Source organism: Lissotriton helveticus, chromosome 2_2 (genome assembly GCF_964261635.1).
Source record: "Lissotriton helveticus chromosome 2_2, aLisHel1.1, whole genome shotgun sequence".
In the NCBI taxonomy this organism is placed as follows: domain Eukaryota; kingdom Metazoa; phylum Chordata; class Amphibia; order Caudata; family Salamandridae; genus Lissotriton; species Lissotriton helveticus.
The window spans coordinates 333,827,240-334,403,955 of record NC_136060.1 but is presented as its reverse complement, the minus strand read 5'-3'; the positions used below and the strand labels follow the sequence as shown (position 1 = coordinate 334,403,955).

At 43.7% G+C, this 576,716-nt stretch overlaps 1 long non-coding RNA gene across 1 annotated transcript; it reads left to right on the top strand.

Annotated features, from left to right (window-relative positions):
* The first annotated feature begins 107,351 nt into the window (after nt 1-107,351).
* LOC144821825 (uncharacterized) lies at nt 107,352-491,029 on the top strand. The gene is made up of 4 exons (XR_013608459.1): nt 107,352-107,584; nt 145,396-145,456; nt 481,317-481,429; nt 490,088-491,029. It is a non-coding gene; the product is annotated as an uncharacterized LOC144821825 (long non-coding RNA).
* The last annotated feature ends 85,687 nt before the right edge of the window (nt 491,030-576,716 follow it).

Genomic DNA, 576,716 nt, shown 5'->3' with positions numbered 1-576,716 from the left:
GACTGGGTCACAATTGTGTAGCAGCTGGTTAGGGATGACAGACAACAGCCCATTATGGTACTACATTCGACTTGTCATGTGGACCTGGGTAAAGATGTAGTATGTGCCACAAGGGAATCTGGTCCAAAATTGTCTCACTGTGCCACAGGTGAATCTCAGAGGATGTCATACAAGGAACTGTCAAAGGATAGGGACACAAGTCTGGGAAGGTCACAGGCTGAGGTGAATGGCTCAGTCGTCTTCTAAAACTAGGTAGGTACCCGTCACCATTCCCAGCACTACTACCATGTGAGGGGCTGCCTGACCCATATCACTCTATAACAGCCTGACATGTCAGTCCATTGGATATGGTCATGGTAGGTGTCATAGGCACATGAGAGTCAATGTATGATCTGTTGATTAAATTTGGCACCCAGGTGTGATGCGCAAGAAAATGTAGGCACTTTGGGTCGATGTGGCGGTGATCCAGGTGCCTGGTCGATTTTCGTAGCCGCACAGGGGAAATGCGTTGATTATAATTAGGCACTGAGCAGGGCCTGCACTGGATTCGGTACAGGGATCTTGGACTTCAGAGATCTGTGTGTTGAATTTAGCATGAGGAGATTTCTTGGGCTGCGGGCAGGTGCTGTGTCAAATTCTTCAGCAACAGGGGGTTGTGCCTTACAATTTTTTACCGCATGGCGGTGCTGCGTTGGAAAAATCAGCCGCAAGAAGAGCAAAGCATTGATTTTGGAGATTTCTTAAGATCTGTGTAGATCTTTGCATCAAGAATAACCTCCTAGGGTTGTTGTCCTGGGCTCTGAGCACTGCTGGCTTTTTCATTGCGACTTTCCGCTCAGTGTACCATTTTTTTCACGTACCGGTGTTTTTTCATTTCTTTTCCCCACTAAGCGCACAAAAGTGAACCACGCATGGCTAGCATCTGTTTTCTACATGCTAATTGGCCAAACTTCCCATTTGCAGCATTATCGCAAAATTTCCTGACGACACGGCACATACAACAGCATTCGTTTTTATGATGCTGGCTTCTTCCTAACGCCATGGTGCGCCGTATTGTATATACAATGCAAACATGGCATTGGAATTTGTCGCAACACAGGGGCAGCAGCAGTTTCTGAGCAAGGGAATCCACTTTCCCACCAGGGTCAGAATTGCTAAAGTTAAAAGAATCTCTTTAAATCTGTTATAAAAAATCTAATTGTACACACACGTTTGTTAGGGACAGGGCTGTTGTTGATGTGATGACACAATGCCAGCAAGTCAGCAATGCCGATGCATTCCCTAAACCTGCTGCTTCTGGGAAGGCCCTGAATCTACAGTATTTGCAAGGCTGACAAGCTCACAGCCCTGAGGCATGTGAGGTCATCAGCTTGGCATAGACGTAGACTTGAGTTCCAATCTCCATGCCTCTGATGATGTGTGGGTAAAGTATGCCATAGGCGCTTCAGGAGGAAGCCCTGTAGCACTTGGGCTTCATGTCAGTTAGGGAGTAGAGATGATGGTCACCCCACCCCTTCCCAACTAGTCAAATAGGGGCAGGTACTGCCCTGTGATGAGTTGGAAAGGAGTAGGGTAGAGACTGCAGGCAAGTGGGAAGCTCAGAAGTCAATTCAGCGCAGTTTACCATCAGGGCTCCAAAAGACACACTTTGCAGACTTGAGGTGTCTGCTTTCCACGCTGTTGTTAACTCCAGGGCCATGTGGAGGCCACCACTTGATCTCCAGCTCCGGTGCTTCAACTTTGGAGATAGCATTGTGTGGTATCTTAGCAGGTACAGTGACCATTGTTATGGTAACTGTTGCTAGATACCTACGTGATGATGGTGGTAAGGAAGAAGTTGCTGATGATAATGATGTTTCTAGTGATGATGGCATACTTTGCATTGATGATTTTGTGGAAACAAATAATGTGGTTCTTAATGTTGGTTCTTCAAGGAAAAAGAAACCTGTGTATGAAATAAATATTGGAGGGGTGGATTTACAAATTGTACCTGATTCTGGTTCACCCTATACTATCATTCAACGTACAGTATGGGAAAGTAAATTCGCAAAGGTTATTGAACAGAGTTTAAAACCCCCTGACATTCAACCTGTAACTTACACAGGCGAAAAAATTCCGATGGTAGGATTTGTAGAAGTTGTCTTTAAATTTAAAGACAGAAGCACTATGGGCAAGTTATATATTGCTGAAAAAGGACCTTCAGTTCCAGGATGTGTTGATCAAGGATAACTAGGGATCATACTTAACCCCAATACTGATGATCAAGTCTTATTGTTGGATGAACCAGATACAATTTTGGTGGATGACATAGTCAAACAATTTCCCAAGGTATGTTCTGGAGAAGTAGGAAAGTTGGATGGTTTTGTACACAAAATAGTTCTCAAGGACAATGCTGCACTGGTAACTCATGAAGCTTGGAACATTCCTATAAGCATAAGGAAAGGTGTTATGAAAGAATTAGATACCTTAGAAAAGAAAGGGATAATTGAACCAGTGGATTGTGCAGAATGGCTTGCTTCCTTAGTTGTTGCGCGCAAACATGATGGCCGTTTGCGCCAATGTATTGATCTGAGAGATCTTAATAAAAACATCATAGTAGACAAATTTCTTCTACCCAAAATTGATGACTTATTGGCTCATTCTAAAGATATAAAATGGTTCTCTCCAATTGACCTAACATCGGCCTATCATCAGATCCAGTTACATGACAGCAGCAGGAGCCTAACTGCTTTTATAATTCCTTTTGGATGTTATCGTTTTGTGCGTATGCTTTTTGGTCTGGCTTCTGCTGCTGTCGTGTTTCAGAGGTTAATGCACAAACTATTTAAAGGTTTGAAAGGCATCACTTATTTTCAAGATGACACATTGATAATGAGTCGAGACAGAAATGAACACGATGATAGGCTTTAAACTGTTCTCTCTAAATTAGCAGAAATAGCGTGGACTGCAGAAATCAAAAAATGGAATTTCAGGATGAGGTCTATCACATATTTAGGACATGAAGATGGTGAAGATGGCATTTCCCCAAAGAAGAGTTTAATTAAAGCCATCAAAGAAGCTCCATCCGCAAAGTCAAAAGATGATTTAAAGATCGTTCTTTGGAATGGCAGAATTTTACTCAAAATGTATCTGCCACCAAAACCTATAACATGAGACAATTATTAAAAGTGAAAGAAGAGTTTGTTTGGAATGATGATTTGGAAAGTGACTTCCAAAAAATAAAAAGTGATCTATTTTCAGCCTTACCCCTTCAAGCTTTTGACAGTTTAGCACCAAGTATAATTACAACTGATGCTAGCGGTAAAGGACTAGGGGGGAAAGATATCAACCGATTTTTTTGTTGCAAACGCTGTGAATTGCGAAAAACAGCGTTTGCGATTAAAAATTCGCTATTTCAGATGTATGAGGCACAATCGCATCACAAAATAAGAAATTGCAGAAATAGCGACTTCTTACATTGCGATGAAAAAACAAACAAGGGCTTTGACTCACCTCAGTAAGGCAGAGTCTATAAACTTTAACAACCAAACGTTCAAGTAGCTTTTGTGCATGTTCGAAGTATTCGTCTTTAATGAACAATTTCTCCTAATCCTTAAGAATTGACCAAAAGGTAGGTTTTGACGGAGGTTGCGAGGGTGATTGCTTGTGTAATGCAAAGCTTTGTTGCGATCTGTATTTTTTAAGAAGAGTGTGGTTGCCAGTAGCCCTTTCTGATGCATACACCTTGACATCCTTTGTCACTGTGGTATCCTATGTCCCTTTGTCACTGTGGTATCCTATGTCCCTTTGTCACTGTGGTATCCTATGTCAAAATGAAAATGTATCATTAACGGTTTGAACAAAAGTGTACCCTTAGTTTTGGGAATGCGGGATAACATCTTAAGTCAGCTCCATCCCTGCATAACCTGTTTGATTCATAAGTGAAATCACTCCAATTCCTCGACATAGGTCCCAATTTCTTTCTTTTCGTCTTGTGTCTGTTCCTTTGGAAATTTGTAAGTGTGTATGTCAATGTGAATGTCAGCTGAGTCAGGTCACGTCTCAGATGTCAAGTATGAAAGAGAATGTCTGAAATGTTGTGTATTTTACGTAATTTTTGTTTACGTCTGTCTTTCTAAGGAGTTTTAGGGTTCACACATTTATTGAAATAAAATTGTATTTTGTCTTTTTGAACTTTTGAAAAGAAATAAAATTTGATGGATTAAATCCAACTTTTGGACTAAGAAATCGCAATGAAATGTAACAAAAAATCACAAATTGCGAATTTGTAAAGAATCGTAAATTAAGAAATTGCAATTACCACCAAGTGCATGCAGGTGGTAACCAGGTGCAAGGTATAAAAAGCAGCCCACACTGCAACTGAAACTTCCACAATGGCAGCACTATATGTGATAGCCAGGAGGCTGCATATCCGTGCCCTTGCACAGAGGAGACTGATACAGGAACGTATTTTCAGGCTGCACATCACGCTGTTCCAGCAAACTGAGGAGGACATCCATGAGAAGTACAGGCTGCACCCACAGACCATCTTGGACCTGTTTGAGGAGCTGAACCCCTTTTTGCAACACCCAACGCGCAGGACACAAACAATTCCCACCCATGTGCCGGTCCTGTGCTCACTGCACCTCCTGGCCTCAGGGATTTTTCAAGGAGTCATAGCAGAGGTTGGCGGGGTTTCACGGAGTGCACTATGTCGCTTTTTCCATGCCTTTCTGGATGCAATGAGGCAGAGGCTAGCACATCATATATACTTCCCCAGCACCCAACAGGCATTACAGCAAACCAAACTTGACTTTTACCAAATTGCACGTTTCCCCCATTTCATTGGCTGCATTGATGGGACCCATGTGGCCCTCACACCCCCAGCAGCAACAGAATATTTGTTCAGGAACCGCACATGCTACCATTCCCTGAATGTACAGATTGTGTGCAATGCCACGTACATCATCAACAACATTGTATGAAAATACTCTGGCAGCACACACAACTCTTTCCTCTTCAGACATAGTGGGATACACAGATGTCTGAGTGCTGGAGAGTTTGGAGAGGAATACATGCTAGGTAAATCAATGGCACACATACATACATCCACTACATCTTTTGGGGGGGAAAATTGACTTACCTATTATTTGTATCCCTGCAGGTGATAGTGCCTATGCAGTGTGAGACTTCATCCTAACTCCGTACCTGGATCCAGCAAATGCAAGGTAGAGGAGGTATTACAGGGCACACAGATCAATGTGCAGCGTCAGAGAATGTACCTTTGGAATACTAAAGAGCCAGTTCAGATGCCTACATAAAAGTGGAGGGGCACTGCAATACAGCCCTGAGAAATGCTGTAAAATCATGACAAGCTGTGCAATGCTCCACAACATGGCTATGAGGAAAGGCAACGCAATTGATGTGAGCGACACAGACACATCGGATGATGATTGCCCACCTCCCCCTGGCAGGGCAGCAGCAGGAGTTGGGGCCAGCTGCTGGACGACAGAGACGGACTGAGATCACACAAAACTACTTTTAGGAAAGAAATGAAGGTGATGAGTCAAAATGCTTTTTGTTAAATGTGATGTGTTTATTCACACTTCAAAAACAATATTTTTTGCAGTACCCAGGACATGTTTTGTACACAGTGAAGGTACTCATCAATAATGTGCAAAATCTGTTTTGGTGGGTTGCTTCACCCCTTGCTACAAAAGTGTAAATGTTTAGTTCACCTCCTCCGGTGACGGATTGGTTCAGGTCGGTGTTCAGCCTGAGTGCCCTCCATTGTCTGCCAAGGTGCTGCACCTTGTCTGCTACTGCATCCCCATGCATCAGGCAATGTGAGAGTGTTGCTACTTCTACAAGAGGTCTCTTTGCTCTCCCCAGAGACCATGAGTGTGCTGCCACCAGAGTTTGCACTTTGCATTTGCTCCACTGCGTTTGTGACCTGTTCCAGCCCTCTCGCAATGTCCTGGCAGCAGTGTGTCATTTGCAGCTGCATTATAATGCTGTGACGGGTGAAGTTGCTGGTGGTGGTGCAGAGGCGATTCACTGCCTTTGTATAATTATACAGTCGTGCGTTGGCACGTTGGGCAGCCCTGTCCCTGGCAATTTTATTACGTTGTGGAGTGGCCAAGATGCCCTCCCCATGTACCGCTGATTTTTGTTGAGGGTGCTCAGCTGCCTGTTAATTGAACGTAATGATTTTTGTTGTAGGCGCTGAACTTCAAGCATGTTGTGCTCAAGTCCTGCAAAAACAGTCTACTCCTCTTCGGTGCCAGTGCTGCTCCTGGGCCTTGACCTCCGTGCCTCAATTGCTGCCACACTGTTTTGTGGTCTTTCATGTCCACGAATGTCAGACACTCCCTCCCTTGCCACTCTATCCTCACTTGCCTCCCCTGTGGTGTCTAAGTCGTCCTCCAATGGAGCCAGTGGGGGCACGTATGTGCACTTCCTGCGCATAATGGTTGTCTGATGTGAGTCATCACTTGAGTACCCATCATCGCAGTGCTCTAAATTAATTGGTATGTCTTCTACCTCTGCACTGTCCTCAAGTGCCCTGGATTGTGCTGTGGAGGTAAAGGGGGACGCATGAGTTTGTGTTTTGTCTGCATTTTGGACTCAATAAAGTTTAAAACATTTAAGTTGACTGACTCCTGACACTGTCTTTTTGCCTTAAATGCAATCCACATTTTAAACATAATTTTCTATGTCTCATTGACACATTATCCTACATCCAACTACAACTCCCATGATGCATTGCTGTGTGTGTTGTAAGGAGTGGACCAGAGTTCCAAGTGTTGTGTTTATTTGACACATTCTAGACAGTGTGCATGCTATGGGGAGGTGTGCAAAAATAATTTGCCATGCATCTTACCTTGACTGCTGGATGTAGGGTCGGAGCTGTCAATGTCAGCCACACCACTTACACTCTCAGGCAGGAGAGTGGATTCCACCAGCTCTTCATTTGGTGTTGGCTGTACTGCTGTGGATGTTCCGCCCCGGTCCTCTGTGACTCCTTTAATCTGGCTGCCACCCTCTCCTTGGATCTTTGGCGCATATCGTACCACCTCTTGCGCAGTTCTTCGATGGTACGATGGGTACCACCCACAGCATTCACTTTCTCCTGTATTTTCAGCCAAATCTTTCTTTTTCTTGCTTCTGGATCTTTCAGGGCTTTCTTCCCAAAAAGGAGCTCATGGCTGCAGACCATCTCCTCTACGAGGACCTCCTGCTTTTTCTCTGAGAATGTATGTTTCCTTTTCCTCTTCTCACCCTCCTTGCCCTCTTGTGGCCTCTGAGACTCCATTTGGGGTTCTTGATGGACTGTGCAGCCTCCAAACACACTCCAAACTGCCTCTGGGCAAACAGTTGCAGCTAGTCACTCCCACTTCCTGGTTGTGATATCATCAAGCTGCACCTGTATTGCAGATTCCCAATTTTGCGATTTCTTATTTTGCGAATTTCGCAATTAAGGAATCGCAAAACAATATTCTGAGATTTTTTTGCGAAGTTTATGAAATCGCAAAACATTAGCGATTTTTTTATATACATCCCGTTTTGCGAATCTCAAATTCTCGCAATTTGACATTCTCAAAATGGGATATTGATACATATGCCCCTAGGAGCTGTACTTTCCCAAATAAATGACAATAGTGAAGAAGTGATCATATCCTTTGTTTCTTGTTCTCTCTCACCAGCTGAGGAAAATATTCAGTTATAGAGAAAGAGATGTTATCTACCATATGGGCAATGGAAAAATGTAGGCAGTTTGTGTGGGGAACCAGTTTTGTTCTTCGCACAGATCATAAACCTCTACTTAAAGTATTAACATCAGAAGGTATACTCAAAGCCACACCAAGAATTGCTAAAATGTGTTTGAAACTTCTTGATTTCACTTATGATGTGGAATACTTACCCGGGAAGAGAAATCAGGTAGCAGATTACCTGAGTAGATCTCCACTTCCATACGAATGTTTTGGACGAGCAGATTGGGATGATTTCAATCTGGCAGTTGTGTATAATAAAACTATTGCTATTTTCAAGGAAGAGTGGGACACTGAATACTCTCAAGATGAAACGTTGAAGAAAACTGCACACTTTATAACCAAAGATTGGCCTAGTAAAAATGGAAATTAAGGTGATTTAGGAGCCTTTCCGGAAATTCAGAATGAACTTTCTATGGACAATTCTGGTTACATTTGCAGAGGAGAAAGGATCATTGTACCTACAACAATAAGATCTAGAGTTTTAGGTCATCTCGGAATTACTAAATTGAAAGCTAGATTACAATTATCATATTGGTGGCCAGGGATTGACAGAGACGCAGAGAGATTTGTCAAATAATGTTCTATTTGTCAAGATTCTGATAAAACTTTACATGTATTAAGACCTACACTTGGCAGTAAACTCCTTCCTGATAGACCATGGGTGAACCTCAGCATTGATTGGTCAGGTCCCATTGATGATGAAGAGGGAAATCATAAGCACATTTTAGTTGTTATAGATGATTATTCGAAATGGCCAGAACTTGATATCACTGAAAATTTTGATACCAGACAGGTAATTACATTTTTAGAAAACATATTTTTACATGAAGGGATTCCCAAGATCATTCGAAGTGACAATGGGCCACAATTGTCATCAGATAAATATAAACAATTTTTAGAAAGGAATGGAATTAGTGAGAAGATAACTCCAGTACATAATCCAGCAGGAACTGGTATTGTAGAAAGATTTAATAGAATCCTTATGGGCAGCATACAGGCATCCTTTAATGCTGGTAAATGTTGGGAAAAAGAACTTTTTTGCACACTCTGGGTTTATAGAATCACTCCCACAGGTACAGATTACAGTTCATTCAGAATATTACGTGGTAGAGAACCTTTTACTAAAGACAATGTTGCGTGGTGTAATCTGAAAACATATGGGAAGTGGTCACCTGCTCTAGTAAGAGCCAATCTTTGAAAAATGCCTGATACTTGCAAAGTCAATTTTGACAAAACTCGCAGCTCTTCTGATTGTAAATTAGAGGCGGGTGATTAGGTCAAAGTTAAACTAGCTACTAAAGTAAGGAAAGGTCAAAGCAAATACTCTGCACCTTTACAAGTAATTACCACTTACTCTAAATCAACTAAACTGAGTGATGTTAAGATCTGGCGCTACAATAGACTTTCAAAAGTCTGCCTTCCTTATCACCCACCTCTCCCAGGCCTATCTCGAGAGTTAGAGCCATCTTAGGGCCCGATTCACAGAACTAACTTAAGACAAAATCATAAACTTACTACCATTTTGGTATTCACAGAAGGCACTTACTCATTTTGGTATTCGCTGTAGGCACTTACTCATTTCTGTATTCACAGACGTTAGGAGTCCTAACTTTAGGACTGCTAAATGCCTTCTGTGAATAACGAAAGTCTTAAAGTTAGGATTTTTCTCAGTTTAGGAGTAGTAAAGTTAGGACTCCTAACTTTAGGACTCCTAAATGCCTTCTGTGAATACCAAAAGTCTTAAAGTTAGGATTTTTCTCAGTTTATGTGTCCTAAAGTTAGGACTCCTAACTTAACTACTACTAAACTGAAAAAAATCCTAACTTTAGGACTTTCGGTATTCACAGAAGGCATTTAGGAGTCCTAAAGTTAGGAGTCCTAACTTAACTACTCCTAAACTGAGAAAAACCCTAACTTTAAGACTTTCGGTATTCACAGAAGGCTAAGCATGGGCGGATTTTGCGGATCCACGATTCACGAATTTGCGGATTCACGGATCGTGGATCCGCAAAATCCGCGGATTATGCGGATCGGCGGATTTGGGGGCGGGGCTTCCTCGAGTGTGTGGGCGGGGCCAAACGGACGGGGCTTCCATGCGAGCGCACATGCCTCTTGTGTGTATAAACGGTCAGAGACCGATCAGAGCAGCAGATTAAGAGACAGAAGCTCCTGGTCACAGGAACAGCACGGGGATTGCGCTCGTCAAAGATGCAAATGCCTCTGGCCAGCATCACATTTTCGATGGTATATTTGGGAAGAAGGCACACCTGCCCAGCCCCCACAACGCTCACGATTGTTTTTGAGCTGATGAATGAGTCACTGAATTTAAGCTTCAACTAGGGCACATGCTTTATTGATATCTGCAAGTGTTTCCTGTTGAGGTTTATTTTTTGTGCCAGGACCGTCGTGCCCGAATGAACCCTGCCCTTCATATTTATTCAAGAAGACACCACCGTTTTTCACCACCATAAATAATTTACGATGGCGCCGGCAAGCTGCCAGCGCCATCCTGCAAAAGTTACTTAATTAGCTTCAACAGGAAGCTCCAACTGATAAAATAAAGCAGGCGCTCGAGCCCCTGCTGTATCTTATCTATTAGAGCTTCCTGTTGAAGCTAATTAAGTAACTATTTGAGGATGGCGCTGGCAGCTTGCCGGCGCCATCGTAAATTAGGCTCGCTTGAACTTTTGACCGCAAAATCCACTCCGATCGCGGATTGCGGATTTTCAGTAAATTCGCGAGAGTTCGCGGACCGTGGATTTACCGAAAATCCACAAAATCCGCGATCGGAGCGGATTTTGCGCTCATGCTTACAGAAGGCATTTAGGAGTCCTAACGTTAGGACTCCTAACTTCTGTGAATGCTGAAATGAGTAAGTGCCTTCTGTGATTACCAAAATGAGTAAGTGCCTTCTGTGAATACCAAAATGGTAGTAAGTTTAGGATTTTGTCTTAAGTTAGTTCTGTCTGATGTGAACCTATACTGCTTTCGATATATGGTCCCAGAAGGAGAGTGCACTAGTATTGTGAACTCCAGGCCTATGGCCTTTACCACTTCTCACAGGCCACACACCAGACCATCTTGCCACACTTAGGTTCCTCTCTGTTTCTGCACTTTAGGAAAGATGTAAAACCGTCCCTCTTCATGCAACACATCATATAGTGCTAAACTTTGAGCTAGCAACATCCACCTAGAAGCACCCATTCAACCTGCTTCCTAGTACTCGGATTCTTGAAGCATTATTAACTCGTGCACAGCACTGCATCGCGTCTAAGCTAGGTACGTGCTGCATAAGTGAAAATGCACACAGACATGAGTAGATAGACCCATTCAAGACCTCATAGCGCAGCTTCCACTTTTCAGGTGGCACAAACCAGAGTGCTGCAGAGCAGCACAGTTTAGCAAGTGTGCTGCTGTGAAAACAGGGGTTTGGATGTGTCTCTGAAGAGACCCTTCATGCTTAGCTGCTCTCTAGTCTGGAGGAGCTACTGCTGGCTTTATTTTCACCTGTAAATATTTATAATTCTGCACACCAAGTCAGGCTCGAGCAGCATAGAGTAGCCTCAAACCAAGAGCAGCTGCTTCTCCTTTAGGAAAGGATAGCCAGAAAATTCACAGGCTGAAAAACAACTCGCCGGCCAACTGTGGTTAGAGGCCTTAGCAGGAGTCCTTGGCACTCCCTGAAGCTGCAAAGCAAGAGGCACCTTTCTCAAAAACTAGCTTCTTGAAAACTTTTCAAGCTCTGCCAGCCATCAGCAAAGTGGTGCGAGGCTGGTGCTGAGAACACTGCTCTGGACAGTGGCAAAAAAACTATTCACATTCTGAAGGCAGGCCTCCGAGTGCAGCCTAGTCGGCCAGGGATCTAACAGATCTGTAGGCCAGACTTCCATGGGCTATGGGAGAGGCTGGTACAAGAATCCCTAGCATCCTATCCAACGTTAGAATGTCTAGCTTTCTTAACTTTGATCATTGATTCACAATATAGAAGCAGTAAATATTACAAAGTGGGCAATACATATCTTTTGTCAACAATTTGCAATAAATATGTGGTGTGAAATCCGCCATTTCAATCCATTTGTTTTTTCAAACTTTTCAGACCCCTCCACCCCCGCTCCCTCCGTTTCTATTTCTGGCTCGCTCGCTTCACTTGCTCATTATACTCGGTTATAAAACTTCCACCTACCACTTTTAAGATCCACCAGTCGCCACTGGACAGTGGTAATTATTTTGGCGCACTGCTGCAAAACAACAGCCGTGCACCAGTTCTTGTAAACATACCCCTTCGTGTCAGGCTTAACAAAGGCACCTGGCCTATAGTAAATAGAGACCAAAGTCTCCATACTAAGGGCCCCATTAGGATGGCGGGCGGATTTTGTCCGTCCGCCATCTCGACGTAAAACGGGACCGCCCGCCATAAGGGTGGCGGTCCCGTGGGAGCCATTAGGATGCACCCGCCACACCGGCAGGCGCATCCTGCATTTTTAACATTGCGCACTTCAATGCACAACGTGACAGGCACTGTGTGGTGCCTGCCACATTGTACAGTGAAATGCAGACTCCCCAATGTGTACCCCCACCCCCTCCCCCAGAGTCCCTGGGGGACCACAAAGGGCCTCCACAAGACATTCCCGCATGCCCCGCCATGGAAAAGCATGTTCCCGCCCACATCCTAATATGGATGGCGGTTTCTAACAGACACCGCCACCATATGAAACTCTTTTCCGCCCGGTCAACTCGTAATATGGCAGGGGGGGAAATGGGTGGCAGGGGGGGAAATGGGTGGCGGGCGGGGAAATGGGTGGATTGCCACCGCCTGCATGGCAGTGGCAATCTGCCCGAAATCCTTACGGGGCCCTAAGTTTGGATAAGACTGGCCCCCCAGCTTTCTCTGCAGTTTCGATGACAAGACCGGCTTCTACAAAGGAACAGCTTTTTGTTTTGAACTTCTCCAAAATCACTAATTTCGAAACTTGATTGATGTTTTAAATAAAATGCGAAATTGTGATTCTTTACAACTTTGAACACACCAGCTGTTGTCCATTGTTGATCCAAAAGTGTTTATCAAAATCAGAATACTTTAAACCTTCAATAAAATAGTAGCCTGTGTTACAAGCACAACCACACACAATTCACTTCACCATTCATACGCCCAGCCACAGAATAACACATATGTTTACTTCACTGTTCATATGCCCACCAAAACCCAATTCCAAATGGACAGAATAAACTGCAGTAACCCATAACACACTCTCACATAACCAAATTAGCATTAAAACCATTAGAGATTGCAATGTGCTGTTTTTTAGCAGCATCAGCCACCACTACATCATTAAAATATAACATACACACTTAGAACACGATTTACCATTAATGCAATCATAAAAGATCACAGAAATCACAACGTTCCACTCCCAAGCAACCAGCAGAGATTTTGTTACAAATACACCAGCAAAAAACACCCTCCTGCACAAAAACATTTCTGGGTATTGCAGCACACTTAGAAAGAGGGAAAAAACAAGGAGAAATAAAGTTATTTCTCCTTATTGCACCACATCTGGGGAGGTGTAGGTGCATATGTATGGGGATTAGGCACAGGGCAGCACAGCAAGTCACTTTGCTGCACTACCCTGCGTCAAAGTGAAAGTGCAAGAATGCGCTGTATATATGGGATATTGCGCATTCCTATAATGTCCCTGTGCTGGTGCTGTTTTGGCAGCCTTGTGCCAGTGCAGGCACCCTTGCACCATGGGTGCCTGTGTTGCATGTAGGATTGTTTTTGCGCAGGAAGGGGGACCTTCCTGCATACAGACTGTTAGACCTGTCAGCCCTTTGGGTGGTCCCTCCTGTCAGTTATTTATTTTGTCCCCTTTTTGCCCCTCATAACTTTTCATTTTTTTTATGTCCACTGGATTTTGCAGGTGTTGACCTAGGAGTTAGGTGCTCTGTGCCCCCATAGTCTTTTTCTTGAGGCCTAGGTGCCTCCCTGACTAGATTTACCAGATCCACAAAATGGTGGTCAGTAACTGCCATAACGGTCACCTCAGGATAGAACCCATAGGTTAGAATAGGGACCTTCCAGAACCTTCTGGTCCCTTCTGGACCTTCTGAGGCCAGCCTATAAAAGGTCAGCTGCGGAGCAGCCATTTTGTCTTACAGAGAGAGTCAGCTGGAGTACAGGCTGTAGCATAAGGCGGGGGTAGGATATCCAGAGGGTTGACCTCCCACTGTAGGGTTGCTTCCTTACTGCTTCACCACCCTTCTCCCCTTGTATGTACTGACTTGACCCTGCCATGTTGTGTTCCTGATGACCCTGGGCGCCTGACCCAACCAAAACTTAGAGAAAGGAATAGGAGTGGTCGAGGGAGACTGAACTGGTAGATAGTTCTGTCCATTGCCCAGTGGGAAAGCCTTAATAAAGACTCTGAGAGTGCTTGTCCAGAAAGAAGAAAGGACTGAAGCTGAGGAGCCAAGTTCTTTTGCCCTCCTCTTTGGTTCACTGCTTTGAACTGAGGCCCTGTTTGCTCCACCCGGCATACTAATAACCCCCCCCCCATACCGGAGGTAAAGACTGCCAAGTTGAGAGTAGCGGTTCACCCGGGAGTGAAGACTTGGTCCAAGTGACTGGGGCGGTACCAGCGGGAGGTGTGGCCGTAAGGTGGAAGCAGCCTAAATACTGCCTGGGCCGGCGAAAGGAGTGTTGCGACATTGTGAGGGAAAAGTGCCCTTCCAGGACTGCGCAGGCTCGGCGGAGCGGACACTAGTCCTGGAGAGGGGCGGAGCGACGACAGGAGATCTGACGGAGTTGAGTGGGCTCAATCGTGAAGCCACTGATCTCCTGCGCTTGCCCAGTAGGGCTGCTTTAACCCAAGAAAGGCGGAGGCAGCGCACGGAGAGGAAACGGGCGTGAGGCTATCGCCCAATCTCCTCAGTCTGCGTAGCCTTCCCCCGGCGCCAGCTCTGTGACCGGGTGGCTGGTCCTGGGGGCGAGGTTGAGCTGAGGGCAGACAAGATCCTGCAGGTACTGCTGGTTCCCCCCCCCCGGCGATCCGAAACTTTGGCCACAGTGGCCCAACACTGGAAGTAAGGAGCGAGTTGGGGATATTCAAAGAGCGGGAATCTACTGAATGGGGGTCCCGAAGAGTGGTTCCTTCCCATTTTCTTTTCTAATTAGAGGAGTGAATAGTTAACCCAGGAAGCCCTTGAGACTTCTTCAAGTGCCCCAAAACCCCTAAGCTTATATGAAGGCTTTTATCGACTGTGTTGGTGTTTAACCCTTCTGTTACAGGGGTAAAGGAGAAAGCCTGCGATAAAGTCAGTTTGGTTAATAATTGTTAACCCTTTGTGCAGCAGTGGAAATATTCGTTAATATCTTCTCTAGGAAGTACAGAGGTTGCTTGAACATTCATAGTGGACAGACTCTGTTCTTGAGAGCACTTTTATTTGTCCCAATTTTATACAGATTGAGAAGTAACTGAACATCTCCAAAGTTGAGAAGAATGTAGCAGCAGTGTTTAATGTGTAATGTAACCGTATTGACAAATGATATAAAGGAGAAGGAGAACAAAATATTTTTATAAACCAGAACGTATTTTCCTACAAATTTTGGTGTGGTGTCGTTTTTGTATGGGAGAATGCTGAGTTACTGAAGGGTGGAACGCAAACTTAACACTTTTGCCTCTAGGATTTGACTGTCTACTGCTGGGCCAGGCTACCCTATGTGATCTGGTACCCCCCAGGTCCAACACAAACGAACATAGAAAGAGGGAAAAATGAGGAGAAATAAAGGTATTTTTCCTCATTGCACCTTCCCTTGGGAGGCATAATGTTTTGGTGCATCCCCAGATTTACAAGGTCTTGTAAATATGGGGAAGTATCAATATTCATGGGTGTAGCTTGGAAACACCCACCACAATGCCCATGAAATGCCTCCCTAGCGCAAAGTCGGACAACACAGAGATTTGAGCATCTTGCCTTACTCTGGGGCATATTCATAACGAATTGGCATAGGGCAGGACCGCAAGTCAGTTTGCTGCACTGCCCTATGGCAATTAGAAAGGTAAGAATGCACCATACGTACAAGGTACGATATATTCATGTCCTGCCTGCGCCAGTGCACAATTTGCAACCGAGCGCCAATGCAGGCACCCTTGGACCATGGTGCAAGGGTGTCTGTGCTACTGGCAATATTATTTTTGTATCGGGAGGGATACGTTCCTGCACAAAAACAATCATGATTCACATTTCCTTGTTACATGCATGCTGTAGAATGCAGCACATGTGGAAAGAGGAAAAAACAAGGAGAAATGTAAACATTTCTCCTCGTTATGCCTGCTCTAGGGAGGAGCAAGGTTTTGGGACTGCCCCAGGTTTACAAAATATTGTAAACCTGGGGTAGTGTCAAAGTCCATGAGTTTTCACCTTTTTGATGCAGACAGACAGCAACTTGCGCTGCTTTGTCTTAGTACATATCTACAAGACCATGAAAAGCCACGCAGGGTGGCTTTACGTGGACTTGCAGATATGGCTAAGCCCTTTGCGCCACCGGAACATTACAAAAGGTGAAGTTCTGGTGGCACATAGGGCTTGTAAATAAGCACCTCCATATCTATTATGCCATTCAAAGCCACGCAAAGTGGCTTCGCGTTAAATATAGGGCTTCATTTACAAGGCCATTGCGCAGCTGGTCCATCATTTTTTTAGACACACCAGTAGCGCAGTATGCCTGCCCATATTTATAAGGCCACGTAAAGTCACCCTGCATGACTTTTCATCGCCTTGTAAATATGAACCCTTTTCATGCATTACTCTGCATGAAAGGGTCATTCCATGGGTGTTGCTGTGGGTGTTCCCGCGCAATATCCATAGAACCTGACACAGTCGCAGATTTGCAAAGTGTCATAACCCAGTGAATGCATCAGAATCCTTTGCCACGAGGTGTAGGAATGGCACAACGAGGAGAAATACTAATATTTGTCCTCAGTTTTTTTTGGGGGGGAAGGTTGCCTTCCTGCGCTAAAACAATCATCCCTGCAATGCAGGCACCCTTACAACATGATGTACGGGTGCCTGCGCTGGCGCATGGCAACCAATTGTGCGCCAGCGCAGGGTAAATTACACGGATGCGTGCTTTAAAATGCCGCCGCTCGGTGCACTAAAATGGCTTGTGCATTTTGTAGTAAATGAGGCCCGCAAGTGACGCTACTGCGGCGCAAGGGGTTTGTAATAGGCGCGAAGGTATCTGGAGTACATCCGAACTTGCCTGACAGTGGTCTGGAAACGAACAGATCTTCGGGTCATGTCTTCCTTGCTCAGATACAGACACAAAAGCTTGGAAATAATACACTTGAGTCCAGCTGTCCAGCTGAACAGCAGACTCCAGCCCTCCAACCGACTGAACATGCACAGCCTAGAATTGACGCACAATAAGCACCCTCTGGTTTCACCACGCACACCACAATCACTCTGATTTTATAAGCAATACCATGCATCTAAAAAGACATCTGTGAGACTATCCCGGTGCTTTTAGACTAAAGTTAACTTGTAAACGTCATCATCACGCGTACATTTTAGCTACGGGGCATCTGAGACTGAAAGATTCATTGAGAACCGAGCTGAAAAGTGAATCAATTATCTAATCAAACGGAAAAAGATTTTTGTTACTAATTTCAGTTTCTCTACGAATAAATAGTGACTTTGTTAAATGGTTTGCATAAGCTGGTGTATTCTGCCATCTAGTGGCAGAAGATTGACTTGCCCACAAATCTGTCCTTTCCTTAAAAAAGGGGCGCTGTTCTATTATTGTTCATAAATAGGGCTCCCGGTTTTATGGTATTTATTTTTTCAACATTTTCGTTTGTATTTATCCATATCTTTTTTTTTTGCCATTTTGTATGTATTTATCAATTTTTGTGTTGTGTGTATAAAGGAAGTTGAAAAACTGTACATTTCCATATTTATTTAACTGATAGAGGTCCACTCATAATTTGATGTTAGCTGTGTTTTAGGATTATAAAATATACATTATACCAGTTTCGTCAATGGGTGCAGAAATATTTACTGATGGGTGCACTCTGCAGAAAGTAGCTTCACGGTTCATTGGCCCTGTTCAACTTAATTATTTGTATTGCTTTGTTGAAGCTGGGCGAATACGAACGGGTCACGGATAATTTCATTTGTGTTAACTTGAAAAATCTGCATATATGTGGAACAATCAGTGGTCGAAGTTGGGGTGGGCGGAAGTAGGGGAACTGTGGACGGAGAATCAGAGGGTGGGAATTGGGTCCGTTGGCAGAGTTAGAGGTGTGGCCAGAAAGAGCACAACATACTAATTTGTAGTATTTGTTTGGCATTTCACTGACCAGTTATGTTATGTTCTTTAATTCAACCAATGGATGCACATGTTTATTTAAAGTTTAATATGAGTTATTGACACTAAAATACATTCACAAAGTGGGATATGTTTCCAATCACAGAATGTCCCAAATACGCTTAAAAGTGGAATCACAGGCCATTTGTCTCATAGCCATGCAGTTTCTATCATCAAAACAGCAGTTAAAACGTGAACGGCAAAATAGCCTAGTTTGCTAATGTTTTCAATATAATTATGGCTCTGCCATATTTGCCACATGATACATCTCCTGCTGCATAATCTGATGTTTTTAACTAAAAATTGTTTGCAGCTCAAACGTATCAAAAGTTCCTAAAAATGTGACTTGTTTTGCTGCAAAGTGGATGGAGAGTCCTTGGCAAAGGTTGACTGCTCACCTTTTTCACTGCTGCATTTGAATGTTAGACTGATAATAATGGTCAACATTTTTGCAGAGACTGTTAGTATGTGTACAAATGTCAAAATAATAAAGTAATCAGAAACAGGCACATGCATCAAAGCCTTTTGCGATCGCAAGCGGTGCGAATTGCAAAAATCGTCTGTTTGCGATCACAAAATTAGCTTTTGCGATGCATCAAGGGTCAAGGCCCTCGCATTTTTAGAATTCGCAATTAATTGCGAGTTCTCAAATTGCGATTGCATTTAAGGGATCACATTTTGCGATTCCTTAAATGCAATGCATTAAAGTAAAAAAATCTGTGATTTCGCAAATAGGGGGAGCAAATTACCATGAAGTTGAACTTCATGGTAATTTGCAAAATCTTTTAATGTTGCGCACACACATGCCCTTAGGGCATGTGTGTGCACAACTTATGTGCACAGATCAATTTCAGGGGAGCAACAGGGTGTCCTTTTGACACCCTGGCACCCTTGAAATTGCATTCCCAATTTGGGCCTCTTGGCGCATAGGAATGAATGGGGAGGTATTCCTGAATTGCGATTCGCAATTTGCGAGTCGCAATTAAGGAATGTTTAGAAATCTCTAGTTTTGTAAGCAATTTCCACATGCATAGGCTTTTGCGATTCCTTAATTGCGATTCCTTAAAAATCACAATTAAGGAATCGCAAAAGCCAACATTGATGCATGTGCCTGAATATATACTGCATTTTGCTGCAGCCTTTTCTTTTTGCTGCATAATTTAGTCAGCACTGTAACAGAATTTTCTCCTCCATTGCGGCATAATTCCAGTGGGCCCAAAGCAGGTAGCATATGTTAAAAAGTGTTTGTGCATGAAGCAGAGAAACCGTGAAGTTTGTTAACTTAGGGGCATATTATCAAGACAGGCGATAACATTATCGCCGTTTTCATGGCAGAAAACTGCCACTAAAACGGTGATAATGGGCTTGATAATATGCTCTATGGAATTCCAATTAAATCCCATGCTAGATGTCCTTCACATATAACACGGGCTTCAATTGGATTTTAATAGAGCATATTATCAAGCCCATTATCTCAGTTTTAGCGGCAGTTTTCTGCCGCTAAAACGGCAATAATTTTATCGCCTGTCTTGATAATATGCCCCTTAGTACCTTATCTTCAAGAAAAGTATGCAGCGTTGTGCCACAAGCCATTGAGCTGTGTTGTGCTGCATCATTTTCAAAGCACGAGGATGCATTGTATTAACAATAATACAACTTCTCCCTGTGCTTTCACCTGAGCTGGTGCACAATTGGCTGCCATGCATTAGCGCAGGTACCTTTGTGTAATTTTGCAAGGGTGCCTGTGCTGCAAGGATGATTGTTTTTGTGCAGGAATGAGTACCTTCCTGCAAAAAAACAATAATTAATGGCATTTTTCTTTTTCAATGTGTAATGCAAAATGCACCACACATACAAAGAAGAAAAAACTCGGAGAAATAAAAGTGCTACTAATTGTTGTGCCATCCCTACAATGGTGAGGAGTAGGATTCTGACAAATTTCCAGTTTTGCAAAATGTTGTAAATCTGGGAATGCATCAAAGTCCTTGAATGTTGCTTGGGAGCATCCACAGCAACACCCATGAAACACCCATTTCACACAGAGTAATGCATGGAAAGGGCCCATATTTACAAGGCCATTAAGAGTCACACATGGTGACTTTACGTGGCCTTGTAAATATGGGCAAGCCCACTGCGCTGCCGGTGCGTCAAAAACAGTGATGCACCGACGGCGCAATGGGCTTGTAAATAAGCCCCTTAGCTTTGTGTGCATGCAAATCCTGCATTGCCGATCCCTGGTGAATTGCACTACTACTGCTGAAACAAGGCTAATGGAGGTACCAATGGGTGAGGAGGACTGGCATTTATTTATTTTATTTATTTAATTATGTATTTAAGAAGCTTAGCTACCCCCGGCGTGGGTGTCCCGGCCCTACAGAAAGAAAGCTAGAAAGAAATGAGCTGCTTATGAGATGGTGAACAACCAAGTTTTCAGTTTGCTTCGGAACAGAGGCTCCGAATCAATGAACCTGAGATCCAGTGGGAGGCTGTTCCAAAGTTTAGCTGTTACTACGCCGAACGCTCTGTCCCCACTCCTGGCACGACGAAATCTGGAAACCACCAGGAGGCGTAGGCTGTTCGATCTCAGAGATCTGACAGATTGGGACAATTTAAGTCTCTTTCTCAAATAACCAGGGCCTAACCCGTTGAGGACACGGAAGGCCAGAATCAAAGCTTTGAACTGGATGCGGCGGGCAATGGGGAACCAGTGCAGTTTTTTTGGGTATAGAGCAACCGAGTGGCGGAAAGGAATATTGCCAATCAGTCTCGCAGCGGCATTTTGTACTATTTGCAGACGTGGTAAAGGGGAGCGCCCGCGTAGAGACTGTTGGCATAATCTAAATGCGAAGTGATCAGGGCATGAACAATGGTCTTGCGGGAATCCAAAGGGAGGTAAGGGAAGATCTTCCTGATCATGCGTAGTTTGCCAAAGCAAGCTGATGTGACCCTGTTGATTTGAGATTTGCAGGACAGTGTATTATCAAATTGAAAGCCCAAGTTTCGAGCTGTCTGGACTGGGACCGGAGGGGGATTCAGTACAGTTGGCCACCACTGAATAGCAGGCAGCGCGGTTTTCTGATTAAAAAATAAAACCTCAGTTTTGTCGGTATTCAGTACAAGGTGGTTAGAGGTCATCCAGGAGCAGATATTGCTGAGGCAGTGGCGAAAATTGGTGTCAGAGTGATCTCTAAATGAGAACACAAGCGGAGTATCAACAGCGTAGGAGATCACTCTGACCCACCCAGATTCCACCACTTTAGCCAACGGGCCTAGATAGACATTAAAAAATAGAGGGCTCAGAGCAGAGCCCTGAGGCACTCCGCAAAAAAGCGGTTTACCCTCTGATTCAAAAGGTCGGAGAAAGACCTTCTGAGTCCGACCTGTGAGGAAAGATCTAATCCAAGTCAGCACAGTACCTCCGATTCCCGACTGCCCTAGACGGTCCAGTAGTATCTCATGAGATACTGTATCGAAAGCGGCGGATAGGTCGAGGAGGACCAGCATGGCCTCCTCGCCCCTATCCACACACTCACGAATAGTCTCCGATACCTCTAAAAGAGCGGTTTCGGTACTATAGCCTGTTCTAAATCCAGACTGCGAGTCATGTAGCAATTGGTTGGATTCTAAATAGTCTGCCAATTGTTTCTGGGCAGCCTTTTCCAGGATTTTTGCTGGCTTTGGGAGGAGAGAAATCGGACGGTAGTTGCAGAATTGTAAGGGATCCGCATCTGTTTTTTTCAAAATTGGGATTAACATTGCCTGTTTCCATGCCATGGGGAATTGACCCGAGCGTAACGAGGAATTCCAAATGGAAAGGAGGGGGCTGATCAGTACAGGGGCAAGATTGCCCATCACCTTAGCAGGAGCCGGATCAAGCGGCGACCCTGATTTGCATTGGATAAGTAAATTTGTGGCAGTCTCAGAAGTAAGCTCTTTAAAAGAATTCAGCAAAACTTTCTGAGGGTCAGTATTACCGGTCGGAGGGGAGGCCAGAACCGGATTGAATGAGAAAGTTAACTTAATAATTTTATCCTGAGAAAAGTCCAATAGTCCTTCACTATCTTTAAAAGAATTTTAGTAGAATTCTCTGCATTCTTAATTTGCTGGGTATAAAAATCTCTCATAGTGGACCGTTTTAATTTTTGAAATTTGTTCAGGGCAGTCTTATAAATTACTTTAGACTCAGAATCATATGTCTGCCGCCATTTACGTTCCAACTGTTTACAGCGGCTCTTTTCCTCTCGCAAGGCGGGGGAGAACCAGGGGGCAGAGGGCCTAGATCTAGAGGAGGTGATTGGATTTAATGGGGAAATGTCATCAATAGCAGCTAAGAGAGCGGAGTTGTATTTCGCCACTTCTTCGTTAAGGTCCTTAGAAAGAGGGTCAAACTGGTAAGAGAAGCGAGGATCAACGGCATCACATGTGATTTTATGCCATTTTCTCCCTATTTCCCCATTCAGAGTTGAGGGGATGGGTAGTGAAGGGATAGTAAGATCAAAAGGAAGAAGGAAATGGTCCGACCAGGTGAGGGGAAGTGAGGGAAGAGTGGTGATACCCGGATGATTTGTAAATATCAAGTCAAGAGTATGACCTGCTGTGTGGGTCGGGCCCTGAACTAATTGGGACAAAGTTAGTCCTTGCAGGGTCTCAATTAAATGCGACGCTTGTGAACAAGAGGGATTGTCAGCATGCAGGTTAAAATCTCCTAGTACAGTAAAGTGAGAGTGTCTGAGGGAGAAATCGGCTATCATGTGCAACAAAGTGGCTAGTGATGACGTTAAAGCATTGGGGGGGTTATATACTAAAATGCCCTCCAGTATAGTGGTAGCCGAATCCAAGATCGTAAAATACATGGCTTCAATAAGCCCTATATTGGTAAGTTTCTTAACAGTCAAATTAAGATGTGACTTTAGAATGACGGCAAGACCACCCCCGATTTTAGCGTTATCGCGATTGATACCCACCAATCGGTATCCTGAGGGAATGGCTAAGTGGATATCAGGTTTTGACGTATCTTTAATCCAAGTCTCTGTGAGAAATAAGATGTCCCAGGCATGGGTGTCGAGTGACAACCATATCTCACTAGCGTGACGAGGAAGGGAGCGACAGTTGATTAGAGCAGCCTTTAACATCCGAGGGTAGCTCTGGCATTTAGCCAACTTCAAGGGCTGAGGGAGACGGTTAAACCAAGGGGTGAGAGTGAACTCACAGCGTGCACATTTGAAAGGAAGGCCCTCTAGGCTGAATGGGCAGCAGCAGGCAGCTGGTGTGCAAATACCTTGTCTAATCACAAGGAGCTGAGTTCTAGTCCAGCAGATCTTTGTGGCCAAGTTGACAGGGGGACCGGGACTGGGTGCGGGCCAGGCGCGGACGGGCGCGCCTTTGGCGCGCCATCGGCGCACCCGCTGCGCCCGCCCGCTGCGCGGACGGGAAGTCCCACTGTTTATATGCATTCAAGAGGAGGGTGGGAGGCGTCCAAGAGCTGGATCGCTACCCTGCCTCCCCCTAAGATGGCGGATTATCCCTCTGACACCCGGCGTCAGCGCTTCAATCGGCTGCGCCGGGAGGGAGATCTGAATACCAAGAGCCTTGGAGCGATGCTAATCTCGTCAACAAGGATCGGCAAAGTAGGTAGGCAGAATAACTAAAATTGCACAATTAAAATATATACAACCTTAAAATCTCACGATATGATCAGACAATATAATAATTATGAGGGATAGTGGAGAAACTCCCCCGGCTTCCGCCTCAGGGGAAAGTAGCAAGTAATCTGCAAGTAAAACTGATTTTGGCGCCTTAAGTAACCAGGGAGGGCGGGAGGCGTCCAAGAGCTGGACCGCTACCCTGCCTCCCCCTAAGATGGCGGATTAGCCCTCTGACACCCGGCGTCAGCGCTTCAATCGGCAGCGCCGGGAGGGAGATCTGAATACCAAGAGCCTTGGAGCGATGCTAATCTCGTCAACAAGGATCGGCAAAGTAGGTAGGCAGAATAACTAAAATTGCACAATTAAAATATATACAACCTTAAAATCTCACGATATGATCAGACAATATAATAATTATGAGGGATAGTGGAGAAACGCCCCCGGCTTCCGCCTCAGGGGAAAGTAGCAAGTTATCTGCCTTAAGGGTATTGTGACCTCAGTGACAAAGTCTATGTTGCTCTAGGTTGTGCTGCTTCGTAGGCCTACTCACAAGACTGGAGGTGAACTTCAGTATGGATTGTGGTGGACAGGCCTTCAAGGTTAACCCACATTTGCCACCGCTAGGGTTCACCTGCTGGTGCTAAGACACCAGGGCTTCTAAGGTCTAGCGGGGCCTTCTAAGGTCTAGCATGGGAATGTGCTCCCTCGCGAGAGTGGTCTGTTGTACTGGTCATGAAGGCTGAACCAGGTTCCCCAGGTCCAAATTCGGCAGCTCTGGCCATAGTGTCACATCCTCTCCCCCACTGAACACCATACTACCGCACTGAGAGAAAATAGCACTGCCTTCAGCTACAAACCAATTGCGCCTCACTATAAACACCTGGATGCGACTCAATTCAAATTATGCACTAGACAAGAGTAATATGATGCCTGAAAAAAAAGTAATAACATCCTGGAAAAAGCAAACACTCATAGGGAATGCAAGATTAAGTAAAACATCTATAATGGAAGCAGGAAGAAACATGGTCACCGTAACGCTTTTACCCTCATTATTCAGAAATCAATGAGTATTTTTGCCTGAAAAGTTAAGGACATAACTGATTACAAGGTCCGGAAAGGACCCGTTTCAATGTCCATTGCTCATATCCTTACAAACCCTATGCAGTATGGTTTAAAAAGACCCCATCCCTGAACCCAGAGCCGCAGTACAAATTTTATAAACTAAAATGAGGAAAACAGCGGATCACATTAAACGATTTCCACTCCACGCATCAACCTGGTATTGCCAGGTATTGCAGTACCTCTAGGAATGGTGCACTTCCCCACCCGGGAAAAGAATGTTGTTCAAAGAAAGATAAGAAAACGAAAGCAGAGCTTCACTGGAAAACTGTGCAAAGTGGCACTAATGTGTTTGGCTGTGAATAAAACCAATCTGTTCACTTTGCGATCACTCTGTCCTGCTTTATTTCCAGCAAAAGTATTTCTTTCTATTTTGTATCCATTTCACAGAGGAACAGATGAAAAAAAGGAGATGAAAGAGAGGGTAAGATCTGTTTTGTGAAGTCACGTTTTCATTCAGCAAGTGAGAGGAGCGAGACCGAGACCAAAAGAGAGGGAATAAGAGGAAGAGAGGTGGAACAGCTGACATAGGCAGAGCAGGAGAAGTGGACATTGTCCTTCTCTTCTCTGGGTAAGAGGGAAAAGACAGAGTCCTTTTCCGCCCTCCCAGACACATTTTTTAAATAAAATAAATTGGGGATCATATTCTATTACATTTTAAAAGTAGGGGCACGCCGTGCCCTCCTAATCCTGACCACTGGGACTTATAATGTCCTGAAGAATCACTGATGATGCACAAAGACGTACAACAGCAGTGTAGAAACAACTTTCTATTGTAAAAAAAGAATAATACGGGTTCAAGAGAAACAAGATATTCGTCGGGTGCAATCTGTTTTCCTCACATGCTTACATTGTTTAGTAAACCAATAGTTGGTATAGAAAAAGAACATTACTGCACTACACTCATGTTTATAATTTGTAGCATGGAACATGAGAAGCAATGCATGCTTGTTAGACCTGGCATCCTTGGCGTGGTTTTCCCTCTAAGTTTTTGCCTTCAGACCTCCTGTTGTTTGCTGACTCCCTTTTCACTGGCCTTAGGACTCAGCACTCTCTGCTTGAAACGTGGTAACGGATTATACCCAATATGCATATGTGCTTTACTTATAAGTCCCTGGTAAAGTGTGCTACATGTGGCCATGGCCAGTAAATTAAATGCTAGACTGTAGAGAAGTACTGTTTAGCTTGGCAACCTAGGTGATAGTCCCCTACATTCACGCCTCCTGTTTTGTTGAACTCGTTTTTGTTGGCTGTAGGAGTATGTGCACTTTATCATTGCCAAACAGTGTTAAATGTTTGTGCTCTCCCCTTCAAACATGGAAAAATCGTCTTCCACCCAATTAGCACATTTAATGTACTTTTAAGTCCCTAGTAAAGTGATACTACATGTACCCAGGGCCTGTAAAATTGCTACTAGTGGACCTGCAGCACTGATTGTGCCACCCACCCACGTAGCCCTATAAACATATCTGAGGCCTGCCATTGCAGAATGTGTTGGCAAGCCAAACTGCCATTTTCACCTGGCAAAGTAACCCTTTAGCCAGACCTAATGAGGTTCCGTGAATCCTGAACCCGTTTCATAAGGGTCATGGTTTTGTTATGAATTTGGTATTGGTATTAGCGAACCGTAACCAGTTAGTACGGCAAGCATGAGTGTTTTCGTCACGTTACACTGAGGGATTCACTACGTATTTAGGGATTCGTTCTGAACCCTTGGGTTCCATTTTGTGTATGGCAGCCATTTTGTGGTTGCCCTCACATAGGCCGATGACTACGGCCGAACGAGTCTTTAGCACACGTACACTTTAGCTGACTTCTGAATGACCTGAGCGAGCGACCCTCTTGCCTGAAGCCAAACTTGTTAGGCCAGTTCTTTTCCCAGTAGCTGATCAAGATTGAGGATCAAGGCACGGGACATCATAAACCTTTATTGCACAGAACTATGTCTTATCTTACTCACACCTGTCTCTGCTCCTTTCTTTATGGCCTGTTTACGATGGGGATGTGCCCGTTTTTATTATGGGTTCGATCAACCTGTCTGATGAAGAATGTTGGGTTTGACCAATGATCGATCATGGGCTGGGCAACTGAAAAGTGGGTTTTACCGTCATACGATACCTCTGATCTGGATGCATGTGATTGGACAGTTTGTAAATGTAAGGTATTTGTCTGGAATGTGATTTTTGGCATAAAAGGGATGGCTTGCTTTGTAAAATTGAGCAGTCTCCTGAGAACTCAAACTGTTTTGACTTCTAGGATTTCTGTTACTGGCTGCAGCCAATAAATTCGATCTTTGACGTCACCAAGAAGATTCCGTGTCTCTGTGTTTGAAGACAGGTGATAGTAAAACACAAACAATTGAAGAAGGGTCTGAGGGAAATTTAAAGACCTGCCCAGTTCGTATCCCCCTAACTGTAATCCTAACAACAAAAGAACCGGGGGTCTATAACTGAGCTTCAAGTACTCCGAGCTGCTGCAAAACTCCTACATAAGTGAGTTAGGCGCTAATAGAGCTACATAAGTCTCTATATCAGAATGTGTGCCAGGACAAACCTGTCGAAGGACCTACTGAGATTGTTGGTAAGACCCGTACAGAGATCTGTTGGATTCCCATCAAATAGGTATGTAGATCAAGTGTTCTCATTTGGTCATCCAAAAATGGGGTGGTATGTCTCTTGATCAATGAGACCCATCCATCGCCCTTACTCAATTGGGTCGCACCATCAATCGCTAAGGTACCCATGAACAAATGATAAAGATGGGATTGAGTGCAGTGCAAAAATCAAAAGATGTGTGAGTTAAAAACAAGGGTAAAAGGATCAATAGGCGAAAAACTCTAATGTAATTTGTCCTTTCCCTCAAACAAACAAGAACAATGCAGAGGAAGCAGTCTAAACATATAACTGCATTTACAAGGCCAACATGTTTCAGCCGGTAGGGACAAGATCCCATGGCTTTCTTCAGGGCCAGAGTTCTAAGCATTAGCTACTGCATACATAAAGTGAACGTAACAAAAATCTGTAAAGGATATACATAAATAGTCCAAAATCGTGTTCCTCTGTACCAAACGGTGTCTCTTACATCTGTTAACAAGAAACAAGAAATAAATTGTAGTAAGTCCAATCAAAACAGGAAAGACCTGGCACTGGCTTCTGCTAATTAAGCCAATTTATTTTACTAATGTTACTCACCTGAATAGTGCAGGGAGTGTACCTCACCTCTCCTGGAACCCAGCTCAGGAAAAAGGAGGCCCCGCTCTGTGAAGGCAAGGAAGGGGTAATGAACGGAAGGGTGGAAAGTACTACTCTATCTCTCCCTCCAATACATAATATAGCCCCTATAACAGTCAAGCTTCACAGAGCCACAAAAAATCCTAAGGGTGGAATAAGTCACAGAGCCCATAAAAGTCCCAGGTTCCCAAGATCCATCACTTAATGTAAAAAGCTTTCCTCTAAATATGAGTGTCCTAAATAGGATGGAGCTAAACTGTAGCAGGTTTAGATCTAGGCTAGCAAAAGTTTGACAGACCAAGCCTGGTCTCATATCCCAGAAACATAGGTGAACCAGTCTATGCCACCCCAAAAGAAAAAAAGGCCAAGAATAAATCCTAATGAGCCACTAACCTGTCCGGCGTTGTCTCATCGCAAGACCCGAGCTTGGTGGAAGGCAAACCTTTATTGCACACAACTATGTCTTATCTTACTCACACCTGTCTCTGCTCCTTTCTTTATGGCCTGTTTACGATGGGGATGTGCCCGTTTTTATTATGGGTTCGATCAACCTGTCTGATGAAGAATGTTGGGTTTGACCAATGATCGATCATGGGCTGGTCAACTGAAAAGTGGGTTTTACCGTCATACGATACCTCTGATCTGGATGCATGTGATTGGACAGTTTGTAAATGTAAGGTATTTGTCTGGAATGTGATTTTTGGCATAAAAGGGATGGCTTGCTTTGTAAAATTGAGCAGTCTCCTGAGAACTCAAACTGTTTTGACTTCTAGGATTTCTGTTACTGGCTGCAGCCAATAAATTCGATCTTTGACGTCACCAAGAAGATTCTGTGTCTCTGTGTTTGAAGACAGGTGATACCCGAAGACTTTGGGCGTGCCCCTGGCGCCGCCGGGTCTTAAATGATCCGGTTCTTCAGTTGGCGCCCAACGTGGGGCGACTTCAGCGGTACCAGTCCAAGCCTGAAGATCGTGAGGAGCTTCGTGTGGAAATTCTGGAGGAAGGCCTGCCACTTAATTGACCCCTGTATGTCATTGTGGTCCGAAAGTCTTTGCTGCAAGGTTTCCCGCTTTCCGACGGCTACAAAGGACTGCTGCCCTGACTGTCGCCCTGTCTTGGAGCCTTTGATGATTTGTAGAGCGAGACGATAGACGGGTCTTCTGGCGACGTCATCGATACTTCAGTTAAGTATGAGTGGAGCGTCTCCCAGTCCTTAGTTTTTGGGTATCCCTTGGAATCTTTGATTTGGAACTTGCAAGCTCCAAAGCTGAGGGACTTGTGTATTCACGAGACTATCGTATTCGATACTCCCTTGAAGTTTGAAGCTAGACTAGTGAGCGAAGATGCCTGGTCTTAGCAGACTTGGAAGAATATTTTGTTGTGGTCGTAATAGGGATTCCCGGTTGGAGGACTCGTGTCCGATTCCTCCGATCGGAACTCCAACCTATGAGCTCTATGTGAAACATGGTGTGGGCCCCATCACGTATAATGAAGTGTGGATTCGTTACACAAGAAAGGATGGTGTCCAAATGGCCCCAATATGGTAGTTTTGACACGGAAATTTTAGATAATTTAGAGGTTAGACTTTTTAAGAAGAAAGCCCGGCCGGCGATGTTTGACTCTTTCCGCCTATGGCGAAAGGAAGCCAAACAGAAAGAAATTAAATTAGCAAAGAGGAATAAAAGAGAAAAAGGTATATCGATAATGCAAGCTGCTATACAGTTTAAAGATAACGAAGAAGAACAAGTGAGTGAGCAGTTGCACAGGCAACGTAAAATGGCGATTGATAAATGCTATCCAGTTTTGCCGCCTCTTCAGCCAGATGCGATGAAGGACCTTGTGAAAGATCCTTTGATGTCACATTTGTTGATTTCGCCACCCCCTTATGCGCAGAGTGCTACAGCCCCTCCGCAACCTTTAGTTGCGCAACCTCCGGTTGCTTTGCCTCTTGCTATTGCACAGCCGCCAGCTCCTCTTCAGTTGGCTCCTACTCCTCTGGTGCAGCCTTCTCAAGGGCCGCCGACTTTGCTACCTGCTCCGTCTTTAATTCCTACGACTCTTCCGCCTGTTCTTGCTGCCTCTTCTGCTACTGCTCCTACATTAGCTCTTTCTCAGTCCGCTTTATCTTCTGTCCTGTCAACTTCTCCTTCTGTTCGACAGAGAATGACGGATACTGTTTCTAGTCTTTTTGTCTCCTTTCTTTGGGTCATTGAGTACGACCCCCGTTTCAGAGCGTAAGCAGTTGCGTAGCCAAATACCTGGTCCCACGGAGAGGACGGTATTAGATCATTTAGCGCGTAAATGGGTTACTGATTCTGCAAGATATGAGTTAGAGTCTGTTATGGATGTCTTCCGCCAATGGGAAGCACCGAAGCAGAGATATGTTTTTGACAAAATGTGTGTTTTCCTTTGTGAAGAATGGGAAGATGGTGATCTGGGACAAACTCCGCCTGAGTTGTTCTGTGTACGATCCGAGTTTGCGAAAGGCACGATTGTGGGTCTCAACGTCGAAAGAGCGGTAGCGACACTGCTTTCGTTCAGGAGCGAGTCTCCTTCTCGGTCGTTGTTTGAGCCTGACCCTTCTGTTAGGAGGAAAGTGAGACAGTATCCCATGAGAGAAGTTCCTCGTGTATGGAAGGACGCTGTTCAAGCTGATGTCGCTAATAACATTGATGCCGTACCGGCTCATTTTCAACGTGTTTGGGTGCATGTTCCGTGGAAACGAGCTGAAGTCTTGGCTCTTAAGCAGACTTTGCCTGACCCCCGTAAAAATCCTGCAGGATATTATAAGGAATTATCACAGACCGCAGACTCATGTGTTATGAATCTAGCTGATATAGACATGTTGTTTGGAAATGTGGTCCCACAACCTTTATGGGGTTTGATTCGTCATACTGATCATGCGCCGGAGTTAGGTGATACATGGGTTAATATTGGTGCTGCGGATGCGCGACAAGTTGGTGGTGCTAAACCTGAGCCTTTAGTTGCTCACCTTCCTGGTAGGATCATTACTTACATGAAAACTTTAATGCCTGCTATGCGAGTAAATTGGGACAAATTGTCTGCGTGTAAGCAGAAGAAGGATGAAAATGTTTCTGATTTCTTCACTAGGTTTGAAGAAACGCTCATTGACCATAGTGGTCAAGACATGAGTACCGATGGTGGTCAATGGTTGTTTGTTGATAAGTTTGTGCATAATTTACTTCCCGAGTTATGTACTAAGTTAAAGGATAAAGAGAGTTCTTGGGCTGTTTCCTCGTCAGCACAGATATTGGCTACTGACCAATACTACGAAAATAGGGATAAGGATGAGAAGGATAGAGCAGACAAGAAGACTAAAGATTTGAAGATGAAGGTTCTTTTACAGCAAGCCTACCCGCCTCGTAATAACCACCGTGATTATCAGCAACCTCAGCAGTTTCAGCGAAACTCGCAACGGTTCGAGTCTTCTCAACCGCGTTTTCCTGTAGGCCCTAATCAATGTGCATATTGCAAAGAAGAGGGTCATTTTAAACATAGTTGCCCTGTTTTGTTACAGCGTATGAATGGTGTCTCTGGCGCAAGAGGTCGGGGTGTTCCGCAAGCTTCTAGAGGTAGGGGACGTGGAGGGTTCCCCCAGAACGCGCGTTACTTTCCTCCGCAAAATTCAATGTATTGTTTTGATCAGCAGAATAACGCGTCTGGTAGGACGACTCAGTACTATGCTGACGACTACTATGTCGAAGGTGAGAATATGGATGGTAATGATTGCTAGGACAGCCATGGACAAAGAGAGGGAGTTGTTTCAGTTCCAGTAGATCAGAGTGGACCTTATGTTGAAGTGATTACATCAGGTGTGTCAGAGCCTCTTCTGTTGGATACTGGTGCGGCGAAGAGTTCTATTATGCACTCTAGACTCCCTGGCGCATCTTTGTCTGGCTTAACGAATGTTTCAGTAGGTTTTTCTGGCGCCCCAGTTAGAAACCCGATTTCTAGTCCTTTGTCTCTTTCTGTTGGACCTCGTGAATTCGAAGCACCCCTTATTCTGACGACAGGTTCTGGTGAGAACTTGTTGGGATTGGATCTGTTGAAAAGATTGTATGCGACGTTGTATTGTTCTCCTTCGGGAGTACAACTTACATTGGGTAAGAAAGTGGTCTCTCCGATGTATTTGTCGAAGGATCAACTTCCGACAGAATTGTCTTCTCTTCCTGATACTATTTGGACTACTGGTCCTAATGATGTGGGTGTTTTGGAGATACCGCCATATGTTGTGACGCTGAAAGCGAACATTAAAATGCCACGTATTCCCCAATATAGGATCTCTAGTGATGGTAAAAGGGCGTTGATAGCGATTATCCATGATCTAATTGAGAAAGATGTGATTGAGGAAACGAGAGGTAATGTGTGCAATAGTCCTGTTTTGCCTGTCTTGAAACGCACTGACTCTTTTCAGCCACCCGTTTACAGGTTTGTGATCGATCTCCACGAGGTGAATAAGATAGTAGTTCCACAATTTCCTGTTGTTCCAGATATCACTGCCTTATTGGCCATGATTCCAGCTTCGGCCACTTGGTTCTCGGTGATTGATTTGAAGAATGCTTTCTTCAGCATCCCGATTGCCGAGGAGAGTAGGGATATCTTTGGCTTCTCTTTAGGAGGTCGAAGTTTCCGGTTCAAGTGCGCTCCTCAAGGCTATTGTGAGAGTCTGTCAATATATAGTCAGGCTTTTAAAACACAGCTTGATACGATTGTTTTACCTGCTGGTGCTGCTCTTGTCCAGTACGTCGATGATTTGTTAGTCGCTGCCGATACTGAGGAGATCTGTAAGGAAGCTACTTTGTCGTTGTTGCGTCATTTGTCTGACTTCCATCACAAGGTGTCTCTTTCTAAAATACAGTATTGTCGACAAGAAGTGACCTACTTAGGTCATCTCTTATCGAAGGAGGGAAGAAGATAGACCCCAGAACGAATTCAAGCGATTGCGAAAATGAGTGTCCCAATTACACAGAGAGAAGTGCGTGCTTTCTTGGGTATCACGTCATATTGCAGACAATGGATACCGAATTTTTTTTTGCTGGCCAAACCTTTGTTGGCATTGACTTATAAAGATACACCGAATCCTCTCCCGTGGTCTGACGATTGTCAGAAAAGTTTTTCTGAATTGCGCGATGCATTGTGTTCGGCTCCTGTGTTGGGTACTCCAGACTATAGCAAGCCTTTTACACTTTATGTGCACGAGAGAGAGGGATGTGCGTTATCAGTGTTGACACAATCTTTTGGGGACAAGCAACGTCCATGCGCGTATTTTTCGTCGACTTTGGATCCGGTAGCTAGAGCGTTGCCGAGTTGTTTGAGAGCCACAGCGGCAGCAGCTGTTTCCATTCGACAGTCTGCTAGCTTGGTGATGAATAATACGCTGATTGTGATGGTTCCACATGCAGTGGATACTTTGTTAAACAGGACTAAGACACAGCACTTAACTAGTGCTCGATTGTCAGGTTATGAGTTGACACTTTTAGCGAGTCATGTGCACATAAAGAGATGCAATACGTTGAATCCAGCTACGTTGTTGCCGATTTCAGTAGAGACAGATGTTTCTGAACAGCATGATTGTTTTCTTAGGACAGAAGAGGAAACAAAAGCTAGAGTGGATCTTAAAGACACTCCTCTTGTGAAGTGTGATGGTACCTTATGGGTGGATGGTTCATGCTTCAAGCTTCCAAATGGTGATACGACTGCGGCATATGCTGTTACGACTTTGCATACGATTGTTGAAGCTGCACGTATCCCACATAATTCAGCTCAAGCAGCAGAGTTGATTGCACTTACGAGAGCGTGTGTGTTATCAAAAGGAAAGAGAGTGACCATATATACCGACAGCCAGTATGCGTTTGGTGTGGCTCCTAGTTTTGGACGTTTGTGGAAGGAACGTGGGTTCCTTACGTCTCATGGAACGAAGATCCAGAATGGTCAGTTGGTGAATGAGCTTCTTGAGTCACTTACCTTGCCGTTGCAAGTTGCGATTGTGAAATGCAGTGCACACAAGAAAGTTACAGATGACGTTGGTCGCGGTAATGCGTTTGCCAATGAAGTTGCGAAAGATGTGGTGAGGGATGTGATGAGTTGAATGTATGTTTCAGGCCCTGCAAGATGGATTGGTGATGTTGGAATGTGTGAGGATACGATAAAAAGTGTGAAGTCTATTCAAGCTGAAGCTACAGAGAGAGAGTTGAGCGTATGGAGAGAGAGTACGGGTAAATTGGATGCTAATGGTTGTTGGGTTGAGTTGTCAGAGCATCAGCGATGGTTGTTACCCGATGCGTACGTGCTTGCAGTGGTTACGATGGCGCATGGAATGGCTCATATCAGTGTGAGAGGGATTTGTAAGTTGTTGGCTCCAGTATGGCAAAATGCTGGAATTCCTAAGTGTGCAGAGAATGTGGTCAAGAATTGTATGGTTTGTCTGAAGTACAATCCTGGTAAGGGAACTCCAACTCCAGCTGGTCATTTTGCGCCTCCGATGTATACGTATGGGGAGTGCCGAGGCCGACGAAATTCAGCGAGATTGAACACCCTGTATTGCTTGACTATCTGTATGATTTGACGGCTAAATTGCGTGTCTTACACCAACAGGTTCATGATACATTGCCTCAGGCTTCTGAAGATCCAGGACATGCCATCGATCCCGGCACATGGGTACTGATCAAGAATTTTCAGCAGACAAAGAACGATCAGCCCCGTTGGACTGGTCCCTACTTGGTGCTATTAGCTACGCGATCTGCAGTGCGAGTGCAAGGAAAGAAGAACGTACATTGTAAGAGGGTTCCTTTGCCTCTGCCGTACGACCGGTGGGTCCAGGAGGGTATTCCTGATTCAGAAACTGACACTGTGCCTCGTTTTCTGCCTTTTAGCAATGCACGTTTAATTGGGACAAGTTCTGAGCGTGAAAGTGACGATCTTCTGCAAGAAGCTGTGCCACCGTCAGTTCGATTGGACACCACTGAGCCTGAACTTTTATTCCGCGACCAGACATTGCCTGATAAAGGCCGTTATAATTTGCGACCAAGAGTCATGGGACAAATAAAATAAGAGATTTTCCTTTTTGCTATTTTTGAAATTCAGCTCTCCTATCTGAGAAACTGTTTTGACCGATTTTTGTTTTTCGAACCGCCATCCGGGTTCAGCTGTAGGGTCGCGGTGCAAAGACTTGGGAGTGCAAGCCGAAGACACAAGGTCGAGGTTCTGGTTGGTCCTAGGGCATTCCCTGGACTGACGGACGCATTTCTTAGCACAGGAAGAACCAACAGCCGCGAACAGCACGGTTAGAGGATGGAGTTTTTCAAGATGGAGAGACCTGTTAAAGAAATAAGTTTTAAGAGCAAAATGTGTTGAATTATGAGTAGGAAATGTTTTTTAATATTATGTCTTTTTATGTTACTTAGCTTAATGATGTTTTTGATGGGATATATTATATTCTCTTTTCGAGTGACATTTGCACCCACTACACAACCCATACCTTCTCCTACTGCTTCTTCGCATTCTTTTCATCCTCTGCCTGAACATGAATCCATTAGAAGATTGGAATTTGTTAATAACTCCTTTGTTCAGCTTCTGCACCAATACCAATTAGTGGTGAACACGACTAACTGTTTGGTGTGTGGTCTTATGCCTCATACTACTGATAAAGGTATCCCTTACCTGATCCTGCCATTCAGCTACAATGGTTCTGTATGGGCATACAGAACGATGTTCATCTATGCTCGTGAAGTCTACCCCCTACGTTCTGTGAAGGACAATCCAAAGAATAGTGCTCTAGTTAAGGGTATAGTCAATATGATTAGAGGAGTTAGCTCCTAAGAGACAATCCCGAGAGATGAGACACTAGCATATATTGGATGGAACGTGACTGGATATGGAGTTAGTCTGAGTGAGAACCAGCGAGCGAAAAGATCCTCTCCGATTTGGATCGTAACCCATCAGGGTCATCTTTGTCTGCAAGGTAATGGCAAGAATCCGAGAGCTCAGTTAGGGAAGAGTATCTGCACTGAGACGTATGCCTTTGCGTCCCAGACTTCCCCACCGTTTCTAGCGGCTAAGGGTACCTATTTTGTCTGTTACGATAGAGCGTACACATGGTTGCCCCCTGATTTCTCGGGCACATGTTTTGTCTCGTTCCTGTTGCCTCCCACCTACACAGCTGCAGCAGATTACCACAAGACGAGAGTTGTTAGAGGTGTCTTCAGTAAGGAAGATACTGCAGGACAATAATTAGGAGATTTCTTGAAGGGTTTTCTGCCATTTTGGGGACCGATGGTTAACAGCAGGAACATACGGCAATGGACGAGAGTGGTTGAGTCCACAGTAGTTGAAACTGCCGGTGCCCTTAGTAACTTGACTGCTGAGCTCCAGTCAGATCGCCTTATGACTCTCCAGAACAGAGTTGCGTTAGATGTCATACTTGCAGCTAGAGGAGGGGTATGTAAACTGATTCAATCGAGCTGCTGCGTTTTCATTCCAGACAATGCTCCGACAGTATACCCTGCCATTTCCAAGTTACATAAGATCTCCGAATCTATACACGTGGATAAAGGAGATTGGTCGTTGATGGGATGGTTCTGGGCAATGTTATCCACCTGGGGATGGAAGATTCTGATGATCATTGGGATGGCTTTAGCGATTCTTTTTCTGTTCTGTCTTTGTGTATAGTGCGCTCCTGCTATATGTGGCCTCTGTGCTACTACGTGTGCATGGAGCCCTGTCCCAAGAGAGGTACTAAGTAATAGGATCATGCTTCAGCAACATCTTGATCATCTGATGAATATAGACCTGGACTCAGATTGACGTGAGTGTAGGTTATTGCCTATGTAAGGGCAAAAGGAGGGGCTGAGGTTCCGTGAATCCTGAACCCGTTTCATAAAGGCCATGGTTTTGTTACTAGCGAACCGGGCAACTGAAAAGTGGGTTTTACCGTCATACGATACCTCTGATCTGGATGCATGTGATTGGACAGTTTGTAAATGTAAGTTATTTGTCTGGAATGTGATTTTTGGCATAAAAGGGATGGCTTGCTTTGTAAAATTGAGCAGTCTCCTGAGAACTTAAACTGTGTTGACTACTAGGATTTCTGTTACTGGCTGCAGCCAATAAATTCGATCTTTGGCGTCACCAAGAAGATTCCGTGTCTCTGTGTTTGAAGACAGGTGATACCCGAAAACTTTGGGCGTGCCCCTGGCGCCGCAGGGTCTTAAATGACCCGGTTCTTCACTTAACCTTCCTTTTTAATACACATATGTCACTCGTAGGGTAGGCCCTCGGCCGTCCAGAGGGCATTGTACAATATATTTAAAAAGCAAGACATGTACTTTTAAGTTTTACATGTCCTAGTAGTGAAACACTTCTAAATTCATTTTTCACCACTGCAAGACCTAACTCTTCCACAGGATAACATAAGGATTACCTTATTACATTTTATAAGTGAACGGCTCATGTTTGGTGTCTCTGCAATCCTCTTTTAAAATGTGATGTTATAGTGAAGTGGGATTTTATACTACAATTTTGATAAAGTTGGCATTTTCTTGCCTTAGTCATTTGTTGCCTGCAGCCTGTCACATGACTGGGTGTTGGTGACAGGCTTTGTGCAGTCCTTCTAGACAGCCACACAGAATGGGAGCTTAGGTGTGCCTGGATGGAACATCACTGGCAGGATGGGGGGGGGCTGGGCCCAGTCAGAAATACATTTGAATTGGCTGTGTCCTGCCTCCACACAACAGGCTGCATGCCCCCTGTGGTTAGTCTGGATCCAGGGCCAGAAAGGCATGGCATCTATGCACTTCAAAGGCATGTCTCTAGAAACTTTTCCCCACTGCATAGATACAACTGAGTATAAATACTTAAATTCAGACACCAACTATTCAGCACACTTCTGGACCTGTGGATACTCTGTCAGGACTGCTGTGCTGCTATGAGGACAGCCACTCTGTCACTCTGCTCAGCTCTAAAGGAGCTGCTGCCCTGCTGTGCTGAACTGCTGCCTCTTGCCCTCTTGCCTGGAGAAGAAAGAACTGGACATACAACTTAATCTTGAACCCATCACTCCATAGTGACGCCAAGGGCAAGTCTTCTGGCCTCCTGTTCTGAGACTTAGGGACAACCCAGGCCCCCCAACTAGATTCTGGACCCAACTGCATTGAATTCCTGGCCCCCACGTTGTGCTTCTCAGGTCCTGGACCATTGGTGTGATTCACGGGCTCTTAAATAAAGCTTATGGGCCCTCCGCGACCGCAACCGGGCCCATTCGCACCAAGACTGCGCCGCTCACACCGAATAGCAGTGCAAGTCGCTGCTAGCCCGTCTTTTCACAATGCAGTATCAACCACTCGTTGTGGCCTGCCAATTTAAAGCACCAGCCCACCAGTCTGTGACATTCTCCTTGCTCCCTGCGACTCTCTCCAATACAAATGGAACTCTTAGCACAAAACATGAGAAGGTAAAACTTCAGTGGGGCTAATCTGGGACTATACAAATACTTTACACATTCCCTCTAACTTATGCCTGACTGCCTGTGCCAAGGTACCAGGGGGTTGACCAGAGGTTAATTTGGGGATTGCTGGTGCCTCACACTGACAAGGATTGTGGTTGCTGCTTGATCAGGGCTCACACCCCAGTTAACCCAATTTCTCACAATATTGCATTGAATAAACAGTAAAAAATGATCAACATTTTGAACATCTTACAGGAAATATATTGTTGTAATTTATTAAAAACTTCATTGAGCAGTCATAATTTGGTTGAGGGAGGTGAAGGGAATTTTCATACATACACAGCGAAAATCACAAAACTCAGCAGGTCATGTAGAGTGTTTCAGATTCCGGAGGCATTTCCTAAAAATATTGTTTTTCATTTTTGTTACGAAGGGAAATTTGGAGTAGCAACAATTGTTCATTAGGGTGATCTCTGAGCTTCCCAGAAAAAACACTTGAATTCCATAAATCTGTAAGAGGAACAGGTCTGAGCATTACCCGCGGTAGCCCCCCACAATTCAATATTTTAGTTGACAGCAAGTACCTGTGATTTTGGACCAGAATGCTGCGCTCTTTGATTAAAAAGTGCTGTACCATGAAGACTGACTCTCACTAACCCCATATCAACTGTTAGAGTACATTGTTACAGACAACTTGTTCAAACATGAGGCTTGTACAGTCATAAGGTTACAAGAGTTTTACCCTTTAGAGACTCTCCAGTGAAATTATCCTTTAATACATTTTCAAGTAATTGTATTATTAGTTGAGAGGGTGAAGCCTCACTCACATAGTAAACTCAGGGGCTTATTTATGAGCTTTTTGTGACGCACCGGCGGTGTAAAATATGCGCCACATTGTGCCCTATTTACAAAGTGACGCATCTATGCAGATGCGTCACTTTGTAAACCACTGCACCACATTATACCTGCACCAGGTATAAAGTATGCAGGGTGGGCGTTACCCTGTAAAAAGCCTCATAGAAGTTGCGCATTGAAATCTATGTGATTTCCGTGCACCACTTCTAGGACTCCATTGCATGAATATCTCATGCCTGCCTCACAGCAGGCATAAGACTGACGCAGACCCCCATGTGAAAGGACACATTGCTGGAGTTGCGTCTGTTTTCAGACACACCCCAGCAATGCGTCACTTTTGCGCCTACAGATACATCAGAAATACTAATGTATCTGTAACTCCTTGCAACATGATGTTTCATACAGTAAATATGACACATCCATCATGTCGCAAGGAGAGTGCAAAGAGAAGTGACACATAGCTGTTTTCACCCAACGATGCGTCACTTCTCATAAATAAGACCCTCAATCCTTGTCAGGGTGAGCCACAAAAGTTACTAAATGAATCTGTGCTTAACCCTCTGTTTACCTTGGCACAAGAGCAGTCAGGTTTAATTTAGAGGTAATGTGTTAAGTAGTTATGCAACACTCAAACAGTATTAAAGTGAAATCGCAACACAACACTTTTTAAAAGTGGCATTTTTAGACTAGTAACTTAAAATCCATCTTTACCATTAAAAAAGATTTTGAATTATAACTAATTTGAGTGGAAACAGGATTATTTGATCCGGTCTCAAACTGAAATTATCACGTATTAAGGATAATAAGGTAAGCCCCAAGGGGTGACATACAAGTATTAAAAAGGAAGATTTAGGTCTGCCAATAGGTTTTTTCTGCCAGGTTGAAATGACAGTTTAAAACCTTTCTACAAGCAGCATAGGCAGGCCTGAGACAAGGTGTTGAGTGGTACTTTAGTGGCTGGCACAATGGGTGCTGCTGCCCACTAGTAGCATTTAATTTACAAGCCCTGGGTGCCTTTAGTATCATTTACTAGGGACTTATAAATAGATTAAATTTGCCAATTAGGTATAAGACAATTTAACCACAATTAGGGTGAGAGCACATACACTTCACCACTGTTTAGCAGTGGTAAAGTGCATAGAGTCATAATCCCAACAGAACGAGTTCAGCAAAAGCAAGAGTGAAGTGAAAACACCTGGGGATTTCCACACTGATGTGGCAGGTCAAATGCAATTAATTTACACACAAACATTTTATTCAGAATTCACAAAAAATTTAACTCACCAGAAACAAAAAAGTTTTATTCTTGGTTTTGCAGGGTTGTAAGCAATCAAGTTATTATTTGTCCTCCACAAGTATTAGGCCCACAACTTACATGGAACCAACTACCCCATTATAGCACTTGACTCTCTCAAGGTAGCAAAGCAGAGCAATCCAAGGCATACACACGGAAGATGGTGTGGGCTAGTACAAGCAGCTCACTGGTACACAAAATTAACACTCAATGATTCTTTGACCAGTTAGAGCTTTTTCTGATAAGAAGGAAAAGATAATTTTTATAAATACAACCCACAAATTCCAAATATATACAATCATGTTACATCCCAAGAGGGAGCCTTATGCCTACAATATCTCCACCTTTTCTTGAAGCAACTGGAACGTAAGTGGAGAAGAGAATATGACTCAGCAGACTTAATCTCCTTTAAACTGAGCAGGAAAAGATACCATCTGCACATTAAATTAGCAAAAAAGAGTACTTTTCGAACAAAATACTACAAGCCCACCATGGCCAGAAAACAATCTTCTCAATTCTGTCCTTTATCGACCCAAAAACATTAGGTAGGGAAACTCCCCCATCCCAGACTCTGTGTGACCAGATTTTGGTCTTCTTTGAGGAAAAATCCACGATATACTAAAGGATTTCAACACAAGCCCTACACAGCATCTAGACTTAGAGCCTGACTCCACTCACACTGGACCCTCACTTAAGGCCTTTGGAATATCCTCACACGAGCAGACACGTGAAGCAATAACTGCCAGCAAATCTGGCTTCCGCCTTGATGCCTGCCCAAACGTGGTCCTTCAAAAAAATCATAGATATCGTTAATTCTGTAATAAATAAAATAATCAACTCTTAGCTAGCTACAGGTATAGTTTGAGATGAATGGAAACTAGCTATAGTTAACCTCTTAAAAAAAAAATGAATTTGGACCCATCAATCCTTCCAAACCTTAGACCAATATCGTTACTACCCACACTGGGCAAAATCACAGAAAGATTGGTAAATAGACAACTATTCACCGTCAATCGGGTTGTGGCTCTAAACATTCAATGGAATCATCACTATTGGAAATAGTAGACACATTAAAATCACCCTAGATAAAAGCAGGAAGGCGGTGCTGATTCTACTAGACCTGTCTGCCGCATTTGACATCCTTCTTACACAGACAAAAAACAGCGGCATATCCAGAACTGCATTAGTCTGGATAAAATCCTTTCTTACCAACTGCAGGCAATTAGAGGGCTCTAGGAGCGTTCCTCTCATCCAAACAGCCCATCACATCAGGTATCCCACAGGGCTCATCCCTTAGCCCACTGGAGTTTAACATTGACATGGCCCCTCTCGTCTCACTGATAGCCTCTTTTGGAATTGAAACAACATCATATGCAGATGATACGGAACTGATTTTGTCCCTGGATAATAACTCCAACAAGGCAGAACTGAATTTTAAATTATGCCAGACAGAGGTCCTCCACTGTATGAAGCTTAACCATCTCAAATGCAACACAGATAAAACTGAGATCCTGTTGATAGGAAAGGACAACCCCTTTGAGCTGAGTCAATGGTGGCCAGCAGACGCACCAGCACCACCAACCGCAGTAGAAGTAGCACTAAACCTGGGAGTGACATTTGATGCCTCACTCTCTTTTCGACCTTGTGCCCTGACAGTGGCAGGGACGTGCTTCAACATAATCACAACCCTCAAAAAATGATTTGATTTTATTCCACTCTCTTAGAGGAAGACAGTTGCAGTGGCCCCTTATCATGTCGAGACTAGACTACTGCAATGGCCTACAAGTAGTTCAGCATGCTGCAGCTCCCCTTGTGCTAAAAGTACCCTGCAGATCCTCTGCTTTGTCTGCCCTCAAAACCCTTCACTGCATTCCCATGCATGAGAGAATCTCATTTATAGTGCTTCTAATCACCTTCAGATCATCCAGGAACCTAGGGCCTACATATATTTCAGCCAGGTACACCCCCTACACTACTTCCAGGACACTCAGATCCTCATCTGCAAATCTTCTCAAGCCCCCATCCTTTAGGTGCAAAACCAAAGGAAGCAAATCCTTAGCAGCATTGGGAACCAGAGCCTGGAACCTCATGCCCACACATTTAAGGCTGATGAAAACAGAAACCCAATTCAGGAAGGTTTGAAGACTTGGATCTTTGGATCCTCATACGAACTGTGCTCATCAGTCAAATGATGGCTTTATGTGTCTACCTTACCCTTTTTCCGCAAAGCATCAGGATGCTCCTTTCAGAGTAATAGTTGCGCTTTATAAATACCTAAATCAAATCAATATTACAAAATAAGGGGTGTCATTATCAGTAAGGCAAGTCTACTGGCTTTGTCTGGAAGTCTTCACCTCAGTAAAAGCTGAAAACATGTTCTAATCCACCTCTGTCCCCATTGAAATTAATGCGAACAGAACAGCCACAAAATACTATTCATGGTAATAGAAAACTTTTCATTGTCAATCATGAACATTGTTCATAAAACATTACATTGAAAAACATTACTACCAGTGTCTTATTTCTACTTTTACTATGCTACTACTGCTGCTTTAGGTCAGACCAACCAAAGAGAGTCCCCACACTCTAGAGCCTAGGTGCAAAAGCACAGGCAATAGGAGTGCTTTGAAAATGATGTAAACCTCTGGCAGAGTTAGGGATTCAATCCCCTGGAATGCTCAGTGTGGCTTTTGAGACAGCTTCTGAGGAGGCCACAGCACTCTCATGGCATGCATTCCTCACACCCACTACATGCACTCACTAAGCACACACTGCACATCACTGCCCTTTCCCTGTACTGCACCCTTCCCAGGTTCACATGCATCCACTTATACACTGTGCTGCACTTTATATCTAACTGATGTAGGCCAAGGGTGGGTTAGGCACATAGCATTGGAACTTTAAATATGTGAGTGCACTGGTAGGACTCAATCCAGTGACACAGGTTAAAAAGGAACTGTTTGATCGCTCTGATCACTATATGGTATGCTGTCACTATAGCACTCGTGCTGCTTAATTCCTAGTGAAGGCAATAGCCTTCCAATAGAATGATGGTAGCATTTTAGGTCATGGCTCACAAGCATGATCTGTGTTTGCCTTTGAAAACATAAATCAGCATTTTGAATCCAGACAATAGAACACTTGTGACTTCAAGACAGGGGTACATGGCAATTACCATGCAGAGACCTTTTCTATCCCAACAGACATCCCTTCAAGACCAGAGTACCCAAATAAACTGCTAACCTGGAGAGGTTGGGAGGTTAGATTGGTAAAACCAGCGGGAAAGCCATCAGCATTCCTGTGGCTCAATCCGCCACTGGTAAGTTATAGTTAGAATTGTGTTTCTGTAGGAAACATGATCGTAACGATTGCTAATAACTTTGGTGCCGTTGGACAAATATCCGCCAAACTTTCCAACAAAGTGTGACTTTTTGACTAGTCTGCATGTGGAGAGTTTTAGGGTGATCCGTAAAGTGGGGATGAGAAAAAGTGAGAGTCCCATAAGCACATTTACAAGATTACTTTTTCCATAGGAACTTTAGACATATCTGCAGCCTAAACCTACGAACGGATTTACACCAAATTTGGCAAAAAGATAGATCTCGGTCCAGATTACGTACTTTTTGTATTTTGGTGTAAATCCGTTAGACAGTTTTGGAAAACTGAAGCCTAAAAATATTGTATATATCACGCTGCAGAAGATCCGCATAGCTGACAGATCTCATGCTGAGACCCACATCAACCAAGAAGTGGTGGCAGCCTTCTTAAGACTCAGAACTTGGTCCGAATCCTAACAAAAATACAAGAAAAGACACAGGGGGCAGGGTACAGATACCCTGAAACCCTAGGCCTGGTGTGGGGTCTGGTGCCAAATATGTTCTTTATTAAAATACTGCTGTGAATTCACTGCAACGTTCTTTAAAAAAAAGGTGCGGGCTCCAGAGCCTCTATTATTACACTCCCCTGGGATGGCCAGGGTCTAGGGGGATGATGCATTTTTTTTTTGGAGGGAGGTGGGCGCATGCCTCCCCGAGCCTAATAAAGCTCTGGGGAACCCATCTACCAGAGCCATCATTTTAGTAAAGGGGAGGGGGCACACAGTATAGTATATATATATATATATATATATATATATATATATATATATATATATTATGTAGTGACCAAGGCGGCTGGGTCCATCGAAACGCGTCTACGGTATGGAATAAAGAAATAATCCTTGATACTTACCTCACGGTGTCGGTGCCTACTTTGTATGCTGTGGAGAAGGAGTGAAAGAATATATATATATATATATATATATATATATATATATATATATATATATTCACTGAAAAAACCATAGGTTATAGACCATATATAGTTAGGAATTAGCATTTTAAAAAAACTTATTTTACTCACACAAAACCATTGAAATTCCATATATAGTTAGTTGCACTAACTATATATCGCGCACCCGCAATCCACTGCTGATCATGTCACATATTACATCATTCATGACATGGTCAGTGACATCACTGATGACATCACTGATGACATCTCAAATGACATCACTGATGACATCACTGATGACATCTCAAATGACATCACTGATGACTACATCCAGTGACTGTATAATTCTGTAAAGTTAAAGTATGTCTTACATATTGAAGAATGAGTGGATGTATAAGTGTCTTGATGAAGGATTTAGTAGGGGCATGGCTGACTGTATGAGTGACTGATTAAATGTGTCTCACTGAGTGCATGGGTTAGTGACTAAACTGTCTTAATTTGTGCATCATTATGTCTGTTGTTCTGTAAACTGCTGCATGTGTTGATCATTAGCTATATGATTAACTGTATGGGTTATTGATTGGTTGCCCAAGCATTTGTATGGGAGACTGAGTGTGTGTCTGGGTGGCTGGGAGGTGTATGACTCTCTGCATAGATGTGTGAGCAGTTGATTGACTAGATGTATGGGTTCAAAAGTGCATGTGGAAACAGCTGTATGGGCGGTTGACTGTGTGCATAAGTGTATTGGTGAGTGAATGGATATCTCAGTGCTACATGTCAAAGTAAGTACATATGTAAAACACAGTACATGTCAGAGTTGACATATATAAATAACTGTGCATAAGAGCCAGTGAATGTGTGAGTGGCTGTATGGATCATTGTGAACTTGTATCCAGGATTGTATAAGTGAGTAAATATGTTTTAGTATATGTTTGAATAAGTAAGGTGTGTATAACTGTATAGTTGAGGAAATGGAGGTGTGATTGATTCTTTGCATGACTGACTAAGTGTCTGAGTAACTCCATGGATGAGTGAGTCTATGAGTGTCTGTTTACACTGTATGTATGTAAGGTTATATTAGAGTCTGAAGAGGTTCATCGTATTATCACATGAATGATGTCATCAGTGATGTGATCAGTAATGTCAAATGAGATGTCATCAGTGATGTCATTTGAGATGTCATCAGTGATGTCATCAGTGATGTCATTTGAGATGTCATCAGTGATGTCATCAGTGATGTCATTTGAGATGTCATCAGTGATGTCATCAGTGATGTCACTGACCATGTCATGAATGATGTAATATGTGACATGATCAGCAGTGGATTGCGGGTGCGCGATATATAGTTAGTGCAACTAACTATATATGGAATTTCAATGGTTTTGTGTGAGTAAAATAAGGTTTTTTAAATGCTAATTCCTAACTATATATGGTCTATAACCTATGGTTTTTTCAGTGAATTTTCAAGGTTTTGTAAATGCTAATTCCTAACTATATATGGTCTATAACCTATGGTTTTTTCAGTGAATTTCAATGGTTTTTTAATAGCAAATATCATAAGCTGTCGAATGTCAAGTACGTGGTAAGTGAAAACATTTTCGTGTTTATGCACACTGATCTGCTTTGAATGGTGCCCCCCCCCCTCATTTCTATTAGGAGTACTCTCTCTTTGCAGATAGTGAAAGGTAGTTAACGCAGGCCTTTGCCCCCGTTGTAATCCGTCGTGCCTGCTTCTCTCTCCATTTGATTGATTGTTATCCAAGTATTTACTGTTTTAGAATTAGTTCTCTTTGGTTCATTCTCTATTTACAAACAAACACAGAGTCGCAATACTCTGTTTAGTCTTTGCAGATAACGAAAAATCGTGTAAAAAAAAAGAAAAGGAATCGAGCAAAATCAGTAGGCCACTAATGGGATCTCTTTTTGACCTCGCTAAAATAGAAACATTAGGAACAACCCCTCATGACAAATACAAAACTAGTGAGATGAACTGAACTCCACACAATGATGGCTGCAAAACAGCTCGGCTCCGCCACCCACCCCGCCCAAAATAACGATAAAGAGTGGCTGCCATGATTGGTTGCGGAATGGCCACGACGGAGCTACGAAATGGTGCTGCTCTCATGCTAACCCCAGCTTCAGTCTGAAACATCCAGAAACACTGTAGACTACCAATTCGATCAGTTCCGGTAGCGCCCCAATGTAACCCGGTAGAGAAGAACTAGCCCTCCCCTCTTTGACTGATGGTTCTTGTTGCCTGTCCCTTCTGTTGTCATTTAACAGAACTATTTAGCCTGCTGAAAGGGGTTGTGTTCCGACCACTGGTTGGTGGAGACATTTTGACTATATTCTGTACCTGCGTTGTCGCGTAATGCGTCATATGACGCGCCGCGTTAGCGCATCCGGAAGTCATCCGGGGCGCGCAGCGCGTAACGTAAGCATAACAAGTCATGTGACTTGTTAATAAAACTTTTCATTGGTTCATTTTACTTTTCTTATTGTAATGATGAAAGGCTTGGTCATATGACCTAAAAATTACGCTTTTCATTACTTCCGAACATTATTTTTTCTTAAATATATGTTATAATGTTCCAGGCTAATGTACTTTCCCGGAAATTTTACAACTGTCCTGCAAGTAAAATATATTCTTTTTTCGAGAAAAAGAGCGTTTCTTCGTCCCATGACGGAGCCATTGAGCAAAAGAGGGTCGACCTGCTGTCTTAGTCGCCGATACGCCTGAATATGAGATTCTTATCGATCACTTTATGTTGCAGGAATAGAAAACACAACAGCCCTTGACCATTTATCTTTACTGCGTTCCTTCGTATTATACCTTTTACCCTTCATGTGATTGGTCTGCTTTATTTCACTTGCCTTTTAATGATTCTAAAACAGTCACTATTATTAAAAACTTTACCAATGTATATACTACTACCATGTTTTCTTTTAAAAACCTTTATTGTGAAAATTTCATTATACAAATACGAGCCTATAACCACGTGGGCCTGCCACGGAGCAAACTGTAATCGTATATGATGAATAGACATTTACACTGTAGAGGAACGTAATGGGCGGGCCATTAGGTTGCAAGAACTAAGGTGTCTAACAGTTACGGAATCGGTGGACGTACATTTTATAATTAAAATACGACAGGGCCAGTTACAATAAAATTATCTAGATATACATTTGCGGGCAAGTACCATGGGTGACGTTAATTCGAACTTTCAACAGTACAGTAATCAATAACACATCAGAACTTAATATCAATAGGGATGTCGAAATATTCAATCAATTCTCGTCCCCGCCCGCCATGTGCTTCAAAACTGCATACGTATCTCGTGATTTCAAGGTTCTGCAACCAGTACACAACAAGGAGTTACGAGTCCCATTTATTCCGGCGCCATTTTGGGCGAGGACGGGCAGGTCCAGGATATAGTCAAAATGTCTCTACCAACCATCGACTATGATGATGTTCATATGCTGTATTTATTAGAGTAACACTCATCTGTCCACATGAAATTAATTTGCCACAATCTAAACATGTCATTTTAATCTTTCCAAAGTTCTTCTAAATATTTGGGACCGTTTCCCTTGCCTCTGAAGCTCTCAGTGCCACTTCTTTGATGAATGTACTAGCAGGTCAGGGGTTCTCCTCCAAATCTCTCTTTTATGCAGCACTATAATTAATTGGTGCCACCTCTCCATATGACGATGCATGGTATAGTTACCACAACTATATTTTTTTTCGGTTCCTCTGGAGAGTTCATCGTGGCAGATGAAGCGTGTAACGTACCGGGCATTTACCTTTTTTTGCATGTACAGGAAAGGAAAAAAAAACCGAGCGTCCGAGTTCTAAGGTGTCCCAGGGCCATTTTAGTGGACCAGGCCCAAATCCAAAGAACAGGCCGCCATTTTGAGAGTCCTCTTGCAGCCGCCTGTCGCTGTAGCATCAAGAGCAGCCGAAACTCAGCTGAATGGCAACTGAAACGGTAAAGGGGCGCCCCACTACAGCAGACGAGCCTCCACCTAGGAAGGCCCATTCACGCCGGCTCCCCCCCCCTTCGGGCACCCCACGCCGTTATTCGGAGCAGTATTGTAGGATAGCCACACCAGTGCGGCAACTTGCTAGACATCACCTCGGTGGTAACCGAATCTCAACGCCTTGTGGTGTCTTCTATTCAGAAAACATTGTTATGCTGCCTTCGACCTATTCGCCGCAAGTACGCACACAACTCAACTGCATAGCTTGCTAGACACCACCTCGGTGCCATCCGGATCTTGGAATGTCAGCACCTTTTGGTGTCTTCTCTTCAGAAAATATTGTTGCGCTGCCTTTGGCCCCATTCGCACATCAGTCCGCTACTGACGCAAACTCACAGGCTAATGGGGCGCCCCACGCCGACTTTCAGCATTGTAGAATGACCACACCAGTACAGCAACTTGCTAGACATCACCTCGGTGCCATCCGGATCTCGGCGCCCCACTGCAGATGGAGTGCCTCTCAACTATGAAACCACCACGGTGACATCCGGATCTTGGCGCGTTGTGCTGCCTTCGGCCTATTCGCACATCGATCCGCTACTGACGCCATCTCACAGGCTAATGGGGCGACCCACGCCGAGTTTCAGCATTGTAGGATGACCACACCAGTACAGCAACTTGCTAGACATCACCTCGGTGCCATCCGAATCTTGGCATCTCAACGCCTAGTGGTATCTTCCATACAAAAAATATTGTTACGCTGCCTTTGGCCCCATTCGCACATCAGTCCGCAACTTAGACATCACCTCGGTGCCATCCGGATCTTGGCATCTCAGCGCCTTGTGGTGTCAGTCAGAAAATATTGTTGCGCTGCCTTTGGCCCCATTCGCACATCAGTCCGCTACTGACACCATCTCACAGGCCAACAGGGCGCCCCACGCCGACTTTTACCATTGTACGATGGCCACACCAGTGCCACAACTTGCTAGACACCACCTCGGTGCCATCCGGATCTTGGCATCTCAGCGCCTTGTGGTGTCTTCAAATCAGAAAATATTGTTGCGCTGCCTTTGGCCCCATTCGCACATCGGTCCGCTACTGACGCCATCTCACAGGCCAACGGGGCGCCCCACGCCGACTTTCAACATTGTAGGATGGCCACAGAAGTGCGACAACTTACTAGACACCACCTCGGTGCCATCCGGATCTTGGCGCGTTGTGCTGCCTTCGGCCTATTCGCACATCGGTCTGCTACTGACGCAAACTCACAGGCCAACGGGGCGCCCCACGCCGACTTTCAGCATTGTAGGATGGCCACACCAGTGCTGCAACTTGCTGGACACCACCTCGGTGCCATCCGGATCTTGACGCGTTGTATTGCCTTCGGCCTATTCGCACATCGGTCCGCTACTGACGCCGCCTCACGTGCCAACGTATTTTCTCCGCATTTTATACCCTATGCCGCATAACAGGTCATGTGACTTGTTTATAAAACTTTTCATTGGTTCATTTTACTTTTGGTTTCCTAATGATGGAAGGCTTGATCATATGACCTAAAAACAACACTTTTCATTGGATGAAAACTTTTTTTTTTTCCCAAACGATGAAAGCCCCACCTTGTTTCTGGATGTTTCAGACTAAACTGGCGTCAGCATGAGAGCACCACCATCTCGTAGCTCCGTCGTGGTCATTCCGCGAGCAATCATGGCAGCCGCTCCCCACCAGAAGCCTGCAGGAGTCGGGGCCCCCAAAACTTTTGATGAATTCTCAAGGCGGAGGGGACGCTTTCGAGAATGGGGTCCAAGACCTAGCAGACAAGCGTCCGATTTCCAAGGTGTCCCAGGGCCATTTCAGTGGACCAGGCCCAAAAAGGAAAGAGCCTGCCGCCATTTTGAGAGTCCTGTGACAGCCGCCTATCGCTGCACCGCAAGAGTGGGCGCAACTCAGCTGAATTGCGGCTTTTGACACAGTGGACCAAAAACGGACGGAATGGCAACTGAAACGGTAAAGGGGCGCCCCACTACAACAGATGACACTCCACCTGGAGAGGCCCGTTCACGCCGCCTCCCCCGGGGCGCCCCACGCCGTTATTCGGAGCAGCATTGTAGGATACCAAAACCAGTGCGGCAACTTACTGGACATCACCTTGGTGCCATCGTTCTGCTGCCTTGGAACTATTCGCACAACAGTTTGCTACTGATGACCCACCCCCGCGACGCCCCACGCCGTTATTTGCTGGGTGGCAACTTACTAGACATCACTTTCGCGTCATCTAGATTTCGGCGCGTTCTGCTGCCTTGGAACTATTCGCACAACAGTTTGCTACTGATGACCCACCCCCCGCGACGCCCCACGCCGGAAATCTGGACGTTGTGCTGCGTTGGGACTATTCGCACAGCCGACCGCTACTTCGTTGTTTTTCCCTAAAAATGTTTATATGTTATTACTATTTTTGTTTTCTTGTATATATTTATAAATTATTAAAGTTTTATAATCTTACTACTTTGTCGGAGTGCTATATATTTTTAATGTGACACATAATTGTAAAAACTTTGATGTACAAAGAGTCATCCCTGGAATCTTCCTCTTCACGCTCGGTCCCCTCCCCAATCACAATACAGGATGGTTTTCAGATAATAGCAACGCTTCTGCTGTGACAGATCTCATCGAGTGTGGGCCTTGATCTACTATAACTCCTTTGAAGAGGGGTGATTCTTTACAGCTGTGGCCATAAACTACATCTGCAGGGCTAGCTGATAGCCTAGGACCGGCCTGGACAATCGGACACAGAGGAAAAGGAGTGTCAGAGGGTGCGGTAGTGAATAGGGCGAAAGGGAGGTGTCGGGCGGGCACAGGGTGTGATTCTCAGGGAAGAGCAGCGCAGATGGGGGGAGGTTTATTACCCATGCATAAGACAGAGAGCGGGGGTGACCACTGCCTGGGTGAGATGCTTGCGAGGGTGGGGAGCCATGCTAAGGATCGACAGCGTGCACAGAGTGGGTCTGGTCAAGGCATCTAAAATGGCTGCCGTGCACGACAAAAGTGTGGCATTTGAAAAAAGACAAGATGGCGCAGACAATGTTTTTCAACACTTCCTGATTTCCTTCGAATCGAACGTTAACAGACGTTGGGGCATATTACCAAAGTTAAGCGATATTTATCCCTAACGATGCATTGCAAAGATTGTTTTACCGTCAGAAATTATCGCAGATAAACCTTGCTATTATCAAGGTTTATCGCAAATACGATAAAAAACGACCGCAATGCATTAATATCGCTGAAAACTCAGCGATATTCATGCATTACCGAGCTAATGCTCTTAGCCATGTTATCCACCTCCCATTGGATAACATGGCTAAGAACTGCTCAGGGCAGCTGTTACTTTTTGGAGATATTCGCGCTTATCTCGAATATTTCCAAAAGTTGATAATAGGAGATAGCGATGTTAGCGACTGTTTCCAGTCGCTAACATCTTGGCATGCCCACTTTGCATGTCATTAGTGATAAATATCACTCACATGCAAAGTGGGGCCCAAGATGGTCGCTATCTCCTACTAGCCGTCGCTAACTGGTGTTAGCAACAGCTAGGTAATACAGATATAATTTTATCTCCGCGAAGCGGAGCGCTGTTACAGATATATATCTTGTTTTTGAACGTTAATTTCTCAAAATGCACTGAAGCACATATATTGAGACCTAGCAAAGGCACATCGGGCTACCAGTCCCTAATATTTTACCAAGTTTCGTGCAAATCCATTCAGCCGTTCGATTATTATTATTATTATTTTTTTTTTTTGCCCCGCGGGGCCCTTTTAAAACCTCCACATCAAACCTAGGGGGTCAGCGAGGATCTACTATGCCCCCTTATGGTCATTTGCCCCTTCGCTTTGGCCTCCTCTTGTCTCTCGATCCTACCGAGAGACAAGATGGCGGCCGCTACGGACTGTTTGGAATGTTTACAGACACCGGAGAGCCAATCAGCTTCGCTTCGCAAAGCTCCGTAACGCGAAAAGTACGCGAAGCGGTGCGCTGTTACAGATATATATCTTTTTTTGAACGTTAATTTCTCAAAATCCACTGAAGCACATATATTGAGACCTAGCAAAGGCACATCGGGCTACCAGTCCCTACAATTTTGCCAAGTTTCGTGCAAATCCATTCAGCCGTTCGATTATTATTATTTATTTTTTTTTTTTGCCCCGCGGGGCCCTTTAAAACCTCCACATCAAACCTAGGGGGTCAGCGAGGATCTACTATTCCCCCTTATGGTCATTTGCCCCTTCGCTTTGGCCTCCTCTTGTCTCTCGATCCTACCGAGAGACAAGATGGCGGCCGCTACGGACTGTTTGGAATGTTGACAGACGCCGGAGAACCAATCAGCTTCGCTTCACAAAGCTCCGTTGCGCGAAAAGTACGCGTCCTGGAGCGCTGCCCGGTCCGCTGTTACAGATATATATCTTTTTTTAAACGTTAATTTCTCAAAATCCACTGTAGCACATATATTGAGACCTACAAAAGGCACATCGGGCTACCAGTCCCTACAATTTTGCCAAGTTTCGTGCAAATCCATTCAGCCGTTCGGGCTAAAAGTGAGGCCAACCGCCCTATGGAAAACTCAATGTTAAAAACACGTTTTGGGACCCCCCTTTTTTCTCGACCCCCCCTGGACGAACCCCCCCCCCCAATTTCCAGGGGCTGCTCAGAAACAAAATGTTCCATTTTCCAGAAAATTTCAGCCAATTCCGTCCACAAACGCCAAAGTTATTAGACATAGAATTTTCAAAAATCCCATAGGGAAAAAATCCTAACTATATATACCTACTGGCGACCGCCAGTAGGTAATATATATATATATATATATATATACATATATTTATTATGCTCCAAATCTTCTAATTCACAAAGAATTATCTGCACATATATATATATATATATATATATTTATTTATTATGCTCCAAATCTTCTGATTCACAAAGAATTATCCGCACTCACGGGGTATATATATATATATATATATATATATATATACATACATACATATATATATATATATATATATATATATATATATATATTTACAGCCAACTGTCCAAGTTTAAGGAAGAAACAGCACTCTAAGATAGAAGAGTAACACCATTATTTAATTCACTGGAGCACTCCGGAGAGGTAAGCGCCATTTTGAACACAGTATATATATCTTATTTAATTGACATAACAAAATACTATGCAGTTCACTGTAAGCAGCTTCATGCTGATAACACAAATCATTCGCTACAGGGTTAAATTTACGGCTAAAATAGTCAAATATTGCCATATTTCATTCCTGTTTGGTATTATTTGCAGCAATTCAAATGCGTACACTTAAAAAATTACTTTCATGAATTTACTTCATTTGATAATAACACAGATTGGCCTGACCATGTTTACACACTGAGAAAGCAGTTCATTTAAAGTTCAATACCATAAGTGTAAAAATGCTTTAAAGTTCTTTCGGTCCTGGCTGGGATTTTGCATGGTCATAAAATATTGAATTGCAATAAGTCACAGTACATGTGCCAGCCCCCACATATTTTCATAGCCTGTGGCTGCTGCAGGAGCCTAAATAGTGACCAATATTCAAATTAAAACCAAAGTAAAACGGCTACTATAAACCATTTCTGCAGCCTCAAATATCTGTCAATGAAAACTAAGGGGCCGATTCACAGAACTAATCTGAGACAAAATCCTAAACTTACTATTTCTGGTATTCACAGAAGGCACTTATGATGTTTGCTATTCACAGAAATCACTAAAGACTCCTAAGTTTACTGTCGCAGATGGGCCGGAATCTCCGCACCTGGACCGTACTCTCCACACCCGGGCCGTACTCTCTGACTCGAGCCGTAATCTCCTGCTCGGGCCGGACAAATTGTATTCAATGGGCTGGAATGCAATTTTTACAAAAATGAACATTAGGAATGTGTGAGAAATGCAGGGATGGCTTCAGCACTGGTGGTGCCCTGTGCAACAATGTTTGTTGGCGCCCCCCCAAGGACCACCTCCGCCATGGATTCCCTCACAACCACTATTTGACAGTGCCCTTCAAGTCTCCATAACCACTGTCTCTTAGATTCATTTATTTTTATAGTGAAACTCCAACAGTTTAAGATGTCAGAACACATTAGATCACACATGCATTGCCAGAGACAATCAATCATGGTGTATAAGTCAGTATATAGGAACTGTTACTTAAGACTGAGGCCTACAAGGAGTAGAAGTCACACTTCATTCATAGTGGTAGGCAGTATAGTTTGGGGCCTAGGACTGGAAAAGCACACATTCAGAATTTAAAATATAACACCATCCTTAGAGGTTTTCTTTAACAATAAAAATTGATTTCTACCCAAATGAACCCTTTTTGCAATATTAGAAAAACAAAGAAAGACTGGGCAAAAAATAAAGAGCTCTAATATTTTCCTTGCAGTTTGCAAGCAGCTCTTTGGGGCCAGTTAATAGCTCACTGCTCTATATTAGGGTTGTAATTTATAAACTGCAAGTAACTTGGGGCTAGATGTAGATAATTGAAATTTACCGATTCGAAAATACCGAATTTTACCGATTCGGTATTTTCGAATCGGTAAATGCTATGTGGGTAAAAAACGGTAAAAAATACCGAATCGTTAAGATTCGTATCTACCGAATCGGTATTTACCGATTCGGTAATTCCCATTCATTCCTATGGGCCTGGAGGCCCATAGGAATAAATGTCAAATACCGAATCGGTAAATACCGATTCGGTAAAAAGGGGAAAGAGTCAAGGCTGGCAGGGTGTCACTTTGACACCCTGTTGCACCCCTGAATAGTACTAGTTTGCACATGTGGCATACATACATGCCCTAAGGGCATGTGTGTCTGCCACATGGCACTGGTGTAAATGCACACATTTGCATTTACAGAGGTATTCCTTATTTACCACCAACTAATAGTTGGTGGTAAATAACGAATCCTTAAGGCACAGAAGCACTCTTCAAAGTGCTTCCTACATGTCATTTACAGATTCGGTAAATACCGAATCGGTAAATGACGATTCAGTAAATACAGAATCGGTAAATACCGATTCGGTATTTACCGACTCGGTAAATTTGCCACCTACATCAGAAAAGCCTATTACCGGTACCGGTAATTGCCTTCCTACATCTGGCCCAAAATGATCTCTGAAAAAGCAGTAAACCATTGACCTACTTGTATTGTATGCACTTTGTGATTTGAATGGGACACATTTTTTGCAGAAGGCATATTAACCCTCTGAGCTACGATGAGTCATAAATTTCACTAGACAAAGCTCCAGTCTCTCTCCAGGAAGAATATTAATCACCAGAATTGTCATTTTTATTGATGCCTGAAAATTGCTGGGATAATGTACGCGGCATCAGGTGTTTATAAAACAATGAACATGGTGCCCCCACCCCAAGTCAGCACCCGGTGCGCAGGCACCGATCGCACCGCCCTCAAGCCTACCCTTGATAAATGGTAGAGGAGGTCATGAAAAATAATTTGGGCAGGGAAAAGGGTATGGCCAGATACTACATCCTAACCCAGAAAAGTTTTCTCCTTTGCATCATGGTACATGCAGTGCACAATTTTCGCTCCTCTCAGGCTTGAGTACCGTACCAACACTACAGCCAACACTAAGGGGATTGCCCTTAATGTTGACTGTGGTGTTGACACTACAGTCGACCCTGAGGAGAGAGCAAATTGTACCATGATCCAAAGGAGCAAATCTTTCTGGGTTATGGTGTAGTGTCTGGCCATACCCTTTTCCCTGCCCAAACAATGTTTCATGACCTCCTCTACCAAGATTTGAAAAAAACATTATTGTCCACGGGTGCTTGTGGAAGACAATTTCTATGGACTGGAATCTAGAGAATGTTAAAGTGATTCTGGTATTTTACTAACCACTGCTGGTCGTTTTCTATCAAGAAAGTTAAATATAGGCAGTTGCCAGAAAAATTAAAAAAAGAAAGTCATTTACGACTCCTAACTTTTTGTCCGCAGTCGGGCCGTACTCTCCGCACCCGGACCGTACACTCCGCACCCGGACCGTACTCTATGGCTCAGGCCGGTTAAAGTGTAATCAATGAGCTGGAATGCAATTTTTACAAAAAGGAACATTAGGAATGTGTGATATAAATTTGGCTCCTATTACTGTCCTTTCTAAATGATTGCTTTTCAATGGTTAATATGGTCACCATTCCGTCCTTTTTTAGGTCGAGCATTCAAGACCTCTTGTATATACTTTATTATATACTTATATGTGTATGTACTTTGTGGGCTCTGGAGATCAGCCCTAGGACTTGTCTGCTTCCGCTTAGGGACTTTGTCTGTTCAACTGCCTCTGTTTAACTGTCTTGATAGAAAATGCCCGGCAGAGGTCAGTAAAATACCAGAATTGGTTTCTTGAGGGACTTTCTTTTTTAATTTTTCTGGCAACTGCCTATATTTTACTTTCTTGACAGAAAACGACCAGCAGAGGTTAGTAAAAGACCAGAATCCCTTTAGCAGTCTCTAGATTCCAGTCCATAGAAATTGTCTTCCACAAGCACCCGTACACAATAATATTTTTTTCAAATCTTGGATTTTCAGTTATTTGACCACCGAAGGTCCTGCTTTTATAATAAAAACAGAGCTTTGGACTATACCATTTCCCACTGAATGGCAATATTTCTCTCCATGTGTTTCCATACCTGGAGTGCCACGCAGTTTGGTGCTTACTTTCCCTCCATTTTAAAGAACAGTATATGTTTCCGCACCCAGGCTAATGTGCTGCATAGCTAAATACATATAAGGGCCCAAAATCGAGACCAAATACATTGCAAATGCTTGTTTCTTTTGAAACCTCCCATGTGGGCTGCCCCGCTTACATGTGAGTTTACTCATCATGTTATTTATTACTGTATGAACACTCTTTTTTTCGTTTCGGCCTTTTCAGGCCCAGGAACTCATTGGCACCCACACATGCTCCCTCCCATCATTCTCCTCACGATTATGAACAGCTGCTATATATATTTACTTAAGCTTGAATGTCTCGCTATCCCTTTAAATATAGCGGCAGTAATTATATTTACAATTTTATAACCATAAAGTGTTTATTTTTGAAAGACCAACATGTGGGGCTTTCATTTAAAAAATGGCAGCGGCACACCTTTTTTTATGCAGGCTTGCCATATTCACTTTTCAAAACCTCAGGGTGCAGATTTACATCTTCTGGCGCTTCTCTGCAAATCAGCAGGGATGTGCCAGAACAGATGCGTCACGCAATCCCCCCCTTGCGCCACCACAGATGCGTTGCATTTACAATGCAGCGCACCATGGTACAAGGAGGGGCAGATGCATGATGTATCTTGTGGCGTACGGGCGGCGCATTGCTGGAGTCACATCGCAAGCGCAACGCAACTCCTGCAATGCACAAGGGCCGCCTATACTTAACGTGGTTCGTCACTCCTTACACCTGCTTCAAGCAGGCGTAAGGAATTGACACAGCAGCGTCGTAAAACTGATTCAGTGAAATCTTGTAGATTTCACTGCGTCAGTTTTAAAGGGCTTTCCTGCGAGGGAACGCTCACCCTGCGACAGAACACCCACATGAAACCTGACGCAAGTTTCATGTGGCACAGGGCTTTACAACGTGACGCATCTGCCTAGATGCGTCACGTTGTAAGTAAGTCTAAACGTGGCGCATAGTTTACGCCGCCGCTTCATCACAAAAGTGACACAACGGCGGCGTAAAAGTGTCGCAAGGGGCTTGTAAATCTGCCCCCTGGTCTTTATTATTCACACTGTGCTTTAGCTTTAAACATCAATGGGCAGATTTATGTTCGGAATGCGCCACGTTTGCGTCACGCAACTGCGGCGTAAACGTGGCGCATCCCTACGACCCATTTACAACGCGACGCATCTAGGCAGATGCGTCACGTTGTAAAGCCCTGCGCCACTTGTGGGCGTTCCGGCGCAGGGTGGGCGTTCCGGGGCAGGTGCGCCTCGCAAAAGTGGCTGAGTGAAATCTATAAGATTTCACTCAGTCACTTTCAGGCCAATGCTGCGTCAAAACCCTGCGCCTGCTTGAAGCAGGCGTAGGTCTTGACGCAGCATTGTAAAGATGGGGCACCCCCGAGCCTTGCTGGAGCTGCGTCGCGCTTGCGACGCAACTCCAGCAAAGCACCACCTTTACGGCACAGATGCGTCACGCATCTGTGCCGTTTTTGCCCCATGGTGCGCCGCATTGTAAATGCGGTGCACCATGGGTGGCGGAGCTGCGGCGCAAAATAACTGGCGCATCCCTGGGGATGCGCCAGTTATCATACATCTGCCCCCAAAAGCTTAAGCGAGGCATGTCGCCATTGCCATGAAAGTCAATAAATTGAAAAACAAAGGCATGCGGACGCCTCATTTTTCCCATGTATTTACTTCTATAGCAATGGCTGCATGCTGTGCTTTGGTTTTAAACATATTAAGCTGAAGCATGGCGTGCCATCATAGTGCCCACACTCCCAGCGCTCACTCCCTTCTGCGCCCCTTCAACTCACATACCAAGGAAACCATGAGACAAATTTAGTGGGAAAACCGTGGTGCAGGTTTTATTTTGCACAACAAGTGGAAATAAGGTGGGTCATCTTACGGGCGATCCAATACGGCAGCCCCTCGCTGTCCCGCATGCCTAATGAGCCATTCTTGCACGGCGAGTCGATGCTCTGACGGTGCAGTCCCTTCTTACTTTCTTTAGTTCACTCCCGCCCCCCCTGTCAGGGCGGAGCGATGAGGCCCCGGTCGGTTCAGGCCCCCCGACCGCCCGAAGGACTAACGGGGCGCCGACGCTGTTCGCTGGAACCCCCTCGGCTCCAGGTTCTTGGCTCGGGCACCCCTACTGTGCCAGGCAGAGGTATTGATTGTGTCCTTCTGCCGCAGAGGTACCCCTACTGTCCATCTGCCTCCAGATCGCCCTGTGACTCCGCCTGCAACACAAAATCAGACCGTTAACAGTTCCAAACACGCCTGCCTGCCGCTCTGCCGCTGGGTCTGGGTCAGGGCGGGAGAAGCGCAGAGCAGCCCGGAGCGACGGCAGGAAAGGCCGAGCCTCGCTGCCGCCGCTGGTTTTGAACTCTTTCGGGGCCGCCCCTCACACCTGGGTCCTGCGCCCATAGGCCAAGCATGGAAAGGGGGCGGATCAGTGCTGGCGTGCGCGCGGAATGTGGGACTAAGATGCTGTCTTCGCTTAGCTCCCCTTCGCGTCGCGCGGCCAGCGGCATAGTGCCCACACTCCCAGCGCTCACTCCCTTCTGCGCCCCTTCAACTCACATACCAAGGAAACCATGAGACAAATTTAGTGGGAAAACCGTGGTGCAGGTTTTATTTTGCACAACAAGTGGAAATAAGGTGGGTCATCTTACGGGCGATCCAATACGGCAGCCCCTCGCTGTCCCGCATGCCTAATGAGCCATTCTTGCACGGCGAGTCGATGCTCTGACGGTGCAGTCCCTTCTTACTTTCTTTCGTTCACTCCCGCCCCCCCTGTCAGGGCGGAGCGATGAGGCACACCCCCGGTCGGTTCAGGCCCCCCGACCGCCCGAAGGACTAACTGGGCGCCGACGCTGTTCGCTGGAACCCCCTCGGCTCCAGGTTCTTGGCTCGGGCACCCCTACTGTGCCAGGCAGAGGTATTGATTGTGTCCTTCTGCCGCAGAGGTACCCCTACTGTCCATCTGCCTCCAGATCGCCCTGTACTCCGCCACAGCTCTGGAGGAGGCCCCCGTCGATGACAGAGCCCCCCACCACCTTTCTTTCCTACTGTTTTCCACTTGTATCTGTGTATGTTACCAGTCAGCCAGGTCACTGGCACCCTGCTGCTGTTAGGCATTCCTCCAGGTCCAAGAGGAAGACGTCCATGCCCAAACCTGACAAGTGCACCCCGTCCTTTTCGTAGTAACCCACAGTCTTTTCCTGAATCAACGCATGCCTGATGAACCCCAGGCCCCTCCTCTCCATGAATTTCTGCATGGCCCTGTTCACCCTCTTCCTGCCCTGCTCAATGGCAACTGCAGACCGCGCTCCCTTCCAAACCCTGCGGGGAATGATCTCCGACCATATTATTTCTGTGGCCCCCAGTTTGTTCGTTATCGCGATAGTGTCCCTCTGCATTGCCTCTAGCAGCGCTCTCCTCCCCATAGTCGCCAGGTCATTACCGCCCAAGTGGATGATGAGGATGTTGGGAGGCCCCCCCTGCGCTGTCAAACATTGATCGATCCTGCGCCTCAGCTGTACCCATCTCATGCCCGGGCAACCCAACCATAGAATTCGTGTTCCTGCTAAGGTCGCATCCCATTTCCGGTATGACGCCCACTGTTCGAGCCTGTTGACGTATGAATGGCCCATCACCCACACGCAACAGTTGGCTGCAAGAAAGACACCGTCGGCATTAACCTTTTATAATCACATAACACGGCACACAAGCAACTCAACTTGTATTACAACCTTTTATTTATCACATACCACAGCAAGCAAACAACTTAATTTGCTTTATCTCCTCCTTTTATTTGTAACATATCATAACACTGCACACAAAGAACTTAACATGACTGACCCGTCGTCGGCCTAAATCTGTCCTGGTAACAGACCCGTATTAACATTACCTTTTATTTACAACATACCACAGCAACAAGGAAATTAATTTGCTTTAATCTTTTCTTACTTCCTAAAATCACACAACACTGCACACAAACAACCAACTTGACTGTCTGTCGTTGGCCTAAAACTGTTCGACCATTGCTCCCCAGCCATTTTACTGACCTGTACTGGCACCTTTAGACCAGTCTTCGTATGGCATGTTAACCCACGCCCCAGTTCTCTAGCGACCCGCACATCAAGGGCGCACATAACGCAGGTAGCAAGAGGAGGACCACCTCCCCACCCTCATGACCCCTTCTTCGCCCAACCCAGCCCTAAAAGCGGCCGTGGCTGCCCCTATTCTGAATGAATGGCTAGAAATTTTTTTGTCACCCTCGGTCTGCACCAAACCCGCTTTGACCAACACCTTTGCCATAACTCGCTGGAATTGGAACTGTGTTAATGGCGTACCATCGGCGTGGATTAAGAAGGCGCCCGCTAGCAAGGGCCTTATCTTCAAGTACTCCCTAACCAAGGTGACTGGGCAGTATCTGGGGTCCTCAAATGCATGCAGTGTTATAGCCACACCTTTGCCAGCTTGATCCGTTTTGGACTTGCGCAACCACAGACCTAGCGAATCCCTGGCACAAACATCTATCATATCCAGTGCCCTCCCCGACCTATCCTCTTTAGATTTCGCCACCAGCTCGCTGGCCCGGAAGGCACCAAAAAACGCCAAACAGAAGGCTGTTGAAAAAAGTTGTGTCTCGAACGCTGAGTGCGTTACAGATGGCAGTGCATCAACCATGCGTTGTAATGCAGGGAACTCGGTCCCTGCTCTCTTGTCAGGGGACCTGCCCTCGTCCCTGGCCCACCCCTTGAGTGCGGCCCTTATCCTGAACTCCCCAGTAGTGTCCTGCTCGCCGTTTAGACGTGTATCGTGCTTGAGCGCTGCCAGGTGGCTGGATACCCAGGAGTGGGACTTGCCCGTCTCCCTAGCCCAAACAACAAAACCCTCAACTTGGTCCTTTGTACTCAACGCTGATGCTCCCAATGCCTGTATTACTGTTCGGACTGTCGTTAGTTGGGCCTCGTATCTTCTCCTGGTTGACTGAGCCAGTGAGCGTTGGCCCATTTTCTTCAGCCGCTCCCCCACCGAAGTAGTCGCCATAACGCCGCCGGGAACGGTGTCATTTCCTCCACAGCCTGCGGCCAAGCTTCCCGGAATCGTGACAGCTGAAAGCGAGAGAGAGCGTCAGCTGCCACATTCTTGACACCCTCTACATGTCTAGCCCTGAACTCAATGTTGTTACGCAGCCCAGCCCTGACCAGTTCTCTCAGCAGGCTTAAAACTAGCGGGCAGTTAGCAGTCGACCCATTGATAGCCTGGACCACAGCTAGGTTGTCGGACCAGAACACCACCTTCTTGTTGCACAAGCCCACTGGCCAGATGTGTAGTGCCACCACAATGGGGAACAGCTCCAGTACCGTGATATTTGCCGTCACACCCTTCTTGCGCCAAGCGTTTGGCCACTTCATAGCACACCACTTCTCCCTGAAGATGACCCCGAAGCCTACCCTACCAGAAGCATCTGAAAAAAGGCATAAGCCCTGGCTGCTTTCCCAGGGGGCCCTCCATATTACTGTACCGTTGAAGTTCCTTAGAAATTCGTCCCACATGCACAAGTCTGATCTCAGTCCTGGTCCTAGGCGTACTAGATGATGCTTCTTCTTCACCCCCGCCGTGGCCTTTGCCAACCTGCGAGAAAAAACCTTGCCCGCTGGAATGACCCTTGCAGCAAAGTTCAATTTCCCCAACAGGCTCTGTACAACTTCCAGCGTGGCACTGCCCTTACCAATGATTGCACTGATGTCCCCTCGCAATTCGCGTACCTTTTCTGTTGGAAGCCTGGACTCACCTTTCACCGTATCGAGTTCTATGCCCAAGAATGTGAGGACTTGCGAGGGCCCTTCCGTCTTCCCTGGTGCCAAGGGGACCCCCAGATGCTCTGACAAGGCCTCAAAGGCCCGCAATGGATCGGAGCATTCATTGGAACCATCGCTGCCGAAGAACAGGAAATCGTCTAAGTAGTGGGTTACCTGTGAAATGCCATGTCTGTTCGTGAGGGCCCACTGCAAGAAGGAGCTGAATGCCTCGAAGTAGGCACATGAGACCGCGCAACCCATAGGCATGCAGCGATCGAAAAAGAATGCCCCCTCCCACTTGAAACCCAACAAGTGCTGACTGTCAGGGTGAACGGGCAGGAGGCGGAACGCTGATTCGATGTCTGCCTTGGCCAGCCAAGCTCCTTTGCCTGTCCTCCTAATTAGGTCAATGGCCATGTCCAGCGAGCAATATGAGACCGAACATGCCCCTTCCTCCAACCAGTGGTTAACTGAATTGCCTTCTGGATACGATAGGTGGTGAATAAGTCTGAAAGCCCCTTGGATCTTTTTCGGGACCACGCCTAGTGGGGAAACTAAGAAATTCTGGAGGGGGGGGGGGGAAGGGAACGGTCCCGCCACCCTCCCCAGGTCAACTTCCTTCCTGATCTTAACACTGACTACCTGGTGCAGATCCCTCGCTGACCTCAAGTTCCGGGCGTCCCTGGGACCCAGGGGGCCCTTGTATGGGATCCTAAAGCCGTCAACGAATCCGTCGACCAGTGTCTCCCGCTCTTTAACGAGTGGGTAGATCCTGAGCAAAGGTAGAATGTTCTGCAGCACTATGGGAGATGGACCTTTGGAGTGAATGGTTTGCTTGTGGCAGTCCGGAAGACCCTTGCCCTGGTCTAAGGTAGGCGCGTGGCCCCTGGTGTCTGCTTCGTGTTCCATATGCTGCCGGGGGGGGATGCCAAAATTCTCGTTGTCCTGTTCTACCCGTCCGCTCTGCCCTCCCAGTGGCCTATTGCCGGGCGCCCTCTGACCCTTGTGCTGTAGTGGTAGTTGGGAGTTGGCTGTTGGTGCAGGATATTGCCGCATGTTGGGAACCACACTTGCTACACTCGTGGGCGAATTTGCAGGCCCTCCCCCATGAACATGCCCCGTTATTAAACAGCCTGCATGTCCCTGAATTGAATCGTCTTGCACCTGTTCCGTGACCCCTTCCCCGCCCCCCCCGAAAGGGCTGTTGGAAGGACCGCCTGGGATACTGTTCCCACCTTTGATCTGGTTCCCACCTTTTGGCATCTGTACCCTCACTCTGTGTTCTCTGGGGTGTATCCCTCCTGTTGCTCCCATTTCTGCACATGTGCTTAAACCAGAGCTGAATGTTGGTGTGATCCCACCCTATTTCGGGACAACTGGCCATGGACTTTCTAAATTCTTGGTCGTATGTGAACCAACCCATCCCCCCGGACTCCCTTGCACCTTGTTGAATGGAGTTCGCATATTCCATGAGGGCCTCGCTCTGAGCAGGGTCCTTCTGCACCACTATAGCCGCCAGTATATTGAATGCCTTCGTCCAGTTTTCTATTGTCTTTTCCGGCCAGCGCTGGAAGCGCACTTTGTCCTCCTCCTTTTTTCCCATCCTCCTAGTGTCCGCCCCCGCACTGTCATGCATTAATAATGTCAGGATGTCTATGTATTCCCTTCTCCATATACCTTCCTTTGCAGCTTGTGGAACTTGCCTGGACAAAGAGCATCCCCCTCCTGTTTTGCTGCCCTGTTTTGCCGAGGCCCCTGTCTGTGCTTCCACTGTTGGGACTGGAGTGGCCCCGGCCACTGCCACACCTGTAACGTTCCTTGTCCCTTCCCCAGCCGGTGCGAGCCCTACTGCCTGTGTGTTGGAAGCTGCAGTCTGGGTTGGGACTTGTGGGGTACCTAGGAGATTGATGGGCGGCGCGCTCACGGGAACTACGGGAGCTACACTTACGGGAGCTATGCTTTGGTGGCCGTCTGCTGACACGCCTTGTGCATTCTGAGAGTTGACAATTTGCGGGGCAACCGCTGAGTGGCCGGGGGCCATTCCCTGATGCACTGCCGGGGTACCAGCCAGCTGGGCGACTGCTGATACATTCTGCGAATTAAAAGTGTTAACAATCTGTGGGGTGACCGTGAGCATTGGGGCGACATTTGTGGAAACATTATTTGCCGTGCTCTGCTGACCAGCTGGCGGAGCACACAGTGTGGTGGAAACATAGACACTGTTTGGGGTTGCCACTGCTGACGGTCCGACCGGTGGTGGCGGCCCCACTAACGATGACGGCCCCGACTGGGCCCATACCTGACTCACCGGATCCCTTGTTGCCGGCCTAAGCAGTGGGACCGACCCTTCCTGTGCAGCCGCCATGGTGTCTAAACGCTTCTGAAACAAATTCATCAACCCCAACATATCGTCCATAGTCTTACCCATTTGGGCTAAGTCCGTCATTCCTGCAACTGTTTCATGTACCACGGTAGGTACGGCGACAATCTCCACTGGCGGCCCGGCCGGCCCGGCTGGAGCGGATTTGCTCGTCTTACTACCGCGTGTCGGGGTGGCTGGGAACTCCTTTCGTGTGCCCTTCCGTTTGCGGGTGGACCGGCGAGTTGTCTCCCCTGACGTGCCAGGGGCGTCCTCGGGTGTCACAGGCCTACCAGCCTCTTCGAGCCGGCACCCTTCGATGAAGCCTTGCGCCCAAGCTGGCCCCTTAGCCTGCGCGATCGCCAAGAATTCTGCCCATAGCCCCTCCTGTGGCAACGCAGCGCCGTGGGAACTCATCGCGAATGCTCCCGCCTTACGATATACCTATGGATGAGAAAGTACACGAGTCTTAAAACCCACTTCGTCGGGACTTATTCCGAGCCAGCACCTGCAAGGAACCCGTGTTACCCGCCGCATCTTTCCCCGACGGCCCCGGCCACCATGTTTTACCTGTTGCTCCCTCCCGGATAGCGGTGCTAATCCTTGCTCGTGCTCCTGGCAATGCAATGCTCCCTCGAGGCAGCGCTGCCTGTCACCACCCGCGGTCCTGGCCTGGATCTGAAATACAACACTGCGTTATTCAAGCACCAACCCTCTTTGCCAGTCCATCACCACGCGATGACTGCACTCCCGACGCACGCCCGTGCGAGTATTACCTGCTACAGCTTCACTTCCGCCGCTGTTAGTCCTTTCCCCCTTAATGGCTGTTGCATCGGTATCTGAAAGGACAAAACTGTTATTCACTGGTAATACATCTGTTGTGTCAACCAAATACAATTTGACCTCCGATACAGCAGTCCATGCATGTGGTATTGAGTGCTTAGCCGAGGTCCCCATGCAGATGGGCTCCATTGGAGGCAGGAGCCTGGTCACCCTCCCCACACTGCGTCTCCGACCATCAAGCCATACCCTGTTAGAATTATGCCATGATGACACTGCATGCAACTCGACCGTTATGCCGTACCCTGTTATAAAACATGCAATAAGGACGATGCCCTGCACGTAATTCTCTGGACATATGGTAGGACAATGGTGACATGTCACGGGCAAGTCTTCAATGGTTGTAGCTTAGTGGCTCTGGACCAGTTTGGGAGTGGGGTCCTAGGCAGCGAAAGTACGCGATGCGGTAACTCCAGCCGTTCCTGCCTCCCAACAACAGATCACCCTCAAGAGCTCGCCCTTCACTACACTCGTAAGGCCTCACTCTGATCCCAGGCTTAACAATGAACCCAAAATATGACCCAAAGAGGGTCTGACCACGCCACCTCACCACGGGTGCTAGAAACGCCGCATTAGCCGTGATCCCCGTGAAGGTCCGGCCACACCACCCCGCCACGTATTAAAAGAGGGGGGGGGCGCCGTGTTATTTAACTTAGCCTAATGCGTCCCTTATACTAACGTCGGGTGGTAGCAACACCGCATACCATGAACAACATATGACCCAAAGAGGGTCTAACCACACCACCTCACCACTCATTGAATAGCAACACCGCATTCCATGAACAACATATGACCCAAAGAGGGTCTAACCACACCCCCTCACCACTCATTGAATAGGGGGGGGGGGCGCCATGTTATTTTAACTCGGCTCAGGCGTCCCCTTTGCTGCAGCCGGGTGTTAGTAACACCGCATTATCCCTGATCACCGTGAGGTCAGGCCACACACCACCCCGCAATTTATTGAAAAAAGGGGGGGGGGGCGCCATGTTATTGAAAACATGCTATTTCAACTTCGGCTAGTGCGTCCCATGTATTACAGTCGGGCGCTGGGGACACCGTCTTATATGTCGCTATTTAATTCATCCCCCCCAGGTATCTGCCGCGCTACACAACCTTCGCCTCCTCTGATGAGCTTTGGAGATATCGGCGACATCAGCAATGGTGTGTGATTTTAAGTCTGTGCGCCGTGAGCGAGGCCCGCGCTCCCTATGCCCTTTACCCTTTACTTTCTGGGAGATCCGTGTTAAAATTCACCGTTTCCTCCCTTTCCAGCTACACGGCCGGTAACATGGGCTTTACTTAAACATACGCACATTGTGGCAGTAGCGTCGGGGAACCCGGAGCATAACGCAAATTCCTATCCAAGCAATATGGCAGGTGATGTGGGCTTGAATTTTACAAACACCGCATTAATATGTAAAATCCGATGGACGCGTGGAGGAACCCGGGGCATCTCATCGTTAATCAACGTGACTTGATGTACACAGCTCGGCACCCTCGACCCATCCTGTTCAAGACTCACATGTCGAACAGATAAACTTCGTGTAGGCCCAAGATGGCGTCCTATCTCCCCAGCAAGGGTTTGTGGCTTTAACTGTGTGTGAGCCGTGAGCGAGGCCCGCGCTTCCCTTCGCTACATCACAACGCTGCTGTGCATCTCAGTACAGTCCAGAGCTGTCGCTGCATTTCAGTACAACACCGCTCTGTGTCTCGGTGGAACCCGACCCGCACATTGTGCACCTCGACATACACAGTTGTCTCTCTACTACACGACGCTGTGTATTTCAATCCATCATCTCTATCCTGCACGACGCCGTGCATTCCAGAACATCACCTCTATCCCACCGACGATGTGCACTTCAGGAGAAAATGCAGAAAAAGCCGTAATCTCTGTCACGGGCCCCAGTCTGTACAAGTTCCCCAGGTGAAACTATAATAGCAGCAGGAACACCAAGACCATAGTGTAGGCCGCAGCACAACTATCCCACGCTACAAACACTGGAGCGTACTTTAAAACAACGACATGCATCACGTAATACCCACAACCGCCGGCTGTTCTCATAGAATTGATCCGGTCCCTCTATGACATTGTGTGGCATAACGTCTCGCCCAATCTCCTGCGCCACATGCCAGGCCAAGCCACACGCAACGTGCGCCCGGAAATGTAATAATAATAATAATAATACAACAGCAAGCCATGTGAGAACGCCCATGTCTTGCAACCACCGGTTGCCACGTGGCAACAGGGTCGGGCCCTATGGTAATCCACCTCAATTATCTTTTGTTCAACTATCGACGGAATTGGGCAAAACCGTGGTCTGGAAAGGGATATAATCCGCACAATCCCAGATGAGCCGCCCGACTGCATCCGCCAGGGTTTAGGCTACGGCAGCCCTAGCATCGCGCTACCCGCTACTCCTGCTTCCGCCGGAGTTCAGCTTCAGTGGCCCAGGCATCGCGCTACACACTACTCTGGGTCAGGGCCGCAAACTGATAGCCGAGAGGGCGGAGGGGGCGCCAAACGCGGCGGGAGCAAACCCCCCCCAGATCCCTCGCACCCGCTCCTGTTGCCCCACCTGCCCGCGACTAGGACCCCGAAGAATATGCCACGGTGATAAGGGCTTGAAATGTAAATAATATGTACATCGTGGGCATTACAACCTCGCAATTGGAACAATAATCGCTGGCAACAATCGACCCATTCTGCTCGAAGACTCTGTGTGTCCCTCCCCGTAGGCCCAAGATGGCGTCCTATCACAATGCGCTTCCTAGGGCGGCCATTAACAACACGCGGCCATCGCCATCGGAACCTTCGTGGCGCCCAAAAACTGGCAACCCCCAACCTCTAAGTCAGAACATTTTTGGCACCGCGCTCTATCATTGGGCTGCATCCCCCCAGCAAATCTCCTTCCCAGGCCTGTAATTAAAACTTTGCAATCGGAACATTTGTGGCGCCGCGCTCAACTTTACAATCGGAACATTTGTGGCGCCGCGCTCTATCACTGAGCTACATCCCACAGTAAATCGCTTTCCCAGGCCTGTAATTCAAACTTAAAACGTATAAACGTATCAACGTATCATCCGACAATCTTTCCCTGCCCCGCTGCTCGAACGTGACCCGCAAACATCTGAGCTACAGCCTGAACTAAGACACCCTCATTATAATGCTCGGTTGAGCCTATGCCCGCCACACAAAACCCCCCCCGTGGACGAACCACTGGGCCCCATCGACCTGGTCATGCCCAGGGACAGGGCCGGGGGGAGGCTTAGTTGTGACCCATACCTCTTGTAACGCGAAGAATACCAGAAGCGCAGAGCAGCCCGGAGCGACGGCAGGAAAGGCCGAGCCTCGCTGCCGCCGCTGGTTTTGAACTCTTTCGGGGCCGCCCCTCACACCTGGGGCCTGCGCCCATAGGCCAAGCATGGAAAGGGGGCGGATCAGTGCTGGCGTGCGCGCGGAATGTGGGACTAAGATGCTGTCTTCGCTTAGCTCCCCTTCGCGTCGCGCGGCCAGCGGCATTGTTTCTGTTGCTGTCAGTACGGAGCGGACGCTTGATGCTCCCTTTTATGTCGCTCTTCACCTAAATTTCCTGTTTCACTTTATTAGCAAAGCTCCACTTCACAGACGCCGCGCTCCAGCTTCAGGGAAGCTTTGGGAGTCCATTTCAACATGCCCTTCATGAAATTATCCTATGCAGGCTTTGTTTATTCCCTGCCCTGCCCAAAACAGTGCTACCCCTTTTGACCCCTCCAAACTAATAAGGGTCACTCAGCAATCTCACTGCAATCTACTGCAATCTACTGCTGCCCTTAAATGGCAATAGGCACCGAGTGACTGGAACATAAGTATTGCCGGCGCTGGATGAACATGCAAAAACAGCATGCCACCCCATCAAGTACGGGAGGCAAACCAGCCAAGACACATACATAACAATTGAGGCACTTCCAGATATGTACGTTCAAACTATTACTTGTAAAAAACAATTAAACTTCGAATAACTGCTTTTCAATGCAGTTCAAATATATCACCATGACCTGTGTGTAAGGGCTCGGAGTTACGCTTCAATGAATAAGTTGTGTTCTGTAAAACTTAGAAACCAGAGTATGGTAACATTGTTTCCCTCTTTACTGCTCCGTTAACGTCTTTTCACAAAGTTTTTATCTCTTCGTTGTTTTTGGAATGGCCCCTGTTCCTCTGTATCCTCTGTTGATTGTATCCATCGTTGCCATCAAATTTCCTGTGCTTGGCATTTTACATAGATAAAAAATAATTAAAATTTACAACACCAATAGCTCTAACTTACATTTAATAAATATTCACTCCACTGCAAACAAAAAAACCGAAGTAATTTTTTTTTAAATTTACAATGCCAATAGCTCTCGCTTTCACAAATGCAAGACCTATTACATTGCAAATGCTTGTTATTTGGTGTAAATTCATTCAGCAGTTTTGGAGATATTAAAGGAAAACCACATCTGGAACTGTAGGGACGCAGATCCTCCGAGGATCTGACAGTTCCCAAGCTGAAATCTGATTGGCTGCCAACACTTCAACCAGGAAGTTTTGACAGCCGTCTTGGGACTCAGCCGAGTCCCAGAAAAAAAGTTTAAAAAAAGAAAAGGGGGAGGGTAGGGATACCCTGACCCCTTAGTTCCAGAGGGACCCTGCCAGGGCAAAAAACCATTTATCTTTACATGTTTACTGAAAATCATGGCGGATCCGCGGCTCTAGCAAAAATTGAAAAAGAAAAGAAGAGCCGGGTGCTGCGCTTGTTTTGAAAAGAAGCCGGGCAGGGCCAGGTACCAGGAGCATTTTTTTTTTTTTTAAAAGAGGGGGGCGTATTAGGCCCCCACTTTAGACTCTTGGAGCCCAGGAGACCTGCACCTTCCTAGGGCTTTATCTTTATAAATGGAGTGGTGCTGTGAGGACCCTCCTAATGGGCTTCGTTAAAGCCCATCGGACCACCACCTCCCTATGGCTTTAGTTTTATAATAGAGGGCAGCTGTGCGGACCACCCTCCTGGGCTTTATAGAAGCCCCAGGAACCACCACCTCCGTGGGGCAATTAAATAACATATTTAAGAGTGGGGCTTCAGGCCCCGGCCCCATGGACGACCACCTTCCCAAGGCATATCAAATGTATATAACTGGAAGGGGTGATCCGACCTATCTCGTGCAGATCTGATTGGCTTCCAACACTTCAACCGGTTGGCAGACATTTTGGAACTTGGTCTCAGCCAAGTCCCAAAGAAAAAGCTAATCAAAATAAAAGAAGAGGGCAGGGAAGGAATATCCAGGGACCCCGCCAGGGCAAATTTTTCACAATTTCACAATAGATTCAGGAATTTGCTGCAAAATTGTAAAAAAAAAAAGTGCAAAGTCCTATGCTTGTTTCTAGTTGAGCCCCTGGGGTGGCCAAGTCCTGGAGGCTTACTATCATAAATATTTTGTGCAGGGAATATAGCAGGCCCCGTCACCATGGCCAATCTTGGCCCCAGGGACCGCCACCTTCCAGGAGCAGGTCATATCTGATTTCAATTGAAGGGGGGGGCGAGTGCTCTCCCTCCTGAGGTCTTTAAGGGTCCCAGGGACCACCACCTCCCCGGGAGTTTATAAATATAAGTGTGGTGGACCATGCAGACCCCCCTCCTATGACAGAAGTTAGTCTCAGGGACCACCACCGCACCAGTTTTATTATTTAATTGGAGGGGGACACACAGAACCCCCTCTTTGATGCTGTGGGTCCCCGGGGAAAAAGTGGTATTGAGGCCGCACGAACCCCTCCCGGGCCAAATTCAGCTCCAAGCACCACTACCTCCATGGAGCCGGCCTATGGAGACTGAAGGAGTCCGACCACCGGGACATAAGCTGTTTGCTCTTGCTTGGTGGGAGCTTTGACAGCTCCCACTAAGAGAGAGCAAACAGTAACTTTGCTCCCAGAGGTTGGGAGCAGGAAAACTGTTCCCGCTTGCCGACCCATATAGCCACTCACACACCTACACACAAACCCACAAAGAAATAACACACCCACTCACATAATCATTCAACCACTCACACACCCACTCATACACCCATACAGCTTTTCGCATATCCATTCACACACCCACAACACCACTAATGCACCAACTCACAACCCTATACAGCTACTCCTACAACCACTGACACACCCACATAACCACTTGTCATACCAACTCAGCCCATACTGTCACTCGCACAACCACTCACACATCCAGAAAAATACACACACGCCCACTCACATACCCATACAGCCACTCACTCTCCCACTGACAGATCCAAACAGCCACACCTACTTACAGATCTATACAGCTACTTACAAACCCATTCACAGACCCATACAGCCAATCACACACCCACTCACAGCCCCATACAGTCACTCACACTTCAACTGACAGATCCATACAGCCACTCACACACCTAGTTATGGATACATACAACCACTTACACACCTACTTACGGATACATACAGCCACTTACAAACTCATTCACAGACCCATACAGACAATAACACACCCACCCACAGACCCATACAGCCACTCATAAAACCAGTCACACACTCACACAGATGATCATGCACCCACTCACATACCCATACAGCCACTCACACACCCAGTCACCAACCTATACAGCTACACACATACCCACTCAAAGACCCATGTATCCACACACACACACCCACACACAGACTCACACAGCCACACACACCCACTTACTGACTCACACAGCCACTCACACACCGAATCACACACCTAGAAAACACTCACACACCTACTCACAGATCCATACAGCCACTCACACACCCACTCACGGACCTATACAGCCAATCACATTCGCTCTCAAAGGTTACAGTTAGGAAATGATATTAAAAAATCCTTTGAAATTCAGTTAAGAAATCCAAAAGTTACAGGGTTCATGATAGTTAGGAAATAACATTTTAAAAATTCAGAAATTCACTTAAAAGCCAAAGATTAGAGGGATGTTATGACTAAGAAATAGAATAAAAAACAACTTAGAAATTCACTGAAAAAAACAAAGGTTACAGGGATGTTATAGATTGGCTCAGATTTCACTTGGACAAAATCAGTGAAATTCAGCAAATATACTTACCTGAGCTAACAATAATTTACACACCAACAACCTGATATATTACTTCACTTATGACATGGTCAGTGACATTACTGATGACTTCTCAAAGGACAGTTTCTTTAAACTATAACATATCTTTAACCTTTGTTTTTTCCAGAGATTATTTCCAAAGTTTTTTTTTAATACAGAGTAAGATATAATTACCATACCTTACTAGAATGACACTTTAACCTATTTTTAGTGAATTGCTAGTGATAAAGTAAAGTAAGATTTTCTTACTATTTGTAACGCCAACCCTGGACCTGCATCACACCCCTCTTTTGCAAGCAACCTCACGAATGGGGTTTAACATACATCCATCAGAGATGGAAAGATACGATTGCATGGCTAGAGACGAAATGAGCAAATAATGGGCCCTAACTGTGGGTTTACTTAACTCTTCTGATTCCCGCTCTAGCTCTCTGAGCTTAATGTAATTTGTTTTAACCCATTTAAGATCAGCTTTACATAGACCTTCAGGATTGGTGAAAATCTCTGGGCGCCCCAGTTTCCTTGTTGACATTTTAATAAAGGACAGCCACTGGATTTCCTTCATTTTATCTAATTTCATGCAATCCTTCAGAATCTTATGATTCAGAGTAAGATTCGGATTCAACCAGGTTCTAATCCACTTTGAATCTTTACAGGCCACAGGTACCTCATCCAACAGATCCATATTCTTTTTTTAGAGCTAAAGGCATATATTCTACTCCCTGATAATCTACTGCCAATGATACTCCATCCAGTGGTGCCCCAGTCCCCATTTGAGACACCCACAACACACAATGTTAGGGTCCGTGGGGGTCAGCTTTGCTCCTTCCCGGCTGGAGCAGCCGCTCCTACTGGATGTGAGAAATCTGAGTTTCCCTGCCTGCAACAGTGTGGGCATGAAAAACAATGTGCACTTCCAACAAGCATGCACATTTTTAGCTCCCAACAGATGAGAGCATACACATATTTTTTGCCCTTGCTCTTGCGGGCAGGGAAACTGTGTCCTGTGGTGGGCTCAATAGGATGTGGGTGTAGCTGGCCCCAGGGAATTTTGGCTCTATGGGAGGGGGACCCACATGCACCCTCACCGTGTAAACAATTTCTGTACCAGTGGTCGGTTCCTGTGGCCTTAGAGGCTCAGGGAGGGGGGGGGGGGGGGAGTTGAGCACCCCCTCCCCTTTAATATATATTTCACCTGGGGGATGGGGATCCCGTCGCTACAAAGAGGCTTGTGGAGGTGAGACACACACACCCTCCCCTTTAATTTAATGATTGCCCTAGGGAATGGGTCCCTGGGGCCTTCATGGATAGGGTCTCTGGGGCATCCCAAAGACTCAGTGATAGGAGACACGTGCCTCTCTCCCTTAAACAATTAAATGTGCTTCCCTCTGGCCCACCCTTTAAGAATCTTTTTTATGTACTTATAAATACTTCGCTCCGAGTCACAGATTTACTGTGAATTTTCCAGTAAACTTTGAAAAAGTTGCAGACGCATATATTATACTTCCTATAAAAAACAGCGTTAAGCTAGTCCTTTTCATCCATTGACCAGTTGCTGAACCAGTCATATTTTTGAGTGAGTTTTGTATGTGGGGGTGTCCTGACTGAATGCTGCTAGGCCCTAATTGCATAACATATTATCACATTACTTAGTTATAAACAGGCTTAATTACTGTATAACGTAATTAGTAGTACTAGTAAGTGATGATTTTGGCCACATGTTTGGGAGGCAGGCACACATTAAAAGACCATCCTTATGCCCGTTTTGCTAGTCAGCTGTGGCTGTGCCAATCGCTTTTCACCTGGTGAAACCTATGGATAATTTAAGCCAGCAGGTGACACAATATGCACAACTATTTGTAGCATGGGTGACTCATTCTCTTTGGGGAGGACACTGACACAAAATCCACCCACCTCCTCTAGCTCTGCTAGAGGAGGGCAGCATTTCTTTTCTTAAACCTCACTGGTGGTTGCAGGCAGTCACCTGGCATCATCAACTCCTAGTCGAGGGCAGATATACCAATAGCACCCTGATAGAGATGTCTCAGGTGGGCACAGGGGACGAGTGACATTTAACACCGAATTTAAGCAGTCAATGCAACTATTGGCGGTGCAGTGTAATAATCACTTGAGATACCATCATCACACCTTGCACCACTCTTCCGTCATGAGCGACAGGGGTTTATAATTTAACCTCCCCCCTTATCCCTTCCAATTACAGTAATATCTGGCACAGCAAGAGCAGTGGCCGTGCTAATCCATCTATTTTTATGATTATTCCCAGTGGTGCTAGAACAATTTCAGAGGCCAGTGCTACCATTAAAGTTATATCTATGAAGTCGTAGGAATAGTGAAAACTCCAAGCGTCACCCAAAGAATAAGTGTAGCAAATAAGACACACCCATTCAGCAGGAATGTTGCAGGGGTGTAGTATGTAGATGGTGGTGCACTTTGGACCACTAGTGTAGTAGTGCAGTCATTTACATACAGCACATTTTCCATTGAAATGTCCACTAAATTTGCAAAGACATGCAGTTTACTGGTAAAACTATAAATTTCAGCATTACAAAAATAAAAAATGTGTTTCTTATTTTGCTGGTATTTTTTTAAATATGTGTATAGTTCATTTACAGCAATTTAAATGCTGTTATATCTTAGAAATAAAACTGATACTAGTACCTTTCCTATGCCTCTGGTACCTCAGCAAATTGTCACCTAGGTCACATTTTTTGTGTTGCAATTCTTTATTGTAGAACCAAAGAAGTGATATAGGGGAACAATACCGGATGGGGAGGGACGGTGCGGACGGGACAGAACAAAGCAGAGCATGCATTACATACATTGATCTCACAATCGTTATACATCTGCAATGGGTTATTGTGTATCCAACTGGCATAAACTGGGGTAGTGATACACAGGGTGTGTCAAACAGGAAGGCCACATATTCAGGAAGAGGTGTGGCACCGCGGCCAGGGTGACTGACTCTGGAATCTGGAAAATCACGGTTCGATCCTTGGTGCCGGTGGCAGATTAGCCCAGCACCATGTGACTCTGGGCAATAGCTTGCTTAATCTTCCCGACCGCCCCCAGCACCTAGAGACCCTTACGGGTGATTGTCCGTGCTTTACAATTGTGGATTATTGTATTATTATTATTATTATTATACTTAGGTGGGGAGAGGTGTCCCATGTCATTGAAAGAGGTCGTGGGAAGGGTAGCTTGACTAGTAGCACAGTGGGGCAGAGCATGGCCTTTCAGAGGGTGGAAGAAGGGGAGGGATAGAAGAGAGGAGGAAAAGTAGAACAGAAGGGAAGGGGGAGTGTCCAGAAAGTTGTAGGGGATGCCTGAAGCTGGGGGACATGCCATCCAGTGCTGTGGGCTAGTTGTGGTGCTGCAATTCATTAGGGCATCAAATTCTACAAGGGGGGTGTGTGTTGGGCCCTATCTCAATGCGCAGAGTCCCAGAAGGAGGGTGCCCATGTTTGTAGGAATATCCCCACTCTGACCAGGAGGTTGTATATGTTTTCGTGGGAATCCACCTGAAACATTTCTGCCAGCCACTCCTCTTGTGAAGAAGGTTAGGGGGGAGAACTATTGGCAGAGTATGCATATCTTAGCTGTTGCTGGGCCATGTGCAAGAGTGGGCACAGAGGGTGGGAAAGGTGCTGGGATGTCTCCGGGTCATGCAGAAGAATCAGAATATGAGGGAGAGGGCTCCTGAGAATCAGGGTCTCACCCAACGTCATCCCAACTGCGCCGCAAAAGGGCTTGATTGAGGGAGAGTCATATAGAACATGCCCACGATTGCAACGGGTGGCTCGATACTGTCAGCAGTTTGCTTGTGAGAGCAGTCTCGCCATATGCAGCTTCACCGGAGTCCAGAACCAGTCGTGTAGTGCTTTGAAGAGGCATAATTTCAAGCGGGCCTCCTGTGTCCCTGGGTCAAGTGTCTCCAGGAGTTATGCCCATTACTCAGCCTTGTACACTGTCTGCAGCCGAGTTTGCCATTTAGTTTGGAGGTTGTGGAGTAGAGGACGTGAGAATAAGTGTCAGTTCTTGAGGTCGTGGACCCCCCACATGACCCCCGGGAGCAATCCCATGTCCGGAGTAAGGATACTACTGGAGAGGCTTGTAGGGCCCATGGCTGCACTCCTAGGCTGCCTTGGAGGCAATGCTGCCTTTGGAGATGCTGCCACGACAATTAGGAAGGTATGCCGAACTCTTAGCGTAACTTCTTGAAGGGTTTGAGGGCCACATTGGAAATTAACTGGTCTTGGCTGTGGATGCCTGCTGTTCTCCACTGTTCCCAGCTGAGAACTTCCTCTCCAATGCGTAGGCAAGCCCTGCCCCATAGGGGCAAGTGCACAAGAAGAAGTGGATCCACTCCAAAGTGGCGATGTGCCTGGATCCAGGATTTACGCATGGACTGCAGCATTGTGCTGCCAAGGCACGCCAGAGGCATGCCTCTCTTGTAAAGAGGGTGAAGTCCATGCCAGGTGACGGGCCCAAGACATAGTGCTCGACTGGCGGTAGGCCCAAACCTCTGCACGAGCAGCATGCCAGTAGTTTGGTGTAAGTCACGCATGGACGAGAGGACCCCCAGACAAAGTTGCAGATCCCTCCATCCACAGAGCACAGCATAGTCAGGGGAACCAATAGATGTAGCATGTCAAGGGCGTAGGTAAACCGCAGGAGCGTACTGTCTGTGCTTTCCCCCACAAAGATATGCCTAGATGGGGCCACTTTTCAAAGTCCTGTTTCATACGGACTAGGAGGGGATCCAGATTATCTGCTATCATACACTCCAGGACGGTTGACTAAGATCCCTTGGTACTGGGGAAACAATGGTGTCCATCCAAATGGATAGAAGCCCTTCTGGTCATTTGCAATTGGGGTAGCCCCTTGCCCTGGTCCCAGTTCAACCTGTAACCTGACAGAGCCGCAAAGTCAAAGATGATGTCCAGCAGGGCCGCTAAAAGCAATGGAGGTCCATGAGGGTCAGCGGTATGTCATCCACATACCGATAGATCCTGGATGTCTCTTCCAGCAGAGGTTCACCTGTTAGGAATACCAATTGGCGGACGGTGGCTGCAAGGGGCTTCCTGACCAACAGGACAGCAGGAGCGATAATGGGTAGCCCTATCATGCTCCTCTCTGAATCAGGAAAGAGTCTGACAGGAATCTTTCACAATTTGCCTGTGCTGTGGGGCAGTTGTAGAGCCAGCGGACCTTGGTGATAAAATCATGATCACTGAGGCCAAATTGTTTCAAGGCAGTGAATATATACCCCCACTCAATCAAATCGAACACCTTCTTGGCGTTAAGGGAGAGGACCTTCTCCAGTATGTCCATGGCCTCCAATAGGGTATGAGCGAGGGAGCGGAGGTGTTTCCTCGAGAAGCGACCAGGGTCATGTGGTGTATCAGGGACGGGATCACCTTTACACCAGTGAGGATTTCTATGTCCCCATTAAATAAGGAGATGGGCCTGCAGTTGCCACATAGAAGGGTGTCCTTCCTCTGCTTGGGGAGGACCGCTATCACCGCCCTGTTAGATATGGACCCCAGAGAACTTTTCTGGTAAGCCTCTTGAAATGCTGCGTAAAGAGAGTCAATGAAAACCCCACCCACTCATTCGTAGATCTCTGCAGGGAAACGTCTGTCCAGGGAGCTTTATCATGGGGGATTTTGTAGTTGGCTGTTGCTATCAAGGTCTTACTGATTTTCCCCTTAAGTAGGGCCCATCCCTCCATGGTAGACTAGGAAGGTGCATGCCCTGGAAGATGGCCTCTAGTTGTTCGGCACAGCCATCATCCCCGGTGTGTATAGTGTCTGGTAAAAGTTAGCAAATTCATTGACTATATCTTGTGAGCAGGTGAGGACCTCGCCACCTGTAAAGTGGATGAGAGGGATGGCCAAGTAGCCTCCTTTTGGTGCAGTTGAGCACCCAAGAGGTGGCCCGCCTTTTCGCCTAGTTCGTAGTGGCGGCCTTTTAAGCCTCTGTAGTAAATTTTCTGCCTTGGATGTGTATGACGGGTTGAGGTCCATAGAAGCCTTTTCTAGTCAATGGCACGCAGGAGGTGAAGGTTTTGCGGTGAAGTGGTGCATGAGAAATCATGATCTCAAACCTCCAATTCCTTCTGATGAGTCATTCTGCGCATTTGCCAGAGCTGAGTCTTTCATGAGCTGGCAGCATATGGTCACCTTTGCAGCTGCCACAGGATCCTGTGGGAGGATATTGAGCCCTTATTGTCTTCTTGGTATGTAGAAACATGCATGTGCAGTTGGGCTTTACCCTAGGGGGTGAGGTAGTGCAATATGTTCATCTGCTGCATAGTCAGAGAGTGCAGCTTACATGATCCAGGATTCCCGAGTGATGAAAAGATGCCAGTGATCCACTACACCCTGATCAGAGAGCACGTCCTCCAGGAGAGCCATGTCCGCATTTTTGCCCGTGGCTAGTGGAGCGGTTCAACCCAGCATCGCGTCCAACGCTAGGTTCCAGTTGCACCCAATTAAGTAATGGGAAGCCACATTCTCAATAAGGAGGTGGTTGAACTGGAGGAGAAAGGGACGCTTAGTGCCTGTAGGGGCATACAACGAGCCAACGCAGAAAATTACGTTCCCCCAGCTTCAACTTGGCAGGATACATACCGACATTCTGGGTCGGACAAAAACTTGAAGACAGTGATGGGTAGCAACCTGCAGAGGAGAACCACAACTCCGCATTTCCAGGGGGGAGGGCATCTCTCGTCTCTGCCATCACTGGGCAGCTGCTGTGGACCATTCTGCCCACCTAGTCCCAGTGCAGCTTTTCGGATTCTAGGCCAGAGAGGTGCATCTCCTGTAACAGGGTCACATCCTCCAGCTTTGACTCAAGTAGACAACACCTTCTTGCGCTTTATGTAGTGCATTATCCCATTGACATTCCATGAAATGGCGCACGGGGGAGGCTGCAGGTGCTGTTGTGGATATTAGGACAGGTTGTGGGTCTGGTGGTGATGAGAGGGGAGGAATGAGAGGAGGGGAAGAGAGGGAGAAGGAGACAAGGGAAAGGAGAAGATATGGGGTATTTGTGAGGGGTGAGGCAGCATGAATGCCTCAGAAATGTCCTGGGGTGGGGTGTTAAATACGAAAAAAGGGAGGGGTGGAATGTACAGAGGATGGTGGCAGGGATAACTAACCTGCTCTAAGCTGAGGTCAGGCCTCAAGAGGATGGAGACTGTAGATCGAGGTTCTAGGCTTATGACACCACTGCACCAAGGGTCCCCACAGGAAGAGGCACAGCAGAAAGTGCATAGAAGGTCATCACTATGGGGGCAGGGCCGCAATGAGATGCCAGGTAGCGGTGGCCGGGGCATATCCCCAATGTCTCACCCACAGCCAAGTGAACATTCTGGAGTACGTAAAACATGAAGTTCTGGTGGTGTCATCAGTAGGGAGGGGCTCATGGTCTCCCTTCCACCAAGCGTGCAGTGGTCAGCAGCAGGCTAACTGTCCAAACAATGCAGAACATCATAATGCATCAAAATGCATTAAAGTATACAATGGTTTTGAATGGTAAAGGAGTAGCTTGCAGCACACAACAAGTAATACTATGCAATGGAGAACAAAACATAGCACAGTTGCATAAGAACAATCGTCCGATGGATGTGCAATTCACACGACATTGAGAAGATGTACAGGCATGCAACAGGGCACTCATCCGTCTGCTGGCGGGAGGTCATGGTCCCAGAAACTTCAGCCACCTAGGTAGGGAGGCGATGAACCATGAAGCCCCCCAAACGTGTCAGCCTTCGGTATGGACCGGCTTAAGTGGTGACTGGGATTTTTCTTGACCCTGGTCCTGCATGATGGTTGCCACCACTTTGAGGGCCAGATCCCTGTCATCCTGGGAATAGGACCCCCTTTCTGGAACTCTTCCCTTGTCTTGTTTTCTGGTGCTTCGCTATCAGCCGCTGAAGGTAGTGGAAGGAAAAGGCATGGTGGGGTAGTGGGGAACAGATTGTGAGCCCAGGGAGGCAGTGTCCTTATCGTGAACGGTGAGTCCTTCCAATAATAGGTGCAGAGCTTCCGGATTAAAAAAGACTTTGGATCTGCTATCTTTCATGATCCACATTTTGGGCTGGGTGACTTACTGCCATGGCCTCTTGGAGGTTGCGCTCCATGGTGCACTCCTGCTCTGAGCAGGTAAGGTTCATATATGGTCCGGCGGCAGTCGCTCCTCGCAGTGCTGCCATGTTGCGGTGTTGGTTAACAGCCTCCAAGAAGAGCAGCTGTTGAGTGGGTTTGCCGGTGGACTTGCCAGGCTCAAGGGGCAAGAGCCAAGGTGTAGGGGGGGTTGCAGGTGCCTCCTCTCGCTGGCCACCTGGCAGTACAGTCCCAAGGAGGTGTAGGTCTCACCCTCATCCTTGGCCAATGCTGCACCTGTCGTTACATGGTGCGGTAGCCAGTCCTTGACTCCGGAATGCGGCATCACATCCTGGTCATTAGTCATTTCATCAATGTCCCCCCATGGCCGAGGGGGGCGGCGTATGTGCTGGAGTGGTCGTGGATCCGAAGCAGGACACCTCCCGTCTGAAGGGGAACCAGTGCTTAAGCATGGTGTATGCCAGTAATCTTCAAACTTTTTGATGCCGAGACCCCCTATCAAAATTTATTAGGCATAAGGACCCTCTCCTGACAAAAAATTCTGGAACCTAGTACTCCATATCATTTACAACTATAAGTGTTCGCCAGAGAAATGGCGAATCTGCTGTTGCACCTCATTAGTACTAGTTTTACACCTAAATATTGCAATAAGCAACAAAAAGGTGAGCTGTGCAGCTTTACAAAGGGTCTTCTACTGAGCGGCAAAACCTGTTGTTGCATTTTAGTAACTTTTTAACCCTTTGAGTAAATATTTGTTTGTTCAAATCTGCAGATTATGTGGCAGATAATGGAGTATGTGGCAAATGTGGCAAACCTATAATTCTGCTAAAATCGTTGCGGCCGCACAATTACATAATTCCAGTGGCCCTTGGTATAACAGCTGTAATGCATGGGCTGCAACTTTATTAAACGGCATTAGAGGAAAACCAAGCTATATTTCATGGGAGGCTGGCGGCTTGGTAATTACATCTGCATGTAACTAGAGATAGCTGAGCATCACTCATCATAATTAAAACATGTGTACGTTTTTTAAGTCTTTCACCGTCAGTTAGCTACCTATAAAATAACGGGCAGCTTCAATGAATAATAAATACACTTTAAAAAGTTGTTACTCGATGGGAAATGTACTTTGGTACATTATGAAACCTCTATTAGTTAATGCACTGCAAAGGTGTGTGTGCAACCAGAGAGTCACAGAATTTAATCATGGTTGGTTCAGTGGAGAATAGTGACTAGTGTATTTTTAGTGCTACAAGTTCACAGCCTATTACAGAAAGCCCTGTGAATATGTAAATCTTTATTTTATAAATTCATTACACACAGTATAAGATAGACCGCTACAAAATGTGCAAAATGTTTTGCGAGAAAATGGAGCTTCCAAAATATATGGGCTGCTTCTAAAATATAAGGGCTTATTTACAAGCCCCTTGTGCTGGCGGTGTGTCACTTTTTATGACGCTCTGGTTGCACAGAGTCCAGATCTATATCTACAAAGCCATGCAAAGTCACTTTGCATGGCTTTTCATGGCCTCCTAGATAGGGTGTAAGGCAACGCACGGCAAGTCAGTGTGTTGCCTGTCACTGCATCAGGCTTGTGTTCCATGGGCATTGCTGTGGGGTTTCCCATGGGCTTTGACACATTCCCATACTTACAAGGCTCTGTAAAACCTAGGATGCACCAAAACTGTACTCTAGCAGTAAATACGTTTCAATAGGGAGAGGGAGCAGGAATTTAAATTCCAAGCGCAAAATTTGGCAAACTTTCCTAACTTTACATTTTGTGAAAGTTGAAAAGTGTTTTAAACGTTTCAAAACTTAAGTCGTGGAAAATATTCTAAAAAAAAAATGCTGCCAAAGAATCTCACTAAACGATGTTGCTTTTGTTGAGAATTTCTTCCAAAAAACACTTTTGCTGGCATTTGTTCTTGCTTTTTTAATAACTCAACCTTCGCTAAGCTTGCCATGTATGAACAATCTCGAAAAAAACGTAATGAAGTTTTCAAAGCAAAACATTCCAACTTCATAGACACCTTTTTAACATTATTCCATCCTCCTATTGATATAAATTGTGGAGCATTCATTTGTTTTGTGAATACACTTTTGACATACAACACGGTTGTACTTTTGTACAGAACAAATATAGATATTTGTTTGTATTACAAGGGGTGCATCGTTCATGCATACCTTATGCACAATGGAGTTCATTTCAGGAACTTTGGGGCATATTATCAAGGACCGGTGTTAAAATTATCGCTGTTTTATCGGCAAGAAACTGCCGATAAAACAGCGATAATGGGCTTGATAATACGCCCTTGTTAATTCCCATAGAAGCCCATGTTCTAGTGTAAACATGGGCTTCTATGGGAATTAACAAGGGCGTATTATCAAGCCCATTATCGCCATTTTATAAAATGGCGATAATTTTAACACCGGTCCTTGATAATATGCCCCTTTATAATGTATCCCTGCGCTCTCAAAGTTCCATGAGGGAACTGAAGCCCACGGTAGACCTTGGCCACAGACAATCTCCTTTGTTGGACTGGCACGAATTAATTAGTCTAATGAATTCGCGTCTGTCCCTCCAAAGAGAGTCTTTTAGTATTCAAGCCCTAATTAATTAAGACAAAATAACCTCCGACACTCTGGCACTGTAGTTCAGCGTTAACTTTCTATAACATTTTGCTCAAAGTGAGGTCCAACATTATGTTTGCCACTGCCAGAAACATAGACAATTCATCCAGCATCAGAATTTGCCAAATTTGTTTCAATTAAATACAGGACAACTTTCCATAACAAAAGCACGCATTAATTACGAAGACATGCCTGCTTGAAAGAATTAATGCTAAACGTCAACATATGCTATTTAAGCGTTTCGTTTCAAACTAATTCGTTTCTTGATTAATGAACAGACGGTAAACAGGAGAATTGCGTTAGTAACGATTTCCGTTTTCCACTGGCTAGGAGATGGCTTAAATAATCTTTCAGGAACAGAGCAAATAAATCCGCAATGCTAATTTTGCTGCAAAACCGTGAACATAAGCTCTTCATTGTAAGCCTCACATTGTAAAACGCCGCCGGGTCAGTGAGTTAGGATGAATTCCTGCCATTTGCCATGTGAATTAGCTCGTAAAATGAAGATTACTGCATTGTTTGTTGCTATTAAATGAGCATTTTATTATATAAAAGCATAAAGCATTTTGAGTTGATGGGCCTTCCAGGCAATTTTCCATCATATGCTATGTATTATGAATGCTAAAGCATTCGTAACTGATTAGTTTGGGTGATAAAAAAACATTTACTGTAAAAATGTTCAGTCATTGCCTAAACCCATGAGTCCAACAGAGATCACTGCAAGATAATAATGCAGAACACTACAATCTTTTTTTGTGGGAACAAAAATAAATGAAATATGTAACACACGCTTTATATTTTTGTGAAAGAGTTTCGACAGAACCACTGGACTATTTGACACAAAATCTAAAGATAGAACAGTTCCAATAAAATGCAAAATTAATAGAACATGTAAAAGCGCAATGTTAGTAATTTGGGAACTACCCCTGTAGGGTTATGAATTTATAAGCAGTATTAAAACTGCTCCTGAAGGTGGGAATGGAAAACTCACTACCCACAAGGAGAATAACTAACCACAAACAGCACCTAATAATGTAATATTGCCCTGCCTATGAAAATGGAAAATCACCCTGAGAACTTGATGGTGTATCACTGCCGAGTATGTTAACAAGCACTGGAGCCACAACGGTGCAAACCATCTTATGAGACCTGGAATTAATTTTCAATGTATTTAGGGATGATGCATTAAGTTAAATTGAATTAGAAACATCTACTTCTTTCATTACGAGGCCATTTTATTAAATGACGCATTTTCATTGGCATGCTAACAAAATGCAATTTAGCAAGGGAGATTCTAAAAAGGGACTAGTTTTCAATTCTTATCTGAAAAAAAATATTTCCAAGCCAAATTTGCCTCTGCTTTGTGCAGCCCTGAATTGCCCCATCATTCAGCACTTCAGCACTCCCCACAAAGATCAAAATACCCATTGCCTTTTAATGGCCAGTCTCAATTTCACAACTTTTATTAGGCACAATGCTAGGTGATCACAACAACCCTGATTTAGAAAAACATACTGGGCTAGTTTCAGTCGCCCATTGTCCTCAAGCTAACAGACCTGCTACTCTGCGAATCTTGGAGCATATCAACAAGGGCTATAAAAGCCAAAAAAGCGAAGATAAATCTATCACCCTATCAACAACAGGTTGCTAACATGCAAAATTGCATGTTAGCACCCTTTTTCACTACGCCTTTCTTTGCATCTCTAATGAGATGGAAAGTGGGCATTCCTTCCGAAAATAACTGGAGAAATGTCGCTAACCGACATTTCTCCAATTATCAATTGGCACGCTAACCGCGGTATCGCTACTTTTCTTATCCTGCTTTTAGTTTGGCTTAGCCATGATAACCAAAGGAAGGTGGATATCATGGTTAAGTATGCCATGCCCTATCAACAACGTAGCGCCAAACGCTGTGCGATTAGTGCTGGAATCCCAGCGATAATGGCACATTTGGCAGCTAACGTGGGTATTTTTATCGCTTTGGAGATAAGCATCGCTGATAGTGTGCTATCTCCGCGATAAAAACAAGAGATACCCAGCGATAATTATCCTAGCGCTAAGTACGCTTAGCGATAATTACCGCCGGTTGTTGATGATATGCCCCAAAGAGACTTCTGCTTCCAAATGCAGTTCACCCGTCTCACAGTTGTAACTAGAGGGCTAGGTTTAAGTAAAACTCAACCTTAGGTCATACAAGCTAAATGAGTGAAAGCCCATTATCCAAGCAATAAGTAGGAGAAAAGCTGCCCTCAGAATTATAGTGGGTGTGACCAGGGGATGGAGACAGTTTGAAACCCGGCGGAAAAAAATACAGCCAAATTCAATGTCCCTCGGCAGTGTCAATTTATGTGCATTCTGTCTTTGAAGGCACAGTTTAACTGATCATCTTATCAAATTATAGGGTTTAACAAAGAAGTGATTGTGCTGGTTTGAAAGAAGATTTACTGTGGAGCTGTTTTGGATTTGAGCCATTAGGATATTTATAGCGGGCCACACCTCTCTTTTAGGATCACTTAGTGACTTGAAAATATACAAATGGCTGTACATTTTGGGGAACGGGCAGGTTGGAGAAGGATGGGCTCTGGTCCGATATTCTTCAGTCGCAACCCCTGCTCACATTTGAGTTTCATTTGGAGGCAGAACAGTCCAGATGTGTTTTCTTATCCTGACGCACATAACCTGACAGCAGTCCTTGGGCATATTCTGGGGAGCAAGTGTCTTCAGATTTCTGACTTCTACCCAGCAAGCCTTGTGCATGGTGCAAATAACTCTATATGTGAGCTTTGGCACCTTCCGGTGGGATGATTTTTCAGAGCATAGAAAATTGCAGGTTCACTACTGCATTGATGTGTGTTATGAAGGAAACCTCATAATTCAATCGACTGACATTCAAAGCAGTGTAAACTAGGGAGCATACTGAAGGATGGTGAGTAAGATAGAGTTTGTTGCGTGTAGCAGCAAAGCATAATCTTTGGTTCCAATCATGAAAATAAAAAAGATTTTCTGCTGGTCATGGATATGGCTGCTGTTAGCATATATTATCCTATTCACCTTGTACAGTCAATAGTAGTGTATGATCTGTAGTAATTTCATGTTGTGCCCTTTATAGTTAAGATTATCCAATTTTAACTTTGGATTGGTAGATGTTACAAGGACTGGAGTTGCATCCATTTACATATTTCCAAAATCCTGAACCACGCCTATTTGTTTTATAACAGATATATATACTAAGGACGTGTGTAGTTGCATATTTCTAGGAGCCATCCACTGATGAAATCTGGCTTTTGAGCTGCTTGGATAAGTAGAGTGAAATTACTGTGTGCACAATCCTGCACATCAAAGGCCCCATTGAATAGTAAGCCCATTCCAGATAGATTCATATTTTTCTGCTTCAGGTATAGAGCTGGGTTGTGGATTTTCAGAACTGTTAACAACGCCCTTTTTTTAAAAGTAGTAATATTTCCCAGATTGAGCAACGGGAGAGATAGCCATATGCCTCTGTTGCCCACAATAGGTCTCTTTGAAATCTTGAACGGAGGAGAGAAGGCATGAATTGGCGGAGACAGGCTCCTTAAGATAATGTGCTCCAAATTTGAAGGGAATATCCATTTTAGAGTTGGATCAAAGAAAGGAAGGGTGAATGATCAGTGCTACTGTGTACCCTGGTCAGGAGTCTTGGGCGTACACCAATTCCTGGCTTGCTCTTCTGGACTCTCTCTTACTCTCTCAATAGAGCTAATACCAGCAGAGCCCTGAGTCTCCCCAGGCCTGCTATGAAGTGCCACCGGTTTAGTGTTCAGAAAGTGGGGGCACTGTGGAACGCTGTTTCTGACTGAACATGCTGTAGTGTTCAGAGAAAGGGCATTGTGAACAGCAGCTGTTGCACACAGTCACACTTGCAAGAAGTTGAAGGACTGGATAGCTAGGAAGTGCAGGACATAATCTGCCATTAAGGACCTTCAGCTTTTCCAATGCATTCTAGGTCAAGTGACCACCAGGGCTGGACAGAAGAGCAAGCCTAGAGGGAAAACATTGTTTATAACGCATGCGATACATTGCATGCAATTACAATGCGGTCGTTACAAAGACCGCGTTGTTACATCGCAAACCATTACAACACAGACCATTACAAAGACTTGCTGTAGGGGATAGAAGGTGTTGGATTTTAAATCTACTGTTGCACAGACTGAAGTTGGAATAGTAAATTATACTTTTTCAAAATCCAGTGCGCTCCCTACAGCAAGGTGTTGTAATGACTTGCGTTGTAATGGTATGCAATGTGACAACGCGGTCATTGTAATGACCGTTTTGTAAAGTCATGCAATGTAGGTATTTTATGGATGAAAAGCTGAATTTTAGACCACAAGTCAACTCTCTGATCTCCTCATAATTAGAATGTTTATGAAACTATTCCCTTTTATTCTAGCGCAGTCAGGAAAGACAGTAATCACAGTGTCGTTCTTTTCAAAATTTGATTACTGCAATGGTCTTTATGTTAACATATAGGAAGGAAACTTCGAGAAGCTTCAGATGGTGCACAATGCTGCAGACAGGCTCCTTTCTGGGACTTCTAAATTTAAATCAGTGGCAAAGGAAATTCTGCAACTACATAGGCTTCCAGTAAGAAACTGTATTACATTGAAAGTTCTGTGCATAGCCTACAAAGCATTAGATAAAACGGCCCTGTGGTCCTGCAGCACTCCTTTCAGAGTTACATCCCTGGCAGACGGGTGTACTTGCTAGGAGTGAATCTTATGATGACTTCCAGAATCCACAAAGCTAGCTTTGTTTTTGGAATTACAGAGATCTGCCTCTTCACATCAGAGCTATGCACACGCTGATCTCCTTTAGAAAGTTGCTTAAAGCATGACACTTTAATCATTAGGCTCCTCTCCTGCTCAGGAGTTAGTCAGCACCAAGACACCTCAGGGTAGAAGTGCGCTGAACAAATTGCTGCATGATAAAATAACATAACATAACATATAACATAACATAACATACGTAGCAGTTGCTAATGGTGGCTGGGGGGGGTCCTCTGGAGCAAAACACTGTACATACAGTGGTCTAGGAAAATCCCACATATAATTGTCAGGTTAAAAGAGTCAGTGCTTTGAAAAGCGCTTCATCAAAAACTATCAGTAGCATGATTGCACATTTCTTCGGTAATTCCTCTTTCGCTCAAAAGTTGAAGGCTGTACTGCTTTGGGATAGATAGAAGAAGCTGGGGTGTATGTTCTCCCACTGAGCAAGCTGCCCTATCATGATGACACCAAAGCTTACCCTGTCAGTCACCCAGACTGACTCTTTTGAGATATGTACCCCATGAAAGGAGAGCAGATGATTCTTTAGAAAAAATAACAGACACATCTGAAATATCTGTAGATGTCCACATGATCCATAGTCACGAGTGCCAGTGGGGTGAGAGATGGCTCAGTTGGCAGGGATTTCCACGGAATAAAAGCCACACCCTGACAACTGTGATTTGGGCACCAGTATTTGTGTTAGTCTGAAGCAAATATCCAGAAACTTGTTCATATCCTAGAAAGAGATTTGGTTGCTAAAAAATAAGGAATACCAGTGAGATCCCACGTTATAAAATATATTAAGTCTGGCTACTGTTTGAGGAGACCTTGTAAGGATGCATGTTGATATTGCACATTTCCTTTGAGGTTAGGATGTTGTCTTAAAAAAAAGACTTCACATGATATTAAACGTATGCTTGAATTTTTGAATAGCTCTCTAATGAGAGCTTCAAGATTATGTTAAACCAAGTAGTGGGCAAAAGTCCCGTAATTCTGAGTAGCGTAATCATGCAGAATTAGCCAGAAATTCAGCAAGATTATGTACAATTATGCAAGTTGCATCTCACGCATGTTGTGTCAGAAAAATGATGCTGTGATGCCGTTTGTGCGCCCAGAGGGAGCAGATATTTATGCTGCTTCCTCTGGGCAGGAGCAATCTGTTGATCTGCTTATCTGCCTGCATCAGTGTGGGTAGGTAAACAAATCAAAAGTCTGTTCCCAGCCTGGCAGAGCATTTTTATCGCACCCGCCTACTGGAGCAGACTTTGGGGCATATTACCAAGCAGGGCGATAGGCAATTATCGCCGCTTTAGCTGCCGTTTTCGGCCGCTAAGCGGTGATAATTCTATCACTCTATTAGCAAGCTGTCGCTAACAGCAGTTAGCGACAGCTTTAGGGGATAGCGAGCGGTTTGGGTCATGTGCGCTTTGCATGTCAGCGATATTTATCGCTAATGACATGCAAAGTGGGCGTACCCAACCTGTTAGCGACTGAAAGCAGTTGCTAACGTCGCTATCGCCTATTAGCAAGGCAGGCGTAGCGATGGAAATATTCCCGCTATCGCCAAAAACTAACGCCTGCGCTGACCAGTTCTTAGCCATGTTATCCAATGGGAGGTGGATAACATGGCAAAGAGCATTTTGTCGCTAATGCGTCTTTGTCTTAGCGATATTCATGCTCTCGCTGGAAAATTTATCGCTTTGGAGATAAACGTTGCTAATAGCACGTTATCTCAGCGATAATTCCCGGCGATGCTTAACGATAAAAAATGTGTTGCTAAGCCTAGTTAGCGATAAATATCGCTAATCGTTGGTAATATGCCCCTTTGTGTTTGTTCCCATTTGGCAGGAGTTTTTAAAATGCTCCCACCAGGCGAGAGCAAACACAAGTTTCTCTGCCCACACTGGTATGGGCAGGGCACTTCTGTATCCGGGTAATGGGCTCCCCAAGAAACAGCAACTGAGCCGGCCCCAGGGGTGGACACCCCACAACCTAAAATGGCTCGGGGCCCCGTGGCCCAACTCCCCTTTAATTGAAGATATCAAGTCTGTGGAATTTACATACAGTGGTAAGAGCCTCTGTTCAGCAATGACTTTTGGTCCCTCTTCAACATTATTATTGAGCTTGGTTACAATTCCGCGAAGGGTTATCAATGTTCAGACTTGGATGGCGCACAACATGTAGTGGTAAAGTAGTAACGATGGGGTAAAGTTGTTTGGTGCTGCTTGTTCAGAGAAAACCCTATAACTCTGAAACCAAAAGGTGAGAAGGCTAACCCTTATGCAAAACAAAATGTCAAATCAAGCGCACACAATAATTTCAGTGATATGGGTAATCAAGATAAAAAGTTCTCCAAGGATAAGATCACACACTAGTGTTCATTTTCATTCTTGTTTTAATTAGTGTATGGATGTTTCTCCTGTTCAGAGGAGATCCATATAGAAAGAAACCAGCCGACACGTGTTTCGCCAGTAAGGGTGTTAACCAACTTGCTCCACTGTCCCCGAGCTACAATTTAATCCGGAAGTAAATTCATTGCATACCAGCACGTCGCATGCAACAGTTTCGGATTTAAACTGATCTGGGTTTAATCCATCACCATTCTTTAGCCCACTCAGCCACCCCATTTCAGACATGGCCATATGCAAATCAGTCTGACCCTGTGCCTCATGGGAACAGTCCCGCCCGAACTGCCACCCCCTTTTGTACTGCTTTGGCCGCCATAAGTGTGGCAGGGTATGCTCAGACGTGATTCCCTTGCTCACTTTGCCACTGGATTCAAGCAAGCCCGGCTGAAGACGGCTGTAATGCCAGAAACCGGTCTCGGAAGCTTGTTTCCGGTCCAGGGAAGGCATGGCCTGGCAGTTCGGGCTGGACTGTTCCCATGAGGCACAGGGTCAGAATGATTTGCATATAGCCATGTCTGAACTGGGGTGGCAGAGTGGGCTAAAGAACCGTGATGGATAAAACCCAGATCTTTTGACTGGGTGTGAGTGTTTGAATGGTTCAGATGCTCCGTCCATCACCACCCCCTTTTGTAAAATACTATTGGTATACTGGTATTATAATATTTTTGATAACAAATAATTGTGAGGTCATTAATACCATCAAAGAGGAAATTGATAAGGTTGCAGGGAAATGTTATCCCTTATGTAGAATTTGGGCAGGCAACTTCAATTGTACATTATGCGGCTATAGCTCAACTGAAGTTTGCAGGGTCATTGATACTGAGAACCAACCCTTATCACATTTTAAACATACTGCGCATGGTGAAACATTACATTCTATCATTGTGGTAAATGATTTATGTTTGGTTGATACCTTGGTTAGTACCCCACCCATACAATATCAAGCCTATCAGGGTGGAGGTAAAACTAGTACAATCGATTTTTTGCTAATATCTATAAAATTTGCCTGCCTTGTAGAGAGGTTTGCGGATGAACCAAACCCAGTTACTGACCACAATCCCCTCACTATTTCCCTGTATGTAACAGCACAGGAGGGCAGGGGCGATAATCGCCTACTCAAGTATAATCGTAACCAAGGAGTGAGACTATAATGGAGTAAAATAAATCCCTCCCAATTTGAGGAGAATATTGTTAAAGCTAATTAAAGTCAAATCATGTCATGTTTATCTCATGATTCCCACCCAGACGTTGTCATACAGGATTTCAAGTTAATTTGTAAAAATGTTGCTAAAGACTTAACTAAGTTGGTAAAAAGGAGGGATCCTCAAGAAATAAGATGGTTTAATGCTGAGTGTTCTGGGGTGCATAAAGATCTCAAGAATGCCTTGCATGCAACTCCCTGTGACCGAACTTTAATCAAGAGAGTGAGGCAAACATACACATGTGTAACTGAGCAGAGAAAGGATGAACTGAGAAGACTAGCCTGGGAAGATCTTGAGAGAGCTAGTAATCTCATGGATTCTAAAGTTTTTGGGAGGTTATCAATCGCCCCCTTGTCACCAATGAGGCAAAGAGCATGGAATCAACAATACTGGGGGAAGCCTGGGAACTTCATTTTACAAAAATATTTAACCCAAATTGCGTTCACCGCATGAACAAAGGGATGATTAGTAATTAATTCAGATACAGCATACCATCTTAGTAACTACCTGACTGTAAGTGAGGTTGAAGATGTTCTAATGAAGGGTATTTCCTCGAAAGCACCAGGCTCAGACGGGGTGCCCCTGGATTTATTTAAAAGCAATCACGAATTATGGGCACCTTTGCTGGTTAACGCTTTCAAAGCTGTAATAGTGGGTCGTATTCCTTCATCATGGAAAGAGGCTGTAGTGGTGCCGATTTATAAAAAAGGTAATAGAAACAATCCTGCATGCTACAGGCTCATCTCCTTCATTGATGCCACATTTAAAGTCCTGGGAGGGTAATTCTTGCACACCTGGAATCTTGCGCTAATGCCTCTGGATTTATATCCAATACACAATATGGCTTCCGAAGGGGTATGGGAACAAATGAACAGTGTATCAACTTGTCCCTGATTATGGGTAAGTACATGAAGGCAATGAGGTGGTCAATCCACCTTGCCTTCATGGACTTAGTCAGCGCATTTTATACAGTAAAGAGGGGAAAGTTGTGGAAACTAATGGAAAAATGGGTTGCGAGGAGCCCCTTATAACTCTGTTGCGCAGGTTGCATGCCTCTACTACTGTTTCCATCCGTTATGGTCCTGGGGGAGAGAAGACTAGGTCAATTGCTTCTACAGAGGGGGTTTGCCAAGGTTGTATCCTGGCCCCTTTTTTATTCCTTTTATACACAAATTCCCCGGATTTGATATGTTAAAGAAAAGTTTTATAAGATCGGGTTAGGGCATTACTATGATAATCCCAATTGTATTCAACCTAATATGAAATTGATGACAAAAAATGCTTATTATGCCAAATTAAGTATGTCTAATCGGGATTGTGAAACGCGTAATTGTGTAGATGGGCGCCCAAACCATCCGCAATTTTATTTGTCTTTTACTATTCAAGTACATTCACGTTTCCTCATGACTAGATTTCGACTCTGCACATTGCACTTTCTTGTGGCTTTCCCTAAGCAGGTGAAATGGTGTGCGAGACTAACTCTATGTCCGTGCAATAATTTAGCCCAACAAAGGACGATGCACTTTGTGTTGTTCTGCAAACTCCACAAAGATCCAAGGGCGCGTTTTATTAAACCCGTCTTGCACGATATTCGACCCTTTTCCCATCAGGAGGGATTTAATTTTTTATGCTCTTTATCCACTGCTGCTACTTCTATTGCTGTGCTTAACTTTACTCAAACTGATTTATCAATTAGGAAACGTTATGAGCTATAATAGGAAATTATGGGGCATATTACCAAGCATTAGCAAAAATATCGCTAAGCTTGGTTAGCGGCTATATTTATATTGCCGTGCTTAGTCTATTTTTACGCTTAGGAGCCTTGATATTATCAAGGTTCATCTCCTATGCGATAAAAATCGGCCGAAATGTATGAATTTCGCTGAAAAGTTAGCGATATTCATGCATTATCGAGCAAATGCTCTTAGCCATGTTATCCACCTACCATTGGGTAACATGGCTAAGAACTGCTCTGGGCAGGCGTTAGCTTTTGGAGATAATCGCGCTTAGCCCAAACGATACACCCAACGTTGCTCCTTTTCGAAAAGTTTACTGGTTATGTTGGTTGAGCCATTCACCACTTCGATTACCGTCCACCTCATGTCATTCGGAGTGTGATTACTGTCCAAAAAGTGGCGGCTCAATTTCGTGGTCAGTTTTTTGCATCTGACGTTGCTACGATGCTCGCAGATACGTTGTTTTATCTTCCGCGTTGTCATGCCAGAGCGTTGAGGGCGTGAGTAATCACTGAAAAGGAGATCGCCGCTTCTTCTGCAAATAGAGCTAAGTAACCGCTCGTGCACAGGCTGTTGAAACTGTACTATTCCTCTCTCTTAGGATGTGCCAGGTCGCTCCGACCCCCTCCCGAGACCCATGGTGCTAGTAGCGCCCCTTTTGAAAGTGAGAGCTCTACCTTCTGATACCAACTTGAGGGGCACAGACCTTTGGGGTCCATTGATCCCTTCATAAGGAGTACACGCATTTGTGTTTTTAATCCCCCCATTCCATATCGTTTTCTTGTAAATAGCACACCTCTAGCACATCACTTCCCAGAGTTATTTGCTATCATCCTCTAGGGGCTATCTGGATGGTGTATAAAATCTATGATTACTTTGGGAACACCATGTGAGCCACATATCATGGAGCACTATGACAACTCAGAAAGGCTCATATTAATAATGTTCATGTTTGTCTTTTGTTTGTCTTTGTTTTCCACTTTACAGGTGCTGTGAAACTCCAAATTTACGGAGTATTTTTGGAATGAGTATTCTACTCTTCCCACTCTTTTACGCACTTTTTTCACCTTTATAATTTTCACTTTCACGTCCCCAGGTTAGGGTGGGTGATTAGAGAGCCCATACCGCCGGGGTTTAGTCCTGACGAATGCCTTGGTAATTACCACCCTTATGGCAGAAACATGTTGACTAGATTAATTTGAGTATATCCTGTATTTAACCAACCCTGAACCTTGGCAATTAAATACAGACACTTAATACTCTTTGTTACGTGCCCCAGGGATCACCCATTAAACTTTGTTTTTTGATACCCTTTTTCAGGCACTTTTAATTCTTCACTGTAAACTAGAGCACGCCCTCCACACACAACCAGCTCCGCAGTCTTTCTGGCGTCGTAGCACACCAAAGAGGCACTCGGCCTCTTTGGTGGGGCCCGATGATGAAGCATGACACTGACTAGGTCAGTGTGTGAGGGCTTTCTTTACCACCCAAATCGGGTGTGTTAACCTTGTTCTGACTCCTTGAATTGTGGTCTGTTGAGATTTCTCCTAGATTGGCCAGGAGATAGTTATTGCAACTGTAACCAAACTACCCTCTAATGTAACCCCCAAACTGTTTACCCTTTCCCCGCTCCCGTTCCCCAAGTCCCCAAACTTAACGACAAAATACGGAACTCCCGCCAAAACTTGGCCAACATCCCAAACAAACTCCGCATGCACCTGCTTCCAGCGACAACATACAAAATATCCCCAACCTGTGCACCTGTCCCAAATCCGCATCCTTCCAAAAAATTCTTACCCCCCAAAGGAATACCCAAGGGAAGAAACCCCTAAAAAGAACCGAACCCCAGGGAGGGTAGGTGGGACAATTTGACTACAATCCGCTACCTGCCACCAGGTTTCAATACCTAAAATGGTGGCTGGGAAACGCGGGAAGCCCCTTTTATCCTTGGGCTACAAAACACGGGATTTGGGCTGCTTTTGGGCTATACCAAAAGCAGCCCAAAACGGCAAAATGGTCGTGCCCATGTCTTGCTCCCTCCCCCTCCCAAAACTGCCCGGGGGGCAGACCGCGCAGACCGCGCAGCTCGGCTGCCCCCCAACCCCCCCTTGGGAGGGAGAGAGGGAGGCAAGCACACCGACTACCATTTTGTGTGTGTAAAAGGCCGCTTTATTGAAACAGGTGCACATCACATTATTACCAACTGGCAAACTGCCTTACAAATTGAACACCTCTCTAAACATCGAGTTACCTGACCCCCTTTTTGTTTTTCTCCCTCCTCCCCTACGATCCCACATGATAATATCCCTCCACCCCACAACATACCAATATATAACAGCATTATATCCTCTGAATATCCAAATTTCTCCCCTACCTCTTAAATCCCAAACCTCACAATACCTCCATTCCTATCGGTCCTATTGCAACTGTAACCAAACTACCCTCTAATGTAACCCCCAAACTGTTTACCCTTTCCCCGCTCCCGTTCCCCAAGTCCCCAAACTTAACGACAAAATACCGAACTCCCGCCAAAACTTGGCCAACATTCCAAACAAACTCCGCCACCCAGGGAAAGTTGGATGCAGGTGAATGCACCGCCTCCCCCTTTCCCTGCCCCCCCACTCCGTTCTGCGCAGCGAAACCTGAAACAACACTGACAAACCAGGGTCCTACTCCCGGCGCACGCCCAACAAATGGGCCAACACCTCCCGAAGCTCCAACAAGTACAAATCCATCCCGATCCTCGAGAGGTGTACCCCATCACCCCTGAACAGTTCTGGGGCATCATAGTGAATATCCTTGTGCCAAATCCTCTCAAACCCCAAATGCCGACAGAAACGCACCATTTCCATGTTTATCTTCTTCCACGCCTTATCCACCGCCTGCGGCCGACTCGCCCCACGCCACACCCTTCTCGGCACCAGTTCCGTCCATACCACCGAACAACCGGCCCAACGTCTCTTCAAATCCGCCAAATCCCGCCGCATCGCCCTCATTAATACCAGGCCAGTCTCCCTCACCATATCGTTCTCCCCCAGGTGGAGAACCAACACATCTGGGCACCGCCCCCCATGCACCATACCATTCAATGTAGCTAGGAGTTGCTTCCAGCGCATGCCCCCCCTCCCCATCCACACCACCTGAAAAAGAGCAGGATTAAAGCACAGGTTTTCCCCGAAATAGCTATCTTGGGCCTGCAACTTCGCTCTCTTCACAAATGAATGGCCCACAATCCAAATCAACATTCCCTGTGCCGCAGTGCCCGCCACCGAACCTGAAACGAAAAACAAATGTAAGTAAATGTGCCCCCAATATCCTGCGCGTGTCTTATGCCAGCTCTGCGCTACGCACATACCGCCGGTAGCAAGCCGAGGACCACCGTCCCAAACGCATGATGGCCCCTCGCCCGCAGCCTTGCCGATGCGCTTCTGCTGCCGCCCCAATTCGGAAAGAGTGGGTGCCGTACTGTCTGCCATCGACCCCCAACCCGCCCAGCGCCTTCCTCAGCAACCCCAGCAGCTGCTGCCCCGTTGCCCGAGTTCCATCTGCATACTGAAACACCAACTCGTCCCCCCGCCGTACACCATTCCAGGCCCAACCCCAGCGCACCGGGCACGCCAGACCCCCCCCCTCCCACAATGTCACCCATGCCCCTGCACAACTCTGGTCCGTCTTTGACTGCCGCAGCCAAATGCTCACTTCAGGCTCCCCCAACCGCACCTCCGCCAACTCCAGAATCCGGCCCGTTCGCCCGCCCACCATTTCAGACACCCGAAAGGCCCCCGCAAACATCCACACCATCAGTGTCGCAAACAAGTACGTTTCCCGCTCACACCAAATGCAACACCTCCACCACTCTCCTCAACTGCTCCTCTGACAGCGGCCTCCGCAGCACCCCTGCCAGCCCGCACTCCCGTGCCCATCCCTCCAACATCCTTGACCCGAGCTCTCCCGCGGAAGGCGCATAGCCCCAACACAGTTTACCCATGAAAGATATCCCTGCCAACTTGCCTGCTATGGTCACCCTCCTGAGACCCTTATCTATCAGGGAGAGCATAAATCGGACTATGTCTTCCCGTCTTTCCGCTCCCGGGAGCCTCCACCTCGCCCTGGATGCCAAAAACTCCCCCCAGGCCGCCACATACATTGTCCTGGTCGAGTCCGCCAACGATCCTAGAACCAGCTGTAACATCCGGTGTTGCCCACTCGCTACAGCTGTGTCGGCATGGGCGTCGGGTCCCGCTCTGCGTCCTCGGCCAACCCACAGAATCTCCCCCACTGCGAACGAGACAAGGCATCTGCAATGTCATTGGCGATTCCCCGGACGTGCACCGCTCGGAAAGCAATGTCATGCCGCAAGCAGCAAAGCACAAACACCCCCAACAGCTTCCACACCTGCTCGTCCCTGGCTGACTGCCGATTCACCACTTGTACCACAGCCATATTGTCCAAACGGAAAGTCACTCGTCGGTGTGCGAGCACCTCCCCCCACAACCAAATCGCCACCACCAAAGGGAAAAGCTCTAGAAAAGCAATGCTCCTGCCCCCCCCCCGCGCCACTCCCGGGGCCAGCTCTCTGCACACCATTTCCCGTTCTAGTACAAACCGAAACCGTCGCTGCCCGCCGCATCTGAGAAAATCTGCACATCCCAAACCATGTCCACGTCCCGCTGTAAGGGCACACCATTGAACTGGTTCAAGAAAAACCACCACATCCGCAGATCCTCCCGCACTCCCGCCTACAAGCGCACGTGGTGGTGTGGAGGCTTGTTGCCCGCCAACGCCCTACCTAAACGCCTACAGAATGTCCTCCCCACTCGCACCACTCTGCATGCAAAATGTAGGTGTCCCAACAGCACCTGAATGTCCAGGACTGCCACCTTGTGCTTTGCCACCATCGCTTCCAGCAATCCCAACATCTGCCGCTTTTTGTCCGCTGGCAACCTTGCCTCCATCTGCACTGAATCAAGCTCAATGCCCAAAAACGACAGCACCGTGCCTGGCCCCACTGTCTTTTGCCAACGGCACCCCTAGGTCCTCGATGAGCTCCTGAAACCTGTCCAGCGCCACCTGGCAGTCCGTGGAGTCTGGGGCCCCGACCAAGAAAAAGTCATCCAGGTAGTGCGTAACTCCCTGGTGACCCGTGCGTTCCGTAAAAAACCATTGGAGGAACGTGCTAAAACATTCAAAAAAACAAGACATCGAGCAGCCCATCGGCAGAGCCTTGTCCACATTCCAGCGGCCGCGAAAGTGGATCCCCAGTAGGCACCAGTCGTCTGGGTGGACCGGCAACATCCGGAAAGCCGATTTGATATCGCACTTGGCCATTTGTGCACCGGGGCCTGCTGCCACCACCAAACCCATAGCCGCCTCCAACGAGAAGTACGACACCGTGGCCTCCTTTTCATCAATGAAGTCGCTGACCGACCTCCCCTCCGGCCACGACAAATGTTTTATGAGGCACCACTCCAATGGGGGACACTATCAAGTGCTCCAATGGCCAATCCAAGAACGGATCCGCCATGCGGCCCTCCCGGACCTCCCTGTCCAACTTGCTCTGCACCACCTCCGGGTGCTCCTTTGCTGACTGCAGATTGTCCACCCAGCGCCTCTGCCGCGGCCCCTCATACCCCAAACGAAAACCCACCGAAAACCGTCTCGCAAGCACTCGACGGCCCCTGTGTCCAGGTATGTACGCAGGGCCGCTGTCAATCGTTCCAACCTAACCGGAGTACGAGCCCTGGTACCCAGAGCCCGGACTCCCTCGCCCGCTGCCCGCCTGTGTGGTGGCACCCGGATGCGTGCCTCCCCCCAGCACCTGGTATCCCCTGTACTGTCGTGCGGGGCCCCAGCATCGTACCACTGGGTGTCCGTACCGGCCGCAACCCGAGCAGTCGTGCTTAAAACGACAGTGCTCCCTGGCACATGCCCCCTTGTTAAAATTCCAACAGGCGCCCGCCCCTCCGGGCTGGCTCTTGGCCCCTGAAAGGGCTGATACACTATAGGCAAACCGCTGGTGGTAAAGATAGCCTTTCCCGACCCCGCCAGCCCCATCGTGTGCTGCCAGAGGTCACAATCCAATTCCCCCCACTTTGCCTCCGTATCCCACGCCATCCGCGCACGAAACTCCTCATTGTACTGCGCCCATGCGTACCCCCCACCCGTGATCTGCGCCTTCCGTATAACGTCCATGTATTTAAACATGGACACCGAACGCTCAGGTAATTTCTCGCAATAGACGCTAGCGAAAATTAAAGACGTTGCCGTCCAGTTCTCAATTGTCAAGGGCACCCTCAGTCATTTCTGCAGCTCATATTCCTCCTCCTTTGACCCTTCCTTCGACCTGACCTTGCAGTGTTGCAACTTCAATAGCTCCACATATTCCCCTTTCCATATCTTCTCCTTGGTGGACGCCATTAAATGCGCCCCCAGCGGCTTCGTGACCCCCATATAGGGGAGCTGCTTTATCTTCAACTCCTTGCTCTCTACCTTCTCCGCACAGACGTCGGACACCGCCACCCCCGCTGTACCACCCGAGGTCCCGGGCGTCCCCCCGGCCCCCTGCCCCCCCCGCTGTACCTTTTTTCGCAGGCGCCAACGGAGCTTCTACTGAACCCACACCTTTATCAGCCGTACCGTTTTCCGCAGGCACTAATGACACTTCCACTGAACCCACACCTTTATCAGTCACATACTTGCCTTTGCACAATCGATCCTCCCCCCCACGCTCCCGTCCCCCACCCCCACTGACACCATGCGCACTGCATTGCCTTTACCTGGCACCAACGCCTCCCCGTGCCGTTCCACACCTCTCCGCTCTGTCGCTGGCCAGTCCCTGGCTTGTGTACGGGCCGCAGCAGCACCCAGGCCCTGTGACACCTGTAAAAAAGAGCTCACACCATTAACGGACCCCCGTCCGCCCTCGCCATCCCGTAACTCCCCTTCCTCCAAACTCTCCTCATGACCTTCGAGTAAATCCACCCCGCCCCATCTATACACCTGACGGAGGCACCGACTGTACCCTACCAGCGGCCCGCTCCCCCGCTCTACCACCCGATCACACAAAACAGTCCTCCTCCATGTTACTCTCCGACTGTCGCTGGACCCCAAGCCGTGGGGGCCCTGTGGGGTGATGGGCCAGCGAGCCCGCCAGGGGCTTTTGTGTGCCAGCCATGTCATGATCCCTCGCTGTCTCCGGGTCTGCTGCAAGAAGCACGGCCCTCCATTCACCTTGGCGCCGTTCCGCCGCACCAAGCCTGGCCAAGTCTGCAGCCCCGCGCCGATCATCCCCCTGCAATAAAAACGGTACTGCTGATGTGCTGGGTCCCTGCCACTGCGAGGCTCCCCTACCCTCCGGCCCCCTGAACTGCAACCCCCTTAGTCCCCCCATCCTCCCCTTCGCTCCATGCCAATTCCCCAACCCCCTTATCTCCAGAGAAAACGCCACCACCTCCTTTGACCCCCGACCCCCCACCTGCCCAACCCGAGTCGCCGCCACCTCCCCCCTCTCTACCCTGCCCCCTGTTGCCTCTCTCAACCCCTCCACCCAGGGCTCAAACACATCCAGGCCCTCCCAATCCTGATCCCCGTCCTCCGCCTCTAATAGCAATGGGGAAACTCAACCGCTCCCCCCAGCTCCTCTCTCCACCCCCCCAACTCCCCCAAATCCCCCACTCGCTGACCCCCTGCCCCCCCAATCCCCTGCCTCGATCCCCCTTGGGACCCCCTCCTGTCCTATGGCCTTGCCTCCTTCCTGCCCCTCCCCCCACCATGCTGTCCCTCTGTCTGGCCGGGGAGGGGCTCCCCCTCCTCACCCTCAGCTGTGTCCCCCCTGTTTGCCCTCTTTCAGGGGGCCCTGCCCTCTTCTGCACCACTTTGCCTCCCCGCTCAGGGCCTGTTCCGATGCTCATCCCGCCCTCCCCCACCGCACCCCGCCCCCCCCCACCACAGCCTTTCCTCCGGCCGCTGCCTAACTGCCGAGTCCCCTGGAGGATCTCCCCGCCGTCAGCCGACGTGCTAGGGAGATCCTGCGCGTCACTGCGCCGCCCCCGTTCATTACCCGGGGCCTTCTGGACACACGGCAGGCCTTTCTGCTTTGCTCCCTTCTTCGCCTCGTGGCCTTTTACAGCAGGCTTCGCCCCTGGCGGCTGCCCCCCCCCCCCAAACCGCGGGCCGCGCTCCTGGCATCTGCGCGGCCCCCGGCACCCACCTGCAATCGAGGGGCCTTTTGCGGCGGCGAGCAGGCAAGGATCGCCGCCGACACTCCTGCCTCGGCGGGCGCGACGTCGCTACCGATCCCACTAGGAGGTCCATCCGCCCCGCCTCTCCCAGCAGGCGGATGGCCTCCAACACTCTAAAGTCCCCTTGTGCAGCCATCCTACCGTCCGCTGACCCGACTAACTCAGACCACAAACCGAAATGCTAATGAACCCAAATAACGCTAGACAATAACAATTTTACTACAATACGCTCCCAGCCACCAGGTTTCAATACCTAAAATGGTGGCTGGGGAACGCGGGAAGCCCCTTTTATCCTTGGGCTACAAAACACGGGATTTGGGCTGCTTTGGGCTATACCAAAAGCAGCCCAAAACGGCAAAATGGCCGCGCCCATGTCTTGCTCCCTCCCCCTCCCAAAACTGCCCTGGGGGCAGACCTCGCGGCTCGGCTGCCCCCCAAACTCCCCTTATGCACACAAACATGTGTGAAGCTTGAAAGAGAAAGAGGAGAGCAACCTACGACACACAGATCACGCTGTGCACGAATACACAATTTAAATAAAGTGCTGATCCACAAAATACAACTGAGATTCCTCAAATCCCTAAAAGTTAACTCACTCCAGCACAAAAAAAAGGCACAATTACTGGTTACTACATGTATAGAAATCGCTAACAAGTTGAGGGATGGATATTGATGGTAACAAATCAAAGAGAAGGATTGAGAACATTAGGGGTATTTAGGCAATGGCAAAACCCATATTGCACAACTCAATGGCTGTTTAAAGCAGGACTCTCATTAAAAATCAAATATTGGGGAAGGCTCGCTCTCTAAGAATGTTGTAGACTGTTCTAAGGGAGCAGGAAAATAATCTTGGCCCAGATTTACTAACATCTTGCACTGAGATTGTGCTATTTTTAACACAATACCAGTGCCATGTGTTGTGGTGATATTTAATTTCAAATGCAAATCCTGATTTGCATTGGACAGCTGGACAAAGTAACGCAATGTAGCGCTCCTACGCAACCACCCCCGGGGTTTTGACACAAACACTCATCTACTAACACTGGTTGACAGGGGTTTGAGAAAAACGTATGCCTCCTCAAGGCAGGTATAACGGCGGAGCATGTTGAAAACTCTCCACATTTTCTAACTTTGAGTGTGTGCTACACGGGACAGCAGACATAAAAAAAGTGGGAAGAAGATTCCTCTATGCCACTTCCTTAATTTTAATTTGAAAATGAGATGACAGAAAACAACATTTTAATTTATCAAAATTAGTTGGGTGGCTTAATGCGAGTAAAATAAAGCCACATTTTTCAACTTTTGTTGTTTTCATTTGGAGCTACAGTGTGTTTTATGATATTAACTTGTTTTGTAGCTCTACATGACTCGCACTTGCCAAGTCCATGCACTGCAATAAGGGGTTCACAATGTATCTGCCTTAACAGGATGGACGGCTGAGTAGGTCTGCTTCAGGTTAAAACTCAAAACCTCTGATTTCTCTTTGTGGTTGAAGAAAAACCAAAGGACTGTTCCCATGGGGCACAGGGTCAGACTGATTTGCATATTGCCATGTCTGAACTGGGGTGGCGGAGTGAGCTAAAGAACGGTGATGGATTAAACCCAGATCAGTTGACTGGGGGTGAGTGTTTGTATTGTCAACGCTCCGTCCATCACCACCTTTGGTTTTTCTTCGTTTATATCACGGAGCCATCCTGATGGGCCACTGCATGCTAAAATGTGCGCACAATTCACAAATGGCAACCTCTGGAGATTGGTGTGCACATTTAGGGCACATATGTTTTTTTTGTATTTAAAATATAGTAAAACTCTCACTAAGAAGTGAGGCAATTAATCAGATATTGGTTTTGGCTTTTCAAAAGGTACGCGAATAGGAAAGGGCGCAGTAGTTTTTGGTATTCTATAGCCTTCAGAAAGATCTTTGCAAGCAGTTAATTTAATCAACAGAGAGCACTAAGACCTACAATAAATGTCTGACCTTTAAACTCACGAAATATAAAGTTTACCACATATATTCCACATTTTTACTATCGAATTTTTTAAGAACTTAATCCATCATGGATCCAGGACATCTGGTTTCTATATTCAATTTCAAGAACAAAAGTAAATCCAATGCCTCGCAAAAATGTGGTAGACCAAAGCTCATAAAGCAGGGCACAATGTGTGCTGTATACAGGGACCACAGCCGGTCATGAATGGAGGATTTGTTTTGCGGGCGGGCCAACAATGTAGATACAATGCTTTCGATGTACACTGGTATAGCCGTGGTGGACAGAAGGTAAAGTTCCAGCACAATTTGTTGGAAATGACCCAAAGCAGAGAAAGCATAGTCTGTATACGGTTAGAGAATAGAAGTCTCCCAATCAGAGATCTGAGGCCTGTCAATGAAGAGTTGTGCCGTGCTTTATGAGCCTTGGTCTACCAGTAATAAGCGACACCATTATCCAACCATACAACCATCCACCAGATTATCCTTCAGTCCTGAAGAGACCCTAGCAACCACAATTAGGACCAAAAGGTCATCAACATCTAAAGGAGACAGACATTTGCTGTATGCAATTAACACATTGTGTAATTACCTTTGGTGTCTAATGATTTAGAGAAGGACTGGCTGTCTCCTAAGACATACCAAGTTATAGTTCATACACGCTCGTGTTGTCACTTTTTCGTTATTTGGTTCTGGTTTTTCACTTGGCGGTGCTTTTCCTAAATATTTCCCTCACTCACTCGTTTGTTCATGCATTTCTAAATAAACTTGGGTTATTGGTTAAAGTAATTATGGAATACTGGTTGTCAAAATTTTATTTGAGCTTGTAATGAAATTAAGCCTTTACAGAATACATGCCTGCTCTATTATAGCTTGTGATGTACAGATTAAGTATGCGCCGAAGGTAATCTATGTAATCACATTTTTTGTGAAAATGAGTTCCATGTGAACACCTATACTTAGTTGCAACGTCTATAGTCAAGTTCACAGACATATTGGGTTGCTCTTGTTTCTTCTGCACTAAACTTTCTATAAGTGGCAATTTCAGAATTGTAACTTGAAATCCATTTTTGCCTTTAAAGAGGTTTTTAATTACAATTAATTTCAGTGTAAACAGCATTTTTATATCTTCTCTGAATCAAATGTTATCACTTATTAAATGTAATAAGGTTACTCTGTTATTCAATGCGAGAGAAAGGCCTTACAGTAGAGGCAAGCATTTGCAATGCAATAGGTCTCTCATTTGCGAGAGTTAGAGCTATGTGTTTTTGTTTGGAGTAGAATAGACAGAGTGAGGAGGAAATACTGAGGAGAGGTTGATAGTGCATCGTGAGATGCAGTTGCAGAAGGCAGGGTTTGAGGGTAAAAGGAGGGATATAGGAACAGCAAGGAAATATATATGAGGGAGGAGGAAAGTGGTGTATACGGATAGGGATCACTGAGGTATTCTTTGAGAGGAGAGACAGAGATATAAGATATGGATTGTGTCTGGTTGTGAGAGAGATAGACCCAAAGAGAGAGGGGCCTGGAAAGAATCCTATCAGCCTCACTGAATTAGCAGTATTTAGAGAATTCGCCATTAGTGTCAATATCTATACAGAATTAAGCTGAGCAGGACCCTTAACACTTTTTGCATTTTGAACCTTTTTTTCTCTCTCTGCTGAGGCTGCACCAGGTATTGCAGTACTTCCAGGAATGGTGTACTTCCCCAATGTTGTTTAAAGAAAGAGGAGAAAATTAAAATAGCGCTTCACTGGCAAACTCTGTAAAGTGACACTAATGTGTGTGGTTATGAGGAAAACCAATCTGCCCACTTTGTCACCACTGAGGAGGAGTGAGACAGAGACAGAAGGAGAGGCAATTGGTGGAAGAAAGAGAGAGAGGAGGGGCAGCTGCTAGCAGCAAAGCAGAAGTGTACCTACGTGTTTAAAAAAACACAAGAATATTAAAGTAGCACTAGTGGCGCTGAAGAATGTGGTTGTGAATACAATCAGTCTGACAGCTTTTTGTAATTTGACCCTTTTTTGTGTCCATCCCGAGGCTGCCCCACACATTACAGTATCTCCAGGAATGGTGCATTTTCTCACTAGATCTCAAGCCAATCTGGGCACTTTAGGACCACTGAGGAGAAACAGGACAGAGACAGAAGAGAGGGAATACGAGGAAGAAAGAGAGAGGGAGGAGGCACAGCTGCTAGGGACAGAGCTAGAGAAGCCAAAGTGTTTCTTTACAGTAAGTGAGGAGGAGACAGAAAGAGAGGAAATTAGAGGAAGAAACAGAAAGGGGGAAGGTTATCTGCGGCCGCCGCGCCATATCTATCGTGTCCAGGACATGGGCACTAGGACCCTGGGACAGCGCAAGGGCGAGGGGACACCGGACACCACATCCGGTCAGGGGGTGGAGAGGAACGGCATTCTGATGCTGGACCTCGAGACAGGAGGTCATGATCCGAGCATGATGTGAACCAACAAATAAAGGCATACCTGCAAGATGCACATCGTGTCATGCGTGTCATGCGTGAGTTCCTGGGTGGGAAGACACGACAATATCTACAGGTAAAGATATAATACAGCGTGCCACACTGCAACCATTTAATAACTAGAATCAATACAATTAATACACTGAGTCATACTCACCGCATGCACGGCAGAGCACCCGGCTGACCTCCTCCTTCAGATTGTGGCCACTTTCCAGTGGTGGGAAGGAAGCCCGAAAAAGTCTTGGGACTGCTGCAGTATGAGGACAGACCAGCTGGAGTACTTCCGGCAGGACCGGGGATGCTTTTAACAATGGGTGATAGATGGTGGGGGTAGATGACACCCCCCAGGGAGAAGCACAATAGGAATAATAGCAATGGCGGACTGCGCCATTTGTAAAATGAATATTTATTGTCTTCGATGAGAAATGATGCATCAAATTCATCCCGCAGGTCTAATCTTTATAAACTATCAATGCCTGAGAGCAGAGTGCTGTGAAAAAAAGAGTTAGTTTTTCTGCCTTAAGACGGTGTATATTACCGAATACTGCTGACAAATCCCCACTAACTGTATTTCCTTGAGTGAGGCTATGGTTTGTCATACAGCTCACATTTAAAGTTTTCTGTAAAAAGCGGCCATTCGGGGGAAAAAATATGTCAGTAAGAGATAAGATTAGAAATCTGCCTATGACATGGCGCTTCAAACGCAAGTGAGTTACCCTTCTCATAATGATCTGGGCCTAGCAGCATGGCAGCATAGAGGGGCAGGATGCTGCTGGACTCCCATTCAAGGGCACCCCACACTCTAGCAATGGCAGGGCACGCAAAGTGCGTGCCCTGCTCTGTCGAGTGTGTGGTGCAGGGTGCAGCCACCTTATGTATAGAATACAGTGCATGAAGCACCGGTGCAACAACTAGAAAAAAAGAGTTCATACCAACAATAGATCAAGAATGGAAGTGGAAAGACACCGTAGCTAGGCGGTGCTGCTCTGCAAAAAAAGGAAGTGAGGTATCTCTGCGTTATAAACTGTTTGATTTGGATCGTGCACCGCTCGTTTATTATTTCGAAGTTAAACTGTGGGCCGTGCTCTGGGGAATCACTCCCCACTCAGGAGTGTATCAGTAAAGCAATAAGGTTGCAGTCCCAAGAGTCCTTGGTCTGTCTCCCTGGGCACAGGTTAAAAATGCTGTGTATCCAGCTAAATTAAAAATAAACACTCTTTCTCTTTCTTATCCGTCTTGTTTAATCTTTCCAATGTGTTGAATTCACACAATATTGCTTCAAATGCATATCAACGTCAAAACTTCATTTCCCATAATGATTTGACATCCATTGATCAAGCATAGATGTTCTTCCCTCCCAATGCATTTCGGCAACATGTGCCTTCGTCAGGGGATTCTCTATGGAATAAGTTAAATATGATGTGGTAAGTATTATTAGGAAATAATCGATTTTTGAACCAGAACCACGTTCTTCTAGTAAATTAAAGTTCATGTGACATAAGTGTTCTAACATAAATCACCACAAATACCAAATAATGCGGCGTTCTGAAGAAAAAAAAACGTATTCAGTGCAGTTACGTATCGGTGTTACTATCTCTGTGCCTCCCGCGTGTTCATTGCTTTCATGTGCTTTATCGTTCACAAGTATACGATTTTAAATGCAAAAGTGTATCCGCACAGTTAATGATCGGGCGTGCAGCAGCGCTAGTGATGTTAAACTACGCACTGCAGCAAGACAAACGGATTAGTTTATGACTTACCGAAATTATGTTCGACGTGATGTACTCTCCTTGCAACGATTAACCCGATGTGTGTGCGACAACAATACAATGCAAGGAATTTGAACACAACCAGCGCAAAGTTGCGTTGAAATCCTATACCAATTGTAATACTACAAATGTCATCTATGTGATCCCATGTCCATGCAATTTGTTATACATAGGCCAGACTCAACAAAAAATAAAAGCAAGAATCTTCCAACATGGCAGCCGGATTCGATGTGAAGTAATTGGCGCCCCTTTGGTGGAACACTGTAAAAAAACAGGCCACACCCCAGACAGCCTACAATGCACTCTGCTTGAGAAAGTGTCTTTGGGACCCAGAGGCGGAGATCTAAGCAGGATCTTGAACATGCGAGAAGCAAAATGGATGTCCTTTTTAATTCCATAAAAAATGGCCTCAATGAAATGGACAGCAGCCATGCTCAACTCGCTGCACTATTCAGATAAGGATATTGCTCCTGTCCCTAGAAATGTTACTACTTTATTTTGGGTCCCTTTCGAAGGGTTACATCAAACCCCGGTGACATACCATCACAAACTACTATCAGTCCCAAACCAGGGGGCACATTACGATCGCGGAGGGACTTGCGTCCGTCCGCGAGCCCAGAGTAGGAGGGAACGTCCGCATGTGCGGCGGCGTTCCCTCCTGTGCAATTAGGATGTGACCGCCACCCTGGTGGTCACATCCTCTATTTTTAACATTGCGGCGGGTGCGGCTTCAAGCTGCACCCGCTACAATGTTAAAAACGCATGCATTGCATTTACATGCACAAAGCGGCAGGCACCGCGCGGTGCCTGCCGCTTTCTGCATGTAAATGCAGGGGGGTACCCCCATGTGCACCCTCCACCTCCCTTCACCCAGGGGGCCCGCAACGGGCCCCCGAAGTGAAGATCCGTATGCTTTTGCACAGCGGAGAACCCGCCGCGGAAAAGCATGTCTGGGAAGCCATCCTAATATGTCTGGCGGTGTCTGAGAGACACCACCACCATATTAGAGTTTTTCCGCCGCAGTTGTAAGCCGACCGCGGTGGAAAAGCGGCGGACTGAAACCAAGACCCACCAGCCATCCTAATTTGGCGGTGGGTCTTTGGTGGGTCCGCAGCGGATTTTCCGCATCCTCCGGGCCGGCGGTGGCTTCCGCCGGCCCGGAGGATGGGGAAAATCCGCGATCCTAATCGACCCCCAGGTTAGGTTTTGTGTCCTCAAACCCACTTAAGACACTAATGGTTCTCTAAGATCCTTAACATTAGATATGGTCACTATGATGTCACACAATTTAAGAGTGGACGTCTCACCCTCATGTTGGAGAGGTGCACCTCCTTTCGCAATCTAATTATGAATGTTTTTCCATAAGTATGAACCGTTTTAGGAATGACGTGTGAATTTTATTTTATTTTATGAGAATGTCTACTGATAAAATTTGATGTGATACTACCTAAGAGCGCATGCTTTACCCTCATGTTTGAGAGGTGCACACCCCTATTATCTATTTCACGAATCTTCATATGAATGATTGTCTATTCTTGAAATAATGTACCCGAGGGTGTTTTTCATCGAACTGTGTGTAACATATGCACATCGGGACTAAACTTATTGGCATGGCCCGTTTTATTATGATGGACTCACTACCGTCATCATGCCTATGCCTGAGTCCCTCATTGCGGACACCTCACCAGTTCATGTAATGCAACAGGAATATTTACACGAACCGTGTCTTGTAACAATCCTGCTCTTTGAAAGAGATGGGCGGCACGAGTTAACTGATGGCCTTCTTTCCAGTCTTTTAGCCCTTCAATGATGGTCGCACAACTGTTACTATGTTTGTGCTCGGCATTTACTAGAGTCTTTCTACTATGGACATACCCACGCATCTTGCGGGAGTATACGTGCACGCGCTGTCAGTGCGTCTTTATTATTCTCACGTCACCGCCCCACTGCGTTTTGCCGTCTCATGCAGCCGAACACTGAAACCTTCTATTCATCGGAGGTCCCTTCGTTTACAGGTAAGAGACTGCTATGGCAATAGAGATTTATAACAGGATAATGCTTCCACCCACCCTGATGGTGGATTATCTCACGGCCATTATTTATATTTGTAGGCATCACGGATCGCGGACGCAGCTGTATTACGATGCCCGTGATTTAACGGAAATCCTTTTATGTGAGTAGAGATGGGTTTTCTCTTTTTTGTGTTCGTTCAGCAGCAGTCCGTAAATGGATAATAACGCTGCTACCTCCTGTGTATTTTTAAACTTTTTAGGGAAATGTAATTGACCTACGGGCAGCCCGGATCAAGCGGAGAGATGCAATTGACCCTTTTGATCCAGAATATGCACCAGTAGTCGTAAGTTAATAGATGCCCCGGTTGGGCTGATTCACTCACTATTAAGCACTGAGAATTGTTAAAATACAGATGTCTGAGCCTCCTTTATGATGTTTTACAGATTACTTTGCCCCCCGCCCCCTGTTTTTTGGAGCCACCTGGCCCAACACACTTCAAACTCACCAAGGTAATTCCACTTAGTCTTTTTCCTTGATAATTCAATTTGCCACCAATCCGGTATTGATCATGGTTCTCCAATTGTCCTAGGTTGCCTGGCCCCTTCCATTCACACCTTCACCATCCTGATGAAGACCCCGCCCATAGGTTACATCGATACCTACTACATATTGGGGTCGAAACGTCGACTTTTTCTCGTGTTATAACCAGCCTGTGCTATTTAAACTTTGAACATTGATTGCAGCACAGTGGGCATGGATCGCCTAAAATGGTCATAGAACATTGGTTGTTCCTCTAACTTTTGGCTCTTTTGAGGCCAGAAAAATTTGTGTTTTGATGTTAAGGAATGTTTTTTTCTGTTCTAGTCACGAGAATTCTGCACAAACCTTACCCCTCACTTGCACGTTATCCCTTTTCATCCCAAGGGGCACTTTTGTCATTTTGATGAGAATTTGAATGAGTACTTAATAAGCTATGCATAATACAGTGTGATTAAATAACATTGTGTTGATGATACATTCGCTTATGTGTATTTGTGTTTATATTCAACTTGAAATTTGTCCTGTCTTGAAACAAATGTTTGCTGGGACCCCTCTCTCTTTGTACCTTCATTGATAACCAGCTCAGTGTTTCTGATCTTATGCTGCAATGACATTAATGGAATACCGTGTATGAGTTGATGTAAAACTAATCCAAACTAAAATAGCAATGGTTATAAAATAGTGGGTACAATACTATACTAAATGTTTTGTAGTAAAAAATGTATTGTTTCTGATTAATTAAAACCATTACAAAAATACAGTTGAATGCGTATTTCATCAATAAAAAGTCTTAAACAAATTATCTTAATTATTTGGGAGATATGACAGCTATAAAATAAGGGTTTATGTTTTGCCTGTTTTGATTTGTTAGTTTAAGCACCACTAATTTCAGGAATTTCACCAACTTCCCGTTTAATGACGGAAGTCTTGAGTCAAAGCATGCAAGGACTGCTTGTCTCCTTGTGCGTATTCTATGTTCGTTAAAAGTTGTTTTTAGGAGAGCAGGAGCATATCAAATGTTCGATGTCTTCTTTCCCTGCACCGCATAGCCTGCATGTTTTCCCACAGTTCCTTCTCAGCCATGGTTGTAGATGTGGTATGGCTGGTAGGATTCCTAGCCTATGTTTTAAAAAGGCTTCTTTTGATTTCCTGCAATACCCCAGTCCAAAGTAAGCCTGTAACCCGGGTGATTTGTATGTGCTCAGAGTCATCCAGGCCTGTGGGCAAAGGTGGCTGTTATCCTCTATTAAAGAGAGTCTCTTTATACTCTTGTTTACTACATCCTTAAATTGTGCATGCGGTAGTAAGATTACCCATAATTCATTTAGTCCTGTAACAGCCAGGGACTCCTCTAGGTACTTTTTTCCCGGCAGTTTGGCATTAACCTTTAAATTAATTGTATGCCCTTTCATTGGGTGTGTGATGACGCCTCCCCTTATGATGTTGTGAAAGTTATTACAATTCCAACATGGCTTGGTGCCATAATATTGCTTGGGTTCAGTGTCTCTCGTTGGTTGTTTCAATATTTCCCCAATGTTTTTTGAACTCGTATAAACAAATAGTGGTTCTTGTTCGAAAATGTTTTTAAAGTCTGTTTCCAATCTAAGTAAACTCCAGTGTCTTTTGATAATTTTCTTGAATTGTCGGCTCATGTTTGAATATTTGCTCACACAGGTTATTCTATTGTCTTGAATTTTAGATTGCGTTTTGAGAAGCTCTTCTCTTGTGGTTTTAGTTGTTCTGTTGACTGCTTGTTGTAGCAGCACTTCTGGGTATCCAAGTTGTTTGAAGAGGGATATCATTTGTTCAGTTTGTTCTGATAATTGAGCGGGTTCCGAGATGACCCGTTTTACCCTTAGAAGTTGAGAGTAGGGTAAATGCTGTGTAAGCAAATATTACGGCACCAAGCCATGTTGGAACTGTAATAACTGTCACAACATCATGAGGGGATGCGTCATCACACACCCGATGAAAGGGCATAAAATTAATTTAAGGGTTAATGCCACATATCTTGGCCAAACAGAACGTAAACTCAAAACGAGACTGAATGAACACAAAAGCAACATCAGAACTAAGGTCATGAAGTCAACGATAACATCACATTTTTTAGAGGCTCAACATCATATAAGTCAATTAAAAGCATTGTTTTGGAAACAGTAGAAACATTTGAAGGAAAGGACAACAAGAACACTTTGTTGAGAAGAGAAAACTATTGGATTTACCATCTGATAATTTTAATACCACATGGGTTGAATGAACGGGTTGAATTTCTATGTTATTTATGATTCATATACTAGACCACTCATTAGAACTCTGGCATGGAGCGAAAAGGTTTTTTTTCATAACATTTAGCATAGTATTGTACCCACTATTTTATAACCATTGCTATTTTAGTTTGGATTAGTTTTACATCAACTCATATACGGTATTCCATTAATGTCAGTGCAGCATAAGATCAGAAACACTGAGCCGGTTATCAATGAAGCTTTATAGCAGGATTACTTGCAATCACACATTGTGCACAACTGTTTTATCTGTAGGCATCGAATCACATATCCACATCACCGTCTACTTTAGTTCACCCTTGTAACCTTTTTTAACCTCTTTTATCTCGCGTTTGTCTTTATTGACAAGAGTTGACACTATCACTTTAACTGCACGTCAGCGCGGGGCACGCGTACGTAAGACGCCACTTAAACGCGTTCAAACTAACATCCGAGGACACTGCTAACACATGGGGTTAATCGTTGCAAGGAGAGTACATCACGTCGTACATAATTTCGGTAAGTTATAAACGAATCTGTTTGTCTTGCTGCAGCGCGTAGTTTAACATCACTAGCGCTGCTGCACGCCCGATCGTTAATTGCGCGGATACACTTTTGCATTTAAAATCGTATACTTGTGAACGATAAAGCACATGAAAGCAATTAACACACAGGAGGTACAGAGATAGTAAGACCGATACGTAACTGCACTGAATAAGTTTTTTTTCCAGAACGCCGCATTTTTTGCCATTTGTGGTGATTTATGTTAGAACACTTATGTTACTTGCACTTTAATCTACTAGAAGAACGTGGTGGTGGTTCAAAGATCGATGATTTCCTAATAATACTTACCTCATCATATTTAACTTACTCCATAGAGAATCCCCTGATGAAGGCACATGTTACCGAAATGCATTGGGAGGGAAGAACATCTTTGCTTGATCAGTGGATGTTAATGCATTATGGGAAATGAAGTGTTGACGTTGATATGCATTTGAAGCAACATTGTGTGAATTCAACACATTGGAAAGATTAAACAAGACGGATAAGAAAGAGAAAGAGTGTTTATTTTGAATTTAGCTGGATACACAGCATTTTTCGAACCTTTGCCCAGGGAGACAGACCAAGGACTCTTGGGACTGCAGCCTTATTGTATCTCTGTGTTAACCACTTAGGAGGCAGCAAAGAAGACTGACACTGCTTTCAACCAATGGGAAGCCAGCATGCAGGAGCAAATTCTAGTATCGAATACAGCAGGTCTTCCATACAGCGCATGCGCGCTCCCTAGGGTCGACCTAAATAATTACTTTAGGAGTTTTTCACTACCAGGACATGTAAAACTTTAACCACATTTACCACTTTTTAAATACAAGGCACCGGCCCTATGATCCTTTTGGGCCTACCTTAGGGATAACTTACATGTGTTAAAAATGAAGGGTTAGGCCTGCTAAAAGATTTGTTTTTTCTAAGTCAAGATGGCTGATTAAAGCTGAACTACAGGCTGCAGTGGCAGGCCTGAGGCATGTTCTATAAAGCTACTTCAGTGGGTGGTACAATGAGTGCTACATGCCTTCTATTAGCATTTAATTTACAGGCCCTAGTGTTGTATGGTGTTTTAGGATCCGAGCGAAATTTCCGGTTCATGCCCTTATATAGTTACAATTCACATTGCCCTAATATAGGCATAGAAATCATACCCATATTTGGACATAGCCCATGCAGTCCAAATACAGGCATGGCTACTTCCACCCGTACCAAAACGTCACAACGATTTCTTGGAAAATCGGCTTAAGCAGTCAGGGACCTCCCCTTGCTTGAATATTGATTTGTCCAAGAACTCATGGACTTTACAAAGAACTACCATTCCCTTGGGGTTCTTTACTGACGTTAATATGCCCAACTTTATGTCAAACTGGGCACCTTCAAGGTGGTTCGGAGCAGATCGACTATCTACTTGCCCGAAGCAGCTCGCTACAGCAAGTGCCGAAGGAAGCCGACCCTCCAGCTGACCCACTGATCGAGAAGCTATCCTTTCTCTCGTTGAGAATCCAGCTCCAGTGTTTCCAAGCTCCCCTTGTGAGGTGTTGGGAAATCGAATCCCGAGAGACAGAGATACCAGACCTCCTTCATTCTAAACTAAGGTATGGAGCTCATTAGACCCTAAGAGACCCTAAGAGAAATCTTGGAAAGATTCTTGGCAAATAAAACTAAACCTATGCCACACCACACTTACTTCTTCCCTCGTACTAGGCTTAGTTTAGGTACATTGGGGTAGGCGTGTTTTAGAAACACCAATTGAGTACTTTTAGCCTTTGTTTTTTATGTATGTATTTATATATTGCTTAGAAATCATACAATGCTTTTACAGTATTATTTTATAATTTAATTCTCGCTGTACGCATTATACTTTGCTCCCTGCATTACGATTGTAGCAGTTCACTTTACTTACATGAGAAAGAAGACTGTTCAATAAATCCTCTTTATTGAAAACGCCTGTCTTTCTTTCTCTCTGCACCTCTGATGAAACGAAGCATGCACGATTGACTGAGTAAAATATTTATCTATTGTTTCCACGACTCTGAAGATACATTTATTCTTGAGGAAACAAAGTTGTCATGTTTATGCGGTTGTCAGAAACTAATCCCTTCTTGTGTATTCGAGAAAGTTTCTAGTGACCTCTGAGCTAGCTGGCACTCACAATTAAGTTTAATATATTCGATAGAGACCTAGTAGACATAAGTCCTACGTCAAATCTCTAGGATATATTATTCCAATGAGCCGAACCTATTGGGAGTATAGGAACTACACTACACTAGGTACATATAGTACCATATACTAGAGACTTCCAAATAAGTTAAATGTGCCAATTAGGTGTAAGACAATTTCATCATGGTTGAAGGACAGAACACAAGCACTTCAGCACTGGTAAGTAGTCGTAAAGTGTGCAGAGTTCTAAAACCAACAAAACAGCAACAGCAGGCAAAAAGTCTACGGGAGACCTTTCAAAAAGGGCGAGGTCCAAAACTATGGTTACCCCTGCCCAGCTGTGACTGGTGCTGTAGTACCTGCTGATGTTGCTGCTGTTGTGGCAGTTATAATAACTGATTTTCTACCAACCGTTGTTGATATTCTGGTATGTGCTTTTGTGGCAACAAGGTTACGGCTGGGGTCTGTACCATGGCTGTTACTGGTGGCAGCTATTGTCACTTTTATTATCAGTACTGTGGAGTCATCCAAAATCCCTGCTATTGTCCCAATGATGGTAGTAGCTTCAAAAAATCTTTGATGGTGTAGGAACTCCAGACAATACTGTAGTTGTAGATGTGGTTCTCACTTTGGTCTATGATGTGATGGCAGCTTTGCTCATTGCTGTTATTACCGATGTGGTCCCTCGTGTGTGCCAGCTGTGGTTTTTGATATTATCTCTATTATGGTTACTGTTGTGCTTGCTGCCATGGCTCATGCTGTTGTGTAAAATGTTGCTTATGCTGTAAACACTGTTGTGGTTCCCATTGTTGCTGTTACTGCTGTTGCCTCTGATGTTGTCACTACTGCTGTCTCTGCTGTCATAACAGCTGTGGGCACTGCTGTGGTTCCTGTTTTTGTTGCTGCTGTTGTAGCACTTATTGTTGATGCTAGGATGGCATCCATTGTGGTCGCTATGATGGTGCCCATTGTTGTTGCAGGATTTCCTGATATTGTAGCAGCTGTCTGTCCTACTGTGGCTGCTATTGTTGTGCCAGCTCTGCATGCTGTTGCTCCCGCTGCAGTGACCAAAGTGGCAATTGCTGTTGTTCCTATCTGGCTGATAGATGTGATTGCTATTGTTGTTCCACCTTAGTGGTAGCTGTGATAGCTGCCGAGGTCTCTGCGGTGGCCAGTGCTATGGTGGCAGCTCTATTCACTTCAGTTGGGATGTTAGTGCTTCTGTGTCTTCTTTTTTGGTGGTAGATATGGTTACTGCTTTGGTACCTGCTGTGGTTAAATCTGAGTCTACTGTTGTGATTCATGAATACTGACAGATGCTTGTGCTACTGTGTTTCCTGGTGTCATGAAAGGCATTTTCTTTGTTGTGATGACATCTGGGGTAACTGTTGTTGTTACTTTCATAGCGGCAGTTGTTGTCTCATCCCTGCAGTGCTTAGCTATATTGTAATTTGTGATTGCTCTTTGTTCCTTCTTAATTTACAACTATTGATGTAGATTTTGTTATTACTGTGGTGCTGGCATCTGAAGATAAGACTGCTTTTGTTGCTGAAGCTGCAGCTGGGTTTGCTGTTGTGGCCCATGCTGTGATGGCTGCTACGGTCATTGCTTAAAGCAGTAACTTCTGCCGTTATACCTGCTGCTGCAGCAGCTGATGGCTCTTTGTTGTTCCTGCCGTGACTCAAGTTAAGGTCTCTGCTTTTGTTGCAGCTGTATTCACTGTATTAGTCATTCTCATGCTGTTAGCTGTTATTGATGCTGCTATTTTTTTCTGTAGGTATTATTGTGTTCTTTGCTGTGCTTGCAGCTGCTGTTGAAGCAGCTGTTGTTGCTGCTAATGGTAGATGTTGTCGCTGTGGTAGTAGCAGTAGTTACTGTGAAGATCCCTGCTGTTGCAGATGTGCATGACTGTTATTCTTACTTTTGTATAAGCTCTTGTCCCTGGTGATGTGGTTAAAGTACCAGATTGCATTATTTGTGTTTTTTTTTATTTCTCTCACTATTCCCATCAGTGATCACTAGTATATGAGGACCAGTTGTAGAAGTCAGAAAAGGGGAATGGGATAAGAGAAAGCACAGGAATCCACCACTTTGCGTTGCCACTTCTGTTGGTCAAGGAGATTTTCTAGCTGTAGTGGATCTCTGCAAGACAAAGAGATATCTTAAGAAACTGATCATTAAGAATGCTAACTATAACAGTAGTTGCCAATAGATACAGCTCTTTATACAGTCAACTCTCAGTACATAGATATTAAACCAGAAATTCCTTAAAACTGAACATATGAAAAATAAGTATCTCAAAAAAGACATGTACCTTTTTCTGTTTTGAATAGGGACTTCAAGTTTTGTCACTCCACGCTATTACATTGAAGCTGAGTATAGTTCCTACTTGACTTAAGTAGAACTGAAAAATAATAAATAGCACTAACATCCTGCTGTTTCTTTCTCTCAGAAATAGTATACACAGGCGGTTAATATTTTATACATGACATTCAGATACATTCAGATGTAATGCTGTTGCTTTAAGAATACTTCATGTTATTTCACAGGGAACATTGAACTGAAAGAGTAGTTTTCAGAGAGGAAACAAAAAACCTAGCCTCAGAATTCAAATAATGACCAAGGAAATAGTTCTAAATATAATATTCCTCAGCACACAACGTGCAAGATAAAACAAATTCTTTAGAAGGCAATAGGTGTATGAAAATCCCAGATCAATGTAGCGCGGTAATGTAGCGCGGTTCTTGCTGCACCAACATTGTACCACTTTTGCCTAGCCCCATACAGAGCACTGAGCATAAAACTGCTATCGATGTGTCATGCTCTCAGCCCCTGGCCCAGCCACTCCTTCTAATATCATTGAGAAGGGCTGACACCCCAGAGCTGCAAAAGACTAGCAGCATTTCGGGGACCAATAATGTCCTTCAGGCTGGCAAGATGAATAGTGAGCATCCGGGTTCCTGGACTGATTATTTACAACACTAGCCCCATAGGGTCGTTCTGTGACCTGCAATCACCCTGAGTCTCTGCATGGAGCTGCAGCAAAGGGGACAGTTGTTGGCAATGTGTCACTAGTGCAACTAATAAATAGAGCATCGTACAGGCCCAAACACCTTTCTGAGCACCCCACAGACAAGCTGTTCCTCTGCACTGTATCACAGGCAATGGAGTGTGTGAAAACACTGGCTTTGTGACATCAAGACATCACAGACAGCTAAATCCAGTAGGTTGGTTGATGATTTTCTAGTGGTGTTTGAACAGGCAGACATTGCCAGATGAAATGGGGCAGACCATTGTGCTACCAGTGATGAATAGAGTTGAGAAGAATACAGCGTTCATGCATAAGTAATAAATTCAGGCCAAGTTTTATGTGTACATTCTGGTAGTTGTAGGCCTGTTGATTCGTATTATCAAAATAGCATTACAACTTTGTTAAACTGTACGCTGTGAAAAACTCCCTAATAGGCTACTATAGGTTTTGGCATTTGTGAGATATTCAGAGTGTAACCTGTAACTCTTGGGGGCAGGTAGCCGTAGGTACATCTGGATGAATAGAATCCATGAGAGAAGCCTGTGTATCAGGCACTGACTAAGCCCCACAGTCAGTGCCTTCTCCATGCAGTTCTAGTCAGTTCAGTCAACAGAACTTCTCTCTTTAGTACTCAATGCATGTCTCAATATCCAGGCCCCACACACTGTCACTCTGAGTTTTATGTAAGGATCTACAGTGAAGAACCCAGAAAAAGGAAAGGAGCTCACTCAGAGGATTTAGTGCAGTACCCAGTTCTCATTTAACCAGATTATGTTAATGGTCAGCCCCCTTCTGACCAACAAACAGTTGTTCCCATAAAGCTATGTTCTGTGCTCTTAGTAGTAGTACTAGTGTTCTTCAGGTACGTCTGCAGTTACCACCCTACCATCACCAGTCAAACAGATATGTCAATGACAAGTAACACTGATGTCTAGACCAGGATAAGCACTTTGCTAGGTCATGTCAAGTCAAAATGCTCTGTTTATTTAGACCATAGTCTTTCAACACAATAAATCCCAAGATAATTATTACAACAGTAAAAATTCATTATCAATTCCAATACAGATAACCTATGAGAAAGGATTATGGCACGCATATCCTAGCCATGATGGCACAATCATATAAATAATTAATATATACGGGTCAGTTCGATCCATTAAAAATGTATTAAACTTATATATTAACCAGTTTTACAATAGTTAAAACAGAGGCAAAAGAACATTTAATAAACCAACTTAAAAAGCGCTAAGACTCCTACAATTTCTGCCTCACAAAACTTTTTATGGCTTTCATATAATTTCCCAGAGCAATAGCAATTTATAGATATGACATCTCTGTAAGTAAGGCTACTGCCTGTTCTCATGACCTTTGTTGGAACTGGCCCTTCTTGCAGGGTCATCCTCAAACTTTTTGCTTGTTCCTCCCTTATTTTTCCTGACCCGTGGCTGTTGGCAATAGGACTCTGCGCACTTTACCACTGCTGATCAGTGCTAAAGTGCATATGCTCTCTGTGTAAATTGTTATTCTGATTGGATATACATGTTTGGCATATTTGTATCACCATGAAGTCCCTAGTAAAGTGCACTGGGTGTGCCAGGGCTGGTGATGACAAATGCTACTAGTGGGCCTACAGCACTGATTGTGCCACCCACATGAGTAGCCCTAAAATGGTGTCTCAGGCCTGCCACTGCAGTGCCTGTGTGCAGTTTAGAACTGCCATGTCCTCCTGGTCAGTGTCCCCACTGACCAGGCCTAACCCTTCCCTTTTTGTGCACATCAGTCACCCCTAAGGAAGGCCCAAGGTACCCCCCTGGGCAGGGTGCAGTGTATGTAAAAGGTAGAGCATGTACTAGTACAGGTGACATGCTCTGGTAGTGAATGGCAGCCATTTTCGTTTTCACTACTGTAAGGCTATCTTGCTCCATAGGTTAACATGGGGGATGCTGGCTACAGTGGTTAACAGCATTTCTTCCCATAGGAACAAGATAGGACATAAGTATCTAGTATCCCTGAACTCAGAATTTAATAACACATCTTTTGGGAAAGGTTGTTTTTAAATCCTGTATTTGAGAACAGCACTTTTAGACTAGAGACCCCCAGTTCTAATAACCTTATTTCATATTTTAAAAAGATTGGACGTAAAATCAATTTCCGCAAAGCTAAAACTGAAATACAGTCTACTAATATGTGCAAAATATCACTTTTTGTTCCCAACACACATTTACAGTTTCAATCAGGCTGAATCATTTCTGCTTTTGTTTTTTCCTCCAGCAGCCAAGGATTGATGCCAATTCTCACTCTTAAAATTTCACATCTAAGCCAGTAATTCTGCAGTGTGTCCAGGTAAGGATACCAGGCATCATTCAACCATGAGGTTCTCATGCATTGCACTAATTTTTTCGTTCTCAGATACTCCAGATCCGCTTTTCTGAACAATTCCTGCCTTGGGCTCTGAGAGTGCTTATCGAAAATTCTACTTGCAGTGATTGCTTGGATATTCTCACCTTAAAGATCTCTCCTGCAGTGAGGAGTTTCTTTCTAGTTTCCTTAGCCCATTTTAAACTACTAGCCCGGATCTCCTCTCTGCACCATTGTGAGACCTTCTGCACTATGCCTGAATCCTGGCGTTTCCAAAATCTTACCAGGGACATTTGGATCTGTATGCTCCATGCTATTGTTCCTATCTCCCTTCCAATGGCCCGGATCATTGTTGAGCTCGGTAATGATAATAAAGTTTTTAGACTCTTCCCTTCTTCTAAGTCCCACCCACATTTACCACTTAGGTAAAGGACTTCAGTTCCGTACAATACGTGTGGGGGTAACATTGCATCATATGCCTTTAGCAAGGGTCTGTGGGACATATCTGCACATTCTCTATTACATTTTTTCAACCCACAGATTGATATAAAGGCTTTTGCTTTCTGGGCTTCTCAGTGCATATTCCACTTTAGTGCCCTATCAAACCAAACTCCCAAATATCTGTACTCATTTACAATCTAAAATTTCCTTGGGCCTAAAAACCAACTAAATCTCGTGTCTCTTTTCACGAAACATAAAATCTTTGTTTTTTCCATATTTACAACTAAAAACTTTGCATCGCAGTACTCTCTAAAAACATTTAATTTCCTTTGGAGCCCTAGCTCCGTCTGATAAAAAATCATCAGATCGGCTGCATACAAAAGGCATGCCACTTTATGCCTGCTCATTCTGGGGCTGGCGCTTCTTTCAACTTCCTGGGCTGCAGGTAAAGCTGCTAGCAGAATGGCAAAGAGCAATGGGGCCAGGACATAACCCTGTCTAAGACCATTCGCAATAGCTATTTTCTGAGTTAAGGACCCCCTCGTGTCCCTAATGACCTGCCCAATTTCCTCTGTTTAGGTCTTTTACTATGTCAGTATGCCTTCCGGTATACTATAATTTATCAGTGACTTCCAGAGACATTTACGATCCACTGAGTCAAAAGCAGCGCGCAAGTCAACAAAGCAACAATATAGCTTCCCTTTGTGCTCTATCCACTTCCGCGCCACTGCCCAAAGAGCGAAGCAGTGGTCGATGGTGGGGTGGGCTTCCTTGAATCCCCTCTGTTCTACCGGTACAATTGAACATTGCTCCACCCAGTCCTTAAGCCTTTCTAATATTATTTTTCCAAATCTTTTCCCCGATATACATTAAATTAATTAATCTATAATTTTTAGGGGAGTTCATATCGCCTTTCTTGTGCACCGGTCTAATTACTGCTCCCTTCCAATTTTTAGGGATTATTCCAGTGTCCAGGACGACTAGAATCATATGCGAGAAAAATTCTGCCCACCAGTTCAGCTGGGTCTTTATTATTGATGCTGGGAGATTATCCGGTCCTGCTGCATGGGTTAGCTACAATTTTATTGTTGTCTTTTTCACATTCAATACTGAGAAGTCTGGTGTTAGATCTTCGACTAACCCACTCCAATTCTGTATCTGGCCATCTTCTGTTCCCCTACCCACACCATATAATTTCTGCAGATATTCTTCCCATGCTGACTCATCTAATACGCAATTCATAGCTTCCCCCGGGTATTCTGCCACAGATTGTATCAGCTTTCTAAACTGACGTATATTCTTTGTTTCGATTGTTTCTAGCAGATTTCCCCATCATCTTTCTTTATAGACATTTTTCGCACTACAAATTAACATTTTATATTCTCTTCTCAGTTTGTTAAGATTAACTGCCCTATCCTGTTCACGTTTAACCTTGAGCCTACGTGCTTCTCTCCTTATCTCCCTCTTCTTTTTTAAACAGTCTGTAGAGAACCATTTTACTTGAGTGACAGGGGCTTTCTGTTAACTTATTGAGTACTTTTCATTGTTTTTAAGTTCGACGCGAAGGCATTGTACCACCTGTTCTATTTTTTTCCACATACCATTCCAGACACTGCCCTCTGTCGCTTCCCAAGACTAGCTTCTGTTGTAGTATTGCCAGTCTCAATATGTATTTGTCTGTTAGTCTAGTTGTCATCTGCCTAGGGTACTCCACTTGGTGTGGAATTACTTTATCACATGGATCCAAGTTCACATCTGAGATCTCCAACTGCAGGGGGTTATGATCACTCCCTTCTCTATGACAGATCTGGAAACCCTTAATTAAGGCAAAATTCCAAACTGGTGTAAACACATAATCTATTGCACAGTTTTGTGTGCCTATTTTAAATGTTATCTTGGCTGGGCAGTCTGAATCTGACCTACCATTCAAACAAAATAGGGTTTTTGTCCACAAGTCATTTTCCAGGTTTATATCTTGGGTTGTAAAAACACAATCTGGGAAGGTTGCTAAATTTATATCGTAAGCCTCCAGAATTTCTGTATACCAACAGTCTATCTTCTTTGGGTTAAATTTATGGTTAAAATCACCCATCATTAAGATTATTTCTGTGCCATATTTTTCACATAAAGATCTATGTTGTCTTTAAAATATCCCATCTCTACACCATATTCCTCAGGAACCCTACATAAATAAATCTACATATTTAAAAGTGTTACATTTTCATACTTTTTATCACCCACCAGCAAGGATATCCAACATTCGGGCAACCATTTACATTTTATTGGAAAGTCGAGTCACATTCTTCACTATTTTTGTTGATAATAGTGTCATAATACCACCCGCTGGGCACCCAAACCTTTTTGTCTTTGCTGGGCGGTGAAGTTGGATGAAACCATCGAATATAGGGGTCTTGTCGATATAGCCAAGGTTCTTGCATACATATAATCTCGGTACTTTTTGCTAGCTCTTTTATATTTTCCTGTTTTGTTAGTTCTCCAAGACCATATATATTCCATGATACAACTTTAATGCTATGCAACACCCCATTTTCCTATTTAACTTCATCTAGATATCCCTCTTCTCCAAACTCCTTGTTGTACCTCTGGGAGGGGCCTGCAATTGACTCCAATTCCCCCCAGATTTCCCAATATCAGAGTTGTTGGCTACTATATTGAGTTTTCCTATACCAGCTCCCCCTTCTTCCTCTATTAACCTCACCTATCTCTTCCCTAAACCTGCATGACACATTAAGAAGACACCACCTTGTGGGTCATTCCCTACTACTTCTCCTTTGGGGACTATCCGTATACCTTCCTTAAGTAATTCTCTCTCCGCCTTTCCAATTGCATTCTTTACCAGATCTGAGTGGACTAGTACCCTGGTAATCTCCTTCCCTTTGTAATTAAATTTAAAGCCCAGTTGCCGCAAGTCTTTAGTTCCAATACCTTTCAAGCTTGGGTACTGTGAGAATGAGTGTAGGGGTGAGCTCTTCCTTGTGTTTTCCCCCCCTTCCCTTTTTTACAGGTTCAAAATATAATCAATTATTCCCAACTCCCTCCTTACTCACCATAGTAGTTGCCATAGGTGGCTGCTAGTTATTCTTTCTAGATACTGCCGTGAATTTACTGCTTTCTTCTTTTGTAACTCTTTGAAGGGAGTCATTACCAAAGTTTTTTCCCTCAGTAGGTACTATATAGCTTGCATTATTCAACTGTAAGTTTGGGTTTCATTGCACCTTAGTTGCTTTCTGATACCCTTATGTAGAACCCTCCTCGTTCCTATTTCTCTTAGGGGCTTAGTAGTCAACAGCTCTTGATCAGCTGTTTCTAAGTTAATCTCGTCAGGCATCCCCCTTTTCGCTGCCTTACCTTTCCCCCTTTTTTGTACCTTCCTTTCTACTAGGCTCCTAAAATTAGATGACCTATATCTCGAGAATTCACCCATTCTTTTCATCATCATTGACCCATCTCGAAATATAAACTTTCTGCGCATCCTTTGGTGAATCTATGACCTCAACAGGAGCTGGGGGTCTGGGATTTATCTTGTCATAGATGGCATTTGACCCCTAATTCCTTGCAGCTCCCCCTCAATCTTATGTAAATGCATGTTTTGTGTTTTTAAAATGTTAATATTTAACATTGTGACTTCCAGTAGCCCTTGGAGGGTTCTTTGCAGCATCAGCATTAAGTTCAACATTGAAGAAGATGACGTAGCAGAGATATCTAGATTTAAGTCACATATTAGATTTCGTCCCTCATCTTCTTTTAGTTCAGATCTCACGGTACCTCTGGGCTGCTCTTGGCTCCCTTTTACTTTGGACCTTGTTGCTGTGACCAAGACATTCCCCCAGGCAGTCCTTGAAACCTTGCTGTTAATTTCCAATGGGTCTAGGATTATCGATTCTGGATCCTGTAAAGAAAAGACCAGGGGGATGAGGAGAACCATGGGGCCATAATTGAGGCATTTTGACATAAAAGGGATTGATTTGCCATGATCGATGTCTCCAGTATTTGCTCATAGAGGTCTTCTGAATCATTCCAGTTCCGCTGTTCAGCCTCTTCATCCAGGAACTTCGCCAGCGAGAACACTTTTTAAAAATGTTTCCCCACAAAGTCTTTTTGATGGATTTTGAGGCTGGCACACCCCCTTTTTTACCAAGCGCTACATCCTTATTACCTTTTGTTTTGTTCTTTGGTGCTATTTTAGCTCTTAGCCATGAGCTCTCCATGCTTTCTCCAGAGAACCTCTTTTCCAAGAGGAATCTCTTGACGTCTGGTTTTGCTCCAAGGTAATGTTATTCTTTCTGGGAGCCATGACAAGCACATGCACACGCATCAGGCATCTTCTCAAGTTCGATTTCCCCCGTGTCAAAACCAAATCAAATCAGACTGAGTCAAATCCAGGTCAAATCCAGTATGAATACTGAATCAGTAAAAACTGACCTATCCCTCCAGTTTCCCAGTTTACTCTTTCACTGGCATTCCTCCTGCTGTTCTCCACCTTATTTTACCCCTTAAGCCACTCTATTTCACTGCCCGTTATAGGGAGAAGGGGAGGGGGGTAAACTTGTTGCCAATTCTAAAGCTGAGGAAGCGTCCACACTTACCTCTTTTGTGCTCCAAGCTGACTGACCGTGCCATGCCCTTTTGCCTGCTGCCCGTTTCCTCCACTGATACTGCTTGAAGGTTTCTCCTGCTACACTGAGACTGTCTTTACGGTTTTATCTTTCTCTATGGTGTCCTTTAATCCTTATCTTATCAGTAATGTCGGGATTATACCAATATCAGCTCCATGGTTCAGAGACTATGCGTCTGCGTCTGCATCCGTCTCATCAGAATATGCGTTGGTGTATGGGGGTGTCGGTAACAGTTACGGCAGTGCGCACAAGTCCAGCATTCACTATTCCAGTCTGCTAGGTCCTTTATTGTTGTGTTTCCAGTACAGTTTAAGCTATGTTACATTAAGATGCAGGGTGTGGTATTGAGTTACTCATGCTATCCTAGCGCGAGGATCTCCTTTGCCACGAGACAACTGCATGATTTGATTCTTGTTCAGCGATCGATGCTGGAACAATGTCTTTGTGAGTTCTGGAAAACTTAATTCAGTTTCTGGAGGTCACGCAGGTATCGGGAGCCGTGATCGTGGGTGTCTGCTCATCTTTGGAATAAACTACTTTAAAATGTACCTGCCTCCTGTGGATCCTTTCAACTTATTACAACGTGGTGACGATTTGGTTTCCACGCCAAACACCCACCGACGCTTATTTTTCATTTTTCCCGATTGCTTCATTTCTATGTCGTGATTCATTGGAACTGACTACCCCACAGGATCACCTTTATGTCTGATTGCTCCTCCTGCATCTCATTATCAACGCATTTGGGGTTTTCGACGATTGACCTTGCTGTTTGCTGAGTGGAGGAGCTGCCCTGACGTTGTCACGCTCCAGGTGCCGCCATATTACTTTTGGCACTCAAGTTAGTGACGTCAGCACGTTTTACGTGCGGCCATCTTTAATTTGCTTGTATCGGAGCACTGCAGCATTTCAGGAACGATCTTTCTGCCTGCACCCACGGTGACAGGCACACCTTCTATTTTATCAATATTACATCTACCATTCTCTTATCAGGTACTATTGTTTTGCCTGCACCCACAGTGACAGGCACACCTCTTCTTTTTGTGATATAATATTTTACTAGCTTCATGCCTGCAGTCACGGTGACAGGCACACCTTATTTTTAAATTCAAGTTAGAAAATGTTTTTAAAAAGAAAAGAGTGGGAAGAAAGCTCACATTCAAATTCAAGATACTCTGTGAGTCTTCATGCTTGGTGATAGGCTCACCTTACATTTAAAAAAAACTCTTGTTCATTTACTATACTTTGTACTGTTATTCTGTTATACTACCATCCTTTTAACTATTTTACTTGTGCATTTAGCATGGCATCTTCACAACAATTTACACAACCCCCTCCATCTTTACAACACCCTTGTAAACCAAACATTAAATGGCGTCAATGCGTTGACATTTTCAAAAGCCATTTAGTTGCTATTGATGCCACTAAATGTTCTCCTGCTCGCAAAGTTGAAGTTTTATATGGGTGTCTTGGTGTTGCGGCACAACAGACTTTTGAAAACGTACTTTCTTTTCCTTCTCCTCAAGGAAGCTCTGGATATAGTGAGCATTTGGATGCCTACAAGGAGGCCGTGGCTTGTTTATCTAAACATTATGATGAGGAACTGAGCATAATGTTGGAGAGACATAATTCTTTTAGAAGGAAACAAAGTTCTGATGAAAGTGTGGATGATTACATTTCTGCATTTCGTGTACTGGCATCCACTTGCGAATTTGAAGCTCATATTGACATTTACATTCGAGATCAATTTATTTTTGCTTGTTTTTCAAAGAAAATTCAAGAACGTTTCCTTAGTTGTAGGAAACCCTGTCTGCTTGAAACTATTGACATTGCAAAGAGTATTGAACGTTCTATGGTCACCTCAAAGGCACTTCACAATGAAGAATTTGTAAATGCTGTAAAAATGCCTGTTAATGAAATAACAGACTCCTAGACATTCCAAGAAACTTCCCAGAAGGATTACCAGTTGTTACAGGTGTGGGTCAAGGTCACACTAAAGCAGTAATCCCACTTACACTGGGTAAAAAGTGTATGCTTGTAAAAAAAATAGGAAATTTTCAAGGAGTCTGTAGGTCAATGGGGTCTACCACAAAAGTCAACAGTGTGGAAGTTGTTGAAGCAGTTGATAGGTGCATTGAACAATTGCAGGATCTGCTATTAACAGTAGAATGTACTATGGTTTTTGATGGCAAAAAGGTCAAAGGACCTTGGTGTAATGCATTATTTGGTAAAAGTAAGGTTCCTATTATGGCAGATTAAGGATCTCCCATCACTATTTTATCAGAAATGTATTTTTTTGAGAAATGGAAAGGCTCTGTCACTTTAATGAATACTGACGTAAATTCCAAAGCCTTCATGAATTTGACATAGACATGTTAGGTTACTTCATGTCCAGGGTGGAATGCTTGGATAGATCAACTTGCACAAAGGTGTATGTTGCAATCAAAGGACGTAACATAATTGCCTGGCAAGATCTAGCTAAAATGGGGTAACATTTTATTCCAGGTTCAGATCACCCCATTGTTTTAGGAGAACCACCTAAAGGTTATGTTGACATTGAATTGAATGATAATGCATACCAAGTAAACTGTTTGGGACTCGAAGAGTGCAATGTAGATGTTAAGAAGGTTTTGGACTGTTTTTCAAGCTTGTGCTCTGACAAGATTGGGACAGTCAACGTTTTCAACACTAGACTAAACTCAAAGCTGATGCTCACCTATAGTTCATAAGGTACGTCCGCTTCCCCTAGGTGCCAGAAGTGAACTTAAGACAGTTCTTAAATCTTTATGAGACTAAGGTGTCATTGAACCATGTGACTCTTCTGAATTGGTTTCTCTCATTGTAGTCATTAGGAAGAAGTTAGGAGAGGTCAGGTTATGTGCTGACTTACGCTCACATCTTTATTGACTGTCAAACCCTTCCCAAAATACAGGAACTTCTTGCTGGTCTTTGGAGTGCGAAAAACAAATTCTGTAATTGACTTACGATCAGCGTATCATCAAATATCTTTATCTGCTGACTCTCAGTCTCTTACCACATTTGTCACTCCTTTTGGAGTGTACACATATCTCAGATTACCTTTTGGCCTAGCCTCCACAGTCAGTGTCTTACAGAAATTAATGGACACACTTTTTGGAGACATGCCAGGAGTCCAGGCCTACCAGGACGACATCTTGATATTTGCAAGTGACATTTAGCCAATCTTAGAAAGGTTTTGAGTGAGCTATCTAAAACAGGTATGACCATCAGGATCGACAAGAGTTGGATTATTTGGGCCACACAGTTTCCAAACAGGGCATTGATCCAAAATTGGCTTTGGTCAAGGTAATCAGTGATGTCAGCTGTCCCAAAGATAAGGATGCTCTGCGATCCTTTTTAGGATTGGCAGAGTGCTATGCTAGATTTGTTAAGGGTTATGTTCAGATAGTTGAGCCTTTGTGTGCTCTTTTATGAAAAGGTTCAAAATTTGCATGGACAGATGAAACTTCAGCAACCTTTGACCAAGTTAAAAAATTGATTATTGATGCATGCCTTCCAAGACAGCTGTAAGTGTTTTCTCATGGTAGACGCAAGTCTCACTGGATTGGCCGGAAAGTAGGAATTGACTGGAGAATTGAGAGCTTTTGCCATGGTTGCCTCAGAGTTATCACTTGTCAATGATATGGTCATGCAGCATGATTTATTTTGTCCCTCCAGAAAGTCTTAGGAGAGACATTATTCAGTCAGAGCATCATGGACATGTGGGTGTTTCTAAAACGTCACAGCTTATTAAATCTTACTACTGGTGGCCCTCATTAGAGGCACAGGTCAAATTTTGTATAGACTCTTGTTCAGAATGTTTTCTGTCAGACAAAAAATAGACAAAAAATAGAAATTGATGAATGTACCCATGCATCATGTTCCTTTTCCAGTCAAACCTTGGTACAAGGTTGTTCTGGATGTTTCAGGACCCCATGATGTTTTGCCCTGTATTATAAGGTTTTTAATATTGATGATTGATTATATCTCAAAATGGAAATATCACATGTTTTGTAACTCACCAAGTACAGATAATGTAATCAAGTTCATGAAAAGAGTTTTTGCAATTGAAGGTTCACCCTCCATTATAATAGCACACATTTTGTTCCTCACAAGATGTGTACATTCCTGGCAACCAGTGATGTAAAACATTTTAAAGCTGTTTGTATTCACCATGTTCTAATGGGTTGGTTGAGAGGGCAACAGATTGGTAAAGGAAGGTATTCAACCAGCTCTCTCACCAGGCCAGGATGTTCAGAATTTTGTAGACACCAAGGTGTGGTCCTATAACATATCACCTCATTCTACTAAAGGCGTGTCAACTTTTTCTCTTTTGAGAGGGAGAAAAGTTCATACAGATTAATTTCCAGATTGGCTTTTCAACAAACAGCATATTGAAAAAGCAGGCAAAGAAAGCAATGGTCTTTTGTCTCATGTTGCACAAAAACACAAAACTATGAAGCTTAGGCAAGACGATGAGAATAGTTTTAAAAATACAGATTTGTGCATAAATGACTGGGTCCTTATTAAAATTCGCAGAACGATCAGCAAGGATTTGTGAAAGTTCTCCTCACCAGTTCAGGTTAAAGGTTGAAGAGGTTGGTGGAATAAGAGGTCGCTGGTTCGAATCTCAAATACACAAGCTTGTTTCTTAATGAAACTCAACAAAAGAGAGTTAGATACCTGAGACCGGTCTAGTTGGTTGCAGGATTCTACCTCAGTTGTTTCTCATGATACCTCTCATGAGCAACCTGATCCTTTGTCTGTTGTTGAGGGAACTTCAAAAGTGGTTTCCACAGACTCCGGAAGAGTTGTCTCAGATAATGCAGTGCTGAGCAGTCATTTGAGGAAAAAATCTTCAAAGTTCAATGAATATGTTTTAAGCTAAAATATGTAACTTTTGAGTTATTCATGTTTTTCCTTGTTTTTTCTCATGTTTTTATTTTTGCTTTCACTTTGTTAAGGAGGGACAATTTGTGGTATTGGGTTACTCCTGCTATCCTAGCGCAAGGATCTCCTTTGCCACGAGCCAACTGCATGTTTTGATTTTAGTTCCACGATCGATGCTGGAACGATGTCTGTGTGAGTTCTGGAAACATTAATTCAGATTATGGAGGTCTACGCAAGCATTGGGAGCCTCGATCGTGGGTGTGTGCTCATCCTTGGAATAAGCGTCTTTAAAACTTACCTGCATCGTGTGGATCCTTTCAACTTATTACCCAGGGTTAGAAGGCATCAGTGTACAATGAATTGCTCCCCAGTTGATTTGACGTGCTCTGCTCTCAGAGTCTTTCAGATTGTATAAATCTCTGTGTTTATTTTAAGTATGTTCATTAGTTTGATGTACATAGCATCTGTTTCTATATGATAGTTGGGCCTCTGTAATTAATGCAGTTTTGTGGCCCGAGTTAGTGAAGTCAATAGGGCATCAGACCTCTGTCCAATAGCTTGGCGCAAAACAATAGCCCGGCTCTTATAACAAGCAGGCTGGAATATAGTGACGCCCTTTTTGCAGGCATGGCGGACTACCTGTTCTCTAGATTACAGGTAATCCAAAGAGCTGCTGTCAAACTAATCTGCAACATGGACAGATTTAGCTCTGCTTCGGCATGTTTCGTAGCCTTACACAGAGTAGAATTCTATATTCCTACTTGTTACCTAAGACCGCAGACCTGAGCCCTTGCAAAAACTAAATGTATAAGGAGAACTAAAATAGGTGGCTGTTCTCTTAGTTATTTGGCTGCTGCCCAGTGGAATTTACTTCCCCTGGACATCTGACAATTTATTGATAATCACTGCAGATTTAGGAAAAAATATAAAACCTGAATTTTCCCCAGTCAAGGTTTTCTCTAGAAGTGAAGTGCTCTCATTAGATAGGTGCAGTAACTACTTAGTGCCATGACATTCCTAAGGGGATAAGTGTTGCTCTCTAGAAATACAAACAATAAATATCCATAGCACATGTGGGTTTCCAATCAAGCGTTGTCAATTTTCGTAGGTATGATACCTTTACCTCACTCAAACACCTTTTATTGTGATGAATGTTGCTGTTGTAAAATAAGTGGTCTGTTATAATCCATGCCATAAGTCTCAAGCAGTAGTATATTTTTGATTCTGGCTGCTTTTGCATTGTCTATGAAAGTAGAGGTATGACAATAGTACAATTGAGTGGTCAGGAATGTAGCTGGGCGAACACCTGGAAAAAGTGGCAGTGGCCTCCTAAGAAAAGGTTTGGGCACCAGAACTTAATCTTGAAAAATTAAGTGCTGTTAGTGATTGGATTGTTTAACTGTTCTGATGAGAAAAATAAGCTACTGAGTCAACGGCCGATCTTAATTTGAGCCGGTGGTTGCCGGTGCTCACCACTTGCACTTAATTGCAACACCGGTACATATGACAGTCTGCCACATGGTGGCGCTGTTTGTCTAAGTTAAAGATGAGCACAAAACAGCTGTTTATTAGTTAAATGAACATTTAAAAGGACTAATGCCATTCTCATAGCTGTGGGGCCTGTATTAGTCTGAATTGTCACTCTTGCAGGAATGTGATGGTTAGTAGTTGTGTTGGTACTGTCATCGATGAGGCTGGTTCGGGCAATGGGCAGTGTAACCTGCAGTTGTCTCCCAAGGAGGCACTTCTTTTTTTAAACAAATTCAGCACTGGGTGAACCATGCCAATGTTTACATTTCTCTGAGATAAAAGTCCTCCCATTACATGATAGGAAGTGTTGTCTCAATAAGGGAAGGACATTAATATGTTTCAAAGTTCAGACCTAAAAACATAATTTTCCAAAAACCACAATGCCTGATCATTGTGCCATTGACAGTTGTGCTCACTATTGTGGTACCTGTTGTGGTTAGAGCTGTGGTCACTGTTGTTGTACCTGTTGTGGTTGCAACTGTAGTCACAGCACATCCTCTGCCCTGAGAATAACAGTTGGTTCCCATTTCATTGAAAGGACACTTCACAATCCAGGCAAAATTATACACATAATTCACCTAAAATCCTTATGTCATCTGATCCAAAATATGGGTGACACTTTCTGTAAGCAAATAACAACAACTCTGACACAAAGCAATCTAAGGCTGAAAGGGGTTGCCCAAAGCCTTGCTGAATATATTTTTTTGTTCATCATATGAGCTCTGACAACAGCTAAAGCTGCCTCTAGCGATGTCTACAAAAGATTACCCTGTGAAAAATAAACAATTTAAAGAAACATTGTTGAACTGAACATTTACTCTATGCAGACAAGCAATTGAAGTATGCATGGTGGACAGCGATTTGACTAGCAAATTAATGATTTTCATACATCTCCATGAGTGAATGGTCATGCCTAAAAACATATACGTGTGTTGTACTTTAGATTAAAACATTAAACACTAAAGGTTTATAAACAAAACCCTCATTATGAGATGACCATCATTCCAATACGGTTGGTAACACGAGTAACAGGCTGCAGAAAAATGGTCCTGGAGTAAAAGCATGCCTTGCAAATGAGTAATTACATGCAGGAATTGGTGCAGAAACATAGATTTTTGCATGCTATTTTCAATTTCTTAATGCATACTTGAAATATTCCAGCATTACTACTATTGGAATGGGCAGTTGTAGAAAATACATATAGTGATGAATCAACAGTCAATAACAATGTAAGAAACTCCAAATGAAAAGGTAGAAAGTTTCATATCTTCTTTATTTTGCTCATACAGTAATCATACAAAATTCAAACATTGCAGCCAAAAACAAAGCCAACATGTTTCGTTCACCTCAGTAAGCTTCTTCAGGGCATTCATACTATATACCTAATATACCATTATGTCAGTCTTGTGAGTTGGTAGTCATTCATTTGGAAATCATCATATATGCGCTGGGTCCCTGTTATATTGTGAACTCTAGATCCTTTTTATATCAGGTCAGGCTGTCCCCGCATTTTACACCTTAGTCCATGTCTATGATGATACAGAAACTGCAACTTGCACCGCTTAAATCAGAAAAAGGAAGAATTTCTTAGTTGTGGTAAAATTGATGAGGTGTTATCACACACCTTGTAAGGGAGGCCATGTTCTTCAGTCTTTAAAGACAGACAATACAGAAGCCCACTACCTCTGCTAGTCATTTGAAATATGCATCATTATCATTGAAATTATGGGTAGTGGTAATCTGACATCCTTGACAAATATTTATTGTCCTTACTAACTGACTGGATAAGTTGAAGTCAGGCGGAAAGGAATGTAATACTCTCACCAAGTTCTAGAACATTCTGCACTGAGATCTCGACACAGAGGATTTATTTTGCTCAGGTTCATCAGTACATTAGGGAGACCCCCCTTAAAGTAATATAATGAATGTCCAAGAAGGTTACTCTCATCACATGGCTACCGATGCAGTGCTACAATCCATCTAAATTCACCTGATTCCAGATCAGTTGACATTTGGATTGTTAACTCAACTGATAGCCAGCATAAATAAAATGTTCTGAACCTGCCTGCTGACCAACTGCTACTCTAGCCAGGTTGAATCTTAAGGCAGTATTGTTTGTTTGCTTCTAGTATCATCCCTTGCTGTCAAATATCCATCAACAAGGCATTTGCCGATGGAGGTCTGTAAGAAAGTTGGTGATTAATTGGGTGGAATTAAATCATCAGAAGGAATAAGACCACAAAAAGATAAAATACAATTTGAATAACTTATACCTGGATCAACCCCCTGGTGCTATGACACAGAGTAGACAGATTTAACTTAGTAAAATTTATAATTTTGCAGTAACAAAACAGTTACAGGAGGAGGAGTCAAGAGGACTTCATCCCCCAACCAAGGGGCGCATGGCCTCAGACGACCTCTAAGCAATTGCGCTGTGTGAGACTTAATGGAGGTACAATAAGGAGGTGTTAGCCCCTAAGGGCATCCTTGGGGGCTAACTACCCCTCCTGTTACCTCCAGTAAGTCCTACATAGTGAGACTGCTAGAGGTCTTTGGAGACCACACCCCCTTACTCCAACACTCTGCAAACATGCCTCCTGGTGCACTACTGGTTGGGGGATAAAGTCCACTTTATTCCTGAGGGACCTTGGGGGCCAACAATTCCTCCTGGGACTTCCTATAAAGTCCAACGCAGTGGAATTCCTGAGCGCTGGTTGGAGGCTCAGACCCCTTTATCCACCACTCTGCGAAAGTGACTACTAAATAAATAAACCGCTGCAATGCAATAGGTGTCAAATTTGAGAGACTTAGAGCTATTGGCACTGAAAATGGAAACGTTTTTCATTAATGTTTTTTGGAGTGGAGTGGATGTGTATTGTGTGTAGTGGAATTATGTGGTATGTTGTGCAGTGAAATTATGTGGATAGAAAGTATGTGGTATTTAGTGTATAGGACCTATATGGAATGGGATTATGTGTTATGGAGAGTAATTATGTGGTATGGGAGTCTGTGTTGTGGAGTGGTAACCTCAGGCTTAGTCTTCCTCGTTTCCATAGATGCTAAACTATAAACTCAATGAGACTCAAAAAAAGAAGCAATCATTGAGGAGCACTTCTGAACCAAGTCAGAGGTATGAGCAAAGCCATTGGAATTATGCAACTGTTCGGCCACGCCGATGTTCGCATAATTATCAATTTTCCGCGTTTGCGACATATTACCTCAACTGCCACAAAAGCTGCAGATTTGAACATACAAAACCCTTGTTTCTTGCTCAAACAGCTCAAACGTTATCAAAAATACAGCAACACCTGTTACAGCATGGTGGAAGGCCCTTTGCAAAGCTGGAATGGTCACCTGTTATTTCTTGCTAAATGTGGGTGTTAAATTGGTACTATGATGCACAACCATTTGCAAAGCAATAGGTCTCGCACTAGTTCAATGTTGAGCTATTGCTTTGCAAATGTTAAAGAAATGTGGCATCTGCCTGCCTTTGTTTTTCTATTTATTGACTTTTGTAGCAATGGCGGCATGCCACGCTTTAGATGTTTAAAGCAGAAGCGCGGCGTGCCGCCATAGCCACAAAAGTCAATGCAGTGTCTTGCAGGAGGGGTAGAGCATGCTGCAGGAAGGATGTCAGCAACGAGCGGAGGGAGGGGGTGTAAGCATAAGAGGCAACAGATGGCCAACCAAAAAATACAATTGCTGATGTCTGCTGAGAGAGAACCAGTTACACAAAGACGGGACAGATAGGCAGTATTGACCAACCAGAGTAAAGGAATATAGAAAGGCAGGCCAACAAACGAACTAGAAGCCCTGGTCATGTTAAATGCCCATACTGTAACTGCAACAACGATGGACAGAATGCTGAATTATTCAAATATTCTCCCTGATTCCAGAGATCTGGGTTAAATCCATTATTCTTTTTTCCACTTCGCCACCCCAGTTTGGACGCAGCCAAATGCAAATCAGTCTTGACCCTGTGTCTCATGGGAACAGTCCAGACCAAACTGCCAAGCCAGGTCCTCCCTGGAATGGAAACAAGCATCCTGGCACCGGTTCTTGCACAGTGAGCAAGAGACCCACGTCTGGGCATACCCATCCTACTTAGAGCGAAAAGTGTAACTGCAACATCCATGGAATGAATGGTGAATGATTCAAACGTTCTCCCCCAGTCAAGAGATCTCGCTTAAATCCATTGTTCTTTTGACCACTATGGCACCCCAGTTTCAACCCAGCCATATGCAAATTAGTCTTGACCCTGTGCCTCATGGGAACAGTCCATTCGAACTGCCAAGCCAGGCCCTCCCTGGAATGGAAACAAGCATCCTGGGACCGGTTTCAGTGTATGTCACCCTTCATCAGCCAGGCTAGCCTGAATCCAGTGACTTAGTGAGCAAGAAAACCACGTCTAGGCATACCCATCCCACTTAGGGCAAAAAGTGTAACAGCAGCAACGATGGACGGAATGCTGAATGATTCAAACATTCTCCCCAGTTAATAGATCTGGGTTAAATCCATTGTTCTTTTGCCCACTACGCCACCCCAGTTTGGACCCAGCCATATGCAAATCAGTCTTGACCCTGTGTCTCATGGGAACAGTCTAGACCATACTGCCAAGCCACTTACTCCCTGCAATGGAACCAAGCATCCTGGGACCGGTTTCAGGGTATGTCAACCTTCATCAGCCAGGCTAGCTTGAATCCAGTGGCACATTGAGCAAGGGACCCACGTCTAGGCATACCCATCCCACGTTGGGCGAAAAGTGTAACAGCAACAACGATGGACTGAATGCTGAATGATTCAAACATTCTCCCCAGTCAGGATATCTGGGTTAAATTCATCATTCTTTTGCCCACTGCACCACCCCAGTTTGGACCCAGCCATATGCAAGTCAGTCTTGACCCTGTGCCTCATGGGAACAGTCTAGACAGAACTGCCAAGCTAGGTCCTCCCTGGAATGGAAACAAGCCTCCTGGGACCGGTTTCAGGTTATGTCACCCTTCATCAGCCAGGCTAGCTTGAATCCAGTGGCACAGTGAGCAAGGGACCCACATCTGGGCATACCCATCCCACTTAGGGCGAAAAGTGTAATTGCGTCAATGATGGACGGAATGCTGAATGATTCAAACATTCTCCAGAGTCAAGAGATCTGGGTTACATCCATCATTATTTTGCCCACTATGCCACACCCGTTTAGACCCATCCATTAGCTATTCAGTCTTGACTCTGTGCCTCACGGGAACAGTCCAGACCAAAATGCCAAGCCAGGTCCTACCTGGAATGGAAACAAGTATCCTGGGACCGTTTTCAGGTATGTCACCCTTCATCAGCCATTCTAGCTTGAATGCAGTGGCACAGTGAGCAAGGGACCCACGTCTGGACATACCAATCCCACTTAGGGCGAAAAGTGTAATTGCGTCAATGATGGACAGAATGCTGAATGATTCAAACATTCTCCAGAGTCAAGAGATCTGGGTTAAATCCATCATTCTTTTGCCCACTATGCCACCCCAGTTTAGACCCAGCCATTAGCTATTCAGTCTTGACTCTGTGCCTCATGGGAACAGTCCAGACCAAACTGCCAAGCCAGGTCCTACCTGGAATGGAAACAAGTATCCTGGGACCGTTTTCAGGGTATGTCAACCTTCATCAGCCAGGCTAGCTTGAATCCAGTGGCACAGTGAGCAAGGGACCCACTTATGGGCATACCCATCCCACTTAGGGTAAAAAGTGTAACTGAAACAACGATGGACGGAATGCTGAATGATTCAAGCATTCTCCCCCAGTCAAGAGATCTGGGGTAAATCCATTGTTCTTTTGCCAGTTTGGTCTGGACTGTTCCCATGAGGCACAGGGTCAAGACTGATTTGAATATGGCTGGGTCCAAACTGGGGTGGTGTAATGGGCAAAAGAACAATGGATTTAACCCAGATCTCTTGACTGGGGGAGAATGTTTGAATCATTCAGCATTCTGTCCATCATTTGTCGCAGTTACACATATCCTGAATACAGCATGTCTCAAAGAGACAGCGCAATCTCTGCTTAGGCAAGACCCAAAAAGGTCCAGGTGTCACCTGTATTCAGGTACGAAGCACACAATAAACCTGTTGGGTGCCTGAGGACTGCTTTCATATAAGGCTAGGTGTACTTAGGGTGTGGGATCATACACATTAGAAACAAGTTCTGCTTCTGGGATGTACACAGTAATCCAAGCTTTGGCAAGGATTACATATTTAGAAATGTCAATAAAGCATCACCTCACATGAACAGACATCGCCAACAGTAAGGATGTCATGTAAATATGAGGAGGAGTCCAAGTTACATAGAAGGCAGGTTCACAATGAACTGAAATGGAAAGCAAGAACAAATGAGGAATCCCTGAGCTGGTTCAAATAACCTGCTAGCACTGTATGGAGCTAAAAGCAAGACAGAATTTAATTGGTTACAGTGCTGGGGCACAGACTCCCCGAAAACCTACAGTGAGACTCTACAACCATTAACAAATAATGACAAAGTGCAGTGCGTGAGACAGAAATGAGCACACCAGGAGCTCCCGAGTACAGATAATGAAAATTGTAAGCACAGGGTGACCGAAGTAAGATGGGATGGCAGTAGCGTAGAAAGAAGCAAGTGAGGCACCGAAAGAGGCAAGAGAAGTACAGAAAGAAGCAAGAGAGGTACAGAAAGAGAAAGAAAGGTGCAGAAAGAAGCAAGAGAAGTGCAGAAAGAGGCAATAGATGTGAATAAAGAAGCAAGAGAGGTGCAGAAAAGAGCAAGTGAGGTTCCAAAAGAAGCAAGAAGTACGGAAAGAGGCAAGAGAGGTGCAGAAAGAAGCAAGAGAAGTACAGAAAGAAGCAAGAGAGTTACAGAAAGAAGCAAGAGAGGTGCAGAAAAAGGAAGAACGGTGCAGAAAGGAGCAAGAGAAAAGCAGAAAAGAGCAAGAGAGGTGCTGAAAGTGACAAGAGAGGTACTGAAATAGGCTAGAGAGGTACGGAAACAAGCAAGAGAAGTGCAGTAAGAAGCAAGTGAGGTGCAAAAAGTAGCAAGTGAGGTTCCAAAAGAAGCAAGAAGTACAGAAAGAGGCAAGAGAGGTGCAGAAAGAAGCAAGAGAAGTATTGAAAGAAGCAAAAGACTACAGAAAGAAGCAAGTGAGGTGCAGAAAGAAGCAAAAGAGGTACAGAAAGAAGCCAGAGAGGTGCAGAAAGAAGCAAGAGATGTGCACAAATAGGTGAGAGGAGCAGAAAGAAGCAAGAGAGGTATAGAAAAAAGCAAGAGAGGTGCAGAAACATGGTAAGACTTACAACAGTGACATGGGAAGGGTTGCTGTTTTAAATTTGGCTAGGCCGAACATTCTGAGTAATCGGTGAATAGTGCAGTTACCAGAGAAAAGTGAGGTTTAATAAATGTTGACAGTTGGATTAGTGATTAGGCTGCTTTGTATGAGTTTCTGAAAAGGTACACGTGAAGTAGGTCGTATACATTTAGGTGTCAGCTTGCAATGGGAAGTGCACTCTATCAAGTTTAAAGGTCTGCATGCTCTTGTGACTCAGGTATGTGTCTACTTGTACATGTATTCTGACACATGCTGTGTGTCTGAAGATGCTAGCTTAATATATACTCATCAGGTACACAAATCTTCTCAGTTGTGCTCTAGCATTCAGTCCCGGAGGAAGACATGTCTTACCTATGTAGGTGTCACAGAACCCCTCCAATATAGTGTTGAATATGCATGTGCCCTGTATCATGAGGAGAAAGGAATACATATAACTTCTTCTATGGAAACTCATACAGCATGCTGTCTGAAACACAGGCATTCTACTATTTCTAGGTTTCTTTTTATGTATCATGTCACTAGGAAAGGCCCAGGCACAAGCATTAAAGTATTCAGAAACATTATGAGACTTACAACAGTGACATGGGGCGGGTTGCTGTTTTATATTTGGCTAGACCAAACATTCTGAGCAGTCTGTGAATAGTGAAGCTGCCAGAGAAAATGCTGTACTATTACACTCATCCAATCACTTAGGCACTACTCTTGCATTCAATTATCCACCTAGGTACTACCCATGCACTCACCCAATCACTCATGCACTACCTTGCATATACCCATTCACACAGGCACTATGCATACACTCCTGCATTCTCTTAGGTACTACCCATGCACTTATCTAGTCACACGGGAACTTCCCATACACTCATCCTATTACTCAGGCACTACCCATGCACTCATCCAATCATTCAGGCACTATCCATGCACTCATCCAATCAACCAGCACTATCCTTGCACTCGTCCTTTCACTCAGGCACTATGCATACACCCCTGCATTCTCTCATGTACTTATCTAATAACACAGACACTACTCTTGCACTCATCCAGTCCCACAGGCACCACACATGCGTTCATTCAATCATTCAAGCACTATCCTTGCACTAAACCTTTCACTCAGGTACTATGCATAGTCTCTTTCTATCACCAAGGCACTACCCATGCACTCATCCATTCTCTCAGGCAATACCCATGCACTATGCATAGTCTCATTCTATCACCCAAGCACTACCTATGCACTCATCCAATCACTGCACCACTACCCATGCACTCATCTAATTTCTCAGGCACTACCCATGAACTCATGCATTATCTCAGGCACTATGTATGCACTCATCCATTCACCCAAGCACTATGCATGCATTGTTTTTAATTTTTTTTTGTTTTTGTACTTGTATAGCGCACAGCTACCCGCAGTGGGTTTCCCGGCACCTGTACGAATACCGCAAGGGAACCCCTCCTGGCTTTCCCTGTGAAGTGTCCACTCCTTGGCACCCCCATGGTGCAGACCAGGCATCCCTCGCATTGTGGGGGGCGTTGTGGAGACTAAGCAAGCTATTGCCCAGAGTTGCAGCGCGGGACCCATGATCAGAATAGGCGCTGAGGCGAGAATATCCGGTCAGGGGAATTAATGAGCCCGAGACCCGCCGAGGCGGGAATCGAACCCTGGTCCCTGGCCAGAGCTCTGCATCGAGGTCTGCCTGTTCTAACCATTGAGCCACACTTCTCCACTGAGCATTCACCCAATCACTCAGACACTACCCTTACACTTATCCAATCACTGAAGCACTATTTTTCAACTCAAGCATTCACTCAGGAACTAAACATAAACGTATGCATTCTCTCAGCACTACGCTTGTACACATCCAATCACCCAGGCACTACACATGCACTCATCCAATCCTGCAGACACTACCCATGAACTCATCCAATCATTCAGGCACTATCTATGCACACATCCTTTCACTTAGTTACAACCCATGCATTCATCCAATCACTCACGCACTACCCTTGCACTCAACCACTCACTGAGGTACTACCCATGCACTAATCCATTCTTTCTGTGACTACCCATGTACTTATACTATGACCCAGGCACTACCCTTGCACTCATCCATTCACTCAAGCACTATCCATGTACTCATTCAATCACCCAGGTACTACCTTTGTACTCATGTATTCATTGAGGCACAACCCATGTACTCATCTAATCATTTAAACACTGCCCTTGCACTCATCCATTCTTTCAGACACTACCCATACACTCTTCCATTCCCTCAGGCACTCCCCATGCATTTATCCAATCAAGCAGACACTATGAATGCACTCATGCAATCACACATGTACAAGTCATGCACTCATCCAGTCACCCAGGATCTAATATTACACACATCCATTCACTCAAGCACTACCCACGCATGCATCCAATCAACCAGACACTACCCATGCACTCATTCAATGAGCCAGGCACTACCCTTGCACTAATCCATTCACTCAGGCACTGCCCATTCACTCAGGCATTTAAAATGCATTAGAAATTCACTGAAAACCCCCACAGGTTTCAGGGACGTTATAGTTAGAAATTAGCATTTAAAAAACCTTGGATATTCACTGAAAAAACCACAGGTTATGGGAACGTTATAGTTAGGCTGATATTTTACTCGTACAAAACCAGAGTAATTCAGCCATTATAGTTAGCTGAGCTAACTATAACCCGCGCCCCCGCAATGCACTGCTGATAACGTCACATATTACATCACTCATGACATGGTCAGTGACATGACTGATGACATCTCAAATGACAGTACTGATGACATCACTGATGACATCATCCACATATTCTCTGATGCGCCTATTCACACCCCAATATAACCTTTCATACACCCACTCCAAATTTCAGACTACCATTCTTGAAACCACTGGCACACCAATACCAATAGGTACATATCCACTCACTGAGTCATAGGTCTACATTCACATCCACTCACTCACCCATACAGGCACTTATACATCCAATCACTCACCAATACAGCCGTTAATATATCCACTCATACACTGATACAGCCATTCATACAACACCAGTCACCCATACAGCTACTCACGTACCTACTCACTCATCCAAACACCCACTCACACAGCCACTTACTCAGCAATACAGAAACACACACACACTCACTATTCATACAGATACTAACAAATACTTACTCTGCTTTACAGTTGCTGACAGAAGCACATGCTCACCCATATAGCCTCTCTCACAATCACTTACTTACACATACAGTCTATTATATACTTCAACACTCACTTATACTGCATTTCATATATGCAGTTACTCACCCATATACTACTGAGACATCCCTTCACTCACCGACACAGCCATACACACACTCACTCGCCCATACAGTCCCTCACAGACACATTCATGAACACATTCCCCCAAGGATTAACCCACTCATACATCAATTCAGGTAGTCATACACCCCCTCACCCACCTACACAAACAATCAGGCATGTTAGAGGTACTCAGACAACTAATCAGTAACCCATATAGACACTCATGTACCTACTCACCAACCCATGCAGCCACTTGCACATCACTGACAAACTGATATATACATTTACACAGATTAGTCACACACCCATACATTCACTAAGACATGTTTAATCACTCATTATATATGGTGCAAAAATATAAGTGTCCGCTGGTCGACTCACATGTTGAGTTCATTCCTCATCAGAGGACATGTCGACATAGTAAGGTGCACACACAGCATACGTGTAATCTTTGCAGAATCCATACAGAGCATATTCGTAGTTGATAGTCTGCATATTCGATGAACCAGCAATTGATTACTCGTCTGAGACACTCGATGGTAATTGCGGCTCCTCTCCAGGGGGCTCGAAGGATAGCAGCAAGTCAAACAAATCGTCAAGAGAGGCATTGAAAAGTATCACTGTTAATAATGCTTTGTCATAAGTAGCATCCTGTAAAAGGGACAGATGCATTGCTTGGCATTGTTTCTGCTGCTCATGTAGAAGTTGAATAATCATTTCCATGTCAAGATTAGCCCTGGGTGGGTAACTCCGCTCCGCCAATGGAGTTTGTGGATTTTTGCCTTCTCTGTGCTCTGTTCCAAACGTAGAGTTTAGGCAAAAACTCTCCTCCATGGCAGAGCAGAGTTAGCCAGTCCCGCCTCTACCCACCCAAATTAATACAAATTTTCAAAAAACACCTGCGTGGCTACCTCCTCCTATGCTTGGCCGCTCTCCTTCCAGCTCCTCGCATCTTTCTTCATTGAAAATAAACTATGTTGTGCATTCTCCGCATGTGCACAAGCAAAACTCATAACGTTGTTTTTTTTCATAGGAGAAGAACGGCAAGGAGCAGGACGGAGAGCAGCCAGGCCGAGGAGGAGGCAGCCACGCAGGTGTCTTCTTTTTTTTTTTTTTTTTTATTTGGGAGTGGGGAGGGAGTGTAGTGTATTTCCTTAGAGTTTTTTTCAAACTGCGTGGAAATATGCATAGAGGCAATATGCCTGCTATGCCCACCCTTAGTCAAGATAAGCCACTGAGGGCTATTCCAGACGTAAGTTCAAGATGATCTCAGTTAGACAGTTTATGTACCAGAACACAGGTTTTACTTATGCAGCATTCATTTTATGAATTGTGAGCATCCAGACTTTGCTAAGTTCAGATAGCCAAGCATGTGCCATGTAGCTTGCGGAGTCTCTCTGCAGTTTTGCTCAGATGGATACATGTTTGTTGCTGATTTCCTTGTCGGAACAGGAGAAAGATGATGATACAGTCACCAATTTATATGATGACTGGAAATCCTCCCAAAAAGCGGCAGCACATAGAATGGAAACATTATGGGATCAGTACAAAAACTGTTTTAAATCCAGTCACCAGATCCAATGTTTTTAAAAAGATGCACATCGCCAGTTGTTTACAGACAAATTAAATATTTTGTATCATATCTGCACAACTTATCGGTTACTGTGGGTGTAAAAACCTCTGAATTTCTGAAGCAGTTTTGTCTGTGTGCAGGTTATAAACCTCAACCACTGTAGTGAAAGGGACTTCTTTTTGTAAGAGAATACACAATAGTTTGTTGAACTCACCAATGCAGATAATACAATGTTCTTCCACAACAGTGTATTATTTCAGAAACAATTATCAGGTATGACTGGCCAGGTTCTTACCCACAGCAAGTAACATGTTAGAAATACATGAGAACCATTTTTCAGAATGTCATGATGATTGGGAATGGATGCAATGCGGTGAATAGATAAGGCACAACTTAACTCTGGCATCAAAGCACTACAGATTCTGTGCAATGATTTGGTGTCACTTAAAAGGGAGTGGCCAAGGGATTTTTACAATTTGCTGTACTGATAGACACAGGGTCATCTTAATTCTCATTTAAACAGATGCAGGAAAAGGGAAATTTCCATTAATGGAACAATTGTGAATTGTGCAAAGTTTAATACCAGCCGATAGAATTATACTTTTAAAAATCATGAAAATTAAATCAAATGAGCAATACAATAATTTCATGTATTAACCAGGTAATACGCTGAGTGTCACTTACTGAAAATGGTGCATCTCCAACTTGCTCTATATTTAATAGGGAGTATGCAGATTCTTTCTTGGCCTTTGTTTTTTGAGTGAGTGCCAAATTGCTTGGTTCAAATAGGGCTATTTAATTGAGAAGTTGGCAAAGCACAAAACCTGATCGAAGAATTTGTAGTACCCAATTTAACTGTATAATTCATCTCAACTGAACCTGCCTTTGTTGTAACAAATTCAGATCTCCTTTCAGGAGGTCTGAGGACAAAATATGATTTAATGAGTACACTCTTTTAGAAACTGTGTGCATTTCACTCTAGTCAGGGCAAGGGAGTTACATACTGAAGATAACCCCTGTTCACCACCTTGGTAGCTTGGCAGAGCAGTCAGGCTTCTCCCAGAGGCAATGTGTAAAGCGTTTGTGCAACACACACACACAGCAGCGATACACAAGGCACACCACAAAAGAAACTTCACACAAGGTTATATAAAAATAGCCTTTGTATTACTCATAAAACACATTAGAACGTAATCACATATATACACTGTACCACCTGGTGCTAGGTATCACTTTACAGGGGAATATATACATTACAGGGCCAGTCAGGTCACTGTCATAACCATTAGAACACACAAGTAGTGAAAACAAAGAAATAACCAGTGACTACTGGCAAGAGGCACTTAGCATAAACACATTATGAATAAATCATGAGGCCTGAGGCTAGTGCACCACAGTAACACCCTGCACACTCAGTGGGTATACACATCACCTAATGGCATTAGGCCCCACTGACCCTATGGCGTACCTTGGCCAGTCTCATCCTTGGGAGACTGTCCTGGACTTCCCTGCAATGCCCTTATTACAAGTAAGGGGCTTCCTAAATGGTGTGTCCCTTTCTGTGGACATGGGGCTTCCACTAGCCCCCTAACTGCAGACTCAGCCAAACCAATGACCCTAAAAAGATCCACAAAGCAATCAGGGGAGGGGTGGGGTGCAAGTCACCCTAGATTCACAGCTGGAGTGCCCTATGTTGCAGCTGCCTGCGATCTGGTGGCGCAGCTATGAATACCGGCACCAATAGTGTGCCTAGCAAACCCCACTCACCGGGGCTTCCCTCCATCCGTTGCATCTACTAGCAATCTGGCGGCATAGCTGGATGTGAAGACAGGCACCAACAGTGCCTTTCAAGCTCCACTCACCGGGGCTTCTCTCTTTTTGCAGGGCCAATCGGCAAACAGAAAGGGTGCAGCCACGCGACCTCTCCCGCAGGGTCCGGCGAGCCTGCGAGGTTCCGTCTTGCCCTTGGCTGCACGCAGGGCTCTCCTCAGCACTATGGGAGCCGCACAATGGACCAGGCACAGGATTGCCTGACTTCTGCTCCAGCAGCACTTCCTCCGGCCGGCCCCCAACCAGCCCGCAACCATCTGACTTCCTCTCTGGGACTCGGGACACCCACGAACGCGGGGTAGGTTCCTGCTCAACTTCGCTGATTGGCTGGACTCTGCTTGACTTCGGGCGGGTCGTCCCGGAGCCAGGCAGCACAGTGGAATCCCCACACCTGTATTCCTCCTGAGGGGGATCCTGAAATGCTGTGGGCTTCACTGCACAGTGCCTTAGTGTGCAAAAGCCCCTGAGGCACTCCTCACGCCTTGGGGCAGTGTGGGCCTCCACCTGGCGCTCCGTCCACCTCGGGGAAGGGTCGCGCTGCCCAAGCTGTAAGGCACAAAGCGCTCCTCTCATCCTCTGGCACTACTGCAATAAACAGGCAGCGTATATGAGGCACTAAGTCCCCAGATTTTGATGGAGAGCTGGATTCAGGCAGGCCAGTACATAAGGACCCTCAGCAGCCAGCAGCTGGGTCCCACGGCGGTTCCTCCGCGCCCAGCAGTCCTTTGGACAATCTTTGTTCTTCCCCCTGGCACAGGCCTAAGCCCAGTCCAAACCAGTTCTGGGGGACACTTACACATTTCTTTTTTTTTTTTTTAAGATTTTTATTTGCATCTCATAGGACAAGTACATAATAAAAAAAAAAAAAAAAAGAAGAGAAACCTAATAAGTTCACTTATTCCATCAAAGGAGACAGCAAAACAACCATAATCAATTTTTCCACAGAGTATAACGTATCTTCAAGAAGAGGGCATAGCTATAACAAAAGAGATAAAGAGAAATAAAGAAAAAGAGAAATATCATGACATTATCAATCCCCAAATCCTTTCCACTTTCAGCTTAGCCTGAATACCCTGTGTTGTAGCCAAAGCAAATTCCATATGATAAATTTCCTTGACTAGGCTCCACCATTCCATAACTGTCGGGGGGTTGTGTTGTATCCAGGCCCTTGCTATTATTAATCTCGCACATGCGAGTACGATATTAAGTAAGTCAGTGTTCATTTTATCCCACCCGAAGTAACCGACAAGCACGTCTACAGGTGTCAAATCAATAGAGCAAGTTAATTTCATAGACAAAACTTCAGTCACATCATTCCAATATTCACCTAATTGTGGGCAAGAGAAGAACATGTGAGTTATGTCCGCTGCGCTCACATTACACTTTGGGCATTTTGTGCGCTCATTATAGTTATTATTATTTGCCCATTTAAGAATCCGATCTGGTGTATAATATAGTTGACATATAGTTTTGAATAATTGTAGTTTTAAATTAGAGGAGTGTATAGATCGGTGGAGGCTGTTTAGTGAAGAAGTAACTAGATTAGGAGCCACAGTAATTCCCAGTTTCCTAGTACATTTTTCTGCAAGTTTGACAGAATCATCGTTTCTATGACTAATAAAGATTTTATAGCCTAAACTAATCAATGCTTTATCATTTTCTTTATAAATACAGTCCCACAGATCTGAATCCTGAATTTTCAATAATCCTAGTTTCCGTACCAAATAGTCTCTTATTTGAAAGTATTTAAAGCGGGCTCCCTCCGATATGTTATAACCAGCTTTCAACTGTTCAAAAGAGCAGAATCCATTGTGATCAAACAGATCTCCCAAGCTTTTAATACCCACTTCTGACCACCTAAGGGCCCGTAAATCATGGAATATTTCAGGTAAACCCGGGTTAAACCACAGTGGGGTTTTATGATGAAAAGTAGAAGTCTTGAATTTAACCAAAATAGAACGCCAGATGTTAACAAGATCGCGTATAGTCTTAAATTTAACGCGTTTAATGTAGTTGGGGTCGTTTATTTTATAGAAGAAAATTTTAACATCCTCGCCTAACACTAATTTGTGGAAATACATACTTTTATCTGGAATTATTAGGCTTTGGAAACGGGTCAGGAAAGCAGCTAAATAGTAAGCTTTTATATCCGTTAGACCTAGTCCTCCTTGGATAAATGGAAGTTTAAGGAGTGAAACAGCACGACGGGCTTTCTTATACCCCCAAATGAAACTGCTAATAATTCCGTCCAATCTATTAAAATAAGAATTATTTATCCGTAGAGGAATTGAGCGAAAAAGATATAGATACTTAGGTATTATTTTCATTTTTATTAAATTAATTCGACCTATAATACTTAATGGTAGTTTATGCCATTTCTTGAATAATATACCTGTTTCCTTTAATAGAAATTCATAGTTTAACGCCACTATTAAATTAACATCTAAAGAAATCTTTACCCCCAAATATGTAGCCAGATCACATACCCCTTGTACTGGAGTTAATGGTCTGTAGTTCATAACAATTTGAGTCTTAGTATTATTTATTCTATATCCAGATACTAAGCCGTAATCCCTAGCTTCTATTAAAATACTCTTTAACGCTTCCTCAACATCATTGGAGTATATCGCTATATCGTCCGTATATACCGTTATTTTGAGTGAGTCTGCTCCATTCACAAAAGGGGAGATCTGATCCCTGCCTTGTAATGCAATCAAAAATGGTTCCATTATAAGGGCAAATAATAAAGGGGATAAAGGACACCCTTGTCTGGTCCCCCGTTCAATCGGAAAGGTAGAGGAGCATTTGCCCATATAACAGACTTTACCAGTGGGTTTATCATATAGTGCCTGAATCCAATTCAAGAATTGACCCTTTATACCAAACGCAAGTAATGTGGCCCATAGAAAGTCCCACCCCACTCGGTCAAATGCCTTTTCAGGATCTAATAATATCATACCGAGTGGGGTTGACTTAATCTGTGCCACATCAAAAGCCATGATAGCCATATTGATATGAGCCGTTGTGTCCCTTTTAGGGATGAAGCCGTGTTGGTAAGGTGATACCATTTGTGCCATTAATGGTGCCAGCCTAGTAGATAATATTTTTGCGAATATTTTAGCGTCGCTATTAATGAGGGATATAGGTCTATAGGACTCTCTTTCAACAGCTGGTTTACCTTTTTTTACGAAAAAAATGATTTGTGTTAATTCCATGACCTGGGTGCTTGCTCCCCTTTCCCAATAGCCGGAATCACTATAGACAGGAGTGGTATTAATTCCTCTGCGCATGTTTTAAATAGCTCTATAGGGATCGAGTCTTCCCCTGTGGCTTTCCCTGTTGCCAGAGAATTGATGGCTATTCTAATTTCTATCGGTGTAATATCCTCGACTAATTGATCAGATTGCTCCGGGTCAATAGGCAAGACTTTATTTAAGTTTAGGTAATGCTTAATCTTGTCATTATCCACCTCGTTCTCCGGGGTATATAGCTCCTGGTAGTATTGTGCAAACTGATTTAAAATAGCCTTTGTGTCTTGAAAAATTTGATTATTAGCCCCCTTAATTTCTTTAACGGCCGTTTGTGCTCGATTCTCGGCCACTCTATATGCTAATATTTTCCCTATCTGTTCCCCACCCTCAAATTGACTTAGTTGGTATTTCTTGATTTTAATTATGCTTTTTTCTCTAAGAACCTTGATTTTAGATCAACTAGTTTGAGACGTAGTGCCTTCTCATCATCTCCTTTTATAAGTGCTTCAGATAGTAAGTGTTCCATATTACGTATATCCGTTGTCATTTTCTCATCTTGATTCCTACGTTCCTTATTTTGTTGCCATATATATTGCTGGGAAAACCCACGGATGCTGGCTTTACATGTATCCCATACTATCCTTGGTGCTGCAGAGTGAATATTGAATTCTACAAACTCCTTTATATGTTCTTTTAGTTGGCCTAAAAAGATGGTATCTGAAAACAAATATCTAGGGAAAGAAAACACACGAGGAGCTTGTCTCTCCGTTAATATCTCAAACATAAGCATAATAGGGTTATGATCGGACGTAACTCTAGGGCAAATTACCATAGTGCCATTTTCGAGGATAAAATCGGAGACCCAGACCATATCTATGCGTGAGCATAGCTTGTGTGCGGCAGAGTAATACGTATAGCCTGCTACATTGGGGTATAGATATCTCCAAGCATCCTTGATTAAATGAGTTGCTGCTAAATCTAAAATTGCAGCCCTAGTCTTCCGCATCCTTTGAAAAGATCCCCTTTTAGTTGTATCTAGGTTATAGTCCATAATGCAGTTAAAATCTCCGAGCATAATGAGTTCCCCTTCCCACCCAAACAGTTCCAAATTAATTTGATCAATAATCCGGGGTTCGTCCACATTAGAAGCATAGACGCCACAAATAGTGTACCTAAAGCCTTCAATTATTACTTGTGCCATCGCCCATCTCCCAGCTTTATCAGTCAATGACTTATTTACCTCTACTCTGAGTTGTTTATGTCTAAGAATCGCAACACCCCGGATAGAAGCATTAAAATTAGTAGATACTAGGACCACATATCCAAGTTGTTCGAGTAGTTTCCTATCTTTGTACGCTATGTGAGTCTCAGTTAGTACTATAATTTGAGGGTTATACATTTTGAGCTCTTCAAACACCAGGTTCAGTTTAGTTTTACTATTTAAACCAGATACATTCCACGCTAAACACTTTAATTGAAACATTTAAAATAATACATTTTACTATCCTTGATTATGATGCATTCTAATGCTTTCCTTTTACTACCCCTTTCACTTATCTCACCCAAATTTGTAATATACCAAATGTACCAAAAGTTATCAGCCTTGCTTATCTTCCACACCAATATTTTTATCAGTTTACTTGCCCTCGAGATGCTTTTTTTTCCCCCTTGAGTCACAACCCCCCACCGCCCTTTACTAACCCCACCCCCTCCCCTTCTGTTTCTTCCTGGAGGCCCCCCCTTTCTCCTTGCTGCCGTTGTAATGGCAGCATGCGCAGAGTCGTAGCGCAGAGGATCCGGTGCTATGAGCAAGCTAAGTAAGCTATATTATACCGCAGTCTTTTAGAAGAGAAAAAAAACCATAAACAATATTGAACCAGCCTAAGCTGCAAGTCGAGTAAGAAGGCAAATAGGTAAATTCAAAAATTCAGTAATTAAATAATTCATCACGATATAGCCCAATAGCCAAGAAGTTTCAGTAATAGTGGACTATGTAGTTTCAGCTACAGTAACAATATCAATGTTCAGGTCCATGTCCACTCTTCTCCACTTTCCATTTGCCTACAATGTGCTCCACCTCCTTTGCTTCAGAGAAATAATATGTTCGACCATTCTTTAGAACCTTTAGTTTTGCCGGTTCTTTCAGAAATGCCTGACCTCCCAATTCTTTTATCGGGTCGATAAATTGTCGTAACTGCCAGCGCCGGTCCATAGTTAACTTGCTTAGATCAGATCTAACAAAAAAAGTAATTGAGTCCGTAGTCACTGGAGTATTTGGTCTTGCCTTCAATGAGATCGCTTGTCGTAGTAAAAAGTTACCAATGTAAGTCAGAATAGGTCGTGGGTACTGATTATTTTTGTTCCTTTGAACCAATGGGAGTCGGTGAGCCCGTTGCACTTGCGAGTCCCAATCCCAGTCTGAGAGCTCAGGAAACGCCTTCTGGAATAAATGCACAATGTAGGCTCGAGCGTCCGCCCCTTCCGCTCCCTCTCCAATGCCAAAAACGCGGAGGTTCTGCCTCCGTTGTCTATTTTCTAAATCTTCCAGTTTGATCTGCATATGAGAGAGTTGAGTCTCGTGTCTATTCAGGACTGTTTCAGAATGAGCACCTTTTTCCTCGGTTGATACAACCCTCTGCTGAAGTTCTTCCATATCCTGAGATATAGTCCCAAGTTTGCAAGACATCTCGAGAAGCGAAGATTGAGTTTTATTGCTATCTTCTCGCATCTGTTGATAGTGATATTGAGCTTCTTGTTTTTGCTCATTAAGCAACTGCAAGATCATCTGAAAAGATGAGGAGACTTCCCCCGGCAAAGTCCAGTCAGAAGGTGTATCCCTTTGAATAAGAGTGTTATCGGTATGATCAGGCCTTATGTAGTTTATCATACTGTCCTTGGCTGGTTCAACCATTAGAGATGAGCATGAAGATGAGGGTAAAGATGTAGGTAATGCGACTTGCACAGGGGTGGTCCGAGATGGTGTTAGTGCTGATGTTAATAGGGTAGTTACCCCTGTTACCCCTGTTACCCCTGACCCTACTATATCAGTGTCAGAGGCCAGAGGAGGGCTTCCTGCCATTCGTGTTGTATCCTTAGAGGCATCGGCTCCAATAACAGCATCCTCCAGTATATCCACTGCCATTGTCCCTGCCAAGGTTGCCACCTTTGGTATAGCGCCTGTTTCGACCGGGCTGTTCCCAGACAGTCTCAAGGCCATTGTTTTAACACCACCTTTTGCCTGTACCCACTTCCTTATAGGACTGTTTTCGGCAATCATTTTCACCGTTGTTATATTTGGTTTGCTCGTCGTTTTTTTAAATTTATTTTTCACTTTTCCTTTACCTTTCCTTATACCGTTGGCGTTACCTTTGGCCGAGTGCAATGGCGTGGAACTACCCTGGTCTGGACAATCACTATAATTGTCATCCGTATCCGACCCGTCTAATTGCTCCGCCGGTTTAATCTGATCGTCTTGCTTTGCTGCCCCGATTTCCTCCGATCCATTCCCCAATAGTTGGTCAACCTCTAATATCGATTTTTCACCTTCAGTCAGGGCACACTCAGAGAGTTCTTCTATGACCTCAGCTGGTACAGAGGTAGAGGGGCTCGATGACGGCGGTGAAGAATTTATATCCTTTAAAGTTTTAGTGTTGAGCAGTGACCTGGCGTCGTCAATTACAGGCAGAATGATTAAGTGAGTCTGTATGTCATTACCGCCAGTAGAATCAGCAGGAGCATTTAGAACGTCGGCAGCAGTGTCAGTATCTATAACATTATGCACCCCCCCTATTAAGTTAGTTTTACCTTTCGGTTGGATTAAAGAAGCAGCAGTAGCAAGGATTGGTGTGCATTTGTTAGGTGCCACATCAGGTGCCACATTAGGGATCAGGTTAGAGTTCAGATTCGGATTTTGCGTACCGGGGAGCGTCTTACCAGCATTCAAGCCAGATTTCTCCTGTTTATTCCCTTTCTTAGCGCCATCTGGGATCAAATCCGCTGCCACTGCCACTGCCGCTGTCACTGGCACTGCTGCTGCTATCGCCGTTGTTGACGCCGTTGTTGGTGCTGTTGTTGTTGTTGTTGTAGGGGGCAGCACTTCGGGTTCCACCGTGTTACCTCCCGCCTGCTTTGTAGTTCTTGTGCTCCTTACAGGATTCTTAGGTGCCATCATAGGTAGAGTTGTTGCGACAATTGTTGTAGGGCCAGACCAGTCAAAACCTATATTCCAATCAGCCAGGAAGCTTAGCCGAGTAAGTACGGTCCACCCCTGTGAGGTCTTCGGGGTCAGCCGTGGGAGATTAATTGTCTTGAAAATCTCTCTGACCCGGCTCCCGAGGGATCGCAGTCGTAGTCGTAGCATCCGCCAGAGTTGCTGCTCCCACTCCTCTTATTCCACAAAGCAATTTTCCTTCCCAGGCTCTTTTTTTTTTTTTTAAAAAGCCACTGCAGGTAGATTATAGAAAGCCTGGCTCTGAAAAACGGCTCACCCGATACTCACAAGAGGAGAAGCCAACACGCACCCGCCAGCCGTCCTGCGTCTTACAGGCAGACCATCTCTTCGATTGCGCTGTGCCTCTGCTCCGTTCCGTATGCTTGGCCACTGCTCAATCCGCTATGCTGTGATTCGAGTCCGCTCCGATGCTCGGAAGTCAGGAGGCTTCACCTCACTCCGCCTCTGCCTTGCTCCGCCTCTCCGTACTGCAACGCGGCACCCTGCTCCAGCTCCTGCGCGGCTCTACAGACAGCCGCTGTGTGTCAATGCGCTAGTACGCTAGCAGATAAGCGGGTAAGTCGGTTCGTCTTAGAACCCCCCCTGTGTCTTCTCCGCTCAGCCGCGACATTTGACTGCAGAGTGAGCAGTCAGAAAAAATCCGCTAACGGCCATAGCATTGCCGGACCCCCACAGCCACTCTCTGCTCTGGCGGCATCAGTCCGCCATCTTGGCCCGACCTCGAGAATGAACCTACACATTTCTTTACATGTGCACGGACACCTCCTTTGTCAGTGTAGACTCTGGCCCCAGACACACCACAGGGGGGTAGAGCCAGCACTGTGGAAGGCAGGCACAGTCCTATTCAGGCCCAGGTGCTACTTCTCCCACTACTCCAAATGCAGATTGGCCTATTCAGCCTAGCTCTGACTCAACCAGCTCCTCTGGAGCCACTGCACATCTCCGGTCTATGTCACTCCAGAGCCAGGCATGCAATACCCAACAGGCAGGCACAAGGACACATAGCACACAGAAATACCCATTTCCAAAAGTGGCATTTCTAAAATAGTGATCATAAATCTGCAAACACCATTACGCAGCATTTATTTCCACTATTCCAAACATACCAGACTTGTCCACGCTACTCATCTCATGTCAGGAATTGTCACTGAAACACATATCCCCAATGTATTCCTATGAGAGGGCAGCCTCACAGTAGTGAGAAACCAAAATGGCTGTTTGTCACTAACTGGACATGCCACGCAGTTAGGGCACATGTTCTACCTTTTACCTACAGCGCACCCTGTCCATAGGGCTAGCTAGAGCCTACCTTAGGGGTGACTGATATGTAGCAAAAGGGGAGTCACAGACGTGGCAACCACTTTATGTGCCACGTCACAGCTGCAGTAAACTGTGCATGCAGGCCGAGCAATGGCAGAGGCCTGAGACAGGTTTGAAAGGCTTCTTTGGCGGGTGGCGCAAGCAGCGCTGCAAGCCCACCGGTAGCATTAAATTGGCCCCGGGTATATGAGATACCACTTTACAAGGGACTGATAGGTAAATTAAATACGCCAAACAGGTGTAGACTAATCTTCCCACGTTTACCAAAGAGAGCACATGCACTTCACACTGGGCAGCAGTGATAAACTGCAGAGAGTCCTAAATCCACCAACACAAGGTCAGAAAAAATATTAGGAGGAAGGCAGAAAGTTCAGGGATGACCCTGCCAAAAGAGCCAAGTCCAATACATTTTAAGAAATGTGAGAGTTCAGTAGCTTTGCCTAGGTGGTGGCCGAGTCCAGTTAACAAAACTACCCCCATCGCAAAATCAGGTTAGTTTTTGACAGGAAATGTTGATGTCTCCACATTATGGTTTTGGGCTTTTGCTGTGGTGGACGATAGGCCCATTCATAGACGAATGGAAGCATTTTCATCACAATAATTGAGAAAATGCTGGCCAATGGGAATTTAGTGGATCCCTGTGTATTCCCGAAGTTTATATCACAATGCAAGGAAAATGTGGGATTTTACGCAGAGCTTGAGGTATTCAGAGCATTTTGGGTATGAAAACATAATGAGATCCATGTAAGGCATGCCATAGTGAACTGCCCTAGAAGTCAAGTTTTCAGAAATGTCTGGAAATGGGTGGTTTTCCCATGTGGCGGCCTCCCAAAGTCCACAAAGTGTTGCTATTTACTATGGCAAGTTGGCCCATACTTGAAATTAGTCCCACTCTCCCAGCCCTTATGTAAAAACAACACCAGAAAGAATCAAATGCCCTCTTGCTCACCATTGGGATGGGTTGTGTTCGTCCATAGGGGAGCAGAAAAATATTGAGACATTAGGATTGACATTATGGCATGATGTCAGGAGGGGCCAGACCAATATTTTACAGAAAAAAGTAGTCCTGCCATCCAGTGAGATTTTTGCCCCCTGGGGGCAAACTGGGGGCAAACCACTCTCTGCCCCGTGGCATACCAAAATAGTGTTCCCTGTAGGGGTGGGAGCATGGCCGAATGTCAAAGCGGCACAAAGCTGTGCATTTGACTTAGGGGCTAGTCAGTCCCTCATCACTTATGCGAATGTCAAAGTGTGACATATGTGCCTTTTTCTTATTCCTCAAATGTGAAATCTGAGGTGCATAAAGTGGGCTTTTTAACCTCGAGGGGCAGATTTGGGATATACCTCCTATCTGCCCCCAAGGGGGCAGAAAAGAACTATTGCCCTTTCTGGGTGGGGTGTATGACTCAATGCCAGGGTGGACCATCCCAACCTACTGTTCGTTTTGGTGCCATTTTGAAATCCGTGGTGTCTAGTGGGCTTTCTACTCCCAGGACAAATTTGTTTGTCCCTGGAATGTTGGGGACAGAATGACAGGTTGCCCTTTATGGGATGGAGGAATGGCCAAATGCCAGAGTGCAACACCCTCCCCCTTTCCTTTGATCCAAATGCAAAATCCCTGGTGTCAAGCGGGCTTTCTACTTCCATGGGGGCAGATTTGGGTTAACCTCCCTAATTAAGACAATCCTCCCATCTGCCCACACGGGAGCAAAAAGACACGTTTCCCATTCTAGGATGGGGTATTGCTAGATACCAGGGTAGGCCACCCCATCCTTTTGTATGTTTTGGCACCTTTTTGAAATCCCTGGGGTCTTTTGGGCTTTATGCTCTCTTGTCTCTTGGGGGGTGGTGGGTAGCGACACATTAGGGTAAACCTCCAAACTACACCCCCATGGGGGCAGACAGACTGTTGCACTCTTATTGAAGTGGGACCATGGCCATCCACACCAATATATTTTATAAGTATTCCCTTGTGTCTAATGGTCTTTCTCCACCTTCCCTCAGTAAAGCAGGTTGGAGCAAATTACCCCTTTAATTGATTGCTCTTGGTCGGTTAACGTTAGTAGGACATTGTCCACAAACCAGTGAATTTTATGTTGTTCCTCCCTGGAGTGTATACCACTAATTCCAAAGTGCTGCCTTATTGTCGCTACCAGCTGTTCAACCACTAAGGTGAACACCAAAGGAGAAAGGAGGCAGGCCTTCAATTATTGTCTTGCAGGGAATGTTATCTGGTCTGTCCCTGTTGACGAGGACTTTCATTGTTTTCATAACTAGTTTCAATCCACATTTGTTTTTAATACCCCAGACCTATCACATCCAACACCCAGTTGACCCTGTCAAATGGTTCATCAGAATTCAGTGACAGTATTATTAGTGGAATCATTCTCCTATTTGTCTTTTGGATTACTTCGATTATGCTTCATATATGAATTGCCTCTTGTCGCTATTTTATTGATCCCGATTGGTCAGGATCTATTAAAAATAGTAGGCGTGGCATCATCCTTTTTGCCAGCACTTTTTTGAAAATATTCACTTATGAATTCAGAAGCGAAATAGGCCTATAAGTCTGCATTTAGTGTTAGGTTTGCCTGATTTATAAATGAGTTAAATATTTGCAGCTGCCATTGATGGCAAGGCAACCTGTGACATGAGAATTGAGTCAAAAAGAGTCACAGGGTGAGGTGTCAAGTCGGGTTGAAATTATCTGTTAAATCTATTTTTCAGGCCATATGGAGTGCTGCCTTAGTGGGGTACATATCATGGATAACTTTAGTGGTCTTTTCCGTGATTATAGGGAGTTCTAAATTGTCACCATTGGCCTTGTTAAATGTGAGCAAGCTCGCTGAATTTATGAAGTGATCAACCTTGTCCATGGCAGCCGGTTCCTCTGGTAACGTTATAAATAGAAATCATGAAAAGCTTTGAATTTGTCCTAAGTTCTACTGAGAGTGTTACCATCATGTCCAGGGTGGGAGAGGATGCTACCTAAGGCCCTTTTATGATCACAGCTATCAAGCCAGGAGTGAACAAGGTTTATTAGCATGTTCATAAAATTTCAGTTTAAGACAGAGAAGTGCTTTTTTTTATTTCACCATGGCTAAAAGCCCTCTTTGACTAGTAAGAGCAGTAATCCTCCTTAGTACTCTCACGAAGTCCAATGATATGTGCTCTGTTTCTAGTTGTTGCAGTTCGGTTCTAGGGACTCCCTGTAAGCCTGACTTTCCAGGAGTTGGGTTGCTCTTTCCGCAATGCAGCTCCCATGGAATACTGCCTTGACAAAAAAAATTCCGGGACACCTATCCCATATAATTTTCATGGCAATTTTTCTGTATTGTGTCCTTCAGTTCCTGCCTGATCAGACTATTCTTCAAGAGGCATTTGTCAAATTTCCAACTCCTTCTCTTAGGTTTATTGCAAATTAGTTCTCTCCTACATCAGCGTAGCTTGGTCGGAGATCACTAAAGAGTCATGTTCAAAATTAGAGGTAACATCCACCACCTCATGAAAGTCTCAGAATAGCCTGAGAATAGGACTTGTGGACGTGGGTGTGGAATGCATTTTCACTTTCCATGGAGTGTTTGGCCAACTACAGATCCACAAGGCTTTCTATCCTGTTTTCAATTCCCTAGACATATCTATCAGAAAGGGTCTTTATCTATGAAGGCTTTAGGGACAAGACTGAATTCCTCAAATAGGGCCCTCTGTTCTCCACTCCCTGATCCTGTTAATAATTTTGAGCACAAAGTGTTGACCCTGGTTGGGTTTGTAAGTGTTTAAGATAGAAAGCGTATATCCCTGGTGTCCTCCCCGTGTTATCCTGTACTACTTTAAGTTCCTTTCTCCAGGGTAGAGTTTACTAGCCATCAGTATTGCCTGACTTCTGATGGGTCTCTGATGGATCTGTTGCAGGCATACTAACTCAGGGAAAGCTTCGAGAAACTCTCTCCATATTTATTCACACTTGCCTTGCAAATGTAAGCCTCTGATGTTCCATGATAATAATTTAATCATGGGCCTCTATAGGATTAGTGTGCTGTGAAGTGATCGGGGAACTGGTAAGTATGCTTTGTCATCTAGCAACCCAACTTCCTCCTTCAAGTGTCCCCTCCATGGGGAAGGACCAAGATATGTCCCAAACCCTATGATGTGTCGTGTTATGGCCTGTGAAATCTTCCTCCCGGCCCCACAAGAAAGATTTGTACCTCAACTAACTGAATTACTCCTAGACTGCCACCCTCACAAGAGTAGTTGATTTAGAGGCTGGTGGTCTTCGAAAAGTTGAGTACTCAGTACAATATCTGGGCTAACTGTCCCATAAAGATCTATGTTTAGTAGGCAATGGGTAAATATCCAGGTATCTATGTGAAACCCAAGAGGTTGAGTCTAAGTTGTCCATTGTTTAGGTAGAAAGTAACAAGTGGGAAGGGCATAGGTTAAGGTGTTTTTTGTCCTAATTATCAACCTCTTCTGCATGGCTGCCAAGATGGTATTAATTGTGGGATTCAGCCAAAAGAAAATTAAGGTTTTCCTTACCTTTATGTCATGCCCAAACATGGCTGATAGGATTTCACATACCTTTTCCCAAAATTACCCAAAGTAGGAACACTTGTGAACACATGCATATCAGTTGATTTTTCTAAACTACATTGTGTAAATCTGGGTACTTCAAAACAATTGGCTTGCCTTTCAGGAGTCCAGTATATCCTGTGAAGGATGTAAAAGTAGTTTCTCTTTAAGGTAGCATGTTTTACAGTTTTACAGTTTTATAAAGCAAACTTTGAGATACCTGCCATAAATCTGCTAAATCCAGCATTGGTAGGGACCTTTACGATCGCTAGTATAACTGCATTTGATTCTTGTCTTCTGCCTTAACAACTTCCTAGTACCAGATAAAGATTTTGTGGTTTAATTTTATATCATCTTGAATCATATCCTTATAGTCTCAGTTGTCCTGATTGGTCCACTATTGACGAGACCACTCTGATTACCGCTAGTAATATCTAAATTATGACAGCATACCTTTAATGAGCTAGATATAGCCTCCCAACTTACGATATGCACTCAATTTCTAAGGTCCTTTCCAGTTTCTAATGCCTGCATATTTTAGTGGGAGGCAGAATTTGTGATCCAAACATCATGGTGTTCTGGGCAAATCCCATATTGGAGCAAATTGAGTGTAGTAATGAATGCCAAGTAGGTTCCTTAAGTGATACCATACACTGTAACATAGCTTTTAAAATTTTCAAAGAAACTTTAAAAAAAAATTTGAAGCACATATTTATTTTAAGACATACCTTGGCAAACATCCCTTAGCATAGAACCACACAAAAAAAACATGGTGATTTCTCTGGCTGTGTCAACAGAATTCTACTATTTTTAAATTGGAAAGCATATGCATATATTTGGAAGTCATGTAAAGCCAGACCACCATGAGAGTTTCACACCCTTTGAGGACCAGATGATACAGCTAACCACAGACTGTACTTTGGCAATGCTATTTTTGAAAACAAGAGCCAAATGGTGTTAAATAAAAGGTGCGTTTGGCTAAAATAATCATTTTTAATAGATTTACTCAGTGATGGCTCCTCGAGGGAGTGTTGCAAGGCAGTGGGGTGGGGAGGGAGAGGTGCAGGATGGGGGGCAGTTAACTATGGCATAAGGCTGAACAGAGTTAAGTAACTACATAAATAAATAAAACAAATTACATTGCGCTCGCTGCATCGCCATTTGCGATGCAGCGCGTGCAATGTAATTAGCTTTATTTATTTATGTAGTTACTTAACTCTGTTCGACCATATGCCGTAGTGTACTAACCCCACCCTGCCCCTTTGTCACCCCGCCTTTCCCACACCGCAGCACTCCCTCGAGGAGCTGCCACTGGATTTACTCAACCATAGATTTTTAATGACAGGTCTTTCCATCTCCTTAAAAGGCCCTTATGAACCCTCCCTAAGAAACATTCTGATAGCATCTCTAAAATTTGTGTCATTTGCACTCTGAAATACTTTACCTGAATTTTAGGATCTTGTATAGCCCCTTTAAAATTCCACACATTATTTAGTTTGTTTTCCTTATTGATCTGGTGACCCAATAGGTCCCCAAATTAATTTGCCAAATTCTTTATTTTCATTATTAATTTGACTGCATCAGATGGGTAGATTAATATATTGTCTATTTATGAGGTCACCTTTCTAGCTAGTCCCAAGGGCTTGAGTAGGAAAATATTTTTGTCCAAAAGAATTAATTAGGTGAATGGTTCTATGCACAGATGAAACAATAATGGAGAGAGAGTGCATCCTTGCCTAGTCCCTCTTGTGATGTAGAATCACCTTGAGAATACCCCATTTATAATGATTCTAGCAGAAGGGGCCCTCTATATAGAGCTTTTATAATGTTAATCATTGTTTTACTGAATCCAAACACCACCCAAGATTTCCCAGTGATATATCCAATTGACCCTATCAAACGCCTCAGTCGCACCCAAGGTAGCCATTGCTAATGGTGTTCCGCATGTTTTGACTACATCAATGGAACCTATAAGATTTGTCAGCTCATTTATATATGCCTACCAGTTATCATTGTCTTTTGATCTAGATGAACAATTGTAGGGGTAGTGCCCATGTTGCATATTGCAATGACGCCCACAAACACTTTACAGTCAATATTTAATAATGATATAGGTCTGTTGGAATCTAGCTTTTTAGGGTCCTTATTTGTTTTTAAGATTAGTTTTATGGTGGCTTCATTTCATGAAGGGAAACACCTTCTTCAGTATGCCAAATTTAATTAAACAATATTTCCCGTTTTGGAACTACCTCTTCTTGCACTGTTTTACAAAGCTTTTCTGGGATTCCATCAGGCTCTGCTGTGTTCCCATTCTTTATTTGTTTGATTGTATGTTATTATCACTTCTTCAGTTTTATCAGTCATTAAGACTATAGATTGGGTGTCTGATATGCCTAGCAATGTTTTATCTGCTAACCACCTTCTAATTTAGTTTGAATCAGAGTTTATTTCTTCCAAATATAAAATGATAATGTTTTTCAACAGCTCAGCTTCTATTTCTTCTGGAAAGTTTAGCTCTTGTCCTGATTCCATATCAATTAATGTTTTTTAATGTTTTTATAAGACTTCTGGCCTCTTCTGTTTTCTGTTTGGAATCCAGCAGACCCCCACAGTTTTCCCTGTATGCAAAATCCTTCATCTTGCTGACTATATTGTGCTCTAACAATTTATTTTCCACATATATTTAGAGATCATTTTGAGTGATTTCTAGGTCTTATCTTACCTTGAAAGATATTCTGGGATCATTTGTGCTTAGGTGCCGGACCGCACCTTGATTTTATGAAATGTGGTCTTCCAATTTTCCTACGGTCCTCACAGCTCATCATAATATAATTAAATGATGCCTTTCTAATACACCACCTAATGTATGCCTTGTAGGAATCCCAGCCCATATTACAAGAGGCTGGATCCCTGTTTTATTAAAAGGATTTCTGAGTTTGTTCCTTTAATTATTGCGGTGTTTGCTTATCAGTTAGTAGAATTCTGTTTAGAGTCCATCTGGGATGTCGTTATGTTTCTGGACATTCTACACTTAAAGAACTTTAGAATGATCAGAAATGTGTGCTTAAAGAAGGGGTGGTTTCTCCATTAGGCCTGTGGGGGTGCCCCCTCTGAAAATTCCTACACACACATTAACAAATATAAAATAAATTGATTTATTTAGAGATATAATCATATCAATAAATACATTGCTGTATTTAAGTCTGGATTGTCTGTTTCAGGCTGCCTGTCCCGCCTTGCTCTGAAGCAGGAGACCTAAGGCGGACAGTAAATCAACTTTCTTAACGTGACCCGTGCAGCATGGCTTTCTGTTTTAAAGCCCTTCATTGCCATTGGGTCTCTGGTTATATGCACACTGTAGGCCACTGATGCAATAAGCGTCACAGTTTCGGGCATAGGAGACTTCATCCTGGCGTGATTTCAGACGTACGTCATTCAAAGTCGTAGAACCCACCCTTTCCTCATTAGTGAGAGTGGATGCAAGCATGTCTGATCCTGTGCCTTGTATGTGCTCAGTGCTTTCAAATGAATGCTGTGGTCTGTATATTGTGCCCATCATCACTTTAACCCCTCCCTCCCCCACTGTGACACCCCAGGCCATCACTGCACATTGCTCGCTCCTCTAGAAGTGGAGCTGTGGGATTTGATCCCTTGTGAAATGGATCCAAAGAAGGAGCAGGTTTGCTCTTGTTCTCTTGCAAAATGGATCCAAATATTCGAGTGAGAGATATGTGCTTACTGTGTAACATGTGCTTACAGTTGCCAGTTCTCTGATGTATGGCATTACAACTGGCCCCATGTACATGCCCCTAAGTTAACACTGATGCTAAAACCATGGATTGACTTGCAAACAATGAATGTTAAAAAACGTTGAGGGAATGCATTTCAGTGATTTTGTTCCTGTCTTATTTTACATGCTTTACTTAATCTTGCATTCCCCTTGAGTTAGCTACTTTATAATGTTGTTTATCTGTATTTTGTTCTGTGCATACTTTGAAGCTTGAGCCATGCCAGGTGTTTATGAGGGGCTTTGATGGAGCACTTAGGCACTAAGGCTAAAGCCAAACAAAGTGCCTGTCAGTGGTTTGTCCTCTCTGCAGAGCAAACAGAACAATATTTGTGTATTCCATTTGTAACTGAAATTCTGTGGATATGTGTGTGAAGGGGTCAAAATATGTCAAAATATTTGCAAGGCAAAAGTAAGAGAAATTAAAGTGAGGGAGGGCAGTGCATGTTGGGGCAGAGATGGGAGGAAGGGCACTCTGGGAAGAGTGAAAAGAGGATGCTGAAGAGGAAAGAGAGGGGGTTGAAGATGTGCTCATGGACAAGATATGCAGAGTAAAAAAGGATACATATCTAACATAAAGCACATATAATTGATGGCCAAAACTCCTTCCACAGGCCTCAATGCTATTTATTTCGCAGTCTCACTATTTCAGAATTGAAACATTTCTAATGTTAAATACTTATAAGAAATCATTGTTGTTATTCATTTATCTTAAACAGCTAACGCCCAGTGACAAAGTCAATAGTACTGACAGACTTTGGGCATATTTCAGTTGCTGTGCCATTTACCTGGATAAAATTACATCTCAGAGCAGCCATGGCCCATGTAGGGCTTGCACCAGGCGGTGACGTGTGGGGGGGAGGGGCAAGGTCGGGGTTGTAATATGCGGGAAATAGCCGATTTCGGGTAACAAAAAAAAAATGGTTGTCTGCGTGCTGCCTCGGATTTGGAGATGCAGCGCGTGCAACTAAATTCATTTTTTTTTGTTACTTACCTGAAATCATCAGTTTCCCACATATTACAAACCCCCCCACCCTGCCCCTCCGCCGCCCCATGTCACCGCACGGTGGCACACCCTACACGGGCCGTGGCTGTCTCAGAGAGAAACCAAAATACCAGTCTGATGGCACATTATGGGAATCCCAGAAATGTATTTGGCATGTTCCGTTATAGAGAGCACCCCCTTTTTTCATCTCACGTAAAGACCTGTCTGCACATATTTCTATATGACTGGATACAGCTAGCATTGGTGAGTTCTTCTCGAAGTCTGGTTAGAGAATATTTTTCCAAAGTTAATGCCGCATGCAGTGCAAGACACTGGGCAAGCATACATTTTAAATGGCTAAAGTTATCATGCAGAACAATTTACACATTACAGTTACTGTTGAACAAATTAATGCAAGAAGATTTGGGGCAGTTTTTAATGTGTTTAATATTTAAAGACTATACGTTCCCACTGCTTAATAAGCCTTGCTTTATCGCTAGATTCATTTGCTTTAAAATGCACCATTTGCCCATCTTTTTTTCATTTCTTTCTCAGGAGAGGGACTCCCCCTGGACTCGAGGTTTGTCCATTGAACTTGTTCACATCGCTTGCTATATACAAATCATGCCCTACGTTTATGATCCCCACTTTCAAATATCACTAGCAGCCACTGGCTTAAAGGGAAGTTACCGCCCTAGCCATTTGGATCTAGAGTGGCGCACATATTTTTTACTAATAAAGGATATGACCCCTCTGGTTCCCCCATTTCAAATGCCAAATGACGCATGAACCTAAGTTGAGCATCATATCTTTTAGTCTAAGAGGTACTTTCGGGGTGGGAATATATTTACACTTAGATGTCCTGTCTAGTGTGGTATCTACAATGGCATTACAATCTTCCCCTGCTAAACAGTGAGAATGTTTTGTTTTTCTATAGTATGTAACCCACTGATGTTGCAAGTAGGAAACTTGATCAGCTTGCCCATATCTGTTTCTTGCCCCTTCTCCCTTCTTTACTCTTAAGCTCTATCTGACTTAAGTTCATATTTCAGTGACTGTGTGCTGTTAAGTTGTTTCCACTTTTTTACTCTATTTGTGATGAGGACTTGTTTAATGATTTTTTTACTTCCTTCATGCTTCCTACCCTGTGCTCTCCTAATGAGAGCCCACCCTTACTTTGAGGCATTATTACCATGCCAATTCGGGACATACCAGATGAGGTGACTTTATTAATCTGAACCACTGGCTAACATTAGGGACCAGGGGACTATTATAGCTGCAATAGAAATGCAAGAAACGGCCTGAGGCCCCACTGTTTTTATTCAGCAGTTTAAGAAAAAAATAAAACGATAATAACCTAGTTATTATCATTTTATTTTTTCCTTTTCCGAGAACAGCAGGAAAGCTTTGTGAGGCAATGTGGGTGGGGCTTACAGAGCAGCCGAGGAATGGTGTGCCCCCACTCCTAAGTGCACATGACTGTTTGGCTGGCCCTCTCGGCTGCCCAAAATAGTCATGCGCACTTTCCCTCTTCTCCCCTCTGTGCTGCATTACAGCCTGGGTGGAGAAATGCCCTGACCCCCATGCCCCGTCGTAGCACTGAGCCATGGCACTCAGACCAATCACAATGCTGCATTGCAGTGTTGTGATTGGCACTCAGGGGAGCCTAGGTGCTTCCAGGCTGCTTCCTTTTCCTGCCGGTGGGAGAAGGAGAGACGCGACTAGGAGGAGCAGCAAGAAGGACGCGGCAAGCAGGTAAGTTTAATTATTTTTTAGGTCTCGACCTACGCAACGCACATTCGCTGCATAGGAAAGAGACCTCTTAAAATCGAGTGAGCTTTGCAGGCAAACATGTGCACGAGTTGCATTGCTTTCAATGCAACGCATGCACATTTTGCGATTTCCTTGCGGGAGCGAGTGGCGCCATATGTTATCAATTATCGCGCTGGCTCCCGCAAGGGAAACACTGCCTGTTCTCGGCCGCACTCCTCACCCCCCACCCCTAGTTGCGCGAGGTGAGCGCGCACTTGTTTACAGTTCTACGGTAGGCAGCTGTGGCCGTTACGGCTCGCCCTCTCCCCCTTGAAAGCTGCAACTCTTCACAGTTTATAGAAATACTATATAATTATTAAATACGTTTTTATTTTCATTATCACTATTATGTGTTTAGCTTTTGTTGTCGCCTAAACTCATATTAGAAGGGATCGATGCCGTGTCCGTGAATATTATTAGTGCTCACAGGAGAGAGCATAAGAGAACACACGTGAGAGCAAATAAAATGGGCAATGCAAGAAAATGCAAAGCAGACGGAAAACCGCAGCACCCGTGGCGTGTATGAATCCTGGCACCAGGGAAGTACAAGGAATAATTACTTAAAGCCCACCAAGGATGTCCGGAAATAAAGGTGGTTTCGTTTTGCCAGAATCCTGGCACCAGGGGAGCGCATGGAATAATTACTTAAAGTCCGTCAAGGATGTCCTAAAAATAAAGGTGTTTTCGTTTTGCCAGATATTATATGTGACTCCAGGCAGGTGTGATGAATAATATTGCTACTCATATCACGTTTACTATTACCCCATTATATTTCATTATTGATATATTAAGTAAGTCAATGTATGTATTGTTCCACTAGAAGATCGAGACCGCAGGAGATGAAAGAATAATTAAATGAGATCCCTGCAAGGGTCTCGTGAAAAAGGAGGCTTTTTTTTTACATCGATCATCGTAATAATAGTTGTTCTTATTTCATGGTTATTAATTATAACAGTTTATTGTTGATCGTACCTGTTACACTGTAAACATTATTAGCTGTTTTTATCTGCAATACATTTGCTGGCATGTTATGTTTTCTAGCATCGGCATTATTGCCAGTGCTATTTTTGGAAATATTAGTGGTGTTATTATAGTATGCTTGGTGCATGACGTTACCGTTAGCTGGCTGTAGATCTTTGCGAGGGAGAAGGGGGGCAAGCCAGACTGACAACCGTATTGTGTGTGTAGAAGGCCGCTTTCTTGAACAGGTGCACATCACAAACTATATTTACTGGCTCCTCGCCTTCCAAAACTAAAACCTCTCTAAACATCGAGTTACCTGACCCCTTGCCTTTCCTCCCTCCGCCCCTACGATCCCCACACGATAAAAACATCCCCCACCCTGCAAAACACACTACATATTATGCAAATAGATTATATAAATACACCATAATACACAATCTTATCCCATAACCTTTGACCTTCTTAACCCTCCAAAACCTAACCTTCTATCCTTCTTCCTACAACTGTAACTAATGAGCACCAATGTAAACCTCCAACCTGTTTAACCTTTCCCCGTTCCTGAACACCAACTCCCCAACTTAACACTAACTAGCAAAAACTCCAGCCAAATTTGGTCAACTTCCAAAATAAACACCGCCAGCATCTGTTCCAAGCGACAACACACAATCAGAAAAACCCCAGCGCACCTGTTCCAAAAACTGGCCCTGCCGAAACCTGACAAAAAGCTAACAAAAAACTCCCAAAAACCCCGAAACCCAGGGAAGGTGGGCGGGGACAAAAACCTAGACTGCAGCACTCCCAGCCACCAGGTTACCAAAACCTAAAATGGTGACTGGGCAGGCACTGTAATCCCCTATAACCTGTTGGGCTTTACTTTAAACTTGGGCTGCTTTTGGGCTATCCCAAAGCAGCCCAAACACGGCACAACATGGCTGCTGCCATCTCGCCCCCCTCACCCTCCCAATCTGCCCTGGGGGCAGACCTCAAGGCTCGGCTGCCCCCAAAACGGGAGAAGGGGGGCAAACCAGACTGACAACCGTATTGTGTGTGTAAAAGGCCGCTTTATTGAAACAGGTGCACATCACAAACTTTATTAACTTGCTCCTCGCCTTACAAAACTAAAACCTCTCTACACATCCAGTTACCTGACCCTTTGCCTTCCCTCCCCCGCCCCTACGATCCCCACACGATGAAAACACCCCCCACCCTGCAAAACACAATACATAACATGCAAATACATTACATAAATACACCATAATACACAATCTTACCCCATGACCTTTGACCTTCTTAACCCCCAAAACCTAACCTCCTATCCGTCTTCCTGCAACTGTAACTAATGAGCACCAATGTAAACCTCCAACCTGTTTAACCTTTCCCCGTTCCTGAACACCAACTCCCCAACTTAACGCTAACTAGCAAAAACTCCAGCCAAACTTGGCCAACTTCCAAAACAAACACCGCCACCCAGGAAAGTCGGGAGAATAGGTGGATACACCGCCTCCCTACTATCCTGCCCCCCCGACCACCCCAGCTCCCCAAAACAGGCAGAACCATCAAATCCCTAGCGGACCTCTAACAACCGCGACAACACCTCGCGCAGTTCCAGTAGGTAAAGATCCATCCCCAGATGCGACAAATGGACCCCATCAGCCCGAAACAGCTCCGGGGCATCATACCTTATATCTTTGTGCCAGATTCTAGAGAAACCCAGGTGCCCACAGAACCTCACATTCACCTTCCTCCTTGCCTTGTTAATTGCCCAAGGCTGCACCGCGCCCCTCCACTCCTGATGCGGCACAAACTCAGTCCAAACCAACACGCACCCTGACCACCTCCTTTTAATCTCACCCAGGTCCCTCTTCATGGCCCTCATAAGCACCAAACCAGACTCCCTTACCATATCATTTTCACCCAAATGCAGCACCAGGACGTCAGGACACCTACCCGCTACCACCATGGTATTGAGAGTGGAAACCACTTCCCGCCAAAAGATGCCCCCTTTACCCTTCCAAATTATGCTAAACACATTAGAGTTGAAACCCAAATTCTCGCCAAAATAACTGGATCGCACCTGCACCTGGGCCCTCCTAACAAAAGAATGCCCCACGATCCAGACCACCATGTCACTGGCGAGGGGACCCGTCACCGAACCTAAAAAAGAAACAAACAGTAAGTACATAGTCACCATCGCCTCCGCGCGCTTCAAATGCTGGGCGCGCCCCGGATGTAACGCCGATAACAGTCCGACGACCATCTACCCAGCCGTATGATGTCCCCTCGCCCCCGCCCTTGCCGGTGCGCCTCTGACGCCGCGCCAATCCTGAACGAGTGGGTACTAAAGTGCTTCCCATCCAGCCCCAGCCCTGCAATGCTTTACGCAGAACTGCCAGAAGCTGCGTCCCCGACACCCGACGGCCGTCCGCATGTCGAAAAACTGCCCCTTCCTGACGCCCCGCCACTTGCAATCTCAATCTCCACCTCACCGGACACCTGCCCCCCGAAGCGACCGCCGACAATGAAACCCAACGGCCTACCCCTCTCTGATCCGTCTTCACTCTTCTCAACCACAAACATACCTCCCCCTCCCCGAACGACACCTCTGACCACTGAAGCCCCACATCCTTCCGCACTCCCAGCAACTCGGATACCCTAAAGGCTCCCGCAAACATCCATGCCATCAAAGTGGCAAACAAACAGGCCTCCCCAGCGTTAAAACAACTCCTCGATGACCTGTTCCAGCAACCCCGGCGACAACGGCTGGCGGACCCTGCACCCCTTCCCGCATTCTCGGGCCCACCCTTCCAACATGCGACACCCAAGCTCCCCAGCCGATGGTGCATAACCCCACAAAAGTTTAGCCATAAACGCCACCCCCGCCAGTTTGCACGCAATCGTGACCTGCGTGAGTCCCTTGTCAATTAAATCCAGTATGCACTGCACCACGTCCTCCTGTCTCTCCCTTGCCGTGGACCGCCTCCGTGCCCCGGACGCCAAGAAATCCTTCCACGCAGTCAAGTACGTCACCTTCATGGACACCGCCAAAGACCTTATAACCAGCTGCAACATCCGGTGTTGCCTACGTACCACATCTGAGAGGGAATGCTGGTCAGATCCCGGTCTGCGTCCTTGGCTAAGCCACGGAATCTCCCCCACTGCGAATGAGACAAAGCATCCACTATTTCATTGTCGACCTCGGGCACATGCACTGCGCGAAAGGCAATATCGAAACGCTAGCAGCCAAGCACAAACACACGCAGCAGCTTCAACACCTGTACATCCCTGGCTGACTGTCGATTGACCACCTTCACCACTGTCATATTGTCCACGTGTAAAGTTACCCTCCTGTGTGCCAGCAGTTCCCCCCACAACGCCACTGCCACCACCAAAGGAAAAAGCTTGAGGAAAGCGATACTCCTGCCCCCCGCCCACTCCGGGGGCCAATTCACCGCACACCACCGACCTTACCAGTACAATCTAAAACCGTTGCTCCCCGCCACATCCGAGAAGATCTGCACGTCCCAGACCAGTGCCTCCCCCAGCTGCATGGGGATTCCAATGAAATGCTGTAAGAAAAAGCGCCACATCCATAAATCCTCTTTGACTCCCGTGGGGAGCCGGACGTGATGATGCGGCGGATGTCGCCCTGCCAAAACCCTGGCCAGCCTCCCCACGCACACTACTCTGCATGCGAAATTGAGGTGGCCTGGCAACAACTGTATCTCTAAAACCGTAACCTTGGGTCGTGCCAACATTCCTTCCAGGAGCTCCAGCATGTACTGCTTTTTATCCACCGGTAAACGGGCCTCCATAGCCAGCGAGTCCAGTTAAATTCCCAAAAAGGACAGCGCGGTGCCTGGCCCCACTGTCTTCTCCGGCACCAGTGGCACCCCCAACTCCCCCATGAGCTCTTGGAACCTGTCAGCGACTCCTAGCAGTCCGCAGAAACGGGGGAGCTGACAAAAAAGAAGTCATCCAGGTAGTGTGTAACACCTTGGTGACCCATCCTTTCCGTGAACAGCCATTGAAAGAACGTACTGAAGCACTCAAAAAGTGCGCAGGACATCGAGCAGCCCATCGGCAATGCTTTGTCCACGTACCAGCGGCCGTCAAACTGAATTCCCAGTAGGCCCTAATCGTCTGGATGGACTGGGCGATGCCGGAAAGCCGACTTGATGTTGCACTTTGCCATCCCTGCCGTTGCGTCCACCGACACTACCAAGGCCATGGCCGCATCAACGGAGGAATACGACACCTCTGTCTCCCGCTTGTCAATGAAATCGTTCACCGAGCCCCCTTCCGGCCAGGACAGGTGCTATATCAGCCGAAACTGTCCTCTCTCCTTCTTTGGCACGACCCCGACCGGGGAGACAATTAACTCCTCCAACGGCCAATCCTCAAAAGGACCCGCCATGCGGCCCTCGTACACCTCCTTCTCCAGCTTGTTCCGCAAAACCTTGGGGTGCTCCCTTGTGGACCTCAAATTGTTGGCCCACCTCCGCTGCCTGGGCCCCTTATGCCCCAAGTGAAACCCGTCCTGGAACCCCACTCGCAAACGTTCTGCGGCCCTCGCGTCGGGGTAATCGCGTTGCCCCGCCACCAGCCAATCTATGAGCCCTTGGGCCCAGGACCCTTATCACCTCTGCCTGCCCCGGCTGCCTGATGGGAGCCCACCCATTGACCACCTGTCGCATCCCGCTGCCCTCCTTTGGATGTGCCCGCCGCACCTCAGCACCTGACCAGGGGATGGCCATATCTCCCGCAGTCGGAACATTCGCGTACACATCCCTTTGTTGTAATCCCAACAAGGATCTGCCACGCCGGATTGAGTTTTGGCCCCTGCCCCCACCCCTCCCCGGGTGGGTCGACCTTGAAAGGGCTGATATATTATAGGCAACCCACTAGCTGTAAAAATGGTCTTCCCTGACCCTGCCAACCACATCGTATGTTGCCACAGGTCGGTGTCTAGCTCACCCCACTTCGCCTCCTGATCCCAGGTCATCCGCGCCCTGAACTCCTCGTCATACTGAGACCAGGCAAAACCGTCCCCGTGATTTGGGCCTTCCTGATTACGTCCATGTATTTAAACAAGGACACCGACCGCTCCGGAACTTTCTCGCAATACACACTCGCGAAAATTAAAAAAGCCGCCGTCCAGTTCTCTATCGTGAGAGGCACTTTCGGCCTCTTCTGGAGTTCATACTCCTCCTTTGAGCCCTTTTTCGCCCGCACGTCCCGATGAAGTAACTTAAGGATCTCCACGTACTCCCCCTTCCAAATCCGTTCCTTCGTAGCCAGCATCAAGTGTGCCCCCAGCGGTTTCGTGACCCCCATGTACGGAAGCTTCTTAATCTTGAGCTCCTTACTCTCCGGCTTTGCTACATCCTCTCCCGTTGCGCCCGTGCCTGCCGATTCCTCCCCGCCAGCGGACCCGGTCGCCGACGCCCCTTTGCCCACCGCGCCCGAGTCCTTGACCTCCGGCTCCAGGAGCACCACGTCCGGCCCCACCCCCTTGTCTGTCACATACTTCCCTTTTCGCAACCACACCCCCACCCCCCCTCCCCACCAAACGCGATGCTGCTGCCGCTGCTCCCATACCTGCACCAATGAATCCCCCGGCCGTCCTCCACTATGCCGGTCCAACGATGCTGCTCTTGACTTTCAATGTGACGCTCGAGCCGTCCGCTCTCGCTGGCCCCGTGACCTCTGTAAGACACTAGCAACACCATTATTATGCCCCTCTCTGCCCTTGCCATCCCTCAACTATCCCTCTTCCAAACTATCCTCATCCTCCACCACCTGCACAGAACCTGCCCCATACCCCCTTCCTGTCGGCGGTGCCGATTGCCCCCTGCCAGCAACATTAAACACCACGCGCATGTCGCTCCTCCAGTGACGATACTCCCAAGGTCGCTGGTGCCCCGTGGGTGCTGGGGTCGGCGAGCCCGCCTCGGGCCTTCTTGTGCCGGCCGCGACGGGATCCCCGCTGGTACAAGGCCGTCCCCAGCCCTGCCAAGTCAGGAGCCCCTCGCCGCTCTTCCTCCTGTAAGAAAAATGACCGGACTGGTGGGCTGGGTCCCTCACTCAACCGAAACCCTGACCCACCCTGCCTCCAACCCAACCCCCGTCCCCCCGTCCCCCACGACCTCTCATCCTCCTCTCCCCGCTTCTCCACCTCCTCCTCATCCTCGTTCCACACCAAAGCCCCAAAACCCGCACCCCCGTCATCAGACCACTCCTCCCCTTCCCCCGAGTCTCCCGCGTAAGTATGGGCTGAAAATTCGTTCCGCTCGCGGAATTTTGGGATTTTCCGCAATTTCGCGATCCGCGAATATCACGAAACCGCGGTAAAATCCGCGAATCAGCGGGGACGAATTTTCAGCCAAGCACTTAAAGGGTTACAGCAGCAGGTGCAAAAGTTGAAGCTAATTTTTTGTAACCTTTTACAAAAGGGTTACAAAGAAATTAACTTCAACTTGGGCACCTGCTGCTGTAAGCCTGTAAGTGCTTCCTGGCGCCTCGTTGCCTACTTGCAACTATTCTCTGACCCTGCTCTGACCCTTGAAGCAGGGTCAGAGAATAGTTACAAGTAGGCAATGAGGCGCCTGTCACGAAAATTAAACCTCAACAGGAAGCACTGACAGATATAAAAACAAGCATTTGCAATGCAATAGGTCTCGCAATAGGAAAGTTTGAGCTATTGGTCTTGTAAATGACAATTTTTTTTTATTTATGTGTTGTTTTGAAAATAGCAAAATTAATAGCTTTGTCATTTACAATGCCAATAGTTATAACTTTCGCAAATGTGACACCTATAGCATTTGTAATGCAACATGTTTGTATTCACGTGACTTAGTTGTATTGATATTACAAATTACAATGACTTTTAATTTTTTTAAATAATTAATACTTAAATAAAAGTGATTTTAATTTATAATGGCAATAGCTTAAACTTTTGTAAATACCTTTTGTGAAGATTATGTTCAGTGTATTTTATTGTGACGAAAATCCAAGAACAGAAGTGAAATATTAACATCTTTTTGTGACATTTGCAATAAAGTTTGAAACATTGAGAGAACATATTTGAACCAGTTGTTGTTGAATGGTTGCACCGATTGATGCTTGGGTGGTGCTGAGTAGTGCTGTGGTGGTGCTGAGAGGTGCTGTGGTGATGCTGAGTGGTGCTGTGTGGTGCTGAGTGATACTGGGATAGTGCTGAATGATGCTGGAGTGGTGCTGAGTGGTGCTGTGGTGGTGCTGAGTGATGCTCTGGTGGTGCTGAGTGGTGCTGTGGTGGTGCTGAGTGATAATGTGGTGGTGCTGAGTGATGCTGTGGTGGTGCTGAGTGATGCCGTGGTGGCGCTGAGTGGTGCTGTGGTGGTGCTGATTGGTACTGTGGTGGTGCTGAGTGATGCTGTGGTGGTGCTGAGTGATGCTGTGGTGGTGCTGAGTGGTGCTGTGGTGGTGCTGAGTGATAATGTGGTGGTGCTGAGGGATGCTGTGGTGGCGCTGAGTGATGCTGTGGTGGCGCTGAGTGGTGCTGTGGTGGTGCTGAGTGGTGCTGTGGTGGTGCTGAGTGGTGCTGTGGTGGTGCTGAGTGATGCTGTGGTGGTGCTGAGTGATGCTGTGGTGGTGCTTAGTGGTGCTGTGGCGGTGCTGAGTAATAATGTGGTGGTGCTGAGTGATGCTGTGGTGGTGCTGAGTGATGCTGTGGTGGCACTGAGTGGTGCTGTGGTGGTGCTGAGTGGTGCTGTGGTGGTGCTGAGTGATGCTGTGGTGGTGCTGAGTGGTGCTGTGGTGGTGCTGAGTGATAATGTGGTAGCGCTGAGTGATGATGTGGTGATGCAGAGGGCAGAAAGGCACAAAAAGCAGTCTAACAAAGGGCAGAAGGGCAGAAAAACAAGGGAAAAACGAGTCTAATAGAGGGCAGAAGGGCACAAAAAAATAGTCTAACAGAGGACAGAAGGGCAGAAAAACAAGGGAAAAAAGGAGTCTAACAGAGGGCAGAAGGGCACAAAAAACGAGTCTAACGGGGCAGAAAGGTACAAAAAACGAGTCTAACAGAGGGTAGAAGGGCACAAAAAACGAGTCTAACAGAGGGCAGAAGGGCACAAAAACAAGGGAATAACAGAGGGCAGAAGGGCACAATAAACGAGTCTAACAGAGGGCAGAAGGGCAGAAAAACAAGGGGAAAATGAGTCTAACAGAAGGCACAAGGGCATAAAAAACGAGTCTAACAGGGGGCAAAAGGGCAGAAAAACAAGGGAAAAACGAGTCTAACAGAGGGTAGAAGGGCAGAAAAACAAGGGAAAAACGAGTCTAACAGAGGGCAGAAGGGCACAAAAACAAGTCTAATAGGGGGCAGAATGAATTCCGCCCTGCGTGTTTGTCCACGAAGATCCCACCTTTTTGTGCAATACCTCTACTCAACTGGAGTACTTTCTACTGTCTAATCAGTAAGTGCTCCCTTGTTGGCTAAATGTATAGGGGCAGATTTACAATAACTGGCGCATCCCCAGGGATGCGCCAGTTATTGTGCGCCGCAGCTCCGCCACCCATGGTGCAGCGCACCATGTGGCAAAAACGGCACAGATGCGTCACGCATCTGTGCCGTAAAAGTAGCGCATTGCTGGAGCTGCATCGCGCTTGCGACGCAGCTCCAGCAATGCTCTGGGGGGCCCTATCTCCCCAATGCTGCATCAAGCCTTGTGCCTGCTTCAAGCAGGCGCAGGGTTTTGACGCAGCATTGGCCTAAAAGTGACTGAGTTAAATCTTGTAGATTTCACTCAGCCACTTTTAGGAGGCGTTCCTGCGCAGGAACGCCCTCCCCTGCGCCAGAACGCCTCCTGATGGCGCAGGGTTTTACAACGTGATGCATCTCTCAGATGCGTCACGTTGTTAATACCCAGCACCATGGCGCATCTTTTGTGCTGCCGCTGCGTCACAAAAGGTCTCGGTAGAGGGTGGCAGTGGTGAATCAGAGGGTGGCAGTGGTGAACCAGAGGGTGCTGTCCCCATACCCCCCACCCCAGCTCCCTTTGACACCTGACCCCCTTGACGCCCCCACTCCACCCCTGCTACCTTCTCTTCCATATCCCCTAGCAGGACAGTGCTCACTAAACCCCCTTTTCGGCTCCCTTCTCCCCCTTCTCCAACCCCGTGTCCCCCATCGCCAGTCCCTCCCCCTCCTCCTGTCCCGCGTCCCCATGCATGACCCTCCCAGCCCCCCTGAACCCACAAGCTCTTCCTGTGGCCACGGGGGGGGGGACTGGCACCCGCCGTGTCCTTGTATTTCAAGCCCGTCGGCGCCGGGGAAGCGCTCCATCCGCTCCCCCGCCGCTTGCTCACAGCCTTCAGCCCCGCCCCTCATGCACCCGCAGACGCCTCTTCTCTCGCTGTGGGGGAGCGCTCTTCGCGGCGCTCGCTCACTTCCCCTGACCTCTCCGCCCTCACCACAATGGGGGAAGCGCCTTCGCGCCTCCCCGCCGTTTGCCGCCCGCCGCCTGCCCCGGCCCGCCTACCCCCGCACCAGAGGTCCCGGGCGGAGGCGTGACCTCTGCCCCAGGCCTCCTCACCTTCAACGACGAGACCGCCCCCGAAGCAGCGGGCAGTCCAAACCACCAACAGCCCCCCGACAGTAGGCCCCTGGATCGCCCCCTGCCGCAAAGGCCTCCCAAGCTCCCCGCACCCTCCACCCCGTCCCCCAGGGCCTCACTCAAAACCTCCTCACCGTCAAGGGGCCTCACCTGAGTCTTCGCCAGTTTCCGTGGCGGAGAGCAGGCCAACACTGCCGCCGCAACCCCAGCAGATGCGCTCCTCGTCGAGCGCAATCCCCCTTGGGGTCCCACACGAAGGTCCATCCGCCCTGCCTCACTGAGCAGGAGGATGACCTCTAGAACTCGGGTATCCTTCTCCGCCATGAATGCACGCAGAAAACACCACCAAGCCCGAAACGCCAGACAAAACCTGGGACAAAAACCTAGCCTGCAGGGCTCCCAGCCACCAGGTTACCAAAACCTAAAATAGTGGCTGGGCAGGCGCCGTAATTCCCTATAACGTGTCGGGCTTTACTTTAAACTTGGGCTGCTTTTGGGCTATCCCAAAGCAGCCCAAAAACAGCACAACATGGCTGCCACCATCTTGCCCCCCTCCCCCTCCCAATCTGCCCGGGGGGCAGACCTCGAGGCTCGGCTGCCCCCCAAAACCTCCTTGTCGGCACAGAATAAAACATGTCATACAACGGCCGCTTGAAGCAGGAAGTTGTCCACCTGTTTGCTTCCTGTGTCAGGGCCCACCTCTGCTTTGGTTCACGTAGTCATCTGGTTATAACTAAGATGCCACCACCTTGGCAAAGAATATGTAATAGCACCCCCGCACAAAATGACGGCACCCTGTGGATATGCGTGGATTGATAATGAAACTCACGCCCAGAAATGACAAAATGTGACCCAGCGCTTGAAAAATTCCAAAAATGACCAGCAACATGGAAACCTCTTTTTGAGGAAAAAGAGTATGATTTGCATATATTTGGCGCATATAACAGTAGCTCATCGATATTCTTGCCTCTGAGGGGTCCGTTCGCAAGCCATCGCAGCGTGAGACCCCCGAGAGAAGGTTTCTGTTTTCAGCCTGTACTTAATACTTAAGTGTCCCCATTTCTGAATGCGCCTCAACAGCCCTCTCTACAGAGAAGCTGTCACCTGTTTTGATTGGCCATCAGCAGATATGTACATATCACACATGTATTTAAGATATTTGTTTAGCGGTGTATTCCTATGAGTAAAGCTTCGCAGTGCTGTTCTAGCCTTCATCTCTACCATGCTGTCTTTATAGAGTGCAATTTCAGCAAGTCACCTTAAACGTTTTGGCTCCGATTCACAGAAAAATGCATAAAAGTAAATTTGTAAATGTCCTCACTCTCTCGAACGTGCCTTTAGGCTTTATTTGGAATCCATAACACTTTCCAAAAGTATGTCTGGAGGGCTGAGTCAGTTTCAGGTTTCCGGCCATACTCCCTGGAGAGTCATGTGACGTTTGAGTGGTATTGAACAATGTAATGAGTTTTATTAATCATGATACTGTCAATTAATCTTTTACATGATAAAACAAGCATTGGCATAGCCAATAGGTCTCGCTTTTGGGACCTTATAAGTATTTAGTTATGCAGCACAATATCCATGGTGCAACAACATTGACTGTTGCATGGTTAAACACTTATAAGGTCCCAAAGCCCAAAGGCGAGACCTACTGGCTATGCCAATGCTTGTTTTATTTCTCAACTCTCCCCTCTCCCCTCCCTGCCTCCCTCTCAATCCCCCCCCTCCCGGTTCTGCCTCTCCACCTCCGATCAGTGGCGGCCGCCTCTGAGTTTTGGTAGAGGATGGCCCGCTAGCAAAAAGAGAGGCTCAAACATCACTTTCCTGTGATCCATTCTCTTAGATTTGAAGACTGAAATAAGTGAAAAATGTGGGAGTTCAGAAACCAAACAGAGGGAAATTCAAGGGTCATGTCAAGTTTTACAAGACAAATTAGATGAGTTGTCAGAAAAAAGACATTGATTTTGAGGACAATGTGAAGAAAACTAACATAAAGATATAAAAAATGTCTCAGAAACAGAGAACCTCAAGCTACAGAATTTAGGGCCACATTTATCATTATTTCAAGAGGCGATTACCTAATTGCGATTTTCTCCAAATCACAATTTGGTAATCGCTATTCCTAATGTATGAAACACTTTTGAGTTTCATTAGCAATTCCTAATGGGTCGCAAGTAGACCTACCTCATGCATTTTATTGAGGTAGGTTGCAATTTGCAACCCATTAGGAATCTACGCCATCACAGGGATGGTGACATGCTATGGTCGGCAGATCAGCATGTCTGTGATTGCTTTAAAATAAAGCAGTCTTTTTTTTAATGCAGTTCATTTTCTTTAAAGAAAAATGGGATGCATTTAAAAAGGAAAAATTAAACTTTGCAGTTTCATTATTTAAGAGCGGCCTTCTCTAAAAATATATTTTTTCCATTCTCAAATGAGAAGGGGCCGCCGGGGTACTCCTTCCCAATTGCGAATCAGTTACCACCTCCTTCAAGGAGTTTGTAAAATATGAATGCTTTGCAACCGTAGTTTGGTCAAAACATTCATCCAGCGAATTCAGATTCAGTATTGGAAAGGGACGCTCTCAGCACGCCCCTTCCAAATACCATATCGCAAATACAAATTGCGATTCGGCATCGTGCTACTGAATCCTAATTTGTGTTTTATACATATGTCATAGCCATTTTGCAGTCGGAAATGGATTGATAGGCCATTTCCAACCACAAAAATGCTTAATACAGGTGGCTCAAAATTCTGTCAAAGGAACTGTTGGAAGGACTAGAAGGCCTAGAAATTCACTAACATTGAAATAATTTGCGACTCTTAAACATAGGCCTAGCAAGAGGGTGTTCTAAAGGGCACCAACGACTACAATTTGGAAACAAAAATGTAAAAAATACATTACAACCCTTTCAAACGTAACCCAAATGATAAACATCCCAGGAAAATACTAGTTAACCTTCATACTTACAGCTTTAAAGAATGACACATGATACTTTTTCCTAAGTAATAGGATCTTATATTGGTAGGACGACCGAGAAATGTCAATGGGAACTAGGAAGAATGGATTTCTTTTTGTAAATCTGTATCTTTCATTTAAGAAAGTTAACACAACAAACATAAATATATCCAGTAGTGATGGTATGTCACTGGTCAGGCATAAACAATGGAAAATTTGAAATAAATAGAAAATATGAGCTAGTAGTCATCTAATCACGCAGGTACAAAAGAAGAGAGACGGCACAGCTGAGTGGTCGGAATGTGAATCTATAGCTGTTTGCAATATGGGTCCAAGAACAACCAGCTTGCAAAACCAGGATATTCAACACATACAGAAATCCGGGTCTTACATTATCTTAATCAGAAACCTCTGAGTCCAATGTCAATAAGTAATTGCGTAGCACTTGGCATACATCTTTGGGTTGTGATGAGGGGGGCTCCAGTATGTCATAGACTTCGCTGGTAGTGTTAATATAAATCATATCTTTCAAACAGTTAGTGTCAGTGGGACACTGTACACTACCCCAGCACATCGACAGCCATCCTTTTGCGAGTAAGATCACAATGGCGGAAAATCTGCGTCTACTTGGTGTAATATCCTCGACATAGCCTAGTAAGGCTATTAGGGGTTCAGAAGTACGTGTATAAACAGTCATGGTGGATACAAGGGTGAGGGTTTTCGTCCTGTACGTTTGGATAATTGGACACGTCCAAGCGAGGTGCATGAAATTGGCCTTCTTAGCCCAGCACTTAGGGCAGTGGTGTGATTGCTTAAGCTCACTTCTAGCTAGACCATGAGGAGTAGTGCGTGAGTTTTGGAGAAATTTGTAATGCAAAAGCTTATGCCGATGGTTGGGGTAAATAAACATTATCCGCGTTCAACAATAGAGCCCTGGTTCCCTGGTGCAGTTTGGCTTCAATGCCACGCAGGCATAGTAGAGCCCGGAGACCAGTCTCATCCCTCAGTGGAGGTGATTACTGAGATCAATGAAGGGAGGCCATCCAGCTTTAGCAAAAAATATGGTAGTCTATGACAGAGAGTATTATGAAGTTGTTGGAGTATGAAGTGGTCCATATACGTGGGGCTCCTGAAGTGGGTAGTGTCCAAGTGGATGATGACATGGCACTCCAGAAATAGGTCCCCCTTTGTGTTTACTTGGCAAGCAACTAGTGTACGAGGTGGCAGTTTTTCTGTCATGAGAGCAATCCAGGGGTTGTGTGCCAGTGGGATGGCAGGGGAATAAGGTAAGCCCCCTTCCAAGCAATGGCAGAGTTTTCCCTGTGCCCAACTAGTAATAGATAATGTCTGTATGAGGGGTCAATTGGTATGCCCAATGGGAGAATAGAGGCGAGCCGGTGTTTCTGGCCTGGTACCTTTCAAGTTTCATATAAGGTAAGCAATCGTCCGCATGATACCAGTAGAATGAAAATTGCCACTGTGCCGCCAAGAAGTATACATTTACATCTGGCATGCCAAAACCTCCTATTTCATAAGGGAGAGTTAAAGTGTCCCACTTGATCTTTGGTCTATGACCCACCCAAATCAAACGAAGCAAGAGTATCATCAGAGTGCTAACAATTTTTTTACTCAGCGGGATGAGGATGTTTGTGAACAGGTATAAAAATAGGGGAAGTATGACCCTGGAACGTGGTAGTTGAATCCAGTGTTTAATTTGTGGTCAGTTTATCAACAGCCAATCCATAATTTAGGGAAACTACCACCTCCTGTTGCTTATGTAGTGTAATACCCAGAATTTGGTGGAATCCTTGTACAAGGCAATGGGGTATTCCAGTACTACTGTAAGCGGAAAAAGTTCAGATTTGTCCCAGTTAAAGGAGAGGCCAGAAAGGCTGCTAAATCGAATTATTTCTCTCATAAGATGCGATAGGTTGTCCACAGGTTTTCATACAAATAGTAAGATATCATCCGCATACATTGATACCAACAATGGACAGGGCCAAATCTTAAGCCAATGTGACAATGTCGCTCCTGCAGTTGTCTAACCAGGGGATCCATCGCAATGATAAAAAGTAACGGCTAGAGAGGACATCCCTGACGGGTTTCCCCGAGTCACTGAGAATGAGTCCATGAGGGAACCATTGACCCTCATTGAGGCACTGGGTTCGAGTATAACAACAGAATAGAATCAATATATCCACTTGGGAGCCCCAGCTTTCCCAATGCTGCCTTCAAAAAAGGCCACTCAGGCGCATCAGAGGCCTTTTCAGCATCTAGAAGGGCAACCACTGCTGGCACTTCTGGGGATATCAGATTTAACACTGCAAAAATTGTGTGCAGGTTAAGGGCAGTGGATCTATGTGGGATGAAGCCAGTTTAGAGTGGTGATATTATTTGTTACATTAAAAGGGTGAGGCAAGTAGCGATGACCTTCACCAGGATTTTGTTGTCATGACTGAGGATTGAGAGGGGTCGATATGACATAAACAATTTATGAACGTTATCAGGTTTTAAAAGCAGCACTATCACAGCCTCTCGTAGGGTTGGCGGGAGAGTCCCAGACTCCATTACTTAAGAATAGACCTCCAGGAGGTGAGGGACAAGCAGTTGATTATAGGCCTTGCAGAAGGCCTTCTAGACGAGGAACTTTGGACCCATCCAAGGCATCTATAACCTTAATAATTTCTACTCAAGAGATGGGTTCACCTAGAAACTGCCTCTGCCCATCCGTCAACCAGACCATTGCTATCTCATCAAGGTGCTCTGAAACTGCAGCAGTACTGCCCTATTATATCCAGGTGGTATACAATTGCTCAATAGTGCATTAGATCATTTGCCATGCTCTCAATGTACACTATCAACTCTGCCCCTTCATCAAAAAGTTCTGTTATGTATCCACTCTGCCTATTAGGGTGCAATAAGCGGACCAGCGGACCAGCATGCAAGCGGGTGCTCCCCATGCCCATATTGTTGTGCTTGTGTATATTTTCCCAAATAGGGCATTTCCCTGTCTGCCAGGTCCCTAAATTCATCTATCAATACTGAACCGTGATGCAGCCAATCCCCATGCTGCTGTTGCTCTATGCAAAGCAATTCGACCTCAATGCAGCCAAGATGGGTGCAAATGTCTGGAGGATGCTAGCGTGCTTGGCAATACTAATCTCATGGATTGATGCCTTAAAAGTCTTCCAAAGAGTGGCCTGTGTCATGACCCCCTTCATACACCCTCTCCAAATGTTGGCCTAATGTGCAGGGCTCATGTTGCATTGCCCCTGTTGTGCCTTATGGAACACTATCATAACTTGCCTGAGTTTCCCCTAGACCACTGATTCTATTAACCTTGATTCAGTGTAGAGTTATTCCCCAAACCACAAGTGTCCTTAATTCCTGACTCCATGTAGTATCATCCCTGTGGCTCCTTATGGCACACTATGATACCATGCCTGAAATTCCCCCCCCCCCCCCTTCACCCCCCAGATTCCATTACAGTAAGCAGGCTGGAGTATCAGCATCCTCAAGACTATACACTTCGAGTTTCCTCTCAGTGACTCCCCTCCAGTTCACCTTGATTGTTCTTGCTCCGGACCGTTCCTGCAACCTTGGCCTTTGAACTATTTTTGTACAAGGACTAGAGACTTGGCTCTGTGTTTCTCTGATGAACTGATATGTCTAGAGTATTCTCCCTTGAGCTATTGATTCATGTGTAATCCTTTAAATAAAAATTAATGTGCCTTGCATACCTTGGGAATGTCATACTTCAATACGTGTGCCTTGTGTATCTTGGGAGTGTCATACTCCAATCCGTGTTTCATGTATATCCTGAAAGTGCCATACTCTAATCCGTGTGCCTTGTAAACCTTGGGACTGTCATGCTCCAAACTGTGTGCCTAGTTTTACCTTAGGAGTGCCAGCAACTCCTACCCATGTTTTCCAGTGTAACCTTGGGAGTGCCAGTAACTCAATCTATGTTTTCTAGTGTAACCTTGGAAGTGTCAGAAAATGCAACCCATGCTGCAAGATTTACTTCAGGATTGTCAGAGATGCTAACCAGTATTTGAAGCTCTTCCTTGAGGGTCCCAGAGTTTCCAATCTGACAACCTGGTATCCTACTTTTATTCCATATTGTAGAAGAAGCATGTAAGTGAATTTTACTAAATTGACCTGCTAATGTACTGATGGCCATTGCTTTTTCTGGTTGTTTCCATTGTATTGGTTCTTCATGAAACCAGATATTCCTACCTTCACAAACTCAGAAAGTCTCAGAAGCAGCACGTACTGCTAGGCAGTGTGCATTGCCGCAGAGCAGATCCAGTTTTGCAAGTCTCTCTTTTCTTATTTTATCCCAACCCTCATCCTTCTCATAATAGTGGTGATTCCTGGACATTGTGCTTATCTGTGCAGTATAGGAGGTTTAGTATCGACTCGTGCCCATGGTTGAGACCAGGTGATTGCATGACAGCCTGTGTGTCAACGATGCCGGAATTGAGCATAAAATATTCTACGAATTGAGCATAAAATATTCTACGATAGAGTGGCGCAGTTTTGCATGAACTATCGCATCATGTAGAACGGTACCAGGAAAGCGCCACTGCTGTGTCACGCCCCTTCTGTAAGGCACCGACAGTACCATTTTAACTGGAGCAATGTGCTTGGGAGCTGCACCACTTCGGACAGCCACAAGGCTGCACTGGTGGAGAGGGACCAGTAGTTTATGAGGGTCTATATTAGGCCTGGGTGGTGAATTCCGCTCTATTCGTGGAGTTAGCAGAGTTTTCTCCACTACATGCTCTGTGGAGCTCGCGGAGTGCAGAAAACTCCACTTCACTTTAGTGCAGGGGAATTTTTTCCCTGCTTGCGAATGTGAACGGTAAGTTCGCAAGCGCAAACTGCCAATCGGATAGAATTTCTACACGAGCAGCAGGAAGACCAACATGAACTTTGTCGAGTTCCGGGTAGCAAAACTCTGCTAACTATGCCCAGGCTTCCCCTATATGCCATGGGCTAGGGTAGATCATTTACTGGGGTTGTGGCATTGCATAACCACCACACATCTGCTACTTTTAATGTATCAATAACATCCTGGTAGACACGCATTGCATGTGGTTTACTACCCAGATTAGAGCCTGTGGAGTCCACTGATTTGATTGTGCACCATATTTAAATCCCCTCCTCCTCCCCCCCACAGCACCAGGTTTTCCTCAACTCAGCCCATTAGCACAGCTATCTCTTGTTAAAAGTCATGAGAGTCCACATTAGGGGCATATACATTGACTGAGAGTATGTGTTTATCCCCAAAATACCGGAGATTATCACATATCTTCTGGCATCATCACAAAACTAGCCCTATGGGTAAAGGGGACACTCTTATGTATTAAAGTGCATACCCCACGTGAGTAGAAGTTGTTGTAAGAATAGTATCATTTGTCCCCCCCATGTCAAGGCAAATGTGCAAGTTTCTCAGGATGAAGAGATGAGTCTCCTGTAGAAATGCCACCTTAATGCCATGTCGTGTTAAGTAGGCGAGCCCCTGCTTGCCTTTAGAGGGGTCATTAAGGCCTCTAATGTTCCATGTCACACATGCCTACTCCACAGTCTGCGCCCGTCTGGGAGGGATCCCCATTACCTAAGATCAGATATGGACCTATCTCAAAATGTTGCTCTTGATGGGCTGCATAGAAGCCTGACAGCCAATACTAAAATAGACAATAAGCAAACATTAACACTTGTCCCCCACCCACACCGGATTGTGAAACATCCAGCAAACCTCAAAGGAACATAAAAAAATACCCCAACTATAAGCAATGTGGTATACACCTGAGAGGATGACAATACCCTGGTAGGTGGCGCCCAGTAGAATAGTGACACTGAAACATGAGACAGTGTCTGGTTATTTGCATGATACCAACTTATAGCCCTTCCATTGGGCTAGCAAAGTGCTATGAAGAATTAAGGTTAGGTCAGCCTAAGGCCTTGCACAAAAGTATAGGAGCAGCCATCTTGGTCCATAGAATGGATAAGTTAAACAAACTAGGAGCAAAAGTCCACATGAAATTTCCAGCTTCTTTAAGATTCATGTGGAAAAATGAGACGTTTAACCTTCTATGGGAAGAGGAAGTAGATGACCTAATAGAGAAGATGAAGGCTTCAACATAAGAACACAAGAGCGTAAGGGGGGGAAGAGGGAGAGAACATAAAACCTATACAAAGGCATAAGTCAAGGTTCCCACTAAGTGGGCCCCAAGTTGTTAAGACTGATTTGCATATAGCTGAGTCTGAACTGAGGTAGCGAAGCGAGCTAAAGAACGATGATGGATTCAATCCATATCTGTGACCGGGGGTGAGTGTCCATCAGCTCCTTGTGTTTGCTTTGTTGCCCTAGGTTGGCAGGATATGCCCAGACGTGGGTCCCTTGCTCATTTTGCCACTGGAATCAAACTAGCCTGGCTGAAGAGGGGTGTAACCCCGAAACCAGTCCCAGGATGCTTGTTTCTGGTTCAGGGAAGACCTGGCTTGGCAGTCCAGCTGGACTGTTCCCATGAGGCAGAGGGTCAAGACTGACTTGCATATAGCAAAGTGAGCTAAGGAATGATGATGTATTAAACCCGGATCTGTGACTGGGGGTAAGTGTCTGAACATTTTCAGCGCTCCTTCCATCATCTCCTTGTGTTTGTCATGTATTCCTTCGAGTCAGGGGACAAAAGGGCCTTGGGTATAGGAAAGGGTATTCGTATTTTGAGCAGGATGGCCTGGGGGTTGTACTCAGCCCTTCCCACACTTCAAACAGTAGCCTGAGGGCTGTGCCCTCCCCATCCTGACATCAGATGATTGGATAGGAATAACTGGCAAATGCTTGATCCTACCTGTTTGTTATCCTTGACTGTTTAGAGTTAGACCCATGGGAAAGGGCAGAACTGAGCAAAACCTGTTTAGAGGGAAACAAAGACAGGAATCCACTCCACACACACAAGCTGCCACTGGGTATAATAGTGGTACCCCCGAATCTCTATCAGAACACTCCTGGAACTGTGAAAGATTCAGAAGAAGGACTGCCTGCTGTTGAAGAAAGTAGACTGAATCTGCTTGCCTTGAACCCAGGACACTCAGATATTATTCTATGTGTCAGTTGTCTGATCTCCTGGTTGAGATAGAGAGGCAAAAGAAGCATTCAGAGGCCTTCCCTGCAACCGCTCACCTGACTAGCACCAACTAGACCTACTTGAGCCATGCTGCTGGCCTCTGCTGAAGTGAATTCTGATCCTCAAGATGTATCTGCCCAGGTCCTGGATGCTTGGCTGGTTTCTGAGTGTCCTCTTACTTCAGATCTGCTAGAATTGGACTTCATGATAAAATTCAAAAGTTTGGGGCTTTTTGCAACTGTGAATGACAGCTTGCGCCTGTCGCCAACCGGAAGCTCACACAGCAACCTGCCTCTTCGCTCCGACAATGATCTCTTTGCTGCTTCTGCCACCGTGAAGCTCTGTCTGGGGCTGCATGTGTTGAACTAGCCTGTGTGAGGAGGTAAACTCTTCACTGGGACAAACCTGGTCCCTGTATATACCTACTCTCCACCATAGTCTGCCGGAACTTGTGACTTTTACCAAGTTTAGTGTGACCATAAAATCACAAGTGACACTTTGTGCTTTTTGTCACTATTTTCAACTGAATAAGTATTGGATTTTTGTTGTTTTGTTGTTATTTTATTTATTAACATTTACTCTATTTTTCTAAATGTGTTTGGTATTTTTCTTGTGTTTTATTTTTGCTTTATTGCTGTGCGTTTGCTGCATAAATACCTTACACAACGCCTCTAAGTTAAGATTGACTACCTTTGTGCCAAGCTACCAGAGCGTTAAGCACGGGAAACAGCAATCACAACACAGTTTTTACCACACGTAGTCATTACATCGCATGTGTTACAAGGCATGCGATGTAACTACGCGTAGCCGCTACTACGCATACCCTTTTACAATTCATGCAATGTAATGGCTATCCACGTCGTTGTGAGGAAACTGAGGCTGTTTCTTCACAACAACGTGCACCGCCCCTCAGATGAACTGGAAGCAGGAATCGGGAGAAGAGATGGCGACGCTGGAGAGGAACCACGAGGAAAGAGAGGTAAGGGGGTTAGCGCTTGGGATAGGGGTTACTTTTGTTGTAGTGTTGTAATGTTTGTGCTTTAGGGTTTAGGGCAGTGTTGTAGTGTTTGAGTAGTGTTTTAGGGTTTAGGGTAGTGTTGTAGTGTTAGTGTTGTGTTTTAGGATTTAGGGTGGTGTTGTAGTGTTTGTGTAGTGTAGTGTTTTAGGGTTTAGGGTAGTGTTGTAGTGTTAGTGATGTGTTTGAGGGTTTAGGGTAGTGTTGTAGTGTTTGTGTAGTGTAGTGTTTTAGGGTTTAGGGTAGTGTTGTAGTGTTTGTGTAGTGTAGTGTTTTAGGGTTCAGGGTAGTGTTGTAGTGTTTGTGTAGTGTAATGTTTCAGGGTTCACGGTAGTGTTGTAGTGTTTGAGTAGTGTAGTGTTTTAGGGTTTAAGGTAGTGTTTTAGTGTAGTGTTTTAGGGTTTAGGGAAGTATTGTGGTGTTTGAGTAGTGTTTTATGGTTTAGGGTTGTGTTGTAGTGTTTGTGTAGAGTTTTAGGGTTTAGGGTAGTGTTGTAGCATTTGTGTAGTGAAGTGTTTTAGGGTTTAGGGTAGTGGTGTAGTGTTTTAGGGTAGTATTGTGGTGTTTGCGTAGTGTAGTGTTTTAGGGTTTAGGATAGTGTTGTAGTGTTTGTGCAGTGTTTTAGGGTTCAGGGTTGTGTTGTAGTGTTTGTGTAGTGTAGTGTTGTAGGGTAGTGTAGGGGGTGTCATGCAGGGTAGTGTAGTGTTATTGTAGGGATTGGACTGGGGGTCAGGGGAGGGTTGTGCAGGGGTACTATATTAGTGTTTAGGGTAGAGTAGGGTAAAGTCACTTACCTTGCAAACTTTTACCACGAGTATAGCTTTGCTACGCGTGCCTTTGTGTTGTAATGGCATGCGCGGTAAAGGCATAGTCGTGGTAAAAGTTTGCGATGTAATGGCATGTCGTTGTCATTGACATTGCGTAGTAATACCCGCGTTTGTGTGGGATACTTGTAAAGCGCACTGTTACTCTACCCGAGTGTCCTGGCGCTGTAGACCGCTGGGGAACCCGTCCTGGTTTTCCCTGTGAGATGGTCCCTTTCTGGGTATCTCCAGGGTGAAACCAAGCATCCCCGGCGTCTGTGGGGGGCCGTTGTAGAGATGAGGCAAGCTTAATGCCCAGAGTTACCCAGTGTGTTCCCTGGTTAGAGTAGGCACTGAGGCGAGAATTATCGAGTCCGTTGACCCTGGTCCAAGGCCCTGCCGCGTCGGGAATTGAACCCTGGTCCCGGGCCGTTCTCTGCTTACAGGTCTGCCGCCTCTAACCGGTGAGCCACACCTCTCCACTGTAATTGTCCTTGTAATGGCACGTGTGGTATTGGTATGCGATGTAATGATATACATTTGTTAAGCACAGATTTATTTAGTGACTTTAGTAGTTCACCCTGACATGGATTGTATTTGTTATTTGAGTGAGGCTTTCACCCCTCTGAACTAGTAACTCAATGAGTTACAGCCACCTCTAGTAGATCTGTCTTCTTCACAGCTGTGCTGTCAGTGATGAAAACATTTGCCTTTTATTTAGTGTAGTTTATAAAAATCTTGGAAGAGTCAAAGCGATTGTTCATGAAAGGTGATATCGCTGAATTTCCTGCCTTCCCACATGATCTGGGATTGCCTCAAGTGGGCAATAATGTCTCTTGAGTGAGCACTCATTTAACATCTTGGGGCGCCCACTCTCTATTCCTGAATTATGGTGACATCGAAGTTGGGGTCTTCTTTAAGGTATGGCATGAAAATACTTTAAAAAAATAGTCAATATTATCACCTACTTTGTTCTCCCATGCAATACGAATCCTTACATTGTTGCTCCGTGATCTAAGGCCACACCACCATTTGCAACATCTTGAAGATTAAAAAATTTAAAACCTACCTTTATCTTTCATCATCAAATGGTTGGTTTGTGGAGCTATTTGACAAGACCATTAAGCAAATGCTGAAAAGAGTCGGGATAGACTAATTTAAAACCTACCAATCAACTTGTTAAAAATCCAGAGTACCTTTCAATCTCCAATCTTCAAATAAGTTTAGTCTTTTGAAACAATATTTGGACAACAATCCCAATACTTGCATGATATATCTTTAGAAGATTTTGAAAAGCAAGAAGATCACTCTGCTTCATTAGTAGAATGAGGCAATAGAGGAAAGGTCATTAACTCTTCAAGTGTGATTACAAGGTATCCAGGAAACAGCTACTGAGGGTCTACAGGAAGTTCTAAAAGGGAGATACTGCACACTCAACAAGTAGAAGATAAGGCGTTAGTTTTACTACCCAATTCTGAAAACAAATCATTGGCTCAATGGTATACATCTTATTAGGTTATTGGGGTAGTTGGGAACATTAAATACTAAATTACCTAGACAAACTGAAGTCCCGAAATGCAATTCTAACAAATAATTATGCTTAAAATGTGACAAAGCTAACACCTCCTATTTGTTTGCTATTGGCTACCAGTTCTCGGAAATAGAAAGTAAATGTATCCTAGCGAACCTGACTATGATTGGGAAAGCCTGGTAGCTGAAAGACTGTCGAATAATTCTCAACAGAGAAATCTTAAACAACTCTTGGAGACTATAGGATCAGTATTTTCTTCTAAACCCAGAAGGGCCAATGTAATAGAACAAATTAACACCCAAGAAGGGTTAATTTTAAGAGTTTGACCCTATCCGATGGCAGATGAACACCAGAGAGCTGCACAAAAATAGTTTATGATACAATGGATATAATTGAACCATCTTGCAGTAATTGGAACTTTCCTACTGTGTTAGTACCCAAATTACTATTGTCATGGCATTCCTAGGATACTACAGAAGGTTTATTCTCATAGACTATCCAATAGGGACCTCCGGTACTACTTTCCTTCAGAAAACTGACCCTAACCAGGATCCTTTGGAGGCTAATCTTAAGAGCAATCATTCCTGACCTTATGAGAAGTCTTACAAAAGGAGCCTGTCCTTCAGGCCTCTAATGTTTCGCTACCATTTTTCCTCCAAACGGATGGCTCTGGATCAGGTCATGAACACAATGTTGCCTCATGGTTTTCCTAATATTTTACAGCTAATCCTATATAAATCTGATAAACCATTTGTACATGAGCTGTTGAGAAAGCATGCAGTGTGGTGCTAATGGTACAATAGCCAATTACCAAGCAGGCGAAATTAAGGAAGGGAGAGGCTCTACCTCAAATGGACTATAAAAGGGAAGAGACACTGAATGCAGGATTCTGATGAAAGTGCTTTTTTCTAAGCATGGGCGGAAAATCTGTTCCGCTTGCGGATTTTGCGGATTTTTGGCAAATTCGCGGTCCGCGAGATTCGGGAATTTCCCGCAAAATCCGCGAGCGGAACGGATTGGGTCAAAAGTTGAAGCTGACTTTTGTAACTATTTTAGAATGGCGCTGGCAAGCTGCCAGCAAGCTGCCAGAGCCATTCTAAAATAGTTACAAAAGTCAGCTTCAACAGGAAGCACTAATAGATAAAGTAAAGCAGGTGCTCGAGTTGAAGCTCAAACTCAGTTACACAATCATTAATCACCCCAAACTTGGGGTGATTAATGATTGTGTAACTTAATTTGACCTTCAACTCGAGCACCTGCTTTACTTTATCTATTAGTGCTTCCTGTTGAAGCTGACTTTGTAGCTATTTTAGAATGGCGCTGGCAGCTTGCCGGCACCATTCTAAGTGGGGCTGAGGGCAGAAGGGCACAAAGTGGGACAGAGGGCAGAAGGGGACAAAAAACGAGTTAGGCAGAGGGCAGAAGGGCACAGAAACGAGTGGGGCAGAGGGCACAAGGGGACAAAAACGAGTGGGGCTGAGGGCAGAAGGGTACAAAAACGAGTGGGACAGAGGGCAGAAACGAGTGGGGCAGAGGGCAGAAGACCACAAAAACGAGTTGGACGGAGGGCAGAAGAGCACAAAAACGAGTGGGGCAGAGGGCAAAAGGGCACAAACACGAGTGGGGCAGAGGGCAGAAAGGCACAAAAACGAGTGGTACAGAGGGCAGAAGGGCATAAAAAACGAGAGGGTGGCAGTGATGAACCACAGGGCGCATCGCGGTCTCGCACAAAAAAAAACAGCGAACACGCAAAGCGCTCCGCGAACATGCCAAAACGCCCCGCGAACACGCAAAAATAAAAAAATCCACAAATTTGCGAATTTTGCGGATCGCGAATTCGCAAATCCGCAAATTAGCGGATCGCGAATTCGCAAAATTCGCCCTACTTACTTTTTTCTCTTTCTTTCAAATGCTCTCTTTATGTCTTTCTCTTCTGTTTCAAGGATTCTCAGCTGAGCCTGCACTCCAGGTGAGGTCGCCCCCCCACGCACCACTGCTCTCTGCCTCGCTCCTTTGCCTGCTTCTTGCTCCTGACGCCGGACGACCCAGCCGCCGCTGAGCCACCCGACTCACCTTTTTTCCCGCCGCTGCCTCCCTGCGGCCCCGCCCCCCTCCTGCCCATTCGCCGCCCCGCTCCCGCCACCCAGCTGACCCTCCCTCCCGGCTCCTTACTTATGACGCCCCCTTGCACGCGCAGCGGTCATGTGCAGCAGACGCGCCGATTGTGCGCCGAAGGCGCGCCAAAGGCAAGCCTGTCTGCACCGGTCCGCGCCTGGACCGCGCCCAGTGCCAGGACCCCTGGTCCCCACCGATGCAAGACGACCCGACAGACCTACGATGCCGCCGCCCTCAATGCACTCAATGCCGGCCGGAACACCGCCTGCTGCCGAGCCACCCCGAGACGCTTCCACAGACCCTTCACCTGCAAGGCCTGCAAGTTCACCTCCCTCCGAACCTGCACCGCACCCGCCAAGCCAAGCACCAGCAGCAACCACCTCAAGTGCATCCTGCTCAACACCCGCTCCATCCACAGACACTCGTGGAACTCTGGAACCTCCTCGACGCAACATCACCGGACGTCGCCTTCCTCACGGAACCCTGGATGAACGTCTCCTCAGCCCCCGACATCGCCATCGCCATCCCGGACGGGTACAAGATCATCAGGAGGGACCGCGTCAACCAGACCGGAGGAGGCATCGCCATCGTCCACAGGAACACCATCCGCATCACGACCGACTCCAACGACACCTTCACCGCCCGCCGAGCACCTACACTTCCAGATTCACACCGACCCAAAGACGACCCTCATAGGCACCCTCGTCTACAGACCCCCGAGACCACCCGCAAAATTCAGCAAAGACATCACAGACTTCATCAGCCCGCACGCCCTCCCCTCCGCTGACTACATCCTCCTTGGAGACCTCAACTTCCACCTGGAGAACAACAAGGACCGCAACACCGCCGCCCTGCTGGACAACCTCGCCAACCTCGGACTCAAGCAACTGGTCAACACCCCCACCCACTACGCCGGCCACACGCTTGATCCCGTCTTCTCATCCAGCAAGCACATCACCTTCAGCCACTCCACCGGACTCCACTGGACCGATCACAGCTGCGTCCACTTCAGCTTCAGAAGAACCACGACCCACCACCACCCGCTACAGGTTCCCCACAGAAGCTGGAGCAAGATCACCGCCGACCAGCTCGCCACCTCCCTCAGCCAGAACCCACCCGCCAGCACAACGGACCCCAACGAAGCAGCCCGCAACTTCACGCAGTGGCTGACCGCCTGTGCCGACGACCTCGCACCACTGAAGAATCCTCCCAGCAGACCCAGAAGCAAGAAGGCATCCTGGTTCAACGACGAACTCAAGGACTCCAAGAAGACCTGCCGCACCCTCGAGAAAGCCTGGCTCCTCGACCAGACCACTGACAACATGACCACCCTCAAAGACGCCACCCGCAAGCACCACCAGCTCATCCGCACCACCAAGAAGAAATCACTGAAGGAACAACTGGACAACAACACCCATGACAGCAAGGAACTCTTCAGCATCATCAAGGAGTTCTCCAACCCCAGCACCGGCCACAACGACATCACTCCGTCACAAGATCTCTGCGACTCCCTCGCCTCGTTCTTCCACCGCAAGATCGCCGACATCCACAACAGCTTCAGCGCACCATTCACACACCCAACCGTCGAACCAACGCCCCCCACCACCACCCTCCGCACCAGGACCACGGTGACCACCGAAGACACAGCCCGCACGATGAACACCATCCACTCCGGATCTCCAACCGACCCCTGCCCCCACCACATCTTCAACAAGGCCGACTCCACCATCCCACTCCAACTCCGGAACATCATCAACACCTCCTTCAACACCGCCACCTTCCCGGAGAGCTGGAAGCATGCCGAGCTCAGCGCCCTACTGAAGAAACCAACAGCGGACCCCACCGACCTCAAAAACTTCCGTCCCATCTCGCTCCTCCCTTTTCCTGCTAAAGTCATCGAGAAGATCGTCAACAGACAGCTTGCAGCCTTCCTCGAGACGCACGGATCGCTGGACCCTTCGCAGTCCGGTTTCAGAGCCAACCACAGCACCGAGACCGCCCTCATCGCAGCCACCGACGACATCCGAGCCCTGCTCGACAACGGGGAAACAGCGGCACTCATCCTCCTGGACCTCTCTGCAGCGTTCGACACTGTCTGCCATCGCACCCTAGTTCAACGCCTCAGCGACATCGGCATCCAAGAGACGGCACTGGAGTGGATCATCTCGTTCCTCGCCGGAAGAACACAGAGAGTCCGCCTCCCCCCGTTTTGATCCGAGGATACCGAAGTCATCTGCGGCGTACCGCAAGGATCATCACTCAGCCCCACCCTCTTCAACGTCTACATGAGACCTCTTGCAACCATCGCACGCCAACACAACCTCAACATCATCACCTACGCCGACGACACCCAGCTGATCCTTTCCCTCACCAGAGACCCCGACACCGCCAGAACCAGCCTACACGAAGGGATGAAAGATGTCGCCGAGTGGATGAGGAACAGCCGCCTGAAGCTGAACTCAGACAAGATGGAAGTCCTCATCCTGGGACCATCGCCCTCCGCCTGGGACGACTCCTGGTGGCCCCCCGCCCTGGGCACCGCACCCAAGCCAACAGACCACGCACGCAACCTGGGCTTCATCCTGGACTCCTCTCTTTCGATGACCAGACAAGTCAACGCCGTCTCCTCATTTGCATATGGCCATGTCTGAACTGGGGTGGCTTGGTGAGCAAAATAATGATGGATTACACCCAGATCTGTGACTGGGGGTGAATGTTTTGCCATTGTGCAACATTCCGTCCATCATCTTGTGTGTTTTGCTGTTCACCATATGTGGGAAGGGTATGCCCAAACGTGGGTCCCGTGCTCACTACGCCACTGGAGTCAAGCTATCCTGGCTGAAGATGGCTGATAGCCAGAAACCGGTCCTAGGATGCTTGATTCCGGTCCAGGGAAGACATGGCTTGGCAGTTTGGGCTGGACTGTTCCCATGAGGCACAGGGTCAAGACTGATTTGCATATGGCCATGTCTGAACTGGGGTGGGTTGGTGAGCAAAATAAAGATAGATTAAACCCAGATCTGTGACTGGGGGTGAATGTTTTGCCATTGTGCAACATTCCGTCCATCATCTTGTGTGATTTGCTATTCTCCCTATGTGGAAAGGGTATGCCCAGACATGGGTCCCGTGCTCACTACGCCACTGGGGTCAAGCTATCCTGGCTGAAGAAGGCTGATAGCCAGAAACCGGTCCTAGTATGCTTGATTTCGGTCCAGGGAAGACATGGCTTGGCAGTTCGGGCTGGACTGTTCCCATGAGGCACAGGGTCAAGACTGATTTACATATGGCCATGTCTGAACTGGGGTGGCTTGGTGAGCAAAATAACGATGGGTGAAACCCAGATCTGTGACTGGGGGTGAATGTTTTGCCATTGTGCAACATTCCGTCCGTCATCTTGTGTGTTTTGCTATTCACCCTATGTGGGAAGAGTATGCCCAGACGTGGGTCCCGTGCTCACTTCGCCACTGGAGTCAAGCTATCCAGGCTGAAGACGGCTGATAGCCAGAAACCGGTCCTAGGATGCTTGATTCAGGTCCAGGGAAGACATGGCTTGGCAGTTCGGGCTGGACTGTTCCCATGAGGCTCAGTGTCAAGACTGATTTGCATATGGCCATGTCTGAACTGGGGTGGCTTGGTGAGCACAATAACGATGGATTAAACCCAGATCTGTGACTGGGGGTGAATGTTTTGCCATTGTGCAACATTCCGTCCATCATCTTGTGTGTTTTGTTATTCACCCTATGTGGAAAGGGTATGCCCAGACATGGGTCCCGTGCTCACAACGCCACTGGAGTCAAGCTATCCTGGCTGAAGACGGCTGATAGCCAGAAACCGGTCCTAGGATGCTTGATTCCGTTCCAGGGAAGACATGGCTTGGCAGTTTGGGCTGGACTGTTCCCATGAGGCACAGGGTCAAGACTGATTTGCATATTGCCATGTCTGAACTTGGGGTGGCTTGGTGAGCAAAATAATGATGGATTAAATCCAGATCTGTGACTGGAGGTGAATGTTTTGCCATTGTGCAACATTCCGTCCATCATCTTGTGTGTTTTGATGTTCACCCTATGTGGGAATGGTATGCCCAGTCATGGATCCTGTGCTCACTACACCGCAGGAGTCAAGCTATCCTGGCTGAAGACGGCTGATAGCCAGAAACCTGTCCTAGGATGCTTGATTCCAGTCCAGGGAAGACATGGCTTGGCAGTTCGGGCTGGACTGTTCCCATGAGGCACAGGGTCAAAACTGATTTGCATATGGCCATGTCTGAACTGGGGTGGCTTGGTGAGCAAAATAATGATGGATTAAACCCAGCTCTGTGACTGGGGCTGAATGTTTTGACATTGTGCAACATTCCGTCCATCATCTTGTGTGTTTTGCTGTAATTTGTAGGGCATGAGGAGGAATTACCCTACCACTGTGAAATTAAATTATGGAAAATAAAATAAAAACTTGTTAAACCCAGATGCAGCTAACATTGTTATTCAATCCAGCCTATTCCATACGGCACTTTCACCATTTGCATCTCTAAGCCTATCATAAGCACTTCACTAACAAGGTCTTGACCCTTAGCTGACACGGCCTCATGTAAAAATTCAAGAACAAGTTAAATGAAAATACCCTAGGTTTACCAAATATAACAACGTACACAATTAAAACAGAGGGGTGCTGATGTACTGTGCAGAAGCTACAAAGATGTGAAAGTCTATTAAGACTAAAATCTACTAGAATTATTTGTCATATTTGTACTGGTATATCTGTTTTTTCTCTTTAAGTGTATGGATGACAAAAATGAGAGTAAGTGCTGGAATGAAAACCAAACGGTGTCCTTACAAATTTTATCATTACAGTCCCCACAGTACACCGAGGGTCGGAATCACAAATGTGAACTTTGACTTTTATGTAAGTTTACGATTTGTTTACTTTTCACAAAGGTATTTAAGGAGTAGTATCTGTACGACTGTGGAGGGTCTGCGCTCAATGCGGAGACTCCAGACAAATAAAATACAGGATAGTACCTGATTCACACCCATTTATGACCATTTTTTCATGGGCTAGTGGGTGGGGATGTACTATGGTCAGAAGATCTAGAACAACACACTACTCATATTGTTTTGTGCTTGAGATATGTTATTAACAACTTATTTGTGGTGTAGGATGGCACTGAAAGGGAAGCTACCACTGTCATTAGCAAACTAAATCAGAATAGGTTCAGTTCAGTTTACAGTTCTTCAGTACTAACAATTCCAGCAAGGGTGATTATTGTGACCCATGGGTGTGAAGAGCATATTACAGGGAACAATGTCCTATTCAACGCCCCACAAATGGAGTATCCCTTACACTGCGCTCCTTAGTGCCAAAATAAATGTTAATATAAAATAGGCATGTGATGTGTAAATAAAAAATTATGATAGCAAGATTCACTTAAAGAAACTATCTTGGATATGTTTCTCAAAAAGAAGTGTAATGTGCTGAATCCAAGAATATAGAGGAATATAGATACGTGGAGACATTGGGCAATTCTGAACATTCTCCACAGTTAAATATTACATTGGGCACTCGAGTGGACCTCATGAGCAGGATCTTAAAGACATACTGGGGAGCATTATATACAAAAAGACTGTCAAGTAGAGGCAATAGTTGGGAGTCTTTGTAGAATGGGACCCTTGAAGAATGACAGACTACAGGGCAATGTCCCCTAAATACTCCTATGCAGCCTAATATTTATATGCTATGGGCAATATCATTAGTGCTCACCATACCGGCCAGCATTTTAAATGCTTACCTTCACCCTCTTTCACACTTATAACGCTAGGGAAAAGACAAGTACTTCTGTGTGTTAGCGTTTAATGTGAGTCCTGATAAAAGCCATGGACCCATAGAGGCTGATAATCATATGGATGAAACGTGTAGCCAAGCAGGATTCCCAGGTAAATAAAACCTGCGGATACTTACTATTTCCTATTTTCAACAATACCAGGGCATTCAAAATAACTAAATAGTGGTGAAGCCTTGAGGTATCTTTTTTTTTCTTTCACAACAGGTTTTATTGATTGAAGTGAGGCAGAGCAATAAACGTGGCACCCCACAGTCAGGAGAAACCACCAGACATTTTGATACAATTTACATCACAGGGCCAGAGTCCAATCAAGAGTTCTAGTCAAATACGAACAAAAGGAACGTCCCCCCCACCCCTACCCCCCGAAACTCCCACCACCCAACTCCCTGCTACCTCCCCGTCATCCCTCCCTAACCCTGTGCACGTGTGTAAAAGGAGCATCAGTGCTTGGTCGTGGCGTGGCAGAGATGATGCATTTCACAGGCCCATTTGAAGGTATGTGTCTAGGGGTCTTCCTCAGGGTCTGCTGGGGGATCTAGTGGCAATTCCCTATAGTCAGCCCATCTCTTCCATATCTTAAAGTGCTTGCGGGGGCATCCTCGTGCTTCGAATATTGGTCTTTCTAGACCCATACAAAAGTCTAACCCAGCTCTCCATGCACACAGGGGGGGGGGCTCTCGTCCTTCCAGGCGCGGGCTAGATCCCTTTTGGCCAACACTAGTCCCAATAGCAACAAGTGGCGTTTATATATGTTCCCACCAAACCCTTCATGGATGTGAAGTAGTCCTAGGCGATGAGTGTGTGGAAGGTCCCAGCCCAGTACTTCAGACAGGCAGCTCCATACACCCCTCCAGAAACCAGCTATTCTAGGACACGACCATACCGTATGGAGCAGTGTACCCACTGCCGCCCCACAGCGCAGACAGTCCGGCGATCCAATCAGTCCCGCCTTCCACAGCCGCTCACGGGTATAGTAGGCCCTATGGAGAATTTTGTATTGAATTAACCTGAGCCATATTGCAATGGCAGTTCCCCGCGGGGACTCCAGGCCCTCCCTCCAGTCATCCTCGTCCATGGAGCCAATGTCCGCCTCCCAGGCCGTCCGCAGGGGAAGAAGTGTGGAGGAGCAGTGGGTGACCAGCGTCTGGTATATACGGGAGACCTTTTTATCCCCGAGGTCGCCCATGAAGACCTTTGCCTCAATTGGGCTAAATTCAGGAAGTGAGTCTAGATTGGCAATGCTGGGCGTCAGTGCATGTCTAAATTGCAGGTAGCGAAAAAACTGGCTCTTGGGCATGTGGAATTCCGCACTGAGCTCCTGGAACGATTTGAGCGTAGTCCCGGATATCACATGTCCCAGCGACGAGATCCCGATTGCGTCCCAGCCGTCGAATCCCGACAGCGAGGCCAGTTCGGGGAGACGTCCATTACGCCACTGCGGTGTTTCTGCAGTTAGTCTGCCCCACCAGCCCATGCGACGTAGCGCCTGCCGCCACACAGCAAAGACTGTTTTCGTAACACTAGGCAATGTCCGCCGCAGCCGGGCTGAGTAGAGGATTGTGTGAAGCGTATTATCGCCCATTAATGCGCGCTCTAGGGCATAAGCCGGATCACTGCTATCACAGTACCACCAGTCATTTAAGATGAGCAGATGGGAGGCTTGATAATAGGACAGAAGGTCCGAGGTGGCAAGTCCTCCACAATATGTAGATAAGAAGCACGTACGCAGCGCCACCCTGGCAGCCCCTCCAGCCCAGAGAAAGCATCCCAAGACAGAGTTGACTTGCCGAAACCACTGAGGTGTGATGGGGTGGGGATAATTCTGCAGCTGATATAGGAGGCGCAGAAGCGCCACCATTTTGAAGATCGCGGACCTACCAAAGATATTAAGGAGCATCTGAGACCACATTTTCACATCCGCCTGAACCCGCTCCCAAACAGGTATCATGTTACGTTCCCAGGTAAGGGTTACTGATTCCGACAAGAACACCCCTAGATATTTCAAACCGCCGGTAGCTACCTGCAGTCCCGATGTCCAGGGGTCCGTCACCGTACCGCCCCCAAGGACTCATAGGGTGGATTTGCGTAGGTTCAGGTAAAGGCCCGAGACCTCTCCAAAGACCCGCATTATCTCCAACACCCGCGGCCCCGAGCGTCGTAGGTCAGTAAGAAAAAATAGGACATCGTCCGCGTACAACGCGATTCTATCAGAAAGGTTCCCATTCCACACAAAGCCACGAATTTGTGCATCCATGCGCACCCAAGCGGCCAGAGGCTCCATGACGAGGGCGAACAAGTAGGGGGACAAAGGGCACCCCATGTCGGGTCCCCCGTCCAATGCGAAACGTCCCGGAAACCGCCCCCGCGACTCGTACCGCAGCCGAGATGTCGGTATAGAGTAGTTGGACATATGACAGGAATATTGGGCCTAGATTGAGGCGGGCTAGGAGCGCAAAAAGGTATGTCCAGCTCACCGAGTCAAAGGCTTTGTTTATGTCGGCGAGCAGCAACGCCGCCTGTTCCCCCGTGGCCCCCATGGCGTCTACCGCAGCCTGTGCGCGCCGGATATTATGGCGGGTCGCCCTGCGAGGCATGAAGCCAGCCTGGTCCGGGTGGACCAGGTCCGTGATGTAGGGGAGCAACCGATTCGCCAGGGCCTTTGCCAGTATTTTGGCCTCCACATTAAGTAAAGAGATGGGGCGATAGGAGTCATGTCTATCAGGGGGTCTACCTGGTTTCTGAAAGACTACTACCTCGGCGTGGCGCCAGTCTGGAGGCAGCCTGCCCCGCGTACGCGCCGTCTCAAGTGCACGACGATAGTGGGCTCCCAGTTGTGTATGAAATTTTTTGTAAAACTCACATGGGTAGCCGCTCGGCCCGGGGGCCTTACCAACATTGAGCTGTCCCAGGGCGTCTCCCAGTTCCTCCGCCGTGAGGGGAGCATCAAGGGCCTTCCTGGTCTCATCCGAGACCGCTTTAGGCGGCAAATCATCTATGAATTTAGCCACTTCATCAGCAGATAAGCGGTCACACGGGGCATATTGTGTCGTGAAGTAGCTAGCAAAGCTCGCCGCCAAATCGTTCGGGTCCGTAATGACCACCCCGTCGTCGGCAGTAAGACCCGGCAGCGTAATGGGTTGAAGACTGCGTTGACAAAGTCTATGGAGCAGTGTGCACGATTTATCCCCCCATTGATATATTCTACTCCACGTGGCCAGCCACGCCTGCTTAGCCTCATCTATTAAAACCGACGCATACGATTGCTGCGCCTGGAGAAGCAGCCGTATCACTACTTCATCAACTCCTCCCCGACTCTGCTGCTCCAATGTTTCTACCAGTGCGGCCGCCGCCGTGATGGTCTCCCGACGCCCACGGCGAGCAGCAGTACACCACGCGATGTCCACCCCCGTATAGTGGGCTTCAAGGCCTCCCACACCACTTCCGCGTCGACGTCACCTATCAGGTTTTCTCGCCAATAGTGGTCTATCGCCTCCCGGAGATGTCGGACATAGCCGGGCTGCTGGAGATGCCACAAGGACATCCTCCACCGGAAGGGTTGACGTTTTCTAAGGAGTTCCACCCTGACCGACACCGGGGAGTGATCGGACAGACCCCTCAGTAAGATCTCTGCCGCTCTCACTCTGCATAAACATACTTTGGGCACAAACACATAATCTAATCGTGAGAAGGAACCATGTACAGCAGATACAAACGTGTACCCGCGCTCTGTTGGGTGCATGTGTCGCCACGTATCCACCCAGCCCAACCCTTCACTCACAGCATGCAGTCTAGTGGGGGGGTCCAAGCGTCTCCTGGCACCTCTGACGGTCCATACAGACATCCATCACCTCATTCCAATCCCCCCCAATCACCGCTAAGGATTCCGGGATGTCTTCCCACACCGTAAACAGCCTCTCAGCTAGGGCCCACTGCAAAAGGGGGGGGGGGGGCATAAACACTTCCAAAGACCACAGGCTCTGTGCCCACCATTCCCTTGACAAAGAGATAGCGGCCTTGTGGGTCCACCCACTGCTTTTCATGGACGTATGCCACCCTGCGATGAATTAAAATAGCAACTCCTCTGGACCCCCTGGAAAATCCGGCATGGAACACCTGGTGATAACCAAACCTCTGCAGACTAAGCACCTTTGATCCCATCATATGAGTTTCTTGGAGCAAGAGCACATCAGCGACCTCCCTCTTCCCCCAGCACAAGACTGCCCCACGTTTGACTTTGTCCAGCATCCCCCTGACATTCCATGTAATGACTCGCAAGGACTCCTCAGGGAGTCGATGTATTGCATTAGCCATAATCAAATGGGACCCACCCAGGAGGTCCTCTGCGCCAATACCACTCATTGCGCACTGACGGTAGTACCCTTGTAAAGAACACGTGCATTCCCCCCCATCTACCCCAGAGCCCAAACACAACAAGAAAGGCAACACCCGCTTCCTCCCAAACTCCCCAATCCCCCCCCTCCTCAACCCTCTCCTTCTCGACAATTCGCACCCCACACACCCCCCCATACCTCACTGAACTATGAGGTACCTGTCGCGGCATGGGGAAGCCCCGAGCCCAAAACGGAGGGCCCAAGACCAACCATTCCAATGGATCCTCACTCCCCGAAACCCGAAAGTCTCATTCCCCCTCCCCTAATATCTCCCACCGTAGTAGGAGAATGGCAGCCCCTAATGGGCCATCCCCGAGCCACACTCCACCACCCAACTCATGTTCAATAACTCAGTCTCGAATCGACGTTGAGGCAGTGATGATGCATTCAGTTCACTGGGCCTCAATTGCACTGTCCCCATCCATCGGGAACTACACCACCGCATAGGGAACACAGAGTACCTGAGGCCTTCAGTGATCTTTTCCAGATTGGTCTGAGTCTTCCGTTCTGCCGCTATCTTGTGTATCAGTGACAGAAGCCGACCGCTTCCGTGATTTGGACCTCCGGTTTCTCCTGCTCTTGGCCGTTCGGTCTTCTCGTTCCTGCGATGACCCCCGCGAATAGCCCGGGTTCAGTCCCGGCTGGGCATGCGGCCCGAGTGCCACCGTTTCATCAGTCCATTTGAAGAGGTCCTCTGGAGAATCGAAGAACAGCATTTTGGACTGGAAAATCACCCGCAGGGGAGCCGGGTACAGCAGAGAGTATTGGAGATTCAGGCCTCGCAGCTTTGCCTTTGCGTTCATGAAGGATTGGCGTTGTTGCTGTACAAGCTTGGTATAATCCGGAAAAATCGTGACCTTTCGGTTCTCGTATAAAATAGCGTCTCTGGTTCTTGCTTCCTTCAAAATGGCATCACGGTCGTGATAATTCAATAGTTTTGCTATTACTGCCCTGGGCCGTTCACCCTCCGGCGGCCTCTGCTTCAGGGCACGATGTGCGCGTTCAACCACGAAGCAGTTGGATAGAGCCCCCGGGGGCATCCAGCTCATCAGCCATTGAGTGAGGAACTGTTCCATGTTCCCTTTCTCACATCGTTCTGGAAAGCCGATGAAACGGAGGTTGTTTCGACGCGCGTGTCCCTCCGCATCCTCCGCCCGGAGTGCTAGGCCCTTCTGTGCAGAGTCCATTGCCGCCATCCTCTTTTTCAAGGAACCCTCGTCGTCTTCAACCACCGAGATTCTGGATTCTGCCTCTGTAATCCGCGCCACTGCATTCCGCAAGTCCTGACGCAGCAAGGTGACATCTGCGCCCACCGCGCCTATTTTGGCGTTTAGCATATCCCTGGATTGGGTGATGGCAGCCATAAGCGCAGCATTGTCCGGCCCCCCTCCTTGTCCCCCTCCCGATGGTCCGGGCCCCCCCCGGGTCCCGTAAATTTATCGATGGTCGGCTGTTTGGTGAGGCCGCCACCTCCTCCTCTGGTCATGGTCGCCAGCCACCCGAGGGCCACCGATAGCAATCGCAGTGGTGGCAGCACAGGGTCCTCTATTCCGTCTTTAGAATCTGAAAGGGGCCCCCACAGTAGGTCTCACCTTGCCGCGGGATGCGGATGCCCGTGTCCCCTATCCAGCACTGTTCCTCTGGCAAGCTAAGGTAGGTCCCGGGAACTACACCCCAGGCGTCGGCAGTCGTCGCGTTTCTCACTCCACGGAGTAGCTTCCAACACTAGTCACCACTCCCGCAAACAACCGGGACCCAGGCGGGGGCACTCACAGTACGCCAATAGTCACCGGCAGCGCCAGAGCCGGGTCGGCCCACAGGTCACCGTCCAGCGAAATTCCGGTTCACCACTCACAGAGGGTCAGCAAGGATGGCCCAATCCACGATGCCTGGATCCCCTCCAATCGATCACAGTCTTGGGGCTACTGTCGGGGGCCCAGCCGCGGCAGTGGCCCGCGGTGATCTCTGGGCGGAGACCACGAAACTCAAGGCCCCGGCTGCACCGGGTCTACAAGGCCGCCTCCTCTGGCCGGACGGGCTCACAGCAGCCAGAATCACCAGACCTCAGTCGGGGCTCCCGGAGGGTAGCGTCGCCCCCCCCCTGTCACTCAGGGCAGACGAGATGTTTGGCAAGCGGCGGGCCGGCCGCGCCACGCAAACACCCCCGGTCTGGGGGCGCCAAAATCGAGGCCCCGGCTCCTCCGCTGCGCGCTAGGCCGCACGCTCTTTACCGCTGCCCAGTCGCGCCTGACAGTGCGGGAGCTCCGTGGACTGCACCGGGGGATCCCCGGAACCCTCAGCAACGATTGCCTCACTTGGGCTGTGGTGTGTGAGCTCGGGTGTCAGGATAATCAGCCGGATGGTGACCGGGCCGGCGGGAGCTCTAAGAAGCTCCAACCGCCATCGCCGCTCGCCTTGAGGTATCTTTTAAGTATTTTTTTTATCCACCTACAATCAAACTGCATCCTCCATTAAGGCCAATCCAAGCCTTTTATTTAGCATACTAGGATCAATCAATCAATCAATCATAACATTTGTAAAGCGCACTACTCACCCGTGAGGGTCTCAAGGCGCTGGGGGGGACTGGGTGCTGCTACTGCTCGAATAGCCAGTTCTTGAGTAGCCTCCTGAAGGTTAGTAGGTCCTGGGTCTGCCGTAGGATGGGGAGGGTGTTCCAGGTCTTGGCGGCGAGGTGGGAGAACGATCTGCCACCGGTGGTTGCTGTTCGGATGCGGGGGGCGGTGGCGAGGTCAGTTGAGCAGAGCTGGCGGTTCAGGGTGTAGAAAATGAGTCGTCTGTTGAGGTATTCTGGTCCTGTGTTGTGAAGTGCCTTGTGTGCATGGGTGAGGAGCTTGAAGGTGATCCTCCTTTTGACGGGAAGCCAGTGCAGGTCTCTCAGGTGAGGTGTGATGTGGCTGTGGTGAAGGATATCGAGGATCAGGCGTGCAGAGTTGTTCTGTATGCGTTGTAGTCGTTTCAGGAGTTTGGCCGGGGCTCCTGTGTAGAGGGCATTTTCCGTAGTCCAGCCTGCTGCTGACAAGGGCAGGAGGCGTTGACTTGTTTGGCCATGGATAGTGTTGAGTCGAGGATAAACCCTAAGTTGCGTGCGTGGTTGGTGGGTGTAGGTGCTGCTCCCAGCATGGTCGGCCACCAGGAGTCGTCCCAGGCTGAGGGGGTGGAGCCAAGGAAGATGACCTCCATTTTGTCTGAGTTCAGCTTCAGACGGCTGTTCTTCATCCACTCAGCGACGGCTTTCATTCCTTCGTGGAGGTTTGTTTTGGCAGTGAGGGGGTCCTTGGTGGGGAGAGGATCAGCTGGGTGTCATCTGCGCAAGAGATGATGTTGAGGTTGTGAAGTCGGGCACAGGGCCGGACTGGGAACCAAATCCGGCCCTGGCAAGGTGCTCGGCTGCCCCCCCCCCCCCGGGGGGTTGTGGGTGCCGCCGAGCTCTTTGCCAGGGCCGGTTTTCAGCCGATTTTGTTACTGGGCTGATTTTGCAGCAAAAATGGCCTGTAACAAAAACGGGTCCCAGGGGCCCCAAACCGGCCCCCCACCTGTGCGACGCACTGGGAGATTGCCCGGTGCTCGCTACGGCCAGTCCGGCCCTGGTCGGGCAACGTGGGCGAGCGGTGCCATGTAGACATTGAACAGTGTTGGGCTGAGGTATGATCCTTGGGGTACGCTGCCAATGATCTCAGAGGCTTTGGAACAGAAAGGGGGGAGGCGGACGCTCTGGGTTCTGCCGGAGAGGAAGGATGTGCTCCATTCCAGAGCCTTGCCTCGGATCCGTGCGTTGTGGAGGAGTGTGAGTAGGGTGCTGTGGCAGACAGTGTCGAAGGTGGCTGATAGGTCCAGGAGGATGAGAGCTGCTGTTTTGCTGTTGTCCAGAAGGGCCCTGATGTCGTCGGTGGTGGCAATGAGGGCAGTTTTGGTGCTGTGGTTGCTGTGGAACCCAGACTGGGAAGGGCCCAGGTTGTTGTTCTCCTCGAGGTAGCGGGTCAGTTGTCTGTTATCGGTCTTCACGATGACCTTCACCGGGAACGGGAGCAGGGAGATGGGCCAGAAGTTCTTCAGGTCCCTTGGATCCGCCGTGGATTTCTTGAGCAAGGCCTTGATCTCGGCGTGCTTCCAGCTCTCCGGAAAGGTCGCAGTCTCGAAGGAGATGTTGATGGCCTTGTGGAAATGGGGTGCGATGGTGGTGCTAGCTTTGTTGTAGATGTGTTGTAGGCAAGGGTCTGACAGAGAGCCGGAGTGAATGGTATTCATGACTTTGATGGTGTCGTCGTCGTTTATGTTGGCCCGGGTGAGCAGGGGATTGATGTTGGTGGTGGCCGTGGGGTCTGAGGTGTGGAAGGCTGTCGGGTCAGTCAGATTGCTGAAACTGTCATGGATATCTGCAATCTTGCGATGGAACAAGGTGGTAAGGGAGTCCGACAGGTCTTGTGAAGGTGGGATGTCGTTGGTGTTGGAGCTAGGGTTGGAGAGTTCTTTCACGATGTTGAAGAGCTCTTTGCTGTTGTGTGCTTTGTTGTCGAGGTGGTCCTTGAAGGCGGCCCTTTTGGTGGCTCTGATGAGGTGATGGTGTCTGCGGATGGCATTCTTGTGGGCTGCGTAGCTGTCCGGTGTCTGTTCGCGCTGCCGGTTCTTCTCTAGTTTACGTCAGATTTGGAGGCCTGGAGGTCTGCGGTGAACCAGCTGGTTGTCTTGTTAGTGCGTCTGTTGGAGGGTTTCTTGATCGGGGCGAGAGTGTTGGCGCAGCTGTTGATCCAATGCCTGAGGTTGCGGGCGGCGGTGTCGGTGGGATCGGCGGGAGGGTTTCAGGCAGAGTGGTGTTTAGCTGGTCTTCGGTGATGTTGCTCCAGCTGCACCGGGCGATCTGTTAAGTGCGGTGGTGCCTGGTGGGTTTCCGGAAGGTGAAGTGGATGCAGCAATGGTCGGTCCAATGGCGTTCGGTGGTGTGGCTGATGGTGACATGGGACCTTGCAGAGAAGATGGGGTCAAGCATGTGGCTGGTAGAGTGGGTGGGCATCGTGACGAGCTGTCTGAGTCCGAGGTTGGCAAGGTTGTCAATCAGGGTGGTGGAGTTGGTGTCGTTGTTGTTTTCGAGGTGGAAGTTCAGGTCTCCGAGGAGGATGTAGTCTGTGGAGGTGAGGGTGTGTATGCTGAAAAAGTCGGCGATGGAGTCGCTGAACTGGGGCAAGGGTCCAGGGGGTCTGTAGACAAGCGTTCCTCTGAAGCTGGTTTTGGGGTTAGTGTGGATCTGGAAGTGCAGGTGTTCGACGGTGCTGGGAGTGTCGTTGGTGCTGGACGAGACCCTGAGGGTTTTCTTGTGAACTATGGCGATTCCACTTCCTACTCCATTGGGACAGTCCCTGTGGGTGATCTTGTAGCCGTCCTGGATGGCTATGGCGATGTGAGGTGCCAAGAAGGCGTTCATCCAGGTTTCTGTCAGGAAGGCGACGTCCGGTGAGGATGTGTCGAGCAGGTCCCAGAGTTTGATGGCATGTTTGCGTACGGAGCGGGTGTTCAGTAGTATGCATCTGAGGTGGTTGCCTCCTGTCACAGTGGGCGGTTCAGCGGCTCGGAGGCTGGTGAAGTTGCAGCTCCGGCAGGAGAAGGGTCCTTTGGTGTGCTTTGGGGCAGCCAGGAAGCATGTGTTTGGTGATCCAGTGTTGAGTACGTGGAGGGTGTCTGCGGTGTATTGGCGGCGGTCGGTGTGGCTTTCGCAGGGGCCAGGCGGTCTGGCGCTGGGCGCGGTCCAGGTCCAGACAGATGAGACCCGATAGTGAAGCATACCACTTATAGAATGGTTGAGGATCATTTTACACAATAGGTGGGTACCTGACAGCTGTAGTCTTGAACAGCTCGCACCGTTCCTATGCACTCCTAGTATTGCAAGCAGTGCCACGTTTAAACAACACCAGTTCACAGTAGTTACTGTAAAGGTTAATAAAGTAATAATTAATTCTCAATCAAATTGTAATATAGAATTAATTATGTAATTGATTACTAAATATGTAAATTGTGTAATACTGAAAAATTTCAGTGCAATATTAGGTGTAGGTTGCTCTGTTTGTAGGAGTTTAGGGTGGGGAGTTAGTTAAGCAATAATTAATTAGCAATAGATTATTGTTAAATAATATTTTAACTAATTATTAAGTAAGTAAATTGTGTACTACTCAAATACTTTTGTTATATTTTAGGTGTGGGCTGCTGGATTTGTAGGGGTATAGGGTGGAAAGTTAATTGAGCAATACATAATTAACAATGGATTATTAATTAATTAGTTAATTGATTATCAATAATGTAAATTGTGCTATCCCTATTTATTTCAGATTTATTATAGTGTGGGCTGCTACATTTTTAGGGGTATGAAATGAGTTATATATTAAGCAGTATTTAAATAATTATTTTATTATTATACTTTAAAAAGTATATACTTATTAAAATTATTTTTAATAGTAAATAATGATTATTATAATAGTAAGCATTGGTTTTAATTGATAATTAATTGTTTAATTGATTATTAATTATGTAAGTTGTTTAGTCATTTTTTACATTGTTTAATAAATGAATAAATATATGTTTAATATGATATTTTTTCAAAATGTACAGGGTTATTCGAATATGTAATGTGTTTGAAGGTAAATCATTTCCCTACTGTTGCTTAGTCAGAAGTGGTAATAGTACATTTAACCCCTCCGAAGTCCAACACTTTCCCTACAGTTGCAGAGACTGGTGTGGGAGAAATAAATCTTACCCCTCCAATGTCCAACGCATTCCCTACTGTTGTAGACTGTAGTGGAAATAGTAAATTGTACCCCAACGAAGTGCAACACTTTCCTTACTATTGTGCTGTTTCGATTGAGAATAGTAAATGTAACCCCGCCGAATTCCAATACTTTCCTTATGGTGGTGCTGTTTAGAGAGGAAATACTAAATTTAACACCTCTGAAATACAACAATTTACCTACTCTTGCACTGTTTGGATTGAGAATAATAAATGTAACCCCTCTGAAGTTCAACAGTTTTCCTACTGATGCACTGACTGTAGTAGCAAATGTAAATGTAACCCCCTCCAAAGTCTAACACTTTTCCTGCTGTTGCATATAACATACTTAAGTATTGTATATCTAATCTATATTTATTCAATCACAATATTTTGCACTTTATTTAAATTTAACATCTTGCCCTTTATTTATTGATAACAATGACTTTTGTGGACTTCTTCAATTGAGTATGAGATAGAAGATTGATTATAGGGGTTCTTCATTTGGAGATTGCATGAATTTGATAGATAGTTGCAGAAATTGATTTTAAAATATACTGGTGAACTAAGCTCATTGCACTTTAACATGTGATGTATTCCTATAGGTCCTGAATCGATCCCCCTATTCCTGACCCTATTCTGGTTAGTAAACTAACAAGTTAACTAGTAATCAGCCCATGAGGCAGAAAATCCCCATGATGCAGATACCGTTATCTGACGCAGTCACACTACGGCACAGGAACGTGTTATCTGATTAGGTCATAACGCTTGCGATCTAATTAGACAAGCGATATTCCTCCAGCCCCATATAAGGCATACGGAGTTCTCATAACAAATCAAACCTATGACAACCTGGGCAAAACCCTGCGGCCATTGTTTTGATTTCACCGAGAACTTCAGTAAAAGAATGTGCTAACGAGCAAGTCGTATGACATCCTTATTGACGTATCTATGTCCATCCTTACGTCAATCTCGGCACCTTAAAGGTATAAATATTACCGATATTGCCCTATGCAAACACACGCGTGGTGACGAGACGGAGCAGCCATACTTGCCGAAGCGAAGAGCAGAGCAGACCCCGCTGGCGCAGCCCCGCCTTCCTGACGCGCTGAGACGCGCTGCTTTCTCCTGCCGAGAATTCCAGCCCCGGCGTTTCTGGGCAGCCCTCGCAGGCAGCCTGGAATATCGAGACCAGAGAGAGAGATACCATCCCTCATTCATCCTAACTTCCAGGTACAGAACTGAATAACCCCTCACAGAGAATTATTTAGTCATTCACTTGGCAAAAACAAACTTAACTTAAACTGTAACTTTCTATTCCCGCCCACGTATTAGGCTTAGGTCAGGTACACGGGGTAGGTGTATTTAGAAACACCAGTTGAGTACGTTTAGTCAAATGTATATGTGTATGTAATATATGTTATTCATTTTAAAACATCATATGGCTTAGAAACCATATCAATGTTTTTACAGTATTATTTTATACTATTGCTTTTAATGTATGCACTTTACTTAACTATAAGTATTGCAATAATATCGATCCATTTCTCTTGTATGAGAAAAGAGACTGATCAATAAATAACACCTTTTTATTGAACACGCCCGTCTCTTCCTTTTCTCTACATTCTGATGAGACTAAGAATGCACGTACTGACTGAGTAAAATAAATTGCCTTTTGTTCACACGACTCTCGAGATATACTCTTGATTAGGGGAGAGCAAAGTTGTCATGTTCTATGGTTGTCAGAAACTAAATCCCTTCTTGTCTAATCAGGGGAGTTAATTCTTTCCTGAACATTCGAGAAAGTTTCTAGTGAACTCTGAGCTAAGCTGGCAAACCCAAAACTTTAAGTCTAGTATCGACAGTAGTAGACCTAGTTAACGTCTGGTCTAGGCCTTTACTATTGTAGGTATTATTCCAATGCGCAGAGCCTATTGGGATGATAGGAACTACACTACATGGCGCCCAACGTGTTTGGAAAGGGCGATAAAACTAACGTAAGACATTTAGAGTAACTCAGTCGTGCTTTCTCACTCAGACCCCTTTTCCCATAATACTCCAAAGACGTCTGGAGTGGGTGAAAGGTAATATCCGCCAGACCTCGCAGGAGGGAACTCCTATGTATGGTTCTTGGTATAGTCAACGTTGAAGGATACACAGTTCCAAAATATTGTGCATCTAATCTTTGTTTCCACAAGAAACCTGATCTGCAAACAAACAAAATAACCTTTTGGACAGTAAAATGTCAGACAATGAGGATGAAAGAGAGGCAGTTAGATTAGCAACTGAACTCGCAGCAGCTGACGCCACCATGCAGGCAGCAGACGAGGATATAATACTCATCCCGGTCATCAAAAGGAGATCTATAACTTTAAAACTTATAGAAAATGGACTGACACCTAGAGGTGGCACAGTCATATTCGTAATTGAGGCACACGAATATCGGCAGACAGAGGTATACTATTCATGGATACATTTTCCAGCAGCAAATGCTGTAACAAAGTACTTCCACTATTACAAAATAGAGGAACCTCCTGAAACGTACACTCCTTTCGAGGAGGTGGAAGTACCACTCAAATTTCAAGAGCACCTGCTCTTATTTGATGGCGCCCTAAAACATAACAATCACATCACCAGGCTCGGTCCTTTAGGTAGACCAGGAGCAACGTGGCCGGTCCTAGCCGGATACACACCACATCCAGACATCGAAGGGATGTCTGCAGCAGAGCTGTTAACACAGCTAAAACAATTAATAAAAATACATAGACAATTAGTCCAATATGTGATGCGGACTTCAACAATTCAGCCAGCGATTAAACTTCCACAGCTGACCCCTCACCAGGGGAACACAAATAAAATTACACCACAGAACATCCAGTCCTGTCTAGGGAAAGTACCGGCTAAACGGGAACAAATACCATTCTGGTTGGCACAGAAAATCACCCAAATAGAGGCGGTGTTTCCTGACACCACCCCATTAGAAAAACACAGGATTCTGACTATCTGTCTCCCAATGGGAATCACACCACACATAGAGGACTGTGACACTTGGGGTACAGTCTTTGCTTCCATCTACACAAAAACGCACGGTGTTCCATCCATTTCGGTAATACCAGATGTGCTAAAACAAATTCAAGATGAATATGGTCCAGAACCCGCTTTAACTCTTGGTATGAAATTACTGAAAGACTTCAAGCAGGTCTCGGCTATACTATTAGCCAACATAAAAGGAGAAGCAGCAAACGTGGCGATCCGCCAGAGGTTAAAAGAGACAGATATAGCAGACCAACCAGCTGAAATAGCCAGAATCATAGAAAAATCCTATGAGGAACTAGGCAGAGATAGTTTAGGTGGGATACCAGTAAAACCACAACTGATTGAAAGTCCTGAAAAAATATTTTATAACAATAAATCTACATCACCAAAAAAGAACTGGGATGGAAACAAACAATCCAATCCTAAAGAAAAGAAATTCCAGTCCAGAGGAAGGTCTCCTAGGCGAAGAGAAAAATCTCCGAACCAGAGACACAGGTCACCACAAAGTGACCCCTCTGGGAATAGATATAACCTTAGAAATAGGGATAATATAAAAAAGCCTGATAGATATCAAGACATTGATACACGTCCCTCTCAATCTTTTCAGACTTCCTCGCAGAAATCGGAAAGAAGAGGACAATCAGAACAAAGAGAAGAGCACGCCAAGTCCAAAGACAAGGAACCTGCTCAGCTAAAAAAGAAATTACAATTTCCAAAAAAGAAGGTAGCCAGTATCAAGGTAGTTAACAATGCCGAGAATACTGAGGACACAACTGAAAAACGGGGAATGGGCTCAGACAATGCTAGACAGCGCAGCAGAAGTGAGCATAGCTAGCAAAGTCCTTATGAATCACCTGGAGACAGTGGACACGAATGAATATCTTCAAGTGGAAACTGCGGACACCAGAGTTAGCAAACCTCACAAAATATACGAAATAACATTGCATATAGAGGGAGATAAGACTAGGAAAATAAGGGGACTATTTTGGGATAATCTCTCCAAGGGCTATGATATCCTTCTAGCTGAAAAGACTGGCCACCAGAGTTTGTAAGGGAGTGCCCTCATGGCGAAGAAGTAATTATGCCTGCCTTCTCAAATCATATTCCAATTCATAAAAAGTACACACTTGCCAGGAAATCGGCAGTGGCTCTAGCTCCTACTTTATATAAAAATCACGTGGGATGGGATGAGGACTCTCCTCCTCACAAAATCCAGTTAAAATCACAACCTACTGCACAAAGACAGTACCCAATTAAGCAAGAAGCTAAAAAACAGGTAAATGAAATACTAGATCAGCTAGAATACCAGGGGGTGATTGAAACTTGCACCTCACAAATGAACAACCCTTTGTTTCCGGTCTCCAAACCAGACAATTCATATCGTCTAGTTTTGGATTACCGACACCTTAACACATGTTGCAAAACTCACACAGTGCTGCACTAATGAATAACATAGTGCGCAAAAAATACAAAACAACCTTGGACATCTCTAATGGATTCTTTTGTCAAAACATAGCACCAGAGAGCAGATATTTAACTGCATTCTCAATAAATGGCACTCAAAAACAATTCTGTCGGTTAGCCCAGGGGTACAAGAACAGCCCGGGAGTATTCTCAGCGAGAGTAACAGAATTACTACAACTATATGACGATGAAGCATTATCTTATGTCGATGACATTTACTTAACAGATGATGACTTGGAGACTCACTTGAAGAGAGTGAACACCATAATACTTGGGTTCGCTGCAGAGGGTTACAAATTCAACTTTAAAAAATCCAGAATTGCCCATCTGACAGTCCTGTTCTTAGGATATGAGTTATCAAGTATAGCTTGGCTGACAATTTTCTAGAACTAGAAGAGTTGGAAAATCTAGAATATGAAAGAATATTCCCTCTGCCAATCGATATTCTGCCTTTACGACATTACGCCTGTGTAATTTATACAGACGGACATGCTCAACCTCCCGTTTGGGGAGAACAAGCATACAACCCCACATGTGGGATTACAAAAGAAGTGTGGCGCGGAGGTAAACTAAAACCTCTATTAACAAAAACACACTCAGTAGAAACTAATTCAGAACAACAAACTGAGATAGTAGCTTTGAAAATGGCGCTAGATAATGCGGATCGCGAATTCCCGACACTTATAGTGTCAGATTCATATTACTGCGTCAAATCATATAACAAGGATTTGCAGACATGGATTCAAAACGGTTACAAAGATGACACAGATGCAACAATAAAGCAGAAACTGCTCTGGGAACAAATAGCTCTTTTGAAAAAAGAACTACCAAAGACTCACGTGACACACTCACTGAGTCATCAGCGTGATGGCGTTCACGTTGCAGGGAATTCATTGGCTGAAACAGCCACAGCGGCAGCAACTAAATCGGCTCCCGTAGTTCAAAAAAAGCGTACATTAAAATACATTGACGGTGAAACAGTGCTGGCAGTGAAAACGTCATCTAAAGGCGACTGCTCAGCGTTACCGATCAATTATCCACTCAATTATACATACTTAATCGATGCAAACTCCGTCCCTTTTGCTCGAATCCCTGGAGTGGGGGATAGGGTGATTCCAAACATGGACAGGAGAAACTTGTTAATCGCAGACGCACATATGGGCGAGGGTCTCAGACACCTCAAACTAAAAGATTCTCTGAAAGAATTACAATCACGGTACTGGTGGCCAGGCATGAGTCTGCGTCACACCATGTTTGTAAAAAACTGCCCAAACTGCAACAGAGATCGCAGTGGGGAAAGAAACAGTTTAATACCTCATCGTTTTACTCCGGAAAAAATCAAGAGTAAAAAGGAAGGGTTGCGGTTAACATATACAGGCTAGTTTCCACTTATAATGTAGATCACCAGCACTCGGCTGACGTCCGGACTGTTATACAAAGATTTGCGAGTCTAAATGGCATATACGCTAAGAGCATGCTACGTTTGACCATTGTCTTCACTCTAGCACTCCAGCCTGAGGGGAAACATGACCAAATGAGCATAGTCCAGCGGGAATCTTCTCAATTCCTTCCTGAGGGTACGGGATGGTGTAAAGAAAAAACCAAGGCATAAAGCAATCTATAGCGGAAAGGGTATTAGGTTCGGGAGCTGGGTGGGTCAAACATCTAATAAGTGTCCAACGTAGTCTAAATAACTTGCCAAGAAATTCTCTGAAGGGATTCAGTGCGTACGAATTATTATTTGGAACTAGGATGATGATCTCTGACATTGATAGTCAGACTTCAGTGGTGAAAGAAAAAAGCTTTGATATCAAAGACCGTTTGGCTATTTTGCAGGACTTAAACAAAACAAGAAAAGACCTGAGCAACATAAAGTTGAAACAACAGCCAATAACCACTGAAGAACCACCACCTGTCCCAGCAAGACCTGTCTGGATTCCAAAAGTCGGGGATCTAGTCAGGGAGAAGATCGCGGTAAAGAAGGAATTTGGGCCTTCTTACAGAAAAGCAGTTCCTGTCCTGTCTGTCAACGGGACAAGATCAGTTGTACTACCGCCACTTGCTGGAAAAAAGGAGAACCGAGTTGTATCAATCGACCTGGTAAAACCACAACATGTGGCCGATAACAAACAGTAGGCCAAGTGGACTCCCAATAAGTAGCAGAACACCTAGGTTTGCTACCAGTACAGAGGTCCTAACGAAAAGGCTCATCACATTCGAAACGCCTACAGAAGAACAACAAGGACTATGCAACAATGCAATAGAACTCAGACCTCTGAAAACCCAAATAAAAACATTTAGCAGTGACACACCAATCTATAATGAAGTACCAAGTGAAAATGCAAGAAAAAGAAATCCTGAACCAATTGGAACAATTGACAGAACTGCATCCGGCTACTTCATAAACTTCGATGATTCCTCTGAAGGCTTCAGTGAATCAAAAACACAGCCATCATCAAAAACCTTTAAAGATAAAGCTAAAGAACTTTTGAAACACCTGAAAGAAACATATCTGATTTCTCCATGGATTGAATTTTGGGTGGGTTTTGGTGCATTTATCCTCATACTTTGGCTCATCATGGTACTAACTTTGGGACGCTTCATTGAGGGAAAATATGCTAAAATGGACACAGCAAGTCAGAAAATCAACTTGATCCTCAAACCACACACATCTTCACACGTCGAGAAAAGAGAACTTTCTTCAGCCAACTTCACAGCCAATCCGATACCTGGTGGGGTAGCCTGGGACAACACTGACTATGAAATTTATGGTCCGGTCGAAATCCTGAAATATCCACACCAAATTAAGATCTCATTGAGTGACTTTGCAAAACCAAGCTCATTTGCTGATGATTGGGACTTCGAAAGCATTAATAATATGATGTCTGACTTAGTAATGTCTGCTAAATTTACCAAACATGATTATTTGCAGGGTTCTACAAATTATGATAGTATGTACTGTTATAACCATTATGGTAACCATTTTCTACATAAATCTGCACAGCCTAGAAATGTTTTAAATTATAATCAATGGGAACATTGTGCAACCCCTCCCAAAGGAAGCTCAAGAACCTTCTATGACAAATATTCATACTTTTCAGGTTTTAACACAAGTAATGCTGAAGCATTCTATTTTAAATTGTCTAACAAGACAGGAACCAAGACCATGATAACCAACACAATATTGATTTATTCAGACTCATTTTTTGAAAAATTGAATACCTTTGGTTTTGATTATTGGGACAAAAATGTTGAATTGAAAAGTGTTTGGGGTACAAAAGATTGGCAAGTACAGGGTATAGAAGCTTTGTTTAGAGCCTGCATGATCCCAGAACAAATGATATTTTTAAATGACACTGTTCAACAAACCACCTGTCTTGGCCTAGCCAAAATCAAAGATTTAATTAAACCGTCTATTCCAAAACCAACAATGTTTAGCAACACTTCTACAAATGAAGAGATAGACGTAAACCATATATTAAACCAAAACAGAACACATCCTGATTGGAAACAGTGGTTGATCTGGCCCACAGATACTAATAACTGTCAAGACAGATTCCTGAATAAAACACAGGGGTTCAAAATGACCAGGCCAGACCCTAGATATCCCCAAAGACATCACCCAGGGATAATAACCACCTACAGTGTGGGCAAATTATGCCTTCAATGGCTGCAAACTTCCACACTGGCAGAAATTAAGCAACACCTAACTTTACTTACTGATGGTGCTGACTTGCGTGATTTCATAATGGGACCACGCAAACAGCGTCAAAAACGTTTCATAGCAGCCTCTGTATATGCAGCATACAATGAGGCCTGGAAGGTTACTCAAATTGAAACAGCAGAGAGAATACTGGAAATTGACCGTATTAATTTGGAAAAATCACTTTCTGTAGTGGACAATGGGTTAATGACTCTGTCCTCCAGAATTTTTTCTTTGGACAGCATTGTGTCTTCAGCAATCGACATATTATCGCAGGACTTACTGTTATTACAACACGGTCAGTCACAATTGCGTTCTATTGTACAGCTTGGCTGGACGTTACAAAATCTGCGTTCAGGCTATGTGCCTTGGCGTTTAATCAACACAACGTCACTATTCCAAATCTTTAACCTTACTGATAGACAAATCAGGATGGCGCAAAGGGGTGCTGATTATACAATCCTGAGCATTGAGAAACTTGAGAGATTACCAATGACAATGTCAGAACGACCTGTCAGTGAATGGATAATACATGGGATAATTAATATTCCAATTTCAACCTTCAGGTTTCAATACTGCCAAAAATATATACAGGCTGGCATGTACGAGAAATTGGGAAAGGGGTACCTTAAAACAATATGGAACCTGCCCTATTCACATGCATGTGTCAGTAATAAAGGACAGAAAGTGTTTCTTAGTGGCAATAATTGTGCGATGTCACTAAGTGGCACACTTCTGTGTAACGGTATTAGTTTGCATGGAGCCTGTGAAGGGAATTCATACAACCTTTCATGTCACCAGCAAGGCGCACCTGCAACAGAAATAGAACCATTCTTTCAAAGACTCTATAATGGGAGTTACATTCTAATTGTAGACCGCAGATGCTGTAGTCTTATGCCCGGGACTCCTTATCTAGTAACTACGACTGCGAAGGTCAAGTGCTGTGGACGCTCGTTGTTCCCCAGCTCCTTTCCAGACAGGGAGGCAAGGGCATGGCCCAATTTGAAAATTACTTCTATTCGAATAGATACTTTAAGCAGAATGAAAACAGTGCTTCTTCAGACGCCTACCAGACTCTCGTCATCAAAAGAAACATATGATCTACAAGTCGCAAGGACGACTGCAGAGATACATTCATTGTTATCAACTAATTCCCCCATACATTTCACGGAAATTCTAAATGAAATCTTAAATATTTCTGATACCAATGGGATCTCAAAGGTATTTAAGACAGTATTTTCGATGGCATTAACACCATTCAAAGCCATACTGGGTATTTTTCCAGATTTCGTCCATTCGATTTTTGGCGGACTTCCCCTGATCCTGGGACTAATTGCAGGAATCCTATTCTTAGTCCTTATTTTTCGTTATGGCAACCCATGTCACAGACAAAACTCTTGCGACAAGGGAAGAAACAATCCTAGCCATTGGATACCGGGACCGGATATCAAAAATCCTGGGACTCTCCCGGCTTAGAGACCTAAATATGACTTGGTTTCTATCATTTCGACCAATGTGGCAAAGATGTGTTTTACCTGTATTAAGGTGTCTGCTATGCGGAGAAGAATGCGTGTTAGACACCTGTCTGACGCTACAATCGGATGCGCCAATGGATGCAGAAACATTGTTGAGCCCGATCAAGGTTCATGCTTTGTGCTGCCCTCAAAGGCTACCAATCCTGATGATGGCATTCGTGGAAGCTTCACCACTACGATTGATGGGTAGTGAAGTTCAAGATGAAAGCAGCATCGAACAGGTACGACCTTCTGTCAGCAATGCAAATCAGAATGTCAATGGAGACAATCATGCGCACGAATGCATGATTACACCTATTTCCGAGTTAGTGGAACTTTCCCAGGAAGCTGTTGACAGTTTTTTCGAAAGCCTAAATGATATGATGTTCTCACCAGAGCAGAAATAGAGACTTTTGAACAAGCTCGCACACGGCGTTCCCTGAATTCGGCCTTCAACTTTAAAAATAAAGTCACATGAACAATCTTTCCTCCAGTTCACGGACAGCAATTTTTCAGCAGCCCCAAAATATTTTTTCATATTTTTCGGGACACTATCTTCTGCTTAAAGTAAGAACTATTCTTAAAGAACTAAGGTTTCTAAATTTTAGATAGCTTATAGACATAGCTTATAGACATTAGCTGCCCGCAGGTATGTTCACAAATACTTTATTATGTGATGGAATGGTCTCGAACTTTTTTTCTGTATTAAGAGCCATTTCATGTGTAATTCTCATATACCAAATAGCAATAATGTATACAGATGCGATTACTTTGGCATAATTATACAGCTTGAGTGCATACAATACATATGACTGCAATTTTTTCCGTATATTTGAAAAATTTCAAAATGCATTTATGTATTTTGGGGTGGTAAGGTATACACTATACTCTGTAGTATGTTGTACTATGTTATACTATGCCTAGATTAGTAAATATGACCATAGTTAGCGTGGAGTGGGTGTGATGTATTCCTATAGGTCCTGAATCGATCCCCCTATTCCTGACCCTATTCTGGTTAGTAAACTAACAAGTTAACTAGTAATCAGCCCATGAGGCAGAAAATCCCCATGATGCAGATACCGTTATCTGACGCAGTCACACTACGGCACAGGAACGTGTTATCTGATTAGGTCATAACGCTTGCGATCTAATTAGACAAGCGATATTCCTCCAGCCCCTGATAAGGCATACGGAGTTCTCATAACAAATCAAACCTATGACAACCTGGGCAAAACCCTGCGGCCATTGTTTTGATTTCACCGAGAACTTCAGTAAAAGAATGTGCTAACGAGCAAGTCGTATGACATCCTTATTGACGTATCTATGTCCATCCTTACGTCAATCTCGGCACCTTAAAGGTATAAATATTACCGATATTGCCCTATGCAAACACACGCGTGGTGACGAGACGGAGCAGCCATACTTGCCGAAGCGAAGAGCAGAGCAGACCCCGCTGGCGCAGCCCCGCCTTCCTGACGCGCTGAGACGCGCTGCTTTCTCCTGCCGAGAATTCCAGCCCCGGCGTTTCTGGGCAGCCCTCGCAGGCAGCCTGGAATATCGAGACCAGAGAGAGAGATACCATCCCTCATTCATCCTAACTTCCAGGTACAGAACTGAATAACCCCTCACAGAGAATTCTTTAGTTATTCACTTGGCAAAAACAAACTTAACTTAAACTGTAACTTTCTATTCCCGCCCACGTATTAGGCTTAGGTCAGGTACACGGGGTAGGTGTATTTAGAAACACCAGTTGAGTACGTTTAGTCAAATGTATATGTGTATGTAATATATTTTATTCATTTTAAAACATCATATGGCTTAGAAACCATATCAATGTTTTTACAGTATTATTTTATACTATTGCTTTTAATGTATGCACTTTACTTAACTATAAGTATTGCAATAATATCGATCCATTTCTCTTGTATGAGAAAAGAGACTGATCAATAAATAACACCTTTTTATTGAACACGCCCGTCTCTTCCTTTTCTCTACATTGTGATGAGACTAAGAATGCACGTACTGACTGAGTAAAATAAATTGCCTTTTGTTCACACGACTCTCGAGATATACTCTTGATTAGGGGAGAGCAAAGTTGTCATGTTCTATGGTTGTCAGAAACTAAATCCCTTCTTGTCTAATCAGGGGAGTTAATTCTTTCCTGAACATTCGAGAAAGTTTCTAGTGAACTCTGAGCTAAGCTGGCAAACCCAAAACTTTAAGTCTAGTATCAACAGTAGTAGACCTAGTTAACGTCTGGTCTAGGCCTTTACTATTGTAGGTATTATTCCAATGCGCAGAGCCTATTGGGATGATAGGAACTACACTACAAACACAAGTGCTTGTTATATATATTTCAGATTCCATGAAATTGGACATAGAGATATACTAGTCTTGTGTAGTGAGAAGACATCATGAACATCAAGATCTTTGGCACTTTAGAAACGCATATGGGAATGGGAGGATGTTAAGTCACAGTGTTTTGGAATTAGCTTTGAAATTGTGTATCTTTGGAATACTTTATTTACTATTTTAGAAGCCTTCATATAACTAGTGACTTACACAAACCATACCCCCCGATTTATTAGCATGTACCACAATAGTGTTCATCTTAAAGAAGCAGTGATCACTACATTTCACTTTGTTATGCCCCAGCCCAAAATTGAACACCACATTTGTTTGTACTGCATCTGATGGTGTTTTTTTAGATATTTCTAAATATTTGTACATGTTTAAATATTAACAAATACTCACAGGTAATTGCAAAGACTATTCGTAAACACATCTGGGGGGTACTTTCAATCAAGATTTTATCAAAATAGATTTGAAAACATGGAGAACAATGAATTTTAATTGGGTTTTGTTAGAAACATAATAGTAACAAAGTCTTTCTGTTCCATGTGGTACTTTACCGTGATTACTTGCACCCCAACTTCAAGGCTAGGCTCTATTTCTTATATGTCATATGTCAATCAGAGATATGTTACATGTTATGTAGAGTATATGTGGGTACTTTACCTTAAACTTTGATAAACCATGATTTTCTGCTCATGTAAATGGGCCAGTGGTAATTTTAAAATATACAACACAGACCTTAAAACACTAATGCCAATATACATAAATCACATATACAAGTTCCTTTAAATTTAGCTTTTAATGGATGTGGGAGGGACCAAGTGGGTCCCTATTTATTGGCACTCTGTATGGCACAACTCACTGACCCCAAAGACGGCTTCTGACCAAAATGCGTTATATAGTCAGGAGATACTTTATTGCTGCCTAATAAGGCTATGAAAGCACAAATAAAACATTTAAAGATACAGTACAATCAATACAGCTTTTCCATCATTATAAATGAGCATACACATTAAAATATTTGATCAATACAAAAGTAGTAAGGTATAATAAATATCCTAAAAAAATACAAGTATTTCAGCCATGATATACAAAGTCATAAATTAAAACGGCGGAACCTCGGGTCATAATGAGGAAGTAAGATGAGTTGATTAATCTTGCTCTTTCTCTAAAACTGCTCAGCGTACACACCACATTGAAAACAGATAGCGGGACACTGATTATGCAATAGGCATACTACTATTATATTTTAGGATCCTAAAAGTCTGTGAACAGTGGGAAGTTCCAAGATTCTTACACAGCTGTCGTAACCTATGCTGGGCAAAAAAACAGTACATGTAGGTCAGTCTCCATACAGTTATTACAAGTCGGACGATCTTTTGTGGAACTGCCCCCCTACTTATAAGTGACAGCACGTAGGGGAAGTGTACCATGCCAAAACTGCAAATATAGGTTTTTGGCAAGGGATGGCTGTATATCGTCTATAATAAGTTCTAAACTGTATTGCAGTTTAACTTCTAGGAAAGATGCTGTAAGTGTACCTATCCTGTGACCCCTCAGTAGTAGGTTGAAATTATAATCCTTGAAATTCTTTATCTAAACCTTAATAGGAGTTAACTGACATCTTGCTTCAGCACTATCCCCTAGGTCACCCATTCCAGTGGATATCAGAGTTATTAATGTGAGTGAGCCAAGATATTTTGCTTGCTCCGTTAAGGTTTTCCCCTTCCCTCAGTTCCTCTCTATACAAAGATAGCTCTGGGGTGCTCCATAGGTGACGCCAGTATAGCAAGGGTCTGAGGGTGACCTCCAGTGCAATTGGGCTAACTCCAAGATCCATTCGGAGTGGTGTGAGTGTTGTGCTTTTGGGAAGTCCCCACAGTTGTCTAAGAAATGAGTTCTCGATCTTAGCAAGTTGTTCAGGTGGCCGATGACCCATATTTCCAAACCATATAAGGCAGCTCCTCTGGCTTCTGCCTTACATATTTCCAGCTGATGTTTGAGCCAGTTACAAACAAACCTTCTTGATTTGAGCACCACACTCCATTTTATCATTTAGTGACATTCCCATATATCCGCATCATATATATATATATATATATATATATATATATATATATATATATATATATATATATATATATATATTACCTACTGGCGGTCGCCAGTAGGTATATATAGTTAGGATTTTTTCTCTATGGGATTTTTGAAAATTCTATGTCTAATAACTTTGGCGTTTGTGGACGGAATTGGCTAAAATTTTCAGGAAAATGGAACATTTTGTTTCTGAGCAGCCCCTGAAAATTTGAGGGGATTTCGTCAAGGGGGGGCCGAGAAAAAAGGGGGGTCCCAAAACGTGTTTTTAACATTGAGTTTTCCATAGGGCGGTTGGCCTCACTTTTAGCCCGAACGGCTGAATGGATTTGCACGAAACTTAGCAAAATTGTAGGGACTGGTAGCCCGATGTGCCTTTGCTAGGTCTCAATATATGTGCTCCAGTGGATTTTGAGAAATTAACGTTCAAAAAAAGATATATATCTGTAACAGCGGACCGGGCAGCGCTCCAGTTCGCGTACTTTTCGCGTTACGGAGCTTTGTGAAGCGAAGCTGATTGGTTCTCCGGCGTCTGTAAACATTCCAAACAGTCCGTAGCGGCCGCCATCTTGTCTCTCGGTAGGATCGAGAGACAAGAGGAGGCCAAAGCGAAGGGGCAAATGACCATAAGGGGGCATAGTAGATCCTCCCTGACCCCCTAGGTTTGATGTGGAGGTTTTAAAAGGGCCCCGCGGGGCAAAAAATAAATAAATAATAATAATCGAACGGCTGAATGGATTTGCACGAAACTTGGCAAAATTGTAGGTACTGGTAGCCCGATGTGCCTTTGCTATGTCTCAATACATGTGCTCCAGTGGATTTCGAGAAATTAACGTTCAAAAAAGATATATATCTGTGACAGCGGACCGGGCAGCGCTCCGCTTCGCGTACTTTTCGCGTTACGGAGCTTTGTGAAGCGAAGCTGATTGGTTCTCCGGCGTCTGTAAACATTCCAAACAGTCCGTAGCGGCCGCCATCTTGTCTCTCGGTAGGATCGAGAGACAAGAGGAGGCCAAAGCGAAGGGGCAAATGACCATAAGGGGGCATAGTAGATCCTCCCTGACCCCCTAGGTTTGATGTGGAGGCTTTAAAAGGGCCCCGCAGGGCAAAAAAAAATAAAAAAATGTGTAGTTTTTTTGCGTGGGGAGCGTCCTGTTCGCGAACCGGGAAGCGTTCTGGGGAGCGTACTTTGTTGAAAATTAGTGAAAAAAGTTAGAGTAAAATAATAATTGTGAGTGATCAGATGTAGGGTAGCTCTGAGAAGAGCTTTTGGGTTTATGGTACATTTAGGTACTTATAAGTAGGTACCAATGCACAGTCTTAAATTCAGAATGAAAATTTTGTTGCCCTCATCTGAGAAGTGAACTCCATCTCCTCTGTAGATATCTTGCATGTAGTAACGCAAGTTATTGTTGTACAAGGAGCCCATTCCATGGTCTCTCATGTAAGCTGAAACAGATTTGTTTACATGCTTCCTCGACTTCTCAATTTGTGGACAAAATTGGTTCGACCACCTCCATTTCTGTCTTTGGCATATATTTGAATATACCAAGGCAGTCTGAGGAAAAAGTGCCATTAATTGCTCAAAGGTGTCCTTTAAAAGCATTTCCAGACCTACCCCAGTCAAAGTGCCCAAGTCATTACTTCCACAGTGCACAATTAACAGTTCAGGTTTTGGCAAATGCATAAAGGTTTTCACCAATGGTATCAATTGGTGACATTTTAATCCTCTGTGGCCAAACCACTTAATTTCCACATCTTGTAAATTGAGGTTAGGTAAATTTCTGTTATAAGCATACCTCTGAGCCCAGTAGATGTAACTGTGTCCAACAATCCAGACAGAAAACATGGTGAGAGAAGGTTCTGCTGCAGTCAGATGAAGTGTGGCAATGAAATGGCAGTTGAAAAAATAAGAGTTTAAAATGAAAAAACCTGTGGAGTTTCTGTGTTAATGAAGCAGTAAGAGTGATTGGTGGATTTTGATTGCTGAAAACAGAAAGTTAGGGTGCATGGATGAGTTCTTTGAAAGATGTATTTTGAGTGGTCAAGAAAAAATCATTAAATGAAAGAATGCACTGGATATGCAGGTGCACTGAGAGTTCAGAGTTCAATTGCAACATTGTTGTGTGAACTTGCAAACACCAGAGGTCTTCCAAGAGGTGGTTGCTATGCAAAAAAAGCAGAGAGGGCAGAGGGGGGAAGGGTTTTGATTTGAAAAAAAGTGAGGGAAGAGTTTTGATTGGGTGACATGAGAGATATGTGTGAAGAATTACAGCATTTCTGTGCTTTTGATAGCTGCAGACTCTGGAGTGCATACCTTTTGCTCTGCTGAAGACAAATTGGTGTGTTTCTGAGACTGTTTTGAAACTCAAAGTATTTGCTAAGGTGAGAAAAGATTTCTTTAATTTAGATAGAGAATAGTGTGCTTTAAGGAGAAAATTATGAAGAAAGTTGTGTTTTTCAAATGTTGCTTTGTCTCAAGTGTTTTACAAATAGATTTTGTTTCTTTGAGAAATTGTAATTGGAGAAAATGTGAAGTATTAGTAATGACAGGGTTTTTATGTGCATAGGAGCTGTGGAGTGTTTTCAAATTATGACTTGTAAATCGTTTTTGAGGAAAAGGAATGGTTTTAATATTTATGACAAGGACATAATGGTGTATGCTTCTTTATAAGGCAATTGAGTGTCTCTGATGTTATTTTTCCCATTTTAATGTAAGACCTTTCCCTGTGGAGCAAATTGCTTGTAAATATGCTCCCACCTGTGCATGGCAAATTTAGATTTTGAATGTTTGCGTTACATAGCCATGTTAAAAGTGACCCAAACATGCTGCAAAGGCAATCAAAAAACGCTTTCATGTGTCTTAAGGACATTTTAAGTCATTTCCCCATGTGGAGTGTTTTTAAATTATGACTTGAAAATCGTTTTTGGGGAAAAGGAATGCTTTTAAAATTTATGACAAGGACATAATGGTGTATGCTTCTTTATAAGGCATTTCAGTGTCTCTGATGTTATTTTTCCAATATTAAATTAAAAGACCTTTCCCCGTGGAGCAAATTCCTTGTAAATATGCTCCCACCTGTGCATGGTAAATTTAGATTTTGACTGTTTGAGTCACATAGCCATGTTAAAAGTGACCCAAAAAAGTTGCAAAGGCTTTAAAAAAACACTTTCATGTGTCTTGAGGACATTTTAAGTCATTTCCCCGTGGGCAGTGTTTTCAAATTATGAGTTGAAAATCGTTTTTGAGGTAAAGGAATGTTTTTAAAATTTATGTGCGCCATATGCCCCCAAATTTCTTTTTCAGGGGTGCAGCAGGGTGTTCTTGAGACACCCCTGCACCCTCGGAAAAATTCCTAATTTGCTATGAGCTAATTGCTAATCGCAAATTGCACCTTCATTCCTATGGGCCTCCTGCTCCATGGAAATGAATGGGTAATTTGCAATTAGCAATTTGCTCATCGCAAATTAGGAATGGTAAAGAATCGCTATTTATTCCTTAAAGTTCGCTATTTAGGAAATGCAAAAAACTTTGATGATACATATGGCGGTTCATCTCTAACAAGATAAGAAGCTTAGGGATAGATTTATGATGACTGGCGCATCACCAGGGATGTGCCAGTCATCCTGCGCCGCTGTTCCGCCACCCATGGTGTGCTGCATTTACAATGCGGCGCACCATGGGGCAAAAACAGCACAGATGCGTGACGCATCTGTGCCGTAAAGGTGGCGCATTGCTGGAGTTGTAACGCAAGTGTGATGAAGCTCCAGCAAGGCTCAGGGGTGCCCCTGTCGCAGGGTTTCTGTTCTCACACAGAACTGTGCACAGAGGATTGGAACCTCGGCGAATTAGGGTGCCCCAAAACTCACCTTAGTACCCAAAAACCCCTTACCAAGCTAGCTACAGTGTCACATTGGATATAACAAACTCCCAATGGTTAGACAATCCAGAACATGAACTTACAGTACCTCAGGATACGTGGAACTCATGAACACTCGGTCGTTATATATTCATTACAAACCAGAACATGGAGTTAAGAAGAACACATGTGCATTTGAAATGTTTATTTACTAATGCCGTCTTCTCAGGCGTAGTATCTTAGATAATACAAGTACACATATTATCAGTAGCAAAATTACCAGCATAGTTACTAGTACATAAAAAGCGAATGGTGACAGCATGTTAACATGCTGTAAATGAATAAGAGTTAGCAACACTTATATCTCACCCTCCCTAATACACATATTATATTATTTGCTAAGAAGGTCTCTTTGGGTTGGTTTAGGGCGGGCCCATACCTTAGTGTCCTAGATTTGAAGGAATCACATCAGCATACACCAGCTCTCTCTTCATGTGAACCGCATCAAGTGTTGTGTATGTGTGTTCGGCAAAGCAATATAAAACCCGCCTCATGCCCAGAATTGGCAGAAGCTGCACTTATGTTATGACTATGAAGTCGTGGAGATCAGACCTCATAACAATTCTGTATCGTGTTGTTCTTGAAACTTCAGCACTCCCTATACAGACATAGTTTAACAAGCAAAGCAGATAGTAGAGCAATAACATATTCATCTCATGTAAACCACGATGAACTACTAGGTTGAAAGCTAAAGCAACAACTAAGTGTCGTGTGCAGAAGTTGCAAAAAAGGAAAAATGGCGTTTAAACCGGTAATGAGCCCATGCTAACTTAACACGGTGTAAAGATATCCAGGATCTACATGACACCCCCCCATGATCCGGAAACGAACTGAATAAGATAATAGAAGTGCCATCTCATGAGAGCAGATTGCAACTTTATATGTGCACGGTCCGCAAGGTAAAACATTAAAAACTAGCAAAATTTAATGCTAAAAAAAAATAAAACAGCCAACTACTTTATCGAGGCTTAAGCCAATAGGCAAGCTAAATAATAAAAACTTGACAAATAAGTCAATGAATTGTCAATGAAATGCTAGTACTCAGCATGTCAAACATGAAAAAGGTCTATGACATAACTGTGTATGCAAAATAAGCTGCAACAGCCTCCAATAGGAAGTCACCGTCTTCATCCGAAAATAGTTCAGCCATCCAACTTAAAAGCGGAAAAGAACATACGTGCTCTCCCAGCACCGGATCCTCTATCACCATCAGAGGACAGCTCGGTGGGTTTTCAAGAAAGCTCTGTTCCAAGAAAGACTGTGCTGCCGCCAGTAAATTCCAGGGACCAATTAGTCCATGCATCAATGCCACAGCCATAATCCTTTCGCCAGGACAAACCAACTCGTGAGTAATGATAGGACTCATCAGCTGATTAAAGTCGACGTCAGGAGAAACCGGTTCGCAGAGACACAAATCAATGGCCCAATCGAAATCACAGGTCAGGCAGTGAAATACAGGCTGGACACAGGTGAAGTAGGAGAATCGAAAAGATAATCCATATGCCGTGCTTAATATCGCCAACGGCATTGCGCCATAATATTCAAGCATGCGATTGCGGAACAGCGTCAGCAGCTGCAGGGCGGGACCTTGCACAGGAAGGACATCCATATTTAAAAATGTAAAAAACCACAAGAGCGCCCGCTGCTAATGCAAGTAAAACTGGGAATCCACCAAACAAAGTGGAAAAAATAGAATGAAAGAAAGCAGGGATGACTCCAAAGATTTTCTCAAATGAAGTCACGAGACCACTGCTAACAACTTTAAAAAAATGCGCCAGGCCCTTTGTGGAGGACGCGTTAAAGATAGTCCGAACCATCTCGCTGAAATGCAAAGGTGAATCAGTATTTAAAAGGGCCTGCACCTCTGTACGGGTGTTCGCTATGTGAAGCACGAAAGTTTCACGGGCCGAACTCAAGGCCACCTCTCTCTGAGACAAAAGAGCCCTTATTCTTGCCATGCCGTTGAAATCTGCTCCCAAGGTTGGTATTTGTGGCCAGATTGAAAACTCCCTATGTTCATGTGTGGGAGGAAATAGAACATTTCTGCAGCAAATAACCCGTTCACTTACTGTTACGATAAAAGGAATACTTCTAATTAACCCACAACAATCTTCATTATTGAGCATCAAATAACTACCATTTTCCAACAACTTGAACGTGGGGATGATAGCAGGAACTGGCGTGCCTTGCAACACGCAAGCCATATTTGGTCGGTCTTTGTTGCATGAACCGTGTAACTGTATGTGCCTACACATTAGTGAATGATCTGGCGTCTCAGTGCTTTCCTCTCCATTCAGATAAACTTCTTGATCATCTTTGAAACATCTGTATGTGTATGGAAGCGACCAGACCTCATGAAGAAAACCACTACCTAAAGGTTCATAACGACCTATTGGTACATATTTCATACAATTTGAAAACTTATATAAAGCAAAAGGCAGCGTTATTAAACCGTGGATAAGCCACGTTGCAGCATTGGCCTCTGCCACTGAAAAAGGCAAAGATTCTAACCTTTCAATATGTAACATAGAAAAGGAAGCATCACGCATTGACAGCTACGCCGGACACACACTCGACCCGATCTTCTCTTCCAGCAAGGACATCGCCTTCAGCCACGCCACGGGACTCCAATGGACGGACCACAGCTGCGTCCACTGTAGCTTCAGAAGGACCACGCTCCACCATCACCAGCAACAGGCTCCCCGCAGAAGCTGGAACAAGATCACTGCAGACCAGCTCACTACGTCCTTGAGCAAGAACCATCCCACCAGCACAACGAACCCCAGTCAAGCAGCCACCAACCTCACGAAATGGATCAGCGACTGCACAGACGAACTCGCCCCGCTGAAGACCCCGCCGAGCAGACCCGGCAGCAAGAAAGCCCCATGGTTTAACGACGAACTCAAGAGCTCCAAGAAGAACTGCAGAGCACTCGAGAAAACCTGGCGCACAGACCCAACACCGGACAACATGACTGCCCTCAAGCTCGCCACCCGAAAACACCACCAGCTGATCCGCGCCACCAAGAAAACCGCATTCAAGGAACGACTGGACAACAACGCACACAACAGCAAGGAACTCTTCAACATCGTGAAAGAGCTCTCCAACCCCAACGCCGGAAACAATGACATCACCCCTTCGCAAGACCTCTGCAACTCTCTCGCCTCCTACTTCCACAACAAGATCGCGGACATCCACAACAGCTTCAGCACTCAACCAACGCACGCCACGACCGAACCACCGCCCCCCACCACCACCCTCCGCGCCTGGACCCCGATCAGCACCGAAGACACCATCCGCACGATGAACTCCATCCACTCCGGATCTCCGACAGACCCCTGCCCTCACCACGTCTTCAACAAGGCCGACGCTGTCATCGCACCCCACCTGCGGGACATCATCAACACCTCCTTCGACATCGCCACCTTCCCGGAGAGCTGGAAGCACGCCGAACTCAGCGCTCTACTCAAGAAACCATCAGCAGACCCTACCGACCTCAAGAATTACCGCCCCATCTCGCTGCTCCCGTTTCCGGCCAAAGTCATCGAGAAGACCGTCAACAAGCAACTGGCCGCCTTCCTCGAGACGAACGGCTCCCTCGACCTCTCGCAGTCTGGCTTCCGGGCCAACCACAGCACCGAGACCGCCCTGATCGCAGCCACAGATGACATCCGAGCCCTGCTCGACAACGGAGAAACAGCGGCCCTCATCCTCCTGGACCTCTCCGCGGCCTTCGACACTGTCTGCCACCGCACCCTAGTACAGCGCCTCAGCAACGTCGGAATCCAGGAGAAGGCACTGGAGTGGGTCACCTCCTTCCTCACCGGAAGGACACAGAGAGTCCGCCTCCCCCCGTTCAGATCCGAGGCCACCGAAGTCATCTGCGGCGTTCCTCAAGGCTCCTCGCTCAGCCCAACTCTCTTCAACGTCTACATGAGCCCCCTCGCAGCCATCGCACGCCAGCACAACCTGAACATCATCTCCTACGCCGACGACACCCAGCTGATCCTCTCCCTCACTAACGACCCCGCCACCGCCAGAGCCAACCTGCACGAAGGGATGACAGAAGTAGCCAAATGGATGTCGAACAGCTGCCTGAAACTGAACTCAGACAAGACGGAAGTCCTCATCCTGGGATCCTCACCCTCCGCCTGGGACGACTCCTGGTGGCCCCCCGCCCTGGGCAGCGCACCCAAACCAACTGACCACGCACGCAACCTGGGCTTCATCCTGGACTCCTCCCTCTCCATGACCAGACAAGTCAACGCCGTCTCCTCGTCGTGCTTCCACATCCTGAGAATGCTACGCAAAATCTTCCGATGGATCCCCACCGAGACCAGGAAGACGGTCACCCAGCCCCTCGTCACCAGCCGTCTGGACTACGGCAACTCCCTCTACGCCGGAACCACCGCCAAACTCCAGAAGAGACTCCAGCGGATCCAGAACACCTCAGCACGACTCATCCTGGACATCCCCCGCCGCAGCCACATCTCCGGACACCTGAGAGACCTGCACTGGCTCCCGGTCAACAAGAGAATCACCTTCCGGCTCCTCACCCACGCACACAAAGCCCTACACAACCAAGGACCAGGATACCTCAACAGCCGCCTCAACTTCTACGCTCCCACGCGCCAGCTTCGATCGACCAGCCACGCCCTCGCCGCCGTCCCCCGCATCCGAAGAGCCACCACAGGAGGAAGGTCCTTCTCCTACCTGGCCGCCAAGACTTGAAACTCCCTTCCGACCCACCTCCGCCTGACCCAGGACCACCTCGCCTTCAGGAAGCAGCTCAAGACCTGGTTGTTCGAGCAGTAGCGGACCCCCCCCCAGCGCCTGGAGACCCTCCGGGTGAGTAGTGCGCTATACAAATGCTCTGATTGATTGATTGATTGATTGACAGCAAGCGTTGTTTGTCAGTCAAATTGAATGGGGCAAATAAAGAAGAAACGTTCATGTATCTCCAGGGAACTTTACCATTTTTCAGAGTTTGAAGGGTCCAAGCAAATTGCATGATTGATCTTAATTGATTCTGACCATGGTATAACACTGACACTTCATCATGCACAATATCGACAACTGACGACACAATGTCATCTAGTGTGTAAATTGTAGATGAAAGAACGCTAATACTATTGTCATCAACTGCAAGCACTTTTTCAAGATTCGCTTGATCAATAGCCCTAAGGCGTGTAGCAGCCTCAATCTGAGTCAGTTTCCAAATTTCATTGTAAGCTGCATATATCCACCTTTTCGACCTGCCACTAGCCGGGCCTTTAATGAAATCATTCAAATCCACGTCTGCATTCAGTTTAGAAAGGTGACTTTTAACTGCAAGTAAAGTTGAATGCTTCAGCCAATTCTGACACAATTTTCCTACAGAGTAAGTCGTGACAGTGTGGACCAAGTCAAACCGGGGATCAGATCTAACATTTTTAAAACCTTCTGTTAAACCCAAAAATCGATTCTGGCAAGAATCTGAACTACGTTGCCAAAGCAGTCAATCTTTTGGATTTATACTGGAAATGTTAAAGGAAGAATTACGGAGTAGGGCCTGTAAATCACTAATGGACAACCGAGTAAAATTACTCCAACCATCATATTCCTCTAACTCCGGGATAGTAGGGGTGTTTAATTTTTTAGAAGTAGCCAATCCAAAGCATGTGGTCTGGGAAATTGTTTCATTCAGAAACAACATATGATTCGGGATGAGACATGCACGGTGCAAAGCCTCAGTGCCTTGTACCTGCCAGGTTTGTGAACCCCAAACTGATGTAGATCCTGGATATCTTTACACTGTGTTAAGTTAGCATGGGCTCATTACCGGTTTAAACGCCATTTTTCCTTTTTTGCAACTTCTGCACACGCCACTTAGTTGTTGCTTTAGCTTTCAGCCTACCTGCGTCAAGACCTATGCCTGCTTCAAGCAGGCGCAGGGTTTTGACGCAGCTTTGTCCTATCTGATTGTAAATGCGGCACACCATGGGTGGCAGAGCAGCGGTGCACGTTAACTGGTGCATTCCTGGGGATGTGCTAGTTAACATCAATCTGCCCCTTTACATTTAAGTATGTGCAGGGGACACAGAGTCGGTGAGGCTTATCCAAGGTTAAGAAGAGATGAGTCCTGTTCACTGAAAAATTGGACATAGGCTTCACCTCCTCAGCATCGCTGGACATGGCTAAATAATAGCTGCAAAATGTTACTCTTGTTAAACAATTTTACTATTATAATCTCTGAGATTTGTCTCTTACTCTGGAACATCTCATTGTTGTTATCTTTCTTTAAAGATAAAGACAACATCAACATGAGCGACAATCAGCAATCAGTTGATTTCGACCTCATCATTGAACTCGTAATTGAAACATCAGTGGATGTTGATCCCTTGGATGATTTAAATCCTGAGGATGAAGAAGAACGTGATGAGGATGCAGATTTGTCAGAATTGTATGACATAGGATGGGAAGCTGACGTGCTTGAGCCTATGGAACTATAAACATTTATTTAAAAAATTTATAATAAATAAAAAGTAAAAATGTAAACCGTTTAATTTAAAAATAAAGACACCTTCAAAAACAGGTTATGTGTAGTGTCTTCAATAAAATATTAAAATATGCTCATAAAATTAGATCAGATTCACATATAAAACAGCACAGGTAAAATGAATATAAATTCCATTTCTTTTCTGCTATTTCTGTACTCTAAATTTGCCAAGCACTAAAAAATCTTCTATGTAAAAATGTTAAGTAGTGTGTTAAGTTTTTGATGACTGTTATTGATTTACTGTTGGGTAATAGTGGTTATTAACATTTTTTATTATATTTTACCACAGATTCAACTGCAGATCATTTCAAGATTTCAGCATGCCAACCAAAGAAAGACTGAGAAAGGCTGCAAAACGTCAAAGACAGCAGGTCAATGAAAAAAAGCCGCAGTCCTCTAACAAAAATATTTGTCAAGTCACCAAGAAAGCACCGGGTAAGAGTGCAAAAACATTCATAAGAAATATCTGTAGTAAAAAAAATATTACTACAGAAAATGTTTCAGTCCAGAAAAGGAGAAGCAATTCAAACGGAAAGGAAAGGCCAATGAAAAATGTTACTGCTAGAGCAAGATGCTCTGTGCATGATAGTAGAAGGAAACAACAGTTTAGGGACATTCGTAAACGAATGTTCCGCAACAGGATAATTGGCAATTTGTTAAAAAATATTAAGAAAGGTCAACAGAAAGTGGTTTTTTATAAGAGAAAAAAAATAGTTGAGAAAGTTATTGATCAGGCATTTGAAATTAAACGTAAGTTATTTATTTTGATAATCAATAGAATTAGGAAGCTAAACAAGGCAATTTATGATTTCAAAAGAAATAGTAGATGGAAGAGAATAGTTAATCGTAGTAATTTTTGTGAAGTTTTTTCTGGAGAATGGATGCATAGTTCAAGCTCTGAGGCATTTTTTAATGAGGAGAGTTATTTCCAGGATAATGATTTGGTGCATGCAGTTGACACCAGTGGTCGAGCTTATGAAGTGAAAGATGGTTGTCCAGTTGAAAAAGAAAAACTTGTGACAACAGAGATAGAAGAGGTGTTAGGTAATGAGGTTTTAGGAAGACGTCCTAAGGGTCCTGTGTACACCTGGAAGTGTAGTAGTATTTGCAGTGTACGACAGGATTCCATCAATTTGCTTTGTGATTTTATACGGTCATTTAATAAGAAAAGTTTGAAGCAGAAAATGAAGTTGTTGCAAGAATTAGATCCTTGCAGAGTGAGAGAAGTGACAGGTTTGCATGGTCATTCACTGGCTTGTCTTTCCAGGAGAGTATGCCAGAGTGTTTTTCATCATTTCAGGATGCTAGCAGTGCATCATAATAAAGTGAGGAAATTAGTTAGAATGTTGTATTATGCTAAGAGTCCAGCATTATGCTTAAACAATTATGCGCTGCTCTTTTGCATGGTTCTGAAATAGATGTGAAGAATATATGTGAAGAAATTGAGTTTTGTTACTTTGGAAGTAAAGAGGAGAATGTTGAAATCGACCAAGAAGAAGAGAGTAATGTGGAAGATAGTGTACAGGTTTCCAGTACAGATAATTTCCAGAGGGAAATTGCGACGTTTGAGGTGAAATCAAGTGAGAGGCCAAATTTCACTTGTGTGTGTTGTCGACGCACTTATTATAAGAATCAGACTAAGTTAGTGGATTTATATGCAAAAAGTGAAAGGGAAAATAATAGTGAATGGAAGGATTTTACAACATACTTGATGGTAGAAAATTGTTTTGATTTGGGATTGGATCAACGTGTGTGTACTTATTGTTGTAACAAATTAAATCAAAACCAGATGCCTGCTAGAGCAGTTCATAATAATCTGGAATTGGTTGAGATTCCTTCTGAATTGAAGGATTTAAATACTTATGAATCTATTTTGATTCAAAGTATCCATCCCTTTCAGGCTATTGTAAGAATGGAGCCAAAGACAGGGAAATTGCCTCCATCAGATTTACAGAGAGGATTAAAGGGAAAAGTTGTTTATTTGCCTCTAGATTTGAAGAAAAACATTAACACAATTGGAGTAGAAAAAGTGGAAGAGGAACCTCTGGTTATCTTAGTTAATGGGGTTCCGACAAAGAATAAGAAAATATGGCAAGATTTAGTGGATGTTAGGAAAGTCAAAAAGGCAACATTGTATTTGAAAAAAAATAATAAATACTATAAAAATGTATATGTTGCAGAAGAGGAAGTAAGTGAGGAAGAGGATAGCGATTTGTGTGCTGGTCAAATTGAGAAAGTAGAACCCTGTACTAGTGAAGAAATATATGAACATTATAGTGTTCATCCTTTGCATTCCAAGGAAGTCATGGGGAATGCTATTGAGTTGTTTCAAATGAAACAAGCCAAAGGGAGTCCCATTAGTGTTTGGGAGGAAAGTTTGGAAGCTCGGTGTTTCCCACAGCTTTTTCCAACAGGTCAGGGAGGAAGATATGATGAGCGACCTCATCAAATTCCTGCTTCTGAATACCGGACTTTGCGATTGTATGCAGGAGATGCTAGGTTTCGACAATGCATTCCCTATTTGTTTCATCTCCTGTTTGAAAGCGATCTGTCTGGACTGTCATATGCAGTGAACCACATCTTGAAAAGTGGTATACACATGCAAAACATCTCGGCAAGTGACTTTATGGATAAAGTCAATGTCCAAGACAGTATTTTGGATTCTCACCTGATTAATCTCATGGCGTGTCAGCGTGGTACTAATGAGTACTGGTACCGTCGTCATGGTGATTTAAAATGTATGCTGAGGAACTTAGGAACTCCCACATGGTTCCTCACTCTGAGCTGTGCCGAGTATGGCTGGGAAGACTTACTTGAATTTCTACGAGAGGCAAATGCAAACATCGAAAACATCGAATTCAAGACACCCGGAGAACTGTGCTCTTTGGATCCAGTCAATGTATGCAGGTACTTCAATCATAGATTTGAAGCTATGATGTCTTTCATCATGAATAAGAAGAATCCACCTCTTGGAGAGGTGTTGGATTTCTTCTGGAGAAAGGAGTACCAAGCAAGAGGTGCTCCTCATATACATATGCTGCTGTGGATCAAGGATGCACCTAAATTTGGAACGGATCCAGAAGACTCAGTGATGAGTTTCATACAACAGTATTCTACGTGTGCTGTTCCAAACGCAAAGGAGAAGAAAAGCCTAAGAGAAAAAGTTCTACGTTTCCAAAGCCATCGATGTGGAAAGTACTGTCGTCGTAAATTCCGAAACAAGGACAAGTTCTACACCAAATGTCGTTTCGGCTTTCCATGACCGGTGATTTCTAAAGGAAGAGTAAACAGTTTGATGTCTTCGCTGCGACATAATGTGATGAATAAATCACCTAAAAACACATACAATTTGAAGAGGAACGAAGAGTCCAAGTACATCAACGACTACAACCCGGTGATTTTGTCCATGTGGAATGCTAACATGGATATACAGTTTGTGGCTGATAACTGTATGGCTGTGGCTCGCTATGTGACATCTTACATCACCAAAAAAGAGAAGACAGAATTGAAGGATATGTGGGAGGACATTTCCCATGAAAAGAGCCTCAGCAAGAAGTTGTACAGTTTCAGTCTGAAGATGTTGTCGCATCGAGAAATCGGAGCTTACGAATGCTCTGACCGGTTGTCTTCAGCAAGTCTCTATGCCAAGTCCAGGAGTATCATTTGGGCGAGTCTTGGTCTTGCTGCAACGCGTAATCGAGTTCTGAAACCTGTGCGGGAAATTGAGTATTTGGCGGAAAAGGAGCCAAACAGTACCGACATTTTGAAGACCAACATGTTGGATACATATTATCCAAATCGAAGCAAACACCTCGACAATGTTTGTCTGTATGAGGTTCTTCAAAATTACATATTCAAGAGGAACATCAAAGAAGATACTGAGAAAGGAGTGTATGCTGTAATAGGAAGTGAGGGATGTCTGGTCAAGCAAAGAAAATGCCACTTGGTAAACCATCGAAAATTGAGTGGCGAATCTCCTGAAAAAAAGGAGTTTTTCTATTTAGCACTTTTGCAACTTTTCAAGCCTTGGCGTGCAGAAGAGGAACTGCTTGGAGATTTCCTCTGTTACGAAGACTCTTTCAATGCTGCCAAGGAGACCATAGAATGTCCTGCTTTTCCCAAATATGTAGAAATGTTGAATGCGGAAATTGAGCAGGAAGCAACGATTGCAGCCGAGATTGCCAGAGACAGTTCTCAGGACAGTCAGAGTTCTGCTTCATTGAGTCAGGATCCACTAGGAGGACCTGTTATCGAAAATGAAGCTGCCACTGCTATGAATGAAGTGGAAAGAGCCATGGCACATGCTCAGGAGGATGCGGTTAACTTAGAAGAGTTGGAAAGACAACTCAACGTTGAGCAGAGGAAAATATATGACGAAGTTACCATGCAAATTGATCATGGATTAAGTCATGACAAGAAAGAGTGTTCATGTACGTCGTTGAAGCCTGTCCGACTGTACGTGAGTGGAGAAGCGGGAACTGGAAAAAGTTTCCTTATTAAAGCAATTTCATGCTATTTGCAGGAAAGGACAGGGTCATCGCTGTCTTGTGTTGTCACCGCTCCAACTGGACTGGCAGCACATAACATTAAAGGGATTACTTTACATCGTTTACTGATGCTGCCAGTGGAGCATGACAACAAATTACAATATCACAAGCTATCTGGAGATGCTTGTTTTGAAGTTTCAAGAATCTTGAGGAAAATGAAACTTCTTATCATTGACGAAGTAAGCATGGTTTCCAATGTCATGCTTGCGTTTGTGCATTTGAGAATGCAAGAAGTTCTCAAAACAGAGTATGATGTGTTATTTGGTGGCAAACACATCATTGTTTTCGGAGATCTTCTGCAGCTGACACCAGTGAAAGGGCAACCTGTGTTCAAAATGCTCACGCATGAAGATACCAGGAAGTGCCTAGGGAGCATTGGCAACGTCAATATATGGTTAAACTTCAATTATGCTGAACTGCATGAAAATATGCGTCAGGCGAAGGATGAAGTTTACAAGAGTATTCTACAAGATGTTAGAATTGGAAAAGTGACCGAGCATGGGAAAGAAGCTTTACATGCACGATTACTGTCAAATTTATATCCAGAACAAGATGTTGTGCCTGAGAATATTTTTCAGAAAATTACTGAGAAGAAATCTGGGATATGTTTGATGCCAACTCTTGCAGAATGTGCCAAATTCAACAACAAAATGTTGCATTTGGAAAAGCAGGAGATTGTGAAACTAGAAGCTATTGACAGAGTAGAGCATATGGGATCAACAATTATTTTGTCTGAGAATTTGAAATCAAAATTGGATTCATTAGAGAAGACTATATCTAAAACTGCAGGTTTTGAAAAGACTCTGAATGTGTGCTTGAACTGCCGTATAATTTTAAGAAGGAATTTACATGTTGAAAGAGGTCTGGTAAATGGATCAATGGGTAATGTTGTTGATTTTGTGAAATACAGAAATAGAGATGGAATTGAATTTTTAAAAATTAAATTTGATGGCATTGAGGAAGTACAGGTAATTGGTCGTTGCTCTGCTAGATTTTTGCTTGTAAAAGACTTATATGTTCGCCGTAAGCAGTTTCCTGTTTGCTTGGCATATGCGGTGACAATTCATAAATCGCAAGGTTTAAGTGTAGACAGTGCATTGGTGAATATTGGCAGTTCTGTGTTCAAGGAGGGTATGGCATATGTGGCATTGTCACGAGTTAGAACTTTATCGGGATTGTACTTGATTGAGTGTGATGTCACAAACATTTGTGCGGATCTAGATTGTGTTAAGGAATACAATAGGTTGAGAAGAGAGTATGCGCCACATTTGCCTCAATATCCTTTGTTTGAGAAACGTGTGGTAGGCCGGAAACGAAGAAATGTGACAAATACTAGGGAGGTTGCAGCAAAAAGACGAAAAGTCGATGAACCTGAAATTATAAGCAGAAACAAAAAGGATTCTGTTGAAGATGTTGTTGGTTTTCAATTTGAAAACAGTTCTGGTGTCAACTGCTATGCTAATGTAGTGGTTAATGTTTTGTTTTCTCTAGAAAATGTAAAAGAAGAGATTGTGGTCAATTCTGATCAAAGATTTTGCAGTTTGTTAAATTCTGTGTTAGAGAAATGTAGCACAGATAGAACAAAAATAGAAAGTGTGTCTGAAATTCGAAATCTGTTAGACAGATGTTCAGGCCAAACACAATTCTCTCAAAATATTCAGCAAGATTGTCAGGAGTTTTTAATGTATATACTTGATGTATTGCATGCTGAAGGTGTAGATGTAGATCACCTGTTTGGGCTTTCTTATTAATGGCAGCATGACTGCGAGAACTGTAGGGTATCAAGTAGTACTAGTGTAGACTCAGAAATATTTATATATTTAACTTTGCCAGACAGTAAATCAGTCTCTTTTAATAAACTAGTAAAAGCAGCTGATCACAACATGGAGTGTAGCCAATGTAAATCTGAAATGATGTCCACATTATTTATACGAACATATGGCCAGTATGTTATTTTAATGTTCCAACGATGTAGGCCTGATGGAACAAAATTGACAACTTTAATTAAAAATGTTGTGGCTTCACAGTTGTCAATATCAGGAAGGACTTTTGTAACTGCAGCAATTATATATCATGACGGTCCTTCAATAACATCAGGACATTACACAGCTTATTTAAAGTCTAGAAACGGCTGGTCATTCTGCAATGATTCTGTTTTAATTTTCAAAAAAAAATTGCCGTATGACCTTAAAAACTCTTACCTGGTGTTTTTAAAACCAAAATTTTAGGGAAAGAATCTCGGGATGTGCTCTGAGGAATTTCAAGAAGTTCTAATGGCTCCTACACGATTTGGCCTTGAGGATAAGTGTAGTACAGAGACATAACTTCTTACCATAACACTGGACGTCATGTTGAAATAACTGCACTTTGAATGAATTCAGAAAAACTGTTTCTTTTTATAAGCAAATTCAAGCAGCCAATCAAAACATGGAGTAGAGGGAATGTAAGTCTGCAATGCTGTCTACTGTTTTATATTGCTTTGTGATTAAAAGTGATGTAGAGAATTTAATAATTGTAGTAGTCATAGAGATAGTGTAAGTCTGCTTCATAGTAAGCAGTATCAGTGTCATAGGAAATGTAGAACATGAGTGAGCAAGAAAGGTAAGATATTAGTAATCCAGGATTGTGAAAATGATCTTCAACATTTTAATTCTGAAAGTTGCGGAAATACAACATGACGGGATTGGCTTACAAGAATTCCAAGAGTTATAAATGGCTCTGACACGATTTGGCCTTGTGGAAACGTGTGGTAGAGAGCGAGAAGTCATTTATTGTATGTAACATGTTTTTGAAAACGATGGAGGTTTTCTTTCAGAAAGTGGCGGGTTGAAAGTAATAACAGCACAACAGAGTGTAAGCTGTTCATAGGACATCCTTCGCCGTCATGGAAAGTAAGTTAACTTTAAGGAGTTCTGAATATTGATTTGTTATGTTGTATGGGTTTTTTAAACACAATCATTTTGATTGTGTTTTTTTTTCCCCGCTGTTATATGATGAATACCTTCAAGTCACTGTTTTTAGTGAAATTTGATACATTCTGAGAACAGCAAAAATAAACCATTTAACATGTATAATTAATTCTGTTCTGTTTGCATTTATGATGTACATGTAGAACTGTGTAGGAGGCATGGAGAAGGTGAGGCTTCTGTAAGTGTCAAAGTTGTTGCATACAGTGTTCATATTCTACGTAGTCTTTCATATGATAGACTACATTTCCACAATGAGATACCTAAGCAAAGGAAACACAGGTGATATGATTGTGGAATGAGCAAAAAAAATTGCACGTTTTTCAATTATATTACCTGTGTTTCCTAACATTACACATCACATTGTGTAGATGAGGTTTAGGCCTGTTCCTGGAGACAGAGGAGGTCTGACATTTGTTCAAGAGTGCAGTGGACATGACACACTTGGTTGGTAGGCCTGCACATGTATTTTCTTCTCTGTATTCTTCAACAAACCTAAATTTCATCTGCAACTCTGAGTAGGACTTACCTGAAACAAATCTGTGAATAGGTTACACCTTATCGGCATCTTGAAACAATGATTTAAAATGTTAGGGTCAGATTTATGATGACCGTGCGCCTCATTTGCTCCGCTGTGGGTCACTTTTGTGTAAAAGATGCACCATGTTGCAAGATAGGTTTCAGTTCATCTCCAGCAAGATACCATCACTTTGAAATGTATATAATTAGCACTGTGTAGGGGACATGCAGAAGCTGAAGCTTTTCTAAGTGTCAAAATTGTTGTATACACTGCTCAACTTCTGTGTACTGTTTGATATGCTAGACTCCATCTGCACTATGAGATACCTAAGCAAAGGCAACACAGGTGATGTGATTGTGAAATGAGGAAAATAAACTCCACATTTTTCAATTACATCACCTGTGTTTCCTAAGTTTACGAATGACATTGTGCAGATGAAGTTTAGGTCTGTCCACGGACACAGAAGAGGTCTGGCCTTTGTTCAAGAGTGAAGTGGACATGACTTACTTCATTAGTAGGCCTTCACATGTATTATCTCCTCTGTATTCTTCAACAAGTGTAAATTTGATCTGCAACCCTGAGTAGGCCTCACCTTAAACAAACCTCTGGATAGGCCACACCTTATTGTCATCCTGAATCAATTATTTAACATGTTAGGGACAGATTTATGATAGGTGTATGCCTCTTTTGCGCCACTGTGCGTCACTTTTGTGACGCAGTCGCGGTTGAAAAGATTTGCTATGAGGCGACAAAATTATAAAATGATGCATCTAGGCAGATGTGTCATGCTGTAAAAAAACAATGCCACATGAACCGATGCAGCAGTCATGCAAAAGATGCACAATGTTGCAAGATAGGACTCACTTCATCTGCATCAAGATACTGTTAGTTTAAAATGTATATTTTTAGGACTGTGTAGGGGCATGGAGAAGCAGAGGCTTCTGTAAGTGTCAAAGTTCTTGAAAAACTATTTGTCCTTCAATCTTTTCCCTTGTCTTTTCTAATTTATTAAAAACATGTTTTAATATTTTTCAAATGTTTGTTCTCTCTTTCACAGATTGAAAGTATAAAAAGAACAAATGACTAACTTAACGACAATTATAAGGTAAATGTTTTGTACTCTTTTCGTTATATTTCTATCACATTTAACTTCTATTAGTTCCACTGCTTCATTTCTTTAAGCATCACTTTCCTACCTTTGCTACTTCCCTCATTCCTTTCTCTATTACTTAATTACTCTACTCCTTCACTATTTTTCTTAGTCCCTCTCTTCTCATACTTCTTCACTCTTGGTCACTAACTCTGTCTCTATTACTTTCACTGTTTCTGACTGATCTAAAAATTTTTTTAAAAAAGAACAGTAAGTATAAGGGAAGGAAACAGACAGTTATGTTAAAAGAAAGACAGCTATAGGGAGTAAACTAGGGATACTGTTACCCGCAATCCTCTGCTGATGATGTCACTGACCATGTCATGAATGATGTAATATGTGACATCATCAGCAGTGGATTACGGGTAACAGTATCTCTAGTTTACTCCCCTATAGCTGTCTTTCTTTTAACATAACTGTCTGTTTCCTTCCCTTATACTTACTGTTCTTTTTAAAAAAAAAAAAATTTTGGTTCGCTCCCGGTTCGCGTACCGGCGAGCGAACTGGGAAGCGAACCAAGAGAAATAGAGGTTGGCAGAGTTCCAAATATTCTACCAATTTTTTTATAACGGGGAGGTAGTTCTGAAAAGAACTTTTTTTTTTATTGTTTTTGTTGTTTTATATTGTTTTTATTATTTTTCTGAACATTTTTTTCCTTTTTTTGAATTTTTCTCAACAGTTTAATATTTTTTTTGGGTTTTTTTTGGGGGGGGAAACGAAAACGATTCATTGTAAAGGGCTCAACAGGAGCAACAAAAAAAAAAAGAATTTATTGTTTGGGGCGTTTCGGACAAACATGAGCATGATTGTCAATAGCTCTGTTGATCAGAGTGATGCTACTTTCTCTGTAGCAAATGAATCCATTGCAAAGTACGCAGACTTGTTTTACTTCCCCGAATCTCATTTGTATATTTGGCACCATCTCCCTGCCCTCTGGTCCCGTCACTTCCGGTACAACAGATCTTCTGGCCATAATAGGGGGATTATCTAGTTCGTTACGTAACTGTGCAGCACTGTAGTTGTTAGGATGCCACCTAGTCATATGGCGATGCATTGTGTAGTTTCCGTAACTGTATTTCTTCTCGGTCCCTCTGGACAGTCTATCTTGACATATAAGGCAAGTTACGTATCTTGCATTTACTTTTTTCTGGCCTTTGGGAAATTTAAAAAATTGCCAAATAAAATGTTCTTTCAGGTGAAACCTCCTGGGCTCCTCAGGCAAAAACTGCCTCTCTTCCTGCTCTTCCTCCTCTTCCTCTTCTTCCTCTTCTTGCTGAATTATAACTTCAGCAGGTGGTCCTCTCTTCCTAGGATGTGGTGGAGGTGGTGGGGAAGCACCAGCTGAAGCTACTAAAGAAGCCATTGCTCACTGGTAACAAAGGGTCTTTCTCTCACAAAGATGAAAGTCAGAGTGAGGAAAGAAGGAGGGGTTTTCATCATTTGGGAAAAACAATAGTTCTCAACCAATGAAAAGTGTTAATTTTAGATTACATGACCTAGTCTTACATCATTAGGAAACCAAAAGTGAAATGAACCAATGAAAAGTGTTATTACCAAGTCACATGACCTGCTGTGTTTACGTTACGCGCTTTGCGCCGCCTCCCGGTTTGCTTCCGGGAACCTGCGCTTCGCGCCTCGCTTCGCGTACCAGTTCGCTTCCGGGTACGCTAACGTAGCACGTCATATGACGTATCACGCGACAACGCGAAACGTCATGCGGACGCGACGCGTCACGATGTTGTTTTCTAACGCGGCAGTTGCGCTAAAGGAACGTTTACCGGTTCGCGGACTATTTCGCGGCATCAAGGTGAGCTAACGGGAAGCTTCCCGATTCGCGAAGCGGGTGCGAAGAAAAAAAAATATTAAAAAAAAAAATTATTAATAAACATATAAAATATATTTTGGGATTTAAAGAAGAATACATTTTACAGCTACAGATATTAGCTTTTAAAAAACCAATGAAATTCACTGAAAAAACCATAGGTTATAGACCATATATAGTTAGGAATTAGCATTTACAAAACCTTGAAAATTCACTGAAAAAACCATAGGTTATAGACCATATATATTTAGGAATTAGCATTTACAAAACCTTATTTTACTCACACAAAACCATTGAAATTCCATATATAGTTAGTTGCACTAACTATATATCGCGCACCCGCAATCCACTGCTGATGATGTCACATATTACATCATTCATGACATGGTCAGTGACATCACTGATGACATCACTGATGACATCTCAAATGACATCACTGATGACATCACTGATGACATCTCAAATGACATCACTGATGACATCACTGATGACATCTCAAATGACATCACTGATAACATCTCAAATGACATCACTGATGACATCACTGATGACATCTCAAATGACATCACTGATGACATCACTGATGACATCTCATTTGACATCAATGGTCACATCACTGATGATATCATTGATGTGACAATACAATGCATCTCCTCACACTTTAATATAACCTCTGTTACACCCAGTGTTAAATACAGAATATAATTTTTTAAACCATTGACACACCAATACTAGTTACTACATACGCCCTCACTGATTCCTATGTCTACACACACATTCACTCATTCACCCATACAATCATTCATACATACAATCACTCATCTTTACAACACTATCATATGCACTCATACACCTATACAGACACTCACACTCTGCCACTCATCCATGGAGTTACTCACACACCTAGTCAGTCCTGTAAAGAATCAATCACACTTCCATTTTCTAATCTATACAGTTAAACATAGAGTACCTTACATTTTCAAACATATACTAACACATACTTACTCTCTTATACAATCATTGATACAAGAACACATTGATCTGCACAGAGTCACACATCTCCCAGCCAGCCACACACACACTCAGTCTCCCATACAAATACTTGGACAATCAATCAATAACCCATATAGTTACTCATATAGCTACTGATCAACACATGCAGCAGTTTACAGAACAACAGACATAATTATGCACAAATTAAGACAGTTTAGTCACTAACCCATGCACTCAGTGAGACACATTTAATCACTCACTCATACAGTCAGTCACGCACCTACTAAATCCTTCATCCAGACACTTCTACATCTACTCATTCTTCAATATGTAAAACATATTTAAACTTTACAGAAACACACAGTCACTGGATGATGTCATCAGTGATGTCATCAGTGATGTCATTTGAGATGTCATCAGTGATGTCATCAGTGATGTCACTGACCATGTCATGAATGATGTAATATGTGACATCATCAGCAGTGGATTGCGGGTGCGCGATATATAGTTAGTGCAACTAACTATATATGGAATTTCAATGGTTTTGTGTGAGTAAAATAAGGTTTTGTAAATGCTAATTCCTAACTATATATGGTCTATAACCTATGGTTTTTTCAGTGAATATATATATATATATATATATATATATATATACACACACATATCTATATATACACACACACACTTATCTATATATACACACACATAACTGACTGACTGATATCTTATAAAGTGCACTATTGCCGAGGCATCTAGGCCCTGAGGTCAGTGGAGACTGAGCTAACCCTGAAAGATCTAGAGCTTAATTAAAAGCAATGTCTTTATCAATTTTCTAAAACGAGTCCTTTTTGGCTGAAGTCTGGTCCGGATGGGGAGGGAGTTCCACAGTTTGGCCGCTTGATACGAGAAGCCCTTTCCTCCCCATGTGGCTCTTTTTATCTTAGGGACCAGGACCAGTTCTGCATTGGGGGACCTGAGACAACGTTGCGGCGAGTACGGGTGGAATAGGGGTTGAATGTCCGCAGCTCCTCCTCCATACAGAGTCCTATGCACTAAACAGAGTGCCTTAAAATCCACTCTCCACGAATTGGAAACCAGTGGAGCTGCCTAATTCTAGCAGACGTGGGGTGATGTTTAGGTAGATCAAGCAGTACTCGAGCAGCCGCATTGTGAAGTGACTGACGTTTTGTAATCTGCCCTTTATCAGCTCCTAAGTATAAAGTGTTGCAGTAATCAACTCTGGAAAGAACCTGGGCTCCAACTACTGTTTCCCTGAGTGGTAGCGGAATAAATGGCAGAATTTTACGCAAACCTTTCAGCGTAAAGAAGCAGGCAGAGGAAACTTGATTGATTTGTGGAGCGAGCTTTAGATCCTTGTCAAACACAAAACCAACGTTCCTAGCCTAGGACATGGGGACAGGATAGTTCCCAGTCTCAGGGGGCCACCATTAATGGCTCCATAGAGAGGGTTTCTGACCAAACTCGATTACCTCCGTTTTTTCGGTATTGAGCTTCAAAAAATTTGAGTTCATCCATGCCATCACATCAGTAAGGCAATTGCGGAACCTGACTGCTGTAATGTCCACACTTTGCGTGACTGACACCACTAACTGGGTGTCGTCCGCATACAACACTAGCATGAGACCGTGATCTTTAATTGGCCTTGCTAATGGTGTGACATAATAATTGAACAGTGTCAGGGACAGAGCCAACCCCTGTTGGACTCCACAAGGGAAGTAGAAATTTCCTGACTGAAGGCCACCCCAATGAATCAGTTGTTCCCTTGAAGCCAGGAAAGAAGTAAGTAAAGTTATCACCTTATCTTTCTTACCTGCTGCCCTCAACCATTGCAGCAGTACTGCATGGTTGACGGCATCGAATGCTGCGATCAGGTCAAGCAGGATGAGAGCAGCTCTTCCCCCTCCATCCAGCATTTTACGGATGTCTTCAGTGGCCACAATCAGGGCTGACTCACTGGAATCCCAAGATCTAAAGCCATGTTGGGTGGGGTCAAGAATGTTATTGTGATCCAAATTCATAGCTTTCTCCAGGATTTTTGATGGTAGAGGAAGACAGGATATTGGGCGATAATGCTTTGCCGCCGTGGGATCTAGAGTAGCTTTTTTCAAGATAGGTCTAATACAAGCCTTTTTCCAAAAGTGTGGAAAACCCCCAGAACCAGTGGTCTCATTTAATAGGGGAGTCAGGGAAGCACTGACCTCCTCGGGAACCAAATGCAGTATGTAAGGGGGACAAGGGTCCAGGGGAGAGCCTGACTTAGTTTGTAACAGCAAGTCTGCAACTTGTTTTGCTGCTAGAACAGAAACACTTGACAGACTACATTGAGTTAGGATGTTCTCCAATAAATCCTCACTGTCCCCCACAGGATCATGTGTTCTGTTCAGGAGTTCATTATGGACTGTTTGGACTTTGTTTTGAAAAAAGGAGGCAATTTTGTCTACAAAGTATTGATCAGGCGAGAATAGACTATCTGTGGACACTTTGATAAGGTTGTCACAGTTTTAAATTGCTCCTTAGAGGAGGTCTTGGCTGCCTGAATTTTAACAGTGAAATATATAGTTTTAGTATGTTTTATAGCTGCCTTGTATTCCTCTAAGGTTATATTCTAGTCCTTTTCCAATTCAACACTGTAATCCGATCTACAGATACGCTCCTTACATCTGCATTTGGCTTTGATCTGTCTGAGCTTAGCCGAATACCAAGGTGAAGTAGATTGTTTTCTCCGGGAGTGCTTGGTGACTTCACGAGCACTGATGAACTGAGCCAGTTTTCAAAGTTCATAGCTAAATTATTGGAGTCTGATACCACATCAGGGGGATTCTTCGCCAGAGCTGTTATCAGGTAATTGTTTTGGATTGATTTCCATGGACGTGATTTAACCATACAAGGTCTGTTCCGACGGCACCTACTGATTATGGGAATCTCTACACTAAAATAGACTGTGGTAATGGTCGCACGCTGACTATCTCAATGTGATGATTGTTTGTAAAAATGCCATCCAACGTGTGATCAGCTGGGTGTGTTGGCTCAGATACGATCTGTCTCAACCCATACCTTGCAAGATTATCTATCAAGTGGGAGGTGTCAGAGTCATATTTCGCTTCCAGATGGAAGTTAAAATCCCCCAATACTGTCAAGGTGGGAGTATCTAAACAAGATTCAACAAACATTTGTCCAACCATCTCAAACTCACTGGTAGTTTAGATCCCTCCCAGTCAGGCTTCAGACCCAAATACAGCACCGAATCAGCCCTGCTAGCGATTACAGACAACATCAGGATGACCCTAGACAGGGTCCAATCAATGATTCTGGTGCTGCTGGACCTTTCTGCCGTGTTCGACACGGTCTCACATGAGATATTGCCCAGGAGACTGGAAGAGATTGGACTAAGAAATTCCGCCATACGGTAGATGAAGAACTTTCTCTCCTCTAGGACCGAGACCGTTAATCTTTGCCCTTATCGGTCGGCGACTATGAAGCTGACCAAGTGAGTCCACCAGGGCTCGTGTTTGAGCCCGACCCGTTCAATATTTATATGGCTCCCTTGGCAAATCTCCTCAGAACCTGTGACTTCATCCCTATCTCCTACACCGACTATATACAGTAATTATTCCCCTTCAGTAAACTTACCCCAGCTATACAGTCGGCCTTCTCGTCTGGAATGAAGGCTATATCCAACTGGATGATATGTAACTTCCTCCAATTTAATGTGGGGAAAACCGAGATCATGCTCTTTGGTGATGCCCCACTACTATGGGGCCTGGACTGGTGGCCGGTAGACCTATGCACCCCCGCCCCCAAGCCCATTGTCAAGAACCTAGGCATTCGCCTGGACCAGACTCTCACTCTGAAGGAGCACGCAGCTCATACCGCTTGCTCCTGCTTCCATATGCTAGGCTTACTATGCCGCGTTTTCCCCTTGCTTCCCGACTCCACTCGGAAGACCCTGACGCAGGCACTAATACTGAGCCGTCTGGACTACCGCAATGGCCTCCTGGTCTCGGCCAATGAGTCCTCGCTTTGCAGATTGCAGGTAGTTCAAAACACTGCAGCGCAACTGGTCCCAAATGCCCCCTCCCGGACTGCCTCTCGTCCTCTCCTCCATCAACTACATTGGCTCCCAGTGCGCGAGAGGGTAAAGTTTAAGGTTTGCTGCACGATCCATAAAGCCTTAAAAAATCTGGGCCCGTTTATTTTGCTGAGAAACTTACGCCGTATTCACCCTCCAAATCCCTCCGCTCTGGAACCAAATCCCTACTTGTCGTCCCCCGAGTTAGGAGGGCCAGATTTGGGAGAAAAGGCTTACTCCCACCTTGGTCCCCTCTATTGGAACCAGCTTCCCTTGTACTTAAGACAATGCCCAATTCACCTACAATTCAGAAAGCACCTCAAGACCTTCGTCTTCTGCCTCTGATCATGATCCAGGTCCTCAGCTCCCCTGATGAATGTCTGCAGCGCAGAGATACCCCTTCGGGGGTCGATTCAGGTGCTATATAAATACATTATTAAATAAATAAATAAATCACTAAAAAGTCTGAAGTGAGCTAGTGAAGTGGTAATATAGACCAGGTCAGCACCTCTGCAGTGTCTTCCAATGAGTTTAATTGTACAAGTAAAAGGGTGCTCAATATAAAACACTGTGCCACTTAACCAGTGTTATCCTGTATAGAAAAAAACCTTCTCTATACATTAAGGAACACAATATATGGTACAGAGCACAGCAACAAATCAGTTCAGTATCCGACCTACTTGTCAGATGGTTTTAATGAACATAGCACCATGCCTTTTTATGTTCGGACTTATGGCACATGCTTACCAAATAGTTCTCATAGCATGAAACGATTTAAATGCCTTATTGTCAACTACCACAAAGCGTCACACTTATGCGGGAGGGGGGAGGAATTGGTGTCTGTCTATGCTCCAGCACTGATATTAGCCAACCACTTCCTGCACCGCTACCCTACTGGTTCTACCTGACTACTTGACTTTAACAGCAGACAAGCACTGCTCCTGGGTCGCACATTTCTCTACAATAATGGTCTGCAAAGGCTTTGGTGTTGAATTGGGTTTGCCTGCTACTGGGCGCAGTCCAGGTGCAGAACTTGCAAAGGGCCGGTGCCTTGCAATAGTTCAATCCCAATAACCAGAATCAGAGCCTTCCTGGTGAACATGATGAATTGTTAAAGGTATTAACGTCTATTTCAATAATTGTAAAGACTGTAACAACACAGTGATGAAGTGTTGGCTACTTTTAGTGACTACAAATGGAACACAAGACTTGGCTTTTAGATGCTGATTACACTAACAGGTTATTAATCTTGGTAAGAAGAATGAGAAGAGGCTGCTATAAAATGTGAACCAGTAATGAATGAGGCTGACTGTTGTAAAAGCAATTCAGCAGTTCATCAAATACGTTTTAACAAGCCGCGCTTTTATAGGCAATTAAGGCATCACTCGTGAAGTTAAAGGTTGAAGGCAAAGTTAAAGACGGAGAGATTGTCCCAGAAGCGGTGCCAAAAGACAAACCTGTAAAAATGATTATTGCAATTATTAAAACAATTCTTTTTGGCTAGGGTTTCACATTTTTGACAATAAAGAGTTCAGTTTCTTTATAAAGACAGATTTACATAGAAAAAAGTATTTTATGATTTATTCTTTTTATTATAAAGAAATATTTATGGTTTCTTCTTTCACATGCCTATCGTTCAACGCATTTACAAGCAGTGCGCTGATGGCGTGGAAAAATTGATACAGTCCAGCCAGACTACACTACTTAACTATTGTTTCACAGAACCCATCTGAGACAGCAGGGTCGGACTGGGCCATAGGGCAATCAGACAGGGCCCGATGGACTGGTCTGACAGATCAGTGTGTGGTCCGGATTTTTAGCAGTTTTGAGGTCCTATTTTATGGCCTGTTGGGCCGTTTTTTAATTTTATTTTTTACTGTTGAATTCCCTGATATAACCAGAAACATCATCTGCAGAGGGCATAAATGTATGCAGCCAGTATCCCATACATTTCAAAATACCCACAAAGCTTCTTTACAAATTTAAAAGTGGCCTGATTTGTAAATGTTGACCACCTTTTTAGGTCTCGCCTGAACCAATGCGCTTGCGCATTGCTCCGGCGAGATTATAGTAAGGGGAAAAGAACAGTTTACCAAAACGGCGGATTAGACACAGTTCATGTGAACTATGCGCGTGCACAGCTCCAGCCACGTCACACACCACCATTTGTCTGTGCTTCGCATCAGACTTCAAAGGATGCCGCTCCCCCCTAATCAGACTTCAAGGGCTGCCGCTCCCCTGCCCCCTGCATCAGACTTCAAAGGAATGCGCTCCCGCTCCCCCGCCCCCGCCCCCGCCACAGCAATGCCGAGAGCTTGTTTTGCCCTCTAGTCTCCGCCTGCTCTCCCGTGAGCTTTCATCTTCCTTCCTTGGCCCTGGGTGTTTTCCGTGTTCTCCCATTCAGTGCCTTCTCGACCCCGTACTTGATTGCTGTCCAAGCCCCAACCCTCGCTGCCTCCATCATTATACACTCTACCTGTGTTTTGCTGTTTCCCCTTGCTTTTTCCCGGCTCCATCATTCTGTGCTTTGATAAACTGAACACGCTTTGTAGCACTCATCCCTGTGTGTTCTTAGCTTCAGTCTCTGTGCTGCTGCACCACATCACTCAGGGACACCACCACATCACTCAGGGGCATCACCACATCACTCAGAGGCACCACCACATCACTCAGGGGCACCACTCAGGGGCACCACCACATCACTCAGGGACACCACCACACCACTCAGGGGCACCACCACATCACTCAGGGACACCACCACATCACTCAGGAACACCGCCACATCACTCAGGGGCACCACCACATCACTCAGGGACACCACCACATCACTCAGGGGCACCACCACATCACTCAGGGACACCACCACACCACTCAGGGGCACCACCACATCACTCAGGGACACCACCACATCACTCAGGAACACCGCCACATCACTCAGGGGCACCACCACATCACTCAGGGACACCACCACATCACTCAGGGACACCACCACATCACTCACAGACACCACTACATCACTCAGGGACACCACCACATCACTCAGGGACACCACCACGTCACTCAGGAACACCACCACATCACTCAGGGGCACCACCACATCACTCAGGGACATCACCACATCACTCACAGACACCACTACATCACTCAGGAACACCACCACATCACTCAGGGACACCACCACATCACTCAGGGGCAAAACCACATCACTGAGGGACACCGCCACATCCCTCAGGGGCACCACCACATCACTCAGGGGCACCACCACATCACTCAGAGGCACCACCACATAACTCAGGGACACCACCACATCACTCAGGGACACCACCACATCACTCAGGAAAACCACCACATCACTCAGGGACACCACCACATCACTCGGGGACACCACCACATCACTCAGGAACACCACCACATCACTCAGGGGCACCACTCAGGGACACCACCACATCACTCAGGGACACCACCACATCACTCAGGGACACCACCACATCACTCAGGGACACCACCACATCACTTGGGGACACCACCACATCACTCAAGGACACCACCACATAACTCAGGAGCACTACCACATCACTGAGGGACACCATCACATCACTCAGAGACACCACCACATAACTCAGGGGCACCACCTCACTCAGGGACACCACCACACCACTCGGGAACACCACTACATCACTCAGGGGGGACACCACCACATCACTCAGGGACACCACCACCACATCACTCGGGGACATCACCACATCACTCGGGGACACCACCACATCACTCGGTGACACCACCACATCACTCGGGGACACCACCACATTACTCAGGGGCACCACCACATCACTCTGGGGCACCACTCAGGGGCACCACCACATGTAAATGTAAATGTATTGCGACTTATATAGCGCACGTATCACCCGAAGGTATCAAGGCGCTTGCTTAGGGAACCCATCCTGGTATTCCCCTGTGAGATACCCCGGCAGGGTATCCACAAGGTGAAAGCCAGGCATCCCGCCGCGAGGGGCCATAGTGGAGATTAAGCAAGCTATTGCCCAGAGTTGCAGAGTGTGACCCCGTGAGTCAAGTAGGCACCGGAGCGAGAATTGTCGAGTCCGTGGAAGTTTTGAGCCCGAGTCCCGCTGAGGCGGGGAATCGAACCCTGGTCCACGGCCGATCTCAGCTTCCGGGTCTGCCACCTCTAACCACTGAGCCACGCTTCTCCACTAAGGGACACCACCACATCACTCAGGGACACCACCACATTACTCAGGGACACTACCACATCACTCGCATCAGACTTCAAAGGCTGCCGCTCCCCCCTAATCAGACTTCAAGGGCTGCCGCTCCCCTGCCCCCTGCATCAGACTTCAAAGGAATGCGCTCCCGCTCCCCCGCCCCCCACCACAGCAATGCCGAGAGCTTGTTTTGCTTGCTACTCCTTGCCCTCTGGTCTCCGCCTGCTCTCCCGTGAGCTTTCATCTTCCTTCCTTGGCCCTGGGTGTTTTCCGTGTACTCCCATTCAGTGCCTTCTCGACCCCGTACTTGATTGCTGTCCAAGCCCCAACCCTCGCTGCCTCTATCATTATACAAAGTCAAAGTCAAAGTCAAATTTTTTTTATTGATTTGGTACTCAACTGAGGACCACAATTTATATAACGACAATTTTCTATACAAATCAATATAATGACAAAAAGGGTTTTAAAAATTTGTAAAAGTTATAACACACAAATTCATTGGGAGGGTGTTTACATGCAAGTACCAGTTCTTTTGCAGTAACTATTTTACAATTGCGATATATAGGGTCTAGATATCTTGACCGTGCTGTTACTACATTAGCAAACGGGCATATCGATAAAAGATGCTCTACGGTCTGGTCTCCCCCATGACAGAGGGAACATGACGGAGATCTGCCCGGAGACCATCTACAGGTAAAAGTTGACACTGGCAAAATACCCAATCGCAGCATTACGATTGCTCTCCTAGCACCATGTGTAAGGGAATACCCTAAGTATGGCTGTTCTTGCTTGTATTCCAATGATTCGGTGTACGGTTTGTACAATGATAATTTACTACAGTGAGAAAAATCAAGATCAAAACTCAGTTTAGGGGTAAAACATTTTTAAAAAAGTTTGAGTTGTGAAGGTCAACAAAAGATCAGAGTTAATATTGGCTAATTGAAATGCCGCTGTCATGTTTCTACGGAATATTGAATATGAAGCATTTTGATCGAAAGACTCAATCTTTAGTAAGAATCGTAATGTGCCTTCTTTGGCATGAAGGATGTTATAGGCCCACCTAATTATATTAGCTACCGCTGTTGCATATGCGCTCGTGATCGAGAATTCAAGTCTTAGCGCTTGCACCGGTGTTGCTGTTGAGACTTTCAGGATTTTCTTTAATATTTTTCCCTCTTTTTGATCCATATAGGACCACTGTTTTATGGCAATATGTTCAGTGGCGTACGATAAAACAGGAGGTATCTTGGCTCTGTACACCTTTAATAATGTAGAAAAATGCCTGTTCCCTGTAGTAGAATACAGTCTCAATAGAGCCCCAGCGTGAAGCTCAGATTTAATTTTTAGATGATTGATTTGTTTGAGATTTTTCAGATTCTTTGAAAAGATCCTGCCTAAATATGTATATTCCTCGACCTCTTCAATATGTTCTTTACCCAACTTCCAGCAGTACTTTACTCTCTTTTTCTTGACGGTAAATGCAACCACTTTTGTTTTATTTAGATTGGGCATTAAAAAGTTTTCTTTCGAATATTTGTGGAGTCGAGAAGACTTTGTAATCCAAAGGGCGTTAGATCCAACATGACTATATCATCGGCATATAGTAAGGCATGTATGCTTTGTGTAGCAATCTTTGGGGGCAGGCTGGAGCCTTGTTGCAAGTAAAATGGAAGATCGCTAAGGTACAGAGAAAATAAAATCGGTGCTAAAAGGCATCCTTGTTTGAGGCCGTTGAACGTGCAAATTCTGTTGGTCAAACCTTTTTCTCTCCCCATCTGAACTTGGCACCATGTTTTGTTATGGAGATTAACAACAACCCGTAACAGTTGTTCGGGGATACCCAGCCTCCTTAATTTGTTCCATAGAGTTGGTCTGTCCACCCTGTCGAAAGCAGTTGAATAATCGATAAAGGCTGCGTATATTGGTTGTGATCTCCCTACTGTATATTTGTCTAATATAGACTGAAGAGTTGCTATATTATCTATGACGGAATGGTTGGGTCGAAATCCTGCTTGGAACATTGGTATGAGACCCTGCGAGAATGCCCATGATTTTAATCGATCCAATACTTCTGCAGCAAAGATTTTCCCAGACGCATCCATCAGTGCTATTTGCCGGTAATTACTGGCTGTGTTTTTGTTCCCCTTTTTGTAAATCGCAATGATTGTACTACCCAGCCAAGATTTCGGTATTTCTCCTGTTTCAAAAATGTAATTAAAAAGAGGAGAGAGCAACAGGCTCCATTCCTTAGGGTCGATTTGGAGGACCTTGATGGGAATTTGGTCAGGGCCCGAAGCAGCCGTGCTTCTCGCTTTTCTGATGTGGATTGCAATGGAATTTGACGAGATCTTAGTGATTTTTGTGTTGTTCCTTTCCGTAATGGACTCAAAGTCCTTCCCTGCGAGGTCAGATGGATTTGGTTTATATAAATCATGCAGGTATATTTCCCAGTCCTTAGGCGAGACTGGAATAGCATCGAGTTTCTTTTTAGATCCAGTCATTTTAGCAACTAAAGACCAGTATTTTCGTTGATTGTGGTCTTTAGCGGCTATTTGAATATCTACCCAGTTACGGTCATACAGTATTTTTTTATACTTGTTTTTCTCTCATCGTATTTGGTTTTTGAGTTTGTTGATTTCTGCCTTTGTTGTTATTGAGAAATTCAGATGTTGTGCTCGAACAAGTTGATTGAGTTTTTTTGCAGCAGGAGAATTCCGATTTTTATTTTTATTAGTAGTTATACTTTTTCCATAACTGACCTGTTGTGATTTATTTAAGAGTACGTTCTTAAGATTATTGATTATGAATTTGAAATTTGTGATGAGATCATCTGAATGAATGATGATTAGTAATTGAGTATGAGTGACCAGTGTAGTGATATTGTTCAGAGTTGAGGAATTCCAGAAGATCCGCCTCTGGCTAATATTAGCTTCAGTTATAGATTTGTGGAATAGTGCCTGTTTAGTGAGGGAGGTATATGCCATCCATAGAGTAGTTAGATGTAAGAGGGCATGATCGCTTTCCTCTGTAAAGTAGATTTTCAGGTACATAACTGACTCCTTTAAATTCATCCTGCAGATTAGGTAATCGAGAATAGAGGATGTTCCGTTTCCCCGTCTGGTTTGTGATGCCGGTATGTCGCCTTCCGTATTACCATTAAGTATTGTCCCGTTTATACTTGGTAGTAGAGATAGTAGCGACCTACCTCTTTTATCAGATTTGTTATCCTTAGGGAATTTTGGGAATGATATTTCCAATGATTCTTCTTTAGCTGAATTAGCCCATTTTCCAATTTCACTATTTGAAATTTTTCCGTTCAGGTCACCCATTATTAGAAATGGCGTTTGGATACGATCATCAAGGGTATGACTGATTGTTTCCATTATCTCATCAAAAAGGACATCATGATTGTTCCCTGGTGGGGCATATATGTTAAAAAGCAGTATTGCTTTACAGGGACCTGTGGGTAGTGATCTCAGTGCCACCTTAATACACTGCAGATTTTCAGACTTTGTCTCGATATTTTCTTGATACCATAGGTATTCTTCACTTAGCAGAATTGCCAGCCCACCCCTTGCGTGGCCACAATTCGATTTCTTTGCAGGGATGTCATAAACATAGTATCCTTTTTGGCAGAAGGTTGTTGTTGCCCAAGTTTCCTGGAGGGCCAGGATATCAGGATGGTTTTTTGTGGCATCGGTCATTTTGTTGGTAGTTTTCCCGGCCATACTCCATGATGTGATGCTCAAGCCATTACTAAACAGAATATTGTTGTTGGTTAATTATTTTATTGCTGTTTAGTGTCTCCGATATCCAATCCCAAGATTTTGTTGGTTTTTCGACAACACTTCCTTCAGATTCTTTACTCCATACTGACCTTTCTCCTTTATTCACTTGAATTTTTAAAGTGTCATTACCCAAAACATATGGTGCCGACTCTTCCCAATTATTGAAGGAGTTATGCTGACATTTGCTTAGTGTAACTGTGTTAAATAGTCCATTAAATCCTTTATTGTGTTTACAATTCCTAGGTTCAGTTCTTGCAATTACATCATAGCCGTTTTTATGTAGTGTTTCTTTCTCACTAAGAATTATCCCTGGGAGTACTGGTGACCAGAATAGTACCAACGCTTATTTGTTGTTTTCTTTTTTCGGAAAAGTCACCAAATCTAATTCATTACTTGTGAGCGAATGCAGGGAAGGTATTTGTTGAAGAAGATTTACTATTCTCCTACGATTCAGTGGCATGTTGTCAGTGGGGAAGAGTTCTTCAATTATAAGATACTTTGATGTTATTCCTTCCCCAGGTGTAGATTTACTGATGTCTTTTTCTCTTGTTCCATTAGTTATCGGCCCAATTTTACAGAGTGGTGTGACCGGAAGATATGCATCTGCTTTTGGGTTTAAGGGTTTCGCGTTCGATATAGTTTGGTTAATTGAAGGTACCTCTGGTTTTGTAGCGTTAGAGTTTAAGATAGCTTTTTTCCCCTCAGCAGTTGTTGTCGGAGTTGTTTGTTTTTGGAATCTGAGTTTGCGCACCTTTTTTTTGTGAATTCTTCTTAATAGCTTTCTTTTCCTTTTATTCCCCTTTGTGCTTATAATTCCATCTATTTCTAAGGACTCATCCTTGGGATCGTTTTCTAGATCTTTTTGAGTGGTTATTGCATGGGCATCATCAGCCCATGTCATCTGATTTATGTGTGGGTTTCAAGAAAATAGAGTACTGCGTGTTGTTATTTTTTTTGGTTCTTCTTTGAAAAGTTTCTTAAGTGAGTAAGTTGTAGGTAATATATTGTTCCTTTTTGATTCCTTTATTTTAGTTTCCAGTTTTACTACTTTAGATGTTTGTGTGCTTTTATCATGTTTGTCAGGGGACTGTATTTTTGTAGTACAATTAGATAATTGACCATCCGGGTTTAGCATTTTATCGTGTTCTTGTTGTTTTTTTGTTACATTTGATTGGTCTTTTTTCCTTTTTTCCTCTACCAAAAATGTGAGTATTCCGATTTGAACGTCGAGAGTATCATCCGAATTTGCTAAAATATGACCTAGGTGGGTCAGGACTGATTCCAGTATTTCCTGCAAGGTGAAAAGGGCTTTTGACATAGGTGTTGTAGGGATTGCTGAATTTTGGTTTGGAAAAAAGGATCTAGAAAGGACTCATGTGTTGAGTGATGATGAAGTGATTTTTCTAAAGAGCTGATGTTTAGAATATCTTGAGTTAATGATATTTCAGATTTATTATTTGGTATCTTTGTGTTATTACACGAAGAAGCTTCAAGGCCGGTTTGGCTACCGGAAGATTTTATCGACTTTAGGGGTGTAGAATGAGATATCTCATGGTCCAGTTTTTGTTGTATATCCTCAGTTAGCAGTTTTTCTATTTGGTTACCCTCGGAATCTGCAACACTTAAGTTATGTGCGCGTTGTTGGCTCGGAGACGAAGGAAGTTTTTCCTCCTTGATTTCCATTAGGTCAGTATTATTTCCTGCTTCAGAGTTGATAGTGAGTAATTGATTATTCGGTGATAGAGCAGAAAAATATTTTGTAATTGCAGAAGTGCTAGATATTTTGTCGTGCTTCAGTACTTTCTCAGAGGATTTCCTAACAGCTTCCTCAGTGCCCAAACGTTTCATATATATTGTGCGTGATCGTAGTTTTTTTAAGGCCATTGAAGTTGCATGGATATCCACTATTGAGAGGAAGGATTACTTTAGCTCCAATAGATAGGTTTTTGAAGATTGTGAGGATATCCTAGGAAACTTTATTGAGAGAGAGAGAGTGCCAGTTTAGTGAGTATAGAGATATCAGGAGTAAGTATCTTTTCCCTGATCCTGTGCCTTTATTATGGACTCAGAACCTCTGATTAGTCTTACCACGACCTTCTCTGGGGATGTGCTGCTCTTCTCTTTGGCGTTTCCTGGGATCAAACACAAATGTAAGGTGGCCCGTCCCTTCCTCGATCGTCCACGGACGTCCACAGACGGCCCGCCCTTTGCCCGGGCTTCGCCCCGTGCTCCATCCCGCACGCGTCCCGCGTCGCGGTAGAGCAGAGGCCAATAAAGAGCAAGGAGGTTGGGGGCGTGGCCGCCGGGGGAAGAGGCACCAGCTGTGTGAAGCTGAGGCTGCTGGTCCTCGCAGTCCCCCGGTAGGCTTCACGCACTGTGCACTTGCCAGAAGGCTCGACCTGGGAGCGCGTTTGCTCTCCACCGACTGTGGAGCCGCTCACACCAGGGAGGACGGGGTCAAAGGGCAAATGAGCGGCACCCGCGGAGCGGGTGTCGCGAAAAGTAGCGGGATAGACTGGACAGCAGGCAGCAAGGGACTGTCTCTCTCCGCACAGCAAAGGTAATATCCCAAAAGGCACCCACTCAGCCTATGGATCCGGGCGATGATATTCACGGAGGCTGGGGGCGTGGCCGCCCGGGGAAGAGGCACCAGCTGTGTGAAGCTGAGGCTGCTGGTCCTCGCAGTCCCCCGGTAGGCTTCACGCACTGTGCACTTGCCAGAAGACTCGACCTGGGAGCGCGTTTGCTCTCCACCGACTGTGGAGCCGCTCACACCAGGGAGGAAGGGGTCAAAGGGCAAATGAGCGGCACCCGCGGAGCGGGTGTCGCGAAAAGTAGCGGGATAGACTGGACAGCAGGCAGCAAGGGACTGTCTCTCTCCGCACAGCAAAGGTAATATCCCAAAAGGCATTATACACTCTACCTGTGTTTTGCTGTTTCCCCTTGCTTTTTCCCGGCGCCATCATTCTGTGCTTTGATAAACTGAACACGCTTTGTAGCACTCAACCCTGTGTGTTCTTAGCTTCAGTCTCTGTGCTGCTGCACCACATCACTCAGGGACACCACCACATCACTCAGGGGCATCACCACATCACTCAGGGGCACCACCACATCACTCAGGGGCACCACTCATGTGCACCACCACATCACTCAGGGACACCACCACATCACTCAGGAACACCACCACATCACTCAGGGGCACCACCACATCACTCAGGGGCACCACCACATCACTCAGGGACACCACCACATCACTCACAGACACCACTACATCACTCAGGGACACCACCACATCACTCAGGGACACCACCACATCACTCAGGGGCACCACCACATCACTCAGGGACACCACCACATCACTCAGGGGCATCACCACATCACTCAGGGGCACCACCACATCACTCAAGGGCACCACTCATGTGCACCACCACATCACTCAGGGACACCACCACATCACTCAGGAACACCACCACATCACTCAGGGGCACCACCACATCACTCAGAGACACCACCACATCACTCACAGACACCACTACATCACTCAGGGACACCACCACATCACTCAGGGACACCAAGACATCACTCAGGAACACCACCACATCACTCAGGGGCACCACCACATCACTCAGGGACACCACCACATCACTCAGGAGCACCACCACATCACTCAGGGACACCACCACATCACTCAGGGGCACCACCACATCACTCAGAGGCACCACCACATCACTCAGGGGCACCACCACATGTAAATGTAAATGTAGCCATACTTGTAAAGCGCACTGATACTCCTGAGTGTCCTGGTGCTGTACTCATACCGCTAGGGAACCCTTCCTGGTTTTCCCCCATGAAATGTCCACTCCTGGGCATCCCCAGGGTGCAACCAGGCATCCCTAGCGCTGTAGGGGGCCGTTGTGGAGACTAAGCAAGCTATTGCCCAGAGTTGCAGCGTGGGACCCATGCTTAGAGTAGGCACCGAGGCGAGAAATCAGGTCCGAGGAATTATGAGCCCAAGATCCGCCGAGACACGCCAAGGCCAGAATTGAACCCTGGTCCCGGGCCAGACCTCTGCATCAGGGTCTGCCGCTCTAACCATTGAGCCACACTTCTCCACAACTAACTCAGGAACACCACCACATCACTCAGGGACACCACCACATCACTCAGGAACACCACCACATCACTCAGGGACACCACCACATCACTCGGGGACAGCACCACATCACTCTGGGACACCACCACATCACTCTAATACACCATCATATCACTCAGCCCAACCACTTCATCACTCAGCACCACAACAGCACTGTCCTTGCTTGCTGCCAATAAGCATTGCCATTGCCAATAGGACTCGCATTAGCAAATTGTAAGCTAGTAGCTTTTTGAATAACAATGCTATTAATTTATATATTTTTAAAGCCAACACATGTTAAAAAAATTGTCATTTACAATACCAATAGCTCATACCACCACATCGCTCAGGGACACCACCACATCACTCAGGAACACCACCACATCACTCAGGGACACCACCACATCACTCGGGGACACCACCACATCACTCAGGGGCACCACCACATCCCTTAGGGGCACCACCACATCACTCAGGGAACACCACCACATCACTCAGGGACACCACCACATCACTCAGGGGCACCGCCAGATCACTCAGGGGCACCACCACATCACTCAGGGGCACCACTAAGGGGCACTACCACATCACTCAGGGACACCACCACATCACTCAGGGACACCACCAGATCACTCAGGGACACCACCACATCACTCAGGGACACCACTACATCACTCAGGGACACCACCACATCGCTCAGGGACACCACCACATCACTCGGGGACACCACCACATCATTTGGGGACACCACCACATCAATCGGGGACACCACCACATCACTCGAGGACATCACCACATCACTCAGGGACACCACCACATCACTCAGGGACACCACCACATCACTCAGGAAAACCCCCACATGATATGATATGATAAAGGGAATTTATAGAGTGCGTGTTCACCAGAGGTTTCTTGGAGCTGAGTGGAGGGTTGAGGTGCACTGCAGTGTCTGGAATTAGTTGTAGGCTAGGGAGAAAAGCCAGGTCTTAAGTGACTTCCTGAACTGGGCATAAGAAGGAAGAAGGCGCAGTTCTGGGGGGAGGGAGTTCCAGAAGAGTGGGGCTTGGGACGAAAATCTCAGGCCACCATGCCTCTTGCGCCTGATGAAGCAGGGGGACAGGAGATTGGAGCAGGAGGAGCGTAGGACGCGTGAAGGGACATAACGGTGGATTCGGGAGGAGATGAAGGAGGGACCCTGGGAGGAGAGGGCTTTGTGGATCAAGCAGCCCAATTTAAAAAGGCTGCGCTGGGCCACCGGAAGCCAATGGAGGTTCCTAAGAAGGGGTTTGGTATGGCTGAACTTGGGCTGGCCATGGATAAACCGGGCTGCTTGATTCTGGACGAGTTGGAGTCTGTGGGATTGGTACACGTGTATACCGACATACAAAGAATTCGCATAGTCAATGCGGGATATAACTAGTCCCAGGATGACCTGGACAAGAACTTCACGTGACAACAGTCTGCTAATTTTCCTAAGTCGGCGCAGGTCGTAAAAGCAGACGGAGACCACCAAATTGATTTGAGCCCTCATAGAAAGGTTGTTGCTGATGGTAATGCCTAGGCTCTTGACCGAGTTGACAGGGGATGGAGGTGAGCCAAGGGACAGGAGCCAGAAAGTGGAGTTCCACAGGTTACCTGGGGGCCCCGTAAGGACCAGCTCCGTCTTGTCGGGGTTAAGTTTGAGCTGGTTTGCGTTCATCCAACTGCTGATGAAGGACATGGTAGAGTGAACGTTCTCAATTGAGGAGGGGGAGAGGTCAATGTTAAAAATGAGCTGCAGGTCATCGGCATAGTTGAAAATAACAGTTCGGAGATCAGGGGAAGAATATACAGGTTGAACAAAAGAGGGGAGAGGGAGGAGCCCTGAGGGACTCCACAGGTGAGACGTTTACCTTCCGAGGCGAAGGGGGGGAGGCAGACAGCTTGGAATCGTTCTTGGAGAAAGGAGGCTATCCATCTCAACGGTGGACCCCGGATACCGGCGCTCTCGACCCGGTCGAGGAGAACAGCGTGGTCGACGGTGTAGAATGCCGCCGACAGATCCAGGAGCACGAGTGCCTGTGAGGTGTTCTGATCAGCTCCCTTTCTAAGCTCATCATGACTCAGGAACACCACCACATCACTCAGGGGCACCACCCCATCACTCAGGGACACCACCACATCACTCAGGGACACCACCATATCACTCAGGAACACCACCACATCACTCAGGAACACCACCACATCACTCAGGGACACCACAACATCCCTCGGGGACACCACCACATCACTCAGGAACACCACCACATCACTCAGGGGCACCACAAAGGGGCACCACCACATCACTCAGGGACACCACCACATCACTCAGGGGCACCACCACATCACTCGGGGGCACCACCACATCACTCAGGGGCACCACTCACGGGCACCACCACATCACTCAGGAACACCACCACATCACTCAGGGGCACCACCACATCACTCAGGGACACCACCACATCACTTGGGAACACCACCACATCACTCAGGGACACCACCACATCACTCAGGGACACCACCAAATCACTCAGGGACACCACCACATCACTCGGGGACACCACCACATCACTCAGGGGCACCACCAATAACTCGGGGACAGCACCACATCACTCGGGGACACCACCACATCACTCAGGGACACCACCACATCACTCGGGGACACCACCACATCACTCTGGGACACCACCACATCACTCTGAGACACCACCATATCACTGTCCTTGCTTGCTACCAATAAGCATTGCCATAGCCAATAGGACTCGCATTAGGAAAGTGTAAGCTATTGGCGTTGTGAATAACAATGCTATTAATTTATATATTTTCAAAGCCTACACATATTAAACACATTTGTCATTTACAATACCAATAGCTCATACTTTCCTAATGCGAGACTTATTACATTGCAAATGCTTGTTGATTATATAGTGGCCTATTTATGAGAATGTCACTGTGTGACAGGGAAAGGGAAGGAAGGTGCTGTATTTAAGGCAATAGGGCACATTCCTGCCTTTTCCTCTGCCCTGACAACCTTTTGGCAGCTTTGCGTGAACGCATACACCTTCTTGCACAAAAGCAATCCTGAAACGCCTAGTCCTCTTGCTATGTTTGCTAGACAATGCAGCATGCATAGAAAGAGGAAGCAACAAGAGAGAAAAAAGATACTTCTCTTTGTTACACCTCACCTGAGAAGGCGTATCTTTTTGGCACATTCCCAGGTCTACCAGTTCTAGTAAATCTGAGAATGCGGCAAAAAACATGGGAGTTGCATGGGAACACCAAGCTCTTTGCCAGGGCCAGTTTTTGGCTGATTTTGTTATAGGGACGATTATGCAGCAAAAAAGGCCCTGTAACAAAATCGGCCCCCAGGGGCCCAAAACCGCCCCCCAACCCATGTGGCACACCGGGGGATTGCCCAAAGCCCGCTAAGGCCAGTCCAGCAATGCCCAAAACCCATGGAATGCCTTCTCAGAGCAGAGTAAGGCAACAGACTGATTTACGCTGCCTTGCCGCACTCCAGATTTATGGAGCCACTTAATGCCAAGCAAAGTGGGCTTGCATGGCTACATATATCACATGTAAGGTTTATGTCACTCTTGCACCATATTGTGTGGGGCAAGAGTGACTCCAAACAGCTCATAAATAGGCTGTTTGGAAGGCCTTAGATAAAGTAATGAAACAAAAATTGACTCAACCCCCGTCTCTCACTGCACCCCTAATTCTACTGGATATTTGTCCAGTTAACGTACCCCAGCAAACCTTAATCTCGATTATGTTGTCATGTGCCAAGTTAACAATTGCCCGTGCATGGATCTCTCCCACTCCTCCACATATCATGGAATAGTGGTCTTTTCTTAATGAAATTTATGTGATGGAATTTGCTCTGGCTAAACAAAGAGGCACCAAATCGTTAATGAAATTTGAGAAAATTTGGGACTCCTTTTTGTAAGTGAAATCTTGTAAATGTCCTAACTGTTGTTGTTGCCCGCAACAACTATTATTAACGCAACAACTATTATTAAGGTTATATGGCTTTTTTTGTTTGGATTTATATGTATGAACTTTGTATCAAATGTGACTTTCCTTCTGTATTCTTCTTTTTGAGTTAATTTCCTTTTGCCACAATGTGTATCTTCTTATTCTTGAGACGCAATAAAAAAATAAATAAATAAATAAATAGGCCCCCTATTTCACTAATATGGGCTACTTTTATTTTGGGGCCCAGGCCTTTGCTCCAGTCCAACCCTGGGGAGGGGCACTGTGCTCTACCCTTGCTCGGCAGTTTCATGGTGCTTTCACCCAGCTAGAGTACCAGGGCCTTATCACGATGGACCGCCGTACTCACGGTGGCAGTCCGACCACTGCCACACTCTGTGCTCACCTGTAGTATTACCAATGTGACAGTTGGATAGCCACAGGACCGCTACGTCTGCATTCAGAATCTCGGAGTGGTCGCGCAGTAATCAAGAGCAGGAATATGCTGGCAGTGCAGTTGTGGCACCACCGAGCATATTCTGAGTTACCTGTTGTTGGACCCGGGGCTTCCGGTCCACTTAGGGTAGCATGGCCCTGGGTGGAAAGGCCAAATCTTGAAGGCGACTGTGTCGTGCTTGCATTACACACTCTACAACACCCCAGTGCAAACCCACCAAAAATGACACCACTCCATCTTTGTTAGTCATAAATTAGTGAGACTTTATCTGATTATATTGAGGCAGTAAAATGAATGTAAGTTTCATTGTAACTAGAATAGGTCATCCAGCAATTCACTTTGAGAGTTAGTCACACTAATTGAATTCTCAATTCAACAAAGCTTTATTTCGATATATATCATAAAAGCACATTTACAGGTTAAAACACAGTTCATAATAAATACATAAAAAGTGAGGTTCAACCAAAAAACTTCATTTAGTATACAATAAATAGTTAAAAAATGTATTAAACTTTTTCAGCTTTGTGAATGTTTAAAAACAATTACTTATACAGATTCTTCATAACGCTTTTAATCTAATCAGCCATGCCCAGCTTAAGAATTTAGCCACCCCACAGGCTAGGGTTGTGCTGGCATCAGCCTTAAGTATTCTGAGAGCAACAGAGTGGTCCCTAGTCTCAAGCTGCAGGCACACCGGTTTGAGCCATTTCAGTCTGGGTTTTATGTATGCTGGGCATACAAAGAAAAGATGAGGGATGTTTTCAGCGACACCAGCACAGTTTGGACAATCCATGGGCGTTTGGTGTGGGGGCTTCCATTTGCTGTTACGATCACGGAGAGAAAGGGTACCCATCCTAAATTGGATGAAGAGGGCCCTATCTCTCGGCTTTGTGATAAAGTCAAGATAAGGCTCCAAGCGAGGTATGTGTTTGCGAAATGCCTCAGTCAGTCTACCTTGGTTTGGGTCCCTCTGCTCTTGGATATCAACCCATGCCAAAAAGGCTCTCTTGGTTTCAACCTTAGCTAGCACTACCCCGGACTCCCAAGCAGTTAGTAGACCAGTGGCCAAAAGAAGTTTCCTTATGTTAGCTAGCCATCCGATCTTGTGGGATCCTTGAAGATTCATGACCTCTCCTAGGCCCTCAGCATAACTGGCAAGCTCAGGAATGCGCCACAGCCGGGTCCAATATAAGAGAGGACGCAAGGTGGCCAGATCCTTAATTGAACTGCGACCCAAGTCACACAAAAGTGGCTTGGTAGGGGTGCCCCTCGGGAGTGAAACAAGCTCCCTAAAGAACTTGTTTTCAGTAGTAACTAGTGCGTCTACATATCCAAAGCCCCAAAGTTCTGCTCCATATAGGGCACAGCCTACTGCTTTAGCAGCATAGATTTCCAAAGCAGGAGCAATGGGCTTTGAGGTGGACGCGCGATGTTCCATCCCTAGTAATCCTACTACCCGTTTGAGGTTTAGGGCCATTTTGTCAATATGTAATTGCCAATTAAGTTTCTCAGAAATTCGGATCACCAAGTAATCGAACTCTTTAATGCGCTCCAGTGGCACCCCATCGAGAGTCAGCGTAGTTCTGGACGATCTGCTTGGATTGAAATAGAGAAGCTTTGTTTTGGAGGTGTTAATCACAAGGCCCCTCATCTTGCAAAACAAGCAGAAACTATCCAACAACTTCTGTAACCCTGCAGGAGTTTTTGATACTAACAACGTATCATCTGCAAAGAGCAGCGCGGGGACTTTGACCCCTGCTAGGACCGGGGCGTCAGCATTGATTTCAAGCAAAAAGGAGACTACGCCGTTCACGAAGAGCGTAAATAGTGTGGGTGCCAGTGCGCAACCCTGGCGGACGCCTCTATGCACAAAGATTTTATCAGTTTTTTGCTCCTGTGAACCCCATCTAATACGGGCATCGTTTCCATCGTGCATACGGGCCAAGAGGTTCAAAATGGGCAGGGGAATCCCCATCTCCTGCAAGCCCATCCATAGGCGATCTCGGGGGACCAGGTCAAAGACGGTCTTCAGGTCAATAAATGCCAAATAAAGACCGCCTTTGCCAATGGTAACGACCTTCCAGTGCAGGAGTAATTGAATTTTACAACACACTTCCTTTTGATAGTCAGCATTAGGTTTCTGAATACATTCACTTAAGCAAATAACCGGCAATATTCATCATCCATAAATCTATAGGAACATATTAATAAGTACATTTAGCTTAACCAGCTTTTGAGTCAGAATGAGTATATATTTAAAGGAATAATATGACAAGTTTCTTTTATAAATTCCTCTGATGTCTTCTAGGAGGCTTATTTCAAAGGGGGAACTTAGAGTCTAGGCCTACTCTTCAATTCCTTCAGTCACGATATACTGGAGGGTGGAACTTGCTTAGGGCAAGCTTGTGGCACCCCCGATCTCCTTAGTTCGCCCCCTTACTTGTAGACTTGTCCCTTGCTGCTCCTCCCTCCTCTGAACCTCCCCACAGATACGTGTGCGCCTGAAAGGCGCCCTCGTTATTCCTTTGGAGGAAGCAAGTTGACTAGGCCGCTCTTCCCCCGTCCGCCCGCTCAGGTTCTTCCCCACTTCACCTGAGGCTGGCGGGGGTAGCAGCTGAGCAGAGATGCGAAGGCCTCTTCCGACGGGCCTCCGTGCGCTTACTCCCGATCACCAGGGCGTCGGACGCCCGAGGGCCGCTTCAGCCTCCGCCTCCCTGAGGAGACCCGGCTTGATCTGCGTGAGGCGGCGTGCTCGGCGGGAGGGGGCCGGTAGTTCAGTGGCCCCGCCCAGCGTCTTCCGCAGATCCTCATGTTGCTCTGCCCTTCTCACGCCTCCGCCTGGGATCGCTCGGCTCCTCTCAGCACCCAGGTCAGCGACACAGCAACGCCAGTCAGCCCCAGCACCTCGATGTCTCAGAAAGGTCAGAAAGGCGGAGGGGGGGGGCCTGAAACACAAAGCGCTGAGACTTCTTGGCTGCCCACGGCTCTGGCACAACAGTACACCTCAACCCGGCCGAACCAGGCAAGGGTGGAGGTCGAGATCACTCTTCACCTCAGAAATCTTAACCAAAGTCCCCTGTTTCCTGATGCTCTTGGGATCCACTGCCAAGGTCTCTGGGGTTGGGGAATACCGCGCTCACCGGCGGTTGGTTGAATAAGTTTTCTTGACGAATGGTCACACTGGTTTGTAAGGTACGCAGTTCTTCTCACATAGGCAGGGTCAGATCTACAGGGAGGAGGGCAGCATCCGTGACTATCTCGCAGCCCCTAGGAACCATCAGAGTAGCCCATGACACAATTCCTCAGATGCAGTTGTCTTAACTCCAGCCAGCCCAGCAGTGACAAAATGGCCGTCCAGTGTCCACCCTTATACAGCCTGAGCCCTGGTCACTAGAATGGCCTGGAAGGTTCTGGAACCCTCCAATGTTATCCTATGACCCACAAGCTCTGAGGTAATTCCTGACAGGCATCCATCTTAGGAACTCATCCACCATTTTAAGAAGGCGCACCTGTACCTCAGAACTGAATAGCAGTGGTGAGGCACCCAGAGGCCAAAAGCCACACAAAAAAAAATAGGACTGGTGGACAAAAATAATGGGAGGCAGATAGGGATCGCGAAAAAAATATTAAGGGAGACCACCCAAAAGGCTGACAGGTCTAACACCTGTCCACCACCTTTATCATGGTGGTGAGCCTGCTATGGAAAGGGTGGAGGAAGGCGACTAAGGGGGCCCTTTCAGGGCCCCAATGCTGCAGGGGGGCACATGGTTTACCCCCCTTGAATTGCACCCCTGTTTCTGCACAGTGTGGCATGAATGCCACACCATGGTGGATTGTGCTGCAGCCACTGCCATGGTAGCAGGTTGCATGTTAGACTCTCCTATGAGCCTAATAGCCCTCCACTGTGAAACCACTGCAGCACCGCCCTCCCGCTATGGATTACAATCTTAATCCGGCGGGCGCAACACAGCTTTGATGGTCCTCTTGCAGACGGTGCATTGGCGGCGCCTAAGGAGGACCGCCAGATTCGCACTAAGGCCCTGACTCGTTTAACTTTCTAAGGATAAGTTTACTTGAGCCATTTGTACCAGAAATCCCAAAACCATTAAGTTTATTTTCATTAGCTATTATATGTCATATAAGTTTAACGAAAAATAACAACATATTGTTCCTCATGTTTTATTCTTTCTAATGGTAGACAATGTGTCCAGGTATATACATATTCAGTGATAGTCTGTCAAATCCAGTCATAGGCTCTGATGTGGTTAATGACTAAAATAGTCTGATTATTTTATGATAGGAATGAACTACTTTAAATTTAGGATATGAACAAAACTTTACCTTAGAATGTTTTGATTTCAGAACCTTGTGCATCTGTTTCTACTCTTAATGCCGATGAGGTTAGCTTTGGTTACCATCTTATTAGGCCCTGGTGATATGTAAATAGTGTAGTCATTGTTTGCTTATTTTCCGGAATTTTGTTCTAGGCTTATTGAGTACAATTCCAGAAATTATGCTATTATGCCATGTTGTAGGACTATGCCGCCTTTCCAGGCCACATTTTGCTCACGAAAGAAGGAAACACATCAACAACTAGAACATCAGAGGCTGTTACTCATGGCAATTGTTTTTTCTTCTAAATATTTTTTTTATTGCGTTATGAGAAACCAATTTACACAAACGCTACATCTCAGGGAACTTCCTGTCAGAGCTCTTTGCTGTACAGTACTAAGTTAATAATATAGGTTTTAAAATACAACATTCAATAATATTTTATCTTGTTACATAGGAATATGAGTAGCCTCGTGAACAGTTCTTTTTGTTCATCGCTAACGTATTTCTTTCTTTTATAGGAGTTCCCAGTACTTCATGTTAACCATTCCTCATATGTCTACTGCTAATATGTTTGACAGAGTGGCCTCTTACCTTTAATTTTACTTATTTTGAGTACTGGCACTGTTATTAGGGACTGATTCCTTTGGCACATTTGTAACAAGCAAAAATATATCTCACAGTCACTCTAGCACGTTTTCCTTAACTGAAGTCAAAACCTATAATATACCTTTCTATGAATGCTCTGTATTGGAATCTAGGCTCCACAGGTGCTCTATCACAAAACAATGTCAACCCACTCAGGGGCATATTCACAAGGAGCTATCGCCAAATTAACTGCACTGTATTGCAGCCAAAGTCATGATAAATTTACCCCACCATTCACAAGCTGGTGCTAACAGGCCACAGCACCATTTTTCCCATGATAGCAGCTGCAAAACAAATTCCTACAGAGGGCTCCCACAACTATCGCTAATGGGATGTAGAGTAGGCGTTCCCGTGACAAAACCTGTTACACCACACCTCAGCATTCACAACGACCAGCCAGATCGGCGATAAGAACACAAAACATGCGATAAGGCGCGTTAGCAGCAGGACATTTACACCTGCTCTGACCTGGTGTAAAGTCGGACCACAGCCTGCACCTTAAAGGTGTGTTCTGCACACATCAAAGTACAGAGAGAGAGCGAAGGAGAGAGCGAGAAAAGAGAGGGGGAGAGGGAGAGAGAATAGAGGGGAGTAGAGAGAGAGAAAGAGAAAGAAGAGAGGGGGGAGAGAGAGAGAGAAGAGGAGAGGGGGAGAGAGAGAGAGAGAGAGAGAGAGAGAGAGAGAGAGAGAGAGAGAGAGAGAGAGAGAGACGACCCTGGGCCCCCAGGCCACACTGCTCACCTGCTGCCACCGGTGTGTCCCAACCCTTGCACGTACGTATAGCAGTACACCAGGTCACACATCTAACCTGCCCTGATCCTTGAGGTGCGTGGCGGATGAGGTAATTGATGTCTTGGATGGCTTGGGCGTCGATGCTGGTGTTGTCCTCCTCGTCATCAGTGAAGAGTGGCTGGGACTGCTCTGCAGGAGGTGTTGATGGTGCCCCTGGGATTTGAAGGGGAGATGGTGTATTACAATGTGTCCACATGTATGTAGTCGCATGGTACATGTTGACATTCAGACATAATGGCATTGTACATTTTGACAGTCTGTAGATCTGGGCGAGGACCCAGAGTCATTGTGGGTGTGCACTGTGGTCTGCTTGATTGTGCATGTGTGCCATTGTGCCTATCTCCACCCGTCCCCCCAGTACCTGGTGGTCACTCACCCTGTTGTGGTTGCACCACAACAGCACTGTCCTTGCTTGCTACCAATAAGCATTGCCATAGCCAATAGGACTCGCATTAGGAAAGTGTAAGCTATTGGCTTTGTGAATAACAATGCTATTAATTTATATATTTTCAAAGCCGACACATATTGGACTGTAATCTCCAAGACTTGTAAAAAATTCACGTTATTCTTGGATTGATTTTTTCCAACTTTTTTTACTTTTCCCTATAAAAAATTTTATACACTTCAATTGAACTATTTTCATATAATAACTTTCTAATTATGCTCAGGCATTTGAACTCTGTTTTCATTATTGACCCTTACGTCTCCAGCCTAACCAGGCATGGGTGATGTATGGCCTATACAAGTACGCTATTTACTTGCTAAATTAGCCTAAACCCGACATCTATTTTGAAACCATGTCTATTCTTTGTGCACACAACTCTATGCCTGCCTGTTATCCACGAAGCCCTTCCACACAAATTAGCTCATCCTCAGCCTCTGCTCACTAGCTGGCGATCAAGATCAAAAAACACAACATTGTTTAGGAACTGATTGGCACAATGTGGTAATCATATCCTACCTTTATTATAGAATTTAGTAATTCATATCTAATAGCTATTGTTTAAGTCACAGTTAACTGTCACATGTAATGTGGAATTCACTGATGCAGGAGCTTAGGTTTAAATACAGCAGAGGTGGTTGGAGTTTGCCTCACCTCAATGCCTTAGCTCTTGCACAAGAATGTTTTTTTGAAAGGGCTGAAGTCGATAATGTATGGTTTGATGAGAAGTAAGTTCCAAAGTGGGTAGAACTATAACCAATTCTGACATGCACCAGATTGAATCTACTGTAGAAGAGATTGCTGACTGTTCAACTGTTGATAATTTTGTGTTTAAAAAAAGGAATACCAGAGTACCTAGAAGTTTGATGATTACATTTTGCTATATATATATACATATTTCTTTTAAAGAATACATGTAGTAATCACATCCTACCTTTATTTTCATTATAGAATTTAGAGTAATTCATGCCTAATACGTATTGTTTATGTCACATGGAACTGTAACATGTAATGTGGAATTCACTGATGCAGTAGCTTACGTTTGAATACAGCATAAGCAGTTGGAGTTTGCCTCTACTGGATGCCTTAGCTCTTACACCAGTGGATCCATTTATGGCACTTAAATAAAGACATATTTTATATAACTTGCAGTCTCCATCACTTTATTACACACAGCCACTTTCTTAGACACACCTGATCTCACCATTTGTCTTCTGTGGCATTGCAACATTCTGCATTATATTCTTCACAATTATTTCGTTATTCCTGCTTGCTAAAACACGGTATTCGAGTCTTCAGACCGGTAGGGGTAAGTAGTTTGCTTTCCACTCCCTGTATAGTATAAACGCATACTAACACTATTTACACAGGTATGGTACAGTGGCCAGTATCCTACAGCTCCCACAGCACATCACTTTACAGCAATCAGCTCATGACGTAGGCTCAGAGTTTCATCCCTGAATCTTCAAACCGGTAGGAGTGATTAGTTTGCTTCCCACTCCTGCTATAGTCTAGACGCATACTAACACCACCTGCACAACTATGCTACAGCAGCCAGTATGCTACAGCACCCAGAGCAGATCAGTTTACAGCACTCAGCTCACGGTTTAGGCTCACAGTTTCGTCCCCGGGTGTACCGGCACCTCACCTCAGCACCATCTCACTCTGGCCAAAACAGCACTTTCACACTGGTCGGGGTGAATACTTCGCTTCACACTCCCTGTATAGCACACCCTAACCACCCCACAGAGCTCACAGTGCTCCTACCCTCCTCTTTCCTACTTTATTCACCCCTTTTTTTCCCCTTCTCGCTTCAATGGAATCACAAAATGGCTGCCAACACTTCCTAGTTGCAACCGTTTGCAGCCAATAACCAGCAAGCTCGGGCTCGTAACGCCTCAGATGGCAGAATTCCCAAATATCAATATCTGTAAATTTAGATATTTCTCCAAAACTACTGATGGATTTATACCAAATAAACAAAAGCATGCTTTTTAGACCGAATTTGGGGTAATTACGTTCTCCCGTTCGACCTGTAACCTTGCCGAAAGTTTCCTATGGAAATTGCATGGAGAAAACACGTTTTGGGACCCCCCCTTTTTTCTTGGCTTCCCTTGAGGAATCACCCCCAGACTTTCCACATAGGAGCTGATATGAACAATGAATTAGTTTGGAAAATGTCATGAAGATAAATCAAACAACGTCAAAGTTATAGGCAAAACAAAAACGTACCTTTCTATGGAAACTTGGTCCTAACTATAACTTCCTACATGGCGCAAAGGCATTCGACTCGGTTGCCTAGACTTATATGTTTGCAGTGTTACATTGCATGGGGGTGCCTTATTTTTTCACCAATTGGATTAAATTGCTCTATACGGACCCAGTTGCCCGTGTGCGAGTAAACGGACAGACTTCTGACATATTTCCAATTAGACGTGGTACTAGGCAGGGTTGCCTGCTATCGCCTCTGCTACTTGCGGTAGTGTTGGAGCCACTGGCTTGTGTGTTAAGACAGAGGCATGCGAGTGCGGCACTGCATTTTTTACAGTGTCCATTTGCAGTGTCCATGTATGCCGATGACATGGTCTTGTATGTGAGGAAACCGGCGATATACCTGGAGCAACTAATCAGAGAGTATATCCGGTTTGAGTGGTATTCGGGTCTAGCCATTAATTGGAATAAGTCAGTTGTGTTCTCATTTACAGAGAGTACCAAGCAATTTGAGCTAGGTTACCTCTTAGAATGGACCACAGACCCTGTTAAGTATTTAGGGGTCTGGATGAACAGGGATCTGCAAGTAGTAGTGCGTTCCAACTATGGCACAGCAGTTTCTAAGCTTGAAGACCAGGTGGCCCGGTGGATCAGACTACCTTTGGCATTTGCCGATAGGGTTGCACTGATTAAAATGGTGGTGCGGCCAAAATTTCGGTATTTGTATGTAAATATTACAACACAACACAATGGTTCAGCACTCTCCACAAAAAACAATAATAAACAAATTAAGTTTTCCAAGAATAAAATTAGCATCTTGTACAAATTAATTATCAACATAGGAGAAAATCCATATGCAAACTTAAAGGTGCTGCCATCAATGAACGTCTTATTGTTGGAAGTGGAGATTGAAAGAATAATCATCATAGTCAGATTCACCACTTCTTGCCCTGAAGAAGTCCTTTTGGACGTAACGCGTTGGCTACGTTTTGTATGAAGAAAAAGAATAAAGAACTTTTAAAACCCTACTGAACGGATTCTAAAAAACTTCATTTGTTTATTATTGTTTTTTGTGGAGAGTGCTGAACCATTGTATTGTGTTGTAAAATGTGGGGTATATACCTTTGGAAGCTTAGGGGTATGTGGCTTAAGGTTCTTGGCACCCAGATCTTTTGAATACATGAGACCAAACTTCAGATAAGTGCAGTCACTATTGCCTTGTACCCTGGCTGTTCTATTGTCTTTGTTTGTAAATGTACCTATTCATTTCACTCAGCATTTTTTTACTACATTGCGGTCCTTGCTGATTACTCTAGCATGGGGTGGTAAAAAGCCAAGGGTTTAATGGGAAACTTTGACAAGACCATGTACGATGGGAGGCTTCACAGTGCCCAACATGCAATTGTATTATCTATGTGCAAAGGCACAATACGCCTTGTACTGGCATAATACGCCACTGTGTACGCCACATGTTGCGGCCGAGACTTGGGCTGTCCATCCAATACCTTTAAAAGCAATGATAGTGAATACGCATACTGTGTTTGAGTGCAATGAGCTTGACACAGTGCAATGCACAGCCCGGGCATGGCGCAACTTGGGGCGGCGTGCGCAGAGGCTTCCGCTGTACGCACCAACTATGCCATTACTGCATCATACGGCGCTGTCTGTGACGGGTGAAACAGGCTCCTTTGGGGTGCTGCATAATGTTGGGATACGGAGTATGGGGGATGTGTTTCCTAGAGTGACATTTATACCCCTGCAAGATTTTATAAAAGACGGGGAGAATGTTGTGATGTTAACATTTATTGATATCAGGTTATGATCTGCTATGAGAACCCTGTATTCCTGCTTCCCAGACAAACCATCAACTCTGGGGGCGTTGCAACTCATTTACACCACGCAAACTAAAACTAAATTAGTTTCACATTTGTACACCGCCTCACAATTAGATGAAGGTAATGGTGCAGCGGGATCTATGGACAAATGGAACGCTATTGTACCCCAGCCACTTACAGAAGAAGAGTGGGAGGAATGCTGTGGGCTAACGGGTCGTTTTGCGGCTAATGGCAACCTGAAACTTACACTTTATAAATACATTAATCAAATGTATTATGCCCCAGCACAACTTTATAGATATGGTCTGAGAGAATCACGTTGCTGTAGGAGGTGTGGTGTTGATAATGCTGATTTTCTGCATTTAGCCTGGACATGCCCAAGATTGACAGATTTCTGCGGTAAGGTTGTGAAAGCCTTAACGGAAATAGTGGGTGAATCAATCAAATGTGATATGAGAGTTTGCTTGCTGGGTAATGTAATGAAGTTTTAATCTGGTAATTGAAAACTGGTGGCAATAACGATACAGTTGGCCAAGCGTAGGGTTGCAATGAACTGGGATGGTAGGCCGGCGCCCACGCTGACCCAATGGTTACATGATGGTGCCTATTGCCATGATCAACTCACCTACTATGCAGAGGAGCTACCAAGCGCGTCCACACCGCGGGATGGTTGGACTCACTTTACTGCATATATGTTAAATTATACTTCGGACTGATGACAATTAATTTGTGGATACGTACTGTATTGCCTGATTGCGATGTTTCACTGAACCAATGTGGAGTTCTATCTGTGTACTGCTTTTTATTAACTAAGACCATGTATTGTGTAGAAACTGTATTCATGATATACTGTTACATTGCTGCTCATGGTTGAAAATCTATAAATAAAAGTAAAAAAAATTAAAAAAAGACAAGAATAGGTAATGTTCATATGTATATATACATAACGCTCGGATTTTCCCTCAGTTTCGAAAAAAGAAAACAGCACTCCTGAGGGGGCAGTTTCAACAGGCTTTTAATATATATATATATATTAAAGCTCGCATTCCGAAGGAAATAAGCACTCACGGGCAATATTCCACTGGCTGCTTTATTCAACCAAACAGACGCGTTTCAGCAGCAGCCTTCCTCTGTGGAATATTTACTGTTTACTTTACCAATTTATAGTGTCTCACTAAATATAGTGGATAGTGACTAAACTGCGTGAATATCTGTATCACTTTGTCAGTTGTTGTGTAAACTGGTTCTCCAGTTGGTTACTAGCTATGTGAAAGTCTATATTAGTTATTGATTAGTTAACTGAGTATTTGTATTGGAGAGTGAATGTGTGTGTGGATCGGTGGGGGGTGTGTGACTGCCCAAAGATGCGTGAATAGTTGATTCACTACATATATGAAGTTAAAACTACATGTTCTAACAATTGTTTGGGTGAGTGAATATCTTTATGGGTGTGGTGATGAGCAAATATATTTCTCAATGGTACATGTCCAACAAACTAGAAAAATAAAAGGCAGTGTATGTGTCAGTTGTTGTATATAAATAAGTATACATAAGTCTCAATGATTGTGTGAGTGACTCTATGGATAACTTTATACTTGTAATAATGATTTTATAATTCACTAAGTATGACACTATCTAAATGAATAGATGAAGTTGTGTTTGTATAAGTGTAGCTAAGTAAGTATGTAAGTATGATCCATTGTTTGCATAAGTGAGTAGGATGACTTCATATGTGAATAGGTTGTGTGCTGGTGTGTAATGTCGATATAGCTGTATAAGTATTTTTGATAGTGTTCTATTGTTCATTGACAGCATGTATGAGTGAATCTACAGGTAAGTGATTAGATATGTGTATACATCTAGGAATTTCTGAGTGGGTTTTTAGATACTTGTATTGCTGTGTCAATGGATTCAAATATGATGCTCTGTATTTTACAAAGAGTGATGAAAGATTTTACTAGTGTATGAAAAGGTGTATGTGATTGTCACATGGATGATGTCATCAGTGATGTCATCAGTGATGTCATTTGAGATGTCATCAGTGATGTCACTAACCATGTCATGAATGATGTAATATGTGACACCATCAGCAGTGGATTGCGGATGCGCGAAATATAGTTAGTACAACTAACTATATAGGAGCAATTTCAATAGTTTTGTATGAGTGAAATGTCCAGCTAACTATAACACCCCTAAAACTTATAGTTTTTTGAGTGAATTTCAAAGGTTTTTTAAATGCTAATTCCTAACTATATAAGGCCTGAAACATATGGTTTTTTCAGTGAATTTCAAATGTTTTTTATATGCTAATTCCTAACTATATAAGGCCTGAAACCTATGGTTTTTTCAGTGAATTTGCAAGGTTTTTTTTAATGCTAATTCCTAACTATATAAGGCCTGAAACCTATGGTTTTTTCAGTGAATTCGCAAGGTTTTTTAAATGCGAATTCTATTAGCGGATAGCGTTTAAATATGTTAATATCCTTGTGGGACCACCTGAGCTGCCCTAGGGGGTCATGTTGTTTCTACCCTGCCCCTTTTTGCATTTTACACGTTTGTTTTTCTGCTTCTTTTGTGCCTCGGTCTACCTAGCACAAGATGAATGCCAACACTTCCTGGTTAGAAGTATTGACAGTCAATGAGCATGCTGCTTTCCTGTGAAATGCATGCTGATTGGCTGCCGCTGTCTGTCAACACTCCAAACCAGGAAGTGTTGGCAACCATCTTGTGCCTCGGTAGAACCAAGGCACAAGAAAGCAGTGAAACAAAGGTGCAAAACATGCAAAGGGGGCAGGGTAAAAGCCCCCTGACCGCCTAGGCCTGCTCAGGAGGTCCCACAAGGATCCCCAGGCCCAAAAATATTTTTTTTTACATGGCATCGCACCCAGAGCGTACTCCGCGAAATTAAAAAAACAAATTATAGTTTTTTTGCCCTTCGGGGTACTCCTAGGCCCCCCTGCGAAAACCTAGGGGGTCTCTACCCTGCCCCCTTTTAGAATTTTCCCCTTTTGTTTTTCACCTCTTGTGTCTCTTTTCTACCGAGACACAAGATGGCGGACTCTCCTGACCGTTTGGAATGTTGACAGACACCCGAGAGCCAATCAGCTTTCCGCTCGCGATCTTCCGTGGCGCGCCGGGTGCGCTCCCCAGTACGCGTACCGGTAAGCGCTCGAAGCGCGCATATAGATATAATTTTAATAAAAACCACTGAAGCAATTTTCACCAAATATAGAAAAGGCACTTCTGCGTACCAGTCCCTACAATTTTGCAAAGTTTGGTGTAATTCCATTCAGCGGTTCGGGCTGTAGCCGTGTCTGAAAGTCCTATGGAAATTAACTTGGGGAAGGCACGTTTTGGGACTCCCCTTTTTTCTCGGCTCCCGCTTGACGAATCCCCCCAAAACTTTCAGGGAAGGAGCAGAACTGAGCTGGCCAACATTTTGGAAAATTGCACGCAATTTCCTCAATCGACGCCTAAGTTATTCCCAATAGAATGTTGCGGATTTCCTATTGTAACTATGTCCTAACTATATATACCTACTGGCTATCGCCAGTGGGTAATATATATATATATATATATATATATATATATAAATATGGGCCTCTGAAGAAGATGGGAGAATCCATTGAAACGCGTCAGGCCAAAGGACACTAACACGGGAGGGGAAGCTGCCCGTTTCAGTTAATAAAGATGTTTCTTACCTTCAATATTCAGTCAGAAAACCCTCGCTCTTCCGCGATAGTAAACACGAACACAATTCTTTCCAAGTAGCCTTTTATTTTTCAAGAATAAAGGCGATCTTTCACTCTACGCGTTTCGGGTGAAAACCCTTGTTCACGAGTGTTTGTGCAAATAAAGTGACAGGTTTAAATAGTCATGTGACAGTTTGTGCTTTAAACAATAAAGAAAACAGACTTCCGCTGTTAAATGTGACAAAATTATAAATTACATGAACACATGCTTCAATAGTGGTTCGTAAAATACATTTATACATTTGTGCAACTTTGTAGTAATTTGAGTTTTCTTTTACAGCTGATTAGTATGTGGTTTTAGAAATGTGACAAAGGTGAATTGAGGCAATTCCTCTACTTGGACTTTGAGATGCCTTGTGTTTTGCCCGAGTGGGTTTAAATCTTAAACTCTTATATGGGTTCACTCAATCCAAAATATTACTTTTGCCCCAGTGGGCGGGTTCCTTAACCACAGAAATCTCCGCTAATGTTCATAATCTCTTGTACTGTTGCACATTCCAATGAGATGGTTTCATTCAGCCATCTCCATAACGAACCGGCTCGTTGTTTTATACTGTATGATCAGTCTTGACTCCAACCTTCTTAAACTTAAGCAATCAATTAAAGCATTTAACAAGCAATTGAACGATTGGAGAGTAAGAGGGCTCATAGAAAAAGAAGAATTCCAATTTTTGGAGTGTAAGTCCCCAAAACTCCCGGCCTTGTATCTTCTCCCGAAGATTCACAAGGATAAAAATAATCCAAAGGGTAGACCAATAGTTTCTTCACGGGGAAGTTATCTGGAAAATGCGTCAAGATACGTAGACTACTTCCTGAAAACCCTGGAGCAGAAACTTCCGGTATACGTTAAAGATTCAGGGGATTTCCTCAAAAAAATAGGAACGATTGAATGGGATACTACTTATTCCCTTCTATCGTTAGATGTAATTGGATTATATACATGTATCCCACACCAACAAGGGCTGGATGCTTGTGAGCATTTCTTATCAGAAAGATCTATCTGCTATGTTGAACATACACAAATGCTAATTGAAATTATGAGAACCTGTTTGACTCAAAACTTCTTCACCTTTGACAGTAAAATCTACAGGCAAACCCTTGGCACTTGCATGGGGACCTGTTTTGCGCCATGTTTTGCAGGGCTGTTCATGGGGTATTGGGAGAAGGAAGTTGTATACAGAATGCCCACGTACAAGGAAAGTGTTGTCCGATGGTTAAGATACATCGACGACATTTTTGTTGTATGGAAAGAAAAGATCACATTACTTGAATCAATTATGGACGAATCATATTTTTAAAATAAGTCCTACCACATCTACCAAACGAGGGAGGTATATTGATTATAAGATCAAAAGATCACATTACTTGAATCAATTATGGACAAATCATATTTTTAAAATAAGTCCTACCACATCTACCAAATGAGGGAGGTATATTGATTATAAGGTGTATACTTTTAAAAAAGAAATTCGTCTATATATACAAAGCGTTAACATTAGATGAATAGAAAACCCATATATATTTGGAAAAAATGCTAGTGCTTAAAAATTCTAATAAAGTGCAAATTCGTGCAAGGGCAGACTATCTAATACCTTGGAAATATAATCGGATTCTATATATATATTTTTTTTTTTCAAAAGGGGGGGGGGGTCAGCACCAATAAAGCATTCTTGCTTTTGATCCTTCGAGTGTGCCTTTTCTCTTTCAAACAGTACAAAGGTTTGACGTTGTAGAAATATATATATATATATACATCAAAAAATGTTCCTTCCTTGAAGACGCCCATAAGAAGAGTGTGATCACCTCTTTATTGCCGACCGCAACAGGATAAAAATTCCATCTCGGCTCCCAAATACAAGCCAAACGCGTTTCGGAATTAACATTCCTTGATCACTGGCAAAAGCAGGGAAACAACAGCATATGTTGGGAAACCATGATATATACTTCCAAGTCCCGCCCCATATGGGCGTGTGCAGTTTTGCATCATGGTACTTGCAGTTCCCCAACGTTTCAATCCCAAGTGGGTGCTTATTGTGTCCTTAATTTTCATAAAATAACTACCCATGTGGGTTGGTGCCGATGCGGAAACATGAACACTGCTGCCTTTCACAGTCATACAAAGTGTGCCTCCTCGTTCCATATGCTGCTCATGTTTACGAGAAGCGGATTCGCTTTGAGCAGCAGGGCGTCCTCGCGGCTAGGAAAGCTGCTAAAAATACATCAAAAAAGGTTCCTTCCTTGAAGACGCCCATACGAAGAGTGTGATCACCTCTTTATTGCAGACCGCAACAGGATAAAAGTTCCATCTTGGCTCCCAAATGCAAGCCAAACGCGTTTCGGAATTAACATTCCTTGATCACTGGCAAAAGCAGGGAAACAACAGTATATCTTGGGAAACCATGATATATACTTCCAAGTCCCGCCCCATATGGGCGTGTGCAGTTTTGCATCATGGTACTTGCAGTTCCCCAATGTTTCAATCCCAAGTGGGTTGGTGCTGTTGGAAGAGACCTTGAGTGCACATCAGGTTGGTCATAGGAAGACACCCGTCCAACCCGACATGCGCACTAATCCTTCCGACCCTGTGCTGTCTATATGGATGCCCCACCCCACCCACTCATGATTAAAAATCCTAGACATCTGCCTGCAATGGGCTCTAACCGCAGCTGCAATAAAACCACTGCAGTCAGGAATTTTAATAAATGCTAACATAATTTAACTTTTTTATTACAGGGGCTGGAGGGAAACAAATATTGGGGGTGATGCCTTAGCGCTCCCATAGAGAAACCACCGCTGAGCGTATGTGATGTAAGATCACCATGTAAGACACAAACATATCGTTTTACAAAGTGGAGTTGTAATTCATATCTAAATGAAACATTACCATGAAGCTGTGGTTACAATAATAACAAACAACAGGTCTGAATTCCAAAAGTTCAGGTCAGCTATATTCAATTTAAGCTAACCCATATGTGTAATTGACCATTTTGTGTTCATTCATACACATGCTCTCCAGTAACATGCATACATTGGGCCAATGTAGGATGTTGGACGGATGGACACTGTTACAGTCTTGAGACCTACCGACCTCCGGTCGGTGGTCCCAACACCGCGATTACAATGCGACTGCACATGGTAGGGTCACATACTCACATTTGTCTTGGGGAGCATGTGCTGCAGCCGTAAAATGGCTGTAGCACAGGTTCCCATATACAAATTAGAGAATCTGTTCATTCCTACAACTCAGGGTGTGTGCCACATGGTGTAGGAGTTAACAGGTGAGCACCAGAGGTGCCCCCTTGGCCCCTAACCGGGCCCCAGTTTGAAGGGGGCCCTGCTAAGGGCCCCAAATGTCCCCCATGTTGTAAAGTCTGACATGGAAAGCCTGTTGGAAACTACCAGGATTATCCCTACAGTGGAAACGCCATCCATAAGGATTACGGGCAGGCTTCCGACTGGCTAATGGGCTCCTTGAGTCTATCGGAATCCAGCCAGAATGACCGGCCGGTTTCTTTTTTGACTGGCTGCATCGTAATGTGGCGGTTGAAACTGAAACTGCAATGAGACTCAGAAAGCCTGCAACCGCTTTCCGGCTCTCATTGTAATTAGGCCCATTAATATTGAAATAAATTGCTCACTCACATTTAAGATTCTCAGAAGCTAAGTTATTTTGGACACTGATCCTGTATGTATGTATGAAAAATATATCCTACACATCACTGTAAGTAGCTAAAAACATACTTTTTCCTGTGAGGAGACTTCTTTGTTAGGAAAAGAATTGCAAGCAGCAATACCTATTTGACCACATTTCTCTATGTCTTGCATAAAGCAAGTGAGACTTGCATTATGATAGGGTGAAACATGTATATATAGATTACAAAACAAGTATTGCCATATATAAGTTATGAGCATGTACGGCAAAGTTAATGGTCTTTCTTTAATGTGCTAATGCATTCAAACATAGGCGCACACTATGTTTGCATGCGTTAGCACATGAACTACAAATTTTAAAATTAATCTTTAAGGCCCTCATTTATGGGGAATTGGTGTAGGGGAGTGCTGCATGTCTTCTTGCTGTGATACCCTATGCCAATTTGAAAGGGCAGGAATGCACCGTATTTATGAAATAAGGTGCATTCTTGTCCTTTCCCCCAGTTCTGGTGCACAATTTGCTGTCTAGTGCCAATGCAGGCCCACTTGCACCATGGTGCAAGGGGGTCTGCATTGCCTGCAGGGGCATCTTCCTACACAAAAACAATCCCGAGAGGTGTTTTTTTCTTTCCATGTATGCAAGAATGCAGCACACATGGAAAGAGGATAAAACAAGGGGATATAGAAATATTTCTCGTTACGCCTGCTCTGGATGGGCATAATGTTTTGGCGCTGCCCCAGGTTTTAGTGATTAAGTAAATATGGCAGCACCGAAATCCATGGGTGTTGCGTGGAAAAATCCACCTCAATGCCCATGGATTACCTCCTGGGCGCAAAGTAAGGCAACGCAGTGACTTGCGCTGCTTTGTCTTATTCCATATCTATGAGGCCATACAAAGTCATGCTAAGTGGCTTTGTGTGATCTCATAGATATGATTGAGAGGCTTTCACCACTAGAGCATCAAAGGAAGTGACGCTTTGGGGGTGCAAGCCTCTCATGAATAAGTCCCTTAGAGATACTAGATTGCCATAAAGAAATACTTTGCCCTTTCTGAGTTGACATGTTTGCCTTGAAAACCAAGTTAAATGGGCAACCCCGGCTGACAGATGCCAAGCATAACTACTTGATTCCACACAAAAGTCTCTGTGGCTTGCATAATTTTTCAAGTTTCCATAATATCACTTTTTTCCATTTGGAACTTGATTTCATGTAGAGCTAATTTGGAACATAAAATGCCACTTGTTTTAGCTCTGCAACCTTATTATGCTTTTGATGCCACATTATGAATTTTATGTTTTTCATTTGCCATTTCCATTTTAAGTTACTTTGAATTTCAAATGATTTAAACATTTCAATTAATTGGGCTGGTGTTGTTTGTCTCAATTAGCAAGGTGATATTTTAATAGATAATTTCCGCTGACAGTTAAGAATGTGAATTGCACAATGTGTAATTATTGCTTGGAACAGAAAAAGTGCGAATAGCAAACAAAAACTAAGTGACAAAAGAAAGATGGAAATGACAAAGTGCTTCAATAGGAGAAAGACTGTCTCAACGACAGGAAAGAGACTGACACAAAAGAGAGAGAGTAATAATGAAGCAAAGAGAGAACGAAGTGGACAATAAGATTACAAGGGGTAGAGGAGCAGGGATGGAAGAAGAAAAATAAATGGGGCCGATGCAATGAGAATAAAGAAAGGTAGAGACTGGAAGTAAGGGGAAATCAAGGTGAATATACAGAACAGAATGATCCAACAGATGGGGTAATGAAACGAAATCGAAAGGTTTTGCAATGTAAGAAAAAGAAGAGCAGTGACATGAGACAGCGTGGAGTCAAAAGTAAACACAGGACAGAGAAAAAGAAACTGAAATGAAAAGCAGAAAGGGGCAATCCACAAATGTGAATCCCACTCAAGTTGCGATAAAAGAGTTTTCAAAGGTTGGTCTTGGCAGTTTAGGAACCCCCATTACATATACATTTGTGTGAGTTCCCAAACTCTTCATTCACTTCACACCCTTTATTAAGTTGGATATTTACTCCAGCCAAGGTTTGAAGTAACTATTTTCCAGGGTGATGAGAGGAGCAGACGATCACTCCCAGATTTGGTGGTGGTGATGGTGCAGGTCAATGGTTAGCAGATGAAGAAAAAAGTGCATTTGCACAGGAGGTTGTATTCCTGTTCAGAGTTCTATGCTATGGAATACTGTGCACAGTGGGAAAAGGAGCTTTCCCAAAACGTCACTTGACATTCCCAGGCATAAACCTGGAAATCTGTGTCTGGCTGAGCATATTAGTGGGAATTAATGTTGAATTGGAAAAACACGAAAAATACACTCAGACAGAGGCTTAAATGTTCATCCATAGAAGAGAGAATAAAAGAAAAGAGACAATGGGAGACAAAGGTCATAAACAGGGGAGAAGTGCCAGTTAAAGCCGATAGGGCAGGTACAGGATGCTAGAAACTGCGAGGGACAGTGTGAAAGAAGGGTTGCAGCAGAAAGGAAAACGGGCACAGAATTGATACAAGCCCACAACGCACCTGTGATCACAACCATCCCTGAAAAGAAGTCTGAAAACAAGCCGGATTCCCAACAAAAAAGTCCAGATTAAGTGCCACACCCTGCATGTGAAATGGGAACCGACATTTCATGACACTCTGCATGCTGAGAGCTCCAGTATAACTATTAGTTGATAATGCAATTTGTAATAAATAGCACCATTTCAAGAAGGCTGCATGAAAGACAGGCATGGCCAACTCAGACGTGCTCCTGCGAAACTTCAACCTCATCAGAGGATACACAGAAGTGGCCAAAAAAGAAAAGAACATTTAAAGACCATTATCAAGACAAGAAAAGGCTTGCAAGTACTGAAACATAAATAAGCAACACAAAGTACATATGAAAGTAATGCTTGTAAAATGTATGTTCTCGATAAATATGTAAATGCAATATAATGCTTGTTAGGTGTATTTCTTTTAGTTAGAGCAATCTTAAAGCAAGTTTGCCTTTTTTAATCCCAATCTGTTGCTTTTAGCGTGTGTGTTCCTTCACAGATGGCTTTGTATTCAACAAATAGTCCTAAAAACAATGCACATGATGCATTGCAATGGAAGTATTCCCTATAAGATGGAAGGATACACGTAAATAACCAGTTGCATGGCAGTGAGATACAAATACTCATCTGGGCTGATCAAGATGTGAATAGAGCAATGGACACAAAGAGTGCGTAAAAATAAATAAATTACTGAATCCCCTTTCTGCACATATTTTCAAACCAAAAGATTTGGATAAATCTAGAATGAACTTGCATTTTTTTAAAGTATTGTAGTAAATCGTTCTGATAATTTAGTTTAATATGTCTAAGGGGGTGTTTTACTGACGATATTATGATGTTTTTTAACTTTGGTCTTAACCCTTAATTGTCTAAGGAATTGATACATGTGAGACTACAAATATGTAGGTAGGAAACTTTTAGTTTTTTGTTTTTAAAAGCTTTATTTGAAAATAACAAGAAATTCAAAAGACCATCAATATAGATAAAAGCATATTCAAAAGAGAAATATAATGAGCAAATGACTAGTGCAAGAACCAAAAAGAAAGCTGTTTACATTTTTAAGGAAAGGAGAACGAAGGGGAGAGAGAAAAAAGGGGGGAGGGGGGAACCTCTTACAAATTGGTAAAATGGGATGAAGCATATCTACAAAGGAGTGCTAATGATAATTATGATATAATCAATAAGTACAATAAGCCAACAAAGGATGATAGAAAAAGAACAGAGAACATAAACGTTCATGGAGGTTTAACATTTTCAGAAATTAAATGAGAGTTATCTGTTAACGCTAGTTTATCTAAATAAGTAGTAATTGGCAACCAGAAAAGATCTCTATTAACCATTGGTTTACAGGAGGAGGTGAAAGCCATATTTAGTAAATTAAAATGGCAGACTATTCCACCAGTGTTGAATAGAAAATTTAGTAAGAGTTTTATAATTGAGAGTTATGTGCTGAAAAGCTAAAGCTAACATGAGATCAAAAAGACCATGTTGGTGGGAGGGAATATCTAAGGAATCAGACAGACTACCAGAGAAAGGAAGAGGAGTAGAGTAAGGAATGTAAATACTAAACATGTGAGAAATATAGGGCCAGATTTTCCCAAAAGTTAGAGACCGAAGAACAGAGGAAAGGAAGGTGTAGAAAATCAGCATAAGAAGAGCCACAGGTCCAACAATTTGTAATCGTAGAGTGGGAAAACCTAGCTATAGAGGTAGGGGTAAAATAGAGTCTATGGTAGAGAAAAAGCATAGATTGGGTGAGAGAAGCAGATCGAGAGATTTTGAGAGAACGGACCATAGTTTGTCCCAGAAAGTAATGGACCATTCACACCCCAGGTCAGATTCCCATGAAATTCCAATTTAGTTTTAGTACGTTCTGATCAGGATTTGAAAAATGTTTATAAATGAGAGAAGCTTTGGGTAGAGAGAGAAAAATCCTGAGAAGATAATTTTGAACAGAGGGAAGAGGAGAAGAAAGAAGAGAATAGAAAGTATCAAGAACAACCGTCATTAGAACAGTGGATTTCTGTAGGAAAGAGCAGGGACCAAGAAAGGTAGCTTGAAATTGGGTAATGAGCATGGAGAAAAGCCGTCAAATAGGTTGTTAACCTAAAATATATCCAAAAAATGGTTCTGTTATTAATAGTAATAAGGGAGTTATGCCGAATTGGTGAGTTTAAAAAGGATTCCCTAGAGACAGATTTTGGATGAGTCAAATTCTTCAATAGAGAACAAGTGTGTTTAAACAAGGGGAGAGAAGTATGAGGGGATTTGGCAGAGAAGGCTAGAACTTCCTGTAAAAAGAAGGGTAACAGTAAAGCTCGTTCATTGGCGAGCCTTAAGGGAGTGAAAGGGGAAAGATCAGAAAGCAGCGATTTTGAGGCGTGACGGAGGGAGAATGATTTATGATATAGGCGGAAGTCAGGAAAGTTCACACCCCGTTAGATTGTGGCTTGCGAAGAAAAGATAAGGAAATCCTGGCCTTTTTGTTTTTCCAAAGAAATTTAGAGAGACGAGAATCAATCAATCCTTTGAAAATAACAGGCAGGAATATGAGCAGGAAGCTTGGAAAGAGCATAAATTAAAATAGGGGTAACCATAAGTTAAATGGAATCTAATCGGCCCCACCACGAAAGAAAGAGGGGGTTCCATGAAGAGAGTAATTTGTCAATCAGAGATAGGGCCACAGTCATATTTAATTTAACAGAAGAGGCGATGGAATTAGAGAACCACATACCTAAGTATTTGATTTTAGAGCTATTCCATGCAAAGTCGGTAGAAGAAAAGGAATGTGGAAGACAGAATTTTGTAACAGGGACAATCTCTGTTTTATCTGAATTGATTTTATAACCAGAAACAAGAAAGAAAAAAGTAAATTTATGTAATAAAGAAGGAATAGACGCTTCGGGATCAAAGATAAAAAGTAGAATGTCATCCGCGTACATGGAAATCTTTGAATGTAGCTCGCCATAAGAAAAGCCAGATATAGAATCATGATTGCGAATTGAGGATAAAAAGATTTCAAGAAATAAGATAAAGAGATGAAGTGAAAGAGGGCATCCTTGACGGACTCCACGCTGAAGGGAAAATATGATGAGACACGGCCATTAAATAACACTGAGGCCCTGGGAGCAGAATATAATAAAGAAATAAGTGAAATTAACTGAGGACCAAAACCATGCCACTTCAAAGGACCGATCTAATCTATCAAATGCTTTTTCAGCATCAACAGAAATGGCCGCTAAGGATGTCGAAAGGGAAGGAATCGTGTTTAAAACTTTAAAAAGGGGGAGAAGAGAATTATCCGAAGTTAATCTAACCTTAACAAATCCGCATTGCTCCTTACCAACCAAATGAGGCATAAGAGGGTCTAATCACAAAGCAAGTTTTTTAGCAAATAGTTTATAGTCTACATTGACCAGGGAAGTCTATACAGAGGATAGGATTTTGGCCTTCTTTATGAATGAGGCATATCGTAGCTTCCTGAAAAGTACCCTCAGTCCTACCAGAGAGAAAGAATGATTGGAAAATATCTAAGAGCCTAGGAAGTAGTAAGTTACAAAAATGCAAATAAAATTCAACTGAAAAACCATGTGGACTTCGAGTTTTCCCTTTCTTCAAAACGCTTAAAGCATTAATAATTAATTAAGGGATAAGTCTGTTTCGAGATCAGAAAGATTTAGGTAAGAATTAGACGGAGTTGGAACATTATCGAAATAAGACTGAATAAGGGAACTGGAAGGAGGATATTCTGGGGTGTACAAATCTTTGTAAAAAAGCTTAAACTCATTGAGAATGTCCTGATCTTTGTGAATAAGAGAGCCATCTGGCCATCTGGAGAATAAAGAGAGTTGATCAGAGTGTGGTCTTTACGGGTTTTGAGATAGTTTGCAAGAAATGTTCCTACTTTATTACGCCCCCCCCCCCGTAATAGTGAGCGCTACTATGGAGAAGTATTGAAGATGCATTGTCAGTTGTAGTTTTGTTAACGGTTAATTTGGCACAGATCAGATCAGGTAAGTCTAAGTCCGCCGAAGAAGTATAAAACTTATGTTCTATAGCTTTTTGTTGTTGAAGAAACAAAATCTTTAATAAAACACCTCGCTGCAGATTTTAAGGAATCCCATAATATATGAAGGGAAGAGGTTGGGTCACTCTTCATGTCAAAGTAATCATTAGCGAAAGTGATGAAAGAGGAAGAGAAAAGAGGTTCAAGAAGAAGAGAATTATTAAAATGCCAGCGGGAGGACCTGGGATGTGGAGCAAGCAAGTCAAGGTCAGTTATGATTGGGGCGTGATCATAGATGACAATAGGTTCAATTGAGGAAGATAACAAGTTCTTAGAGAGAGATTGAGAGAGAAAAATATAATCTAAACAAGAGAGAGAATTGTGAGGAGGAGAGAAAAAGGAGAAGTCAAGAGTATCGAGTGAGAAAGTCTCCAAGATTCAACAAGGAGTGATTGGAATATAGTATCAAGAAAATGTTTGTGAGTTTTATGGGGAATGAAGCGAACCTGAGATTTACGTTCAAGAAAGGGATCATCAACTTGATTGCAGTCGCCTCCTAGTATAAAGTAATCATTTCTTTTTCTGCGTAATCACAGGCCAAAAGGAACAATCAGGATGAGTAGGGCCATAAACATTGAATACGGTTAAAGAAATATTATTAATTAACAGCTTAGCTAACAACCACCTTCCTTCTGCATCAGTCTCTTGCAAAATAACTTTACAATTCAAATTTTGTGACATATAATTATAACATCATATCTCTTATTGGAAGAAGGGGGATAAAACTGAACCAACTTAACCTTTTTTTAGTTGTAACGCCTCCGATTCTGTAGGGTGGGTCTCTTGTAAAAGGAGCAAATCAGGGTTATAAGAGGCAAGATGGGATAGTATTCTCTGTCTCTTAATTGGGTTAATACATCCTTTCACATTCCAGGAAATACCTCTGAATGCAAAACCATCCACAATACATAAAGCACAAAATATGCAATAACAAAAAGATGAAGTAAGAGATAAAGATAGAGAAAGGGAAGAAAATAGAAGAACCAGTGAGATTTTAAGATGATAGAAAATAATGCATGGAGTGGAAAAGAGAAAAAAACAGATGAAAAAGAAGGCAAATGAGAAAAAGGAAGCAATACCATTAAAAGGGGAAGGAAAAAGGATAAAATAGGGAGAGAGAAAATAAGAGGGAAAAGAGAGTACAAATAAGAGAAGACAGTACATGTCAAAAATGACGACTGTGATACGTACCTTAGGAGCAACAAAGGGATGGATGAGAGGTGGCATGGACAACAAAAATAGCACACCTAACAACGGGCAACACATCACATCCGGACATCATCTAGATATAAACAGGAACGGGAACAATACTGAGAACATAGTATAATTAGATGGACCTGTAAAAGAAGAGGAATAAACCATGGAAATGAGAACAAAAAGAGCAATGGAAATAATGAAGATAAGTAGTAAAACACTACAGTATTATGCAATGAATGATACCACAAAAGAAACAGCAAAGTCAAGGTATCGGCAGAGGACCAGCAATCTCCATGGAAGAGGTGGAGTGTGACTAGATAAATCTTCAAAGGTCAACCGGATCCTCAAAGGTGTTGTTGAGAAAAGTGACTTTAAAGAGACATGGATGGAATAATCCATAGCGCGTCGCCCTTCTCAATTGGAAAACCTCTTTCTCCAAAGAGGAAATTCTGGAAGAAGAGTCTTGTACCACATCAAGCTGCTGTTCCACCACCGTGAGGCGAGATTCCATTGAGGACAAATTGTTATCCATGGTCTGAAGGCAAAAATTTGTTTCCTCAATGAAAGGTCTGAGAGCGCGGATTTCCTCCAGAACAGTATCCAGAGAGACCGGAGAGACAGCTTTAGGAGAAGAAGGAGGGTCCTGTTTAGGTCTCTTGCCATTGACAGAAGGGGATTGAGAATTAGCTGCCACGGTCACTAGAGGTGTTGGGGAGGAGCGTGTTCCAAACATAACTGTAGATATTGATGAAGCAATGGGAGCTGAGGAGGTAGCACAATCAGGTACTGTAACGTTGGACGCCTACGTCTTAGTGGAGTGAAGTAGAAATTTGCTCCCACATATTAAACAGAATACAAAACAACCATGTGGAGGGTAATAATTAGAAAGGCATCATAGAAATTACAAGAAAAAGTACCTCATATGAACAGCCAACTCAGTAGTTTTCAAGGTGTCCATTGCTGATAAAAACTCCAGTAAAGAAAAAGGTGAAACAAGTGAAGGAATGTGGGGGAAAAAATTCTGCGCAACTTGAGGAGAAAGTGCTGAGAAAATCAAAATGGCGGCCAAAAAATGCGAGTAAAAATTCACCTACATATTTCTGCAGGGAATCTGACAAGCAAAGGGTGGAAAAGGCAGACTTCTGTCGGGGAGGTGTTCCTATTCAATAATCTGCCGGCATGACAAATGTTCAAAAACAGTCACGGAGTCCGACGCGATGCAGAGCCCCGATATCAGGTGGCCATCTTGGGTCATGGTGCTCCCTATGAAACTTATTTTTAATATCCGTTTATAACTGTTATGTGTGTTTGTATTATGAATGTACATGCTGTCTTTATGTACTGAGCTGGAGTGTACTGGCCTTGGAAGCACTGTTAGGTCCTTGCAGAGATGGCGAGAGAACACTTTACACGCTGGCTCCTACACATAGATAGAGGCTGTGTGCACAAGAAGGTCTGACTGAGTAGGCATGGCAAATGTTGCATAGGGCAGTGTCACCCTCCCACCATGTATATAATAGAGGTTGCTCTCACATTACGTGCATTAATGCTGATGATGTCAGCCCTTATAAACATAATTTGTGTGCGCCTTTTCCTTGACAGACCATAAATGTTCCTTTAATAGAATTGAGTACAATTTCATGCCTACACTTAATTTAGGGATGATAAAGTGATATCCAGCATGATTTTCAAAATTGCTGGTGTACAGGGATACATTGCAAGTGGATCACAATCTGCCTGGTGGTCTGAACAATCAGCCATAACCTGATCAGGGAGACTGTTCCAGGAAACCTAGAATTCATCACACACTTGGATATGTGGTAGGAAAATGACCTTGAGAAGCTATGACCTTCTCGGGAGGTAAAAGCAAAAGTGTATGAAATGTCCTGGCTGGATGAACACTTCAGAGGATTGAAGAAAATCAGAAATATGGAATCCAATAGAGGAATTATTTAGGAGCAAGGTGTCAGGATCAGTAAGTGGTGGAAGTGTGGAAACAAGTGAAAGATCTCAACTTTGTTGCAACACATCCTCCAACCAGACTGAAGCCCATATATAGTAAAAGAATGTGACAAGGAAATAACACCGGACATCACACAACAGACAACGGAAAGAATAGGGAAAATCAGAAAGGAATCAAGAAAGAAACAGCATGATGAAAAAGGCAAAGAAGCAGGAAAGAAAACTTGAACCAGAGCAGCTTTAAAATGCAGGTAGGAGTATGAAGGAAGTCAGCACAGGTGAGGGATACCTGCAGCCCACAGCTGTGGTCTTCATGTGGCATTTCTTGACATCCAGTAACCGTGGGCCAGTGCAAGGTACTGGTTCTCAGATATCCAAGCTGCAACACTGGTCTTCATTGAGGGTTTTATTGGGTAAGTCTAAACGTAGAACAAAGCTCATAGATGTTATTTAGGATTCACTCACCGGGTGTCTCAGATGTGACCCTAGCTTACCATTTGAGACACCTGGCACTGCTTTATGACCAGTAGCCTTAGAGGCAGCAAAAGAAGTAGCAAGAACAGAAAGTGAATAGTGTTACGATGAGCACCGTGGGCCTCATTTATGAGGCTGTGCGTCACTTTTACGCCGCCGGTGCGTCACTTTTTGTGACGCACCAGTGGCGTAAAAAATGCGCCTTGTTGCGCCATATTTACAAAGTAACGCATCTAGGTAGATGCGTCACTTTGTAAACCCCTGCGCCACATTATACCTGCGCCAGGTATAATGTATGCAAAGGGGGCGTATTGACGCAAGGAAGGGTCGTAGAAGTGACGCAGTGAAATCTATGAGATTTCACTGCGTCACTTTTAGGACGCCGTTGCGTCAAAATCTTGCGCCTGCCTCACAGCAGGCATAAGACTGACGCAGGCCCTTTCACATGGGGCTTACCCCATGTGAAAGGATTCATTGCTGGAGTTGCGTCATTTTTGTGACACACTCCAGCAATGCGTCACTTTTGCGCTTACAGATACGTCAGAAATACTGACGTATCTGTAACTCCTTGCGACATGATGCGGCATACATTAAATATGACGCATCAGGAATGTCGCAAGGAGTGCGCACTGAGAAGTGACGCATCGCTGCTTTCACGCAGCGATGCGTCATTTCTCATAAATGAGGCCCCGTATACTTTCTGAAGCTCCCTTTAGGAGATTACACTTTCAGTTACAAATATTGCAATGTACACTGTTTAAAATGCACAATAAAAGTAAACATATTAGAGAACATTCATGTTTTATTAAAGTTATTTTAAAGTTGTTGCGACAGTCTATTACTGTGAATACATGAAAAATTATGTGTTTAAGCAAACCCTCAAATATTATTGACAATGATAGGGAGTAAGTCAAGCTAATAACATACTTCATATGCAATATATGTTCCATAGTAATCAGAACGATGGACCTGACCACTATTTGTTTGTGGGTCTCCCTGTGATCAATAATTTTCTCTTTGAGATATACACTAGTTATAAACTAGTCTTCAGTGACATCAATTATTGGTATGCTAACAAGCTCTAACATTTGTGTTGCAGTGGCGGCTACAACTTTGAAAATATGGTGCGGCGTGACGGCGCCAAAGTTACCATATTTTCTCTCCCTATATGGGTGTCCTCGAGCAGGAAAAGGAAGGACTTCTTTCCTGCTCAGGGGAACACCAACAACCAATCCTGGAGCTGCTCTCAGCATCCACGATTGGTGGGAGTCGGCTAACCCAGTGCTCATTTTGAGGCTGAGGGCCTGTGCCAGCAAACCCCAGCTGTTTCATAGCTATGGGATTGCTGGGTGTGCACTGTGCATGTCGGGCTGGCCATAGCAAACCAGCTGGCGAACCCGACATGCGCACTGCAGGGGCAGCTGTAATCCTGAAACCGCAGGATTTAGCCTAGCCCCCTGCACTCACACTATGCTTGTAAGTATAGTGGCATTGACATGCCATTTAACTCATTTGTGCGTGCCTGCTGCACTCGCAGCAGGCAGGGCAATTCTCCTCTGGTCTCCAGGAAGAGACACCTTGACTTGTGGCATTTTTCCTGGTCATAAGATGTGATTTTCTGTGATGTCATTGAGGTAAAATGGTGCATGAAAATAGAAAGTGCAGAAACGTTGGCACTTTTTATTAATGCAGGATGCACTGGCTGCTTCACCAGCCACATTTCTTCCTATGCCACCATGCACATGTTTTTGCTGTTGGTCACCCTACTTTTGCTCAATGTTTTTGTGAGTAACCGCAGTTTCATTCAAGCAGATGAAGTCACAAATTAAGAATGTACCAGTGGACTTGCAATTTTATTTTTTATTTTCATTAATGCCTTTTTCAAAATCTTTGCATGTGCAAATTTGGAAGTAAAGCTTTTGGAATCACACCCAATATGTTAGTAAGTTAGTCGCACACTGTTCACATTTGAATTGTCTTTCGGTTCCTTTTATGAAATGGGTGCATTTTTCATGAGTAATATTTTTACCTAGCCCCTACTGAGGAATGCTGCAGAATCTGCAGTAGACAAAATAGCAACGTGGTGCACAATTCAATAAAAATAATATATCTCTTTGAGGTGTTAATGAATAATTATCATCCTTTCTTTTACCAAACGGCTAACATTTATGTACGCCATATCTGTTCATTACTAAGCAATAACAACATAATAAACACACAAAAATACGCTACTATAATTATCTGAAAATATATTATACATCAACAGTTGTCACAACTTGTTTTCAATTACCGTTCTGCCTTGATGCCTTGGGTGCAACACCTAATTTAAAAAGTCAGCGGTTTAATTAGACTAATCATTTTAGCTCCTTATTTCAAAATAATTTCTTAAGGCATATTTCAGATGCTGTGCCAGGTTTCCTGGAAGCGTAATGCTTGCTTTTGCAGAATGTGAAATACAGCACTTTAATCTGACAGACTGCAGACCTTTAAAATTACACAGTAGAGTTAACACTGGCCTTCTGTAAAGGATTGCAGGAAACAGGGAGATGGATTTTCTTCAGCAAAGTTTTTTCCATTCATTTTGCACATCGAGGACTGACAAATGATATCTTTCACAGCTTCCATGAAAAACATAACAATTCACCTTGAATTTTGAGGTCTTGTTTTTTAAGAAAATACATTGCACAAACATTAGCATACATTCTGTATATTACAAACTTGGAAAATAAGGTCTGGGAATCTTCAACAACCTAAACTGAAAAGTGTACTGAACATCCGCCTTCTCTAGTCTCTACAAAAGCATGTAGAGAAAACAAAATGTGAAGTTTCCTCCACTAACAGGCATACTGTCCCTATTTTTAATTGAAGGCAGAGCTTCAGCTATGAATCACAATGAAAATAACTTATATTATAGTTAGTAATTTAAGATTGTGACAATAGCAGGCAGGCGGGCAACTAGAGCCAAATTTTGGGGGGGCTGAAAAATATTTCGGGGGGCTAATTCTTCCAACCTTAGACAGTGTGACTGATAGAAGGGGCGAAAACACAACAAAAGCCTAATTTACAAGCAAATGGTCTTTTAAAGACCTGTTAAGTACTCGGGTGCGGCTGCAATTAGATGCTCGCAAGCCCGCAAAGCTGTGTCAGCCCAGGCTGACACACACGACAGGGGGGGGCTGAAACCCTGTGAGCCCAATGGGTATTGCGCGCCTGATCGCAGGTACAGGAGTGGAGGGGCAAACCAGAGTGGTATTCAGTAGGATGACTCCCTACTTTGCTCTTCTGAGTGGCTTCAACAACCGCGGCTATGTAATTTCTGGGGGGAGTACGGATGGTGAATGAGCCCAAGAGAACCCATGAAGAGAGAGGTTCTTCTGCCTACTAATCACTGAGAGGTAAGATGTCATCCCTATGCAGTCTTGATAGTACTGTCCAGGTCCCTGTTTATGCGCTCTGATAGTCATCAGAGCGCATAAACATAATATAGAAATTGACAAATACCTTATTGACATATCTGACTTACCTGTAACCCATAGTATATGGTGTAGAAACTACACACGTAGCTTGGAAAGCTAAATCTCAGCTGTGGGCTTCATCTACTATGTCATTCACTAGTGTGACAGAGAAAGCATGGCTTCAGGCAAACCAATGTAGGTTGGCGCCTGTAGTTGAAACCTGAAGTCTGACCTGTCGAAATAACCCTTTTTGACACTTTTGAATGTTTGGTATGTCACCCCTACATGGGCTCTGTAGCCCACAGGATAGGGTGCATGTTATTTAAAACCGGGGCATTATACATCTAATGTTATCATGCCCCTGCAGTGACAAGGTCCCAAAAGCTATTTTCACGTTGGCAGCCTCTGGCTGCCTTGTGAGAAAACATGACTTCAGATTAAAATATGAATTCTGCCATCTCAGATTTGGGATCAACTGGAAACATTATTTGACCACTAATTTTAACATTTATTAAAAATTCTATCTAATGGAAAAATTATTTTCTTAATAAATTTGTAAGAAAAGCAATTTTTAAAAAGTTACCCTGCTTAAAGCTCCTGGAGGTTAATTTGTATTAGCTTCCCAGCAGCTGCCTGGTCAGTGCTTGACTTTAATGAGGTGTTAAAACAGGTCACAGAGCAGGGACAATAGCCTAATGGAGTTGTTTTTCTTCTCATTGCTGGAAGACCAGCGATGGTGGTCCAATGAACTTCATGGGAGGATGATACCTGAAGAAGGAAACCTTTTGTCCCCCGAGCCAGGCTGGTTTCAAATACAGGGGCATGGGAGCTAATGCAGAACCAGTAATGAGTGACATCAGAGAGGATTGTTAATTTTCCTGGCTACACGTCTGGGTTGGCGGACAAGCTCTTTATAATGGACCCAATTTTGGTTTTTGGGAGTAAGATGCACTGTGGGATTGTTTTCAGTAGAACGAGCAGGAACTGCTGCAAAAGTGTGTAGGGTTGCCCCAGGGAACGTTTGCACCATTGGCTAGACAGGAGTAACCCCCACTCACTAAGTAGTTACAACTAGCTGGTGATCATGTAAAGTGCACTGATACCTTTGAGTTGAGTCTGCGCTATATAAAACTACAAAAAAAACATAAATGTGGCACCCCCAAGATAAAACTATACCCAGAACACTTTCTGGACCTGTTGACATGTGGATGAACAGAAGAAGAATTTCACATACTGCTTGACACATCGTTTTGTTGCCAAGCGCACTTGTGGACCAGCGCTCACCTCTCCGTTTGTTTCCTGCTGTGCTGCTCGCCGCACCCGCTCCGCGGGTGCCGCTTCGCCGAGGGATCTCCTGCTGGTGCTGACTCTGCCCGCCTTCGGTGGGGGTGTCTTCTGGTCAACTCGGGAACCCCAGGGCTGCGAGCGTGCATGGACTACCTTACCCAGGTGTCCCTGCGAGACCGTGGTCAGCTTCCGGTCCGCTCTCCCTGGAGCTCCGCCCCCCGCCCATCAGAAGGCAGTTAAAATCACCTGGGCTTGCTCCTGACCTTTGGGACACATCGTTTTGTTGCAAAGCGCACTTGTGGACCAGCGCTCACCTCTCCGTTTGTTTCCTGCTGTGCTGCTCGCCGCACCCGCTCCGCGGGTGCCGCTTCGCCGAGGGATCTCCTGCTGGTGCTGACTCTGCCCGCCTTCGGTGGGGGTGTCTTCTGGTCAACTCGGGAACCCCAGGGCTGCGAGCGTGCAGGGACTACCTTACCCAGGTGTCCCTGCGAGACCGTGGTCAGCTTCCGGTCCGCTCTCCCTGGAGCTCCGCCCCCCGCCCATCAGAAGGCAGTTAAAATCACCTGGGCTTGCTCCTGACCTTTGGGACACATCGTTTTGTTGCCAAGCGCACTTGTAGACCAGCGCTCACCTCTCCGTTTGTTTCCTGCTGTGCTGCTCGCCGCACCCGCTCCGCGGGTGCCGCTTCGCCGAGGGATCTCCTGCTGGTGCTGACTCTGCCCGCCTTCGGTGGGGGTGTCTTCTGGTCAACTCGGGAACCCCAGGGCTGCGAGCGTGCAGGGACTACCTTACCCAGGTGTCCCTGCGAGACCGTGGTCAGCTACCGGTCCGCTCTCCCTGGAGCTCCGCCCCCACGCCCTTTCGCAAACACTATAAACACTGCTTGATCTCCCGCAGCGCGGGACGCAGCCCGGGCGAAGACAGGGCAAAGACCGGGCCGTTTGAGGCCGTTCGAGGTCTGAGCGGTCTGGTCTGGGCCCCCCCTCTTTCGCCCTCTCCCCGTAACCTGGGATTTTTGTCTGCCCATTCTTGTTGCCCCGGTTGCTAGCTATTGTTAGTCCACATGTGTACCCGTGTAACTCGTAATAGGGCGGCCAAGGGAGGGTTGGCCCAAAATGGGCCGATGGACGATTTCATCACACGGACAAACATTGCCATAGACCAAGAAATCAACAAATTGCAAACTAGAGTGTCCCTCGATCTGGAAGCTGCTAGGAAGCTGTCACTCGAATTTGCTACCCGTAAGAAATCCTCCCTTGGACACATAGCTTCTGCTATTACCCCTAATCGTGCTCGTAATCCTGAGGGAGTTTTAACGTTGGTTGATGTTCACGATATTCCAGCTTCGCTCATCCCCCCCACACCTTTGTGCTCACTCGCTCTGCCTGAGGGCCTGTCCATTACTGCGGGCAGCCCTCCTGCTCCCTCCATTTCAACTTCACATTCCTTTGATATTTCTGTTGCTTCCACTTCATACGGTGGGCTAGATAGTATTCCGGTAAATTCAAATAAGAGAAAACGTTCCCCCAGTGCAACTCCCTCACGGAAAAAGACGACAACTCAGGGGGGTAACTTGCCTATGGTTGGCAATACATCAGCTGATGGTAGCCCTGATACGCCCTATTCTTCCCCACTGGCTTTTTGTGGCGATAAGAATGTGGGGGAAGCCCCTGTGGTATCTGGAAGCATTCTAACAACTGAGAGAATAGACCCGGGTTGGAATAACCAAGAAGGGAGAGAGAGTGAATTTATAGGAGTGGTTTGGGACTCCTTAAAAAATCTTCTATCTCCCCTGGATTTAAGGCTCTCTCGAATAGAGAACAACCTCCTCGAGATGGAGAAAAGCATTATTGCCTTGGCCACTCTTGGCCTGAGAGGTCTTGAACGCCAGGGTCTGATAGATAACAACATGGTTCCCCAGGTTCCTACCCCACCTCCTACAGTTATCCCTGGCTTGCCGCCTAATCCTATTGTGCCTTGTCCTACCCAGCCTATTCCTAAACCTCGCACTAGGAGAGTTATTACTGAAAACCCGGCCCCTCAGCCTAGGGCTAATACCTCAAATGCACCAACCATACAACCACATATTCGTACCAAGCCGGCTGCCCCGAGAGCACAGAATTCCGCTAGCTCTAGCTTCCGCCCTGCCCAGGCCTCTCAGAATAAATTTTCCACTCGTTCTTCTGGGGGTCCTCGCACCAGGAGTAATTTCCGAGGAGGATATATTGATCTTCCTCCTGAAGCCAATGATTATGTGGTGGTTTTGACGCGTGTCCCGGAAATAGAGAACGGCCATCACGAACACCAGCATTCCCTACATAACAAGGTCATGCATTGGCTCAATACCTATAGACCCATTCCGAATGGTAGGAGGAGCAGAGTTACAATGGTACGTAGAGTTCCGTGGGTGGGAACCACAAGGAAATTGACCCCCGGTGACTGTATAGTCGTAACCTTTGATGATGTTTTCACGGCCAATCATATCTGTTCCTGGGGGGGTCAAGATGGGGGGTCCTCCATAGCCCCGAGGCCTTTATCATTCTTCTATCCACCTCGTGCTGCCACAGGGGGGTAATTGGTCTATGGTCCCCCAACAGCCCAGCTGGGGGTACCCTTTAAAGGAGCATATTCCAAATAGAGGTTGGCTTGGTATCACAACTTCAAATAGGTTTGGCAGCCTTGAGGATGTCGACTGACTCCTAACGCCTCCAGCACCAGTACTACTAACTAAATTCAATGCCTTTCCACTGGAAGCTGGGAACTCCCCTTTGTTGACTACCTTGGGCGCGTCTAGTACTGCCCCTTCGATCCAGCCTTTAACCCCGGTCCCCTCTTTACAGGACCTGGTGCACCTTTCCACACCTGACTGCACCACCAGTATCCCCTCAGTCGTAAGCATGATAGCCCTTGATTTCTCGCCATCTATAACTCCTCTCCAGCCCTTCCGGCTTGGTGGCACTCACGCTGTTCCCCCAGCTTTTGCGCCCCAGCCTGGCGAAATCTCGGCAGACATTTCCCAGCTTAAGATCCTAAGCTGGAATGTGGCAGGGCTTGCCCGGAATTTCGATAAACCAGACTGGAATTTCTTTGTGGAGCCTTTTGGGATCTGCCTCCTACAAGAAACCTGGTGCTTGGAGCCTTTGCACAGGGTCGGTTTCACGACGTACTCTGTGCCAGCCTCCAGGCCCAAAGGCAGTAAAGGCCGCCCTTCCGGTGGCCTTCTTATCTGGGTCAGTATATCTCTGGGGCTTATTGTAAAACACATAAATACCCAATCCCCAGATCTTTTGAGACTCACTATCCAATGTCCGGGGGGTAAGACTCTAGAACTTTTCAATCTGTACCTCAGGGGGGCTAGGGCGGGGAACTCCTCCCCCCTGTCCTCAACTGGAGTTGAAGAGGAGCTTACTGGTTGCAACAATGACTCGCTCATTGTCTTGGCCGGGGATTTTAATTGCTGCTTCGAACCACTGGCCAGTGATGACATTTTGGACACATGGGAGGATGATGTCAAGAGAGGCATCCCTTTGCTTGCTCTTGACCCCATCAAGAAATGGACACAGAATGCCATTGATATCAACGCTCTCTGCTTGGAATATGCTCTTAGAGCCACAAATGGCCGTTCCAAGTCAGACACTAGGGGTGTGCACACATTTAATAGGGTCGGCCACACCTCCAGAATTGATTATATATTGCTAAACTACAACCTGTGGGAATATCTCCTTGATATGGATGTCCAACAAACCACGGATAGTGACCATAATCCCTTGGTCCTATCACTTGCCCTCCCGTGGGAGACAGGGGATTCAGTATCACCCCGTCCCATTTGGAAATCATCCCATGAAGTTGTCCCATCTAATTGCGGTAGGCGTTTGAAATGGGCTAAGGTTCTTTCTGACGAATCAAGAATGGCTCAGGCAAAGTCCATAATGATGGAAGCAAAGTGTCTCGTGGGTGCGCTGGATTCCGATACTGCCATTCTTATGACATTTACGGAGACCATTGCATCGCTTGGCAATCTGTTCTTGGCTCCCCAGGGGATGGGCAGGGCCAAGCGGAGAACTGTGTCTAGGGGTCGAGACCAATGGTACTCCCCCGCCTGCCGCCTGGCTAAGAGTGATCTTATCCTGGCGGTTAGTACGAAAGACCCGGCTTTGATCTCATTAGCTAGGAAAAAATATAAAAAGACCCAAGCTGTGGCAAGGGACACGCACAAAACTAATTTCTGGAGCGATCTAATGGAGGCTGGCTCCAGAAAGGATTCAAGGGCTTTCTGGGCTCTGCTTAGAGGCAGGGACAGGCCTGTCGATTCACTGCTAACATGTAACATCACAGGGGATGTCTGGTTGGCCCATTTTTCAAAACTTTACTCCAACTCTTTGGGGGCCTTGGGTCCAAGTAGGGGTCCTAGTCATATAGTACCAGACAATAGCCCTCACCTAGACCCCACTTTTTCACCTAGGGAGGTTGAAATAGCAATTAGGTGTATCGTGCCCAATAAGGCGGCAGGCCCAGATGGAGTCCCCGGTGACTTGCTTCGGAGTAATGTAGAGGTGTGGAGCTTATTTATCGCCAAACTCCTGAACGAGGCCTTGGAGGGCGGTGGCTTCCCGGATTCTTGGAGGGGTGCGGAAGTCGTCCCCATTTTTAAAAAAGGGTGCAGGGACGACCCTGCTAACTACCGACCTATAAGCCTGCTTGATTCCACCCAGAAGGTAGCAGGGAAGGTAGTTTTGGGGAGGATTCTACAGTGGGCTGAGGAAATGCAGGTTTTGTCTGACTTTCAGGCCGGTTTCAGATCCGGAACTGGCACGATTGAGCAGACATTCCGTTTCCTAATGCTTTATTGGAAAGTGGTCAAACTAGGCAAAGGCAGTCTGTATCTCGCTTTTATTGATTTGCGGACTGCCTTTGACCTAGTCCCACGCAACCAATTGTGGGCTGTACTTGAGGGTATGGGTATGCCCGCGTATTTGTTGGCTTTAACCATCAAATTCCATGAAAGCAATTTCGCCCAAATCAGATGGGGTATGCAGGGCCAAAAAACCTCTCGCATTCCTGTAGACAGGGGTGTCCGCCAGGGGTGTGTGCTAGCCCCCACTCTGTTTTCATTATATCTAAACGGAGTGGTGGAGCACCTTCTCCAACTACCAGCAGATGCTCCCTCCCTGGCGGGCAGGAAGATACCAACACTCCTGTTTGCAGATGATACCCTGTTGATTTCGAAATCCCCGATGGGCCTCCAAACCCTGCTAACGAGGTTCCAGGGCTTTTGTGACGCAAGGGGCTTGGCTATCAACATCAGTAAAACCAAGTTCCTGGTGTTGAATCCCCCCAGGAAGACAGTCCACCCACCATCTCTGGACTCAGTACCATTAGAAAGGGTTAGGGAATTTGATTACCTAGGAATCCGACTCTGTGACTCCATGAGTTGGAAGGCGCACCACCAAAAAATCATCTTGACACATAGGAGGGTTACGGGCGCCCTACTAAAAGAACACCGCGCCTCATCCCTGAAACCCATCGGGGTGATATTAGATATCTATAAGGCAAAAGCTGTGAGTGCGGCACTGTATGGGGCTGAGTTATGGGGTACCCAGAAGTTTGACACTCTATTCCATCTTGAGAACAAGTTCCACAAAGATCTAATGAGGCTCCCCCATAGCTCTCCCACTCTCCCTTTACTACTTGATACAGGTACACGATCCATAGCTGACCAGGCCAAGCTACGTCCTCTTCTTTTGTGGGCCCGCATATGGAATGTCCCCGAACTTTCAAGTTATGCGGATGCATTAAGCGAACTTCTCTCAACCCCGGGTTGGTGTAGGATCGGTTGGCTCCTGGAAGTAAAGCGCCTTCTTTGCGAATTAGGCCTGGATGACGCTTGGGCCAATAGATCCTCACCACCCAAACAGTTGTTAAAGAAAATATTCTGGTCATGGGTGGACAATGAGAGAGTGAACCACTCCAATTTGTGTAGATCTGCTGTGGAGTTTTTGGTTACCAAATGCCGTCCTTTCAGAGAACCGTACCTTGATGTGATCTTGAACCCAGCAGACAGGGCGTTGTATTTTAAATTCAGGGTTGGGGTTCTGCCTTTAGGCACAAGGACAGCCAATTGGAAACCACCTTGGCAAACCATAGCAACTTGCCCTTTTTGTGCGAATAGGGATGAATCCATTCCCCATCTGATGTTCGAATGTCCAGCTTATGCTGTTCCTCGCCGCAGATGGTTGAAACCGCTCTGTTCGAGGCTGGGCACCCGGTCACACTTGGAGGCCTTACAGTTGTTAAGATCAGACCCTCACCCACTGCTTGCTTGTGGCCTGGCAACATTTTTGGGGTGGGCTTGGAGGATAAGATCCGCGAGGAGAATGATCCTCCAGTAAGGGTACCAATCCACACTCCACCGGCCCCGCTGTTTATTGTTGTGTCCCTCTTTCTTTTTTTTTTTTTTTTTTTCAAAGATGATAATTATGTGTTTGTATAAATGCTTTTAGATGGATGTTATTTACTAATGTTGTATATTTTATAATGTCTTTTTGAGATCTGTCAGTTTTGATGGCCAAATTGTATAACTGTTCTCATTCTTGCATTCGTTTTTTACTGTAACGCTTTTATGAAATGAAATATTTCGAAATAAAGCTATACAACAACAACATACTGCTTGAGACCTGTGTAGATACCTGAAGGGCTGGACCTGCTGCCACTTGTACCAAGGATCAGTTGGTTGATATCCTTTGTGGCTACAGGGACACAACAAGCTGCAAGAGGCTGTTTCCATTAGGTGTTGGCCTGACCAGTTGCAACTGGTGCCCTCTGCTTGAGTTACTCATGTTTCCCAAGTGCTGTCCTTGAAGCCCTGGGATGGCCTGCAACCTTGTTCTACTGGAGTTTTCATGGCCTATAAAAAGGGATTATGTTTGAAAGAAGAAATCTTGACCGGGTAAAAGCACCAAAAATATCCAGGCAACAAGAGGACTTGTCTCATGGGTGTGAAATGTTAACTTTTCCCACTCATAACTTTTCCTGCCAAAACCAGTGGCTTCAGAGGGACCTTATTCAATGACTATCTGACATTCAGAGGAATTCTTAAGATACATAATGTTGCCTTGTCCCTCAACCGACCTGGTTGCCAGTCAGCAGCGACCATAGGCTATCACAGTAGTTTATTTATGTTTTGCACTTTTAACTTAAATCTTCAAAAATTCATATCTCTGGTTTCCCGTATTGGATTTTGGTCTTTTTTATGTCATTTATGTTTATTAAAGTTTAGTCTATTTTTTCGAAATTGGAGTGGGATTTTTATCGTGTTGTTCTTTTGTCTACGCCAGCCACCACAACAAATTATTGTCCTGTTGAACTGTGTTTATTTTCTGGGGAAACTCAAATAAAACCTCATGAGAAACGTCTTCCTCATTTCACATTGTATCCTGCTTAGAACATAGGAATTTACCATGGACAAGGTCAAATGTAGCCTAGTGTTATGTACACAGAAAGAAGTATCTTGTTTGGGATTGTGTCATGGACCAAATGTCATTGTACCAACATCAGATTTGCTCTGTATTAATGCCCCTAAAATGTCCCTTGTCTGAGTGGCTAGCACTTCTTTGGTCTTCCAATATTTCCAGGTAACTTAATCTTTCACATTTCAAATATGGTTTCAAAAAAACACCCACACACCAGCAGATCTGTTGTTGGAACATGTTTCAAACATCGCCATCTAGCTTGACATTTCCCGCCTAATAAGGAGGAATACAACCCAGAGCACAATCTGTCTGTCCTATCGCTATCTTAGAACACACCCTACACTCTTGTCATGGCAGTACATCCTCTGTATTGCTGGCCCACTCCAACCATCTAGACTTAGCATCAGTACAGTGACCTATGCCATATCTGATGTAAGCATGAACAAAGTCGTCACAGGAGGAGAATGGCTTCTGTGAAGTTATGGTAATTACTCAAAGCACACACAGCTACCAGAACTGTCCTTCTATCTAGTTTGACCCTCAAGGCATTCATACCTTTTGGCATGTTCTGGAGATAAGTGCTCACTTAAATACTTCCCTTTCAATGGGTCAGATTCCCCCCCCTTGAAAACAAGCAAGAGTTAAAGCCCTCTTGAAAAAGAGCAATTTAGATCTGGAGGATTGGGCCAATTATCGCCAGGAATCAGTAAAATAACAGAAAAATATGTGAATTCCTTATTGGCAGCCCATCTTGAGGAAAACAACTATCTCCATCCCACTCAGACCGGCTTTAGGCGTCATCAAGGCACGGAGACCGCCCTTCTTACTGTGATAGAAGAGTCAAGAAAGATTGTGGATGACGGAGGCTGCGCTGCTATTATTTTATTAGATCTCAGCGCAGCCTTCGATACTGTGAATCATCATATCCTGATCCAAAGACTCAGGGAGGTGGGAGTAGCAGGCATTGCTCTAAAATGGCTGCAGTCTTTTCTTGCAGAAAGATCCTTCGCTGTCCTTGAAGAAGGAGCACTCTCGAAGCAGATCCCTATGCAGTATGGAGTTGCCCAGTGATCGTCATTGAGTCCCACCATGTTTAACATGGATGTATGACATTACAACGCATGCTTTTACCACGCATGCCTTTACAACGCGGTTTTTACAACGCATGCCTTTAGAACGCATAGCGCTTTGGGGTGCTGGATAGTGAATAGTTTAATTTACTATTCCAACTCCTGTACCCGTGGACACTAGGGAAGGTGTTGGATAGTAAATTAAATCTATTCCCTATCCTAGAGCGCCCCCCAGCGCAATGCATTGTAATGGTTTGCGTTGTAAAAGTTGCGTCGTAAAGGCACTGCGTGGTAAAAGTTGCGTTGTAAAGGATGTTTCCCGTTTAACATCTACATGAGGCCTTTGGTGGAGGTGGTACTTCCCTGGGGAATCCATATTGTTACCTATGCTGATGACACCCAATTGGTGGTGTCTCTTAGTCAGCATGATAAATTTGAGCCGGGCTTAGCTGCTTGCCTTACAAAGGTATCTGAATGGATGGATATGTCCTTTCTTAAGCTAAATGGTGCCAAGACAGAAATTATGACCTTGGGACATACAGCCCCTAATAATTTAGATCCTATGTGACCAAGCTGTTTTGGCTCTCTACCTGTCCCAAGGGAACAAATTAGGAGTCTGGGCGTTTGGCTAGATCGCAACCTGAACTTCACTGTTAAAGCATGTAGGGTTGCTGATGTCTGTTATGGCCTTCATACGTGGATTAGTAAGTTTCTTCCCTTGCTGCCATTTGATGCCAGGCGATATTAGTTCAAGCCCTCATTTCATCTCGGCTGGACTACACAAATTCAGTCTACTTGGGTGAGCCACAGGGAACTATTAAGAGATTACAGATTACCCAGAATTGCGCGGCGCATCTTTAGTTGAATATCCCAAAACGTAAGTCTGCTAAGCTGGCGCTTAGTCGGCTGCACTGGCTCCCCGTTCAGGAAAGAATCAGGTACAAGGCCATGTGCATTGTCCATAAGTCTATCTCTGATAATGGTCCTGCCCTGATTCAGTCCATGGTGCAATTATTTTGTGCTATGAGGACTTTAAGATCTAATAATAAGCGATTGCTTGCAGTTCCCAGGATCAAACGGGCACGGACTGTTTTCTTATAACATAGCCAAATTTTGGAATCAGCTCCCAGATTTCATTTGTCTTGAATCTGACCATCTTAGATTCAGGAAGCAGTTGAAGACTTTTCTCTTTCCTTGATCAGTGGGTTTTGATTGGTGCTCACAGGAAGCGCTGGGATGCCCTTGTGGTAGCCATGCGCTATACAAGTGCGTATTCATTCATTTATTCATTCATACAGTGCACATGTAAAAGGAAATATAATAAGTGGATCTGTGATATTCACTGTTGTGTCTTGAACCATACTCATCCAATTATAGTAGATACTGAATTTCAATAACATCTACAAATTACTTTTCCAATCTGATTAATTCAGGCATCAAGATTCCTTTTCTATTGATGTACCATACCTGCCAACTTCAAAAAATATTTCACTTTGTGAGGTGGGAGCAGGGACTTGCACTGAGAACTACCGAAGAGGCACTCCTGCCCCGCCTCCAACACCCTTCTCCCCAAAAAGAAAATGCTGAGGCTAAGGCTGGTGCTAATGTCTTGTGATGTCTTCACAGCTCCTGGACCTGCATTTCTACATCCCAGAATCTAAGTACTCTCCAAGGGATTGTTGGCTTGCCTCCTGTTTCTGAAGTCTCAAGAATATCAAAGACTTCACTTTCATCTTCAACTCAGCACCAGACCTTAACTTGTTATAAGTCTTGCTCTGCCAAGTGATGCCAACCCAGTCCAGGGCCCTTGGAAGGGAGATTAAAGTTCTGCATCTGCCAGAACACTGATGAGTCAATCGGAACCGACACATCTCCTGCTGTGAGATCAGAATCAATGCATCACCGATGTTGCAGGAAATAGAAGCTGTGCATCAATGCCGTTGAGCTGATTGGAACCAATGCATCCCCTGCTACAAGATCAGGATCGACGTATCACAGCTGTTGCGGGGACTGGACTAACACCTTGCACTCGGAACGCATCGCCTTCGGCACTACTTCCTCTGAACTAATGCATCGCCACCATTGCTTGGAGAGAATCGACGCATCACCCCTCCAGTGTGGATTAACTTGGTGCATAACATTCTAAACTGCCGCACTCGATTAAACCGCCGCATCGCCGCAGTTATGTGTAGAAACCCGACACAACACCCCAAATGCATGGGTATCATCTACGCATCTCGTGCTGCAATGAATAGTAAGGTACTCTCACTCAGTGGGCCTTTCATGGGTCCTGTAACCACCTGCAATCAATTGTGGGTGGACTAAAGTCTTGACTACGTCCTAGTCTCGCGTGACCAATTTAATTCTTTGAGTGCTATTTGCTTCTATGCACTATTTTTGCATTTAACATTTAAAAAGTAATATCTCAACTTGGACTAATTGGATTTTTGTCGTTTTGGTTGTGTTCTATGTATAAAATTATTCTCTATCTTTCTAAACTGGTGGAGTGTGTCATTGGCCTCCTTGGCTTAACGACACGCTCCGCCACTTCAGAATCACAAGGCTGCACCATATTTACAAGAATGTTACTTTCATGTGCGCTGTTTCATGCAGCACACATGAAAGTGACATAATTGTATTTTTTTAAAAGGTTTGTTTATGTACAGGGAGGGACACCTTCTATAAACAAACCATGGCATTTTGCTTTTTCCATGTGTGCTGCACAAGGCAGCACACATGGATAAAGAAAAATCGAGGAGAAATAATACATTTCTCCTCATTTCTCCCAGCTAAGACTAGGGTTTTCCTGAACTTAAATTTGGCACTGCCTACTATGTACGCCACCCTTGTACATAGGGGGCAGCGCCAAATACAATGGGTTCTTGTGGTGCAACGCCCTCCGCAACACCCACTGCACGCCCCTTTCAAGCTAATTATAGCATGAAAGGGTGCCTTATGCACAAGGCAGCATTAAGTCCGTTAAAGTGACGCTGTGGTGGGGATAGGGGCTTGTACATATGCCCCCCAATTTCTTTTACAAGCTGTAATGATGTTTTAACATTCCAGTTATAAGAATCAATGATTTCAAAAGCAGATTTTTTTCAATGTAAGCTTGCAATTCTATACTTACAGACTCTCATATCACATTTTTTTAAAAACTATGTTTATCTTCAGCTGCTCAAACCTTTGGCTGGGCACCAGAGCAACTGGTTAATCATGAAAAACGTATTGGCCATAAACGTGGGACGCAGTAATACCTTGTGCATCAAAGTAATAGATAACTGTCAAAGGTTTGTACCATTCAATGTAAACAGTCTCTTTTCCATATTGCTAACATTTGTTTCATTTTCCCTATTTCCACTTGAATTGAAAACATATACCATGCCCCAGTTTCTTTTGTTTAAGGTTGGTTTCAAGTTTAGTGCTTTCATAACATCCTCAATGATGGCAATATGTTTTATCTCTAATGCCTCTGTCCAACCCGCAACTGAAGATATTTTACTTTTGACAAACTGCCCCAGTGTATACCAACAAGTCCTCCAAGTTCGTCAAGAGGAAAATAGCATTATGCTAACTTGGATTTGTCGAGGTAAATCAATCTGCCCTGACTAATTGAGGAACAGTAGGAGTGGTGGTATACAGAGATTAGCAATGCAGAGGTGGAGGAAGTAGCCACAAATATGAAATAAAGGAAACGTAGAGGAGGCAATAGACTTACAGCTCAACTTTTGTTGCAGAAAGAAGTTACAAATTCTATCTCAGATTATTTACTTTTCTAGATGTGGGTGGATCATCCCACATGTTATGAAGAATTCTAAAAAAATAAACAACTTTATTATGATATAAATACATTTTGGTTGGTATTTTTTCAATTAGTCAGAAATCCCTGATGACAGATTTAACATTATTTTTTACTATTTTTCCTTGGGATAAAACCCAAGTCACTAGACTGCTTGGGACTTCTCTCAAATTTTATTTCGGTAATATGTGTCTTGCATGTATGGCAGGGCTTTCATGTAATAGTAATGAATGTTACATACAAGATAGGACTGATTGTATGTAACATGACTGCATTTAATATATGAGAATTTGTGTTTTAGACATTGATCCTTGAAAGCAGACCCAGTGGCTGATTTAATGTGTGATGGACAGTAAAGACTTATAACTATGCCATGAGGGAGGCGAGAGTCAATTACATTGCCTCAAAGATTGACAATGCTGCTAATTCTCCAAAGAGCTGTTCAATCGGGTGAGCACTTTTATGAACCCCTTAAAAAATACACCCAGGCACCCTCCCTCAGATTCATGATGCAATTTGCTAGCCAACTTCTTTTTGGAGAAGGTCAACGGTGTCCTCCTTACACTTGGAGGGGTGGAAGAATCAGTCATCTCCCTCAAATGGTGGCATGAACAATTAAGCGTGTTCCCAGAAATAACCCAAGAAGATACCATGGAGAGCCTCAATCGTTAAAATCAGGTTCTCCACCAGATCCTGTTCCCCCAGACATTAGGTTTAAAGGTGGAAAAGTAGTTATAACTTTGCAAACAGGTATGTTTCACCTCTCACTCAAATCCAGAATGGTCCCCTCAGCCTAGAAACATGCCATTGTCAAGTCATTGCTCAAAAAGCCATTGGCAGACCTTCTAAAGTGTGAAAATTATAGCTAGATTTCTCTCCTATCAGGTCCTAGCAAAATTCTAGAAATGTTTGTAAACAGAAACCTCTTGCGATATCTAGAGACAAAAGACATCTTCGATCTATCTCAGACAGGATTTAGACCAAGTAACAGCATGGAAACAGCTCGTCAGAACTCAGAGCCATCCTGGATGAAGGAGGGACAGCTGCCCTGATCCTATTGGACATGTGGCTTTTGACACCGTCTCACACCCAGCGCTAGTGAAAAAGTTGGAAGAGGCGAGGATAGCCGGAACAGCACTAAAATGGCTCACATCCTTCCTCCATAACACAAGCTTCAATATCTGTGAGGAAATTTCATTTTTGGAAAGTTACTCCCTAGGATGTGGAGTACCACAGCCGCCCTCATTTAGCCCCAGGTTGTTCAAACTGTATGTCATTTCACTGACGGAGATCATAAAGGCCCCTCACTATCCTACGTGGATGATAACCATATGATATTCTCCCTCTCTCACCAAATGGACAGATCTTCCAACCAGCTCAATAACTACCTAAAAATGTTGTAGACTGGAGGTCATCCAACAGTCACAAACTAAAAAGGGAGAAAATCTTAGTCATGGTGGTGAGCAATAACCTTGCCAGATGGATGGAGCTCAATTAGCCAATTTTCATGGGCGAACAACCTGCATCCAAAGTGGAGGCCAAGAGTCTAGGCTTCTGGTTAGACAACAAGGTCTCAATGGTAACACAGACAAACTAGTCGCAACATGTTTTGGATGGTTAAGGGCTCTGAGAAAGCCACAAAGATGGCTTCCGGATCCATCCCACAGAATGGTAGTACAAGGGTTGATCCTCTCATGATTGGATTATGGGAACTCATTCTTGGGAAGCCACAAGATAGTCATAAAAAGGTTACAAGTCACACAGAATGCTGCAGCCTGTATACTATGGAAAATTCCCAAACACCAGTCAGTTGCCAATGTTCTGGCAAACTTGAACTGGCTCCCAATACACAAAAGAACTCACTTTAAGACTCTTTGCATTATTATTATACTCATTTGTTAGGAGCAGCGAATCATCCCCATTGTAGCCTTGTTTATTCTCCGCGTACAGAGCAGATTGCGATTACTGGATCTTAACTAATGCATGGGTCGATACAGGGTCAGTTTCTTTTTGAAGTAGGCAGGGATTTTCCCCTGAAGAGACTTGAAGGCCATACATACCATCTAGAAGATGGCTCATTTCCTAATAGGAAGCCAATGTAGTTGGTTTAGGAGAGATAAAGAAGGGGTGTGCATCGGTTTGTTGAGGGTGAGGCGGGCTGCTGTGTTTGGCACCACCTGTAATTTTGATAATAGATCTTCCCTTATTCTAACCAGCAAAGACTTGCCATAATCCATTCTACTGACCAAGAGTGACTCAATGAGGGTTTTTCTTGCCAAAAATGGGATCCAAGGATTCCGAAACAAGTGCCTGACTGTTTCTTCACCTGATCCTCCATTGATAACTTATTATTAAGCCTGATGCCTAAATTCTCGGCCCAGTTTTTTGGGGAAGGTGCTTCTCCCAGCTCTAAAAGCCACAAGTCGGGGGTCCATAATTCCGCAGCCTTCCCAAACAGCAGCATCTCTGTTTTAGTGGAATTAAGTTGTAGGAAGTTCTTCCTGATCCATATCGCAATATTGGACATGCAGTTTTTAAACTTTGATTTAGTTGCTGCAATGTCATCCTCTATGGAGACAATCAACTGCGTGTTGTCAGCGTACGATATGGTCTCGACCCACAACCTCTGATGATTTCAGCCAAGGGGGCCACATATACATTAAACAAGGTGGGACTTAGAGTAGATCCCTGTGGGAGTCTCCTATCCACCAATGTGGTCTGTGACACGAAGCTGAACACATTGTGATCTGTCTGATAGATAGCTTTGTATCCATTTGAAGGCCATGCCTCTGACACCAATTCCTTGCAGCTGATCCAATCCAACAGGAACTTATGAGAGATGGTGTCAAAAGCTGACAGATCAAGGAGGACTAGCATCACTGGGGTCCGTCTGTCCAATGACAGCCTTATGGTATCTGTAACCTCCAGCAGTGCAGCCTCTGTGCTATAAGAGGCACGGAAACCAGACTGGGATGAGTCAAATACATTATTTTGTTCCAGGTAGCAGGAAAGATGCCGATTTATTAGTGTTTCCATTATCTTTGTGCAGCACGAGAGGAGAGATATCAGCCTATTTTTTGTAAATTGGTAGGGTCAGCTTGCACCTTCTTGAGCAATGGTTTAATGTGGGCGCTTTTCCACTTACGGGGAAACGTGGCAGAGTCTAACGAGATGTTGCAAACTTTAGCAAGCGCATCAGCTAAGACCGGGCTCCATCCTGACATAACGGCAGGCGTTGCAGGGTCTAGTGGGGATCCTGATTTCATGTGCCTTAGTAAACAGCCCACTTGTTCACCCGTAATATCAGAGAAGGATTCTAGGCTAAAAGGGAATTGAATTTCCTGAAGAGGGGCTGCCGGATGGTCTGCCTCCTCCGGCCCGAAAGAGCGAAAAAGTATGTTGATCTTGTGAGTAAGATGAGTGGCTAGATCCTCACATAGCTCCTGGGTAGAAGGCGGCAGCAGGTTGTTGGCCTTGGAGTTAGTAAATTCCTTCAGAATCTTGAAAAGCTCTTTCAAGGAGTATTTCGCCTCCATAATACAGGAGCCTAGATGTGCTCTTCTGGCTACATTACAACCATTAAGATATGATCTGTGAGCCCTTCAATAGAGCGATTCATCTAGCTCCGACTTAGATTTCCTCCATTTCCTTTCCTTGACACAGCATATGGCCTTTTCCCTCTTGAGAGTATCTGAGTACCAGGGGGTTGGGGCTGCCCTAACCTGAATTTGTACCCTCTTAAGTGGGTTCCATTGCTCATCAAGCCATGTATAAGAAGGGCCTGGTGCTGAACCAAAGACTACTAACAGCCTCTGATCCAATAAAAACACTGCGCTCCACTAGCCAGCAACTGTTTGCCATACCAAGGATAAGGAGAGCAAGGAGGGGGAGGATACTCTTTTTCGTTTCTGGCCCAAAATCTCTGGAATTCCCTCCCACAGCATGTAAGAAAAACAGATGCAGAACTCATAGTTAGAAAACTGCTAAAAACTGCTGTTTTCAATTAAAATGGCAGACCGGAGCCTTATCTGCAGGCTTTCTTAGCACTGGGAGGCCCGGATGGGTAACAATGCACTCTAAAAATACCCATAAATAGGACAGAATTCTGTCCGTCAGGGTGGTGAAGTCCTATCGTCCATCAAATTTAGAAATGACCACCGGCCAGCAGTCATCTCCGAAAGGAACCATTGTCACTGTGGTACCGTTCAATGTATAAAAGGTTTGTTTGACACCCACTGTTATTTTGCTGGCTCATCACCAAACTTTTTCTAGGTTTTTAGTTTTTTTGGCAACACACTCCCGAATTGGGAGCAGGTTTCTGAAAAAGAAAAAAGTCTAATTCCTTAGATTTCTCCCAGGCTAGGGAGTGCATTATTTTATTTATATTCATCACCACTGGTTTCTCCTAGTGGTGACATACAGGTCAAAAAAGATATTACACCATTTACCCTAAAAAGAGTGAGCATTGTAATGGCCTTCCTTCAATGGCCCCTACTCCGTCGGGCTGTTGGAGAAAGTTTTCCATTCATGGAGCCAATGAGGATTCCTTAAGCAGAAATCTTAAGGTTTTCCTGTCTCTAAATGAGGTAGGCAGACCGAGGGTTTGGGGAGAGAGTACTCTGTAACTATTGCTTCAGAGTACCCTGTGCACCATACTTTAATTGAGGCCTTAACCGTTAAAATGGTAATGGTAAGAAATGAGTGCTCGATCGCAATTTTTTTTGTTTAGAATCTCCATATTTTCTCATACCTATACCAATCTGTTCCATTACCTTTTTTAAATAAAAGGGCCAAGGAGAAAGAGTTTACATTTCTCTGGTGGGTGTGTTTCCATGCACATCTGCAAAGAAAGAAGATCTTGTGGAGCTCTGTCTTGAAAGGCAGGAGGAAACAATAGCAGTTGCTTCTGTAGATTCTGCAAAGGAGCATTGTTAGAATGTTTTTGTAGCAAAAAGGGAGCTCTCACCTCTCCATGAGAATTGGCATAAAAGATACCTAAAGTGCTTATGCAGCGGTGGAGTTAGACACACAGCTCAGTTGCTGAAGCAGATGTGGAATAACCATAGTTGACCCAATTCCAAGATAGTGTACATGGTTAAAGTATACATCATTTGGCATGATATAAAAGAAATAAATCAATAAAGCCATATAAATTAGCTGGCAACATTTTATACCCTTTGGGTAGGGAATAGATTAACAGGTTAGTAATGTGTGATGAAACATGATTGGGGATTAGCCAACATTCTGCATGATGTGCTTATTATCTGCTGATTTATGTATAATGGTTATGATTTTTCTAATACACATATTTAGTTGACAAATATTGCATAATAAATAGACATATGAATGGAAACTATAAACTCACTGTGTGTGCAAATTGATTTATGAGGTACTATGGTGAGACTCCATTTCATCATCACCTGCAGCCAAATGATTCTCTTGACATGCTAGTCAGACTCCTAACACTCTTACTCTAATAACTCATTGGAAGAGGAGTGGGTAGCACCCCCCCCAGTTTCCTTTCCCTTGAAATTGGTTCATTTTCTTTTGGGGCTAAAGGGATCTATTGAATGTGACCTCAATAACATTTGAGTAAACATGACAGCTTATAATCAGGTTCCCCAGAATTATGTGATCCAGCCAATGCAGATCCAGCTAAGTGCAGATTCTTAGATGCCAATCTTGTAGAGTTTTCTGATGAGAGTGTCGTGGCAAACAGTGTCAAAAGCTGTGGAGAGGTCAAGCAGGGTGAGGGCTGCTGTTTCTCCTCGGTCTAGGATGGTTTGGATATCATTGGTAGCCACGATTAATGCTGTTTCAGTGCTGTTGTTCTTTTAGGATCCTGATTGAGTGTAGTCCAGCCAGTGGTGCATTTCGAGATGGGTCAAGAGTTGCTTGTTGGTGACCTTCTCCATCACATTGGCTGGGTAGGAGATCAGGGAGAATGGTCAGAAGTTGCTCAGTTGGTCTGGGTCTGCTGATGTTTTTTTGAGGAAGGAGTTAACTTAGGCATGTTTCCAGACATCTAGCAATATTACGGACATGAAGGCGGTGTTGATGATGTGGGAGAGGTCAGAGCTAATTAGTGGTGCTCCCAGGTTATAGATGTGGTGGGGGCATGGATCCATTAGGGCCCCTGAGAGGATTGTTCGCATGATTGTCACTGTGTCCTCCCTGGTAAGGGGTGTTTATTATTTCGGGTGGTCCTCGTTGCTGGAGTAAGGTTGGCATGTAAAGTTGCTGCAGATGTTTGTGATTTTGCTGTTGAAGTGGTTAGATAGGTTGTAACAGAGTTTTTGGGAAAGGGTGATGCTGACGGAGGCTGATAGTGTGGTGAAGTCCTTGATGACTGAGAAGATCTCTGTGCAGCTGTTTGAGCTTCCTTCGATGAGGTCAACTAGCGCTCTTTTCTTGGTGTCTTTTAGATGTTGGGGTAGAGTCTGATTGCAGCCTTGTAGGCAGCTCTGTCAGTTGTTTTGTGGCTTGATCTTCATTTTCTCTCTAGCTGTTTACAGTGCCATTTGGTGCTTTGAAGTTCCCCTGTGTACCAGCTAGCTTGTTTTTTGGATCTTCTTTGCTTTTTGAATTTGATGGGTGCGAGGGAGTCAGTGCAGTTCCTAATCTAGTTGTTGAAGTTGGTGAGGCCCTTTTTGAGGTTGTGTGTGGAGTGGTGTTGTTTTACTTCATAATCTACAATCTGTTGCATGATTTGCAGATTTCAACAAAATAAAATGTGCTGCTAGTTTGAACAGATCAAATATTATCAAAGAAATGTGTGACACGTGGTCCTGAGTAATGGTAGATGCTTTGCAAAGGTAATCAGGAAACCTTCAGGTGCTAATTTCTGTGTTCAGGTGTTAAACTGGTAAATGTGAATCTTATACTCATACAGTATTGATGTGTGTGTTAAAATGGCATAAAAAAAATCCTTGCCCTGCATAATTCTAACTAAAAAATACATGCATATCTACATGCATAGAGGGGTTTGAGTCATTCCTTTGCATCCACTGCTTTGTTCAACTGCCAATCACAGTTTGTTTCCAAACACCACATTACACAGTCTTTATTATTCTTCTTCATTGTCCACTTAATAAAAATCATCACAATCATGGGAAATAAAGACAACAGGTTTCATTAAACAGAGTAATTAAATGGTCCACTAATAACGGAAAAGATTGCCCTAGTTGTCAGGCCCCTGTGGAAAGCATTGCACACATCCTGTTTGCCTGTCCAGCATACAAACTGCCGCAGGAAAAATGGTTGAGCCCGCTTTGCTGGCAGGTTGGAACACGGTATCACCATGCTGCACTGTATTCTTAAAACTGACACCAGATCTCTTATAGCTTAATGTACGGCAAAGTATTTGGGCCAAGCGTGGCTGTTATGAAGAAAAGCACTTGCAAAGAAGATGTAGTAGTTTTAACCCCTCAGCCAGCAGCCAAATCTATAAATGTATAACGTCACTGCTGGAAACACTATCACGCACAAGCACTTGAAACTTTCTATGCATTCTAAAGCTATGAATTATTATTAGTTTTAACTAAATTTCATGATGACCAATTGTATGTCACTGTAATTTCTTGTGTTATTCTTGTTTTTATGTTGCTTTTATGACTCATGCATCAAAACAAAGCTTTTGATGATGATGAGTTATTACATAGGTTCATTACAAATATTGTGGTCGAAATAACATACCATAAAAAACTGAACAACTGAAATTGCATAAAATGTCATGAAATAATATTTCATTCATGTCCTAATACGAACATTTCATATCATTGTTGATCACCATGTCTCTATATATTGATAAATCCATCATAAAATCAATCTATAGTCCATTTCACTGGCTCCCATTCATTGTGAATTATGATATTTTTTCCTGTTCAGGTGTGCACATTTGCCTTCAAAGGACTGCGTTGCCTGGCTGGTGGGGCCAGTACTTTACTTTACCAGTGATTTTTTTTCTTTCAATTCGTTTCAATTTTATTTAGTCGTCCTGGTATGTTTATAATATGCCTCTATGTCGTTTTGCGCTAATAACAATAACATTTTACTTTGATGTGCATTAAAAGCAGAAAGGGTTTCTCTCCCTTTTCTAAGTAAACTACATATGAAGCACTGTACTGTTGGATTGGTAATATTTGTATGAAAAAGTTTACTTCAAGCATATGGCCACCACACTTAGGCCCTGGCATGTTATTTTTATTTTATATTTTTGTGGAATATGCTTGCAATGAAAATGCAAAAACAAAACATTTAAATATACCAGTCTGCCAAAAGCATAGCTATTGTCATTACCAATGTCTGTTTAAAATTGACACATAGCACCTGTAACCCCCCCTCCCTAAATGCATCTACGATTTCATGAACAGAGTTAATATTTTAGCAGCACCAGTTGTCTCTTTGATTTTATTGGGTACACATATTACAAAACAATCTTTAACAACGGTAAATGTCTGTTATGGTTTCCATTATAGATAGTAGTTTCTTTTTTTTTTTTTGCCCTTAGCAGTTGTAATTCTTTTTTATCATTATTGTACTATTGTGACCTTCTCGATAATCAACTACAAGGAACATCTAAGCTATGTGTAACTGTGCAAACAACTTGATTTAAAAAATCTATACTTTATTCTTTTACTGGCTGCTTTACATTTAAGTCTGCATTAAGAAACCGATTCCGACTCGTACAGCTGTACGAGCAAGCAAGTACGATGCGAGATCCCTATCCAGAGTCAAAGGAATCCAGCGACAGTATAGACAGTAATAGGGAGCCCTTTTTGCCATTTTACTAAGGTACGCCATATGAATTTTCTAATTTAGACTTAATGAGGGACCATAAGTGACAACCATGCGATATGAGAGAACTTATTAGACTCACTATATGTTTTGTTTTTAATTCCATTATTCCTCAGTCTCCCATGTGGAGGACTTTCTTGTGATGCTTTTATCCAATAAGCACAATATCGAGTTGGCAACGCCGTACTCTTGACGTCGTTTGACCAGAAACAGGGTAAGGATAAATAATATTATCCATGTATCCCTTAGGTTTGATTCCATTTGACAATACAAGGAACTAGGAAATAATATATGAACTCATTGCCATTAATAAGAATAAGATAGATGTTATTTGGCGAGGTATTTAATAGTCCCAACAGGACCCAGAAGCTAGAACATTAGAGCCTTGACAGATGTAGACGAAGGTTTTGTATGGAGCCTCAATATTATTAACATATTAAATAATTCATTTGAGGTAGTGAACAGGACCTAGAGAGTTTATTCATAAGCCCTCTATAATAAACTATAATGATTTCTAGTGAACAACTACTCATATGCTCTGTATATAGTATTGTGCATATTATCCATGTATTGTAAAAAAAGTTTCACTATTTCTGGTGTAACTAATATTATGTATTTTATTGTAGGGTGAACTATTGTACATGACCCTGCTGTTTAGGACAGAGACAAAGATAGTCTTGACAAAGATGGATTAATCATTTCTTACCATCGAATCGCGTCGACGCAACCTGGTTGTGTACAACTTAAAACTCCATAACCTTAGTACAAGTACAAATTTTATAGTGTAATGTATTAAGGTGTTAATAAGGACTTACAGAGTACAAATTGTATTGCACAAATTTGAACGTCTTACATGTGTCTGGCCATGTTTGAATTATGCGGGTCATAATTGTTGCTTATGTACTTGAATTGTAATTGTGTTTATTACATTATTTGAGGGATAATTTCTTGCATTCTATGTATTTTATTGTTTTTTTTTAATTGTTCTATTTTTTAACTATTGTACTAAATAAATGTTTTTTAACAGCTCAGTTGTTTTTTCATGAATATCTGTATTGGTACTTTGAAGCATAGTCAAGGGGAAACTATTATCTTTTTTCTGTCAATCTTAACCCAATCTGTTTCTTTTGGGGAAATCTTACTCTTCAAGTAAGTAATTACTTGATTATATTTCTTCATCACCGCTTCGGAAGGTACTCCAGTTTTAACATTTCGAGGATATTCCTCTTTTGGCCAATCGACTGCAATCTTACACTCGGTCCATAAATCGGCGCGAACCACAATGTCAAACAAACCATCCAAATCTTTCAACAAAACCTTTGAAACCTTTACAAACATCTCTACCTGCTTATATCACTCAACAGGCTTTTCTCTCAATCTGGGAAATTCATTCGTAAAAAACAATATATCCTGTTTTGACTAAGGAATGTGAACATATCCACCACCTGGAGCTTCTCTCATTGGATATATCATTTCAGCAGACTCTGTCTCTGTTAATGGAAGCAAAGGAGATGCAGTAACACCTTTTTTTGCAAGCGTTTCTTCTTTCTTTTTCGCCCATCTGCCTTTCCATCGTTCCGATTCCCCCCCATCTTTTCAGAGCATTAATCAACTATTTTATCTGTAATCGTTTACCAGATGCATTCAAACTCCTTAGATCCTTATCAACCTACATGTCCTTTCTAAAGCTTTTGAATTCTCAATATTCACTCCATATGCCTGTGCAGCTTCTCTCATGCAGATTTTTCGCTCTCAATGTAATATTCTTACACAAGAATAACAACTCATCTTCATGATATTTACTCAATCTCTCTGGACTTACTGTACAAATAATCATCTCTTCCACATCTACTCTTAGTCTACCTACATCCATACTCGGTTTAGACTGACTAGGTTCCATTCCTCTAATCCAATCATCCAACTCCTCTGGTGAAGCCCCACTGAATCCCCTGTTACTGAAGTTGTTTCACTTACATTCTGCATTAATCCACTAGAATCTATTTGCACACTCCTCTTTGGTGTTTCTATCACATTCCGACTCTAAGAAATGTAAATCAGTGACGCTCCCAACTCATTTGATTCTGGTCCACTACCATTCCTAGAACTATTCACTGGAACTGTCAATGCATGCACCCTCGAAATATTTTTACCCTCACTGTACAAAGGGACTATAGGACCAATTGTCACCGGAACTGACAAAGCCACTTCGTTTAAACACATCTGATTATTTTCTGTGTCAATTCTTCCTTTGCTTTATTAAGCACATTGATCTCTCTTGCCTGTGAAACTCATGTAGCTTGTGAAGACTGTAAAGCTAACGGAACTCGTGGAGCTTGTGAAATCTGTGGAGCTTCTACCTCAATTAATGGTGCACTCGGAGTAATCCCTTCCGGACTCTCCTGATATGGCGGTCGTCTCTTCAGTAACATTTCATCTAGTAACTCATCATCAATTTCATTCGGATCTATATCTGGTTCTGTACCTTCCACATTATTCTTTTTCTCTTCGCACCTCCCACCAGTCGGATCTTCAGCAACCATCACTAGATATAATCCCTCTGTGATTACATCTCTCCTCCATCTTTTCATCTGACATCCCATTTAGGCTCTGAATACCATCTCATTGTATTTCTGTATTTTATCCCATTCCTATCTCTCTCTCTCCTGTATGCCTTATGTTCCCATTCTTCAAGCCCCTCATACTGCATGGGTCTAGGATTTGGTCTCAACTAATGTATTAGTCTCCTCAAGTTTTCAAAAATCCTGACATTAAAAGTACCATGCATCGGGAAAGCTAAGACTCCATCACCTTCGTATACTTCACCCAATTCTCCAACCATATACACAAATGATATCCATGCTCCAACAACATATAAGAAGCAGGCGACCTAGGAGGAGTTATAGGAACTCCCTCTCTAGTAACTAGTGGCTGAGCTCTTCTAAAGAAAGCCTGTACCATCTTTACCAACTTCATTTTCAACTCTCTCTTTTCGCTAGCTATTTCAGAAATCAAGGAAATCCTTCCATAATTCCGCTCATGCTATTCGCCCACACTCGTCCAATACCAGTGCGACTCACACCAACCAACCAATCACAGCACAATACTCTTTGATTACGCACCTGCTATCTGACCAATGCCAGCGCTGCGTTTTGTGACACCAGTATAACTCCAACATCTGACCCTCCCTACAAAAAATAATACGCCAATGAACTACAAAGTCTTTCTAGATATATTTTTAATGGAAATGACACAAAACACTGCTACTTTGTCTGTTCCACTACGTAAAGAGATAGTTCATCCACTCAAGGAGATTATTTTACAACCAGTAATATAACGACCAGCATCACTCTACTCTCAGTCAAGTGAAAAGAGGTCTTGGTACTACTTCAGGTGTACTTTCTAAAGTTCCTCCAGAGTACTTTCACTATTACAACCAGCTTACTCACTTACTTCAGAATAAGTCCCTTAGATAGTATAAACAATCTTTCGTTGTTCAATATTACAACATGTAAAAACAGTTTCAATCGGGTCGGGGACAATCGATATTTGCCCGGCGGTATTGCCTCTGTGACCCTCTAGTTATTTAAATCAATGAAGAGGCAGGCGCTGGAGACTAGAAAGCAGGAAACAAGGTTTTTTATTCTCTCCGGAGGAGAACACAACGAAACGGACAGAAGGTATCGTTCTGAGGTGCTCTAGCTTACGTTTGAGGCCTGGCCCCTTATATACAGTGTTTTATGGTTTTTATTGCAGTTTACATATATGTGACAAAGCTTTGATATACGGAAAGACATACCCGGAATCCCCCTTTGGGGCCCGTTCCCACACACATTTACAGTTGAAATCCCCACCCTAATCACAACAGGTGATGAGCATCGCGCAGCTGGATAATCCGCCGAGTCACAGAATGTGGGGAGTTTGATTGGATCTCATGGGGTGGGGGCTTTGATCAACCCGGGGATTTCTTTGATGGGGGAAGCTTTCTATTGTACGGGGAGGGGCGAGGGTGGTATCGGCAGAGCTGGGTGTCGGCTTGGGAACGGGGAGGACAAAACGGGCACACGGGGAAAAAGGGGGGTTTGCATCTAAGGGCCGGAGATCATGAAAGGAAAGCAGGGAGGTGTCGCGCTGGGAACAGGATGAGGGCCGGGGGCAGAGCAGCGCCGAAGAGGGGTTTATGATTCAAGGCAGGTGCAAGCAGGGGGTGGTCAGCGGGCGGGCTTAGCGAAGGCAAAGGGCTATGTCAGGGGCCAGCGGCATGCAAAAGGGTTGGTTCTGATCGGGGCATCTTAAAATGGCGGGCGCGCACGACAAAAGTGTGGCATCAGGGGAAGAGGCAAGATGGCGCAGATAATGTTCACCAAAACGCACTAATTTTCCACAGTCCCTCCTTTAACATATTCAAGACATCTTGTTGGTTCATTTTCTACTCGGGTCTATTGTGGTGAGCATGAGAGAGAGAACGGTAGGAAACCCAAGATAAAGAGTTGTAAACAATACATTTTGAGGTTTCTAGTTTTTTTTTTTTTTTGGAGGTGCATCTATTTGATGAACTTTGATAAATTTGTTCAGCAGGAAAGTCATAGGAATGAAATACAAAAAACGGCGAGCAACAAGTACATATCATAACATAAACTGGCAGGTTAATACATATTTCGGATTCGGATTGGAGCAGGATCAATACAATGGTGGCTGGGAGAGAAATGAGGCGTAGAAAAAAACGGTGGTTTGAGGATGTCAAATGTTCGAAGTTTACGAGTTCTCATTGTTCTTTGTGGTCTTTCGTTGGCGCTGTTGAGCACCGGCGGTGGAGCTACAAGTCCGGCTCTGTTCTTAGTTCTGCGTTGCAGGGCACGACCCTTTCCTCGCGTTTCTGGTCGGAAAGGTCCTTTTCGCCCCGTGTCCTTTGAGGTGATTGTCAGAAAGTTCCGATGAAAGAAGAGCGTTCAAGACAGTCCATAGGGTAGGTCAGAGGAAAAAGGGGGATGGAGCAAGGCCAAATTAGGAACAATCTAGGGGAACGAGAGACTTCAAATAGGCGGGCGTGTGACGGAATTCAGAGAGCGGGGACTTGTCGACAGGCACTGGACGTCGAGCAGGGGCATCAGGTCGACCCTTTCTTTTCATGCTGTCGAAAACAGTGCCTCGTCCTGCAGCTCTTTTCAGTCGTGGTCTCGCCTTGGCCAATGTCGTAGGTGTCCCTTAGTCTGCAGTCGGGCCTCGTGCTCCCACATCCGGTCCTTCTCTCCTCCAACAGCAGCACCCTTAAACAAGTTTGAAAAGACAGTTTTTTAGAAAATTTTCGGAAGAAGATAATCAAAAAGTCTATTTCTCTCCCAGCTCCAGGCAAAGAATGAAAATGTCCGTCATTTTTAACGTTCACAACTGGCATATGAATGACCGGTGGCGGACCTGCTGGATTTACTATGACCTTCCTTCATAATCATTTATTACAGGCATGACGGTTCATCTGATGGTAACCCACCTTCGGGAGACAAATCTGGCAAAGATATGCCGTTCTCTAGAGTTTCACATTTACAAAAGGGTACAGTGAGTCGTCAACATGGTACTACACAGGTATTTTGCTGAGAGACGAACATGGCTAAACATTTCCTTTCTATCGGCGCATCCTGTTTTTCAGCTACTGCGAGGTTCATTTTGACGATTTCTTTACCTTGCTCTAGTCTGTTAACCTTGTAAAACATCATTCTGGGTCCTACGTAACCTTTTACAGCCCGGTCACTTAACTAGGAAGGACAGGGGATTTATGGGAAACGACCAGGGACATAGACAGGGGAGGCAACGGGGGTGATCGTTTTTCTGGTTTCGGTATTGCGACGATTCGGGGAGGGGAGGGTCGCGTATTCTGAGGTCCTTGTTTTATACTATAGGAGCCGTTGACATGTAGTTCCCTTATTTCGGGCCAGATTAGGGAACCTTTGTTGTCTTACCTGTCCTTTCCCTTACGGCCCAACCTGGGTTTATTGACTTCTAGCGGAAAAGGAGAGGTAATGACGCGGCCTCAGGGTGATTGCATTAAAGACAAATGTTTGTGCAAATACTGACGGTATTTGAAGCCAATTAGGTGGTGTGCTAGGGGTGGCGATCTGCCAATTTCGGGGCTAACCACTCGGGAGAGTGGTAGTGCAAAAAGAGAGAGAGAGAGAGAGAGAGAGAGAGAGAGAGAGAGAGAGAGAGAGAGAGAGAGAGAGAGAGAGAGTGTGCAACGGCAGGCTAAATAGTGCACGTGCAACGGAGAGGGCGGCAGTGCATTCAAGAAAGGCTATTTAGTGCATTACACAGTAAAGGGTATTCACGAGTCCACGTTAGAATCTTGTAATCATGCAGTTTGAGCATTAGACAGGGTAGAGGGGACGTGCTTTGGGAAAAGGAAAGAAGAAAAAAAGGAGGTACCATTTTGTCGCACTTTCTCGCATTCTCGGTCCTTTGACCAGTTGGGTCAATGCTTCAGTCACACACACACACACATTCCCTCACAGTTTCGCATCATACGTGACATGGGTTCATTCTTCCGGTCTGGTTTAAGGGTGGTCACTTTTTATCAGGTTGTGCTAATTTTTCGGGCTTGTTCGATACGTGAGTAGTTTGCAGGCGTGCTTGGGCACTACCCTGCGGTGCTAGTCCGTTTCGTGTATTTGGACATGGCAAGGTCTCAGATCTTCGCCACACCTCGGCTGTAATTTCTGACGTAACCTGCAGAGGGAGGAAAAGAGGGGGGGTGGGGGAGACAGCATTCGCGCGCATTCAAATACATGGATTCATAAGTCCTTTACTTACCTCTTACTCGTCTTTTCCTCCTTGGGGCAGGGTCCCCGGGGATATGGTTTTCGGAGTCGAGGGGGGGGGTAGTGTGTTCATGTAGGGCGTGTGCGGGGAAACATAAAAAGGAAACCAGAGGTGCCTAGTGCGAGGTATCTAGTCAAAGGATATATCTCACTATCGGGATCCTTAAACCTCTTTCGACGCCGTGGCGTTCTAAAGTTCTTCGGTTCTTGGGTCCCTGCTACTTCGGAACGTTGTACTTTACAATATTTACATTATTTCATTTCACCCTCCTTTTACATTCCCTCATTTACACCATTCGTTTTACCCATCCTTGGAAGTCACGGTCTTCCTCTACGCGAGAGTTCATGAGTCAGTCGCGTACTTTTAATGCGGAGCGTCGGGTTGTCGATCCGATCCGTCCTCCAAGGCCGGGCAACCATCTTCCTTTAACCTTAAAGAGAGAGCAGAGTAGGGTGCACAGAAAAAGAACTTTCCTACCCATCCCATATTGTTTTAAAATAAAACATGCAATACCCGTCCATAGTTTCAAAGACTTTAATTTGCAAATTCATTTCAGCATATGGATTAGGAGGGTGTGGTCGTATTTGGTCGGTCGTGGCAATGGCTAAAGTGCGTACAGTGGGGGGCGTCGTTTGCGACAGTAAAAAACATCGGAAAGTTTTACTCATTCATTTGTAAGAGACTAAAATGTCTATTAATTGGCCGGGGGTTCGGGGGCATATATTTTCATAATTTAGAAACATAATCATAACAGTTGTAATCAGATTTCCTATATACATACCGTACGCATGTATCGTAAATGAGGTTTACATCAGTTATAAAAATATAATACATTGTATATTCGTAATCAACGTTTGTAACGGGGATCTTTTCATACTGTTCGTCGAGTGAGCTCTCCTTGTCTTTTCTAGCCAAGTGTACAAAGGATCACAAAAATCTCAGAACATCAAGTTTATATTAGTGCGAAGGAACACCACGAGGTGTTCGTAAGTTCCGATTGATACCAGCGCCATTTTGGGCGGGGCCGGCACAGTCCGGAAGCAGCATCAGGGGGAAATGTTTCCATTACTGGCAGTTTGGACCAGAGTCCTTTTCGGCAGTTCTAGAATTCACGCTAACAGAAGGTGTGGCAATGTCATGTTTGTTTCGTTGGCGATCGAAGCAGCCGTCCCTTACCGGAAACCTGCTAAGGCCGAAGGCTCCGCCGGGGACCTTTGCATGATCTTCAAGGCTGCGGAGATGCTGTCGGAGATGGGGGCTCGTGCTCCATGGGACAAATGTTCGAGTTGTATGGCTGGCCAAAGTTACTCTAGTGGCCGGGGCCCGCCTTCCAGCGGATCCAGACGCCATTTTGAGGCCCTGCAGGGGCCACTCTCGTCGAGTTTGCAAGAATGGAAGAGACCCTTTGGAGTGAAGGGAAGAGGTCCCTGTTTTGTGAGAGCGGGACGTTCAGCTGGGGTGCAGCTGTGATGCCCCCACCTGGGGGGGGGGGCGAGGGAGACTCGTTCACATCGTCTCCTTCTCCCGGTGCACTCCATGCCGCTCCTTTTCATCGCCCTGTATGAAGGCCTCTCCACATCCGGTGTTCCCCAAGCGTCACCATTGTACGTTCGGTGCTGCGCAAATACTGGGGTGCCACCATTGTGTGTTCGGTGCTGCGCAAGTACTGGGGTGCCACCATGGTGTGTCCGGTGCTGTGGAAGTATGGGCACCATCGCCTGACTGGGGGTGTTCGGCGCCGGGCTGGGGGCTGGGAAACCTCCTACCGGTGGAGGTGGGAGAGGCTCGTCCGCGTCGCCTCTCCCTCCCAGCCCAACTTGGACAAATTGTTGTGGAGGTACGTGCAGGACATCCCGCCGTCCAGGACTGCTGCGGCCGTGACGGAAGAGAAAAGGAAGAGGTGCCTCGTTCTCCTCTTGACATGTGGCGGGACTACCTTAGTCTTTCCAGGCCCGTTGCGGCCGGCCAAAGAGACATGTGGCGGGACTACCTGCAAATGCCCAGGCTGCGGGCTCCCGCCTCTCCTCCGGCTCCCCCATACGTTAAGATTTCCTGACCAAGAGTTGGCGGCGGGGCTCGCCTTATATGGGTTGCCGTTGGTTGGGCGTAGCCGTAACCCTGCCCTACTTTGGAAGGTTCCAGAATGGGGGGGGGGGCGAATGTTCTGTTTGACTTCCATTTTCTACAGTTTATCGTTATTATTCCTTGTTTGTTGTGTTAAATTAAAAGTTCAAGTTTATTAATGTTCTACGGATTTTGTTTTATCATTTCTTTCTTTCCAGGTTGCTTTTATGTTAAGTTTCTGCTAACAGGGGTCGAGTAACACGGAAACACGTGTAAAAGGGATGACGCAGATTTGTACATTACATACACACGAACTCAGACGGGGGACAGTACAAGTACGACATACAAAGACCCAAGACAAATATAAAAACAGTTATCGGTCATAATTATCTCTTTCCGTCTGTAAGTTTTTAAACGAGGCTGGGTTCCCGTCTTGACATTGCCCGACCTAGGAGAACTTGATCATGCCGCTGAGATTTTCCTGGCGAAATCTGTGCCATCGGGCATAATCAAACGTGGTGGTTCTGTCTGGCCTGTCTATGTAAGTCGGGTTCTTCTCTGTCTCGCGCCTTTTCTCGTACTGTCGGTCTGTCGTTCCTGTCGGTCCTCTGCTCCTACTCACGCTCAGTAGAGTCGGGCATTGGGCTTTCCAGTGTCCGACATATCTACAAAAAGCGCATTGGTCTGACCCTAAGTCTGGTCGTCCTTGGTATAGTGTCGGGGGGTAAGTTGTGGGTAGCGGTGTCCTGGGGTTGTCCTGTCGGTATATTTCCCTACTTGGTTTATCCTCGTCTTTTCTCTGTCGTTTCGTAGCCTCTCTGCGCCACATACCGAGACTGTCGAGCATAATTGGCGTCGTCTCATTATTTCGAAGGGCTATTTCTAACGTTTCTATTTTATCAAGGTCGAAGGATCCTGCCAGTGGCCACTGTTTGTCTTGGCTATCTTCGGTATACCTGTGCCATAATTTATTATAAGCTATGGTAACTAACCCATAGTTTATGAACATGTCCTTATTAGGGGTGCCTTCTAGTGGAGCCATATGGTCCACCTCTAACACCCGGTCCGGGCTAAACAGGCTATTTATCAATGGGGAGAAGACAGACATGACGGCTCGTAACGAGGGACTAAAAAGTCAGCACTGCCTATCTTATCACTAGGTGCAAAGACTAGACAGAATATTTCTATTCTACGTTGTTTGCAGGCAGTGAATACCTCATGGATCCCAAAAAAACCAATAGACCAACAAAATAACAATGGGGAGAATGAGTAGGACCGCAAAGATCTGCGTCACCTACCCTTTTCACTATCTGCAAAAAGGATGGTCTCTTCCCTGCTTGCAGACAGAGAATCTCCAGGAAACAATAGTTTGTGAACAACAGTTCAGTTTCAAGCAATTATTGAGTGGGGGAGAAAAAGAACAAGCACGGCTGCTACCCTACTTATCCTCCACTGCTTGCAAAGGGAGAGAGAGCCTGTTGCTTCTCCGTTTGCAGACAGTGAATCTCTAAATAAAAATAAACAAGGCAATACTAGTATTTTGAACAATCAAGCAATCAAGACAAATTTCGCAACTAGTCGTGGCAACACGACCTTACCCGGACCATGTGGACAGTTTCTTGTCTTCCGAATCCAGCGCCCGATCGTCCTCTTTTTCTCGTATTTCTCATGGCACTCCTGATGGTTCCCAGTCAGGACCGTAGATCACTCGAGAGAGGTCTGTTCGGAACTAGTGAAGTTCGGATGATCGGCTGCCAGACGAGGGTCTATTGGGCAAGAGCTCTCCCGATCGTTGCAGTCGTTCACTCTGTCGTCGGGACCTCTCCCACTGGATCCACGAGTCGCTGATGGGCCCCACGTTGGGCGCCAATTGTAAAAACAGTTTCAATCGGGTCGGGGACAATCGATATTTGCCCGGCGGTATTGCCTCTGTGACCCTCTAGTTATTTAAATCAATGAAGAGGCAGGCGCTGGAGACTAGAAAGCAGGAAACAAGGTTTTTTATTCTCTCCGGAGGAGAACACAACGAAACGGACAGAAGGTATCATTCTGAGGTGCTCTAGCTTACGTTTGAGGCCTGGCCCCTTATATACAGTGTTTTATGGTTTTTATTGCAGTTTACATATATGTGACAAAGCTTTGATATACGGAAAGACATACCCGGAATCCCCCTTTGGGGCCCGTTCCCACACACATTTACAGTTGAAATCCCCACCCTAATCACAACAGGTGATGAGCATCGCGCAGCTGGATAATCCGCCGAGTCACAGAATGTGGGGAGTTTGATTGGATCTCATGGGGTGGGGGCTTTGATCAACCCGGGGATTTCTTTGATGGGGGAAGCTTTCTATTGTACGGGGAGGGGCGAGGGTGGTATCGGCAGAGCTGGGTGTCGGCTTGGGAACGGGGAGGACAAAACGGGCACACGGGGAAAAAGGGGGGTTTGCATCTAAGGGCCGGAGATCATGAAAGGAAAGCAGGGAGGTGTCGCGCTGGGAACAGGATGAGGGCCGGGGGCAGAGCAGCGCCGAAGAGGGGTTTATGATTCAAGGCAGGTGCAAGCAGGGGGTGGTCAGCGGGCGGGCTTAGCGAAGGCAAAGGGCTATGTCAGGGGCCAGCGGCATGCAAAAGGGTTGGTTCTGATCGGGGCATCTTAAAATGGCGGGCGCGCACGACAAAAGTGTGGCATCAGGGGAAGAGGCAAGATGGCGCAGATAATGTTCACCAAAACGCACTAATTTTCCACAAACAGACAAAGTACTTCTCTAGTGTGTTACTTTCCACATTCTTCCTCTGCCTCTGGGGCTAAAACCACATACCGGGATCTTAGACAACTCCGTACCTGTACTACCAGAATACATATACCAAGGCGCTAACATTCCATATTGGTAACCAAAATCATTAATTCAACCATTAATTTGCCAAAATAATCAATTAAAACCATCAAGCTGCTACCAAAACTGATCCAGCGATCTGGGACTGATACATTTTCAGAGACAAGGCCCAAATTCATTACCCAAAGAAGTCCCTTCATGCTGGGTGAGTTAAATACCAAACTTACCAAAATCCAATTTATATCAACGTCTCAGCATACAATTTGTGGCAATGCAATCTTTATTTATGTTAACAGGGTTTGGCAAATTATTACCTGATTCTATTATACTTATAAATAAAAAATAAGTACCTCTAATAAAGACAAACTAATTTGTATATTTATAATATTTTACCTGAAATGCTCATCAATACCAAATACAGTTTGACTCATAGACCATCACGAGAAACAAAAATAGAGATATAACAATAGATCGCATCTCAATCACTGTGCATAAAGGAGTGGAAAGGCAAAGAAACAAAAGATTCAGAAACAAAATACATTTGCAAATGTTTATGTAAATACAGTCTTCTATCAATACTAACCCAATAGGAAATAGGAAAACTACTCTCTGGCCACGAGAGCAGTAAGGACCCTAAAGAAGATTTGAAGAGGCAACGACTAAGGGCCCAATGTAGGTAGCCAAATACCGGTCGGTAACGGCTGAAATTCGGTAATTTCGGCCCTTACCGACCGGAATAAGAGTTTTGAGATGTATGTGGAAAAAAAGTGTCCGAATCGGTAAAAACCAGTTGGTAAAATACCGATTCGGTATTTCACGAATCGGAATATACCGAATTCTTATTTACCGAGTCGGTATTTACTGAGTGTGGATTCCGATTGTTACCGATTCTGTATTTTTTACCGTTTTTTTTACCTACATTCAGTTTTCCGATTCATAAATACCGAATCGGTATGAATCGGTATTTAAGAACCGGAAAAATTAAATTACCTACATCGGGCCCCTAGTCAGGAATCAGCGACACAGACAGCCAGCTCAAAAATAGAAGACAGCAACGCAGGCCTCTCCTCAAGCAGGTATGAGTTACGCAACTCCCTCTTCTAAACTCTCCGACCGGGAGCCTCAAAACCAAAAAGACCAACCCACAATTGTGTCTGAACTGACAATTTCTCCTCATTCGATTGGTTAAGGAAAGGGGTGTACTGTCACACCACTCTCGTCATGTCACTTTAGCTCAGGGACTTCATTGTTCGTTTATTCATCTTATCAACTTCCAGCCTAGGAAATACAAATTCGAGCCGCTGTCATAGTACACATTTAATCCATCCCATTCATGTAACAACTTTCGTGCCTCGGTAGTTCATGTGTGCTGCTTCTCTAAGGAAGTGTTCATTCTCTCGCAGATTATTTTGTTTCTTTATGCAAACTCTTGGCAGGCACATAGGACTCGTGAAGAACAATTGTCTTCCACCTTCCCTTTCTTGCTCAGAATTAAACCGCATTTATTTCTTTCATTAACCAAATGTTTCCTGCAGAGCAGAAAACCATACTTCTCCTGAAAACAAACACAGGCATTATTAATCACTTACAATGCTTTCCATTACGCACCCACCCTGTGTTGTATCTACCCATGCGCAACCTGAGTTAATATTATTTTCCTAGCAAACATTAAAAAGTGCATTAAAGCAGCATTGGTCCTTTACCTTACATTACTCAAAAGCATTTGTGGCCTACTCCAGTGTTTTAGTTCACGCTTGTGAAGTAGCATTTTCCCTCATGTTAGGCCCCTTTTCACATAAGTTTTTCGCAGCACGCAGTTGATGAGTGTTACTGATGGTTCAATTCGAGCAGGTTTCATTTCGCGAAAACCCTGCTCCATTACATGGTACGTAAAGTGTGCTAAGTATGATACTATCATACAATTTGGCTGCAAGGAAAGAAGACAGGGGGCAGGTTATACTGTCCGTATCAGGTCACCTTTCTTGGAAGGTGTGAGACATGATGTTCCTTTTTTCACCCTTGCCCAGCCATGAAAAAAACTAAAACAATCTCTTCTGCCTAATCAAGTAAACTACATTTGCAAGAGATAGCTCAAACTACACAATCTACATTTCAGGAAAACACAAAACTTGTAAGAGCATAAATCCAAGTCCAGTAAGGATCCTACTAAGTAGATTAATCAGCATATTTCCTCTAGCATTGCATTACAGGAGTGCACTGCTAGAGGACTAAGCCCTACTTTAGGGCTTGTAGTTCAAGTTCCTAATGTTGAAAAAGCTTAGGAGCAAACTTCGATAACTGACATATCATCTTTTAGCCAGTCATCTTCATTAGGACATTGGAATGATAAAGGATATGGAATGAGAAGCTTTATCTCCAATAGCTTGACCAACATCTCTTAAATGGGGGTGAAAACTTAGGACCCCTCCTCTGTACCTTAAACAACTTTGGGTCTTATTTTCAAGCCCCTTGCACCGCCGGTGCATCACTTTCTAATATGGGAAAAAGTTACATTCCAGTGACACAAGAGGTTTGTACATAAGCCCCTTTGTTCTTAACAGGGAGGGATCCATCCAACCTAAATTATACTGCTCTCGGATTCCTTGATTCTACACCAACCACGGCCGCAAAAGCAGTGAACTGTTATTTCCATAAACTAGCGATACTGATCACTTATTGTGTGTCTAGGATGGGTAAGAAACTAGCAACCTTACAGAGTAGAATCACCTGCCCCCGCTAATTCATTTTTAAACTGTGGCTTCTCACCAGTTGTTGATAAACCTTACATGCTTCCTGGGCTTTTAAGGTTGTTAATCTTATATCTTCAAGAAGAATTGCTTTCCCACATTAAGGTATGATAGCACACCGCCCAAAAGAACAAATAGACTACCATCTAACGAATGCTCAATCACCCATTGAGAACACAAATGAGACAGAAAATACAAGGAACATGACCTTGTTGACTATTACTCAGTGGATATTGATTCCAACTTACTGAAAAAGAGCATTGGCTCAAAACCAATTAGTATAAAAGACAAGAAAAAAAGCAAAAGAAAAACAAGAAACAGTTCAGAAAGGCATTTGAACACTCAAAAAACTAAGGTACAGATAAGATGTTCCCATTATTTGTAAGAAACCCCACAGTTAGTTAAAAGATCATAAAGCCAAGGAAGATACCCAGCCTTCTATCTGGTCTAGTTCACCTGCCAGACCAGACTAGACGAATCTAGGAGAAATACCTTAAGACATGAAGGGCATCATCTTGTAACTATAAGTAAAGCCATACAATAGTCAGATGTGAAACCATGCACAAAATATAACGGACAAACTCAACATAACGTGAAGTCACTAGAGGAGGTGAAGCTAGTGAAAATCTAGCTGAAGATTATGATAACTATTTCTAACAATCCTTCTACCTCCTGTGAACTTCAGAACGCAGTATATTGGGAATGGCCTAGACCAGGGGTCTTCAAACTGTGAGGTGCCAACCCAATGGGGGCAGTGGACTGATAGAAAGAGGGTCGCACATTCCCGGTCACACTTCTGCCTATTATTATTATTTCCATTTGTAGTGCACTACTGTTACCAAAAGGTGTCCTGTAGCTAATCTGCTGCCTGAAATGGCAAATGAGTAACACACAGAAGGGGCAGGAGAACCAGCCAAATGGGGCAACCTACAGAGTGTAGAGCCAGGTTTTTATAGCTTCCTAAAGTATAATAGATTCTTGGTGGAGCGAAACAAAGGAGGGTGCAAATTCCATCACAGTGCAGCCTGCATCGAAACAGCAAAACCGACAATTCATGCCTTCCTGAATTAGGGAACAATAAGCAGATTGGCACAGGCCGAGAGGATCATACAGGTCGGTTTATACTATAAATCGACCTGTATGCTCGGTGAGGAGAGGTGAGAGGGTGAGAGGAGACGGGTTGAGAGAGAACAGCAAGTGAGTGAGAGAATTCGATATAAGAGGTCAGGGATGAGGAGAGATGTAAAGTGCCGAAGGAAGCGCAGAAACGCAAGAGGAGAGGTGAGTGTGAGCGAAAGGTGAAGGCATAGAGAACGACAACTGTAAAACTGTGAGAGGAGATAGCTGAGAGATGATATGTTACATAAAAAGAGAATTTGATGCAACATGGGTGAGGGTCAGCAGTGATAGGGGAAGAGAGGGAGTACTGGGGTGGGTGCTGAGGCAACGGGGAGAAGGACGTTGTTTTACGAAGATGTGGAATAACAAAGGGGGATGTGAAAGATTAATGGGGGAACTGCAGAGGTGTTAGATACAAATAGACAGAAATTTGAAGGGAGAGACTTGAGGTGAATGAGAAGTGCTGAGGGGCGAGAGAGGTGACGGGGTCAGAAAGGCCATGAGATAAATGTGAAAGACTGTTACAGATGAGGGCTGTGTAAAGACAGAATGGCAAGAGGTGATTAAAGGTGAAATGAGAGGTTTAATGGGAAGAATTCAGAAGTTGTAAAAAGGGTTGAAAGAAAATGGCCTGCAAAGTGAGAGAGAGATTCGGGGTTGGGATAGGAGAAAGGGATGGAAGGGAGGGGGTGAGAGGAAAGAGTTATGGTTATGCTTAACTCTGCACAATACCACCAGGTTTTTAAGGGACCTCTGCTGCTCCTGGGCAGGGCAGGTGATCTTCTAATGTGGCAACATGTATTCCTGTGGAGTGGAAGGCCCTTCACAAAGGTTGACTAGACATCTTTCTGTCATTTATTGCTGTACTTTGGTTATAAACTGGTACTGTTGAGGTGAAATCTTTCCTCAGGGTTACTGTGTACAGAATGTCAAAATAATGAAGCACTACTATCCCAACGTATGCAGCATCACATAGCATTATTTAAATTTTCTTACCACACAATTTAGTCGAGCCTGATGTGTAATTTGGTCCTCACCTGCCTCATAATTCAAGTAGCCCTGCCTATCGGTTTAGAATGTTTGTCAGAAGGGTGTCCTCACGCCTGAAAATTTTGACAGGGGGGTCTCGGCTACCAAAGGTTTGAAGACCTCTGGCTTAGACAGAATGTATAACAGGTAAACAAAACACAAATTTTTTCTTAAATGCCTAGCAACACCAAAGAATTAGTAGAGGCACACATACCGAGTGGTAATGTATTGACTCAGGGCATTGGTTTCAAGAGTCATCCTAGAGGAAAAAATATTGGTCAGGGTTTGGAGCAAGTAGAGAATCTGGCTTCTGCCAATAACCATTCCTTTCTTATACATAAACATAGTGCTACTATGAGTGGTAACAATGTCAATGTTTATACTCTGCCCACAATAATTAAATCAACATTGCTAATAGAAAAATAATGCCTACAAATGTACAATGTACAAATTTAGACGATACCCCCTGGCAATTTGAATTGCTTTGTTCCTTCTGCAGCAGAGTCAAGACTGATTTGCACATGGCTCGGTCCAAACTTAAATGGTATAGTCAGCAAATGAGCAATGGGTTGGATGTTACCCGAGCTACTGGAAGTGGTTAGATAAATTGAAAGAATTTCCCTCATCACCTTTTATGTGAATAAAGGCAGACAAGACATACTAAACAGACAACTTCGTGTGGTTAATGTAATGTATGCTTTTTTTGTCCGCTATTATATCTGAATGCATCCCATGCATTTAAAAGTATTAAAGTATTATTAATTGTGAACCGACCTAAATACCATGGAGTTCCATGGACTTTGTGCTGCAAAAGATATCTTTCTCAATGCTGTATTACCATTGTTTTTAAAGATGGTTAAAGGTAATAACCCGTCCTCAACTAAGTCCAAAAAGTCATCCAAGGGGGAAGGGCGGCACCTCAGAAATCATGGTACCAAAAGTGCATTAATAAAAGAAACATGGGGTATGTCCGAGCACCATTGAAACTAGAGAAGTCTATTACAAATTTCACTTGAATTTCACATAAGATCACTATGTAGCATCAGCCCCACGATGGAACCAGAGGAAGAGGAGGCCTGGAGGCCTGGTCTGCCACTGTCTCCATAAGGACTCCAAAACACCACTCCTAACCAATCTACTAAGAAGTACCTAATGACCCCAAACCAACCTAATCCTATCTATACAATACTATCCTAGAACGCTGGAGGTGTAGATAATTTAGTACAGAATAAAGGTCTAAAACATTTCTTGCTAAATGGTTTATGTGAGGACTCAACCAAGAGGGCAAACTTAGACAGATTCTGAAGATATCCCACCAATCTACCTCCCTGTGAGGGAAGACAAGTGAAAACTTAAAAATAGGCTCACCAACAGGACCATGTTAGGGGGTAAAAAGGGAATGGGACAAGGGATTCTTAAGAGTAGACAAAACACAGCTGTGTTACCTCTTCTACTGGACTCAGAATGGAATGTAATAGCTCGCAGTAGGAGCTTTTGAGGGAGATTTACAAAAAAATCATGCAACACAGCGCAGCCCCCCCCCCCCATGGCTGCTCTGCATAGTGTGACAGGGAGGGAACAGGAGAGCACCATGTCTTAAGAGATATGGCTCTCTCCACCCCTTCCCTTGCACCAGCACTGATCTCAACAGCTTGCACCATGCATACACCTTAGCGCCATAGGGCTAGGGTGTGTGCATCAGTCTAGCATAGGTTTTGTACATAAAGGGTACCCTGCTTGTACAAAATACTATGTCTAGACATGATAGAAATCATTTCCCACTTTTTATGCGTTCCACACAGTGCAGCACACATGCGAAGTCCGAAAAGCACAGAGAAATGAAGGCATTTCTCCTGTTAGGACCTCTTTCGAAGGGGCGTTCTTTTTTGACGCAAAACCATGTCCACAAATCTTTGTAAATATGTGTTTGCTTCAAAAATGCATGGGTAGTTGCATGGGAACACCCATGTTTCAAACTGCTTTGTGCTACTTTGAGGGTTCTTTTCAGTGCAAAATAAATTTTAAGCTGAAAAGTAAATAGCAAAAAAACATTTTGCGCTAGTTAGCATCAATTCTGTGATGCTATCTCAGCGCAAAAAGTTTGTTAATGTCCCCCAGAGTCTTTGATAAAAGAGAACTCACATACGTATATGAAAAAACCTAGTGAAGCGAATTTTATGTGCTGACAAAATGCTTTTATTAATATTGTGCAAAGTAAAGGTTACGTTTAAGTGAAACATGCTAAATGCACAATTTACAGTAGATAATCATATTTAAATGTTATGGGCCTGGAAATAAATATATGTGCTGATTTAAGTAAGCTGAACGGTTGATAATTGAAAAATAGGGCATTAACACTGAAAGACCTGTTTTACAAATTGAATAGTTGTTTGCGCACAATGTTTTTTTTTCTGTTACAGATGTTGTATTTTTCCAGAAGCCTTCTGTTAGCTAATGAATAGGATTTAGTTTTGTATTAGATAACTGATAGTGAGTTATCACCTAAAGGAGAACAGGAAGACAAGTCATGAGAAACACAGTCTGGACCACAAAGTACCAACAATGTACATTTTTAACGACTAATGTCTGAAAGTCTATTGTACCAGCATGTGAACATGGTGAGTTTGCTTATTCCCATGAGATTGCTTACATTCTATTGGAGTACTCAGAAGAAGAAAGAAAATAAGTTTTCAACATAGAATATAGTGTGTTTATATTAGTGTTAGTTCCTAGAGTAACTAGCTAGATTCTGGATTCCATTCCCAACAGTCCGGGTGGATACTCATCTCTGAGTTTCTTAGACTTCTCTCTGTGAGAGGCTATTTATGCAATTTCTTCCAATTTATGACAGAGAATATTTTCCAGACTGATATGTAAAGGTTTTATGTTTGTGCATTGATTCTCTCATAAGAACTCTTTATTGAGTATCTGAACTGACACATTTATCTTATATTATTCCAACTTAATTTAGATTAGAGAATTTCCTTTATGAATACTCTTGCTGAATTATAACAATAACTACTATTATTTTGAGTAATATATTATATATTATATTTCATCTTATATTGAATATCAAGTATTTCTAAGTAATCCTTACTGAATAAAATTGAGATACCTGAGAAATTGAAAATAAAACGTCTAAACTCAAAACTAAACCTCTTTCTTGACTGTAATAAAAATCTTTAATGATTCACTGCTATGTAGATGATTGCTCCTTATTTCTCTGTAGATGAACAAAGGTCCTTCAACCCAGGCAGGGGTTATTTAATGATTATATCCAGAGATTGAGAAATAGAAATCCCGGCTCCCTCAAACTCATAACGAATTTTCAGAGCAATTGTAAAATTATTGCTGCTTTTGAATTCCAAGGTTTTGAACTTAACAGAATATCAACAAAAAAGCACTCAGATCTGGTAATGGAATCATATAACATTTTAACGATGCAAAATATGCAGACACAAAATTAACTGCATTCAGTTTATGCTGTTTCCCATACGTGAGATCAGAGGCTGATGGAGTAAATATGGCAATAGGTATATTAAGTGCAGATTTTGTGGCTGTGAAATGAATCAGTTGCGAACTGACTAGTGCTGTTGACCAGACTAGCTAAGGAAAGACGAATGCTTTTAAAACGTATATTTTTGCCTGATGGTATAAAAACTGTAAGGATACACTAAGATATTGCCTACACTCTAGTAACATTTTAGAATTTATCTCTGCGTTTCGTTTTCTCATTTAGCATTCACAAAGTTATTTGAATTTGTGTATCATGTATATTTTCTCCTCGACCATCAGTTAGTGATCTAGCACGGATTAGTTATTGTTAGATATACATGATAGAATTTAACTGTACAAAATTATCCTGAATTCAAGTATAGGATTTTTGCACCAGGAAAACATTTGTGTGTTAAATAATTCACAAGGCGATACCACATTCAAACCTGCAACAGGCAAGGGGGAGTTCAACCATGGTTGATTAACCTTTTTTGGTACTGACAGGGACAAGTGCAAAGTGGTATTGAGAGATATGTTTTAGGAATTGCTGAAATGATTTCTTGCAGTAAACAAATTATTTTTGCTCGGGAAGTCAGTGTCGTACTTTGTGAATCTGATGGAAATGGTGCATTTACTTACTTATATCTTTTGTAGAGCGCTCTAACAGCAAATAGCTTGTCTGAGTTCTGGGAGAGGGGAATGACTGGAAAAACTGCTGTGGAACAACATGCACACAATGAAGAAATAATACAAAGTGAAGATTAAATCCCATAAAGGATAATGACTCAGAATAAGGCATCTAAGTTAATTTTTACAGGTTCAAATCAGGGACCACATTTACTATGATTTTGCGTCAGGTGGCACCACTTTTGTGGCACAGCTCTGATGAAAAATCTTTTTTGCCATATACTAAGGCCCTGATTTAGAGTTTGGCAGACGTGTTAGTTACAAATGTGATGGATATCTCGTCCGCCGTATTACAATCCCCATATAAAGAGATCATAATATGGGAGGCGATATATCCGCTTTGTGATTGAGTAACCCCCTCCAACAAACTCTAAATCAGGCCCTATGTCCATTAACGCCTCATTGTGTGGCTTTACATGGTTTAGTAAATACAAAGAAACAAAATAGAGTGCATGATGCTGCCTTGCATTACTTGGCGTTGGATAAGCGTTACATATTTGGAACATGGGATTTGCTGTGCATCCACCTGTGTATTCTGATGCAAATCCAGATTTACAAAGGCTTGCAAACCTGAGTTTTCACCAAAATGGTGCACCTACCTGACAGAGGTGTAACAAGGAGAAATACCTTTATTCCTCCTTGTTACTTTCAATTTAAATGTGTGCTACAGATAGAAAGAGGAATTTGCCCTTAAGGATGTAAGGCTCGTATGTTTTGCCTGTTCACATGTATTACGTTGACAGGTATAAGTGGATATTTGTATGTGCATGATATTTACTTATACTGACTTACATCCTTTTTCCTAATCATGCTAATTAACATTCTTTGACTTGCATCATTATGCTTTCCTAAGGTTAGGACTATTGTGAAAACTTCAAAATCAAAAATGCAATTTTTTCTTCTAGGATTGTTTTTCTTTTTAATATTTTTGCTTATGAATTATGATATGAACACTGTTCAAACAGGGTATTGTGGAGTGCTTTTATCTACTTCCTGCATTTGCTTGTATTGTCTATATCACATAAACCTGGAGCATTGAAGTGTAACTTAGTTAGTTAGATAATCCAATTAAAATAATTGCATTTTATTGTACATTCACATGTTTGAGTGGAGCCAAGTTAGAGTGGGGCGGTAATCGAAACTTCTTCAATTCCAGAAGGATGCATTAATGTTACACGAGTGCCCATAGGTGGAAGTTTCTCGACTACACCGAATTAAGATATAGATATAGAAAATTCAGTGGTGGACTTTTAATCATGCTAATGTATGCATATGGTGCAACTCTCACTTGTTCCTGTAAAGCTTGGTGGTTTTGGTCGTAATCCTTCAGACTTTGTGAATCATAACTAACAAATACATGTATGTGTTGCTAGTATACGTCCGACATACGGCTGGAAAAGCTATATGAACATGAACTGAGGCATTAAAGTATGATACAATTTCTGAATTATTTAGTTCAACAGAAGAATATTTTAGAACCATGACAAACTACTCAGCAACACTTAACTGACGTCCAAGCATGGGACTGGCAGTCAATACATTATTTTCAATGGAATTCAATGAAAACTACAATGATATCAATCTCACAATGAATACAATCGGTTCAATGAGATTACGAAGTATCTAAGAGCCTGTAGGATGTGTGGATGAATGAGGGATGGAATCTGTACTTTTAATTAGTGTACTACAAAAGGGAGAGTACTTTTAGTGTACTTATAACTGAGAGTGGGAACAATTGCAATTTTATACAGGGTGAATTCGACCAGAAGGTATTAGAGTACTTTACACAAGCACCAGTTCCATTACACAAGAAGGACACGTGTATATATCCTCAACCTTGGATGCATTTGAAATAAAATAATTTGGGAATAGAAAAGCCTGTGAGTGCGTTATTCAAAAGGAGTTCGTGAGGATTCAAAACGTGGAAATATATATATATATATTTATAGATATATATATATATATATATATATATATAGATATAGATATATATATATATATCTATATCTATATATATATATATATATATATATATATATATTCTGAGCAAACGCTGTGAAGCTTGGAAGAGCACACATCCACTCTCTGCCATCCAGCATTTCAAAAGTGCAGCCCTCCGTTTTTGCTTCGTGTTATGGTTAGATCTGCCAACGCGTTTCAGGGCTCAAGGCCCCTTCTTCATGGGCTGAGAAGTCACACATGAGGCCAGCATGCGCAGTAAGTTGCTTTTATTATAAACCATCCTTCTGGCGATGGGCGTGTTTACATCCACTTGCCCTCGTGCATTCTGGGGGATGGAGTTTTTGCATACTGGAAACGTCTTCTTCTTTGAGTAAGTTCATGTGTGTTTTCCCAAATAGTTCTGATTAAAGTTTATTACTCTGAGTGAGCCACGAGTTTGCAATAATGGGAAGGTTTCATCAGCACATTGAGAGCGGCGCTGCAATGTCAAGTTCAGTCCCGACTGCAGTCTCCTCTCAGCTGTCGGTTAGAGTATCCTTCAGCTGACGGTGGTGCCTCTCCCCACGGTCACGCCCCGTGTAATGTAGTCTGAGCAAACGCTGTGAAGCTTGGAAGAGCACACATCCACTCTCTGCCATCCAGCATTTCAAAAGTGCAGCCCTCCGTTTTTGCTTCGTGTTATGGTTAGATCTGCCAACGCGTTTCAGGGCTCAAGGCCCCTTCTTCATGGGCTGAGAAGTCACACATGAGGCCAGCATGCGCAGTAAGTTGCTTTTATTATAAACCATCCTTCTGGCGATGGGCGTGTTTACATCCACTTGCCCTCGTGCATTCTGGGGGATGGAGTTTTTGCATACTGGAAACGTCTTCTTCTTTGAGTAAGTTCATGTGTGTTTTCCCAAATAGTTCTGATTAAAGTTTATTACTCTGAGTGAGCCACGAGTTTGCAATAATGGGAAGGTTTCATCAGCACATTGAGAGCGGCGCTGCAATGTCAAGTTCAGTCCCGACTGCAGTCTCCTCTCAGCTGTCGGTTAGAGTATCCTTCAGCTGACGGTGGTGCCTCTCCCCACGGTCACGCCCCGTGTAATGTAGTCTGAGCAAACGCTGTGAAGCTTGGAAGAGCACACATCCACTCTCTGCCATCCAGCATTTCAAAAGTGCAGCCCTCCGTTTTTGCTTCGTGTTATGGTTAGATCTGCCAACGCGTTTCAGGGCTCAAGGCCCCTTCTTCATGGGCTGAGAAGTCACACATGAGGCCAGCATGCGCAGTAAGTTGCTTTTATTATAAACCATCCTTCTGGCGATGGGCGTGTTTACATCCACTTGCCCTCGTGCATTCTGGGGGATGGAGTTTTTGCATACTGGAAACGTCTTCTTCTTTGAGTAAGTTCATGTGTGTTTTCCCAAATAGTTCTGATTAAAGTTTATTACTCTGAGTGAGCCACGAGTTTGCAATAATGGGAAGGTTTCATCAGCACATTGAGAGCGGCGCTGCAATGTCAAGTTCAGTCCCGACTGCAGTCTCCTCTCAGCTGTCGGTTAGAGTATCCTTCAGCTGACGGTGGTGCCTCTCCCCACGGTCACGCCCCGTGTAATGTAGTCTGAGCAAACGCTGTGAAGCTTGGAAGAGCACACATCCACTCTCTGCCATCCAGCATTTCAAAAGTGCAGCCCTCCGTTTTTGCTTCGTGTTATGGTTAGATCTGCCAACGCGTTTCAGGGCTCAAGGCCCCTTCTTCGTGGGCTGAGAAGTCACACATGAGGCCAGCATGCGCAGTAAGTTGCTTTTATTATAAACCATCCTTCTGGCGATGGGCGTGTTTACATCCACTTGCCCTCGTGCATTCTGGGGGATGGAGTTTTTGCATACTGGAAACGTCTTCTTCTTTGAGTAAGTTCATGTGTGTTTTCCCAAATAGTTCTGATTAAAGTTTATTACTCTGAGTGAGCCACGAGTTTGCAATAATGGGAAGGTTTCATCAGCACATTGAGAGCGGCGCTGCAATGTCAAGTTCAGTCCCGACTGCAGTCTCCTCTCAGCTGTCGGTTAGAGTATCCTTCAGCTGACGGTGGTGCCTCTCCCCACGGTCACGCCCCGTGTAATGTAGTCTGAGCAAACGCTGTGAAACTTGGAAGAGCACACATCCACTCTCTGCCATCCAGCATTTCAAAAGTGCAGCCCTCCGTTTTTGCTTCGTGTTATGGTTAGATCTGCCAACGCGTTTCAGGGCTCAAGGCCCCTTCTTCGTGGGCTGAGAAGTCACACATGAGGCCAGCATGCGCAGTAAGTTGCTTTTATTATAAACCATCCTTCTGGCGATGGGCGTGTTTACATCCACTTGCCCTCGTGCATTCTGGGGGATGGAGTTTTTGCATACTGGAAACGTCTTCTTCTTTGAGTAAGTTCATGTGTGTTTTCCCAAATAGTTCTGATTAAAGTTTATTACTCTGAGTGAGCCACGAGTTTGCAATAATGGGAAGGTTTCATCAGCACATTGAGAGCGGCGCTGCAATGTCAAGTTCAGTCCCGACTGCAGTCTCCTCTCAGCTGTCGGTTAGAGTATCCTTCAGCTGACGGTGGTGCCTCTCCCCACGGTCACGCCCTGTGTAATGTAGTCTGAGCAAACGCTGTGAAGCTTGGAAGAGCACACATCCACTCTCTGCCATCCAGCATTTCAAAAGTACAGCCCTCCGTTTTTGCTTCGTGTTATGGTTAGATCTGCCAATGTGTTTCAGGGCTCAAGGCCCCTTCTTCATGGGCTGAGAAGTCACACATGAGGCCAGCATGCGCAGTAAGTTGCTTTTATTGTTGCTCAGACTACATTACACGGGGCGTGACCGTGGGGAGAGGCACCACCGTCAGCTGAAGGATACTCTAACCGACAGCTGAGAGGAGACTGCAGTCGGGACTGAACTTGACATTGCAGTGCCGCTCTCAATGTGCTGATGAAACCTTCCCATTATTGCAAACTCGTGGCTCACTCAGAGTAATAAACTTTAATCAGAACTATTTGGGAAAACACACATGAACTTACTCAAAGAAGAAGACGTTTCCAGTATGCAAAAACTCCATCCCCCAGAATGCACGAGGGCAAGTGGATGTAAACACGCCCATCGCCAGAAGGATGGTTTATAATAAAAGCAACTTAATGCGCATGCTGGCCTCATGTGTGACTTCTCAGCCCATGAAGAAGGGGCCTTGAGCCCTGAAACGCGTTGGCAGATCTAACCATAACACGAAGCAAAAACGGAGGGCTGCACTTTTGAAATGCTGGATGGCAGAGAGTGGATGTGTGCTCTTCCAAGCTTCACAGCGTTTGCTCAGACTACATTACACGGGGCGTGACCGTGGGGAGAGGCACCACCGTCAGCTGAAGGATACTCTAACCGACAGCTGAGAGGAGACTGCAGTCGGGACTGAACTTGACATTGCAGCGCCGCTCTCAATGTGCTGATGAAACCTTCCCATTATTGCAAACTCGTGGCTCACTCAGAGTAATAAACTTTAATCAGAACTATTTGGGAAAACACACATGAACTTACTCAAAGAAGAAGACGTTTCCAGTATGCAAAAACTCCATCCCCCAGAATGCACGAGGGCAAGTGGATGTAAACACGCCCATCGCCAGAAGGATGGTTTATAATAAAAGCAACTTACTGCGCATGCTGGCCTCATGTGTGACTTCTCAGCCCATGAAGAAGGGGCCTTGAGCCCTGAAACGCGTTGGCAGATCTAACCATAACACGAAGCAAAAACGGAGGGCTGCACTTTTGAAATGCTGGATGGCAGAGAGTGGATGTGTGCTCTTCCAAGCTTCACAGCGTTTGCTCAGACTACATTACACGGGGCGTGACCGTGGGGAGAGGCACCACCGTCAGCTGAAGGATACTCTAACCGACAGCTGAGAGGAGACTGCAGTCGGGACTGAACTTGACATTGCAGCGCCGCTCTCAATGTGCTGATGAAACCTTCCCATTATTGCAAACTCGTGGCTCACTCAGAGTAATAAACTTTAATCAGAACTATTTGGGAAAACACACATGAACTTACTCAAAGAAGAAGACGTTTCCAGTATGCAAAAACTCCATCCCCCAGAATGCACGAGGGCAAGTGGATGTAAACACGCCCATCGCCAGAAGGATGGTTTATAATAAAAGCAACTTACTGCGCATGCTGGCCTCATGTGTGACTTCTCAGCCCATGAAGAAGGGGCCTTGAGCCCTGAAATGCGTTGGCAGATCTAACCATAACACGAAGCAAAAACGGAGGGCTGCACTTTTGAAATGCTGGATGGCAGAGAGTGGATGTGTGCTCTTCCAAGCTTCACAGCGTTTGCTCAGACTACATTACACGGGGCGTGACCGTGGGGAGAGGCACCACCGTCAGCTGAAGGATACTCTAACCGACAGCTGAGAGGAGACTGCAGTCGGGACTGAACTTGACATTGCAGCGCCGCTCTCAATGTGCTGATGAAACCTTCCCATTATTGCAAAGTCGTGGCTCACTCAGAGTAATAAACTTTAATCAGAACTATTTGGGAAAACACACATGAACTTACTCAAAGAAGAAGACGTTTCCAGTATGCAAAAACTCCATCCCCCAGAATGCACGAGGGCAAGTGGATGTAAACACGCCCATCGCCAGAAGGATGGTTTATAATAAAAGCAACTTACTGCGCATGCTGGCCTCATGTGTGACTTCTCAGCCCATGAAGAAGGGGCCTTGAGCCCTGAAACGCGTTGGCAGATCTAACCATAACACGAAGCAAAAACGGAGGGCTGCACTTTTGAAATGCTGGATGGCAGAGAGTGGATGTGTGCTCTTCCAAGCTTCACAGCGTTTGCTCAGACTACATTACACGGGGCGTGACCGTGGGGAGAGGCACCACCGTCAGCTGAAGGATACTCTAACCGACAGCTGAGAGGAGACTGCAGTCGGGACTGAACTTGACATTGCAGCGCCGCTCTCAATGTGCTGATGAAACCTTCCCATTATTGCAAACTCGTGGCTCACTCAGAGTAATAAACTTTAATCAGAACTATTTGGGAAAACACACATGAACTTACTCAAAGAAGAAGACGTTTCCAGTATGCAAAAACTCCATCCCCCAGAATGCACGAGGGCAAGTGGATGTAAACACGCCCATCGCCAGAAGGATGGTTTATAATAAAAGCAACTTACTGCGCATGCTGGCCTCATGTGTGACTTCTCAGCCCATGAAGAAGGGGCCTTGAGCCCTGAAACGCGTTGGCAGATCTAACCATAACACGAAGCAAAAACGGAGGGCTGCACTTTTGAAATGCTGGATGGCAGAGAGTGGATGTGTGCTCTTCCAAGCTTCACAGCGTTTGCTCAGACTACATTACACGGGGCGTGACCGTGGGGAGAGGCACCACCGTCAGCTGAAGGATACTCTAACCGACAGCTGAGAGGAGACTGCAGTCGGGACTGAACTTGACATTGCAGCGCCGCTCTCAATGTGCTGATGAAACCTTCCCATTATTGCAAACTCGTGGCTCACTCAGAGTAATAAACTTTAATCAGAACTATTTGGGAAAACACACATGAACTTACTCAAAGAAGAAGACGTTTCCAGTATGCAAAAACTCCATCCCCCAGAATGCACGAGGGCAAGTGGATGTAAACACGCCCATCGCCAGAAGGATGGTTTATAATAAAAGCAACTTCCTGCGCATGCTGGCCTCATGTGTGACTTCTCAGCCCATGAAGAAGGGGCCTTGAGCCCTGAATCGCGTTGGCAGATCTAACCATAACACGAAGCAAAAACGGAGGGCTGCACTTTTGAAATGCTGGATGGCAGAGAGTGGATGTGTGCTCTTCCAAGCTTCACAGCGTTTGCTCAGACTACATTACACGGGGAGTGACCGTGGGGAGAGGCACCACCGTCAGCTGAAGGATACTCTAACCGACAGCTGAGAGGAGACTGCAGTCGGGACTGAACTTGACATTGCAGCGCCGCTCTCAATGTGCTGATGAAACCTTCCCATTATTGCAAACTCGTGGCTCACTCAGAGTAATAAACTTTAATCAGAACTATTTGGGAAAACACACATGAACTTACTCAAAGAAGAAGACGTTTCCAGTATGCAAAAACTCCATCCCCCAGAATGCACGAGGGCAAGTGGATGTAAACACGCCCATCGCCAGAAGGATGGTTTATAATAAAAGCAACTTACTGCGCATGCTGGCCTCATGTGTGACTTCTCAGCCCATGAAGAAGGGGCCTTGAGCCCTGAAACGCGTTGGCAGATCTAACCATAACACGAAGCAAAAACGGAGGGCTGCACTTTTGAAATGCTGGATGGCAGAGAGTGGATGTGTGCTCTTCCAAGCTTCACAGCGTTTGCTCAGAATATATATATATATATATATATATATATATATATATATATATATATATATATATTCACAGAAAACTCCAAACGCCACTTCCAACCACGTAGATTAGCGAAGCGTCAAGCAGGAGACGGACCACCAGATTAGGTAACAATTCTTTTAATCCAGGTTACATGTTCGTTGTCAGGAAATGCATAACGCGTTTCGGGCTACAAGCCCTTGTTCACATGCACAAGACTGTTTGTTACATTTTCACATTTATAATGTCAAGTGATCACTGGTACACGCCCCTCCCACACAACATGTGGTCATAGACATAGTAAACATTTTTTTTACCACGACATGTGCAAATATGCTGTAAAAATAGTATAAATACTTATATTAGACATAAAATCATTGTCATATATTCTGTAAGCAATTAAAACTATTACGGGATAAATCCGTTGATTGCACATGTTATTTCAATTTTACCACATACAGGCACCCTTGGTTCCATAAGGGATGCGAAGATTATTTCTATTTATTTGTCATTAACGTATTTGGGGGTGGGCATAGTCCAGTGGATAAAGTGTAAAGTGCTTAATATTAGTGCCAAACAGTGCATGTCCTAAAGTGCAAAAATTCACATCAGTGCTACAATATATTTACAAGAGAAGGAAAAAAGTGCATAATGCCTGATAAAACTACCTGCATTTAGAAATGATTGCTCCATGCTAATTACACAAACGGACAATAGTCACATTTTGTATGATAAAAGCTTGATAAAAAACATTTCATATTATTAACAGGGTTCATCATAAAAAAGTGATAAAAGGTAGTGAAAAAAGCACCCTGTGTCTAAAATTAGTGTTAAAATTAGATATATCAAAAAGATGTTTTATTTTATTATTGAATATATTTACATAGAGGGGTTGATAATAACACAGATTATGATCCCTGGCTAACAGGGACCCTGACTAGCCAGGGCTAGTACAGCAAATATGTACCGAGAAGGACGGCATTGATCATTGGTATTGCAGTTACCCTGGCACAGGGAACCTGACTACCAAGGGTGGTATAAATCATATGAATTTACAGGAGATCAAAATCAGGAAATGCCACTCAAGTCCTCAGTGTTGTTGAGGCCATTCGGCCACTTGCTGTCGAATTCCGGAATCATGTTCGATTTGAGCTGTCTGAGCCTTAACTCTCTGTTGCCACCTCTTCGTAGTTTAGGCACTGCCCCTACAACAAAATATGTCAAACAATTAATATCTTTGTTGTGTTTGATTTGGAAGTGGCGTGCCACTGGGTAGCTGGGGTCACTGTGCAGAATTGCACGCAGATGTTGCAGGATCCTGACGTGCACCTGCTGCTTAGTGCTGCCAATGTAGTTAAGGCCGCAGGTGCACGTCAGGACATATACTGCAAACTCTGTCTTGCAGGTGTGTTGACCAACAGTTTCAGTTGCCGTGTCGCTGAAAGGGGTATTATAATGAGTTTTGTTTACCCCAAATTTACAGGCATGGCAACTAGCACATTTTCGAAAGCCACCTGCAGATTGCAGCCAGTTCGCTTTTACTTTTAATTCTGGACATGATTGGTCCAAGACCGCACCCATGTTGCGTGCTCTGCGAAAAGTTACTGTTGGTTTCTGCGGTAAAAAGGACCCTAGAATACTATCAGATAAAACAATGGGCCAGTTCCTATTGATGATCTTTCTGATTTTACACTCCTGGTCACTGAAAGAGGTAATGAATCTAGGACAAAGTTCAGACTTGTGCTCTGATGAAGTGGTCGGATCTACCTCTCCATCAGTAACAGGTAAAAGGCTCTCACGGGTCCTTAGATCAGCTTTAGCCAAAGCTCGATCAAAAGTTTTCTTAGAGTACCCCCGTCCCCTCAGTCGTACTTCTAATTCTCCAACACATTGCATAAAGTCAACCTCAATCGGAGAATTTCTCCATATGGGATGCTCTGGATGGTGTGTTGTGGATGTAGACTAGAAGCATGCAAGGTGGTATTGCCTGCGGTCGGCTTTCTAAATAATGTAGTGTGGAGTTTCATCGAGTCATTAATATAGACTTTAACGTCTAAAAACTCAACCTAACACGCGCTAATATGCGATGTAAACTTTAAATTCAGGGAGTTATTGTTGATTTCCTCGATGAAGGAGACAGCTTCCTCCTTTGCGCCTTGCCACACGATAAAAACATCATCGATGTACCGCAGATATTTGATTATCTTTTCATTGACCCACACCTTATGTGTCTCACTGAGGACCCACTCCTCCCACCAGCCAAGGTGAAGGCACGCGTAGCTGGGGGAGAAGCAGGCCCCCATTGTCACGCCTCTCACCTGTCGCCAAATCTCCTTACCAAAAGAAAAGTAATTGTTATTCAAGCACCACTCAATGAGACTTAAAATTGCCTTGTTATGTTGATAATAATGTGCTGGTCTCTGGCTCAAGAAATATTTTACAGCATTGAGGCCATCTTCATGTGCTATACTCATGTATAAAGATTCAGCATCGAGTGTTATTAATAACATGTCCTCCTGCCATTCAATTGTCTCTATTTTCTTTAGAAAATCTGTGGTGTCACGGACATAGCTAGGTAGCTTTTTGACAGGGTCTTGAAGGAAGAAATATATATATTGGCCTACCCTTTCACCCACACTATTCAATGCAGATATAATAGGTCTGCCAGGCATAGGTCTAATACCTTTGTGCACTTTTGGTATCAAGTAAAATGCAGGGAGGGTTGGGAACTTATTATGCATAAACTTGAACTCATCCCCTGAGATGAGTCCTTCCCTGCGCCATTGTGATAATAACTTGTACAAGCTTTCACAGGCTTTGCCATAATCCTTATTGCTAGATTTAACATAGCAGTTAATGACATGTAATTGTCTATGCGCTTCCGTTATATATTCCCCTTTAGGCCATAACACCAAGTTCCCACCTTTATCCGCAGTCTTGATTACAATGTTAGGGTTAGTGCTCAGTTTCTTCATAAGGGCATAGTAATTGGCACGTTGTTGGTTAAATACTTGCCTCTTGTTGCTGTTGGTCGATTTGTAGAGAGCTTTGATTTCCGTGGTGATGCAGTCATGGAAAGTATCAATCGCATCTTTTGCCTTCATAGGTACAAAGTCAGACTTGCCTTTAAATGGAGTTAGTCCTGCTCCTTTTGGTATCATATGTATTTTACTCAGCCTTCTTTGAGTGGACAAGTCCGCATCAGGTCCCATTGGTTGTGAATCTGTTGCTGCGTTAAGATCCAGCATATCCAACAGAACGGGGACATCTGCTGATGAGATTTCAGGAACCCCTGAAGTTTCATTCATGGGGAGGGCAATGGTTCCCGTTTTTAAAGATTGCACAGTGAAGAACTTTTTCAATTTGAGCTTCCGTATAAACTGGAATACATCAACTCTTGTTGAGGCATATTTGAATGGTTGTGCAGGGCAGAAGTTCAATCCCAGTGAAAGTAACTGTTCCTCCGCCTTAGTGAGAGTGACATCAGTGAGATTAATGACAGCATTATTTCCTATTGCTTCTTGTCCCGCCATCCTTGTTGTTTCTTTTTCTGCACATTTTTGTTTTTGTTTTTGTTTTTTTCTTTTTCTTCTTTCGTGCCTCCTTCTGTTCCTTCGTTTCTTACTGCATTCTTTTGTCGAGGGCGTAAGGTTCACAGTCTTTCCGCCACTAAAAAATCCAGCTCTTCCTCCAAATTGAGGATAGTTAACGGTTGCTCATTCATCAGCGAATCTCCACTTGAAGCGCTTGAAAAGGTATCAGACTCTTCAGAAGTCACACTCCCTGCGTCGTCAGCGTCTTTGCTGCCACTTGCCCCTCTATTGATGGGATCAGCCGGGGTCTGTTTTTTGTTTTCCTTTGCGCTGTACTGCTGACGTTTTACTTTTTTGTACTTGTGCGAGAAGGTGAAAATCTGGCCATTTGCGTAGTCAGCCTGATCACGTGCAAACCTGCTTATTTTCCTTGCCTTGATTTTGTCTCCATGTTTTTTCAATCTTTCCAACATTTCCTCTTTCAATTTCTTTATGTCTTCTGTTTCGGCAATTTTACTGATTTTATCTTGAATAGTGTCTATGTTTTTGAGGATCTCTGCGCGGTCAATTGCTGCATATTTAGTCAAAATCCGTACCAGATTCATCGATGCCTCAAGGTTGTTCTGCCCCCATTCCTTGAGCATCTGCGGGTTCGGTTTTTCAAAACTCGGGGCGAGCAGAATTCGCAGACCTCTCGGCACACGTCCGGCAGCCACATACTTTGAGAGGGAGTAATGCTCCCACCACTTGGTGATTTCCAGACGCCTTTCTCTTTCCAAATTCTTGTACAGGACTTTAATGTTAGTCTCCTCCTGTACTGCCGTATTAACTGGGGCCTGTGTGTTAGCAACGTTTCCAGACGCAGAGATTTGCTCAAACAACCCCTCTGCCTCCTCCTCTCTTGCACGGAATTCTTCGGCGGACATGCTTCCCTGTTTTCCAAACTCGTTAAATCTGTAATCATACGCGCTCAAACGCTCTTCAGCCGTCTCTTACGGCGTTTGTTTGCATCAATCCCACACAGGTGTGTGACCTCCCCACCTCCGCACTGCCGCTTGCCGCTTTGGGACTCACCGCGTCGCTTCACCTTTCAACCATACACCAGTCCTCCGACCCCGCTGCAGACTGCCGGCTGCTGTCGTACGCTATGAAAGTCTATGCGGCTGCTCGAGGGGGTGTTCGTTGATATCCACACGGATCCAATAAAGTAGTAGCTTGAAGACGAGCACCAACTTCAGGGGAGGGGGTCCGTGAACGAAAGCAAGCCTACTTTCGTAATTGAATTCACAGAAAACTCCAAACGCCACTTCCAACCACATAGATTAGCAAAGCGTCAAGCAGGAGACGGACCACCAGATTAGGTAACAATTCTTTTAATCCAGGTTACACATTCGTTGTCAGGAAATGCATAACGCGTTTCGGACTGCAAGCCCTTGTTCACATGCACAAGACTGTTTGTTACATTTTCACATTTATAATGCCAAGTGATCACTGGTACACGCCCCTCCCACACAACATGTGGTCATAGACATAGTAAACATACTTTTTACCACGACATGTGCAAATATACTGTAAAAATAGTCTAAATACTTATATTAGACATAAAATCATTGTCATATATTCTGTAAGCAATTAAAACTATTACGGGATAAATCCGTTGATTGCACATGTTATTTCAATTTTACCACATACAAGCACCCTTGGTTCCATAAGGGATGCGAAGATTATTTCTATTTATTTGTCATTAACTTATTTAGGGTGGGCATATAATATATATATATATATATATATATATATAACCTACTGGCAATAGCCAGTAGGTATATATAGTTAGGACCTAGTTTCCAAAGGAAATCCACAACATTCTATTGGGAATAACTTTAGCGTCGATTGAGGAAATTGCGTGAAATGTCCCAAAATTTTGGCCAGCTCATTTCTGCACCTTCCCTGAAAGTTTTGGGGGGATTCTTCAAGCGGGGGCCGAAAAAAAAGGGGGGTCCCAAAATGTGTTTTCCTCATGTTAATTTCCATAGGACGTTCAGACACGGCTACAGCCCGAACCGCTGAATGGAATTACACCAAACTTTGCAAAATTGTAGGGACTGGTACGCAGAAGTGCCTTTTCTATTCTTGGTGAAAATTGCTCTAGTGGTTTTTATGAAAATTAACTTCAAAAACACATATATATCTATATAAGCTTACTGTAAGCTTACTGTAAGCTTACTGTACTCTGTACCGTCCCAAGTACGAGCTGCATTCTGTTTGGCTGCCAATGTCTGTCAACACTCCAAAACAGAAACTGTTGGCAGCCATCTTGTACCTCGGTAGACTGAGGCACAGGAAAGCAGAAAAACAAACGTGTAGAACTCAAAAGGGGGGCAGGGTAGAAGCACCCTGGCCCCCTAGGCCTGCTTAGGGGGTCCCACAAGGACCCCCCAGACCCCCCAATTTTATTTTTTTTGAAAAATCACGGGGTACGCGTGAGATCTGATTGGCTGTCAGCACTTCATCCAAGAAGTGTTGGCAGCCATCTTGGGACCAATATACATGATAGCACCTCATTAAAAAGCATTGTAGTTAATAGAGAGTTTTAGGACTTTAGTTACATTATAAATCGTTTGTTGATGGTACCATACTCATTTTAGGAATTGTGGTGTGTTCTAAGGTGATTTTACCATGTGAAAAAGCCTTCTGCTGGGATATCATGAATCATGTTTGAAAGAAAACTATTATCTCATGCTTTTCCCACAGTGGTTTGGAAGGGGATCTATAAGCTAAACTGAAAGCATATTTTCTGTAAATTCACATTATCTTTCTCAGTCATGTGAGAATGAAGTCTGACATTCTCAGAAAAACATCTACATCCAACAAGGTCAGAGACTGTCAGTTGATTCCTTTGTGTTCTACTGCAGCCTCCTAGAGTGTTCTAAAGAACAACTAGAGTGCTAACAGTCCTACTTATTACAAAGGTATGGCACACCTGAAGCCATCTTGATTGGAATAAAGTGGTAACTCTTAAAACATTTAATTTAAAAAGGAACAAAATGAGGGGGTATATTTTGCCATAGAAAGTATGATTAGTGCTGCAGAAAGAAAAATTAGGGCACATTTTGAGTGGCTTCTCAAATCCTCTTCTATTTCATTAAGAAATTCTGACATGCAGTCTCCCAAGATGGCCACCAGAGACAAAAGAGCCCAAATGTAGCCCAAATATCACCCAGATGTAGCCCAAGTATAGCCCAATGACAGAATGTCCCAGAGTGTTCTAAAGAACAACTAGAGCGCTAACAGTCTTACTTATGACAAAAGTATGGCACACCAGAAGCCATCTTGATTGGAATGAAGTGGTAAGTCTGAAAACATTTAATAGAAAGAGGAACAAAATGAGGGGGTTCATTTTGCCATAGAAAGTATGATTAGTGCTTCAGAAAGAAAAATTAGGGCACATTTTGAGTGACTTCTCAAATCCTCTTCTATTTCATGAAAAAAATTCTGACATGCAGACTGAAACATGCACTTTGAATACCAGCAGCAGACTTCCCTGGTGAGCAGTAGCTTTACTACAGTGATCTAATGAGCAACTAGAGTGCTATCATTCAGAATTTATGGCAAATGTGTGACAGATCTGAATGCCTTCTTGATGGAACCAAAGTAAACAAGCATTGAAAATGCAATAGATCTCGCCCTCGTTTAAGTTAAAGCCATTTTGTTTGTAATGAGGTGGCTTTTTAGCTTTGCTTTTATTAGTGTTTTTAAAACTTTCATGTAAATAACATGCATATGTATTCATATATGTATATGTATGCATGCATTTATATTTGTATTTATATAGATAGGCAGATTATATATGTTTATATATGTATGTATATATATATATATACACACATATATATATAAATGCACATGCATATATATGCATATATATGTGTATATGTGTGCGTGTAGAGAGAGGTAGAGAGGTAGAGGTGTAGAGGTAGAGATGTAGATGTAGAGAGGTAGAGGTAGAGAGGTAGAGACTAGTAGAGAGAGAAGAAGAGAGAGATAGAGAGTAGAGAGTGAGTAATAGAGAGTAGAGAGTGAGTAGTAGAGAGCAGTAGAGAGAGTAGCAGAGATTGAGTAGTAGAGTGAATAGTAGAGTGAGTAGTAGAGAGTAGTAGAGAGTGAGTCGTAGAGAGTGAGTAGTAGAGAGTAGTAGAGAGTAAGTAGTGGAGTGAGTAGTAGAGAGCAGTAGAAAGTGAGTAGTAGAGAGTAGTAATGAGTGAGTAGTAGAGAGTAGTAGAGAGTGAGTAGTAGAGAGTGAGTAGTAGAGAGTACTAGAGAATGAGTTGCAGAGAGAGAGAATAGTAGAGAGTAGTAGAGAGTGAGTAGTAGAGTGAGTAGTAGAGAGTATTAGAAAGAGAGTAGTAGAGAGTGAGCAGTAGAGAGTAGTAGAGAGTGAGTAGTAGAGTGAGTAGTAGAGTGAGTAGTAGAGAGTAGTAGAGAGAGTAGTGGAGAGTGAGTAGTAGAGAGTAGTAGAGAGTGAGAAGTAGAGAGTGAGTAGTAGAGAGTAGTAGAGAGTGAGTAGTAAAGAGTGAGTAGTAGAGAGAGAGTGAGTAGTAGAGAGTAGAGAGTAGTAGAGAGTGAGTAGTCGAGAGTAGTAGATAGTGAGTAGTGGGGAGTAAGTAGTAGAGAAAGAGTAGTAGAGTAGTAGAGAATGAGTAGTAGAGAGTGAGTATTAGAGAGTAGTGGAGTAGTAGAGAGTAAGTAGTAGAGAGTAGTGGAGAATATTCCAAAGTTTGGCACAGCACCACTTGCACAATAAGTCCAATCAAATCATATCACTTAGAGTCCTTATTGAAGCGCTGAATCTTGGTGCACATTCAAATGCTTTTATTTTCCTTAAGTTTGTGTACCACAGCCAGCCGACGGGTTTCATTCTGTACAACAGAACTTCTTCAGGGCGTTCTTATTTCCTTCAAGTTATGTCGGTATCCTGTTGTCATATAAGTAGATATTTCTTCCAAATATTAGACGAGACGTAAATACATTCTTATTCAAAGTGACTAGGTATCAATTTTACCCACACAATTCTGGCAGACTTGAGTAATTTATAGCATCCTCAAAGTCAGTCTTTCAAAAATTCCAAAGTATAGGACATGATAATCCAAATCCAAATGTTTCTCAAGAAAAGTCATTTTCAATCGTTCGGAATATCGGCGTTTGGGCAGATATGACCCAGGGACCCCCAGTATGCAAGGGGAATTAGTCCCCCTTCTGCAAACGCGCCAGTGGCCTGCGTTGCAGAGAGGTGTGAAAAGGGGCATAGCCTCATTACACCTCTGTGCAATGCAGCCCCCCTGCGCATGCTGGAGGTTCCAGGTGGGCTAGTTGGCCCCCAGGGACCCCCAGTATGCAAGGGGAATCAGTTCCCCCTCTTCAAACATGCACAGGGGCTGTGTTGCAGAGAGGTGTAAAAAAGGGTGTGGCCTCATTACACCTCTCTGCAATGCAGCCCCCTGGCGCATACTGGAGGCTCCTGGTGGGCTAGTTGGCCCCCAGGGGCCCCAGTATGCAAGGGGAATTAGTTCCCGCTCTTCAAACATGCACGGTGGCTGCGTTGCAGAGAGGTGTAAAAAGGGGCGTGGCTTCATTACACCTCTCTGCAATGCAGTCCCCTGGCGCATACTGGAGATTCCTGGTGGGCTTTCAGGTCTTATATAGTTAGGAATTAGCATTAAAAAAAACTTTGAAATTCCCTGAAAAAACATAGGTTTCAGGCCTTATATAGTTAGGAATTAGCATTTAAAAAACCTTGCAAATTCACTGAAAAAACCATAGGTTTCAGGCCTTATATAGTTAGGAATTAGCATTTAAAAAACCTTTGAAATTCACTGGAAAATCATAGGTTTCAGGCCTTATATAGTTTGGTGGACATTTCACTCATACAAAACCATTGAAATTGCTCCTATATAGTTAGTTGTACTAACTATATTTCGCGCACCCGCAATCCACTGCTGATGATGTCACATATTACATCATTCATGACATGGTCAGTGACATCACTGATGACATCTCAAATGACATCACTGATGACATCACTGATGATATCATCCACGTGACAATCACATACACCTTTTCATACACTAGTAAAATCTTTCATCACTCTTTGTAAAATACAGAGTATCATATTTGAAATGAATCCATTGTTACAGCAATAAAAGTATCTAAAAACCCACTCAGTGAATCATAGATGTATACACACATCTAATCACTTACCTGTATATTCACTCATACATGCTGTCAATGAACAATAGAACACTATCAGAAATACTTATACACCTAAATCGACATTACACACCAGACACAACCTATTCACATATGAAGTCATCCTACTCACTTATGCAAACAATGGATCATACTTACATATTTACTTAGCTACACACTTATACAAACACAACTTCATCTATTCATTTAGATAGTAAGTCATACTTAGTGAATTATAAAATCATTATTACAAGTATAAAGTTATCCATACAGTCACTCACACAATCATTGAGTTTTATGTATACTTATTTATATACAACAACTGACACATACACTGCCTTTTATTTTTCTAGTTTGTTTGTCATGTACCATTGAGAAATATATTTGCTCATTACCACACCCATAAAGATATTCACTCACCCAAACAACTGTTAGAACATGTAGTTTTAACTTCATATATCTAGTGAATCAACTATTCACACATCTTTGGGAAGTCACACACCCCCCACCGAACTACACACACATTCACTCTCCCATACAAATACTCAGTTAACTAATCAATAACTAATATAGACTTTCACATAGCTAGTAACCAACTGGAGAACCAGTTTACACAACAACTGACAAAGTGATACAGATATTCAAACAGTTTAGTCACTATCCACTATATTTAGTGAGACACTATAAATTGGTCAAGTAAACAGTCAATTACACTGCTACTAAATCCTCCATCCAAATATTTATTTTTATAAATCTACTCATTCTTCAATGCAAATTGCTATATATATATAATGCATATTTAAATAACGAAGCAAACCACATTCACTGGATGATGTCATTAGTGATGTCATCAGTGATGTCATTTGAGATGTCATCAGTGATGTCACTGACCATGACATCATCAGCAGTGGATTGCGGGTGCGCGAAATATAGTTAGTACAACTAACTATATAGGAGCAATTTCAATGGTTTTGTATGAGTGAAATGTCCAGCTAACTATAGTTTTTTGAGTGAATTTTAAAGATTTTTTAAATGCTAATTCCTAACTATATAAGGCCTGAAACCTATGGTTTTTTTCAGTGAATTTCAAAGGTTTTTTAAATGATAATTCCTAACTATATAAGGCCTGAACCTATGGTTTTTTCAGTGAATATATATATCTCTATATATCTCTCTCTCTCTCTCTCTATATATATATATATAGAGAGAGAGAGAGAGATATATAGAGATATATATAGATATAGATATAGATATATATATATATATATATGTATATATAGATATAGATATAGATATAGATATAGATATAGATATAGATATATATATATATATATTTTTTTTTAGGTGGACATACAGAAAAATAAAAAAACTCCTAAATTGTAATTCGGACTATACTATCTATTGCCTAGAGTGCCCCTGCAAAAAGCGGTATATAGGTAATACTATTAACTCTACCAAACTTAGGATCCTTGAGCATATGCGGGCAATCGCAAACAAGGGTAAATCGTATCCGGTTGCTCGCCATTTTGCAGAGTGTCATCAGAGAAATAGGGATCTCCTAAGTTTTTATTGTATAGATCAAGTGACCCGCTTAGAACGAGGGGGAGATAGAGAGAAGGCACTCCGAATCTTAGAGTCCAGGTACATTATTGACCTTAAAACGAAGACACCATGGGGTCTCAATAATGATGAGGAGATGTGGGTTCACCTATAATGAAATTAACACATGGGACCATGTGTACTATAAGCCCGTCCAAACCTGCAGAAAAGCTGTAAACAAAATAAATAAGAATAACTGTAATCTCTAAACACCCGTGAATCTAACATGTGACAATAAAGCTCAGGGTATTTGATAACATGTCTTTGCCCATACAGGGCGACACAATTCATATGAACAACCGGTCAATGACCTGACTTTTAATTGTAAATTACAAAAAACTATACATGGGGGATACACCCCTCACAGTCATAGTAATTAGCTTTTTGTAAAGTCCAAACAATGTTATGTTGGTTCTGGTCATGATTAGGTATGAATAATCGTATGTGGTATGTACCTAAATAATGAAATGTTTGTTGTTACAATGTTTTTAATATTAGCACTTAAGCACTTCATTATTCGCCAAGTTAAACTATTGCAATAGATGTGAATACATACATTGAAAGATGGCCACCGTTTTCAACACAAACTGACACTGACGAAGCTTGTATAGCGAAACGCGTCTGTCTGGGGTGAGGGGGGTTTGCAATAAAGAATTCACTAAATCGGATACCAGTGTGCTTGCCAATCTTTCAACTGGATTTAGTTGATACGTGTTGCAATATATATATGTGAACAAGGCTCAGTTGAGCCGAAACGTCTTTGACAGTACCTCTGCAATAAAAGGAAAAGCAGGAGCCCATTTGGTCCGTGTCCGAGTTTCTTTTGTTGGCTGGCGAGAGTCGTTGCAGCGCAATTTGAAAGCGGCATTTCTGATATATATATATATATATATATATATTGATTAGACAGGATCACCTCATTCGGAAGTAACCGGATGGACACAGTGTAGACTCAGCAAGTCCATTTAATTAGACTGCGGCACAATTGCCTTTCTCAAGTGCCATCTCCTGCCAGAAATCAACCCCAACCCGCTTTTGAACATACTGCGGTTCTCCCATTGGTGGGAGCCCAGCTGACCCCAGTTCATTGGTGAATATCACTGCAGTGCTGAATCTTCGACTACAATTCCCAGCAGGTATCACAGCCGGGTAAATATCTCCTACGGGTCCCACTTGTTCTCATAATGAGCTCTGGTATTCCTGCCAAAAGTTGGTTGTGGGTAAATTGAAAACTCCAGGTATCATTATTGTCATGGAGCTTTCCTGAGTCCCCATACGCCCTGCCTCAAGCACAAATCCAAGCATAACGATAGGACGTTGTTACAGTGAACGCGGCCCTCCGAGAAATCACGGTCTGCCAATGGCAGCAGGTCCTTGCTGTCTCTGGTTGGGGCGGTCACGGAGTAATCCAATCTCTTGGTACAAACATCACACTTTACCAATATTTCTCCGGACACTTGTAGGGCGGGTCACTCCCAGCGTGCCACTGTGTGTATATATATATATATATATATATATATATATACACACAAAACCAAGATGCTCTGAGGCTGTAGCCAACTGAGCCCACTGGGGAATAATTTACTCGATGTTAACTACATGTAACAGCATGACTACAAAAACCGGAACTCACCTGAGAAGCCCACAGAAGGCCGTACTTATTAAATGTGCATGCAGTCAATGGTGCTTGCAAGTAGTTCAGTTGTACCAGACGTCATCCTCTGATTAAGAAGCCTCTGAGCTCTGAATTAGCATTTAAAAAACTTTAGAAATTCACTGAAAAAACTGTAGATTTTAGGGGTGTTATAGTTAGCTGGGAATAACTTTGGCGCCGGTTGATGAATCTTTGTGAATTTCTCAAAGAAGATGGCCCGCTCCGCTCTGCTCCTTCCCTGAATGTTTTTGGGGGGTTTGTGAAGTGGAGGCTGAGATAAAAGGGGGATCCCAAAACGTGTTTTCCCCATGTTATTTTCCATAGGATGATTAGACACGGCTACAGCCCCAACGGCTGAACGGAATTACAGGAAATTTGGCAAAATGGTCGAGTCTGATCCGCAGATCACCCTTTTGTTTAAATGGTGTAAATCCCTCCAGTAGTTGTTGAGAAAATCGAATTTGAAAACATTTATATATCTATAAGCGCGCACCGTGCGCGTACCGTGCGCGTACCGTACGAGTACGTACGTGTACGTACGTGTACCCCGTGATTTTAAAAAAAACTACAGTTTTTTTGGCCTTGGGGGTCATTGTGGGACCCCCTGAGCAGGCCTAGGGGGTTAGGGTGCTTCTACCCTGCCCCCTTTTTTAGTTCTACACGTTTGTTTTTCTGCTTTCTTGTGCCTCAGTCTACCGAGGCACAAGATGGCTGCCATCAATTTCTGTTTTGGAGTGTTGAAAGACAGTGGCAGCCAATCAGCACGAGCTGCATGCTCATTGGCTTTCAACACTTCAAACCAGGAAGTGTTGGCAGCCATCTTGTGCTCGGTAGACCGAGGCACAAGAAATAAGAAAAACAAACGTGTAAAACACAAAAAGGCGGCAGGGTACAAACACCCTGACCCCCTAGGCCTGCCCAGGTGGTCTCACAAGGACCCCCAAGGCCCAAAAAATGTTTTTTAAAAACCTGGTCTGTTTTTTTTCAAATTACCCCCCAGGGGAACCAAATCGCAGGGGCATAATGATAAAGAAGTGGGGGGGGGCAATCCCCCCACACTGCCCCGGGGACCGCCATCCCCCGGGGCAAAGCAACGCAGCCCCTTGGCACATACTGGAGGCTCCTGGTGGGCTAGTTGGCCCCCAGGGACACCCAGTATACAAGGGGAGTTAGTTCCCCCTCTGCAAACGCGCCAGGGGGCTGCGTTGCAGAGAGGTGTAAAAAGGGGCATAGCCTCATTACACCTCTCTGCAATGCAGTCCCCTGGCGCATACTGGAGGTTCCAGGTGGGCTAGTTGGCCCCCAGGGACCCACAGTATGCAAGGGGAATTAGTTCCCCCTCTGCAAACGCGCCCGGGGCTGCGTTGCAGAGAGGTGTAAAAAAGGGTGTGGCCTTATTACACCTCTCTGCAATGCGGCCCCCTGGCGCATACTGGAGGTTCCAGGTGGGCTAGTTGGCTCCCAGGGACCCCCAGTATGCAAGGGGAATTAGTTTCCCTTCTGCAAACGCGCCAGGGGGCTGCGTTGCAGAGAGGTGTAAAAAGGGGGAATAGCCTCATTACACCTCTCTGCAATGCAGCCCCCTGGTGCATACTGGAGGTTCCAGGTGGGCTAGTTGGCCCCCAGGGACCCCCAGTATGCAAGGGGAATTAGTTCCCCCTCTGCAAACGCGCCAGGGGGCTCCGTTGCAGAGAGGTGTAAAAAGGGGCACAGCCTCATTACACCTCAATCAATCAATCAATCAAGGACATTTATAGAGCGCACTACTTACCCGTAGGGTCTCAAGGCGCTGGGGGGGGTTGCCGCTACTGCTCGAACAGCCATGTCTTCAGCTTCTTCCTGAAGGAGAGGTGGTCCTGGGTCAGGCGCAGGTCGGTCGGGAGGGAGTTCCAGGTCTTGGCGGCCAGGTAGGAGAAGGACCTTCCTCCTGTAGTCGCTCTTCGGACGCGGGGGACGGCGGCGAGGGCGTGGTTGGCTGATCGGAGGTGGCGTTTGGGAGCGTAGAAGTTGACTCGGTTGTTGAGGTAGCTCGGGCCCTGGTCGTGTAGGGCTTTGTGTGCGTGGGTGAGGAGGCGGAAGGTGATTCTTTTGTTAACGGGGAGCCAATGCAGGTCTCTCAGATGTCCGGAGATGTGGCTGGTTCGTGGGATGTCGAGGATGAGTCTGGCTGAGGCGTTCTGGATCCGCTGGAGTCTCTTCTGGAGCTTGGCGGTGGTACCGGCGTAGAGGGCGTTGCCGTAGTCCAGTCGACTGGTGACGAGGGCCTGGGTGACGGTCTTCCTGGTCTCAGTGGGGATCCACCAGAAGATCTTCCGTAGCATGCGTAGGATGTTGAAGCACGCCGAGGAGACGTTGTTTACTTGTCTGGTCATGGAGAGGGAGGAGTCCAGGATGAAGCCCAGGTTTCGTGCGTGGTCTGTTGGTTTGGGTGCGGTGCCCAGGGCGGGAGGCCACCAGGAGTCGTCCCAGGCGGAGGGTGAGGAGCCCAGGATGAGGACCTCCGTCTTGTCCGAGTTCAGTTTCAGGCGGCTGGTCGTCATCCACTCGGCTACCTCTTTCATCCCTTCGTGTAGGTTGGCTCTGGCGGCGGCGGGGTCGTTGGTCAGGGAGAGGATCAGCTGGGTGTCGTCAGCGTAGGAGATTATGCTGAGGTTGTGTTGTCGTGAGATGGCCGCGAGGGGGCTCATGTAGACGTTGAAGAGGGTGGGGCTCAGCGAGGATCCTTGAGGGACGCCGCAGATGACTTCGGTGGCCTCTGACTTGTACGGTGGTAGGCGGACTCTCTGTGTTCTTCCGTCGAGGAAGGAGATGATCCATTCCAGAGCCTTCTCCTGGATTCCGACGTTGCTGAGGCGCTGTACTAGGGTGCGGTGGCAGACAGTGTCGAATGCCGCGGAGAGGTCTAGGAGGATGAGGGCCGCTGTTTCTCCTTTGTCCATCAGGGCTCGGATGTCATCGGTGGCGGCGATGAGGGCGGTCTCGGTGCTGTGGTTGGCCCGGAAGCCAGACTGTGAGGGGTCAAGGGATCCATTCGTCTCCAGGAAGGCGGCCAGCTGCTTGTTGACGGTCTTCTCGATGACTTTGGCTGGAAACGGGAGGAGCGAGATGGGGCGGTAATTCTTGAGTTCGGTGGGGTCCGCTGTGGGTTTCTTGAGTAGAGCGCTGAGTTCGGCGTGCTTCCAGCTCTCAGGGAAGGTGGCGGTGTCGAAGGATGTGTTGATGATGTCTCGCAGGTGGGGTGCGATGACAGCGTCGGCCTTGTTGAAGACGTGGTGAGGGCAGGGGTCGGTCGGCGAACCGGAGTGGATGGAGTTCATCGTGCGGATGGTGTCTTCGGTGCTGATCGGAGTCCAGGCGTGGAGGGTGGTGGTGGGGGGTGGTTGTTCGGTCTTGGTGTGCGTTGGTTGGTTGTTGAAGCTGTTGTGTATGTCCGCGATCTTGTTGTGGAAGTATGAGGCGAGGGAGTTGCAGAGGTCTTGCGATGGGGTGATGTCGTTGTTTCCTGCGCTGGGGTTGGAAAGCTCTTTCACGATGTTGAAGAGTTCCTTGGAGTTGTGTGCGTTGTTGTCCAGCCGGTCCTTGAATGCAGTTTTCTTGGCGGCGCGGATCAGCTGGTGGTGCTTCCGGGTGGCAAGCTTGAAGGTGGTCATGTTGTCCGGTGTTGGTTCCCTTCTCCAGGCTTTCTCGAGGGCTCGGCAGTTCTTCTTGGAGCTCTTGAGTTCGTCGGTGAACCATGGGGCTTTCTTGCTGCCTGGTCTGCTGGGCGGGATCCTCAGCGGGGCGAGCTCGTCTGCACAGTTGCTGATCCACTTTGTGAGGTTGACGGCGGCCTGGCTGGGGTTCGCTGAGCTGGCAGGCGGGTGCTGGCTCAGTGAGGTGGCGAGCTGGTCGGCTGTGATCTTGTTCCAGCTTCTGCGGGCAGCCTGTTGCTGGTAGTGGTGGGTCGTCGTTCTTTTGAAGGTGAAGTGGACGCAGCTGTGGTCCGTCCATTGAAGCTCTGTGGCGTGGCTGAAGTCAATGTCTGTGCTGGATGAGAAGACTGCGTCGAGTGTGTGTCCGGCGAGGTGGGTGGGGGTGGGCACCAGTTGCTTGAGTCCAAGATTGGCGAGGTTGTCGAGCAGGGTGCTGGTGTTGCGGTCGTTGTTGTTCTCCAGGTGGAAGTTGAGGTCCCCCAGGAGGATGTAGTCAGCGGAGGGGAGGGCATGCGGGCTGGCGAAGTCGGCGATGTCCTCGCTGAATTGGGAGCGTGGTCCCGGAGGTCGGTAGATCAGGGTGCCTCTGAGGGTGGTCTTCGGGTCGGTGTGGATCTGGAAATGCAGGTGTTCGGCGGTGGTCAGGGTGTTGTCGGTGCAGGTCGTGAGACGGATGGTGTTCCTGTGGATGATGGCGATGCCTCCTCCCATCTGGTTGGCGGTGCGGTCCCTCCGGGTGATCTTGTAGCCCTCTGGGATGGCGATGGCGATGTCGGGAGCTGAAGAGGCGTTCATCCAGGTCTCCGTGAGGAAGGCAACGTCAGGAGCTGTGGTGTCGAGGAGGTTCCAGAGTTCGATGGCGTGTCTGTGGACGGAGCGGGTGTTGAGCAGGATGCACTTGAGGTGGGTGCTGCTGGTGTTCGACTTGGCTGGTGCTGGTGCGAGGCAGGTCCGGATGCAGGTGAACTTGCAGGCGTGGCAGCTGAAGGGTCCGTGGGTGTGCTTCGGAGTGGCTCGGTAGCAACCTGGGAATCGGCCGGTGTTGAGAGCGGTGAGGGTGGCGGCGGAGTACGTCAAGCGGGTCGGTCGGGGTCTTCGTGGGCCAGGGGTCCTGGCGCTGGGCGCGGTCCGGTCGCGGACGGGCGCAGACGGGCTTACCTTTGGCGCGCCTTCGGCGCACAATCGGCGCACCCGCTGCGCGTGACCGCTGCGCGTTCGCACGGTCGCCATATATGGCGAAGTGCGCGGGGGGCGGAGCAGCTGGGAGGCGGGAGCGGGGAGGGTACAGAAGGCAAAAGGGGCGGGGTAAGCGGCGGTGGCGGGAAGCGGGGAGGGAGGGAGGGCGAACGGCGGCAGGTAACAGGGGGAAGCAAATTACAAATAAACAAGCTATACTAAACGACTAAACTGTCTAAAGACGGCAAAAAAAACAGCAGGGGCAGGGAAATACGATCACAGAGAAACAAGCAATAAGGAACGGCAAAACAAGACAGAAAACGGCAAAAAACGGCAGGGGCAGGGAAATACGATCACAGAGAAACAAGCAATAAGGAACGACAAAACAGACAGAAACGGCAAAAAACGGCAGGGGCAGGTCAGCCGGTCACGGACCACGCCGCTCGGGGGCAGGGGGCGTGGTCACGCGGCGGCAGGCAGCAGCGAGGCAGTCAGGCAGGGGAGGCACTCGCAGCAGCTGGTGGCCGTGCGGCGCGGGGGTGTCCTAGAGCTAGGTCACCTCTCTGCAATGCAGCCCCCTGGCGCATACTGTAGGTTCCAGGTGGGCTAGTTGGCCCCCAGGGACCCCTAGTATGCAAGGGGAATAAGTTCCCCCTCTGCAAATGCGCCCGGGGGCTGTGCTGCAGAGAGGTGTAAAAAAGGGTGTGGCCTCATTACACCTTTCTGCAATGCAGCCCTCTGGGGAATACTGGAGGTTCCTGGTGGGCTAATTGTGCCCCAGGGACCCCCAGTATGCAAGGGTATTTAGTTCCCCCTCTGCAAATGCGTCAGGGGGCTGCGTTGCAGAGAGGTGTAAAAACATTCTTTTTTCAATTTATATTAGAAATATGTAAAGTAATTTAAAAAATAAAATATCTAAAAATACATAATTTAAAATAATGTAGTAAATCAGTATAAAAAATATAACAATTAATGCATTTAAAGATTATCATTTACAAAACCATTAAAATTCACTGGAAAAAACCATAGGTTTCAGCCATGTTATAATTAGGAATTACCATTTAAAAAACCTTTGAAATTCCCCCATTATAGTTAGTTGTACTCAATATAACTTGCGCGCCCGCAATCCACTACTGATGATGTCACATATTACACCATTCATGACATGGACAGTGACATCACTGATGACATCACTGACGACATCTTAAATGACATCACTGATGACATCATCCTTGTGAAAGAGTGGCAGACCTCCTCTCAGCGTAATATAACCCTTGATACACACATTCAAAAGTAGAAACTAAAATTTTCAAAAAAATGGAGATACCAATTTCAGTTAGAACAACCTATTCAGTAATTCCAAAATCTACATACACATCCAGTCATTCACTAGCAGTTCTATATGGGCACTCATACATATACTCACTCATCATATGTACTCATACACCTATACATCTTATTACACACGCACACTCATCTATAGAGTTACTCACACACAAACTCAGAAGAATCCTGTGACTGCTGTTCTGACATTTTGATATGAAAAAAGCTGGAACAAAGCAGAGATCCTTCTCTCAGGAAACCAAAAGAGATAGTGAGGGAAGTGGGTGGGGTTTTTCAAGATTCTGGAAAAGAAACTACTATAAACCAATCAAAAGTGTTGTTTTCATGTCACATGACTTTATGCTGCGCGACCGTCGCATATAAATGACGTTTTACCCGATTTTTGTAAAAGCTTTTAAAAACGTGAAAAGGAGGCAGGGAAGAGACTCCCAGACCCCCTAGGCCTTCTCATGGGGACCCCGAAGGACAAAAAAAAAATCTAAAAAATCGCGAGGTGCGTGCACGTTGCTCGCACCCTCGAGGCAGAACTGAGTCAAAAACAATAGTGGAGAACATAAAAAGGGGGCAGGGTAGAGACTCCCTGACCCCCTAGGCCTTCTATGGGGGTCTCTGAAGGACCCCAAGGGGCAAAAAAAAACATTAAAAAAAATAAATCACGAGGTGTGCGCATGTTGCGCGCACGTTGAAAAAAATAAAATTCATTGACAAATTTGACTGTTTATATTTTGATTGAAGATGTAGACTATACTGTTTAACTTTATCCAAATCATAAAAACTAGCTGTGCCGTTGCATATTACAGGATATAGTCAATGTATTACAATATACAAAGGCAGGTATAAAAAACGTTTGAAATTCACTGAAAAAACCATAGGTTAGATTAGATGCGTGTATAGATCTAGGAATCACTGAGTGTTTATTTAGAAACTTGTATCAGTGTGTCAATGGATTTAAATATGGTACTCTGTATTTTACAGTGAGTGACGAAAGATTATACTATTGTATGATGAGGTGTATCGTCACGTGGATGATGTCATCAGTGATGTCATTTGAGATGTCATCAGTGATGTCACTGACCATGTCATGAATGATGTAATATGTGATATCATCAGCAGTGGATTGCAGGCGCGCGAGATATAGTTAGTACAACTAACTATATCGGAGGAATTTCAATGGTTTTGTATGAGTGAAATGTCCAGCTAACTATAACACCCCTAAAATCTACAGTTTTTTCAGTGAATTTCTAACGTTTTTTAAGTGCTAATTCCTAACTATATCAGGCCTGAAACCTATGGTTTTTTCAGTGAATTTGCAAGGTTTTTTAAATGCTGTGTGAAACCTATGGTTTTTCTGTGAATTTCTAAGGTTTTTTAAATGCTAATTCCTAACTATATCAGGCCTGAAACCTATGGTTTTGTCAGTGAATATATATATATATATATATATATATATATATATATATATATATTACCGCCACTCCACTTCGCAAGCAAAGACGCAGGCGCTCTCTTCTCCCGAAGAGACACATGGAGCACAGACCCAGGTTAGTAGAAAAATCGTTGGTTTATTAGCTGCTACTCAGTCGGCCATTACGCGTTTCGGTACTGACGTACCTTGATCACATGACACAGTAAATGGTCACCTGGTTTCTTATATACCAACATTTGCATTTTTTTCTCTTTTGTTGGTGATGCAATTTAAAGTGACAGTGCTCTAATTATAATAACAAATCTGTACATTCGCTATAGAAGCATTTTTGGCTCCACATTGCATATTGGCATACATTTCATATCGGTATAAATACCTTAAGACACATTTACATAGTAATATGTACATATTCAATTTATCTTTCTGTGCAAATTTCGCAATAAAGTGCATTGTATCACGGTATAAATACCCTAGAGCAGATTTAAAAGAGTGTAATAAATATATAAATAAATAAATATATATACATTTGATTAGAAAAGACTCATTTCTCTTCTCGCTCTGTGCAAATTCGCATGTGCAAGATAATATCCCTATAGATTTTCACTTTACATATGTTTAGTATCTATGAAATTGTTTTGTTGGGGCCACTTGTGTGTTTCTGGACAGATTTTAATGTGGTTTAAAAGGTCCTATTCAGAAGCCTCTGATAAGGACGGTAATTAAAAGAAAAGAAAAAAGAAACGTGTTATCGTGTAAACCCAGATGACAGAAAAAGAGAAAAGAAAACACCCTAAAAGAAGTGTAGCAACATACAATTCATGATTTTTTATCAATGAGATGTTTTGTTAAAAATCAATTGCTATTAAAAACCTTTTTATGCAGTTTTTATTGTTTTCTGTTACGGCTATGTCTTTTGTGATATACTAAACTCATTTATATTTACCAGGGGAATTGTTTGTGGGTATATGTTTGTTGTTCTGTTACTTTCACTATACTCCATTTACACTTTTTCTATACTTCCCTCCTCTTGACTGTTATTATAGGCATGTATACAAATCTTCAGTTATATTAAGCCCATACGGTTGTTTAGAATCTAGCTTCAATATATAGCTAGTTTCCAATCTTCGTAGTTTTTCATCCCGATCCCCTCCTCTCTTACTCGGGGGTATTGTGTCAATGAGGTAGTATTTCAGTGATTTGACATCTCCCTGATGTTTTTCATTGAAATGACGGGCAACTGGGTAACTCGGGTCTTTGTTTTTAATTGCACGTATATGTTGCAATATTCTTTTATGTCCCTGCAATTTCGTGCTTCCCACATATCTTAAATTGCAGGGACACTCGAGGATATAGACCACATATTCCGTTTTGCACGTTAGCATATGTTTAATCTGTTGTTCACCTTTTCCAAATGCTAGTGCAAAACTCTTTTTGTTCACCCCATTCAAGCAAGCTTTACACGTTTGACATTTGTAGAAACCTCGTCTCTGGTTAAACCAGTTCTTCTTAGCGACTTCTATTGGATTGTTAACTACTAATCTGTCTCTCATGTTCAGTGCTCTTCTATGAGTGACTGTTGGTTTGCTTGGTAAGTGAGGACCTAATACCGGGTCATTCTTAACCAATGGCCAATTTTTTCGAATAATTCGACCAATTTCTTTGTTTTGTTTGTTATAGCTTACAATCATTCTGAAGTCGTCATCTTGTGGTTTCTTTGTGTTGGACACATGTGTATTTGTTTTTGCTAAGGCTGTTTCTAAGAGGGCACTTCTGTCTACCTCGTTGCTTTTTGTTATTGCCTTTTCAATGCAATTTATAGAGTACCCTCGTTCTAAGAATCTGTTCTTGCTTGATTCTTGTGCTTTGGAGAGTTCTTCTGGTGTGCTACATATGCGTTTGATTCGTAGCATTTCACCGTATGGTATGCTGTCTATAAGGTGTTTAGGGTGATGGCTGGTTGCATGTAGTATGGAGTTTACAGCTGTTGGCTTTCTGTGTATTTTTGTCTCCAGATTACCATTTTCAATAAACACCTCTACATCTAAGAATGTTACATTTGTAGGGCTGATATCTGCAGTAAAGTTCAAGTTAATGTCATTTTGGTTAAGCTTATCAATGAATATTTCTGCACTCTGACATATATATATATATATATATATATATATATATATATATATATATATATATATATATATATATGTCAGAGTGATATTTATGGGCTGCTCCGTGCCCATGTGGTGAGGCCGCCCTGAAGGGCTTGAGGCTCCGGAAACAGGGGAACGCTTTTGTGGTTTCTTTTTAATATTAACTGAGGAGCCTTGCGCACTCGCGCCACCCATCCTACCAAGGAATGCCACTAGCGCAAAAAGGAATGGCACGTTGGAGGGGATTCAAACAGGACGAAATCCTGTGATGATCGTGCCGTGGTGTAGCTGTTTTTCCTAAGTCAAAGAGGTGACAAAATATTCGTGACATGGATAAAACTCACCTGACTGTCCCAGAATGAAACTCCACTGCAACATCAGTGCGTGAGCCAATATACAGTACCATCAGGTAAAAAAGACATTTGGACTCCCAGAGCACATTTGTAATACCTGCACAATGCACAGTGGGAGTAACAGTATTAGGATTTTCAGTCACGTGATGCACCACTTCACATAAATGCTTGAGCACACCTGGGCGCTTGTGTTTCATGTCCGTGATCAAGGCAGACTAAGCCGAAACGTTGGACGAAGAGAAAGCAGGCGCTTGTGACTTTTGAAATAAATGCGTTTTCCACGGTACTGGGCCTCACGTTGTTTGCTTGTCAGAGTGATATTTATGGGCTGCTCCGTGCCCCTGTGGTGAGGCCGCCCTGAAGGGCTTGAGGCTCCGGTAACGGGGGAACGCTTTTGCGGTTTCTTTTGAATATATATATGCATTTTACAGCATCTTCGGGCCATAGTCAACTCTGACCCCAATTACCCAGTGGCACGACATTTTAAATTAGTTCACAATAACAATTTGAATGATTTAAAATATTTTGTAATTGATGCTGTACCCTTGTCTAACAGAGGTGGTGACAGGGAAAAGAGACTGAGACAATTGGAAAGCCACTACATAGTCTTCCTTAATACTAAGATTCCGAACGGGCTAAATATGGGGGAAGATCTTCATAATTTTTTGTAAATATTTTAGCCTGTTTCATATTTTTGCACCGTATCTTAATGGTTTTACCTATATTTATGGTCTTACTTATTTTTATATTGTGCTGAGGATGATTCACTGCTAAATTGTGTTAAGCTTCCCTGTGGATTTTTCTAATGAGTAGTGTATGTGTATATATATAGATGTATAATTTTATTGATATATATGTATATACCATATTGATGAAATTGTTCTTATCATAGTTGATGTATTAATTATGATGTTGCATTTTCCGCCCCATAGTAACAACTTTTTGCATTTATTAGTCTCCTTTTTTACTTTTTCTACTAATATATATTTGCTCATGTTTTCATGATAGATCAGCCGGATCTTGCACTTTACTGCACTATGCACTTTTTTTTGGTATGGCTGTTGATAATTTGTAATGTTTGAAATTATCATGCTCTGGCTCATCCTATGAGCTTAATTTCTTGCACTATTTCGTTGCACATTTTCATTATTCATGTGGTTTATAATCAACTTTTCCTGGCTATGTCCGTTTGACCTCCTGTTACTAAATACAGCTTTAACTGATATTTTGCTGGCTATGATTTAGGGCACTTGCCCTTTACTTTTTCTGTTCATTATTTCTCATCATTTGGTTTTATGGAGCCTGTTTAGGAATTATTATGGTTTGTAACCTTATTCCTTCACTGTGATAATTTTCTCTGTTAACCATGAAGTCTTGAACATTTGTATATGAGGTTTTTCTTAAAGCTTTGAAAGACTTTTTTTAGCCATTTTGATTACATTGCAAATAGTATTTTTACTATGTTATTGCTTTTGTGGGAGGGGTCTAATTAAGGGTCTGCCAGTATTTAACCACATGTCTTTCTGGGACTGTCATGTGATAAAGTCCAGGTTCCCTGGACGAAACGCGTCATGCTGCCTTTCCCATCTATGGAATAAAGCACCTCTTTTTTTATTGAAGTCCTCGTTGTGGTCTGTACCTGTTGTTCGTGTTGGTGCCTTGCTGGGTTGCTGACATTACAGGATTGTGATTCCATATCTATATCTATATCTATATATATATATATATATATATATATATATATATATATATATATATGTATTCACTTAAAAAAACATATGTTTTAGGGGTGTTATAGTTAGCTGGACATTTCACTCATACAAAACCATTGAAATTCCTCCATTATAGTTAGTTGTCGCACCCGCAATCCACTGGTGATGATGTCACAGATTACATCATTCATGACATTGATGACATGGTCAGTGACGTCACTGATGACATCACTGATGACATCTCAAATGACATCACTGATGACAACATCCAGTGAATATGGTTTGGTTCCATATTTAAATTTGTATTATATATATAGCAATCTGCATTGAAGAATGAGTGGATGAATAAGTGTCTGGATGGATGATTTAGTAGCAGCGTCATTGACAGTTTACTTGACTAATTTATAGTGTTTATAGTGTCTCACTAAATATATTGAATAGTGACTAAACTGTGTGAATATATGTATTACTTTGCTGCACCATTTGGTTACTAGCTACGTGAAAGTCTATATTTGTTATTGATTAGTTAACTGATTATTTGTATGGGAGAGTGAATATGTGTGTGGTTCAGTGGGGGGGTGTGACTGACCAAAGATGTGTCAATAGTTGATTCAGTAAGTACATGACTTTAAGACTACATGTTATAATAGTAGTTTGAGTGAGTGAATATGTATATGGGTGTGCTGATGAGCAAATCTGTATGGATAACTGTATACTTGTAATAGTGATTTTATAACACACTAAGTAAGAGTTACTATCTATATGAATAAATGAAGTGGTGTTTGTATAAGTGTGTATCTGAGTAAGTATAAGTATGATCCATTATTTGCATAAGTGAGTAGGATAACTGCATAAGTAAGTAGGATGTGAGCTGGTGTGTAATGTCAATATAGGTGTATAAGTATATTTGATAGTGTTCTATTGATCACTGACAGCATGTATGAGTGAATCTATAGGTAATTGATTAGATGTGTGTCTAGATCGAGGAATCACTGAGTGGGTTTTTAGATACTTGTATTGGTGTGTCAATGAATTCAAATATGATACTCTGTTTTTTACAGTGAGTGATGAAAGATTATAGTAATGTATGATGAGGTGTATCTGATTGTCACGTGTATGATGTCATCAGTGATGTCATCAGTGATGTGATTTGAGATGTCATCAGTGATGTCATCAGTGATGTCACTGACCAAATCATGAATGATGTAATATGTGACATCATCACCAGCGGATTGCGGGCGCGAGAGTTACAGTTAGCACAACTAACTATAACGGAGGAATTTCAAAGGTTTTGTATGAGTGAAATGTCCAGCTAACTATAACACCCCTAAAACCTATGGTTTGTTCAGTGAATTTCTAATGTTTTTTAAATGATAATTTCTAACTACAACCTGCTTGAAACCTATGGTTTTTTTCAGTGAATTTGAAACATTTATTTAATAACAATGTTTTATCAGAGTGATATTTAATTTAACAATTTAATTTAATTGTTATATTTATTTCTTTGAAACTGATATACAAATTTATATTAAATATATTTATTTTTAGATATCTTAAATTTTAGATTACATTACACATTTTTAATATATATATTTATTAAATGTAATATATATATATTTTTTTTGTTAGAATATTAGAAAGTAGACGCCATTTTACAATTGTTCTGTAGGATGCATGTAGGGTGTGCGATGGGTGTGTATTTTCATGTGCGATTGCTATGCGACCCATACGTGACTTCAAGCGCATACGCAACATATGCGTATCACGCCACACCGCATGTGCGCGTTTCCGCATGACGTCATGTACGTGTTCCGCAAAATTTTTCGATATAAAAAAGATATATATATATATGTACTTAATATAAATATTAAGGGGAAAAAATAATATTCTTTTAGTTTTAATAAACTTATATTACTTTTAAATGCAATTTTGAGAAGTCGCGCTAGATGGTGCTGCATGTACGCACCAAATGCGGATCCCATGTGACGAAAAATAAGAGATTTCATTGGTTTATAACACTTACTGTTCTAACTATTGAAGAACCCCACCCATTTCAATTACTCTTCGTAGACCTTCCTTACGTCAATTTTTGTTCATTGGAAACCTGAACTTTTATTTTGGAATCAAAAATGGCTACACCACTGCAAAAATCATCTGATTCTGATGATTTTGTCACTGAACAATTTCTACCAGAACCTCACCCTCCCAAAAGACACACATCCATTGTATGGAAATGTTTTACTTTCCCAGAAGGGCAAAAGAAATGTAATGTCACCAAAGTAACAAGCAACATTTGCCAGGCAGTACTGTCCAGAGGAGATCCAAACAAGAAATACTCCTGTGGCACATCTAGTATGCGCAAGCACCTCCAATCCAAGCATCCTGTCAACTAAGCTCACATAGAATGTAGAAGACTGCACCAAAAAGTACCTCCACCACCGGCAATACCAAGTACCACTGGGGCATCACCTTCAACATCGCCACCAGACACACGTCCCCAATTTGAGAAAGTAAGAATGCACTGCGTGAAGTGCAATTGTTTAATTTGATATGGAGAGCAATCAGTAGACCTAGTTTGCAGAGCAATTGATAACCGTCAATGCTATTTTTTTTTATTCCCTCAAAGTTCATGGTTTTGTTCGTCCTGTTGACTTTTTTTTCTTTTTAAAAAATAAATTAAAAAAAGGTTCTAAAAATCTAAAAAAAATTATAAAAGTACCAAAAACAAAAAAAAGTTATTTACATAACTAACTACTCTGGTTAAAGAAATAACTAAATGTATATGCTAGTGTGCGAAAGTTTACATAAATGTATACATACTGTATAATTGACTAAAGAATGCATTTGTCATATATGGTGAATGTATAACTGCAGAACTATAAGGAAGTGCTGTAGCATGACACTGTAAGCTCTTTAGCTACAGCGTGCTGAGCTACTTCCGAAGCACAGAGATGCAACATATGTACATAAATATGTTGGAAGTCTGTCCTTTCCTCTGCACTGCTGCTTAAACTGCAGGCATGTGGTGATACAGGCACCCTTGCACCATTGTGTAAGAATATCTGTGTTGTGTGGAGTTTGTTTTTGTGCAGGAAGATACACCTTCCTGCACAAAAACAATCAGTGAAGGCATTTTTCTCCCACAATGTATGCTGTGCATTGTAGCATATATCAAAAGAGAAAAAATTAGTAGAAGTGAAAACAATTCTCCTAGGTAGTGCATTGGTCTTTGTGTAGAGTAGGGGGTCATGTTGGTGGTAGATTTAGTGTTTAGGGTAGTACACTGGTGTTTGTGTAGTGTAGGGGGTCGTGCTGAGGGTAGTGTTTTAAGGTTTAGGATAGTGCAGTGATGTTCGTCTACTGTAGGAGGCAGTGTTTTAGGGTTTAAAGTAGTGCAGTGGTGTTTATGCAGTATAGAAGTTCATGCTGGGGGTAGTGTTTTATGATTTAGGGTTCATGCTGGGGGTAGTGTTTTAGGATTTAGGGTAGTGTAGTGGTGTTTGTGAAGTGTAGGGGTTCTGGTGGGGATATGTATTAACATTACACTATGACAACCCTAAGCACAATTATCAGTAGTAACCACCAAAAAATTCCAGGTGAAGTTATCAGCAGAATGCTAGGAAAACATTTATCAATATTAAATGCTTTTATTCAAGTACAATTCAAATCATCACATGCAGTGTGCCACAAAAGGTATTCCCACAACAGTAAGTCTCCCCAACTTAGATTTAAAGTGGATAAATGTTTCATATGAAGACCCATAGGCCAACACTGCAGCTTCGACATGCTTCAACACCCACCACATACTCAGCAAGACCTTCAAATAGACCCACCCCCGAATCAAGGAAGACCATCACTCAAGCACTCATCACCAACAGGCTGGACTACGGGAACGCCTTCAATGCCGAAATCAACAAATCTCTACTCCATAAACTTCAGACTGTCCAGAACACAGCAGCCAGACTCATCCTCAGCATCCCATGACAAGACCACTTTACCCAGCATAAACAAGCACTCCACTTGCTTCCCGTCGAAAAAAAAGTGACCTTCAAGCTGCTCACACACACCTATAAAGCCCGCAACAACACCGGACTCCAATACCTCAATCTCCTTCTACACCCCCAAAAGAAACCTCCACTCCACTGACCAGGCCTTGGCTGAAATCCTCTGTATCCACAGAACCAGACAGGAGGCACACCCTTCTCCTGCAGCATGGCCAAGACCTGAAATGAACTCCCCCTCAGCATCAGATGAACCCACACACTAAACGCATTCAGGAACAGCCATAAGACCTGGCTTTTGAGTCACCAAAGCTGCACAAATCCCCCCCCCCCACACACACTCCCCAGCACCTGGAAACCCTCACAGGTGAGTACTGCGCTCTATACATCACTAATTGATTAATTTATAAGCCGCCACAGTGTGTGTTTGAGTGTTATCAACAGCCCCTGCCATTGGTTTGGCTGTCTGTAACTCTTAAGGTAGTGAAATGAGCAGTATTACCTTCTTTAATATACACAGAATCTCTGAGATTGGCTTGGTTTGGCTTCACCTCTGAGAGCAACTTTCAGGGTGTTGGTGAGCTACCAGTAGCTCCCGAGCTACTAGTTGGAGACCCCTGGTATGTATAGTGAGTGGGGAATTGTAGTCCTGAAGCACAAATGTGAAGGTTATTACACCACTACATGCATAATACATAGCACTTTGAATCACTCCATTCCCTAAAGCCTAGCTCACAGCATGAGTACATGCTTACTGACTGAATGATTACATTAATATAAGTAAAGACACTGAGTGAATTCCTAATTGGTTGACTTTTACTTTAGAGAATGAATTACTACATGGTACTGAAAGACTCATTTTGAAATTGCAACAGCAGAAGAAACTACAAGCAAGGTAATGATTCGGGGCTGCGGAAGCATCTTGAGAATATCTTTCATTTCCTCAGAGGGAACATTTGTTAATGAATATTTAAAAGTACATTAAACATTATCTTCCTTCCAGAGGAGTTGCATGAATTTCAACGGAGGAAGGAAAGAATGTCGAAGAGAGGTAAATTATCTGAATGGGTATATGTTTGATATTTTTAAAAAAGAAAGCAAAATCATTTAAATGATTATAGAATGTGATATGATTAAGTTTAAATGGAATACAATAACAAGTTGACGAAAGAACCATTACAAGAAATATAAGTTAATTAAGGAATTACTACGTGCAAAGTAATAATTAGGAGCTATCCCATCATCTTGAATTTATCTTTCAATTCCACAGAGGGATCATATTGTTAATGTATATTTTAATTTATATACAACTTTATGATCCTCCAACTGGAGTTGGATGACTTTCAACAGAGGATTTCAAAACATAATAAATAATACTTTTTTTAGTATGCAAGTATTTCTTAATGATTGAAAAATGTAGTATAAATAAACTATCGACAAAAAAACGAAATACTTTGGAATAAAAGAGAATACTCTTTGTCTTATAGAGTGAAAATGGGCTAATAGTATTTATATTGAGTAGTGCTTTCACCAATTTTCACTCGTGAAGAGCAGGAGTATAATCTTCGCAAGCACTTTTTGGAAAAAAATAATGTAATTGTGGCTTCAAATGTTAATAATTCTTTCCATTTTTAAAAATGATTGTTCAATGTAATATTGAAATGAAATGTACATAAAAATGAAAGATGAAGTAGTGAGGGAGTGTTTGTCATAGCACTTCTATTCTACTTTATCTGAAAGTAAAAAAAGCCCAAACATTTAAATAAAAATGATAGAGCAACACTTTTATAATGTAAACATAAGGAATGAGCGCTTATGATAAAATAAAATAAATGTGGTACAACGCGTGATACCAATGAATGAAAGAAAGATTTTGCATTTCACCCATGTGATGAATATAAAAGACTCAATAAAAATATTTTTAAAACTTGTGCATTTTTCTTTCAAGGATGGTTTGAAGAATTATGCATTTAATGAAAGGACAAAGTACTCATCGCTAAAGGAGAAAAGTCAGCATGATTATGATAGAATAGAAAATAGAATAATATTTTTAAATACCTTCACAGTCAACAAACTCGTAAGCACAGTAAACAGTTCGAATTAAAAACACCCTACCACAACTGGGAGCATATTATCAAGAAGGATTTGAAACGCATTGTAAAATAAAGTGCTTCACAAAAAGGGCTCTATACATGGTGAGGGTATCCTAACGTCACATAGAAAAAACAAGCCAATCAACATTAGGATCAGGAAGTTAGAGTTAACCACACAACAGCCAATCAAATGTTTTTCAAAATCTGCGCAAGGAAAGGGATTGGTCTGTAATACGTCTTCTTTCAATGCTTCACAACCAATGAAAAAGAGGTGTAGAAAGTTTCTGTTTTTAACATACGAGCAAATCAGATGACCTCAGGGTGATTCGTCAAGCGGGGGCCGAGAAAAAAGGAGGGCCCCAAAACGTGTTTTCCCCATGCAATTTTCCATAGGGACCTTTAGACACGGCTACAGCCCAAACTGCTGAACGGAATTACACCAAATTTGGCAAAAAGGTAGAGTTTGGTTCACAGATCACGCTTTTTGTTAAATGGTGTAAATCCGTGCAGTAGTTAATGAGAAAACCAAAAGTAAAATCATTGATATATCTATGGACGAAATAGGGTACGCGTATCCTCCGAGGATCATACGAGTACCCTTACGAGCACGAGCTGCATGCTATGAAGTGTTGGCAGCCATCTTGTGTCTCGGTATAACCGAGGCACAAGAAAACTTAAAAACAAGTACGCAAAAGGCGCAAAGGGGGCAGGGTAGAAACACCCTGACCCCCTAGGCCTGCTCGGGGGGTCAGGGTGGCGGTTCCCCCAGCCCCAGGGACCGCCACCCCCGGGGCTTTAACATTATGTATGGGGGACTCACTGCCCCCCTAGCCCTGGGGACCGCCACCCCCTAGGGCTTCTAAAATACATTTTAAAAGACCCATGTGGGGGGGCTTGAGCCCCCTACACACCACGGGGACCACCACCTCCCCGGGGCACTACATTTTTAAATTGGGGGGTCCGTGACAGACCCCCAGCCCCGGGGACCACCACCCCCTGGGGCTTATAAATGTTACAAGGGGGGCACGTGTCGCCTCTCCTGGAGCCATGTGGTGGCCCTAGGGACCGTCACTCCCCAGGGCCGGCTCCTGCAGTCTCCCCGGGTGCCTACCCCCGGGACACTGTAGTTTGCTATGGTAGGGTGGGAGCCTCACGGCTCCCGCCCTACCATTGCAAACTGCTTTGGAAACCTGCTCTCTCTTCCAAAAACCAAAGCTGATTGCTTTTCCACATGGGGAGCAGCATGTTAGCTGCTCCCCATATAGTAAAGCAATGCCGGCTCCCGCAGGACACGGGGAACCGGCAGGGAATGTGGGGGGATTGGGGACCCCCCACGGTCCCCAACGAAGAGGGCCAACCCCGGGGGAAGGGGTCCCCTGGGCTAGAAGTGACGCGATAGGTGAGCCACACGGTCCCTCTCCCCAAATAATAAAAAAAAGGAGGTATGCCGGCCCCAGGAGTTGGGGTCCTCGGGGCCAGAAGTGGCCTGGGAGGTGGGCCACGCGGCCCCCCTCCCCAAGAAATATATGTATAAAAAAATGAGGCAGAGCCCCGGGGGATGGGGTCCCCGGGGCTAAAACAAGCCTTAGGAGGGGGGCCACACGACCCCCTCCACATTTAAAAAAAAGGGGGCAATCCCTGGGGGATGGGGTTCCCAGGGCAAAAGAAATAGAAAAAGAAAGGGGGCTACACAGCCCCCTTCTTAAAAAAAAACCAAAAATAAAAACACCGGCATCGCGCCGGAGGCCATGCCCCCTTCATGCATCACTCTGCAAACGCACCCCCTGGCGCATTTGCAGAGGGGGAACAAATTCTCCTTGAATACTGGGGGTCCCTGGGGGCCAACTAGCCCACCAGGAACCTCCAGTATGTGCCAGGGGGCTGCGTTGCAGAGTGGTGTTCTGAGGCCACACCCCTTTTTACACCTCTCTGCAACACAGCTCTGCGGCACTTACTAGAGGTAGCTGGTGGGATAGCTGTGCCCCAGGCACCCTCAGGATTCAAGGGGAGTTAATCGCCCAACTTAAAACGCGCCACAGGGTGCGTTTGCACAGTTGTGAAGGTAGGGGGCGGGGCCTGAGTTCACCTGTGTGCTAACACGCCCTGTGGTGCGGTTTAAGTTGGGGAAGTAATCCCTTGCCAATCCTGAGGGTCCCTGGGGGCCAACTAGCCCACCAGGTACCTTCAGTATGTGCCAGGGGGCCTCTCACCTCCTCTCACCGTAACATAACCTTTGATACACACATATAAAAATAGAAACTAACATTTAAAAAAAAATGGAGATACCAATACTAGTTACAAAAACCTATTCCGTAATTCCAACATCTACATACACATCCACTCATTCACCAACAGTTCTATATAGTCACTCGTATATGTAATCATACACCTATACATCCTGTTACACACCGACACTCATCCAGAGTTACTCACACACATACTCACACATGCAAATAAACTATCAAAAATCCATTTACTTGCATATACAACTATACACACACCACTACACTTACTTCTACAGAAACGTACACATACTTACTCTCTTAAACAATCACTTATAGAAACACATACCTATTTATACAGGAACTCTTCCAATCTCTCACTTTCACATATACTCACTTATATACATCAATACTCACATATACTAGTTTAAAACATATGTAGTTACTCATAAAGATACTATTGAGACAATGATTCACTCACTAACACACCCATACACACACTCACCCACCCATACAGTCCTGCAAACATATTGTCTTCAAAACACATGCAAACATTGAGTCGCACATTCATGCATCTATGCGGTAAGTAATACCCCCCACCAAACCATACAGACACTCATACTGATACTCTAAAAACTAACTAATAACCCATATCGACACTGGTAACTCTATAGATGAGTGTTGGTGTGTAATAAGATGTATAGGTGTATTACTACACATGATGAGTGAGTACATGTATTAGTGCCTATATAGAACTGTTAGTGAATGACTGGATGTGTATGTAGATTTTAGAATTACTGAATAGGTTGTTCTAACTGGAATTGTTTTTTTCATTTTTTTTTAAATGTTTGTTTCTATTTTTGAATGTGTGTATCAAGGGTTATATTACGCTATTACGCTGAGAGGAGGTCTGTCACTCTTTCACAAGGATGATGTCATCAGTGATGTCATTTGAGATGTCATCAGTGATGTCATGAGTGATGTCACTCACCATGTCAGGAGTGATGTAAAATGTGACGTCATCAGCAGTGCATTGCGGGCACGCAAGTTATAGTTAACTATAACGGGGGAATTTCAATGCTTTTGTATGAGTGAAATGTCCAGCTAACTATAGCACGTGTGAAACCTATGGTTTTTCAGTGAATTTCTAAGGTTTTTTAAATGCTAATTTTGAACTATAACATGTGTGAAACCTACGTTTTTTTCAGTGAATTTCTAAGGTTTTTTAAATGCTAATTTTTAATTATAACGCAGAAGAAACCTATGAGTTTTTCAGTGAATTTGAAAGGTTTTGTAAATGATAATTCTTAAATGTATTAATTATTTACAAAAATTCAGTTTTTATTAAATGTCCTCATTTTTATAATAAACATTCACATTTTTTTTGTTTTATTTATATTTCATATTATAATGTAAAATAATAACAAAACTAAATACAAAAATATTTTTTTATTATTTTTTTACAAATATAAAAATTAAATTTGATATTATTCCTTTTTTTTTAGATAGTCGCAGCATACGTGTACGGTAAACGCACCGTCATTTGTACTGTAAATTGTACTCAGCACGCACGCACACGTCACGAGTACGTTTTGACGTTACGCGGCGCATCAGCACTACGTTTGTACGACCCCCCGTACGCGCACCTCCGAAAGTTTTATAATGTTAAAAATGATATATTTATGTATTTCTTGTAAATTTTAAAGGTAGACATTATCTGGGATAATGAAGAAAATGTTTTTTTTTTACTTTGAAGAACCATATATTACTTTTTAAATTACGAACATCGCGATCATACGTCCAGCGTACACGCACCGGAAGAGCATCGTAAGCGCAACGTAAGAGCTGCGAAAGCGCACCGTAAGAGTATGTACAGTCATGTGAGATTTCATTGGTTCATAATACTTCCAACTCCAAATATTGAAAGACCCCTCCCATTATGTTCATTTTACTTGGACTTTCAGATAAGCAGGATCTTTTCTTTCAAGGTGAAGTTCTGTGCAACTCTACTTTATTAATATGGCTGCTCGGTCTCCATCACCACCAGACCACTCTTCTGATGAGAACACTTACCTACCTGAGCCTCCTCACAAGAAGAAGAAGGAGGCTTTCATCTGGAAATTTTTTACTTTTCCAGATGATCAGAAGAAAGTGAAGGTTCCAAAGGTCACTTGCAATATATGCCAAGTGACACTGTCTCGCGGTGACCCGACTAAAAAATACTCATTTGGGACTGCGAGCATGGACTGGCATGTAAAGAATTTACACCCAAACAACTACGCGAGGGAGGCAACATGCAGCCGACAGGATGTTCCACCACCTGCAGTGGCGAGCACCTCCACTGCACCACCATCTGGAAGCACTCCAAGGCATGTAACTGTTCCCCAGTTTGCAAATATAAAGTTCCTGTGCAAATATTGCAACAAACTATTATGTTATGGGGAACAGTTAGTGGACCTGCTTTTAAGGAGGCAGGAGCACCACCAATGCCCCAAAAATTGATTTGTTTTTCAATTTCTAATACTGGGCCACAGTTTTTTGTTTGGAAAAGTTCAATTTTTCTAGTTTTTGTTTAAAAAAACAAAAAAACAAAAACAAATTGTTAAAAAAATTTCAAAAAAAATACAAATCAACAAAGAAAAATAAACAGTTCTTTTTAGAACTACCTCTACTGGTCAAAAAAAAGAACTATATGTATATGTCTGTAAAAGTTTGTCAGAAAGAATGTGTGGTTCATAAATGAATGAATGAATATGAAAGTGCAAAACTATAAGGATGTGCTTGTGCTACAGCATAAATCTGTATGGTGTTTACCTATAGTATACTGTAGTACCTCCGAAGCACTTGAATGTAACATATGCATATAAATATGTTACAAGTCTATGCTTCAATTTGCACTATTGGTAAAACTGCGTGGATGAATTTGTAGCACTATTGGTAAAACTGCGTGGATGAATTTGTATGTATTAAGGGCGGTTTTACAACCCCCTTGTGCCTCTTTACACAACCGTTGCATCACATTTGTGATGCAGCGGTGGTGCAAAAGATGTACCATGATGTGTGCTATTTACAATCTGATGTAATTGGAAGGTGCGTCACATTGTAAAGCCGTGCGCCAAAAGGAGGCTTTCCTGCGTAGATGGGGGATGTTCTGGTGCAGGAACGCCTCCTAAAAGTGACTACGTGAAATTTATAAGATTTCATTCAGTCACTTTTGGGCTTATACTGCGTCAAACCCTGCACCTGTTTGAAGCAGGTGTAAGGATTGACACTGCATTATGAGCATAGGGCCCAAACAGCATTGCTGCAGCTGCATTTTGCTTGCAATGCAATTCAAGCAATGCGCCATCTTCACAGCACAGATAAATCACATATCTGCGCCACTTTTGTCTCATAGTGCACCACATTGTGAATATGGTACGTCCATGGTGGTGATGTCACAGTGCACAATAACTGTCATATCTCTGGGGATCTACCAGTTATTCTACATCTACTAATTACTGTTTTAATGTAGTGAATGCCTTACTACACACTATTCAATGAGTCACTAGAAAAGTATACCAAGTGTAACAGAGTGTTTACCGGAAGTGAAAAGATAGAAATTGCAAAATTCAACATAAAAAATGTGCAGGTGCATACAACAATGTATGCACAGTCTGTAGGGGTTTGAAGCACTCTATGCCATAAGGCCTACTTTGCACCATGAGTAATTGACTACTCACATAGGCATCATTTATGAGATTTCGCCGTAGTAAAGTGCAGCAGGCCTTCCTGCTATGCTTCCCTATGGCAAAAGAAAAAAACAGGAATGTGCCATATCTATAAGATGCAGCATATTTCTATCCTTTTCCCTTGCGCTAGTTCGCAATGATCTGCCTGCACCAATGAACAAACCTTTGCACAATGGAGCAAAGGTGTCTGTGTTGCAAGGATGATAGGCAAACCTTTCTGTACAAAAATAATCTCAAGATACTTTTCCTTTTTCTACGTATGTTGCAGAAAGCAGCACACATAGAGAAAAGAAAAAAACGGGGAGAAATAAAACTATTTTTCCCCATTGCACCTTCTTTATGCCTTTCCTGGGGAGGCATAAGTTTTTCGCAGTGCCTAAGATTTACAATTTCTTGTAAATGTAGAGCAGTGTCAAGAGGCCATGGGTGTTGCTGGAAACACCCCCAGCAACACCCATTGCACACCCCTTTAACACAGAATACTACATTAAAAGGTCTGATATTTATCAAGCAACAATACACCAAAAAAAAAATGCATTAGTGCTGCCTGATAAACATTACCCTGACAGTTGTGCCACAGAACATCACAAAAAGTGACTAGAAACCTTCCTCAGAAAATCATAAGTAAAATCATAAGTATATCTATAGAAGCTTACCGTACTCTATACTGTACTCTGTACAGTATGCATACACTACGCATACCTTCCCGAGCACAAGCTGCATGCTGATTAAATGTCAACTGTCTGGTTGAATATATAGCATCTTCACTTTTAGAATATAGCCTTATAGCTCCCCGTAAAGGGCTATACCGGCTATTAAAGGCTCTCTCCAGCATTAAAGGCCCGAGTTGAAGGTGAGGGCCTTTAACAAGGGAGAGGGACTTTAATAGCCGGTATAGCCCAGCTACAAAGGGCTATAAGGGTATTAGAACATTCTACCATTAGAAGGCAGAATGTTCTAACAAAAAAGAACAAAGCCTTCAGGGAGTGCGAGTGGATTGGAATCCCCTCAGGCTCCCTGAACCCTTTATTCACAGCCAGAGCAGTGAGCAAAGTAACATTGGAATGTTGGAGCTCCAGGCTTATACCAGTCATTATAAGCCAAGAGCACTCCATTGTTATCAGTGGAGCTCCCAACATTCCAATGTTCTAATATTGCCTTATAGCCCGGCGTAGCGGTCTATACCGGCTATTAAAGGCCCGCTGAATCGTTAAAGGCCCGAGCCGAAGGCGAGGGACTTTAACAAAACAGCGGGACTTTAATAGCCGGTATAGCCCTGCTACGAAGGGCTATAAGGCTATTAGAACATTCTGCCACTAGAGGGCAGAATGTTCTAACAAATTAAACAAAGGGTTCTCGAAGCTGGAGGGGATGTAAATCCCCTCGAACTTCGAGAAACCTTTGTAGAACATTGGAATGTTGCTCTGCGGGCCTTTACCGGCCCGTAGAAGCAGGGAGCACTCCATTGTCTGCAATGGAGCTCCCAACATTCCAATGTTCTAATAGTTTATAGAGAAGCACAGAGTGCTGTATGGCTCAATACAATACTGAAACAGTAGAGTGAGAGTGATTGATGAAAGTGTAATAATACAGACTGGAGAATTCAATATAGAAAACACTAGTTTGTAGGTACATAGAAGACTGTAAGGATAGTCTATGGAGGTTTAAAGCAGTCCACAGCCTAAGACGTACTGTCCTCCATGAATATTTGGATACTGACTAGATGATTACAGTTCTGCACGCAGACTGCCTACTGAATTTTAAATAATTTCATTTTTAGCACAGTGCATACTGAAGGATATTCTTTTGAATAGCTCTGTACAATACGGAATCACCAATCACAGAGACTTTGCTGTAAGTCAAAGGATATACACCTGGAAATCAAAATTATACAACACAAGTTTGCTGGTGCATAGAACAGTGCATACATCATCTATAAAGGTTTGAAGCAGTCCATGTCCTAAGACCCAGTTTGTACCATGAGAACTTGGATAATAGCTGAATGATTACATTTCTGCAAGAAGAGTCTCTCAAACCATTTTTATTTTTTAAACATAAATTTATTTTTGTAACATTTCATAATTTAATAGAACTTCCAGCATGATTTCGTCTGAAATTTCGTTTTCTTCATCATGAATTTCTAAGGTCATATCATGAAACTCAATGTCGTTTAACGCTTCAAGAAAGTTCTCGTCTAAAGTTTCATCTAAAAAATCGCAGGTAATATCTCCTGCACGAATACTTTCTTCTTCATTCTCACTCTGCACGAAAGGTATATTTAACTCTTCTATCAGAGTTAGTAATTTCAAAACTCTGTTCCATATTCTTCTGCTCCTCTTCCAGAGTGAATTTTATTATGTTGTTGTTCCTTGCAGAAAAACATAAACACTTCATGTTATCATTTTCCCTAATACATTATACAAAATTATCTTTATCAAGTATTTTGCTCTTTAAAAAATATTATGCGAGAACCATTCTCAACTACTTTATATGAATATATCTATAAAATTTGCTTATATGAATTTTTAGTTATAAAATTTCCTTACATTTTCAAACCAGTCACTCTTTATCAGTATAAAAAAAACTAAGGCTATTATAATAAAATGCAGTACTAAAAAAGTAAAAAATATCTATTCAGCTTACCAGTTCCAAAGCAGTTGATGTGTTGTAGTAAAATACAAATAACACAGGTACACTCTGTATATATTTCTTTGAATTTCTTCAAATGTGTTTCAACGATACAAACCGTCTTTACAAACTTTTGTACACCATGGACGTTCTGTTACTTCACCTCTGTAGAAGTACATTCCATCAATTATTTTTGACAGTTAGTTGTACTTACCTTCAAAATAACAAATTTAAAAAAAAAATATTACAAATTTAGCATCTGTAGAAGACAAAAAAATAGAGTTACAATTTATCTTTTACAACACAAAATCATTTCTAAAGCATTTAATTTGCCTTTTTTGCTGTTCTTAGAATATATTGAATTTCACTAGAAACAGTGAGTTCAATAGTACTCATCACATAACAGTGGGCAAAAAAAAGACAATCAAGAAGATTATCTTAAAAAAAAAAAAACAATCTCAATAAGAAACTAAAAAATAGAAATAAAACATATCTTAAATGTTTTTTTCTAACACCAATTTCTTACGTAACTATGAGGTATGTCAAACAATCCTGAAATAACAAAACACCATAATTAATTTTATTCCATTATAAATAATGTTACTTACAAATATATGCTGACAAAATTTGGAACAAAAAGTTATTAAAGGTTACACATACTTTTCCGCATGGCCAAATAGTATGTGTGAATTTTTTTGTTTGAAAGTTGTTCAATACTAATTCTGAACATCTGCCTTCCAGCTGTCTGATCCAAAACCACTGTTATCATCTGCACCGTCCCCCAGTGTTGATCTCTCAGCCCAACGCTATTCAACATCTTCATGACCACCCTCACACAAATAGCCCGCCATATCAACCACAACATCATCTCTTATGTCGACGACACCCAGCTCATCCTCTTGCTCACCAAGGAGCCACATACCATAAAAAACAACCTCCACAACGTAATTAAGGACATCACCAAGTGGATAAAGAGCAGCTCTCTAAATCTGAACTCGCACAACATGAAGATACTCATCCTCAGACCCACCCCCTCAGCTTCAGATGACTCCTGCTGGCCAACTACATTGTAAACAGTACCAACACCTACTGTCCATATACACAACCTACAACTCATCCTCAACTCCTCCCTGTACATGTGTAAACAAGTCTACAGCATTTCGTTATACTGCTATAACACCCTCCACATTCTGCACATCATTTACAAGTACATCCTAAAGAAAACAACCAATCCAAACTACCTCCACCTGACTGATCTTCAAAGTCCCCTGCTACAGCCACATCACCCACAACATGATACAGCTACACTGCCTCAACATCAACAAGATGATTTCCTTCAAGCTCTTCACCCTCAGTTACAAAATACTCTACAACACCAGACTAATCTACCTTTACAGCAGTAATCCTGAAAGGCCAAATTTTGATCTTAAAATTTTGGCTTTAAAAATATTAGGTAAGAATTTGGTAACTCTTTAGGCAGACGTTGCTTAAAAACTAATTGACTATCATTACAATGTATCCAACCTTTCAGACATTTTAAATAAACAGTGTAATGTCCAGATGTTGTAGAAGGTCCATCATGAAAAATAATTGCAACAGCTACAAAAGTTCTTCCTGATATTGAAACTTGACCAGCCACAAAACTTTTAATTAAAGTTTCCAATTTTCTTCCATCAGCTCTACAACGTTGCAGCATTAAAATAACATACGGTCCGTATCTTTGTATAAATAATGTTGATGACATTGCTGATTTACATTGGCTACACTCCATGTTTTGACTAGCTCCTCTAACTAGATTGTTAAAAGGCACTGATTCACAGTCTGGTAAAGTCAAATATATGAATTTTTCAGTGTCTGTATTAGTGCTACATGTAAACAAAGAATTTTGACAGTCATGTTGCCATTTATAAGAAAGGCCAAAAATATGTTCAATACCAAACCTTCATCTTCCAGTACATTAAGCATAAACATTAAAAATTCCTGACAATCTTGCTGAATATTCTTTGTAAATTGAGTAGAACCAGAAGAAATGTCGAAAACATTTCGAATATCAGAAACACTTTGTATTTTACTTTTTTCACTACTTCATTTCTCATAAACAGAATACAACAATGAACAGAATCTTTCGTCCCGATTTTGAACAATTTGCTGTTGTAAACTTTCAAGAAATAAAACAACATTAACAACTACATTAGCATAGCAGTTGACACCACAACTATTTTCAAACCGATAACCAACATTCTCTTCAACACTGTCCCTTTTCTTGTTGCTTGCAGACACAGCTTCATCTTGGTTTTTTTCTTTCTCTACAGTTTCACTACATATATTCTCAAATCTTCTTTTTCTACCTACCACACGCTTTTCAAATACTGGATATTGACCTAAATTGGGAGCATATTCTCTTCTTAATCTATTATACTCTTTGACACAATTGGCATCTGCACTAACCTTTGTCTCATCAAAATCAATCAAGTACAATCCAGATAAAGTTCTGAGTCGGGACAAAGCAACATATGCCATACCCTCTTTAAACACAGTACTTCCAATATTTACTAAAGCACTATCTACACTTAAACCTTGTGATTTATGAATGGTCACCGCATATGCCAAACAAATAGGAAACTGTTTTCTGCGTACATACAAATCTTTTACAAACAAGAACCGAGATGAACAATGACTAAATTGTTGTATTTCTGCAATTTCATCAAATTTGATCTTCAAGAATTCAATCCCATCTCTATTTACATAATTAACAAAATCAACAATTTTACACATTGCTCCATTTACTAAACCTTTTTCCACATTCAAATTACAGCGTCAAATTACCCTACAGTTTACACATGCATAATAATTCTTTTCTAAACCAGCAGTTTTACTTATCAACTTCTCTAAAGAATCTAATTTCTTCTTCAACTTTTCAGTCAAAATAATAGTGATTCCTTCATGTTCAATTTTGTCAATAGCTTCCAATTTTATAATTTCTTCATTTTCCAACTTTAACATTTCATTAAATACAGAACATTCACGCAGTGTTGGCATTAAGCAAATTACAGACTTGTTTTCTGCAAGTTTCATATATATTTTCTCAGGAACAATATTTTCATTTGGAGACAAATTGGGAAGTAATCGTCTCTGCAAAGCTTGTTTGCCATGTTCTGTCACTTTTCCTATTCTTATATCTTGAAGAATAGTTCCATAATCAGCATCATTTGCCTGTTGCATATTTCTAATAAGTTCCTTATATTGAAAAAATTACCAAATGTTAACATTTCCAATACTTCCCAAAGAATTTCTGGTATCTTCATGTGCCAGTGTTCTAAACATTGGTTGTCCTTTTACAGGAGTAAGTTGTAGTAGATCTCCAAAAACTATGACGTGTTTTCCTCCAAATAATACGCCATACTCTGTTTTAAGAATTTGCTGCATTCTCAAATGCACAAAGGCAAGCATTAAGTTTGATAACATGCTTACCTCATCAATAATGAGAAGTTTCGTTTTCTTCAAGACTCTTGAAACTTCAAAACAAGCTTCTCCAGATAGCTTGTGGTATTCTAATTTATTTTCATGCTCCACTGGTAGCATTAATAAACGATGTAAAGTAATTCATTTAATATTGTGTGCTGCCAACCCAGTTGGAGCAGTGACAACACAAGACAAATACGAGTCAGTTGTTTTCTGTAGATAAGTTGAAATTACTTTAATTAAAAAACGTTTTCTTGTCCCAGCTTGTCCACTCACGTACAATTGGATAGGTTGAAATGATGAGCAAGAGCACTCTTTCTTTTCATGAAGTAATCCATGGTTAATCTGCTCTCTCACTTGCTCATATATTTGTTTCTGCTCAACATTTAATTGTTCTTCTACGTTTCCTAAGTTTCTTACATCTTCTTGAGCTTGATACATTACTGTTTCCACCTCTTCCATAGCAGTTGCTGCTTCATTTTGAACAATTGGTTCTCCTAGTGTGTCCTGACTCAACGAAGCAGAAGTTTGACTGTCTTGAGAACTATCTCTAGCAATCTCAGCTGCAATTGTAGCTTCTTGCTCAATTTCCTCGTTCAACATTTTCACATAATTTGCAAAAACAGGACATTCTATAGTATGTTTAGTTGCATTGAAGGAATCTTCATAGCTCTCGAAATCTCCAAGTAATTCTAATTCTGAACGCCATGGCTTGAAAAGTTGCAAAAGAGCTAAATAGTAAAATTCCCTTTTGTCATGTGTTTTGCAACTCAGTTTACGGTGATTAATCAAATGTCCTCTTCTTTCTTTCACCAGACATCCTTCACAACCAAACACGGCAAGTATACCATTATTGATATTTCTGTAATATTCCGTTTAAAGATATAGTTTTGCAGCACTTCATAGAGACAAATGTTCTCAAGATGATGACTTCTGTTTGGATAATATGTATCCAACATATTTGTTTTCACAATATCTGTACTTTCTGGCTTCTTTTCAGCTAAATATTCAATTTCTTGTACAGGTTTAAGTATTCGGTTTCGTGTTGCAGCAAGACCTAGACTCACCCAAATGATTCTTCTAGATTTGAAATATAGACTTGCAGATGATAATCGATCCGAGAATTCATACGTTCCAATTTCTCGATGAGATAACATCTTTAAACTGTAAGTATATAATTTCTTACTTAGACTCTTCTCGTGGGAAATCTCTTCCCACATTTCCTTCAATTCTGTCTTTTCTGATTTCGTTATGTACGATGTTACATATCAAGCAACAGCAATGGAATTGTCTGCAACATATTGAATATCCATATTAGCATTCCACATGGACAAAATGACTGGGTTATAGTCATTTATGTATTTTGACTCTTCATTTCTTCTTAAATTGTAGGTATTTTTAGGAGACTTTCTTGTGATAGTATGTTGCAAAGATGACATAAAACTGTTCACTCTTCCTTTCGATATTACTGGACGTGGAAATCCAAAACAACATTTGGTGTAGAATTTGTCCTTAGATTTATACTTTCGACGACAGTGTTTCCCACAACGATGGCTTTGGAATCTTAAGACCTGTTGTCTTAAGTCCTTATCCTGTGTGCTTTTGGGTATATCACATGTAGCATATTCTTCAATAAAATACATCACAGTACCATCTGACTCTGTTCCAAATTTGGGAGCATCTTTGATTCATATTAGCATGTATATGTGAGGAGCACCTCTTGCTTGATACTCCTTTCTCCAAAAGAAGGCCACAACCTCCCCAAGAGGAGGATTTTTTTTATTGGTGATAAAAGACATCATAGCTTCAAATCTATGATTGAAATATCTGCATACATTAACTGGATCCAAAGAGCACAATTCTCCAGGTGTCTTGTATTCAATATTTAGTATATTTGGATTTGCCTCTCGAAGAAATTGACGTAAATCATCCCAAGCATATTCAGCACAGCTTAGAGTAAGGAACCATGTAGGAGTTCCTAAATACCTTAGCATACATTTAAGTTCTCCATGACGACGGTACCAGTACTCATTAGTACCACGCTGACATGCCATGAGATTAATTAGCTGAGATTCCAAAACATTATCTTCCTGGTGTACTTTATCCATAAATTCCTTTGCCGAAACATTTTGCAGATGTACACCTGTTTTCAATATATGATTTACTGCATAAGAAAGTCCAGACAAATCACTCTCAAACAAAAGATGAAACAAATACGGAATACATTGTCGAAATCTTGGATCTTCTGCATACAATCTTAATGTCCGGTATTCAGATGCAGGAATCTGCACAGGTCCGTGTTCATATCGTCCTCCTTTTCCTGTGGGAAACAAATGAGGTTAACAACGAGCTTCCAAGCTTTTTTCCCATACACTAATGGGACTTCCCTTTGTTTCTTTTATTTAGAATACCTCTATAGTATTCCCCATCACTTCTTTGGAATGCAGTGGATGAACACTGTAATGTTCGTAGATTTCTTCAGTTCTGGACACATCCACTTTTTCAATTTGTCCAGATGGCAAGTCATTATCTTCTTCAAAAGTTATTTCTTCTTTACTCATAAACACATCTTTATAATATTGATTATTTTTTATTAGATACAACGTTGCCTTTTTCACTTTCCTAACATCCACTAATTCCTGCCAGATTTTCTTACTCTTAGTAGGAACGCCATTAACGAGAATAACTAAAGGTTCATCTTCTACATTCTCTACACCAACTGTTTCAATATTTTTCTTTCAATCTAATGGCAAATACACAACTCTTCCCTTTAATCATCTCTGTAAATCTGAAGGAGGCAATTTCCCTGTCTTAGGCTCCATACGAACAATAGCCTGAAAAGGATGCACACATTGAATAAGAATAGACTCATAGGTATTTAAATCCACCAGTTCAGAAGTAATTTTTATCAACTCAAAATTATTATGCCCAGCTCTAGCAGGCATTTTATTTGCGTCTAATCTGTTATAACAATATTTACAAATACACTGAACACAACCCAAATCAAAAGTATTCTCTACCAACAAATAAGTTACACATTCCATCCACTCCTTATTATTTTCCTTTTCACATTTTAAATACAAATCAACATTCCTAGTCTGATTGTTATAATGAGTACGTCGACAACAAATACAAGAATAATTTGGTGTTTCACCTGAAATCACCTTGAACTTTGTAATGTCTTGCTCAAATTTTTCTGTACTGCAATGTTGTACATTCTCTTCTACAATTCCTTCTACTAACGTAGCAATTTCTGCACTATCTTCTTCTGCACCAAAGTAACAAACCTGAATTTGATCACAAGTGTTCTTTACATCTGACACAGATCCATGCAAAAGAGCACTGTTCAACTTCTTTAACATTAGAGCTGGACTTTTTGCATAATACAACGTTCTGACTAATTTCCTCATTTCAGTATGATGTACTGCCAACATCCTGAAATGGTGAAAAAGACTTCTACATACTTTTTTAGAAAGACAAGCCAGAGAATGTCCTTGCAAACCAGTATTTTCTCTCACTCTGCAAGGGTCTAATCCTTGCAACATCTTAATCTTTTGTTTAACACTTTTCTTAGTATAGTTACGTAAGAAATTGCGTAAAAAATCAATAGATTCCTGCCGTACACTGCAAATACTACTGCTGCCTTCTACCTAATACCTCATCAGCTAACACCTCTTCTGCATTTCTGGGAACAATTTTCTCTTTCTCAATAGGACAACCATTTTTAACCTCATATGCACGACCTGTAGTGTCAACTGCATGCAACAAGTCATTACTCTGAAGATAACTCTCCTCATTAAAAAAAGGCTCAGAACTTGAACTATGTTTCCATTCACCCAAAAAAACTTCAGAAAAATTACTTCTGTTAATTACTCTTCTCCACTTACTTTTTCTCTTCATTAAATGGATTGGCTTATCTAGTGATCGAATTCTATTGATTACTAAATCAAACAGTTTTTTTTTAATTCAAAAGCTTTCTCAACTACATTTTCAATATATTTTTTCTTCTTATAAAATGTGGTTTTCTTCTTACAATTCTTTATTAACCTACTCAAATTTAACAAAATTCTATTATAAAACATCTTCCTTCTTATGTCGTTAAATTGATTGATACTCCTTTTACTATATACATTTTTTTAAAGTTGTTCCACTACTGTGAGCAGTTGTCAATCTTCGCAGAAAAGTCTTAGTTTTCTTACCAGAACTTTTTTCTTTTTGTTACTACATTGATCTTCAGGTAAATGTTGTAGATTAGTCCTCTTTAAATAAATTGCTTTCTTTCGTCCTTTCTTCTTCCCTGTTTTAGAAGGCATGATGATTTGTTTTCAGTGGTCACCAAAAGATTCTATTATAAAAAATATATATCACTTTAGAAAAATAAATTATATCAAATACACTATTACATTACTTATAAGAAGACAGGAGAGATTATGACAACAAACATAAGAATATGAAAATAGAAGGACTTACAACAAGAGAAAGAGGACTACAAGACAATATGAAATATAAATAGAAAAGAGGATATAAGCGGACAATGGAGTATAAGGGGATAAATAGAGTATGAAAAGACTGGAAAATATGAAGAGGTAATGAGGATTATGAGGAGAAAGGTAGCAGTATGAGGAGAGAAGGGAGAGTATACGAAGAAAGATACAGAGTATGAGAAGACAGGGGACAATATAAAAAGAGGTTAGACAAGGGAGTAGAAAAAGAAGTGTGACTATTAGGAGACAGACGACACAATGAGGACAGAGAGACACTAACCGGCCCATTACGATGGCGGGCAGATTGCCCCCGCCAGGCTGGCAATACCCACCGCCAGCCTGGTGAGGCCAATCCACCCGCAATCCCAACCAGAATGACCCCCAACCAGAATGACCCCCGCCATGACTGAGAGCTCCACAGCAGTGGGAAAGACCGTTCACTATTTTTCTGCCCCGGGACAGAAAGGGTTTAACATGGTAGTGGTGTCTAATACACACCGCCAGCCATATCATAATGGGCCTCTAGAGATGCCTTTCCGTAGCAGCAATACCGTCACGGAAATGCATGCGGTCTTTACTGTCTGGGCCCCCTGTACGCCCCCAGAGTAAAAGTGTAATTGACAGTGCACATGAGAGGAACCTGTGGTATCTCCCAGCATTCACATACACAAAGCGGAGATGATGCAGACAGAGGTAGTGATGTTACAGGAGATGGGGAGATGGTGCAGACACTAGGGGAGATGATGCAGGCAGAGAGAGAGATGGTGCAGGCAGAGGATAGATGGTGCAGGGCTGCAGGCAGAAAGAGAGATGGTGCAGGCAGAGGGGAGATGGAGCAGAGACAGGATGAGATGGTTCACGCAGAGAGACAGATGGGGCAGGCAGAGAGAGAGATGATGCACACAGGGGGTGAGATGGTGCAGCAGAGAAGAAATGGAGCAAACAGAGGGAGAAATGTTACATGCAGAGGGGAGATGGAGCACACAGAGGAGGAGATGCTGCAGAGAGGGAGATGGTACAGGCAGAGGGGGTGATGCTACAGGCAGACAGGGAAAGGATTTACCATGGTAGCGGTGTCTAATACACAACACCAGCCATATCATAATAGGCCTCTGCAGATGCCTTTCAGTAGCAGCAATACCGCCACAGAAAGGTATGCGGTCTTTAGTATACGGGCCCCTTGCACACCCCCAAAGTAAAAATGTAATTGGGAGTGCAAATGAGAGGTACCTGTGGTTTCTCCCAGCATTCACATCCACAAAGCAGAAATGATACAGACAGAGGTAGAGATGTTACAGGAGGAAGGAAGATGGTGTAGACAGAGGGAGAGATGATGCATGCAGAGAGAGACATGGTGCAGGCAAAGGGTGAGATGGTGCAGGTAGAGCAGGACATGATGCGGGTAGAGGGTGAGATAGTACACTTTGAGGGGGAGATGATGCAGGCACAGTGAGAGATGGTACAGGCAGAGAGAGTGAGATGGTGCAGGCGGAAGGGAGATGGTGTTGACAAAGAGAGAGATAGTACAGACGGAGAAGAGAACGTGTAGGCACAGGGAGGTATAATGAGAGAGGGAGAATTAAAAGATCAGACAACGGATTACAAAAACAAGGGATACTATTAAGAGACAGAGGAGACAATAAGCACAGAAACACACTAAGAGTACAGAAGAGACTGTGAGAACAAGCAGCACTAAAACGAAAGACAAGTGAAAATAAAGAAAGAGGGATAATATCACAAAAGAGGAGACAGTATAAGCAGAGAGAGGTAGACTGTCAGCAGAAACTGTGAAGATTATGGAAAAAGCTGCAACTATAATTCCTTAATTTACACAGATGCTCAGTGTGATTCTAGACAAATTAATTAAAACCATACATTTTAGCAAAACACATTTCCCACGCTAAAACGTTTAAGTAACTAAACGCATTACATGTATATGACCACTACATTTCAGTGGACAACCCTGACTCAATTTCCAAATACATTTCAAATTTGCTGCATTATTTTTTTGCCAACATTACACCCAAAAGTGAGACACAATAGTACAAGAAACTGGCCCAAAGAGCTTGTCAGTGGCATCACTAGAGGGGTGCAGAGGGTGCAGACCGCACCAGGTGATACCCTCACATGGGGTGACATCATCTGCTTAAGCTATGTATGTAACACAGCTCTGCAACCTTGCCTCTGCTCCGTGTCTATTTAAACTTATTTCAACAGCGCACACAAAAATTCAAAGCACATTTCATATATAACTTTAAGAAAAGCCAAGAACTGTGAGGGACAAACTAGGGGGGAGAAGGTGATGTAAAAACAGTTAAAATAGCAGCAGGCAGAAGAGGGGGTGCAAGCGGAGGGGGAGGGATGGTGCAGACAGAGAGGGAGATGGTGCAGGCAGAGAGCGAGATGGTGCAGCAGAGAGGAAATGGTGCAAACAGAGGGTGAAATGTTACATGCAGAGGGGAGATGGTGCAGGGCTGCAAGCAGAAGGAGAGATGGTACAGGCAGAGGGGAGATGGTGCAGAGACAGGGTGAGATGGTCAAGGCAGAGCGATAGATGGTGCAGGCAGAGAGAGAGATGATGCACACAGGGGGTGAGATGGTGCAGCAGAGAGGAAATGGTGCAAACAGAGGGAGATGGAGCACACAGAGGGGGAGATAGTGCAGACAGAGAGGGAGATGGTACAGGCAGAGGGTGAGATGGTGCAGGTTGAGGGAGAGATGGTGCAGGCACAGGGAAGATGTTGCAGGCACAGGGAGAGATGGTGCAGGCAGAGAGACAAAATATGCAGGCGGAAGGGAGATGGTGCGGACAAAGAGAGAAAAAGTGCAGACGGAGGAGAGAAGGTGCAGGCAGAGAGAGGTGTGATGAGAGAGGGAGGATTAAAAGATCAGACAACGGATTATAAAAAGAAGGGGTACTATTAAGAGACAGAGGAGACAATGAGCACAGAAACACACTAAGAGTACAGAAGAGAATGTGAGAACAAGCAGCACTATAACAAAAGACAAGTGAAAATAAAGAAAGATGGAAAATATCACAAGAGAGAAGACAGTATAGGCAGAGACAGGTAGACTGTCAGCAGAAATTGAGGAGATTATGGAAAAAGATGCAAATATATTTCATTAATTTACATAGATGGTCAGTGTGATTCTAGACAAATTATTTAAAACCATACATTTTAGCAAAACACCTTACCCACACTAAAACGTTTAAGTGACTAAACACATTACATGTATATAACCACTACATTTCAGTGGACAATCTACAAACACATAAACACATAAACTTCAAACAGATCTCTAAAATATATATTTTTTCAAATAATTTTTTTCATGCTTGGGTAAGCTTACGGGACAATTTATGTAATTCGCACAGTATGCGCACGGTAAATCTATCGTAAAAAAAGCAGCGTCTATTACAAATTTTTTATAATCCCCGGGGACCCCATCCCCCGGGGCTTATAGAAAATGTTGGGGACCGTGGGGGGAGCCCAAATGCCCCCACGATCCCAGCCGGCTCCCCACATCCGTTGGGAGCCGGCATTGCTTTTCATCAGAGAGACCAGCTAACATGGTGCTCTCTCTGACGAAAAGCAGTTTGCTGTGGTAGGGTGGGAGCCGCGAGGCTCTGCCCTACCACAGCAAACAGCAGTGTCCTGGGATTGGGCACCCTGGGACACTGCAGGAGCCGGCCCTGGGGTATGGCAGTCCCCAGGGCCATCGAGGACTCCAGGAGGGGGACAGCGCGGCCCCCCTCCCAACATCAACAAAGCCCCAGGGGTGGTGATCCCCGCGGCTGGGGGGTCTGTCACGGCCCCCCCTATAATAAATATTACAGCACTGGGGGGTGGCGGTCCCCGGGGCTGCGGGGGGGGCAAACAGCCCTCCCGCAAACATATACAATAAGCCCCAGGGATGGGATCCCCGGGGATTATAAAAAATTTGTAATAGTGCCTGGTGTTACTTTTAATTCAGTACTATGTGGGGGCTGTCCCATCCACAGGAGCCCTCTGGCACACCCGATGCATTTGTAAAAGGGGACGATGGCAGTCTGTGTTTTTAATGTTTCACCTCTGCCTACAGCCCACATATTTTGTCAAATCGCGTCTCACTTGTATAAATGCATTCAATTGCAGTACTGAATGTGTTTGTGTGGCAGGGGCGTTGAAGGGGAAAGCACCAGCACTTCTCAGCACTGGCGCATTGCTTATAATGGGAGAGTACGGGCACTTCTCAGTAGCAGAAGGTACTTGCAGATAGTGAGTACCTTCACTTTTATATTGCCAATACCTGTAGCTCATAGTGGGCCTCTCCTGCAGCTCAGGATCGTAGAAGTGAAAGCACACTGTTGCACCAGGATGAAACTATAACAAGCTTTCTTTATTTGCACACATGCTTGGAGCACTCTGAGGGGCACTGCTTTCTGTGTCCCGCATTTACATTCTACACTGACCCCAAATGCATTCCATGTCCACCACATCTCCCAAACTTTAGTTAAATTGACTGGACATCATGCTGTTGGCTATATCCAAAATGAGCATGATTTGTGCACTTCAACCAGGACAGAACTACGCTCTTATTGTTCTCCTAAGCGTAAAGGGGCATAAATAATTTATGGCTGAGGCAAACAATGTTACTGATCTCAGACCTTGCATTTCCTTTTAGAATAGGCATCATCAGGGTGTTACCCCCAGTTGGTTTAATTGACTCAAACTTCAATGTCTTCCCAAACGGAAATCCTTTTTTAGATCTCGCTAGAGCCAGCGCATGCGCTGGTCTGGCGAGACATTTAGCGAGTGGCTTTTAAAAGTGCCACCAGAGGCTTTTGCCGGCCACCAGCTTGCGGTTACGCGCGCGAGCGTGCGCGCAGCCGCCACCTTTCAGCGTCTGATCGCAATCAGTTTCACTTTTGCACGCACACAACCCCCGTTTCTCCCCATCCCCCACCACAGATCGCTTCTCGCAGCCCCTCGCGTGCGGCCAATGCTTGTTTACAGTGGATGGTTGCTCCTCCTTTTTTGCTCCCCATGTTACTAAGACTGCCCAATACATCTCGCTGTTACAGCTCCTGCTTCAATGTGCCTTTCCTTGTAACATTATTCTGGTCTGTGGTTTGTACCACCAAAGTAGGTGTTGTGAACCGGAACTTGCCATGTTTTCACTTTGTGTGCCTGCCCTGATCAGGGCTGATACCCCCTAAAGGGGAGAGGGGAGAATTGACAGTGGCTGAGACAGGGCTATGGTGATTTGCGCTGCTTAGTAACTGTATTCTACAGCGGGTGTATTATTTTCCATTAATTGTACTAGCCACAACAGTCACGGCGCTTGATATGATTATCAAGAGTTTCTTTAAGGTCATTAACTCTGACGCCATGTGAGATCTATCACGATTATTAACCCCAGCACAGAACGGGTCTGTGATTCTCAATGTTCTCTGAGACTAGTGAGTTAGAGCTTTTGCTTGGAATTACAGACACATGGTCTTTCTCTCTCTCTCTCTCTCTCTCTCTCTCTCACACACACAAACACACATACGCATGCACGCACACACACACGCTATAACAGCGTGTGTGCTTAAAAACGGATAACGTTTCCTTCTTAATGGACTTTGAGCTCATACCACCCCACACTGCCCGATATGAAGAATTTGCCCGGGTCTGCCATGTGATGCCAACTAACCCATTTATCAGGCTCTCCTGTCCAGCACGCAGCCTGCCCTCCAGAAATCAATGGGGTGTCCCATTTGGGAGCACTGAGACTTGTAGCACATTACCCATGTCACTCAAGGGGAAGGTATCAGAGGTTTTAGTTTATTGTGAGCAATTGCCCCAAGCAGCCGCCATAATAGACTCCACAGCAGTCTGCGCTAATTGTTGCAGTGTTTATTTGTGGGCAGTGGTGTGGAATTCATGATGGGCGGTGTCTCCACAAACCACATAACAGTGTACTGTTGTAGCCTGCCTTTTTCACTCTTTTGTTTATTTACGTGACTTGGGCTCCAGCACTGCTACTCGTGTAGGCTTGTGATAAAACCTATACTGCCACATGCATCAACAGAAGGAATTGCGATTCCTAAATAGCGATTTTTAAGGAATCGCTATTTAGGAATCGCAAAAGCCTATGGATGTAGTAATCGCTATAAAAATAGCGATTCCTACACATTCCTTAATTGCTACTCGCAAATTGCTAGTCGCAATTAAGGAATGCTGTCCCATTCATTCTTATGGGCCTCAAGACCCATAGGAATGAATTGGAGATTGCATGAGCAATTTGCGAGTACCAGAAGGTACTCACAAATTGCTCATGCAATTTCAAGGGTGCAAGTGTGTCAAAATGACACCTTGTTGCACCCCTGAAATTGATCTGCACACATATGTTGCACACACATGCCCTAAGGGCATGTGTGTGCTCAACATGAAACTTTGAAAAATGCACAAAAGTGCATTTTTCAAAGTTTTTGCAAATTACCATGAAGTTCAACTTCATGGTAATTTGCTACTCCTATTAGCGAAATCGCTAATTTATTTACTTTCATGCATTGCATTTAAAGAATCTCAATTTGGGATTCCTTAAATGCAATCACAATTTAAGGAATCGCAAATTAGAGATTCCTTAAATTGCGGTTTTTGCATTTGGGATGATGCATGATGAGTCAATAGGCTACAAACGCAGTTTAGGGTACGCTCTGCTCCCATGTTGCCCTTTGGATCAGGAAATATCTGTATTGCGGATATGGGGTGGGGTTCATAAATCCTGTATATAAGCAAGGTGTCACCAAGCAACAACTGCCCTTACAGCACAATGACCCTGGGGATGCTACAGCACCATCACTACCGGTTATCAAAGGAGCGCATCATATCTTTTGCCAGATGCCACTTCTACCTATCAACAAAATGGCTGATTGGTTTGCCACCAAACTGATAACCTTGCACCAGGTCTACCCACCTACTTGTGGTAGCAGGGGAATAACACAGGCCACTGTGGCACAGGGGACCCCTAAACCCTTCAGCGCCCCCTTTTCAGTTCAAAGCCTATAAATAATTAATGTTGGAGACTCAGGATCCCTTTTCACATTCTGCAGGTTGCATACTTTTACATTGCGAGTGTGTGGAAGCCCAACATATGGCTGACTCTGCCACAGCCCTTCCAGCCTGTCATAGAAACTGGCTAATAAGTTAATCTCACACTATTACTTCAGAGTGCATTAGTTCAGAGTGTGGTTTCAGCAAAGGCTTTCTTCCCAGACTCATTTCTTCTCACTGTATCCACCTTTAACATAGGGTGTAATACCTAAAGACCATTATTCAACCAAAGACAAAAAGCATATGTAAAAATTATGGCAGGTTCACGAACAGGAAAGTTCACGTTCTTGCCTACCTCCTCAGTTGACTGTTCTGCCTGATGTGGGTACACAAAAGAAGAAAGCCAGATGCATTCTGGGATGAATTTGTTACTCGAATACAATTATTATCTATAGGTTTAAAAGAACACCGACTTTGCAGAACCTAGCCACATCATTTAAGTGACGGTTCCAAAGTGTACACAGAAAAATTACATTTTATCAACTCGGTCAAAACTCGTAATTTTGCTGACCGCCACCTCACAAGTTCTTCCCATTAATAAAGGAGAAATAAAAACAAAACATGTTTACAGTACTTTTTTTACAATCACTCGTAAATGAGTAACGGTTTTTTATAAAATAGTATTTAAAGCAAATGTAAGTTAGTTGACTTCAATGAAAATCTAGAAGGCTGCATATGTGTCTCATTGTCAGGTATTCACAACAGTTTTATAGGGCTTCGAAGTTGCAAAGCTGCGGGCCATGCGCTATGTAATCATACCATTGTTAGCATTAAAAGAAGGAGTGTATCTAAAGATCAATTACAAAAAAGATTCTTACAATTCAACATCTTGGGCATGATGACTGTGAATATTGAGTTTTGGAGAAGAGGAAGGGAACCCCGAGAAACTGAGAGCCTCATTTACGAAAAGGGACGCATCGCTGCGTGAAAACAGCGATGCGTCACTTTTCACTGTGCCCTCCTTGCGACAATAATGATGCGTCATATTTACAGTATAACGCATCATGGCGCAAGGAGTTACAGATACGTCAGTATTTCTGATGTATCTGTATGGCGCAAAAGTGATGCATTGCTGGAGTGTGTCACAAAAGTGACGCAACTCCAGCAATGCTTCCTTTCACATGGGGCACGCCCCATGTGAAAGGCCCTGCGTCAGTCTTACGCCTACTGTGAGGCAGGCGTAAGAAATTTATGCATTTGTGTCCTAGAAGTGACGCAGTGAAATCTTATAGATTTCACTGCATCACTTCTATGACCCTTTCTTGCGCCGGAACGCCCCCCTGCATACATTATACCTGGCGCAGGTATAATGTGGCGCAGGGGTTTACAAAGTGACGCATCTACCTAGATACGTCACTTTGTAAATAAGGTGCAACAAGGCACATTTCTTACCCTGCTGGTGCGTCACAAAAAGTGATGCACCAGCGGCGTAAAAGTGACGCACGGCCTCATAAATGAGGCCCTGAAATCTTTTGTGGTTTAAAGCTTAAGAACTGTTTTCACAGACGTGAAACATATGTTCAACAGTTAATTCCCTTCCCCAACCAAAACAACCATTGGCATAGCCAACAGGTCTCGCATTCGGTTTCCTATAAGTGTTTAGCCATGCAACAGTTGGTGTTGTTGCACCAAGGATATTCTGCTGCATAACTAAATACTTATAGGGTAAAAAAAGCGTGACCTATTGGCTATGCCAATGCTTGGTTTTTTTTGCCTTACCTTTGAGGACCGTTGATTACTTTTAACTAAAAGCTCCCATTTAGAAATAGAAACTCGGGGGTGGTGGTCTGCTCCTCCTGCAGGCCACTGCATTTGCTTGTAGGCCTCCATCCCAGTGTTTGTGGTTAATTGCAGGGAGTCGCAAAAAGTGACATGACTAATTAAATATTCAATAGGCCGATCATTCTGCCTGTAACTGACTGTGAATACAGATTTTGTGATGCAACATATTGCACACAAAGGTCACATCACAAAACCATAGACATGTCACACTGCCCACCCAGGCTTCTTCACAGTTCTCCCACAGACAGAATCTTGGAGCCTGGTCTGGTTCCAGGGAGCCAAACATGAGGCACAAATCCATATGTACAAAGAATTACACCAAATGTGTGCGCCTCCCTGAGGCTGATGTAAATAGGAGAAATATTTTTATTTGTCCTTGTTTTTTTCCTCTTTCCATGGGAACTGTGTACAGGAAATTGCCTTAAGCCATAGATTTTGTGCAGAAAAGGTTGCCTTCCTTCACAAAAACGATGCTGCCCACAACACAGACACCATTGCACTATGCTAAAAGGGTGTCTGCATTGCCATATGGGGGCTGAAAGTTCACCAGTGCAGGGACAGAGCAGAAATGTGCCACTTCATTATAGATAATATGCAGTTCTGATTTTTTCAGTTTACACACAACATGGTGCACCACAGCAACGTTGCTTGCTGTCCTGTGTTGCGTCCACTCTTTGTAACTTTGGATCTGTATGTATAAACCTGCTTTGGAAACTGGAAAAATATGTTAAGGTCAATCAGCCTGCAGCATATCTCTTGCTGCATGCCAATAATTAGTCTGATCTCTTGCTGCATACCAATAATTAGTCTAACACTGACAGGTGCAGTGTCATACAGTGCATTGGTGTAGCGTTGAGTGGTGCCGAGTACAGTGTTGCATTGGTGTCGAGTGAACTCGCAAAGAGTAGAGTGATGCAGAGTAGAGCAGAGAGGTGTACAGTAAAGTTGCAGAGTGCAGCATCATAGAGTACAGTGGTGCACAGTAGGTTAGAATGGCATGGAGTGGATTGGCGTAGAGTGTAGTGGCATAGTGTATGGTGACGTAGTGTGCATTGGCATAGAGTATAGAGTACAGTAGAATGGCATATGGCAGAGTGGTGCATATTAGAGTGCAGTGGTGTACAGTAGAGTGGCGTAGAGTTCAGTGGCAGAGAGTGCAGTGTTTCAGAGTAGAGTGTCCTAGAGTGCAATGGTGTGGAGTGCAGTGGCACAGAGTGTATTGGTTTTGAATGCAGTGGCATAGAATGCAACAACATAGAGTAGAGTGTTGCAGAGTAGAGTAGAGTGGCATAAAGTGCAGTGGACCATAGTAGATCGGCATAGAGTGCAGGGGCATAGAGTGTATTGGTTTTGAATGCAGTGGCATAGACTGCAGTGGCATAGAGTAGAGTGGTGTAGAGTGCAGTGGGGTAGAGAGGAGTGGAATGCAGCAGGGTAGTTTGCATTGGAGTGGCATAGAGTAAAATGATACAGATTGGAATAGAGAAGCATAGAGTAGATTATTTCTGAGTTGAGTGAAGTGGCGTGGAGTGCAGTGGCATAGAGTAGAGTGTTGTAGAGTGCAGTGCCATAGAGTGCAGTGGTGCAGAGTAGATTAGAGTGGATTTGAATAGAGTGCACTGGCAAAGAATGCAGTAGCACATAGTAGAGTAGCATAGGTTAGAGTGTGTTGGCATGGAGTACAGTGGAGTAGAGTAGAAAGGTGTGGAGTCAAGTGACATTGAGTGGTGCACAGTAGAGCGCAGTGGCGCAAAGTGGACTTGCATAGTGTGGAGTGGTGCAGAATAGAGTACAATGTCATGGATTGGTGCAGAGCAGAGTGTCATGGGGAAAAGCTGACTATCCATGGGGTGGTAGCATTCTGCCATTACAGACAATAGGTTCAATGATCGTTCTACCGAACCAGATGACCGCATTTATTGATATACCTGATTGATCCTTATGAACTAACACGATACATAGGTGTTGACATATACAGTGTACAAGATACAAGTTTTAATCACAAGCTTTTAGAGTTGATATCACCTGTATATAACAGACATATGCTTTAAATTAATTGATATGACAGACAGGCAACAATGATGTGAATGAAGTGATTTCTCTATAAACTCTTAAGCCCTGAAGAAGTCCGTTTTAGGACGAAATGCGTTGGCAGTTTCAGATTTTTAACGAATATGAATATAGAGTGAACTCCAAACAACACGAGATCTGTCTGATTTTTCTCCTGGGGAAAACACCTGTGTATTGCAAATTGATTTCAATATGTATACTGATCAACAATGATGTGTACATGTATACAATATAAGAAAGAGTGCAGGGCAGTTTTGGCTATATTGTACTAGAGCAACTGGGAAGTCTTCCCTGTTTTTCTAATTTGGGATCCAGGGGATTGTGTCTCAAGGCCTTTGCACCTTGTTTTTATTTTTGATAACTACTCTCAGGAACGGTAAAGTCTGGTGCAGGCATCTATGCTTCAATCCCCAATTTCTCTGTGACGTCTTCAATTGAAATGACCATTACATTTGCACAGAAATACAGTTTTACAAAAAAAAAGCACACAAATGATAAGGAGTGGAAATATCATCACCTAGTGTATTGATATGTTTTGGTGTTATGTAAATATTTGTTTCCACCACACTTCAGAATTAACAAAAAATGTGCTTGTTTGTGCTTTCCATATTCTGAAATAGTTACACAGTTCATTTACAGACATTTAAATGTGGTTTTGTGCCAGAAAACAAAATAATATAGTACAGCATACCCAGAGTAACCAGCTAGAAAAAATAACATCCTATAGCCTTTCTATCTCACATGGGTACCAAGCAGGCTTTTCACATAAATTCTCTCACTTTGAAGTCAGAGAAAGAAGAGTAAACATGAGCTCCCAGAAAGACAGATCCCGACATTTGATCTCTGTCTTTGAAGGTACAAATGTGACAAGATAAGAACAAGATTTAAAGGCCTGTTTATAGAAAACAAGTTTGTGGAAGAATACCGTAAACATGGTTTTGGCATTGGGAGGGACAAAATGAACCTTTAGAGTCTAAAGCAAAGAAAGACAGCAAATAGAAAGCCAGAAAATGTGAGTTGCAAACCCCAAAGCCTATGGTATTCAACTGGTGAATGCATTCTTAGGTCAATTTTCTGAAAGTCCCTAAGATGTCTTTAATAAACGCAGTCAGCTGGGCTGTCTGGTAGAGTGCGACCTAAAAAAGCCCTGTCCACTCCTACTGATCACTACATGATATGCTGCCACCACTGCATTTGTGCTGCTTAATTTGTGATGAAGGTATTAGACTTCTACTACTATGAGGATAGCATGAGTGCCCCTTCTGGTCCAACAAGAACACAATGTGTGACACAGTCCTATGTCCTGGTGCACATGCATGATCCGTGTTTGTCTATGGCAACAAAAAAATGCTGCCTAAAGCCACACAGAGAAGAAGGAATGCCCTGCTGGAACGCTGGTCTGCACCCCAAAGGATTACATTCTGAAGGACTGCTCCTGCTGCACACTTGGAATTACAGCCCTGAGGACTTTGCCTTGCTTAATAAAGGATTAGCAAGTGTACTCCCTGAAAGCAACAGGCACAAAGAGATCACCTGCACCATCTCCCCCAAGAAGACCACAGCCTGGAGTGCATTCAGTGGACTCTTAAGGATTTGGCCAGGTGCTTTGCGGAAATTGTAGTCCTAAACTTTCGAGGACCACCTCAGAGCTTCTAGATCCTCGGATTTGTGTTTCAAACACTTTGAATCCTCAAGAGGAACTTCAGGAAGACGTTCCAGAAGTTTGTAGAAGTGTGTAGCAACTTTTGGAAAAAGCACCATACGGTGAATGAGCCGTCGACGAAAGTCAGGCCACTGATGTCGAACCACGACCCGGCTTGGATTTCAGCCTTGTCTCACTGAAAGCTCCGTAGTGCATGACTTCTAGGATTTCACTGAGGTCTTGTGTTGAGCCAAGCTGCTGTCGTCGGATCGAATCCCGTCTTGAAGAAGAGCCTCACTCCTCTACAATGAGAGAAAATCCTCCAGAAAAGTTTCTAAGTGCAAAGGTAAGTTTTGGTCGGGCCTCCTGCTAAGTGTATTTGACCATGGCTTCTTCGTGGTCAGCCTCAAACTTTAACTTTGTCACGGTTAAGCGTGACCAGATTTCTCAAGTTGGCGACATATGCTTTTTAACCACTAAAAAGTGTATATTCTTTAAAAATTCTTATCTCCGGTTCCCTATATTAGAGTGTTATGAAGGTTTTGTCTGAGGGTCCAATACATATACCTAGTGCCAGCATTTGTGTGTGAGGGACACCCTGTTCTACCCACACATCTGGTTCTGGAAAGGTCTTCCCTTCCCTTGGCAAGGTTCCACACTGTCTAGGGTGGCAACAGGCTGGCGCCTGGTCCCTTTGTGTATGCTGGTGGCAAAGTCTTCGAAGTGCAAGTTGAGCAGGGCACAGCTCCACTTCAGTCATTCTTCCCAATATTTAGTCTCCTTTGTGTCAGTGTCTGAGAGGAATGCACAAACCTCAACACTGGAGCCTTTCATAGTCATGTGACCCTGGACTCTGGCAGAAGGCAAAAATGGTTAGGACAAGAAAAGGCCAACTTTTTAAAGGTGGCACTTTCAGAATTGTGACTTATAATCTGACTTTACTAAGAAAGGGATTTTCAAATTCCAATTAATTTGAGTCTAAACAGCATTTCTCTATCTGCTCCCAACCCAAAGTTATCACCTTTTAAATGTAATAAGTTTACCTAGTGTAGCAAATGGGAAAAATCGGCTGTACAGTGGTGACAAACGGCTTTAGTTTTTTTTCACTATTAGGACATGTAAAACTTGAACCCACATGTCCCACTTTTAAAATACAATGCACCCTGCCCTCTAGGCCTTAAGGGACTGCCATAAGAGTGTCTTATGTGTAATAAAAAGGAAGGTTTAGGGCTGGAAAGGAGTTTATGTTGCCAGGTCGAAATAACAGTTTGAAACTGCATTACAGTTTGCAGTGGCAGGCATCAGACAAGTTTTCAAAGTCCTACATTATTGGGGGGCAAAAGGAGTGGTGCTGGCCCATTAAATGTACAGGCCCTGGGTACATGCAGTGCCATATACTTGAGACTTACAACTCAATGAAACGCGCCAATCTGGTGTCAGACAATATTTCCTTGTTTTAGGGAGAGAGAGTATGCTCTGGCTAGCAGTAGTGAAGTGCACAGAGTTCTAATTCCAAGAAAACTAACACAGAAAACAGGAGGGGTGAAGGCAAAAAAGTCTGAGGGAATACAGTGCTAACGATGTCAGGTCTAACCGGCAGTTACCCTCACAAATAAGATTTGCCAATTTTTACATTCTGACAGTGTAGTGGAATTTCTATATTTCACCAACAATTGAAGAATAGATTTACATTCTGGGAACAACCAGATTTACTCTAGTCATGGGCAAGAGTAAGTGCATTTTAAATGTGCAAATTGAGAGAAAACCCTATATAGATGGGATTATTAGACTAGAGTTTCCTTATAGGAAAACAGAGGAGAAAAAACAAAAAAATCCATGTACAAATGCTCCACATTGTGTACTACTGGAATTCTGTGTATGTTTCAGATTTTCATGCCTACTTAATTTAGAGATAATTTGTAAAGTTCAAAATTCAAAAAAATCTGAATCTTGTTAGAAATGTAAAATGAACAGTACAGGAACAAATAAAACACGTTATGCTTTGACCTTGTATGTACGGAGTGTTCTAACACTAAGTAGTAAACTTTATTTCGTCTTAATAGAGATAGTTACTCATACCTTTAGAGCTATTTCTTAAGTACAGGATGACAAATTGTACATTCACTATTGTAAAATTTAATTTAAATGAAACGGTTAACCTCTTTATGCAAAATATAAAATATAACCCACGTGTATGGTAACCGTGATAAAAATGTGTTTTATAAGACATTTTTCCATTTGCTTAAAAATGAATCCTAGAGGGACAATAGTATAGGAGTTGGTTAAAAAGATGTTTTGCACAATTAAATTGCACAGACTTCCACTTTATGCATGGACATTCTCAAATTTGATATACACATTGCAAACAGTTACACGTGCTTTTTCAAATAAAAAACGTCTGCCAGAATGGGGACATATACTTAATAGATATTCGGGAAGAGCATTCTCGTTGAGGTAAAACGCTGTACTTGTAGATGAACAAAAGCTAAAACAAATGCATAAATGTGTATTGCATTTTGTTTACATATGCGGAATTGCAGACCTAGTTAAAATTAGCATGCTGAAAATTCACACATTGATACTCGCGGAAACTTAGAACGTGCACTGATTTTCAATTTATATAAGTATTTTCACAAATACCCAGCAAGTGGGCGGGGTACTACAAACGTATGGAGAAAGGTGTGGTAGTAAATTTCTGACTTGATTCACTTTTGTATACAGGACCCAGCAATAGGGGCAGTGGCAACTGTTATTTTTCTTCATTTTCTTTATTAAAATATCTGAAATATTTCTTACTTCTATGTAACCACCAGCAACTACCGCCGTCCATATATCAAAGTTCAAATTGTGGAACGTCAAGCACTGAAGCATGAGACCCGAGTGCATTCAGTTCGCTTATTCATTTTTTTTCCTGTAGGGGGCAGCAACAGAACACTTAAATAAAATGATTTTGATCACTATGGTAAAAAAAAAAACGATGTGACGCCGAGCGCTGCTTTAAATCCAAGGGGGAGGGGGAGAAACGACTGCTGCAGATAATGATTTTACACATTCCTTCAATGCATTTATTACACAAGAAGCGGTGCTCAGTGTGAAGAAGGTGAGATCACAACTCTAGGCACGCTTTTATGAAATGTATTCGGGCACGCTATTTTAAGCCTGTGGTAAAGGATTTCGGTCACCTGGGAGAGAGAAACACTTCATAGACAGTATTTCTCATTGTGCCTGAAGCATTTCAAAGACAAGATGTTGTATTTATTTATTTATTTATTTTTATTTTTATTAATGCGATTTTATATAGCGCGAACATTACCCGAAGGTAAGTATTTCCTAGAATGAACATAATCCATGGAGTCGGAGACTTCCAAGGAGCGGAGTTTAATCCTCAACAAATTACATTCAAGTCGGATGTAGCGAATGAATGCCTAAAGATCTTTCCCGCCTTCTATATACCTTCCCCGCATTCTCTACCGCCCTTCCGCCCCGTCAAAACACATCATAGTAACATAATGCAAAAGTCAGTATAACAAGAGCATTATTTAATAATTGCATTTTATAATGACAGCACGAGCACCACGTAACAAGTTGTTAGAATTTAGTGGTCAGTGCGTGTTTTGCAGCGTTGTTACCAACAACAACTCTGCAAAACACGCGCCTATCACGAAAAGATGCTTGTTACACAAGCACAATCGATTTGTATCTCCTCCTTGTGTGACTTTATCTCTTGTACATTTGCAATTTTTTTCTGTTTGTACCTTTTTATAACGCATGTAATCCTAAATCCGTATGTTTTCAACTGGTTCTTATGTAAGTCAAAAATTTGCAAATTCTTTTTGTACCGTCAGTCCTTATGTTTGAAACTGGGTCCTATCATCCTATGTAAAGCGCTCTGACACCTTCGGGTAAAGTTCGCGCTATATAAAATCGCATAAATAAATAAATAAATAAATAAATACACACACGCTGTCGCATAAGGTGAACATATAACAGTTATGGTGGACGTGGTCCAGTTGAGAATGGATTACAGAAATTATGATTCAAAGAAGGAAAATTGGCAATCTCATTGGAACATGAAACTTTGGGGATTTTACACATTTTCATGAAGTTTATTTACGTCACACAATTTCTTACATTTTGTCGTAACTCGTGAGTCGATGAGTTGATATGCTCAGGATCACACATTCCGCCGAAGCTGACAGAACTGTTATCTGGCATCGTAGGTTAGGAAATAAGACACTGGACCACTAAAGAACAACTTCTTACCATAACTCAAATAACTGTTAAAAATAATAATAATAAAGCTACACACATCGTATTGCTATAACTCTCTTAATCGGCAGTTCACAAATAAAAGCGCCCCCGAGAGAGTGCCGTGCCAGCTTACATTTGCAAAGAGAAGTGCATTTGGGCGCAAATCTGCAACCTAATCTGATTCATCCAAAAACAAACAGCAATGAAACATGTTGAGGGACAACTCATAGTATATATATTGTTGATACAATAGATTCATAGAAAATAAACATTTGCAAAGGCATCACGTTTGACTTTTATTTCGCACCTTCAAACATTTAAACCCAACAGCCCTGCGAGCGAGATGACACATTGATACACATATAAAGACAACACTTACATACCCCGGGAAAACACAGAGAAACACATGTACAAACATCCGTGCACACGCAAACCGAGATACTTACACACAGCTCAACATACCGACTACCAGACATCTCGGTACCTATGCACACGTGGACGCGTAGCTTCCGGCACCCAGTACACCACAGATCACCACGAGTCACCCGTACACAGTGAGTAATAGACATACAAGTATCCGTGCACACAAACCAGCATACAAGGGCTCACACGAAGAGAACACACATACAGATACTCATACATTACTATACAGCACACATGGAGTTCAGATCACAGAATGGGATACAAGCTTAAATATAGGGTGAGATATAGAATGCAGTGTCAAGGCCAAATCTTGGCATTTCTATGGATAATGGAATATTTCAGTCTTCATGCCAGTTCAGAGATGAAGTGTTAAATAGTAGTAAGGTAGTAGAACTAAGAGCAAAACATAGTTACAGGGATGAGGCTGGTGGGGAGAGGCTCTGGGGTACCACCAGACGCTGCTGCCAGGGGAAGGTGGCAGCACAGTCTCACAGTAGGAGTAGCAGATAAAAGAGCAAGTGAGATTACTTCAAAAGGTGTATGTGCAATAAAATATGGGAAGAAAAATCATGAAAAAGCGAAAGTAAATCATGAGATCTTACAGGACCTTAGCGTTGTGAACAGAAAAAAAATAGGGTGGCCAGTTGGGACTAATGGTATTGAAATTGAATTATTTACACACATGCTTCCATAAAGACATATGGGATGAATAGTATTAAGTTAAAACCATTTATTCAAAAAGTGCCTGCATAAAAGTCCATGTAAATAATGCAACTGAAAAAGTAAAAAGCAAATCAAAAGAATATGTAGAGCTGGTGTTTCATGAACAGGCAGGAGATAAGGAGGCTGAATGCAAATAGTTGCCGATAAATTACATAATTTTGAGAAGTGCCCTCATAAAGGAGCATGGGAATAATAGTACTGACAAAGCAAATGCAATCTCAAGTCCACGTAGGACCTTTGTGTTATGAAAACGCTCGAAATGGGCACACTTGATACTGGCAGGTTTGAGCTGCTGGCACATATTATACTCCTAGCTCTTGGGAAAGGAAATATGTCATTAGAAAATATTATGCCCTATGGACAAATATACGGATGGATGACAGTTTGATGCTGGTGAGACTCGGGCTTGTATGCCCTCAATGGTTAACCCCATGCAGAGGAATTTATATTTGAGGTAGAAAATAGTGTGGGGCAATGCACAGGAAATCCTTCTTTGAAAAGATCGCATGTAGATAACAGTAAACTCTGCATGCTGGTTGCATCTTTGCCATTTTTAATACAGTGAAGTCTGCGTGCCCTCTCCTTTCTCGGTTTCTTTTCTCAAATCAGATATGGGTAGCTCGTCACTCCTGTGTACCTCTGCATGTCTAGGAATAACATATACCATATATAGGCACGTCGTAGTGCTCTTTGTGCAATAAGCAACATGTATTCTGCCCTGTCCTTTTCTTTTGCAAATCATTTTTTACAAACTTATTAAAACAATTTGGGCATATGAAGCAAATAACAAATACAGCACAGTGCCAGACACATTGGACCCTATCCCATAAAGTGAGCACTTGAAGCGCTAAATTATGATACTCTCTGCCATAGGTTTGGGTTGCCTAGTGTCAGAAGTATTTCAAGAAGTGGAGCAGTGCATTTTTACCATCTTAAACGGGGGTGAAAACGGTCACAAAATTCACATTACAATAATGCACCACAAATACACGACAGCACAAAAACAATAGAACTAATCACTACAACAATAGGCAACACTACAACTATGCCTAAACATTCTTATCTTCTAGTCACACATTATCACCTTTAGAATTCTGTTTTCAGACTACAATGGTAAATGTGTTTGGAGTAAGCACCTCCTTACAGGGACATTAAATAGCACCAGTCAAATATTTTTGTGATACATCCAGTTGTGTTGATCATATTGATAAATCTAGCAATTCAAGTTGTACAGTAGGTTTTGAATGCAATAACTGTGGTAGTTGTATTTATACACTACATTTGCATTTGATTAATATTTGGGTACATTCGCATACATTTTGAAGGAATAAATGCATTTTTAAATGAAGTCATACATTCTTGGACTCTGCTCCTCCTTTAAAAAGCATCATAAGCCTGTGTTCATTTACATTCACACGATTTAAATGTGTTTATCAGCAATACACCCATGACATTTCTTAAATGGGAAACAAAGAATTAAGGAAAATAGCTTTGCAGTGCAAAATGCCAAGGTACATTGATACTCCTTAAAGAAAAATCATGGATTATACCAGTGCAGATCAAATAAAGCCGACCAAATAAAGTACCAGAAGCTATGCAAAGAATATAGTGTAGAAACACTACTCCTTTCTTGAAGCGTTGATCTAACATACCCCTCTTGTTCAACCAGTAGCCAAGCCAGAAATTCACCTGGCATGCTGCAATCCATATTACCTCCATTAACTCTTGGCATGAAAAGAAGGCTTTAAACTGTATTCATAAAGAACACATACATAATATACCGAGATGGGAAGTTATTTCAAGGTAGCAAAGCAATGATGATAACTGAAAACGGAATTGGCCATATGTGCCACTTAACCAAAACCTAATAAACAATTATTTTTAGTAATCTTTTGTTAAGGTTTAGGATTAATGACATTCAATTTTGAATAGCAAAATAACATTTGTACGACTTTTGTTTTATTGAATACAAAAAATGCCAATTCTTAGCAATCTCAAGTTCAGTAACAAGTCATTTGAATTTTTACTTTTAAATAAGGAATCTAATCCTACATGGGAGCATCAATTATATGCATTACCATGGGCAACAAGTTCCAGGTTGCAGTGATCACCCATGTTTAAGAATATGAATTCCATTTTCCTCCAGGAGGTAATTTGTTAATAACATGCAATGTTTATTATATTCAGAGGAGTGCATTTGGAACAAGTTTCTAAATAAAGCATTTTTCCATTTTACGTGGCTTTCCATGGCTGAGAGAAAGAAAGGCAAAAGCTTTACCCTGTATTTGACTCACAGGACGGCATATGGGAGAAGTATTTTTGTTCATGTGAGATTTACCAAAGGTTTACAAACTTCATTATTTTTTCCCATAATGAAATTTGCAAAGATTCCAGGTTTAATATTGCCTTCACCAGTGTACTGTTTTTCAATGCATTGTGTGATCATTTTCACTCCATTGTAAGTATATGTTTAGTCTGATTTAACCACATCATGATAGAAAATGTACACAGTCTATCTCTGCTGACTTTAGCACCCTGGGCAATATATTCAGAAATGTTCTTTTCAAGTGTAACTTTTGTAGCATAAATGTTATAAAATTTTACGGTCTTTACACAATTGTGGCAAAGTGTAAAGTTTTAGAACCTTTGTGAATTGAAATGCTTTCCATAAAACCATGTGAATTGTTGCAAAAAATGACGTGCAACTTTGCATACGCCCAGGGGAAGTATTTTATTAATAAAAAAGTCATGCAAAATATCCTTTTATTTTTGCAGTTTTTTTTAAGAAACACATATATGGCCGCCATTTTGTGTTCATCAGCAATCTCAGTTGTATCAACATCTCTTTGTGGGATTTTACCTGTACGCTAAGGTACGTTTTCAATATCTTTTCGAAATAGCCTCCACAGCTGCCAGTTGCGGATTTACTTTAGTATATTGTCCTCTCTCGCTTCAATTTCTTGACTTGCTATGGACCAGAGGATTATCTACAAATAATGTTCTCTACTTACTGCTTACTGAAACAAGTTTATTTCTCATATCTGCTTGCTACTTAGCAGTTTATGGGAATAATACATCATTTGAAACCTTTACATATAACGGCCTCTGGGACAGCCAAATACCATTGTTTCTCGCATAGCTCAAGTATTTACAACAAATCGTTACTAATGGTAGAGGCTACTGTTCGCAAATTGGAATCACCTACTGGGGTAATTTCTAAATGTGAAGCGTCAATAAAAAAATTTCATCCTCGTCATATAAAAAACCAATAAAAGAACCTCAATCTCCAGTCAATTCTCCTTTACCTATCTCAGTGCAACTAATATAAGAGCAAATAAGAGCATTGAAGCCATTTATGAAGACACTTATGAAACCCTACATAATTTGGAAGATAAATTGTTTTTTATGGCTCAGAGAGTGACAGACATTGAACAAAGAGTAAGTAACATTCAAGATACTGCCACCAAAATTGAAAAAGTGCAATTGGAAATAAATGAGTTAAGGAAACACACAGAAGGCCTTAAAAATAGAAATTACAGAAACAACATCAAAATTTATGGTTTACCAAAAAATGGGGAAGGCTCAGGCCCTTTCAAGTTTTCAAAGAATTTGTTTTAAAAATCTTGGACCTTCCTTCTTCTACACCCTTAAATATTCAATGTGCACATAGACTGGGTCACTAATCTACTTCTAAAACTAGAGGTGTTAGTCTCTTGTTTTAGGAACAGAATGATTTCCTTACATTCCTTAGTGCCATTAAAGTAAAGAAGCAAATTGTATAGTGATCACATAAACTTTATTTTCCGAAGATGTTCAAAAGTTACAGCAGATAGAGGTAACTAGATTTTAGAACTACGACCTCAACTGAGAACTATAAAAGCTCAATTTTGTCTCCTTCATCCCTGCAGATTCAAAGTGATTTACAAGGACATATGATGATCATGCAAAACTCCTTCTTCAATGTAGAAAAGAGACAATGGAAATAGCAATGCCATAAATGATATTTCATGTGTTCTGCAGTTGTTTCAGTTTGTACTAAAGCTACATTTTCAAGCCTCAACAAATATATACATTTTTTCAGCTTTTTTCCTCACCTCTCTGTGTATTCTTTGGGGCATATTTACATTGAAGTGACGGAGTGTTGCGTTAGCCTTCTTGGCTTAACGCCGCACTCCACCACTTTAGAAACACAGGGCTGCACCATATTTATAACAATATGGTGCAGCTCTGCATTTCACCTGAGCTGGCACAAACTTAGCATCCTAGCTCTAACGCAGGCACCCTTGCATCATAGTGCAAGTGTGTCTGCTTTGAGGGGAAGAATGTTTATGTGCAAGAAGGTCTTTCTTCCTGCACATAAACATTGTGCAGGGTTTTCCCAAAACACCCCATATCGCCATAGGAGCCTGGGTTACAGCCAGTTCTCGGGCATAACATGGGCTCTTATAGGAAACAATGGGAATCCAACTGAACAGTGTTTGGTCTCATCGTAATCCATCGGTCGGGAGTGCTGACCGCAAGTCGGTCGCCCCAATGCTAAAATGGTGTTGGGCAGAGGCTTTCCGCCCTACATCGTAATGAGCCCCTATATCTTTAGTCAATGTAGATAATTACATTTTTTAAATATTTTGGCACTACACATAGAAACTTTTATACCTAACTTAATTGGCCTAGGGCAGGTTGGATTTATCAAGGTTGATTTTCCTCTGATAATACCGGGTCTTTTTAATGTAATCAGTAGAGTGCTGAAACTACCTCATTCATTAGCAGATATAGCTTAAATGCATAAAAAACATTTGATCATGTTGGATGGTAATTTATGTTTGAATCTCTAAAGTGGTTTGGCTTTGTCCGAAAAATATTGAATCTTATGTAATTGTTATACTCTTCCCCTAAAGCTGTTTTGCTTGCAAACAGTCGTTTTATCTGATTACTTTTTTTATCTGGTCCCTTATCCCACCACTGCTATTTATCCTCACTTCAGAACCCTTTCTATAAAACAATTAGTCAAAATAATGAAAATAATTTTCTCTTATAATACTACCCAATTAAAACTATCAGTATATGCTCATGATATTCTTATATATCTCTCTAACCCAACATGAATGTGCTCTTGCATTTTAGAGAGAAGTAGAGAAGTTCAAGATTTTGCCAACATTTCAGAATATAAATTAAATTTAGAAAAACCTGGAATACTTCTATCAATGATGACTTTACAGATCTACGTTTCACTTGGAATTCTTCCAAAGTAAAATATCTGGAATTATGGCTCACACATTTAATTAAGCATACTATTAAAATATATTGTGAGGAAGTTCTCGAACAAATAGAGAGTTCCAAATGGAATCCTTTCTTTTTATCCTGGTGAGGTAAATTAAGCTCCGTTAAAATAGTGCTCTCACTTGAATGTTGTATTTGATTTTTCTATGATTCCTTTTTTTATTTAATTAAAAGCCTGCCAGATTAACTCTTTCACATTTAAAGTTACCTAAACCCAATGGTGATGTCAATTTTCCTAGTTTTCACTAAATTCAATTATGCTTTTTGCCTTAAACAAATCACTTACTGAATCACATACAATACTTCTCTCTTTAAACCATAGTGTTTTTTTATTGAAAAATCATTTCACATTTTTCTTTTAATGAATTTGTGTCTTTTTTTGTTAAAGGACCCTCTCTTAATATTCACTATAGTGCACACCCTTATACCCTTTTGAGAATCCCTTACTTACATTTAACAAATTACACAAACTGATCCTTATGGAATACACATCTCAGAATCAACAATAGAATTTTATTTTGGAAATCCTGGTGTGATAAAGGTCTTAATTTGATAAAACAATTATTAATTGGTGATAACACTATTTCTTTCCCTATAGACCAATCTCTATTTGGCTTACCTGAATCATGTATGGACACATAAAATTTGTTAACTCAAGAGTTCCGCAATTACAATATATAATTGCATAATGATAACATCACTTCTATTCAAGAAACTAAACTGATGTCTTTATTGAAAGCACCTCTTTTCCTAATAAATAAACAACTATTATGTCCACCTGATGTTAGAATTAAATAAAAGCCTGAAATTCAAAAGAAAAAGGGAGCAATATTTACTTTTTAATTGGTCCATGAGCTTATTAATGTTGCTATCCCTCATTCTATACCTGCGTATTTTTAGGAAGTATTTCCCCTGACTAAGATTTTTCATCATATATTTATAAGTTGTTAGATTTTTTGCTCGCTGTAGCATTAATTAATTCCCATTTGTAAAGTGCAAGCATATCACCCCCTTAAGCGTTTCAAGGCTCTTGGGGCCATCAGGGAGATTAAGTGAGCTATTCTCCAGATTCACATGATGCTGACCTGAGCTGCCCCTGGGGATCGAACCGTGAGCCCCGTGCTCCGGAGTCAACCGCTCTGGTTGCTACACTACTACCCTCCAACAGTGTGGCTTTTTATAAGATTACTTCAGATTGGAAAAATGCTTTAAATGTTACTTGCAAAGCATGGAGGTATTGTGCATGTTTTCATCACACCCTGGACAGAGTACGTGTTAGTCCTCTTATGCTCGCTCTTAAGAGAGAACTCCTGTGGAAACCTTTCAAAACATTTCTTAACAAATCTAGTTTTCATAGTACATTGTTAGATATTTTTGCTAAAGAAGTTATGAAACCTCCTTGAATATACACTATTTGTTTATTTTATTTATGGCATGATGTCAATCATACTGTACTGATGCTTACTGCTCACAATGTTGTGTGTCGATTTAGATACTGTATAAAGGTTTCCCGATTGATGCCCTTATATAGGCACAATTCACATTGCCCTTATTTAGGCATAGAAATCCAACCCTTATTTAGGCATTATCCATGCTAACCAAATACAGGCATGGCCACCTACATCCGTCCATCCACGTCACAACGAGTTCTTGGAAAACCAGACTCTTAAGTCTTTAAGACTTCCCCTTGCTTGGATTATTGATTTCTCCAAGAACTCATTTATGATGCACAAACATCTATTCCCTAGGGGTTCATTCATGACGTTCCTCTGCCCGCCTTTTATATCAATACTGGCATTCCTAAACACCATGGGAAGTCACAGCTACATGCTTGCACGGCTCGCCACGGCAAGTTCGAAAGGAAGTCGAGTCCCCGCCTGATGCACTGACCAGACGCTGTCATCCTCCTCGCAGAGAATCTAGCTCCAGTGTTTCTGACTTCCCTTGCGGGGTGTTAGAGATCGAGACCTGGAAAGAGATTCCAACCTCTCTCATTCTAAGGTATGGAGCAGACTAGAAATTAGTGGGACTTTTGGCAAATCTTGGCAACACCAATCCTAACTATAGCTAAACTAGACTATAGAAAAACAGCACCTACTTCTTACCTTGTACTACACTTAGGTTAGGTACACTGGGGTAGAACTAGCTAGAAGCACCAGATGAGTATACACATTTTAGCCTGTGTTATTGATGTATGTATTTTTATGAATATATGTCATAACTACAAACCATGCTATTGCAGTATTATTTTATCTTACTGCTAGCGCTGTATGTATTAAACTTCGCATTCTGTCTTACAATTGTAGCAGTTCATAGCTCATGCACGAGAAATAAGACTGTTCAATAAACCCTTTTTATTGAAATGCCCGTCTACCTATTTCTGTGTAAAATCTGTAGAATTGAAGCATGCACGATTGACTGAGTGAAACTGTTATCTATTGTTTCCACGATTCTGAGACTGTTCTGATTCTAAGGGAAACAAAGTTGCCATGAACTAATCCCTTGTTTATTCGAGAAGTTTCTAGTGACCTCTGAGCTAGCTGGCACACACAAGTAATTAAGTTTAATGTACTCGATAGAGGCATACTGACCACAGTCCTATGCCACAACAATAGTGTATATTATTGCAATGCGCAGAGCCTATCAGGGATATAGGAACTACGCTACATGGCACCCAACGGTTTGGTAAGGCACTAGTTTAACGCTAGATACTGAAGTAACTCAGTCGTGCTTTTTTCAGAGACCCCTACTCATAAAACTCCATAAGACGCCTGGAGTGGGTAGGTATAATATCTGCCAAAAGCTGAGTAGGGCGAAAATCCTATGTATTAGCTTTTTGGTTTGTTCAACGTTGAAGGGTGCAGTGTTCCAAAATATTTTGCACCTTATCTTTGTTCCCTTGAAACTGCTCTGCAAGTTTCATAAACCAATGTCTAATAACGAGACTAACACCGGAACCGGTGGAGCTGTACCCGACGAAATCGCAGCAGCTTTTGATTATACACTTTTTAATGAAACCAATGAAAATGCGATAATCATCGCTCCAAATTTAAGGAGAGCAATCACTCTAAAACTTATAAAACACGGCCTAACACCAAGAGGTGGTAGAGTAGTTTTTGTAATAGAGGCACATGAATCTCACTAGGGGTGGGCATAAGTCACGTAATGATCTTTCGTGGAGAGGCACGGAAATTGAACCAATTTCCGTGCCTCTCCGCAAATTTCCGTTATGTGACACCCTCCCACCGCCCGCCTGCCTCCCGCCCGTAATATTAAAAAGATTAAAGCTGAAATAAGAGTTAAAACACTTACCTTATCGCGGGGACATCTCTTCCTGTCTATCGCGCCTTCTTCTTTGAAACTGCGCATGCGCGGGAGCCCACAAGAATTAGCCAGAATAATTGAAAAATCCTATGAAGAATTAGGCAGAGACAGTTTGGGTGGGAAACCAGTTAAACCACAACTGTCTGAAGGTCCTGAGCCGGACTCTATTAAACACAATCCTACCTCTTCTAAAAAGAAGTGGGAAAATAACAAACCACATTAAAAAGAGAAACGTTCTCAATCCCGAGGTAGGTCTCCTCGAAAGGAGCCCGCTGAAAGGAGGTATTACCTCAGGAATAGGGATAATTTGAGAAAACCTGATCGGTATCAAGATACTGAAACACGTACCTCTCGTACCTTTCAGATATCGTCACAGACATCCGAAAGAAGAGGACGGTCAGAACAAAAAGAAGAACGTGTGAAGTCCAAAGACGATAAACACATTCAGAAAAACAAACCAAAAACTCAATTCTCCAAGAAGAAGGTAGCAGGTCTGAAGATCAGACATGCAGAGAATACTGAGAACACCACTCAAGAAGAGAGAATGGGCTCAGAAAATGCTGGACAGTGCAGCAGAAGTAACACTAGCTCGCCAGAACCTGAAGGGACTTCTGGAGACAGTGGACTTGAATGAGGACATTCAAGTTGAGACTTAGACATCAGGGTTAGTTCTCCACATAGGTTATATGAAATAACACTCCGGATGAAGGGAGACATACCAAGAAAAGTGAAAGCACTCTTTTGGGAGCATCTTTCAAAGGGTTATGATATACTTCTAACAGAACAGGACTGGTCACCAGAATTTGTCAGGGTGTGTCCACATGGCGAAGACATCATTATGCCAGCCTTCTCCAACCATGTTCCAGTACATTTAAAATATACTTATTGTAGAAAATGGGCAGTGGCCCAGGCCCCAGCATTATACAAAAATCATGTAGGATGGGATGAGGATTCACCTCATCATATGATCCGGTTAAAAAATCAACCAACTGCACAAAAGCATACCTGATTAAGCAAGAAGCTAAAAAACAGGCCAGGGAGATCTTAGATCAACTTAAATACCAAGGGGTGATTGAAACATGCACCTCATCAATGAACACTCCTTTGTTTCCTGTTTACAAACCAGACAATACATATCTTCTAGTTTTGGATTACAGACACCTAAACTCTTGTTGTAAAACATTTGCAGTTCAAAATGCACACAGTACAGCTTTAATGAATAACATTGTGCGTAAAAAATATAAAACCACATTAGATATTTCTAACAGTTTCCTTTGTCAAAACATAGCACCTGAAAGCAGGTATTTGACAGCTTTCTCAAAAATGGGGACAGCATCAATTTTGTGGACTCCCACAGGGGTTCAAGAACAGCCGTGGGTTATTCTCAGCAAGGGTAACAGAGTTACTACAAATTTATGATGACGAAGCATTGTCATATGTTGATGATATCTATCTGACAGATGATGACCTGAACAGGCACTTGAACAGGGTGAACACCATTATACTGGGCTTCGCCTCTGAGGGTTATAAATTCAATTTCAAGAAATCAAGAATTGCCCAACTCACCGTCCTTTTCCTAGGAAATGAACTATCAAGTGAAGGCAAAAGCCAGGCACCCAACTTTTTAGAAAAGTATGCGCTGCTCCAACCTCCAAAAACGCTGAAAAACTTACAGTCGATTCTAGGTTTCCTGAATTTTGGAAGAACATACATTCTTAACTACACAGAAAGGGTTAAACATCTCTACGAATTAATCAAACCTGATTTTAAAATCACACATTGGACAAAGGAGCACACAGATATCCTGTGCTCACTTCAAGCAGATAAGTAAGCAACAAAACACTTAGAAACACGCGTAAATGTATGCAACTTAGTGATCCGAATCATTCCGGGTCAATGCGGATTCACCTACTTAACTTTCAACGAAGGTGAAAAAGTACGAATTGCATACAAATAAAATTTGTATACACAAGTAGAAATGAAATTTACATCAATAGAAAAAGTTCTGACAGCAGTTCAAACCACTGTAGCAAAAGAAAGAGCCCTACCACATGGGAAACGCATCATGGTTGTAGCCCCTATACCAGCCTTAGAGGCAGTTACAAAAGCTAGCTTTCCGAATGCAAAAGCTTTACATCCAAGATGGTTACAATGGGTTAATTCACTTGCTGCAACTGATGTTGAATATGTTTTTGATCCTAATTTGAAAACACAAGCATTCCTGAAATACGAACACGCATGTCCTCTGCCTACTGAGATTCTCCCTCTTGACCAGTACGAATTTATAATTTATACTGACAGATCTGCACAACCCGCTATAGGGGGTAAGCAAGCTTATGGTGCACCATGGGCAGTCATTAACGGTCGTATGCGCAATGGCAAATTCAGACCAATGGTCACAAAAACACAATCTCTAGGAGATTGTACAGCTCAGCGACCTGAACTACAAGCATTCAAGATGGCACTTGAAAATATGAATCGTGAATTCCCCACACTCATAGTGTGAGATTCTTTTTACTGTGTTCAATCATATAATTAATATTTACAAAATTGGCTTCAAAATGGTTTCAAAAATACAAAAGGTGGCACAAACAAGCACAAAACGTAGTAGAGCTGCGAAACGGACAACTAATACTCACGTGATACACACGCTGAGTCATCAACGTGATGGCCTTCACCTTCAAGGGAATTCATTGGCTGATCAAGCCACGAAGGGGGCTGTGAAAACGGTTCCCGTAGCTGCAAACACTAATTCAAAAATGAAAATAGACAGTGAAATAATACCCGCTGTCAATGCTTCAAGCAAAGGCAGCGGTGCAGCGTTACCTAAAAAGTTTCCACTCAAATACTCGTATACAAATGATACAAACAATGTTCTGTTTGCTCGAATCCCTGAAGTGGGGGATAGGGTAATACCAAACATGGAACATAGATTAGGACTAATCCTAGCAGCACATGAAGGGAAGGCCTCTGCTCATGCAGGTGTTTCCACCACAGTATCATTATTAATACAGAGATACTGGTGGCCCATTATTAGGAAACAGACCAGAAACTATGTTTTGGACTGTAAAATATGCCAAAAGATGCAAGTCTCAACTGTGAAATGTCCTGCGCAGACGCCCCTGTTAATTTCAGAAAAATCCTTAGCTTGTGTTTACCTGGACCACTGTGGTCCCTTACAAAGGAATGGTAACTATAAATATATCATGGTTGCAGTGGATTCATGTTCAAGGTTCCTATGGATGTGACCTCAGTGCTTGGCTGATGCGCGAACTGTTATAAAAGATTTGCGAGTCTTTATCGGCACATACGCAATAGGCGCACTTCACTCTGACCAGGGCCCTGCATTTAGCTCTCGAGCTTACAAAGAAACCATGGCCAGTTTGGGCGTAGCATTGCGGTATTCTTCTCCATTCCATACTGAGGGAAATTCTGTTGTGGAAATAAAGAAAACGGGACATAAAGCAGTCTATAACAGCTAGGGTATTAGGTTCGGGTGATGGGTGGGTCAAACATCTTTATGGAGCCCAACTTCATTATCAATTTGCCAAGAAGTTCTCTAGGGGGTGTCACTCCGTATCAGGTCCTATTTGGGACTGGAATGTTAGTACCGGACCCTGACATGAAAGGCACAGTGGTGCAAACTAAAGAATTTGATATCAAAGATCGTTTGGCTGTTTTACAGGACTTAAATGAACTAAGATCGAAACAAAGCAACGTGTTCCTGAAGCCAACCACCACTGGGGAGAAACCAGCCATCCCAGCAAGGCCTGTCTGGATCCCAAAGCTTGGTGATCTAGTCAGAGAAAAGATCCTGGACAAGAAGGAATTTGGGCCTTCTTACAGACAACCAGTACCTGTCCTAGCAATCCACGGATCAAGAACAGTACTTTTGCCTCCCCTTGCTTGTAAAAAGGAGAAAAGATTTCTGTCCATCGACCTGATCAAACCACACTATGTGGCCGATACTAAGCAGTAGGCCAAGTGGACTCCGACAATGTAGCAGACGCACTCCTTTAGCTACAATCCAAGAGGTTCAAACTGAGAGACTCATCACCTTTGAAGATTCTACAGTGAGAAATGAATGACTAAGCAACAATGCTATGGAACTCATTCCCCTTGAGACCCAAACAACAGTTCATCCTGATACACCTGTCTACAACGAAGTAACAAGTGATCAACTGGTTCCAGAGATGTCAACAAATCCTGATGCAATTCCAACTATTGACAGAACTTCCTCTGGCTATTTCATTAACTTTGATACGTTTTCTGAGGATCCCAGCGGACCTGAAACGACACCAGCACAAAGAACTTTCAAAGAACAAGCAACAGATTTTTTTCATCTCCTGAAAAAGATTTATCTGGTTTCACCATGGATTGAACTATGGATTGTTTTGGGAATATTTTTCTTTCCACTTTGGTTAGCTCTGGTAATAACTCTGGGTATGCTGATGAATGGAAAATATATTCAAATGGACATAGCAAGTAAAAGAGTGAACTTACTTCCCCAGTCACACAAATCATCCCATCGTGAAGCCTGAGACTTGTCAGCAGTGAATATCACAGCCGTTCCTATACCAGATGGTATAGTGTTAGACAAAACCGAATATGACATTTTTGGTCCCTCTGAACTTTTGAAGATTGCACACTTATTTAAAATTTCTTTAAGTGACTTTATTACCTCTAGTATGTTTTCTGATGATTGGGATTTCGAGACTGTTAATAACATGATGTCTGATCTAGAAATGTCTGCAGTATACACAAATCATGAATATTTAGAGGGTTCATCAGACTATGAACATATGTTTTGTTATAACCATTATGGTCATAAGACTGCAACACCTAGAAATCTATTTATGTATAACAAATGGGAACATTGTCCTACACCTCCAAAGGGTAGCTCAAAAACTTTTGCAGAAAAATTTCCATATTTTTCAGGGTTCAACTTGTCAAATCCAGAAACGTTTTTCTTTAAAAATGTGGACAAGACTGGAACGAAAAATATGTTAGCCAATACAAAACAGATTTATTCTGCAGCCTTTATTGCTCAACTGTCTAGACAGGGTTTTGACTTTTGGAAAGACAATATTAAGACAAAATGTGTCTGGGGTACAAAAGATTGGCAAGTGCAGGGGATAGAAGCTTTGTTTAGAGACTGTATCATCCCTGAGCAAATTATGTTTTTGAATGACACTGTCCAACAAACGTCTTGCCTTGGGATAGCCAAGATCAAAGACATGAATACTCCGTCCATACCTGAACCTGCAACTAATAGCATTACACAGGGGGAGGTCGATGTACATACTATTTTGCTTCACAACAGATCAGATCCTGAATGGAACAAATGGTTGCTCTGTCCCACAGACACAAACAACTGTCAAGATTGATTCCTGAACAAAACACAGGGTTTCACTATCAATAGACCAGACCCACGCTATGTTCAAAGACAACATCCAGGGGTAATAACAACATACAGTGTAGGGAAACTTTGCCTTGATTGGCTACAGAAAGCTACACTAGAGGATGTGAAACAACCCTTAACTTTACTTCAAGAAGGCGCAGACCTTAAGGAATTATTGCTAGGTCCAAGAAGACCGCATCAAAAACGTTTCATATATGCCGGTATCTACGCTGCTTATAATGATATATGGAAGGTTACCCAAGCAGGAACTGCAGAAAGAATATGAGAATTTGATCGTATTAATTTAGAGAAATCTCTCGCTGTAGTAGACAATGGATTAACGACTCTGTCGTCCAGGATATATTCATTAGACAGCATTGTATCCTCTACCATAGACATTATGGAACAAGACTTGGTCATGTTGCAACATGGTCAGTCTCAACTGTGTTCTATCATGCTATTAGGCTGGACGCTACAAAACCTGCATGCAGGCCATGTGCCTTGGCGTTTAATCAACACTACGTCACTGTTTTCAGAATTCAATCTCACTGATAAACAGATCAAACTGGCACAAAGGGGATCAGACTATACGGTGCTGAGCATTGAAAAACTGGGAAAATTACCATTCATGGTGGCAGAAAAACCAGCTACTGAGTGGATCATACATGGTAAAAATTACTGTGCCTGTTATAACTTTCCATTTTCAATATTGCCTAAAACATTTACTAGTAGGCAAATATGAAAGGTTGGGTAAAGGATACATCAAGACATCCTGGGATTTACCTTACACACACAGATGTTAGAGTGGGGGTTGTGAAGTGTTTCTTAGCGGTACAAACTGTGAAAACGCACTAAGCGGTTAGCTCCTATGCCAGGGTATTAATTTACACGGGGCATGTAATGGTTCCACTACAAACTTATCCTGCCACCTGCAAGGTTCACCAGCTGCAGTGATTAATCCAATTTCTGGACAACTTTCGAATGGAAGTTACATTATGTAGAATGATCACAGCAGCTGTGGCATGTTGCCAGGCATCGCGTATCTAGTACCGGGTACATCCAGGGTCATTGCTGTATGCAAGTCTTGTTTCCTCAAGCCAGGGAGTCGCCTTTATGGCCTTCACTGAACATCTCGTCTATACGAATTGATACTCTAAGCAGAATAAAAGCCATTACTTTGCAACAAACAGTGTCTCTGACCTCGACCAAAGAAACCTATGATCTACAAGTCACAAGGGCTTCAGCTGAGATACAAGTCCTTTTGAATACAAACTGCCCTATACATTTCTCAGAAATGTTGGAACGTATCTTAAACATGTCTGATACAAGCGGTATTGTACATGTATTTAAGAACATGTATTCAGGACTGTTAGCACCTTTTCAAGCAGTCCTTGGAATAATTCCCAACTTCGTGCACTCTGTGTTTGGTGAACTGCTACTACTTTTAGCAGTTGTTGCAGGGATCCTGTTTTTGCTCCTACTGCTACGATATGGCAAGCCAAATCACCAGCAACACCCAATGCACCGTGGACAGAGCTCTACTGAAGATGATGTGTCGTGAGCGCATCGTCCAAATTTTAGGTTTACGTCGTCTACGAGAATTAAATACCACATGGTTTCTGTAATCAGAACAATCTGGCAAGATTGCATCTTACCTGTTCTACGCTGCCTGCTTTGCGATGAAAAATGCGTGCTAGACATCTGTCTAACACTTCCATCAGTCATGCCAACGGATATCGATACACTGCTGGACCCGGTAACAGCCCATGTTGTGTGTTGTCCCCAGTGGCTACCAATTCTGATGACGGCATTCATCGAGATATCACAGATGCAAATTGCTACTGCTGAGGTACGAGAGGAAACAACAGGCATGCAGGTAACATCCGATATGAACATTGCTGATGCTTCCAATGCTGAAGGCAATGCTTCTCATCTATGTGCAGTTAGTCTTCTAAATGAGGCAATCCAACTTTTACCTACTACGGTAGATGACTTTTTGTCTACAGGATTAGAAGATTTCATGTTTTCTCCATCCCCATACACTGACTTTTGATTCAGCACACAGTGTACCGGGAAGACTTAGAATTTGGCCATCATTTTTCAAAACGAAGACAAAACTTGAAACTTTTTCCTATGATTCGTTATTTTTCTCCAAATTTGTATTTTTCTTTTTGGCAAAGTAATCTGCTTACAGTAGAACTATTCATAGAGAACAGAATTCTTTGAGACACTTCTAGAGACAATATGTCACCTTGTCAATAACAATTGTTTTATGTAACTTGATATGAAATGGTTTCAGCCTTTTTCTTCTGTATTTACGAGCCATTTCATCATGTGTATATATATATATGTTCATTCATTTAGCTTTCACTGTAAATATATGTTTGGAATATAACATTGCTTTAATATGTACAGCACCATTGCATTTTTTATGCACAGCAACAATTTTGATGCATTTTTTAAAATGTGTTTTAGACATGTTTTTAGCAATTCACTTGTAGCTATATTTTAGATATGTTTAGCATGTTTAGAATTTGGTAATGTTGTTCATATGAAACTGGAGTGGGTGTTGTGTGTCGATTTAGATACTGTATATAGGTTTCCCAATTTATGCCCTTATATAGGTAGAATTCATATTGCCCTTATTTAGGCATAGAAATCCAATCCTTATTTAGGCATTATCCATGCTAACCAAATACAGGCATGGCCACCTACATCCGTCCATCCACGTCATGAGTACTTTGAAAAACCAGACTCTTAAGTCTTTAGGACTTCCCTTTGCTTGGATTATTGATTTCTCCAAGAACTCATTTATTAAGCAGAAACATCTTTTCCCTAGGGGTTCATTCATGACGTTCCTCTGCCTGACTTTTACGTTAATACTGGCATTCCTAAACACCTTCAAGTATAAATATACCCTCACTTGCCACGGCAAGTCGTAGCTGCATACTTGCACGGCTCGCCACAGCAAGTTTGAAAGGAAGTCGAGTCCCCGCCTGACACACTGACCAGACGCTGTCATCCTCCTCGCAGAGAATCCAGCTCCAGGGTTTCTGACTCCCCTTGCGGGTGTTAGCGATCGAGACTCGGAAAGAGATTCCAACCTCTCTCATTCTAAGGTATGGAGCAGACTAGAACCTAGAGGGACTTTTGGCAAATCTTGGCAACATCAATCCTAACTATAGCTAAACTAGACTATAGAAAAACAGCACCTACTTCTTACCTCATACTACACTTAGGTTAGGTACACTGGGGTAGAACTAGCTAGAAGCACCAGACGAGTAATAGCATTTTAGCCTGTGTTATTTATGTATGTATTTTTAGGAATATATGTCATAGTTACAAACCATGCTAATGCAGTATTTTTTTATCAAACTCCTAACGCTATACGTATTAAACTTTGCATTCTGTCTTACGATTGTAGAAGTTCATATATCTTGCACGAGAAATAAGACTGTTCAATAAACGCCGGGCTCGAGTCGGGGTACCACGCGGGTGGACGGCGTCCCCCGACTTATTTTACCGGGGGGACCCCACCCCCCCTGCCAAACAGCTGGACTTCACTCTTTGGACTCTCTGGGACGAGGAGCTCGGCACCTTTCGTGACGTCACTTCGCGTCGTGACGTCACTTCCGGTGACAGCGTCCCCCCACTTATTTTTTTATCACTTGTGCCCTGAATAAACCCTTTTTATTGAAATGCCTGTTTACCTATATCTGTGTAAACTCTGTAGAATCGAAGCATGCACGATTGACTGAGTGAAACTGTTATCTATTGTTTCCTCGATTCTAAGACTGCTCCGATTCTAAGGGAAACAAAGTTGTCATGTTTAATGCGGTTGTCAGAAACTAATCCTTTCTTGTTTATTCGAGAAGTTTCTAGTGACCTCTGAGTTAGCTGACAGTCACAATTAATTAAGTTTAATGTACTCTATAGAGGCATACTGACCTCAGTCCTATGCCACAACTATATTGTATATCATTGCAATGCGCAGGGCCTATCAGGGATATAGGAAGTACACTACAACAGTTTTATCGCATTCTTAATACTATTTTGATATATCAAATCAAATCAAGCACTACTTTGATACAGATTATTTCCTAGTTATCATATTCTCTTTTTTTTCTTATTTAATTTAGGCAAATGTATATCCCCTTTTCGTGTAACATTCTCTCTTTCATTTTTATTCTCATATTTCATTCTTTTATGCATTATTGAATGCTCTAGTACCTAGTTTGCCGGTACCTTTATATAAGCCTACTAGTTGTCTTCCTTTCATGTAATTCAATTGAATCTAATTCTTCTCCTGTTAGTTTAGCATTGTAATCTTGTTTATAAGCTGAGTATTGTTTTACTATTTTCAATAAAGCACATTTAAACTAAAAACAAATACTTTAACCTCCCCAAAGTAGGTCCTAAATGCCCATAGGGCAGATTACATGGTATTTAAATAGTAGGGCATGTATAAGTAATGTTTTGCATATCCTAGAGGTAAAAAGAAAACAAAGTCATTTTTCACTGTATTAAGACTGTATGTCCTGTAGGAAAACACTGGTTTGCATTATAACAACCTGTAATGCTTAAACATTCACCCTCAGTCACAGATCTGGGTTTAATCCATCGTTATTTTGCTCAACACGCCACCTCAGTTCAGACATGGCCATATGCAAATCAGTCTTGACCCTGTGCCTCGTGGGAACAGTACAACCCGAACTGCCAAGCCATGTTTTCCCTGGACCGGAATTAAGCATCCTAGGACCCGTTTCTGGCTATCAGACGTCATCAGCCAGGATAGCTTGACTCCAGTGGCGTAGTGAGCACGGGACCCACGTCTGGTCATACCCTTCCCACATAGGGTGAACAGCAAAATACACATGATGATGGACGGAATGATGCACATTGACAAAACATTCACCCCCCGTCACAGATCTGGGTTTAATAAATCGTTACTTTGCTCAACACGCCACCCCAGTTTAGACATGGCCATATGCAAATCAGTCTTGACCCTGTGCCTCATGGGAACAGTTCTGCCCGAACTGCCAAGCCATGTCTTCCCTGGACCGGAATCATGCATCCTAGGACTGGTTTCTGGCTATCAGCCGTCATACGCCAGGATAGCTTGACTCCAGTGGCGTAGTGAGCACGGGACTAACGCCTGGGCATACCCTTCCCACATAGGGTGAACAGCAAAACACACGTGATGATGGACGGAATGTTGCACATTGGCAAAACATTCACCCCCAGTCACAGATCTGGGTTTAATCCATCATTATTTTGCTCAACACACGACCCCAGTTCAGACATGGCCATATGCAAATCAGTCTTGACCCTGTGCCTCATGGGAACAGTCCAGCCCGAAATGCCAAGCCATGTCTTCCCTGGACCGGAATCAAGCATCCTAGGACCGGTTTCTGACTATCAGCCGTCATCAGCCAGGATAGCTTGACTCCAGTGGTGTAGTGAGCACGGGACCCACGTCTGGGCATGCCCTTCCCACATAGGGTGAACAGCAAAACACACATGATGATGGACGGAATGTTACACATTGGCAAAACATTCACCCCCAGTTACAGATCTGGGTTTAATCCATCGTTATTTTGCTCAACACGCCACCCCAGTTCAGACATGGCCATATGCAAATCAGTCTTGACCCTGTGCCTCGTGGGAACAGTACAGCCCGAACTGCCAAGCCATGTTTTCCCTGGACCGGAATTAAGCATCCTAGGACCCGTTTCGGGCTATCAGACGTCATCAGCCAGGATAGCTTGACTCCAGTGGCATAGTGAGCACGGGACCCACGTCTGGTCATACCCTTCCCACATAGGGTGAACAGCAAAACACACATGATGATGGACGGAATGTTGCACATTGACAAAACATTCACCCCCAGTCACAGATCTGGGTTTAATAAATTGTTACTTTGCTCAACACGCCACCCCAGTTTAGACATGGCCATATGCAAATCAGTCTTGACCCTGTGCCTCATGGGAACAGTCCAGCACGAACTGCCAAGCCGTGTCTTCCCTGGACCGGAAACAAGCATCCTGGGACCGGTTTCTGGCTAATCAGCCGTCATCAACCAGGCTAGCTTGAATCCAGTGGCAAAGTGAGCAAGGGACCCACGTCTGGGCATACCCTGCCAACTTAGGGCAAACAAAGCAAAACCAAAGGGGATGATGGACGGAGTTTTGAACATTGCAATCACTCACCCCCGGTCAACTGATCTGGGTTTAATCCATCATCATTCTTTAGCTCACTCCGCCACCCCAGTTCAGACATGGCCCTATGCAAATCAGTCTGACCCTGTGCCTCATTGGAACAGTGCAACCCGAAATGCCAAGCCATGTCTTCCCTGGACATCAGCCGTCATCAGCCAAGATTGTTTTACTCCAGTGGCGTAGTGAGCACGGGACCCATGTCTTGATATACAGTTTGTAAGCAGCTAGAAGAATGATTCAAGGAGTTATTTGAATAGTAATTTAAAGTCTAACCTAACGGTAAAGTCAGATTTTGTAAAACTATATAGAAAGTGACACTTTTAGAAAGTAGTTATTTTACTACCAAAGCCAAATGTGCCTTTCAGCCAGTCAAACGTGTACTTCTCACTTTCCCTGCCCGAGGTGAGGAGATTTTGCGCTGAGTACGGGGATTCTACCCGAGTGCAGATTCTATGACCCGAGTACAGATACTCTGCAGTCGTAAAGATACTACTCATAAGTGCGTTTGTAAATACCGAAAAGTAGTAAACGTTGAATTAGGTCTAAGTTCACCTTTGTGAATCAAGTCCTGAATCTTTAAAGTTTATGTTGGGGACACCTTCTTTTGAATTGCCCACTCCTCTGCTCTCTTCTTCCTGTTGAAAGTAGGTCGACTCATCACAGCAGAAGTACCTCCAAAGTTCATAGCCCCACAACACAGGCCATGGGAGTTCACACCTGGATGACAGCCACATAGATATGTGTATCAAAAGGTTAGCCCAGGATCCGAGCCCTACTCTTTATGGTTCTCTTATCAGACCCATATCCTTCTTGAGATGTGGCCAGGACCCTTCCTGTGGCCTCTCACTAACTCAAAGAACACCCTTTGAAGTATACAGAAGAAACCTCTCCCCTCTTCAGTTTGTGCCCCACCCATCCTACATAAATGCAGCAATACACAAATCTGTCTGGGTGGATTTCTCTACCTCCTCTCCATGTTTCACAATGCAGGCCTGGGATGCCCAAAGTGGAACTGATAGTCTGCCATGTATTGTACCATCCACAGGCACACAAACTCAGTGCATGTATACAATCAACAAACACTGTACTGCACTATATCCTTTCATGTATTGCACCACTCAGAGGCACACATACATCAAGCTCATACATTTAAAATGTGCACACTGCACAGCTCTGTATGCTGGAAAAAGATTTATAGAGTGCAACAAATGGCAAAAGGCGTCAAGGCGTTTATAGCAAATAGTCTCTGGAAGAAGAGACATAAAAGAAGCTAACTAATGGCAGTTAGCAAGTGAACATCCAGGTCTTTCAAACCTTACGGAATAAGGTGTGGGATTGAAGTCTAGAAATTGATGGGGGGAAGAGAGTTCCACAACGTTGATGCCGACACTATAAAGGATCTGCCACCCCATCTTGATCTCTTGTACCTAGGCGTCATTAGAAGATATTTTCCTGAAGAGCAAAGATGTCTGGCGGGTGTATAGCAGTGGAAAAGATCCCTGAGTAGTTGAGGGCCTCAGTTGTTAGGGCATTGTGGACCAAGCAGAGAGCCTTATAGGTAATTTGCTTGGTAACAGGAAGCCAATGAAGTTTACAAACCCCTTCATAGACAGACTGAAATTTAGGGATATCAAGAATCAGTCTAGCTGCTGCATTTTGGACTAGCTGCAATTTGAAAAGGACTGTCTTGTTAATGTCCAGATAAAGGGTTTTACAATAAACAAGTCTTGGCATAACAAGTGCGAAAGTCACCTGTTTACGTGACTGAATTAGAAAGAAGGGAAATACTTTTCTCAGGGATTTAATTATCCAAGAACAGGTCCAAACTGTCCTGATTACCTGTAGGTTAAAGGATAATTTTGTGTCTATCAGTTCTGCAAGGTTTTTTGCCGAGCCTGTTGGGATAGGTAAAGTACCTAACCTGCCTGGGTTGCCTGACAAAACTCAGGACCTCCGTCTTGTCCCCATTCAAACATAGGTAATTTCTCTCCATCCAAGTGGCAACTGCCTGTATACAGATTTTAAAATTAGAGGCAGTTGTGTTGAGATCCATTGAGATACACATGATGATTTGGGTGTCATCAGCATAGGACAATGCTTGGAGCCCAAAAGAGCTAATGAGTTGTGCTAGTGGTGAGCAGGGGCGGTCCATGCAGGTAACAGCGATAGGGCGATGGGGCCGGGTAAGGGGGGATTTCAAGGGACAATGGAGAGGAAAATTTAAATAAATGCATTGTCCCTCGAAATCCCCCTTTACCTGGCTCCACCGCCCCACCGCTGTTACCTGCACGGACCGTGGCTGGTGGTGAGACATACAAATTGAATAGGGTGAGGTTCAGGGAAGTGGCACCCCACAAGGCAACATTACGGAGTCCGAGCAGTACTGTTCCACCATTATCATCTGTGATCTATCGCTGAGAAAAGATGCCAGGAGTTTGAGTGCAAAATCTGTAACTCCTAGCTGCAGGAGTTGCTCTTCAATTAGGGTCGGGGAGACTGTATCGAAAGCTGTAGGTAGGTCCAAAAGGACCACCACTGCAGCCTCCCCCGCATCCACCATGAAACTGAGGTTATTGACTGCAGATACTAATGCCATCTCTGTCTCATGGTTACTCCTAAATCCAAACTGGAAAACATGAAGAAGTTGGAATTGTTCAAGATTATTTCATAATTTGAGAATTCAGATGTTTCTCAAGGATTTTGGTAAGCAAGGAGATGGGGCAGTAGTTTTTAGGTTTCTGGGATCCAAATAGTTTTTTTTAAGCAACGGCTTAACTACCGCTTTTTTCCATTTGATGGAAAAGATCCAGATGCAATGACTTGGTTGATTGTTTCTGTAAGGTGAGGGACAATACTCTTGGCTCCTAGTTGTAAAATGTTAGGGAGACAAGGTTCTAGTTTGGAACCTGATTTGATATCAAGCAGATAACATTCTGTCTGTGAAAGACTTGCTGAGGAGATATCTAGAATGGGCTGGTTTCATTGCAAGTCAAGTGGTATCCTTTATGTACTGTATCACTCATAGGCACACATATTACCAACTTATGCATTCACCATGGACGCATTGCAGAGCACGAAACCCCCCATGTATTGTACCATGCACAGGCTCTCATACACCCAGCACATGCACTTACCATGCACGCGCTGCCCAGTACTTCATTGTTCCTGTATTATACCCTTCCCAGGCACACACACATCCAGTGCAGATCCAGCACTCTCACACTGAGCAGAACTACACACCAAACAATATAAGCCAAGGGTGAGGTAACCACACAGCAGTGGAATTTAAAAATGAGTGAGTCTGTTGGCCTCATTCCAGTGAAAATATTGAAAAGAACGTGAGGCCTGAGGTGCAGTTATGGTTTTCAGTAAGCCGACAGCTTTGAGCAGCTCTGCAAATTCCTTTATGGGATTTATGTTCATAATCATTAAAATGGTTACTGCACTTGGTTGTCCATTCTGACATATTTTGTTTAAAGTTAATGGTACCGAGCAGGCATAGAGTAAAGGGTGTAGAGAGATCTGCTGGGATGGACTTTGAAAATATAATTACATATTTCATTGTGAGATATCAAGAAGCAGTCATAATATGAAGCTAGTTGAGACCTTCAGTGGTGGACTAAATGGAAATCCTCCATTAGCCAGCAGCATGAAGCTGAACTGTTCAGTGAATCAATGCATGTTCAGTTAGCGATGGGTGGTTTATTTGCTGTGGACTAGTACAGTACTGAGTGTTGCATACGCACCTTTGCAGTTTTGTTTTAGTGAATGTAAGAGTGTCAAGCAGTAAAATAATTGATTATGGAGCCTGCATGAACTACAATCAACTGTCCAACTGTTGAGTGTTATTTTACTATTAGTCTGAGTTACATATTATATTTGCATTGAAATAGCATTCATAAAGCGCTTACTACCCCATACGATGTGTTGTAATTGTTTACAATGCGCAGCATGCTGCTCCAGATCCCAAGGTTAGTAGGTTTTGGTTATTTTTGGTATTTGGTATTAGTCTGGCGTACTTAAGAAAGAATTCTACACTTTTATTTCAGTTTTGTTGTGGGGGATTAAATTAATAGAAGTTTGGTGGGATCTTTATTGAAGGGGTGGGGTATGTGAATTTATACATTGGGTGGCGGTAATAGATGAGCTTGAAGGGGCTGTGATTCTTATCTAGATTTTTACCTTATCAATTCTCCAGAATCCCAAATCAGGTCGACTGGAACTTTTTGCCTACTAAGCAGTGTAGAGGGGAGGTTTCCAAACTCGAAATCAAACAGCTTTGTAAATCAACAATCAAATCCAATATAAAGAACCACTGACTATGAACTGAAGTTAAGAATTTATTACATAGCCAAAAATAACTGGACATACAAACACCTCGGTAAGAGGTTCAAAAAATAAACGGGCACTAATATAAACATAATCCTGCGAAGGAGTCTCAGACTACTCAGAATGAAAAGCAAAGTCAATTCTAGGAACATCAGGCATCCAATTACCGTCCCTATTGAAGTCTGGACTGCATTTACAAAGGGAAAGAAAAGGTTAATCTGTCCCTACACTAACTCTAAGGTGACATCCCTACTTAGCAATTCCCTTCAGGCAGGAGTAAAGGTGTCAGCCGTGAAGACTCCCTATGAAGTGTATTCACGTTTCTCAAATAAGTAGTCTAAACTACTGAGCTTGATCTAAGATGCTCCTTCCTACACACCACTCTGCCCTAAGTTTCCTCAGAGCTGTCTAAGTTGCCTACATCCTGCTCTAGCAACCCCCTGACTAAAATCTGCTCTCCACCCTCGGGTCTGTCCCTAATACAAAACTCCCAAATCGTAGACACGCCAAAGGCACACCCCTCTGAGAAGGTGTTGGTTTTCTGATTTTTCCAGCATGGCATCCTTGTTTCCAGCGTCCGTTGAGGTGTCCTTGGATTCCAGGCACCTTCCCCGCTAAATGTTGCAGATGGACATTCCTCCAGCACCTTCCCGTCCTCACTCCTACCGGCCTAACTTCCAAACAATGGATCTTTCTACCTAACGAGCTCCGTGGCCTTGCACCTACAACTGAAATACATAAGAAGCAACCTTGTGCACATCATAAGTTACAATTCAATATTCACTGAGAACAGCACCCTTCCCAACAAGCAGCTATTTCACAAGAATAACCAATGCTAACTAAAGAAATTACAGTTAGGCCTCTACTGGCTTTTCTTCACGTGCCAGGCCTTTACGCGTTTAAATGCATTTCTAAATGATTCTACATTATAAGCAATGCACTCTATTCCATTACAAAGACAACATTACACTTCATCTCTAAACGTAAGTTCTTTTACACATTAAAGCGTCACATTCTATCTCCTTACACGTGCAACTCTTAATATGGCACGTTTAATAATCCTACAATACACACATTTAGTAGCATTTCTACATCATCAAGCTCCTGTTAAGGCTCCACATTAATCTGCAACATTATGAATACATCGTTTACACATTGCACTAATTCCCAACCTGCTGTTATATCTCGAAAAGCACACGTTAGTATACCCTATAAATATATAGGTGTTGACTACGGGAGATTTGGTGCACCCCTACAATTTTCCAAAACAACATGGCGCTCTCTCAGTTCCCCCCTTTGATGACCTGTCTCATCACACAATACACCACACTCATGGAAAGAACCGAGAACCAAGTTAAACAGAGCTTGTTGCCTCTCTCCCTCTCTTAAGCAACTCCATGTTCGTAAGATTCTGATATTGACTGTCCTGTAGTCTCTCCATTCGTCTTTCTTGCATACTCAATGATCTCTCCAGTCTACTTGATCTGTAACATTTATAAGGTCGTACCAAACCTCACAATCCAATCACACATGCCACAACTATAATAAGGGGTTTCAACACAAAACCAAGAAAACCCTTTCCAAGGTTTGCACACCAACTCATGACTTTGCCAAACCCTTTGCCAACTTTTTCCCACACAGTTTCCCTCAGTCAGATCCTCAATCTCACTATGGATCGCAGTAATGTTGCTTATATATTTCTCCAGATCTTTGCTGTTGTCTGGTATATAAGTACAACATTCTTGGACCTTTAAAAGTTTACAGACTACTCCCTCTTTTGCTAGAAGGACGTCTAAAGCAAGACGATTTTGTAAAACCATAGTCCTTATCGATTTCATCTCACCTTCAACCAACACCAATGACTTTGCTGTATTCATTGACAACTCATCCACAACAGTCGCCAACCTTCTTATTTTCACAGCATTCAAAATCACTCCCAAAGTTGGTATCATTGCTCCAAAAATGTCTACAACTAAGGGTCCTGCACTTTCACTTTGCTTCACTCTCACATGTTGTCCTCCTCCCAAAAGTTTAAAATCTTCTGTATGGTAGATCTTGGGAAAAATGATTGCTAGATAACACATTCCATACCATTTCTCAGGCAGTCACACATATGCATTCCGCCCACAAACAAAATACACAGTCGGAATAACCTGCACCACACTTTGCAAAAAGTCCATTGAATAATACTCCAAAGTGAAAGTATGCTCAGACTAGGTATGGCCTACATACACATTCCCATAATATGTCTGTGGTCTATGAAGGCACTACTTCCCTTTCTGCACTTCATCTAGAGCTATTGGACCATAACTTTTTTTTGACCTGTGCAGCTTTTCTTCATCGGCCAATCTACCTTACCCTGTCCTGAATCTCGCAACTGCTTTTGTCCTCGGTACCTATCTTCCACTTGTTCTATGAATTTCTTCTCTGTGTCTGACAACAAACATGTCAGATGATGGCGATGAGCATAAGACGTATCCAACTCTTGAGTCTGAATAAAATACGTCCCAAGTCTGTCTTCTGATTTGTAATAATCATACTTGTTCAAATGCTTATAAGCAGGTACTTCAGGAAGTACAGCATCATAATTTGAAAATAAATACTCAAAATGATTTCGTCCATAGAAAATGCTAAGCAGCAAACTAAATGAAGTTCCATAAGTCAATGGATGGTGATGGTATCTAATACCCTCATCTACAGAATCAGGCAATTGCATACACACATAACAATCTTTCGCATCCATGGCCTCAATATACTCATACAACAACTTTGCATACGCATTAAGCTTGACATTGCCTCTAGACAGATCTGCATGTAACCTATGACTCTCCTCTAGCAGCAAGGCTCTTTCGTCTCCTATTTTGACCTCTTTTTTGCTTGGAGTAGTAGGTGTAGGTGTTCCCTCTATCTCCACTGCCTGCTCATGTGGTACTAAATACGAAACTACAACTACCAGAATAATGAAGAGTATCACTCCTCCTATAAGTGCGCCTACAATGCACCTAGCTCTACGATTCGGATTTCCAGCCTCCATGGTCTCAGGACAATTTGCAGCTTCTCTTGTTTGGCAACAACCTTCACAGTCTCTTCTCTCCAACCTCAGTTACTTGAATCAGTTCAAACCACACCTTAGAAAGCTGGAAGTCCCCTTTGAATTTCAGTTCCTTATATACAGTTTTCAAAGACAACCCTAACCCTTCTCTGTCCTTTATGGGAAGCCCCTATATTTCTTCTTCTTCCACTTGGACCTAGGTCGTCAAAGCAAGTTTATTTACAGAAAAGTCTTAGTCATCCATGATAAGATTTGTGCCAACCGCCTCTAGCACATATTTCAAAAGTTAAAGCCGAAGAACAATAGATTCATGAGATGATATTTCAGGACCAAATGTAGGAAAAAGCAGTCTACTCAGAATCAGATGACGAATTCTGCTCAAAATTGGTGGATTCGGGACTGTGATGGTCAGTACACCTTGAATTTCAAGTGCTGGTACCAACAACAGCACATCCAACTTGATATTAGGACTGGTACTGATCATTGTCACTGCCCTCACCCTCCTCGATCTCAGAACTCCTGGCATCAGTCAGAAGGTAAGTCCACTCAGGAGTCACGTACCTCCGGCAAGGCACCATCGTTCGTCTTGATCTCCATAGACCTCCATGAGCTTGCCCTTCTTCGCCTTCGTCCGATTCAGATTCCTCAGACACAGGAGCAAGGTCTCTTTCAGAAACCAGTCTCAAGTTTAGTCGCCTTTGTCGCTCTGGCCACTGTTCCTCTGCTCTGCTGGCTCTCGCACCTTCTGCTTGCTCGCCCTGCTTACGACTTTCTTCAGCTGAGTTTGACTCTGGCCCACTTTCACAGCAACTTCCCCTTTCGGAGTCAGTTTTGGAGTCGCTGCCTTTGTGACCCTCTTGAGCTTGATCTTGTGAGAAACCAGCTGCATCTGACACCCTCAGAGCTTGGCTTGTCCCCTCCTGCGGCCCTGCCACATCAGCTGGATTTTCATTCAGGAGAGGAGCTGTTTCTTCCAAGGGTGTTGAAACTCTACGGGTTTGGGAAGCATGTATCCAGTTTGGCAGCCCCCCACACTTCACAGCAGTGTTTGTGACTAGGATGACTTGGTAAGGGCCTCTCCACCGAACATCTAAGCAGCTCTTTCGCACGTGCTTCTGAACCAACACCCAATCTCCCAGACTCAGGTCATGACAGAGATCACTGGATGCCGGGACCACAGCAGCCTGCACCTGATGAGACACAGACGGACGACATCAGCGAGTCCCTTGCAATAATCGAGGATCAGATCATCTGTGATATTAATCTGGGCCGCTGCTGGCACCGCTGGCAACCTCATAACCCTTCCCATCAGCACTTCATGAGGGGAAAGACCCGTTCTCCTGTCTGGGGAACTACGCATACTCATCAACACCAAGGGCAAAGCATCTGGCCACTTCGTGGATGAACACACTTTTGCCATTCGAGCTTTCAGAGTCCCATTAATTTGCTCCATTATTCCAGAAGCCTCTGGACGATAACTATAATGGAGTCTCTGATCAATATTCAGTGCAGCCCATCTTAAAGGTACAATTGCAAATTGTCCTTAAGGGGAACCACTACCTGATCCCCAATACTTGTTGGCTTTGGGGGTGTAACATGTTTTTACAAAAGGAATGACTCCTCTTCATGTAAAACCCCAAAGAACCTTCCATAATTGGAACCTTCCCTCCTCATTGTGTGCGGAGAATAGACGTGCATGCTTTTTTATTTCTAATAACAGTTTACTTTAGTGGAACATTGTTCAGCCTTGCAGTATGTATATAATATTATTGCAATTCAATGGATTTAAAGACTATAGGTTGTGTTCAGATTTTTTTCAAGTATTCCTGCTTTAATATTATGAGAAATACATTTACTTAATTTAAAATTGCTAAGGACTTCTTTTATTCAATTCTTTGAATTAGTAATGCTCAAAATCAGAGACAGAAGAAGTCATAAAACACCAGTGTAAACTTTAATAAGGCTGGAGGAAGAGGCATCGGACAGCCTTCCAACCTGAGGTTAATCTATTGCTCTTTTATGAAATGATCTTTATTGCAAACGCAAGGCACCAGCATGTTAGTAAAGAGTAAATGATACTAGTTAGAAAAGCAATTGAATTACTCTTGCAGATGCCTAAGGCATGCTCATTTTCAAAAGATCTGTAGTCTGCTTTGTTAAATCAAAGGGACAGAAAACCAGTTTGCATGTCTTAAAAGTAGAAGCATAAGGGTAGCAATTGCAGCTCTTAGTGACAGCCCTAAAACAAGCATTGTCAACGCAAATAGGTCTGGCTTGAATTTTCATGTGTTAGCCAGACAGACTCGCTTTTACGATTCTACTACTTTCAGCAGGAAAAAGCCTCTTATGTAGTGTCTGATACAGACCCTACAAACATGCTGAATGGCGTTTTCCGTCACTATGTGCTGCTACATAAGCATAATCAATCACACAAACCACGCCGCTAGCCAAGGATAGGAGGTCTGCCAATACCTCAAGACATAATATTATTTCTTCTGCACACGTTGCCCTAGACCAGCAAAAACCAAACACCCCTTACGTAATGTACATCTAAAACAACTGGTGCATGGGTTGCTAAAGAAGAATACCTTTTGGTGCAAACACTGCATGTTGTGCGGTAATGTAGGAGGTTGAGCAGACACCCTGGCTACCTAAGTACATATACATAAATGAAAACATTTGTCCAGGATATGCTCTAAAAAGTGATCATGTAAAGGGCTGTGCAATGGTACGCAAAGTATTTACTCTCATGGAAGGCATTAAAAACATACCACAATAATAGAGCAGCTATGCTACGCACACCTCAGAGGGATTAACCACTTGCAATTTGCATTTGCTGGTAAAAAGCATTCTGATAGTAATTAGCACTTACCCCGCCCCTGTAAATCATTCCCCCTGCACTTCGTCGGTTACAGCCGATTTCAGGGCTGTTTACCGAGCAGAAGGTAAGAATACAAACGGCAGACATCTTGAGTGGGAAGCGGCAGCTGGGTCAGCGCTCTAGCCATCCCTACAAAAGGAAACGGACATCCTCCGCGACAGCGGACGCGTGCAGTGGACGCGCCTCGCCAGCGCCGGAGTCAAGCCAGAGTCAGCCCGTCTGCGCCCGTCCGCGCCAAGGACGGGCTGAGGGCTGTAGGCCTTGCGCCACTTACTAAATAATGCATACAGGTCAGTTAACCAAAGAAAAGCTACTGTCCTTAAACTCTAACACCAAACAATGCCAACATGTCATACCAATAGACAGATGGCTAGGACCCATTTCATGTATCATGTGTAAACAAACTTTACAATCCTATGTAAAATTTACTCCAAAAATTACATATAAAACTATCAAGGGAGGACTAATTAACGCACGCTCCATGTGCAAAAATGCCCTACACATATATGATCTGATGATAGAAAATAATTTGGACTGTCTCATGGTCACCGAAACATGGCTAAAAAACTGGTCCAACCCTGACATTGTATGCGCACTCCCACCTGGATACACTATACAGAGAATGGATAGACCTATACAAAGAGGGGGAGGGATTGCTATCATTCATAGAGAAACCCTCACATGTAATATTCAGGAATTACCGGAAATAAAAGATGCGGAATGTTTAGCTTTTAATTTAAAAGCCCACGACTCTTTCACTTTCTCAGGGGCACTAATTTATCGCCCACCAGGACAAACCAGCCACTTTTTAGAAAGTCTAGGAGAAGCATTTACTAATATGACACTCAAGGCTGCTAACTTCACCCTAATGGGAGATTTAAATCTTCATCTTGACTGCATTAACGACACAAATGCACTACAATTTAAAGACATCATGCATGTGCTGGGACTCACAATTCTTACGAACGAGCCCACACATTCAGCGGGCCATGTATTGGATTGCATTTGCACGAATTTGAAGTCAATAAACGTCTCTACGCCCCTACTCCAAACGTGGACTGATCATAAATTCATTGCCTTCCACCTCAAAACGGAAGAAATGAAAACCTCAAAACCAGCTAAAGTTAGAGATGAGAAGCCAACTCCCTGCTGGACCAAAATCATAGAGCACCCTGACCTACAAAATTGGGTTAGAGAGAATAAACCAGAGACGGTAGGAAACGCAACTATTGACAATCTTAGTTATGATAAATGGATGAGAACCATAGGTGAGAAACTGACTTCCGGAAGAAATAACAAAAAATCCACGTCCAAACAGGGGAAAACATCAGCTCCCTGGTTCACAGATGAACTGAAAGACACACGACGCACAGTGCGTAGACTCGAACGCAAATGGCGTAAACAATATGACGAGGTAGATCAGGCCAACTTTAAAACTGCAAGACAGAATTACCACGCACTTATAAAAAAAACTAAAACAACCTATTTTACCAAAAGAATAGAAACTTCACAGAATGACCAAAAAGAAATTTTTCGTATAGTCACAAGCTTCCGAAATCCAAAAATATTATCTCATGAGATACCACCATCACAAAGTTTCTGCAATGACATTGCAGATTACTTTGAACAAAAGATTGTAAACATCACCAAAAATTTCCCTGTTATTACGGAAAACAAAGAACACATTTCGCAAGGAAGTAACCCTGGGATAACAGTTGGATGGAATACTTTTGACCTGATTGATAAAGCAGACACTTCGAAAATCCTGTCAAAAATTTAATCTGGATCGCCACTTGACCCGTGCCCTCCCTCACTAATCCAGGCTATTAAAGAGGACGTAAGCCCCATGATTAATGACATCATCAATGCCTCACTTCAATCTGGAGAAGTCCCCAATGCGTGGAAAACGGCCATTGTAAAGCCACTACAAAAAAAGGCTTTACGTGATGCATCTGTCCTAACAAACCTGCGACCGATCTCCCAACTCCCTGCACTGTGTAAATGCACTGAAACCCTGGTCAATAGACAGTTAACAACGTTCCTGGAAACAAATAACATCCTACATCCCAACCAGGCTGGTTTCAGAGCTAACCACTCTACTGAGTCAGCTCTGCTATCCACAACAGAAACTATAAGAACTGCACTAGACCAGGGGGGCAAGGCTGTCCTTGTCCTCCTTGACTTATCGGCAGCTTTCGACACGGTGTCCCACACCATCCTATTACATCGCCTAGCTGAGGCGGGTATAGGGGGCACCGTGTTGAACTGGTTCACAAACTTTCTATTAAACAGAAAACAAATTGTCAGGTTGGGACAATTCTATTCAAAGGAGAAGGAGATTGGCTCAGGAGTACCTCAAGGCTCTAGTCTGAGCCCTACCTTATTTAATTTGTACATGGATCCCCTGATCAATCTAATTGCGTCCTTCAACGTGAATACGGTCGCATACGCCGATGACACCCAACTGGTCCTGACTCTGGATGAAGATACAGCTAAAGCAGAACGAGACCTAAAAGAGTGTCTGACGGCGACCTTTAAATGGATGCACGAAAATCATCTGAAATGTAACTCTGCAAAGACAGAGATCCTTCCATTTGGGAAAAATAATTTATTTTCCCCACTCACCTGTTGGCCACCCGATGCGGAAGCTCCTCCCGATACCATCAATGCCACTAGAAACCTGGGTATAAAATTTGACAATCTGCTCTCTTTCAAGCAACAATCCAAAGAAATAGCAGCTGTCTGCTTTAACATCATGAAAGTACTACGCAAATTTTTTGACTATCTACCATTGCCCGCCCGCCGAACAGTAGCAGTTGCTTTAATAACATCTAAAATTGATTACTGTAATAGTCTGTATGCAGGGGTAACAAAATCTACCCTACACAAACTACAGACTATTCAAAATGCGGCAGCGAGACTGGTCCTAAGGTTGCCTAGAAGATCATCAGCATCAGCCGCCCTGAACAAGCTGCATTGGCTTCCTATTCAGAAGCGGATTTTATTTAAAATCATTGTGATCACATTTAGGTGTTTTCACAAACGGGGCCCAAAATACCTAAATAGCAGATTTCATAGGTATCATCCCTCGAGAGAACTCAGATCAGCCACAGCCAATCTGATGACTGTCCCCAAGTTTAAACTTGCCACCAAGGGGGGTAAATCACTGGCAGTTCTTGGGGCCAAGGCCTGGAACACACTCCCCACAGACCTCCGTCTAATATCATCAGAACAGACTTTCAAAAAATCCTTAAAAACCTGGATCTACGGACTCTCAGAATCTAAATGCAAAACTCTGGTCTAATTATACTCAAGTAACCCTAATGCAGTCGAAACACCGTACGACTTGTCAGCAATGAAGACAAAGCGCCAGGATGCTCCCTGGAGTGACAGAGCGCTATATAAAACCCACCAAACATCAAACATCAAACATCAAACAGTGCGCTAGTACTTGAAGCATGTTATATTATTGCACTGCATGACTTAAATCCATGTGAGTTGCATATTCAGGTAGCATGGTTTACGTTTTGGTTTGAAGTGTGTGTTTAGCATGGTGTGTTTCTTGCTGCACAGTAAGTGATAAGCTTCTCGCAGGTGTGAGTACATTGGACGGTTTGTGTTTTACTGCACACAATGGCTCATATTTATCATGGTGTTACGCCACCCATGCCCAACGCAAGCGGGTGCAAGGGTGACGCAACACTAAAGTCAGATTTATCAAGTCAAGCAAGGCCCTCTTGAGTGGCCCTGGATTGCTTAATAAATCTGGAGTAACGCAAGGAACCGCAAATCGCATAAGTCCAGTGGGTCTGTGTATAATACAATAAGTAATTCAGTACATTTCCAACACAAATTCTTGTTTAAAATAAGGACTATGGAGCACTTTGCAGCATGACATTGTCTGATCATCTAATGTAACACAGCACAGAAATTAAGTGGTCCTGCTGTCCTTAAACAGAAAAAAAGACCAGAAAAAAACCTAATGGTCACAATTTAAACAGTACATTGCATTTGTTCCAGAGAGGAAGTATCTCAAATGTCATCAAACTAAGTGGCAGACAATCCCAAAATCAACATATCACAAAAATAGTTTATTTAGCATAACTTATTTTTCAAAAGAAGATAGCTTTTTTTCAGTCAAAAAGTCTTTATTTCGATTTAAAATCATAAAAGACAATAGTAAATACGATACAGGTAAACTATATCAAAATTTTTTGCAGATTTGAGCATAAAATAACTTATACAATGTCATGATTAAAACTCCATAGAATTGCAAGTTATATAATAAATAGCTTAAAACAAATAAAATACACTCCTACAAAGACTGCCGACAGGGATGTCTAAAATTCCATGGTTCATCATGCAAGCCAGTACCATTTCATTCAGTTATGTACAATAAAGTGCAAGGATGGATTAAAAACTGTCCTACTGGGCTATAAACAACACTTTACTCAAGCCGCTCGCTTTAGAACGAATCACCCACGCCCATCCTAAAAAGTTGACAACAGCAATCACTACGGGCTCATTGGTAGACGTTTTAAAAATCCTGAGTGCCTCGTAACTGGACCTAGTGCCCAGGTTTGAGCATAAGGGTTTCAACCATCTAGCCAGAGGAATACTATAGGCTGGGAAGGCAAACAAAATATGAGCCGGGGATTCTTTACGGGTCGGGCAGAATATACATTTCCTACTATTCGATATACACCATTTACAGGTATATACATTAGTCGGAAGAGACCCCACCCTAAACTGGTGATACAGTTTCCTATCTTTGGGGGAGGTGATTAGATACCAGAACCCTTCAAGTTAAATTTCATGCTTTACCTCTAGGAAATCTCGGGATAGGGAAGGACCTGTTAAAGCAGCAAACCTCTGCATAACAAGTGAGTTCCAGTAAGCTGCTTTGAAGTCGCTCTTTGATGGAAAAGCACTGTCTACAGGAGAAATCCATAGACTGCTCAGCCCCATGTCATAAAGGGCGGCTTTAACATGCCTTAGCCACAAAATCTTATTCTTACCATCAGCTTCCCTAACTTCTAAAAGAGCCTTAGAATAGTGGCTGAGCTCTGGAGTGGTCCAGAGTCCTCTCCAGTATGCTACGGGCCTAAAATGAGCCACAAATGAGTAGCAACCCAGGTCCAAAAATAAGTGTAATAATGGGGTGGACTGAGGAAGGCCAATTAAAGACCTAAAAAATTTGTTTTCAGCTTTCACTAAAGGGTCTAAATTGGCAAAGCCCCACAGTTCAGCCCCGTACAGGATTGAACCTCGTATTTTTAAAGAATATATTTTTAATACAAGAGTGATCGGCTTGGTATAAGATAATCTTTGCTCCTTCAACAAGGCACCTGAAAGTTGGGCATGCTTGACGGTGAGCAAATCTATTTGTGGTTTCCAGCTGAGTTTGCTGCCAATGGTTACTACCAAGTAGGTAAAGTGTGCAGTCTGTTCTAGTGTACCATCCTTCATATCCACTCTACCCCTAATGTGCTTATATTTGTATAGGACCATAAATTTAGTTTTGTCTACATTCACAATGAGATCATGATCCTGTCAAAACTCCTCGAATCTCCTCAGGGCGCGTTGGAGTTCCTTACGTGTCTTGGAGAGTACAAGGGTGTCGTCTGCAAACATAAGCAGCGGGATCCTCTGCCCAGCTAAACTAGGCGCATACGTAGGACAATTCTGGAAATACAGAACCACGCCATTAATATATAGGGAAAAGAGGGTTGGTGCTAGAACGCACCCTTGTCGAACCCCCTTTTCGACTGGGAATTTTTGGATTGTACTCCCCTACGCGTCCCAACGCACCTGCGCATAATTTGCATCATGGAGCGTAACCAGAAAGGCCAAGATGTCAAGAAGCATCCCTAGTTATAAAAAGGTATTCCACATTTTAGAGCGGGTTCAAGATCAAAAGCAGACTTAAGGTCGACAAAGGTTACACTACGGTGCGCCAATAAATTAATAAAAACCTCAACACCTGGTCTATGGTACTGGTACAGGAGCGGAAACCAGCCTGGAGTGGGGACAAAATGTCGTACTCCACTATCCACTATCCATCCCTGGATTCGGCTCAAAACCAACCTAGCAACTACTTTTTGGATACAATCGATGAGGCTTATCGGCCTATAGTTGCCTGGTAAGGAACGTTCTCCTTTCTTATAAATAAGGAGTATTTCTGCACCTGCCCAGGTACCTGGCATAGGTGCTCCACTTGCTATGGAATTCGCAAGGAGCTGGATATAGGATGCCCAGTTGGGTATATCCTGAAGAAACAGGTCTGCAGGAATGCAGTCTGGCCCTGGTGCCCTCCTCTTGGGACGGACAGTAGTGCACATTCCACCTCTTTCTTGGTAAAATACAGGGTAGAAATAGGAGGGGGGAGCTCAAATGATACATGAACCTCCTCGGGAGGACACCAATGGGTTGTGATCGCTCTCAGTGTGATGGCAGACCACCATGTCGATTAAATTGGGCCAGAATTCCTTATTTAACAAAATGTAGTCGATGCGACTGTTACGGGTACCGGTATCAAAGGTATGCGTGTCCTGCTTATCTGAAACTGTACGCCTGTTGGATGCTCTAACTCCCTGTTCCATACAAAACACCTTTAATTGAAGGGCAGCCCCAGTCAATTTTTTTATAGGAAGGTAGATTTACGTGGACAAGGTCTTGCCCATGGGGTGTGCCATTTCCTGTGCGCTTTTCAAGATGTTTAGCACATTTTTGCAGTGGACTTTTACACAGATCACGGGGCATCGGGACGTGACGCACTAGACGATTTCCTTTTCATCTGGAAGGTTCAAACAGGGGACTGTGGCAGGTCCCTGTCACCGTTTCAGGAGATGGCGCTGCGGTTTGGAGTCCCCTTGGCGCCTGAAAAAACAGCTGCGCCTAGCTGCTGTTTGACTTTCTTGGGGATTGAGCTGGATTCCATTCATTGGATGGCTCACCACTCACGGACAAAGGTGGAGGAGATTCAGGCATGTCTGTTGTGGGCGATTGGAGAAAAGAGGATTGCGTTACGATCTGTGCAGCAACTGTTGGGCTTCTTGAACTTTGCATGCCGGGTTGTGAGGGCGGGACGGACGTTCTGCAGGCAGCTCGGCATGGTCATGTCGGGGGCAACCTTACCACATCACAGGGTCCGGGTCTCAATGGGGGTGTGGGCTGACTTACGGACATGGCCGACTTTCCTCACTGATTTCAATGGGGTGTCTCTAGACTTTGTGGAAGAACGGATGGTCTGGCAGATTCAAATTTACTCTGATGCAGCAGGGACAGCAGGTTTTGGGATCTTTTGGGATGGCAGATAGTGCGCTGACTGTGGTCGAGTTGGTCAACCGACAGAGGGCAAGAGATCTGAGAGTGCTGCACTTGTTGAGGAGTTTCATGCTGAAATGTTTGAGGTTAAATGTGGTTTTCAAGCCAAGCATGTCCCTGGAGCGAATAATGACATTGCGGATGCTTTGTCTCGTTCGCAGTGGCAGCGGTTGCGGAGATTGGCACCTGGAGCGGATCAGTGCAAGACCGGACTACCGGCCGGCGTCTGGGCCTTGGGGGAGTGAGGGTGTTAGGACTGGTGGAGAACTCTGTGGCGGACTCAACGAGGCGAACCTACAAGCTGGCGTGGGAGGAGTTTGGCTCATTTATGGGATGGCGGCAGGATGCGGCATGTGGAGTTCGTTCAGTGATTGAACAAGGGGTGTTGCAGTTTGTATTACACTGTATTGACAAGGAGCTGTCGTCCGTGACCATTGCGGGAAACCTGGCAGGGTTGTCCTTCTATGGTAGCTTGTTTTTCGGTTTCGACCCTACAAGGGATGTGGTCATTGGTAGGATGCTCAGGGGTTGGGGTAGGGAGCGAAGGGGGGGGTGTTGAGGGAAGCAGTGGCTTTTGAACTGTTGGTCCGTTTGGTTGAGGTGTTACCGATGTGTTGTTATGATAGTTTCGAGGTTCACATTTTCAGATTGTGAATGGTATGGATGTTTTTTGGGGCGTTTAGGGTCTTGGAGTTGTTAGGGACGAGGACCAGAAGCGGCAGGAGGTTTGAGGAGGTCAGGTTGGAGGTTGGTCGCCAGGGGATTTGATTGGGACAGTCTAAAACGGATCAGTTGGGGAGGGGTAAGTGGGTCTGGCTGTGTGAAAGTAGATGGGGGGAGTGTGCACGGTGGCTGAGTGGAGGGCATTTGTGAGTTTTTCGGCGGCAAAAGGGGGTGAGATGTTTTGTCATGCGTCTGGGGCCAGGGTCACGGCTGCGCAGTTGATGGCGGTTCTGCGCATGGCATTGGGCAGGTTGGGTTTGAACCCGGCAGGTTTTGGGACACATTCTTTCCGCATTGGGGCAGCGACAGCAGCGGCAAGGCTGGGTTGGTCATGGGGCAGGATACAGCGGATTGGTAGGTGGAAGTCCCGGTGTCAGGAGTAGGGTCTTGGGGATGGGGTTTTGGGTTGTATGGGGTTAGTGATAGCTTTATTCCAGGATGTATACTAATTCCTTTTTCTTTCGTAGGTTGTTTGGGCGGACCGGGGGCCAAGACGGTCACATGGATTGTGGGGCATTTGTTTGTGCACTGGGCCTCCAAATATGCAGAGCAACAGGTGTACGCCCGTAACCTGGGACTCAGAGGACAACAACATGAGGTGCATTGGTGGGGGAAAGGGGGGATGCGATGGGGGGCACTATTGCCCTGGCTCGCAAAGATGGTCCCTCAGAAAGGATGCCTGGATCTGTTGATTATTCATTTGGGGGAGAATGACTTGATTCAGCTGTCGGGTTTGGCGCTCTTGCAGCTGATGCAGAGGGACTTGGAAGTGATGAAACAGAAATAATCTGGGCTTTGTATTGCTTGGACTGAATTTGTTCCCTGAAGGATTTGAAGGGGGCGATCAAACATGTTGAGAAAGCTCGGAGGAAATTGAACAGGGCTATGAGGGCTTTTTGCGAGGACAGAGACATTAAGGTGATAGCCCACCATGGACTACGACTTGAAGAGAGGCTGCTTTTTAGGGATGACGGAGTGCATCTTTCGACACTTCGAAAAGTCTATTATATGATGGTAGTGAGGGATGTGGTGAACAAGCTGTGGAATGAGGCGATATGGTATCACCGGAATGCACGAAGGGATGGGGTGAAAGATGCACAGTAGGTCCCCGGGGAAAAGGTAACTGCCCTAAAGGGGGTTCCCTGGTTGGCGGTATTTGGGAGGGGTGGGGTGGGGGAGTCACTAGCGGGCACACCCACATCTCATGGGCTGGAGGAGTGAATGATGGGGGGGCTACTGGAGGCATGAGAATAGTGTCAGGATGCTAAGAGGGATCGGAAGAAAGGGATGAAGAACGGAATGGGGCATAGAGTGGAATTGAAGGAGAGGCCGGAGTGTATGAAGGTTGAGTTGATGTTGTGGGGGGCTGTGTTGTTGATTGTTGTATTTTGGTTGTTTATGTTTGTGCAGCCTGGTCCTAATAAATGGCCTTTTACGCTTTAAACATCAGTGTGGCCTGATTATTGCGCGATGCAGGGCCCCAGGGGAAGCGAAGACGCAGTCTAGTCTTCCCCTGGGGTCGTTCGTGTGGGGAGGGCAAGGCAAAGGGTAGGTGTGTGGTTTGGGGGGTGGGTATAAGAATGCAGGAGAGGAAGGCGACTTCCTCATCCTGCATTCTGGCATTGTTGGGTGGGATCGTTTTTGCGAAGGCCTCCCACCCACCCTACAGTTTTTAGGCTTCAGGAGTAGGGTTGGCAGAGCGTGCCAGTTTAGGACGGGTGCAGGGTTGGCGGTATTTGGGAGGGGTGGGGGAGTCACTAGCGGGCACACCCACTTCTCGTGGGGGGAGGAGTGAATGATGGTGGGCGACTGGAGGCATGAGAATAGTGCCAGGATGCTAAGAGAGATCAGACGAAAGGGATGAAGAACGGAATGGGGCTTGGAGTGGAATGGAAGGAGAGTCCAGAGTGTATGAAGGTTGAGTTGATGTTGGGAGGGGGAATTTGTTGTTGATTGTTGTATTTTGGGTGTTTATGATTGTGCAGCCTGGTCCTAATAAATGGCCTTTTACGCTTTAAACACCAGTGTGGCCTGATTATTGCACGACCCGTTCCTACCCTCCACTACAAGAGTCACACAGCTCTCCACCAAGGAAGCTATATTCAACTATTCAATGAAACTTTGTAAGAGTCCATCGTCCTTGTATTGGACATTTTAGCCTTGTCTTCTTCGATGAAGCCCTATTTGTTAAGTATGGTGGCTCACTGCTGTAGCTCAGGGTTACAATCAGGCGCCTAAAGCACTTTTGATCAATCTGCATTTTAAAGGTAATCTCAAACTAACAGGGATTGTACCTCTTGAACGCCCAGACAATAATGTCCTTCCATGCAACAGCTTCCTATTTCTGGCTAGTGGGCTATGACTGGAAGCTCATGAATGTAACTGAGCACTTCTCATTGTATTTGGCCAATGTAAAGCCAAGCCCATTATGAGATGCACTGGCCGATTCCCTAAAGATATGACTGAAATCTGGGTCCTTTGTGATTAGTGCCTCAGAGGGGGTCATTTTCAGATTGTGAATGATCTACTCATACTCTTCAGTCCAGTGAATCTTGTTGGGTTGCTTACAGGTGCCAATAATGTGAGGCATATGTTTTTTAAACTTTAATACCAAATAAAGTTCTGATGGTAATCAGTGAGGCACAAGAATGCCTCAATCTCGGTCTGGTTAATGGGAAACTCACAGTGCATGGCTGCATGGATTTTAGCCCAAGGAGGCTGTATAGTCCCATTATTCAACTGCCATCTAAATTAAACTGCCAAGCTCTGCCTGTTCTTTCACTTGGGTGTGTCTGTCGTGAGCTGGGTTCTCTGCAATGCCATAAGACTTCTCTGAGGAGTATCATCTATCATCCTGCTAAACCCCTCCGGGTCATCTAGGCAGGTAATAATGTTACAATTAAGGGTGGGGTCGCACACTACTCACACACCAGCGGTATCGCCCCTAAGGACTGTGGCCAATGTAGTTACGTGTTACGCGATGCATCTTCTTTCGATTATCTGCTATCTTCGCTATCTTCGCCATCCCTGGACACGTGTTTCGGGGTATCACCCCTCATCAGCAGGGATAGGCCATGTTCTGAGGTTGCCGGTGGCTGCCAAATATCTGCCAGGTTTAGTACAACTCAGGCGCGCAGGTGCGGGGTCCCCGGCTCGTCAGCCAACTGCTCAAGGGAGCTTTAACATTACAATTGGGGGTGGGGTCGCACACTACTCACACACCAGTGGTATCGCCCCTAAGGACTGTGGCCAATGTAGTTACGTGTTACGCGATGCATCTTCTTTCGATTATCTGCTATCTTCGCTATCTTCGCCATCCCTGGACACGTGTTTCGGGGTATCACCCCTCGTCAGCAGGGATAGGCCATGTTCTGGGGTTGCCGGTGGCTGTCAAATATCTGCCAGGTTTAGTACCACTCAGGCGCGCAGGTGCGGGGTCCCAGGCTCATCAGCCAACTGCTCAAGGGAGCTTTAACATTACACTTGGGGGTGGGGTCGCACACTACTCACACACCAGCGGTATCGCCCCTAAGGACTGTGGCCAATGTAGTTACGTGTTCCGCGATGCATCTTCTTTCGATTATCTGCTATCTTCGCTATCTTCGCCATCCCTGGACACGTGTTTCGGGGTATCACCCCTCGTCAGCAGGGATAGGCCATGTTCTGGGGTTGCCGGTGGCTGCCAAATATCTGCCAGGTTTAGTACCACTCAGGCGCGCAGGTGCGGGGTCCCAGGCTCGTCAGCCAACTGCTCAAGGGAGCTTTAACATTACAATTGGGGGTGGGGTCGCACACTACTCATACACCAGCGTATCGCCCCTAAGGACTGTGGCCAATGTAGTTACGTGTTCCGCGATGCATCTTCTTTCGATTATCTGCTATCTTCGCTATCTTCGCCATCCCTGGACACGTGTTTTGGGGTATCACCCCTCGTCAGCAGGGATAGGCCATGTTCCGGGGTTGCCGGTGGCTGCCAAATATCTGCCAGGTTTAGTACCACTCAGGCGCGCAGGTGCGGGGTCCCAGGCTCGTCAGCCAACTGCTCAAGGGAGCTTTAACATTACATTTGGGGGTGGGGTCACACACTACTCACACACCAGCGGTATCGCCCCTAAGGACTGTGGCCAATGTAGTTACGTGTTCCGCGATGCATCTTCTTTCGATTATCTACTATCTTCGCTATCTTGGCCATCCCTGGACACTTGTTTCGGGGTATCACCCCTCGTCAGCAGGGATAGGCCATGTTCTGGGGTTGCCGGTGGCTGCCAAATATCTGCCAGGTTTAGTACCACTCAGGCGCGCAGGTGCGGGGTCCCAGGCTCGTCAGCCAACTGCTCAAGGGAGCTTTAACATTACAATTGGGGGTGGGGTCGCACACTACTCACACACCAGCGGTATCGCCCCTAAGGACTGTGGCCAATGTAGTTACGTGTTCCGCGATGCATCTTCTTTCAATTATCTGCTATCTTCGCTATCTTCGCCATCCCTGGACACGTGTTTCGGAGTATCACCCCTCGTCAGCAGGGATAGGCCATGTTCTGGGGTTTCCGGTGGCTGCCAAATATCTGCCAGGTTTAGTACCACTCAGGCGCGCAGGTGCGGGGTCCCAGGCTCGTCAGCCAACTGCTCAAGGGAGCTTTAACATTACAATTGGGGGTGGGGTTGCACACTACTCACACACCAGCGGTATTGCCCCTAAGGACTGTGGCCAATGTAGTTACGTGTTCCGCGATGCATCTTCTTTCGATTATCTGCTATCTTCGCTATCTTCGCCATCCCTGGACACGTGTTTCGGGGTATCACCCCTCGTCAGCAGGGATAGGCCATGTTCTGGGGTTGCCGGTGGCTGCCAAATATCTGCCAGGTTTAGTACCACTCAGGCGCGCAGGTGCGGGGTCCCAGGCTCGTCAGCCAACTGCTCAAGGGAGCTTTAACATTACAATTGGGGGTGGGGTCGCACACTACTCAAACACCAGCGGTATCGCCCCTAAGGACTGTGGCCAATGTAGTTACGTGTTCCGCGATGCATCTTCTTACGATTATCTGCTATCTTCGCTATCTTCGCCATCCCTGGACACGTGTTTCGGGGTATCACCCCTCATCAGCAGGGATAGGCCATGTTCTGGGGTTGCCGGTGGCTGCCAAATATCTGCCAGGTTTAGTACCACTCAGGCGCACAGGTGCGGGGTCCCAGGCTCGTCAGCCAACTGCTCAAGGGAGCTTTAACATTACAATTGGGGGTGGGGTCGCACACTACTCACACACCAGCGGTATTGCCCCTAAGGACTGTGGCCAATGTAGTTACGTGTTCCGCGATGCATCTTCTTTCGATTATCTGCTATCTTCGCCATCCCTGGACACCTGTTTCGGGGTATCACCCCTCGTCAGCAGGGATAGGCCTTGTTCTGGGGTTGCCGGTGGCTGCCAAATATCTGCCAGGTTTAGTACCACTCAGGCGCGCAGGTGCGGGGTCCCAGGCTCGTCAGCCAACTGCTCAAGGGAGCTTTAACATTACAATTGGGGGTGGGGTCGCAGACTACTCACACACCAGCGGTATCGCCCCTAAGGACTGTGGCCAATGTAGTTACGTGTTCCGCGATGCATCTTCTTTCGATTATCTGCTATGTTCGCTATCTTCGCCATCCCTGGACACGTGTTTCGGGGTATCACCCCTCGTCAGCAGGGATAGGCCATTTTCTGGGGTTGCCGGTGGCTGCCAAATATCTGCCAGGTTTAGTACCACTCAGGCGCGCAGGTGCGGGGTCCCAGGCTCATCAGCCAACTGCTCAAGGGAGCTTTAACATTACAATTGGGGGTGGGGTCGCACACTACTCACACACCAGCGGTATCGCCCCTAAGGACTGTGGCCAATGTAGTTACGTGTTCTGGGATGCATCTTCTTTCGATTATCTGCTATCTTCGCTTTCTTCGCCATCCCTGGACACGTGTTTCGGGGTATCACCCCTCGTCAGCAGGGATAGGCCATGTTCTGGGGTTGCCGGTGGCTGCCAAATATCTGCCAGGTTTAGTACCACTCAGGCGCGCAGGTGCGGGGTCCCAGGCTCGTCAGCCAACTGCTCAAGGAGGTTTAACATTACAATTGGGGGTGGGGTCGCACACTACTCACACACCAGCGGTATCGCCCCTAAGGACTGAGGCCAATGTAGTTACGTGTTCCGCGATGCATCTTCTTTCGATTATCTGCTATCTTCGCTATCTTCGCCATCCCTGGACACGTGTTTCGGGGTATCACCCCTCATCAGCAGGGATAGGCCATGTTCTGGGGTTACCTGTGGCTGCCAAATATCTGCCAGGTTTACTACCACTCAGGCGCACAGGTGCGGGGTCCCAGGCTTGTCAGCCAACAGCTCAAGGGAGCTTTAACATTACAATTGGGGGTTGGGTCGCACACTACTCACACACCAGTGGTATCGCCCCTAAGGACTGTGGCCAATGTATTTACGTGTTCCGCGATGCATCTTCTTTCGATTATCTGCTATCTTCGCTGTCTTCGCCATCCCTGGACACGTGTTTCGGGGTATCACCCCTCGTCAGCAGGGATAGGCCATGTTCTGGGGTTGCCGGTGGCTGCCAAATATCTGCCAGGTTTAGTACCGCTCAGGCGCGCAGGTGCGGGGTCCCAGGCTCGTCAGCCAACTGCTCAAAGGAGCTTTAACATTACAATTGGGGGTGGGGTCACACACTACTCACACACCAGCGGTATCGCCCCTAAGGACTGTGGCCAATGTAGTTACGTTTTCCGCGATGCATCTTCTTTCGATTATCTGCTATCTTCGCTATCTTTGCCATCCCTGGACACGTGTTTCGGGGTATCACCCCTCGTCAGCAGGGATAGGCCATGTTCTGGGGTTGCCGGTGGCTGCCAAATATCTGCCAGGTTTAGTACCGCTCAGGCGCACAGGTGCGGGGTCCCAGGCTCGTCAGCCAACTGCTCAAGGGAGCTTTAACATTACAATTGGGGGTGGGGTCGCACATTACTCACACACCAGCGGTATCGCCCCTAAGGACTGTGGCCAATGTAGTTACGTTTTCCGCGATGCATCTTCTTTCGATTATCTGCTATCTTCGCTATCTTCGCCATCCCTGGACACGTGTTTCGGGGTATCACCCCTCGTCAGCAGGGATAGGCCATGTTCTGGGGTTGCCGGTGGCTGCCACATATCTGCCAGGTTTAGTACCACTCAGGCGCGCAGGTGCGGGGTCCCAGGCTCGTCAGCCAACTGCTCAAGGGATCTTTAACATTACAATTGGGGGTGGGGTCGCACACTACTCACACACCAGCGTTATCGCCCCTAAAGACTGTGGCCAATGTAGTTACGTGTTCCGCGATGCATCTTCTTTCGATTATCTGCTATCTTCGCCATCCCTGGACACTTAGGGGCGACACCGCCGGTGTGTGAGTAGTGTGCGACCCCACCCCCATTTGTAAGGTCATATTAATGGGATGGCCCTCCAAACTTTTCCTTCAGAAGAGACAACATTGTGCAGTTTAGTACCTCAGGGATCTGCACTTATTTTGTATTGCTTCTAAGTCGAGCCAGTTGTAGAACAAATCAGGTAATCTGGATTTCAGGATCTATCTTTTGTTAATAACACATAGCTCTTCCTGAGGTTTGATCATCTGGCCTCAGACATGGTCACAGTCAGGATTGGATGTCATCTAATTTCCTGATAAGTACTGAAATAAGTCAGAGTCTTGTGATAAAAGATGAGTGTTTGTTCTTGTCAGACAGTCATTGGTTAGTCTCATTAGGGGCTTTTCCCACCCCATCAGCCAATGCTAAAAGGCTTGGGGTTTTGTTTAACAGAGATCTGACTTTTGATTTTCAGATCCAAAAATATGATTTATTTGGACTTCTCAATCTGAAGTAAAACCTGTCATTATGGGAAGGCAACATGTCGAGGCCCTCAGCCACCATCCTTCCACTGCACCCTTTCCTCCTTCCTCAATCCCCGCAATTTTCCAAACACTCTATCCCACCTAGACAGCCTGAGACCGCACCAGAAGTTTTGGTCAGAGATTTTCCAATCTCAGGTCATATTTATTCACATTACTCAAGCTTAATAAAAACATTATGAAACATCACACAAGAAAAAACACCAATCAACTTTTTACAAGATTTTTACATCGCTTCCCATGTTTAACAGATTCAGCTATACATCAAGTCACCTAATTTCTTTATCACACCAGCAGCTGACTGTGTTCCCTTTGCGGTTTTCTCTCGTGGCTGTGGTGCGGCGATGGCAGGGCCTTTATTGGACTGAGCACCAGCAGTTATAAAAAGAAGGTGCTGAGGCAGGTCCCAATCGGGCTCTCCATTTTTGCCCTCACCCTCGGGGTGACAAAAACAATCTTAATTCTGCAGCAATCCCACACTTAACTACATTTGAGGTAACTTCAAAGAGATGTGGTATAGTTCTTTCACAGTCTCATTATTTTAAGAACGGAAGCTTTTCAATATTATATACAACAAAGCCATAGTTGTGGCTTATTTATGTTACGCAACTAACAGCCATTGACAAAGCCAGAAACCCTGGCTTGTTGTAGGTGTAATATTACTTCTTAAATTATATACCTGGTTTCAGTCATAGAAGCAGCAAAATCCCAGTTGGCCAGAACACTATGCTAAGCGCAGATTTTTAGTTTACGCATATTTAAGCCATGCCCCTAACTTCTCTTTGAGAGACCCCCAGTTTTTTGATCCCACTTAAAGCCCTGGGTGATGGGTCATTGTCTGGCAAGACAAAGTGGGCAAAAGGCCGAGCCCCGATTTCACTTGCCTTTTGTACCTTTGACCCTTGCAGGTCCACCCTGGGCTCCGCTGCAACCACAAGGCTTTTGAAACTAGGGTGTGGGCCTCACAGTGCCCTCTTGCAAGGGTGCCCAGTCCAGCTGTAGCCCCCATAATGGTCAGAGTTGGGGCGCGCCTCAGGACATTTTCCCACAAAAGAAGCACAACCCAGATGTTGGCACTATGATCTCTGCTTGCCTGGACTGGGGCAACGCATTTTGTTTAGTTTAGTTTATTTATTTTTTAGGAGCAACAAATCATCCCCAAGGAGATATCTCGGCGGTGTGGCCGCAGAATACAGATTATAGAGCAATACAACGGTTAAGGGTTGAACAACTAGGTTTTCAAAGATTTTCTAAAAAGCATTAGATCTGAACAGGAATGGATCGGCAAGGGCAGACGATTTCAGTGATAGGGAGCTAAAAACGAGAAAGAGAGGCCCCCAAATCTGGTTTTATGAATACGTTTGGGGGACAACAAACGCATTTTGCTGGATCTCAACCTGCGAATCGGCCTATAAGGTTGTAATTTGCTTTCTAAGTAGCTGGGTCCTTTTCCGTGCAAGGTTTTTAAAACCAAACATAGAAGTTTAAAGAGAGCCCGTTTTTTTTTTTACTGGCTGCCAGTGAATGAGGCGCAAAGAAGGGTCAGAGGGAGAACGCGGGGCTGATTAAGAACAGGGCACGCAGCAGTGTTCTGTACTATCTGAAGTCTGGAAAAAAGACCTTTGTTCATCCCAACCAAAAGGGTGTTCCCATAATCAAGATGGCTCAGTACCAGCGCCTGGATTAGGGTCTTCCTAACCTGCAAAGGGGTCCAATGAAAAACCTTCCTAAGCATACGCATCAGGCCAAAACAAGTCCCTGAGATGTTTTTAACATGTTCTTTCATGGACATATTGTCATCCAGTGTTTCTTTGGAGTCGGGGGAGGTCCCAATTCCGGTGGCCACCAGTCTGAGGACCAAACTGTATGAGCTTTCCCGAATAAGAGAATCTCTGTCTTATTTGAGTTAAGTTAAAGGAAGTTAGCAGTCATCCATGCAGCGATCTTTAGCATACTGTCTTTAAATTTAGCCTTAGTGAGCGAAGTGTTAAAATCTATAGTAATAACCAGTTGAGTATCATCTGCCCTGGAGATGGTATCAAAACCGCATGACCTAATGAGCTTCGCCAGGGGGGACAAATAAATGTTAAAAAGAGTGGGACTCGAAATAGATCCCAGTGGTACTCCGTTAACCAAAGCCCTGGTCTTCGAAATGAACGAGTCTATCTGAACCAAAGGTTATGATCTGATAGTAAGTTTTCCAACCATTTTAGGGCATTACCGCTGATACCAATCTCCCTCAGTCTATGGACTAGGATCCGATGGGAGATGGTATCAAATGCCGCTGATAGGTCCAGGAGGACCAACATGGCTGAGGTCCCGTTGTCTAAGGCAAGTTTGATAGTATTGGTGACTTCCATTAAGGCTGATTCCGTGCTATAAGAGCAATGGAAGCCAGACTGAGAGGGATCCAACAGACCATTGGTTTTGAGATGGCACACTAATTGGCGATGGACCAGTGACTCTAAGATCTTGGAAAAGAGAGGAAGTAGTGATATAGGTCTGTAGTTAAGCATATTCAAAGGTTCGGATGAAGGTTTTTTAAGAATTGGCCTGATCCGTGCCATCTTCCATGTAAGTGGAAGAGTCGATAGCTTCAATGAAGGATTACAAAGGTTAGTGATGGGGATCAACAGAATAGAGGCCAGAGTAGTGATTACATGAGAGGGGACAATATCCGCCGGTGAAACCGCTTTGATGGTATTTAACAGGAGCTGCACTTGAGTGGGGGAGGCCAAGTTAAAAGATTCCAAAATAGGATTATGGAAATTAGCCTTGTCATCTGGGTGGTGTAGAGTTAACTGAAAGGAATTATTAGTGAAGGAATTATAATATTATTAATCTTATCTTAAAAGAACTTTGCCCAATTATCACCATGCTTCTGGGATGAAGGGATTTCCAGGCTACACGCATTCGGATTTGTGAGTTCTTTTAAAATTTTGAAGAGCTCTTTTGAGGAATTGTTATCAGGGTTGATTCTATCCCTAATGTGGGTCCTTCTGGCAGTGTTACCATTGTTTAAAAATATTTCCTAAATGCTGATTTATAAATCTGTTTGTTCTCTTCTAATTCCGTTCCTATTTCCTACACCTGGATTTTTCTTTTTTTTTTAAAGTTTAGAATACCATGGATCTGGAGGATTTTTCCTATTAGTCCTACATAATTTTAGCGGAGCACTGATGACTAGGTACTGATGTGGGAATCCTCAAAAGCCTGTAATGCAAGGTCCATGTCCTCAAATTCGTTCACAACAGGAGGAATAAAAACAGGGTGGAAAGTGGAAGGAACTACCTTCCTCCAAGGTCTACAGGATTTCAAGGTGTTATTAGTGAAAGGTGGAAGGAGCTACCTTCCTCCTAGGTCTACAGGATTTCAGGGTGTTATTAGGGGCAGCCATGGGTTTCTGATTATCAAAACAAAAACTTAAAGAACAGTGATCTGACCATACCAAGGACATAGGGGAATCCACCACTAGTATTAGTAAAAAACGGCATCCAAAGTGTGCCCAGCAGTGTGCGTGGGACCGGATACCTTTTGGTGGAGGCCAAGAGGTTCCATGTCTGCCAGGAGACAAATGGAAGCAGAATCAAATTGGCAATCAAAATGGTAGTTAAAGTCACCCAACAACAGAAAATTGTCAGCTGCAAAAATCTGCGGAGCTAACCATTCCATAGGCTTCATGCTGAAATAATTGTTGTCACCTGTTGGGCGATAGACCAGTGGCTACTTCCAGGTTGGATTGATTGGGGTTTCTAGTTGAAAAATTAACATTTCCAGCCAAAGGGTGGAACAAGAGTTCAAGAGTTTAATATGTAGTGTATTTCAAGTTGCAATAGCAACTCCGCCTCCGTTTCTCAGTTGTCTATCAAATCTGGTAACCTTGTAATCTGCAGGAAATGCTACAGCTATAGAAGGGGAGGCTGACAAGTGCAGCCAAATTTCCGTGATGAAACACAAGTCAGACTTGGAAGTGTCTAAGATGTTCCAAAGCTCTGATGCATGCTTTGGGATGGAGAGTGCATCAAGGTAGAGCCCCTGAAGTCGGGGCATAATACAATTGTCATTATCCAGAGGGGTTCTATTAATATTTGCCTAAGGCATGCCAGACGACAGATAGTGTTTTGTAGGGCTCAGACACCTCATAATTAGCTTAGGAGAAGGAGGGGGTACGTAAATATTACTTTTACATTGCCAAGGTCTATCCCCCACAAAGGGAGAGAATTTCTCCATACAAAAGAGCTAAAATTGACCCTCCTAATCTTTAAAAGCTTATGCTTGGAGTAGGCACGGTGGACCATGCGTTACCTAATAAAGATGCAGAGTCCCTGGCAGCTGGCGGTGTTTGGGCGCTGACGGGAGCAAACTGTGTCCGCATCGGGCTTCATTTCAATAGGTCCTAAAATAGTACCATAAAACAAAAGGCAATCTTAACTACGTTAAAATCCAAGGCTGTTAAAATAGCAGGACACCCAAATAATGCAATGTTACATGCTTCTGAAAATGCTGATCGTCCGCGTTGGGCTCCATTTAAATAGAATTGAAGGAGGCCAGGAAGAGCTAAAACGATTGACTAGAGTGTCAACTGCCAAGATGGCGGCAGCCGACGTAACAATCCTATTAGGCAGGTTGACTCTCTCCATACAAATGGCACCAGTGAAAGCCGCGGCGGTACAGAGAGCAGCCCGGAAGCAAAAGTTGAAGTAAGGTGATCGAATAAAAGACAGGGGTCCTAAAATAGTACCATGAAACAAAAGGCAAACTTAACTAAGTTAAAATCCAAGGCTGTTAAAATAGCAGGAAACCCAAATAACGCAATGTTACCTGCTTCAGCAAACGCTGGCATCTTGAAACATTGACTGGACAAACACAGAGATTTAGGAATATTCCAACCTGTCTGCTCCCTGCACTGGCATCGAATTACAAATAAACACCAGACACATTTTAAGGTACTGTGCCTGATGCAGCAAGTCTTTTAGCTCCCATATTGGTCGAGGTTGTTGTCCAATCTGCAGTGCTTTAAAAATAAATACATTAATAAATGAACTAATTAATACTAAACTAGCCAAATAATACTTAGAGTAAATTCATTGTGTGCTATGTTTTGGGCAGGAGAGGAGTATTCTTAGCATATAACATGCTCAAACATCACAACAAATCAGCAATACTACTTGCTTCACTTTTAATGTTTTGATAAGCACAAGGACAGGATGAATGTATAATTCTATAGTACACATATTATAATAATTGATGCATGGGTGCTACACTGCCTGCCAAGTGTTACAGATCATGTAATAGACTAACGCATGTGTGTGCATTCATCACGTGACCTCACCAGTGAGAAAATGTCATACAAATTGACTATTATAACAGCTACAACGGTTCAAGAAGAAAATTGACTATTAGAGTTTTTCGTAAATAACAAGTAATTTAATTAAAAGACAATATACTTAACCCGTAACACAAATCATGAAATAATGAAAACATCATGAAAAATTAATCATGAAAAGTACCCATACTAAATCAAGAAAACAATGGCTACTGCAAAAATATATTTTTACTAAAAGAACAACTATACACAAATACAATTGACCAGCAATACAAAAATATAATTAGATAATTAACATATTATAAAATGTTATTCACAAACTCTGCTTCAGGCCATCCTATCTTTCATGGTTGAGATCTCCACCTCAACTTACATGTAAGTAGTAAACGTGGGCGGGACAGGGCGGAGAGGCTGGAAAATGGAGACTACTTAGGGCCTGATTATGACCCTGATGGTCCGGGAACCGCAGTAGCTTTCTGGCAGTCCAACTACACGCATATCTGGCAGTCTGATCACTGGATTATGATGCAGCCTCCAGACGGCCTCCCCCGCCAAAATCTGAACTCCTGCCGCGGTGGGGAAAGCGGTGGTAAAAGATGGCAGTGCCGGCATCAACATCGCTGTGTGTATTATGACCTGCCTGTCCGACGACCTTTTCATGGCGGGGACACCACCATGGAAAGGTTGGCAGAAAGTCAGGTTAAGAGCGACAGAAAAGAACCCCAGGGCAAATAAGCCCCTGTGGCTTGTGACCAGGGTACATGTGGTGCCCCCCATGCCGCTCATGTCAGTGAGTGAACTGTTCTCCATTCACAACATGGCTCATGGCAACAATGTGGAGGCACAGCAGTGTAGCCAGCAGTGGCTCCAGGCTCTTTCCTAGAGCCAAAGCATGCCACCACCTTGGCTGCACTGCCGCAACACGACCAGCCCCGCTGTAATGTTGGGAGCCGGAGGAAATGTTACGAAGGGGTGTAAGGAGGGGCCTGCACCCGCCCACAAAAGGTTAAGCCCATTGCTATTCACCACCTGCCCTTCTACATTTACTGCATCCAAAAAGGACCAAAATAAATTGTAAATGTACTCCTGATCTGAGCTGGAGTAAGTTCAGCACCACAAAAGGCCAACCACTGTACTGCAACACCTTCCATTAAAAATAATTAAGGTAGGGTCTTAAAACAAAACCCTATTACAACCATGTTAAAGTACAAGAAATAGTTTAAACAATTGAAAAATATAAATACATTTTATTTAATGCGTATAACTAAAATATAATAATTATTTTATTTTAAAATATTTTATTTACCTTTTTTCAATTTGAAAATAAATGTAACATTAATATTTATGAAACATAATTTAATTACTTCCAAGTAAGAGTATACATCACTTCGAAAAATGATGTAATGCATAACAAAACAAGACAAAGACCTTTTACAGGCGAAACACGTCGGCGGAGCGACGTGGTCTGTTTTTCTTGAAGAAAGAAACGCTGGTATTTGCAACGTATCATGGAGTGCCCACATATTTTGCAGTGGCTGTCGAAATTGTTCAGGTACTAATAAAGTATACATTTTATTTTTAATGTAAGTGTGCTTATTTTAATTTAAACTTGAAAATATATCTTTTAATTTAATATCTTCAAAATCATTTCCTTTTCAGTTTAAAAATAATGTATTAATGCTGCAACATTTTTTGTGGGTTCTACATTTAAAATAAAAGGTTAAAATTAATTAGCATTAATATTTAATGTAAAGATGGCTTTTCGATTTGTTTAAAAAGGTATTAAATATTTAAACTTTCCTTATATTTTCAATAGGGAGATTTTCACCTCGATTGCGAAGGTCTCTGCTAAGTGTATGGAATTACAAGTACAGTCATAAAGTAACTAGAATTATTTTTATGGTTGTATGTGACATCTGTACTGACTCCACTCCATACTTCAGGGGGTGGGGACATGTTCATATACATTTTTGAGTAACTTTACTTTATAAATGGTGAATAGCCAAACATAGTAAAGTTACTCAAAAGTGCAAGATTTAATTCACTTGCACCAACTCTACACGAGTGAATTTACCTTTGCGAAGTGTCCCCTCAGGAATGTTGCTGCTCATGTGAACTTATTGTTGCTCTTGGGCTTTGTCTCATCACCCAGATGCAGGAAGGCAGCCCTGAGTCCTGACCGACAGGACTGATTATACCTGCTTGTTATGGTGCTGCAGAGTACATTTGGTAGCTTCCAGGAGCTCAGCGGGGTCTCCTGGCAGAGCTGTCCATGCTCTTGCTGCGTTCCATTTTTGAGGCAGGACTCCACATCTATGCTTGCCACTGATCATCATGCTCCTGAATGAACAACAAAAACATGGACATGTCAAACATAAGCACTAGATGTGGGCATGCTGCCATATTCAAACGAAGATGCCAACCTTGAACATGGCTTATCTCTAAGAGCCAAAGGAAGAGCTAACATGTTAATGACAAAACAGATGACATCTGAACATTTAACATTAGTGCTTACAACTTTAAAGGAACAGTTTTCTATTTATTTATTTTTGTACTCGAGGTTAATATACTACATGAGGTTACTGTACTGTTTAACATATTAACATGTGTAGATGCTAGCCATAAATGTGTAAAGAAATTCTAAACAACCTTTCCATGAGTGAGCCAAGAGACATTTACATTTTTGGTGTGGTCTATACAAGTAGTTAGAACAATATATGTTCTCTGGAAACAGGGCTAACTATCGGATGAGTTCCTTATTGGTGCTACCAAATGTTGCAGATCTACGCAAGCAGGTGCAGTGTCATAAATATTTGCTCAGGATCACACGATTGAGAAAAGTGTTGCAGCCTTTCATTCAGCCCAGGCTTTCATTTGTATAACCTGCAGTTCAGCCACAGGGGATATCTCAGGTCCCTAGAGTAGCAGAGTATGCAAATAACTTACTAAATCCTTCAGGATCCAAATAAAAGATCATATTTCTAGGGACAAGTAAACTATGCACTTGTGATTCAATCGCAAATGATCAGCTTCTAAAGGACTATGGTAAGCCGTATAGATAGAAAAAATGTATAGGCGTTCTTCTCCATAGAACGTGCTTAAATGCAGTTCCCAAATAAACTTAATGTCACTGGCATTCTTTAATTTAACACAAACATATTGCAAGGACGAGCCACCTATCAGTATTATTTGAAGAAATCAATAAGACATTGTAAGCTCAGGACTCACAACATGGTACAACACTGGCTCTTAGGTCACTAGCCAGCAGTGTGAAGTTAAATCAGCATCGTTCAGCTAGACATATTTTCATGTTCATGTCCTACATTTAAGTTAAATGTAATCAAGAACTGGCTCACAGTTGGAAGCCTCGAGGTTAGGTTTGTGGGAAACCGGTAGGTTTCTTTAGAAAACCCTCACCCACCAACCTAGTTGGTGGCATGCTTCATCATCGGGTCCCACCCAAGGTATCGAGTGCACACCGGGTGTGCTGCGATGCCTGAATTACAGCGGAGCTGTTTTTTTGTCCAGTGTGGTGCAGTGAATGTGACGTTAAAACTATCTATAGGGTCCCTTTTTTATTGTAATAGTGGGCCCTATGAGAGGATTAAAAATAAGGAGATACGGATATGTGTAGAGGTTAGATTTAGACTTCAATATCCTAAGGGTTGGTCTACATGTTTCAGCCAGTCTCTTTAATATGCAAGCTTTCGTCAGGACCAGTGTGAGAAAAAAATGTGTATTAAAAGTGTTTGTAACTGTTAGGTTACTTGAAAAAGTGCTGGACTCACTAAGAATCGGGAGAAAATGGAGAACCAGTTGTATGCTCCTAGTATTTCCTTCATTGTCATAACTATGGTATATTCGCCATAGACGACATGAATCCCGCAAGAGGGCAGTGCCTGTAGTCACACGTTCATCAAGGTCCACTGCCCTCCGTTAATACCTGTTGCAACCTTAATCCGGGATTCCTGTCATAGGGCCCACTATTAAAATAAACAAGCATTTGCAATGCAATAGATCTCGCATTAGGAAAGTTTGAGCTATTGGTATTGTAAATTTTTTTTTTTTAATTTATGTGTTGGTTTTGAAAATAGCGAAATTAATAGCTTTGTCATTTACAATGCCAATAGTTTTAACTTTCGCAACTGTGATACTTATAGCATTTGTAATGCAATATGTGTTGTATTTACGTGACTTAGATGTATTGATATTATAAATAACAATGGCTTTTAATTTTTTTAAATAATTCATACTTAAATAAAAGTTATTGTAATTTATAATGGCAATAGCTTAAACTTTTGTAAATAACTTTTGTGAAGATTATGTTCAGTGTATTTTATTATGACGAAAATCCAAGAACAGAAGTGAAATATTAACATCTTTTAGTGACATTTGTAATAAAGCTTGAAACATTGAGAGAACATATTTGAACCAGTTGTTGAATGGTTGCACAGAGTGATAATGTGGCGTTCAGTGGTGCTGAGTGATGCTGTGGCGTTCAGTGGTGCTGAGTGATGCTGTTGCGTTCAGTGGCGTTGAGTGATGCTGTGGCATTGAGTGGTGCTGTGACATTCAATGGTTCTGCGGCGTTGAGTGGTGCTGTGGCTGTGGCGTTGAGTGGTGCTGTGGCATGGAGTGATGATGTGCGTTGAGTGGTGCTGTGGTGTTGAGTAGTGCTGTGGCGTTGAATGGTGCTGTGGCGTTGAGTGGTGCTGTGGCGTTGAGTGGTGCTGGGCGTGGAGTGATGCTGTGGCGTTGAGTGGTGCTGTGGCGTTCCGTGGTGCTGTGGCGTTCAGTGGTGCTGAGTGATTCTGTGGCATTGAGTGATGCTGTGGCGTTGAGTGATGCTGTGGTGTTGAGTGGTTCTGTTGCGTTGAGTGGTGCTGTGGCGTGGAGTGATGCTGTGGCGTTCAGTGGTGCTGTGGCGTTCAGTGGTGCTGTGGCGTTCAGTGGTGCTGAGTGATGCTGTGGCATTGAGTGATGCTGTGGCATTGAGTGATGCTGTGGCGTTGAGTGATGCAGAGTGATGTGGCGTTGAGTGGTGCTGTGGCATTGAGTGATGATGTGGTGTTGAGTTGTGCTGAGTGATGCTGTGGCGTTGAGTGATGATGTGGCGTTGAGTCGTGCTGAGTGATGCTGTGACGTTGAGTGATGCTGTGGTGTTGAGTGGTGCTGAGTGATGCTGTGGCATTGAGTGATGCTGTGGCGTTGAGTGGTGCTGAGTAATGCTGTGGCATTGAGTGATGCTGTGGCGTTGAGTGATGCTGAGTTCATTTCTGAGGCTTCTCGCATGGTCGTTATGCAAATATAACAGGTGGTTTATACTTCCCGGCTTAGTGCTGCCTGTGAGCCTTCTAAAAACAAGTAGGGACATGAGAGGAGAACAACAAATAAAAGAAGAGGAGACGAGAAGGTAATATAATGAATAGAAGTAAGGGAACAAGAAGAAGAACAAAAAGGAGAAAGATTAGCGATGTTTGGGGATTGACTGTTGAAAACAGAGGAGGAAAAGATATAAAAGAAGGAAAGGGAAGAGAGGGTGAGGAGTAGGCGAAGAAGAATACTTCGGAGAATGAATAGGAGGCCGAGTAGGAGGAGGAGCAGAAAGAAGAGAAGACAATGTACAAAGGAGATGAGGAGGAGGGCGGTATGGAGCAGAATAAAAGAGGGTACCGTAAAGGGGGCAGCAGAAAGAGGTAGAGGAGAAAAAAATTGGGAAAAAAACAACAGCACGAACACGCAGAACTGCAGAAGAAATTGGGGTGGGGAAGGGGTAGAAAGAAGGTGGGACCTCGAGGAGAACAATAGGGAAGGAGGAACTAAAGCAGGAAAAGGAAAGCTGAGGACTTAGCAGGCCCGTATGCAGGCCCCCCGAGTGCGAAGTGTCATTTGAGCTTCCCTATGGGTGCATTATTAGCAGCCAGCATGTCACGTGACTGCTCCTCCACACACTCCTGCCCCCCCTGCTTTGTGGCTGTGCTTCTAAGTGCTTCTTTGCAAAACTTGGGGCGGGTCGCATTGAAGCTCAAAGAAGACACTTTGAAACGAGGCACTAGAAGTGAGAGACATGGAACTTCTTACACGTCATGTCTGTCTAAGGGTGATTTTGGTGAGCCCCAGGGGGTGCTCACACAGAAGAAAGGGCAGGAGAGCCAGGGTCCACTTCATATAAAGGGATGCAGACAAACGAAGGGAGAGCTGGTCGATTGGCAAAGTTTGGTGTTTGGAAAGAAGAGATCTGACCCGGACCACAGCTTTACCCATTTGCCAACTTGTGTTTTCCTGGGCAAGTCACTCTATCTCGCTCTGTCCGGATACCTTTATGTTAAACGTTTGGACAGTATCGACAAAACACTGCAGAGCGTGTGTGGCCACATTCAGGCCGAATTGATTCCCCTGTGCCACTCCACGTGGATATCATTGGCAACGAAGAAATGGGTGAATGAGTGATTGGATGACTGAATTAATTCAATCACTGACAAATACACAAATGAACAGAATGCATGAACGAATGAAAGTGCAGGTGACTGCATGAATAAAGAAAAAGGTAAATGAACATGGTAATGGTGATGGATAGATGGGAGTGGGTGGATGAATGCACTATTGAAGGACTGAACCCGAGAGCGCAGGTATCTTTAATACAGATGAATATTCGAGTCTCATTGGCACGTGGAAAGTATGCACCACGAATTTGCCACAGTAGGGACAGTGCACACTCCCCTCTCTGTGCCGTGCACCGGGGCCGCGTCTCCAGATTTCACCTGAGGAGTTCCCAGAGGGTGAATAAAAACCACACAACGCAGCGGGGAGGCTGTGTGGGTGGGCATGAGAACCGGGTCATGTTGTAGGTTGGATAGGGGCCTGCAGACTGCCTGGAATATGGGTGAGGGCTGGAATAAGGACTGTCTGCGGCTTGATGTGGGTGCGGTGGGTGGGACAGGTTGAGTTGGAGCCGAGTATCTGTGTGCGAATTGGACGAAGGCAGGCCATGTAGGTAGGGTGTGGTGGGTGGGATATTTTGGGGTGTAGTGGAGTACCTGTATGGGTGTTGGATAAATGTTAGTGTAAGCCATGTGGGTGTGTGGTGGGCAGGACAAGCCGAGGTGTATCTGAGTGTCTTTGTGGGAGTTGGATAATGTCTGGCTGGGGCCGAGTGGGTGTGTGGTGGGTGGGACAAGCCGGGGTAGAGCTGAGTGTTTATGTGGGAGTCAGATACAGTCTGGCTGTGGCCAGATGGGCGTGTGGGAGTTGGATGAAGTCTGACTAGAGCCGGTGGGCATCTGGTGGGTGGGGCAGGTCGAAGGTAGGCGGAGCCGAGTACCTGTGTGGGAGCTGGATAAAAGGAGTCTGTAGCGAGATATGCGTGTGGTGGTTGAATTGGGTTGGGGTGGCGCCAGTGTCTGACTGTGGGTAGGTGTGTGTGCGATGAGTGGGAATTACACAAGTTTACTCAGCAGCTGGGACGCCAGTGGAACAGTGCAGCAACATTTCAGTAAGAAATCACAACACTCACAGCTCTCCTTTGATGAAACAGACACCCTGATGGTTTAAAATGCAGTATTATAAAATTGATAAGCATCTCCCTACCAAAAAGCACTAGGAAGCAGCGTCGCGTTGATTTCTCGCTGAGTGTCTATGAAACTTCAGAACGCTGTGGTGGTGGAGGGGAAAGGGCAAATTGCCGGCACCAAATGTGAGAGGAAGAACATGAAGGCCAGCAGAGTGATGCCGGCATTGAAGCGAGGCGCTCTTTGATGAAACAGACACCCAGATGGTTTAAAATGCAGTATTATAAAATTTACAAGCATCTCCCTACCAGAAAGCGCTAGGAAGCGGCGTCGCATGGATTTCTCGCTGAGTGTCTCTGAAACTTCAGAACACTGTGGTGAGGGAGGGGAAAGGGCAAAGTGATGGCGCAAAGTGTGAGAGAAAGAACATGAAGGCCAGCAGAGTGACGCGGGCATTGAAGCGAGGCACCCTTTGATGAAACAGACTCACGGATGGTTTAAAATGCAGTATTATAAAATTGGTAAGCATCTCCCTACCAGAAAGCGCTAGAAAGCAGCGTTGCACGATGTCTAGCTGAAGGACTCTGAAACTTCATAACGCTGTGGTAGGGGAGCTGGAAGGGCAAAGTGCCGGCGCCGAGTGTTAGGGAAACAAGTCGGATGGGGCTGGGGGGCGGGGGAGCGGGGGAGTGAACATATGGGGTGTGAGTGAGGCCAAGGGCGTGCTGGCAAAGCGTCGCGCTTCAAGAGCCTGGTGGTGTGTGAGGCTGTGTGTCGGATGGGGGTGGCGGGTCGGGGGAGCGAGTGAGTGGGAGGGAACAAGCATATGGGGTTGGAGTGAGGCCAAGCGCGTGCTGGCGAAGCATCACGCTTCAATAGATCACATGCATTGGGAGGAATCCGCTTGTTCATGAGAGTTTCTTTCCCCTGCTATAGGTTCGAGCTATTAATCCCTGCGGGATATAATAGCTCGACCTAAAAAAAGGGGACTCTCTAAATAGTTTTAACATTACATTCACTCCACCACACTGCATAAAAAAAGTTCCACTGTAATTCAGGCATCGCAGCACACCTGGTGTGCACTCTGCACCTTGAGTGGGACCCGATGGTGAAGCATGCCACCAATTAGATTGGTGGGTGAGGGTTTTCTAAAGAAATCTACTGGTTTCCCAAAAACATAACCTCGAGGCTTCCAAATGTGAGACATTTCTTCTTGATTACATTTGATACATACAGGGGAAGGAAGCTAGCTCCTGATGAAAGTATTTTCCTCTCTCTTATTGATTTATATAAACTACATTTAAGTTAAACTGCAAAGTCGATGGAATGAGAGCATTTCGGATGTAATTGTTGCTTATACAGAGTTCATGTGGAGTTAGAGCAGCTCTCTTTCGTTTTGCAGGATGATATTTGCTTTCATTGTCATTTCAAGGTGAATAATGGAGAGGGAGAGACATTTCACAAAGTACCCCACCACCCTTGAGTTACATGGATCAAACAACATTGGAAAGAGCGACACACACGCTCTGCCTTGAATGGCTCCCTGGTTGTCCCATCACCTCAAAGACAAATAGAACAGGCACAATCGTAAAGAGGCCCCTGCTGGAAGGAACTGGCCCTCCTGATCAACCCACAGCACATATCAAGAGCTGACACCAAGACAAGCTGGTGAAGGCTCTCTCTTGGATTGAACACTGGGGTGCACACACCATGGCAGACATCAAGCTGTGTGAAAATGTAGATAGAGTACACTCTTATACCGTACAGGCAAGGCTTAAAGTGGGCCGGGTCTGTCCGGGTCTGAGCACCGGCAGTTATTTTCAGGGGGCCTCGAAACGGGTCTCTATCGGGCTCTATTTTCATGGACTACAGTGAGAGCATGTACATCGATGTGCGCATGCTCATTTTGCTCAATACTGAGTAGTGGAGGTCAAGTCATGACGTTATGCCAGGTGAACTGCACTGTAGGAGGAAGGGAAATCCTTTAAAGAGTGCCATTTTCTCTCAGGATTTCCCTTCTCTTTTTTGCAGTTAGTAACAGCCATTGACAAAGCCAATAGTCCTGACTTCTAGGTATGGTGTTACTTGTTGTATCATATATCTGGATGACAGAGACAGCAAAATACAAGTCGGGAGGCACACTATGCTAATTACAGATTGTTGGCTTACGTGGTTTTAAGCCACGCCCTAATTACATAGGCCATGCCCCTTCGAGAGACCCTCAGTTTTTTTATCCCACTTAAAGCCCTGCGTACAGGGCACATAGATGCAAACTCAGATGAGCTGATGAACTCCACCAAAGCAGACTTTGGTGCACTTAGACTTTTTGGGGTCCTCCAAACACAGGGTGCATGGCCACTGCATAATCAGCATACACCAGAAACATGGGTGAAAGTTGCTCGCCATGAGCTGGTTCCACCAGTGTAGGGTGGACCCTGGCAGGAGGCCACATCAGGTAAATTCAGGCAAGAATAGGGAGTGCACCTCAGAACACTGTGGTGGATAGGCAGATCACAAAGATAGAAATCTGAGAATCCCGCTCATAGAAAACAGCAACTTTCTTCAGTAAGACATTAAAAGGGAAGAAATGAAAAGGTTTATATTTCAGCATTAGCAGAAACCACGGCCTCCTTCATTCTGTGCTGCTACATGCACACAGGAAAGAGGCAATTGATTTCTGCTGCACCGAGGCAAGCATGCACACAAGCAACGGACTCACCTGTGCAACCCACACTAGACATATCCCTTACACTCATATCCCACACAGTGAAGACCCCAGTTAGCACAGATTTCATCGGTCTTTTCAACAGGTGAGGCTTGCATTCATTATCCCCTCTAGGACACAAGTAAAAGGTTAATTTTTCTTCTACCACTGGTATGCACGAGTAAGGGACTCACTGGTGAAAAAATCAGAAACCTATTAAACTTTACTTCACAAACCATCAGAGAGCGGCCAGACTGCATTCTTTACAGAGACATGGGCGAATTCCATCCTAATATGGGCCTTGCATATGCTGGTCCTGCGTCATGGTGGGCCTTGTAGGCGTGTGTTAGGAGCTTGTTGACTGGGACTGGTAGAGTTCTGGAAGGTGTTTGGTGATATGACTGCGGCGGGGGGTGTTGAGGACCATTCTGGCTACGGCATTTTGAACATTCTGTAGTTTCCTGGGGAGTTTTTGGGTAATGCTGGCGTAGAGTGCATTGACATAGTCAAGTCTGCTGCTGATGAGTGTGTGGGTGACTGTCTTTCTGGGTTCGATGGGGATCCATCTGAATGTCTCTCGAAGCAGGTGAAGCATGTGGCAGCATGATGAGGATACAACATTGATCTGGCAGTTCATTGTGAGCGAGGAATCCAGTATGATGCCAAGGTTTCATGCGTGGTCCGTAGGGGTGGTTCCCAATGTGGCGGGCCACCAGGAATCATCCCAAACTGAAGGGGTGGGTCCCAGGAAGAGGACTTCGGTCTTGTTGGAGGTGAGTTTGAGGCAACTTTCATCCAGGTGACAGCAGCCGTCATCCTGCTGTGGAAGGTATTTCTGGCAACTGTGGGTGGATTGGTGAGGGAGAGGATTAGCTGGGTGTCTTCGGCTTAGGACACAATGTGGAGTCCATGGTTCCTGATGATGGCTGCAAGTGGGTCCATGTAGACGTTGAACACAGTGATTCTCAGGGAAGAGCCCTAGGGTACTCCACAGCTGATCTCTGTGGGTTCTGAGAGGAATGGAGGTAGACTGACTCGCTGTGTTTGACTGGTGAGGAAGCAGTGGATCCAGTCCAGGTACTTGTCGTGGAGGCAGGCATCATGGAGTTTCGTGATTTGGGTGCAGTGGGAGATGGTGTTGAAAGTGATCCAGAGGTCCAGAAGGATACGGGTTGTGGTTTTGCCCTGGTTGCTTCAAAAGACGGATTGGGTGGTATCCAGGACGTTGTTCACTCAGATGAACTGAGAGAGTTGAATGTTGATGGCCTTCTCAATGACATTGGCACAGAAGGGGAACAGAAAAATGGTTCTGAGGTTCTTGAGGTCTGTCGGGTTGGCAGATGGCTTCTTCAGCAAGGGTTGACTCGGCTAGTTTCCAGTTGTTGGGGAAGTTGGCGATCTCGATGGAGTAGTTGATGGTGCAGAGAAGTTAGGGGCGATGGAGATGTCTGCTCTATAGAAGATGTGGTGCAGTCATGGGTCTGAGGGGGTAGCGAAGTGGATGCCCTTTATGGTATTGAGTGTGTCCTCTGTGATGAGCGGGGTCCAGTTGAGCACGACTATTGGGGTGCGACGTGATTGGGTGTAGTGGTGTTGGGTGTATTGGGAGGGCTTAGGTGGGGAAGCTGTTGTAGATCGTCCTGACCTTGTGGTGGAAAAAGGTGCTGAGTTTGTTGCAGAGGTCTTGGGACGGTGGGATATCTGTGGTCTCACTGTTGGGCTTGGCAAACTCCTTGCTGATGGCGAAGAGTTCTTTGCTGTTGTGTGCGTTGGTGTTGATTCTGTCTTGGAGGGCCGTTTTCTCTGTGGTTTTGAGGAGGAGGTGTTGTGCGGTGACAGCGGCTTTGAAGGTTTCATGGGTTTCTGGAAAGTTGTTGTTCCTCCATCTTTTCTCCATTCGTCTATCAGTGCGTCTGGACTCATGGAGGGCGGGAATGAACCAGCTGGCTTTCTTAGAGTTTTGCTCGCCTGGTGCCTTCTTGAGGGGTGCCAGAGTGTTGGAGCAGTTGGTGATCCATTGGTGGAGGTTGTGTGCTGAGGTATTAGCGCCGCGGATGTCCGCGGTGTGGTAGTGCTGAGGTAAGCGGTGAGATGTTCTTCCGTGACCTTGTCCCAGCTTGGGCAGGGGCTGTGAGGGCAGTGGTGTACGGTGGGTTTGGTGAAGGCAGAGTGCACGCAGTGGTGATCGGTCCAGAGGCATTCGTGGTGTGGCCGTAGGTGATGTTTTCACTGGCAGAGAAGAACGAGTGAAGTTCTATTGTGTTACCGGACTTGTAAAGTGCATTGTTACCCTCAGAAAAAAATCCTGGCATTGACGGAAAACAAAATTAAAACAGACAAGGAATTTGCATGGGAAAAGCTGAGTTTTATTACATTTCTGAAAGGCTAGGTGACTGGAGATGAAGCAAGAATTGGTGGTGAGTGTGCTCCAATATTTTTACACTAGTTAATAAAATGAACATCCTCCTGTTCTAGGTAGCCTTGGGAATTCACAAGAGGTTCTGTTCTCTGATGTTGGATGTAATGAAAAATAAGGGAACAAATGTGTGAGACACATCCACCATGTATAAATTTCTCCTTACAACCTCAACTTCATCTTTGATTTTGAACTTTATGAAGATTTCTCCTAACAGACCACCATCTTTGAAAGGGTAGTTCATAATGCTTGCCTATGTCTTTTTTCCATAATTAATGGGATCAACTGAACAGTAGAAGAAGCTCAAGTTTGATATCCTTTGCCCAGAACAGATCTCTGCAGTCCTGCTGCTGCTCTTCCCGTCTGACGCTCTGTTCTCATCACAGAATGACCATCTGAGTAACCATAACTAGGGACAGACCAGACTGCAAGGACGCCAGAACACTCATTCAGCATAGCAGCCTAAAAGACATGACTGCTTGTTACACATACTGCTCCGGTAAGTTTCAGTAAACTCTTGACATAGATGTAAAAAGAATATAGATATTAATTTTCTTACAGCATTTAAAAAAATGTTTTGCTGAAATCATGTAAGCTTAGAAACCTAGGGAATTATCAAAAACAGGATTTTAGATGTGAGGGAAAATTTGGGCGCACTACTAGGTTGACGCACAAAAAGAAGCTACAAAGCAGAAGGTGCATGCAGAAGAGAGGCAAAGACCTGTAACCCCTCACGATGTGTTCTAGAGGACACACCAAGTAAAGAAACAAAAAACTGCAGCACACTTGTATGAAAATTAAAGTTCAACCGATGTCCCAATGGACATAAAATTCAAAAGTTCAAGGGCGAAGAAGTTGTCCACAAAATAACCGTTTCTTCTTTTATTGTTCCAATACAAGCCAGCCGACACGTGTTTCGTCGCAAGAAACCACACTGTTTCTGCGACTCATCAGGGCTATAGGAGCAAGGGTGTTCAACCAAAGGTCGCGGTGCCGGTGATAATTCCGACCCGGCTCCGCTCAAGACCGGGTATAGACGATAATCAGGCACGAATTCCACACGAATGGAGCGTTGTATTTTCAGAGTTGAATATGGAGAACCTTGGTTAAAGAGCTGGGTAATGACACTGCTTCGTTACTTTTTCCGTGCCTTCTAAGATTAAGGCGCCGCACCCGGAACAGAATCGTCGACTCTGAAGAGTCTTCGCCGCATCTTCCCCGCACTCCGGGGACTTACTGACCTTTAAGGCTATACTTGCCTTAATCTTAGAAGGCACGGAAAAAGTAACCAATACTCCCATTCCTACCGCACGAAGCAGAGTCGCAGAAACAGTGTGGTTTCTTGCAACGAAACACGTGTCGGCTGGCTTGTATTGGAACAATAAAAGAAGAAACGGTTATTTTGTGGACAACTTCTTCGCCCTTGAACTTTTGAATTTTATGTCCATTGGGACATCGGTTGAACTTTAATTTTCCTACAAGTGTGCTGCAGTTTTTTGTTTCTTAGAAACCTAGGGAGTCCACTCATATTTTCCCAATTGGTCACTTTATTCACCAGCCTCCTTGCCTTTCTTCTGGTTGTTGAATGGCTTTATATATAGCACAACTACTATTCCCTATTGTACCTAATTACTTCAAACTATACTGCTGGTTACATGTAGGCCAGGGTCCTTGTCTCAGCCACCCACATGTATTCTACTAGATTTTACTGCATTTTTCAAAATTTCCTACTGAATTTGGTGTGGGTTTGTGGCCTTGAAGAGCCCACAGATATGTTGTTCCTAATTTGCATGCCATTTTCACAGTTGCCTTTGTAGTTGATTTCCAGCATTAAAAGGGTTATATGTGAATCAGTTAAGGCAAGTCATGAGCCATTAAAGACATTAAAAAGAGTAGCCCTGATATTTAATTTAAACACAGAGAATTTAAAAAGGAGAAACCACACAGGGCAATGCATTCGTGAGAAAGTTGAAAGTACAAACCATGAAGAGTTATTAACACTTCAGGATCATTACAGAAGGCAAAACGATAATGGTTAGTCAATCCATTAAAAATATTAATAAAAAATTGCAAATAAATGTGAATCAGCTTTGGAAGAGGAAGCTCTGTTCTAATTTAGTCAATAGGCATATCTAGTCTAGAGCAGATAATTAGCCAATGAACATTTAGTAGTAAGGACTGCTAAGTTTACCAGGAGAGAAGGAACAAGAAAAATATTCTAAGTGCTAATTAATAAGAGATTTGACATGAGCAAGAACAAGGGAAAATCTTCATTCATCTCCCAAAAAGAGAGTAATTACATGCATTATAGGGGAAAAAATCATGCAGTCACTGTGGTGTGACAAGATTCAGTATATTGTCCAATAGTACTACAGAAAACACATCATACATTATAGTGATGTTTGCTCTACATCTATTGATTAATCCTGTATTGTGATCAATAACAAAAGTGTTATGTCCTGCAACAGAGAACAAAACCATACAAAACAAGTATAACCAATATCTCAGTTTGGCCAAATGAAATGGCATTCAATTGAATACAGTTGTATGTTTCTGACTTAGGGAAAATTGCGCACACATAACGAGGAATTTTTAGTTGATACAGTGCAAGCATGATCATTAAACTAATTAGGATTTTATGCAATTAATGAAATACTGAGGATCACATTTGAGCTTCTGCGGTGCAAAGGCAGAGAAAGAGATAATCTGAATGTTGGCACATGCCATTACACACACAAGATCGAACTTGTTGGCAAAGTAGGAGACCCGAAATTGAAATGCAGTACCAATTGCTGGAAACAATATAACTTTACCACCACATTACATTTCGGAGAATTGTGTTAAAAAGACCAATAAACTGGGCCCTACACCCATCCCATGGTAATATCCAGCCCAGCTTTTTTGTAAACACACATTTAATAGAGTGGGGCAATAATTTGAAAAAGTTCTTTTACATATTGAGCAATTGGGGATTTGGCCAAATGTCTTCTTGTTCCACAGTTTCCTGCTAGCCCACTAGACAACTACAGAGGTGTCAGTGATTTTTGATGTCAAGGCAGCGAACTATTCTTCCCATGGAAATATCACAGTGTTGTCAGTCCTGCTTAGATTTATAATCCAGTGTTTATTTTCAGTACAATTAGGTCAAGTGGTAAAGCTACGATTAGATGTCAAGCCCCCTTTTTCTATGGCTAACAATTATTCACTGGCCCACAATGAGCGGTGTGACTCCAGAGAGTGTGTTAGGGGTCCTGTCAATGTGTTTTTGCACAGCACTTGTATTTAGGTTATTTCTATGGGGCCCCAAATATTCAAATAAATCGGGCCAAGTTTGCGTTATAATTTTTTATAAAAGGCATTCCTCCGTCTCCTAAATTGCATATCTTTCACATGTATATGTTTCAATAACTTTATAGCTATTCCTTCCTATGCAAGCGGCACATCACGCATCGAGAACAGTCCTCTTGCGTGCGAGGCCGGCGTCGCTGCTGCTTTGATAAAGCGGTGATCTAAGGAACACTTAGGCGTCTTGACAACTCTTCACTGCAAAGATAAGAAAAGCTCCCCAGACAAAGGCTGCAGCCTGGCAGGACCAAGGATCTGAGCAGCGCGGGTCAGACGTGCCTTGTAGCCCCGAGGACAGGGCACGGGGCCAGCCCTCCCTTGACGCCACAAAGCCCAGGTGAAAGGCAGCCAGACCTTTCTTCTCTGATTAATTGTTCTCATTGTCAGGCCTCTCTGCCGGCAGGCAGTCCATCCCCATTCCTCTTCAGACCGGAGAGGTAGGTGCCCCTCCGCTTCCAACCCACGGAGAAGTCCACCATCTCTCCTGGCCCAGGGGATCAGGACCCTACTGGAAAACCTTATCACAGCAGTCACAAAAGCCTGTTTTATGTAGCGCTTCGCACCACACGAATGCCGTTTCTAAGCGCTTCAAATAAATGATGCTTTTGTTAACAAATGAGGGGTACTAAAATTAACTGTCCAGTGCCCTGGGAGAATGGTAGGCTGGGTTCGGATTACCAAAATTCAAAAGCATGGCTTTCAGAAGACCTTATTAGTCAGGGGCGAGCGATCAATCATTTTTGCTCTTCTACCGCCACTAAAGTTTCCGCGCAACTAAAAGAACACAACAAAACTAAAGCGCCCACATAAATCCTCTGAAAACAACCGACCTCTAAGCGCAAATTAGATGCATTCCTCTCCTAAAATCGAAAGGCTTGTGACACCAGCAGACGGCGCGTGGTGAGATTACATCTCATACGACAGATTCAGAAGATGACATTAAACATCACTGTATGTGTGCGTAGAAAGGTTGAGATGGGATTAAGTTAAAATCCGGTAAAAATACGAAATGATCTAAGAATTTTGAGCACAAATTATACAAAGGCTGCCCTCAAATGTTTAAACATGAGAACTCAGAATTTGTATTTATTGCAGTGCGTTTACAAAATTGCAGGCATAATTCAGAGCAGACATTTTTATTGTCTGTATGCTTTAAATTCACCACAAATGAAGAGTAGAAATCCGCAAATTCCCAGAACAGCCCACGGTAATCAATCAAGCGTAAGGTCGAGCTACGGAGCGTTTACCAATTACAGTTAGGTGAACTGAGGTAGTGAAAGATAAGCTTTTCCCAGGACCACAAGGGTTGTCAGTGGGCGCGGCTCTTAATAAAGAAAAACTCAAACTCCTTCAGGCAAAAGAGATTAACTAAGAAAACATTTTGAAAATCAAAATCAAAAGGAAAATCAAGAAAGATTATGTCCTTGTTAAGACATTGATGCCACTCTAAACTAACAACCAGGGGCAAATGTATTATTTCTGATGCATCAGCATGAACTGCGCGGTGTTGCAGTAGATTCCTGTGCCATGGATACACTGTATTTATCATACAGCAGACCATGGCGCAGGGCCCAGACATGCATCACAAATCGTGATGCAAAGTAGTTGATTATGGGGCAAAGTGCGTGAAGCAATTACTTCCTACATGATGCAAACTCGATTTGTGTCTCGTAAAACACCTTTACGTGCAGCAAATTAGCATTGCATCACACATGAGCTCATTCCATTTTTGGAATGCTTGAAAACAATAAACAGAGCAACGCAATTCTCACTATCAACCGAGGAGGACAACAACCCTAAGCCTGAAGAACGGCCAACAACCCAAGGGAAAAGAAAGAGGAAGCCACATTTTTCAGAGGAGGAAAACAAATACTGATCAGTAAGGTGAGCAAGAATGAACATCTTATATTTGTCACCTCTAACTTGCCATTAGCAAAGAAGGATGCTATATGGCAATCTATAGTGGACAAGATCAACTGGATAGCGCAAACAAGAAGAACTGCAGTGGAGGGTAAGAGGTGGCATGGCTACAAACGTAGGACAAAAGAAACACTGGCCAGGAACCTAAAGCCAGCCATGAGTGCTGGAGCAGGACCTGATATCCAGGAGAATTTGGACCCATTGGAGGAGAAGGTGATTTACCTCATTCCAACAGAATTGGTAGCAGAGGTGGAAGGTCAGGGTAGTGCTAACATAGAGGACCACTAGTACCAAAAAAGGGTATGGCTCCTAATCAGTAAGGCTGAGCCCTATAAACTACACAACAAGAAGAAGTGCCAATACGGATTCATTATCAAAACTGTTTCACAATAAATGCATAGACCACAAGACAATGAATCTGAAAGCTCATTAGTAGCTTTTTATTAAAATATAAAAATTTTCAATCACAGAAATTCCATGCATTAAAACCAAAAAACACACAATGGGATTAAATATGGACACAGGGACTGGTGAAAAATCCAATTTGGATTGACAAGCATTCATTCACTCTCACAAATTCACGCATTCAATATCACTCCTAACACATTCAGCCTACACATTTATGGTGAAACAGTTTTGATTAATGAATCAGTATTGGCACTTCTTCTTGTTGTGTAGTAACATGGAGAACCGGCAAGGAGTGGAGAGAACAACCTAGGCGGTAACTTATGATTGCCCACTCAATGGTGGTAGGACAGAGACTAGAACTGAACAGCTTCCAATTAAAAAACGTATTTTTATTGTACAGACTATTTAGTAATTCATAAAATATAAACATGGACAAGTGCATCAATTGACAAATAGACAGTAAATTTTAATTACAATAAAAATAAGTTTTTTAATTGGAAGCTGTTCTCTCCACTGTGTTTTTCCCTGTCCTAGGGGTTCATTTCTATGTGTCTAAACAGGGAACCCTTGTTTGATACAAGAACCGGCAAGGAGTACAGGGGAGTGAAAACAAGGCAAGGCGTGTAATGTCATAGAGAAGTGTACAAGGACAGTATGATCAATTGTCAAATAAGGGACAGATACATGGAATTTCCATCTGATTGCTGGGACAACAACCTAGGGGACATTTACCAATTTTTAGCATTGCCCTTGTGGAAGACAAGGGAATTCAAAGGTGACAAAAACATGTATCTGTTTCACCAAGTCAAGTGACGAGATAAACCTATAGTAACACAAGGCGGGGCACATCGCTCACTTGTGTTACTGTGCGGCAAGGACGTGAACCATGGGGGGGAACGTGGGTGTTCCCAGGGCCGGACTGGCTGTAGCGGGCACCAGGCATTTCCCCGGTGGGCCGCTAGGGTGGGGGCCGTTTTTGTTACAGGGCCATTTTTGCAGCATAGCTGCAAATTCGGCCCCTGTAACAAAATCGGCAGAAACCTGCCCTGGCAAACAGCTCAACAGCTCCCAAGGGCCCAGCCGAGCTCTTTGCCAGGGCCAGTGTTGGTTTCCACTCTAGCCCTGGGTGTCCCCACGCATCCACCCATGGATTGTGACACATTCTGGGAATGTGTCAGAATTTTACACCTCCCATACCAAAGCCATTATTAGGAGAAATCTCAATGCTTCTTGCTGTTGTTTCCGCTTTTGAAGTGTGCTGCATTCAGCAGCATAATTACAAAGAGGAAAAAGCCTCTGAAGATAGTGTTTGTGCCTTCATGCGCAAATACAATCCTGCCTGCAATGTAGGCATCCTTGCAACATGATGCAAGGGTGCCTGCATTGCCGCTAGACAGCCAACGATGTGCTAGTGCTGGGAAAGGGCAGGAATAGCCCGTTTATTAGAAAATATGGCATATCCTTGCCCTTTCCCTTTCACACAGCACAGCACGGTAGCTTTCATTCAATCAGAAGATTTGTGGAGCGCACTACTCACCTGTGAGGGTCTCAAGGCGCTAGGGGGACAGGGGGTGCTGCTACTGCCCGAACCGCCAGGTCATGAGAATTTTTCTGAAGATCAGTAGGTCTTGGGTCTGTCACATGTGGATGGGGAGGGTGTTCCATGTCTTGGCGGAGAGGTGGGAGAAAGATCTGCCGCCGGTGGTCGTTCGGTAGATGCGTGGGATGGTGGAGAGGGCGAGGTCAGCGGAGCGAAGCTGGCGAATCGGGGTGTAGACGGTGGGTCATTTGTTGTGATAAGCTGCTCCATCATTGTGGAGTGCTTTGTGAGCGTGGGTAAGGAGCTTGAAGGTCTTGCTGACGGGGAGCCAGTGCATGTCTCTCAGGTGGGCAGTGATGTGGCTGTGGTGGGAGATGTCGAGGATGAGGCGTGCAGAGTCGTTTGGTATGCGTTGTAGACGTTTCTGGAGTTTGGCCGTGGTTCCCGCATAGAGGGCATTGATGTAGTCCAGCATGCTGCTGACGAGGGCCTGGGTAACCGTCCTTCTGGTTCTGGTGGAGATCCATCTGTAGATCTTGCGCAGCATGCATAAGGTGTTGAAGTAGGATTTGGAGACTGCGTTTACCTGCTGGGTCATTGATAATGATGAGTCCAGGATGAACCCCAGGTTGCGTGCGTGGTCTGTGGGTGTCGATGCAGCTCCCAGCACGGCCGGCCACCAGGAGTCGTTCCAGGCGGATGTGATGGAGCAGAGGATGAGGACCTCCATCTGGTCTGAGTTCAGTTTCAGGCAACTGTTCTTCATCCATTCGGCGACGGCCTTCATTCCTACGTGGAGGTTGGTTTTGGCTTTCTGCACAGTGTTGCGTGCATGTTTGATACATATGACCCAGAGGCTGCGAATATTTACATGGCATGCAGGAGAGTGTAGCAAGGCAGCTTGGTGTATTGCTCTGTGCAGCGTGAAAGCCAGAGGGCAGGAATGGTGGGTCTTTACCAATATATGTGTACTAAAGCATTCTGCTTGCTCTTGTGCACAGACTGATGTCTAGGGCAATTGCAGGCACCCTTGCATCATGATGAAAGGGTGCCAATGTTGTATGTATGGATATTTTGGTTGAGGAAGGGAGTCCTTCATACAAAAAATCGTTACTCATAGGCATTGTCCTCTTTCAATGTGTGCTGCACAATGCAATACACTTTGAAAGATGAGACAATGAAAAGAAATACAGATATTTCTCCTCGCTGTGGCCTTGGTTGGGAGGTGTACAATTCTGACACTTTCCCAAGGCTACCAGTGTTGGTAAATCTGGGAATGGAATGTGTCACTTGTTTGGTGCAAGGGAACACCCATGGCATGCCTCTCTGCAGCAGAGTAACACAAGACAGCGGATAATCCTGCCTTGTGTTACTCTAGATGTATCAAGCCACACAGGCCCATGAAATAGCTTGCATGGCTTGGTAATTATCATATAGGTGTAGTATTGCTCTTGCAGCCTATTTCATGGTGCCTGGTTGACGCAAATCCACGATAAATATGGGCCCATATGCAAGACTGAAAACTGCTAGTAATATATACAATTGTATCCAAAATTTGAATTTGAAAACAAATGTACACCAACAGAATTATGTACTTTAATGAGCTCAGTACATTTTTAGAAGGTCAATTAAAAAGATATAATATTGACATATGTTAAGAAATAATGTTTGAAAAAGAAAATCTGTGTACCTACATGCTATGTTCTGCAAGGTACATCTCTAAATATTTCTAGTGAATAAGGAGGGTGTGAGATAAATGCACATGGATTGACAAGTGCCAAGTGACAACAGTACAACATGGGCATATATTCTCTTGTAGAAACATATGTTCTTCATATCCCTGTGCACTTGAAAGTGAAGGTATTTTATATCACAATGTAAAAGAGATCACTTACGTCATATACAATAACAGAATGTTTGTAACATATTCCTATTTCTTTCTAGAGGGACAAACAACAGCTCCTGAAGATCAGCCTGTCTGTAATGATCAATCTGTTGAAGAAACCCTCCTTCCCCCCCATGGATTAAGACACCTTCCAACAACTCTTGAGCATTATAGAAACATCTGCTTCGGCTTTAGCAAGGGAAGATGACGTTGTTTAGTCTCCACATGAACCAACCCAGCCTGAACATGGACCATCTACATGTCATTTTGCAAGTGAAGACTTTGATGACCCCCAAGTCACATTTCAATGGCAGTTACCCGACGCAGATTACGCCACTCACCAACCGCTCCTCGGCCCCCGGACTCTGACGGCGGACCGCCCCTGACTCGAGGAAACCTTAATTAATTCAGGCAGCAGCTTCTACCTACCAGAGCCTGCCCCCGTGACATCCGTTGCGGCAAAGACATACCCCCTGGGCCAGATCAGGGCTCTGTTTCTGGGCCCACACTTCACCTCTCTTGTACCGTATTTTCGGACTCCATCCAGCTGTCACTAATCACCCAGGGAACCTTGAAGATCATACCCACAGCGTGGGTTGCCTGGAGGACCACCTCAACCCCCTGCCACACCTGGCTGCTCACATACCTAACTGGCAACCCGGTCCTGATGAAGATCATAAATAAATAGGATCGAAATGCCGTTGACCCTTCTACAGCGCGACTTATGGCGCACCATCAAACTTGGTTAAAAAAACAGAGAATCATCTCTCATTGATTGAGGACGAACCATTGCTTTTTTGTATATATTGTGTTTTTTGGTAACATTGTCACATTGCGTCCTCGCTGTATTCACCCACTTGTCACTTGCGTCATCACTCTTTGCTTCACTAACCCTTAGTGCACAAAGCCGCTTTGGGTTGCCATCGCATTTTATGGCTACCAGTCGCTTTAATTTTTTTTTTTATAAAATGTGTCCTCAAATATATGATGCTACCTGCACTTTCTAAAAACTAAACCCAGAGTCTCTCTTCTTTTTCTCCACGCGTGTGTAATGTTCTGTGCATATTTTTCCACTCGCCCCCTTTACTGAATCCGATTGAGATACTGTTGTTGATAATACGTGTGGCGGGGTGCTGCAGCAAATGCTTGATGAAGTCAGGTTATGGATGGGGACTATGGTGGGCACTCTTGATGGAGTCCTTAGGTGTCTCAGCCCCAATAAGGGGTTGTCAAATGTTATACCTACCCTTGGCTTCATTAAATTGATGTCTCCTTAGCTGATGTCGCTGGTATCACGATGCAGAACGATCAGCAACACCAGCCTTCAACTTTTGACAACAATGATGTTGTTAGCCAGCTGGGAGCAATCAATTCTTCCCCCCAGAGAGCTGGCAGATCATCCCGGGTAGCTGGTGTGAACGTACCAGTCACCTGCTACATGATGGGGGTAACTGCCGGGCCGGGGACCCTAGCGTTCGATGCCTGCCATCACCTGGTGACCCCGCTGGTGCCTGGGCCTGCTCCGCATTAAATAAACTGGCACACTTGGTGGGCATGCACCAAGACCCTAAAGGCTGTACAGTTCGATCCTGGCGAACCTTCTCAGCATGGCAGTTCCCGCGTGGGGAGAGCCACTTTTGCAGCCCGATGGGCATCACACAGAAGCCTCATGATTTATTAAACATATGCCAGGGGTGCCGCCACACTTATTCGTAAAGGTACACCATATACCCCGCGAGGCTCCCTAATTGATCCCCAGAGATGTTATACCCTGATGTGGGGGAGATTGGCTTCAGAGTCCATAACACTCATCAATTGCCATGGTCCCCAACACTGATGATGCTTCTTTTTTTGACAGATTGTGAGGCCTAGTAGTAGACATAGGTTCCAACCACAGGCTTTGGGGAGATTTTAACACTGCCCTCAATACAGCTGTGGATAGATCCCACCCCCAGACCCACCATCATACCTTGGCTAATCACCATATTCAGGACATCATGATAGAACACGTGCTCTTAGATGCATGGAGAACACTCCATCCCCTAGAAAAAGAGGGCATTTACCACTCTGGGGTCCACAATAGTTGGTTGAGACCAGACCGTTGGGTCATGTTCCATGGGCTAGGTTCCTAGTTACAAGATTCAATCCATCTTATGCATACTTACTCTGACCACTTCCCGGTTCTGCTCAAGTTGTGCCCTCCAACTAACCCCTCATGCTATTTGTTGTGGAGACCATCTCCCACAATCTTGTTGGACGTCCATTCTATGAGGAACTCAGGCAGGAGGTTCTTGATTTCTTGATTTTTTTGAGAGAAGCACAGCCCTGTCCGAGAGAAATGAACAGTTTGGGAGGCCTTCAAGCTCACCATATGAGGTATATGCATTGCCAAAAGTGGTGGTATATTGCGTGCAATCTAAGGCATGCTTCAGAGGCTTGAGAGCAATATTTAGAGGTTAGAGCGACAGTTTGAAGTAACCACAGGAAACGGGGATAGGAACCAAACTCAGTGAGGCGCTCACCGACTATCAGGACACAGTTGAATGCGAATGCTTGTTCTGTAGCAAATATTTCAACGCTACAGCTTATGGGGAGGGGAAACGCCCGGGATGGGCACTACCAGATATAACACGCAAGCCCGAGTTCTCCAATCACATCCTTCATATTAGAGGCTCTGACTGCGCATTAGCCAAGGACACACATGAGATACTAAATATTTTCTCTGACTTCTATTCTACCCTTTACTTATGTTGTAGGACCCAAAATGTGGGCCGTAATGCATAACTAGGGGATGTGGTGATAGGCTGGCTCAGTAATATGCAATGAGAATTCCTATCAGCAGACATAGAAGAAGACAAAATCAGACAGGCTATAATGCAGCTGCAATCTGGCAAGGCCACAGGCCTGGACAGACAGCTGGCAAATTATTATAAAACATATGTCAGCCCCCTTGTCCCTATCTTCAAAGCTATTTGGAGGCAAGGGAATCAGGCCCTCTCCCATCCTTGATGAGGGAGGCACTGATCATTTACTTCATTAAGCCCGGCAATTCGGCAAAACTTTGTGAATCTTATCGACCCTTATCACTCATCAACTATAATGCCAAAATACTTGCGGAGGTATTAGCTAATCACTTTGAGCATACTGATAGAATTCCTGGTTAGACCTGGGCAGCCAGGTTTTGTTCAATGGCACACCCCATCACAAAATTTGCGCGCACTTTTCTCGCGGCTACAGGACATAGACCCTGAGTTGGCTGCGGAGGCAGTGTTCTTTAATGCCACCAAGGCATTTGATTCCCTGTAGTGGGATTAACTGATGGTGGTGGTGCAGGGCAAAGGCTTCCCTTCCTCCTACCTATCCTGGATCGCCCTGTTGTATTGCAGACTAATGGCAAAAGTGCAGATAAATGGGACTTGTTCTCTCCCCTTTTCTGTTTTACGGGGATCCAGGCAGGGGTGCCCTCTGTCAAGCCTCCTTTTTGCACTAGCAGTGGAACCGCTTCTCCCCAAAACTAAGACAGCATCACCATGACTACGCCCTCCGTTATCCTACAAGACACTTGCTTGTGCCATTATGTGTGGTCGACATCACACTGCATGTCAGGGACCCCTGAGAAAGCCTAAATAACATAATATGTGAATTCATATGCTTCGGAGGACTGTTCAGTATATTTGTATTTGTATTTGTGAGTATTTATTAAGCGCAGCCTATCGCTCCGGAAGGAGCATCTTGGCGCTGAGAAATTGTGTGTGGATGGGATTGGATGAAGGAAGCTCTAGATAGCGGCCATAACATAAGCATCAGATTGCTGATAGACCCAGGTCTTCAGTTGTTTCCTAAAAAGACTCTCAGTCTCAACCAGTCTGAGATTTAAAGGCAAGTTGTTCCAGGCCCTAGCTGCTAGGACTGTGAAAGTTTTTCCACCCCTGGTTTTATATTTATACCTCGGAATCCTGGTAAGGTTACCACCGGAGGATCTCAAACTTCGTACGGGGTCATAGTGAACAAAGCGGTTGATAAGGTATTTCGGACCGATGTTTTTTAGAGCTTTGAAAACTGTTAGTAGAAGTTTGAAGAGGATCCTCTTGTGCAGGGGCAACCAATGAAGACGATTTAATGCTGCTGAGGCTGAGGATTTCCTGGGAAGTTTTAACACTAATCTTGCAGCTGCGTGCTGTACACTTTGCAACTTCTTCAGTGTGGACTTTTTCACTCCAGCCATCAACCCATTGCAGTAGTCGAGTCGGGAGAGTATTAATGCGACCACGACCGATTTCCTGGATGCAATGGGGAGGAAGTCAAAGAATTTTTTTAAAGATTTGATAAGTCCGAAACAGCAGCCTGCCGTGATCCTGACGTGATCATCAAAGGATAGGGCTATATCAAATTGCACGCCAAGATTACGTGCAGAGGTCACTGCACTAGGCGGGGCCTCTAAGTCTTTGGGCCACCAATCCTTAGGACAGAAGGGCAGATCTTTACCTAATGGCATGATTTCAGTTTTCCCACTGTTGCATTTCAAGTGGTTTTTGTTCAACCACTGAAATACATCCGTGAGACAATTCTGGAAACGCAGCTCTGTGTCCGTGCAGTTTTTGTCGATAGAGACGACAAGTTGTGTGTCGTCAGCGTAAGACGTGACTAGGATCCCATGGGACTCTATCACAGCTAGGAGGGGTGCCATGTAGATGTTAAACAATAATGGACTTAATATGGACCCCTGCGGTACTCCCGATGTAATGGTTTTTACGCTGGATAGATGGGGGCCCAGTGACACAGATTGGGACCTATTGGTCAGGAAAGATGTTACCCATGCCAAAGCTGTGTCTGTCACGCCAATCTCACGCATCCTGTCAATCAGGATGGCATGAGAAATTGTATCGAACGCTGCTGTGAGATCAAGCAGGATGAGGACGGCTTTCCTCCCCTCATCCTGCAGGAACTTGATGGAGTCGGAGAGTTCTATAAGGGCTGTTTCAGTGGAGTGGCTGGGGCGAAAGCCAGATTGCTGTGGATGCAGAATGTTATGGTCCTCCACAAAGGCTTTCATCTCCCAGTACACTATCTGCTCCGTGATCTTTCCTAGGGCAGGCAGGAGTGAGATAGGGCGCATGTTGGTTAGGTCTGAGGGGGATTTATTTTGTTTTTTCATCAAGGGTTTCACGATGGCCTTCTTCCATTCGTTGGGCACTACCCCTGAGTCTAAAGAAGCATTTATGATAGCATTGACGTTTGGATTGACTGCCTCAATTAAGTGATGCAGTATACGAGGGGGACAGGAGTCAGTGGGTGCTCCTGATTTGCAGGCCATGATCGCTTTACGAGTCTGCTGGAGGGAGACGGGTTGAAACCTGCAGAGAGAAGGATGGTTATCGGCTACCTGCTTCTGGGGTTGTAGAATGGGAATGGTCAGGGGGGGCGGGAAATCCTTTTGAATGTTGGCTATTTTTTCCCCAAAGAAATTTGCAATATTGTTGCAAAGGATTTCAGAGGGAGGGATTTCAGGCTGTAGGGCTTTGGGGTGGGTGAAGGTATACACATTAACTGGGAGAAATCCCAGATTTTCCCCTTTACCCCTGCCACACAACGATACTGTCTGGACTACCCACTGGCGTGGTGTGAGTCTGATCTCTGTTACAGGTGATTGGCAATCACTAGATACAGGGACGAACTACTATGGGCAGATTACGGCATGGCTTTGGACGCAGTAACAGCATCCCTCCCTCTCTGCCTGGTGGGCCATATCTCCCTGTTGAAAATTTATATTTTACTAAACTTTCTCTATCTGTTTCTTAACATTCCTTACATTCCTTACTCACCGGGCGCCATTTTTTAAGAACTTTAAAACACAGTTGATCAGACTGGCATGGGATGGGAAACAACTGAGGCTGAAATGGTAGGTACTTACATAACTGTTCACAAAAAGGAGACTTTAAATAACCTGACGTGAAGCTCCATTACTATGCGTGCAGGCCCACTACACCTCATATTGGTATAAGCCACCCCCTTTCATGCCACATCTGGCCATAGAGCATGGATACATGGCTGCAATACCCATGACTGAATATCTAGTTGCAAGGGCACAGATGGCAGATTTGGCAGACTCCACTGTGGAGTGCATGACAGATGCATGGGATAAACTGGCCAAACGGCTTACCAGACCTATCCTTTACTCTCCACTCATCCCATTTCCTTATCATTCCCTATTCCCAGTCACACACGAGATGGTGTGTCAGATTTATGCTACCCAAGACGGGAGTCACTACCTGAGGAGACCTGTACTCTGAGGGACTCTTTGTTAACCGTGACAAATTCTTCACTGGTGAGATACCCACTCCCTTGGTGGTGTTTCTGTACATCAGGCTCAGTCATAGTGTGAAGGCGGCCACACCTAATTTCCCCTAGGAGCCACCCACGTTCAACACCTTACATGTAATGATACAAGCCACAAATCCGAAACATATATTCTCAACACTATACACCACTGCACAAATTGAAGCCACTGAGGTGCACGTTTCTGTTGGGACCGGGAACTGCAGACAGCACTCACGGACAAGCAATGGCAATACTGTTGCCAGCAAACTGGTTGCATAGCTTCTCATAGCAGACTACACATCATTCAGCCCGAGCTCCCAAATTTAAGGAGTGGCTGCAGGATCTGATCAGATGACAACCAATGCAGAGTTGTTGCCCCCGAGCTCTCGGCCGCGGGACATATGGAACCCCCTCCAGGACTACGAGATCGGCGCACACTGCTCGTCCTGCTGGTGAGTCTGTTTCTCAATGGGCCTCGGAAGATGCTCATTAGAGATGTCACAGTTATCCATCTACTAGCCAGGCCGTGAGCCACACGAGGATGGAAAGCTCGGAAAGCTGTGATGGATTGTTCCCTCCCTAGTATGGGTTTTGCTATGAAGAACTGGGAACATGATGGGGGAAGACCCCACTTGTGTCGTCTAGGTGCACAGACCTTTACAACCTTTTACAGCTGTGTTCGGTGTTGGGATGGACACTGCGTAAAATCAAATGTGGGTCAAATATCCTATTACAATATTTCTGAAATTGAGATGATGCACAAAGTTAATTTGATTGAATATTTGATATCCAAATCTGAAAACTTGTGATGCTAACTGAAAAATACCAATAAAGAAAAAGAAAGGAGGGCTGGAGGCTTTCCTTCATGGCATCAACAGGTGCCCTCAATAGCAACGTCCTAGCTGTGTTGTCCAACCAGCAAGCCCTTGCCATGGATTACTATACTGTTTTACCATCATTCACAAATGTAATTGGGAAATTGGGAATAACATCTACTGCCTCTGATGGTTGTGTTTCACAGGTAATTACCATCAGTCCTCACCCTCCTATTCCAACACAAAAACATCCATTAGAAGCAGAACACTCATCAGAGGAGGAAGATGTACAGGTCCCCAGTTTCAGAACCAGAAATTCACTATGAGCATTTGTGAAAGCCTCCTGGCCAGTTTTACAATCTGTCCTGTGTCGGACATCATGCACCTGCTTTGCAACCCACTTAAGTACTCCATTTTTATGATGTAATTGATCTTGTCCTATGTTTCTCATCAGATAGCATCCATATTTGATAATGACAATATGTTCCTCAGCACTTTTTATAAATAACAAATGTAAATGAGAAGTTTATTTTCTAGCTACATGTATTGCAAATCACTACACATTGGTCTTTGTCACCATGTGACAAATTACTGAAGTAGGCTTATCACATGATGAAATGTGTGAATCTGAACAAGGTCTATAATAAAAGTTATTGAAATCCATGGACCAGATTTGTACAGTCTAATGTCAAACGTTTTCATACATACCTTACTAAAACAGTATCAAATTATTATAAATCAGAATCAGAAGGGAGTAAAATAAATATCATATGCAGTCTTTGAATGTGCATATGTTCCATTGTAACATATGTTACAATGGCAGATTGAGCAATGTGTACTAACTCTATTGAACATCAGAGTAAATCAACAAGCAACCTCACAGAGAGATGAATCTAAAGTACACGACTTACCACCTCTAAAAAGGATGTGTGAGGTATATGAACACAACACACTGTTCCACTGATCCATATCAATGCTGCAAAGTAATTGCATCCACATAAATCCATTGATTGTATACCTGACTGCTCCCACAAACATATTTCATACACACAGGACTCGGGACAGTTGAACCCATACTAGCTAAATACTAAGGCCCATATTTATCATGGGTTTGCATTGTCCTTGCACCATGCAAGGGGGTGCAAGGGCAGCACAAAACCTTGAATGATAATTACAAAGTCATTGAAGGCCACCTGCGTCATGTTCCGATTAAGGGTCAGCAGATGCTTTACATGGTCTTCTGTGATAATAGATTGCATACCTCCTAAATCTGTCTCTTGCAGCATTACAAACAGAAAGGTAACCAAAGCATTCAATGAGATGCAAAGGTTACAGGAGTTTAAAATCCTGACTGACACTTGCTCATCACAGCAGGTTTCTTCTATGTCAGGCAATCATGGCACTGTAACTGACTCATATGCTGTGCATGGTCCCAACACGCCAGTTAACAGGCAATACATCTGTGATTTTAAGTCAAGAGCTTCTGCACCCTCGCGATTGAATCTCTTCAATCTTCAAGTGATTCTCTTCAACTCATAGCATTCGGCCAGACGTCCTCGACTCCTTGAGCAATTATGCTGCTGCCAGGAATGCTCACAAGTCTTGAGGTAGAGTTGGCACTTGGCAGACCTTGGAGCAATTACTTATTGTTTGAAGGCTCACAGATCACTGAATTATGTCAGCAAGTTTTTTGTATTTGACAACAAGGGAGTAATATTCCTGCAAGCAAGCACAATGACCTGGCTGGCTGTCAACAGTGTAATATTACATTTTCTACAAGCCTATGAGGCTTCTAACCAGCGAAGTAAGCATTGTGCTCATTACGCTAATGTCACATCGTAGAGGCGAGGTGAAGCAGTGGTATTGGAGGCAGAGATCTTTGTTCATGGGACATTTCACCTAAATATCGACTGAAAATATCGTCTGACCATAATACAAAAATGCTGCAAACTAACATGTGCAAGATAAGTATATTGTTTTCTCATACACTTTTACCATAATATCAAATTTTAAAATATTGTTTACTTTAACACTGTATTGAATTGTAGCATTTTTACAGTGTTTACAACCTCTCTAGAGGGCGCTGAAATGCTTACACACACGGATAGCATGCCACTTCTTCTAGGTTCAGAAACAAGTTTATTCAGACATTTATCCATAAAACATTCTAAAAACACACTTTACAACTGAAACCTTTAAAATAACCCCCCTCCTAGCTACCCCACCCCTCCAACCCATTACATTTCATCTTTAAAATTCTGTTTGACAGATCGTAAAAACTGAGCAATCCCAACTGCCATATCTAAATAGTGCATCTTGGACAAAAACTTCACTGCTTTGCTCCTATGAGGAGCATCATATTTAAAAAAATAGAGGGGCATATTATCAAGAAGGGCGTTGAAATTTTCACTGCTTTAGCGGCAGGAAACTGCCGCTAAAGCGGCGATGATGGGCTTGATAATATGCCCTTGAGAATTCCAATAGAAGCCCATGTTCACACCAGAACATGGGCTTCTATGGGAATTCACAAGGGCATATTATCAAGCCCATTATCACCACTTTTGCGGCAGTTTACTGATGCTAAGGCGGCGATTATTTTAACGCTGCTTCTTGATAATATGCCCCAGAGGTCTTAAAAACTTGATTGGATTTGCCAGGTCAAAGATGCAGTACATAAGAACATAAGTAAGGGTACATTTAACTTTCAAAGGGCAGGGACAGAGACCACTATTATTCTGCACCCTAGTCCTATGTTGGATTACATCCCACCCTAGCCCTTAATATTTAGTTTCTCAAACCTGGGTCTGGTTACCGTGATAAATAAGGGAAGACACTATCCCGGCCAAATGTAGCAAACGAGAAACCAATGGATGATTTCTTCTTTAAATACAATAGATCGATTGATTCTGACGCCATAGCAGCGGATTCTCTCAGTGCTCGTTTGCCTGGAAAGGCGAGCCAAGATGTAACTGTGCCACAATTTAAAGGAACGGCCTTTGCCCACATCCTTTTACTACTTTGAATCTCTTCCCAGCACAATTTAGAGACTTTAGCCACCTCATCATCCTCCAACAATGTGTTAACGTATCTTAGAGCCCGAGTGGAGGGCGCCTTGCTCCAAGAGACCAGATTGCACTCTCTCCTTATAGCACTACCCATTCCAGTCTGTCCCATTCATAGGTTGGATCAAGAGAAAAGATCTCTACCCATACAGGCCTAACGGTGGTATCTTCCCTTCATAGGCCTTTAATATTAGGGTATGGGATAGCCCCCCAAATCTACCATTGAATCCAGACAGACAGTTTGCCTGCAATAGGGCTTTCTGCTTGATGGCATCCCAATGTGCACCTCAATTAAAATTTCTCCTAAAAATGAAACCCAGATATTTATATTGATCAACTTGCTTCACAACCTGTGTACCTAAATAGTAGGAAAAACTCTGCACTTTTTTTCCGAAGATCATAATCTTGGTCTTTTCCAGATTAATGTGGAGCTGGTTCTGCTTGCTATAAGATGTCAGGGCATTTAGTTTCCTCTGCAAACCAATTGGGGTATACTCCAATAATACCAAATCGTCTGCATAGAACAGACAAGCAATATGCTGGTTCTTGTAGGGGATAGAACCTGAAGCCAGAATAGTGTTTTTCTTTTGGGTCTATATCACTTTCATTATGGTGTATTACTGCATTGTATTATGCTGTTATTTAATTATATGCTATTTTAAAATGTATTTATTTTTAAATAAAATATATGTTATAGTAGTGTATATTTTTCAGATTATTGATGTTTTTGGAGGATTGGGCGGATAGTTTTCTTAATTGAAATGAATGTTATGGTATTATTATATTAATCATTTTGTAAATCTTAATGGTTATTTTTTTCATGTACCCTTTAAAATTCAGTTTTTAAATTTGATTTTGTGTAGTGGGTCTTATCAGGGGACTAAGTTTTCATTTTTCTCAACATTTGCTTGAGTGGAGGTAAAAAGTAAATCTGATCTGCCCCCAGCAATGTACTCTACATTGAATAATAAAACAGGCAATGTATGCACTTTTCTTGGTGTTTGTTAGAATGGAGTCAGAATAGTGTATTTAAATTGTTTTTGTTAATTTTTAATGTGTCTAGATTGAAGCTAGGCTACTATTTTTCGCTTTCTTCAGGATTTGTAGATAGCTATTTTGAGGATGTTTCATTGCAAATTATAACATTTTTAAAGTATTTCATATTTGAATTGTTACTTTTAATGTGATTTAGTATTTACAAAAACATGGATTTCTATCACGGATTTATAATTTGTTTATAGTAGTTTAATAAATATAGAATATTCTTTTAAGTTTAAAAAAAATAATTATACATTTTTCTATTGAGTTTTAAAATGTAATATCAATTACCTATATTATATTGTTTAATTAATACATTATATTTATGGTACACAACCGTCCGTTTCCTAACAGAACTCACGCTAGAGTGATACCTACTCACCAGGCCTGACGAGTTGTGCCCGCTGCAAAACACGACTTGCTACGAAGCCGGATCAGAGGCACTAACACCAGATGCCAGCAAGATGGGGATCCGTCCCCCCGCCCCTCCCTCCTATCCTGAGGAGACCCCACTAGCGGAGACCTCCTAGTGGAAACCGGTTCAATTGTGCGCAAATAATATCAAAACACCCACTGAGGCAAGATGCATCTCAACACATCTACCTCCCAACGCCCCCCTATGAAATGCCTGAAACCCCACAGCCCTAACTCTTTCTCCATTATCTTCCCACCTAATCCCTCACTCAAAGCAAAAAGAAACCTCAAACATAGGTTATTTAGACAATTACCGGAAACTCTCATCGCTGATATATACCACTGCTCTTCCAAAGGGCAAAAGAAAATGGATCTCATCTTCCACACCCAACGACCTGTAAAATGGAACACCATACTTAGATCCAACCTCCACATATCCAAAACAACTAGCACCCCTCTCAGCTGCAAACTGTCGATCTCCAATGAAAAACACCCCTCGCGCAGTAGCAACACCTCTGCCACCATCTACAGCAAAGGTATAGTCCTGATTCAAGCCAACAACACTAACCTAGACTTATTTGACTCCCTTTTCCACATCCTACAGAATGCCATCAACCACTTACAATACAACCACCCACTCAACCCCCTATCTCCAATCCCCCTTTCCCCTAACCTACCACCCCCCACGCAAATTCAAAAAGCATTTTTCAGACGCACTCCACTAAAGCCAATCTCACTCCCTCCGACACCTTCCTCTCAACCAGAGCATCTCCGAGATGTGTCTCTTCTTAAAACTCCCCAACCCCCTCACAGACACCTTGCCCTCCCTCCCCTTACCCAGAAATTCGGCCTTACAGACACCCAAGGGAATCGAGACACAAGCAAAGTCTCCCTACTCTCACCTCACAACAGCACACAACAAAACGTTATTTCAAATGCAACATGTGGACTCCCCCCACATGCCCTTGTCCAACCACAGGACCAACACAGGTGCCAATGCCATAGTAACTCACCTACTCACCGACAGGCTCACACCACCCCAGACTGTCCTGCACAAGGCATCTCAAATCTAAACTCTCCCGACTCACTGAATATCTCGTTAAGACTCTCTGAGGTGGAAAGCCAACTTGAGATTATAACACAGGGACTAGGCAAAATACTATTGAACATCACCACCCATCTGGAGCCTATCCAACTCGTTGACTCTCCTCCCACTATCCCCCATAAAAAAACACCCTAGCCCTCACAATCCAGGGACACACAACTGGATCTCAATCCCCCTCATTAACCAGCCTCATAGACCCCAAAAAACAAGTGCTGCAATGTCCATGGAAGAAGCGACTGTTCTTTCTAACTCCTATGACTACTTCACAGCTAACAACTCCAACTACACGATCCAGGTAATCACGTGTTATGGGAGAGACCAGACCACACCTACAACAGAGAGGCCACCAGCCCTCCTCATGAACATTCCATTGGCCCCTTCTCCTATGAAACCTGCCAACAAGACAACGACCCACTGCATGCTTATAAACTGCAGATCTGCGACTTAACACGCAACAGAGCTGGCAGAAACCTTCCTAACCCATGACGTTGGCATTGCGTTGGATCACAGAAACTTGGCTGAAAGAATTCTCTTTACCTATACTTGACATGCTTGTGCCCCCTGGGTTCTCAAACATAAACAAAGACAGGAAGAACCACCATGGAGGGGGTATTACAATCATCCACCAGAACAACATCTCTATAACCGAAATCAACTCTCTCTCCTACACCACATTCGAATATCTATCCGCCACCATTAAGACGAAGGATGACAAAACGATTCATTGCAAACTACTCTATCACCCACCAGGCAACACTCCTCTTTCGGAGAACACCTCTGTGACCTGTTAGCACACTGCTCTCTCCTAGACTCCGAAAACATAATATTAAGGGACCTTAACCTACATTGGAATGATGCAAATAACACTCTGATCCAAGTTCTAAATGATCTTGTTCTCCATAATAACCTTACCCAACACTGCACAGAGCAAACTCATAAAAGAGGCTCAATCCTGGACACCATTATAGCTATTGTAGGACCACCTCATCTGCAACACTTCTTTCCTAGTGCATTTATGAGCAGATTGTGGTCAACCGTGTCAAAGGCTGCCGATAGCTCGAGGAGTATGAGTAGGCAGCCACGGCCTGAATAGAGGGATTTGTAGACACTATCAATGATGTTCAGGTTTGCTGTCTCTGTGCTGCAGCCTTTCCTGAAGCCTGATTGGTGAGTATCCAGAAGATTGTTGCTGTCAATGTGCTGGTTAAGTTGAAGGAGAACACACTTTTCCAGGATTTTACAATGGTTTACCTCCTTCCTTCAGAACTGCTCACAAAGAATAAAAATGAACAACTTCACGTCTGACCCTCTCCCTATAACCAGGGGAGTCCCACAAGGATCGTTTTTCTCCCCATCACTGTTCAACATCTACATGGAACCCCTCACCTCCATACTCAAAAAAGCCAACATCCCCTTCTACCTCTATGCAAATGATACCCAGATCTACCTTGAAACATCGTCACTAGGAGACATACAGAAACTAAACAACACCCTATGAGACGTCCAACACTGGCTATCCCACAAACACCTTAAACTCAACCAAGATAAAATGGAAATCCTTTTAATTTCCAACAAGAAACAGACCCCCGTAGCCAGAGAATGGCTAAAATCCATTGACACTCTTAATTGCAAGCTCACCTTGGCAGACTATGTAAAATCCACGGGTACCACCCTGGACGCAAGCCTAAACATGGACAAACATATCAAGAACTCAGCAAAGAGCGCATTCCTGAACCTAAAGTTACTCAACAAAATAAAACTCTTCATACCCCCCAACGACCTTAAATTGGCCAGTCAATACCTGGTGCTGTCCAGATTGGACTACGGGAACGCTACTATCACGGGCATGCCAAACTCTCACCTAGCTCCCCTTCAAGTAACCCTAAATACAGCGGCAAGGATGATCACTCTCCCTCACCAAGGACCCCAACACTGCCAAAACCAACCTTAACGAACGAATGAAGGCCGTTGCTGAATGGATGAGGAACAGCCGACGGAAGCTGAACTCGGACAAGACGGAGGTCCTCATCCTCGGATCCAACCCTTCGGCCTGGGACGACTCCTGGTGACCGACCGCACTGGGAACCGCTCCAACACCCACCGACCCCGCACGCCACCTAGGGGTCATCCTCGACTCCACCCTCTCCATGACTAAACAGGTCAACGCCGTCTCCTCCTCCTGCTTCAACACCCTCCGCATGCTCTGTAGGATCTACAAGTGGATCCCCACTGAAACGAGAACAACAGTCACCCAGGCCCTTGTCAGCAGCAGGTTGGACTATGGAAACACCCTCTACACAGGAGACGCGGCCAAACTCCTGAGACGGCTCCAACGCATCCAGAACGCCTCTGCACGCCTGATCCTCGCCGCAGCCACATCACACCCCACCTGAGAGACCTGCACTGGCTCTCGGTCAACAAGAGGATAACTTTCAAGCTCCTCACCCACGCACACAAGGCACTCCACAACACCGGACCAAAGTACCTCAACAGACGACTCAGCTTCTACACCCCCACCCGCCAGCTCCGCTCCGTCGACCTCGCCCTCGCTACAGTCCCCCGCTTCTGAAGAGCAACCTCAGGCGGCAGATCGTTATCCCAACTCGCCGCCAAGACCTGGAACACCCTCCCCATCCACCTAAAGCAGACCCAAGACCTGCTGACCTTCAGAAAACTCTTCAAGACCTGGCTTTTCCCACCCCAGTACCTTGAGACCCTCACGGGTGAGTAGTGCGCTTTACAAATGATATGATTGATTGATTGATTGATTGATTGATTGATTGATTGACAGGAGCAAAGAAATATGACCACATCACTACCTCCCTAAGAGAGCTAAAATGTCTACCAATCGAAATGCGTGCCAACTTTAGCACTGCCTGTCTCACACACAAAGCTCTGCACACCAGAAAACCGGCCTACCTGGCCTCCAGACTCAAAAAGGCAGGACAAACGAGGAACCACAGGAGCACCAACACCCTTCTTATCATTCCACCGAAAGCCCGCAAACAAAAAACCCTGTCTCGCTCCTTCTCGGGAAATGCACCCAAACTCTGGAACTCCATACCAGTTCACATCAGGACCAACCCCTCCTTCATAAGCTTCAAAAGACAGCTCAAAGACCTCTTCCTCAACAAACCACACCAGAAGTGAGAGATGACGCACAATGTGACCGAGCCTCTTCAACAAAGGAATCCTGCTAGGCGCAGAACCTAGACTTCTCAACGAGAAGACTTCCCTTCGCCTGCTCCCCTCCCCTTTTAGCCTCGTTCCCAAGACCGCCGGATGTGCTAGGGAACTTCGCCAGGAAGAATTTGCTGGAAATAAACGTCGCAAAAACCAAGGCTATGATTATGAGTCAAACTATTCAAAAATGTACCTCATTCAAGTTTGGTAATTCGAACCTTGAAGTAGCGAGTAGCTACAAATATCTAGGAATATATCTGGATAAACTTTCCGAATACAAAATTAGGCCATACAAAAATAGGGAAATTGACTTACATTTGCATTCTGCTCTATTTCAAAAAGTTTAAAAGGTCCCTCCCTCACCCCATTACTATCCATTATGAAGGCAAAACTACTTCCTACCCTTGCATATGAATGCGAAGTTCAGTTTGGAAAAGATGCCGGTGTTTTGGATAGGCTCCAAACGTAAGCATACAAAAAAGTTTTTTCACTTACGCATAATGCCTCGCCGGCGAAGGTTCGATTAGAATTCGGTTTACAATAGCAACAGCTACATAGAAGATATGTCACGATAAAAGCCTGGTATAAAATTTGGCGTAACCGAGAAAATGAAATCAATAATGCACTCTGGAATGCGTTACAAAGTGATCCGCAGTCCGCCTACTATGGAAATCTTCAAACCTCACTACAATTCACTAACATGGTAGATCTTTGGCAGAAGAACCTGTCTTACTCCACTTTTGAGCAAATCTTGAAGAAGGGAGCAAAGCAACATTCATTACTTGAGGACAAGGTCACCCTGAGCAGGCGGGCACATGCATGGATGGTCTTGCAATCCTATGTAAAACTGCAACCAGCGGCATATCTGGATCAGTCATTTTCTTACCATCTAAAATCAAAATTTATAGCCATACACTTTGCTAAATTGCTTTCAAATGCAGACCAGCAGAGTTGGAAATATCAGGGCACAAAATCATGTTGTCTCTGTGGAGCACCAACGCAGGATTTTATTCACTTAGTCGGTATCTGCCCTGCATTAGGTGATGATCGCCAGAAATTGATAAGGGGGCGATTCAATACAAGAGGTGTCCGCCCCTGCAGAACTGCAATATTTAAATTCCTTGACCCTGCTTAACTGTTGTTTGGACAAATTCCTAATTAAACATGAGGAAATATCAAATCAAGACTAGTGGCCAGGCTAAATGGTTGGATGATGTAACATTGGAGACTATGCTAAGGGGACCACTTGATGCAAGAGGTATCTACTCTTGAGGAACTTTAATATCAAAATGCACCGGCAGGGAACATGTGCAGCCTAGCCGTGGCTTGATTAACTTTATAACCTAGCAAGAGGAACATTCAAAACAAGGCTAGTGGCCTTGTAAAATGGTTGTTTGATGTAACACTGGAGATTTTATTTTTAATATTGATCAATTTTATCAAATGCTTTGTTTACATTATACAGGAAGAAGTTTGCATTTCATGAAAAGAAATAGTTTGCTCTTTATGAGAACAAAAAAGGGAAATACCCTTTTTTATGGATATTTGTTTTAATGTTGCCATGTACAAATTGTTGGGGTTTTAATCAATAGAACAATAAACGTATTCATTCATTCACATCAGGACCAACGCCTCCTTCATAAACTTCAAAAAACAGCTCAAAGACCTCTTCCTCAACAGAGCACACCAGAAGTGAGAGAAGATGCACAATGTGACTGAGCCCCTTCAACAAAGGAATCCTGCTAAGCGCAGAACCTAGACTCCTCAGCGAGAAGACTTTCCTTTGCCTGCTCCACTCCCATTTTAGCCTCGTTCCCAAGACCGCCGGAGTAAGGTTCGTCACAAAACAATGCTGTCTATCGTAACACTGTATAAATATTTGCTTCACAATATTTGTTGTAACGCGCTCTGATACCTTTGGGTCTAGCTAGCACTATGTACAACTCTTAAATACATAAATAAATACTTTTATCTGTATAATAAATGTATTTTAGTTTATAATTTGGTATTAGATTTATTATATTAATTATACATTGCTTCATTTATCTTAAAGTTACATGCACTTTTAATAATTTTTTTTAACTTTATGTAACTTTCTTTTAATTATGATATTCTTATTCACATTTAAATACATATCCTTACCAATGCAATGTTGCTTTTTTGGTAAATTATATTCTTGTACTTTTCTATGTATGTAAAGTCAATATTTTAGTTGCCAATATTTTGACGACAATATGTTTGTTCTGTTTTATTTTTATGATTGACATTTCATCATGTAGTTGTTCATGGTCAACCTTGATTGATTCTCATCTCTCAAGCAAGCACAATCTTGTGCTCGGCTGGTCAACAGTCTGAAGTCACCGATATTTCCAAGCTCTGATGCACTAAGCTTATCTGGCACTACACTGGATTGTTGGACTTAGTCTCTGGAATGCATGAAGCAGGTTCTTTACACACCAGCTAATCTAACTTCTTCTTTCTTCGGGTTCCAGTAGCAGCAAAATCTTATCTTCGTCCTTGAGTATGCTCCCTACTCTTTAAGATGAAGCACTCAAAGCTTTTAGCTTCTGACATGACCAAGGTTCAGAGAACACTTCCAAATTTTACAATGAACATGTGGACAAGCCAATTGAGTCAGATTATATTATCAAGCCATCACAGTTGGTACCAGGCCACCTGACCAGTCATATTTCTTAGGATAACCAATATTATTGATTTGCAACATAGAATTTGTTCAGTAAGACAATAGAAACTGTCATTGTCAACTATGCCACCACGTTCCTAACATATTCACAGAGAATGACTCATGTACATTCATATGCAGGGGCCCTTATGCCATAGTATTCAACCTACTTCCCCCATATGCGTTCATATTAGCGGGCAACTTTGTACAACTTACATAGGTTTTTCCACTGAGGCACATGGGTCTATTCCCCTCTTCTATTCAGTCAATGTTGGTGCTTTGGAGCAATTCCAGCTGCGGCCAATATCCCTTTTCACCACTCTTGCAGCAGTGCCAATGAAGTATCGTTCCCCTGTGATATTGCCCAATTTGTCTAGTATCCATAGCAGTGCCACTTTGGGGGTCAGCGTGAGCGTGTACTCTGAAACCCAGGAGACGGCCAAGGTCACTTGTTCCCAGTAATATGCAATTGGTAGGCACAGCCATGGGATGTATGACGTTATAACGCATACTTTTACTCCGCAGACCATTACAACGCGACTTTTACTCCGCATACCGTTACAACGCATAGCGCCTTGGGGCGCTGGATAGTGGTAAGTATAATTTACTATTCTAACTCCAGTCCCCGTGGACCCTAGGGAAGGTGTTGGATAGTAAATTATACTTATTCCCTATCCTAGAGCGCCCCCCAGCGCAATGCGTTGTAATGGTATGCGGAGTAATGGTCGCGTTGTAATGGGTCTGCGGAGTAAAAGATCCGTTGTAACGGGTGTATACCACAGCCATGTCATGTGAAAGAAATCTGTGTCCGAAGTGGGACAGAGAAAGCAGGTAGATGTGGTTCGCTTTCCTGCTTGCCCTAACTTCTGGGGTTTATGTATGTGCAGTGGAGGTAGTTTAGCTATTGCAATCTTGTGGGGGGCCATTTAGGCTCTTTACCAATCTACATCCCCCAGTGGGCAAATGTATTCTTCCCATTTTCGTCTCAGAGGAGTAAGAATATCTGGAGCATTACTGACCTGTCTATGGTAGATGCAGGAAACTCACCTCCTTCCCAGTTTGGCTATCAGTAGTTGGGCTTTTAGTGGGTTGTGTTCTGGAAGGAGGTCAGGCATTCTCTGTACATGGAAAGGGCATGTCTGATTTTCAGATATTTGTGAAATTGTGTCTTGGAGAGTGGAAATGGTTGCTAAAGGTCTTCGACAGGATGAATGTGATCTCCTTTCCATATGCCCCCTAGAGTCTTTATACCAATAATGTCCCACTCGTGGAAGCCGCAAAGTCTGGAGGTATGAGAGAGTCAGCAACCCAGCCATAGCGCGTTCTGTTGCAGGAGCCTATTACGCCATCCCATGAATCGCGGAGTCAATTTACAGATCTAAGGGATTACTAGATTTATCTCATGGAGGGATTTGTGAATCAGGTCCCAGTACAGCAGCTCCATTACCTTGTCAAGATGCAGTAGGACAAATTGGGATTAGTACTCTGGTCGTCTGACCAACCTGTCAGTCACTCATTAATCATGAGTAGCTGTGTGGCTCGGTAGTATAGTTGGAAGTCTGCCAATGCCATACCTATCTCCTATATTGATAACAAGCATTTATTCCAGGCTATATGGGGTGGCTTATCAGCCCAGAGAGAGGTGTAGATGATGGAGTTGAGAACTCTTAACCAGTGGTCTGGAATCAATAGCTGTACATTTTGAGGGTATGAGGAGATATTGTGGGAGGCTCATCCTTTTACAAAGGACCACGTGGACCAGTATATGAAGGAGGGCTGACCATGAATGGACATCTGATTTGGTATGGATCAGAAGGGTTGTTAATTTGAGATTCCAGGTCAGTTCGGGAAAGAGGGTGATCTATTAGGCCAGGGTGGAAAATTCCGTTCCGCTCGTGGAATTTGCGGAATTTGGGTAATTTTGCGTTCCAAGTAGAACGCGGAATTGCCAAAAATTCCGCGATCAGCGGCTTCGCTGAATTTTTTGCTTGTTTGCACTTTCAAAATGCATGTTCGCAAGATATTTCCCCTGAGCACACAAACAGCGTTCGCGAACAGGAAAAAAGCATTGCAAACTGGCAGAACAAGCAATTCCGTGTGTCGGAACTCTGCGTGCTCTCAGAGATTTTTTACCGTTTCGCAGAGCTTTGAATAGCACAACTATGCAAATTCCGCTCAACCCTGCTATCTGTGCAAATGGCCAAGTATTTAAAGCTTAGGGCTAGATGTACAAAACATTTTTGAGGTTGCACACGGCCTGATTTGCAGATTCTGGCTGTTTGTGACTGCAAAAAATGCTTTTAGGGATGTGCAAAGCCCAAATAGCGATTTGGTAACTTGTAAAAGGACTGCTTTATTTAAAAGCAATCACAGACATAGTAGTCTGCTGACCCCAGCAGGCCACTATCCCTAGCTGCGATTCCTGATGGGCTGCAAAATGTTACCTGCTTCCTTAATATTCATGAGGTAAGCTATTTGCGACCCAATATGATCCGCTAATGAAACTCAGGGAGTATCATTCATTAGGAATAGCAATTTCCTAACTGTGATATGCAGGGAATCGCAATTAGGAAATTGCTATTCCTAACGTTCGTACATCTAGCCCTAAGATGCTTCGTGGGATGGAGGTTTACCAGGTCGCAGTCTTGTTGTTCCTATGGATTTGGACTAACAGGAATTTGGCAGTGTTAACTCTGAGGCCTGAGCCCTCTTCATAGAGCTCTGGTAGACAGAGTAACTGCTGTCTCATCAGGTCGGAGTCTGATAGGGAAGGAGAACATAATCAGCATAGAGAAAGATTCTATCCTCTATGGCGTCGGCCCAACTCCATCCTTGCATCTGAGAGTCACATCATGGTAGCAGGCCAGCGGTTCAAAAACTAAGGTGAATAAAAGGGGTGAAAAAGGACACCCCAGTCTGGTTCCACTAACTATAGGGAAGATATTTATTAACACCCAGACCATGGGTTGGAAGTACAGTAGGTCTATGTAGGTGCGGGTTCGAGACCCATCTTGAGCAGAACAGCCCACATACAGCTTCAATCTACTAAATCGAAAACCTTTTTGAAATCAATAAAGAGGAGTACATAGGGTCCTGGTATATCGCTCGGGCTAGTGCAAGTTGAAATCGGCGTATGCAGTGTTGGATGCCTTGACTGGGCAAAAATAAACATTGGTAAGGATAGATCAGCCTGGGGATCACTCGTCTGAGTCTATCAGCAATGATCTCACAAATATCTTTTTTTCTGTACTAGTGAGAGATATCAGTCTGTATGAGTCAGTGTTGTGGGATTTGATCATATTTTGGGATTCCAGCAGGAAGCGTCCCCTCCACACTGCCTCCACGTAGATTGTAAGCAGGTGTGGAGTGAGGAGGTCCCGGAACTTGCTGCAGTGTTCCAGGGTATACCCATCTGGTTCAGGAGTTTTCCCGATTGAAATCCCAGAAATGACCTCGTACTTCTTCCACTGTGATGGGCACATCCAGGTTCTTTCATTTTCAGGGTATAGTAGAGGGAGTGGAATCTCTTCCACAATGGGTCGGCCTTTGTCATAAGGGGTATAGGGGCAGTTTGCATATAGCGTCCGATAATAGTCAGCGAATACCGCTGCTATCCCTTCCATGTCTGTGTGAAGGGCGCAGGTATATCCACAGATTTATGTCATTACCCTGGTAGCCTTTCCTTTCATGACTTACCAATAAAGGAGTTCATCGGTCTTGTCATTAAACTAATGGATTTGTTGGATGGTGTCCCTTCAGTATTGCCGAGCCTCATCCAGTGAGCTCTGTCTGATGGTAGAGCTAGTGAACTCTAATTCGGGCCTGAGGGGCTCTCAAGGGATAGTTACTATTTGGTGTTCCCCAATGTAGTTATGTGCCATTCTAGATCATACAGGTGTTGTCACCTGTCTTTCTCGAGGCGTCTTATGTAGCTCTTCGCTAACCCTTAAATTGTGGCTCGCAGAGGCCACAGATCCTATGTTAGCTTCAAGGTAGGTCTGTATTTCCAAAGTGAAGAATTTTGTGCATCGTTCATCTTGGAGAAAACAGGCGTTACGACACCATATGGGGCAGCGCACGTGTGTCTGACTTCCAAGCTGGAGCTCGATCGGGGAGTGATGAGATTTACCCAAGGCCATTGGAATTGTATAATTCTGCTGCTGTGGCTTTTTTCACATAAATAAGGATTTAGCACACTTTCCACATGATCTATCGTCTATCACATAATCTGCAGATTTTAACCCCCCAAAAATTATTTCTAGTTCAAATGAATCCACAGTTACTAAAAACATGGTGACATAACATAACAAGTGTATTTGTAAAGCGCACGTTCACCCCAAGCGGGGTATCTTGGCGCTGAATAACAGATGTTTATTGTTACCCAACACAATGGTACTCATTTTATTGACCTCAGATGGATGAAAGGCTGAGTGGACCCTCCAGGATTTAAACCTTTGACCATGAGGTCGAACACAGGCCCCTGCAGTGGAGGCATTAATCCAATGAGCCACCAGACCCGGTGTTCACACATGTTGAAAACCCATTGCAAAGGTTAACTGGTCATCTTTCAGTTGCTTATTTATGTATTTGGTTGTTAATCCGGTACTAATGGGGTGGAATCTTTGCCCAGACAGCATTACCATGTATGCAAATTACAGAATAATGAAGTAATACTCCTCATTATCAGATATGCTGCACAATTTGGTTTTATTGCTGCATCATGCAGTCAACCCTGTTTCATAATTTGGTGCTCCCCTGCCGCATAATTCCATTGGCCCTGGATATACCCCTAGGAAGAATATCTACCGGGTAGCTTGTTGTATATTAGTTGCGGGTAGTAGTAGGAAGTTTATGTGTGACAGCATCTTTGTGTGCTGCTACCTTGTGGGTGTATTATCTGTCTCAGGGGTGCCAGATCTACCAGGTATCACAGAGAACTAGGGATTCCATCCATCCTTTAAGTTTTTGTACCTATGTTGCCCCGGTGCCCCATGGAGACACTCGTGGTGTCCATGTCGGGTTTGGTGTACTGTTAAAATCACCTCCCTCTATAGTGGTACCAGCTGATAGGGCCGAGATCACCTCTGCGAAGGCCACATGTGTTTGTGTGGGTAGGTGTGGGCGAATATAGACAACCATTGTTGTAGGCATGCCCTTTGGGGAGACTCTCCACCACCACATATCTGCCCCAGGGGTAATTGGCTTTAGAAGTAACCAAGAGTGGGATTGACTTATGTAGTAGAATGGCCACCCCTCAAGAGACTAGAAAAAACTCCATGGTAAACCCTATTGTATGCATACCTCTATAGGGAGGGGTAGCTCTTACCCAGAAGGTGAGTTTCTTGCAGCATTAGGATGAAGGGTTCAGCATTGCAAAAAACTGCAGTGCGCTAAATACAATCTAGGAATACATTGACATTCCATGCTATGGCCATATGGGCCATTATGGGATTAGATTTGTCTCGATTCATGGGAATCTTCTCCAGGAATTTGACCTTCAATGTGAAAGAGGGCGCAGCACATCCAAAGGCTCACTGTTGCAGCCCGTCACTGCAAGAGTGGCATGTGTGTGGCTGACAATCATCCATTATGATGGTTATGAGTAAGACAAAACCATCAGGAGAGCCCTCCAAACAATCAAACCTCTCCTCCCCCATAAATCCCTCAACCCCATGCTTCCTTCCTCAAAGCATCTGTCCACGTAGAATGTTCAACACTATCATTTAACAACTAGGAGTATAAACAGTCTCAAGTGGTCGGGGTCATGTTAATTGTGGCTTTCCTGATTGGGCAGCTCTGTCTAGAGTGCACCAGCATTACTTGTCTGAACATATTTTATGTGTAACTATTTGTGGTCAAATATTTCCTTGTCAGTGAGTTGTTTATGGGGCGGTGCAGCTGTGTGAGTTGCGACTGGCACCCACAGTGACTTGGGAGCCCCCCTCGCTGGTGTTCCTCTCACAGGGCTACCGGCACCAACAGTGCCTCCTCAGCCACACTCACTGGGGCTTCTACTGGGGACAAAAAGGAATGCCCCCTTCATTGCACTGGAGGTGCAGCTGTCATAATGAGCCCCGGCACCAACAGTCCCTTTCACCGGGCTCCTCCTGGTGCAACAAAAGCCTCATATAGGCACCTGCGGTGCCTAGCACAGGCCGCACACCGGGGCTTCACCAGACTTCCTCCTGGCAACCAGGACACAGCAGGACTTCGCAGCGAGCCTGCGAGGCTCCGGTCTCTCCTTAGGCGCTCATTAATGCAGGGTAGGCTCCCGCCTGGATCTCAGGCTCGGCGGCGTCTGTCCATCGGGTGCGGGCCACGCCCACAACCAGGCCTTCTCTTGCCTGGTTTATGCTCTGCGCTGCTCCTCCCGCTCGGCCGCGCCCCAGGTCAGGCTTCGGTCCTGACTGGCTTCCGGCTCTTGCGGGGAATCACAGAGCGAGGAACCGTCACAACTTCTTGTTTTGCGCCTGTCGGGCGATCATGCCCCATGAGCCCCCTTCTTGGGCTCAAGCAATTAGCTCCAAAAATGCCCACCATATGCTCCTGCCACACAGGCACAGTGCTAGGGACACAGTAAGGATAAGGTGCTCCTCACACTCCAGGGTAATGCACCAGGCTCAGCACTCACCACACGCTGCTGCAGGTCGAGCCCATGCCAGGGGCTCAATACCTCAGGACTCCTGCAGCACCCCAGGTCCCCAAAGCAAAGGGGCAGAGCTGGGCACAGGCAAACCAGCATGTAGGGACCCCCCGGGAAGCAGCAGCTGGGTCCCATGGCATTTCCTCCTGGCCCAGCAGTCCCTCCAGTCACACAGCTCCAAGCAGGTAACAACAAGCATGGGGTCACAGCACCAATACTAATACCAGCTAGGTCTTTGTTCTGCCCTGGCACAGGGCTGGGGCATACAGGCAAAACCAGTTCTGGGGAGCACTCAATATTTTCTTTACAGTCCCCTTTGACATAGTAGGTCCTGGCCCCAGACACACCACAGGGGGGGGGCGGGGCCAGCATTGTACAAGGCAGGCACAGACCTATTCAGGCTCAGGGGCTACTCTTTCCAATACTCAAAATCGAGTTCTGCCTGCCTATTCAGCCTAGCGCTGACTCACCCAGCCCCTCAGGAACCAGGGCACCTCCCCAGTCCCTGTCACTCAAGAGCCAGACATGCAATACACATCAGACAGGCACAAAGAAACATAGCACACAGAAATGCTCACTTCTAGAAGTGACATTTCTAAAATAGTGACAATAAATCTGCACACATCATTATGCAGCATTTGTTATCACTATTCCAAACATACCAAACATGATCACGTTGACCCTCTCATATCAGGGATTACCACTGAAACACTTATCAGGGAATCCCCAAAGCCTTCCTATGAGAGGGCAGCCTCACAGCAGTGAGGAACCCAAATAGCTGTTTTCACTACCAGGACATGCCATACATTTAAGGCACATGTCCTAACTTTTATCTACAATGTACCCTGCCCATAGGGCTAACTAGAACCTACCTTAGGGGTGACTGACATGTAGTAAAAGGGAAGTCACAGACGTGGCACCCACTGTATGTGTCACGTCACAGCGGCAGTAAACTGCGCACACAGACCCTGCAATGGCAAAGGCCTGAGACAGGTTTGAAAGGCTACTTTGGTGTGTGGCGCAAGCAGTGCTGCAAGCCCACCAGTAGCATTTAATTTACTGGCCCTGGGTATCTGAGACACCACTTTACAAGGGACTGACAGGTAAATTAAATACGTCAAACAGGTGTAGACCAATCTTGTCATATTTACCACGGAGAACAAGCGTACAGCAGTGCTCAGAGTAGGAAAGTAAAGGAGATTACTTATAATGAAAAAGAAGAATCCACGTGTAATGAGTTAATGTTATTAGTTTTAGGACAAGGCGTGCAAGGTCTGATAGAGGAAGTTCAAATTGAAAATGTGAATGTATGTATATTTTTTGAATTTTGGAGCAAAAATAACCTTGATACGTAAGGAAATACTTGAGAATACATTAAAGGGGAAAATGAAGGTCATTAGGTCTGATATTAGGCCAAATGGTTTTAGTGGTGTGCCTATTAAATTGGTGGGCTGTATGACGGGAAGCATATGTTTTAAAGGGAGATATACCTTTAGAAAAATGTACTTCATGGTTACAGGAGATTCTCTTAGAAGCTGGTTTCATCAAAAAGATATCAAGGTTTATCTTGACACCAATGCAACTCCTGCACTGAGAGTGGAAGGGATAGATAGTTTGGAACAGGTAGATAGTTTAGAACGGGCAGGCATCTGTGCTTCTCTCTGAGTACGAGAGATATTTCCAAGAGGTGTTTCAAGAAAAACTGAGAATCTTAAAAGGCTATGTCCATTAGGTTAGGTTAAAAGGACCCTCAATTTGGGAAGGTCTTAAATGGTGGTGAGAGAAGCAATGTTCAGTGAACTTTAAAAATGTAAAAACAATAGAATAATAGAAGAGGTGAAAGCATCTTAGTGGCTAGACCCTGTTGTTATAGCATGCAAAACCAATGGAGAGGCCAGACTATGTGTAGATCTGCGAGAACTAACAAAAAATGTGGTTGTGAATCATTACCCTCCTTTGAATATATCTAAAATGTTATCTATGATAAAGGGAGATTCATGTTTCTCCACACTTGATTTAACGTCTAGATAGCACCAGGTGGAATTAAATTTTGATAGCATTTGTTACACCTTATGGTGCATTTATATTTTTAAGAATGCCTTTTGGATTGATATCTGCAGCCTCCGCTTTTAAAAGACCAAATTAAAATGTATTGAAACATTTACCAGTTTTTAAGATACACCAAGATGATGTGTTCATGTTTGGCAAGAAATAGAAGAGAATGACCAGAGAACGCTTGAGATCTTATCACTTTAGAGGAATTGTGGCCTCACTTTAGAAGCTTAAAATATAAATTCCATGTATCTGAAAAAGAGTATCTTGGACATAAACTCACTGCAAGATTCATTGAACCTAAAGAAGATTCGAACAGGGGCAATAAGTGACAATGCCAAGAAGCAAAGAAGAAGTGGTTACATTCTTAGGTATGTGTGCATTCTACAGCAAGTTAATTGCAACGGTTGCTGAGAAGTGCCAACACATGAGCATTTTGTTAAAGAAAGGTGTCTTGTTTTGTTGAGGTGTTAAGTGTGAAAGTGAGTTGTGTGCCCTAAAACAAATGTTGAGTAAACTACATTGGGGGATTTTCTCAAGAACTTGTGATAATTATCGTAAAATTTGCTTAAAGCAACGCTGCAGATTGCAGTCTATAGCGGGAAAATAATGCTGTGTTAACACTGTATTCACAACACAGCTATACCAAGCGATAGTCTCATGATAATGCGTCAAATGTCCGCGATAAAGTCACCGGGACGGCAATACAAATGTAAATCCCTACGCGGAAAAAGTTGCGATGGACCCAACGGTGATAAAAAAATCAGCAATAAGCTGCGCCAGGCCTGCAATTCACACACGTCAGGTGGAAAAATCACTATAAAAGTAGATAAAAACATACAAACAAAAGCCAAACAACAGCGAAGCACAATGGAGGTTGTCAGAGCAAGTACAGAGGACAACCAGAACCCCACAAGCCCCCCGGAGGACCAGCCTGGGACCTCGGGGTCAAGGAAGGGCAATGACAAAAAGAGTAAGCGGTTCAGTCTGCAGGAAAACAGGATCCTGATAACGGAGGTGGTAGAACACCATCAATTACTGTTCGTCACCTCCACTGTGTCATTGGCAACAAAAAATGGAATATGGCAGTTCATCATGGACAAGGTGAATGCAGTCAGAGTGCTGAGGAGGACAATGGAAGAGGTCAAGAGGCGCTAGAATGATGTGAAGTGCAAAACCAAGCAGAAACTCACAAACAACCAGAAGGCAGCAATGCAGACTGGATGGGAGTCCAGCGCCACAGGAGGAGCTGCAAGAGATGGAGGAAATGGTGTCCACTATATCAGTGGGGAGATGGTGGCAGGAGTCGGGGGACCGTACACTGCTCAACATGTCCTGACACAACAGCGTGAGTAATGACCGGGAACTGGGGAGACGGGGAGAGATGGGCACAATGGCACACATGCACAATAAAGTAGAGCATTTCTGTAGACAAACCATGCCCTAGACCCCCATCTCCCACCAAGAGACCAATGTACCCAAGTATGCAACATCTCAGCACTGTATACGCACAGAAGTCAATGGCACACCACATGAAAGGGAGAAGGGGCAGCAAAATCAGAGCTGCAGGGGCGACCCCCAAAATGCACCATACACACACATAACATGCAAAGCACATCAACATTGACAACGATGTGGTACCAACCGCAACAAGTCCACAACAGAACAGAGAACACAACTGATGCCGCTTGTGTGTAGAAACTGGCCAATCACCACACATACAACAGCGATGCCCTCCAAGAGTTCATTGACAGCCTCCGCACCCCACCTCCAGGAGCAGGGCAGCCCAGCAGCATTGATGAGACCCCACCCCCTGCACAGACCATGCAGCAGGCAGCACCCACCACCACGGCTGCCTGCCAGGACCCCCACAAAGAACATATGGCCTTCCAATGCTGTGTGTTGGGGTGCCAGGAGAAGCTGGCTGAACAGGTACGGGTGGGGTTTGACCAGATGGAAACCAAACTAGATGCAATACGTGGGAATCTTAGTTCCATCAGGCACCACTCACAGTCCCTAATGGACACCCACAGAGCGCTCCATGCTCTCCAACGGACTATGGCTGACATTGCTGGAGTCCTGACTCAAAGAAAAGAACAACTGTCCAGTCAGAGTAGCTCTCGATGTCACCCGGGAGTTAGGACAGGATAATGGAGACCATGGAGTGGATGCAGGCGGAAAGAGCGGCTGCCACGGCTGCACACCAGTGAGAGGTAGCTGGGTGTCTCAATGCCCTAAAGACCATCCTCATGGCATTGCTGCCACAAGGCCTGGTGCTGATGCATGCTTCTGCTACCAGTACATCCACATCTCCGCCCCCTGAAATGTCAGTGCCACACAGTGTGGCAGACATTCCACCTCCGGCCCCTGAGCTATCACTGCCACCCAGTGCTAGAGACAGAACAACACCACCCACACGTGAGGCACATTAAACAGCAGAGGACAAAGATGCCATCGTGGTAAGAAGGATGCTGTAGCACTCATCTCCGCCACATGGCCGGTTTCTGCTTGGTTCTGCCCTCTGTATCATCACTTTTCACTGTCCCCCGATACACTCTGCGACACTCACCTTGGACCTTGACATAGACTGCCATATTCTGTTTGGCCACAAATGACACAGCATTCAGATTGCGGACTGAACTCTTCCTCTTCCGTTGGACTTGTTATTCCCTGAAGGACTCTGGCTGGCCCTCCACGGGCCAACAATGTAAAGTGGGGTTTGCATGGCCCTGTACTGCTCCAGCGGCAACACTCCACTGAATGTGCATTAAACATTCATATTCACACAGATGTGTCATGCCTGTGATCTTTCAAGGGTGGATGTATGTATGAATGTATGGTCAGTAATTCCCCCGTACGCCCATGTTGCTCATGTCGTTGGACTTGGGTCACAGGGTGACACATTGCAGATTGCGGTCTGGGTATCGCTGACACTACAAAAGAGACACATGCATCAGTTACTTCCTTGTCCAGCCCAGTATGGAACCACGGCCAGAGCCCCGGGGTCATTGTTCACACCCTTATGCTGGACTGGCATACGCCAGGCCAGCCCACTCTTCTTACGCTCACAGGGGGGGACAACAATGCTACATGTCTCTGGTCTTCCCTGTAGTGATCTGCTGATCACCGGTCTAGTTGTCAGTATGCCACAGCCACTCCCTCATGGCTGGTTTACACCCACACCACACCCATCCAGCACACGCGTCACAGTACATGTGACCCTGCCAATAAAAAGGGCCGGGAGCACGTGCTCGACGCCATTTCCACTCTATTTCTGGGTGTATCCATGTGGTTATTATTTATGCCTAGGGCCCTGCAACATCACGTTCCCCAGGGCCGAAGGTGACATGATGGTGTCCGCACCACAATATTTAATCATAGAGGGTGCATGACTTGCAGGACATAGACTTGGTGGCACCGCATACACTGCATCCGGCACAGGCACACCGCCAAGGGACGGTGACTTTCGGTGCACTGAGGTAGGGGCACCTTAAGTGCTGCACGGGAGTGCAGCCTGCAATGATGCCCCGTCCTGGCAGTCCGGACTGGTGAGGATCAGTGTGAGCCCTGCTCGACTGCAGTGTAGGCCTGAGCCAGAGGGCAGTGCTGGCCTACCGCCACGTGTCATTGCCTCAGAGGTCACAGAGTTAGTCGCACCTAAAGGGCTGAGCAGATGTGCTGCCTGCAATGATGCTGTGTGCACTGATATGATCTCTGCCATAGCGAAATCAAGACCCAGAATCAAGTATGAGACCTGGTGGCCCTCGGTGTGGGGCTGCATGATGTGGAGGGTGCCATGTTTGCTGGCCCGGGCTTGGGGCTTGCACCGGCATGTGGTGGGCGCTCTTGAAGACTCGCAAGTGACGAAGGTGAGCAGTGAGGCCTGAGTGCGCACGGGTAGGCAGTCACCACTGGGTGGCGGGAGGGGCTGAGGTGCTGCAGCCCCGGTGTGCAGGGGCAGGCAGTCCCCGCTGGGTGGTGGGAGGGACTGGGGTTCAGCAGCCTGGGTACGCAGGGGCGGACAATCGATGATGGCATGTGCAATTGTATGTACTCTGCCATTCATAAATCTGGACTCTGTTTCAGATGAGGGACCTGATGAACTGCAGTGCATAATGGCACGTGGTTGGAGACACACCTGTGCCAGCAGGTGAGCAGTGAGGCCTGGGTGGGCAGTGTCGGCACTCTCTCTCCCTATCCCTCTCTTCTTTTCACTGTGTCTCTCTCTCTCTCCCTCTCTTTCCGTCTTTCTCTCTTTTTTTCTCTTGCCCTCTTTCCATCTTTTCATCTCTTTCTCTCTCTTGCTCTCTCCCTCTCTTTCTCCCTCTCTTTCCGTCTTTCTCTCCCTCCCTTTCTCTCTCTCCCTCTCTTTTAGTCTTTCTCTCTCCCTCACTTTCTCTCTCTCTCTATCTCTCTCTTTCGTTCGCTCTCTGTCCTTTGATGAGCGCATGTCACACCTTCTTATCTGGACTTTTGTCTTGCAAGCTGTGACCTACAGATTGTCCCAAGGTGACCCACCATGAGTCTTCAAAATTGTTGTTTTGAGTTTATTTGAATAAAATGTTTTGTTTGATAATTCGAAGGTGAATGAGTGATTCTCCTTTTAGTGACAACGCGTGCATGTAATTTGTTGTATTTTTGCGACATCAGGCAAATTGTTTTGTTCATGATTTGGTGAAGTTGATGTAACATATCTTTGTCTGGGAGGTGACGGGAGGGGGAGGGTCCTGGGGTTGGTGGCCGAGGGCGTTGTGGCCCTCTTGGGTGTCCGAGCTGCATGATTAATGGCTCCATGGCATCTGTTGTTCTTCAGGTGTGACTCTGGGCTGGGGTCCCTTTTCTGGTGCAGGTTGTTGTCTGACTTTGCACCAGGTCAGAGCAGGTGTTAAATTCCTGCTGCTAACGCACCTTATCTCCGGTTTTGGATGGTTGGTCATTGAGTATTTTGCGGAGTGGTGTTGCCGTGGCTTTTTGCACAGGAACGCCTACTCTGCATCTCATTAGCGATGGTTGCCGGGCTCATTGATGGCGATGTTTTTTGCGGATGCTATCGCAGGTAAACTGGTGATATGGGCTGTTAGCACCAGGTTGTGAATGGGACGATACATTTATCACCACTTTGGCTGCGATAAAGTGACGATAACTCAGCGATAAGTCCTTGAGAATATGCCCCCTAGTATTTGAAGCTTTGCGCCTGGAGATAGCACTGTGATAAGAACTGATGCAAGTTCCATAGGTATTGGTGTAGTTTGATTGCAAAATTCTGGTGTGGTTGAAAATACCAGTATTGGTGTAGTTCAATTGCGAAATTCTGGTGTGGTTGAACACACAATATGTTTATTTCAAGAAGCCTGAGAGGTGCTGAGTTAAATTATTCCATAATTGAAAAAGAGGCATTGTCCATTGGTCCATTAATAAATTACCAAAATTTGTGTGGGGTAAAAAAGCTGAATCAAGACAGATCATAAACTCATCAAAGATGTTTTAAAAAAGAAAGGCATACAAGTTGTCTCTGAGAGGATATGAAAATTGCTGGTCTCCTTGCATGAATTTGACTTTGTTGTTACATATATATCCAGCACAAAAGATGTTCTTGCAGATTGCTGTTATTGTCGCATTAGCGAGAATGCTGTTAATAATAAACTTGAGGTTTGATGATTTTGTTGTGTGTGCAGAGAGGACTGTATTCGAGAAGGTGAATGGGTAAAAGAAGTAAACATGATTCCACATTACTATAGGTACTCAATAAAATAAAGGAATGCTGGGCTGGCAAGGAAAATGGTGACAAACGATTAAGGGTTATTGAAATGTGAGAGATGAGCTCTCTAAGAAGGATGGACTTGTTTTTGCAGCCTGAGAGTGCTTCCATCCTTCAGTCTCAAAAAGGGTTTGATTGATCTTGCACATGAGTCACTCTGAGATATCTAAATACAAGAAAGAAATTAGGGAAAGGTTCTGGTGGCCTGGTATGGACATGCATGTAGCGAGGTTTGTGGTTAGAATGCCGCGAATGTCTCAGCAGTAATAACATTTTTAGGCACAGGACTCAACCCATGGTCATAATATATCATGGGACATAGTAGGTACCATAAGGATCTCAAGTGTGGATAAGTATATCAATGTCTTTATAGATATGTCCTTACACTGGCCTGAAGTTAAAATAACCAATTCTGTCGAGTCTAGAGAGTCATAACATTTTTGGAGGATGTATTACTGCAAAGAAGAGTTCCCCAAAACCATTTTGATGGATAACAGAGTTCAGCGCATGACTAGGGAGATGGAAAACATTTCATCAGAAAGAGGTATTAAACACAAAACCACAGCTCTGTACCATACCGAGGTAAATGGTATGGTAAAGCGATTAAACAAAGTATTGAACGAGACAATTCAGAGACCAGTAGCTAATAATTCGTGTTAGCAGAAGAAATTGGTGGACAAGGTGAACATCTACAGGTTGACTCCACATTCTCCCTAAAGGGTCTCTTTCTTGAGTTGATTAGGGAAAGGAGTGCTTATAAGATCATTTGTACTGCGTGGGTGAATGACAAGTGCACAGATGGATCACTGAAATATTATCGACGGTCACATTATCGACTAGCAATAATATCGTTGAATAATTATCGACTACAAAAATATCGACTTTGTATACTTATTACACAAAATACAAAAATATCGACTAAAAAATATTGAGTATTTAGAATATCGAGTACATAAATATCGTCTTATTAAATATCGACTACTAATATATCGTTGTTCATGAAATTATACCTAACACTACAAAAATATCGACTACTAAAATATAGAGTACAAAAATATCGTTTCTAAACAAATATCGAGTTATTTTTTGTACCCTTTCATGTCTAAAAAACCATATTAATCGTCTATAAAAGTCATTGCCCTATACAAAAAACATTTTACATATAATACCTGTTACTTTTATACCATTACTATTTATCATCATTTGTTATACATTATATTAAATTCGTTCTATCATTTCAAAAAGAATCTTTACATGTAACTAAAATTTTCATAATATTTTTACACTTACACATCTATTTTATTTAACAACTAACCTGCTTTAATGCGGAAAGCACCACATACCACCATTCTCACATCAACAAACACACCAATTAACATCCTTTCATCCTACAACCAATCAAATCCAAGCACACAAAATACACATACTATAAAAGGGATAAATGCATTCTACCATTTGCTGCTGCTAAATCTATAGAAAGAAGATGCCAACACTCTGAAGATTTTGTTCCTGAACAAACATCTTTAAAGATCCAGCTCACTAGCTAATTATTCAAGTAAGTTACATTGCATTATTTAAAATTCAAAATTAGTAGTCTACTCTTTTACTTATATCTCCTAACTCTTCCACTTATTTAATTGTTATCTCCTCCTACTTTTCTGATAGAAACTACTACAAAAAAAATTCTAATACATGCTCCTATTTCTTCCCCTGCAAAATAAGATAGTAAGTATATATTAATGCTCTGTTATACAACAACAGCTGTTTTTAAACACTATTTCACAAGATTCATACTTTATTTAAAATATTTTATTCACAGATATTCAGCGATTTTCCGATTTCTACACTACAAATGTATAGAACTACACTAATTAAACATGTAAGTATATATGTTTTTGTTAGTAAACAACCAATATTTAAAATGCTATTTTCTAAACAACATATCTTGCATATTACATCTTCCCTACAGATCCAATAAAAACATCCAACATCAACTATACCAAAAGACAAGACTACCCTTGTAAAAATGTAAGTATACTTCAATTTGTCTAAAACTTCCGAAAATAACAAGAACTATGTTCTTAACACCATGTTATGTATTTTATATTTCCTCTACAGATATTGTGAATACATCATACATCTATTCTACCTACAGCAAAGAAAAGTACATATTTAGAAGTTAGTATACTTTTACATATTTCCAATTTCCCAACGGTTCAAAATAATTTTTATAATATGTGACATGTATTTATTCTATCTTCTCTACAGATCTAAACTTTACTACCTTGATGTACTCCACCAAATACTACAACTCAACTATTTAAACAAGTAAGTATATGTAATGTTCACATCAAATGTAGTACTAAGCAAATTAATAAACTGCTTTTTCCTAGGAAAAACGTTTGTTATGTATAAACATTAACTTAGCATTTCTATATTTTCATACCAACAGTAAATAAAGAAATACATACAAGAAAGTCCCTCAAAATACAGTTCTGCATTTGTGATTACAACTTTTAGTAAACGTAAGTATAAATACAACATTAATTATGTTAGCACCACTAAGTGAAATATATGCTATTTGATTTTGTTTCTTTCTACTCTTTCCTAGAACAAGTAAAACAAAATGACAGAAGGTGCAGAATGTGTTATGTCACAGAAAAATAAATTACTGTTATGTTATATGGGTTATGTTTATAGTCAGGAAAGACAAAGTGGTAGAAAAGTTTTCTGGAAATGTACAAAATATTACTCAAACAAATGTTATGGAAGGGCTACTACAGAGGAAACTAATGTGCTATTTACCAGGGAACACAATCATCCCCCCAATGTCACAGAAATTGAAATTAGAGATGCTTTAGAAAGTATAAAGACTGCTAGCACACAAAGTGATAGACCAACAACACAAATCCTTAAAGAGGAACTGTTAAAAGTCCCAGCCCATGCTTCAGGTCAACTACCCTCTATTGACTCCCTAAAACGCACAATTGCATACACTAAAAGACGCACTTCCACAACCCCACCCAACCCTACTACTTTTGAGGAAATTATTATTTCACCAGAAATGTCCATCACACACAATAAAGACAAATGTATCCTTTTTGACAATGAAAGCAGTACAAACAGAATCATAATGTTTGCAACTGCAAGTAATTTAAGAAAAATCCAACAGTGTCCCCAATGGATGATGGATGGAACATTTAAACCATGCCCAAAACCTTTTTATCAACTATATTCCATCCACGGGTTATACCATAACTATAACATCCCTTTCATTTACTGTTTACTACCAAACAAACAGCAAAACACTTACACAGAAATATTAAATGTTCTCAAAAATGAAATCAATAATTATTTTCCAGAAAAAATAATTATTGATTTCGAATTAGCTATGATTAATAGCATTTTGAAAATATTTCCCCACACAGCAATCCAGGGTTGCTACTATCATTTCAATCAGAGCATATGGAGACATCTCCAAAAATCAACTTTAAGTATTTTGTACTCAACAGATAGCACCTTTGCCTATCAAATTAAAAAATTGATAGCACTGGCCTACGTTCCTGTTACCGATGTAGCGGAACACTATAATTTATTAATTGACAGCACATATTACAAGAGGAATGAAGATAAACTAACCCCATTACTGGATTATTTCGAAGATACTTGGGTGGGAAGGTTGCACAGATCTGGACATCGATGCCAACCCAAATTCCAAATCCCTTGGTGGAATGTCTATATTAGTACTTTAAACCAAGAGGCTAAAACCAACAACAGTGTAGAAGGGTGGCATAATGCTTTCCAAGCTACCACAAGCAGAACCAGACCCACATTCCATAACCTACTAGAAGCTTTGATAAAAGAACAAAGCTATCAGGAACTAAGAATGGAACAATCTCTGACCCAAATTGGTCCAAAACTAAGTAAACAAACTAAACAAATGTTCCGACTACTGCAAAGTCAAGTCACACTATACCCTACAACTAGAGGATTAGAATATCTGTCAATAATAGCTAAAACCCTACTATAAAAATGTAGACAAAATATACTAAAATCTTCTTACAATAATGGTACATATAACAATCATAAACATTTCTAAACAATTATAAATAAGACATATTTGTTTTACAAACTTATCAAAATTTTGGACATTATTTCTGAACAAATATGCAATATTTATAATTACATCACACATACACATTACATAAAGATCGACATTTCCCACCCAATAAATAGAAATATAAAAATACTTACAATTTTTGTAGATGAAAGAGACTTAATTAAGCAAAATAAAATCCATACAATCCATTACAAAGTAAGAGAAATCCAATATGGGAAACCATCAAAAACCCGAAAATGATGTAAAAATAAAATAAACGCTCCAGGAAATCCCGAAAACAGTAGTGTGGACACTTTAGTATTTAAAGTGATATACACACAACTTAAAAAAAAAACTGTGACGCATACCAATGTATCAATCCAATACGAAACCCTCAAAAAACCCGAAAAAAGGTTAAAATTAATACAATCCGCTCCTGGCAAACACGAAAAATAGGAGATACACGTAAAAATATAACTATAATAAGTCATACATTAGTATCTCCGAAAAAAAACACGCTTCCTTCCATGTAGTTTTCATGCGAGGAACCGGAACCTGTAAAAAAATATACATAACGAAACCCACCCACAAATATCCCATAAAATTTGTAAATACACTCACAATTAACATTAACCATGTAAGAAGACATTTCCTAACAATTCAAATAACACTAGAACTCAAACATACACGACGCATCTATAACGACGACATTACACCTAAACGCTACATAAACAATTCATACATACACACAAAAACACTACACAGTTCGAATATACCCTCAAACATTACCACTCAGTCATAAATGGTATATAAAATTTACCTTACCTCTCTCTCCACACGAAGCAACTCCCAACCGCGAGCTTCTCCAGTCCTGAATGAAGCGCAATAACCTTACGCGGTAAAAAAGTAGTCCCCTTAAACCAATTTAGAGAAGGTATCATAGAAAATACAATGTTATAGTATAAAAATATAATACATACACATTGTTATTGTAACAAATGAATACAGTAGACTCATTATAATTTAAACTGTGTAAATTAAATGTATTTAATATTAATTAATATATAGTAATTAATATATATTAATAATATTAAATAAGTATGTAACACTTGAAATAATATATGTAAAAAATTTATTTTTGTGTACATTTATAGGAATAAGTTTGTGTTTGTTTATAACTAAACATTAATAATTGTTTTGTAAAAAATTAATAATAATAAATAATATAACTTATTTATTATTATTAATATAAAAATTATAACCATTTACTATATAAATAATGCCCTTAAATAATGTATTTTTATTTCTCTGAATGTATGTATTTCTGAAAAGAAAAGAAATTTTTTTAAGTTTATTAATTAATAATAATAATAATAAATATATGTGTTATTATTTTTATTAATTAATTAAAAAAAATTATAATAATGTCTAAGTATTATAAAAGTATATAATTGCATACATAATCTTTTACCAATACCAGATATTATTATTAAACATATTATTCCCCTTTACAGTTATAAAGTTAACAACATAATATATTTATACGTATAATTTAAAAACAACATTGTCAGAAATATGTGAAAAAAAATGTATTAATTAGTATTTCCATATCGTGAGCAAATATAATAATTGTCATGTTACTTTATAAAAAATTAAATATTAAAATTAAATATTTAATAATATTAATATATAATATTAACATTATTAAATATAAATGGAAGAAACAGAAAAATAACTGGTATTTTATTTATTTCAATATAAATACTTGTTACAGAAAGTGATTGATAATAATATTTTGTTTTGACATAAGAAATGTTGTGAAAAAATTTTGTGGGACAAATTAAAACATGTACATAAAAGATAATGTGTTATTCTGCAAATACAACATTTCCAAAAATGTTTATGTTATATTTGATAGTGATTGTATTGTATTACACATGAAAAATTTTGAAAATTGTAATAAAGTTTTGTGAAAACATCCATTTTGCATTGTCTTGTAATATAATAACAGACTAATGTAAAATTATATGCAAATGTGCTGCACACTGACCAATTAATAATTGCTATTCCTACTCCACTCAAAGTATTATCAGAGAAGTTGCTGGACACTGACCAATTATTATTTACTATTCCTACTCAAGTGAAAGTAATATCTGGAAAGGTGCTGAAGACTGACCATGTATAAATTAGAATAGCTACTTTAGTATAATGTTATTGTGTAAAGTTTGTCAAATATTTATATATATTTTATAAATATTATTAACATATATTTTTAGTTTAATTTTTGCTGAGTAGTTAAAAAAATTATTATTAGCATAAAAAATAGCAAATTCTTTGCACTAAAATTTTTCAAATATTTGTAATATTTATAATTTTTTTTCTCACACTTTATATACACAAAACAGACCCTGAACCCAAAAAATACCCCTTTACCCTAAAACTGAAAAGTGTCCATGAACTCAAAAATATACTCCTTTACCCAAGAACTGGAAACTGACCCTGAACCCTAAAAATACCCCTTTACCCAAAAACTGAAAACTGACCCTGAACCCAAAAAATTATCCTTTACCCAAAAACTGAAAACTGACCCAGAAGCCTAAAAAATACCCCTTTATCCAAAAACCCCAAACGGACCCTGAACCCTAAAAATTCCCCTTTATCCAAAAACTAAAAACTGACCCTGAACCCAAAAAATACCCCTTTATCCAAAAACTGAAAACTGACCCTGAATCCAAAAAAAAAACCCCTTACCCAAAAACTGAAAACTGACCCTAAACCCAAAAATATACCTCTTTACCCAAAAACTGAAAACTGACCCTGACCCATTAAATATACCCCTTTACCCAAAAACTGAAAACTGACCCTGAACCAAAAAACATACCCCTTTACCCACAAACATAAAACTAACCCTGAAGCTTAAATAAACCCCTTTACCCAAAAACTAAAAACTGACCCTGAACCTTAAATATACCCCTTTACCCACAAACTAAAAACTGACCCTGAACCCTAAAAATACCCCTTTACCCAAAAACTGAAAACTGACCCAGAAGCTTAAATATACCCCTTTACCCACAAACTGAAAACTGACCCTGAACCCTAAAAATACCCCTTTACCCAAAAACTGAAAACTGACCCTAAACCCAAAAATATACCTCTTTACCCAAAAACTGAAAACTGACCCTGACCCATTAAATATACCCCTTTACCCAAAAACTGAAAAATGACCCTGAACCAAAAAACATACCCCTTTACCCACAAACTTAAAACTAACCCTGAAGCTTAAATAAACCCCTTTACCCAAAAACTAAAAACTGACCCTGAACCTTAAATATACCCCTTTACCCACAAACTAAAAACTGACCCTGAACCCTAAAAATACCCCTTTACCCAAAAACTGAAAACTGACCCAGAAGCTTAAATATACCCCTTTACCCACAAACTGAAAACTGACCCTGAACCCTAAAAATACCCCTTTACCCAAAAACTGAAAACTGACCCTGAACATTAATTATACCCCTTTCCCCAAAAACTAAAAACTGACCCTGAACCTTAAATATACCCCTTTACCCACAAACTGAAAACTGACCCTGAAGCCTAAAAATACCCCTTTACCCAAAAACTGAAAACTGACCCTGAACCTTAAATATACCCCTTTACCCACAAACTGAAAACTGACCCTGAAACATAAAAATACCCCTTTACCTAAAGAGAGAAAACTGACACTGAACACAAAAATTCCTCCTGTACCCAAATGTAATTAATATTATTTAATTAACTATTAATGATTAATTAACTTTAATTAATAAGTTAATATATTAGCAAAATAGCTGTAATTAATTGAATGTAATTAATTATAATATTTATTCCCAAACAAATATTTAATAATAACAAAATATTAAAAAACAAAAACATTATTAATAATTAAATTAACTAATTAAAATTAATTAATTACTAATTATTTACTAATGATAAATATGTACCAAATTATATGAATTAATTAACAAATTAATATTTATTCTTTACCAATTAATTGATAATTTACATTTATAAGAAACATATCATAAATAAATATTTATTTTTAATTACTCCCCACCCTTATCCCCTATTAACCCAACATCCCGCTCCTAAACATTAACTTCTATTTATACCAATAACAATGATGACAATATTTTAGCACATTAACTGTATTTTTTTTCATTTAATTATTAAAAAATATTTCCCCAATTATTTAATGAACTAAAACAAAAAACTATATATATAACAATTACTCTAAATAATGTAATTAACTAATTAATATTAATTATTTACCAATTAATTACTAATACAAAATTTATACCAAATTATATTAATTAATTAACTAATTAATATTATTTATTTTCCAATTAACTAATTAATAATAATTATTTACCAATTAATTACTACATAAACATTTAGTACCAATTATATTAATTAATTACCTAAATAATATTATTCAATTTCCAATTAACTAATTAATAATAATTAATGACCAATTAATTACTACATAAAATTTTATTACCAATTATATTAATTAATTAACTAATTAATATGATTTATTTTCCAATTAACTAATTAATATTATTTAATTACCAATTAATTACCAATTAAAATTTTATAGAAATTTATATAATTTAATTAACTAATTATTATTAATTATCTCCCAATTAATTAAAATATAAAAATATTTACAAACATATATTAATTAATTATTTATTTTAAATTACTCCCCACCCTTATCCCCTATTAACCCAACATCCCGCTCCTAAACATTAACTACAATTTATATTACTATTAAAATTTAATTATATTTTTTACCTTTTTTCAACATAATATCGATATTTTTTACTTTGACTATTAATCGATATTTTGTCATGTCGATATTTTTGAGTCGATATTTTTGGACTCGATATTTTATTATCATTATTGTAATCGATATTTTTAACAACGATATTTTTGTTATCGATATTTTATTATATTCGATATTTTTAACTCGATATTTTGTCCATTCGATATTGTGGAGTCGATATTATGTCTGTGCACCGCACAGATCCCTAGTCATGTTATGAACAAACATTCCAAACAAATGCAGTGTTAGTTGAAGTTGGAAGAAAGTGAATGAGTCACTGTTTTATGGCTGAGGTGTTTTAACTAGGACTTATAATAAACACCAATTCTTCAAAATCTTGTGGTGTCCAGCGGCATCATTACAAACATGCGTCCTGCAGAGGCAGTGAGTGTGGCTGCCTCAGGATGGATGAGCTGTGCTGAAAACATAAACTGCCTATTATCAAACAGGTGGCAGCATTCTGCACCACTTCTTGCCATTTCAGAGACTTTTGTGCATCTCCAGTTAACAAGGATTTCTGTAGTCAAAATGTGACAGAACTAGTGTTTGACTCACCAGGACATAATAAATGTTATCCACAAACAGCAGCATCTGTTTGACCAGTTTTAGCTGCCAAGTACATATTTTGGCTACCAGTGCCATCTGATGCTCCAACGATGGACTTGTTTTGAGATGGACACCCAAATTGTGCACACACAGATTGGCGCCGCCAGATAGCCTTCTGACCAATTCGTGGCTGGTGCTGGGCTCTCCGCCTGCAGCTCAGGACATAGGAGGTGTGACATGGCCAGCCAGCTCAAATTATTTGTATAAATGCGAGACTCTGGCCATGCGTTTAGGGCCACATATAACTTTTCAGGTTGTGTTCCTCCCAAGCCACAGGCTGACATAGTGATACTGGCTTTATCCAGAGAGGGTCCTTTCTTCTCTATTCTGGATTGTGTGATTCAAAACCAGACACATTTGTTTAGCTTTATTATCGATTATGCAAGTAGAGGGGAGGAAAGGAGCAATACTGGACAGGCAGGGTGCATTAGAAAGCAGTTCTGGCTACTACTAATCTTTATGGAGTGTGCTACAATGGTAGGGGCTTCTTATATACAGGTAGATTTTAACCTTGTGGTACCTACACCATCAGGTGTACAGCAGTACTCACACTCAGACCCTTTACACTCATTGCAAACAGAGTCCAGCCATGAAAGACCACACAGATTTAAACTAGGAGAATTGGTCAGCAGTCTACCCAATGGCATGCACATGCCACCTTGCAGTTATTTGCAAATCATGACCGAAATGGCCAGAACATCTACCAGAGAGAAAGGACCTACCTCAGAGTAAGGCTCAATCAGTTTTACAAACTACTTGCCACATAAGCACGGATAGAATGGTCAGCCCTACTGAAGGCTTGTGACGTGATTATATTACAACAACATATACATGCAGATAAAGTTAAATCAAACACACATTTTGGCGTTAATTTTCGGAGCAACTTGCATCACTGAGTTTTTAAGGTAACGCGCTGTGATCACTTGCAGAGTTGCTGCATGTCTTCAGTGAACGTAGCTCTGACTGCAGTGCTCTTAGTCACTTCATTACAGCACACAGAGGGAAAAATAGAGGAACACTGCAGTGAAAACATTTGGAAGATATGCAGGTGAGCATATCTACCACTTAGACCTAGGCTTTATTTTTTCCAATCTGGGGTAAGCCTAGCCAGCTCGCACTTCAAATTCCCAAGATTTTGCGATCCTCTTTCACCTACAATAAATGGAAAAACAAAAAAGAAGTGACTATCTTGCCAGGACAGGGAAAGGCCTGTTTTGTGGTCAGTTCCAGCAGTTTTTGTGATGCACTGTGAACAATGTTTTGACAGAGAGAATGGCATAAAGTTCACAAACTGCATAAAACCCCCAAAATCTGGCTGTGCCTTTGGTTTGCTTGTGGAGTGGACTTCGGTGTTTTCTGTGGCCAATTTACCTTTGTAAGTGGATTGAAAATAATGTGATAGATTGTGGCTGTTTCTCAATTTTCAAAGTTTTTCTTACACCATTAAAAACAACATTGTCACTGGCTGGGGTCCAGGAGAAAGACCGTCCCATATAGCATCTTCTGGTGTTCCCCCTTTGTCCTAACCCACGAGCATGCCCATAGATGCCTCCATGGGTCATTGAGGGTCTCTTCAGTCTCATCTCCTAGCCTCAAGATTGTAAGAGAGTCAGTTAGATGAGGTCCTGCTGATCTCAGTGCAACAAACCATGCGCATATCCGTTGCATGTTTTTGTCCCATCTGTGTTATCCCATTTTTGTTGGAACTGTGAACTCCTCATACCACCCCCAACTCCATCCTGCTCTCCCTTTATGGGAAGATTACAACCACGCTCCGCGATTCAGAAGATAAAGTGCCTGTTACTCACAATCACCACATGGTAAGTGTAGGAGGCTGGCTTAGTATATAGTGCATGCTTATTTAAGTGAAGCACTGTGCACTAATCCAGACAACTTTTATGGTGATTTTAGTGGTGTTAGACAATGTTAGAATGCTGTCTAAGTGGTAGCTGTGGAGAACAGCCTTCAGGCTTATCCTGGAGGAGTGTTAAGCAGCTTGTTTTACCAGATATAATCCTGTAGTGTGGGTTAAACAAAAAAGAACCACACAGTGTCTATATAAAAATAGTTCTACACTCACCAACACATTGGTATATCTCCTACTCAGAGATTTTAACAGAAATACACAACAATACTTAAATTATAAATAGGTAAGTAAGCACAATACACAGTGGTCACCAGGGGGAGATTAAACGCTATACTAAACACAGTGGAATGCTAACTGTGATCGAAGTCGTAACTTAGACCAGGAGACTCAGAAGAGCTGGGGAACCAAGGAACCACCCTAGGTAAGTACCCAGTCACCCCATGGAGGTGGTGTGCATCAAGTGACAGTGTATTGAGTACTCAATTCTCAATTCTATTAGTGTATTAGAACAGAGAAAGAAGGGGGTGTGGCTATGGCGCCGGAGAAGATGGACGCGAGTTCGGAGAGCTCCGTTACGGTGCGATGTAACAGGAGCCCCTCCGAGCTTTTCAGCGCTCTCCTGGATCTTCACAGCCGCATAGCGTGTTTATGAACATACGCGGCATCGAAGCAGGGCATTTTGACGGCTGGAGGTGAGATGCACCTCGACAACTCGTTCTCATCAGCGGTAGCACATCACGGCTGATGTGCATCCGCCATTTTGCCACCCTCTCACGTTTCTTCCGTTTTTTACCGCTACTCGCAACAGGACCTGCCTTTCCATATTTATATACATGTATTTACGGAAATTTTCTGCTGCTTCATGACGAACTCTTCTTGCCACAAGAAGATAGCCTTACAGCAGCTAAAGGTACCGATATTAGCGGAATGTTTTGAGATGTGACCACCATTTTGAAACCATCTCTCCTCAGTTTTTCTCCATTGTGTTGCCTATTTTTTTGCTGAATACCACATATTTGTATAATTGAACACTTTTTCAGCATCAATACAGGCGCTTTTATTATTGGCCTTTTCAACTGTTTTTGTTTGCCTATAATGAGGTTGTAACTTCACAGAACTTTTGGTTTTTGGCTTGTTTTTTCTCCATGTCTCCAACCCAAGATTTTGTTTTACCACAATTCTGGGATGAGTTTTCTCTCTAAGCTTACAGATAATTTTTCTCCACATTCTTCAGATGACAATTTTATAATGCTGTGCACTGTGAATTTTTTCGCTATCATTATAACAGCTGTGACTCACTTTCTCTCACTTGTTGAATAAGGTGGCCCTCTTATTCGAGATTCATTCTTAAAAATCACAAAATGTTTGCGCCTTTCAAGCTACTGGGACATTCAGTTTTTGGAATTTGTTGCATTTAGTTTTTTCTCTCTGATTTCCCGATGGCAATGCCGCGCCACAACCGTAACTCTTCTCAGTCAGTTCATTCTTCCTCACTTTCATTGGAAGATACTAATCCCTTCTGTGTTTTGCAAGAGAATTTAGAGGACGCAGCCAATGACTCACCTTCCGCTAAGTGTTCCTCTCCTCACAATTCTCGCCTAAATACTAAAAACACTTCCAAATTACCTTTGTCGTCTGCCTCTACTGGGAAAACAGTAAAAACGAATCCCCCATCACCTCCTACTGCGACATCCTCTATCTCCATGGAGCTTCTCCTAGAAGAAATTCGTTCACTTAAACCCTACATGGAGGAAATCCACTCACTTAAACCCTACATGGCGGATACCAAGGCTCGTTTTCAAAATCTCGAAGATAATTGGTCTCATACGGAGCAAAAAGTGGATCATCTCGAGAAAACCATCTCTTCAGTTCAAGTTTTTACTGATCAGGTTCCAAGTATGCATAGAGAAATTCAAAGTCTCAAGAGCCAAGTGGAAAATTTGGAAAACCGAAACAGGGGCAACAATCTTCGTATTTACGGACTGGTGGAGGGCCTTGAAGGATCGAACCCCATATCCTTTTTTCAAACCTTCCTGCCTCAGCTTCTTGGTCTTCCCGATTCTCCAGCAATAAACATCCAACGAGCTCATCGTCTGGGCACTCCTTCTCGAGTCTCTACTTCTTCATCTTCCACAATAAAGCCTAGAGGTGTTATTTTGTACTTTCTGGAGTATACTGATCTTCTCAAGGTTCTTCAAGCAGCTAAGCAGAAAGGGAAAATAACTTGGAATGGCTCCAATCTCTTCTTTGCACAGGATTATGCCAAAAGTACTGCTGATCGTCGTAAGAAGTTCTTGGATATGAGACCTACCCTTTGCTCAATGAATGCTCGCTATGGCTTATTCCACCCATGCCTATTTAAAGTGAATCATAACAATAAGACGACAAATTATGAAGATCCGGTTCTGCTCGAGAAATTTTTTGATTCTTGTTCAAGTGAATCGATGGAAATCCCTCATCAATGATTTCTATGCATAGACTTTCTTTGTATTGGAATGTTGTTCCATCATGATGTTTCTCTTTGTATTTCCTGCCTTCCACACATGCATATTGTTCTGTTGTTTTTGTGCTTTGTATCCTTTATATCCTGTATTGTATTTTGATTTGGTTGTGACTTCAATTTGTTAACATTTTCTCTCTTTTGGCTTTTTCTAGATGCGGTTTTGTGATCCCTTCCTTTATACTTACTTCATGTTCCTTTGGAGGCTGTTTCCCTTTGCACGCGTCCTTGTGGTCTCTTCGTTTCGGCGTGTCCATTTTCTCATGTGGCTCCACCACCCCCAAGCTCATTGTTTTCATGTGGCATGTCTCTTCCTTGTCTTTCTTTGTTGTACTGTATTAGTGTTGAATTACCTCTCTGACCTTTATTTCTCTATCTTTTCATGTATCCTCTCCCTCTTTTTCCCTTTTCTTTCTCCCTATCTTTCTATTTCTACATTACCATCTATTCTTTCGATATTTATCTCTCTTCTCTTTCTCCTGCTTTCAGATCTTTTCCTGTACTTGCTTACCCTTTTTATCTTATTATTTCTCTTTACTCTACAGTATAACATTTTGCAAGTTTATACAGATTGCTTGTTCACTGCTTATTTTATCTGTCATAGTTATTTTTTAATTGTTCTTATAAAGACTGTGCATGCTTGTATTAATAATAGCATCCTGAATTCTTTTGTTACTTGTCTTCTATTTTTTCCTGTTTATGCTCCTATTGATAGCTACCATTTTAGTATTTTTCATAATAACTGTGCATGTTTTACTTTAATTGTTCTCATTTAGAGTTTTAACTTGGAACGTTAAGGGAGTTAATAATCCTATAAAAAGACAACGGGTGTTAACTCATCTTACTATACAAAATACTGATGTTGCCTTTATCCAAGAAGCTCATTTATCAGACGCTGAGGCTGCCAAATTGAAAAGAGGTTGGGTGGGTCATGTTTTATCCTCCCCTGCCTTAGGAAAGAAAAATGGCTTATCTATACTTTGTCATAAAAAACACCAATTTTCAATAGTCCATCAAGAGAATGACCTTGAGGGTCATTGGGTAATTGTAAAGTTAATTATTAATCAAATACCCTTAGTATTGTTCAATGTTTACGCCCCAGTTACTGTTGATAATAGTTTCTGGACTATGATTTCAGATAAACTTGTTATGTTTGATGATGATTACATTATTTTTGGAGGCAATTGTAATCAGGTTTTTGACCCTATTCTAGACAGACATTCCTCAGTTAAATTCTCTAACACTAAGATGTACTCACAGTTCACTTCTGCAATTCATCACAATGCTATGACTGACATTTGGAGGCTTTGTAACCCAGATATACAGGAGTATACATTTTATTCCCCCCTCATAACTCACAATCCAGAATAGATTATCTTTTCTTTAGTAAATCTTTGTCTCAACTTGTTTCACATTCTGAGATTGGTTCCATCCTTATTTCTGACCATGCCCTAGTTTTTGTAGACTTTGACCTGCTACCTTTCACTCCTCATGCTGGCAGATGGCGTTTTAATAATTCATTATTATCGGATCCCACTTTCACAGGTCAATTCACATCTTTTATTTCTGAATTCTTTTCTACTAACTCTACTCCAGACGTCTCTCCTATTATGATTTGGGACTCCTTTGGGACTCCTTTAAAGCTGCGGCTAGGGGTGTTATTATAAAATGTGTTTCTCGGAAAAAGAAATTCTTTGAAAATAACAATACTCAGTTATTAGCCAAAATTAAGGATCTCGAATATTCTTATTATCGCTCTAATTCTGAAGTTTCCTTAAAAAATCTGAAGCTAAAATATCTTTCAATAAATGCTCTACAAAAGCTGCCTCCTCATATCTTTTAGGAAGCAGTGCTCGCTATTATGGTGGTCAGAACAAAATGGTTAAATTGCTTGCAAATTATTTAAAGATTCGTCGGGAGAGAATTGAAATTGAATCTATTCGTAATAACGCCGGCGATTCCTTATTTAAAGATGATGACATTCTCAAGGAATTTGTTTCTTTTTATAAGACTTTATACACACCAGGGCACCAACCTTCCTCAGATGCACTTTCTTCCTTTTTTCAATCAATTCTCCCCTGTCTTGCTCATGACACGGACTTTACATCTTTGGAATCTGACCTCACCTTATCTGAAATTAAAAATGTTGTTTCAAAATTAAAAAGGGGTAAAGCACCTGGCCATGATGGTTTTACTATTGAATTGTATGCTTACTTTGCTTCATTATTACTCCCTCATCTGTTATCGCTCTTTCAGTTCTTTATACAAGATGGTTCCTCTTCGGGTTCTTTTCAAGAAGCCATGATCTGTTTAATTCCAAAGGAAAATAAAAATCCCTCTTTTTGTAAGAATTACCATCTAATCTCTTTGGTTAATTTGAATTACAAGATTTTTGCAAAGATTCTAGCCCTTCGTATTTATCCCATTTTACCCACTCTTATTGGACCAGAGCAATCTGGTTTTGTCAAAGGCCGATTGTCTTCAGACAATTCCAGAGTTTTCTTTAATATTTTGATTAAAGTCTCTTCCCTCAATTATCCCATTGCTGCTATCGCTTTAGATACTGAAAAAGCATTTGATAGAATTGGATGGGATTTTATGTTCCAAGCACTTAACTGCTAAATTAATTTCTCTCATTTCACTATTATATTCAGGACTGAAGGCCTCTATTTTAATTAATGGGAAATCCTCTGACTACTTCTCCCTTTTTAGAGGTGTTCGACAAGGTTGTCCCATATCTCCCCTTTTATTTATAATTGCTCTAAAGCCCTTTTTAACGAAAATTCGATTAGATGATGGTATTTCTGCTTTTAAATTAGATACCCTTCATGTTAAGATGTCTGTCTACGCGGATGACATTCTTCTTTATTGTTCCAACCCCTCTTCTTCTCTTCCAGCTTTTCTCTCTCAAGTCGATACTTTCTCTCAACTCTCTGGATATCGTCTTAATTTGGATAAGTGTGAAGTTCTTTCTTTAAATTTTCTTTGTTTAAAACAAGATTATGTCTCTACTGGTTTCGCTTGGAAAATGCCTACAATTAAATACATGGGCCTATGGTTCTTTCCCACCATTTCAGAGACCTTGAAAGGAAACTTTGATAATCTTATCAAAACTTTGTCTGCATCAATTGACCGTTGGTATCCACTTTTTAGGTCTCGCGACCTATCAATGCGCATGCGCATTGAGCGGAGCGAGATATAAAGGGGCTTAAACAGAGCTTACCGAGATCGGGCGATTCCATGCAGTGCCCGTGAAAGCTCGCTCAATGCGCATGTGCATTGCCATAAAAAGCACGTGCACAGACACCAGCCCCCCTCCCACAGTCATCCCCCAGCGTGCGCTGTGCCAACAAGCCTTTGAAGTGAAGCTTAGCTTCACTTCAAAGGTATCCGCTACCCCCGCCCCCTGCTTCACACGTTTCTCGCATTTCTCAATCTCCTCCCTCGCCTCCCTCGCCCTTCAGCGTGCCTTCAGCCTCCATCCTTTCTTTCCCTCTTCCTTGTTTGGCCTTGGTACTTAGAATCCTTCAACTTCCAACACTCTCTTTCTCACCCTTCAGTTATGAGCTAAATCGTATTTTGGTTACCACCGCCTTAGTGAAAGAAAACGTTTTGTTGCTGTATGCGTGCACGGAAGGATTTCATGGCCGGCCGTGCTTTCAGTTTCACGGCCGGCCGTGTCTTCTTATTTAACTTGTTACTGTTTCATTATCAATTAATAGCGCAAGATTTAGAGCGTTAGAAGAAACCTCTCAATTAATATACACCGGCACTCCTTGTTCTATCAATCCAGAACGTTAGCAGCCTTAAGCTGTACCTTTTAGAATATCCATCTTTTTGTTGTGTTCTATACATTCACTTCACGCTATTTTTTAGGGGTTCTGAGGGCAGCGTGACCTGTCACACCGTAGCTTTTGCCATTCGCTTCATTGCCATTCCATCTATTTTCTTGCCGTTCCCACTTTCTGGCTGCATGGCGCAGTGACCCTTGCAGCCGCGCACCACCTTTGAAGTGTTTGTGCTGCGCCTTGAGTATCACAGGAAAGAGTCGAGCAGATAAATTGCCGACAGCAGTCACTCCCATTCCAACTTCCCGCGCTTTTGAAATGTGCTCTTGTCGAACAGCTCCGTGCTGATCAAAGCATCGCTTTGATATTCTTATCACAATCACCTCCTGAACCAGCCTCCTGCCTTGGCAGAAAGCAGTCTTAATTGACACTCAGATGCAAAGGAGCCTGGTTGCTGTTATCTGCGTGCAGCTCCTGAGAAACATGTTAATTGTGACAGAATAGTCCACTTCTGGCAAACCGTGTTCCTATCTATTCTGAAGAATCAATATCACCACCACAGCATCAATGTTTCAAGCAGTTTTCAAGCTTACAATCTTTATTACAAATCACAAAAAGATGTTAATTTTTCACTTCTGTTCTTGAATTTTCGACACAATAAAAAACACTAAACATAATCTTCACAAAAGTTATTTACAAAACTTAAAGCTATTGACATTACAAATTAAATAAATTATTTAAGTATTAATTATTTAAAAAAATTAAAAGCCATTGTTATTTGTAATATCAATACATCTAAGTCACGTAAATACAATACATGTTGCATTACAAATGATATAGGTGTCACATTTGCGAAAGTTGTAATAATTTATAAGACCAATAGCTCAAACTTTCCTAATGCGAGACCTATTGCATTTCCAATTCTTGTTCTTTCTTGGTGGGGACACTTAGACTCTATTAAGATGATGCTTTCTCCGTTAATCCTGTACCTTTTATCCATGATTCCGGTTCATATTCCTGGCTTCTACTTTAAAAAAATGTACTCTATTTTGAACAAATTCCTTTGGAAGAATAAATCTCCTCGAATAGCTCTCAATGGTCTTAAAGCTGATAAACTTTCTAGTGGCCTCAAATTTCCTGATTTCAAATCTTATCATTTTGCATTTTCCTTGAGGCAATCTTCTCGTTGGCTCTCTCATAATCAAGATCCTGTCACCCATCCTCCTATCTGGTTGAATATTGAGAAACACGTTCTAGCCCCTTTTCATTTTACTGAATCTCTTGCTTTTACTAATAATATCTCCTCTTTTCACCCTCAAGTCATCTCTCATTCACGTAAAATTTTGATACCTCTGCTTCCCTCCTCTTATCCTGCTATCTCATCGTTAGATCTTCAACCTCTCTGGCACAATTATTTATTACGTATTAAAGGCCGTACCATTTATTGGAAAACATGGAGATCCAAGGGTTTGATCTGGATTTCTCATTTAGTCTCTAACAAGTTACCTCTTTCCTTTTCAGATCTTCAATCAAAATTTTCTTTACCTTCTTCCTGTAAACCTCAATATGACTCGCTTCTTCCTCCTCTTTCTCATTACCTTCTTTCCTTACCTCCCACTCCTAATATTCCTGCCAAATGTTCCTTTACTTTTTCCTTTACTATCTACTACTACTTCAGCCTCTTCTCTTTATAAAACTATTTTCTTCTCTTCTGATAGACCTAAGAGTAAATGTGAGTTGGCCTGGGAAAAGGATCTTCTACAATGTTGGTCTATCCCATTTTGGGACAAATTATGGTTAAAAGTTCATAAAACATCAAGAGCAGCTAACACTTCCCAGACCCTCTTTTTTATTTATAAATGTCTTCTTTTTACTCCAATGAAACTAGCCTCCTTTTCCACTGACTTTTCCTCAGAATGCTGGTCTTGTAAAAGTCCCTCAGCTGATTTAAAACACATGCTTTTTGATTTGCCCTTACCTTTCCCGTTTTTGGCTTTTAGGTTGGTGCCAAATTATATAAATGTTTAATACCCAAACCCCTTTTTCCATTTCCAACGTCTTTCTGGGCTCCCTGTCACCTTCCTGGCCATCCCCGACCCACACACCTTCACTAATTGACCTGCTTTTAGCAATTGCCCTCCATCTAATTACTTCTAACTGGAAACATGCGGAGAAAATCACATTTAGGGCCTGGTGGAACGCTATTTGTTTCCATCACAGATTGGATACTGGTAATGTTTCTCCTCTTTCTTTATGTATTAAAAGAGATCTTTTATGGCTTCCTTTATCTTCTTATCTAACTAACCTAGACTCGACTGCTTCCAATACAGTTAGCACCACAGATGAAGTCAGAAAGCCTCCATGAATCTCTTTTTAGTGGTCTTTTTGTTGCTATATTTTTGATGTTTCTTCTCATATAATACTTCCTTCTCCTTCTTATAGTTTATTTTGTGCATATTTCATTTTGTATTTAATGATATTACTGTTATCGAATTAAGATTGTAATTCAGGTAATGTTTTCTCCTTTTATCTCCCCCCTTCCCCTTCTTTCTTCCCTTCCCTCTCTCTTCCTTTTCAGTAGTTCATAGAAGTTTTTTCATTGAAGTTTTTACTTATATGATCTGTCTTTTGATGTATGTTATAATCGTTTCTTCACTAAACTTTAAACTTAAAAAAAAGAACTGAGAAAGAAGCTGTAGTAGGTGCTATGGAGATATTGGGACCAGATTCTTGACTCGTAAGGGTCTAGTTTCACACAGTATTCATGAGATGTTCCTGATCCAACTAAGCATCTTATGTTAAAGCATTATACTGGTTGGGCATAGATATGGGTAAAATGGTAAGCCATACAGTAAAGACATGCAAATCAATGCTCACGTAACAGAAACTTCACACACCCCTGCTGTAGCTTTTTGATCCTTATCTTATCATAGACCATCATAGTTCTGCGGTAGATCAATCAATCAATCACTGCATTTCTAAAGCGCGCTACACACCTGTGAGGGTCTCAAGGCGCTAGGGGGGAGGGGGGGAGGGGGGTGGTGGGTGGTGGGTGGTGGGGCGCTACTGATCGAAGAGCCAGGTCTTGAGAAGTCTTCTGAAGGCCAGCAGGTCCTGAGTCTGTTGTAGGCTGGTAGGGAGAGCGTTCCAGGTCTTGGCGGCGAGGTAGGAAAAGGATCTGCCGCCGGCAGTGGTTTTTCGGATACGGGGAACTGTGACGAGGGTGAGGTTGGCTGATCGGTGGCTTCGGGTGGGGATGTGGAAGCTGAGTCGGTTGTTGAGGTATGTAGGTCCGGTGTTGTGTAGTGCTTTGTGTGCATGGATGAGGAGTTTGAAGGTGATCCTCTTGTTGACGGGGAGCCAGTGCAGGCCTCTAAGGTGGGGTGTGATGTGGCTGCGTCGGGGGACATCGAGGATCAGACGTGCCGAGGCATTCTGGATTCGTTGTAGTCGTCTCAGGAGCTTGGTTGTTGTTCCTGAGTAGAGGGCGTTCCCGTAGTCGAGTCTGCTGGTGATGAGGGCCTAGGTGGCGTTTTTTCTCGTGTCGGGAGGGATCCACTTGAAGATCCTGCGAAGCATTCAGAGGGTGTTGAAGCAGGATGCAGAGATGGCGTTGACTTGCCTGGTCATGGAGAGGGTGGAGTCGAGGATGACCCCCAGGTTGCATGCGTGGTCTGTGGGTTCCTGGGCTGTGCCTAGCAATGTGGGCCACCAAGAGTCGTCCCAGGCTGATGGGGTGGGTCCGAGAATGAGGACCTCCGTCTTGTCTGAATTCAACTTCAGTCTGCTGTCCTTCATCCAGTCGGCTACGGCCTTCATTCCTCTGTGGAGGTTGGCTTTGGCGGTGTGGGGGTCTTCGGTGAGGGATATGATCAGCTGGGTGTCGTCGGCGTAGGAGATGATATTTAGGTTATGTTGTTGTGCGACGTGGGCGAGAGGTGCCATGTAGATATTGAACAGTGTCAGGCTGAGGGAGGATCCCGGTGGGATGCCGCAGATGATCTCAGTGGTTTTCGAGCGGAAGGGTGGTAGGCGGACGCTCTGGGTTCTGCCGGAGAGGAAGGAAGTGGTCCAGGCTAGGGCCTTCTCTTGGATTCCGGCGTCATGGAGGCGTGCTGATAGGGTGCGGTGGCAGACTGTGTCAAAGGCAGCTGATAGGTCCAGGAGGATGAGGGCGGCTGTTTCTCCTTTGTCCATCAGGATCCTGATGTCGTCAGTGGCGGCGATGAGGGCGGTCTCGGTGCTGTGGTTGCTGCGGAAACCGGATTGGGAAGGGTCCAGGATGTTGTTGTCTTCGAGGTAGCGGGTAAGCTGTTTGTTGATAATCTTCTCTGTCACTTTTGCCAGGAACGGGAGCAGGGAGATGGGCCAGACGTTCTTGAGGTCCTTGATAGGTAGATCCACTTTTTCATTAAGGATTGAGACCCGCGGCCCTGCTCTGTGATCAGAAGGCATACCATGTGCACCCTTCTTTTGATGAGTATGGCCACTGTCAGTTCTCTTGGCTGCTAAATACTGACAGTGGTGGCAGTAAAATCATTTTATAAGCACAGATAACGTTTTTGTTTTATGCTAAGGAGGGTGGCTTAAAGGCCTCTCTTGAATTTTAAAATTTGTCTCTCAGTCCCCTACAAACGGGTGCTTCTCCCACTCTGATAGGACGTGGTTGCACATGTGTATATTTTAAAGATGACCAAGTGAAGCATGTATAACATATATTGCTGTAGCCACAGTTGGCTCCATTTGTATTTGCCACATGTTACTGGCACTTAATCTAGAGGGTTGGAGATAGAGCTCAGACGGAAGCCATGAATTGCAAGGCTTCCTACCAAAATATATCAGAGCTCCTGTGTGCAGATTGAGGAGCATTAAGAAAATAATATACAGGCCCCTTTGAAATTAGAGAGTTTCCCCTCCATGTTCTGACCTTTTGTACTCTGTAATGGCTATCTCCCACATTTCAATAGGTAGTTAAGTGGGGACAACCACCCTTGCCTATGTACCCTTTTGGGTTTTATCTGAAAGGACATGCCCAGCTCAACACCGCCATCCTTCTCTCATATTGAGGCACATATACTATTATTGTATGCAAAGTGACACAGCAAAGAACTTTATGTGCTGTTTTGCATGAATGGGAGAGAGCAGAAATGATCCATATATGTAAAGATTTGGAGCATTTCCGCTCTATCCTTGCATTGCTGCACTGTGTGCGGCCTAGCAGCACGCAGTCCCCTTTGGTCCATAGTGCAAGGGTGCCTGTGTTGTGGGAGGGTTGTTCTTGCACAGCAAGGTATACATTTCCTGCACAAAACAATCCAAAAAGACATTTTCTTCTTTCTATCTGAGATGCTGACAGTCCTGACATTCAAGAAGCATCTCAAAAATTGATTTTGGTTTCTGGAATGTCAGAAAGTGTTGGAAGAGCTGAATAGAGCACTATGCAAAGTGCTTCTACTGAAGTGACTGGACTACAGCTAGCCCTTCATCGTACAAACAAATGCTTTAGACAAAGAAGTAGGAGCAGTGTTGGTCAACTTGATGAGGAGAGACCATCTAGTGGCTTTATATATTGAAAACTAGTCCCTAAAATGTAGAACTAGGTGGTCAATAAGGAAGACTGATTTGCCAAAGTGTAGTTAGTTACCATATTTGTCGGTCAACTTGATGAGGAGAGACCATCTAGTGGCTTTATATATTGAAAACTAGTCCCTAAAATGTAGAACTAGGTGGTCAATAAGGAAGACTGATTTGCCAAAGTGTAGTTAGTTACCATATTTGTCGTTCAAACATCCTACAAACCACTCAAGCATTTGGTGGCAATGAAGGGCGAGAATCCACAGTTGCTAGGATGAACTATGTTGTTACAAGGCCTAGATTTCACTGTAGATCACAACGCCAGAATGAAGCATGGAAGTGCAGATTTAATTTCCAGTTGGCATTGCCGATCCAACAACTGAACATCTCCCATTATGTAGTAAGGAACAGATATTCAGATCTGAGAAGAGCACCTATTGGGATGGGAATGTCCCTTGCATGTTCTATCAGTGTGCATGTTACCCTGTACTAAATGCCCAACTGAAATATACAGCTGGCATGCATTATGTAATTAATGCACTGTCCCTGTTTGCCCCATGCCACACATTTAAACAGCAGCACTGGTTGCAAAAAAGAACAGTGCACCCTGTTACAATTAATGAGCAGTCCTCATGGCAGCTGCTGATGGAAATCAGTCTTGACCCTGCTCCCATGGGAATGGTCCTGCCAGAACTGACAGGCCAGGCCCCCCCCCGGACCTACAACAAGCATCCTGGGACCAGCTTCGCGGTTTCACCCCTCATCAGCCAGGCTAGCTTGAATCTAGATGCACAGTGAGCAAGGGACCCACATATGGGCATACCCTTGGCCACTTGGGGCGAACATAGCAAACCCAACAAGATGAAGGACGGAGTGCTGAAACTTTTCACCCACTCACCACAAGTCAAGAGTTCTGGGCTTAATCCATTGTTCTTTTGCTCACTATGCCACCCCAGTTTGGACCCAGCCATATGCAAATCAGTCTTGATCCTGCTCCTCATGTGAACAGTTCAGCCCTATATGCCAAGCCCTGAAACTGGTCCCAGGATGCTTGTTTCTGGTTCAGGGAAGACTTGGTCTGGCCGTTCAGGCTAGACTGTTCCCATTGGGAGTAGGGTGAAGACTGAATTGCATATGGCTGGGTCCCTGAGAGCGCCTTGCTAGACCTACAAGTCAGGTGCAAGCTAAATCAGAATTAGGCCCTCTTCTCAACATGCAGAGCACCATTGGACCCCACTTTTTTATACAGCTTGTTAGAAATGAGGGTCTCTAGTTGGCAGAGGTAGGTACCTTTGACCAAATAGGGATCCTTGCTTCTAGTCAGGGTAAGGGAGATACGTTATTTAGATAACCCCTGCTCACCCCCTTGGTAGCTTAGCATGAGCAGACAGGCTTATCCCAAATGCAATGTGTAAAGTATCTGAACCAATACTCACAGTAACATAGTGAAAACACCACAAATGCACACTACACCAGTTTAGAAAAATAAAATATCTTTAGCTAAACTAAACAAGACTGAGACAACAAAAGTCCAACATACATATACTTAGTAGAATGTCTTTAAATAGGGTTGTTGCAAAAATAAGCTTGTTGATGTTAAATGCAACACTTTACTCTCTAAGTACCTTGATGCGTAACGCAGAACAAACAAAAGAGTCGCAGAGAAGGCGATGTGTCGATTCTCCCTGTGCTCCGGTCACAATGTGACAAGATGGCGCCTCGATTCGTTGCGAAGATCCGGTGCGATGCGACAAAGTGGCATCTTTGGTGCGATGCAACAACGTGGAGACGATGTGTGCATGTCCAATAGCCGTGCAGTGAAATCAGTGGTTTCCTGAGCCGCGACAGGCCCTGCGACATGCTTCTCCGGTGATGCGATGGCAATCAGTGGCCGTGGCGACACGCTTCCTCAGCTATGCGACGGCCCTGCAACATGCTTCTCTGGTGATGCGGTGGCGAACAGCTGCAGCGGCAGCATGCTTCCTCTGGAATGCGATGGCAGCTGCTGCGGCAGCGACACGCTTCTCCTTCATTGTGTGGCGCTTCCAGCTCCCACCAGCAAGTGCCTCACACACAGTTACAGGCACCTCCTGGCAGGTCAGAATTACCAGCAAGGAAGTTCAGGGAAGCTGGGGGTAAAGTCCTTTTGTTCCTGGGACTTCAAAAACAGGAGGCCAGCTCTCCTCAGGCCCTTGGAGGCTTTTCTTCAGATGGACACAGCATGCAGTAAAGTCCTTCTTCAAGCAGGGAACACAGCACACAGCAAAGTCCCTTTTTCCTCTCCTCAGTAGAAGCAGGAAATTGCAGGCCAGCACCAGACACACAGCAAGGGCAGTACTTCTCCTCAGTCTCTTCAGCTGTCCTCTTTGGCAACAGGTTCCTTTTGATCACAAAGTAGTCTGATTTACAGGGGTCTCAGCTCTTACATTTATACCCCAAACGTCTTTGTACTCTATGTGTGACGGGTCCTGGACCCAGTCCAAACCAGGTCTGGGTGCACTCCGCCAGTGCACAACTTCTTCCTTTGTGAATGTGGGCCAGGGTCTTCAGACGCATCACAGGAGGTAGAGCCAGCATTGTGGAAGGCAGGCACAGACCTATTCAGGCCCAGGTGCTACTCCTCCCACCACTCCAAATGTAGATTGACCTATTCAGCCCAGTGCTGACTCATCCAGACTCCTGGAGAGTCACCCCAGCCCCTGTCACTCTCAAGGCAGACAGTCAATCCACAAACAGGCAGAGGCACACAGAAAGGTTGAAGAAGAAAACAGCCACTTCCTAAAAGTGCTATTTTTTAAACACAGAATTTTAAAACCATCTTTACTAAAAGATGTGTAATTAAATGCTGAGTTCAGGGATACCAGACTCCAATTTTCTATCTCACTCCTATGGGATGATATGCAGGTAAACATGTTACACAGGATTCCCCTTTCTGGCATATGGACAAGATAGCCTTTCAATGCTGAAAAACGAAATTGGCAGTATTTCACTATCATAACATGTTGCACACACTAGTACATGTCCTACCTTTCACATACACTGCACCCTGCCCAGGGTGTACCCTGGGCTGCACCCTAGGGGTGTTCTATCTGTAATAAAAGGGAAGGGTCAGGCGTGGCAAGTGGGTACACTGGCCAGGTCAACATGGGAGTTGCCAAACTTCGCACAGGCACTGTGGTGGCAGACCTGAGACATCTCTTTGGGGCTACTCATGTGAGTGGCACAATCAGTGCTGCAGGCCCACTAGTAGCATTGGAATTATCAGCCCTGGCACACTCAGTGCACTTTACTAGGGACCTACTGGTAAAACAAATATACCAATCATGGATAAGCAATCACAATAACAATTTACGTAGGGAACACTTGCATGTTGGCACTGATCAGCAGTGGCAAAGTGCCCAAAGCATCTAAACCAGCAAAAATAAGATCCAGCACAGTTCCAAAAATACAGAAGCGAGAGCCAAAAAGTCAGGGGAAACCACGCCAAGGATGCCAGGTCTAACACAGCCCCTCAAAGCATGATGTGTGATGCTTTTTCTGGTTGTAGCAGTTCTTACCAGTGGACTGCAGGCTCAGTCACAGGTTGCTGGTGGTCCTTTCCATGCTGGAGGTCATCTGCTGACAGGGCAGTCATACTACAGGCATTTAGGGAGGAGGAGCCAGAGGTCTGGCTCCTGTTATGGTGATCGCTGCAGGACCCAGAGTGCAGCCAGACGAGTCACCAGATAAGTCACCGGTGGCAGGACTCCAGGTGGGGAGAAGCTGTAGGTGCTGAGGTCCCTAGCACAGGGAGTGGTGCCAGCCAGGGGGGCAGCAAAGTGATCATTGTTGAATCAAAGCAGCCCCAGGAGTCCAAGGAGACTAAGGAGCCTAAACTGTCAGTGATGAATGTGAAGCCCAAAGAGTCCAAAACCCCCAAAGAACCAACAAGCCCTCTGTATTAAAACTATCTGAATTACTTGATGCTTGGAGGCAGTCAGTGCTTGGAACCCCAGTTGCCATAGTGACAGGTGCGGGGGGAGATGGAATGGCTGCTGCTGCTGATGGAGAGACTAGTACAAAGAGCATAAGCAGGTCGGCTAAAATTGCTATGACTGGTAACCCTGCAGGGACAGGGAGTGCAGACAGTGCAGGCAGTGTTAAATGGGGATCTCTGCTGGACAGTGGCCTTGCATCTCCAGTAAACCTAAAGAAATCTGGGGTCAAAAGGCTGGTGTTCTTTCGCTTCAGTCAGTACCATAGCTCTTACCGGTCCTCAGCTCCTCAGTGCCTGAGTCACCTGTAAATTGTGCCTTATCCATACTGGTTGATCTTGCTAATTCTGCTCCTCACACAGCTCCAGTAGTCCTACAAAAAACACTACCGGATGTTTTTAAGGTTCCCATTGATGAGGTTAGATGGGCGGAGGCCTCACATGTCCCACAGTCTAAAATGGATATTCCGCAGGAGTCCTTGGGCACAACAATCTTGATCCTCTGCATGGTCCCTCTCAGCGAGTCAGAAGGCATCCCACAAAGAGTGTTGTGCTGAGTATTAAGGAAGTTGGGCTAATGGCTCAGCAGAGGGGTCTAGCGCATTCCCGGAAGCTCTAGGGCCTGTTTTGGCTATACCTCTGTTCTCCCCTATCTACCTTGGGTAGCTATTTGATGGCGCTGGACTCGCAAGACACTCTTGAAGCCTTAGTTTTACTTTCTGACTTTTCAGAGGCCAAGGGTGAGGTTGAAGCCCCCCCCATTCCCCCCCAGAGGTTAGCTGTGGTTCAGGCTCTGATCAGGATGTTTCCAGCCATAAGGTTTCCACCATACAGAACTTAGCATCTATTGAGGACCCTAATAGTCCGCCATGTTTCATAGGAAGAAAGAGTAAACGGGTTAATGGAAAGGCTATCAATGCCCATCAGGGGGGAATCCATGCTCAAAAAGTCATTCTGGTTAATGATATAGGGAGGGATGAGGAGGTAGGTGATCATATTTATGAGTCGGAGGGCACAGAACTCACACTCACAAATGCTCCCAGAATAGGCAGTGGCTCGTATGAAGATGGCATAAAGGTCGGGCAGTCGGGGCCTTTGACTAACTATGGGCTTGTGACAGAATCATCTGAACTGACAACTGCTTGCAAAATGAATCTAATTCTGAATCCTCGCAGGACGGAACCGCCCATTCACCTACCTTGGCATCCATTTACAAGCTTTTGCTGACTCAAGGAGGAGTTCAAGAAGGATTCAATCTCCTTAAAATCGGCCCGTCTCAAAACACAGGCATTTTTGCATAAGATGTCAAAGAATATGGACACACTTTAGTGTAGATTGAAGGATGTTGAGTCCCGTTCTATCCAATTGCTGTCTCTGGTCCAACAAACTCAGGGTTTGGTCGAAGAGCAGGAAGCTAAGTTTAAGAACATTGCATAAAAGATGGAGAACATGGAAAATGTAATACACAGAAATAATCCATGGGGCTTGGGATACCAGAAGGCCAGGAGGGGGATGATGCCAGAGAGTTTATAGTTTATCTATTTAGACAGGCAGTCTCACAATTAAACAATTAGGACATTGACAGCCACATGCAAAGAGAGCACTGTTTTCCTTTCTGAAACCCAAACAAAGGGCAAGCTACTCAACATCCTGGTACTGTTCTGTTTTATTTGGGTAAGTACATTTTTCAACAAATGATTTATCAACTTGCCCGCCCTCACAAATCTTCTAAGTCCTATGAAGTGGATTCTTTGATCGTTCTGATTTCTGCCATGAGACGGTGGAACACAGATGAAGACTTAAATAATAAACACTGACTTTTATTAGCCTGGGTGCCTCTGCCTCTGTTTTGGAACCTGCCAATTTGTGACTTTCTTATTGAGGCAATTACATTTTTATCAGGATCTGTTAAAAGCTTGGGGCCTTTTATAAACGTGGCGCTAGGGGACTGACAAGGAAAAATAAATGACTAAGAATTGGTATTTGTCTGTGTATTTCTTATGACCCCTCTTTCTTAGTTCTTGTCCTTCTGTTTAGTGAGGTTGTATTTCTTCTCTTTGCTTTCTGGGGCTGGCACTGGTAATTCAGGTTGGCTCTTTTCCTCTGTCATCCTTCTTTCTTTTGATTGGGGGGCTTTACTTTTATTTTCCTTTTCCTGTCTAAAGTGGGGTTAGGGGACCTTGGGGGTTACAGCAATAAGTGGTGGGTCAGTGTTTTGCATTTATTTTGTGATTACATACTGTGTGGGTGGTGTGGTATGGCAGGCTAGGTTCCTGATTCTCTTATGTGAATCAGGACAGGTTTGGGTTTCAGTAAAGGCCCTGGGGGTGAATGGAGAGCTGCTGTCCGGGGTTTGAGATTTATATTTTTTGTTATACGGAGAGCGGGACTTTCCAGGGAATTGGAAATGGCTCAAAATGGGAATGTATCAACTTTGGTTGCTATATATTTTGTTCTTTACAGAAACCTAACTTTTTCAATGACTGAGAATGGTAGTTGAGATAGCCAAGGTATTCACATACTCAGCTGGTATGTAAACGGCTTGAGAGCTGCTGCCAAGCTCTGATATGTTATGGAAGAGCTTGCCCTCCTTAAGCCACAGCTGGTATGTTTACAGGAGACCCACCGGGGCTTCAGGGAGGTTTAGAAATTAGAACTTAGACTTGAGGGTCTTGGCTACTGCTTGCAGTGAGAGCCCACAAAGAGAGGTCATATTACTTGCTGATAACAGTGAGTGGTTCAGTCATTAAGGCCATGGTTGATAAGGGGGGGCTGCTGGTTGATCACTCAGGGAATTTATTTAGCTATTTTATATAGTGCAGACATTGCCCGAAGTCATCAGAGGGCTTTACAATAAGCAGGATACAAGGGTTACAGCGGGTTACAATACTAGTAATTAAACTTGTATGTTTACAACAGTGGGTGCGCGCAGGAGTTATCACATGAAATAGTTACAGAAAATGAGCTGGGGAGATGCACAGTAAAAGCATCTATTTAGGTGGTGGGGTGGTAAAATGAGGGCAGGTCAGATCATAGTGGGAGGAGTGTAAGAGTCAAATCAAGAGTGAATTAACCAAGAAGTTCCAGCAGGTAACTAGTGATGTTCTGTGAATTCTGAACCCGTGGGTTCCATTTTGTGTATGGCAGCCATTTTGTGGTTGCCCTCACATAGGCCGATGAATGTGGCTGAACTAGTCTTTTAAGGACATGTACACCTTAGCTCGCGTGCTGACTCCTGTTTGACCTGAGTGAACTGACCCTGTTGCCTGAAGCTGACCTTGTTAAACCAGTTCCTGCCCTTTAGCTGATCAAGATTAAGGATCAGAGCACAGGACATTGTAGAGTTTGGTATGCACACACACACCCCTTATCCTGCTTCTTATCTGTTTTCTGTTCCTTCTTTTATGGTCTATTTAGGATATGGGTTGTGGTCCTTTTTATTATGGGTTTGTCTGGCTTGTCTAAAGAAGAATGTTGGGTTTGTTCAATGATTGATTATAGGCCGGACAACTGTAAAATCTGTTTGTCGTCATGCGATACCTTGCGTAATAATACCTATGATTGGATAATTGTAAATAGTGGGTGTTTGTCCTATTGGCTAATGTTTGGCAGATCTTGCATGTCCATGTTAGGTATTTTGCATGCTTGCAAAAGCTAGGACTGCCCCTTACTTGTATGTTGAAGTTTGTAACCCTAAGCATATAAAAGGCTTCTGTTTTCTGTACTCTTCAGACTGCCTCATTCAGTTGCTACGGCTCCTGCGTGACGTAGTTTCACTTAATAAAGATGTCTTTTCATATTGCAGCTTCTGTGCCAAGTTCTTCTTTCTATTAGTAAGTATTCCCTGAGAATGAAGATTTCATTTCTTCAAATGGCGCGGCTAATGTGGGCTTCATCAGAGAAGTGACTTTCTGTGGGAGTGATCTTGTCAGAAGACTGAAATCTACTGAGGAGGACAGGACGGGACTCTACTACTCTGTGCACAGGAATTCTGGAGATTCTTCGTCTTTGCAGCCCAGTATATTTCTGCTCTTCCTAATTTTGATCCTCCACATGATGTCACTCCTGACTGAGAACCTTTTTGGCGTGAGTATTCTCAAAAAAGACCATTAGGTCATGTAGAACTTGACAGTTAGAATTTGGATAACCTTTTGATTAGTAAAAATAAGAAGTACAAGTGGGTCGCTCCCACGACTTTGTTTGGTTTCTTGGTTTTGATTTGGTTATTGCAATTACCAAAGCCGAGGGGCTTGTATATTTGCGAGTATATCGTTTTTGATAACCCCTTGAAGTTTGAAGCTAGATTAGTGAGCTATAAGATGCCTGGTCTTAGCAAATTTAGGATTGTAACTTTGGAACTTTGGAATTTGTGTTGGCCAACTTTTGGATTTGTATAGGTTTGTATATGCAAATTGCAATTTGTGTAGACAGGTAATGAGGAGATTTTTCTCTATTTGGTTTAGTCGAACGGTGCACGTACGAAAAGTACCTTAAGTACTACTTTGATTATAATATTGTATATTCTGCAATATTTTTGGCGTGCCTGTTTCAAAGCTCACATGAGAATGTGTTGCTTTATTTGGAAGGTACCATAGTGTGATGTGAAGTAAATTAGCCGGCTTCCCTAGAGGGAATATCTAAATAGGTTTAGATTTACAAACATATTTCTTCCCTGGTGATTTTGTATCCCCACGGAATTAAAATATGACATAATACATATAAGGATCCTTTGTTCTGCGCAATGTTATGAAGGAAGATATGCAGAGCGATTTTTTGGTGTTCTGCTAGCCAAAGCTAGTGAATTGAGTGTATTTTTGCTTCTTGGACATACATCAGTCTGTTGGGCTGTTTTTGCAGTCTTTTGAAACACAATTGAGAAGCGTTTCTTGTAAATGTGACCTACAACTAGTATTTACAAATGGTTTGGTTTAAGTACAGTCTGTGGGCTGTCCTTTGTTTTTGTTCTGAGTATTGGTTTGTGGGTTAAATGTGTGTTTAAATGTCTATGTGGTTTTCCCATTAGTGCAATTTCTGTAAGTGAATAGCGTTGGCGCTATTTATGAAATGCATGGCTAAAGTGTGCCGTATTGTGTGTCCTGAGTGTTTCACCCCTTTCTTTTTATGTCTGAAATAAGGGATGCAGCTTGCTTTTATATGTGGTATTATCAAAAATGATTGGGTTTATTAAATTATGAAAAATAATTATTAAAAATAAGTGCTAAAAAATTCGTTTTTTAATATCCATGAAGCTTAATGCTCATACTGTGACCTCCTAGCATTATAATTTAATTTGAGTTGTGTTGCACTGCATAATGAGGATATTAGCATATGACATCTCACTTAGCGCAGGCGTAAAAAAACTCATTTTTCTAAGGATTTACATGAGATATGTCTAATGTCTAATATCTGTAATGTGTAAAGAACATTCTGAGGATGATTAATATGTAACATACTTATAGGATATTTATTTTTAAGTGCCCCAAATATCAAAGTCGAATTTGGGTATTTTTGCCATTTATAATAGCTTTAAAGTGCTTTTAGGCTTCAGTGAATGTATACATTTAGGTATAATACAAATTTGCAGGCTGTCCTCATTTGGGGTTTGCTTTTAAATGGCCCAGTGAGATCATTTAAGGTTGATGAAATAAGTACCATTGCAACAAGCATTTGTTCTAAAACTGGTATGTGTGTTAATAGGTCCTGTGAATTATTCACAGTAAATGTTGTTTAATAATCTGGAAATAGAGATAATGTTTAGCGCCTAAAAAGGAGACATTATTTTTCAAAATAGAGTGAATTATTGCAGGTTAGGAGGAATTAGGAAGGCCTTTTGCCTTTGTCAGCCTCAGAATGAGCAGAGGGTGGGGGCTAGTAGAGCAGCAGTGTTATCTTTAGTTTCCCTGTAAACAATGGAAGGAGGCTGTCATGTTGACATTTGTGACCTTTTAAATTAGAGCCTTGTCTCTGTGAAGTGTAGAATGACCTTGCTAAACGGGCCTCTAAAAGGAAGGGTTTCTGGTTTCTCCATAAGAGCATCAATAAAATTAAAGAACTTAATTCCAAAGGGACAATATAAAAAAAAAGGGTTTCTTTGAAAGTTCCAATATCATGCTAAATGCTCTGCAGAACTGATACATTTGTATTTCTGCTCTAAAAAAAATAATGTCTGCTAGTTGCTTTTATTTGACAGAAAATGAAGCACTGCATTAAGTCTTAGACAGAAATAAGACAAAGCATTTTATTGAAAATTTGAAGGCTACATGTCTAAGTGAGAACGAATTGTGTCGCAAAGAGAACACGGAGTGTCAGGGAAAGAATTTTACTTTTGGAAAGTTAAAATGGCTTAATGTTGCAAGCTGACTGACAAGATGGTAACAGTTAAGTAATGGAAATTTATTTTTGTGTCTGTTCATGTGTATTATGTTTTGTCTTCTGATTAAAAGTTATAATTGATGTCTGTTTGTTATGAGAAATGTCTCTCTTTTGTGTGTTGTGTATTTTTTTTTTTGCTTCTGCTCACAGATCATTCATGGATTGTTCTGGGTGATTTTAAGGCTGACAAGACACGTGAGTTTGGTTGGTTGAAAAGAGATGTGTTTTTGCGTAATTTCTTTGAAAAGAAATGTTTGTGCATTTTACATATTCTTGCATTTTATCCTTTTATGAATTATTCCTGCTGGTCCTGTGTGTCAGAAATGACACACAGTAAGTTGCATTTGACAGCCAAATCTCCACTACCTGGTAATCTGCTGTCAAAAAGGAGGGTGAAGATTTTAAGCGTGACAAATTAAGCAGGCCCGAATATTGGTAGTACATGACCTGGTGTTGTGCTTCACCGCTCATTTATATATGCTATTGTTTTTTCTATGCTTTTTGTGCTTGATATACAGCATGTATATCCGATGGCTTGACATGTGCGTTTTGTACGTTTTTGCATGTTTTTGTTTTATGTTGCTGCTTTTGATACTATTACAAGTTTACCTATGTTGTGAAGGGATATACATGACGATGTGTATCCTTCACAACTGTTGGGTAGATTTGCTAAGACACTAAATTTCACAGACAGACAGACAACACTTCATCAGTGTATGTCAAATTTGGCTTTAATGGTATTTGAAGGAAAATAAATAAAAAAGAGATATACAGGATCAAAGTGTGTCACATGCTGTTAGTCACGTACTCCCCCTCCCCTTAAGGAACAGGCAGCCCTACATTTATGTATCCTGATTGGACGTAAGGATAAAATTATAGATCTGTGACTCTTGTACATGGTGACCTAATTTCTATATTACATTAGTCAGTTTTGTTCGGTTTCCTAAGTAGTGTATGGCTTTGTACCATAAAGGAAACAAGGTTTCATTTTTTCCTGAAGAAGGAACTGGAACAATAGCGGAGATTACCGTATATGGTTTAGCGGCCAGCGGTAGAGCTAACATTTGTGAACCATTTTTGAATTTTGTTCACCCAAGTAATTCCTTGTTCTTCCTATAGATTTTTAATGTACCAGAGACACCCATATTATGTATAATTCCCTTTTGTATGACCAGACTTTTTTTTAAAAGATTTTTCTTTAGGCCTACCTCGATGTTTTCCAGTCTGACCGTCATGGTAGTGATGGACTGGTTAACTGACTCAATGCTATTATAAGACAAGTTTCCACATTAGCCTTTGTACTACATAGTGCACTTGATGCACAGTTATTAAAAGGGAGGTATCGACATGTCCCTGATAATCTGTATTATGTGATTTCTCTTTTGAAATGTTTTTGATAAGCAATTTAGGAACACCAATATATAATTATTGAGAGAAAAAAAATGTGTTTACCCCATTAGACGATGCCACTATGTGTGAAGACATCCATTTAGATAGAATTCTCATGTAGTTATCTACCCTTAGATGGTAGAGGATATGCTCTCACATGGAAACCCAATTGAAGAGATTAGAAGCACTATTTTGCTTATTGCCTTTGTCTTTGTATTCTATGAGAATGACAGTGTTTTTTGGATCACAATTGTCCCATGGCGTATGGCCACTCCCTCGCAGATTGCAGGCCACCTGCTTACAGTCCCCTTGTTATTCAATGAACTGTTTAAAGCATCGCACTTGCTCCATCAGACGGCATTAGACATCACAGAACAAGAATGTCAGGGCAAAAGAGCGAAAGAGAAGGATTAATGTTGTTTTGAGGCTTCAGTTTTCCACCTGTCATGTGCTGGTAACCTCTGACAGTGTCCAGTCCCTTGAGCCCCTTGGCCTGAGTTTTGGCCGCACACCCCCTTTTCCTTTGCTCCAATGGAAGTGCAGTGCACCGGAGGATTCGAGTTTGGCAAAAGGCACTACATTCTGGTGACCATGAAAGAGCAGCCTAAGCGTTCTCTAACACTGAGTAATGAGTGTTGGAGCCTGAGAATGTAGACCCGGATCTGCATAAGATGATCTGTGCCCTTGATCAACGAAGAGCACACTATCTGTAGTGCCTGCCGCAGAGGAGAGATATTGGTGCACTGCCTTGAGACATTGAGACTTTCAAATGAGCTGTGAGTGTTTGCCAGGAGGGCACTCCAACGGATACTGAAAAACACTATTTTTCATGGGAGGCCTGAATCAAGAGGCCCGTGCAACAATGGGAGAAGATTTGATGGACGATAGTGGTTTCCGTGTGATTGCATAAAATGGGGGTTAGGAGACTGATTCTTGTTATTTTGCTGGCATTATTTTAAAGTAGTATTCTGTTTACTAAAAGCAGAATAAGTCCATTCTCTGTGGAAGAGTATCCCTTTTCACCTCAGAGCATTGATGAGGATCACCACTGTTACACCTGAACATATAATAAGTTACTGAAATGCATAGGAGCCATAAAAACGTTACTAGATAATTTTAGGATTTGCTTTCAGCTTAGGGTTGTGAAAAATGATAATTTTGTTTGTAATACTGGTCGTTACTTTCTCCTGTTGTCTATATGTTCTTAATAACGTGTTTTCTAGTATTTTTAAGCATGACGTTGTCTTTTGTGGGTTGGATTGTTTTTGCTACCCAATTGACATCTGTACCCACCTCCCAACCTATGTCTCTTCCTACTACTACTTCTTTGCATTCCTTCCATACTTTACCTGAACATGAACTGGTTAGGAGGTCAGAGTTTACTATTAATTCCTTTGTACAGCTTCTGCATCAACACCAGTTAGTGGTAAACACCACTAATTGTTGGGTGTGTGGTCTTATGCCACATACTACAGATAGAGGTATTCCCTATTTGGTTCTGCCATTTAGTTACAATGGGTCTGTATGGGCATATCAGACGATGTTTATTTATGCCAACGAAGTCTATCCCTTGCGTTCCATGAAAGATAACTCGAGTAATAGTGCCTTAGTGAAGGGAATAACGGATAATATTGATATCGATTCAGACACAGACTGAGTGATTGCCTATGTAAGGGCAAAAGGAGGGTCTGAGGTTCTGTGAATTCTGAACCCGTGGGTTCCATTTTGTGTATGGCAGCCATTTTGTGGTTGCCCTCACATAGGCCGATGATTGTGGCTGAACTAGTCTTTTAAGGACATGTACACCTTAGCTCGCGTGCTGACTCCTGTTTGACCTGAGTGAACTGACCCTGTTGCCTGAAGCTGACCTTGTTAAACCAGTTCCTGCCCTTTAGCTGATCAAGATTAAGGATCAGAGCACAGGACATTGTAGAGTTTGGTATGCACACACTCACCCCTTATCCTGCTTCTTATCTGTTTTCTGTTCCTTCTTTTATGGTCTATTTACGATATGGGTTGTGGTCCTTTTTATTATGGGTTTGTCCGGCTTGTCTAAAGAAGAATGTTGGGTTTGTTCAATGATTGATTATGGGCCGGACAACTGTAAAATGGGTTTGTCGTCATGCGATACCTTGCGTAATAATACCTATGTTTGGACAATTGTAAATAGTGGGTGTTTGTCCTATTGGCTAATGTTTGGCAGATCTTGCATGTCCATGTTAGGTATTTTGCATGCTTGCAAAAGCTAGGACTGCCCCTTACTTGTATGCTGAAGTTTGTAAGCCTAAGCATATAAAAGGCTTCTGTTTTCTGTACTCTTCAGACTGCCTCATTCAGTTGCTACGGCTCCTGTGTGACGTATTTTCACTTAATAAAGATGTCTTTTCATATTGCAGCTTCTGTGCCAAGTTCTTCTTTCTATTCGTAAGTATTCCCTGAGAATGAAGATTTCATTTCTTCACTAGGCAGGTGGTTAGACGGAGGGAGGGAGGCAGAGAGTTCCAGATTCTAGTACCACTTCTAGAAAAAGACTGGTTCTTGTAAGGAAAGCTAGTTTTCAATTTACGATGTGTGGGTTGTAAGCTTCCTATATGAACGATCCTCTATTTTTTATTTTTTGCTTCTGGAACATGAGCCAGAGGAAGGACCAAATATATTGTGTGGGGTTTTTAATTTAGTCTTGGATCCCTATTTAGATTCAACTGCTAGGATTGTGGTGATGATTAGATGGATGTGGCACTTAAGGGCCGCCCTTAGGCGGGTTATTGGATCGCATGCTCTTCAGGACATGTGGCGGGCTTGCCGTGGGCTTAAGCCCGGCTTTACTATTCACTAGGCTTGCATGATTTAAGGTTGCAAATTGATCTGATCATTTCACTCCTTGGGATCATGAGAAATCTGCAAATTCTTTCTGACCATAGTGCTCCCTCACTGTTCATTAGTCATAACAATGTCATGGGTGGGGCTGCCCCCTCAAGTTGGACTTATGACAGCAAATATTAAGGGATCTGGCTTATATCAATGTTATGGCATCAGCTTTAAAACTATTTTTTTGTCTTTAATAAGGTGACAGCCTCACCCATTATTGAGTGGGACACATTGAAGGCTATGATTAGAGGACAGAAGCTCAGTTTCTCGATTCCGAGAGATTATAAAGTGAGAGAGCTGGTGTGTCAATTAATTACCAAACTCCTGATATTTGAAATAGAGTATTTTTACTGCTTTACCAGCTGCCCTTTATTTATGCTGAAAGTATTTGTTAGCAACAAACCGCGATTGGGATGCTGATTCAGCAGCGGATTTGGGATAAGGCTTATAAAAAATGGTGGAATGGCCAAGCATCTTGTTTCAGGAATAGTAAGGAAATGGGATGAATTCTGACCTTTCAGCTTCACGACTGGCAGTCTGAGAATGGCATACCTAGCATTAGGACATCAGCGGGCCATGTGGCCTCATGCACTGAGGCATTTCTGGCAGTTTTTCAGATGCAAGGAAAATGCACACATTCCATTGGCAGGGATAATTGAGTATGTAGCTGGGGCAACCTGCCAACTTTGACTGACACTCAGCTGACTGCACTTGGCAGCTCCCATAACAATTGCAGAAACCAGCAAACCCCTACCTCAATTAACTTCAGGCAATGAGTCAGGCCCAAACTGTCTCCTGATTGAATTCTACAAGTCCTTCTTGGACATAGTCATGTCGCATTTTGTTGAGTTAGTTAACTCTTCCTTTTCTGCATCAGTGACAGGATCCTGGGGGAGGTGCATATTGCAGTGTTTCTAAAAAAAAGAGAAAGATCCCCTTAATTGGAGTAAGACCACTGACCTGGTCAGTGTGACTGCTCTCCTCCTGTGCACAACCAAGTGCTGCCCCCTGAGCTCTATTGCAGGGTGTTCAAGGCTTTCCTCCACCCGCAGGCTCCTGCCTGCGCCTCATCCTTGGTAGTCCAGTGGGAGAGCACTCTGCTCTTATTCTGCTCTGCCTCTCTTGCCTCTTTCTCTTTGTGCCCCTTTTCCTCTTTCCTTCGTTCTACCCTTTATCACCTTTCTCCTTTTCACTTCTCACTCCTTCCTTTGTTTCACCCTGCTGCTGCTGCCCCTACGGTCTCTCCTTCCAGTTTGTTTTCCCGCTTCCGCCTTGAAGGTGACCTGCCCTCAATGATCCCTACTTAATGGTGGCTACTGCGCTGCAAGAAGAGCAAGACCACTGACCTGGTCAGTGTGACTGCTCTCCCCTGCGCAGCTCCACCACTAAGTGCTGCTCCCTGAGCTCTGTTGCAGGGTGTTCGAGGCCTTCCTCCACCCGCAGGCTCCTGCCTGCGTCTCATCCCTCGTGGTCCAGTGGGAAAGCACCCTGCTCTTCTGCTGCTCTGCCTCTCTTGTACCTTTTCTTTTGTGCCCCTTTTCCTCCTGCCTTCGTTCTGCCCTTCTGTCACCTTTCTCCTTTTCACTTCTCACTCTTTCCTTCATTTTCCTTTGTTTTCACTTTTCACTTCTCACTCTTTCCTTCATTTTCCCCTGCCGCAACTGCCCCCGCCACCCCTCCCCCTCCAGTGTGTCCTTCTTGCTCCTGCCTCCTAGCTGATGCGCACTTCCTGATCCCTAATTAATGTGGCTGCTGCATGGCAAGAAGAGCCAGATCACTGACCTGGTCAGAGTGACTGCTCTCCTCCTGTCCAGCTCTACCACTAAGGCGCTGCCTCTGAGCCCCCTGAGCTCTGTTGCAGGGTGTTCAAGGCCCTCCTCCACCAACAGGGTCCTGCCTGCTCCTCATCCCTGGTGGTCCAGTGGGAGAGAACTCTGCTCTTTGCTGCTCTTCCTCTGCCTCTCTTTCCTTTTGTGCCCCTTTTCCTCTTGCCGTCATTCTGCCTTTCTGTCGCCTTTTTTCTTTTCACTTCTCACTCTTTTCTCCATTTTCCTTCAGTTTCACTTTTCACTTCTCACTCTTTTCTATGTTCTCCCCTCTACTGCTGTACCCAGAGCCTCCCCAGTGTTTCCTTCCCACTCCCACCTCCCTGCTGAGCTGCCCTACCCTCTATCCCTACTTAATGGTGGCCACTGTGCAGCAAGAAGAGCAAGACCACTGACTGCTGTCTGTTGCAGGGTGTACAAGGCCCTCCTCCACCCTCAGGCTCCTACCTGCGCCTCATCCCTGGTGGTCCAGTGGGAGAGCACTCTGCTCTTCTGCTGCTCTGTCTCTCTTACCTCGTTGCTTTTGTGCCCCTTTTCCTCTTTTCTTCGTTCTGCCCTTCTGTCACTTTTCTCCTTTTCACTTCTCACTCTTTCCTTCATTTTCCTTTGTTTTTCACTTTTCACTTCTCACTCTTTCCTTTGTTTTTCGCTGCTGCTGTGGCCCCCATGGTTCCTCCCCCCTCCAGTGAGTCCTTCCCACTCACACCTCCCAGCTGACCCACCCTCCCCGATCCCTACTTAATGGCGACCACTACACAGGCATACAGCTGGCATACTGAAGGTTTGCCAAAGGCGAGGACATCTTGGCCTGTCCGCGACCCGACTGCGACCAGCGCCAGGGACCCTAGTCCCACTACAACTCCAGCACACTCCACGATCTCAACCTAGAATGCAACAACAACTGCAAGCTCTTGACGCCGACCAACACCCACGGCCCTCTCTCCTGTCTACACTGTTTGCTGCACCTTCACCCACCTCCGTACCCCAGCAGCATCTGCCAGCCCACTGGACATCACTGCTCACAAACCACTCAACTGCATCCTCCTCAACATATGTTTCCTAGACAAGCATTCCATACAAATTTGGGATCTCCTCAACACCTACTCACCCGACATTGTATTCCTCACGGAAACCTGGACAACGCCAACCCTGCACCCAACATCACCACTGCCATTCCAGACAGATAAAAGATTGTGCACAAGGACCACCCCATCGGTCCAGGAGGAGGCATCACCGTCATTCACAAAAGCACTGTCCGCATGACCACCCTCCCAGACAACACAGCGACCCTCATGGAGCACCTCCACATCCAGACCAACCCCAAAACGACTCTCCATTGACCCTCACCTACAGGCTGCCTGGCCCTGTGCTCCCTTTACCAACACCATCAAAAACCTCATTGAACCCCACGCCCTCGCATCCACCGACTACATCTTACTCTGAGATCTAAACTTCCATCTGAATAACCACAATGACTCAAACACCCCCTCCTCCTAGAGAACCTCGCCAACATCCGACTGAAAGAACTGGTCACCGCCCCATGCACACAGCAGGACACACACTCGACCCCGACTTCACCTGAGGAAACAGCATCTCCTACAGCCACACCACAGAGTACCTCTTGACAGAATACCATTGCATCTGCTTCTCCTTCAGAGAACACATCGTACACAGGCATGCCCACCGCCTCCCACGCAGAATCTGGAACAAAGTCACTAAAGACCAGCTCACCTCCGCCCTCATCAGCACCCCACCACTGACTACTTCAGACGCCAACACCGCAGCACACAACCTCCAACACTGAATCACGAACTGCGCCGACACACTTGCCCCCTCAAGAAAGCCATCGGAAGACACATCAAGGAAGAAAGCTGGTTCGCCCCTGCACTTCAAGAATACAGACTCTGCTGCAGATTACTCGAAAAGATATGGAGGAACAACAAAACCCTGGAAACACGTGCCACCTACAAAGCAGCCACCACCGCACACCACCAACTTATAAAATCCACAGGGAAGAAATCCCTCGAAGACAGAATCTTCACCAATGCACACAACACTAAAGAGCTGTTCTCCATCATCAAGGAATTCAGCAAACTCTGCAGAAATACAACAGATGTCCCACCCTCCCAAGACCTCTGCAAAAGACTCAGCACCTTCTTCCACTAAAAGATTAGGATGATCGAAGACAACTTTGACAACCAAGACCACCTCACCACTCCATCTCCCCCCTCATGTGACGCCAGCCAACAGACCCTGCTAAAATTAATCCTGCTCATGACAGAAAACACATTGAAGACCATGAAAAGCATCCACTGTGGAGCACTCTCAGACCCCTGCCCACACCACATCTTCCATCGAGCCTCCTCTGCCATAGCAGCCAAACTACGGATGATGTGCTGCTGCTCCTCCTCTACCTTGCCCGATGAGTGGAAACACAGCAACGTAAACCTCCTCCTGAAGGAACCCTACACAGACCCGACAGACCTCAAGAACTTCAGGCCCATTTCACTGCTTCCATTCACAGCCAAGGTCTTCGAATGGGCCATCAACACACAGCAATCAAACTTTATCGAAGCTAATAATATCCTGGACATCTCCCAATCTGGATTCCGAAGCAACCACATCACTGAGACCACCCTACTCACTGCCACTGACGACATCCGCTCCCTCTACAACCAGGGCAAAACAGTAGCCCTCATTCTCCTGGAACTCTCAGCTGCATTCAACACTGTCTCCCACTGCACCCTAGCTACCAGACTTCATGAATGCCCGAATCTGCAGCAAAGCCCTCGACTGGATACGCTCCTTCCTCACCACCAGAACGCAGCCGGTCAGAATCCCTTCCTACCTCTCGGAACCGACAGAGACTAACTGTGGAGTGCCCCAGGGCTCCTCCCTCAACCCCACCCTCTTCAACATCTACATGGCCCCCCTCGCAACCATCGTCAGGAACCATGGGCTAAACATTATCTCTTACGCCGATGACAACCAGCTGATCCTCTCCCTCACCAACAAACCCAGCATCAACAAACACAACTTTTAAGAAGGGATGAAAGCCGTGGCCACCTAGATGATGAACAGCTACCTGAAACTCAACTCAGAAAAGACAGAAGTCCTCATCCTTGGCTCCACCCCCTCCACATGGAACAACTCCTGTTTGCCCTCGGAAATCCCTCCACTCCGACGGACCACGCACGAAACCTCAGCATCATACTAGACTCATTGCTCACAACGAACTGCCAGATCAACGCAATATCCTTTACCTGCTTCAGTGCTCCCCGCATGCTTTGAAAGACTTTCAGGTGAATCCCAACCAAATCCAGAAAAACGGTCACACATGTACTCATCAGCAGCAGACTGTACTACAGCAAAGCTCTCTATGCCGGAAGCAACAAGAAACTCCTTCACAAACTCCAGATGTCCAGAACGCCTCAGCCAGACTGATCCTCAACATCCCTCGTCGCAGTCACATCACCCAACACCTCCACGATCTCCAGTGGCTTCCAGTCAAAAGAAGAATAACCTTGAAACTCCTCAACCACACATACAAGGTCCTTCACAACACCGGACTGTTGTATCTTGTAATATATTAAATAATGTGTGTATTGCTTTATATGCAAATGTTCCACCTTGCTTACTGGATTCTGGAATGTAGAATCCAGGTGGCAGGATCTGGACTTGGTTGATGGAGGAGCAGGACCTTGATGCCTGAAGGGGTTGATTATACTAATAAACCTACTCAACAACCATATACTGCGTATTTCCAGTCTTTACAGTGGCCACGAGGATGGGATGCAGTATCAAAGATCAACAGTGAACTTTGCCTGAACTTTACTGGAAACAAATGAATTTATGAAAAAAAAAAAAGAACTTTCAACTTATACTGAAAATTTTCAACCCCCAGGCTAATTGCTTCAACTACAAGGTACCTAAATTTATTTATATGAACAATTTATTTCCACCCTCCTTGAATACGTCAATATTAATTTCTACAACCTTGCATGACTGAACAGTACGAGTGCACCTTGATCTTCTAACTGAAATATCGTTTGTCAACTTCAATCTACAACCTCAGAATGTGTGAGCGGTCTGCCCGAAACGTTGAGCATTTTCGTCGATTTACTCTATTGATGCAAAAGCTTTGAACATTTTACATCCTAAAACGCGATGTCCACTTACAGTTGTACGTATTGATTTTCAAAGTGTGTTGCTTTTCAAAGAAGCTGCGCGCCCGCCTCAGAGTGTTCAATATCACCGTCACTGAGCTGATGCGCATCTCTACGTCTTCACGCTTCAATAAGCGTCACTCGTTGAACGCGTAACAACGCATTCCAACGCACGGCGGCCATCTTAAGTCACCATAGCAACACACAAATAACTTCACGGAACAAAAACGAAAATGTCGTTTCAGGATTTATCGCGTCTACAATAAAGCGGTATCAATAATTTTGACACTGCAATTCATAAAACGGAAAATATACAATTTATACACAATACTGCAAATATATTCAATTAACTATCAAACGATCTGAAATATCACAGGAAACACACGAACTGAAATATCACAGGAAACACACATAACATTTGAGCAATAATTGAACTGTTGTTTACCTTCCAGCAAGTTTGACAATTCACACAATCTGAACATTAGTAGTAACCAGAATATTTACAATGGATGTAAATTCTTCTGTCATTCCTCCTCCCAAATTTCTTCAAAATCCTGGTTCACCTTCTATGAATTGGGAAGATTGGTCTGAATCATTTGAAACTTATTTAGAAGCTATAGGGGGAGATGTGTTTTTACCCTCTAGGAAATTAGCCTTGCTCAAACACAATTTAGGGGTGGAAAGAAGAAAAGTACTAAAAACTTTACCTGTAAATAATCGTGTTGTATCTTCTGTGGTTGATACTGTAGATGAAAGTAGTGAAACCAGTGAAACTAGTTCCAACGATACATCCATAGACGTTTATTCTGAAGCCTTAAAAGCTTTGGAAGAAAACTATGGGAAGAAGACCAGCATAGTAGTGGAAAGACATAAATTTTTCTCTAGAGCACAATCACAAGGAGAAAATGTACAACAATATGTAGCTTGTTTAAGGTCTTTAGCTGTAACCTGCAAATCCAAAGATTTACATGAGGAAATAATTCGAGACCAATTTATTAATAGGATCAGAAATATAAAAATTCAAGAGCGTTTACTTGAACTTAAAAACCCATCGTTGCAGAAAACCTTAGATACAGCTAGGAAGATGGAAAACACATCTCATTATGTCAAGGAATTAAGTGTAGCACAACAAAAAGATACTGATGGATCTAACAGTGTTAGTGTAATAAACAACAGTAAAATGAGAAACGATTTTAGGTCTGATAACAAAGATACGAAAGGCAATTTGTCAAAATATAAGGGTACTTTTAGCAGACGTGTTTGTTTCAGATGTGGCAGTCAAAAACACACTGCTGACTTTAACAAATGTCCTGCTGCAAAAGTCACTTGTAGCAAATGTAAGAAAATAGGTCATTTTGCCAAATGGTGTCGTACAGGTGATAACACTAATTGGAAACGTTCAATTAATTTTATTGAACCACAGGATGAGAGTGAAGATGATGATAATACTAATAGTGAAATAGAAGTGATGGTTGTACAAGATGACTCTGTGTGTGAAATATCAGATGACTATCAACCTCCCAAATGTGTAGTGAAAATAAATAATGATGACATGGCATTATGGGCGGATTCATGTTCACCGTATACCATCATAGATAAATACATGTGGGAAAATGGAAGTAAGCCAACTTTAATTTACTCAGTAGCATCTCCAAAAGGATATTGTGAAGTAAAGTTACCTATGATGGGGTATTATGATGCACAATTAACATTCAAAGGGAGATCTTGTTTTAGTCCAGTATATGTAGTTGAGCAAGGACGTGCCTTATTAGGATGGAAAGATGCAAAGAAAATGGGTTTGATATTAGATCCTAATCATCCTGATCAAGTGTTATTATCCCAAAATTTTGTAGATCAAGTACTGCTAACTGAAGACGAGCACTCTACAAAATGGGAATCTATATTTCCAAAACTGTTCAGCAAAAGTCTCGGGTGTTTAGTTAAATTTGAACACAAAATCATCCTCAAATCAGACAACAACCCGGTTGTTCATAAAGTAAGGAATGTGCCATTTGCTTTGCGAGGCCCATTAAAAGAGGAATTAAAGAGACTGTGTGATACCAAGGTAATTGAACCAATCGAAGCATCTGATTGGCTTAGTCCTATAGTTTTAGCTCGGAAACCCAATGGAAAAATTAGGATGTGTGTGGACCTGAGAGATTTAAACAACAATATATGGGTCGACCGGTATCCCCTACCACACATAAATGAAATGATATCTAGTATAAAAGATGCCATGTATTTTTCTTCTATTGATTTGTCCAATGCATACCATCAAATTAAATTACATGAGAGTTCCAAACACTTGACATCTTTTATAACTCCCGAAGGTGCTTTTCAATACTTGAGGATGCCATTTGGTTTAGCCTCTGCATCTTCAGTGTTCCAAAGGGTAATGAGTAACATTTTGAAAGATGATAAACATGTGAGAATTTTTCAAGATGATGTTTTGATTTGGGGTAATGATTCGCATTCCCATGAAAAAAATGTGCGCAGTGTTCTTAGTAAATTACAAAATGCTGGATTAACAGTGTGTGGTGAAAAATGTAAATTTGGAGTAAGACAAATTGACTATTTGGGTCATACAATATCAAATGAGGGAGTCAAACCAAAATTGAAGTTATTGGATGCCATAGAAAACGCCCCGCATCCAATGAATAAAGATCAGCTGTGGTCTTTTTTGGGACTTGCGGAATATTATTCCAAATTCGTTCCTAATTTTGCTGACAAAGTACATGAATTAAGATTGTTAATGAAAAAAGGAGTATCATTCAATTGGTCTACATCGTGCCAACTAGCTTTTGATAATATTAAAAAAGATATCACCAAGGCAGTAGCTTTGAAACCATATGATCCTAGTCATACTTCAATCATAGTGGTTGATTCTAGTGCATACGGTCTAGGTGCTGTTCTCATGCAAAGAGATAATGACAATGTAGAAAGAATCATCGCTTTTGCTTCTCGCACCCTTAAAGGAGCTGAACCATCTTATTCAGTTATTGAAAAAGAAGCTTTAGCATGTTGGTGGGGTGTAGATCACTTTAAGACGTTTATCTGGGGCACTACATTTGAGTTATGGACTGATCATAGACCTTTAATTGATATATTCACTACCAAGGGAGCTTCAAAAGCCACACCTAGGATAGCAAAATGGTCTTATAGATTACAAGAATATAATTTCAAGATAAAGTATGTGCCAGGTCACAAGAACATCAATGCTGACTGTCTTTCACGTCTGCCATTGAATAGTGATGTAGAAAGTATAGACAATGACAAGGATGAGTGGTTAATAGCAAACATTGAAGATTCATGCAACAATGCAGTAAAAGAACAGGAGTGGATAGAAGCTGTCGCTGGTGATGACACTTTGCAACACATAATAAAAAAATTGCAAGAAGGTGTAGATCCATCCACCTTAGTAAAAACAGATTTGGCTGATTACAAGATGATATGGGGAGAATTATCTATAGTTAGCGGTATTCTTAGGAGAGGTCACAGGTTGGTGGTACCTTTTTCCCTCAAAGAGAAGATGTTAAACTTATTACATGAGGGGCACAGTGGAATGACTAGCATGAAGAGGAGGGCTAGGAATGATTTTTGGTGGATAGGCATGGACAAGGACATCGAAAGATGTGTTAGAAATTGTGTAGCATGCATGTGTAGTGATAAGTCTCACAAGTCACAAGAAACCACAATTTCGGCAACAATTTTTCCCGACAAACCGTGGGACAAGGTTGCCATGGACATATGTGGTCCATTTCATGTAAAAGGTATTGAAGACAAATATGCCATAGTCTTGGTAGATTTTCATTCCAAATGGCCTGAAGTAGCCTTTGTAAAAGACATCAAAGCATCTAACATAATTGATTTTTGTGAGGAAGTTTTTCGAAGAGAAGGGTATCCTAGTATAATTCTATCTGATAATGGTCCACAATTCGTGGCGAGTAAATTTGCAGGTTATCTCAAAATGGTTGGTATTAAACACAACACTACCTCAGTCTACAATCCAAGGGAAAATGGTTTAGTAGAGAGGTTTAACCGTGTTTTGAAAGGATGTATTCAACTAGCTAACAACAATGGTGAAAATTGCAAAGAATCTGTAAAAAACATGTTATGGTCTTATAGGAACACTCCGCACTCAGCCACAGGAACATCTCCTTTGAGTCTTTTAAAAGGACGAGAAGCTGGTTCCAAAGTCAAACCCAATTGGATGTGTAAAAATAATGACAAATTAGTCAGGGATGACACAAAAATATCTGGTAAAGTACAAGATTATCAAGAAAAATATGTTCAGAAGCACAATGTGAGAGTGAAGACTGCAATGAAACCTTTAAAAAGTGGTGATTGGGTACGTACACAGCGCATGGAGAACAGAAAACCCGGTTCTTCCAAGTGGTCTGATCCTAAACAGATTGTTTATATAGTAGGAAATATAGTCAAACTTAATGATGGGAAGAAATGGAACATGAGAAGTATAACAAAATGCAATGATTTAGAATGTAAACTTCTTAGTAGCCAAGGATGTATCGAATCAACATCTAATTCAACAGAACATTTTGATGCGGATTCAAGTGTAAGGGGGAGATGTGTCCGTCCTAAATCTAAGCCCGTTTGGATGAAGGATTATATGTGTACATAAACTGTATATAGTTATTCAGTCAGCCATAACTTTTGATACATGCACCAAAGCACTATCTAAAGTATTCAGAAACATATACAAATCTATTCAAAAGCATAAGCAAATCTATTAGCATTTATAATTCAAATTTCATCTTAATTAAAAATGTTATAGTTAGTTTCATTTACCAGTTCAATTTAATTTTGTAATTTAAGAAGGGAGATATGTTGTATCTTGTAATATATTAAATAATGTGTGTATTGCTTTATATGCAAATGTTCCACCTTGCTTACTGGATTCTGGAATGTAGAATCCAGGTGGCAGGATCTGGACTTGGTTGATGGAGGAGCAGGACCTTGATGCCTGAAGGGGTTGATTATACTAATAAACCTACTCAACAACCATATACTGCGTATTTCCAGTCTTTACACGGACCATGTATCAACAAGACCAGAACGGGAGGAAAGTCCTTCTCTTACTTCACAGCCAAAGCCTTGAACACCCTACACCTCCACCTCTGGTGATCTCCCACATTGCCCCAGTTCAGAAAGGACATGAAGACCTGGCTCTTCGGATGACCCCAGCACTCAAGAGAGCCGCCCCTCCACCCCCCCAGCCCCATGAGACCCTCACTGCTAAGTAGTTGTGCTTTACCAACCCTGATTGATTGAACTATGGCTCATGCCGACCCATCTCATTATTTAACTCTGACAACAAGTTATGTACACGAGTTCTGGCCAATCGACTATTGATCACCAATTCTCTCTTGGTGGGCAATGTGCAGCATGGGTTTATCCCCGGTCAAGATACCTTCGCCAATATTAATCTTATTTACTTTGAAAGTTGCGGAAGAATTATCTGAAACTGCAGCGCTGATCTTGCTGGATGCAGAAAAATCCTTTGTTAGGGTCTCTTATTAATTTTTTATGAGCAATTCTGGATTAGTTCAGCCTGAACAAACGTTTTGCATTCGCAATTAAATCTCTTTACTACTCACTGAAAGCCCGAGTTTTTCTGACAGGCTGGTTGTCAGACAAGGTCAGCATTCAATAGTGCACTAGATAGGAATGCCCTTTGTCGTGTCTGTTATTCTCTCTATATTTAGAACCTTACATTCAAAAATATAAAGCTGCCGATTGTATCGCTTCATTAGGTGTAATAAAAAATATCTGTTTTCATTTAAAAACGAAACCGTAGAAATTCACTGAAAAAAATTAATTTTAAAGTAACGTTTTAGTTAGGTGTATTTGTCAGTGGCAACATTACCGGTCTGAACTAACAAAAAAATAATACCTTAACACTTACATAACTTGCAACCCCGCCGTTCACTGCTTATAACCTCACATATGACATCACTCATGACATGTTCTATGACATCATTTATGACATCACTGATGGCATCTCAAATGACATAATTGAAGACATCACGGATGACATCATCCAAGCTTCATTTTCACACATATTGTTGTATAAATTGCTATGACTTTCATTGTTCATATTAACAATCAACCACAGCTATAGGGCACACGGTCATTGAGTACGGTGTACAAACTCTGTACAACTGTTCAGAGAAAGCCAAAATAGTGAATGACAATTCCTAAACAAATGCACTATTGAGGGCAGTTTTTTTCTGTATCAACCCACTGACACACACCAAACCTACATTAGGAAATGAAGCTGATATTTGTACAGAACTGAGTACTGTAAACCGTGTTTAGTCTATGGAGAGAGTTCATTCTACACCACACTCTTTGCAAACAGTGAAACTCTCATGAGAATTACACCACAGAGTATTCAAACGAATCTACTAAGAACAATGTGCATTCTATGCAAAAGTTTTAAAAAAACACTATTTGCTTTAAATAACCAAGATCTGAAAGTGCTAAAGATCATACAATCTGCACCCTTCATACCGTGGTGAAAACGTTACAGATAGCCATTCTTCTGAAGTAAACCAAAAATGCATACATAGGTTACTGCCTCGTGCATACTCTTCATTGCTAAATATATATTATCATGCTGACACAATTCTCTCTTAAAACTCAAGGCTGCTTACAAAAGGTAGTACATACTATGTAGAATCTTTATCCTGTTGGAAACTTTTTCTGTTTAACCAAAAAGTTATGTAGGGCATAATGAATACAAGTCAACTGTTGCTTACACATAGAGTTACTCCTGAATGCAAACATTTATAACATGTTCAATACCTCTACACGGCTATGATGCATTAGGAGCAAACGCGTTTTGTAAACACACACATTAGCAGCACCCAAGTTGTACAAAATTAAGTGGAAGTAGTTTGGTAGTTACCTGCAATGAAAACTATAAAACAAACTAGCACACTCATTGGATCATGAAATCAGTGATGTCATCAATGAGGCCATTTGAGATGTCATCATTGATGTCATAAATGAGATCTTAGAACATGTCATGAGTGATGTCACATGTGAGGTCACAACTATAACGTTGCTTTAACCTTTGTTTTTTTTTTCAGCAAATATATATTTGTGTATATATATTACCTACTGGCGGTCGCCAGTAGGTATATATAGTTAGGATTTTTTCTCTATGGGTTTTTTGAAAATTCTATGTCTAATAACTTTGGCGTTTGTGGACGGAATTGGCTGAAATTTTCAGGAAAATGGCACATTTTGTTTCTGAGCAGCCCTTGAAAATTTGGGGGGGGTTCGTCCAGTGGGGGCCGAGAAAAAAGGGGGGTCCCAAAACGTGTTTTTAACATTGAGTTTTCCATAGGGCGGTTGGCCTCACTTTTAGCCCGAACGGCTGAATGGATTTGCACGAAACTTGGCAAAATTGTAGGGACTGGTAGCCCGATGTGCCTTTTGTAGGTCTCAATATATGTGCTCCAGTGGATTTTGAGAAATTAACGTTTAAAAAAAGATATATATCTGTAACAGCGGACCGGGCAGCGCTCTGGTTCGCGGACTTTTCGCGCAACGGAGCTTTGTGAAGCGAAGCTGATTGGTTCTCCGGCGTCTGTCAACATTCCAAACAGTCCGTAGCGGCCGCCATCTTGTCTCTCGGTAGGATCGAGAGACAAGAGGAGGTCAAAACAAAGGGGGAAATAACTATAAGGGGGCATAGTAGATCCTCGCTGACCCCCTAGGTTTGATGTGGAGGTTTTAAAAGGGCCCCGCGGGGCAAAAAAAAATAATAATAATAATAATTGAACGGCTGAATGGATTTGCACGAAACTTGGCAAAATATTAGGGACTGGTAGCCCGATGTGCCTTTGCTAGGTCTCAATATATGTGCTCCAGTGGATTTTGAGAAATTAACGTTCAAAAAAAGATATATATCTGTAACAGCGCTCCGCTTCGCGTAACGGAGGTTTGCGAAGCTGATTGGTCATTCTGTCACTGGGCTATAGTTGGGCTACATCTGGCTGATATTTGGGCTACATTTGTTTTTTTGTGTGTCTGGCGGCCATCTTTGGGCTACATTGGGCTACATTGGGCTTCATTGGGCTACATTCGGCTAATTAGCAAATAGCTCATCGCAAACTAGGAATGGTAAAGAATCGCTATTTATTCCTTAAAGTTCGCTATTTAGGAAATGCAAAAAACTTTGATGATATATATGGCGGTTCATCTCGCATGGGCGTAAAATCCGCTCCGCTCGCGGATTTTTCGGATTTTCGGCAAATCCGCAATCCGCGAACGCTCGCGAATTTGTCGAAAATCCGTGAATCCGCTCGCGGCGGATTTTTTGCTTGGTTGCGGCGCGCGGCGTGGTGCACGGCGTTCACTTTCCGTCATTTTAGCGTTTGCCGAGTTGTTTTTCTTTGCGAGTGACGCGCCATTTTAGATCTTGCTGCGTGTTCCCGCGGGAGTTTGTCGCCCGCGAATACGTACTCGCGGCTTGCCACCTTGCACAGCACACCTCGCGAGAGTTCGCAATTGCGAACATGTAGTTGCGGCGGAAAGGAACAATCTCGCACTTGCGAAATAGAGATTTTGCAATTTCGCACAAGAAAATCACCAGCAAACAGGATAAACCTTCAGAAAATTATGATTTTTATCAGAATCACTCCTCAGGTTGACATTTGCATGGCCTTTTTTTTTGCAAGGAGTCCATTTTGGGGGGGGGGGGGAGGAAGGAAGTGCCCCACAGTCTCCAACTTCCTGTTCCTGTCCAGCAGGCTCCTCCCAGTGCTTTGTCCATCTCCTGGTCACTTTCATTTGGATCTGGAGCTGGAAGGATTACTTTTTGTGGGTGCTGCTGGATATTTGGATTTGAGGCCTTTTTGACTGTCTTTGGATCACTTTTGGATTAGAAATCAACTTTCACAAGTAAGTTTGTTTGGGGCATTACAGTTGCTGCAAGTACAATTTTGGAACTTTTTCAGAAAATTAAATAAATTATATTGTGGGTAGCCACAGTATCCAGTAGGACCAGGGTTGGTTATGGGTGCATGATACAACTGTTTTGTTGAATTTAAACACCATTGAGGCCATGGATGGGCTGGGATTGTGCAGATTTTATTGTTTTTTGTCGTTTTTTTGGGCCTGCTGGTGTGGCCCTTTGCCCAGGGGTGGTGAGTGTTGCATGGGCCTAGTCTTTCTGTGGGGTGTCTTCTTGAATTTAAACATAATTGAGGCCATGGATGGGCTGGGATTGTGCTTATTTTATTGTTTTTTGTCGTTTTTGGGGGGCTGCTGGTGTGGCCTTTTGCTTGCCCAGGGGTGGTGGTGGTGCATGGACTGAGTGTGCCTGTGGTGTTGTCTCACTCTCTTTGATGTAAACATCATGGATGGCATTGGATTGTGGTGATTTCTGGCTGTTTTTCTGTTTTTTGGGGGTGTACTGTTGATGTGGTCTGGCCATGTGGGTGGTGGTGGTGGCCATCTTGAGTGCTGGCTGGTACAGGCAACATGTGCTTGGGGTGTAAGGGGGCCATTTTGAGGAGAGGCAGTGTCTGAGGCCTGCACTTATTTTGCCTACTTTTCATCCCTTATGCCCAGGGGTAGTGAGTGTTGCATGGGCCTAGTGTTTCTGAGGGGTGTCTTCTTGAATTTAAACACCATTGAGGCCATGGATGGGCTGGGATTGTGCAGATTTTATTGTTTTTTGTCGTTTTTTTGGG